This window comes from Cheilinus undulatus, linkage group 20 (assembly GCF_018320785.1).
Source record: "Cheilinus undulatus linkage group 20, ASM1832078v1, whole genome shotgun sequence".
Classification (NCBI taxonomy): Eukaryota; Metazoa; Chordata; class Actinopteri; order Labriformes; family Labridae; genus Cheilinus; species Cheilinus undulatus.
Genome location: NC_054884.1, coordinates 20,975,269 through 21,551,984, shown reverse-complemented (window position 1 = coordinate 21,551,984; position 576,716 = coordinate 20,975,269). Strand labels below are relative to the sequence as shown.

The 576,716-nt window shown below is 38.8% G+C and overlaps 1 protein-coding gene and 1 pseudogene across 1 annotated transcript; both read left to right on the top strand.

The window, feature by feature from the left end:
• The first annotated feature begins 129,357 nt into the window (after positions 1–129,357).
• LOC121528613 lies at positions 129,358–129,877 on the top strand (annotated as a pseudogene).
• Positions 129,878–214,303: 84,426 nt separating this feature from the next.
• nrg3b (neuregulin 3b) lies at positions 214,304–576,177 on the top strand. Its single transcript, XM_041815096.1, has 9 exons — positions 214,304–216,150; positions 397,200–397,335; positions 513,493–513,566; positions 524,893–524,919; positions 535,834–535,936; positions 540,351–540,477; positions 553,814–553,923; positions 566,309–566,491; positions 575,051–576,177. Exons 1-9 carry the CDS (start codon positions 215,304–215,306, stop codon positions 575,727–575,729), a joined length of 2,286 nt encoding a protein of 761 aa, XP_041671030.1. The 5' UTR covers positions 214,304–215,303; the 3' UTR covers positions 575,730–576,177.
• Positions 576,178–576,716: the final 539 nt, after the last annotated feature.

Below are 576,716 nucleotides of genomic sequence, written 5' to 3'. Positions count from 1 at the left end.
CATGTCATATTTTTTTTACAAGGGGACAACTGAAGGCAGAAAATTAAATATTTATATATTATATTTTTGTAGTGCAATGCAACAAGATGTCTATCTCCTCCATGTATTGAGGACACCATTAGAATCAAGTCAATCAGTTAATGTCTGTTTTTAGTGAGTATTTTAATTTAAAGATGTTCTAACAGTGTAAAATATTCTAAAGCATTGGTTTATAACTGGTCTAATGTCAGGAACCACTACCAACTTCTTAACGACAAATCACAACCCAAATTTATTTTACACAACATTACATTCAGAACAGTAGCAGTTCCATTTAACAACTTTCCACATGTAGGCCTATATAAAAAAAAACATTTAGCAGGATTGATAAACTGACTCATTAGCACATCTTACATACCTGTTATTCAGAAATTGAATGGACATGGACACAAATGAATGTTTTTATCAGTCCAGCCTGGTCTGAAGACCCTAAGTCTTCTTTGTGAAGGTAAAAGTTGAAACTAAGAATGAAGAATGTGGGTTGGATACAGTTTTCTGTGACTGACACTTCCTGGTCCAAGCCCAAAAGTTGAGAGCAAAGGTTCTAAAGGTCTCCTTAAGCTTTTATTTTCTTAAATTCTAAGGCAAATTCCTGCACTTCAGGGGTTTAGTTACCCTTTGATTATCAAGAATTGCACATTCTCCACACTGCGATCCAATATGTCTGCAAGATGCCTGGCCTTTTAAAAGGATTTTTCTCCTCCTCTGTGCAACTATTTTAAATTAGTTGCCATTTTCTCAGAGCTCTGGTGGATTCTATCAGTCTGTCTTCTGTCTTCAGAAGAGCAGGTGGTATCAATGGAAAACCTGGTTTCAAAAGGCAGTCAATCGTATGCATTCAAATGATCTGCATCTAATTTACATTTGGGCCTTTTATTTTGAAAGTTTAACTCTAATTTACTGTAAATGACCACTTAACCTGTTACAAATGGGTGCAAAAGTTAATTTTGCCATTTAATGGTGTTATCATTCCTCTCATTCAACACCATAAGTGCACACAGCCACTGCGTGATAAAAGCAGTGGGGGGCAGTGTTGCTCCACCATTCGAAGCAACGTTAAGCCTGTATTTCATAACCCCAGCAGTGGAGACAATCTTAAAAATAGTGCTGAGTGTTGCCTCTGCCATTGTCTCATCGCCTCAGATTCTCCTGGAAAAATGTAGCCATCATGGACCATCTCAGAGGCTTGGAGCTGCGTTTTTTTCCGTCGCCTTTTTGCGTTAAAGCGAATTGACAGTGGAGGTGTCAGAGTCAGTCATGTGGAACACTCAATTCTTTCTCTCTCTCCCCCTTTTTTTTGTATCCTAAGCCTGGTATTTATGCTTTTCCCTTTTAACTCATACGCACAGACAGTGTGTGGGCAGAGTCCTGGAGGAGCAGCACTAGCAGGCTTCATTATCATAGCACAGCGCACTGCATGCACGGCTGCTTCACAGTTTTATCAGACTCTCTTTTATGTTAATTTTAGATGGTCCAGGTCCAGGTTGAGCTTTAGCAATGCTGCTATTGTTTTAAACATCCACAAATACCCAGCAGAGTTTCAGTCTGGATCTACAATGCAAGGGTTTTTCCTTTTGCTTTGGACAGTCGTCCTCCGACATTGCTTTACCCTCCCTGTCTGATGCCTGCGATGTTTTGGCCTCCAGTAGGTTTAAAGTGAGCAAAACATATTTAGGCTTGTTAAAACCTTGCTCCTTTCTTGTAGAGCAATTATAACAAGCTGCTAGCGGTTGCTCCCATTTGGGATGCTTCCAAAGTGGTTATATAAGATAGTATTTTCAGGGGATTGCATATAATTTCACAGGGATGGTGCAATATTTAAAGATCCTTTTCCTATCAGGTAATTAATAATCTATGGATAATTATGCGTTAAGGCCACCTAAGGCACAGACAAATAGGAGGAAATGCTCCATGATATTGAGTTAACACAGCTAAAAATGGGAAAAACAACAAGCAGTGCAGAGTCTAAATATTAAACACCCTGTCAGCTCTTGGTTATTTCATACTGACAATAACACAAGAGCACAAACACACTGTCCTTTATGTTGATATTCATAATTATCCAATTTAGCCAAAGCTTTATGCTAGTTTTGGATTAATGTGACATATTGCAGTAAATATGAAATTCCGACACTAAATACAACCCTTGACCCCCTGTTTGCATCCCTCCTCCACCCCAGCTCCTCCTTTATACCATACCTGAGTTATTCAATGTCATTCTATTGTCATTGATGCATGTTCTGTTCTGGGTTTATTGCTGCTTCTCTTTCTACCTCAGGCTTTCCTTGAAGGCACAGGAAGAGCAGGAATGTCTGCTGTTCCTGACATTCCTGCTGTACACAGCCAAAATAAATATCAGCAATAAGAGTAAATGAATAACTGCTAATAAAGAGAGAAAATACAATCGCTAATCATGTGTGTTTCTTGACAAAGTGGTCCTAACTGAATTTTCTGGAAAAAAAAAAATTAATGTTAATGTAAAATTTAGAAGACTTTGAATATCCCTCCATCTTGAGTACATATTGCCATAAAAGATTGGAAATCTCTGCACAGGCCTGGAATACTTGCAGAAATGATTGTCTGTCAACACAGTTTAATGTGCCATCTACACATGGAATTTAAAGTTGTATCATGCAAAGAAGAAGCCATTTGTGAACAAGATCCGGTCTTCTCTGGGCCAAAGCTCTTTTCAAATAAAGTGAGGCAAAATGGAAAACTGTTCTTTGGTCTAATGAATCAAAATTGGAAATTCTTCTTGGAAACAATGGGCACCATGTCCTGCAGACTAAAGGCGTGGGAGACCATCCAGCTTATCATCAGCACACAGTTTAAAAACATGCATTTTTGATGTTATGGAGTTGCGTTAGTGCCTATGGCGTGGCCTTACATCTCTCGACAAATGTTCCTCAACATAGAATTGTGAAGACTTTTAACATCCCACCATCTGAAGTACATTAAGTCATCAAAAGATTAAGAGAATATGCAAAAATCTGTGGGCAAGGGACCAAGCTGAAGATCAATATTGAATGCTTGTGATCATCAAGCCCTCAGGCAACACTGCATTAAAAACAGGCATGATTATGTGCTTGACATTACTCACTGCATGGGCTCAGGAACACCTCTAGAAATAATTATCTGTCAACACAGATGGCTGCGCCGTCCACACATGCAAGTTAAAGCTGTACATGCAAAGAAGAAGCCATATGTGAGCCAGTATTAATTTTAGTCTTAGTCTTTAGATCACGTCTTTTAGGTTTAGTCACATTTTAGTCATCTTGATGAAAATTCAACTGTCTTTTGTCAGTTTTAGTCATCACAGATCTATCTATGGCTATCGACGAATATTTTTAGTTTTACTCGACGAAATTAATACCGATATGAGCACGGTCCAGAGAAACCATCTTCTCTGGGCTAAAGCTCATTTAAAATTGATGAGGCAAAATGGGAAACTGTTCTGTGGTCATATTAATCAAAATTTGAAATTACTTTTGTAACCCACGGATGCTGTGTCCTACGGACGAAAGAGGAGAGGATGCTGCACAGTGGTAAACAAGGTCCTGTTTCTACTTTTTTGAAATCTAATTAAAAATGAGCTGATGTTATTAATGAAATGGTAAAATGCCTCAGTTTTAATATCTGGTATGTTGTTGATGTTCTATTGTGAATAAATGTGGGGTTGTGAGATTAGAAACTCATTTCATTCTGTTTTTATTTACATTTCACACAGTGCCCCAACTTTTTTGAAATATTGGTTGAATCTGATCTATGATCCAATGAGGGACTGAACAGATAAAACTCATTACACCAGTGATATTATATTGCTAATGGGTGTAAATGGAACTATGCAGTTGGGTTACTTAAGCTAAAATCAAATTCCATCATGTGCCTTTATTCCAGAAAAGATGAATTAGATCTTATTCACTCTCCATCATAGATAAAAAAAACACCTTATTTGATGCTATAGTGGGATTACAAAGCACTTAAAATTGCGATCATGCTCCATGTTGTGCCTCTTCTTGAATATCGTTCCTGGCTTTCTCTGCTTTCCTCTAGCATCATTTTGCCCTCGGTATCCGTGCTTGGTATTCCCCCCCACACTTCCAATTATCCTTGACGTGATAACACACTATAATGTGACACACAAGGGCAAACGGCTACTCTGTCTCGAAACAGATCTCCACCCTGACTGGCTCTCCCTCCTCTCCTTGTGCCGGTAAAGAAAACTGTCTCACTGAGTCGTCATTAGCCAGCAGGTCTTTTTCTATCTGCATTTCCAACACAGACAGTCAACAGAGAGGCCTGAAATAACTATTCACTAGGTATATTGCAAGACAGCCAGAAAGTGACTACTCGTGCAGTTCTGATAATAACCTATCACAGACTGTTTGATGTCTTTAAAGGCAGAAAAGTGAAGTGAGTGACTTCACCTGCATACAAACTGAACTCGACAGCAGCTTATGTGCTGAGAGAAACAAAGCAAATCACTTTACTGAGAGGACTGACTGCACCCATATTACGGCCATTCAAGCAATCTGTTCAACAGCTTCATACAGCCCATTTTTACTTTAATGGCTAAGAACCTAGAATGCAAAAGACATCTGTAGTGTGATGACATTCTTAAGAATCCTTATAGTCATATAACATATGAGTCACCGTATTCTCTGTCATGTTGAGCTAATGAAACTTTTCAGCACCCTCCTCTGAATCTTGAAAATCCCAAAATAACTGAAGTGTTTTCTTTTTGATGGGCACGCTTTTAAAGCAGACATGGCAGATGTTCGTCTATATCATATAAAGAATATAAAGGCCCGTGTAGGGTGGAATTTCTACCCTGATGACTAGGGTATCAGTCCAAAAGTAAAACCGAAAGTCAGCTTCGGATTGTTTTTGTTATGTACAAAGAAATTATATTTTTAATCTGAAAAAGCTGAGAAATAACTGCCAAGAAAAATAAAGGAGAATGGACAACCATGGTAACCACATGGGTAAACATTTGTTGAGGCTCCTTGTGGATAATGGAATCCATCCTGCAGTCGCTTATACAAACTATATGGACGGAAGTATTCGGCTATACCTGTTCATTATTGAATTCAGGTGTTCCAATCATACCTGTTGTCAATAACAATGATGGTCCTCCTCTTATTTTCATATCTACAGTGCAGAAAAGAGGATGAAAAGGGCCCATGCTGTGCAGATATGATGGTTTTTGGATGAAGAGTCAAGAGATGTTTAGAATGCCCTTACAGCTCTACTCACAGATGAATACCCCATCCTTGGGCAGGGTGCCTGAGTACAGCATGCTTGTGTTCACACTGATTCGTTTTGACTTTGGGGCCAAATATAGGCTCTGGGCTCCTAATGTGAAACTATCCTATATTGCACTGGTATGTCAGACCCTGTCTGTGTTTTGGGTCTCCTAGAGGAAAAAAGCTTTAAACTGACTTTTCACTCCAGCCAAGTCAGCAATGGGTAGTTTCTGTGAATCCATGCAGCCATCTATATACAACATGTAGAGCTAGCACTCCTACTATTTACAGTTACAGTAGTTTCACTCAAAGCCTATGGTGATAGTTGTGAAGTACAGACTCATAGCTGACAAGTTGCACTGCCCACCTCTGCTTGTCACTTGTTGTCTTTTAACAGAAGCCATTTTGAATTAAACCAGCACTCCACAAGTCTGTACTTAACAGTGCACCACTGTGTATCTAAATGTACAGTTATGACCTAAAGTGGGAGAAAAGCTGATAAAAATGGGCAGATCCAGTCTGTATCTTAGAACATTTTGAACAGTGAAGTGGCTGCTTTCAATACATAATGGATGGTGGCGAATTTCAAACCATGTCCAATAGCAAAGTCTGTGATATATGCATTGTTTTACAGTTAAAATTCAACATAGTGGTTATTCAGCTTTAGATGTCATGTACAATGCCCGTCCAAAATAAAGTCACACACTCTATTATTTCTTTGGACTGCCTTTAGCTTTGACTATGGCATCGTTGTTTGATGTAACATTTATTTCCATCCTGAGTTGCATTCATTTTTCGCCAAGATCTTGTGTTGATGATGGGAGAGTTGGATCGCTGCGCAAAGTCTTCTCCAGCACATCCCAAAGATTCTCATTGGGGTTGAGGTCTGGACACTGTGGTGACTAAGACACTGTGAAAATGATGTCACATGCTCCCTGAACCACTCTTTCACAATTTGAGCCCGATGAATCCTGGCATAGTCATCTTGGAATATGCCCATGCCATCAGGGAAGAAAAAATCCATTGATGTAATAACCTGGTATAAGTATATTCAGGTAATCAGCTGACCTCATTCTTTGGGCACATAACGTTGCTGAAACTAGGCCTGACCAACTGCAACAACCCCAGATCATAGCACTGCCCCCACAGGCTTGTACAGTAGGCATGATGGGTGCATCACTTCATCCGCCTCTCTTCTTACCCTGATGTGCCTATCACTCTGAAACAGGGTAAATCTGGACTCATCAGACCACATGATCTTCTTCTATTGCTCCAGAGTCCAATCTTTATGCTATCTATCAAACTGAGACCCTTCTTTCTGATCAGCCTCACTGATAAGTGGTTTTCTCAAGGCTGCACAGCTGTTTAGTCCCAATCCCTTGAGTTCCCTTTGCATTGTGTGTATGGCAAAGCTCTTACTTTCAATATTAAACATAGCTGTGAGTTCTACTGTTGTTTTCTTACGATTTGATTTCATTAAACATTTAAGTGATTGCCATCACAGATTTTTTTCCAACATTATTTCTTCCCCACTATCTAGTAGTTTCAGCAATCTCCTTAGAAGTTTTCTTTGCATGATGAATGCCAATAATTTGACCCCTATTAAACAGTCTAACATCTTTTCCACAACCACAGGATGTGTCTTCCGACATGCTTGTTTAAGAAATGAGAATCTACTCACTGCTTCAGTTAGGGCTAAATAACTGGTTGCTGACCAAAACATAATCATCCATGCAGTAATTATCCAATGGGAGGCTCTTACTTATTTGCTTAGTTAAATCCGGGTGGGGACTTTCTTTTTTGGGATGGGTCATGTACAGTCATGGACGAAAGTATTGGCACCCCTGGAATTTTTCCAGAAAATTGTTGCAATTACAAATAATTTTGGTATACACATGTTTATTTCTTTTATGTGCATTGGAATGACAACCCCCCCCCCCCCCCAAAAAAAAAACAAAAAAAAAAAAACAGAAGAAACTAGAAAAGCACTCAGAGAGTGCAGACCTCCACCATTGGCCCTATCTCCCAATAGTGAAGAATCCTTATAAACATTCCTGGATTCAGACGGTGATCCGGATGACTCCCAAAATCTGATTTGCCGATTACTCCCTACCCAGTGGGGTGGAGACACAGTGAGGCAAAGCATTGGCTTCGCTACATGTGGAAGTCATGGCAGAGGGTGCATAGTCCTCTATTCCTCCCAGCATTGTGAGTATTCTCGCTACAATTCGCTGTCTTTCTCTCTGTTGCGCTCGTCTCCTCGACCTGACGTGCGTCTTTCAAACTCTATAAACTCCAAAACTTTGAATAAGTTACGCATGTCTACCATCTCCAGGTGTAAAGTGGTAACAGCGTAGACCTCTGCTATTAGCCCTATCTCCCAATAGTACAGAATCCTTTAAAAAATTCCTGGATCCAGACCGTGATCCAGATCAGTCCCAAAATCTAATCAGTTCTTCCGTATGACATTTCCTGAAAATTTCATCAAAATCCGTCCACAACTTTTTGAGTTATGTTGCTAACAAACAAATGAATAAACAAACGAACAAACCTACCCGATCACATAACCTCCTTGGTGGAGGAAAAAACTGACATCATTTTACACAAAACTCAGAAATGAGCCAGACAAAATTATTGGCACCTTAAACTTGAAGGATAGTTGGAATGGTGGATAAACATCCTCAGTCAACTTCCACACAAATTCAGGCTATCCTGCAGACTCAGGGTGCAAAAGTGTCAGCTCAGACCATATCATCTGAATGAGATGAAGCGCTATGGCAGGAGACCAAGGAGAACCCCACTGCTGACAAAGAGACAAAAAAGCTAGATTGGAGTTTGCAAATGTACGTGTGTAAGCCTCAATCCTTCTGGGAAAACATTTTGTGGACTAACAAGAAAAAGGTAGAGCTTTTTGGAAAAGCACGTCATTCTACTGTTTACAGAAAACAGAATGAGGCCTATGAAGAAAAGAACACAGTACCTACAGTCAAACATGGTGGAGGTTCAAGGATGTTTCGGGGTTGTTTTGCTGCCTCTGGCACTGGGTGCCTTGACTGTGTGCAAGAAATCATGAAATCTGGAGACTATCAAAAGATTTTGGGCCGCAATATATGGCCTAGTGTCAGAAAGCTGGGTCTGCATCAGAAGTCATGGGTGTTCCAGCAGGACAATGACCCAAAACATACCTTGTAAAGCACCAAGAAATGGTTGGAGACAAAGTGCTGGAGAGTTCTGAAGGGGCCAGCAATGAGTCCAGATCGAAATCCCATTGAACACCTATGGAGAGACCTCAAAATTGCTGTTGCAAGAAGGCAACCTTCAAGTCTGAGAGACCTGGAGCAGTTTGCAAAAGAAGAGTGGTCCAAAATTCCAGTTGAGAGGTATAAGAAGCTTGTTGATAGTTAGAGGAAGTGACTGGTTTCAGTTATTTTTTCCCAAGGGTGTGCAACCAAATATTAAGTTGAGGGTGCCAACAATTTTGTCCGGCCCATTTTTTGAGTTATGTGTAAAATTATGTCAATTTTGGCTGTTTTCTTCTGCTTTTTGTGTTGTTCCAGTGCACATAAAGGAAATTAACGTGTATACCAAAACATTTGTAATTGCAACAGTTTCTGGGAGAAATGGTGTGTTTCCTGGAAAAAGTACTTTCGAAATATACAGTCCATGACTGTACATTGCCAGATATTATCAGCTAAACTGACATGCCAATCTCTTTAAGCAAGAAGGTTAAGTATCTCTACAAATAGCAACCATTTTACACTTTGACCAGCTTTGGTGTATAATGAAGGCACTAAGACTGGGACAAAATTTTACTATGGATAAAGAAGCCTTCTCTCAATCTGGTGATACTTTCATGCCATCACTAGTTTGATAAAATATGGAACTCTAATTAGATTTTCCAGGAACTTTGACTCTGCCCATCACCATTTCATGACTTCGCATGGTGGCACTTATGAAGACAGGTAAAGTGAACTGAAGTTAATTGGACAGAGAACTTGACAGCCGGATAAATGAAGAGGAAGGAGAGGAGGAAGATGACAGTGGGGAAATGTCTGGAGGACAAGAAGCTGAGATAGTTTTCATAAGAGGTTATACTTGCATTAAGTTTCAATGAAAAGATACATTAAACCCGTGTTTTGACTTTAGAGGGATTTGATGTACCTCTGTTATCCAGATACCATGATATATATCACTTTATCAGTAATTCCCAAAGTGGGGGGCTATGAAAAGGCTAAAAAAGCCAATGTACAACATTTTGCACTGATCAATGCAAGGCTTTTAATCAATTTATGACTCTTATCCAGACTTGACATATTCCTTAACAGAGACAGGAAATTATGAAGACTCACATCTCACCCTCAACTTCACTTGTGCAAAGGTGGGCAACAAAGAAAATTAGAGGTTTTTCTGCTGTTGCCTCATTCAAGACAAATACACATCAAAGCTGAATACTGAAAATGAACTAAGAGTGACAGTCTCACAGCTACAGCTCAGACTGGAGATCTGTTGCACAAAACAAGCTCAAAATATTAATTGAATTCATCACAGGACCGGAAATATGAATCTTAAAAGACAATTTCATTCTTTTTTCATTTTAGGATTGTTAATCTTTAGAGAATAGGATTAAAAAAAGAGTCTGTTTAAAGAAATGACTATGAGGAGGAGAACTTTAATGTTGCAGTATTACTTTTAGTTGTTTTCTCTGTAAAAGCCTCTTGTTAGATTTTTTTAGTTTGTTGTCACACCAAAACTTCTATTATGCACTTTTTCAAAAACAATGAAATAACTTCTAAAAAATGGAATTTGTCAGAAAAGAGTGTGACTGAATGTGTTTGGTGTATTTCAGTATTGTAAATGTGTGTTGAAGATACTGCTTTGTATTAAAAAATACTGGAAAATATCTATTTGATGACATTATTGTTATTCAGGGCCACCTCTTGCATCTTCTGTCATATCATATAGGGATGCAACTAACGACTACTCCTATTGTCGACTAGTCACCGACCGCTAAAACGTGTGTAAGAGTAATATTGAGTTAAAAAACAAAACAAAACAAAACAACTATACTCTTACAGAACAAAATAACCACCCCCCAGTCACTACCAGCACAACACACACATCATAAAAGCACTGTCACACCAACAGCCTGTCCAAAGTAATCAAATAGTACACGGTTGGAGATGTTAAATAGCACCTATTGGCTAAGCCACTATAGAGTCTGGAATGCATTCAAAAATGAACCCCATGTTTTCTCAAATTTCCCATTAGAATGCTGGAGTGAATATCTAATTTTCTCTAAATTTAAGCAAGTCATGATGTCCTCAAACCATTGTGCATGAGTGGGAGGCAAAGTGTCCCACCACCTTAGCATAATTGCTCTCCGAGCGAGTAGAAAAGCAAAGGATAAAGTGTGCCACTTTTCAAAGCAATCAAAGGATCTGGCTCTAATATGATATTAAATACACTATATTGCCAAAAGTATTCACTCACCCATCCAAATAATTGAAATCAGGTGTTCCAATCACTTCCATGGCCACAGGTGTATAAAATCAAGCACCTAGGCATGCAGACTGTTTCTACAAACATTTGTGAAAGAATGGGTCGCTCTCAGGATCTCAGTTAATTCCAGCGTGGTACTGTCATAGGATGCCACCTGTGCAACAAGTCCAGTTGTGAAATTTCCTTGCTTCTAAATATTCCACCGTCAACTGTCAGTGGTATTATAAAAAAGTGGACACAATTGGGAACGACAGCAACTCAGCCATGAAGTGGTAGGCCACGTAAAATGGTGGAGCCGGGTCAGTGGATGCTGAGGCTCATAGTGCACAGAGGTTGCCAACTTTCTGCAGAGTCAATCGCTAAAGACCTCCAAACTACATGTGGCCTTCAGATTAGCTCAAGAACAGTGAGTAGAGAGCTTCATGGGTTTCCATGCTGAGCAGCTGCATCCAAGCCATGCATCACCAAGTGCAATGCAAAGCGTAGGATGCAGTGGTGTAAAGCGCGCCACCACTGGACTGTAGAGCAGTGGAGACGTGTTCTCTGAAGTGATAAATCACGCTTCTCCATCTGGCAATCTGATGGACAAGTCTGGGTTTGGTGGTTGCCAGGAGAACGGTACTTGTCTGACTGCATTGTGCCAAGTGTAAAGTTTGGTGGAGGGGGGATTATGGTGTGGGGTTGTTTTTCAGGAGCTGGGTTTGGCCCCTTAGTTCCAGTGAAAGGAACTCTGAACACTTCAGCATACCAATTTCATGCTCCCAACTTTGTGGGAACAGTTTGGGGATGGCCGCTTCCTGTTCCAACATGACTGTGCACCAGTGCACAAAGCAAGGCCCATAAAGACATGGATGAGAGAGTTTGGTATGAATGAACTTGACTGGCCTGCACAGAGTCCTGACCTCAACCCGACAGAACACCTTTGGGATGAATTAAAGCGGAGACTGAGAGCCAAGCCTTCTCATCCAACATCAGTGTGTGACCTCAAAAATGTGCTTCTTGAAGAATGGTCAAAAATTCCCATAAACACACTCCTAAACCTTGTGGAAAGCCTTCCTAGAGGAGTTGAAGCTGTTATAGCTGCCAAGGGTGGACCGACTTCATATTAAACCCTATGGCTTAAGAATTGGATGTCACTTATGTTCATGTGCAAGTCAAGGCAGGTGAGCGAATACTTTTGGCAATATAGTGTATTTTAGAAAGTGTTTTAAAAACATCTCTCCAATATTTGTTAAGACTAGAACAAGACCAGTACATGTGGATTAGAGAAGCTTCAGCAGATTTACATTTGACACATAATGGGCTAATCTCAGGGTACATAGAGGACATATGAGCTCTGTGCACCACTTTAAACTGAATTAAGCAGGGGAAGCAGGTGGCCTAGTGGTTAAAGGTGCTCCCCATGTATGTGGGCGGCCCATGTTCGAACCTGGCCTGAGGCCCTTTACCGCAAGTCTCACCCCTACTCTTGACCCTGTTTCTGACTCTATCCACTGTCCTCCCCCATCTAATAAAGGCACAAAAAAGCCCCAAAAAATAAATCTTTAAACTGAATTAAGCAGTGACAAGCACATAAAGAGGTAGAATGGATTTAAAAAACAAAGGACTGTTTCAACTATGGACGGCTCTGCTGGAGCTGGAGAGCCAGACAACTGAGCTGGGACCAAATGTCTCGCCTGAAGGTACCTAGAAAAGTTTGATTTAGAAAGACTGAATTTTTCACTTAACTGTTCAAATGATGCCATGATATTACCAGCGTATAAATCTTTGAAGCATACGATACCCTTAATGTGCCATTCTTGAAAAGCAGTCATGAGAGGATGGTTTGAAGAGATGGTTTGATGCAATGGGGCTTCGGAGAGAGAAACTACGAAAACCAAAATACTTCCTAAATTGGTACCATATCTTTAGAGAGTGTTTAACTACTGGGTTCTTGGTTGTTTCTGCTATGGGAAATAGGTGAGAGGATCCAAGTAATGCACAAATTGTCATCTGAATATAATTCCATCACGAGAAAGTCAGGACAGTTGGGCTGCCTATAACAAAAAGACAAGAATGCAAAGCATTGCAAGTTAGCAACCCAATAGTAAAAACAAAAATTTGGAAGAGCCAGACCACCTGTAACCTTGGTTTTCTAAAGGTGGGTTCTGTTTATACAGGGCCTTTTACCCTGCCATAATTAGGAAGAGATAATTGAATCAAGATTTTGAAAATAGGATCCAGGGATAAAAAGTGGTAAGGCCAGGAATAGGCATAGGATCCCTCCATGGCTTTGACTGTTCAATTCCTTTTTTTTCTTTTTTTTTTTTTTTTCAGTTGAAAAGAAAAGAACTCTGACATACTTACAAGCATGTATGAACTAAAAATAAAGACAGTAAATAAGAGTGCTTATTAAAAAATGTATTTAATAACACTTTATTGCTTATACTATTAAAATTTCATTTCAAGCAATCTTTTGTCTTGACTTTGAACATAATTAGTGTTGAAGTAAGTTTGAATGATTTTCTCTTACAAATGTAAAGCCTAATTATTCTGTGTTGGTTAGAGTTAGATCCACTGATTTAGTGTTAAGATGATGTGCATCAGTCCCTATGTAACTTGTTAACATCAGAGGTAGAAAATGGGATGAAGAAAAAAAAAATGCCACCGTAATGTTGTACATTTGAGTTAGAAGCAAAAAGGGAAAGATGTTGGGTTCTGTCTGCAGCACTGTAGTGTTACATTAATGTTAAAAGCCAGAACGACATCGCCAGTAGATGACCAACATTTGCTAGCATAGAAAGTAAAAACGGATGGCTGATGTGCTCCTGTGATATGTAATGTCTGCTTTACATATTTCACAATCAGTCTTTCTTTTAGACCCGTCAAGAGTGAAATACTCCCAGACTTTTGAAGTTTTAGGACAGGCAGATGTTGCATCAGGCACCACCCTCTCTCCCTATTTTCTTTTCCTGTCGATCACTGTTGAGCATTGACTGAGATAGTATGAATGACACATGGCTCACTCCCAAGCATCTCAGCTTGAGAAAACAGCGTTTTACAAACACATTAGCAACATGTTGCATGAAAAAAAGGTGGTTGGATGCAACAAACGAATCATCGACAATAAAATTTGTCTTTGACGGAAGTCATCGATTGTTGTCGACAGCGGTGATGAATCGTTGCATCCCTAGTATTGTACTGTATCAAAAAGTTTCAAATTGTATTACACTGCATTGTATTGTGATGTGTTATATATATTGAAGAGTTAAAATACCATCAGCATGTTTGTGCAAAAAGATTTAGTGCTTTAACCTAATCAAAAACAGTCTTTTCACACCTTAATCCAAGCTTGCATTTCCAGTCTGTAGGTAGAGGGCGTTTTACCTGCTAGAGCTGCTAATTTGGGAAACAAACCTGTTTGTCATATCTGATGGAAAGAACAAGCCATGTGGTCTTATAGGAGGGAAGCTTAAAAGCATACTAAGGAAGTAAAAACATGGAACAGTTGCTCTATCACACACTTGTACCAAACCTATTATTAAAACTGAACCGTGAGAAAACACATGGTATTATCATCTGACAGACAGCCCTGCCTTCCCTCGGTGCTCCCATAGACAGGCCTTAAGCTCTGTCTGCAAATGAACAAACACACTGATTCACCAGGTAGAGTAAAAGCTGGCTCTGCCTCCCACTTCAGCATCCAATTTCCCCAGCACACTCGATCTTTGCTGTAGCACTGTGTCTCTGCTGGCTCACACACAGGGCTTGAGGTGTTTTTAACAACCCTTCTCATCTGAAGAACACCTTTTAGTTCCGCAAAAATGATTTTCAAGAAACAAATTGTTTAATATTATCTAGAAATGAAACAATACTGGACCTTTATCAGGCAGCAGCTTCTCTAATTTACGTGTGGTAAATCTGCCCAGACAAGGCTTTCTGATGGGATTGTTGGTTTAAATCCTACGAAGTGGCCTTCCTGAAATGGACTCCAAGGGTGTTGATTCAGTCTGGCTTTTGCAATAAAATAAACTTTATAAATTGATAATAATACATTAAATGTTTATTTTATTTTCTTTGGGATTAGTTGGGTCATTTTAACCCCAAATACCATCAAGTGAAAGACTGTGGACGGAAATCAATATTACTCCAGAAAGGTTGCTCTTCACATAACAATGCACAAACCAGCAAGAATGTTAATAATACTAAAGATGTCTAAGATTCACTCTTATCCTGGTAAAGCCAAGACTTCTGCACACTTTTTAATTGGCTTGTAAGATAAGTACTATGGCAACAACCGTTGCCTGGGTTCTTCACCAGTCAAAACTTTATGGGAGTGCAACAAAAGAAAGCCACTGTTTAAGAAAGCTCATTGAATACTGACTGGAGTTTGCCAAAAGGCATGTGGGAGACTCTGTGGTCAAGTAGAAGAAAGTTCTTTCATCTGATGACACCAAAATGGTGCTTTTGGGGGGGGGGGGGGTAAAATGAAGGTAAAAGCCAAACAGAAATGATTTAAGGTCAACAAGGTGAATGATATGGAGTGGTCGAGTCAAAGCCCAGATCTCAAACCAATAGAGAATTTGTGGCAAAGTGCTGTTCACGCCTGATCCTGGTGCAACTTGACAGAGCTTGTGCAGTTTTGTAAAGAAGAATGGAGTAAAACTGCAGTGTCTAGTACTATAAAAGGGTTTGAAGTGACTAAAACTTACAATTTAAATTAATATATATATTTTTTGCTTTAGTCATAGGATGTAAGCATGTGTCATTAAAGAGATAAAGAGTCCAGGCATCTGCACAGTCACATGATTGAAAGCTATGAATACCACACAGGGAAAATTCAGGGATTACTGTCTTGCCCAAGTAAACTATGTCTTTTGGATAATATCATGACTTGTTTTAAATATGCTACATGAGAATAAGACCTCACTGACTGTAACTGATATATGGGAGGGGAGGGGAGTGGGAAATTAGTTTGTACACAAAGTCCATGATGTTATAACCTCACATAGCCCATGCTAGATACTCTGTAATACTTGCTGTCATTTCAACAAGTTTTTACTGACGCGGGCTTATTTAACTTATAATTGAATGTTTTCTGGAGTCAGAGTTCAGTAACCTTTAAACAATGAGCAACAGAAAAGGACAATTGTATATTATGTCTTTAGTTTTTCTGTTTTCCACCACTTAATGGACTTTAATGGGCTATTTAAGTTACTAACACATTGTAGGCAGTGAACTCTGAACCTTAATGGGGATAATGCTGAGCTCTTGCCAGATGAGCTTAACAGACTCTCTACAATATGCTTATACTGTGTTTTCAGCTGTGCCTCGGCAGTGTGTATAGAGAGCAGCACTCTCTAAGCCATATGTTTCTTAAATAGGATGCTTACATTTTACTGGTCTTATATAGTGAACATCTTAAATCAGAACAAATAAAGAGAGGAGAAATCATGGTTTTATACTGGGTCACTGTGAGATGTTGAAGCTAGGAAGTTGGTAGAAAACTCATCGCTTTGTTTGAAGTCCCAAAAGTTGATTTTTATTTACAGGTGCCAGCAGGAAAAATACAAATCAAGGAAACTCTTCTCTTATGTTTCAAACAAGCAGCAACCTCCAGTGTTGTAACATGAAGCCAATGCACGAATGCAAAAAAGTGCTGTGAGTATCCACTTGATCCTTGCTTCAAAAGCCCTTAAATTTCCATTAATAGCTGGAACAAAATGCCCATTTTGACAGCAGAAAGAGTTCACAGTCTGGTCTAGAAAATGGTCTGGTCTGGATATCATGTCGACTCTTACTGCTTGGTGGGTGAATTATTGGTGAGGTGAGTATTTTGCAGCTATATTTTAGGTGGTTGAAGGTCGACAAAAGCTACATTTTTAGCCTTATGCTATTTCAACTAAATGTGAGGTTTAGACAGCAATTCAAACATGACAACTACCATCGAAGGATATGAAAATACTTACAACAATGTCATGCATACATACTAATAATGTTGTTTCCTGTACAGTTTGGCAGAATGGTGGAGTGGGGATGAAAAAATTAGGTATTAGATTGATACATTGACTGGCATGTATGCTAATTCATAGCTTTCAGTCACATGATCTTGTGGAGGTCTGGAAGCAAGATAAATAAAGCTAAGGACAGTGCCAGTTACCACTGGACACTATCTGGTGTTGTGGCATTTTATTCTTCATCTCTTCAAAATGTTTTCATTACATGTCAACTGCAGAAAAACTGAGATAATCATTTAAACTGTAAATTTTTGTCACTTCGGACGCTTATTTAAATAGCCAAAATAAGAAAAGTCCCAGACAGAGTATAGCTTCAGGCCAGCTGCTGAGAAGCATCCCCACAGCATGATGTTGCCACCACCATGCTTCACAGAGGGCATGATGTGTTAGTGGTGATCTGCAGTGTTTGGTATTCTGGTTTCATCAATCCAAGTAAGTTTTTTCCACTTGATCATGGAGTTTGACACATCCCTTCTGGTGAACTCTTTAAAGAACCCAGGCATCAGTAGTTGTATGCAGAGTCTCTCCCATCTCAGCTGCTGAAGATTGTAACTCTTTCAGAGCAGTCATACAGTAGTTGTCTTGGTGGACTCTATCACTAGTCTCCTTCTTGTGAGGACTGCCTGATCTGGGCACATGTGCCATATTCCTTCCATTTCTTGATGATGGATTTAACTGAACTGTGGGGGATGTTCGGTGCCCTCAAATGTTTTTTTGGCTCCATCCTCTGACTTATACTTTTCAATAAGCTTTTCTCTACATTGCTTGGAGTGTTTTTTTGTCTTCATGGTGTAATGGTAGCCAGGAATACTGTTTAACCAGACACATTCAATGCATTCGGGTGATCCCTGTTTCACTAACTGTGAAAATACTAGCACCAGATTGCTGGACCTCTGTTGAATTAGATCAGTCACTTGCAAGCAATCACTTATTTTACATTACATATTTTTATTCAGTTGAAATTACTTTGTAGAAATCTGTTTTACTAGACATTTAAGAGTTTTTTTTTCATTTCTTGTGTCAAAAAAGACAAATTATATTGACCATGATTGATTTAAAAACACGATAAAAGCATCAGAGGGATAAATACTTTTTATTGGCACTTTATATTCTATATTAATTTGTCAAAATAAGTGCCAAAACACACAGGTGGCTATTAAGTGAACCAATTTGGAATGCTATATAACATTACATACATTTTTTTAAAATGTTTATATAAAAGCTGATAAATACTGTCTAAAGACTAGGGATGCTAAATCAAAGCTATTATATCTAGCCTATATATATATCTAACCTATAATACATCAGGTTTCTGTGCCATCTCCACCACACACTACAGCATCACTGAGAATGATACACTGATAACTGTTCAATACACATACAGTACTCCATAGACGCCATATTTTTTGCAGAATCCGGTGTTATTTCTGCAATTTATCATAAGATATGAGCCCTGGCTTCTCATGCCAACAAAAGCCTAGTCTCTATGAAAGGCAGAATATCAGCACTATGGTTGGTGCTATGGTAATGTGTATCAGAACTTAAAGTGGACCACATGCTATGAAATTCAGCTAAGAAAAGGTGTGGTAAAGAAATACTTGAAATAAAAGTATAGTCATGACAAATGGCAGAGTTGAGTCCACTTTGTCTAACCGTCAAATGTCAAAAGTGTCTAGATCATACAAACCTTGGATGGTTATCTAAGAGACAGACCTTGACAGACGGATCACAAGAGCTCCCTATGTGACTCCAAGCTCTGACTCACATCTCTTTTCAAAGCAGGTTATTCATTTCACTACCTGTCCGTCTGATGATTTACAGCGTGTTAAATGCAGCGGTTTCATCATCACATCGCTTTCACCGCCAAATAAAATGTCATCACGTCCGAGCAGGAAATGTCACCAATCAGACGCACATTTTTGATCACCACTAGACTGCGTTCTGACACTGAAAAGAGAAAATGTAACAAAACAAAGAGAACATTGTCTAACATGAGTCTTTGAGTTAAGCCATCCAAAAGTCTTGTTGCCTCTTCCTCTGAAGTGTTTCCAAGGTTGGTCTGAGGACACGGCTGACAACTTTGTTCTATTTCCACCTTGCGGTATTACATGCACATCCTGTTATAACTCAAGGTAAGGCCTTTTATATGGTGCATTAAAAGTAGTCTGATTGGTGTTTCTGCTCATTTCCTGCTTCCCTGTACAGCTTTTTATCTCTTTGCAAGATACAGTATTTCATCTATATTCAAGAGCAAAACACAAAACGGAAAAAAGAACTAAAGCTCCACTTCCTATCTCACCTGCAGTGGTGTGTTAATATAAAACTCAGAGTGGAGGCGAAGTTTATGCCCTATTACGGTTCTGAGCTACTCCTAAAAAAGAAAAAGTGATTTGTGGCCTCCAGTTCTCTTTGATGGATTGCTTTGACCGCCAGAATTAGACGTCTCCGGAGTTGTTTTCTCCGGCTTTAGGGATTGAATGAGGCACAGAGGTATGACAAAGCCTTTTCACAATTCCCTCAGTCATGGTGCATGCATGTAATTATGTCACAATCGACCAAAGCAGGAGGAAGTAAAAAAAACAGAAAATCGGCTAAAAAAGGCATCTTATGCTGGACCTTATAATGTAGACTTCAATCTTGGAGTGTGTAGCCATGAACAGTCTGCCTCTCCATTTCAATAAGCAGTCTGACTTGCTGAATGTATGCTCGGACTTTATTGTGCTGCGGGTGTTGCTGCTTCAGCTCTTCTGCTGCTTATTCATGCAGTGAAACAGCCCCCCCAAAAAGGCCTCTTTCATCTGCTTGTCTTAGTCCTAGGGGTCCCTCCACCTTCTTTATCACTGCTCTCATAAACAACTGATTCACAGTATTTGTTATTCCTACAAACTGGTTGTAAAAATGAAATTGCCAAACCAATAAAGGTTCCCTGTTGTCAGCTCTGTGCCATCCTTTATTATGTGATGGCTCCACAGAAAGCTCCTTTCCCCTTACTGTTTGGTATCTAACATTATTTGCACAATTGAGCCTCTACCACCTACTATTGGATACAATACTGGCTGCCATACAGTACAGTCTGATTAAAATCTAACCAACATAGGGCCTTCGGGACTGAAATCATGCAGATTTTAAGAGGGTAAAGTTTCACTGAGTACCAATACTGTTGCCTATATCATTTATTCTTCAGACTGTCTTAAAGTAGACTTCTTAAATTTTGCAGCACCAACACAGTCCTGCAAATTCACAGTCGTATATGAGCATGTAGAGCACTTGCAGCCAAGGTCAAGCTTGACAGCATTTCTTTACACCTCAAGACCACCTGTTGTTGTGAGCCTTGGAACATCCACAGTGCAACTGAGGCTCATGGCAACCCTACTACCCGACAGTATGGTAGCCAACGCACTGCTTACTCGCTACACCCACCCATGGGACTATTTTCCCATGCCACTGGTAATATGCAAGGACATCCAGAGCATGACTTGGGTTGTGCCAGTCTTGTTCTTGCCTGATGGCAGCCTTTTACACGCCATACTTCAGCCTCAATTTTAGCCCAAACATGCCTAAAAGTTCTAAACTGTACTGTACTTGAAGGTGTTTGTCTTAAAGCTCCTGTGGAGACCTTTTAGTAGGTTATGAAACAAGCTGAAAAGAACTCTGATGCTCTTAGTTTGCAACAAATTAAAAGACACCAGGGAGTAGAGTCTTTATTTCTATAGGTATTTTCAATGCATGGAAACGCTGCCACAGGGTAGGCATACATGGATGTGAAGAACAGGGGTCAAATGCACCAGGGTGTAATGTTATGTCCAACTTAAAGCTGCAAGTTACAGACAACCTGAAGTTATACTCTGTGCATCAGCTGGACTTTATTCTGTTTGCATTATATCTGGGTATTACTTTTACCATTAGGATAAAGGAGTGGAATTTTAAAAAGTCAGACTTATCCTTCATGCTATGTACTGAAAATGCATAGCAATGCTCATAAATGTACAAGTAACACACTGTGGCAGTGCAGCTTGTTTACTAAATTTTCAAAGAAAAGGCATGAAGATGAGAGTCATCTGTGAAGACAAAACAAATCTTTAAGTTTACTCAGACAGACCATAAGCAGAGCTGATTGAAGTGATATTAGAGAATTTTTCATTTTGTCTTAGCCTCAAAGTGAGAGGGTGACTTGGCCTTGGTCCATTAAAGTAATAATTTCTCCTGGTCCTTAGTATTAAGAATTCTGCTCTATGCCTCAATAGCAAGTTGAGTTCTATGCGTGTCATGTCAGTAGATTTCTTTACAGCCTTGTCTCTTTTGTACCATATATTTTTCCTATCATATTTCATCATATCAAATGTTATCATATCTTTTTGTATTGTATCTTATTGTAACTTACCGTATATATAGTTTCTCATTGTATTGTATAGTAACCTATTGTATTGGATCATATTGTTTTTCATATTGTATCTTATTGTTAGTATTAAACTGTATTAAATCATATTGTAATATATGCAATGTTTAAAAGGTTTCTTGTCGTTCCTTTAAACAATATTCATAACTGTAACAGTAAAATTACTGCGGTCTTCTGGGCTTACATTAACCTTCCTAATAAATAAATTGTTCGAACTCTTGTCTTCTCGTAGTTTTTTTTACCAGGCATACAAGAGAAATATTGTACTCGACTTCAAGAAACCCAAGTTTTGAACACTGTTAAGGCTTTCAAGCTCTTCTCTTTATGCATTGGATTCTCTGATATCAGCGTTCATCAACCACACATCGAAAATTCCCACACATTAAATATGCACACTGACATGTTTTCAGTATCCTGAGGAGTGTGAACACCCTGTTTGAATTAGCATAAAGTATGAAATTGGGACACAGCTTGTGGGCCACAATCTCTCCCACACAAAGATGCTAAAAGAGAATAAATGCGAGACTGTGAGCCGTTTCTTACCAGCGAACCATTTTGCTATGCAGCGGATGGCTTATACTATCAAGTGCTGAATTAATCAAGGCAGCAGAGCAAATCGCAGGTACCACAGCTCTGACTCGCCTGGAAGGCCCTAACCTCTTTCTAAGTGTGCAGAGCCTTTAAGCAGGGACATGCAGAGTTTAGTGTTTAAAGTAGTCCCAGCCACTGGCCTTTAGGCCTCTAGGGGTAAAGTTCCAAAATTAAGATATAATATCTTAATAATTATAGTGTTTTATCTGGGGTTACTGTGGTAATTGTTACATTCATTAGTGTTTATAACCCCATAAGACTCTGCCTACAGAAAACTTCTGCTTTGACTTTGTATTCTAAAGTTTAAGACTTTTTCTTCTTTTTTAAAGATTATGTGATGTCGGATGTTTTGTTAATTTGTAAATCAGAAGCACGGAAATTGAGTATTTGGACTTTAATCGTGACACTCATTCTGGTACTGGTTATGGCATCTGAAAGTTCCTTAATGTGAAGATGATCTGATTGTCTTATCCTTTATTACTTCTTAAATAAAATAGTATAGATTTTAAGTTATTTGGATATCAATTGTTATACTCATACTAGTAGTGGTTTTAGACTCTGCAGGTGCCTAAAAATGATTTTAAAACCATCTTATTTCATATATTATCCTTAACTAATATATAAACAAACACAGAATTAGTATACCAATATCAATAGTTATGTTGATTCTAGTATTGTGTCAGCAGTCTTCTCTCTTCTCCTTTTAAAGACTTCTTTTAGGGCTTTTTATGCATTCATTTTGAAAGGACAGAGTTAATACAGCTGGAAAACCTGGGAGTGAGAGAGTGAGGAATGACATGAGGGAAAGGAGCCACAGGTTGGATTTGAACCTGGGCCGTCCACTTTGAGAAAACAGCTGCTAGAAAAGAGCCTTCCCCAAACTGTTGCCACAAAGCTGGAAGCATAGCATTGTCCAAAATGTCTTGGAATGCTGAAGCATTAAGATTCCCCTCCACTGGAGATAAGGGCATCACAGGTATAGTTTTGCATTGTATTGCATCGCATCCTATCCTATTGAAATTGTATCATATGCTGCACATTTTTTGTGCTTTCACTGATACCAGTAGAAGTTTGGGACTCTTCAGTTAAGGTGGTGTGACTTTTACACACCACATGCCTCAGCAGTCAATGACTCTGCACTGTTATTTTATGTCGTCTTCCCCCTCGTGGCTGAGTTGCCGTTGTTCCTAAACACTTCCACTTTCCAATGATCTTCTTTACGGTTGACAGCTGGATATCCAGCAGGGATGAAATTTCACCAATGGTCTCTTCAGAACAACCCATTTCATACCATAAATGTAGACTGCATGGCTAGGTGCTTCATTTTATACACCTGTGGCAACAGGTCTGATTGAAACACCTGAATTCAATACTGTTGTCCATATGGTGCAAACCAAGCTACATGTTTGAAGCTTAGCTGGTGCAACCCATGGCAGGAGTGATACCAGTGCTGATTCTTGTACTTGTACAAGTAATGGTGCCTATGACACTGGAACCTCAGACCCACCTGAAACTGATCAGGTTTCAAGTAAATGTCAGGTGACAATAATGACCCCCCAGCAGAACAGAAATCCATCAGACAGCAGTGTTCTCCACTGACAATAGCCCTGACATTTTGTTTGCATTCATATTCAGTGTAACCATTTAGCCTTTCTCATATAACAATTTTGTTTATGCTTTTGCTTTGTATTTCACAAGTTCGAATCAGAGGTCCTGGAGTCCATTTTTCTTCATGTTGTGTTTAAAATCTTCAGGATAAAGTTTATTTGGTCGCCATTCACTAAAGCTTTTATAAGGTTCTTTAATAGCAATGATTGGGCTGATGCACTGCCCTCCCTCTAGCCACCCCCCACCCCTCCAGACATGTTGATGGCCCATGATAAACTCCATTGCCATAGTGAAGGCTGGAGGGGAAATTGTGCTCCTGAGCGTGATACTTATTTGCATATGACGCTGTAGTACAGCTGTAAAGCACACCCTGTATCTTACTAATGTGACAGATTGTGCATGATGTTTGGAGCTGTGGATTGCAGATTCTCATGTCTTATCACACTTGTCCACATGTTTTTTATTCAGTCTGGTACTACATTATACATTACAGCTGGCTTATATACTCTGTGAGCTGTCATGAGTTTACACAACACTATCTTTTATTTAACAGATGTGTCACTGATTACGCACAACTTGCAAGTGTTTGGATTAGGGGCACAGACGGGTTATCTAAGATTGCTCTATTACAAGGCGTGTTTGAAAACAAGTACAAACAGCCAAAATTTCACCATTTTCATTGCAATATTACTTTTATATTTATGATATGTGGTTAAAACTTTGATTGCGCTGATTAAACTGATGAAATTATGACCTTTCTTCAAAGTTTTGATTAGTACATTCATCTATTTTGTCAAAATCCCCACTGCCTTAAAAGAAATGGAGCTGTCTGAAGAAAAGGGTTTGAAGTTTTAAGGCCAAATTTAGTAACAGATAAGAGGCATTCATCTTTAATCAAATGCTCTTTTTGGATTATCAGCCAGTGTCATAACTATTGGGAGTATGGCTGAATCAGAAGAAAAGTTTGATCTGTTTTATTTCATTATGTTTCTTGTGTCTTTGGATTTAAAGTTTGAAGAGAACAATCTGTTATCAGATACATTTCAATAAATTACATTAAAAAAATATTTGACTACCTTATAGCAAATGAATGCTTCTGATGTTGGAGTGTAAAAAAATTGCAGTTCCTCGAGTGTCCACTAGAGGCTGTCTCCAAAAGCAGAGACTTCTCATTAAGCCCAGTATTAAAAAACACCCATTTTCACCCCAGAAACATGTTTATTATATATATATATATATGTTATTTGGCTTCTAAGCTCACGTCTACATTGGTAGAGTCTGCAGAGGTGGCTTAACGTTATAGATCGAAAAAAGTGTGGCAGATTTTACTGACAGATGGGCATGTTGTAGTGTTTGGGGGCTAGGCTTCACTGAAGCTAAATCCTGTTACGGACCTTAAACTGTTGGTTTTGTTCCTGTAGGTATCATCATTTAGAATATGATGACTTGATTAGCCAGTCCTACAAAATGTTTACATTTGCCCTCTTAAGAGACCATTTTCAGTTATGATTAAATCTAATTTCTATTATTAATGCTACTTGCTCACTCAGTTTATTATTGACAAAAACAGTAAGTCAAAGTTTTCTAAATAGCTTGAGCTCATACTTATTTATCTGTTAGCTTTCAGTAACCAAAATGATGTGGCTTGAGTTTGATTCAGAATTTTGCTCATATTAAACCAAAAACAACACTTTTACAATACAGTTTAATTTTCATAGTTAAAAACATGTGACTGTCTTTTCCTTATTTCATAGCACCTCAATGCTTTATAGGTCAGTATGGATTAAACTCGGTACAAAATCCTGCCGATGTGATCAGCTGCATTCATTTGTTGTGTGTTTGGATTTTAATAGAGATATCTAGCCTGGTACAAGGTGTCAGCCACACAAAGCTTCACCACAGACATGAGACACTGTCTGGCTGGACTGATATCTTTTCCCAAACAATGCAATCCTCATCAATCAAGCTCCCACAATCCAACGGCTGAACCATTTTCAGTTGAAGTGATACAATGTGTATTGTGGTATCTGATTACACATGGAAAAATGCTCGGGGCGACTTCACAGATTTATCATTCAACATTCAAATACCATCTCTCTCAATATAATCTCATCTCTTAAAGGCTCCATTGTGCAGGAATCCTCAACAGCCGAGAATATAGATTTCCTATGTTTATATAATGTGATAATATGCAATTATTGATGCACTTTGTCTTTATCCACTTCTGTGTCTGAATGATGGAAACGGATTAGTGTAGTATGTGCTCTATACTATCTGATTTGCATGCATATGGCCTACATGCATGTGTTTGCCTCTGTAATTACAGAGAAATTAGGGCATTTTCAATAATATGTTTACAGTGCATTGCTGTGCCTTTCATTTGCTTCTATAGGTGTCATTAAGGGATTTAAGCAGCTGCTGTTTTTCTTTGCACCATGTTTTCCCTTTCAGTTTTCACATAATGTAAAAAAGATTTGATTATTTAGTTTTATTAAGGACATTTTATCTCTCCACACTGGGCAATGATAATACACAACACCCTCTCTGACTATCTGAGCTTGTGATAAAAGAAATTAATTATAAAAATCCCACACCCTTAATTAAATAGCCCTAAATCTTCTTTTTTGAAAATCCAGCTTTAAGTATCTTCAGAGCACATAATTATTAAAATAAGGGCCAGTTCATATCTAGGTTGACCCATGCTTTTAAATTGAAGTAGTCATTGATGCAAATAAAGGCCAAAGCAGCACATTAACAGAGGGAAGCACTGGCATTATTTTAGTCTAATGACTAACAGTGGTAATGATGCCAAATTCAGGGTTCGTTACTGCTCTGAATGTGCAGGAGGTTTGAGAGAAGAAAGACATCAAATACAAACTAGAGATGGGGCATTATTTTCCAGTATATGAATAAAACTTAGTAAGTCCAGTTGTATTTGTTTAATGCTTTAAGAACAATATAAGAATATAAATCTGAATTTATAGAGGACAACACAGCTGTAGTTACATCCTAAAAAGACATTTTCTCCATTATTTTCACCAACACCTGATTGTATTGCAGTATTTTTGTCAGAGGGTGGCTGTAGCACATCCTAATACTGTACCCGACCTTTATCAAACAAGAAGGGGAACAAAACAAGAATATTTTGCCAAAGAAAATATCTAACCTCTTTCCTGAACACAGATTTGATGTTCGTTTTTGACTTCAATGCATCTCTTCTATGGAGGCGAAAGATCATGAGATCATGGAAGACCTACAAGTTCTCGTCGAGTCCGATGCAAAAATCGAATGTAAAAAAACTGATTATTTTACCTTTCTGAAGATGATTTTCAACTCACTTCGATATTCTACAATATTTTTCTTCAACCACAGGTAAGAACATTATGAAGTTAAAAGGTTTATGTTTGTTACAAAAGTGTGTGGTTTCACATAAAATTGTTTTTCCACCTCAAAAGTTAAATTTTCTTCACCCATGTCATAGTATTACACCCGTGACCCTCTGAGGGACTGATAACCTGTAGCTTTTGCCACAGGATGAAGTTGATAATGTTGATAGTAATGAGATTTATAATCAAGCTCTATGCATGTGTGTCGTATTTAGAAATTGACTGGATGCTTTGTAAGTTTTTGTTGCAGTTTGGGTCCATCTGCACCATGTGGATCGAAGCATTTTGGTAGTGGCCTCTGATAAAGAGCAGAGTGGCACTTCTGGCAAAGCACTAGAGATGGGCCAGAACACATAATGTGAAATTTCAAATTTTGACAAGAATGAGAGCAATTTTTCCCAGTGCAGATCACTGCATAGAGAGATTATGTGGAATATAAGGGTTAGAGTACACAGATGAATTTTTTGTTGCTATGAATAATGTAACATGCCAGTTCTAATCAGTTATTACTTTTTTCATTTATCAGAAAAAAAATGCACTTTTGTCATCACAAGAAGAAAGTTCCCTAAGCATCTGCACAGTTTCTGTTTCCCTCCCACCTGTTGGCATGTTGGTAAGTAGCTCTGTGACAGTGGAAGGTAAACACAGCTGTTTCAGTGTGCTAGCTGATTAAGCTAGTGAGATGGATGGCATTACAACATGGACATATTCTGATTATTCTCACTGTATTGAGTTTTGGATAAAAAGGGGCAAAATCAACGCTTATCTCCTTTGTTGGTAAACCCCATTTGTTAACCAAACCTAGAAGTCTGTTTTCTATGCTAGCTGATGAAAGTGACAGTCACAATATGATTAAAGCTGCAAAAGGTGTCTTTGCTTTGCCTTTGGCTGAGACATGCATGTTAGACAGCCAGCCAGATGTACTTTATTGATCCCAAACTGAAAAAATTGTGGTGTAAAAACAGCAAGTTAAAGCAAGTGGCAGGAAAATAAATGTATGATAAATAACCATAAAAAGTTTGCAGAAAAATAAATATTTTAATCTATATATATTATGTTAATAGAGTTTCGGGAATGTAAAAAACTGGTATTCCTGCTGACCACAGACTTCCCTCTGGTCCCTCTTGCAGATCACTACAGCGAGCCGCCGCACCTGTCAGATTGAAAATACACGCTTTAACTTTCAAAATAAAATCTGGTTAAACTTATGGTTAGAGTTAGGCAAGCAAAAGTTAAAAGTCAAAAACCTGATCTGCACAACCTTATTACAAAATGTAAATCAAATGTAAGCCCAGTAAATAGTCTTACAGGAAAAAGCTTGACCTCCATTAACACTCTAACACAGCTAACTTAGCTAAGGCCGAAGCTAATGAAGCTATGTTAGCTTTGCAGATAGTGTAGATACAAATGCCAATGCAGCAAAATCTAAAGTTAACTAAGCTAGCTACGTAAGTTATATAGCTAACTCTATAACTAAAGAAGCTACGTTAACTACATAGGTAATGTAGCTAGATAACTAACGCTGCTAGAGCAAAAATGAATGAACCTACATGGCTACTTTAGAAGTACGTATGTGAACCGTGGCTTGCTTTAGCTTCATAAGCTTTAGCTAAAGATAATGTTGCTACATTGACATAGTAATGTTTAGTATGTAGTTTGCAAAGCTGTTAACTTTAGCTAAAGCTAACAAAGCTAAAGGAAGCCCCTGTTTGCATAACCACTTATAAAACAGGAATGTACTGTACATAATTGAATCCCAGATTAGACATCTGGCATTTTTGTGTTTTGTTTATGAAATGTTACCAAGTCTGTAAGTAGTCTTAGTCCTGACAGAGGCAGCGTCCCACAGCAGGTATCTACAGGAGGGGGCGCCTGAGATCTGTGGTTTAGACCTCTCACAAATGTAAAGATAATTTACCTGGAGCATGTGCAAAAACAGCCTTAAAAATCACATGTGATCACATCTGTAAATTTCCAGTTATATGATGTAGAACTGTAATGTGCATAGCAGTAAATTGGAAGTGCAAAGACAGTGTGCGGAGATGTTATCAGCAGATATAATGCACCAAGAGAAATACAGATACACTGATCAACTGATATGGACATGCACAGATGAAAAGTGCAAATATAAGAGGGCTGTACACAGAATAAACTGCCTGATAATATCAGAAACAGAAGCATGCTGGGTGTATTTAAAAAGAAATGGCTTGTTGAAAAAATTATGACATTATTTTATGGTTATTATTTAATTTTATATACATTATTTTAGTTTTCTGAGTGTGCTGTTGTTTATACATGAAGATGCGTTGGCATGTATGTGTAATATGTGCATAAAAACATGTAATATATTAATCTATGTGCAGCCAATCAGGATCCTGAACATCAGTATTACTTTTTGCTCATCTTACATGTGGCTTTTACATACTGTATGCCTGTGTAGTATTACAGATGGAGGTTTGCTCAGCCTTAGGCGACAAACCATCTCAACACTGATACCTCATCACGATGACTGACAGGAAGCTGGAGTCGAAGATCTCCTGCTGAGGAGTAAGAGAGCCCACACAGTCGTAGAAGAGGTAGAAACTTCAATACCGCTTGCATCCTGTCTTCACTGAGATACTGCTGTTTGGATTTGGCCCAGAGTCACTGATAGTATTTCACACTTTAGTTTGCAGCCAGAGACAGTTGTTGACTCTACAGTATTGCAAGAGGGATCACCTGCCTCTATACATCGCTGCTTCTCCAAACACAGATTCTTACAGGCTGTAGGAAAAATCCTAAAGTGTTTTCCTTTGTTCTTAGTCCAGCTCTCATTGGCAGGACTAATCATGCTTGTTCTGTAAGAGAAAATGTCCTAAAAATCCTGAATGGAGCTGCCATTATAATAATCTGTTTAGTTTTTTCTTTGAGGTGGTTTTTTTCTTCAATTTCACTACAAATTACCATGACTGAGAACTCGTTGTGTTTCCAACTGTAAGTTCCCAGGGCGATCCCTTGGGCAGCTTCTTTCTGTGCTGCATATAAAGTCTGTTTTTTCCAAAGCAAAACTGCTCAGCTAAGGAGAATAATCAGAGGATTTTTTCATTCTTAATCCCTACTTTAAATCATTTTGTCTGACGCTGCATCTTTAAGCTGATTTATTTTAATGATCTTAACACAGGAGATAATTTTATGATCGAAGAGCTTAAAGGGTTAAATCATGTCTTTAAAAGCCTGAGTGATTAAGTTTTATTAGACGTTGCTTTCCAAATTAATACTTTTTTACATTCAGATCAGTCTTTCACTGTCTCTGAGCACAAAATTCAAATGAACGTATCTGACAGCTCAAATGTCACCCACCCACCCCCCCTCATAATGTGATCTCAGAGGAATTAACTCATTAATTCTATTGGAACAATCCCCTTTGTTTCACAGTCATTGAAAGCAACAGGGAAAATACTTCAGCTCTTCCAGAGTGATAGAAGCAAAAAAAAAAAAAAAAAAAAAAGACAAAAAATTCAAAGTGATATTCTGGATTGAGTGTCAGGTGAAGCATCTTGTGAAATGAACAACAGAGCAGATACATACAGCCCATGATATCAGAACAAGAATGTAGTTGAGAAAGCTTTGTGATGGCTTGAACCGCTGCAGATGTTCAGCTGCTAGGAAGTCTGTGATGTGCTTTTGATAAAAGATAAGAACGGCAGTGCAGCAGTGGAGTGGGTACATAAATCAAAAGACAGATAAAGCATGTGAGATACTGCCAGTTCAGCAGATGACACTCGCTACTTGTTTAGACTGCACAACAACAGACACAACGCTGCTAAATGTCGACATGTGGACTACTCAGTGAGCTCTCATCAAAACATGTGGGACTCAAAATTGGCCCTCATACTAAGAGGATATTAAGCTGCTTCAAAGCATTGGCATTATATGTAAATTTAGCTGATTTAATTAAACAAAGACCAATGCCAAACTAAGCTACAATGGTTCCCACACACCTGCTCTGTTTGGATGGAGCATTTGAGTAATTCCGAGGCAATTTGGCTTCAAACATGTCTGTTGATGGTGTTTTCCTGTTTTACAAATCATATACTGCTGTTTCAGAATATTTGTCAAACCATTTGAAAGAAGAAAAGGCAGATTCTTGGAGATGAGAGAGGAACTCAACATTTGAATACTGGATTACTTCGCTCCAGTTTGATTGAGAGGGGTCTGGCTGCAGACCATACGTTTCTGACGGCCACTTTCACAGACTGTTCATGTGAGACGCTGTCTCCATCAAAAAGGATTTGCCGGTACAACCTATTTCCAGTTTTAGATTTCTTTTTACTTCAATTTTATTATAAACAAAGTCTGGCAGTTACGAAGAACATATTAAAAAATAAGAGAAAAAGGTCAGAGGTCTAATTTTGTAGCGACCCATTTTAGAGGTAGTTAGAAGAATGGTGTGCCTAAAGTTTAAGTTTCGTTAGCTTTAGCTAAAGCTAACATAGTTATGCTAGCTATGCAAATAACATCAGCCAATGAAACTCGATAGCTTTATATACATGGATAAAATATCTATGTATCTCACATAGATGCTTTGTAAGGTTAGTTTTAGCTACATATTTCCATTACTTATAGCTAAGTTGGCTTTAACAATGTCAGCCTTAGCAAACATAGTGAGAGCTAATTTAGCTCTGTATATTTATTTGTAGATATTTAGCTTGTGTATTTGCGTTGCATAGCTCAGTTATCTACATAGCTTGCACAGCTAATGTAGCTATGTTAGCGATACTCGTGTTAGAGTGCAAGTGTGCAGGAAAAATTCCAAGCACAAAAGCGAGCAGAGGTAACCTGAGCAAGAGCCATTAACGTAGACAGGGTAGGCCATGTGTGTTATGAAAGAGCAGTGGACTCTGATACCTTTGGTCAGAGCCTGTATGCATGAATCAAATTTAATTGTGTGTTGCTTTAAGTGAGAGACAGCTTAGCCTAGAAAAAACATGTCTCACCACAGTAATGATGATAAAAAAAATGATAGCCCTATAAATTTTGGATTTACTTTGAGTCAGATTTAATTTGCTAGCACTGAAAAAAGGATATACACAAGCTGTTGACAAGCAAATCTACTATATACTAAATGTCTGAAGTTGCCAGGATTGTGCCTGTGGTTCTTGAAAAGCTGAGAAGAAACCATCCAAACACAAATGTTTGAAATTCTTTTTCCCAGCATGCTGAATATGAGACGCACCCTTACATCAAAGCCATAGAAAAGTCCTGCTTCGGGTTATATCAGACATTCAGAGTTCAACCAAGGTAAGAGCCCTGTTCATTTTTTATAGAGACAATATTTGCCTTCCCTTTGGGAGAATTTCTCCAACGTCTGCAAGTAGACAGACGTGCTGCAGCATGTACTTTGATTTCAACCCGTCTAACGTGGCTGAGCTCCATCTGCATGCCTCACCAAGCATCCATCCTGACTGGTAATATCTTTCCTCACTTGACTCGTAGCTTTACTGAATCCCCTTAACAGTGTATTCATAGAGGAACGCCTTAAGTGCAGATGGCGGTAAATGTGGTTGAATATGTCATCATTTGTTACATCTTTAATGGTGGGATTCCTCTTTGGAGCGGTAGCAGTGACGCTGTTTGTTCCCGTAGATCAGCTGAAGGAAATGAGTGGAAAGCTAAAGTGGTAATAAGGTTGGCTAAATTTAAGAATTCATGCTGCCCTGCTCCAATTCAGACCCATTCATACAAAAGGGACAGAGTCCTTGAACACTCGTGTTTGTCTCTTTGCTCAGTCCCATTCAGGGTTTTAGTGGACTGGAGTGCACCAGTATTTACTGAGTGGAAGGCAGAGAACCTCAAAGCCAAAACATTAAAGAGCCAGGACAGAAAGGCAGTTTAGAGTCTCGAGTGACTTCTCCAAAAAAGGAAAGAGGCTCATCCAGACTTGCCACCCTCACACAAGCCACCATGCTAACCCTCCAGTGTAGATTTGACTTCTAATTATAGAGTTGCAGCAACACAAGAACTGAAGGCTTATACTGCAGCAAGTAATTTGAGAATGTTCAGACAACCATTCAAGTTTTTTTCTTGAGGTTTCAGGATTTGCTTTCAAGTGGAAAAATATTTTGTAAGATTTTTTAGTTGAGCTGAAAAGGTAAAGTTGTGTCAGCAGTGTTGGGAGTAGGAAGCTCGTTACTGTCCTCCAAATCTTCATGGTGACTCAAACCATTCTTCTCTCATTCATGTTGCCAATGCTTGTTTGTGAAACAGTGACTCCTTGATTTTCCTCTGCACGTACGAAACTTTCTCTGGATGCACGCAAAACTTTCTCTGCATGCGTATGAAACTTTCTATGCACACTGTTCTTGGAGTTTTTTTTGATGAACCAGCCAATAGGAAACAGGCATTGGCTGGATGACCAATCACATTTGCTCTGCCTGCTGTTCCTGTGCTGTTTTTGAGGAGACATTTGCTTTGATCTTACCAAGAGAGTCCCAACATTCTATCACATACACACACATTGTAAAAGTCTATGAGCCAAAAACCATCAAAACACCCTAACAGTCATTATCAAAAATCTGCAAAAGATTGCAAAAAAAAAAAAAAAAAAAAAAAAGAGTCTAGTATGAATAATTTGTCTAATTTGCTGGACTTTCTGGCACAGTAATAGATTGGTTTGCGTCTTACTTAAAGGGGCCTATTTTGGTAACTTTGGCTCCGAGCAGAGTTCCAAAGGCTCCATCCTGGGGCCTCTTCTGTTTAACATCTACATGCTCCCACTTGATTTATATCAAAACTTTAACCCCCCCCCCCCCCCTTTTATATAGGCAAATATGTTCTTTAGCCTACTTTTTTAAAGAAATTACTGGAGAGGTTTGAAACATTCAGCCTATGATAGAGACAGCCCTTTGTTTACAAGTTATATTAATTTAGCAGCACTAGTAAAGCATACAGTTTTGATTGCCCAGTGCAAAGATGTTATTTCATTCATTTTCTGCTATGCTAAAGACCCATAATTACATCTTCAGAGGACTGTTCTTTGACTTCTATAAAGGAAAATTCTCTCTTCTTGATGATTAGGATGAATTATTATTTGGTTATTGATCTTGGAGAGAGAGAGAAAGTGAACGGGAAAAGATCAGTGTACAGTGTCTAGTTTGATCTTTGATCAGAAACAGACTGATTTTTACTTTTAAGACAACTTAAAGACATTCAGATCAGATAGGAACATTCAGCACAATAACTGGTGTCTTTCCTCATCTCTTTTGTTTTTTGTAGTGCCATTAAGAAATGTAGTCCAGTTATGAAAATCTCACGTGACTCTCAATAAGTGCAGTGTCAGTCATTGTGGATGAGACTGATGAGAGAGATGGTGAAAACACATTTTCTGACTTTAATCTGTTGACACTTGAGTCCCTCATGGATCACCTGATGATCAGCTGAGAAATGTGTACACACCTGCACTAGTTTAACAAGCATAATATGTCCTGATATGATTGGTTATGACCTCCGACCTGATAGCTAAATAATCATAAATATGCACTTTTTAAAGGGAAATTGTATTTTAGGTTTTAAATAGCATTCAAATAGTTGTATAATATAAAAGTATAAGCAAGAAAAGTCTGTTATGTGCCAAACTTTCAGGGTGGGCCAAATGGACAATTGGGTTGTTCCAGGCTTATGGGGCCCACCCATAACGCCATGGCTGTTTGGACCCAAGGATGAATGTTCAAAAGTCAGCATGCAGCTCCAGTCACTACAGTCATAAAGCAATGACGGGGCCAGAAATCTGGGGGTTGTCATGGATTCAGATAAAAATTTAAAAAAACACATAAAACAACTACAAACTCAGATTATTATAACTTAAAAATATTTCTAGGATTAAAGGACTAATGTCCCAGCAAGCCCTTGACAAACTTGTCCAGGCTTTTATCTCCAGTTGAGTTGACTACTGTAACAGTATCTTTACAGGGCTGATTCAAAACTCTGCTGCACAAGCTCTCACTAAGACCAGAAGATTGGATCATATCGCTCCTGTTCTAAGGCCTTTATATTGGCTCCCTGTCTCTCAGAGAATAGACTTTAGAATACTCCTGTTAGCTTATAAAGCACTGAATGGTTTAGGCCCAAAATGTGCCAGTGACCTTCCAATAAAGTATGAACCATCAGGTTTTTCATGTCTTTTTTGAAGCCCTTTGAATCACCTTGTTGCTGAAATGTTGCCTTACTTTCAAAGGCAAAAATTAAGTCTGTAGGAGGAACTGAGTTTGAGCTGAGCAATAAAAAAATCAGAAAGTGGCAGTTTCACAAACAAGTATTAGCTACATGAATGAGAGGAGAATGGTTTGAGTACAACTGCAGGAAATTTGACCTCGACATTTTGAGCAAAGAGAATATTTAAGAACAAGAAACAGTTTTGAGCACACAGGCAGGTTTTAACAGAAAGACTGGAGGAAATTCTGAGCTCAAAATCAACAAGTCATACTCTCAAAATGTTAAAATGTGCTCTTGAGTTTTGCAACAATAATGACTTTCTAGACATTTACATTCATAAACTGATAAGTACTTACATTTATGACTTTACAACTTACATGTGGCAGCTAAGGTTCTGCAAATGTCCACACAGTGGGAGTAGGAATATTATGCTGTAAAGCTGCACAATAACTGGGCATCATTCAGCTTTCTTACATGGAAAACCCAACATTATTTTCTGCCCTGAAGGACCAAATGGCAATATAACAGTGAGTTCTAGTCAGGCAAGAATAATTTCATGAAGCATCAAGCTTAGAGAGGCCAGTGCTGCAAACACCGATCACCCAGGTGCAGCTCCTGGTAGCTAAGCAAACCAAGGATGATCCACTCTATCCAAATGGACACAATCTTAAATCCCTATCAGCTACACGATTTGTAAGACTGAACAGACTGGCAGGTGTGTTGCTGATGCTTCCCCTGCTAACTGTTAAGTCTATGTCTCACAAAACACAAAAAATGCCTGTAAGTTAAAGATGGATATTTGTTTGAATTTGAGAGTTGTTTCTTCTTCTGCCACAGCAACTTATTTATATGCACAGAGTAATAATATGATTATTGAGGCCAAAACAGTACTGCAAAAGTTGCAGAAAAAGGCAAAGTCTTGGCTGAGAAACAAACAGAATCTAAAATGCCCAGTAGTAGGTAGCTTGAGCACAGCAGTTAACCCTGGTGGCAAACTGATCCCGAATTCACCCTAGACAGGTCTGTAATATGCACAGACTGTATAAATAATGGACACAGCCCATGTTACATCACCCTGTGGTCTGTCAGCTGCTTTTTGCTGCATTTTGTGAAGAATTTATCTGCTAACATGTTTTATTAGAACCACTGAGCAAGCTAGTGGCTTGTTGCAATGATTTAGAGCGTCACAACTGGATAAACCTTGCATAAAACTGGGTTTTAGCTTCCTCGAAAAGCGGACCAACAACTTCTTAAATGACCATTGCACAGCATGTCATGTCATTTATTCAGTGTCCTCTTAAAGATTCACCCTAAAAAGCCAATGCAGACACAATTTAGATGGTATGCTAAATGCATGAATTAGAACTGATGTTCAGGAGACAAGCAGACATCTGTTACTCAAAGCAAAAAATGCTCTCTCTTTTTTTCTTCCTGAGATAAAAGTAGGACAAGCATGGAAAACTACAGCATGAAACTTCAATAAACATCTCAGCTTAGTTGTAATGATTTGTAAATTACAAAATACATCTTAATGTACTGCAAAATAATATCCATAAACTGCAAATTTAAAGAGCAGACAAACACATCAAGAATCTCTGGTCTGATGAAACCAAGACTGAACTGTTTGGCCTCAATTTTAATTGTTGTGTCCAGAGGAAACCAGACAAAGCTCATCATGTGCACAATACCATCTTAATAGTGAAGCATGGTGTAGGAAGCATCATGTTGTTGGGGTGCTTTTCAGTAGCAGGGAATGGGAGACTGGCAAGGGTTGAGGGAAAGCTGGATGCTGAAGTACAGAGATGTCCTTGGTAATAAACCTGTCCGCAGTGCTCAGGAACTCAGACTGGGCTGAATCAGCTTTTAGCATGTCAGTGCGCTAAGCACAGAGCCAAGACAACTCTGTGATTATCCTGGCCCAGCCAGATTCCTGACATGAAAATCTCTGGAGAGACCTAAAAATTGCTGTCCAACCAGACCATAGAAATCCATTCCCTCCCCCACTCTCTTTCTCCACCTTTCAGAAAATGTCTGCTAAAACAAGCCATTCTCAGATTTTCCCCTCATGATGTCATGTGTGGAGTTAGCCCCGCCCCAAGCTTTGGTTGGTCCTCCCCGCTTGGAAGAAAGTTCCGCCCTCCTCCCCTGATCCTCCTCTCAGCTGGCAGGATCAGGAGAACCACATCCATTAAGCCACATCCATTTCCTGAGAGGGGCGGAGTCAGACAGCTCAGTAACTTTTAAAGCCACAGACACAGAAACAGCTCATTCCGAGCAGGGCTGAAACAGAAGGTTTTTTTAGACATGCAAAAATCATATAATTGAGTGTTTTTCAGCAAAAAACTTCACATGCATGTTTTGGGGACCTCTGAGACCAATAGAAACATGTCTTAAAAGGGTAAAATATGTCCCCTTTAAGAGGATGTCCTCAGAAGAATAGCAGAAAATTCCCCAATCTAGGTGTGTGAAGCTTGTTGTGTAATATTCAGAAAGACTTGAAGGAGTTGCTGTCACAGGTGCTTTATCTAAGCACTGAGTAAAGCCTCTGAGTACTTATGTTGATGTGGTAACTCCATTTTTTTTAATAGAGCTGCAAAATTTTGTATAATTCTGTTTTCACATTGTCATTATGTGGGACTGATTGTGGACATATCCTTTCTGCAGTTTTATTTGATATATCCTGGTGTTTTTTGGCCATTTAGCCAACTCCAACTGCACATGTTTGAACTTAAAACCGCTGTGATTGTGAAAGCACTTTAATTCCCATTTTTAAACGGATGTATAGCGAACCCTGAAAGTGAGTTTGAATCATATGTTTTACATCTGTACAGGAAAATAGAGTAAAAATGCAGCTCAACACCTTCCACTGTAACACAGGGAACCGTTGTTGTTAGCGATGACACCAGGAAAATGCTCCCCTTTTGATCATAAAGATGAACTCCTCGACAAAGTGATCCCCGCTTTCAAACAGGCCCTTTCAGGTTAGTCTCAAAAGAAACAGTAAGCAACAAACGACTCCAGCGTATGACATGAAGCAGAATTCAAAAAACTTCCAATTTTGTGGAGACTCAAAAAATGTAGCAAATTAAAAGGAAAACTCTTCATTTCTAGTTAAAAGTTTGTATCTTTCAAAGCCTGGAGATAAGACGTTTCGTTGATCTTCATCCTCTGTTACTCCAGCTTGTTTTTCCAAGATGTTCAGAGTTTTTGACAACTGCTACAATCCTCCAGCTATGCTGATGCACATCAAACACGATCCTCAACAATGAGCAGTCTGCTTAAGATTCAGCTAGTGTTTAACCGTAGATCTGATACATGCATTTTAATCATAACAGATCAGCGCCTCTAATCATCACAAGTCAAAATAGCATTAAGTTGCACTGACAGGTCTTCCTTTTTAATTTGAAAGCAGTTAAAAAGAAGGAAAATTTATTTTTTTTGCACAATTTGGCATGGAATTTTTGCAGTAAAAAAACAATTTAAGAGGCTCTTAGTGACACAATTAAATTTAATTGAGGGGTAGATTTTTTTACAATGCTGTTCAATAAAAGTAAAAATGGTGGAAATACACTTAAAAAGGGCACAACATTGATTTGAGATTTATTTTTGTGTGTTCTTCCACAACACCATTTTGGCCCTGTGACCTTTAGCAAGCTGTGTGTTACCTTGATTTTTCCAACAAAAAGACCCCCAACAGCTCCGGGTAAGCGCTGACACACACAAACACACACACACACAGAAGGATAACAATGAGCGCAGACAGGCGCGACCGCAGAAAGATGCTCACAGCGAGAGACGGACCAAGAGCGACGTGAGCAGACGAACAGACTGAGAGCAACCCACGCAGACTGAGAGGGACCCACACAGATACAGCGGGACGGCCAGTCGAGACAAAGGAAGACAATCTGTCGAGAAGCAAATGAAATAAATTGTGAAAGGTGTTCATTTGGCCTGCCAGTGTGTTATGATATATCGACTGCACAACCTCCCATTTTTTTAAAGATCCTGTAAAACAATGTACAAAGCCCAATTTCTAACCTATATTCAACTGAATACATCACAGAGGCAACATATCTTTGTTTTTGGGGACATATACATACTGTAAATATGATGCATGTGATGTGTTCCCAAAAAAGTTGGGACAGAAGCATGTTTACCACTTATACAGTATCTTCTTTGTAGCATCAATTATTGACAGGTCTGGACTGTATGCAGGCCAGTCTAGTACCCTCTCTCTTCTGTAAAGCCATGCTGTTAAAATAAAAGTATTATCTCGCTGGATGGAAGCATATGTTGCTCCAAAACATGTATGAACCTCTCAGCAATTATGGTGTTTCCCAGATGTGCAAGTTACCAATGCCATGAGCACTAATACACCCCAATAACTGTGTGTTAACTGTAGATTTCCAGTCTTATGGTAGATTTCCAAGGGGAATAATTCCTTGTTGACTGACTCAAACGCCTCCTCAGATGTGACTGACTAGGACCCAGTTACCCCAGATATGTTGCTCATGGGGTGGCGCAACTCCAAGTTACCTCTAGTAACTTATGGCCCTGAGTTGATGGGGTGGTTCTGGTGTCAGAGCCAAATCCTTGCATCCTTACAACCGAGGAACAAATGGCTCGCTGCTGCAGACAACCTCAAAGTAGTTCTCTCTATGGATTCTCAGCTGCCCAGAACTCAGTGGCCCATTGGCAAAGTAGTAAAGGTTCATGCTAGTTCAGACGGACGGGTCTGATCTGCAGACATCTTGATCCAGGACTGGATTTACACCAGACCAGCTGCTTGTCTTGTCCCATTGCCCTCATTGCCACCTTGACAGCATTACCTGAATTCAGTTCCAAACACAGAAACTGGGATTCTGTGGGGGCAGCTGTTTTGAACTCTCTCCATGCTGCCTAAATGGTGGAATCTGTTGGTCAGCAATGCAACTGCACCTTAATCTTTGGCAGGAGTGATAATTGCAGACAGGTGTGTTGCGAACACAGTTGTGTCTGCAGCCAGTATTAAAGGCCCAAATCAGACATGCAGAGTTCTCTCAGATCTCCATCCACTTCCAGGCCATGCGTCCTTGTCCTAGCTGCATTTTCTTTAATCTGTTTATTTTAATGTTTAGGGGTGTAAATCACCAGTTTCATCCCGATACGATATCGATGTTTTGGACGATACGATATTTTCCAATATCACAAAATCTGCCACGATTCGATTGTGATTCAATTTGATATGGGGCCCAGGATTGATATCAGGCGATTTTATGCAAAAATTTCACATAATTACAGGAAAAAAAAGCATTTCTGCAATTACATTATAGACAGGTTTCTATATTTAATAAAAATAGCTCTTTAAAAAAAACAACAAAGACCTGCTTACCTTTAAATTAGGAACACAACTATGAACATTTGTGTTAAAGGGGACATGGAGACTTTTCCCTCTCTGTGTATCTGCAGTCTGCTGCAGACAGCAATCACACTACCTCAGCCATAATTAGTGGCGTGTTTTTATCTGTGAACGATCTGATACAGCAGTTATATACGGATAAAGATGTAGACGTAGTCAGCAAACTAAGGGGAGAGACCCGTCCTGCCTGAAATATGTCCACACAGCCGAGAGAGGAGAGGAAATCCTCTTTCCCTCAGCTGCAAAACTTTAGAAAATTAAACACTTGGTTGTACAGCAACAGTGAAAGTGAGTAAAAAACCAAATGTAGTATGTGCTTTCAAGTGTTTTTGTGGAGCACAGTGGGCTGGCATACCAACTTTACCATTCAGAGACCACTCCCATCCTCTCCTGCACCTGCACTGCCTTCAGGAAAGGGGACGTCACTGCCACTCCCGCCTCATCACATCCTTTTCCCCTCCCTCCCCTCACTACCAAACTGCCCATTTTCTGTGCATTTTTCAAAATTCTGGAGTGGACAGAGTTAGCTCTGAACTGGGGGTTTACTTACACTTTAATGTCAATGTCATGTTGGAAGGTGAACCTTTATTTTTCATTAAGGATATCTCTGTACTTTGCGGCATTCAGTTTTCCTCAACCCTGATCGGTCTCCCAGTCCCTGCTGGTGATAAGCACCTCCACAGCATGATGCTGCCACTACCATGCTTCACTGTTAGGATGGTATTGTGCAGGTGATAAACGACTCCTTTGGATGCTTTTTGCAAACTCTAGGTGGGCTTTCATGTTGTGCCGTCTGGTGACTTTGCCATAAAACCTAGATAAGTGGAGGGCTGCAGTTTCTGGACCTTTGTTCCATCTCCACACAAGATTTCTGGAGCTCAGTTAGAGTGACCATCAGGGTCTTGGTCACCTCTCTTACTAAGGCACTTCGTAATTGCCCAGGGAAAGGATTTGCAAATCTCTCTATTCCATTTATTAACATTTTACACTATGTCCCAACATTTTTTTTTGTAATTGTGGTTTGTAAATGTTAAAATAGTTGTCTGTCTAAACATAGATTTCAAACTTTCTCCCAAAATGGGAAGATGGAGTATTTCTGAGCTACAAAAGGAGAATATCACAAGATAGATGTTCAGTGCTTTTTATCATCTTTGTCTTATTGGTGAAATATGCCATTCACATTTCTAAAATGAGACAAATTCAGATTTTAGAGAACCATGTTATTCTGTAGCTTGACTTCCCCACTTGTAGAGAGTTAGGGGTTTACAGCTTTGGTACTGGCAAAGAAAACAAGCCATGATTTATGTCATTACAGTATAAACAGTACATATTGTTCTCCTGTGATAGTAGAGAGTGGGTTTTAATGCCTGGAGTGCAGCAGAGTATAATGCCAAGAGAAACAAGAAAAGAGATATTACATATAGCGCCATCAATCTCCTCAACAGAAAAAACGTTAATAACATTCCTCAGCGGGAGTTCATTGTGCGGTGCAGTACGTGCTCCTCAATAAAAAGCAGGTTATTCAGATTAGTGGTAATATATTAAGACAAGGAGATAAAAATGATTTCCAGTTGTGTGCTATCTTTTATCTGCACGCAGCAGGAAGGACATGCAGTAGAAGAAAGGCTTCCAGTTCCTCACTTTGAATCTTTCAGAGCTTTAAATGTAATGAAGACCAAAGGTGTTTACTTGTCCCCTTTGGTGAAGGATTAGTTGTGTATCCTGTAACTGTATTAGTAATGTTATCTCACAGAAACACTTCCTTAATGGCTGTTATGACTCTTCTACTACTAGTTTACCTTTATGGGTTTTACTATCATAGACGGTAGGCTACATGTCTTTGTAAAACATTGTTTGAGTGTCCTGGTAAAAAAAGTAGACGTATTATTGGAATGTGACTTTAAAAGTCCTACTCTCTCTGGTGATTGTTTTAAAAAGAAAGAGTCCTCAGTAGTTAGCTTAGTTCCTGGAAACATGTCTTGAACCTGAAGATGCTAACAACGCCAATATGAGCTAAGCTGATCGTAGCTGCTGTTAAGCTGAAAGATCTCCTGGACATCCTGTGTCTGTTAAAGAGCATTGGGAAGAACTGATTTAAATGTGAAACATATTTATAAAGTAAACATACACTATATGGGCAAAAATTATTTGGCCACAGCTGTTGATTATTAAATTCAGGTGCTTCAATCAGACCTGGTTCCACAGGCGTATGAAATCAAACACCTAGCTATGTGATAGGATACCATTTTTGTAAAATTTAATTCCATCCTGGATATTCCACAGTCAACTGTAAGTGGTATTATTAGAAAGTGGAGGCGTTTAGGAACAACAGCAACTCAGCCATGAAGCAGAGGACCACATAAAATCACAGTGTGAGGTCAACAACTGCAAGGGCACAAGTCACCAGCACCCGTCTGGTTCCATAGCTGAAGAGTTCTGCACAAAAACTGTGTAGCAGAAGTTTTATGGAGTGGGTTTCTATGGCCAAGCAGCTGCATGCAAGCCTCACTTCAAGCCCAATGCCAAGTGTCAGCAGGAGTGGTGTAATTTGTCACTGGTGTGGACTGAGATTTGAATGAAACTGTTGAATTAAAAAAATAAATAGCAAAATCAGGGAAAAATGTGGTAAATCTGAGATGAAAAAATATAAATCTACCGGGAAGTGCACTGACCCAAAACAGACAGAGTGGTAAGGTTGAACTATAAAATGTATTTCCTAAGATGGAAGTTTATAACAGTTTAAAGGACATTAATACATGTTTAAAACAGCTGAAAAAAGAAAAACAAAACTGGTTGAAGTCCCAAATGTTTAAGCTCAGTGTCCATTCAGCAGTACACAGTCTAAAAAACCTCTTTATGTTAGTCCTTTGGGGCCTAGCTGCTTGGATGAGCCTCCAACTGACAAAGAAAGAACTCCAGATCAGCAGAATTGTGTTTTTACAACGAGAGTCCAAGAGAGGTTGGTTTAACAAAAACAAAAAATTAATGCAACAAGAAAATTCAAAAGAAACCAAATAAATGGGGATGAACAAAATCAAAATAGATTTAAGCAAACAAAATTTATGAGGAAATAAAACAATCAAGCAAATATTCATGCAATCAAAATCAATATTTCAAAGAAGAAATATGATCACATTACAAAGGAAAGGCTCATCCCTATTTAGTCAAGTTCGTAATGTTTCTTTCTGGTGCTGCCAGGGCTCAGTGCTAAATCTTACCAGTTCATCCTTAATTTAAAAAAGGAAACAAGGAGAGGGACTTAACTGAGGAAGGGGTAAATTGGCATTCACCCCTTCGTTTTCTAAAGAAGCATGTCTCTCCCTATTTGCAGCTGCCGGATGTGATAAGTACTTCAGCTTCCTTATTTCCTCAGCATGGTCCTTGACTGAATCCTTACTTTCTCGGTCTTCTTGCAGCACTGTGGCCCAGACTCGCGGGGTTGGTGCTCATCTACTGTGTCCATTCTGTGATGCAGCACCTCCTGCCTCTGTGCTCAAACCAGCTCCAGCCGCTCCAACGCCAGGTGTGCAGTGGTCTACAGGTGTATGGTGATTACTCATGCGAAAGTCCAGGGACTCTGTATGACAGTAAGATGGGTGAGTTTGTGGATGCCAGAAGATCATTACCTGCCTGACTACATTGTGCCAACTGTGAAGTTTGGTAGAGGAGTGATAATGTAATGGGGCGTTTTTTCAGGGTTTGGGCTAGACCCCTAATTTCCATCAAAGGGCAGTCTTAATGCTAAAGCATACCAAGATATTTTGCACAATGCTATGCTTCCAACTTTGTGGCAACAGTTTGGGAATGGCCCTTTTTTATTCCAGCATGACTGCACTCCAGCACAAAGCAAAGGCTATTAAGACATGGTTTCATGAGTTTGGTTGAGCCCCTTTGGGATGAAGTGGAATGGAGATTGTGAGCCAGGCACCCTTGTCCAACTTCATTGCCTGACCTTATAAATGCTCTGCAGAATTAATGGGCATGAATTCCCAAAGAAACTCTCCAAATCTTGTGGAAGGCCTTTCAAGAAGATTTGTTGCTGCAAAAGGGGGAACAACTCCATATCACATGTATTTGAATACAACACCATTACTGTCCCTATTGGTGTAATGGTCAGATGTCCAAATACCTTTGTCCATATTGTGTACATGTTTTTACTGTTATTTATTGCTATAATCTAAAAGGGCAAAGAAAATATGTGATAAGATTTAGCACAAAGCAAAACACTGATGGAATGTTCAGGGCTGAACAGTCTGATTTATTCTTTAGACTGAGATAGTCTTACACTGGTAGAGTCCTTGAATTATTTATTATGATAAATATTGAAAGTAATCGATATAGATACATATATCCTGGTCAAATTGTGCCCTATGGCCTGACCTTAGCTGTAATTTTCTTCAAGTTTTTATTAACAATTAGAGAAGATGTATGAATGAGTCATGCCAGATGCCTCTTAATTGCTCTGAAACATGTTTAAATCACAGTCGCTCGCTGCCTGTTGCTCAAAATGAACTGTGACACAACTAAAGGCCCGTTTGATCAGCCCTGTTTACATCCACTTTAGATCACTCTACAAGATCCCAGCTTGCGAGGTCACTGTGTCATCAGTATTCCCTTCTTGCTGTTGGCCTCTGACAGCCTCCGTCCTGCAAATTACAGCCTCTGATGCTTCAAAGAGCGCCGTGACAAGCCCTCCCCCTGACTCTGACCAACTGCCAGTGTCTCTAGCCCTGGATTGACACTCTAAATGAAATAACCATCGAACAGGCGGAGACGAGGCCATCTTTGTCTGCATGGAGGCATCTGTACCCGCTGAGTGTTAGACAACAAAGAGCCGTAGGGGGGCTTTCTCGGATGTCGACGGGGGTTATATTGGTGTGGAGGAGTATGATGCTCTGCTCACAAATGTCACGTCTGTGATTGTCTCTGAGTGCTTTATGCCAGTGATGCTGCCTTTATGTCTTTCTGGGAGCCGTCAGCAGATGAGGAGCCTCTGGTTGTGTGTCTAACTGATGCATTCAGATTGCAATAGAAGTATTTCACTCAGCCACAACAGTGGTTGACAGATTTACAGAAAAGTGGATGAGAAGTTTATCACTAAGCTGTTTGTAAGCCTGCAGTTACAAATGTTCTAAAACCAATTTAGCCTTTATTAGAACCAATTTTTATAGACTTGTTTTCTGCCTGATACTATTGTGTTAAAACGTTTTTATATTATTTGGGGTTCAGGGAACTCTTGGCTAGTGCTAAACTGAACCTAGATTAGCTGGTTTTGTTTTTTGGGGGGGTTGGGATGGGGGGCTATGGAAGTGGCCAAACATGCAAATGGAAAACAAGTAGTTGGTGATGCCATTTTAGGAAAAACCAGATGCTAATATGTGTACTGGTGTCATTATAGGAACTGTATTTGGAATCCACAAGTGCCAAGACTGGTGTCCATATCTGTACCGGTATTTGCGGTATTTGGACTTCCATCCTATTCCTTCCATCTCTTGATGATGGACTTAAATGAACCCTGGGGGATGTTCAGTGCCTTGGATTTTTTTGTATCCATCTCCTGACTTACACTTTACATTAACCTTTACTGAGTGTTTGGAGTGTTCTTTTGTCTTCATGGTGTAATGGTTACCAGGAATACTGATTAACCAGTGACTGGGCCTTGCCCACACATGTGTCTTTATACTATAATCACTTGAGAAATATTCACTGCATTCAGGCAATCCCCATTTCACTAATTGTGAGACTACTAGCACCCAATGGTTGGACCTCTGTTGAATTAGGTCAGTCACTTTAAAGGGGGTGAATATTTATGCACTCACTTCTTGTACCCTACATATTTTTGTTTAATTGACATTACTTTGTCAAAGTTTGTTTTCACCTTGACATTAAAGAGCACTAGAAATATCCCATAAAAAAGGGTTAATGCATGTTTACATTTCTTAAAGGGATATTACGTATCATATCTGATTGGACAGCACATTTTAAGCAGTCAGAAGGCTGATGCCTCAGAACTTTATTTATTAATTTTATTTATTTGTTTCACATAAAAATGTACCTAAATTATATTAATACTATTTTTTTCCCTTTTTTTAGGGGTGGTTTGGTGTTAACTGTCAATGACTGACATACTTGTCTAATCTGATAGAGGTGATGTACAGGTGTCAATAGCACTACTGACGTCACCACAGTATGATTACTGGTTTCATAACTGGCAATGATTCGGGTGTAAGCCATGGATATCACCACATAGACTGGAATCTATATCACTATGGATGATGGTTTATGAATCTGAACATCACCACCACTGACACATTGAAAACTAAAAGCAGACTTCTTAAATGCTTGGATTGTGTAATCACCCAGAGCAATTAAGACAGAGCCAATGACTGTACTCAAGTGACCGAGCCACATCCCTCAAGGTGTTAACACTTGAAGTTGTCATTAACTCCAATAGGAATCATTTCATGTCGTCAAATATCATGTAACCCTATTATCTGGTCTTAGTAAATGTGCATTGTATGTTTTCTGTGGATCACTTTGTGGGAAATGTATCAGCAGGGTATTTACACCACACACTGTCAAGAGCAAATCCAATCTGCAGACGACTGATTGAGCAATTTGCTCAGCAATTGAGCACAATAGGCCATCAATGTGCAGGAATACTAATGTATATCACAGAGCTGGGAACAAGGAGCAGCAAGCAAAGCTGCAGTGAGAGGTTGTATTTCAGCTCTAATGATACAGCGGGATGGCAAAAACTGACAAAAAGCACACCCAAGGTGTGATTTTCTTAATAACAAACTCACACTGTGACGGTTGTTTTTATGAAAGTAAATGTAACTTGAGACACCAAAACCACACGCACCTTTGGTTTCACTTCATGAGTTCAGGCTGGTTTTGATTTATTTTTGTGGCAGTAAATATCAAACTTTACTCCCACAGGTAGGCTGGAGATGTGAACAAGAAGGCCTGAGGCAGACAGATCAAAATAAAAAGGTGTCAGAGAAAGTGAAAGTGGTGTGTGCCATCCTTTATAAGTGACATATAGCTGTTGTCTTTACTCTAAGGTCGCCTGTGAGAGTGAGGGCTTGTTAAAATATGTGGAAAGGCTGGTGTGAAGAGAGAGGAGGTGGTTAATATGCCTAACACAGGCTGATCACATAAGGAGGATTTAGGAATGGATGGAGACAAGGAACACAGATGCTACTTTTTATGGATGCAAATGGCATGTAAAACTTAAACGGCATCTGTTCTAAAGTTTTACTAGATTTTTAATGAAAGGATTCATTGTTTCTCAGTGGTGCATTTCACCCATAAAACTCCCAAATAACTTTAAACCACAGTTAAGAAAGACTAAGTACAAATCTGAGTTTGGAAACTTTTTATTAAAAGTCACTTTAAAAAATGATAACTGAATACTCCCTACATCCGTCTTACAAATTTGAAAAACAAATGTGTTAAGAAGAAGGGTAGAAGGTATTGTGCACAAAGAAATATCCTCAAGATCAATGCTGTAATTTATAGGAAGAAGAATCTTGATAACAGGCTGAATAAGAAAGTAAGGCTCCTCTGTATTATCCAGTAACATCCCTTATACAGTGTGGCACAAGACAGGCTGAACAGCCCAGTTAATCACATTTTCTGGAGTAGTAAAGTGCAAATATGTTGATTTGATAAACTTAACATTTTCTATATATGAAATTACTGAGGGAAACTATTAACCTGCACGTGCAAAGCAGTGAGAGGAGAAGAAAAACATATGAACATCATGTTCACTGCAGTGAGTGATTGAAAGACGATTCTTTACAATTATTTTAAAAGGTTTCACAGATTCTTTGACATGAGGAATAACTGTGAGAAGAGTGAAAGCACAAAGCAGCTAAGTCATTACCCTTGAGCATGAGTGGCTATGTACCTGCATTAAGAAAGCATGTTGGTGGCTTATTGGTTAATAGTTTGCAAGTAAAGTTGGATGCCAGCTCCTCAGAATACAGTAAAAATACTCTCAGAACTATGGAATAAGGACTGCAAGCAATTTAATGAAATCTAATCTTTATGTAATTATTTTATAAACCTTTGTAGTTGACCCTTTCAAACAAGAACTTAACCCTTAACAAGTTTTGACAAAGTTCTGTTACAATTGTGTTGCAGTGTCAGGCCAAGTGTGTCTAATCTGAAGGGTTTGGAGAATTCCCAGTATGCCGGGCTGCTTTAAGGGCTGGGAGGGCCGGTGTACAGTGACACTCATGCTGCACTCAGGAGGTTTGGACACAATTAGTTCTCAAGGTTTCCCATGATTCTTTGCAGGGAATATGACAAATGTGCTGTTTATTGATAATTAATGGATATTAAAGTTGATAGGAACACTGAAACTTTAAGTATTGTTTATTGAGGCAGTGAGAACCAGAGACAGATGGATAAGAATCTTTAACAGATAAATTAGTAATTTAGGAGTCCAGGAGCCTAATTTTACTTAATAATAAATAGCCTGAGGAGAATTAGAAATGTTCATGAAAACTGCTGCAGTTTTTAGTTGTATTTTAGAATAAACCGTTCATTAACAGTTAGTGATTTATTGTTAGTATTATTGTTAGTATAAACTTAAAAACTTACAACTGACAAAAAAACATTTAATCTCCAGAGTCTCAGTGTCTGTCTCTATCAGTGAAGTATGACACATGTCTCTGTAGTGTCTCATATGTACACAGAGAAGAGCTTTATTAAGACTGACAGAGAGAGGACAGCATGTAGCTATACATTTAAGTTGCCACAATAAATTTGGCTCACAAAAAAATAACAATAAAATCACTCTGCCAGTCAGGCATTTCAACGGGCATCCCGGATAGTTGCGGTCAGCCAGATACTAGGTTTTAACCTAGTCTTGTTTCTTCATAAAGGACAAGCTTGCAGCTCAATGTAAACATGCCAGGTGTAGATGGCATAGGTAAGCTGCAGTGCCAGGTGTGGAGCTGAAAACACAACACACAACAGACAAACCACCACCTACACCATCTAAGTTTATGGATTAATTCAGTCAACTATGAGATGTAATCTAGCCTAATGTACCGAATATGAATACATTCTATGCAAATAGTAGCCTTTCTATGTTACAACAAGAATTAAAGAGTAAAATTTTGTCATGCAACCTCTCAACAGCAGCTTCTGCTCATCATCCAGTTTACTGCTGACTTAATGATGACTAAAAAAAACAGTTTTGTAAGCAGGGGAGAGTTGTAAAACAAGCCTACAAAGACTTGTGACAATGTAAAAACTGCTGTTAAAAAACAAACAAACAAACAAAAAAAAGGACGTTATCCTAAAGCTGACTAAAGCCCTGTTCGCACAGGATTCATATTACCTGGGGCCTTCTGGTAATTTGAACTTATTGCATGGGAAGTCTGTTTTTAAACCCTTAGAAGTAAAAGTTCCAGATTAAATTACCAACCATATTTCAGGGTTCCACAGGTAATATTAACCCTGTGCAAATCCACATCTCTGTAATTTAGGCTGGTTATTGTGTGGTTTATGGTCTGATCTGCAAGATCGTCATTGTTTTTTTTTTAATGGGTGGTTTATCTCTTTTTTTTTGTAGCGATAAGAGAAAGTCAGAAACTGAAAGAATGACATGCAGGGGAAGCCATAGGCTTGATTTGAACCCGGGCTGCCTGCTTTAAGGACACCAGCCTCCCTACATGGGGTGTGAGGACAGAACTACATGGCTACCGTTGCTGTTCAGTCAATGTTTCCTTGTGAGCTCATAATGTATTCAAATTACAGAGACCTGCAGGTGCACCGTGGGGAATGCTTCAGGGAGTAAGGCTGGTCTGCTGTGACGACTTTCTGTCTGCATTTTGTGCATGAATTAACCAAAATGTTAGGACGAATTGAATCTTGGCACTTGCAAGAACATTTTGCGTGCTTGATGTAGTGGAATATGCCCCCTCCTGGGCTCTGTACTTAGGAAAACAAAGACATCCTGTTCCTTCTAGGCATCTGAGTTTGTGTGCAGCGTTTTGCAGAAAGTCAGATACCAGGCACGAATGGCTCTTTACTTTCACTGCAGTGTCCGCTGGGGGGTAAAGGGTTTTGATATGAATACTGGAGTGGAAAAACAAGAAACAAAACTACAAGGACTCACACAGGGAGTTAAAATAGGTTACTGGGCATAAGTATTGCCTCTGAACAGATGAATAATGTAAAATAGGCTGGTTAGTTGTCAAAAAGAGCCTCTTCGTGGATTTTGGGCTTCTCCCGATCTGCTCAGTAAAACTGACTGTTTTTTTCCTCATTAACAGTTCAAGGCAAGCTATCTATTCATGAGCGCCCATTAATTTTCAGCTAGGCCTCTTTATTTCTCCTGTATTAGCCCTGATTTGAGATGGACAAGAAACGAGTGAGACGGATCATTTTTGCATGAGGCCTGACCTACATGACAGCCAAGAATCTCTAAACTGGGTTATGCTTTGATGCAGAACGCTGGCTCGCCTCCATGTTATTGTTTTATTAAACCGTTCTGAGCATCTGCTGAAGTGACCACTGACATCCAGTGCGAGGTGTTCCTGTTGCCAGACATGTGTATGCATAAATATGGGACAGACTCAGAGCAGTGTACAGATGTATCATGTATTAGTGGCGTAACAGGGAGAGAGGGAACAGAGTGAGGTAGAGGAGGAGATTTTAGATCTGCAAAGGAGGATTAACCTGCCAATTATTTTGACTCTTTTCTGTGTTTATTTGATAGGAAATCTGATGAGGACACGTGGCGAGGACACAGGGCGTCCACTCAACCAACCGAGATTACAGATTATTTTCACCATTAAAGGTGACATATCATACTGCTTTTCCACCTCTGAACCCAGCACCCCTTTGGTCTAAATGAAACATCTGTGCCATGTTTTTGTGAAAATATAATATGGATCAAACACCAGAGGAGATATGAGGTGTCAGGCAGGTATGAGGACCACCACAATGAGCTTTGATTCTTATATTTTGTATTTTTAGACATTTTCAGCACGTTTTTAGCACAATATCAGGTGAAAGCAGGTCTCTTCTTGTTTCTCCAAATCTAAAGTCAGATTACACAGTTATTTTGTCTGATACATTGGTCACTGTCTCAGATTAGGTGATCACAGAGCCATTAATTTGATCTGAATGACAGACTTGGCAGAGTACATAAATGGGACATGACTAATCATTGGCAATGATGTGGTGCTGCTGAAAAAAAGAGAGGCAGGTAGAACAGTCTGGCTGCAGACCGTAGCTCCCAGATGCCCCCTCTTGCAGACTGTTACTGAAAGAAACTGCATCTTTTAGAACACAAATACACGCTAAAACTTTCATAATAAAATTGAATTAAACTTAAGGTACGGGTTGAGTTAAGAGTAAGAATACCTGCAAAACCTGTTTAAAAAGTTGAATAAAGCAGCTGTAACAGCCTGAAAACATTCAACATAACATTATGCAGCAGCATTAGCTACATAAGCTACGTAGATAACTACGCTATGTAGCTTACATTGCTGACATTACAATTTTTGACAGTGGGCCTTCTGTATTTGTTTGTCCAAATTAAAGTTATGGTGAATTACGATATATGTTAGCTTGATGCCAATGGTAACGCCGGTTACCAGTTGAAATTTCAAAACTTCTCTTGTTTTTAATCTGTCATGGTCATCCTCTATGACATATCACAAAGGCAGAGATGTTGTCAGAGCTTGACAAACCTCCTGTCTCACAGTTCCATCTCACAGTACCAGTTCCATCTCACTCATATTTACTTTACCAGTTGGCTTGTTTGCATTTATGACTGCGGTGTGTACAGACCACTCTGCGATCTCATTGGTAAATGTCTGCGAGGTCATGTAACAAACCGCAGAGAGGAGGACAAAAATCAAACATGTCAGGCTTTCCTTTGGAGGTTGGTGTCTCAGACATGTTCTTTTTTTCAAGATTATTTTTGGGGCTTTTTTGCCTTTATTATGACAGGACAAGTCTGAGAATTGATTCTGTGACCAGTGCATTGAGGATTCTGTCCTCTGTTTAAGGGCGCCTGCTCTATGAACTGAGCTCAACAACTGCCCAATATGTTCTTGATTGTTGAGTGAAATCACAGTTTTTCATGATCAATGGGTCCTGAAATGGTATGACTGTCAGATCAGGCTATAATTGTGCTAAAACATGTAGGCTCAAAGTAGGTAAACTGATTACAGGTGGGCTCAAACGTTAGAACGTCTCAAACGAAAGGTGAGGGCAAAGCATGTGTGTCTGCTCCCATGTTCCACATAAGGGACATGTCCAGGTTCAACTCCTCGTCCCACAGGTTAGGTCAGGTCAGGTGTGGAAGCATACGCTGCTTTGGCACTTTGCTGCGTCAACCTTGACCCTGTACTGCTCAGGCCTCCTGATACCAGTGTCCAGACCTGCGCCAGGCCCATCCCCCATCTCTACAGCTATCCTCCCAGCTGACCCATCAGCAATTCATATGGCTGCCCAAGAGGCCCAGTCCAACCGATGTGTCCTAGGTGCCCAGTATACTGTGAGCAGGATCATGGTGTTTCCAACTATACTCAAAAATGCATCAAAAGGGAAGATTTCACAAAGGAGTCTATAGCCCTCAGTCAGCATCCAGGCCTCACAACAGTATAGAAAGACCCGGAGGACCAAGAACTGAAAGACTCTGGCTTTATGCATGCTCAGAAAACATCACACTGCCTTACCCAGGAAACTTTTGCCCTGTGCACGAGGCGAGGCTAAGTCTGCGGTTGATTTCAGCTTGGCTCCACAACTTCTACGCTCTCATCATACACAGACAGCTCCAATGGCGGTCCTGAATACTTTTGATTTGAATTACCACAATTCATAGAAAGTCTTAATGCCTCAATTTATCAGATATATTAGCAGCATTCAGGATTACAACATTACCAAGGTGCACAGGAAAATCTGGGGAGTGATTTTTCCAGACTAAAGAATATTTTACTCAAAAATAGTAAAATGTACTCTTTTTTGAGTGCATTTATTACCAGCCAGCACCAGAGTTGGAGTAAAAAAGTAAAATAAATTTACAAGTAAAGTAAATCCTGCTGGAGTAAAACTTAAACCACACCCACTTAAGTTTCAGCTCAGCTGGTGTCACTCATGGCTGGTCACGGCTGCAGCTTGTTAGCTGTCCCAGCTGCAGCTAATCCTTTGCAATCAAGACCTCCTCACCTGGTGATGAACTCTCAGACACCTGTGTGCTACAGCCTCTTATCAGGTAACCTGGCTCCTCTTCAACCTTTGATAATCTAGTGTTTTTACGGTGACTTTTTCGCCTTGTCTAACTCCATTTTGTCCTTCTTTTGGAGTGTCTCCATCTCACTGCCAGTGATTCTGCCAACCACCGGCCAGCTCGCCATCAATTGCGCTGATGTTGTCAAATAAACTTCTTTAACCTCACTACCTCATCACGTACTCTGCTCCTGGGTCCTTGTGATATGTTCATCACAATTGTTTCTGTAATATTAGAACACTATGTCTAATACATATAAGCAAAACAAAAGCTCCTTTGTTGTCATGCCCTTTATGGGTGGAAAGGCAGAATTATCTATTAAGAGGAAATGTAGCTCTTTATAAAGAGGAAGATGACTCTATTTAGAGTAAGATACAGTTCTACATAAGTGTTACTCAATTGTAAATGAAGTAGAAATCATTCCATAATGAGAAGGAAACATTTCTGAAAAGAATAAAAAACAGCTCTGAAAGGACTAAATATCACTTAGTACTGAGAAAAAAACAGCTCTATAGTGATTAAACTAAAGTCTGTTACTCTGTAGTGAGTACAGTTGCTGTAGAGTTGTTTTTATTTTGTTCATTATGGAGCACATAATCATCATTTAGAGTTAAATAAAAACACTTTTTAGCATAAAAACACCTCTAAAACATTACTCTGCAAGCAGAGTAAATTTTACTCCAAATAGACTGGGACCAAATGTTACATTTTTCAGAGTAAAATTTTATTCAATTTTAGTACAATTTGCTCAGGTAAATTTGCTGTGTATTTGCTGTCAACAGCCTTTGAATTTAATTCTGAATACAAATCTGTATTTCTTAAAAGCTTTGTTGCTTTTGGTTATTCAAGAGACTGCATTGTTCTTAAACACGTGGTACTGAAAAAGCACCAGACATTTTTGCAGCTCTCTGAAGACAGTGAATAGGTTGAGAACATAATTTCACACTGGTTATCCAATGCCTACAGAAAACCAGGCCCAGAGCGGCTCGGTGGAAGCTATAACAGAATCATCCTGACATTAATTCTGGTGACCATGACAGGGCCAGCTCTGAGTCCAGGGCAGGTGGGGAAAAAAAAAAATCATCTGTGCTCTGGCCTGCTCCCAAACCCCTCCATCACTCCGTATCAAATTAAAAGGCCAGAGTCTATGTCGTCCCTCCAGAGTGTCAGCCACCTCATGTCAAAACCTAACAAGTCATTTGCTGGAGGTTATTGTTATTGTGTGACATTTAATCCAAGTTGTGACATTAGCATAATGTCCTGACCCGCCTTCTTAACCTCTGGTCACCTTTAATTGGTCAGCGCTTTTTAATGTCCATGTTTCAGTGTGTTTCTTGTAATTATTATGGCTGCTGCACATTTTATAGACAGATACTCACCTCATTCTCATCTCTTAGTGTGAACACTGACAAAAAAACCAAGTCATCTAGTGTGCTACCATCAGGGTTCTCGTCATGAGGGGCAGACGTGATCAGTGACAGATTTGTAGGCCCTGCAGCCTCTCCCAGTGTGAGTGTATGTGTGTGTGTGTGTGCTGCTGACTCTCTCAGTAACACTATCTCAGAGATGTGTTAACCCCTGGTGGCATGTGCGTCGGCAGGTGTGGTGCTTAGCAGCCGTGCTGTCTTGACACAGTGTGTCTGTGGAGAAGAGTGATTAGTTCTCTAGCTAGCTGCTGTATGTGGCCACGCTGACATGGAAGGTCACAGAGTTTCATGAAAAATGGACACAGGCATGCTGGTTTCATGCCCTGGCAGGAGCAGAAGTGGTTACCAGGCTTGAATCTCAAAGAAAATCAACATCTATCTAGCTCTCTTTCAGCTGTCATTGCTTTTCCTTTTCCTCAATTTCTCTTACCTTGTATCAAAAAAAAAAACAAAACAAAACAATGGTCTCAAAGGCTCTTTGGGGATTTTTTTAAATCTAGAAACAAACTGAAATTAATCTTTGTGAGCTAGGCAAGCAAATAAAGCCACCAGCATTAGTAGTGACAATTACCATATTGTCAATTTAAGGACCTGTGACCAACGAGTGGTTTACTCATTGTGCTGGTGGCATCAACACCCAGTTTCAGAGCACTTCTCAGAAGTTTTATTTTTTACTATAGCATAGCAATAAGTTTCAGGTCCAGGCAAAGGGAGCAACAAATTTAAAAGCTACGGCAATCACCCTCTTCATGCCCTTATGCCTAAAAAAATGCTGTGAAAGTGCCCTTTTAGACTCCTTATGGCACATAACCATGATGAGGTGCTCTTTTGGGTAGAGTAAATTTGACAAAGTGCCCTCTTTAGGACCCTCAAAATGAACAAGATTTGACAAAGTGCTCTCTTTAGTGCCCTCAAAATAAACAAATTTAAAAAAGTGCCCTCTTTAGTGCCCTCAAAATAAACAAAATTTGGCAGTGCCCTCTTTAGTGCCCTCAAAATGAACAAGATTTGACAAGGTGCCCTCTTCAGGGCCCTCAAAATGAACAAAAAATAACAAAGTGCCTTCCAAATGAACAAAATTTGACAGTGCCATCCTCTCTTGCATTCCTTTGTTAAATAGATGGTTAATTTGTTATCAGTTTTCACCTTTGCAGTAATGGTTGGTGTAATAGTTTAAATTACATAATAAAAAATGTTTAATCATAACCTGAGTATTACAACTATTGAGCACTGGTGCCCTTTCCATCATTTTCGCTGCGGCCCCTCAAACATCCTGAGTTTGCCACAGAATCAAAAGGAAGTATTCTTCACTTTTGTCCACTTTTTTTTTCACAAGCTTGGACTTTAACTAATGGAGACAGGATTTCCAAACACGCTAAACAAGAAAAATATCTGAAAAACCCACTACAGGCAGCTTATAACCTTGAGTAGACTCAGTATAAAGCACTCGTTTGTTTGTGCTCCAAGGCTAGCACACTTCAAGTCTTTGATAGCGGTTCGATCTATAATCTCATACTCTGCTCATACAACTGTTGATCCCTGTGACCTTATACTGTCATGCTTCAATCTGATGTTTCAAGGAAATTGATCTTTTGTCGATGAGGAACTGTGCAGGGTGTAAAGGTTTCACTGCAGAGCAGTGATGATAGAGCATGATTATAACTTATAAAGTGCATGGAGTTAAGTGTATTAGGTTGTCTAACCAAAATCTGTGTGTGAAACTGTGCAAAATCTGGGTGCAAAGTGGGGTATAACATGTAAATGGATCATATTAAATCCTCCATATTTCAGTGTTTTTTTTCCTTTTTCTAAACTTCTTAGAAATCTAGCTGTCAAAAATATTGTGATTTTTGAATTGCTGTTATATCCGTAACAACTTCTCCTATGAAAATCTATTCTTTTGTTAGAAAGTCTGCTGTTTGTCCTCCTTTAGTTATGTTGCAACATAACTCACACGATGACTCTACACACAGCACACACTGAGTGGGTAGGGTGGCCTCTTTTCCCACACGTGTTAGCAGGGCTAATTTTTAGGCAGGGACTAGGTTCATGCAAGACAAACACATATGAAACATGTTTGAGCCTCTGTCTTGTTAGTATGAACTCAAAGCGGAAAACAACAAACCTACTGGGAGTTTCTCTTTCCTCTTTTTAAAAGTCAAAAATATTTCCAGATTGGAAATATGTGACATCTGCTACATCAATGTTTAAACAGTTGCATATTATATGTGTACACAATCAGTGATAATAATAAAAATAATAACAAAGGGGCGCCGGTGGCCGAGTGGTTAGGGGCGCCCCATGTATGCGGACAGCCCAGGTTTGAATCCAGCCTGAGGCCCTTTGCCACATGTCTCTCCCCTGCTCTCGTCCCTGTTTCCAACTCTATCCACTGTCCTCCTCTATCAAATAAAGGCACAAAAATGCCCAAAATAAACCTTAATAAAATAAAATAAAACAAAATGAAAGTAATAATAATAATGACATGGATGGAAAAAAAATGGACATTTTTATTTTCTGTTTTTATGTGGTACCAGTATGATTGTTTATTACCAAAAGTATTGTCAGATGGTGCTCACATATATTTGGACAATTTTAGATGTTTTTACTGACAAAATTTGAATATAATAGGCCTGCATAGACTTGTTCTTCGTAAGATCTTGATAAGATCTATGTATAAACTATTCATTAGTATGACATTGTATTAAGGCCACTCTTAGAAAAGGTGATCTGTTAATATATATATATATATATATATATATATATATTTGATTTTTGATTTTTAAAGTTGTAAATGTACATGAACCACAATTTAAGAGTTTTAGTTCATTATGTCAACAAGTGAAAATACAACCACTGTATTCACTTTGGTTTCTTGTTAATTTTTTGCTTTACACTGTTGTACATTTCTAAAACTTGACATTTTTGAGTTCAAATGTCAAGATTTAAGACTTTTTAAAGTCTAAAATCCTGAGTTTGTTTGCTTGTAAATCTATGACTTTATTGTCTTTAAAATATCAATTTTCCCAAAAAAGTGTTGACTAGTTTACTCAAACATTAATAAAGTCTCCTCATTTTTTAAAAAGTATTTTAAGGTGGTACTAATATGCCATTGTGCATTATAATCATGATTTTAAAAAAATACATGTACATCTAATTTCGATCATGTCAGAGGAGACAGGCAGTAGTATGTTGCTTAAGTGAATAGCAAAACCGAGAGGTTTAATATTTTATTATAAAATATCTGAAAATAAAGGTTTTGTTCTTTTGTGTGTTAAAATAAAAAATATGCATAAACCTCTTTGTTTTCTCGTTGTACACATCGTAAACTATGGTGTCTTGGTACCCATATAGTAGCCGTGTTGTCCTGAGGCAACGGACCAAAATCTGGTGGGGGCTGGGGGGTCTGATGATATATCAATGACGATCTTGAGCAACCAGTAGGGTGAAATATTTTTTTGCCTTCTCGAAGTTCAATGTTAATATATAATGAACAAAAATGGGTCATAAAAATGAAAAAGTAACTTGTTATTCAAAATATCCATCATTGCACATGAAATGGGTAAGAAAATGACTAATTGTTGGAAATACACTGTGACACTGACTCCAGGTGGTTGTCTGATACCAGCAATCCAAACACTATTATGATACTAGTAAGAATCAAGTGCCATTGAAACCTGTCTAAATAGCACAGCAACAAAAGAGTGTTTTTCTTGTTTCCATTTATCAAAACTGCAAGAAAACTCTTGTATGCAGTGAAAGCACACATAAACGTAATCTACCAATGTTTTTGTCCTCTGAAGGACATCTGTGTTACGAACCAGGTGCAGGTTTGAAAGTTTTGTTACTTTACAAAACCATTGATCATTAAAATAACAGAGACTGTATCATTTTAGAACACATGGGGATGGTGAAAAGTATTCAAGTGTGGAAGATTTCGACCACCTTACTCTAGAGCAGGACTATGTTGGTCAGTGGTGCTGTGTAAATGAGAAAAGTGTCAAAACATGCCTCATCACAACATCTACTATGACCATTGCATGTCAGAAAAGATACAGTGTAAAAAAAAAGTGTTCACCCATGGCTTTTTATAAAAAAAAATACTTGATCATTTTTAAGGTTAATGTCGAAACAGATTTTTACAAAGTTATATCAATAAAATGAAAAGTGACTGACCTAATTAAACAGACGTTCAGCCAATTGGTGCAAGTAGTCTCACAATTAGTGAAATAGGGATCACCAGAGTGCAGTGAATGTGTCTCAGATGATTGTAGTATAAAGACACCTGTGTCTGGAAGGTCGAGTCACTAGTTAATCAGTATTCCTGGCTACCATTACACCATGAAGACAAAATAACTCTTCAAGCAACTCAGAGAAAAGGCTATTAAAAAGTATAAGTCAGGGATGAATACACAAACATTTTCAAGGCATCGAACCATCCCAGGAGTTCAGTAAAAGGTTCATTGTGTAAGATTTGATGAGAACCGTGTATCATCAAGAAATGGAAGGAATATGGCACAAGTTTATATCTGCCTGATCAGGCTGTCCTCACAAACTGAATGACTGTTCAAGATGAAGACTAGTGGGAGAGGCCATCGAGACGCCTCCTTCACCTGCAGTACAGAGTTCCTTGGTTTGATGAGACCAAAATGGTGCTTTTTGTCCATCAGACAAGACGCCATATTTGGCGGACACCAAACACACAATTCCCGCTGTGAAGCACGGTGGTGGCAGCATCATGCTGTGGGGATGCTTCCCCACAGACCTTATGCAGTCTGCAAGAGAACTACGGCTTGAGAGAAGATTTATTTTCCAGCAAGACAATGACTTGAAGCATACAGCCTAAGCTACACAGAAATGGTTTAAAAGACAACAAGGTGAATGTTCTGGAGTGGCTGAGTCAAAGCCCAGACATCAATCTAGTAGAAAATTTGTGCAGCCTGACAAAGCTTTATCAGTTTTGCAAAGAATGGAGTAAAATTGCAGTGTTAAAAATCAATAAAGGGTAAAACATCTAAGGGGGGGTAAGTCTTTTTATAGGCATTGTTGGTTTAGAATGCATTTAACATCTAAAAATGTGTCCACTTTATAGTAAAAAAATAGTAACTCCATGCAATGATGAGTGCTTTGTGTGCTAAGTTTTGCAGTTGGATTAGGGAATGGCCGCAGACCTTTCAGAAGAGTGGTCAAGCGATTCCTTCCCATTACCCTTCAGCAGTTATTTCTAAAGTTAACCCACCACAGTTTGTTTTCTTTCCTCTGCACCAATAAAACTGCCAGTATTTGACCTCAGCTTTTCTTTGACACAGTTTCCTGACCTGAATTTCAGAGTGGACAAAAGGTTCAGGTCAAGAATTCATGCTGTTTGTTCAGCAAATCTAGCTCAAAGAAATCCACGCTTCAGTTGTGCTGTCTGTCTGTATAAAAATGTGTCTTTATTCTTTGCCATGCATCAGTGCTGTTTCATACATGGTCACAAGCTTCTTTAATATCTTTTAAATTGGTAGTGTGCAGTGGAAAGAAATCAGTAATAACAGCTGGAAATAAGTGGATTTTTAGTTTTCACTGGAACACAACAGTAAGGTCAAACAGCTCTGTTTATTTATAACAGATGGTGTTATTTGAAAAGAGGCCTGGGATTATGATTTCAGAATTTCAAATTATGAAACTTGAATTGAAAAAGCTTGCTTCTCTTTCAGACATCCCGTGAATTAAAGCATTTTTCCATTCGAGGAGGTTGTTTGGCCTCTGCTGACGGTAAACATGCCCCGGGCCAAAGGTAATGGTGACACCTTTGAATAACAATGGCCAATTTTCATGAGCCCCTCTTGTGGAGGAAAACGCATTTCAGCCACTCTCCAACCTGTAAGTGAAAAAATCTCCTCTAGGCTCAACTCTCCATTCTTCTGATGCTGTGTTTGGCTTAAAGGTGTACTTTTTGTGCTTCAGGTTTCAGACCGTGTGCCCTTAAATCCTTATTTTCCAACCAAACCACGGTGATTTTCTGTCCTTCTTTGCTTTACTATTTATTTGCAGGTAATGGCATCAGGATGATTTAAACTTGGCCTTAAATTAGGACGTGATCCTAAGGTGATCATTTTCCAGATTTAAGACATTAACTCACAAATACAACCCTTATATAAAGTATTCATTCCCTTGGATGTTTTACCCTTTAATCAGTTTTACAAAAAAACCTCTCTAATGTCAAAGTGAAAACAGATTTTTACAAAGAAATGTCAATGAAATGAAAATATGTAAAGTAAAATAAGTGACTGTATAAATATTTACCTTAAAGTGACTGACCTAATTCAGTAGAGGTCCAGCCAATTAGTGCTAGTAGTCTCACAATTAGTGAAATGTGGATCACCTGAGTGCAGTGAATGTGACTTAGGGATTGCAGTATAAGGACACCTGTGTCTAGAAGGTCCAGTCTCTTGTTAATCAGTATTCCTGGCTACCATTACACCATGAACACTCCAAACAAAAAAAAAGCTACTGAAAAGTAAGTCAGGGCATGGGTAGCTAAATTAACTTAGCAACTTGAGCTTTAGCAAACTTGGCCAAAGTTAATGTAGCTATGTAGATAACGTACCTATGTAGCGTACATAGCTGCTTTGTGAGCTTAGCTCTAGCTATGTTAGACACATTAGCAACATATTTTTTGTTATCTGTACAATTCCTTTGCTAAGTCAGCTTTAGCAATGTTAGCCTTACCAATGTGGCTAAGGCTAACTTAGCTATGTAGATATGTAGCTTATATAGCTGCTTTTTGAGCTTAGCTCTAGCTATGTTAGCTACATTAGCAACATATCTTTGTTAGCTATGTAGTTCCATTGCTAAGTAAGCTTTAGCAATGTTAGCCTTAGCAAACGTGGCTAAGGCTAACTTAGCTATGTAGATATGGAGCTTATATAGCTGCCTTTTGACTACAGCTTTAGCTATATTATCTACATTAACACCATATCTTTGTTAGCTATGTGGTCCCATTGCTGTTAGCTTTAGCAATGTTAGCCTTAGCAAACATGGCTAAGGCTAATGCAGCTGTGTAGATATATAGCTTACATAGCTGTTTTGTGAGCTTAGTTTTAGCTCCATTAGCTTCATAGCTTTGTTAGCTTTGTAGATCTGTTGGCTAAGTAGCTCTGTTACGTAGCTAATAAAGCTATGTAAGCCCCGCTGGCCACGTTGGGAGGTTTTTATGGAGGACAAGCCTTTTCTTCTGTTAGCAGAATGTTTACACAGCTTTATTTAACATTCTGTAATTCCGTCTTGCAGGTTTTGCAACTCAGATGAACGGTCTGTGAGAAGGGCTGGCAGAAACGAACAGACTGCAGCCAGACCGTCTTGCATTTTTCTTGTAATTGCTTCCAAAACAGGTGATATGTTTAATTCTGGTCTGAGATCTGCAGTCTGCAACCAGAACCCTCTCAATGCACAATGCGGTGCTACAAGCTCAAGGCTAAAAAGCACCACAGGACATACCAGCACCTTGATTTGCAATGCAATCAAGGAAATGCTTTATCAGTTTAGTAAAGATGCCATTTTAGGAGACAGTGCTAGCAACATGAGAAAGCCACAGACCATGGAGGAGTCGCAATTTTGGCTGCTTTGTACAAACAATGCAGCTCAGATAAGGACAACCTGATACTCCATTACACATATCCCAGTCTCATTTTCACAGGGAGGAATCCAGGTTATTAATTTAACACTAGTATGTGTAGACAGACAGACAGCCAACATCCAACGTAACTCAGAAAGTTGGATCAATGCATCATTATTTCTTAAAAACTTTGATTTTCAAATGTATAAAGTTAAATGCTTAATGGCTTCTTGCATTTTTTATTGTTTGAAAACTTCTCTTAGAGCTGAACTGCTGCAAAATATCTCAGTTTTAAAGAAAGAACAGACACTGCTGCAGGGCTACTGAGAGGTGAATCAGATGATACCGGCCATGGAGGAAAAAATAATAAAGCTTTCTAATATAAGCCGTGAGGATTACAAAGAATACCAATGAGTGACCTCAAAGAAAATTTGTCATTGGCTGGAAAAGGCCCATCTGTCGGCTAAGTAGGTATAAAGACTTCACAAGGGAATCTGCTCATGTTCACGGGTGCAGAAACACAATATAGTGATGAAAATAGCTGCAGTATGACATATAGAGTCATTTTCCTACATCTATGCTGCCCAGTTGTCTGCGCTATAGCTGTAATACAATCATGAGGATCCATTCAGTGATTGCATGTAGCATGTGTGCAATGTGGCGGTAAAATTATCATTTGAATGCCATTAGATGGAGGCATTAACTCCTTATGATCCTCATTCATGGCAGATGTATGGATAACAAAAGCCAGCCAGAACAATGCCTCTTTTACTTCATCTGTTGTGATTTACTTCAAATAATGAGATTATTTCAGCCTCTTGAACATTTTTTGACTCCCACATCCACAGGGCAGCAACAAAAAGCGAGGCCTCTGAAAGGTCTCCAAACTAACCACAGACCGTAGGCTTTAAGGTTCTCAGAGCCAGTTATCGACTGCGGCGGTTAGTGAACCCTGAGCGCGGGTCACAGGAGCTCATTTGCGGTGGCTTTTGTTCTACCTGTAGGAAAAAAAAAAAAAAAGGCTGCACAAAGTGTCGGCTTGTATTGTTTGTGTGCAGAGCATGCTTGCATTAAGTTTGTGTCTCTCCTCCTACACAACCTCTTTTCTCCTTCCAAGATACATACAGTAGCTCTAATGAGGGGCGGAAATCTTGTTACTGAAAGCAGAGATGTGTGCAGAGATAGGATCGGAGTTTTAAAAATAAATTGCTATCATCATAGATTGGTGTCTGCTGCATGTTGTATCAAGCAGCTCAGGTAGTTATTTAACCTTTTTAACCAGGGGGAAACTGAATGTCCTTGCCAATTTTTGTGGAAACCCATTTCCACAACTTAGAAAAGTAAAATGTGGAAGTTAGGCAATTTAAAAAAAAAGATCCTAAGTCATAAATGAGATAAAAAGTTGAAATTGTGAGATGTAAGTCATAATTTTGAGATAAAAAGTCATAATTATGAGATAAAGCCATAATGATGAGATAAAACTTATAAATAAGAATTAAAAATTCATAATTATAATATACAAAGTCAAAATTAAGAGATAAAAAGTCAAAATTATGAGATAAAAAGCCAAGATTTTGAGATAATAAGTCAAAATTATGAGATAAAACTTATTAATATGAGATAAAAATTCAGAATTATAATATACAAAGTCAAAATTTTGAGATAAAAAGTCAAAATTTTGAGATAAAAAGTCAAAATTATGAGATCAAAAGTGTTAGCTACATTAACACCATATCTTTGTTAGCTTAAGAGATAAAAAGTCAAAATTATGAGATCAGAAGTCATAATTATGAGATCAAAAGTAATAATTATGAGAAAAATTGAGATATAAAGTAATACTCTTGAGATAAAAAGTCATAATTATGAGATACAAATTCAAAATTTTGAGATAAAAAGTCCTAATTATGAGATATGAAGTCACAAATATGCAATAAAAAGGCATAATTATGAGATCAAAAGCAATCATTTTGAAATAAAAAGTTGAAATTTTGAGATAAAAGTCAATTATGAGATTAAAAAGTCAAAATTCTGAGATAAAAAGTCACAATTATGAGGAAAAAAGTCAAAATTAGGGAATAGTTAGTTGAAATTATGAGATAAAAAGTCAAAATTGTGAGAGAAAAGTCAAAATTCTATGATAATAAAGTCATGATCGTGACTTTTTATCTCAGAATTTTTCTCTTTTTTTTTTTTTTACTTTTTTAACTCATAATTTGGACTTTTTAATCCTACAATCATGATTCCTTATTTTTTAGAATCTCCTAAATTTCAATTTTTTTTTCTTTTTTATTTTGCAGAGATGGGCTTCCATAAATTCTATACAAATAATAAGCAGGAAAGACATATAAAGTCAAACACAAGAAAGAAATAGTTAAGAAAAGCAAGTGCTCATCAAGGTCACCTGTAATTAACAATATATTAATCAAATCATCTGCAGCCAGGTGTGTCTGCCTCCAAGTCATTTAGCATCATCTTAAAATAGTCCATTGAGAGCAGCTCATTTGATTAAATCTGCTTTTCTAATTTACTCCAAGCACAGGCAGCAGGCTTACCTTTTCCCCCAAGTTCAGTTCCAAAGACACTGTCAGAGTAGACATGTGAATTTTTCAAAATCTTGATTCTGTTCCAGTTTGTGGGGTCAAAATTCTAACATTATACTCATGAGTTATACTATTTTATATGTCCATTGCATGGATATATTCCACATTCATCTGGAAAACATTTTTAACAAAATCTCTGCAATTGAAGAAAAAATGCGGTAGCAGACGTGCAGCTCCAGTACTAACCTGAGCTACACAGACTAGTGCTACTGAATGTTTGAATGAAGCATGTCTGCGTCGAAATTCAGGCCGAAGTCTTTTAAGACACATGCAAAAATATCTTCTGTGCTAAGAGAAGCTGTTGGTGTGAGTCTATGCTCTTGTTGTGGTAGCCATTGTATACATCGGCTCTTGTGCCGACAGAGACGGCAGAAGAGCAAAAACATCTTTCCATAATGAAAAGCTTACGGTGTGGCTTTTTGCTCTTGTTTTGATAAAGAAATGTGGCTACATCTGAGCTAATCGCTCCACCAGCTGCCAATGTAGCTCACACTACAACAACCCCTGTCTGTAACTCTCTCATTTCATGCCAAAGCAGGTCAGCAGAGGAGTGAAAACACCTTTATGACATGACAGAACTTTCAATGCTGTTCTTTGCTATTTATTCAATAAAGAAGTGTGGTCCAATTCTGATAAAACTGCCGCTATACTGTAGCTACATCTGAGCTTACCGCTACTCTGTAGGCAGCCATTGCTAACGACTCACAGTGCAACTTAACCCTGCCTGTAGATACCGCCTTGCTCTCCTAAAATGACACTGATTAGTGAGACCTGCATTCAGTTTGTGTCGAAGTTCTTTCGCCCTGAACTCATCAAACCATGTCTTTATAATCCTTGCTTTGTGCCACAGTACGTAATTAATTGAAAAAGGCCTTCCTCAAATGTTGCCACAAAGTCAAAATTAAGTGCTTACATTAATGGAAATTCAGAACTTTTCAGCTGTGTTGGTGACTTTCATGCATCATGCACGCTAGCAGTTGTTTAGCCAGCCCTGTGATTTAAAGTGGTTTTCTGCTTCTTGGCTGAGTTGCTGTTGTTCCTAAATGCTTCCACTTTCTGATAACCTCGCTTGCAGTTAACTGTGGATTATCCAGAAGGGATGAAATTTCATGAACCGTCTTATTGCAAAGGTGGCGTCTCAGTAATATGCTTGAGCTCTTCAGAATGTGTAATAGGATTATGGGAGATACTGTCTGCCTGGTGGCTCTGGTATTTCATATTACAGTAATGTCTCTGTAAAACACAATATGTGCAGCTTTTTTGTGATGATTGAGAGGATTCTTACAGAAAAGTTACTTCTCTGTGTCCTCTGACAGTGCTGCTGTGACGGATGTCAAAATATTAGGACAGTCGTTGTCACCATGCTGCAGGTACACATCAGTTTGTGCGACAAACTCAACAGTGCGGCGTGATGATGAAAGGACAGGTGGAAGGACTCTGGAGAGAAACATCTGTGTGTGTCTGACAATTAAAAAAACCTCCAAAACCAGAACACGAGTAAATATTTACCTTTCTGGGGCGACACACATTAACACAACATGAACACAGATGTGCCCATGTCTGCACCAGAGGAATAATCCACTGTGTGATTTCACATAAAAACCACACATGAAATGACCAGCGTTTTAGTGCCGCCACAACTTGATAAGTCCCCCAGCAAAAATAAATCCTCGCCTGTGACGACTTCCACTTAACTGCCACACGTACAAACCATTATTTCCTCACTGAAAACAATCAAGTGTTCCCTGGGATTTTAACAAGGAGAGAGCAGACACAAAATAGTGTTTAAGAAAGAGGCTGTTCAGGTTTTGTGGAAAATAACACACATTGGTAACTCAGGAGGAGCCTTTTTGCCTTTCTTTAATCCATACTAAGCCTCAAAATGGGCTGAAAATGGATGTAAAGGTTTGTTTGTTTCTAACTCCCAACAGCCCTCCAATCAAAAGGATTAAAATCTGCTTATAACGGTTTAAAAATCTATAAATAGTAGCTTTAAATATTTACAATACTGGCCATCCAGTCCTGAAAAAACTTGAAAATCACACACAGTGGTTCCAGTGAGAGAATTCAAGCCTCAACATAATGGTTCTTCTGTGTGAGGCAATGCTGCTGCCATAGCAACTGCAACCTGTTCCTGCTCTTTGATCTGATTGGTTAAAAACAAGCTGTGTACACACAACACACCAACAGCTACTTTTCAACTTTTGTGTTGTAATTTGTGTTTTTTGGTATCTTTTAAGCCCTTCCTGGAAGAATAAAGAGACAAGCATTGTGGTAAATGCATGAGGAGCTGAAAAAACAGGGACACAAGCCAGGCAGGATGGATTGTGGGAAAATAATGACAAGAGAGGATTTCTGTATGACTCAGACAAGATTAATATACAGTGCTTAATAAATTTATTAGACCACCACCCAAAGTAAGGTTTATGCCACAGCTGCCCTTCATTAACAGCATTGGTAATGACCAAAATCATTTTTTTATGTTTCTGCAATGGTTAATACACCAATATGTAGAAGCTCTTCAACGGAAATGATATTTTTAATGCTAAAATATAATTAGTATTGTTATCCATGAATTTTCAAATTTACTAATTTACAAAAAAACTGAAAAAATAGTAAAGCACATTATTATTTCTTGATTAATATGTCAAATTATAGTTATTTACTTGCATTCCTGAACAGAAAAATTGAGTTTTAGTAGTTGAATGTTATGCTTGATTCATTTCTGACTTCTCAGAGAAGCCCAGTGAGCCGGCTCAAATTTGGGTATAAAAAGGTAAATTAAGTTTGAAATTCCTCATTCCTGTTCAAAATGGTAAAACGTGGAGAGCTCACTGAAAATGAAAGAGTCCACATTAAAGCACTTCATGATGCTGGATGGTCTCTGAGACAAATATGACAGGTGGTCTAATAAATTTGTTAAGCTCTGTATATATATATATATATACATATATATATATATAAGCTCATTAGTATTTTATGTGTAGATTTACACTCTGACAAGGGTAGGACTCTTGCTTGGGGTGTGATAGGACCAGGGTTCAAATCCCAGACGAGCCCCCAATATAAATCACCTTATTCTCCTGAGTAAGTGTGCTGCTAGCTTTCTTAGGTTAAGTCATAGTAACCTTACAACAGTTTTTAAACCTCTTTTCTACTTTGAAATAATATCATCTTTGGATTAAAGGACAGCTGTGTGAAAAACTTGCAAAAAAAAAAAATCAGGTAGAAACTGTATCTGGTTGTTGTAGAAAAACAAAAAAGATTGAAGTAACTCTCCCTAAAACTGTTATTAGGGCAGTTTTTAAACATACTTTGCTAGTACAGAGCTTAATAGTAATACTTTGTTGACTTTCAGCCCCAACAGGTCAGACTAACGGTTTCACCCTTCCCGTCTGGCTCCTATTTAACACTTGAAGTAAAAACATGACATTTAAATCCACATATTTGTATCCATGTGCAACTCTTAAAAATTGAAAATGAGCATTCAGCATCAGAATTAAACACTATTTTATACCAGGTTTTGCTGGCATTAGCCAACTCAAAATCACTGTTACCTAACTTGCCTGGTGAAATTTTGCCATTTAGTAGATGTTTTCCAGATATACACTGTGTTGATGTAATCCCACACTACTGATCAAATGTTGTCTAAAGCCCACTTCAGACCAAAGATTCAGAACAGTGCAGAGGTCAGTTGCAGCTCTGTGAACTGAGCTATTGCAGCTCTAATCGGGCCAGCTGACAATGTTGCCTGCAATCCAGTTTGCCAGTCTGACAACAGCTGGGCTATCTCCAGCCTCAAGCTCACAGCATTTAGCATTAGCCCTTGGTTGAGCATCTTTAGAACCTCCAAAGTCTGAATCCTTTTTTTTTTTTTTTACCCTTTTTCTGCTAAAGCAGGGTTGCAACAGTAGCATGTACCTTACAATTGTTGCAATCATTATAAATGTACATTAGAAGTTATACACAACTACAAGAAGGCATGAAAAGAAAAGGTGGAAACTGAAGCATGAGTCATTGCTCTGAAAATAACACACTGTCCCCCCTAATTGCTGTGGTGTAAAATGACAGGCTTTCAGAAAGTTGCAGAGTGGCCTGTTGCAAGCAGTTACAAGTTTCTGCTCCTCTTGCTGAGCTTTAAAGCAGTCAACCACCACTTTCCAGGGCTGTAGCTCAGACTTATGGGCCTCAACTACTACCTTTATGTAAACCAGCATAGATAGATGGCATCTTATACAAGCAGCTGTGTCAGGTTAAACTGGCGTATCAGCTGGAGCCTTGTAAAACCAGATTTAGGGATGGAGGAGTTATTGTGCTTTCACACCTATGTTGTTTGATCCAGACTTTCAGACTTTTCAGTTTGATCTGAACCTAAATGACAGGTATGGAACCTACCGTGGACCATGGTCTGGACCAAACAGCTGGACCTCAGTCTGACCAAAACAGGTGGTCTCGGTCAGGACCAAACTGAACCACAGACCGGTTTATGCCCAGTGTGGAAGCTTTATTTTGAAAGTTCAGGCCTCCATATCAATAAAAGGAAATTACAGCATGAGAACTAGAAAAAAGAAATCCAACACCAAAAAAAAAAAAAAAAAAAAACAGAGTCACGGGAAGACATGGGAAGAAGAGGAGACCAGATTTCTTATTGGCATTTGGTCTGATGATGTTTTGAGGGGCCAACTGGAAAAAAAACACACAAAAATACTGAAACTGTTGAAAATAATTGAGCTAATGTAAGACTACAAGTAGCATAGGAAAATTCATTTTTCAAATTCATTAAGACAAAAATTCTACATTTTGTAGTTTTAATGTGATAAAAGGTTTAAAAACAATTGATAAAGGCCAACCACATCTAATTTTTAGTCTTGTCAAATGAAACTGTGCTATATGAGTCTTTGCAGTGTTTACTTACCGTTTTACTACTCAACCAGTCTTAATTTGTAGTTCAGTGTGGATCAGTTCATCTATTGGTTAACTGGTTGATAAAATATCTAATTATATCAATGAAAAGCAAAAATATTGATCAACACCTTCATCTTTAGACTGAGCTATGCTTTTATTTTGAAATTCCTTTGGCTAACTGTGTGACAGTTTTCACCCAGCTGTGCAGCGTCTAAAGTTTTAAACAAGATAGCTGTACACATGCAAGCGCTAACAGTTTGCTACCAAGATTAAGAGGATCCTTTTTTGGCTTTGTGGAAATATTTTGGACATAGACTACACCAGGGTGGCCTTTTTTCATCCATATAAGAGGTTCTCATCATCTACAGAATAAAACCAACCCACCACTTAGTTTAATTTTCCACAGTTAGCTTTTTGTACCCTGTTGGTCTTGCTATTGAAGATTCTCCCTGACAAAGATTTGGTTTCAATTGAGAGAGAGAGAGTCAAATATGCTTGTAGCTTCAGTTTAAAACGTATTTATATGATGACCATTTCAGAGCCCTTCTATAAATTGGTGCGCCTCTCCTGTACAGTGCTACCACCTACCTGTGAGCACACTGGGGACCCACTTGGGCTATAAGTGTTCAGACGAGGGTGGTGTGCTGGCTCAGCAGCTAGCTCAGTAGCCTCACAGCAAGATGTTTGTGTTTGTGGGTTTGAATCGTGGCCCTGCTTCGTCTTGTTTGGAGGCAGTTTGGCCTCCTGTTTGTGTGGGTTTCCTCCCACCATCCGAGCACATGCAGCTCAGGTCAACGTGAAGCTCTAAATTGTCCATATGTGTTGCTTTTGATATTTTTTTTCCATGCAGTTCAGAGCTGGCAGGCTGCAGGAGGAACACAAACTCTATGACTTTAAGTAAGAGCCGACAGACTGATATTGATAAAGTTGTAAATCAAGAAGAAAAGCATGTTGTTTAATTCCACGGCTGGATTTAGAGACTTTTCTTATCTCTTTTAAAGCTGAAAATAAAGCTTTTGTCACTACCGACTCAGTTAGTATGGCAGATAAGTCAGCTCTGTAAAGCAGTGTTTTTAAAACTCAGGCTCCAGACGTCTTGGGTCATGAGGGGCTGATAGGGGTCTTTGAAGCTTGGAACAATATATTAATCAACAAATAACATTAACATTTAACACACACAGTTTTAAATCACGGATTACAATGACACATGACTCTAGCCAATCTGTATTGAACAGCCGTAGTGAATGACATGAATATGTCAGAAAGTTGTTGTACCAACGAAACCTAGGTGCTTTCCTCCTCTTAAAATGGAAAAAAGTTTCCAAAAAGGAAAAAAATCACCAGACTGAGTATAACTTGGCTGCAAAGGAGCAGTAGCCACAGAATACCACCTGGGCATGAAAAATTAGCCGGTATAAGCCAGCATACAGAAAGTATTGCGCTGTGAGTCAGAATGGTGATGGGGTGCAATGTTGAGTTTACTGATGAGAAACCAAAAAAGAAATCCTACCCAAATACTGTTCAAAACAAAGACATAGGATGAATGAATAACAAGTTTTTAAATATTAAAGAAAGGACAGTGTATTTTCTGGCAGATCCATTTCCTGGACTCAAAAATCGGGAGAAAGTCTTTGTTATTCTGTTTTATCGTTTTTGACAGAAAATGGGAAAAAAATTAATAACAAAGTGTTTTCCTGTTTTTTTTTTTTGTGTAGATACTGTTTCGTCTTTTAGAGTTTACAGCTAAAATATATAGGATTTTTGCACTAAGATGTCTACATTAATTAGAATTAGTACTCCTCCATTACCCCCTACAGTAATAATATATTCTCTTTTATATTTTTTTTCCTCTCCAATTTATTTCATAATTGTTAGTTCTTCTCCCTCTTCTTCCAATTATAGCTGTACTAGCTGATATTATCATTATTATCACTGTTATTATTGTTATTAATATTGATGAAAATATTATTATTATTTTATTGGATGGTTTATTCATTTATTCTTGTAAGGTATTTACACTTTGTGTATTTCTTTGTTTGATTTTGTCTAATTTTTTAAATCTTTAATCCTATCTATTATTATTATTGTCTTTAATCTTATTATTTTTTAAATATTATTTTATTATTAATATTCTAATTATCATTATCACTATGATTTTTCTCTGCATAAAATGCCTCATACTAAGGACCACTACACTCTAATTTCAGAACAGCTATCCTTTTATAAATCTCTGCTATAGGCCTCCAGTAGTCTGTACGGCTGTCTCAGCTATATGTCCCTTGTATTTTTTTATTATTATTTTATATACATTTATTAATTATTATTTTTCAATTTCATTGAAATATATATTCATATATATACATTTGTTAAAATTTGTCTTTTCCTCCCCCGCTTCATCTCTCACTGTCCCTCATGTATTACTTGAATATCACTTGTATGTCTTATTTCTCACAAAAAAAATAGTACTCCTATGTTATACATTCAATTTAAAGTCTTGAATGATTGCTTACACTTCCAAGAGTTTTCAAACCTTGAGAAAGTCATATTTTTTATTAATATAATGAGACATGCCTTGATAAGGTGGCTGTCATGACAGAGCCACTATGTCAAACATGACTTGTTTATCGTGCCATAGAAACACTGGATGATACATGAAAAACTGCAGCATAATGCAGAGGGGAATGAAACAGGAAGCTGCTTCATCCTACACTGTAAAATCCAGTAGCAATCCCAACTCAGAAAAATAAGTTGATGTAACTAATTTTCAAAAATGTGTACTTCTTACTAAGTTATATTGAGTACCACTAAATTACAGGGTAGAAAAATCATCCATACTCCTGTTTTGAGTGATGCCAACTATGAAGCCAAAGATGGGTTTCAAACCTGCTGCCTAACACCCACAGGCCAGTAGGTGGCAGTAACTACATCGAGTTAGGACTGGGGGATAAAGAAGAAGAAGAACTGCATTTGTTTGAAAACTGGAAAGAAGAAGATACATATCTTCAAGCTTGCACAGAAGCCAATGTGAAGGTTGACTGTGCTTTGGCAACACAAGCAGTTTGTATTTTTACCTCAGAGGAAGCTTTTATTTTTGACAGACCAGAATGTAAGTTGTTTAGCAGGTAACAAGTATTTCTTTATTAATTGTTTCAACTGAGAGTAGTGAGCTTTTAACATGGCTTTTTAAGTAAAGAACAATTGCACTTCAGTTCAAATAACTAAAATTCCTTTGTGTAGAGTACTTAGGTAAGGAAGTTATTTGTGCTCAAGGTTTAGTACAGACTACACTGTAAACCTGGATTTTGTTTCTACTTCAACTTTTTAGCAAGGATTCCTGATGTTTTGTCCAAAAATGTTGACATTACTAAATCAAATTAGTTGTTTGTACTATTCAGCTGAAAGATGAAATGCAATGATCACGTTAAGTTGAGATAACTTAGTATGTTTAGTTCTTTAAGAGGAGGGGCAAGTTCAACATTTTCAAGAAACCATGGGTGAGACTGTCAGTGCATCTGTTGGGACCGGCAGGCAATGCTTCCATCACGACTTCCACACGTGGCAAAGTCAATGCTCTTCCTCACCATGTCTCCACTCCACCAGAGAGAAAGTTATCGGCTGGTCTGGATCACCATCTGACCCTGTAATGCTTATGAAGTGTACTCACTATTGGGAGTGGGCTGATGGTGAAAGTCTGCATTTTCTGAGTGCTTTTCTTGTTGTGGCAAGCAGTCATGAGGAATGGCTCCCAGACAAGGTGAATGACTTTGACAAGCTCTTGCACAGGAGGTGTGAGCAGCTCTTATTTATTCTGAAACACAGACTCACTCACATACAGACAGGCTGGTCTGCAACATTGACCCCCTCACTCATGGTGTCACACTTCAAAAACATTTCTCACTAAAAACATGAGCTAATAAACTCTACTCTACACAAAGGAATTTTAGTTGTAATAGCTTAATTTGAAGTTAACTATACTGAGATACTTTCAGTGCTCACAACTTTAAAAGAAGTACAGCTTACTCAGATATAATAATTTCACTCTGCTTGACACAATTAATTTCTTTTACTTACTTTTCCCAAGGTAATTGGTTTCCTAAATTCTTTTAAGTAAACTTAACTTGTTAGAATTTACAGTGTAGTCATGTTTTGTGCTGTTTACTTGTAATGGACCATGATTAATCTCTGCCATCTGTTGCGAGTTCAATCGCAACAGATGAATAGATTTCAATGGTCAATCACTGGATTCTACTGATTGCACAGTGTTTTGAGAAAAGTGTAAAAAAATACATAAATAAATTTAAAAAAACCTGCCGAACGAGTGAAGGAAGTTCTGTTGTTTGAATGATGATGTTGACTGACACCCATATTGACCATCATCTAGCCCTACAGGCCTTCATAAAAACACACTCCTTTTAAAGGTGACCACCACCTGTATGGGGTATGCCTTGATCCAGCCCTGTCTATCACCTGCAGCAGGTGACATCCTCTTCATCATGTCATCAACCGTGAATTTTTGCGCTCCGCGTACAGATGTTACGCATGATGTGAGGGACTGACATTCATGCTTGAATTTATGTTGTGCAACAAATACAAAATGTGTAGACCTGAGTCTCAAATCTCGATTCAAGGCCAGTCTGAAGCCTTTGAGAGGCAAATAAGTGTTCAGTTTTAAGTCACATATGCACGCCTGGTACACACACCAGTCTCCTACCACACTAGTGCAACAAGATGAAATAACCTCATAGCATAGGCCAACTTTCTTGCAGCACATGCAACATATATATCGCACTGTACAGCCCTGGAAGATAAGAAATGTAGAGAGCGAGAATGGGGCGTAACATTCACCAAAGATCATCAGGATTAGGAGTTGAACCTGTGACCAGTGCAATGAAGACTAGAGTCTCTGTTCAATCAGTGCCTACTCTACCAACTATACTAAACCAGTGCCTTCATTCCCCACATTATAAATCATTAACAGTGCAAAAAGGCATCCAGTCTTTAAGCTTTATCATCAAGCTTCCCTTTAAAGGGCTTCGGGAAAACCTTTCCTCTTTACAGGAAAAAATGCTGGAAAACTACATGGATGCAAACTGTTCTACTCAAGATTCCTGTTAAGCTCCTGAAAAATTGAGATTTTAAATGTGTGCATGTTCCTCCTTAACCACAGCTATATATCATACAGATACAATAATACCATGAGATATGGAAGTGTGTGACATGTGCTATAAGCCTGAATGTAAAGATGATGTATAAATACCAGCTACTGCATACTGAGCCACCTCATGCATTTATATGAGAGGGAATAAAGCGTGTGTATGTGTGTGTATAAGAGAGCACGGATGGAAATCAGATCACTGTTAGACACATTCAGACTGAAATATTGAGGCCTTGCGTCACTGGGACACTTTCATGGTGCGTCTGATATATTCACTTATCAGCTCTGAAGAATGTCATTGAACATCATCTAAGATAAATGCCTTTTGTAGTTTGAATTATAAAGGAAACACATTAGCAATGTTCAGATACAATTTCTTTGCTTTTAAGTCACTTCAAACAAGTGCTGAAATGGGGAATTTTACATAATTTAACAACAAAATCAAGTGGGATCTGTGTTTTCCATCTGTATGCCAAGACTTTCTTCTACTAAAGCTGGCATGGGTGGGCTTCTTTTTTTGTCTTATCTACACATCAGCCAGTGCTACACTTCAACCTTTCCTCTCATGAGCTCACCTACACCACTTTCATATACATGGCCTCACCAAATATTCATGTGAGAACCCTTAAAATAGGCCTGAATCATCCACATTACATGGGAATCCGATCTGGCAGATTACTCCTTCATCACGCTGAGTCTCAAGAGTGCCATCACGTCATACACAGCGCCGCTAATAAATACCATGCTCATTTCCCACCATGTTTCACTTGGATGTCAATGGAATCAGAAGCATTATCTCTGTTTCTGCCGTGTACTTTATGAGCAGGAGGAAGAGTGCCGGGGTTTGTCAATCTAGCAACTACGTGTGTGTGAGTGTGTTTTTTCCTAAGGAGGCAGAGAGGCAGGATGGGTAAACTGTGAAGTCTGTATAAACAGATGGTATGACAAATAGATGATAAATGCAAACCCAAAATAGCAGTGGAGGTCGGATGCTGTGATGTGATGGCAAGCAATACATCGCCGCATGAGAGAGGAGGCATGTGAGAATCTCTCAGAAAGATTCTTCATTTAAAGTGTGGTTGTGTCTCATGGCTTTTGAAGAAAATACTCACCAAGAAGGCTTTTTTAATTTCCCTATTTTGTGGAATCTCACCAAATTAACTCATTTAAACAGCTTCAATCAGTCACCAGCAACTGAGCTACCCAAGCACTTTAAAACTTTATGGTGGGCTAATTAGAGTATTGATGCTAACACAACAGGTTGAGGTCGGGGCTTTGACTTGGTCGCTCCAGAATATTTACCTTGTTGTCTTAAAACCATTTCTGTGTAGCTTTTGCTGTTTGCTTTGAGTCATTATCTTGCTAAAACAATAAATCTTCTCCCAAGCTGTAGTTCTGGGAATAATCTTGTCGTGCAGGATTTTCCTATATCTTGCCCTATTCATTTTACCTTCTACCTTAACAAGCCTTCCAGGGCTGGCTGAGAAGCATCCTCACAACATGACGCTGCCACCACTGTGCTTTACAGTGCAGGTGGTGTGTTCGTGGTCAATTGCAGTTTACATAATGTATTGTCTAAAGCCCAAAAAGCACAATCAGACCAAAGAACTTTCATCCACTTGACCATGGAGTCTCCTACATGCCTTCTTGTGAAATCTAGTTGAGATTTAATGAGTTTTCTTTAACTGTGGATTTCTCTTTGCCACTCTCCCATAAGGCTTTGACTGGTGAAAAACCTGGGCAACAGTTGTATTCAGAGTCTCTCCATTCTCAACTGTGTAAGCTTGTAATTCCCTCAGAGTATCCATAGATGTCTGGACAGCCTCTCTCACTAGTGTCCTTCTTGCACGGTCACTCAGTTTGTGAGGACAGCCTGATCTGGGCAGATTTACACATGCACCATAATCTTTCCATTTCTTGGTGATGGATTTAATTGAACGTTGGGGGATATTCAGTGCCTTGGAACATTTTTGTATTCATCCATTGACTTAAACTTTTCAATAACCCTTTCTCTGAGGTGCTTGGAGTGTTCTTTTGTCTTCATGGTGTATGCAATCAACCATTTTACATTACATACTTTGAATGTAATTGACATGAATTTGTAGACAAAGTGTTTTTTTGTGTTTGTTTGTTTGTTTTTTTTGTAAAAAAAAAAAAAGCCAAATTATTTTGACCATGAATGATTACTAAAATCAATAAAATGGTGAAACATTCAAGAGGGTCAATACTTTCTATAGGCACTGTATGTATGGACTAGGCTTCAATAAAAGTGGAAATATAATGGAAATGTTTTAATTCAGAGCAAGATCACCACATTAGGGTTTCTTAATTTTTGTGATTCAGCTGTTAGAGTATGAGGCTGAACAGGAAGTTGGATGGCATTTAAAAGAAAAGAGGCTCAGTTCAAACTGGCTCAAAGTAATTTAAAGTATGTTTTCCCACCCTGACTGTCAAACAGTGTAGGTCAAAGTTGTCTTTGAGAGAGCCTCACTGAGGAATTACAGAGCTATAAATTAATGTCTGACTTGAATCCGTTTGATATTACATTCCAAAGTTGTTAGATTCAAAAACCCATATGGTGAAGGAAGATGTTAAAGCTCTTTATTGTTACTTTACATGGAACTTTCATTTTTCCAGTGTTAGCCCCGATATGTATTTACATTTTAATTACATCTCTGCATATAAAGTTCTCTCTGTAGAAGAGGCATTCTTGTAGCTGGCGGTGTCTGACACTAACATGTGGAATACAGATTGCCAACATGCTCTCTGGTTCAGGACTTATTACTTTGTTAAAAAGCTGGAAATAGAAAAATGACATGATAAGGTGTCCTTTGTCTGGCCTGTAAAACCATGAATTAACATGTTGAAATTGAAGTATTTGAATCTAGAAAGGGAACTCAGTTGTTATGCTGATTATCACAATGCTGCATGTGCATTTTTTAAACCTTTTTAACTCTTGAACCCCCTTAAAATTAAGAGACCTAAAGAGGGGTAGATCCATGAAAAAGGAACTGCACCACACTCATATCACTAGGATTAGCACACATTTAGCACTGGCCTGTTTTTTCATCCTATCTACATAAAGATTTGCTATGATCATGTCCACAAAGTTTGGCAGCCGAGTGCACTTTTCACTGACAGTGCAACGACAGAGTGACAGAGAGGAAAAAATGCAGTTTTCAGACTGATGCTCATTTGGGTTGAGATATACAGAGAAAGGCCCATGTTGACACAATAATTATGTGGAACTACATACAATACAAAGATTCTTCTCACTTAAAATGTTGCTGCTTTTACTACCTGTTTTAATTACCATTTGCCTTTATAAAATACATGCTTATTGCTTATTTACATAGAAAAGGAGCAAGTATTACCAAGTTTTGAACATTGCCTCATTTATATGCGTGAAAATGGGAGAGGCACATCTAGAGCCCCTTTTGCTTGGCTGAGTATTTTGCCAGCAGCTTGCGTCAATTCCCCCTTTGCCCATTCTCTGTTGTTTTGGCGCCATCTTTTTTCTGCCATTTGCACAATACATCCAAAAAATAGAGTGATTCTTTTGTTGCTCTGGCCCTGAGTGCTTTACATATACAAAATTTTTTGTTCTTTGTCTAGAAACTGATAAAATTCTTGCATTGTGGACTAATGATGAGCTTCCAGTATTTGAATAATGTATACATTAATTAATAGACATTAGTTCTTGTAGCTCTTTAGCTAAACAAAGCACTTTAATACATTTTTTTAAACTTATGGCATACATCATATTTAATGCCCAGTATCTCTTAACACCACCAGGGGGCTCCCAATCAAAACCATGGAGAGGGGTCTGACTCTAGATCTCAGACACTTCTTGCCGACCACTACTGTGTGACGACGCATCTGTCAGGACAGAAGACATGATTTCCCAATTAAATGGTTTTGATTTTTTTTTTCTTAATTCACATTGCTAACATAACACACTTAAAACATTTCAAAAGTAAAACAATCAAGGTCAGATGTGTAATCCAGGATTAGATTATGGATAGATGCGTTTCAAAAGTAAACGCGAATGCTCGCTCTAGCTATGGTAGCTTTAGCTAAAGCTAACGTGGCTTTGCTAGCTAGGTAGTTACCATTACTATATAAGCCAATTTTCAGGTGTCTAATCTGGGATTAAATTATGGATAAACCCATTTTAGAAGTAAATGTGAACAGTGGCTCACTCTAGCTAAATTGGCTTTCACTAAAGCTAATGTGGCTTTGCTAGCTCCATTATTTGTCTTACTACAAATAACCTATGTTAGCTAAAGCAAGCTAGTCTTTGCTTAAATACATCTAAAACCAGCCCAGCTGTAACAAACATAGCATAATCTAGCAAAGTTTACCTAGCTATGATAACTATGTAGTTTATGCAGCCTTATCGGCTTTAGATTAAGCTATGTTAGCTACATTATCTATATAGCTAATGTAGCTTGGTTAGCTTTAGCCTTAGTTATATTAGCTGTGTTACAGTGTTTTCTTGGAAGAAGCTTTTTTCCTCTAAACAGACACTTTACTCAGCTTTATTAAATGTTTTGTAATCAGGTTTTTTCAGGTCAAGTTTTTGGCTTTTAACCTGTAGTATCTTAACCCTTATCATAACTCATAACTGGAAGTTTAATCCAATTTTATTTCAAAAGTCTTAGTGTGTATTTCTTCTCTGACAGATCAGACAACTGGCTCAGCTGTGCTAATATAATGTGCTTCTGGGTTTGAATTTAGGACTTTTCAATAAAACCAACACTCCATAAGGTTTAATTTACATTGCATCAAGGTATTTTACATAATGGGGGGGGAAAGCTGTTAAGAATGGCCCTCCCAGTTTGCTCTGTGAGCTACTCAGTATTCTGGTATCACTCACAACATTAACCAGGAAGGCCTCCAACCCCTACCCCCATAACCAGGGAAGGAGTTCTGCATGACAGGGGTATCCTGGGCTACACAATGCACAGAGCCAATGACATAGAATAATCATGGTACATCACGAATAAGTAGCACAAAACATGAATGAGATACAGCATCAGAATGACAGCTTCCAGTAGCAGTCCATGCCTCCTTATGTAGCTGTCTTAGACCTAGCAACCAGAATTTCCACAGCAATGCTTAACATTTAATATCCGGCAGACAGGACCATTGCAACGACAAAGGATAAGATTTTCTCAGGGTTTGAAAAGTGTTGGAAATATTTGAGGTTGTGTAAGTACTCTACTAAAAATATGTACTGTAGACATTTCAGTGCAAAAAAAATTCTACATATTATACCTTTTTTTCACAACAGAAAAGGTCTGAGTCAAAAAGGTTGAAATAAACCCAGGGGCCACCAACTGATAAGGTCTGCTTATGTCTTCACAAGAATACATACCTGCTATTTCACATTTAAGAAATGAAATGTTAAGAAACACTGGTGGCTCTTTTCCTTGAAGCAGCCACAGTAAAATCCATATATTTGTCACCGAGGTTAGTATACTTTTGACAGCCGATCAGTTGTAAATATTGCAGGGAGGAATGGAACAAACAGGGAGCTATTCGATGTTGAGCTGCAGGCAACCGGCCGCACGCCTCCAACTTCTCAGCAACATAACCGACTCCTTTGACTGTACCCTGCTGCTGTGTGGGAAAACTATCAGTGCCGTGTGCTGCATGAAATCAGAGCGCTGTGGCTCATGGCATGATGGAAAACAGCCAGTTATTGACTGAGTTTTTGTTGGCCTGAGAATTCTGGGACCTCTTTATTAACAACACCTGCAATAAGCATCCTTCCTGATGGGTTTAACTAGATCAAGGACTGAACTGATTATATTGTTGAGGGAAAGAACCAATTCTGGGAGTTCTTGACTTCTCTAAGGTCGGCCATGGTACCTTGTTCAATTTCAGGCGATGCACAGCAATGCAACCAATTAATAAAAATGCACCTATTGTGAAAATTAGTGTTGAACGTGAAACAGCAGATGCAAAATAGCAAATGCACGTCAGCTTTTGATCTGGGTTCACGCAAATTTACTGGCCCAAAGACTGACCACTAATTTCCACATACATGTGTGACTGATGTCTGTACATCTGTTAAAAAGCAGATGACGCCTCTTAGTGTCCAACACAAGAAATTGCAATAATTTTTATAGATACATAAAAACCTGATAGAAAGTACCTGCAGCCATGGGGAGAGGATAGTTTGTTTTTTTTTTGCCATCCAGTTGCTTGTCCTTGAGGAATTACCAACACCAAACAGCACCAATGTTCAGCAAATAAGTGAAGAAGTTGGCCTGCCTTGCACATCAAATTTTTTTATAAGTATTCAATTTAAATGAGGTGAGACGGTCAAATAAGCTAAGCTAAGCTAACTTATTTAGCCATTTCAATGTTCGTTTGCATGTTAACTATTAACTGTTTTCTATCTTATCATGCCTTCAACTTTTCACTTAAATGTATAAAAATATTTCAAACTGCCAAAATGATCTGATGCCACTTCATATTGACTGCTAAATTTTGTGACTATATTTCGTATCAAAATAATAAATATCTAACTTGTAGCCTTTTAACTGGTTAGCAGCTAAGCTATCACACACATTTAGCGTCTCTGCGAAAATTCAGCTTTTCAGTGCACTTGTGGCAAATTTGAGAGGCGTCTGGCTGCAGACAGCAGACTTCTGTAAGTGCTTTTAATGAGAATATAAGTGAAATTGATAAATCTTTAACATGTTGTTCTATGGTTTTTAAAGTAATGTAAAGAAGACCAGTTAGATGATGATTTTGGGAGTGTTTCAACAGACCTCAAATCTGCAGCCAGTTTGTGCTAGAGGATAGCACCAGCATTACCAAACCCACCGTCACCTGATTCACCTTTAATTTTCGGTATCTTAAGGAGGCCCATGCTGCCTGGGGAGATGGCATTGTGATTCCTCTTCCCGTCAAACTGGACGCCTTGAAAAACACATCGACGACTCCCATAACCTGGTCAGCAACATGGGGAGGAAGACAAACCACAACTTCTCTCAAAACACTTCTCCCTATGCCAAACGAGCCAGGTCACCTGATTCACTTACCAACTTACCAATGCAGACCGAGGCACTGCACTGTTTCACTGAGGTTAGTGACAGCCTCCTCTCCATAGACAATAAACTGGAAGCCTTAGATATAAAGTTTGCTGCCATTGATCTACTGCACAAAGAATTTCAAAATCTAAAACACAATCTGGAGTTTAGCCAAGAACAATCATTGCTCACTACATATTTACCCTTCTTACCACCATACGTGCATAAATAAATACAATAAACTTTTCAAAATAAAAAAAAAAAACATTAAGAAAAATAATGGTTACCTTATCAGTATCGGCCATCAGAAGAAAAATTGTAATCATGCATCACTTCTAGTACTGATAAATAGTATTGGTTTATTACTGGAATAATAATCCATGCAAAACAAAAAAGTAAGAAGAATGTCTATTTATCTCTATCATTAGTCATTAATAGAAGTTACTCAACACTTGTTTGTCATCTCTAAAAATTGAACCCTTCTTCAATCCCATCACACATCCTTGCACCTAACATTCACATTGTGTAAACTTGCACCAGATTTTCGGATCAACTCACCCGATTTGTTGAGCGGCTTGTTTTGACCGAGGGTGACAAATAGAAAGCATGACCAATCATTGCAATCTGCAGGGGTCACTGGATGCCAACGAGCGGTCGTCATTCTTCAGACTTCATTAACCGCATGTTGCAGTGAGTAATAAATGCTCCTAGCAGCAGCATTATTGGTCGGTGGGCAGAGCAAACAGACACGGCCATTGATCAGACTCAGAAGACCCACATCTGCTGTGTTGGTTTGCACGGCTGCCTTCTGCCTCATCTCTGCAGCCTTGCTTTGATTTCTCTGACCTTGGGGATCTTATGTTGCTGCTTTCTTTAATGGAGCCTTTCCTAGCCACCTTGCATTCATACAGCAGTTTTTATTATTATCAAAGGGGCCTCCAGGTGGCTCGGAAACTAAATGTCCTGAGTTATTCAACATTAGACCTGCCTCCATCTGTCCTGCCTCACTGTATATGTAACCTTCTGATCTTACGAGAGGTGAAATGCCCTTAAAATCATCTTTACATTCATTCCTATGTCTTTGATGGAGCTCAGTTATTATGGACTCAATCACTGAACACCCACTGTCCACACTATAATGAGAACTGTGTGGAGTCATGATGTGACAGGTGGCTAATGGGACTCTTCACACCAATCATGTATTGTAGCTGCCACATAAAAATGCCTCTTGCTGCAACAAATAATAACACTCTGGTCCAAAAGTCCTCTTATCACAAAAACATCAGAAGTATAATTGAAAAGCACTCCCTCTTCAAGGACAACTTAATAGGTATTTAAAACTGCCCGGACTTGATTATTACAGTACAGGTTTTCGTCAGTATGCTTATCCACACCGCTCAAATCCACAGCCAGATTATTCCCCTGAATGAATCATAACATCTGTATGATATGTGTGAGTCGAATGTGGGTGGCACCCACCAGACTCGTAGCCTGCTATCTGCATATGAAAGATTTCTAATCCTCCAGTGTACAAAAAAAGGTTTAATATGCAGAATTTAAACATTTTTAGAACCTACTACTCATATTCAGGGTTTTTACTCAGCATTGCTGTTCAGCCTCGCTGCTCCCACTTCTCCGCCTGTTGAGAAGTTTTCTGCCTACTAATCTCCCCGGCCAAAAGGCTAAGCTTACTAAGCGCCTTGATAACAATATAACAGGAGGAACTTCTGGCTATCAGTCTGTCCTCCACAATATTATTGCCACTTGATTTCTCAGAGAGGTGATGAAGATTGTGTGATTCATCTTCTGTTGTAATTATAACTGGATTTGATTGTATCTGACTAATTAAACATGGCAAGGATCACACCTCGCCTGAAATACCTCTTCTGGTACATTAATCCTTATTATCACCCAAGATTCTACGGAAAAGTGGATGTGGTGGTTGTAACATCCTGCTGCACTGGCCACTAATGTTTGAAGGACAGTATTTCTTTATACCAGCACCGAAGAGTCAACAGGCCTATCGCTATGGTGTTTTAATTTTTTCAAGACAGTACTGGAGATCTCAGATGCCCCCTTTTGTAGACTGTTACGTCTGCTCTCAGTCAGAACCGAAATACTGTTTTGTCCAGTTTAAGATGTTTTTTTTCTTCTTCTTAAAATCATTTTTGGCTTTTTGCCTTTATTTAGATAGGACAGCTAACTAATTTTACTGTATTCAGTACACATTGTCATTAATGTACATGTCATATAGGGGTTTCTAGCTATGTGCTCCATGGAAAGTCTAAACATGCTGCTTGACTAACTCTGGGAGCATCTGTTGAGCAGATCCTTAAAACCATAAATCCATTTTGCAATTAAAGGGTAAAATGTATGATGAAAGTGTTCCTGTCTGAAATTAATTTGTCTGAAAGAATCAGTGTAATGGTTAATAATGGTGTTCAATTAGGGGTGCACAGGTGGTCGAGTGGTTTAAGGTGCTACCCATGTACGCGAACAGCCTTGGTTCGAATCTTGCTTGTGGCCCTTCACCGCATGTCTCTCCCACTCTCTCCCCCTTTTCTGAGTCTATCCACTATCCTCCTCTATCTAATAAAGGCATAAAAATGCCCAAAATAAATCTTAAAAAAATAAAAAATAAATAAAGTAAAATAATGGTGTCAAATTAACTGGTGACACCTGGTTAAACATCTTACTTCATTCCTGATTAAGGTAATTTATTGGTGCCTGCAAAGACATAAAAGATACCAGTAAAGAGTTTTCAAAGACTGAAAGTACTGCCTAAGGAGTGAATATTACAAAACAAAGTTTTGGAGACTCTGCTGAAGCCTGACCAAAACAATACAAATGGTGGTGGCCAATTAAGTGGTGCCTAAAGCAGAATTTCAAGAGTAGAACCACACTCCAACCACGTCAAACCTGACCATCTCCTCCCTTTTGTTCTCAAGCACACCACACATACTGTGAGAATATAATCCCAGAAGCAACACACCATCATTCTTAAAGCAAGTTTATCCATCAACAATACTCAACCAAAAGACTGAATTTGCCTGCTGTTCCTTGTATGATGTCAACCTTTCAGGATGCAGCTGGATGTTAAGTCCAGTTTTTGCCAGCAGATGCTGTGATATTTCTCTGAATCTCTGAACCCAAAGCCACAGCGTCCAACATCTAAAGCCGTCATAAAGAGAGAGATCGGCACATCAAAACAGTTCTCCTCCACAGTCGGCATTCAGGATCTCTTCAGTAAACACGCCTGCAATTCATCTCATTTACCCTCAAGATCGACTCATTCAGAAACGCAGATCACTTAACTAGGCTGCAGAAAACAGGCAAACTGGGCAACTAGCCAATCTAAAAAGTAGCAGGTGAAATGGAAGAGGCAGAAAACGGGTCAAAACCAAACTCAACAGACCAGACTTAACACAGAGGGACTGCCAAGATACACTGGGATTAAATGCAAAGGCAATTAAGGGATAATGAGACACAGGTGTGGGTTATCATGGCAGGGCTGACACATGATGCAGGAACATGAGGAGCAGAATCTAAACAGAGACAAGAGGGAGAGCAAAACTACAAAATAAAACAGGAAATAATGACCACATGCAAGAAATAAAAAACACAACTTTTTTTTTTTTTATCAGCAGTTAAGATGGATGGATCACATACTTCTTGGATGGCAATTTACTGTGGTGTCATTCTGTACAAAAAAATACTTTTTTCAGATTAGCAATTAAATATCTCCAAAAAGGCATTAACAACTTAAACAAAGCCATAAGAAGGTTTCAGAAAATTAACTAGCTGTGGTTCAATTAAGTGAATACATTGCAGTAACCAGCTGACATTTTTATCAACTGTGCATGCAGTATGCACAGTTACCATTTTATAAGTTCTGTATTGATTGATTTAACTGTTTGATAGTGATGTATTCTTCTTTCATGTTTTGCTTTTATACTGTGAAGGATTTTGGTCAGACCTGGTTGTTTTAAATGTGCTATATAAATACAGTTGAACTGAACTGAATTATATGCACTACCGCTCTAAAATTTGGGATCCATTTCTTTGTTTTCTAAAGAAAAACATGTTCATGCAGTTCACAAACAGTTATCAGCAACTGTCAGTGCTCTTCATCAATCTCCTGCTAATCCAAGTTAATCATTTTGCACAGCCAAAAAACATTTTACTAATAAGGGAGCAAAAAGACTGGGCACTGGAAGGTGTTGCATGGATGAGTCTAAGTTTGAGGTCTTTGGATCAAACAGAAGAACATTTGTGAGATGTAAGAACAAATGAAAAGATGTAAGAACAGAGCTTAAAACCATCAGTAAAGCGAGGTGGAGGCAGCGTGATGGTCTGGGATGCTGAGGAGGTGGTAGAATAGGAGCCATACCCTGTGGACAGCACTTGCTTGGGGCCAGTTTATCCTACAACTGGATAATGACCCAAAACACACCTCCAAAATGTCTACAACATATTTAAACAATAAGCAGTCATCCAGAATTCTGACTGTAATGGTGGTCAGCACAGTCTTCGGATCTGAACCCTACTGAGCTGTTGTGGGAGCAGCTTAACCGTATGGTATGAAGGAAGACTCCATCAAGCCAATCCACCTTATGGGGAATGCTCCAGGAAGCATGGGGTGGAATCTCATCAGATTACCTTAAAAATTGACAGCTAGAATGCCTAAGGTCTGCACAGCAGTAATTCCTGCAAAAGTTTTATGTTTTTTTCTGTGAAGGCAAAGTTAAAAGAACATTTTTCATTAAAATCATTATTTCTAGCTCTGACAATGCCAGAATGTCAGTTCATTCGCTCAATTTCCTATTCAGACTAATTTCAAGAGTGTTTTCATGAAAAAAAAAAAATTTCCAAGTGATCCCAAACTTTTGAGAGGTAGTGTATATTTGGCATTAATATAATATACTATTTACATTATATATAATTTAAATCAGCAAGTGAGAAACTGAGTTCACAAGTTGTACCTAGGCTATAAATATGTTTAATAGTGCTCCAAAGTTGGAAATTTTAACATAGGGTTTGATGGAAATTGTCTCACTATTGGAGCCAGCCTCTAGTGGTTACTTAAGGAACTGCAGTTTTGGCAGTTTGTGCTCCTGTAATTCAGATTCTCAATTCTACATGTTTTCTTAATTAATTAAATAAATAAATAAATAAATATTTTGTTAGAGAACAGATGCATGGTTTCTTGAATTCCTGTCAAAACAAGCTAGTAAATATTGAAGGAAGTTCAGAGGGAACATTTCATTCAAACAGCTTGTGTGGGATAGAGTTGTCTGCTGCCTATTCATGAATGCATCAAGTTTCTGTTTGAAAAATTGATCATAACTGGTCTTAGCATGTAAACATCACTGGCCATCAAGTCTATACATTTTCTCACCCATTATTAATTTATGAAATGGTTTTCTGTGGATATGTAATGGCAAGAATCTGACAATTTTGTGATAGAAAAAAAAGGTAACATTTTCCAAAGTTGCAATTCCTGACTATATAGCCCAAAGCAATGTTTTTAAATTGCATGCAGTTTGATAGAGCTGTGTGAAAACTGATGCATGAAATTCCACTGCCTTTGATCATCACTTAGCATATGATTCAGGCAATTTATTAATAGAATCATCACAGCAGTTGGGAAGTTGAAGGCTGGAAATCACACTTTAGCATAATCACCTGCACGATCAATAAACGCTACACAGATTTTTGAAAGATCCCAATTACAGTCTTTTATATTTGTCTTTCCACATTTAATACTGAGGTCAGTGTTTGACTTTTGGCTTTCCAAGTGTTTGAGAGTATATATGGCCAAAAAACTAAGTGTATTGACAGGTCAAGTTAGTTGGTGGACCTCTGTCAAATTGATTCTGTGCTGTCTTTACTGAAGACTGGAAACTAAAAGCCCCAAAAGTAGGAAAGAGGCAGCCAAAGCAGGCAGTTGAACATCAACATGCCTAATATCAGTGGTAGCTGGAGACTGCAGAGCTTTTGCAACCAATTTTTAAAATGACTGAAGGATTTTCCACTTCTTAGATTACTTTAGGCCTCTTTTAAAGTGTGAAAAAGCCCACTTTTCCTATTAGAATAATCACACTATTGGAATACTAAGCTTCCATACAAACCAGTTGAGATCTAACCATACTGACACCTGCGCCAATATTATGGCAACAACAGTTTAAATCCTAATTAGGCCTGTAGGCTGTGAGAGCAGTTTTGAAATATATATCTCCAACTGGGATGTGAACAAGAAACCTTTTTCCTGTGAGATAGCAGTGCTAACCACTGCACCACTATGCAGCTATACTGGGTGGCTTCTGTGACACTCACTTCTGGTGGTAGCTGTGGTAACTGGTGGAATTTTGGAAAAACTGCTTGTTTGTTATTTGGACCCTCCTGTGGTAATATAGAAACATGTAAGATGCGAAAGTCCAAGATGACAAAGAATGTGCACATCTTTGTATTGGCTCTATTCATGCAATTATTCAAAGCAGTTCCTGTCTGCAGTGACACAGAGGGTCACATCACATGTTCTCTGTCTCTTTTTCTCTCCATAATGAGCTATTCAGGCTTTCTCCTGCATGAGTAGAATGCCCCGTTAAGGCCTTTGCACACTGAGTCCATTTTTTTTTGGTCGAAATTTTTCAAACGTTTATGAAGGAAATCAAGCTCATGTTCAAATCATATTTGCACACTGACACTGAAATTTTAGTCTGTCATTATTTTTTTCAGTACAGGTTTGATTTTATATGAATTTTCGCAATGGTCCAAGTGATTAAAATGGGTGATTGATGATTCAAAACAGTACCTGCTGCTTCCTTCTCTCTTGCTCACTCACCCATCCACACTCTCTCTCCCCCTCTCTCACACCGAAACCTCACTCTGGACACCATGATTTAACCATGCATCATGTGGATATGGGCACAAGTTTGTTTTCACAGCCATCAAACACTGACTGAACAAAAGGTTGCTCTCTTCTCTCCAACTTGGCACAGCTGTGACGCACAAGCTGATGTTGTATGAAACTCTGTCAGGATGGATGGGTCAAGTTTGATTTTTAAGGAGTGACCGAGCCACAGGCTCATCCTTACTGCTCATTATAGTTGCAGTATGAAACAATTTGCCACATTCTACGAAATTTTGCAGTTAATACAAATAAAAGTGTGCAAAGTTTGAGCGTGTGACATTTTTTCAAATTACGGAAAAAAGCATCCAAAAATAACAGATTTAGTGTGCAAAGGCCTTTAGACATGCACAGTTCGACAACGTATGACATGACAAAGGAACAGCCTGCCACTGGTTGTCACAACCGATCACAAGGCATTATGGGATAAAAAAATGTTTGTTAGCATCAGCACCTAATGGCAGACACAACCAAGAACTGGATTAAAAAAATCCCTGGATAATCAGACCTTCGATATCAGATTTACTGGTGTGGATTTAATCATGATCCAAAAGTCTTTTAAGTTTTTGTTGTGTACCGCATCACTTGTAGTGGGGGGTGGGGATAAATAATTTTGAGATAAAGGTCAAAACACAAAATAAAAGTCAAAACTAGAAAAGCACTCAGAGAGCGCAGACCTCCGCCATAAGCCCTATCTCCCATTAGTGAAGAATCCTTTAAAAAATTCCTGGATCCGCCCCAATGTGCCCCCCACCATCGCTATCTTTCTCTCTATTACGCCCTGACTCGTCTCCTCGACCAGGCGTTCATCTTTCAAACTCTATAAACTCCAAAACTTTGAATGGAAACAGCCAAAATGCTGCTGGGAATGAAGTTACTCATGTCCACCATCCCCTGGTGTAAAGTGGTAACAGCGCAGAGCTCCGCCATCAGCCCTATCTCCCAAAAGTACAGACTCCTTAAAAAAAAATTCATGGATCCAGACGGTGGTCTGGATCACTCCCAAAGTCGAATCAATTCTTCCTTATGCCATTTCTGACATTTCCCGAAAATTTCATCAAAATCCGTCCACAACTTTTTGAAATATGTTGCTAACGAACAAACAAACAAACGCACCTGATCACATAACCTCCTTGGCAGAGGTAATGATGTTTTTAAAAGGCAAATAAATGAGATAAAAAGCCAAAAGTGTGAATTTAATGAGATGAGATGCAAAATTAAAAAAAAATCTGAAATGAAAACAAAAATTAATCACATTACCTCATCCCTGACTTTTTATTCAAGTATTTGTAATCTTTACTTTCTCAAATTTTTTATGATGCAACAAGAATATGTTAAATCATAGGTTTAAGTTTACATTTTATACTGAAGGCAATCTGCAGATCTCATACCAGTGGGCCAGTTACAGTACAACAAAAATACATGATCTTGTGGGCCAGGTACTGTACCATGGGCTGGATTTGGCCCACGGGCTTTGAGTTTGACACCCCTGGCTTGTATTGTTGAGGCAACATACTGCAACCATCAATTTGGAGTGCAGGAGTAGAGGATATGTAGCAAGCAACTGCAAAAAAATGAGAAAATGACAGTGTAAGATGCTTAATTTTTCTTCTTATACAGCATATTTTCTTGGAGGGACTTGCTTATGAATGCCTCTGTCCAGTCCATGGATAGCAATTATATTCAGACTTTAAAAAGTGGTCAGAAAATATACTTGGGTGGCTGCACTATACTGGGTGACTGATCGTCTATGTGTGGGAAACACTAGGAGTATCAAAGTCCAGACCATTTTATTATCTTTGCCTCTTCACTGTTGTAAGTTCACATCTTTAAATTAAATGTTTTATCTAAGAATTTGCCCTTAAAATAAAAGATTCATATATATATATATTAACAGTTTAAACACCCATTCCTACACTATAAGCTCTGGGATTACTGCTGTGTGTGCACAACACAGGTACATGTAGGTCAGGACCTGAACAGCTGGTGCTCATCCTCCTTATATAATCACAATGGATTTTTTTGGCAGCATCTGACAACGCTTTGTGAGAAGACACATATTTATGCAAACGTGGACGTTAGCGGGAGCTTTCGAGCCCTGTAACAAAAGATTTTTACTGAAACAAGTCAATGGAGAAAAGGACAGCATATAGCCGCTGTAACCCTGGATTTATTTATTAACAAAATTAAGCCATGTGACATCACCACTGGTTATAATTTCTCTAAAATTAGTGTATCAAAGTTAACAGTGCAACGGTCAACCAGGGAAGCTTTTAAATTCCATCTAGAGTAGAAGGAAAGGTGTAGACTGCTGATAAGAAGAGGGGAAAGGCTTTGGAAATTACATGCTTTCTATTAAAATCCTTTCAGCTTCAGAAACACATTACCACCGCTTGCAGACCTTAGATGAACTTTCTGCAATGAGATAATGAGCTTCACCACCTTTGAAATGTTGACAACAAAAGAGGACCGGTAACAGACAGTGTTTTTTTGCATTGTTTTGGGCCACTTATTCTTATCCAGGTTAATCCAATTAAGATAAAATATGTGCGATTTCTTCAGGAAAACATTTGGCCAAGACAGCAGCGTTAGGTTCAGTCAGTCTGTCAAAATATACAGTTGAATAAATTCATAAGAAACTGACAGAATAGGAGCTCAGGGGAAAAGTGGGGGCAGAGAGAGAGAGACATTGAGAGAGAAAAAAAATGTCACACACAAGAATAAAAAAAACCCTATTACACTGAGGATGTTAAAAATGGAAGAAATTGGGAAAGGAGCAGCTACAGTTGGAGGAAAAGTTTCATTCTAATTTTGACATGCTTTAAGGAAGGCTGTTTACTCTTTAGAAGGAGTTTTTAATTCACTTCCATTTATACATGAAGGTGTGCTGATGTAGCGGCTTAGACTGCCGGCTGGAGACGTACGGCGTGACGCGCATCTTGACACCCATTGTGACTGTGAATGACGTCAAATAGATACATTGACTCTGTCAAGTACAAAATAAACCAAGGTCAACAGCTTTGTGTGCTATATGCAGGCCTAGTTGAGGACTAAATCTAAACTGACTTTAATTGTATGCAGATGACACCATCTTTATGTAACACCATGAGTTACACTGAATATGCCATGTGCTGAAAAACACTGTGTCCATTGTTGAATCCAGTGAAGCAAACTGGGGGCCAAATGTGGCCCATTTTTGATTGGCCCCCTTAAAAACTATTTTAATTAAATGAAGCATGACCCTCATCAGAGCTTGAAGCTTGTGCTTGTCAGTATTATTTTTCTTAGTTTCAGCACAAGGCAGTGCTAACATGCTAATACTGTAAACAAACATTTTGACAAGTAGAATTTATTGCTGTATTTTAAGGGCAAAACTGAGACACTATAACCAGTAAACATACGGATAACTAAACTAATAAAGATATCTTGATTTGTAACCCCCTAATAGATTTCATCTGCAAATAGCAGCTCCAATCACGTTCAGGGGTGGAGCCAGAGCCAACCGGGCCACCACTGATTGGCCTCCCAGAAATCCTTAAAATGATTGGCTATTTGCAGCCATCAACTAGCCATTTAAGCATGCCCAATCAGAGCATATCTTAACCTACATTAGATTGGTTTTACTAATTTTAATATCCTCAAGGTGAGGTATATGAGAGTGGCCCCACCATTCTTATATATTTCTGTATGTGGCCCCCAGTGAAAGCAGTTTGGACACTCCTGCCCTGATCTCCAACCAGGCTGTTCAGGTAAAAAAAAAGTGTCTGTTTGTCCGCACTACATGTAGTTGAACTACAGTTTTGAAAGTGTTCAATTTTTTAGAATATGTCAGAGCTTCAGCCACTCTTGACAAGGCAAGGTGGGTCTCTTCTGACGAAAACAAAATAGAGAGTCAACCTCATAGGAAGGCAATGCATACTAATACCCTATGCTTCCTTTAGAAAAACCTAAAGTCAGACGGGAACTATAACTCAGTTGATAACTTCACCCATGGTGCATAATGTGCCTAACAACAAAAACAACAAAAACCCATAAGAAACATGACCAACATGACCTCAGCAGAGATTACTGTAGAGCAGGCAACATCCAAACACAGCTAAATACATATAACACACATCTAAACACTCTGCCCAAGGGCATTATGGGAAACTCCACCAACACATCCCCCTGATTTGAGATTGCAGTGGACAGAGCTCAGATTTGAGCTTCAGAGTTGAATTAACACTGGTGGATCAACACTGTCAAATGACTCCAACACTGAAGGCCTGTACTTTGCGTTTATGTTAATTTTGGTGTCCCTATGGACAAAACAGGTCACTAAATTCGTTTGCTGATATTGTCTTACATATGCAAGTAGACTTGCAAGTTATTTAACAAAAATTTCAACCCGTTTTTCTTTTACCTAAGTTTACAATAAATAATATACACTAAAAACTTTAAAAAAGCTTTTTCTTCAGCATGCTGTTTATAGGCTGATTTGTCACCTATCCTGTGATATATAAGGCCTCATCTGCCTTGTGGCTCATAAAGAAGAATCTGTATCAATTTCAGTCAGTTACATAATCAGAGGAACTTTAACATAATATGATAATTTAAGAGAGGATGTCTGGTAAATATTGCTCAGTCTCTTGGGTCAGAATAAACCTTTGCTCCACCGTCCCTCAGTGCACTGCTTCTCCTCCTCCCTCACCCCTCCCTCAGTATTCTGTACAGCTGTTTTGAAGACTGATCTCCATTCGGAGATGTAACCTAAAGATGACTCAGTTCTTATTTCTTGAAAGTACGTTGGACCAAACAGTCTTTCATATAGTTTGGAAAGTCAGTTGGTTCTCCTTGAATTGTACTCTTGCATTGAAACTCTGCCCTTCTATCTCTACAGCATCCCTGAGTGGCCAGGGCCATCCCCCCTCCCCTCCAAACTGAAGGAAGTGTTGTCCCAAATAGCATTCAGCTGCTTAAGCTACTGGGATGCCCGCATTGATGTGTAGGAGGATAGTTAAAGTCTAGTCTATAAGGTTATTTTCCTATTTTAATTTTTAATAATGTCTGGATTCCTTCTAATTAATGGAATTTACTTTTAAGAGAGATCTAAAACACTGATGAAGAATAGCTTGACAAGAGAGCTACACAGATATCATTGAATTGTATGAACATCCAGTGGGTTTGACCTCAGGATTTTACACTATAAGCATTAATATCTAGAATTCACAAGACAGTCTGGCTGCAGACTGCAGCTCTCAGACACTCCCTCTTGCGGACCACTTCTGTGAGACGCCAGAAATACATGCTAAAACTTTTAAAATAAAATCAGGCAAGTGTTAGTTAAGGGTTAAGTTAAGGAGGCAATGGTTCCTAAAGTTAAAAGTCAAAAAGCTGAAATGTAACTCCTAATTATCAAACCATTAATAAAGCAGAATAAACAGTCTGCTTTCAGGAAAAAGTTTGTCCTCCAGGAAAACACTCAAAGCTTAAGCTAATGGATAAAAGCTTAAGCTAATGAAGCTACTTCAGCCTATGCTACTTTGGCTAAATTTAACATAGCGAAGTTGCCAATATAGCTACATGAACATAACTATGTTTGCTAAAGCTCACATTACAAAAGCTTAAAGTAACATTGCAACACTAGCTCACATAGTAATGTTAACTACAAAGCTAGTGAAGTACCTAAGCTTAAGCAACATTTACTTCAGCTCACATTAATAAAGCTTTAAGCTGCGTAGCTACCTTAGCCCAGTGTTAATTACATTGGTAACTCAGCTATGTTAGCTTTTGCTATGTTTGCTAAAGCTCACACAGCTAAAGCTAAAGTAGCTACATAGCTTATGAAGTAATCCTAACTTTGAGCTAGTGTTAGCTAGCTAAAGCTAACAAAGCAAAAGTGAGCCACCGTGTGCGCAAACAGGTCTATACATATTAATATCCCTTTTCTCTAATATTAGTATTAGATGATAGGTTGCTGAGTGCTAACTATAGTTGCATTTTTAAGCTAGCCAATGGGTTATTAAATGTTTTTAACTTTCTCATCAATGTGTCTGCCATCCCACCAGCCTCCTGTTGGATCATACTAAGCTAACAGTAGTGTGAACACAGGGAGCTGAGAAAAAAAAACCAACAAAAAAAACATAGGGACTTTAAATTTTACTCATGTACGCGGGTGTCCCTGATGCAAGTGTAGTCTGTGGCTACTTTCCCACGTCTCACCCCCATTCTCTCATCCGTTTCCAACTTCAACCACTGTTCTTTTCTGAATAAAGGCATAAAAAGCCCCCAAAATGTCTTCAAGTAATAATAAAGTAACACTTTGAAAGTGTTAAAATTCTAACCCTTGTATAATGTTAATTTTTAACAGTGTTATTTTCACACGCTAAAGTATACTTTTAACACAACAGTGTGTTAATTCCTTTCTTTTAGGGTGTGAATTTAAAGTATCTACATCATCAATTCTTTACACGCAAATGATACCATTGTCATACTTTAATGAGATTGCCACCTCATGTTGAATACTCAGAGCAAAGAGGAGTATCCTGTGACACAAATAAAATAACGTGACACACTTCCAGCCAGGTTACACCCTTGCCAAAGACATACCCTTGTTTATACTTTTGCATCGCGCGTTTCAGTAGGCGGGAACTTACTGACACAGTGGAAAGCTTCACTCATGGTGCCAAACTGACCAACATAAAAAACCACAAAAAGTCTGCCAGAAACGTGAGCAAAGGAATCCCAACAGGACATTTCTAAACACATGTAGACCTACATAAACATATCTAAAAGAAGGCTACACTCTGCAGATGGGCATGATCAGGAAACCCTGCCCAAAAATCCCACAGATTTGAAATGTTAGGGAGCTGAGCTTAGATCAATTGAATCTCAACAGAGTTGAATGATACTGATGGAGCAACACTGTCAAATGATTCTAACCCTGAAGGCCACTTAACTCGTTTCACTCAGAATGGAGTTAAAATTACACACTAGGTGTAAAAATCAACTCAGGAATGTTTAACACTCTAACATTTTATCGTGTACAGTTTGATATGGCACACAATTTATTTTTAACATTTGAAAAAAAAATGTTTCTATGAAAACTTTAAGAATATAGTGCATGGAAGCAGAAATGCATATTCAACACCACTGGCAAAAAATTCACTTTAGCGTCTTTTCAGTGCTCATAAAACAGCACACCACCACACTGCTTCCATTGCACTTCAGCTGATAAAAAATACTAAACCTTACAGCTAGCTATATAACTACATCTCAACTGTCTGTGAAGTCACTGCAACCTGAGAGACAAACAAAGCACGCCAAAAAAAGCTATAAAAAAGATCCATCCTGCAATACAAATAATCCAGTCTGAGAAATGAACCACATAAATGAGAGTGCGAGTGCCTCTGACAGCTGCTATAGCTCAGGCAGCAGGACTTTCTCCTTTTACTAATCTCCTAGATTAAATCTTGGGTTTGGATATCCTAATATTTCAGCACCAATTCTTTTCTTGGTATTGCTGATTGACTGAAAAAACTTGTCAAATTAGGGAGAGAGCCTTTGAAACTTAATTTCAACATGAAGCCAAGATCAGTCTTACTTAAAATCAAAATCCATTTGGCTCAAAGCGCCTTAAAGAGCTGTCAGCGTACACAAGCAGTCCTCTGCAGACTTAAATATGGAACACCCACTCTTTGAAAAGCTGAAAACCCTCCCTACTGACCTGAAGATGCATATAGAAGTCATCAATAAAATATGACCATACTGCTGCTACAGCTTCATTTCCCCTAATGTTGTTTTAATGAATTAGGGATTTAATGATATTATCTGTTAAATTACTTGGGGAAGACTCCTTTCTGATTACAAGCTTGTCTATTCTCTGTTGGCAACTCCTTACAACAGGATCTGTCAAATGTCTGCATAAAAGTCTCTCCATTTTTTAGTTATCAGCAGATTCTTGCAGCTAGTCTGCCTAAAAGATTCTTCCTCTTAAGGGCCAAACTTTAAATATCACACAGACTTTACTGCTGTTCAAGGAAGCCCTGAGTTACAGCTTAAGTACTACCTGGCAGGGTTGGGAATGGACTTTTTCCCCACCTGCTGCTGTGGCTGGTGGGTAAAAAGTGATGAGTCACTTATTTTTTCTGTAACTTTATTTCAACTGACAGCATAATTTAATGTTGTATATCAACATGATCAAGGCTTGCATCATTCAAGCAACAGGAAACTTTATGAGGGGGGGGAATGTTCTTTGTCTCACTCATTAACAGGAAAAAGTTTATTTTTATCAGTTTTGTATTTACATGCTGGTTGAGGCCTCTAATGCTGCTGTGTCCTAAAATGGTAATTCGACTACCATGAAACCTCAACTGAAAAGCAAGATAATCAGAGTGTAGTTTTAAAAGTTTGTCAGTTTATGGGCCTTTATGAGGAGAGTCATCACAGTTGTATTTTTGTGATTGTGTGTAATCTTCAGGGGCTGCTTTAGTGATTTTGGGGAAAGTATTTTGGAGTATCCTTTTTCAAAAGCAAAAGAGCTACAGAACATACATATGATATATAAACACCCAAAAACAAAATGCTCATTGCCTCTTAGAAGAGCACCATAAATCAAACTCACTACATTTTGTCATGCCATTCACCTCACAGTAATCCACCAATTCAGTATGTCAGTGTCTGTAAGGATATACCTTATCATGAATATGAGGACAATTCGGGGCTTCCTGTGGGGTTTGAACCTTGCTGTTAGAGCCAGGGCTCCTCGTCAGAGACTTTCTGGATAATCAAAATCAATTTTAAAGCTACTTTAGTCAGTCTTGGCAGCTTCTGAATGTTTTTTTTATATTGCTGATGTTACATTTTATGCTGATGATATAGTACTACATGCTTGGAACTCCTGTACTGGAAGAACTGGACTGGCTCTCCATTTTAAGGGCCTGCTCATCAGCTCATGCTGTGGTTATTCAGGCAAAGCTAGGGGCGAGGAGACATGTTAGCTTCGAACTGCCTTAATCCAGGTGTCTGCCCTGCTGGTTTCAATGCAGCACCCGATCGAATAGCCTGGACCAGATGCTGTCATCTTCCACACTCATTAACAACAGCTCTCCTCCTATTGATCTGAGCATTTGTTAAAGTTGTTGCTTGTCTTCATAAGACCTGGAAAGCGATTTAAGCCCTTCTTGACAGGTACAACAAAAAAAGTACAAGTTACATTTGATGTTGTTCAGAGAAACCTCTGTGTATTAACACTCACGCTTAATACCAGCAAGTCACAAATTTAAGATGGTATTCAGTGAAAAATTAGATGCTTGAATGCATTCTAATAAATGTAAACAGGTGCATCTAATAAATTGGAATATTAAGTGAGGGTTCATTTTTGTGAAAGTAAAGCAAAATTTAATTTCTTTTGGAAATCAAGGTTGCAGAGTCCAGAAACAGAAGAGGCACGGAATCCAAAGTGCTTGACGCCCTGTCTTTTCAGTTTCCACAGTCAGTGATGGTTTGAGGTGCCATTTGCTTCTGTTGGTCCACTTTGCTTTATCAAGTCCAGAGTCAACGCTGTGAGCCATCTACTAGGAGATGACAGATCACTTCATACCTTCATCTGCTGAGAAATTTACAGAAATTTAGATTTCCTTTTCCAGCAGGACTTGGCACCTGCCTTCAGTGAAGCCAAAACTACCAGAAACTGGTTTACTGACCGTGATATTACTGTTCTTGAATGGCCAGCCAACTGATCTGACCTGAACTGCGTAGAGAATCTCTGGGGAAATTTCAAGAGGAAGGAAAATCAATTCTTTAAATTGGGTTTAGCTGTTTTTCTTTTTATTTGTTGCAAGGAAGAAACACATTCAAGCAACGTTTATGTCTGTAATTGATTATGATGATATTCTTTACATGCATGCTACATCAGTCTCACTGAAAATGCTCCCTATCGGGATTTTAGTTCCCATCATGATGTCTTGTGCAGAAAACTGTTTGGTCTTCCTTTTACAACAGAGGAATGGGACACTGGTACAGCTTTCTTTATAAGGCCAAACCACATCAACTGCCTCCTTAATTTGTTTGCCACTGATGCCTGCTGCTGTTAGTAGCTGTAACCATCAGTCCTATGAATTCATAATTAAAGAAATTCCTTGAAAATCAGTATTTTTGCTTCATCACCTCGGTATGAGCTATAGTATCACCTTAAAGTTGAGTGTTGTAAAGTTTAGGAGATTTTCAAAACAAAATTAAGTAGCATCTTACAAGGTTACGCTCATGTTTTACTGCTGAATGTTTCTGATTTGCTGGTGGATGTAACCTGCATTTGCTATGGTCTATTGTTTGCCATATACATGGAATTTCTCTTGTTGCTGTCTTGGCCAATTTTTGTACCTCAATGGGAATACTCCTTAAATGCCTTGAAAAACCAGACATGCATCTTTTGTCTACTTTCTGCCTATGTCCACTGTTTTCTGATGCTACTGTTAACTGTCCCAGGGAGAGAAAAAGAAATGAAATAATCCAGCATAAAGTCCCGGTACTTCAAGTGAATCATTTCCTCCCTACCCATACTGAACAGTATAGAGACCCATTTGTAAGTTAAATGAGTCAGAAGACACAGATGTTTAAGAGTAAGTAGATAATTGCAGTAAAAGGTGCAGGTATGCACAATTTTTAGTGCTTGCTTTAAACACATGGTTCATTCAACAGAGCAAATGAAACTTGTTTCAATGTGGCATCAAATGCCAGCCGTATCTTGATATTCTCTCTATAAGTTCTCCATGTGCCTCTTTTGTTGAGGTGCTCCACATGTGTAAGTGTTCTTCTTCTTGTACATTAAGAACAGGCTGTACATTGTTAAGTTTGATGGTCCCCACAGAGACAAGGTGTGTCCTGCAGCACCTGGATGTTTTTGGATCACAAATGCAAGTAAATTAACTTAAACTACAGTCTTCACTTATTCAGTGCAAATGAACCACACCAAACACTGCTGCTGGGGTGTTATTTTGAAATAATTGAAGGTCCCGTGGTAGTACTAATCCTGTGCAAACAGGACTTTAATTATGCTGCTGATACTGACTAAAGTACCCTTTATAAATATACTTCTGCTCATTTATTGACCACCACAATACTTCAGCCTCCTCCTACATATTGTTATGGCTATAGTTCAACAACAAAGTTGAACCTCCAGCCACATCTCCACTTCTTTGAGGAGATACCTGCCTCTCCGATGTGCTTCATCCACCTTTCTCCCAGGAGTCTCGGATATCCCCTACAGCTGTCCACCTCTCTTCTCCTGTAGCTGTCCTCAGCCTGGCCCCTTTTCATGCTGCAGGTTTGAAGCATTTCTCAGCTCCCCCCTCTGACCCTCCTACTCCATAAAACTTGGAGCATAAAGCCGGAGGGCAAGTCTTAGGTTGGGAAACTGGGGAAGAAAGAGTTTGCTGGCACAGCAGGAAGATGAAATTTAAATCGGACTTTATCTACTCTCGTTTTTCTTTTGACATTGTAATAAACGGGTAATTTCTAAATAAACGCAACACACTTTTTCAAGGCAGACTTGGTGAAAGGAGCTCAAGACTGATGTTTAACCTCCTGAGGCCTTAGTTTTCTTTCCTTTACTGGGGATAAGTAGGATTTGATCATTTCAAGCTCAGCCTTGTCTTTAAAAAGAAATTAAAGTTGACCAAAAATCATGTCCGATATCGACACAGATGCTCTAAAACTACCAAAATGACCTAAAGTTTAAGTGCAGAGTTCTTAAACATATTTTTTTAAGTTTCACACAAAAGGTACCGCAAATTATATTCCTCAAATATTTCAGTGAAACTTTTCATGAAGTCTGAATTTTAATTTTGAAAAATCTCTGAAAATTCCATATCAATTCTTAATTTTTAAAACAAAATCTATCCTAATATCTCAAATCAAATTCCCCAAAATTTCCAATTATACTTTCCAAGATTCCATGAAAATGATGGAAAATTCCCTCAAATTCCTTATGAATTCCCTGAAATTTCCATAAAATTCTAGGATTCCCAAACACCCTGCTCCCAGTTCCCAAAATTCAAAGATACATTTCCAAAATTCCTTGGGAATACCCAAAAATTTCAAAGCAAATTCTCCCCAGAAAAAAAGTCAAATAGAATTACTAAAAATTACAAATAAACTTCCCAAATTTACAAAAAATTCTTGAGAATGTCCAAACAAAGTCACCTAATCATAAAAAAAATCCCTTATTTAAAAAAAAAAAAAAAAAAAAAAAAATACATTTAAAAACTTCCAAGGAAATTATGGACAAAAAAATCCCCAAACTTCCATGAAAACATCTAAAAATTTTCATGGATATTTTTTTTCTTAAAAAATAAATGACAATAGACTTAAAAAAAAAAAAAAAATCTTATTGTAGAAATGATCACTATGTCGTAAGAAAGCCAGAATGTAATGTCCTAATACGTGGATGTTGGGTCTTAATAGGTTAAATTAAAAAAAAAAAAAACACCCAGTGTTAAGTTGATTTTAGTAAATATACAGCAGCATGTGTAAAGGTTTGGTATAAATCTGTCATTGGGCAAAGTAATGAAGGATACAATACAATACAATACAAGAACTTTATTTATCCCCGAAGGGAAATTCAATTGTCTGGGATTCTCATCTGTTTACTGTAGAATTATAAAGTCTAATAGCTGATGGTATAAAAGATTTTCTAAATCTTTCTGTACTGCAGCGCAGGGATAGGAGCCGTCCACCACCGTTGTTTCTTTGCTCACTGAGGGAGATATGAAGTGGATGATCCATGTTTCTCAGAATGGCCTCCACTTTGCTCAGTGTGCGTCTCTCCACCTCATTCTCCAATGAATTCAATTTGATTCCGACCACAGAGCCAGCTTTTTAAACCAGTTTGTTCAGACGCCTTGCATCCTTGTGTTTTACACTGCCTCCCCAGCAGACTGCAGCATAAAACAGAACACTTGCCACCACAGACTGATAAAACATCTGCAGCATCTTACTGCAGATGTCTATTGATCGGAGTCTTCTGAGGCAAAAGAGGCAGCTTTGCCCCTTTTTGTAGATGAAGTCTACGTTTTTAGACCAGTCCAACTTATTATCCAGGTGTACACCTAAATATTTGTACAATGTCACCTCCTCGATGGATAGGATGTAATAAGAAAGTTTGTTATTTCATCCTTGCTGGATATCCCACAGTCAGCTGTCAGTGATAGTATTAGAAAGTGGAAGTATTTAGGAACAACAGCAACTCAGTCATGAAGTGGAAAACCATTTTAAATCAAAGAGTGGGGTCAACAAGTGAATGGTGCATAAAAGTCACCAGCACTCCGTTGATTCTATAGCTGAAAAGTTCTCAACTTCCACTGGCATTAATATAAGCACAAAAATTGTGTGGCGAGAGCTTCATGGAATGGGTTTCCATGGCTGAGCAGCGAGTGATGAATCACGCTTTTCTGTTTGGCTGTCAGCTGGGTGAGTCTTGGCTCAGTGGATGCTGGGAGAACATCACCTGGCTGACTGCACTGTACTTATTGTGAAGTCTGGACGAAGAATGATAATGGTATGTGGCTGTTTTCCAGGGTTTAGGCCCCTTATCCTCAAGTGAAGGCCAATCTTAAAGGGATACTTCAACATTTTGGCAAATTCGCCCATTGCCATAATTCCTATAGTCTTAGTAATAGGTTCGTTACCTTCAGTTGTCGGTGCACGCTGTTTTTAGATCGGCGCTGCCGAGTTGGGACCTGCTGTGCCAACTCAATGTAAGCAGACGGTATTCCGGCTTTCCCTCATCAAACTCATCAAATACACAATCCAACAACTCCAAAACGCTCTCATGGACAAGTTGTGACCTGCACATTCACCACGCTATGAAATAATAACGTATAATTATGTAACATTACGACACATGAAGCAAATACTCGGAACTATTTCTTGAGTAAACCACTGGGCGGAGTGACACAGTGCAGCAGCCATGTCTGGAGTGTAGTTCCGGCTTTGCATTTAGCTTTAAAACATCTCCGTCTTGTAATGTTCCATGATTATTTCATAGCGTGGTGAATGTACAGGTCACAACTTGTCCACGAGAGCGTTTTGGAGTTGTTGGATTGTGTATTTGATGAGTTTGATGAGGGAAAGCCGGAATACCGTCTGCTTACATTGAGTTGGCACAGCAGGTCCGAACTCGGCAGCGCCGATCTAAAAATAGCTTGCACCGACAACTGAAGGTAACGAACCTATTACTAAGACTATAGGAATTATGGCAATGGGCGAATTTGCCAAAATGTTGAAGTATCCCTTTAATGTTTCAGCATACCAAGTCATTATGGTCAATGCTATGCTTCCTACTTTGTGGCAACAGTTTGGGGAAGGCCCTTCTCTATTCCAACATGACTGTGTCCCAGTGCACAAAGCAGGTACTATTAAAACATGGCTTGATGAGGTGGGTGTGGAAGAACTTGACTGGCCTGTACAGAGCCGTGATTTCAACCCCCATCAAGCACTTTTGGGCTTACCTGGAATGGAGGCTGTGAGCTAGGCCTTCTCATTCAACATCTGTGCTTGACCTCAGAAATGCTCCATGGGATGAATGAGCACAAATTTCCACAGAAACAGTTAGAAATCTTGTGAAACACTTTCCAAGAAGAGTGGAAGCTGTAATAGCTGCAAAAGGGGCCAACTCCAAATAAAGTTCATGTACAAGGAAACAATATCATAACAGTCCCTGTCAGTGTAATGGTCCAGATACTTGCATCATGAATCCAACATTGTGATACTTATTGGATAATGATCCGTATTGTATCATGAGTTGAGTATATCATTACATCCCCAGAGGAAAGTTTCTAATTGTGGTCATTATGACTCCAAATGAACAGATTTCACATTTTATACACTCAGTTTATCCTTTTTACACGGCTCACACATTGTATAAATTAGACTACATTTTTGGCATGTAGCTGTAGCCAGAATGACAAATCCACCCTGTGTGTTGTAAACTCAGCTCTGCAATGCAGTGTCTCATTCATGCTGGGTTCACGCCAGGCCATGCATTAAGAAAAAAAAAAAAAAAAAACTCTGATCAGATCCTTGTGAGGAAGCACTGACTGTTCCAGCTCCACTGGAGCCCAACAGGTCCCCCGAGGGGTCCGCGGGAAGACAGAACTTGGCGAGCATCGGGTCTGCGCTTCAGTTTGGCACGTGGACGCGTCACATTTTGGCTGTGAGTATGTGAAAGGCTGAGGTAAGAGTATGGTTGGTGTGCTGGGGAGGGCCAAAGGAATAGAGAGAATCGCCATGAGCAATTAGGAAGCTGTGAGTCAGATATGTGCGCTATTTCTGCTCCCGTTTCCACTGAATAGTCATTAGTCAATATTCTCATGGTGTGAAAACAGAGAGAGTAACAGCCAGATAGTTATGTAGCTGACTAGAAATGCATGATACAGAAACAGACAGGCTATGAATTATGGGTCGGTTTTTATCCAACTGTGTTTTTACATAAGAAAAGTCTGGAAATATGAAAGTACAGCACAGTGTTGATCTGCAAGTATAAGCACATAGAAATCTTAGCTATAGCTCTGATGTTTTTCTCACTTCCACTGCCTTCATAAATCATTTCCATGTATTTTCCACCCTGATTTAAGATTTTTAGCACTGTTTCTAATTCTCACATTTTTGTTTTTTTTTTTTGTCTTTGATTCCAGCGCTGGCAGGCAAGGCTGGAGTCTTGGATTGAAATCGCATAGCATGAAGGGTTAATTCTTATTTACCTTAAATGTGCCCTCTTAAATCTTTAAAGGAGGTCTGCTGTCAAAGTTTTAAAAAAAAATCCTGAACCTCTGCTTTATTGTTGATGAAAATTTCAAAGCAGCTTTGGAGAGCCTTCCTAGTCTTTTAGACATCTCAAGTCATTCCAGGAAATAAACATGAAATAATGACGCTCTTGTAGTAGTTACCCAGCATCCTGGCCACTTTAATTAGGAGAGACAAACGCAGTAGCATCACTTAAGTCCCAGCAATGAACTCTGAGAAGACCTTTTAAAAAAATTCTTCTTATCCTTCTTCTAAAACTGCAGGTGTGTAATCATCTCTTTTGTGCAGAGCAAAAGGTGGAAACTTTTTAAAAACAGATTTTATTAACAATTATGCATCACACTTTAAAGAGTAGCAAAACCCCAGAGTTTCAGATGAGCTGCATCTACCATGGAATTTAAAAAACATCTTTCAAAGGTCATGGAAAGGGCTGGAAAAGAAAGGGATAAGACATGCACACCCCCTCCTATTGTCCATCACTCAGTCTATGCTGCTCTACAGATTGGATTATTACCTATGATATAATAACTATTCAAGATAGACCTGTCACCTGCTATTGAAGCGTGGAGCATGGATGCTATTTTGTTAGAAAAATACATAATTTGTGTATCATCCACTTCATTTTAAGGGATACATGACAGCCTTTGGCAATAGCACATTACCCACAATCCTACAGTGTCACAGTAATGCTCTTAATAGTAGCAGGGTTCCTACATACTTTTAGAAAATAGTAATTTGATAAAGACACGTTTTAGACCAGGGGTGTCCAATTTTGATTTTGGCCTGCAGCAAATTCTAGAAATAACATGAAATATGGCCCACTATTGAACATGGAGCTTAGGCTTGACTGGATTGTACTTCATAGTTTCAGTGTAAGAAGATGTTATCATACCAACTCAGTCAACAATTTCTCAACAAAAAGAATTAATGTTTATTTTTTTTTATTAAACTAAGACAGCACTGTAAAAGTAAAAACATTAGCAATCATGAGAATATTTTCTTGCTTCCTAACTCCCTGATAAGTTTTGGCAAATTGCAGTGCCAATAATATCCCAGGGGCTAGGCCAGTGGCAGCTAGGACCAAACAGGGTCCCCTGAAATGTGGAATTGATCGTCTATTAGCCTTGTTAGCCATTAAATCCAGCTTTTAGGGTTAATTTAGGTAGGCTACAGAGCAAGCTCTGCCCAATCAGACCATCTAGTGCAAGCCCTCATTAGCTGACGGCACACTGATTTGCCCTAAGCAAGCTATTGAGTAGAAAATGCTCAGTAGAAAATTAAAAACAAAAATCTGTTGCAGTAAATGGTTTCAACCTGTAGAAGTTGCTTGGCACATTTTTAAGACAAATGTAGTTTGAATACTTTGGATGGATAAAGGCAAAATGCTGCAAAAATCATCTTTAAAAAAAATCTAATTTCTCCAGTATTCAAGTCCAGGCTCTTCCTTTATAAGAAATTGTCTTCCAACCCAGAACCAGGCACATGAAGAGTACAAGAATTCAAAAAACTAAATGAAAAAACAAAACAAAACAGTATAGCATGGTAGGGGCAGCCTCATGATTTGGGGTTATTTTTCTTCATCTGGGGTTGTGGAATGGAGTTTCAAATATCAGTCAGTTTAGGCACAAAACCTTCAGGCATCTGCTACAAAGCTGAAGACGAAGAGGAATTTCACGTGTCAGCAATGTGGTGCCCCAAAACATGCATCCAAATCTTCAGAAGAATGACTTCACTAGAAGAAGATAGAAATTTTGGACCAGCCCCAACAAAGTCCAGCCCTGAATCTTACTGAAAATCTGTGGGGTGACTCGCAGAGTGCTGTGAGCAGGAAATGCTCTCACAATCTGACAGATTTCGAGTGCTTTTGCTGGGAAGAGTTGGCAAATTCTGCCGAGTAGAGATAATGCACTGATAGAATCTTGGCTGAAAAGAGTGAATGTTGTAATAAAATTAAAAGGGGCTTCAACAAAGTTTTAGCCTTCATGCATATTCATCTCAACTGTTTTTTTTTTTCATTTGATTTCTTTTTTTTAATATCAATCTTTAAATCTAAAAGATTTGGGTTATATTCTATATCTTTGTCTAGTGTGGGATGTTACACAAGAATTGCATCCTACATTTACATTAAACAAAACTACAAATTATACAAGCATATTCTTAAAAAATCATTTAACATTAATAACCTAACATCTCTATAACAAAACATACTCACAGCATTGCCAGGCTGATGGCTCTACATTGATGGTAATGGACTGTCCTCAGCATACTCTGTCCAAGCAGCTGCTAAATAATAATACTCCCAACAAATAAAGCCTGCCCACGAAAGTTAAGGAAGCCAACCCATGAAAGTGACGAACGCCATAAGCAAACACATGAGCATCAATGGAGTCTTCTGCCTGTACTCTCTAGATATTATTCTGGCCAAACACTGCAACACCATTGTAAATCACGGGGATGAAGCGTGCTGGGCAGTGTAGCCAACACTTAAGCCAGACCGTCAAAACACAACAAAAAAGAATACTTTGGAAATTGGAGAAACTTTTGGATGGTTACAAGAGAACAGCTTTTTGGGGGAAATAATGACTCCAGAGATTTCAGTGTGCATTGCCCCTTTGAATGGGAAGTGCTGTCTGGAAAGGCAAGGGTAAAATACAGCAGAAAAACAAAGGTGGCTCAAATGTGCGCGTATCATAAAAATATTTGGAATTTAATTTTCCTTTTTACCCCTGGAAGCTTCTGTGTTTGACACAATTTTGCAATACAAGGTTCGGCTACTCGCTGAAAAACTAAAACTAAGCAATTTACAATTTTACAAAGCACATGGATACACCTGTTTTCGTGTTTCCCATAGGAAAATCCATCTTGCAAAGCTCCCATCTGAACCGTTTGGGCCTGGTTAGAAAATGACAGGACCAATCGGCAACGAGGGGCAACGACAAAAGTTGTGTACTGACATGTCTACAGTTGCCATGGTTCACATTATTCACTACGTCACGTGTTTTGTTGCTCTGATTGGCTCGTAAAGATGTGACATACAAAATGTTCATCCAATCACGTTCCAAGTTTTTTTTTTTTTCAAAGCATCTGCCCTTTCCCAAACGTTGTATATGAGTGGTTTACCAGATGGATGTGTGAAACAATCCATCTGGCGTGTCAAGTTAACAGAGAGGAACAACTTTTACAGATTGAGACTTAACTGGAATAAAGAGAGGGGAGATAAACTTTACGAACATTTCTGATCACCTGCAGTCTACATCACTCCCCATCCAGAGTTCCCTGCCATTCTGAATGCCTGTGCTTTACCGACCCTCTTCAACTTTCTGATGATAAAATGGAAAAACTGACCCAACCCGAAGAGCTGAATGGAAATTTGTTATTTAAGTAAGTTTATGGCTGTCGCTTTGTTCTTCTAACGGCTGACAAGCTAAAGTCCACACAATTATTAAAATATTGCGTCATCTGATGAAGTGGAAAACTGAACTGAAATATCTAAACTTAGCACAAAAAGGAAGGAAATTTAAGGAAATTTGTGGCTGGTAGATTGTAATAATGCTTCTTGGCAATCAATTTCATGCTGTTGGAAATGGGAGATGTCAGGGACAGTGGGCTTTGCAGGGTGATAGCTGAAAAAACAGACAACACAAAGCCTTTTTGGATAACCCAGCTTCCTCCAGCATGTACTGTTTTAAGAGCAATGCTCACTGAAATCAGTGGAGGTTATGGGCACTATTGCCAAGTACCATATGCAACTCAGCTTAAAAATATCAAAATTAAAAGTCAGTTGAAGATTTTTGCCACACAACAGCTGCTCTTTTTTCTCAGGAAGTAAAATGAAACTGTAACTGATGAGCTTTTAATAAAAAGTACTGTGGCTAGTTTTCATGTCCCCTCTTTGATGATTTCAAAGTCTTACTTACTTATTCAGTCAGACTGCTTTTGAGTAATCAAAGTAATGGTAGTCAAATCATACACAAAAGCACTTTTATAACAAACTGGCCTTAGAATGTGCTTCAGGATAAATAAATCTTTATTTAATCTTAAAGTTTGTGTGATTGAGGCCATTTTTCTCGCAGTTTGTTTTGCATAATTTTGATGTAAATATGCATACATAATTATATCTAATTAGTACATCTCAAACAAGAAGTTGAACTGGTTTTCATTCAGCTGCCTACTCAAAGTGGAGGACTGGTCTATTAAAAAAGTGATCAGCATAAAGATGTGCTGCAGTGGTTGATCAAATAATTTATCAGTTGGAGTGCTGCAATTACATCAGCTATTAAACATTATATAACAAAGATAGTTGTTGCAGGCCCATAGACACAGGAACCAGATCCCTTTATCCCAGTCCCAGAGATCATCATCAACCAAGAGCCATGAAATCAGATTGAACTTGCTCCTTAAGAATGGTAGGGTACATTTTTGGTTGCAGCTTCTGTATGAAAATACATATCTGAGGAATAATATGGGACTGCTCTATTAACACATTACCTAACTGTATTTTAGTGTGACTCCTAACCTTGTTGCCTTACCATTTTAACAGTTGGAAGCATTACCAAGAGAAGGAGACCTGTGGCTGTAAACAATGCAAAGAGGTAAACATGACTTATTTATGAGCTTTGAATAATTTTGCTCCCATGTTTTTCTCTAGTTCCAGTTTGAACCTGATGCATCAGTATTAAGCGTGTTTCTAAATGTTTCCCCACTGGTCTGTCCATAAGCTACAGCATGTTTATAAAGCCCCTGCTTACAAATGTGCGTGCTGAATCACTTCTACTTATTAGATAAAGCTTTTGATTGCTTTATTTATCAAGTACACAGGGGGTTATCTTAATTTCAAATGAAGGCCTTGTCAAAATAGATTACCTTCCAGATGACTGGTTCCTGTCTGAATAAAATAAGAACTGTTTGCAAAACAAAAGCCAGAGCCCACGTTTCCTTTTATTCTTATGAAATAAACAGTGAACAAAAATTTACATCTTCAGCAGGGTGTCTTGAATGCCTCACATCCATTTTAGGGATGTTTTTTCCCCTTTAAAAGTGAGAATTAATAAAAGAAATGTGCTGCTGCTGACAACATGGATGAAGTAGATGTGTTAATAATTTAAAAGGAATAATCACAAGAAGGGATAAGAAGCACCTTCCTCCTGGCATAAAAGCTTTGGTGGCACATATCACAAAGGCACAAAACATTGGAAGAATAAAAACAGAAATAAACAAAGAAGGATTACATAAACAGTGCTTCACAGCACAGCCCGAATTTGTCCGAGTCATTACGGATAATGTCAAAGTGTGTTATACAAAGTTTAAATAAACACAAATCAAACCAATCAACTTATTTTTATTCATATAGCACCTTATCCAAACCCTTGCTTTGGAACATATTAAATAAAGAGCAGGTCTAGCTGTACTCTTGCATTATTTAAAGAGGCCCAACACAAATCCACACTGTGCAAGCACTTGGCAAATGTTGAGTGAAAACTTCCTTGTAACTGGAAGCAATCTTGAGTAAAACCAGACTCATGGGTGAAAAGTACGGTGGCCGGTAAGGGCAAACTGTCTGCAAAAGCCAGATGCACTCTAAATGAAACAAAACAGCTTCAATAAAAAAACGCTTCAACGCTTCAAGTAGATATTCATCCAAGTTACTTGATTATGTCATGGTTACCTTTGTTTCAATCATGATTGATTTGGAAAATTGATAAAAGACTAAAACACCAAAAGGAGTAAATATTTTTATAGGTACTTCATGTGACATATTTTTGTCCCTTTCCTATAGCTATTTGTTCATAAATTGTTAACACTTCCAGCAATGAAACACAAAACTAGATTACTAGGTTTGATCGTGCTGTAAGACCGGGTGACATAAGCAGATGTTTCTCCATAGCTTGTAATTTTATTTGATTATTCTTTTGAGATGACGTGAGCAAGCCAGTATAGACGATGGAAATATGTCATTACGCACAGCAGTGGTGAGGAAATAGAGACTGCATTGATCCTGATATAACCAGGTTGCATAAGCATATAACAGCTCTGATTTGCTTTGTGGTCAGTAAGGTCCACAAGTCTGCTCCTCTGCATTTTTGTCTTCAAGATTAAAGAAAGGTTGGGTGTAGGTCCTTAGTTAGCCAATATCAGCAATCAGCTGTAGGTCTGTAAACAATGCATAATAAAATACAGTATATAAAGCAGAAATTTCCCATAAAATGGAGGGAAGGAATCAGACATGGTGACATAAAAGGCTGGGGGTTATTTTTCACAGAAACAAAGATTATAAAAAGGCCCTCTCAACTTAAACTGCAGCTTCACGTCCACTCAGGTGTGAATGTTACGGCTGCATGCAGTTAAGCCTCCGTCTCCTGAAGTTTCCTTCCATGTGAAACCCCAAGACTGCTGCAGGATCTAGAATGAAATTGAATGTTGTCTTTTGTACCCAGCTCGGTTACTTGGTGTGCTGTTTGAAACGAGAGATAAAACAAGGAAATCACCCAGCAGGCATTGAGCAATGATTTTCTCATCTATCACCATGAGAGATCATTTCATTCCAATTTGTCGCTGGAAGGAGAAAATAAAAGGATGTAATCACCTCTAAGGCTTTCCTTTTGCTTTACGAAACATTTCTTCTTTGTCTGGAGGACAAACATTAAATATAGGAGGCTGTTTGAGGTGTTTACACAGTGGACTTCAGCACCCAGGGGCACTAAATATCTGTGCAAAGTGCTTTAACACAAGACATGAGCAAATACTGATAAAATAAATCCTGGATAAGAAGAACAATAGGATTTTATAGTGATATTTATATGATACATCTTAGTGCTAACAAGTGAGGTCTAATTCTAAAAAAGAAGAGGCAATGTTGGCATAAATGGCATCAATGAACACCTATTAACTTTTTATATTGTTTTCTGAGATTTTTTTTTAATTAAGAGAATTTCTAATTTATTTATGTATTTATTTATAAATGAATATATTATATATTTATTCATTTATTTATTTATAAATAGATAAATCAGGCCCATCACACATTCAGAGGTGAATTTCCACTCCTGCCACTGAGAAATATATCAATTAAACAGCAAACAGGATGCAATGTGATGCTGCTTTGCTTTAGTTGGAGGACACAAACATCTGCAAGGGAAGTGGTGTCATTTACTGAGTTTAATGAAAAATACATACAACATCTAGACAAGCTAAAGGCAATCTGCCTGTAGAGAATGTGAAGATGATGTTGTGCAGCACTGGGTCATGGGCGCCATATGGGGCAGCCATACAGTGCTTAACAAATTTATCAGACCACCACCCAAAGTAAGGTTTATGCCACAGCTGCCCTAAATTAACAGCATTGGTAAGAACTGGTAAAACCAAAATTATTTTTTATGTTTCTGCAATGGTTAATACACCAATATGTAGAAGCTCTTTAACCAAAATGATATTTTTAATCCAAAAATATAATTATTATCATTATCCATGAATTTTCAAATTTACTGTTTTACAAAAAAACTGAAAAAATAGTAAAGCACATTATTATTTCTTGATTAATATGTCAAATTATAGTTATTTAGTTGCATTCCTGAACAGAAAAATTGGTTTTAGTGGTTGAATGTTAATCTTGATTAATTTGTGATTTCTCAGAGAAGCCCAGTGAGCTGGCTCAAATTTGGGTACAAAAAGGTGAATTCAGTTTGAAATTCCTCATTCCTGTTCAAAATAGTAAAACGTGGAGAGCTCACTGAAAATGAAAGAGTCTGCATTTAAGCACTTTATGATGCTGGATGGTCTCTGAGACAGGCGGTCTAATAAATTTAAGCACTGTATATGTTGTGACCATATATGGTCACTTTGGTCGACCTCCTTCTCCCTCCAACTCTGTGATACAGCAGAACCACAATGATTTTTCCCAGCCAGTCAGTGTTGATCAGTCAACATCACAGAATCCAACCAAACAGCAGTGGCCCAGAGTGGATCAAACTTTTTTTCCTCCAGAACTTGTAAAATGCAGTTTTATGCCTCTTTTGACTTCTAACATGGTTTGTGCCCTCAACTTTGCCTGGAAGGCACATCCTGTCCTCCAACCCCCTTCCAATCAGGTGAAGTCATGAGCTCTACCTCTCATCTAATCATCAGTCACCCCTGTATCGAGCGAGCTTGTGCTTCCCCAGACAACTATGCTAGCTGCCTTGGTAGGTATCCAGTATATGTCGCCTGGAGGGAAAGCACTAAACATACCAAAGGTCTGCCTGGCAGATAGCCAGTAAGTAGCCTGGAAAGCATGAACATGTTCCTACCGTCTTTAGCTGCCTTGAAGTCAGGCTCTATAACACTAGGCTCTAAAAATAAGTAAGCATCCTAGAAAGCATCTAGTTGCCTACCAGTTTTCTGGGGCAAACTTGCTCGATACAATGGTGACTGGTGATTGGATGAGAGGTTAAGCTCAGGACTTCACCATTATAAGCTGATAAAACTCACATATTATACAAGTGAACAGTAGTGCTAAATGTCATAGTAAGTTCTGTTTGCTTAGGATTTCTAACAAGTACTGAAGTGGTATCTGTCCAGTAGTAGGAGACATACTTGAACGTACGCCTGTCTATGGGAGTAAAATATTGTGTATATTACTACATATGGTCATTTCATTGTAACGCCATCCTAAGGGTATTATCTTGATATATAACTCGTAATAATGTAGGATAATAGTGCTCCTTAATGACGTTAGATGTTTACACAGATTTGTAAAAATAAAACAAAGAGTGATTGAGTGGTAAATTTCACTCATTTATATAAAATTTCAAAGTAAAGTTAATAAAATAGTTGGGACTTTTCTTTGGTTTTACAACCCAATTACAGTCTTATTACACTTACGTGATTTGTTTTTATTTTTCTGTAAGCTTTATTTCTGCTTAAATTAATTTAGTTAATATTTGTGATTTTTTTAATGTATTTTTGTTTTTTGGGAATTTTATATAAAAGTGAGTGGTATAAATAGAGAAATATATGTGACTTTACTCAGTTTTACAAAAGTATAACCATTTCATCATATTTAAAATGCATAAATCAGTTTTTATTTTTATTGCAAGCCTATAACTGCTTAAATTTACCTGGCTATTCAACACTAGAGAAAGGAGTGAACATCGTAAGGTTACTCACAATACAATTTGGATTAAAGGAGCATTTTAGAGTTTCTCAGAAGTAAAGATGGGCTTGACAAATCCCTTTGCTGCAGTACATAATATCATCAAAAGATTCAGAGAATCTGTTTAAATCTCAGTGTGCAAGGGATAAGGCTGAAGATCAATATTGGCTGCTCGTGATCATCGGGCCCTCAGGCATTAGGTCTGCATTAAAGATAGGCATTCTGAAAATCCCTGCATGGGCTCAGGAACACCTCCAGAAATTACTGTCTGTCAACACAACTCACAAATGTGAGTTAAAGCTGTATCATGTGAAATGGAAGCCATATGAGAACATGATAAAGAAATGAGCAAAGAGTTTTGGCCCATCTTCTCTGGGCCAAAGCTCATTTTAAATGGACTGAGGCATAATGGAAAACTGTTCCTTGGTCAGATTAATCAAATTTCAAATTCTTCTTGGACACACTATGGTAAACATGGCCCTGTCCCTACTTTTTTGTATGTGTTGCTGCATCAAATTCAGAATAAGGTTGTATTGTGAATGAAATGGTAAAATATTTCAGTTTCAAAATTTGTTCTGTTGTTTATGTTGTATTGTGAACAAAATATGGGTTTATGGCATTTGAAAATCATAACACACAGTGTCCCAAACTTTTTGGAATTGGGCTTGTATAATAATACATCACCAAATCTAATTTACAAAATAATTAAATATGCACTTTAAAAGGTTCAGTAAAAGTTTGATGTTAATATATTCACCAAAGTTTGGGATTTTATTGAAAATCTGTACATATTTGTGATTTTTTTTATGGCACCAGTTTCAAACCAGTACACCCAAGAAGTCTTCAGAGAGATATCAAGGACAACTGGAGCAACTGGTGTGGCGTGCAAATTGGCACAGACAGATCATCTAGATCATTCTAGGTCTCCTCTTGGAATTATACAATAAAACCAGTGCTTCCCCTATTACTTATAATATTCTGAAACAAGTGATGCCTTGCCTCCAATAAAGGTCTGAAAAAAGAAAAAAAAAACATCTTTGAATGGCTTATATATGATTTTAAAGGGACAAAATGCAGAAACAAGGACTCTGCTGGGGAAGTTGCATTTCAGCATGAAACAAAGACAAGTAGAGAGAAAGGTGCATGAGAAATGATACAGAGCCATGTGAGTTAGCAGCTCAGGACTGGATTACGACCCTGATGGACCACCAACAGTCACATACCCGGACATTGTTAACTACCCTGTGTTTGGACTGAGTGCTCACACTTTGAGTGAGATTAAATGCTGTAAAACTGTGAAAGCGCATGAGCTGATTTGTAGTTGAGGGGTGTGAGATCTGCAAATTTACAAGCACAGCTGAACTCATGCAGCTTAAACCACACAAGAGCAAAGATAAAAAAAACAACATGTACTTGCAGAAGATAGGTACGTTTAATATTTGGGTTTGTGTTGTCTACAGCTCTGTGAAAGAGATAAGACAATCCTTTGTTGATCCCCAGAGGGGAAAATCAAGTGTTACCTGTCCTGTCTGCCTTTTTGTTTGTTTGTTTTATGTATAACAAAAGGGGACAAAAACATATCCCATCTTCAGTTTTACACAGCTTTATTATGTAATCTACTTTGGCACTCTGTAATGTAGCAGCTCTGCCATGCCATGCCCATTTTTTCCTTCCTCAGCCAAACAAAACCAGCACAGATATATAGAAACCTTTAAAGATGATGCCAACAGCTCATTATTTGATGCAACATGAAATGACTTTACACCAGGAAATTCACCTGGCTTCCTCCAGTGAATGTGTCACTAATAAGACCTTAGATTTACAGCATGCACTAATCATAGCTGCACTTGGTGTTATCACGTGCATTCATGTGAACTTCTGCAAGTTTAAATAGCAAATTAAAAGAAAAGATTTTATCATTTTGTGTATTTAAAATTCCTCATGTGGGGTCTTTTCCATCAAATTAGCACCTTTACTCACTAAATAGCATATCACTGCTTTCTTCAAATGGATGATTGTGACAAAGCCTGCTGAGAGAAATGAGTTTTTAAAATATTCAAGCACACTCTCAGTTATAAGCACCAGCAGGACAGGGAGAGCTCCGTGTTTCTACCTGACGTCTCGTATTGAGGGTAAATTATTCTGTTTATTCAAACGGAGCTCATCTGCTGAAACAAAGATTTTCTATCAGCTCACTGCCTGAGTAAACTTCTAGATTTATATTCTGATCACAGATGACTCGCTGTCTCTCTCATACTTAGGGCCAATCCCATTACTACCCCTTAACCCTTCCCCTTAGCCCTACCCCTTTGTCTACCCCTTCCCCTTGCCCCTTGAAACAGAATGGTAAGGGGTAGGGGTGAAAACATTCCCCTAAGAAACAAGACGCCACTTGATTGTAGTGTAGCCACTAGGTGGCGCCAAGGTAATGTTTAGACCTGTGAGCTACATATATTGTCAATGCTAGATAATGCAATTGAGTAGTAGAAGAAGATGAAACTGGCTGTATGTGTTTACTTTCCTGCTATATGGAGACATTAAAAAGTAAAGTTCAACAGACCCACTTATCTTTCATGTTTTAAAGAAAACATAACATGCAGTTCATCATCACACATTGCCGATAAACAGCTGCGTCATCGGAGGTGACTATAAAGCTTCGACCGTCTCGTTCATACTGCGTCAATCTTATCCACTTATTTATACAATTAACAACCCTCGTTACATGTGTGGACACCAAAAATACAATAAACTTCAATCCTCGGTGGCTAAAGATTGAATATATGAGAACATAAAATTGTTGTTTTGTCTATAATCATTTTGCCGAAAATATCTTTTCATTTATGCGCCTCATAGTCTGTTGTGCCATTTCGCAACTGAATGCAGTGCATGGAGGGGAAATTTATCATACCCCTTGGTTTCAAGTGTGATCCTGAAAAATCTTTGTTTCAAGGGCTATATAGCCCTTGGCCCTTAGCCCTACCCCTCGATTCAAAAGAGAATTGGGACACCACTTCACCTGACGTGAATGCGCAAAACCAAGGGGTAGGGCTAAGATAAGGGCTAAGGGGTAGAAATGGGATTCACCCTTAGGCTTTTTCAGGCATTTCATGATTATTGCTGTACATTTTTTATTCATGTTACATTGAATCTGACATCTAAAACTTAAGGCCGCTTGAGCTGAGGGGTAAAAGGCATAACATAAATAAAGCTGAAGTACAGCTGGTGTGCAGGGTATAACTAAGTCAGTTGTAACTTCCAACTCTAAGTTTGACATAATGTTACGCCCAGGTGTATGCCTAGCTGGTGCACTCAGCCCCTGATGTTTGTACTCAAATAATAGCTTTGCTAGAGTAAAAATTTGTCTAAGGGAAGAAATTATTCTTTTTTAGATGGGCATACTCTGTGTGATTCTATAAATATAGTGATAGAATGTCACCCTTCTTTTGCTAGGGGTTTTCAGGCTCTGTCAGCCAGTTTAAACTGGTGCAATCCCAAATAAGCTTTGTAAGATGGATTCGCCATTGAGAAACACAGAAATGGTCGTATCCATCTGCTTTGCAAGCTTAGTATTCACAGATGAGGACATTACATTTTGGTGCTCTTGCAACACAGTAATCATTCTGCTATTAGAATTTTGAGATAAGTTTCCAAAATGCCTATTGAAGTAATTTGTTTGGCATACTGGGAAATATGCCATGAAATTTTCAGGGCTTGTCATGAAAATTTTAGGATGTTTGTTTGGATATTTTGGGAGTTCTGCTTGACAGTTTTCAGGACTTGTAATGAAAATCTACAGGACATGTTAGCATATTTTTGAGGGTTTCATTGCAAGTTTTGCATTTTTTTAAAGGGAGTTTTGGAAATTTGTTTGGATGTTGGAGGATTTGTTTGGACATTTTCAGACATTTTCACAGAAAATCGGAAAATGTATAAATGTGTTTATAATTTTTGAAATAATTTTTGATTTAAAATTTGTGGATTTGCTTTAATACATGTTTGATATTTTAATGTAAATTTTGAAAATTTATCTTTGAATTTTTTTTGCTATTTCTTTTTTTTTTTAACTTTTAAATTTTCAAGATTTTTGTTTAGGTTATTTGGGAATTTTCTGTACTTTTCTTGGAATTATGGGGAATGTATTTGTAGATTTGTCATGAATTTTTAGGGAGAATTTGTTGGGGTTGGGGGTCTTATTAGAATATTAAAATTTTAAACATTCAATGGTGATTTAAAGAAATTTGATGGTAACTGATGGGATACTTTAAAAATTTGTTCCAGTTATTTTTTTAACGTAGTAAATTTCTTTGAATTTTAGGGAATGTATGTGGATTCTGGAAAGGAAAATGTCAAATGTCCTGTTTGGCCTATACAAGTCCTTGAGGTCCATCATCAAAAGGCCTCCACTAATACCTCTCCAAGTTCAACTAACCAACTCACAGCCAAAACATCTGCCCACAGACCTATCCACTGCTGTATTTTCTGCAGAGACAAAACCCTCATGAGATTTCTGGACATCATTTGGTAGAAATTACTTCAGGTCCTAGGCCTACTGAGACTAAAAATGCATTGCAAAGTAGGATATAAAACACAAAAGGAAGAATATCTCATTCCTTACATACATGCTGGAGGAAAAGCATCAACTTACATGTAATTGCACTTCATGTGCCAGTTCTTCCTTTAATGATGGATAAATTCATCATTCTCTATACTGTACCCTCTCTGAAGCCTCAGAAGTCTTCCCTCTGTACTTCAACATTGCCATGGTTACAGGCAGTTTTCACAGCTCGGCGTAACCGCCTAAAGAATGTACTCCTTTGACTTCCTCACATAAATCCTGCTCAGCTCAGCTGTAAGAAGAAAGGCACAAATCTAGATCTGCACTCACAGTAATTATTGTTTTTATTCACACACAATGAGACTCTGATCAGTCTCACACAGCTCGAGTGGCGATACAGCGATCACTCTGATGGTCTGAAGAGGTTTGTTAATACGGCACAGAAGATAACAGAAGTCTAGAATATTATAAATAAAGAACCAGATGAATTTTTAATTTCTGGCCTGTGACATCCACTCTGTGTTCAAACCTGATTAAAGACAAGAGTGCTGACATTCATTAAATATTAACAATGCCCGTACATCTATTTTTGTCAGGATTGTACCACTTTCTGGCACATTCAGTGGCCAGTTTCTGTTTCTGATCCTTACTCTCGAGGTTATTATGAGTCTCTCTGACCTATTTCAGCAGACCTTTTTATCACAAGCAGACAGAAGTTAGTTTCATATCACTGTTTTGGCCTGTTGTTTATATCTCAACCCCAGAATAAGTCCCTTCCATAGGTGTTGTACTGAACAACTTAGGTGTTTTCACAGAATACCCAAGTGTGTATGACTTTCTGTTGCCATTTATCTCTGACACCCCCTGTCACTTCTGTTCAGTCAGCCCTGGTGCCGCTCTGCTCTTGAGCATAACTGTCTGAAGTGCTGATTGAAGAAATTGTTACGAGATAAGCATCTCTTTATCCTCTGAGCTCCACTCAATTTTGTATCCCTACTTGGTATGTGGGCAAAAAAGTTAGGATATGGAGTCAAATAGAGGCTATTTAAGCATCCAGAAATGTGGGTTAGAATAAAAATAATGCATATATGACACTATAGTTAAGTGTTATTATGAATCCAAAACAGCTATTCGGTACTACAAGAAAACCTTTAAAAGCTCAGACTGACAGTATGGTAATTGTCTTTTGATTGACATCTGCATGTCTTGGCATAAAACAATAAGAAGCCTAATAAGAAGATATGGTTTAGAAGCCTGAGTCTGAATGAAAGAAGAAACAAACATTTAAAAATATTTGTCTGAAATTTAAATAAACATGAATCTAAATAATGATATGGTTTGAAAATGCAATTCGAAAAAAGAAGATGAAAAACTTCTGTGTGTTTAAAGTTACTCCTAGTCACCTGTTTCCAGCTTCAGCACAAAGATTGACACTCCAAAACTTCTACTGACTCATCATACATTGCACATTTGCATCAGTTCCTCTTCAGACAACAGAGAGAAGCTCTGTGAACACTAAGAAAATGGCCAGTTAGCACATAACAAACTCTCAGCCAGTGTGTGGCAGCAGAGAGCGATCATACCGTGAACTGAGACATAGGCCGTTTTCGAATTCGCCTACTATACTAGAAGTGCGCACTGATTTGCCCAAAATGTAGTATGCAGTATGCAATATGCAAACAAATGCGAAAGTGCAGCATGCCAAAAATACTTGGATGACCTACTGATTCGGGAAAATTTTACAGTATGCATTGGACCAGTCTGCCTCGCCTACTGTTACCCACAATGCGAAGCGCCAGGTCAGAGTTCGTAATGGTGGAGAGTGGCGAAACTTTCACTGAAGCGGCTGACGGTTACAAATGGAAGTGCCTTTACTTTTTATCAGTACCTTTTTGACATGTACTATAGCGAAATAAGTTGTGATAAGATCATGGTTGTTTTTGTTTCGCCGTTACGGCTCGTAACGACCGGAAAAGTGCTGTCAAGTGTGTACTTTCACTGCATTATACATGCTAAGCTAAAAACAACGGCTATAAAAATCCCAAAAAATCAAATAAAAACACTTCCCATATTTTTTCTGTATGCAAATGGATGGGAAACACTGTAGCGTCGTTTGCAATTGACAAGGGTATGACGTACTTCTGTATACTGGAAACCAACTAAACCGGGCCAAGCATACTACACATTAACGTCCGACTGGCAGTCATACTGCATACTAATGTCAAACGCAGTAGGCAGTGCACAATACATACTGCATTCTGCGTTTGGCAGGAGTGTGCAGTAGGCCAATTCGAAAACAGCGATAAACAGCTATGATGGTATCAGAGCAGACCAGACTGTTCATATCCATAAAGTTTAAAAAATATCCAACTAACTTGTAGTGCCCATGATACCTCTTGTGTTGACTTCCCTTGACGGGTAAATGAGGAACCTGATGTTTTCCATAGTTAAGAAATGCTAATCCTGGTTATTAGAAACCAAAGCTCTCTTAAAACTGCTTAATTACAATCTTGAAAAGTTCACAGGTCTAACAACGCTTCTGTTATGACAACACATTGATAGCCATGAAACAGGAAGTAGTCTTTCAAGGGATTTAAAATGTTGAATTGCCATGAAGATTGGTAGACATGACCCAAGTGTACCAATTAGAAGGTTCAGTGGCTGTGGCTAAATGGCTCAGAAGCACCCCCTACAATATTTTAAAAATAAAGCCCCCATAGTCAATCTAATCTAGAGTTACTAAAATTGGCAGGCATATGATGCCTGGGCCTGCAAAAAAGCCTCTTGGACCCTTATTGCCAAATCAATGTTGTTTTTGAAAAGAAAAAACTCAATGCTGTTCTTTGTTCTTCTTTTAACGAAGAAATGCCGTCAAGTCCTGATAAAACTTAGGCTTTAGCACCATCCACGCTGAAGTCTTCCCCCATAATTGCACCAGCCTCTTCTTGCTGCTTGCTTACGTCACGACTCTGCCACACCCAAAAGTACCGCCCCTCGACGCTGATTGGTCCTGTCACTTTCTAACCGGGCCCGAACGGTTCAGATAAGAGCTTTGCAAGATGGATTTGCAAGTAAGAAACAGGGAAATGGGTGAATCCATCTGCTTTGCGAGGTTAATTCTTTGTTCTTTTAACAAAGAAATGTCAAGTTCTGCTTAAACTGACGCTTTAGTAGTATCCATGCTAATTTCTTCTGCCATAATTGCACCAGCTTCTTGTTGCTGCCTGCTTACATCACAACTCCGCCACGCCCGGGAGTACTGCCTCTTATTCCTGATTGGTCCTGTCACTTTCTTACAGGGCCCAAACTGTTCAGATAAAACTTTGCAAGGTGGATTTATTAGTGAAAAATATGGAGACGGGCAAATCCATCCGCTTTATAAGGTTAATACAGGGTGCAAATTGCCACGAACTGTTCTAGTGCGATTACAGAAAACACTTGAACATATTTGTGTTAAGTTAAAGCATTAAATATGTGTCATAGGACCACCTATTGGTAAGACTTACTAAGCCCCACATGAGGTGATGTAAAAGAAGAGATTTTCAGTTTTGATTTTTTTTTTCTTTTGCTTATTTGGACTGTTTTTTTAAATTTTGTTTTTGTTTTTTTGTTTTTGTTTTTGTTTTTTTTCCCAAATAACCTGGACAGCCAGTTATGTAATTGCAAGTTTGACTCACCAACACTAGTCTGAATGTGGGGGTTTTAGTTGTTTTTTTTAAATGGCTGAAAATTTAGTTCAGGCTATGCTAATCAGCCATCAGCTCACCTCTAAAATGTAGAGAAACTTTAGTCAAAGTCTATTTATGAGCCACTAATAGATTCACATTAGCATGTCTAGACCTGATTCCTCTGTCGATGTTTTAGTGACAGAGATTGCTTTCAAGGTAATAACTGTTCATTATGAGGCAGGATTGCATCATGGGTACGCCTTCAAAGCCAAACACAATGAAGGGAGATTTGTCCTTGTTGTACAAATCAGATGTGAGAGTGTGCTGTTAAAGGTGGAGGAAAAACAGAAAAAGCTTTGAATAAACCAAAGTAGAGGCACAGCAGCCTTGTGCACTAAAAGCTGTCTTAAAGAGAGGATGTGTTTTGGTCGTCTTCTACATTATTCAAAAGTTAGTCAAAATGGTCTTTTGTTTTGTTTTCTCACTGTGGCTGTCATCTGTGATCAGTCGGCATTATTCTTTTCAGTGTTGGATGTTGTTTTCCATCGCCTGAAGCAAGGTGTTGGATTTAATGTATTCATAATTTAAGATTGAACAATTAAGCGTGAAATAAACAAATAATGAAACATCTCAAAATGCCTATGTGATTGTAAAAAACAGAATTACCCTATTTACTTTATCAGCACCATTGCAAATCTTGGCAAATAGTGTAGATCAGGTGTGAAATTCTGACAGTTGCAAGGATAAAACTCAAAAATCTTGAACAATATGCAAGTGTCATTAACAAGAAGCAGCTGTCTGCCATGTAAAATATGTTTGGGAAATATTGATCTGTCTGCCTCAGAGTTATTCACACATCCACCCCAATCCCACACACATTTCCAATCTAATCAAATCCCTGCATCCATGGTATATATGCAAACCAGAAAATACAACCCCCTCTCTCCATCAGTCTGTTTTCATGGGCTTTCTGTAAACCCCAGCTTCTTACCTCCAGGATAGAACCCGTTCCTTCTCCTGAAAATACTCTCTGACTTATTGACTCACTCCCTGAAAGCCTGACTGCACTGTTCACTCTCAGGTTGCAAAAGGACTGCAAAGAAATCTATAGATCAGAAAGAAAAGCCGACAGGGAGGGGGCAGGTCTCTTCCTGTTGGGGCCTCCTGCCTCTGGAACAAGCTTCTTGTCCTTGTCGATGATTCAGACTTGACACTTTTTCGAATCCACACTCGAGGACTGAGACTCAGCACAGCTTGCAACCTGCAGCAGACTGTGCTTCACTTCTTCTGCTGCACACTGTGCTGCTTATTGTTGGCTGACTGGATGTGATTAGTGGATATGCTGTAGTCTGTGTGGGCACACACAGGCAGTGATGTGCTGCACACATGCGCCATCACATCACACACACTCTTCCTCTGTCTCCATCTCATGCAAATGAGCTCGGTCTTTACTGCACTTACAGTTGTCCTATATATCTTGTTTGTACCTACTTTAATTGACTATTTAGCATTAATTCAGCCCCAGTGCTACTCTGGTAGTCTACAGAGGTTGAACAACTGTTCTCCTTAACCTCCTTATCTGGAAACATTGAGGATTATTTTCCTTGTTTTTCCAGAAAACCCTTCCGATAGACTTATCTATACATCTCATGAAAAGGTTGCAGGTTTTCCCTAAATTTTTACAAACCCAATTCCAAAAAAGTTGGAGCACTGTTTTAAAATGTTATCAAAAACAGACTGCAATGATTTGCAGATCTCGTAAACCCATATTTTTGTCACAATAGCACATAACATATCAGATGTTGAAACTGACACATTTATCTATTCGTGAAAAACATGAGCTCCTTTTGAATCTAATGGCAGCCCTACAATTGTGTAGCATCCCCTCTCCTTTTAGCAGTGGTAAATGTAGAGAAAGTGATTAGATCAACTACTGGAGTTTTGGGAGAGGGATGCTGTCCCATTCTTGTCTGATGTATGATTCTAGCTGCTCAACAGCCCTAGGCCCTCTTTGCTGGATTTTTTTGTTTTATGGTGTGCCAGATGTTTTTTATTGATGAAAGGTCTGGACTAGATCTACTGTGAAGCCCTGTTGTTGTGATGTATTCAATATGTGGTTTAGCATTGTCTTGCAGAAGTATGCAGGCCTTTCCTGAAAGAGGCAAAGTCTGAATGGGAGCATATGTTTCTATACTTTTCAGCATTGGTAGTGCTTCTTCAGATGTGTAAGCTGCCCACACTATAGGCACTAATGCAACCCCATAACATCAGAGATGTAGGCTTTTGAGCTGTGCCCTGATAACAAGCTGCAAGGTCCCTCTCCCCTTTAGTCTACAACACATGGTGTCCAAGGTTTCAAAAAAGAAGCTTTAATTTTGATTCTTCTGACCACAGAACAGTTGTCCATTTTGTCTAAGTCAATTTTAAAAGAGCTTTGGCCCAGAGAAAATCTTGGCAGTTCTGGATCGTGTGCACGTAGGCTTCTAACTTGCATTTGTGGATGGCACAGTGAATGGTCTTGAAAGAAATTGGTTTCTGGAAGTGTTCCTGAGTCCATGCAGTGATTTCCTGTACAGAATAATGCCTGTTTTTAAAGCAGTGCCACTTGAGGGCCCGACGATCATGAGCAGGCCGGGCCCCAGAAAAACACCATGAATGGGTCCTCCCCATTTGTGATTTATTTAAAGTGTCAGTGTATTTGTGTTGAATCACTAGCATTTGTGCTTCAGCATCCTGCCTCACAGTTATCTCATTTTGGAGCGGAAAAGTGTGTCTACCTGTGTTTGATCTGATAGAAAAAACAAACAAACATGAAATTGTGCCACTTATTAACACCTTTTCCTCACTTTTTCAACCCATTTTTTGTCACTTATTATCCAATTTCATCATATTGTTTTGCCACTTTTAACCAATTTTTGCCACCTATTGGCACTTTTAATGCATTTTTTGATGCCGTCTGCCACTATTAACCCATTTCTGCTACTTTTAGTAACTTTAGTAACTTTAGTAACTTCCATTTTCAACATTTGTTTTTGCCAGTTTTAACACCACTTTGCTACTTTTGTTGCAGCTTTTAACCCACTTATTTCACTTTTTGCCACTTCAAATCAAGTCATTGCCACTTTTTTTTTTTTTTTTTACTACTTTTAAGCCATTTCCACCACTTGTTGCCCATTTTTGTGTCATTTTCCAATTTTTCAATTGCTTTTGTTCCCTGAAGTTGCCTCAGTTTTTTCTCCTTTATTTCCTGGCAGCCTGGTTCCCGACACCACTTTCCAATTAGTTTAGTTCAGTGTTCCCTCCCACACAAGATAACTTTGTTAAAAGAAAAGGGCTTTGAGTAAAGAGGTCTATAGTGTACTACAGCATTAATAAATACAATTCATTGTTGCTCTGACAAGAGGGATTATAAATCAGGTTATTACAGATAAACTTTACAATGGATCATGATCTTCCTAACCTCCATGACCCCCCCCCCCCACCGTTTCTGCTTTTTTTAGATGTGTTGCTGCCATCAAAATGAGTTCATATCGGCCATGAAATGGTAAAATGGCTCAGTTTCAACATCTGAAATGTCATTCATGTCCAATTGTGAATACAAACTGGGTTTATAAGATTTGCAAATCACTGCATCCTGTTTTTTTTTTTTTGTTTTTTTTTTTTTTTTTACATTTTACACAGTGCCCCAACTTCTTTGGAATTGGGGTTGTATATTCATTCATGTTCTCTCTTATTTAGACATAACTTGTTCCCAGACAGTTTTCTTAATAAAACCCCACCTTCTCCCCTGATACTGCCCTCTTATGATTAAATGGATCAGATTCCCACACCGACCAAGCATCTGTGAAGTCATGCTCAAAATGTTATCGTATCAAACCATTGTGGCCAAATCTCCACTCAAAGTTTTCTGACGACACATCAGTTTGAGCCTTGGAACTAATTTTAACAGCTAAGAATTTGAGGTTCAAAACAAGAGAGATCAGTGGAAAGTAACTCAAGGACAGGGATCAGAGCAGAGTAAAGGATGGATAACAATTTAGTGTTTTTCCTCCAGTAAGACTCTTCTCGGAGTACTTGAACAGAATTACTAAAGTCTTTAAGGCAGTGAACACTAACACTCATATCAGACCAGGTGCTTGTTTGCTGCATACACCTGCTGTGCATGCTTTCATACCAGGTGTGTGTTGGCTGCTGTCAGAGCCTCGTCTTTCTTTGTAAGTTTTACCCAACAAATCTCCATCCAAGTGGCTTCATTTATTCAGGCGTAATTGAGTGTGGAAAAATTCTGAATAAAAGCATTCTGTAAAAACAATGTGAGATTCTCCACGGATGCTAAACCTTGCTTTTACTTTGAAAAGTTTTAACTGGAGGAGTACTCATACTCATATGGGTCTTTATTATTAATTTCCCCATCTATTTTGGCCAAAAGATGCTCATGACTTGCAGAGAAACTAGGCGAGCCTTCTATTCTGTAGATTCTCCATGCTTTCACACCCTCGGTGCTCAGGCCCTGGTTAAGACTTGGTTAAGATCATATTCATATCATATGGCTATGATTGGGGTTATAAGTAGTAAAGGAAAAGTTAGTGAAGGTGAAAGAAGAATGCAGTTAAAAAAGAAAGAGAAGTCAATCCAAGAAACTTGATAAAATGCTTGAAATGCAACTTTTTTGTTTCTTTTTCCATACGGCACACACCTGTTAGGATCCTGGACCAGATAAGATCAACAAAATCAATGTTTTTGGCAACATAATCTATTTCAAACAACCAACTTTACTACAGAACCAAAAGGTTTGATGCATTTTAAAAAGGGGGCTGATGTCTGCCTTGTTCATATCATAGGAGAAAACAGCAAAGCTGATTTTTATCAAACAAATGGAAGGGCATAAAAAAGATGGGCATATCCCTGAAGAAGCATTTTCTATCAGTAGATGGGGCATGTTTGCACAAGGTGTATATGAATATAAATTCCTGCACCTTAGCTTTGCCGTCATGTGGTTCCTAGAATAGTCATGAGACAGATTTCCATATTTTACTTTCCAGCTGGTGTCTTCCTCTTTTTTTCCATCTCTCTCTGCTCCTCTTGGCTGCTTCAGAAGAACGTCTGTAATCCCACACCATAAATCCCTGTAGACACTCGCTGCTGCGAGGCCACTGTGATGAGAAGCGCGGTCCACGAGGTCCACCATTTTTCTGGGAATCCAGAGCTCTCAATTAAAATGTAAAAAGTACGGTTTCTGCAGAGAATGTCTGAGGACAATGGCGCTTTGAGACTTGTCTGAGTGAGGTCTGACTGCTGTGTGGGTGTCTCTTGGCTGAAAAGGCTCGGTTATCTGCCTTTTAAATGAAATACTGCTACTTTAAAGACTTATTCATTTGACTGTATGTGTTTCAGTGATTGAGAGGTCATGAATAAAATGGGATTTTGATTTCATTTTCTTTTGCTGTTGACAGAGTTTTTCTAATACTGCAAAATTATTAATTCAAATTGCTCATAAATAATAAATATGCTCATTGGTTGAGTTTAAGGAGCTCAAAAACCTGGAGGGAGTTGACGTCGAGTGTCTCCTCCTCTGCTTCCAAATGAACCAGTTGAGGTTGCTGAAGCATCTGATCAAGAGGCCTCCTGGGAACCTTCTACTTGGAGTAATTTAATCATTATTATTGTCTCATTATTTCACAATCTCAAGCAAAGTCATACAAAAGCACTTTAATGAAGCGCTGCAAACTGTTTCCTTATTAATTTTCACTGCATAAGAGATTATAAAACTATGAATTATGGGATCATTTTATCTTCTTCAGTGCAGAAATAAATTATTTTCGGATCAGAAAAGATGAAAGTATTTAAAAAAAGGTCAAAGGATGACAAAATGTGTAAAATAATTGCACACACAGTCTGTCCAGCTTTGAAGTCAGCAGTGCATCTGTCAAGGTTTCCTGTAAAATTCATATTGCATTCTTTGCTTTGTTGGATTAGAACAGATTAGGGTCCCTGGATTAAATACTTGTCTCCTCTGAGAGCACTGCTACATTATTTAGACGATTTAACAGGACCTTTTAAGGCCATTTAAATATTATGCCTTTAATCCGTCGGCTAGTTCCACTCTTGGGCTTCCAGGTAAACATCAAGATTAATCTATATAAAGAATAAACACTTTAAGTGTTAAAGTTTAAAGCCTTGAAAAACATCAAGGCTGTGGGACATCTTATTTTCAGATATATTTGGGAACGTACAACATAACAGTGCAATCCATTATCTGTGCTGCTTGTCCTGTTTTGGGTTGCGGGGGCTGGAGCTGATCCCAGGTGTCATTGGGCAAGTAGGGAGGTGATCCTGGACTGTTCACCACTCAATCACAAATTCAGTACATGGAGGAAAACAAGCAGTCCCACTCACACTGACACCTACTGCCATTAGAGCCCCTAATAAGATGGACGAGAATGTTTTTGGACTGTGGATGGAAGCTTGAATACCCAGAGAGAACTCCCGCATTCATGGGGAGAACATGCAAACTCCATACAGAAAGACTCTGGATAACCAAGATTAAAACCAGGAACCTTATTGCTGAGGTGACAGTTCTAACCACTGCACCATTGTGAAGCCCCAATACAATACAAGATAGCACAGTACAATATGATGTGGTACAATTATGTACCACATGATTGTACGACAATATGAGACAGTTTGTTACAGTGCGGTACAGTATAATAAAGTGCAACACAATGCCGGATAAAACAATACAATATGTTACAAGACAGCTTGATATCATAAAAATTTATGTCCGAGCAACACCTCCGTCCCTGCACTTACCCTTACTCACTCAACTCAAGTGCCATGGAGGAATCGAGTAGTTGACGTTTCTTGCTGCAACCTTCTCTTTTCAAGCTTTCTTCCCGTCTGATCATTCCGATCCCTGACCGTTTTTTAAAATGTTTTGAACTCTGGGCGACTTTCTAACAAGCTCTGAAATCATGCAGTACATCATCGGCATCGGCGCCGTAACCAGTGGAGGGAAAACCACCCTCACCAACAGACTGATCAAAAACCTGCCCAACTGTTGTGTGGTCCACCAGGATGACCTCTTCAAGCCCCACGATCAGACTGAAGTTGGTGAAGATGGCTTTAAGCAGTGCGATGTCATCAATGCTCTGGACATGGACGCCACGATGAGTACGATCTACGAATGGTTGGATAACCTGGTGAAGTTTGAGAAATCTCATGGCGTTAATAACACCCTGGACACTGAGGTCGTCCCAAAGTCTGACACTAAGGAGGAGGAGACTTACATCCTTATTGTGGAAGGTTTTTCGGCTTTACACCTACGAACCTTTGATTGACGTGCTGAACCAACGTTACTTTATTTCCATCCCATATGAAGAATGCAAAAAGAGGAGATACTCTAGGAACTACACGGTGCCAGAGCCACCCGGCCTGTTCGATGGCCACGTCTGGCCCATGTATTTGAAACACAAGAACATCCCACATAAGTGAGAAAACTGTGCAATAGGAGATTTATGGAATGGGTTTCCATGGCTGAGCAGCTTCATGCAAGCCAAGCCCAAGTCCAACGCCAAGACTGTGGAGCAGTGGAAATGTGTTCTATGGAGTGACGAATCACGGTGCTCTGTTTGGCAGTCATATGGCTGAGTCTGAGTATGAGGCCTTACCTCAACCACGTGGAGCATGGGATGAAATGGAACGGAGATTGTAGGCCAGGCCTTCTCGTCCAATGTCAGTGCTTGACCTTATAAATGCTCTACTGAATGAATGGGCACAAATTCCCACAGCACTATTCCAAAATCTTGTGGATAGTCTTCCAAGAAGAGTGGAGGCTGTTATAGCTGCAAATGAATGGAAGGGCACCTTCATATTAAAGTTTAGTATGATATATGTATATTATAGTTTGATGCATTATGATACAATAAGTTACAATGCAATGTGATACGGTACAGTACAGTATACAGTGTTAAAATGTGGTTCAATATGTTTTAGTATAATAATGAAACACATTATGTTACAATGTGGTAAAATGAGTTTTCTATGTTTGATATAGTATGGTTCAGAAGACTAGAGAATAATACCACTTTGATGCTGGACACTGTACTTCTACACTGTCAGTCCTGGCCTTAATTTTGTTGTGGGATTCACATCATTAATTTCCTGTTCCTGCTGACCCACTGTATCCCACGCACCTGCTGACCCTCCTCTCTCTATTTTCCTTCTCCCTGACAATATGCTTGTTTTGTCCTCACCTCAACATTGTGCTTTGTGAACCCTGGTCTAACCTCTCTGTCATATTTTTTTTTTTTTTTTTGGAGTTTTTTTTTCTTTTTTTTTTTTTGCGAAGGACACAGCCTGAAGACACTGGAGCAATATTAAATGAAATAATTTCAGCAACGACAAGGAGAAAAGAAACCCTGCAAAATGTGACATGGCAACAAACAACCTCCAAGTATCAAATAAGATGCTTACAAGGGCCTGTACTTCAGAGCAGGAAAATGAGGTGATTTGCATTTCCTAGAATTGAAATTGTGCATGAGTTGGTTTTGCAGGACAACATTTGGTCTGGGCACGGCGAAAACAGGCTCCATATGGTGGAGGGGCTGTTGTTATGGCTGTTTAAGCCTTTTTTACACATTTATTGAAGCCTGTTGAATTTCTTAATTGCTTGTTTTTCACATTTTAGAAAAGGGAGAAAGTGGTGAAAATGTTATTTCCATCCAGCTGACTCTAGTTCAGCTTTTAATACTCCTCAACCACGCCTGCTTGTGAGGAGGTAGTTATGACCTACAGGTTAATCCTTTTATTATTAAATAGTTTTGTTCTTTTGAACAGGTAGGTCCCAACAGGTAAAGGTTAATGGCTCTGTCTTAACATCAAAACACTGCAGCTCAGGTGGTCTCAAGGTTGTGTGAGCTTGACTGTCCTCTTTATATTGTACACCAATGATGGAAGAAGAAGTCAGCCTGAAAAATACATCAACAAATCCTCTTGTGGTGCTATTTGAAATAAAAACAAGATACTTGTGCCCTACTGAAAGAATGAGTGAAGGAATCCCTTAATATTAGCCTCCACAAGTCGACTGCACAGACTGATGGGCAACAAAAGCCAGCACTTCATGCTGGCTCTCAACTCCCACAATGCCACATGCAGATGTTTAGTATCTTACCTTCTTTACCACATGGCTATCACAACCCAAACAACTTCACCAACTTCAACAGTCATAGATTTCATACATGGAAGTCTGCAGTTTTATGCAAGCTTTAAAATGCTGACTGTCCTGCTGTGTACTACAATGCCATCTCTTCTGTCTCTTCTGTCCTAAATGTCTCATTTCACTTTAAGAAACTCGTAGACAGCTCAGCAGACAAGTCAAAAGTCATCTGACATGCCCTTATTTCCTTTTCAATCCGTAAAAACTTCTTTCTTCTATGGTTAAGTTCAGTTAATTATCCTCTATCTACCTGAAGTAGGGTTTCCAGCTGTATCGTATTAGCCAGCATGTCTTGTATTTATTTGCCCCAAGCGGTACACCCCTTGTCCTATATATTGCGATAGATTCTCTGTAACTGCTGGTACTGGATCAGATAATCTGACACAGCATGTAAACTATTAGGCACTGATTATGTCAGTCAAGTGGCACCTGTCAGTCACTCACAGCCGTCTTGTGCTGCACACCAGGGATACCTACAGCATCAAAAGCCACAAATGCTGCTAAGTTAAATTTCATTTTAGGATGGTTGTCTTCAGTTGGCGCACAAGTGTGGGTTACAATGGATAAACTTATATAGGACACAGCTTAACAGCCACAGCAAGGAATGGGACGCAACAAAAACCTGGCTTAAGCCGGTCACTGAAGACTCGACCAAAGCTTTCTGCACTTTGTGTCGTCGAGATGCAATAGATTGTGCTACTTTTAACCCACTTACCCACTTCTCCACCCATTTTTTGCCACTTCTTTCTGCCATATATCACCTATTTTTGCTGCTTACTGCCCATATTTGCCACTGCTTTTTTCCCCTTTTTGCCACGTCTAACCCAGTTTTGCCATTTTAAACCCATTTGTGCCACCTGATGCCCTTTTTACCACTTTTAACCAGTATTTGTCACTTTTCACTAACTTTTGCCACTTTATTTCTGTTTTAGCCATTTTTAGCCCTTTTTTGCTCCTTTTAATAAATTTTTACACTTAACCCATGCTTGCCTATTGTTTTTGCCACTTTTTACCCTTATTTGCCCATTCTTTTAGCCTCTTTTTCCATCTTTGTGCCTTTTTTTGAATAATTTAATCAATTTCCATTAGTTGTCTCAGTTTCTTCAATCAAGTTTCTTCATGGTTTAGTTCACTGTTCCCTAATACATTATTTGCATTACAACAAAAGAAAAAAAACAAAGGCACTTCTGTTTTCAGAAAGGGGCTCACATTTGGAAGTTTATATGCCACAAAATATAAAATTAAAATTCATTTTTTGTTTCTTTGATTAGAGTGACTATTATCCAGGTCAAAAATAAAAAATGGTTGACACTATTTAACTACAATGGTCCATAATTTGGCTTATCTCCACTGGCCCCCAAGTTGGCAGGGCCCCAGAAAGCTCTCCCCTTATGGGCGGCATTGGGAATATGACTCATCATTTAGGGACTTTTTTCAAGTGTGTGAAAGGACTAAAGACTCCTGGAAGCTGTTAGAGCAACAACAAATATCCATGAAAAAGTAAACTTGGTGAGTCATGCCTCTCTTTTGGATTAAAACTTTTTTTTATTATCATGAGGCTCCAAGCTGTGTTTTATCTTACCATTTATTTTAAGGTTTATTTGGGCGGTTCTCAAAGTGGAGTCCAGGGACTGTCAGAGGTCAGTAAAGGACTTACAAAGGATCCCAAGTTAATTATAATCTTTAAATGACACAATGCAGAAATTCATGATAGTTCATCCATTTTCTGTGATCTAAAATTATTCCCAGATGGAGGTCTGTGGTTTAATTTTCTCTGTAGAGGCTTCTGGGGGGGGGGGGGGGGGGTCATGAATAACATGGGCTATTTGAGTTTTTACATGTCTACAGATCAAACACATAGCACTTGCTTTATAATACAGACATGCATTGTTCACACCAAATCAAAGCAAACTATGGTGTCCCCTAGTTGGCACTGAAATTGTTGGCAGCCCCATCCTGAAGTGCCTTATTTTCTTTCCAGATAAAAGCAGGCCTGTATCCAAACAGGGACTTATTTTAACCTTAAGCTGGGCACACACTGTGCCATTTCAATCCAGCTGCTAGAGCTCCGTGGTTAGGAATACTGCCCAGTGTTGAGGATTCAGCTCGTGGCTCTGATCTGACTGCAGTCGTATGGCTAAAATATCAAATGTCAGAAATCCAAGCAACCTGTTGGGAGCAGTTTATGGGGCTGTAGTCAGCTGTTGTATCCCTCTGTACACAGCATGACAAATGACACGCAACTTTTTAGCAAGTTGTACAACTCAAAATTTGGGGCTAAATTGTATTAAATTTGCACAGTGTATGCCAGGCTTCAGTTTAAAGAGATATTTCAGCATTTTTGAAGTTGAGTTGTATGAGGTTCATATCAGTGGTGGTGACATTAGCCTCTAGTGATTTCAGTGAGCATTGCTACTTTAAGAAGGACTCACTGGTTATACCGACCAGAAAGCTTGGATTTACAGCAGAGCAGATGAGTACAGCGTCTCACTGGAATCTGGTGAGCTCAAATGTATGCACTGTACATTTTTTGAGGCATTTTAATGTTTTTGTCCCTATTTAGCAATGCAAAATCACATAACTCATCGCCAAAGCCTGCTCCGCAAACTAGTGACAAAAGCACAGAGGCTTTCTGGGTATAAAAAAAGGCTTCAAAAGTTTTCAATTGAGTGCACATTGTAGCCAACATTATTTTGTGGCCCATTTTTACCCAAACACACTAAATTCCAGAGAGAAACTGTACCCATCTATAGCCTAGCTTCCAGGCCGGTACAACCAGCTAGTCCTTCTGAAAGGTGCAATGCTCACTGAACTCACTGGAGTCTAATGCCACTACTACTGCTAGGTAGCCCAACCTCAAAAATACTGAAATATCCTTTTAAGACGTGACTTAAATACTCAAAATAAAACAAAAACTGCTCTAAATGAAAATCAGTGGAATTTTAAAATGCAGCATAAATGGGAGATTAGCTGCAACTGTCTACAGAAATCTCATATCAGTCATTTAAAACTGTGATTTTTTTCTACATTTAATCATAAAGGTACAATAAGTCATTTTGCTTTTAAAATCTAAATGTATTCTATCCTTGGTAAAAATGCAATTTTGTGTTACAAAATATAAAATATTTTTTGAACGAAATTTGTTATATGAAAGTGTTCCACACTGACATTTGTAGCTGCACCTCCCAGCCACTATGTACCAAGGCACACAGGGAAGTTAGACCTTGTCCACAGGTAGACTGATTTTTTTCCTCCTCAGTTTTCAAAATAAACCCGTCCACACACCGTCCATTCTCTAAAACATCTTAGTCATCAAAGTAACATGCTGTACAGACCAACAATAGTTTGTCCTTCACTGCGCAGGTGAAGCGACTCACTCACAGGCAGCAAAGATGGCTTTGATGTGTGAATATGTTCTTGTCGTTTCTTTCCAACAGCCATTTACGTTTTCAGAGTTGTCTGAAACTTTCAACAGTGGCAGCCGGGTTTGTGTCTTCAGTGCGTAACCATCATAGTCAGTTCGGCTGTCTGTTCATCAACATATATGTGAAAGCAGCTACGTGTGTGAGCATGTAAAAAGTCTGTTTAGCAATGTTCACACTATTTTCATCACATCTTAAAACTATACTTTTGTACTTGATCATATATGTTTTAGGTTTTGGCTTGATTACAAAAAATGTCTTATCAATGCAATGATTATACTTGTTCAATTAATAAAAAAAGAACAATTTCAGAAAAAATAATACTTATAAAATTTATGAATATAGAGGAGAAAGAATTCATCATGCAGAATGATTCATAATGCAGTTTGAAAAGAAAAAAAAAAACACTATTGTATTCATAAGCACCATCTATTTTCAACCCTGAATTTAATGTAAACAGTTTGGCTTCAGGCACAACAAGTGTAAAACCACTTCAAAACTCTACTGCACTACAAACAATTCCTGTAGTGCACACTGTTGGAAGTAGATGCATCACAGAACAGCATGTATGCACTGCAGCCTGTTAGTTTCCACTGATGAGAAACGCACTGAGGGCTGGAGCTGAATCCAGCTGCACCACAGACAGGCTCAGAGGAATAGATGCTTAGCTGTTTTCATAGAGGGAGCTGAGAACAGTGGAGCACTAAACTGTTTCACTGCTGTCACTATCACAGCCCTCTGTTTCCATCAGCCAATATCCTCTTCCCACACATAGCTCTGCAGTCAGGTCATTTTTAGACAAGACTCAATTTACACAAGGCATGCATCAAGAACCCCAGATGGGGGGCAGGAAGTGATTTCTGCATAGAGAAGTCAAAACGCCGACATTTTATGCTGTAGATGGCTGTGCCAACCAGTCAAACTTGGCAGCATTAAGGCTCAAATAAACCCTGTACAATTACTGTAAACACACCTTTATGATAAAAAATGCCATTTACATTAGTGTCACACTGAAGTTAAGTAGTGAAAGAGAGTCAGATATTCCCTCATATTTATTCGCATTTTACACTTTAACATGCAGCATGAACAAGAGGACATTGAGAAATACACAAGGTGTATCAGTTACAATAAAATAACCTGAGCGCCTTATACTCCTTTTAAGATCCCATCTGAACCCCTGGCAGAATATCTAAATTGCTGTTATTAACTGAAAATGTTGCTCACTGTTGTGCTCACCTTACTCTCAAAAACACATTTCTCGGAACATGCTCCAGTCTTTCTTCTTTTTTCCTTTCTTCTTTGAAATGATTTTGGCGCTCAGGCACAGAGCTTTGATAACCCTGACAGGCTGTCAGCATGTTCTTTCACAGGTTAGAGGTAGGACTGAACCATTTCATGGAAGTAGGGGGGATTTAGCATTACACAGGAGGCCTGGTAGTAAGTTTTAATGCTCAAGATCCTTGTCTCCCTTCATCTGGCTAGCTGTGTTGTAGAAGGTCTTCAGACCTATCTTGGTCATAGCAGGCTAATCAGATGACTCAAAAAAGCCTAAAAAATGTATCTAGACATTTTCTGAGTAGACCTGTGCATGCAGGCCCATCTAGAGCTTTAGTGCATTAACTTTCCATCATACCCAACAACTCCCAACCAGTGAGTGTGCTTATATGGACTTGAGTATCCCTGTTATGAGCCTCATACTGTGTTTACATGTGTCCAAGAAACCTTGTTATTCATATCACTGTATACCAGGGGTTCTCAAACTTTTCAGCCTGCGACCCCCAAAATAAAGGTGCCAGAGACCTGGGACTCCCACTGTACCTGAAGGTGGTTGAACACAACCTTGAACGTTCAAGAACAGCCATGCGCAGACAAGACCGCCCGTAAGGGGGGGTAATGGGTAGCGATTTCTGGGGCCCAGCCAAACTGGGGACCCATGGAGGTCTGAAAAATCATGGTCCACTGTAAAGTTAAGCTGTGACAACCACATTTTATTTTTTACCTGAATAATAACCACTCTTGTCAAAGCAATATATTTTTAATTCATTTGTGCTTTTAAATCAAGAAATTGGTTAAACTGGTGAAAATGGGTATAACAAATAGGTTAAAATGGGCAAAAAATGTATGTAAAAAGTGGTGGGAAGGGATTAATAGTGGCAATAATGGGTCAACAGAGGCCATAAAAGGTGGAGAGTGGCAAGAATTGGTTTAGCAGTGGCAAAAATAGTGGTAGAAAGGGAATAAAAGTGGCAAAAATGGCTTATAGTGGAAGACATGGGTGGAAAAAGGAGGAGAAATTGGATTAAAAAGTGGCAGAAATGGGTTTAAAGTGGCAAAATGTGTCAAAGGTGGCAAAAATTGGTGGGAAAAAGTATTGAAAACGGGTTTCAAATTGGTGTAAAGTGGTAAAAATGGGCCCATATTAAGCAAAATTGATGGAAGTGACAAATAATATTGGGAAAATAAATACTTTTAACATTAGTCACCAATAATAATCAATCATTCTAAAGTGTATGCCTGTATATTGTCTGTCTTCTTGAGTTTTTTTCCCCTCGTTGTCCTTTATGTCACTGTTTTTCTCATGTTATATCACTAATAAAAGCAAAAAAAGAAGAAAGAAAAAAAGAAAAGAACCCAATAATAGTTTGACACACTTTTTAGCTCCTAAATGAGGTAACTGTAAGCCGGGACACAAGCACCTGTGCTACTGATAAAACACTCATGGATTGATATCATCAATAAATCACCACAATATCATTGTAGGGGCCCAGCCAAATCTGTTGGCAGGCCTGTGAGCAGACATTTTTACAGATGCTTTAAACATTAGTTTGATTTTAGTGTAAATCTTACCGAGTGACCATGTTTTTATTTTATATTTGAATAATTATATGCATGTATTTCCAAAAACAATGGTTAAAATATACAATTTGGAATAAATTTGTGAAATATTCTTTGGTTATTTTTAAGGCATCTTGGTGCCGCCCTCTCAGAGTCTTGTGATCTCCAAAGGGGGCCAGACCCTCAGGTTGAGAACCACTTCTGTATACATGGGAAATACTAGTAACCCAGGTTCTGATCACTTCATCTTATCTGTGCAGGCATCTGTGAAACTTTATCTGTGAATTTAATGTTTTTCAGGATAAGGTCCAAATCAGTACACATCCATAGACATACGGTCTTACCCTTAATTTTCAGGCTGTTTGCCATATCTATTTAGAGGTTATTAAAGTTGCTATACGAGAATTGTTTTTAGAAAACAATCTCAGTTACATTAAGAACTTATGCTTAACTTAAGTACAGGTAACAAAACAACTGCAGAGAAGTGACTGAGAGGATGGCAAAGAGGGAGAGGGAGATCTCAAATGAATAGGCTTACATAACTTTATGTTTGAAATTCAAATGAATATGGGGCAATAATTATTTACTACTTTTAAGTACTGCTGTGGATAGATGTGGACCTATTTTAGATGTCAAGAAAATGAATAATAAAAGTCAGTATCATAAATAAACCTCTCACCCGAGGGCAGCAGCTCTTACTTCATATGTAAAACATGAGATTGATCAAATATTTATTGAGAAAATAACGGTTCGTTTATGTGGTCCAGTGAGAGGAAGATAAAAAAGAAAGAGAGAGCAGCATGTAAGTTGTTTTAGTGAATTGTTCCACACATTTACACAGCTACCCAGCCAAAAAGAAGCTGAGGTAAACATGGGATTTTGATGAGTGAATAACTAAAGTGTAAAATCTTTACTGCTGTACAGTTACAAAATTGTTGGAGAAGACATGAACAGCCAGTAGTAACTAAAATGATTATCCTTTTGAAAGCTGGATTAAAAATGAGGTTATATTTGTGTTCCTTTAATATTCCCCTGATTTTAGCATTATGTGCTATACAGCCTATTTAATAGAACTAGATTAAACTACTATGTAGAGAAAACTGCTTTCAGTGCTGGTATAGACGAGCCATTTGATGTTATTTTGTTAATTTTGCAATAATTCTGACAATAAATAACACTAAAACGTAAAAGTCATTTCAGCTTATCAAAACTAGACAAAAACGTAGCTTTATATAAAAAAAAGAAAACTGCATTGTGTGCCTACAAAACTAACTGAAATAGAATAGAAATAGAGACAGAATATCCTTTCTTTTAGTCTTTGACAGCAGAAGACTGACCGACACCAACACCCAAGCCTAGGAAGTGTAAAATGACCTGATTTAGTAGAGGAAGACTTCACAAAGTAAAAGTTTTATATCGTAAGTTCAGCTTTTAAATGTATTTTTTAAAAATCTATAATGCTTACTTTTTTAGGCCCTTATGGGTCCCACTCTATTTGAAAAAAATAAACTTAAAACTAACACTAAAACAAAATAAAACAAAGTGTTTTTGCAAAATAAAAACTAAACTAACAAACTGAAAGTGAAAATAAGATTGGTCAGGGCAGTACGAGTATCCAGTGTGGGCCCTAGGGTAAAAAGTTCCTGCCTGCCCGCAGAATTGGCTGGTTCCCTAAAAACCACAGTGAATGGCCCCTCCCTCTGTTGATTTAATGATAATATCAGTGCATATGTGTTGGATCAGTAGCATTGATGCTAGCATCCTGGCTAATAGTTACTTGAAGCTGAAAAGTGTGTCAAGCTAAAATTGGGTTCTAACATTCAAATTATTTGTTTGTCCCACTTTTTAACCAACTTTCACTGTTTCTGCCCATATTGCCAAATTTGTTTCCACATTAAACCAGTTTTTGTAATTTTTAGCCTACTTTTTAACCACTTTTCACCATTTTACCACCCATTTTAGTTATTTAGATAGATAGCTAGATAGATAGATAAAGAAATTGCCACTTTTTCCTTTCCTTAAATTTATTTCCTGCTTTATCTATTTTTTTGTATGTTAACCCATTTTATTGCAATTAAATTTCAATTTCTTTTTTTCCCTTTAGAATTATTTCATTTTCTTCTACACTTTGCTTTGATATCCTTATTTGTTTACATCATGGCTTAGCTATGAAGTCTGACATTACTTTCCAAATAGTTTTGTCAGTGTGCCAATCCACTTGTAAACATCAGCAAGCAAAGGTAGTATTATTTCAAGAAAATTGGTTTATCAAAAAAAAGTCTATATTGTACTACATCATAAATAGATATTCTGTTTTTGTTGCTTTCATAGGAGGCAACGAAATATGGATTAAATGGTTGTCACAGATTAACTTTACAATGAACAATAATTTTGCCGACCTCCATGGCCCCCCTTTCTGACTGAGCCCCAGAAAGCCTTCCCCTTTATCCCCCCTCCTGGGTGGCCTTGCACACAAGCATGTTGCTTTGGACAAGAACATCTGCTTAATGACTTTGTACCTTTGTATCCCACCTATAGTCATACAATAACATATAGACTGTAGCTATGGCTTGAAGCACCAGTTGACATCATTTACTTTCTTTTTCTTTTACCTGAAATATTGTATTTAAATTAGTGTGCTGTAAATAAGAGATTTTGAAGGGAATGGTAAATGGACTTGAGCTTGTAAAGCGATTTTCTTGTCATCTGACTATTTTAAAGTACTTCTACCCCTTGTTTACTCATTCATACCCTTTCACTTTATTCATCCCACATTCTCAAACTGATGGCATAGTTTGCTATGGAGAATGGTCCATCAGTATTAGCTAATCCCATTCATACACATAACCATTTACACCACACTGATGAAGCAGTGGGAGCAGTGGGAGGGGTTAAATGTCTTGCCCAAGGACATGTGACTGCAGGAGCTGGGGACTAAACCCACAACCATCTGATTGCAGGATGACTGCTTCTACCTACTGATCCACAGTCACCCTTTAGAAGAGTGAAATTATTTGGGGCTCTCTTAATTAGTTACTTTAATCCTGATTGCATTTCTACCTCTTATCACCACCAATAGTCAGTGATTGAGTTTTACCCTCTATAAGTACTGTAACTCCATAAACATGGTTTCTCATTCAGTCTGGGGGAGTTCTCATTTATCTGTCTATAAAGTTGTGGTTTGTGTCAATCTTAAGTTTAAAACTCTGTATGGAGACCTCACAGTGAAGGGTTGTCAGTCCACGAAAGCCAAATATCTCCCTTTTAGCAACAGGAATAAAGTAGACATCAGATTTTTTCAGGGCGGACTGACTGGCCTCTGAGATGATAACTGTGTTTATTTTAGCTAAGTGTAGGAGTGAGTTTTTTTTTTTCCATTACTGGGTAAATTATACCAAGAAAAGCTGAAGACTAAGAACAGAGCCCTGAGGTACGCCTCATCACTAAATATTGATGTGTTGTTGTAAAAGGAAACACACTGCTTTATTTCAGGTGTGCAGGACTTCAACCAGACAAGCCCCAGGCCAGAGATCCCAAATTGCTTTTTTCTGAGCTGGTGTAGAAGTTTGCTGCGATCTAAGGTGTCAGTGCTGCTCTGAATAACAAGAGCATTAGAGTGTGGCGGTGTCCATATAAAGCACAATGCTTGCCACTCTGGTAAGAGCAGTGTTAGGGGGAGAAGACAGGCCATGAAAGCTTATTGAAAATGTATAAAGACACAACTCTTTTTGGTGCTTTTCAAAATAATGAAAGGGTAGAGGCTAACAAACCGTGTGTCAAAGTGTTTCCTTAGTGTTGTCTTAACAACATGAGCTTTAAAGCCAGAAGGGAAATTTGGTACAAAATTCCCAACTGTATAAGGTGATTATAAAAAGGGAGTCACTGATATTGATAATCCCATTTTTTTGCACTTTTCCTATAGGGCATTAAAATAAGGCAGTGTGATAGGGTTTCATTTTTACCATTTCTGTCGTAAACTTCAGAGAGCCTGAGAAAGAGCAAGTTTTACATCTCTCTGCAGGGAGTAGAACTCTCTTGACCAGAGATTCTTCGTAGAAAGAGGTGTAACTGAATCCGAGAGGGCTCAATTCAAGTCACTGGCACAGTTTTCAACAGGCTTTGTCACGGTCATGAAAGGGGCCGCAGGCAATAGCTCACTAAGTGCAGTCAAGGTTTCTGGCCAGTGTGACAAGTGGTAAAAACATTGGTGCCAGCATTACAAGGACAGGCTACCATCGTCTCAGATTTAATTAGAAAGCAGTCGGACACTTTGTACTAGATAGATGAAACAGTCAGGGCTATAGTCTCATGGTTGTAGGCTCAGAGGGTCTTGTTCTCTGCAGCTTTGGCTTGTTTTATTCTTGTTCTTCAGATAAAGAGCTCCATACAGACACTGAAATTTCATGGTGCTGTTTTAAACTAATCTGTGACATATTCTTCTAATAATGAGAGGAATTTTGACCTTGTTAAAGATGAGGGTAAAAAGACTGAAATCTCAGAAACATTGTTATGTTCGAATGCAAAAATGAAGGGAATAAAGGGAATCTACTTCTTTTTATAGACGCATAGTAATGCTCTTAGTCAGCTTAGTCTTAGTCATATCTATGTGATACATAGATATATTACTGAGACAAGGCTGCCCACAAAGGGAGATAAAGGGGGGAGCTTTCTAGGGCCCAGCCAAATGGGGGGCCCATGGAGGTCAGCAAAATGACTGCCCATAGTAAATTTAATCTGTGATAAACATAAATAGTATTTAACCTGAATAATAACCACTCTTATCAAATTAGAAAAGAATTTTATGAATTAATGGTGTAGTACAGAATAACATTCTTCAAAATGTAAACTCCTTTTCTTAAAACAGAATTAGCTTTCTCTTCTTTTTTTGCTAATGCGAATTATTTGGATTGGCATGTTGACTAAACCATTTGGATATTAATATCAGACTTCATAGCGAAGCCCCAATCTGCTCAAAACGTGAAAAGTAGAAAGAATTGTAATGACTTTAAGGGAAAAATAATGAAAAAATTGCAAAAGGAATAGAGGCAAAAACTGGTTCGAAGAGGTAAAATGGGTCAAACCAGGCAAAAAAAGGGGCACTAATGATAAGGAAAATGGTGAAAGTTAAAAAAGTGGCAAAATTGGTGAATATTGGCAGAAATTGGTTTAAAAAATGGCAAAAATGGGTTCAAAAATGCAAAATAAGGGCAAAATGGGTCAAAAGGAGCAAAAATAGGCAAGAAAATGGTGGAAGCAATTAAAAATTGACAATAACTGTAAAAAGTGGCTTACATTGGCCGTAAAGTCAAGAAAGGGAGCAAATATGTGCAGGAAAATAATAATAAAAAAAATCTGATTGAAAAGTAAAAATGGGTTAAATGGAGAAAAATGAGCTGAGAAAGGCAAAAAAGGGACAAAAATGGTGAAAAGCTGTTCAATAGTGTCAAAGTGGGCAGGACATGGTAAAAAGAGGTTAAATTGTGGCAAAAAAGGGTCATGAAAGCTAAAAAAAAAAAGTGGCAATAATGGGTAGAAACAGGCATCAAAAGGAGTTAAAGAGTGGCAACATAAGTAATTTGAACATCAGAGCCCAATAATAGTATGGCATACTTTCCAAAATGTGGTATCTGTTAGCTAGAATGCTAGCACCAGTACTGCATGCATTGATATCATCATTTATACACAGCTGGCAAGAGACCATTCTCAGCCTCATTCATGATTTTTCAGCAGCCCAGCCAAATCTGTGGGCAGGCCTGTACCCAGCTACCCCAATTTTTTCTGCTTATGTGTTTTGTTTTTTTTGTTTTGTTTTGTTTTTTAGTCAGCATTAACATTAAAAAAATGGGTTGAAAGAAGCAAAAATGGGTCAAGGAAGGCAAAAAGTGGGAATAATGGGCAGGAAAATTGTGAAACGCAGCTAAATAGTTAAAAAAAAAGTGGGTTAAAATTTGCAAAATGATTAAAAGAGGTAAGGATTGGTCAACAAATGCAAATGATGAAAAGTTGGGAAATGGTGAAAAGTTGGCAAGAAATGGGTTAAAATGGCAAATGTATTTACAATAACATATTGTTGAAAGATGCAAAAATGTGGTCAAGGTATGCAAAAATGGGTGGGAGAATCATGAAATACATATGGGTCAAAAAAAGGCAAAAAAAAAAAAAGAGTGCAATAATGAGCAGCAACAGTGATGAAAAGGGGTTCAGCAGTGCCATAAATAAGAATTTCCAACATAAAGCACAGGAAGGATTTTCATTTCCTAGCACAAATGTGGTGACAGTTATTTAAACTTTTTTCAAAAGAATCGCCAGTAATTCCCCCCCCCCCCCAAAAATAACTTCCGAGAATGAATTCCCCTTTTGGTGTACAAACCAAATAAATTGCAGTTTGAAGTACATTGTCTCGACCAAGGACAAATCATAATGAATTCTTGTCTCATGAGTGAAGGTTGTGCTATTTTCTTTTATATTAAATAAAAACAGAAAACAAGTACATCAAACAAACTCAAGTTTTAACTTTTAATTGAAGGCTTCCAGACTAAAGTATATTTTCTTCAGTTTATCTTAGAAAAAGTTGTCCGTACCAATCACAGTTAAACACCAATAATCCAAAGAGATATCAGACACCACGTCTCATGAGAGATGACTCATCAGTGTAGCTGGATCTCTCACAAGTTTGTTACTGAAACACAAACAGGTGTTGAACACTGCAATTTTTGAGTTTCGTTCAAACTTGCATTTTCTAGTGGGTACATTTTTGTCGGATATGTGGCTCTTAAAAATGGGTCAATTTATTATGATGGTGCTTAAAAGGCAGAAAAGATGGCAGAAGTAGGAAAACGTGAAACCCTTGTCAGTGTGTTATGGGGGGCATATGGGGAGAGAATATAAGGGAAAACATATATGACTGCAATGAGGTACAACACTAGATAAAATGTAACCATACAGTATGTTGCTCAAAGACATGTATGTACCTCTCAGCATTAATGGTGCCCTCATGTTACCCATACCATAGGCACTAATACACCCCACACCATCACAGATGCTGACTTTTTAACCTGTGAAGATAACAGTCTGGATAGTTCTTTCCCATTTTAGCTTGTGTGGACTTGTCAGACCAGAACACACTTTAGGTCAGTCCATCTCAGAGAGATCAGCAGCACCTCTGGATCGTTGTTGATACGTGTATGGCTTTCAGTTTGCATGGCACAGTCTTTTTTCTTTTTTTTTAATATTTTATTTTCATTCAAGCAACAAAAATTACACAGACAACAATAAAGATATATAATTATCATAAAGACAACCCAAACAAGAAGAAAAAAAAACCCCAAACAAAACGAAACAACAACAACAAAAAAAACCCCACACAAAAACAAACTAAAACACACACACACACACACACACAAAACCCAAACAAACAAACAACAAAAAACCCCAGAACCAAACAAAACCATTACACAAAAATAAATAAATAAATATGCAACATAGAAGTACAACAGACCCACACGGAAAACAAACAAGCTCAGCTTCCTCCTTCCATGTCCTTTATCATAACTTTATTCACTATAATCTAGCAAATTAAATATACTTGTCTCTCTGAACAATTCATATGAAGTTCCATATATCAGGCATTGCCATTTATTTAACCCACTGAAAAATAAATAAATATTTCATCATCAGCACAGACAATTCATACACAAACAACAGAGAGTACCAGAATGCTATACTAGTAAAACTAATTATTTGTTAAATGTATCATTGGCACATGGCACAGCCTGGACATACACCTGTTACTTAGTAAATTAAGGTATTTAGATCAGGCCTGTTGCCACAGATGTATGAAATCAAGTACTTAGCCATGCAGTCTGATATTAGTAGAAAGTGGAAGCATTTAGGAATAACAGCTGACGGGAGCTTCATGGACTGGGTTCCCATGGCCAAGCCGCTGCATGCAAGCCTCACATTTCCAAGTCCAATACCAAGTGTCAGATGTAGTAGTGTAAAGTTCATGACACTGGACTGTGAAGCAGTGGAAATGTGTTCAGTGGAGTGACAAATCTCACTCCTCTGTTTGAGAGTCACATGTCTGAGTCTGGGTTTGGCAGATGGCAGGAGAACATTACCTGTCAGACTGCATTGTGCCAGCTGTGAAGTTTGGAGAAGTAAAAATGGTATGTGGCTGTTTTTCAGGGTTTGGGCTAGGCCCCTTATCTCCAGTGAAGGGCAACCTTAATGCTTCTGCATAAATACACACTGGCAATGCAACAGTTAACAGTGGCAACAGTTTTGGGAAGGCCCTTTTAGATTCCAACATGACTATGCCTCAGTGCACAAAGCAAGGATTATAAAGACATGGTTTGATGAGTTCAGTGAGGAGGAACTTGTCTGGCCCACACAGAACCCTGACCTTAACACTACTGAGCACCTTTGGGATGAACTTGAAAAGAGATTGCAAGCCAAGCCTTCTCATCCAACATCAGTGCCCAGCAGAATGCCTCTACAGAATGAATGGGCACACATTTGCACAAAATACTCAAAGATCTTGTGGAAAGCCTTCCAAGAAGAGTGGAGGCTGCTATAGCTGCAAAATGGTTCCAACTCTCTAGTCAAGCACAAGTGTTTGACTACAATACCATTACAGACCCTGTTGGTGTAATGGGCAAGCGGTCAAATACTTTTGTCCGTAAAGAGTAGAAAATACAGTGATTTGCAAATCACTGTATTTTGTTTTTGTTCATATTTCACATTATATCCAAACTTTTTTGGAACTGGGTGTTTTAATGAGACACACAGAAAATCCTGACCTCCTTTTTAATCAGAAAGTGCTGGAAAAAATCCCAGTACAACAGACTGTAATATAGAGAGCTGAATCATTTCAATAAAAGTGTTTGTTACTCTCCAACTATGGTGGGTGTTACTAAAACTAATTAAATATAAGAAGTCTTTGTCAAAAACAAGTTTGCTTTAATTATAAAATTTCATTTGCAAAACTATTTTTTTTCTTATATGAGCTTTGCAATGCTGCTCATGTAGCATTTACACACTATATTTTGCACATATGTGTCATTACCTGCAATTGCAGCATCTGATGAGTGAGACAAGTAAGCCAGGAATTTAAGTAAAATATTTGTTTATAAGACTGGAGTTGATGCCATGCATGAAAATGAATTGTTCTCCTGGCAATGCATCTTCACTCTGACTAAGTACATTTCATAGAGCCAACTTAGTGCAGTTGGCTACTGCAGCATTTTCACAAAAATGGAGAGAGGCTGGTGCATTCCTGATGGCCATTCTCACATCTGCTCATCTGAGACACTATGTCAGAGAGAAAATGTCGTAATTTGCCTGTACAACTTAGTTCTAGTTTTAGATTGTAAACATGACATGACACAGAAGAAGCTCAGAGGTCTAATCCAGTATTCAATTATGCATAAATCAATTTTAGGAGTAGCCTAATGAACGCTGGTTCTCTAGCTTTGTTAGCATTAGCTGAGGCGACTGTGGCTCAGTAGGTTTATTTATTTCATTTATTTATTCATTTTAAGGGACAGTGCACATTAATGAACACAGACAGGTAAACGTGCCAGATTGTGGCCATAGGCTAATTTCCGGCTATAGTCATGAAAATAATAAAATCTTCATAAAATCAGACAATGACAAGAGACGAAACAACCTAAACAGTACAATACAATACAAAAACTTACAATACAGGAGGTGGCTGTATGACTTCGCTTAAGACTGACTGGGAATAAAGTGACCATTGTATTGGAATAAAGTGCTGATGTATTGCATGTGATCATGAGTGTTTTTAAGGAAATTGCACATTTGCCCTCGGCCTGTCTATTTAAAGTGCTAATGTTATTGCACATAGCCATATTGCACAGAATTTGCATATACAGATGTGTTTATACATGTATTATTGCACAGGAATAGCACACGTAAGTGTATCCAAGTAATTATTATTGCACATAAGATGCATACATAGCTGTACGTGAGTATGTATGCGTATTTAAGTATGTAAGACATTGAAATGGTTTGGATGGGATTAGCTAATACTCATGGCCAATTCTCCATAACACCTTCTACCATCAGTGTATGGAGTGGAGGGAATTGAGTGAAAGGGTGTGAATGGGTAGGTGTGACCTGTGGTGTAAAGCGTTTTGAGTAGTCAGATGACTAGACAAGCGGTAAACAAACTCAAGGCCATTTACCGTTTAAAGCTAACATAGCTGTGCTAGTTGTGTAATGAACATTACTACATAAGCCAATGTAGCCAAGTCAGATATACACATGTAGCTAAAGCTAACATAGCTTTATAGATAACATATCTATGTAGCTTACATAGCTGCTTTGTGAGCTTAGCTCTTTAGCTACATAGCTATGTTTGCTCCGTAGGTTAGATAAGCAGATAACCTAGATACATAGTTAAGTTAGCTGCTTTGTGAGCTTAGCTGTAGCTCCATTAGCTACATAGCTACATTAACTACATAGCTCCATTCCCAACGTAGTTCCGTTTTCTATGTAGCTTACACAGCTAGCAGAGCTATATAAGCTACACTGACTGTGTAGGAATGTTTTTATGGAGGACAAGCTTTTTCCTGTAAGCAGACTGTTCAATCAACTTTATTATACCTTTTGTAATTAGGTTTTGCAGGTCAGGTTTTTCAACTTTTAACCTTTTGGTATCCTAACCCTTATCTTAAACCTTACCCTAATGACTAATCCAGACTGTCTTGCAAAAATGCATCAACACCGTAATGGTGCAAACAATGTGGTTACATGTGAACAACAGTGCAATAAAGATCAGCACACTCCACATGTCTCATTTCGATTGCAGCTTACTCCAAGTGACCGCTCAGTATTGGAAAGCATAGCTGTGTCTCGTACTGGTAAAGCTGTTTATGCTTAATAAAGCACACAATTGAAGTAGCCTTGTTCTAGCAACACAAATCATATTATGTGACTTTTTAAAAAATAAATAAAAGGTTAGATTTCCCCCAAAGTGTGTTATTGCTCTAATATCTTGATACAAATGAACTAAATACAAAAGTCATGGAGCGTGTTAAATTCAGTATGTGTTTTAGTTCAAAGGAAGCAGGAATTTTCCAATAAAGGCAATACAGACTGTCATTTTGTTAAAATGTTTTACAGTGTCGCTATTAAATAAGCAGACGGAGTAGATCTGAGAAATAACCATGTTGAACTGGGTCTAAATCAACTCTTAATTACTGTTAAATTAAAGTTTGTCATATTAGAAACGCATTACACAGATTAATAAATGAAACATTGCAAAAAGAAAATGATTCAGATCATCTTTCTATTAACTGAAAATAAAATGATTGAGATTTTCAGCATAGTAAGCCATTGTCTTTAATCATCTATAAGATGGACGACAGCATATAGATGATTATGAATAATAGATGTAGCCTGATTCTATTCAGCTGCAGTTCTCCACTGTCATACCAAACCTCAAGTTTCAAGCATTGCATCAGCAGGAAGAAGTCAGAAGAAGCACAGTCCACAGTGTACTTTTCCTCTGAGCTAATAGGCCACAGAGGCCACACTTTTCAACGAACCTGTGCTCGGGGGAAGACTGCCTCAAGTCATCTTTATGTATCATCCATTAGCCCAGTATAAAACAGTCTAGAGGCGCGGGTATCAGTCTGCTTGGACCCAGATGACTGATGAGTCAATCTAGCACTGAAAACTGGCAAGGCTCAAACTTTGATGACTCAAATTTGATGCTTCAACACAGACATCGAGTTTAACAATGCAACGATGAAGGAAATGAGAATTGATCTGTTGAGTCAAATGGCAGGAGACTGTGATCTGCGGTATCTTCAGTTAAGATAACATCTAATATTGATGCAACAATAGAATAGGGCAAAGTGAGGATTATCCTTTCTTGCAGACATCTGGCATCAGCATCACTAAGACATTTCATAATCGACTTTTATTATTACCACCTGGGACCTACTAGGGATTCTCCTAGCGACTAATTTACCTGTTGATTAAATGTCAGAAGTGTGTGATTTGTGGTGTGTTTTGCTGTTTTCATGCTGCACAAACCGGGAGCAAAGAGGAACACACACCATACAGAGGATGGATATAGTGGCTTGATTGTAGTGTTTTGGATGTAATATATATCAACGCAATCAGAGCATCAGCTTGAAATCCCTTTAAGAGTAGGTATATGTGTAAAAACTTTGCTTAATATCAGCGCTAGGTTTTATATTATATTATACCATATTGCAGTTATCTGCTCTCTCTCCCTCCCTTCTTCCCAGTTAATTCTGGGGTGAAGCAGGGGTGTGTTTTAGTCCCTATTCTCTTTAGTACCTATAAAGTCTGGATAATAGGGCGGATCACAGTGACAATGAACTGCGTAGTGTGATTTGGTGATATCCAATTCACTGATTTGGATTTGCTGATGATGCTGGGATCCTTGTAGAAACTGTAGATGTCCTTGTGAGGATTCTTGACTTGCTAAATAAGGAGTCTGAAGCATTAGGAATGAAGGTCTCCTGGGCCAACACAAAGATCCAGGTATTTGTGGACCCCTTAGATGCTGCCATCCAATCTGTGTCATTGAAGGTTGAGAGCAGGGAGGCTGTAGAGCAGTTCACCTACATTGGCTGAATAATCCATTGATCTGCTGACTCTAAGGCTGAGATCAACTGAAGACTTGGACTTGCACATGGGGTGATGGGTTCACTGGGGAAGACAGTGTGATGTAGTGTGAAAGTCAGAGTCTTTTAGTCCTTGGTCCTCCCGGTCTTACTATACTCCTGTGAGCCTGGATCTTAACTCATGGCCAGAGGAACAGGCTGGAATTCTTTGTGACAACTTCTCTTTGGCACAATTTTGGGCAACTATGGAAAGACCTCATGTCAAATGCTGAAATGCTCAGGAGAGTGGGGATGGCAAAGGTCAGATGCCTGATGCAGGAATGGCAGCTGTGCTTTTTATGGGCACCTGGAGCACTTTGCTGGGCCTGATCCAGTTCACTTGTTATTGGGTTTGTTGAGGAGGGGGCAACTGGGAGGATACCTGGAGAGATGGAGAATGGGCCTGGCACAGGCATGGACAATGGCCATTAGGAGTCCAGAGCAGTACAGGACCATGGTTGACGTTACAAAGTGCCAAACTGGCATTTGCTACCATACATGATCTAACCTCACCTCTCCCTTCCTCCTCTTCCACCCCATCTTCTCCTTCTAGGTAGTCACCTCTTGCATCAGCTTCCTTATCCTCCTAGTCCTCATCTCCCACAACACCTCCAAACTCAGAGCCTTGAATGGTGTCATCTTGACGCCTGCAATTCTGCACATTGTCCATGTCAAACTCGAGAGGCTTCCAGACTCCCTGATAGTTGGAATTCCACATCAGAGGGGCTTTCCATTTGCCCTTGCATGGAGGGTTTTTTGATCTTAGGATGCATCCACTCCCCACGACCAGGGGCCATCTCACAGACTGGGTTCAGAATCTGCTGGGCTTTCCACTCACCGTTCATCTCCTAACCCCAGTCATCTGGATTCTCAGCATTAGGGTCAGGAACAATTCTGGTTCAGCTATCTTACTGCAGTGCATCAGGGTCATCACTCATGGTCAGGAATTTTAGCCCTCTTGTCCTCGTCCTCTCAAAACCTCTTTGATCATCTGTCTCTTTGGGTAAGTCAACTGGAGGCTCTACATCATGCAACAAGCTGGCATGGCTCATTCTGGACTGGTGCGATTACCCCAAATCGCCACTGTCAGCTAATGGACAATAACATGTGCTCAGCCACTGCCACAGCCATTGCCATCTGAAAACATGTTAACCATTCTGTATGCAGCCCATAGATTTTACTCTGATTAAGGGGCCAACTTTGAGTCAGCTGTCCTGAAGGACCTATGCTGCCTCTATGGGAAAGCAACTGCATCTTATTATCCTGAGGGGAATGGAGGCTGTGAGTGATTTAAGTGGACTATGCGTTCTGTCCAGTAACACAGTAACTGTATAATGCTACACAGGCCAAAACCTCTTTTACCTCTTTTTTGGCTGGCATCCATGCTTGCCCCCTGGATGTAACACTCAGCACTCAGTGTGAGAAAACATGGCTCCAAATGGCTGGGTGAAACTATATCAGACAACTTCAACTGGCCCAGGATCAGAAAAGGTGCTGCATCAAAATTTAATGTGTCCAGTAAACTGTAACCTTGTAAACCAGGAAACCTCTAACACAAACAAGTAAAACAAATACCTACGTGTTGTAGGTACAAGTCACCCAGTGGTTAAATGTTAAAGCCCCCAAGCTGACCAGAGAAGAGGCTTCACCAACTGGTTCCATGACATATCCAAAAGCCTGACTCAAGCAGATAGGATGCGCCAGACATACAATAATCTCAAAGGACCACTTAAGGCCAATGGTCAGCTGGTAGGAACATTGAGTTTAGCACCTGCAATGTGCAAAGAGGACATATAGTGTATCTAATTCTCTTGACATCCACTGTCTAATCTAATTGCCTGCTCTCTCTCCCTATCTCCTCCTGGTTCAACTTGTGAGACGGGGTGGCAGGGGGGGACACATGCTCACAGCTGTGTTGAATCTGAGCATCAGTGTAATGAGGTGTATGCCTCCCAGAGGCATACAACCATCAGGCAGTGGATCTAGTTTAAACTTTAATCAAAGAAATGCACAGTTGCACCTGCAATGGATTATCAATCTTGGAGGCTGTGCCTTGTTCTGCTGAGGATTTGGTAAACTGACGTTCAGCTGGACTACAAGCAGAGGTGTGCAGTCAGGGGTGTGGAATAAGTTGCTTGTTTACTATGCAACTCTATTCAGAAAATGAATGGTTATATTTTGTGGTGCTGATCTGAATCCTATGTCCTAAACGCATCACAGCTCCTTTCCCCTGCCTGGGCCAGCGGTAGTTGCATTGCAAACCCTGAGCTGGAGCTGGGTATTGCTATTGGGGTTCCAATGTTGAGTGACAGTGTCACCAGCCAATCAAATTTTGATGTGTTATTGACAGAACGCCCTCGGGCCTTGGTGTTTCCATTCAAATGGGCAGAGGTGACTGGATCATGGGCAGGTGATGCATTGTTTTCCAGATATTATGGGAATGGTGCTGGATTTGACAGCAAGCGTTTATGCTTTTGAAGGCGCACGTTTGCCAAATAAAGGGAGATTAGCTAAACTTAATCTTAGCTTAGCTTAGCTAGTGGAAGACCATAGCCAATAAATGCTTTGTGCACCATGTAACAGTGACGAATTATGCTTGCTATGAGTGGTTGACAGCAAGCCCAATGAAGAACAAGCTGTTTAACTGGAGTTGGTTACTGCTGGCCTTGACTGAAACCCCACTGTACACTACTGCCTACCAGTAGGGCAGATAAGAGGACTTCCTTACACAAGCTCCTCCGGGATTGGTTACCAGCTTAATTATTAGGGGTGGGACAAAAAATTGAAACACTGAAATATCGGGATACTTCTTGGCGTGATATTGTATCGATATTTTAAAATGCAGTATCGATATTTAATTAATTAGCTAATTATTCACTTTGTTGGTGCGGTAGTTTGTGGTGTAATTTCACCCCCTGACCGCTAGTTGGCAGCAGGCATCGCTAGCTGGCAGTTGACTCTTGCCTCTTCTCTCTTGAGACAACGAGATCACACGAGATTTCCGGTCTGCGTAAGCCGGTTGCTTGTACCTACCCAGCAGAGTGACTTCTGCCGCATTCATAGTGGATGTGTGGACTTATTTTGGCTTCCAAAACATTAAAGACAGCACAAACTTAGACAGGAGTTAGACCGTCGTTTGCAAGATATGCCACGCCAGAGTAAAATACTGAGACAACACAACGAATCTACTAGTTAGGCATCATCGCGTTAGCGCTACAGCTAACGGCTAACGTCAACAAACAAGCCCATTGAAGCTACCGCTGGTCTCTACTTATGCAACCATAATCACAGCCGTATTATTTGTAAGGACCTGTCCCGTGTAATGTCGTTAAGAATGATGACTTCGGTAACACAAGAAAGAAATACTGGCCTGTCACATCATGCCCTCCGCAAAACACAGTCCATCAGTCTTAAAGCTGGACGTGACGATCAGCTCGTCTCCCATAATCTCCCTCCACAAACACATCATGTGATGACATAAAAAACTGATAAAATATGAAATATAAAGGATTGGAGTACATTCACTCTATAATAATTTATTCCCCTTTCTTAAAAAAAAAATCACGGTAGCATTTTAATTCAGTGCAACAAATGGGGAAAATCCTCATCTTCAGATTGAACAAAGATAGGTAAAATGCGAGATGATGCAGGACTATATATTTTTTAAATAGCTTAATTCTACATTGTTAAATTCGATATTAACTTAAAATTACATAATAAGTTACACATATATATACTACACACATATGCATAGACTTTATGCACTTCATATTCAGTATTTAGCTCAGTCTGTGTCAAATTCTGTGACATTGATACTAAATTGTTGTGAATAAACTGAGAAATCCTGCACTTGACCATTTTATAACTATTTTGTATTCTCTAGTTAGACATATTTTGTGATGTATCGTTATACACATGTGATGTGTATTTTTCCTGATATATTCTGTAGGCATCATTATCATTCATCTTTTTCACTGGTGTTTAAAAAGCTAACTAAAGATTGCAAAAATTGGCAATATCGTAGTATTGCAATTTAAATCGAATCAGCACCTAAAAAATCGTAAAAAAAAATCGAATCGGGAGACAAGTGAATCGTCCCAGCCCTATTAATTATACTTATCTAAAATTTGGTTGAAACCTGGAAATTATTATGATGACTATGAAACAGATCTGGCATATATAATATCAAATATCTTACTAATAGTCCCACTAACAGGTTCCTTTCCAATGAGGACTCTTGTTATTTGTCAGAGAACATCTAAATGAGTCCCAAATACCAGTTCTATGCACTTTACTCCATATTAATCTAAATCTAGCACAAAAACCAAGAACATTTATTTTTGGTAGATTGTTTCTTTGTTTGTTGTAACACTACTTCTTGGCAATAAAACTTACACCGTTGTGAAGCTTGTTTATTTTCTTTTGAAATGGTGCCACATTTGTAAGGAGCATGCATTTGTGGGATGAGAAGCAGAGCTGGTTATGTCGGTTGTGCCCATGAAAAATTTGCCAAATCTCTGCCAATGCCAAACAGCTTATTTCCCTATTGAATTTTGTTTTACCTTCTGGTACCCCCAGGTGCTGACAATCAGGTGCCTGATTGGTACCTAATTGTTAGACCTGTGAGCATGGGCCCTGCCACAGTGGTCAGTAGGTGTCTGCTCTAAGAATGGCACATTTGATTGATCTGGATAAGGTGCATGTCATAGGTCAACTTTAAGCTGGTGTTCTGCAAAACCAAGTTGCTGCATCATTTGGACTGAGCCTTAGTACCCTTTATAAACTGTAGGCCAAATTCTGTATAATGGAAATGGGGATGTCAGAGACTGGTCACAAAGTGGGCGTCCCAAGAAGACGACATTGCAAAAAGACCATTTCCTTATGCTGTCAGCACTTAGCAACTGTAGGCTGTTTTCTACAGATTTGCACTCAAAGTCTGTAAGGCGATAAGCATGCAGTGAATCTCTGGTCTCATAAGGCTGCCAGGAGGCCTGCCATGACTGCCCTTTACCATTAGGGCCGTTTGCGTTGATGTTGGCAACACCTACACTGGAACCTGAACATGCGGAGGAACATTATGGGTAGTGATGAGTCCAGGTTCTGCCTATGGCATTACAGTCAAAGTGTGGAGAAAATAAAGAGAACACTATGCTGATTGCTGCACTGCTAGAATAGCATCTTTTGGTGGAGAATGTGTAATGGTGTGGTGCAACATCTCCCCCACTAGAAAAAAGAGGCTTGTCATCGTTGGAGGCAATCTCAATGCAGAAAGATGTCGAGATGAGATTCTGCAACCAGTGGCAATCCCGTATCTCCACAGTCTGGGACTCAACTCTATCCTCCAAGATGATAACGCTCGCCTCCACAGAGCGGGGTTTATCAGAAACTACCTCCAGAATTTGGGAGTGGTGAGGATGGAATGGCCTGCCAGAAGTCCTGACCTCCAGAGGTGTCAAGTAACTAAGAACAAATACTTTGTTACTTTACTTAAGTAGAAATTTTGGGTATCTATACTTTACAGGAGTAATTATTTTTCAGCCAACTTTTTACTTCTACTCCTTACATTTTCACACAACTATCTGTACTTTCTACTCTTACATTTTAAAAATAGTCTTGTTACTCCTATTTCATTTCAGCTTGTTTTCATTCCGGCTTGTAATCATTCAAAAAAACACAAATAAAAAAAACAAAAACCTATCCAGATAAATCGCGCCATCCGGATAGAGTGAATTTGATTGTGGTTGGATGAGAAGTATAAACATAATACTATTCCAACACCCTATTGGTTTGTAGCGATCCATCGCACCTGTGCACGACACAAATCACGTCACAATCCAGCAAGGAAACAGCAGACGTATGTAGCCCAGTATGAAGATGTCCATGGCAGAGACTCCAGAGAACTCGAGCGAAATGTCCCAACCAAGCACCAGCGAGGAGGTTGGTAGTACATACAGTGCTTAGCAAATTTATTAGACCACCCTAACCAAAATAAGGTTTATGCCACAGCTGCCCTAAATTAACAGCATTGGTAATTACCAAAATCATTTCAAAAACAAACAAAAACAAACAAGCCAAAAAAAAACAAAAAAAAAAACAAGAGTCAATGGCAGAAGAAGCTGTTTGGCATTGGCAGATAAAATTTGAAACATTTTACATGGGCCCAACCCACATACTTAGCTCTAGGTTAAGTAGGTTTAGTATTAGCAATCAAAGGATATTAGAATTTAATTTCTTGCAAAACTTTGTTGTGATATTATCTTTGGATACAAAGATTTGTCAAATAGGGCAGGGGTAACCAAAATTTTCAGCCGGTGATCCCCATAAAAACAGCTTCAGAGATCAAGACCTCATCTTCAATTGACGGGGATAAAGTGCATGGTATTGCATAAAGTATCATGTCCAAGACTTGCATGTTAAAATCTTTTTAACTTTTACTTGGATTTAAGCACACATATTACTTAATAACTAAACTAACGTTTAACATTTTTTTAATAATAGATAACATTTTTGATTTTAAATCATATGAATTTCTCTTTGTTTTATGGAGAGCATCCCACGACCCTCCACTGTACCGCGACCCCCATTTTGGGAACCACTGAGTTAGGGTGTGTACTTAGCAGCATATGTAAGATACATTAGAATTTTCTTAATCTCCCCTAGGTTCAGACCTATAACCTAAATCAACCCCCTTTCAAATGTGTCACAGTGTCTTTCATTGGTCACAGTGTCAACTAAAACTTCTGTTACTGTATCACCCACTCTCCTAAAGTAAAAGGGGCTTAAAAACAACTTCCAGCTTTACAGCAGAGAAAGTAAAGTGCTTATCTGCTAGAAAAACTGCAGACACCTTTTGGTTGTTGTGTTTTTTTTCTGTCAAGTCTGAGCACAGATATAATTCAAGGGTTCGCCTTAGAGTCTCACCTTCATGATTGCACTTTTGAATTCTCAGCATGAGGAAAATAAGAAAATTACACCTTTATGCCTGAATCTCAGTAATGGGCACTGCGTTTACACATGAATTAGTGGGTGGAGTGTATATGTAAGATGAGCTGTAGAGGAGCTTGGATGGGTTCATTTGTTAGTGATGCATGGTGTGTTTTTGACAGCATTTACAAAACAGGTCAGGTTGCATTTCACAGCTCTAGAACAACAATTATAACTCTCGTTGTTCTGGCACTATCATGGTAAGTATCTGTAGGGAATTGGTTAATTATCTTTGTGGAAAACACACCTATACAGGCAATTAACCTACAGAGAAAAGTGGGAATAAGTAGAGTAGCATGTCAGAGCTGACAAAAGGATTACACTTAGAACTTGATAGCACTTCAACACTGCAGAGCGATAGTTGTAAAATGACATTTTTGCATAATGCAGGCAGAGATCAGTGAAACACAGACTTCATGCAGAGCAGTTGTAACTCAGATAATTAGGTCCTAAGAAAAGAGCGTTTCTTTTTCCTCAGTTCAATGGGAGGCTTCTGTCTGCAGTAAAAAATGCTGTCGGCATGGAAGGATTCCTTGTCCAATCTGAGGAAACATCTACCTCATTTAAGGAGAAATTTATAGTTTCAGCCGCTCTGCACATTTTTTTCTTTGTTCCATTTACCATTTATGGTAACCACAGTAGCAAAGGAGCAGTTTATCAAGTGAGGATGAATGGTCTTAGAGGAGCTATTTAATATTTTGAAAAATAACTCTCACTGAAATGAAGTATTTTTTTTAAGCTTGCCTTGCCAGACAGGTTCAACTTAAACCAGAAAAAACACCCCTAATGTATTCAAATTAAAGTTGTTTTCTGTAGTAGTTTCCTGGGAGTATGCAAACAAGATTTTGAATATTTTCTGTGGACGAACAACTTCACATAACTTAATTAAGATGCACAAGTAGCACTTGCTGTAAACGTTCTTCATAACTTGGGTGTCTTCGTACGAAAGTTTCCACCTTACTATGGAGCTATCTATCTTCATACCGAGGTTGATAGCAATTAGGTGAACCAACCATGTAATTGATTTCCAGCCTGTTACCTTTAGCCCTGGTATTTGGGATGTTCAGATGCTGCCGCCTTTTCCTGCTTCCTTGTGTCAACACCTCCACACGTACATGCACTTGATTACAATCACTGCAATCAATATGATCTATGTAATCCATTTAGGACCACATGAGCTGCTTCTCATTGTCATTTCATTAACTTACACCGAGTCATTACTGAGTCCATTTTACAGCCGTTATAATAAAATCAGATATGAGAACAAATTACATTTTTTTCTAATCTATGTGATTGTCCGCTCTGACTGCTACCTGACCAGCCATTCCTCTCAGGTAACAGAAAAAAAAGCTTGTGTGCACCTCTTGCTCTCGGCAATTTGAATAATTCACTCAGATGTGTGGACGCGATTTGGTCTTACGACCTGTGTCTGTGCGGTCTACCTCACTGTATGTGCAGAGGAGATAAGAACGTGAATCGCAGACAAGAGATACCTTGGGGATCCTCGGAGAGGGGCAACCTGAGGTCAACTACCTTCCTGAGAATGACAACTCGTGCCAGGGAGATGTGGAAGACGTACAAGATAAGACTGGTTTTTTGATAGGTCGAGTTTTGAGGGAGTATGATAAGCTGGGATTTGAAGGTTTTATGGCCCTGTCCGACCCTACACGTTGAAAAGAAAATGAAATCAATCCTGAGCTGGGCCAAGAATGAAGGAAAGAGAGCAAATGAAATACCAGGAAAACATTGGAAATGAAATTACAATTTTTTCTTTTGGTGTGTATTTGGTGTATTTACTCTGTCTTCCTTTTTACAGTGCCTATAAGAAGTATATTCCCTCTCTTGGATGTTTAACCCTTTTATTGATTTTATCAATCAATCATTGTCAATATAACAAAACATTGTCAACAAAAAAACCTCTTTAATCAATCAAAGTGAAAATAGATTTCTATGAACTTAAATAAAAATATGTAATGTAAAAAAAGTGACTTCATAAATATCCATCCTCTTTAAATCAGCATTTATTAAATGCACCTTTGGCTGAAATCACATCACTGTCTCTGTGTGGATAGGTCTCAATCAGGTTTGCACATCTGGCACTGCAGTTTTACTTAATTCTTCTGTGCGTAACTGCTCAAGCTCTGTCCCGTTGCACAAGGACCAGGCCTGAACAGCCTGTTTCCTTCAGACTGAATTAGATTGAACAGGATTTTGCGCATTTTTTTTTTTTTTTTACCCTCGACCTGCTTTCCAGGGCCAGCTGCCAAGAAGCATCCCCACAGCACGATGCTGCCACCACTGTGCTTCACAGTGGGGATGGTGTGTTTGTGGGGATGTGCAGTGTTTGGTGTTTACCAAACACTCACACAGCGTTTTTGCCAAAAAGCAGCATTTTGGTCAAATCAAACAAATAACTTTCTTCCACTTGACCATGGAGTCTCCTACATGCCTTTTAAGCAAACTCCAGTCAAGATTTAATACGTGTTTTCTCCAACAGCAGCTTTCTCTTTAAAAATCTCCCACAGACTGGTGAAGAACCCGGACAACAGTCGTTGTATGCAGAGGCTCTCCCATCTCGGCTGCTCAAGCTTGTGACTTCTTCAGAGTAGTCATAGGTGTCTTGGTGGTCTCTCTCACTAGTCTCCTTCTTGCACTCAGTTTGTGAGGATGGCCTGATCTAAGCAGATTTACATGTGCCATATCCATTTCTTGATGATGATTAACTGAACTCCAGAGGATGTTCAGTGCATTGGATTTTTTTTGTATCAATTCCTCAACTTTTTCTTTTCAATAATCCTTTCTCTTGCTTGCTTGGGGTGTTCTTTTGTCTTCATGGTGTAATAGTAGCCAGTAATACTAAGCAACCAGTGACTGTCTTTATACAACAATCACTTGAGACACATTCACTGCACTCATGTGATCCCCATTTTACTGATTTAATACTACCAGCAGCACCTGGCTGGACCTCTGTTCAATTAGTTCAGTCACATTAAAGGGGATGAATATTTATGCAATCACTTATTTCATGTTACATATTTTTATTTAATTGGCATTACTCTGTAGACATCTGTTTTCACTTTTTTTTAGGTTGAGAATAACATTACCCAATATGGTGACTGCCATCAATGGGCTTCAAAATTCACTTTCATTTACTTATGGGTGACTATGTCCATATTGTATACGATCTACGCAGACAAGGTGTCTGTATCTTTGCTTGTATATAATATTTTTCTCCCTCCTTCTCACTTTCTCTGCTAAAAGGCAGATGGCTTTCCATTAATGGGTCTGATTTCAGCCTAATAGAGGTGAGTTTTTTTCCTCACTATTTTTGCCACTGTTTTGTCATGTAATGTAATGAACTTCCTTATGATTCTATAAAGACAATTTAAATGATTGAAGAATAACAGGGTTATATCTATAAAGAATTGTTAAGTATATGCACCTTCTCTCTTTCTGATGTAATGCACAGCTGACTTGAATTTAATTTTAGGTATTCTTATTAAATTCAAAGCTTAGTGTGTGACATAAATATAGTCAGCTGCCTCATTTCCATTCCATTATACTGACTAAAATTAGTCAAATATCTAATTTCTTTCCAGCTCTTTGTGTGCCAGCTGTCTTCTCTAACTTTTTTCATCCTTGTAATATTTTGGCTCAAGACTACCTCATGTTCTTATCTTTGTAATAAAATCATTCCAGTGCTGGATGGAATTTTAAATACTACAGATCACACCTCATGCTGGTTTGCAGCTAAAGTGTGGTTAAGAGGTTTTTTCTCACTTCAAACTGTCAGTATTTTTGTGTTTCCTGTAGTGCTTTAACCCAGAAAATTAGACTGAATGAAATGGACAAGAGAATGCACAAACACATTGAAAAAAACAAGTGTTTTTCCACTGATAATCTTGATAGAGGAAAACATGTACCCTGAAAGATCTTTGACACCTCATGCTTTGCATGTATCCTGCGTGAGCGTGATAAATCCTGCAGGAAGATAAGTGCGAGTCTGTTTGCTTGGATGTCATTCATGAAAGCAGTGATCCACAGAGAGAGAGAGAGCAAGAGAGAGAGAGTGAGAGCCAGGGTACATTCTGACTGAGGATGGAGTGATGAATGCTGTCTTTTTTCCTTTCCTCTTTCACCGTCCTTTTTATTATTCTGTCAACACAAACTATGAAGGGTTACTCATGGAAATAAAGAGGCACAAAGGGAGGTAATTTTACTTGCAGACCGTCGGCCCAATAATTTGTTTTCTGCTCCTTCAGGGTTCTCACGTACTCTGAAGGCAGCGCTGCTCGACGCTTCAAGGTTAACACTGAAGTGCTGTTTTCATCCACACATTCCTGGAAAAAAGCAGAGTGCCTCAGTCACTAAAAGCTCCTAACTCAGTCTGCTGCTCAGCATGTGCCAGTGTGTGTGAGCGAGCATGCTCATGCATGTGTGTGTGTGTGCACCTTTCCTCTCTGCCTACACACATGCATCGTCTATCAAAAGGCCTCTGTGATCCCTGAAGTGGAAAGAGGAATGTTATTCCACCAGTAACTGTAGAGAATACAAACACAGGCAGGCTCTGTTTAGCCCTAAGTTATGCTAAATCACAGTCATGCTAGCATGGAGGTTTACCTTGAAGAACCCCTGTGCAGTATTCCCATATGAAAATCCTAAGCTTGTTTTTGCTGATTTTAAATTAAAACACTTGCTTCCATCACAGATAGCTTTCCCACGGATCACTGAAAAGTCTGAAGCTCCTTAAGTCTTCTTTTAGTAACTTAAACCAGCTGCCTGCTGCCAATGCTGTTGTAGTTTTGGATGACTTTTGTTATTCACACATAGGGCTGAAACAATTCCTCGAATTATTCGAGTGATTCGATTTAAAAAAAATCCTCGAGGCAATAGGTTAAATCAGTCCTGTATCCACATATGGCCGTGCTGTATGACTGAACATTGTGCCATGTGTTGCACAGCATGCTGTGTTTCACACAGACAGCTATTTGTGTGGCACAATGCACTTGTTTTCGCTGTTACTATAACGTAACATGCATGATTTGAGGCGTGAAAATCACGAGGTAAGAGAAGTTGATGCAGTGATGTTTACAGGTACGCGTCCTGTGTTATGCAGTCAGTTGCCGTGGTTTCACTGAAAATATGGCACTATGTCTGCACCGGTGAGCCTATGCAGATCTCCGAGTTTATGCGCTGCCTGTATGACTCACTGGTGTGAGACAGCGCTCAGTTTGTGTCTGCGGACTTCAGGGCATTTCATAAACTTATCTGATTGACCGACAATTCAAGTCCTGGTTTGGTGCTTTCCCTCTCTCTGTCTATCTCTCCCTCTCTTCATGTGCACACGTTTTACATTTAATTATAAGTTATTTAACTTAAACGCACTGACATCTTGATTACAGCGTATTTTTTAAAATGTTTCAGCATCCTGAATAATTTTATAGAAACACACTATTGCCACAGACAGTGACTGAGACTAAATAGGTCAAAGTTCATCATCATACAGTCAGGATTCAACAGGTCACAGAGGTAGCTTTATCCCTTAAAATGGGTTCTCCATGTCAGTGGATGGTCTTCAAGGTCAGATTATGGTGGATGAACTCACAAAGAAAAATGTGCAAAAACTTAAAGTGAACAGCCTTTAAAAATTGACCATATTCCTGTAATCTAAAGGTTCACCTTTCAGACATCATCAGGCCACTGTGTGAATGATGGAGCTTTATTGTTGCTAAAATGTGAAATATTAAATTCATGCATAAACCTTTACTTTAATGACAAATTGGAGAATAGAAATAAACTACAATAGAAGAAATAAAGTGTAAGCACCAAAAATTTCCAGGAAGAGGATCCCTAAAACCCCAAATACTATGGCATAATCTTATGTAATTATTTAACTTCCTGTCCTTGTAAGTTTAAGAAATGTAAATTGCCATTAGAACTTTATTGAACTTTGTAAAATATATTTTCATTAGAGAATCTGTTAATACCAATGTTTTAATATAGAAGTAGGTCATTTAAGGGGCCCAGCTTCTTTTCTCATTTGTCTAGTACTACTTCTCTTAAAAACACAAATGTGATGGCGTCCAGTTCTTCTTATTAGAGTACTCGATTATTCGCCAGAAGAATTGACAGAGTACTCTGATTACTGAAGCCCTACACACATCATCATAAATGGGCTCACACACACGCACATCACCTGATGTGATGATGGACTATCAAGTGAAACATCCCAGAACGTCTTTAAAGAAGCCTACTAAAAGACATACTGCCTGAAGAACGAAACACATAGAAACTATGGTGGGGTGTGACAAGACGCTGTAAGAGGAGATGTGCAGGTGTGAAAGAGAGCCAGAGAGAAAAGGCAGGAAACAAGAACAATTGCACAGGATAAAAATCACCTGTAGCCTTTTTTCAGTTTTCAGTGTACTGTCATTTTTTCCCCCCAAGATCAGCAGAGACCCTGGAAAAGAGCTACATAATTTTACTTTAAATTAAGCCCTCAGATATTATTGCTGGACATCCAAATAATTTTTTTCTTTTGAATAAACAACAACAACAACAACAACAAAAAAAACCTCCAAGGCATTGTCTTCAAGAAATTAAAATGCCTTTATTCTCATGGTAGACCATGCCATGAGGTTTTTAGGGTCTTTTTAAGGTCTACAAATGACCATGCCGTAAAAGTAAAGGCATTTTAATGCTCGAAAAGAGTACCTTGGAGTTTTTTTTCTTTTTTATTCATCAACTCCAATTCCCAAAGAGCACCTCAAACAAACTTTTTAGTGGGTCCAAAAGGCACTCCTTCCTATAGATTATATTTTTTGCTCTTGTCACATTTTTTTCACTTAGGTAAAAAAGGTAGAAAGGCCAACAAAGCAACCACTTATAGCTCCTTACCCATTTCTGGTGGAAAAAAAAGTGTAAGCATATTAGAATATTAATATTAAAACCCATTTTTACTCTGACTTTTAATTCAGAATGATAATTGTGTGATCTCTGTCTTCTGCCTTTTAATTTCCTTGCCTTTTAAAATGTTTAATTATGTGTTTTTATTTTATTTTTATAGGTTTTTATGGTGTCCTGCTTTTATTTCTTATCCCCTAATATTTTCATTTCTGCTGTGTTTGTGCTCTATTTCTGTGGGTTTTTTTGTTTTGTTTTGTTTTTTTTTGTTTTGTTTTTATACTGTGCAGCACTTTGGTAAACTTTAATTTTTTATTAAACCAGATAAAGACCCATTGAGATCAAGATCTCTTTTATAAGGGGAATGTTTTTTTTTTAAATGTGCTATATAAATAAAGTGGATTGGATTGGAATGGATTAATAATGAAAAAAATGCATAAAGAGTCTAATGATAATTTATTTTTACATTAATAGCTGAGTGCCAAGGTTGGCCTCCAGAGGGGCCTGATATGGAAGATCAGGAGAGAAACAGGCAGAAATGTGTACCTTAAGTAATTAGCAATATGCAGACATTAAAAAAACAGGGAATACTTTTTCTTTCAGGGTATTTCCAACTCTGTTTTTGAACCAATTTGGTCAAATTATCCAAACTGTGTTGCACAGTTGTGTGTTAAACTCTCTGTCATCATATGAGGACATCAAATTGTTTGAAAACTAATTGTTTTACTAATCCACAATAAATAAGAGATATTAAAAATGCATCAATAATAAAAGCCTAGGTCTCAGGAGGTTCAAACGAAAGTGAAACATTGACCACAATGCCCTTCATACTCCAACGGAAAATTAAATGGAAATACATACTACAGTTTATCTTTGTTTTTGAAATAGCACGTGGAATAAACTCTCTCAGTTTGATAGCAGCAGACCATGAACATTAAAGTTTGATTGAAAACAGTCAGATTGAGGGTAATAATATCAGGATTATTCATGCTGTGTTCTCCTGTCTGTCCTGACAGGCATCAGATTGACATAAAAGCACACATGCAGAGAGCATAGTGAGGTATGAGTCACACTTTTACTAAAGGATGATACAGGAAATGGTCTATTATCAAATTTGCTTGCTGAAGAGACAGTGAAATATTAAAGAGGCAGATTGGTCAAAAATAAAGACACGATGGTGACAATATTTAGCGTGAAAGTTGATTCTTGGCCTTGGAACAGAAGCCATGACAATACCTACTTTGGGGCCTTTTTAAACCTTTTAATGATGTTTGCTCAGTCGTCATGGAGATTGATTTGTCACTACCTGATGTATGAATGTGGTTAAAGACAGAAACAGCCAGTGAGCGGACCTTGAGCGGAGAATTTTTTCATCATTTATTAAATATATAATCCAAACGAAATTGATTCCACAGAAACAACTGGGCTTATTAACCAAAAGGTTCACTCAGTTAATAGAGGAGATGTAATTTCCCAGAGAAAAAGCCTTTGTCTGATTACATTCACACAGAAAGATCATCAATACAAAGTAAAGGGAGGAAAAGCGTTATCTAAAGAAGCTACAGGGTAACAGCACAGATGGGAGAAAAGGCAGCATGCTGGGTGAAATGCACGTCAAACTGTCACATAAAGCAGCACTGACACACGGCCCACATTCCTCCTCCATATGATGACAGGCAGCAAGCTCATTTGTGCAACACTGTGTCTGAAAAGTGTGTAAACGGCCAAGGAATAAGAACCATAAAAAGGAACTTGTCATCAATTAAAAATTGAGAATTTCAGCTGGAAACAAAAGATGCACAAAAAAGAAATACAGCGCTATATCCTCCACCCGTATGATGTGAGGATCTGTCACTGATAGCAACGGCGTAACTCCCACTCTGTTTTTTTCCTTGCCCACATTTCATGTTGTAGAAATGATCAAAAAGCTTCCAGCAGCATCTTATCATGCAGAGGGGATTTCAAAGTTGTCATGTCAGGTAGAGCCGTTATTGCTTAGGTGTGACAGGAGTTCCACACATCTCAGGTTAGCCTCACTGTTCTCCGTCCGTGAGTGGAAGGAGCTTTCTGCCTCAGTGTTATCGTGTCGGTGAAGCAACAGGCAGAGGTAAGCAACAACTGATAAACAGTAGGATCTATGCACTTTCTGAAACACCTAATTCAACACTTTGTAAGACATGAATGGAGAAAGTTTAATACTTTTTTTTTTCATAGCAAATGGCCAAAAATGAAAGGCGTGTGAGACTTGCTGACCCTAAGACTAAAGAATTGGATGATGTTTCACAACAGTACACAGCTTATTTAATCACAGTGAGTAATAAGAGAGGAATTTTGAGCATCCAGCTTTTAATCTCCTGCATTCTGGTGATTAAATTTGAAACAATTTAAAAACAAAAGCTATTTTCTTTATAAAGGTCACATTCTAGCTAGCTTGAATTCGTTGTAGTCACATGATCTTTTTTTAATGAGTAGTTTCATGTCAAACACAGATCACATAGGGCAAAATATTCATTTAAATCACATTTAAATGATCATAAAATAATTTATTGGGCCCATCCACAGAATTTGCTTGGCCCCTGGCAAACCTAATGAGGGAGCCTGCCCCAGTTGTAATTTCTTGATAGTTTCAATCGTGTGTGTTGGATCAGTAGCATTGCTGCTAGTATCCTGGCTAACAGTTACCTCATTTTGGAGCTGAAAAGTGTGTCAAGCTATTATTGGGTTCTGATGTTCAAATTATTTGTAAAGTGTTCTCCAAAAATATTCCATCTAATTTTTCATTATTGTCCTCATTATTTTCCCATAAATATGTGAGTAAAGCAAGAGGCTGTGTTTGGTACATCTAATTGGACTTCACATGCAAGGTGCATCAACATGCACTCCTACAGTATGAGTCACAAGCTGGGTTTCCATTACAGTTTTTCGCAAAATAAAAGCGATATTCATTAAATTTTGACTAAGTACAATTGTGCTAGGAATGTGTTTCCCTTGAAGGGAGTTTTGGGCATGAGCCTCGTAATTCTCATTAAATCTCATCTCGCATGACTCTGCTGCAAGGAAGCTGGATGCTCAAAACCTGTTGCGTTTTGTTATGATTATATCTACAGCAGTTGCCTTGACACTTTTGGACAAAATACAAAGGCAACAGATGATAGTTCAGAGGCAAAGTCCGTATGTGCGTCAAAAGCCAAATATAAAGGGTACAAGTACAACCTTACAAAGCAGATGGTTTGCCTGTTTTCTTGTTTCTCACTGGCGAATCCATCTTGCAAAGCTCCTGTCTGAACCGTTTAGGCCCGGTTAGAAAGTGACAGGACCAATCAGCAATGAGGGGCAGTACTTTCGGGCGCGGTGGAGTCGTGACGTAAGCAAGCAGCAACAAGAGGCTGATGCCGTTATGGCAGAAGACATTTGCGTGGATGCTGCTAAAGCGCAAGTTTTAACAGATCTTGATGACATATCTTCATTTAAAGAAGAACAAATAACAGCAGTGAGTTGTTTTCTTTTCAAAAACGAAAAAAGTCGTGTACTGACGTGTACAATTGCCATGGTGTGCATTATGCAGTTCCATATGGGGGTTTCCAGATCTGGCGTGTCAGGTTAGATAGAAGTATGATGTTAAAAAAGTCCCTGTTTCCTCTTCTGTCCACAAGTGCTGCGCCATGTTGGATCTGAATGAATTGCTCATGTGACAACATATGTTACATCCTGTGACCCGTAAATGTGGAAAAAGTGTTTCCAATGCACTTTTGTGATATATATTTCTACATCAAAACATCTGAAAAACCTCCTCATGCGATCGTAAAAACTTTCGAGCAATATTTGAGAGGGTTTTTTTTTTTTTTAATTCAGGTGTTTCATTTCCATTTTTTATTGCACTATTTAGATTTTGCACATTTCTAAGGGTAATGGAAACGCAGTTACCGAGATGGTGAACCAGGCTGCACATTACACATGTCGCTGGGGTCGAGCCAATTTTATTCATACATCCAAAGATAAAAAATGAGCTTTACAGCTGGTACATCAAAAGACAGCCCTGTACAATTTGCAGTGATGCTAAAGTGATGTAAGAATGCACAGATCAATCAAATCCAAAAAATTCTTAGTCTGTTCATCACAAACTTGAGAGTGGAGAAGAGGGAGTCAGCAGGAACTTCCGATGACGTGATAGGCATCAGTCAATCTACTAAATACAAGCTGCACAGCCTTTACAGGAGGCGCAGCTTGTATTAGTCAGCTCCATGTCTTCTCCATCTTCTGTCTCTTTTGCAGTTCGAACTGTGTTTGACTCCAAAGGGGTCAACTCCAGTCTCTCCCACTGGTTGGCCAGACTACAGAGCTCAGCCAAGAGCTTTCTCAATAAACCTAAGGAGGCATATACTGAGTTGCTCAAGCAATTCAGAAGGAAAGCACCTTTATTTCTCAGTATATCAAAGTTCCTTGGGTCGAGGCATGCAAAATCCTCGGAGAGACCTTTACCTGCTGCATGTTGAGTCTGAATGGCATGAGTCACCGCGCCAAAAATGACATTGTGTACCATGACCCTCTGCACTCAATAAATGTTCTTTCTGCTTCTTCGCCTTGCACGGTCTTCTTTTTTTTCCCTATTTTTATGTCACATAGAGATAGTCTCGTATTTCATTGGCGACTCCTATTTCAGAGAAACTCCTTTTCTCTAGCTCTTACATGTGATTTCATTGACAAATCTTTGTTAGTGTTATTTACTCAACAAACAAGACACTGTCTTGATTTCCAAAACAACCAAATACCTCCTTAAGAGTTTGGCCCTTGACCCACCACCTGGTCTCTCTGATTGGAAACTACTCTGTGTCACTTCAATTAAGATTACGGACATGGCAATAGCACCAGATGTGCACATGGTGAGGAGACTGTGACATCAGTAAAATACAGAGCCCTTCTTATTAGTGTTGCGTGTTTGCAGCTCCATCCTTTGAGTTGCCTACACAATTCTGGATATCAGTATACACCTTTGCCAAGGTCTTTCTCTACAAAATACTCTCCAGGTGATGCTTCACATTCAGCCTCACCTATAAGCTCCTCATGGGCCACATCAGTCACATAGTGGAGGATAACAGCTCACTGGTGTGTGGAGGTAATATCCTGTGTGGTGCCAGTCTAATACAGGAAACAGTCCTGCCTCCCTTCCTTAGAAATGCTTTCTTTGATCAAGTGACTGATTATGGCGATAACTTTGTTTACAGATGTGTTAGAGAGCAGTGTAACAAGGGATGCAATTTTAATACTAAAAAAGATAACCGCTCTAGAATACAAAATGCAGTTTCAAAATATGATTTCATTTATTAAGGGGAAAAAATACAAACCTATCTGGCCCTTTATGAATAAGTAATTGCCTCCTAAACCTAATAACTGGTTGTGCCACCCTTTTCAGCCATAACCACCTGCAAGTGATTGTCATAACTGGCAATGAGTCTTTCTCATTGGAGGGATTTCAGACCACTCTTTTTTGCAGAATTGTTGTAATTCAGCCTTATTGTGGGGTTTTTGAGCATGAACTGCCTGTTGAAGGTCATGCCACAGCATCTCAATCAGATTTATATCTCGACTTTGACTAGGCCTCTCCAAAATTTTCATTTGAATACAATAAAAGCCATTCATGGGGGGTTTTGCTGGTGTGTTTCAGATCATTATCCTAAGTGCACTTAAGCTGGAAGTCACAAAGTGATGGCTGGACATTCTCCTTCAGGATTTTCTGGTAGAGAGCAGAGCTCATAGCCCCACCCATTATGAAAAGGTGTCTATGTCCTGAAGCAGCAAAGCAGCTCCAGACCGTCATACTTCCACCATGTTTGACTGTTGGTATGATGTTATTTTTATGAAATGCTGCATTAGTTTCACACCAGGTCTGACAGGAAGTTGGTCTTTTATCTCGCCATTTTGCAGAATATTTTCCCAAAAGTCTTTGGGATCATCAAGATGTTTATCGGGGAACTGTGAGACGAGTCTTTGTGCTCTTTTTGGTTAGCCTTGGCGCTCAGGACAGTATTCAGGTCTGGGTGTGACTTGTGAATCTGAACTATTCTTGAACTAATCTAATATGGTTAATCACAGTTAATTTATGATTTAATCTGGGAGAGGGGGCAATATTTTTTTTATTTAGGACCAGGTAAGGTTTGGATGTTTTTTTTCCATTAGAATAATATTTAAAATGGCATTTTGTATTTAATTGGGTTATTTCTGTCTAATATTAAAATTTGTTTGTACTGTATAGGATCAGCTGCAACATTCTCCAGGGTTTCCGCTGCTTCAGATGTAGTGCCTGCACAACTAAGACCGCACTTTCCGATCACTTTGATCCTTTCTGTGATGTATTCCATCTCTTGGCATTTCTTTCTGACCTGGTCACAGTGAAGAGAGGTTTGTTTCCCAATGAGTCAACTCTCTATGTCTGCCTCTGCACATCCTCTGTGAACCTGCTTTCTTTAATGCTCTTCTTTTTTCTGATGTTCGTACTTCCAGGCTCTCATTCCCCCTTAATGAATGCACTCACAGTGGAAGAAGGCTTTGCATAAACCAAACATACTGTGCTGTACAGTGAGTCTTCTTTCTTATAGTATGTAAGCCAATTTCTCTTAATACCGTCTTTGGTCTGATAAGTACTGACACCTTATCTGAGGGGGGTTGAGGGTGGTATGAAAAAAGATAGATCAATATCTTTGGAGACTGGGCGTGCATAAAAATCAAATCCCTCGTCTTTATCTTGGTTTATCCCTGGCTCAGCTTCCCCTGTGCTGGACTCTGCCTTTGACTTTGCTGATTCTACTCTTACATCTGCATGAGAAGAACATTAGTAAAAGAACCTTAGTAATTTAAATGAAAAAGTTAAACTGTCACAAATTCTACATATTTTTTCATAGTGCCACAACAAATTTATGGTTAAAAAAATGTTAAAATGTTAAAATATCATTTTCATTAAGATGAAAATGTCAAAAACAATTCATCATGCACACTGTTGCAGCAGACATTTAAATGATTACTTTGAGTATGATCCATACTCTTAGAGTTATGTTTGGGCCTTATGCCTTTTCATCTCCTTCTGTTAGACAAGAAGAGACATTGTGCTGCTTTTTCCATTGACTTGACAAAAGCATCTAATACATTTGGATAGTCATGGTCTTCTCATTCAGACACTTATTAGTATTGGGTTTGAATCCAACACTTGTAAACAATTTTTATTAGATCACAGTGTAAAGACAGAAAACATCAATTCTTAGGTTTTATCCCTGACAAAGGTTCTAGGCCGGCTTTTATTTACAGTCCATGTCAATAATGTTTCTTCCGTAAAAGACAGGAACATTCATCTTTATGCAGATGATATTATGTTACACTGCTCTGCTGACTCTGAATGTAGAGAAACTGCATCTTGCTTCACCGTCTTAGAATGCTTTTATTACTCTAAAACCAGGTCCTATTGCAATCAAAACCAAGTCTATGATCTTCTCCAAAGCCACATGTATCGATTATAGCATTTTCTGATATTCACACTAAGAAGAAGCAGAACTGATATGGTTCAAGTAAATGAATATCGTAGTATTTGGCTGCATACATTTTTTACAATTAATACCATATCAAAAATCCCATTGAAAAAGCAGAAATAGGTTTACGCACAGAAATCCTAAATATAGGAAAAGTAGACTTTCATCAACTCTGGATTATGGTGATACTGTCTAAAGACACGCTGCTATTTCCATACTCAAATATCTAAACTCTGTTTATCTCCCTGCTCTGAGGTCAGGCTGTTGGAACGAATTATGGAGTTTGAATATAATTCAAATATTTCAAAACTCACTAATATTCAAAAGCTTAAGTTGCTATTTGATATTTATTTTTTTTATTTTTTTTATTTTTTGCTGTTTTAAATCATTCTTGAGTCTCTTCCCTCTCTCCTTGGACTTTACTTCACCCACACTGTAAAAAAAATTCCGTTAAATTTACGGTAAAACGCTGGCAGCTGTGGTTACCAGAGATTTACTGTAAAAATTACGGTGAGAATGTATGAGAAAAAACGGTGTTTTCATTCTACAACTGTAAATATTACAGTTCAAACCTGTTTTTTTTTTAACTGTAAATTTCTGTTAAAAAAATACAATATTGTAACCGTTTATACAAGGATTTGCTGTAAAAATAACAGTTATACTGTAACCATATTTACGGTAATTTGCTGTACAACTTACTGTAATTTGATGTAGAAGTTACAGCTCTATTACAACATTTTCTACAGGGATTGGCTGTAAAAATAACGATAATGAAACAAACCTGTTTATGGTAAATTACTGTAAAAACACCAGAAATCCTGTAAACCTAAATACAATCTATCTCAGTAATAAAAACAGTAGACCCGTATAAAGTTAAACGGTATTTTATTATAACTACTTAAATTTTACAGTAAATTACTGGCAGCTGTGGTTACCAGAAATTTACCGTAAAAAATACAGTACAAAACATGAGAAATTACAGCTGATATTTGCAGATTTTACGGTAGTAGCAAAATACTGCCCAACTTTAAATTTTACAGTAAATTACTGGCAGCTGTGGTTACCAGAAATTTACTGTAAAAAATACAGGACAAAACATGAGAAATTACAGCTGATGTTTGCAGATTTTACAGTAATAGCTTAATACTGCCTTACTTTAAATTTTACGGTAAATTACCAGCAGCTGTGGTTGCCAGAAATTTACTGTCTTTACTGTCCTGTCTTCCTCAGGATAGCAGTTGTTACAGGTGACAATAACACGGTTATAAAAATAACTGATATTGTATCACATGATGCACATGGCTGGAAGGAAATAAAACATTTTGCCAGCATTACACTATACCATATAACTACCTCTAAAGAGGAAAAATTATTACCTCTGTAGGAACTCCTGAGTGGATCCCAATGCTGGTCAATGCATAGCATGAGCTGCCTTGAAGCCTAGCAAGAGGCTCCTGGGAGGATGATAAAAGTAGAAAAGAATTACAAGCAAATCATCCATTACCATCCAAATGAGTCTTTAAAGTGTTTCTGAGATCCACTTACTACAAAAAACAATACATGGGGCAGGCTTTCCACTGGTACCCCATCTGGCAAGAATGTTTCAACAAGGCAAAAGAGGTTGTCTTCTTTTTTGTCGAAACAGGAGAGAAGGGGAAACACCATACCCTTTATGTCCTCTGAGCAGCCCTCCAACTGTCCTCTCTGAATCTTGAGCTTTGTGGCATCCTGCAAAAATCAAGTGAGCTATTAAATCTTTAGTGCCATGACACTGATGTGCACATATCCCCATTGTGCATTTAGGAGGTGCTGGAGCCAACAGGTAGTGCCCAGGACCACCACAGTCCACCACCACACTATCCCCTTATTCCTGGGGCCGCTACTGCAAATGTGAATATGGGCGAAACTTCCGTGCCAAAACGGAAGTAGGCTACATTAAATACATGTATTCTAGTACAGCAGCTAACTATAGACGCTAACAAAGAACGACAGTTGTTTCAATAGGAATTCTTCTGGAATTTGTAAATATTTATATTTTTGTTATCACATGTTCACACTGTTTGTATTATAAGCTGTAGATAAGTAAATAAGGTGGATACCACATTATTCCTGGGGTCTACTGTAGCTATGAATGGAAGTGGAACTTCCAGTACAGTAACAATAATAGCAAAACATGATTCTTCCAAAGGCTTACTAAAGTGATTTAGTGTCAACAGTGGTTGTTCTGAAATAAATAAATATTTGCTGTAATAAATACTGCTTCATTTTTGTTAAATCAATGAGCTGAAATGTTTTAATCATATTTTCTGTAATGCTCAGTACCTGCTGCTATGTTCATGGTACTAATATTATGACAAAGTTAAATATGTCTCTCACAACATGCTGTCAACTGTATAAATGCATCGGTGATGTGATTCTTTTAGTATTAATTTATCATTAATTCTTAATACAAAACTTGACATTTACCAAACTGAAGAGCTGGCAACTTGAGTCATGGATAATTTTATAAATATAATTCCCATATTTAAGAGGGATTAGTTTGTAAAATGAGAATTTCAGCAACTCCACAAACTAGAAATGTATCTTTTTATACCGATATAAAGCTACTAAAGTTAGCTAAATATGCCCTTGTAGGTTATCTAAAGTAATGTCATCAATTTGAACTCTCCAGTAGAGGCTAGAGAAATAATAATAATATTATCCCGTCTGAGGTGAAGCAGTCTAAGTTTATGTAGTTTGGTATTAAAATTGCTTTAATAGTCACGTTTAGCATCTGGTTTCTATGCAAAGTCCCATTTAGATAGAACGGAGCGGAAGTTGCGCCCATATTCATGGAGGGGTAGGAATAAGCTGGAAAGCCTGCCTCAGGGGCTCTGAACACAGATATGAATGTGACTCTGAACACAGATATGAATATGACTCTGAACACAGATATGAATATGACTCTGAACACAGATATGAATGTGACTCTGAAGGGGAAAAAATCCTTCACCTTAGGTCGCTCTGAAGCATCAGTGCTGCGGCGGGACTCTCACTTTTTGGCTAGGGGACATCACGGTCCTCACGGTCACTCCCACCTCATCTGGAAAACTCCGTCCTTTTTCTTTCCCTCTTCCCAGTGTTCCCAGTATCCAACCGCCCATTTTTTGTGCATTTTTCAAAAGTCTGAAGTGGGCGGAGTTAGCTCTGAGCTTGGGGTTCACTTATGGTCCCCAACACAGCAAGTGTTAAACGTTCTCCACGCTAAAATGACAGCAAAAAATACAAATCAAACAGCAATGTTGGCTGGTCTAGAACTGAAACAAAATGCCTCCTGACCCATTTAACTTCTACCTATAAACACGTGGTGTTACTGAATGAAAAGAACTCAAGAAATATTTGACACTACGACAAAAGAAGTTCTACATACCTTACCAATAGCTCGTAGGCTGATGCTCCGGGTGACGTCGAATTAATACACGCCGATGTCCTGCTTTGTATTCCATCTTCGTTTGCAGCTCGTTCTACGAGCAGACAGCAACTTTATGAAATATTTCCGCGCACACGAGACCACAGAAGACACGAAAACGCTGTAGTTTACCAGGCAGCCGTCGGCGGTTTGATTTTCCAACGAACCACACACGCATGCGTATAAGGTCCTTCTTTCGCGCCTGCGCGAACCGTGTCGCGCATGGCAATTGACTGCAACCACAGTGCGCAAACGCATTTCGAGAAAGCAGCACTGTTAGTGTACATGGAGGGAGGTGACTGAAAGCTGTTCACTCTGTAGCTCGTTTCCAAATTGTTCCATTTTTAAACACCCAAATCGCTGTTCTAGTACAGACAGAATAGAAAACGTTCCTGTGTAGACAGGGTTGAATGGCGACGGGAAACAGTTTTTCAAAATTATTTTTATATATTTATTTTTTATATTGATACAACTTTATTGAACAGATTCCAATAGTTAATACAGCATTGGCACATGAAACAAAACGTATTTACTAGACACAAATAACCCCACATACAGGTAAAGAGAAGTTTAGATTAAATTACATAAGGTATGAGAAGTAAATTAAAATTTCAGAAACTAAACCATGGTTTCATATTGTTTTTTTTTTTAAGAAATTTTTTTCCCTTAGAAATCAATTTGATAGACTATATGTACAGTTCCCATTCATTTTTAAAACTGATTATGGAGGGTTTCTTGTCATTCTATTTGCATTCATGTTTAAGTTGTTTAACCAGTAAAAATAACTATTGTATTTATATAATGTATATACTATATATTCAACTGTATTATATACATATTATATATACAGTATGTATCTCTCTCTCTCTCTCTTTATGTATATATAAAGTAGTTCTTTCCAATTACCTTGTTATATTTCCTATCGGTAATATGTGTCATCCAATTCCAGTTCTGAAAGATTGACTGAAACATTAAAGTACATCAATGTATTTTGTGTTAGATGCATTAAAGGAAGTGGAATGGCTTTACAAATGCAATGGCATTCTTTGTGAGAGCAATTAACATCATTCTTTTCCAATAAATCAGTTAAACTAAAATAATTGACCACTTTCATCCATCAAATTAAGAACAAACAAAATGATTTTTGGTACCATTCTTGGTTTCAATAAGGTTTTCATATTAACTGTAACTGTCCGTTTATTTCACAAGGCAGCATCATGTGGTGTAGCACTGAGAAACAAATGTGAACATAACAACAAATTGGTGCTTGTTCACAGGTTTTGCAGGTTGACAGGTTTTTACTGTATTTTCTACAGAACTTTCCTGATCATGCAGTATTTTTAACCTCTTGTCCCTGCTAAAATTACGGTATGTGATTGCAATTTTTTTCACAGATTTTTACTGTGAATTTAAATGTACATGAGAGAAAAGTCTGTAATTTTAACAAAATACTACTGTAATATTTAGAGTAATTGCCCGTCTTGAAGATTACAGTATTTTTCCTTTATTTTCACAATCTTCTTTCGTTTAAACGGTACAATTTTGTAATTATTACGTACTTTAATTGTAAAAATTTATGTTTCATACCGTTGCTTGATTTACAGCAATTCTGTGTATTTTATACAGTAATATATGTTTATTTGTTTTACGGTCTTTTACTGTTGCTATTTGACAGTCTTTTGCCGTATTTTCTACGGACATTTTTTACAGTGCATATGTAGGTGTAGAACCCTAATGACACATGACATGATGAATAATGAAGTTTTCACACCAAAACACAGAGGCACCAATGGCTACCATTGGGGATGTTTGGGGATGTTTATCACCAAGGAGGTGCACATGTTGGCGATGATTTGGCAAGGAGGGCTTTGCAAAATCAGCAAGAGATGCTGATGTGCAAGAGTAAAACCACACTGTCAACTGTCAGTAACCCGCTGTCGTGGTGTAAAACTTTCCGGTCTAGGTATCCTCTCCTGTCCCAGCTGGCACGCCGTTACCTGTGCATCCCACGCACTTCCATCAAGGTGAAAAGGGGTTTTCTCCATGGCTGGGACTATAGTGAACAAAAACGCCCTGTTCTTGATTCAGAAAATGCGGATCACCACCTCATGTTTTTAGGTAAAAACGTAGGGAAAAGATAGTACCAACATTTTTTAAATGTTTTGTTCATTATAAACATGATGTTATCACTTCCGTAAGTGGCGCAATTTAATTTATTTTTGTTTGACATTTAATTTCCAACCCGTTTGTTTAAAGTTGACCATCAGTACCAAAATACCCATTAAAGGCCTCTAAATGGTGCAGGTGGCTAAAAAAGTACATAAAAATTAACGTTAACTACTTTTGCTTTTGGCTCATTATTTCTTCATTGCAATCTGTAATGTAATTTTACAGGGTCCTCTAGTGGACAAATGTGTAACTACACAGTGATTCAAGCAACTTTATACACATATTAATGAAAATGTGCATGAATATTCAATATTATTTGAAATCTGTAAAAAATAAATGAAATTTGAATGGGACTGTAGATCAATATTGACAGCCCTAGTCTGAGGTGCATAACCTGGGATCTTATAACCTTCATCACTTTCTTCTGTATAACAGAGTTTGTTTGTCATCTCTGGCACAAAGGCATGCCGAACATCTATATTTTTTGAATGTTAAGCCCTGATTGGAAAAATACCACTTACATAACCTCTATTTGAACTGAACCACTAGACCCTACCAAACTCACTCTTCTGACTGTCTGATGCTGCATGTCCCAGAGGTTTACTCTGAGGTTAGAAATCAGATTTTAGCTTTAATACTCCTAAAATGCAAAACAAGTAATAACAGTCTCAAGACTGACCTTCTAGTTATTTTTAGACAATTTCAGATGATGACCTTCAATTATTTCCCCACAGCATGTAATTGTTTTTACTTAGTATCATCTTTTCTTGTTTTGTATTAATTGTGCATTTTTGTATCTCAACATCATTGTAAATGAGAAAAACCTCATTGATTTTTGAGATTTACAGGAGGAGATCCTGTGGCGTGCTGGTCTGCTGCACAACAAGGGAAGCTTCAGCCTGCTGTGACTGACCCATTGACATATTCAGTTCCTCTAGTCCGTAGCCCCTCATCACGCTCTCAGCACTCAGAGAGTGAGATGCATTCAGTAGCCTAGTGAAAATGCCCTTATGTTCCAAAAACTCTTGTTTTGACAGATTTAATCACCTGATGCATGCAACTATGATTGTCCTTGGTATTTCATTTGGTAACAAAGCACCCACAGCCTTTGAATGGGCCCTCCCCAGTTGTGATCTATTGATGATGTCAATGTGAGTGTGTTGGTTCAGTACCATTGGCGCTAGCATTGTGGCTTATAGTTTTTGGAGCTCAAGAGTGTGTCATGCTATTTTTGGGTTCTGATGCTCAAATTGTTCATTCATGCCACTCTTTGACCTCTTATCACGGTTTCCTCCCATTTTTGGCTTTCTTTCCCCCTTTTTGCCAATTTCTGCCACTTTTAACACACTTTTGGCACTTTTTAACTGCTTTTCAGAACTATCCCACCCACGTCGCCCCTCTTTTGCCTTTCTTGTCCCATTTTTCCATTTTTGCTAATATTTTACTATTTTTCTCTTAAAGTTATTTCAGTTTAATTTACTTTATTGTCTGGCATCTTGATGAAGTTGATGAAGTCTGACATTACTGTCCATATGGTTTGGACAATGTGTCCATCCACATTTTTAACATTAACCAAAAAAAAAAAAAAAAAGGTAATTCTGTTTTCAGAAAAGGGTCTATAATTTGAAAAAAAAAGGCTATATTGTACTACAGCATAAACAAATGAACATTTTCTGTTGCTATGATAAGAGAGGCTATTATTCAGGTTAAATATGAATTATGGTTATCTTAGATTAACTTAACAATGGACCAGGATTTTCCTGACCTCCATGGGCCCTTTCATTTGGCTGGGCCCCAGAAAGCTCTTCCCTTTATCCCCTTTGTGTGCAGCCTTGAATAGAAAAGTGCTATATGAGCTTAAGTCCATTTATGTTGTCATGGCAGCTTATATAAACACTAACTGCTTCAGATATAGTGTGTATTAAGAGAGAAGTGTAGTGTCTTTGTGTGGATAAGATCTGTTAGAGATGAGTTCAGCTTAATAGGCATTTGTGAGCAAACAGCTAAATTAATTGGAGAATAAAAACACTAGAAACAGCCTTTATATGTCTTAATTGTTCACGGAGTTCAATGCACTCTCTTCATTTCCCATAAAAGGAGCAGAAAAAGCTGCACAAATGATAAAGAAACGAAAACAGAATTATAACCCTGAGATACTGATTTAAACTGGATTATTTTTATCAGAGGAGCTCTATGTGTGGTAAAATATGGTCGGTAATTTGCCCTGGAATTTTTACTTTACACATGGTCAGTACTCGCAAGATCAAATGTCCTCCTCAGTTATCATAGAATATTCGAGGTCCAAAGGTGATAAATAATAAATCATTATTTATCACCTTTATCACCTAAATCATGATTCAAGTCTAGGTTTGTCTCCAATATTGCCACCCTATTATTGAGAAAATACTGGATAATTATACTTGTTACTAAAAATTGCTAGGACCCACTAAAATAAAGTGTTACTGAAATTTCCTACAATTTACAGTGCTACATTGTGGTGTGAGAAAGTAACAGCTGCTTATTTACAAAAAAAAACAAAAAAAAACTCTCGCTGATCGAGTCATGCTCAAATTAAAAGATGTTCACCTTACTTTTCTAAGAAAGGCATAAGTCTACTTAGAATGCTTTAGCCATGGGGATTTTTTTGTTCGCCACGAAACAGGAAGTATTTTTTCAGGGGTTTAAAATACTAGTGCAGTGATGAAACTTGGACAAAAACTACTTAATGATAACAGGAGAGGACTGATATGGATGTTGATGTTGAGCATTGCTAAATGATTCAGTGGCGCCCCTTGAATATTTTTTAGAAATATGCCCCTGCAGCAGCAGACAGCTGAATTTTGGCAGGCATATTTATCAGTCCAGGGTCTGCAAAAAAGTCTCTTGGGTTGTATCACAAAACTTTAATTGTGTATGTTTTTTCTCCTTTTTACACAACCAGCTGATTGGTTGATGAGAGGGTGTATTTTCTGGGTCAGTTAAGTTTTTCTTTGGTTGACTACATTCCTGGAAATAAGCCCTGCTTGGTAACTTTGTTCAAAAGGCAGGAAGATCACTTTATGCTGATGTTCAGTTCTTTAAATGTTTTGGCGATTGATGTAACGTTTCTTTTATTGGATCAAAATGGATCAAAGTATTGATCTAATATTCTAACCCCTTAAAGCCTGTTGTATCATTTTTGATGCATACTTTTATGAAGAATACAATCTGATAAATAATAAATATACCCAACTGGACTATCAGTTACAAAACACCCCTAATGTATCAAATGAGATACAAAAAATGTGTTTGTTAAATTTTAGGGAAATTTTGATTTTTCTGGATTTCAGTAGAAAGTTAAATAAACAGCTTTAATTTGTGTTTCAGGCTTTAATGGGTTGAATTCAGTTTTTGCCCAGTTTCTGCAGTTAATACCCTTTGTTTTATTCCCTTTCCCATCTGTTTTTCTCATTACGCTTCCAGGATGTGATACTGGTCAGGGGGCTACTCCTCCAAGCCAATTAGGAAAATCTCTCCAACACACACACACAAACATGATCCTATCACACTATATATCATACATTATTAAGCAGAGGTTTGAATAAAACATAACGGTTGGTGTTTGCTGAATCATTCTCCCAGGAAAATGGAGAAAACCTGGGAACATATTAAGGTGGAGCTTTAATTAATAGGACTTAAGATTTGATGTCAAAAGGAACCAGATTTTCAACGGCCATCTGCTTCAAAAACAGAGTTCATTTGTTTGGTTCCTGTTCCAAGAAGGTGACTACTTTGTTTCAGACATCTGCAACAATGACTCTGTAACACTACCATTTCTTTGTAAGTGTGACTCAGGAGATTTGGAAACATTTGATTTAAAGCTCCCTTGGTATTAAAGTAAAATATTGTGTTGGAAATTGCTCTTTCCATTAACCACAGGGTAAGATAAAGGCAATAGGAAAAACAGCAGAGCACAGAGGCTAATACTAGCTCTAGGAAATATAGTTGTTTCACAGTTTAACAGAGATTTACTGCCAATGACTTTGCTCCCTAGAGACAGCACCAGAGCCAGAGTAAGACACAGAATGGTTGTAGATAAAGCTCTCATCAATAAGTCACTGGAGATCAGCTTAGTGTTTGTTGGGAGGGGAAACATGGCTAATCAAGTAAATGGAGTCAAAGTATTGGCTGTTTAAGGCGGTAAGGAGAACGAATGATGTGTGAAGGAAACTGTGATGAACAGATGTGAGACAGACAGACATCAGCATCTGTACTTAAAGTGGCTTTCAAGATGGATAGAGGCATGGTACCTTCACTTTCATTGATTTCTTTGTCTGACATTGATTTAACAAAACATGGGTTGGAAAAAGCAACAGCATGCAGACTTTTAGGGTTTAAATGAATGCATGATAAAGCTCTAACAGAAAGCTACATATTTAAGCTCCTAGGAGAAGGGTTTCAGTGAATTCCAGTGATGCTTTATATTTCTTCTTGATGGTCAAGTGCATCACTTATTGTAGTTTTATGATAGAAGATGGATAAAAGGAAGAAAAAACATATTTTGGTGGTGTGATTTAATACCCTTGTCTGAAACCTACCCTGTGTTAACTCTATTTAGGCATAATAATAAAAAAACAGACAAAGTCTGTTGAACAGGATTTCGCTAGTATCTCTGTACTTTGCTCCATTCAGCTTTCCCTTAACCATCACCAGTCTCCCAGTCCCTGCTACTGAGAAGTGCCCCCACAGCATGGTGCTGCCACTACCATGCATCATCATTGGGATGGTGTTGGGCAGGTGATGAGCCTGGTTTATTCCAAGCATAACTTTTAGAATTGAGGCCAAACAGTTCAATCTTGGCCTCATCAGACCAGGTAATCTTGTTTCTCACAGTCTGAGAATCCTTCAGGTGCTTTTTTTGCAAACTCCAAGCAACTTTCATGTGTTTTGCACTGAGGAGAGCCTTCTGTCTCTGCCATAAAGCCTAGATCAGTGGAGGGCTGCAGTAATAGTTGTCCTTCTGGATCTTTGTCCCATCACCACACAGGATCTCTGGAGCTCAGGCCAAAGTGACCATCAGGTCCTTGGTCTCTCTTACTAAGGCCCTTCACCCCTGATTACTCAGTTTGGCCAGGTGACCAGCTCTTGGATGAGTCCTGGTTGTGCTAAATTTTTCAAACTATGGAGGCCACTGTGCTCTTTGGAACTTTCAGCACAGCAGAACTTTTTTGCAGCCTTTCCCAGATCTGTTCCTTGCAACAATCCTGTCTCTGAGCTCTGCAGGCAGTTCCTTTGACCTCATGGCTTCCAGTTGAAATGTCTTTAGTCACAAATTTCTGATTTAACTTTACAGGGACTTTAACTTCACCAGTAGCAGCCCACAGCCAAAATTTGCAGCTTCATCAACCAAAGACATTGCTCTGACATGGGTCTTTCTCCCTTAATCTGCTTTCCCAAGGACAGATTGTTTTGACGTAGCATACTATCTACATGCAGATGATTCACTGCTCTATAAATGTAAACCTAGTGAGGTCTCAAGGTTCTCCTGCATCCTGGACTGTACAGTTATAAAACACTAGATGAAGTCTTTCCCCTACGACGCCTCACCCCTTCTGTCTAGTCAAGTCTAGTAAACCGTGGAGTTATTCTCGACTAATCTGTTTCTTTTGACAAAACCATGCTAAATCCCGCTTTTTCCATCTGAGAAATATAAACAAACTCAGATCTCTAGTTTCCACTGCTGAGTTGCTCATACATGCCTTCATTTCATCACGCATATATTACTCTAATTCACTCTTCACCTCACACATATGTCCAGCGTAAATCACCTCCAGTCAGTTCAAACACTGCAGCCAGAATATTAACAAGGTCAAACAAACACTCCCACATCACTCCTGTACTTAGATTCCTTCATGTGCTTCCTGTTACTGAATCCAGTTAATGATCCTCACGCTCCCCTACAGATCCCTGCATGGTCAGGCCCAGGAGTATCCCTCTGAAATCATCCAGCTCTATCACACATCCTGTCTCCTCAGGTCGAACACCTTAAAGTTACCGTCTGATCCTGGCACATGCACCTACCAGTTCAAAATCAGTCAAAGACACATCTGTTTGAATGGGCCTTTGGGTAATTATCCATTTTCCATAATTCACTTTTAACAGTACCCAGATGTTCATGACAGTTTTCTCTATTTGTTACTATTATTGATGTGCTAACAGTATCATGCTTATTGTGTAAATGCCACTATTTTATTCTGTATATCATCTTCTATGTAAACACTGTGGCTCATGTCTGTAAAAATCACTCTTTAAATACACTTTACTTTTTACTGAGTACTAATGTGACATAAAGATAATTATAGTTTATTTTATAATGTCACAACCAGAGAACTATCTAGTTCATGAACTGAATGTCTAAATAAACTTAGCACTAGAAGTAAGGGAATTGGTGTTTGGTAGATTATTTCTTTGTTGTAACAATGCTTCTTGGCAATAAATCTTATACTGTTGAAAAGCCTGTTTATTTCCCTTTTAAATGGTGCAGTGTTTATAAAGAACATGCATTTGTGGGATGAGCAGCAGAGCTGAGTGTGTGGGTTGCACTCATGAAAAATTTGCCAAATCTTTTCTGCCAATGCCAAAAAGTGTATTCTGCTGTTGCTATTGACTCTTTACTATTGACGCAAAATCATGATCCATTTTCAAGTAAAGCTGTGATATCCACATTTTATTTTCAAGCTGAATGATAATCACTTTTATTAGAGCAACGCAAGTGGATTTAATTCATTTATTTAAAAAAATGTAAATTCCTTTTTCTTAAATCAGAATCCACTTTTTTAGGTAATGAGAATGGACACATCGACTAAACCATTTGGAAAGTTGTTCTCAGACATCAGGATGCTAGAAGAAAAAGCAGAAGAAACTGTGACAACTTTGGTGAAAAAATATTTAAATTACTGAGAAAGGCTGAGAAAATTGGTGACAAGTTAAATAAAAGTGGCAAAAAATTTTGTGGATGGGTAAAAAGTTGCAAAAAATGGCAAATAGGTTGTGGAAAAAAATGTTGAAAATTGAGGTTTGAAGTGGCAAAACACGAAGTGAAAATGGGTTGAAAAAATTGGCAGAGAAGTTTAAAATGGCCAGTGGAGACTAAAATAGGGGGAAAAGGGCAATAAAAGGACAAAAATACACATAAATGGCAAATAAAGTTCAAAAGTTGCTAAAATGGGACAAAATTTGTCAAAAATGTGTTATAATTGAAGAGATTGTGGTGAAAATTGGTAAAAAAAAAAAAAAAGTGGCAAAAAATGGGTTCAGAGTGGTTTAAAGGGTAAAAAAAACTAAAAATTTGCAAAGAAGTGGTGGTAAGTGGTTAAAATGGTTAAAGAGGCACAAATATGTTAAAATTGGCAAGAACGTGGTGAAAATGGGTTTAAAGATGCAAAAATGTGTTAAAAGTGGTAAGAAAAGTGGACAATTTTAATTCAGTTTAAGATAGAGAAAAAATAAGAAAATGTAATGTCAATAGTAACAAAAGTTGCAAGTAGATGTCAAAAGTAGAAAAAAGTGGTACAACAGGTTTGAAGTGGCATAAAGGTGGTGGAAATGAGTTAAAAGTGTCAAAAAAAATGGATGAAAGAGTGGTTGAAAGGGGTTAAAATGAGCAAAATTAAACAATTTTAACATTAGAGCCAATAAAGGGTTGACACACTTTTCAGCTCTAATTGAGGTAACTGTTGGCCAGGATACTGGCACCAATGCACTGGTCTAACCCACAGACATTGACAATGTTTATTACTCACAGTTGGGGAGAGTCGATTGAAAGAGTTCTTCAGGGGCTCTGCCAATTCTGTGGGCAGGACTGTCGATACCAAATTTAATTTATACTTAATGCTTCCTTCAAATCTGTAAAATATGGCGGAAAGGGTTCTCACAGGAATGAACACATGGGAAATAAGAAATGACATCAACAATGATGGATCGTTATATCATATAAAGTCCCTAATGGCCCTCACTAACCACTCATAGACTAAATCATTTTCATATTTTTAGTGAGCTGGGGTCTGATCCACAAAGCTTCCTTAAATTCAGAGAAAATTCTTAAAATCCTGGGTTATTCTCAAATTTCCCTCTTATAGTTGAGACCGGAACCTGGTAGAGATAAAATTTATTCACATCTTAGCCCCTAAGAGAGCTCCTAGATGAAATTGGTAGGAGCAGTGAGGAGGACTTTTAAGAGGCTTAGGAGGAGAAAACAGAATGGAGCGACAGGTGTTAATCCAAACAATCACACCGCTGTGACAGCCTCAGCTCATCATCATTTACATTAGATACTAAAATTTGCAACTCAGTAAACAAACATGAACACAAAAAGGTAAGGGTAGGGTTGGAAAGAACTTTGGAGTCTTGACAGAAATTCTTTTTGTATTATACTAGGGCTGAGGAGACAAACATATTCATGCAGAAATGTCCTCCCATCTTGGACTGTCCTGTGTAGTCAGGCTGCATGGTGAGCCCTCAAGAGGTGTTTAACTCCACATGTGTAGCCAATCACTGACTAGTAGTCTCTTCACTGACTGACAGAACTGCAAAGGGACATGTGTTTGCAAAAAATTTGTAAGTTGTCCACTTTAAATTGTGTCTTTCCCCCCATTTTTGGATTAACTAATCACAGTGAGGTTTTCCTGGTTAGATAAACGTAAATTAAAAATAAATCAAAATGATTACACAAGAATTGGTGTGATAAAATAAAAGGAACAAAATTAATGGGGCAAAAATAATTACCAGAGATAAACCAAGTGTTAAAGCAATGATTAAAAACAATTGCTGACAAGTGCTTTGAACCTACAACAAATGATGGAATAAATATATTTGTTTTCAAATTGGGGAGCTGGGCTCTCGGCCCTCAGGAACCATGCCCAGCTCAGCTCAAAGAGGAACTCTGTGGCATGATTCACATTCATGTAAGCATGGTCCGAGAGACCAGTACCATGAAAGGATGCACACAAATATGACGGTTTAATGAAATAAAAATGACAATCAATTATTAGTCAAACTCAAAGAGCAAATAGGTGCCAAAAAGAACTAAAGGAAGTAGATGGGTGCAGCCAAGCCACCAGTGTGCCTTAGGACTGCTCCATTTCCTAATAATCTAACAAAAAATCTAATTTGAGAAAAGTGGAAAAAAAAAAAAAAAATTCTAAGTGGCAAATTAGAGCCTAAACTAATCAACCAAACCAAGCAAGCTAGGCCTGCATGAGGAATAATTAAAAAACACAAAGAAAATGTACACAAAAAGATAACAAGTGTTCCCTCAGCCAAATGTTGCATATTTCACATTCGTCTGGGAAACCTCACATACAAAGCATTCAGAAAGGCAGGACTTTTCAAGAAATCCTTGGAAGGTGATTGGACAAACGTTCTTGACAGGCCAATAAAGGTGACAAGACAAGATAAGGTAGTAGACATGTGCAGCTCCAGTACTAACCCGAGGCGTACAGGGTAGCGCTGCTGTAGTTTGTGAAGAGGGAAGCGTGTCCGTGGCTACAATTCATGCTGAATCTTATCAGGAGATGCTGCTGTCATATTTTAAAATACATTCTCTTCTCCTCTGTTGTTTTAGTGTGACTGCTGCAACCCTCCTCCACACCAGCCACCTCCATTACATCTCATTGATGCCTAGGTCCGGCTTATTTGTGCTGTCCTGCATCCCTTCATCACCGACTCAACGCCATTTCATCCGTGTCCAGATAAAGCTCCTCAGAAGTCCACTTCTTATCTTAATCTTCTACTCCCTCCATCACCACCGCCTTACTCATTACAGGCAGGTATCCTACCCTGCTGTCTGCCTCACTACCCCTTCAAGGTCATCAAGACATCACAAGCAAACCTATTTGCTAGGGACATTTCACGTTGTCAAACATATCTGTATGAACACAGCTGTGCTTTAGCAAGGGAGGAGGATACCAGGAAGCCAAGGAGTACAATAACAGGAGAAGTAAATGCAACCCTGCTCGAGTATGCACACTTGTACACAAGTAAAGCTGCAAAGGCAAAACTAATCTAAAGCATCCACCCTTTTTATCTTCTGAGCTGCACAGCAGAAGCAAAGTAAGGAGAGGGTGATTACTGGCATCTCAAAATTAACGAAAACCGCCATATTGGAAGGATTGACCAGGGTGTCTACATGGAGCAGAAATAAATGTCTACTCAAGGTGGTTCTGGTTGCTGCTTCATCTGTCTTCGTCTTGTTTGATTTTCAAACCACACAGACTTTATCAAACTGTGCACAAACACAAGTGTGTGTGGGTTTGGAGGAATGTTACTAATGTAATATAAAAATACCTTTAGAAGTGTGAGTGTCTGCTGTCAGTGACAAGGAGCAGTCTAAAGGGATGGATGGAGGATTTAAGTGATCTGACTGGAACATAAAATGAGAAATCAGTGATGTGTGCAGCAAGGTCAGAACTTTAAAAGAATCCAGACAGAAACAGGTAACCTGTGCAGAGTTTTAAGCAGTAAGGGTTTTATGTGATCCTTTTCTTTTTCCATTTAAATTCTGACAGCAGCATTCTGAATCAGCTTTCCTTGACTCTATGTGTAATGCTTTTTTCAGTGAATGTGTTTAAAAAAAGAGTAAGCTTTACATGAAAAATAATGCCTTTTTTTCTGTGCAAACAGCATGTTTTTAGGGGAGGATGCTGCTAACATTAGCTCAGCTTTTTCTAGGCAAGATATTGGCTTGTATTTAGGTCAGGGTTCCACATGCATGAGTGTTTTTCTTATAACGGGAGCAAAATTATCTAGAGGCCTCCCTCACTCTAAAACAAACAGCTCTGGTAAATTTAAACAAGAAAAAAAATACTGAATGAGGCAGTTTCAGGTTAGAAAACAATGTCTTTTCAATGCATAATAACAGCTACAGGCTGTCCAGTGAAGGGGCTTTCAGCAAAGCTGCCAAATATGTCCATAACGTTGAGGTAAAGTTAATATTTTTTGGTAGAATACTTTGACTTTGGAATATGAGATGGGCTTTTTGTCTCCAGTGATATGCACTGTATTTATGGGCAGTGCAAACAATGCTTTGGAGTTGGAAGAGGGCATGGACTGAGGCGTGTACTTTCTATCCAGGGAAGGCCGGGGTATCACTTATTCTAGAAGGCCCTCATTACCTAGTAATTTTATAGTAATAAGTTGTAATTATCTATTAATTTCTTAAGAATAAATACGCAATTACTGTTTTATTTGTAATAAGTTGGCATTTTATCAAGTATTAACTTGGAAATATGATAATATTAAGGAACTATTAACCTAGTAATGACATAGAAATGATCAAGTAATTCCTTGTAATATTACATGTCAATGTTCTGCAAATTAGGTGGTATTTCATATGAACCTAACTCTAAGCCCCTAAACATCCCCCCTGCCCTATCCCTATCATATTCCCCTGGCCCTGAGACCTAACCCTATTATAACTCTAACCCTAACTGTCGGTCCTTTGTGACAACTTTAATTCTGAATTCATCCATCTAAACCTAGCCCTGAAGCCTTAGCCCTAACCATTTAGAAATATATATATATATATATATATATATATATATATGTATATAGGAAATGAATCTATTCTGAGCTCTTTGACATTGCCCCACCTCAGCCTGTAGGTCTACATCCTCAGAAGTTCTTCTCCGGTTGGACAACCTTACTTAGGGTACTTCTTGAAAATCATGGGGTTGCAAGGCCAAAATTGAGGTAGACACTACTTGCGATTGGTTTACAGAAATCCTGTTTGAAATCCTCCAGTGCTGGACCAATGATAAACCACCTCAAAAAACAGTTGCTAGGATTAGTATCACTGAAGCCAGTGTAATTGGCATCTACTTAAAGCTATAGCTTATCTCCAAGGGCTCGCAGCAATCCGTGTATCATTCGTTCAGTTAATGTTTGATTGATGGCTGAATAACAAATAAATGAAAAATGGCTCATTGTTCACTTTTCTGTTTTAAAAACCAAATCAAATAATGAGAAAACTGTTCATTTTCTGTTTTTCATTTCTGAAATGAAGTCAAATAAAAATGAAATGATGCGTCTTTTTGACTTTTGCTATTTATGTTGGGATCAAAATGTAATCTGAAAAAGCAGCAGTAAGCAGTCAGTTTGATTGCAATATTGATTTGCATAACCTGGTGTAGTTGTTGTGCTCAGAAAAGCATCCTGCGAATCACATACCAACACGCTGGGGGGTTCACGCTTCCTGTAATGATTTACGGAACACAAACGCTGGCACCAAGTTAGGGCGCACTCACACTTGGCAATCTGTACTGTGCCTGGGTACGTTTGAGCCTATAAGTCCAGTACAATTGACCAGCATGAATACACTCTTCCATGCTTGGACGCGGCATGCTTCCCTGGCTCTGGCGCGGAAGGACAAGGTGGCCCAAAGTATGGCACGAATGCAAATGAAGGAGCACAAGTGTGGGAACGTGACTTAACTTGGTGCCGGCATTTGTGTTCCGTTTATCATTACAGGAAGCGTGAACTCCTCAGCGATGGGCATGTGATTCTCAAGATGCTTTTCTGAGCACAACACCTGCACCAGGTTATGCAAATGAATATTGAAATCATATAACTGCTTATGCCTGTTTTTTATAGTACATTCTCTGATCCCAACATAAATAGCAAAAGTCAAAAGAATGCATCCTTTCTTGTTAATTTGATTTTGTTTCAGAAATCAAAACAAGAAAATGAACCATTTTTTTCATTATTTGTTATTCAATTATCAATCAAATATTAAATGAATGAATGATACACGGATTCGCAGCCTTGACCTATTGCACTTTCACTCATCAACTGACGTAAGCATCCATGTAGTGGGCTACTTATTGTCTTTCAAAAATCACTATAATAAAGTTTTACTTAAAACGATGAGTAAAATGTTCAAGTGATCTGAAATCAGAGAGAAACTGGGGAGTGACATGGAAAAGATTCACAGGCCAGGTTTGAACCCAGGCAAGAGAACAACAGCCTCTATGCAGGCAACTCCTAGGCTACAAGTGGTACAACAATCAGCTTTTTTATACTCAGTATGGGCAGATAAGTTACAGCAGTTGTCTGAATTTAAGCTACGCTGAGTAATGGCACTAACAAAGGTGAAATCAGTCCTATTGTGCTGATTTTTTTAACCTTGGTGAACATTTTCTACCTTTGATGCCTGGGCAGAAAATTCCAACACAGAGGAAAACCAACAGTTAATGGCTTAAAAGCACAGAGAGGTTCTACAAAAGGCACCTCTCCTGTCTTGCAGCGGCCTTATATCTGCTCCGTGGACAGGGTTGAATTCCAGTATGGCTGATTACATAATATGTGTGATATTATCACAGTTGACACGAGCAAATTGAAAGCATAGGCTGTAGCGCAGTCCCTGGCTGGGGTAACTAAATGATCCCCCCTCTTACTCCTGGCTCAGGATTGGCGAAGAAGCCTCATAAATGAAAGATACAACATGCCCTCTGGCGGCCATGTTGGAGGTCCCGGGCTTCTGGCACAGAACGGCTGAAAACAGCTGATCCCATTTGTAAGCTTATGACTTGGCCGCCTCTACGATATGGAGTAGATGTGGCTAATTTCTGTGTTTGTCGTTGGAGGCTGAAGATTTAATTACTGCTACATCTGCAATATTGTCTGCCTCCTGCAACACAGCGCTCAGATAGCTCATGACAAACTTTCTCAAATGCATTTATGAAGAACTCTGCTGCCTTAAGCCATGCTATTAGTGTGATTATGGTCGCAAGTTGATGCTGATGTTGTGTTTAATCACTATATGAAAACATTCATGCATCATTAAATTGTAATATAATTAGGATAATTAAGAAAAAACACTTGAGGCTGTGTGTTATCTTATGGATGTTTTCATTAGAAATTACTTTTTGTGAGTCGTTTGCTACTTTTGCAAACTCTGAATTGGCACAAAGTCTTATATTTTCCTTTTTGGCTTTGAATAGAAGACTTCTGAAGCACCTTTGGTCCTAAAACCACACTTCTCTCCTTTTATTGGCCATTTATCAGCTTTAATTGTGGATAACAAGATCGTGTTAGCTGGAGAGGTTATGTGTGTGCTGCTTTCTTTGTCTTTGTAGTGATAGTTTGGTATTTTTAAAGTTGGTTGTATTAGTTACTCAAAAATATTACATTGCATTCAGAGAGTATTCAGACCCCCTTCACTTTTTCTACTTTGTTATGTTGCAGGCTGATGCTGCAATTGTTGAAATTCATTTTTATTCTCATTAATCTACACTCAGTACCACATGATGACAAAGTGATAACATAATTTTGGACATTTTTGCAGATTAATGAAAAAGAAAAAACTGAAATATCACATTGGCATAAGTGTTCAGGCCATTTGTAAAACCACTTGAAAGATTGTTGTGCCTCACTGAAGTTCCCAAGAAGACAATGGCCTCCATAATTCTCAAATGGAAGAAGTGTGGTGCAACAAGGACTCTTCCAAGAGCTGGTCGTCAACCTTTGCAATCCGGGGAGAGGGCCTTAGTGAGAGAGGTGACCAAGAACCCGGTGGTCACTCTGAATGAGCTCCAGAGATCCTGTGTGGAGATGGAACAAAGTTCCAGAAGGACAAACTTCACTGTAACCCTCCACTGATATGGGCTTTATGGCAGAGTGGCTCAATGGAAGCCTCTCCTTAGTGCAAATGAAAGCCTGTCTAGAGTTTGCAAAAAAAGCACCTGAAGTGTAACCTGACACGCCAGATGAATTTTTTTCACACATCCATCTGGAAAACCTCTGATAACCAGCATTTGGGAAAAGTCAGAGCCTTTAGAAAAAAAAAAAAAGAAACTCGGAGGGTGATTGGATGAACTTTCCGTCACATCTTTACGGGCAAATCAGAGCAATAAAACATGTGACGTAGCCGCTATCGAGGTGCGCGTGCGCCGCTACCAAGGAATAAACTTCATATAGAACAGCATAACACGAACAATGGCGACTATAGACATGTCAGTCATGATTTTTGTTGTTTTTGAATAGAAAACCACTCACTGCTGTTCTTTGTTCTTCTTTAACAAACAAATGTCGTCAAGTTCTGATAAAACTGGTGCTTTAGCAGCATCCATGCTAATCTCTTCAGTCATATCTGCACCGGCTTGTGGTTGCTGCTTGCTTACGCTGTCAGACTGAGAAACCAAGATTAAACTGTTTTGCCTCCATTCTAAAAGTTACATCTGGCAGAAACCAGGCACCACTAATCACCTTCCTAATAGCATCCTAACAGTGAAGAATGGAGGTGGCAGCATCATATTGTGGGGGTGTTTTTCAGCAGCAGGGACTGGGAGACTGGTCAGGGTTAAAGGAAACTGAATTGAGCAAAATACATATGTATCTGAATGAAAACCTGTTCAGCAGCACTCAGGCCCTCAGACTGAGCTGAAGATTTCCCTTCCAACACGACAATCTCCCTAAGCACACGACCAGGACAACACAGGAGGGGCTCAGGGACAGCTCTATGAATGTCCTAGAGTTGTCCAGCCTGAGCCCTGGCTTGAAACAGATTGAACATCTCTGGAGAGACCTCAAAATGGCTGTCCACACAGTTCAACCAAGTACTGAGTAAAGGGTCTGAATACTTGTGTCATTGTGATATTTCAGTTTTTTCTTTTTAAATGGGGTTGTTTTCTCCACATAATTTACACAGTCTTAAGAAATAAATAGCTAAAAATGGTTAAAGTACGCTTTATTGTAATACTTCACATCTCATTAGATAGTTAAAACAGGGTAAATTAGTGGTCTACATGCCCTCATTGTGTAGTCTTATAACCTTGCTTCCATAGCTGCTCTCCTGCCAGTCTTTCTTTAAATGGGCCACACCGATCTGCCACTCCTGTAGCATATACTGTAAACTTAATATTCATAAGCGTCATTTGACACCACACACCAATGAAACTGCCTCCTAGCAGGCCAGAGAGGCTTCTTCCTGCAATAAGCTGCAGAGAAGTTGACGGTCTTGGTTGCCACCTGTATGTTAAGTTAAATTTTATTTAATCTTATTATACTGTAACTGATGAGAAAGCCTGGGTTATACTTCTACAGAATCTAATCTAAGAAAGAAAACCCAGATGAAAACAACTGGCACATCAATGCTGTTAGGTGCTGTAACTTTTACTTTACAAGTTATATACTAACAGGATTAAAAACACAGACTTCCTCACAATTATTATAAAATATCAGAGGTTTACAGGTGATGCAGATCTGATGTGGATCAAGTCTTCTAATAGAACACATTTTTATTATAAGTCTAAGTTTATCTCCTACATACAGTGCTGGCCAGATAGGTTTGGATTTGTTTCCCTTTAATAAATAAAATCAAAATTTAGAAACTGCATTTTCTATATACATTTGTTGTCTTTGTGACATACTAAAATTGGTTAGATGATCCGAAACATTTAAGTGTGATAAATATGCAAAAAAAAAATCAGAAAAGGGGCAAATTCTTTTTCACAGCACTGTTGCAAATGAGAATGGATGGCTCAATGTGCTAAAAACAAACAAACTACTATCTAGGCAAAATCTGACCAATCAGATTTGGCGATGTAAATCCTTAGTCAGGGTCACTCTTAATATTTAGGTTAAAAATAAAATAGGATTATGGCAGCTTAACTTTATAGCAGATCAGTGAGTCAGCTGTTATGTCAGTACAACATGTTGAGGCAAAAAATTATGTATTGTCTTGTGAGAAGCTTGTTATGTCGTATTTTAGATTTGTTTAGACCACCAGCCAGGATGCACTGGCCAACCTGGGCCTCACAAAGCAAAGACTATGAAGACATGGTTTGATGAGTTTGGTGTTGAAGAACTTGACTGGCCCGCACAGAGCCCTAACCTCAACCCCATCAAGCACCTTAGGGATGAACTGGAACCGAGACTGCAAGCCACCATCAGTGCCTGGCCTCATAAATACTTTACAGAATGAATGGGCACAAATTCCCACAGAAACACTCCAAAATCTTGTGGAAAGCCTTCCCAGAAGAGTGGGAGTTGTTATAGCTATGAAAGGATAGCCAACTCTATATCAAAGTACATAAACTTGAATACATAATCATTACAATCCCTGTCGATGTCATAGTCAGGTGGTTGAACACTTCTGTCAGTATAGGGTATCTAAAAACAAGTGATGTGAGGAATGTTGAAAAGAAATGGCATGTTTTAGTCTAATGATGAAAGAACAGAATACAATTCTTTGAGGTTGGCAAGAAATGTCTGTATGCATATTTCAGTTCACTAAAAATGGGCAACAACATAATGGTTCTGAAAGGCTAGTTTCCTCCCTATTGAGCCTGTAGAGCTGCTTAGCTGCTGCACCATGGACAGCGCTCTGACTGGGTATTTCGCTCCCTTTTATAAAGGATGTATTTTCTCTCTTTTTTTGGTCAGGGTTAAAAGACAGATGCAAGTAGTTACAGAATTTTGCATGTTTCATTTAGGATTAGATAGAGAATGTTCAGGAAAAATATCAGAAGGAGTCTAACTAATTTCTGCAATGAAACAATATGAGTAAACTCCATTAAGAGAAATATTCATTGGCACTAATTCTCCAGATGGTTAACATTAAAACATTTTGGAGTCCAAACAAAATGTTTTTAAATGACATGCCAATTTAATGAGGATCTCATCTCTGAATAAATCCATGCATGTCTAATATGTTAGTCTACCACCACTTTTTTGTCTCTTGTAGAGGATAAGTTCCAGTATGTGGTTATAAATTGCTTTACTAGCATCAGTACTGATTTATTTTGGTCATTTATATAGCATGTTTTATCAGTTTCTATTCTATTCTTTTGTAATATTTTAACTTTTCCTAATGCTTGATGTCTCAACTGAGCTTTTTTATATGTACAGTGCCTATAAAAAGTATTCACCCCCGGGATGTTTGATCCTTTTAATGGTTTTATAAATCAGTCATGGTCAATGTATTGTGACAATTTTGACAATCTCTTTGACATCAATGTGAAAATAGATTTCTATGAAGTAGTGTCAATTAAATTAAAATACTGAATGTAAAGTAACTGACAACATAGATATTCACTCCCTTCAAGTCAGTATATAGTAGATGCACCTTTGGCTGCAATCACAGTACTAAGGTTCAGTACTCAGGCTTGCATATCTGGACACTGCAGTTCTACTCCATTCTTCTTAGCAAAACTGCTCAAGCTCTATCAGGTTGCACAGGAATCAGATGTGAACAGCCCTTTTCAAGTCCAGCCACAAATTCTCTATTGGATCAAGGTCTGGTCTTTGATTCTTCCACTCTAGAATATTCAACTTGTTGTCTTTAAACTATATCTGTGTAGCTTTCAACGTATCCTTCGGGTCACTGTATTGCTGGAAAATAAATCTTCTACCAAGCTGTGTAATAGGATTACCCTCTGAGATTTCCCTATATTTTACCACATTCATTTTACCCTCTACCTTTACAAGCCTTCCAGGACGGCAGCAGAGAAGCATTCCTACAGAATGATGCTGCCACCGCTGTGCTTTCAAATCATCTTGTCTGCATAGCTTCTTCTGATGAAGTAAGTATAACTTTATTTATATAGCACTTTTAAAACACTCAGTTACAAAGTGCTTCACGAAAAAGACAAAATAAAGAGATAGAACCGATAACCCACAAAAGGAGAAAATTAAATCACATCATATTTCATATAATCAAACAAGACATAATAATAATACACTGTAATTTGGAAGAAATTCAAGTATCAAGATCACAAGAAAGCCTGTCTAAACAAGTGAGTTTTTAAATGTTTATTCAAACATTCCAGTGACTCTGCTGATCTGATGGACTGTGGGAGTTTATTCTGCAGGGTGGGAGCTAGGACAGAAAAAGCTCAGTCGCCTCTAGTTCTGAAGTAAGAGTAAGGAATGTACAGAAGTCCAAGATTGGATGATCTGAGCGAGTGAGAGGAGATATATGGAACAAGGAGGTCAGAAATGTAACTAGGGGCAAGGCTATGCAGTGCTTTATATGCGAGTAACAGGATTTTGTAGTTGATTCTGAATTTCACTAGAAGCCAATGGAGAGATGCCAAAATGGGTGTGATGTGGAACTGGTGGCTGTTCTGGTTAACAGTCTGGCTGCAGCATTTTGACACGATTGTAAGTGGTTTAGAGAAGACTGCGTCAGGCATGTCATGTGTATAGAGAATTACCATAATCAAGACGGGAGAAAATGAAAGTGTGTATGAGAAGTTCCTGATCTGGTGGTGAGAGCATTTGTCTGATTTTTGCAACGTTACGTAAATGTAAAAAACAGATCTGTACAAGTTTTGTAACATGGTGTTCAAACAATAGGTGTTGGTCAAAGATGATTCCAAGGTTTTTAGCTGTGGGTTTACTAAAAGCATCAAAAGCATGCATAAAGCATAATTTAGGTCTCATCAGACCAATGAACTTTCTTCCACTCAACCCTGGAGTCACCCACATACCTTTTGGCAAACTCTAGTGGAGATTTTACTTGTGAAAAACCCAGGCAATAGTTTAATACAGAGTCTCTCCAATCTTAGCTGCTGAAACTTAAAACTCATCCAGAGTATTCATAGGTGTCTTGGTGGTCTCTCTCACTAGTGTCCTTCTTTCATGGTCACTCAGTTTGTGAGGACGGTCTGATCAGGCAGAGTGGGTTTGTTTGTTTGTTTGTTTGTTTGTTTGTTAGCAACATAACTCAAAAAGTCATGGACGGATTTTCATGAAATTTTCAGGAAATGTCAGAAATGGCATAAGGAAGAACTGATTAGATTTTGGGACTGATCTGGATCCCCATTTGGATCCAGGAATTTTATTAAAGGATTCTGTGCTATTGGGAGATAGAGCTAATGGCAGAGGTCTGCGCTGTTACCACATTACACCAGGAGATGGCGGACATGAGTTACTTATTCAAAGTTTTGGAGTTTATAGAGTTTGAAAGACACACGCCCGGTCGAGGAGACGAGTCGGAGCGCAAGAATACTCACAATGCTGGGAGGAATAGAGGAATATTCACCCTCTGCCATGACTTCCACACGTAGCGAAGCCAATGCTTTGCCTCACCATGTCTCCACCCCACTGGGGAGGGGGTAATCGGCAAATTAGATTTTGGAAGTGATCCAGATCACCGTCTGGATCCAGGAATGTTTTTAAAGGATTCTTCACTATTGGGAGATAGGGCTAATGGTGGAGGTCTACGCTCTCTGAGTGCTTTTCTAGTTTCTTTTGTTGTGTTTTTTCATGGTCTATAAGCAGAAAGAAAATTACAAAAACGCCCTTTTTCATGTCAAGTTAAAAACAGTTTTCTATAAAGTTATGTAAATTAAAGAAAATATATGTAACATAAAATAAGTGATTGCCTAAATGTTCACCCCCTTTAAAGTGACTGACTTATTTCAACAGAGATCCTGCTAACTAGTAGTCTCACAATTAGTGAAATGGGGATCACTTGAGTGCAGCAAATGTGTCTCAAGTGACCGTCGTATAAAGACACCTGTGTCTTGAAGGTCCAGTCACTGGTTAAGTAGTACTCATGGCTACCATTGCACCATGAAGACAAAAGAACACTCCAAGCAACTCAGAGAAAAGGTAAATTAAAAAGATTAGTCAAAGGATTGATACAAATTTTTTTCTAAGGTACTGAACATCCCTCAGAATTCAGTTAAGCTCTTAAAATCAAGAATGTTCAGTCTTAACCTAATAATGAAATATGCATAAACTAAACTCTAGCACTTCTGTGTTGTGTCATGAAAGTAGCAGAAATGCTATTACCCAGACATGACAAAAATACTTTAATTAAAAAGCCAACAGGCACCAAAAGTTTCTCCGTCAACCAAACTTTTGCAGTAGGACCCTTCAACTTTGCAGGCAGCAGTGATCATATCCACAGGCTAACATGCTAACAACCACTGTGAGTCTTGGTACCTGGACAAATCTAGAGACCCTGCAGCTGCTGACTTGTCTCTTTAGCATTCTTCAGCTTACATGCTGCACTTCAGTCCAGAGGCTCTTCTTAAATCAAGCTGAACTTTGCCGCTTAATATATATGGAAGGAGTATGAAACTCTTCCTGGTGATTTATTCTTCTATTTTTGTTTCAAGCAGTTTAATTAGTCAAGTATAAATGCTGAGTATGCAAGAGGACTTTCTGTTTTTTTAGTCTATTTTTGGAAACAGTACCTGCTTTTGCAGAGCCAAGTTCTTGTGAGATATCAGAAGGATTTCTCCATTAATTTTCGTTCCAGTGCATTTGAAAGTCACTCTGATCCGTGAAAGAGTGTTAAGCTCTGGCATTTAACAGTGAAGCTCCTAACAAGGCGCCAGATTTTGCTCTGCCAGGTAACCTATATGACAGTCCAGTGGAGACCCTCCTTGTGGATGAGACCTACGGGGTATTTGCAAGTGCACTGATCCCACAAGGAGAAGTGAATGGATTTGGGGAGCAACTCTTCGTGTAACTGAATGTCAAGGGTGTGGGAGGGAAAGGAAACAAGAATTAGAGATGAGCAAAGGACCAACAAGGCAATGACATCTTGTGGAATGCCATGCCATTGTTGGTCATTAGGGCCGCTACAAAGGACTGCTGCTACCTTTCAAATGAGCCATCCACTAGAGCACTTGACATTTCATGCCTGAAAGAGGAAGACCAGAGAAAGAGATGTCACCAGCAATGAGAAAAAGTTACTTTTCTGCTGTCACATTTAAGGCATCTTGGCGTTTGCAGTTCTACACCTCCCACCGAACCAGTGGTGGAAACTGGGAAATGTCATTACGATCTAATCCTGTAACACTCAATTAGATTAGGGATCATTCCAAGACGATATCACCTTTTCTGGCTCTGCATGCTTAGAAAGCCTCAAAGATTTATCACAGGAAGAAGTCACAGCAGCAAGAAGATTCTTTTCAATTCTACAAGGGGAAGTTGTCAGCCAGAAGTCTTCCCAGCAGTCCGCCGATGCTGCTTGAATTTGTTCTGGGAATATACTCGAATCATGTCCAAGAACACTAAGACATCTTTGCATTTGCTCTGTTGGTGAAAAAGGAAAAACTGCCGAGTATTCACATCGTGTTTCTCTCCTGGATATGCAGTCTGGGGGAGTTGTGCTGATCAGCATTGGTAAATAGTAGCTCCCCTGGGAAGCTCAAATGCAGACACTGGCAGCAGGAGAAAACATTGATTCTTGATATTATGCAAGGGGTAATAATCAATAGTTCTCACTTATTCCAACATAGAGAGGCAGGTGAGCAAGAACCACATGCAGGCAGCCTTTTTTTATGTGTGTGTTTCTAAATGTCGGCCTTTTCTACCAATGCAGACTGATGGTCATCGGTACGTATGAAGGCTACCATGGAGATCTAGTGCATTTTGTAACCCTCTCCACTAACTGACTTACAAGTGGAAGGCTGACCATGGTAAGACCCTGCGGACGTATTTCATACAGGATAACTGACACTATGGACTCTCCCACAGCTTCCCAGCACTCCATAAAGCCGTAAATATCCCAAGACCAGGAGACACCCGGGGGATTGGACCGGATGAAATGATATCGTCTCCCGGTGACAACCCTCCCGGATCAAGATAAGTGAGATAGCAGCAAGATGAACTTTAACCGACTCTAGTGGACATTCATCAGGGGCACTGACCTTAATGGCTCCCTCAAGACCACAGAAGTGAAGTCCCCTCACCTCACTCTGGAATAGAGAGCATTGTAGGCCACTGATGAAGTCACTGACCACAGTATTAACAGGACTCAAATACCACGATACATAATTATGGAGTTAATGATCCATGGCTTCACACCTGCTTCAGCAGACCCATTAATCCCGTCATAACCCTTAGAAATCTATTCTTAGTCCTAGTCAAGAGTGAGCATTTTAGCAGTATAAAAAGATAGGAGGTGCTGTTGTACTGATTATCAGCACAGCTGTTACATAGCAGTGCAGCGGTACAGCTTGAGTGTGAGATTGCTTTAACACAACAGAAATGTGTAGCAAAAAGTAGCAAAGGGGCAGTCAGCCGTAATCATAATGAGATTAATGTCAGAAATGAATGCATTAATCTTTAAAACTGCATTGATTGCATGCAGAATTGTGACTGCAGTTAAGCTACAGTAGTGGGTAGGGGAGCAAGAAAATAATGCTACACTAAAATAGTGTGATATTTCTTGACGCGATACTGCATCGATATTTTGAAATGCAATTAAAATTAGTTTGTTGATGCTGTAGTTTGTGGCGTAATTTCACCCTGACCGCTAGCTGGCAGCAGGCATTTGACTCTTGCCTCTTCTCCTCTGTTTAGACAACAAGATCATGTGATATTTCCGGTCTGAGTGAGCCGGTTGCTTTTACCTGCCCAGCAGAGCGGCTTCTGCTGCATTCGTTAGCGGAAATGTGGATTTATGTTGGTTTTCAAAATATTAAAGACGGTACAAACTGAGACAGAAGTCAAGTCATTTGTGAGATATGCCATGCCAGAGTGAAATACTCAGACAACACTACAAATCTGAGAGCTAGGCATCATAGTGATAGCATTACAGCTAACGCCTAACAACAAACAAGCCTGTTGAAGCTACCACTGGTCTCTACTCATGCAACCATAATCACAGTCAATACTTTGTTTTATTTGTAAGGACCTGCGCCATCTTAGTGGTGTTAAGAATGACGGCTTCTGTAATACGAAAAATAAACACTGGCCTGTCACCATGCCCTCCCAATGACACACTATCAGCCCTTAAAGCTGGACGTGACGATCAGCTTGTCTCCCAAAGTCTCCCTCCACAAACACCTTGTTGTTACATGCTGACATAAAAACTGATATAACGTGAAGTACAAAAGATTGGAGTACATTTACTCTATAATGATTTAGTTTCCCCCTTTTTTTTAAAAAAATTCCTGAAAGCAGTTTAATTCAATACAGCAAATGGGGAAAATCCTTATCTCCAGGTTGCACAAAGATGGTTAAAATGCTGGATGATGCAGGACTATACAATTTTTAAATAGTTTGATTCTGCTTTCTTATATTCCATATTAACTTAAAATTACATAGTAGTTGCACCACTGCTCATTTGAATGTCTCATTACGCTTAAAAACTCCCCCTCAGAGATGTCTCAATAGAGTTTAAAGTCATCTTTGACCTTGATACATCTGCACCTTGTTATATCAAACTTTGCTTTTTCATCTTTTCCTTTAAGAGCAGTCTGGCTGCAAACAGCTGACCTCAGAGGGATTAGTGTTACCTGGGGACTGCTGATTATTGGTACATTTTTACAGATGCCAGAGTTTGGTGCAGTTCATTTTTACAGAATATAGCAAGATTGTAATGAACTTGTATTTACTAACATTTCTGACAATTAACCTGGATTTTAATGACTAAAATGTGACTAAATCTAAGGAACTATTACATGTAAAGACTAGACTAAATTCAAAATTGCTGCCAACATTAACAGTTATAGAGGAGAAGTGTACATGTGTATGGATTGTTTTACTGAAAGGAAGTAAATTAAACAAATTGATGTGTTAAAAAAAAGTCATTTGTGAACATACACTGGGATAAACTGAAGGAAAAGCACTATAAATAGTAAGTATCAATACCTTTGTTTACAATGCTCCATGCAGTCTAAATTATTTTGACCATAAAAAGGTGCAGGAAAAACCACAAAGAACATAAAAAACTAAATAATTACCTCAAAATGCCAAGATGCTGATTGGCATGGATTTAGGATTACCTGTGGACCTCTGTGTGGCTGTTATAGGGTAGGTAATTATTCCTGGAATTTTTATAGTACAAATGATAGGCATGGTGAATTCACATAGGATTAAAACCTCATACATCCTCTGCAATTATTACAAATTATTTATCAGTGGTCCCTAGGTATCACTGATGTGACTAGGGCTTTAAAGTCAGACCACACTGTAGCTCTCATTTAAATAATGCATTAAAAAATTATGAACATTAAATACATCCCTTTGCGTTCATTTGACCCACAAATCAAGCCACCAGTAAGAACCACTTCAACATATAAGTGTGGATATAAAAAATTGGTTTGAAATGAAAAATAATCAAATATTCAACATATGATTTATTTCAATTAACTGTTGAAATTCAGGGTTAATAGTTATTTCAATTTCTAATCATTTGACAGCCCTAGACAATGCTCAATAGTCCTGGGACTTCCTTGCCAGAATTTTTAAGTTAAAGCTGCTTTCTAAATGTTTCCTGTTGGAGAATTGTCTGGACTGCAGGAAGGCCAGTTCAGCACCCAGACTCTTCTACTGCAATGCCGTGCTCATGTGATGGATGTGGTATGTGGTTTAGTATTGTCTTGCTGAAATATGCAAGGCCTTCCCTGAGAGAGACATCATCTGGATGAATTATGTTGCTCTAAAACCTTTATATACTTTTCAGCATTGATAGTGCCCTCCCAGATGTGAAAGCTGCCCACGTCATCTGCACCAATGCAACCCCATACCATCAGAGACACAGGCTTTTGATCCCTCTCCTCTCTCCTCTTCTCTGGTCTGCATGGCCTCCATTGTGTCCATGGTTTCTGAAGAATAAACTTCAAATTTTGACTCATGGAGATTGGTGAACCTCTGCCGATCTTTACTTATGGGAGAATCAGTACCACTTACTTCTCCAGCCTTATTTTGCCCCGTCCCTACTGTTTTTGAGATATGTTGCTGCCATCAAATTAAAATTGAGCTAACATTTTTCAGAAATGGTTGAATGTCTCAGTTCAACATCTGATATGTTGTTTATGTTCTAGTGTGAATAAATAGGTGTACGAGATTTAAAAATCATTGCATTCTTATTTTTATTAACATTTTACAAGATGCTTCAGCTTTTTTGGAATTGGGGCTGTACCACTGTGGGCATATCAGAGACACGAATGGCTCATGACGAAAAAAGGCTGATATTCGTGCCTGCAGTGTGAAAGCCTTGACTGGTAACATGCATACCAAAATGAAAATCAAGTAATCAGAAACTGTATTAGGTTGCTTTATCTCACTATTTTTCTTTTTTTTTTTTCAGTTTGTGGTGGTAAGCCTTCTACAACACGTCGTAAAGGTGGGAATGTTGCTGCCAGAGCTTGAAAAACATCTTGCACCTATCGCAGGAGACAGAGAGAAAAAAACAAATGTAGACTTTGTTTTGGAGGTCGCACAGACACCGTACAGTTTTAGATTTATTATTATATAGAGTTTATTATATAGATTAAAAAATCATTTATTAATAAAAATTTCTGGCCATAAAATTCCTGAAATAGCCACATTGCAAACATTACAGACAAAGTAACATTTCATTTAAAAAAAAAAAAAAAAGTCAGAGGTGTAAACCAGGATGAAATCATGTATAGACCAGTTTTAAAAGTAGTTACGCTTTGGTCAAAGCTAGCATAGCTACACTACCAACAGAGCTAATGTTTCTACATAAGCCAGCTTAACTCTATTAGCTGTAGTTTTGGCAACATGTGCTTCAGCAAACTAAGCTAGCTAATTTCAGCTACATAGCTATGTATATGCTTTAGCAAATATAGCTCAAGATAACATACCTAACGTAGCTTCCTTAGCTTTAGCTAACTTGGCTATATAGCTACATTATCAAAATAGCTTACATAGCCAACAAAGCTTTGTTAGCTTTAGCTACATTGGCTACATAGCTATATTTTCTACCTAGGTTATGAAGCTAATGTAGCTCCGCTAACTATAGCCTTAGCCATGTTAGCTGCTGTTTTCATGGAGGACAAGCTTTTTTCCCCATAAGCATTCTGTTTACTCGACTTCATTAAATGGTTTGTATCAGGTTTTGCAGGTCTGGTTTTTTATTTCAATTTTTGATATCCTACCCCTTACCTTAAGTCTTACCCAAACTCTTACTGGATGTTCATCTGATTTTATTTTGAAAGTGCACGCATGTATTTCTGTCCTGACAGAGCCAGCGTCTCACATTAGTGGTCAGCAAGAGGGGCTGCCTGGGAGCTGTTGTCTGCAGCCAGACTGGCCTGGGTTTGTCTAACATTTGTTATGATGTTTATCATATGACTAACTCACAGTATGAACAACACAGTAATCATGCATAGTTTAATTTCACTGTGCTGGTATAGTGTGTATCTTACTACTTACTGAATACTTCCTGTCCAGTCACATTACTCTGTCAAATTAACAGTTGTGTATTTTCTTTCACAGCAAGAACAAACTGATGATGTTGTGCAAAAATGTTCCCCAGTACTGACTGTGAAATTTACTTTTTCTTCTTTATTTCACAAGCACTGACACTCCAGAGCAAATCTCATAAAGACTTCCCATCCTAACTCCATCAATAAAACAAAGTGTTTCACAACTGAAAACAATTTTCTTGTAATCTGAATACATTTCTCAGCAGGAAGTCCTCAGATACTTTTTTTCCTTGAGAAACTTCAAATGCTTGAGAGGGGTAAAAAGGAGAATGGTGAATTCCTGTGAGGGAACTGCTGTCACCAGTTTGTCAAGTTCAAAGGCGTCTTCAGAGCGGGGCATTATGTCTCTACTCCTAAAACAGTAAACAATGACTTCAGACTCATCACAGGCATTAGCCAGCCGCTAATGAAGGATGTGAACTGATGTGAAAAAATGGAAACGTCAGAGCGCTGCATTTGTGTCAGTCATTTTCTATTATTTATGAAAATCAATTGAGAAACCAACCTCAGGGTGATGCAAATTGTTATTGTGAGAACGATTCATTCAAAACGGCATAATTTCAGAGTCGTTTGGGGAATGTGATGACTTTGGAATTGATCTTGTTTTTTTTTGTCATGAGCTACAGGCAGTTTAGACATTAATGAATGATGTTTTTGGGGGATTTTGTTGGTGTGATTGCAAGTGTTTTTTGGAGAGCTATGTAACACAGATCAAGACCACCCTGAAGGAGGCATGAAGGGGAGAGCTTTCTGTGACCGAGCCAAATTGGTGGTTTATGGCGGTCAGCAAAATCATTGTCTATTGTAAACTAAAGCTGTGATAATCACATTTATTTTTTGATCTGAATAATAACCACTCTCATCAAAGCAAAAAAGTTTAATTTTATTTATTTATGTTATGGCATATAACCTTTTTCAAAATGTAAACCCCTTTTTCTTAAAACAGAATTACCATCTTTTGTCATGTTAACAATGTGGATGGGCACATTGAACTAAACTATTAGGAAAGTAATGTATGACTTCAGAGATAAACCATGGGGTGCAAAAATGTCAGGATGCCAGGAAAAATGGGTTACAAGTTGTAAAAAAGCTATTTCAGTGCCATAGAATGTCTTAAAATCTGTGAAAAAAGCTGTTAGAAGTGGCAAAAATGGGAAAAGTGGCAAAATTGGGTAAATAGGAGCAAAAAAGGGCAAAAAAAGGAAGGAAAGTGGAAAAATGAGTGAAAAGTGGCAAAGGTGGGTTAGAAGTGGCAAAAAGGGGCAAAAAGTGGCAAAATGGTTAAGAGGGACAAAATTTGTTAATAGTAGCAATGAAGGGCAAAAAGGAAAAAAAGTGGGAAACACTGATATAAAAAATGGGCTAACAGCTGAAGAAAATTGCTCAAAAGTGGTAAAAAAAAAAAGTTAACTGGCACAAATGGGTTGAGGGGCAAAAAGTGGCAAACTGGGTAAAAAATTTTACAAAAATTGTTTTAAAGTAGCAAAAAGAATGGGCAAACATTGGTTAAAAGTGGCAAAATGATTGTAAAAGGGCAAAAGTGGCAAAAATGGGCTAAAAGCTGTAAACATTGTTAGGCACAAATTTTTTAAAAGCAACAAAAATGGTGAAAGGAACAAAAAGAAGGGGCAAAACGGGGGAAAAGTTGTGAAAATGAGCCAAGGCAACAGAAGTGGCAAAATTTTGTTAAAATTGCAACAGGATGTTGAAGAATGGGTAGAGTGTGTTTAAAAATGGCAGAAATAATGTCAACATCAGAACCAAATCATAATTTGATGCACTTTTCAGCTTCAAAATGAGGTAACTGTTAGCCAGGATGCTAGCACCAGTGCTACTTATCCAACACTCACACTCTGACATCAACAATAAATCACAACTAAGGGGGACCTTTTCTCTGGACTTTTCAGGGGCCCAGTCAATCCTGTGGGCAGGCCTGCAGATGCTTATGAATTACATTTCCCCCTTTTTGATTTTTTTTCCCCTGCCTGTTTTCTCTCACTCCTCACAATTTCATTTGTCCGCACCCAGACAGGTGCACACTGGTTTTTACTACGTTATCTTTTATTTTTGTTTGCTTGATATTTTTCTTGATGTTGATGACTACCTCAATCAAAATATATGCAGTGCAATGCCAGTCAGTGATAACTCAAGTAAAATTGAAGAGCCTCTCTGTAATTGTGGTTTCTTTTCTTTTGCATTCAGTGCCAGTTTTGGAAAATTGGAGACACTTGTCAACACTAGAGGCATATTCATGTCTGATTAGCCCGCTAACCACTACAACTCGCTTGAAGAAAATGGCATCTTTTTCTGATTAACTCTACTACAAACAGAGATTAATTGAGTTAAAATGGAAGTTAAACACTTGATTATTGAAACTGCTCTGATGTGTCAAAAAGGATGAGAATGTGTGTGTTGTCACTGGTAACAACATAATTTGCCACTTGCTAAAAACTGCAATAATATTGTGCAAATAAAGAAAAGATTAGGCACGCTTGGAATCCAAATGTATCTCCTTTTGTACTCATTAATAAGAATTTCAGTGTAAACTACAGTGCTCATGTGGGCTATTCACCTCCTTTATTTTTCCCTAGTTGTCATCTTACAACTGCAATAAAAGCTGATTTCATTAGAGTTGTGTGAAATGAACCAATACAAAATAGTCTGTCTTTTCAAGTGGGAGGGAGGAGTAATTGTAATGGATGGTATTCACAAATCAACACATTTAAAGCTTTAAGTGTTTTGTCATGAACCCCCCTAACTAAATTGCTTCTACATGTCGAGTACAAGGGTTTCTTTCCTTCTTTTAACGACATCCGCACAATGGTGCTGCAGAAAGCCCACCGGTATCTGTAGAAGCCACACAATTCTTCTCCCACCCAAGAAGGGCAATATGAGCTCTGTTCTCATCCTGCAGCTGAATTTTGGTCACATGACTTTTAACTTGCTGGAACTGTGGAAGGAACATGAATACCCCTTTCAAGACTGATAAATGCTCAAATTTCTTTTGATTGTGGCATGATGTGTTGCTTTTTGCAATTTTTAACCTATTTCACTTTGTCAGACAGCTTCTATTTCTTGAGTTAACAGGTCTGGCAGTAAGCAGTGTGGTGGGTGAAACTGAACAAAGCTTTCCACATTTTTTGAAAAATCACAGTAAATTAATGGTTTAACAAGGGGGCAGTTACTTATCATATAGGTCCAGGCATGTTTGGATGACTTTTTCCCTTAATAAATGAAATCCACATCTTTTGTCTCATTTGTAAGTCTGAAATAACTGCAAGCTCTCTCCATCTCACACGCATTGCCAGCAAGCACAACTAGAACCTAAACCAGAACAAATACTGTGTTATCTAGTGATGGGGATTACAGGTTCTTTGTGACGTGGATCTTTTGGTTCATAGTAACAGGTACAATTTTACTTTAAGTTATAATCAAACCAAAGCATAGATTTCCCAGGACAAACCTTACTTTGCTAACCTGGCACGTCAGATGGATTTGTTTCACACATCCATCTGGTAAACCACTCATAGACAGCGTTTGGGAAAGGGTAGAACCTTTGAAAAAAAACCTCAGAGGGTGATTGGATGAATGTTCTGTCTGTAGCCCCTACCGAGGACTAAACTCCAAGGAGAACTGCATAATTTGAACCATGACTGTAGACATCAGTACATAACTTTTGTCATTTTGAAAAGAAAACAACCCACTGCTGTTCTTTGTTCTTCTTTAATGAAGAAATGTTGTCAAATTCTGATAAAACTTTTATACCAAATGCTTTTCATAACAGTAAAATACGTGATAAAAGCAGAACGGTAAAAGATAGAATAGCTGGCTCTTAGTTCTGAACATGTCATGACTGTCAGTTTGAAGTCTGCAGGACAGCCCATTCCCTGCTTGTTCATATCTTTTTATGATAGGAGAGGAAGGCACATGTGGTTCTGCTCTCACTGTACAAGTGTGTGCAGTTGAACAACCAAAATATCAAACAAGCCAGAAATCCATTCTGACTAGTCCAGAGAGTTGAGAGACCAGTTGGGCTGTGGTCGACCGTCATGCCCTCCGTCACAAGAATCAACCTACAATCAGGCTGAAAGTTGGCCTGCCTTTAACTGAGTGAGTCAATTTGTGTCTGAATCAGCTGGAAATGGCATCGTATTCTCCTGGCTTTAGGAGGTGTTCTGTCTATGGGCTTAATACGGTGTGTTACCCTGACTGACCCCTGGAAAAATGTCCTAAAAATTTCCTCATAAAGCCAGGGTTAGTAGATGTGTGAATGCAGCAGGAAACATTCAGGAAAATCCCAACCAGTGGGGGGTAGAAGTGAAAAAGCTTCTTCATACTCCAGTATGTTAATTACCACTCACTTGTTCATTCTGGGAATGAATCCAGTTATAAAAAAGTCTATGTCAGCCCACAGGACAGCCCAGTGAATTGGCCTTCCCCTGATGTAATTTAATAATATCAAGTAGAGTAAAGATGAACCCTGAATCAATAATCAGTCTTCGCATCAGAGATTAAGTGAAAAAGGAGCCTAATTTCCAAAAACTTTCAACCACTGAGGACATATATGCAAGTGTTTTAAAGCCATTTTCCTGTCAAACTTGGAATTTTGAGAAAAAATAAAAATGTACTCAAAACAGTAAATAGAAAGTCCAGATGCCTACCTGCCTAGGGCTCCTGTAAATCATAGACTTTTAGCATCAGTTTTTTTCTCTCATTTGCAACCTCCTTAAAAACAGCTCTGTGACATACTTAAGGTCCCACCAGTTGGTCTAAATAGATGCTTTTGTTTGACTGTTTTAGGATTATTACCCTGGTGAAGCAGACATACAGTGTTTTCCAACTCTCCTTTTATTGTGTAATTGACCATAATTTGTGCCTCTTGGGGGTGAATTACAATATTTGTTTTGACTTTTAACATGGTTTAATGAAATGAAATGAGAAGTACAGAAAAGCAATGATTTATTGACCAGTAAAAACACCATGTAATGTTTCCCACTCTCAAACTGTTTGCAAAAAAAATAGGCCTGATTTTTGGCCTCTTCAATAAATAAACTCAAACACAACTGAAATAACATAATTCCTCCCTTTATCTCAGTTTTATAAAGAAAAACACTCTGTTTCTCCTCCTTTACTGCAAGTCATGGTATATCTATGAAGCCAAATGTTTTCAGTCATTGTTTGACTGATGCAGTCACATACCATACTAATACCATCATATCATTTACATTTGAAGCAGGATAAACTATTACTGAAGGAACAATAAATCAAAAGTAGATTTATTTTGTCACATTAAAGACCCTGTTAAGTGAAATCCAAAGTTTGTGTCTTAACACACTAGATATGTTGGAATATGGTCGCTATAAACATGTGAAAACACTGAGGTTGACATGTGACTGAATTCTGGATTTAGACCATTACAAATTTTTTCACCTCTTTCCTGGATTGGTTTAATTTGGGCGGGGCCAATATGTTGTCTTGTGATGTCACGAGCCCAAAGTGGGGAATGACCCCGCCCCTCTAACACTGCAATATAAAATCACAGAGCAGTTCATCTCAGAACAGTCTGTTGTTAGCTGATGTCATTGCCTGTATTGAAAATTAACAGTCAGTTAAATGCAGTTTTTTTGCTCAATCTATCAGCTACAATGGTCTATAGATCATTTAAAGCAGGGGTGTCCAAACTGTGGCCTGGGGGCCAAATGCAGCCTGTGGTCCATTTTTGATTGGCCCGCAGCAAATTCTAGAAATAAAAGGAAATATGGCCCACATAAGATGATGATGTACTCAACTGTACTTTTTGGTTTCAGCACTAGGCAGGACTACCATGTTGATTTTGTAAACAAACATTTTGACAAGAAGATATCTTGATTAATAATGTCCTGATTGATTATTGCAGCAAATAGCAGCTCCAATAGCATTTCAGGGGCGGAGCCAGTGGTAGCCAGGAACAAACAGGGCCCCCTGAAATTTGAATGGCTCTCTCAAATCCTGAAAATGGCTGTCTATTTGCCTTTTCAGCCATTAACAAGCCATTTAGGTGTGTTAAATGGCTATGCATTTATTAACTTACAGTGGATAAGTCTTACTTACTAAAATACACTCAAGGCGAAGAATATGAGAGTGGAACCACCATTCCTATATATTTCTCTATGTGGCCTTCAGCGGAAAAAATTTGGACACCCCTGATTTAAAGTATCATAACAGAAATTTGATCCAGAAAACAGACTTTGTCTCTTCTTCTAAGGTCAACTAAATAAGTGCTTTCCTCAATTCAGATTGTAACATTTTTGTTCATTTGAGAGGATTGTATTTCTCATGAGTGGGCGTGGCTTCAGCTCATTCAACAGACACACCATCCTTGAGCAGATTTTATTGCCTCATTTTTCATGATATAGAAGCTTAATTTTATAAATTTTATAGGCACTATTTTATGAAGTCTCCCTCAGGGAAGGCTTTCCATGACGGGCAATAAGATGAGCTATCCTGTAGCTGGCGGTTGTGGCATTTTCTTGAGTTTTGTTGGCGTCGCTGAGCTAGCTAGCTGGCGGTCATCTGCTTAACTTTCTTCTCTCGCTCGGCACCGGTATATGAGGTGTAAGACTCATTCTTGGTTTCATAGCGTCATCGAACGTCATAATCTTTCATCACTGCAACGGTTTCAGAACAGATTAAACAGACACACTTCCCCTTGACATCAGTGAAGAAATATTCGTTTTCCCAACGCGCCTAAAACTTTCTGCACTCACTTTTTATCTTGCGTTTCTTTGCTTCTGCCATGTTTCATCACCCATCAACTCTTCTTTGAGTAATGGCACGTGTCTTTTGACATGGCTAAGCTGCCTCTTCACAAAGGTGCACCACCTAGTGTTGAAACTAAGAAGTACAATACAGTCAAGCACAAATTCCAGGTTCTCATGCGGGCCATATTTTGTTTTATTACCTCCCCGAGGAGGTTATGTGATCAGCAGGGTTTGTTTGTTAGTTAGTTAGTTAGTTACTTTGTAAGCAACATAATTTAAAAAGTTATGGACCGATTTTGATGATCCGCCAGGGCTGCCCTTTGTCTACAGTTCCATTCATAACTTTCATGGACAGAATTCAGGTGCAGGCAGGGTGTTGAGGGTGTCCAGTTTGGTGGCCTCAGGATTAGGTCTCTGCTTTTCACAGATGATGTGGTCCTGTTGGCTTCATCAGACCGGGACCTCCAGCTCTCACTTTGCAACAGAGTGTGAAGTGGCTGGGATGAGAATCAGTACCTCCAAATCTGAGACCATGGTCCTCAGTCGGAAAAGGGTGGAATGCCCTCTTCAGGTTGGGAATGAGATCCTGCTTCAAGTGGAGGAGTTCAAGTATCTCGGGGTCTTGTTCACGAGTGAGGGAAGAATGGAGCGGGAGATCAACAGGCGGATCAGTGCGGCGTCAGCAGTGATGCGGTCTCTGCATCGGTCTGTCATGGTTAAGAAGGAGCTGAGTCAAAATGTGAAGCTCTCGATTTCCGGTCGATCTACATTCCTACCCTCACCTATGGACATGAGCGGTGGGTAGTGACCGAAAGAACGAGATCACGGATACAGGCAGCTGAAATGAGTTTCCTCCGCAGGGTGTCTGGGCTCTCCCTTAGAGATAGGGTGAGAAGCTCGGCCATCCAGGAGGGACTCGGAGTAGAGCCGCTGCTTCTCGGCGTTGAGAGGAGCCAGATGAGGTGGCTCGGGCATCTGGTCCAAATGCCTCCCGGACACCTCCCTGGTGAGGTGTTCCAGGCAAGTCCCACTGGGAGGAGGCTCCGGGGAAGACCCAGGACACGTTGGAGAGACTATGTCGCTCGGCTGGCCTGGGAACACCTCGGGATCCCCCGGGAAGAGCTGGACGAAGTGGCCGGAGAGATGGAAGTCTGGGCTTCCCTGCTTAGGCTGCTGCCCCCGTGACCCGATCTCGGATAAGCGGAAGCAGATGGATGGATGGATTTTGATGAAATTTTCTGGAAATGTCAGAAATGGCATAAGGAAGAAGTGATTAGATTTTGGGAGTGATCCGGATCACCGTCTGGATCCAGGAATTTTTAAAAAAATTCTTCACTATTGGGAGATAGGGCTAATGGCGGAAGTCTGCGCTCTCAGAGTGCTTTTCTAGTTTTTAGAATGTGCCACGGGCCAATAAAAAAACAGGCCGCAGTTTGGACACCCCTGCTTTACAGGGTCTTTAAAAAAAATAGTATTTTCATTATAACTTAAATGTTTCAGATCATCAAAAAAATTTAATTATTAGGAAAATATAAACCCAGTGAATACAAATACAGTTTTTAAACAACGATTTCATTTATCAAGGGGAAAAAGCCATCGAAACATACACAGCTGGCTTAGAATGACTAATAAATATCATATACTTTATACTTGATTCCATTTTTCCTGTCTCCTGAAACTTGAGAATCTGACTTTGGCCATTATTTTAGGAAGGTGCCGATATGCAGCTTATGATGAAAATCCTGGACACATTAGCAACTTTGAAAGCAGCTTCTGTCTGCTTTTTGGGCTGCTCTTATTGCACATAGTGGGTCTATTTGAGTACCAGGCTATAGCAGTAAAAAAGTCCAAAGGGGATAGAAGCCACTGTAGAGGATAGTGGTTTTAAAGTGAATAATTTAATATTGTGATTCATGTAAGAGCTCTGTTTCATACTGTAGTTTATCCACACTGCTGATGGTATTGGAGCTACTCCTCAGGTGCATTGATTCTATGTTGCAGCCGTTTTATAAATACAATCTGGCTTGCTTGCACTGGGGTGTGTTTTTCACTCATATTCTAATATCAATAAGTTGCACAGCCCATAAAACTAAAGCTGGCTGTGCTGTCCCTCGTGAACAGTAAAAAATAAGGGATTCATCCAGTGCCCGCTGGAGGATCAGGCTGAAGCAGTGCTCTAACTCGCCCATAAATTATGAGCCAGGTGTTTGGTTTGTTTGCTCTTGTGTGCCGCCGGTGGAAGACATCAGGGTGGCGCCTCCCCTCCCTACCTCCTTCTCCTCCTCCTTTCTCTTCTTCTTCTCCTCTCATGCGCTCCCTCCCTCCCTTCTCTCTATCTCACCGCTCCCTGGGGTGTGTCTATGGCAGCGCCTCTCCTCTGTGTGTCTATGTGCGTGCGTAAACGTGTGTTTGCGCGCTGCTGTTGCTGCTGCCGCCTCCTCCCTCTCTCTCTCTCCCCCTTCTCTCTCTCTCTCTCTGCCTCCTATCTGCATCTGCTGCAGAGCTTAGCCAACACGCATCTCTCTTTTCTCTCTACCTTTTTTTTACCTACCAGAATCTTTTTTAAAAAGGCTGATAAGGGAGTCAGCAAACACCCTCATCCGTGGAGTCTGAGACTTGGGGTGGGGGGTAGACAGAGATGGGGCAGTCACTGTAGTCGTCACTTTGGAGTATTGAGGACGCCGGATGGGTTAGGAGCCGTGAAACCCACATCACTTACCGCGGATTGAGCAAGCTTCCTCCTCTCCATCCTCTCTCTCTCTCTCTCTCTCTCTCTCTCTGTCTGCAGCCTCCAAGAACAGCCGCCGCATCATTTTTTTCAGAGCAGCAGCCCCCTCCCTCCTTCCTTGCCTCCATCCTCTCTCTTTGCTGCTTGCACCACTGTGGGAATGCAGCGAAGGTAAACCTAAATGCTTTCTTTTTTTCCCCCCGGATCTATCGTCGGACTACAAGGCAGACAGCTCCAGGGACGCACCGCTGTCACACCGGGAGAATCAGACTGGGGTGGTCGGATTGCACCCAGGATCACTTGGATTTATCCCGGATACCACCCCGTCTCACAGGCAGATCCCGTTAGATTTCTCCCAGCCTGCTTTTGTACAGTTTCGGCGGCTTTCACCCTCCCCGGATTACCGGCAGCTGGAGCAACCATAAGGGTGGCCGAGCACGCCGAAGTGGGTGCTATTACACGCAAACTTGAAGTAGACACCTGCTAGAGAGCTCTCCAAAAGGTGGAATGAACTCCTGAAGGAATACAGGAAGAGTCGTGGTTGGCGTTTTAAGGACCTTAATCAAGCAAATGAGAGTGGAGAAGGGTGCTGCCGTAGCCTGGATTGTTGATCTACGCACGCACGCACGCACATGGATTTACAGCGCCAGCCTGAAGCGGATCGATATCCTTCTCGGTTTTTTTCCCCCTCTGGTCGGCTTTTTTTTAACAAGGGAGTGAAGCATCCTGGGATTTATCACCGCTTCGTTAGCGCTGAACTACAGAGAAGCGCCCCCTCGCTTCGCTCTCTCACCTGTCCATAACCTGTGTGCACGGCGTGGAAGTGTGTAGTGCGTGATTGTGCGCGTGTATGTGTCCGCCAGAGGGAGTGTATTGCTTGTGAATGCATCTGAGAACTGTGCCAGTTTTTAATTAGCCGTACGTGACTGTGAGTGATTGTGTCTGCTTGGTAGTTGTGCTAATTGTTTGTTTGTGCATGTAGATGTTTATCCAATGGGCACATCCTTAAGATGCCCAGCACTTCCTCCACGCCTCGCCTTTCTGGTACATGCCTGAGTAATATTTGGCCCCCAGTTTGACCCCCAAAACACCCTAAGAGACTCCAAATCTGGCAGGATGAGTGACCGCTCAGGTGCCACCCCTCTAGCACCCATGACGCTAGAGGAGCCAGGGGCTGAACAAGCATCACCACGTGCCCCTGGCCCTCTGCGCTGCGGCCCTTGTGCCGTGTGGCCTCGCCAGCAGACCTGGCTGTGCGCCGTGCCCCTTGTTATGGGCTTCGTGGGACTGGGACTCAGTCTCATGCTGCTAAAATGGATTGTGGTCGGGTCAGTGCAAGACTACGTCCCTACTGATCTGGTGGATCCTAAAGGTAGCATCGGACAGGACCCTATATTTCTCTCCAAACCCAGTGCCATGCCCAAAGGGCCCGACATTCCCACCGTCACCACCACTTCAGCTGCCTCCACCACGGCTATAGTGTCCACTACAACGCCGTTAGCCGCTGACGGTACGGCCCCGGCGCCAAAAACTCGACCAGGGCCACCAGCGAACCACTCAGCCAATGGGAGTGCCACCAACGGAGACGGCAACCGCGTGCCGCATCTTCACAACCGTGTCGGAACCCGTATTACAGGGACTGTGGTAACCACCTCCACTACCACGCGCCCCACCCGACTCACACCGCCACCTAGTGTTAAGGAGGTCACTCCTCGCAGCACTGTCAGAAAAGGAGGCAACGCCAATGGACGTAACGGAGCTGCCAATGCGAAACCCGGACAGACCTCTGCTACCTTCACCACCACGGCATCAACCACGACTACGGCTACTTTTAAGACCACCGTCAAGGTGCAGTCCACCCCGTCCCAGCCGGGACTTCCTGTAAAGCCTACTTCCCGCTGGAATCACCCTCGACCAGGCAACAAGGGCCCGGCTACACGCCCACACCACCGCTTCCGAACACGTAAGTTGACTTTTTTGGGTGTACGGCGCTGTTTGAGTGAGTGCAGCTGTGTGAGGTTATCTCGGGAACTTGAGATGAGTGTCTGACAAGAGCTCTTTTCTCAGCAGTAAAAATGGTATGTCACTATAGCAGGAAGTTATCACACAGAACTGTATCCATGGGTAAAAAAGCCTTCTTTTGTCTGATATGCTTTGATATGACTCATGGTCTCAGAATATAAATGATTTCCTTTTATATCCACATGGAAAGTGGATACTCCAGCAGCTTAACATTAATCGTATTCATTAGTACAGACAGATATCAGGGGATATTCTCAGTAGTTTCACCCCCTCGTCTTTATCTTTCACTTGTGCATTAATCCGATATGAATCTTACCTCCCGAGGAGGTTTTTCTCACACTGGTTTAAGCACCGTTTTAAGGCTGACTTCCATCTACTTGAATTTATTTTGTTTTTTTCTGCTCCAGTTGGGATGCTAAGGCTTTGTGATGGCTGCTGTGACTAAGGACGGCATATTTGTTTTATGAAAACAAATAGCAGGAGCTGGTGAGGTGTCAAAAGTGGGAGAAAGGTTAGCTCTCACCTCCTGTCTAGAGGAATCAGATACAGCAGGGCTGCACGTCTCATTTCGATGAGAGGATATCTGGAAGCCGAGTGTCACTGGTATAGCTTTCACACGACGAGGGGGGGGGGATAAAGGCTCAAAGGCACACGGGGGGAAAACAAATGGAAACAGGGATGAGAGTAAGGTTGCAGAGGACAAGTGGATTTAGATGAGGCAGGAAATGGAGAAAAAGAGGGGAGCCGTACTTTGAAAAACAACAGCAAGCTGAAGAGGGAAGGGAAGAGAATGCAGGAAGCACAACAAAGCCAGAGAATGAAGAGTGGGAGCCGCGAGAAGAGAGGGATGGCAGATGGAGTGGGCTAAGTGAGGGAAAAGCTTCAGGGAGATAGAGGGTAGAAAGCATGGGGAGCTGTGAATTTTGCATATTTAGCATTGTATAAAGAAGGAAGGCTTCCTGATTATTCATTCCACATGGGACATGTTTTTAACATCACACAGTGTTTTTTATTTTTTTTGATGTGGGTGGGGCAGGATGCTAGTGGAATCATGAGCACTGACGATGTAGAATTTTTTCTCACACTTCAGGCAGTTTATTTGAATTAATTCTGTTGGAACATGGGAATTAATTGGCAGCTTTGATTTAGAGATAATTTCTGGCTCAGGCTGCATTTTTATCCTGTTATTACCATAACTTCAGCAGATGCACCAGTCCAATAAATCCACTAATCAACATATCGGTGGTTAGTATTAGGGTAATAATGATAGTCTCAACTCATGGCATGATATAAATCATAATACTTGGTTCAAAATTCAAGTAAACACAATTCTAAATTTAATTCTGTTGTTTTAACTCCTGGGAATGAAATGCAACTCATCCTATGTCCCTATTTTATTTAAAAATATTTGTTTTACTTTGACTCGACATAGTTTCTTACAACAACAATACATATTTTATGTATCTGCTATCTGAAATATTGCTGGTGTCCCCTATCTCCAAAATCCCCTCTTTCAAGGGAATTGAAAAAAAAGCTCTATTTTTCAAATAATTCAACACTTAATTGTAATAGTCAACATCTTTTTGACACTTTTCTGTTCCTTTAAAACATATTGAAACCCACTGAAATAAAATCTTGAAAAATGGAGGTATGTGGTTTTGGTCTGATGCCAGCATGTCAGAGTTTTTTAAATTGTCCATATTTTTGAATTCTTTTTTGAAGAATTGCAAGACAATTTAACTGCAGACCTCTATGGTTGAGCATTCTGGTCTCCTCTGTTGCAAACCTCTTCAATCTTGACCGTGGGGCGAGAAGATACGTACGTCACCCAAGCCAGAATGGCGTAATGATTGACATACTAGTGTACTTCCTGTTCTCTGTCAGAGGTTATAGTATGTGGCTAAACATTGAAACATTAACTGTAGGGGTAAATTTAAATTTAACACACGACAAAATAAGGAACCCAAAGAGGGTTAGGGTTAGGCACCCAAAAGCTAAAGGGTAGGGTAAGGGGGAGGGGGAATGAAATTAAAAATAACACACCACAAACTAAGGAAAAACCCAACCAGGGTCAGTATGTCACTTCCTGCCCCAAGGTCAAGGTCACCCCACCATAGAGGTCTGTAGCCAGATGCCTTTTAAGAGTTGTAATATTCCTATTGAACTTCTAGATGCAAGTTAACTTAATTTGGATAAAGATTGGCTTTTATTTTGAAAGAAAATAAGGAACATTGGATATATTGGAAGACTATAATAAAGACTATTGTAGACACCGTTATATAAGGATATAGTATAAGCTATTTAAAATGCATGCAAGTGTATTGTTTCACTTTAAAAAAAATACAAATATGTTTGTTTCTGACTTACACAAACATTAATATTGGCACTTTTCAATCAGTTATTATCATTTTTTTCATTTGTTTTCCGGTGTTAAAAGAAAAAAAATCAAATAAATCAAATATGAATGACTGTATTGTAGACTAAAAGATAAAACTGAATATAATACAAGTGACTACTTTGAACCAAAATGATAACATTTCATTAAACACTGGGGAACACTGAATATGAGTCATTTTTCCCAAATTGTGGAAGGGTCCAATCACTTGTGCATCTAAGGGTTAATGGTGTAGCCCTGGTAGTATATAATAAAGTGGCCACACATGATCCCATTAATGTATGTAAACATTGACTAGGCCATATAACTGTCTTCTTCTTTATCTAAGGGAAAAATATATTTACTCAGACATTTATTATTGAACCATAGGTTTGAGAGAATAACCTCCAATGTGATTTGCATACGCTTTAATCCACATGGCAACTATGAATTCAAACAGTGACTACAGTAAAAGAAAGTAAATGTTTCATTGAGACACTTCCTGTAGTACAATCCACTACACTGGAGTCAATGACGTCAGTAAGCAGAGAGCTGCCAAACAGCTAAAAGCTGCCAAAGCGGGCAGCCCCCCTGTGTGAACATCAGGACACATCTGTTTGTGCTGCTGGCTTTGAAAGGACACCGCCTTCAAAATCTAACTTTCTGTTTCCCTTTGTGGCATATGGGCTGGCTAGTCCCTCTTAGTTCCACCTGTCATATAAGGCACATTAGCAACACCGTCACAGCAAAAAAATAAAAAGAAGACCCAATTCAATCTACACTAGCAAGTAGATACAGGAGAGAAAACATGTTATCCTTTCAACAGATGTTACTGATAAGTCTGTGTCTGTGTGTTGACATCATGCAGAATGGGCTGACATGTTGGCCCACGTGAAATCTTTATCCCTGCATTAGGAAAATATCTGTTAGGCTGAAGGTAGTGCAGAAACGCATGTTGGCTATTCTCAGAGGGTTTCAGATTAATGGAGATAGTATTAAGTAGTATTTTCGGATATTTCGTACTACCACATTTAAATAAAGCTTTGAAAAAGGAAGCAGAAAAGGCTCTGCCAACCAGCTGTACCGAGAATACAGAGAAATCAGTACAAACTGAAATTCCTGAGAAAGCATGTCCATGACAGCTAGAAACATGAAATCTCTGTAGCTCACATGGTTAGGAATTAATAACGTTCATGTAAGTGATAAAAAAGACTTGAGCTGTATAGATATATCCTGTGCTTTTACACTGGCTTGTTTTTGTTAAGATTATAAGTACAATGACACAAAAGGTATTGCTTTTAACAGTTGAATTCAAAGTTAAACAACTTTATGGATATAATGAATTTACAAAGGATCAGTTAATGCTCTCAAGATGTCTACAAAGTCAGACAGTGATGCATAGTTAGTCCAAAAATTAGGACTTAGGCTGAATCTTTGAATAAACAGGTATCAGTGGTAGAATCACTGACTATATAAAAGGTGGACATGGTCTTTGTGACATCAGTCATTAGTGAGGCATTTTAAAGCCTGATGATTGCGGTCACCATGTTGCAAATGCTGCCCCACCTGTTCTTTTGGGCCTCCTTATTATTTACGATTTCAATGCATGTGTGTTGGATCTGTAGTGCTAGCATCCTGGCTAACAGTTGCCTCAATCTGGAGCTGAAACGTGTGTCAAGCAGTTATCCGATCTGATGTTGAAATTGTTTGATCGTTAGGCTTTATAACACCTTTTCACCACTTTTTTCTGCATACTTTTTCCCACTTATAACCCTTTGTCGCCATGTATTTTTTACCACTTTTAACACTTTTTTGCAAATTTTCGCTGCTTCTAATCAATTTTTGCCCATTTTTGACACTTTGAAGCCACTCTCCCCACCTCTGTGCCACCTCCACCCATTATTTACACTTTTTTGACAGCATTAGCCCATATTTTGTACTTTTTGCCACTGTAAACCTCTTGGTGACGGCTTTCTTTGCAACCTGAACCACATACACACTTATTTTTGCCACTTTTAACCCATTGTCCCCATTTTTTGGCCATTTTAAACACCTTTATGCCACTGTAAATGTATTTCTGCTACTTTTTGTCACTTCCACAAATTTACCACTTTTACCCCATCTTAACAACTTTTTGCCATTTTGTACCAAGTTGTCGCACTTTACACTTGTTTTTGTAACCACTTTTAACCCACTGTTATCACTTGTCACCCATTTTTGCATCATTTTGCAATGTTTTAATCATTTTCCCACTGAAGATGTCACAATTTCTTCTACTTTTTCCATTCTAAAGTGTGACAATACTTTCCAAATGGTTTAGTTTAATGTGCTCATCTACATTGTTATCATTACCATCTTAAAGGTCATTCTTTTATAAGGAAAGGAGTTTACAGCTTGAAGAAAACTATGCTGTACTACGGCATTAACAAATAAAATCATTTTCTGTCGTGAGGGACGTGAGGGATTTTTTTTTTTTCAGGTCAAAAATCAAATATGGTGATCACAGCTTAACTGTACAATGGATCATGATTATGCTGACCCTAATGGGGCCCTCGTTTGGCAGGGCCTCAGAAATCTGTCCCCTTTATCCCCCCTTAAGGTTGGCCTTGATTAGAAGAAAGATGATCCACATAATTCATCTCAAATGTATGACATCTCCTTCTTACACTTGTATGGATTACTCCTCATGTAAATCCATTGAGTTATTATGAACATGTCACCATTCAATGATGATGTCACCTCTACTAGTTAGAATATACATGAAAATGAGTGGCTGTTTTTTCCCTCCCTTTTAAAACTGCATGCTTTTCCCTGCTTTCTTGTCCTTCGTGGCTTTGTAACCTTGCAAAGCAGATGGATACGCAGGTTTCTGTGTTTCTCACTGGCGAATCCATCTTGCAAAGCTCCCATCTGAACCGTTTGGGCCCGGTTACAAAGTGACAGGACCAATCAACATCGAGGGGCAGCACTTTCAGTAGCTTGCTGGCGGCTATGTCACGTGTTTTGTTGCTCTGATTGGCCGGTAAAGATGTGACAGACAGATCGTTCATCCAATCACCCTCTGATTTTTTTTTTTCCAAAGGCTCTATCCTTTCCCAAATGCTGTGTATGAGTGGTTTTCCAGATGGATGTGTAAAACACATCCATCTGGCGTGCCAGGTTAATGGCTTTGAATATTGAAGCAATTTCTTCCCTGCATATTGCTTTTATTCACACGAGGCCTATGATGTTGAGACTTATTCACACAGGCACTTGTGTACAGCATTTATGAGTAATATTACATGCACAATACTAACAGTGGATTTTGAAGGGCAAAGCAGTCTTTTATGAATCTCACTCTGGAGTTTTTTTGAGGGAAGCAGTTTCTGCTAAAGCTTGACTGAAACATGCTTACTGTAACAGTATTTAGAGTAGTGCAATGCTGCGTATTCAAGGCGCTATTGTACATGGAAATGTCTCCATTGGTGATGAAACGCTCTGTAAAATTCGGCCTCAGGTGCATTTTGTCTTCACACAGGGCAAAATGATTTCATATTTTATTTTAAGTTAATGCTGTTTTACTGTATGTTCTCGGATTTCAGATAATCTGAGCTGCATGTAGGAGGCAGCGCCGTGATTTCTTCTACGCCACTCGATTCATTTCATTGCTCCTGCTGTTTGCTCAAGATCTAGACAAGCTCTGTCCTTTGGGGATAATGACATATTTTACCTCCTCCTTTTTTATCGTTTATCCCCTCTTCCTCCCTTTTCTGCAAACCCATTGTGTCCTCTTTCCATGTCATTGTATTCCTCCGTCTATTTTTGCCGTCGCTTTGTGCTCTCTGTCTCCCTTTATGCGTTAGCTCCTCGGCTCGCATTCATGAGCATATGGGCAAACACGGAGAAACTGGCACACTTGTGAACGACAAAGACAAGCATGTAGCATGCCTGTGCCCATAAACTCATGAATCTATCATAGTTTTCTTTTCCTGTATCTGAGACTATAATGTAGCCCACACCACTCTCTACATACAAGCCCCATCGGCTCAGAAGTAGGGAAATAGCAGAGAAGTGGAGCAGTGCACAATGAAAGCCTGTTGGGAAACTGTGGATGCTGTGTTGGCTCTGCTCCCACTCCACTCCCCTCTCAGTTGTAAGAAATCTTCCTCAGTGAAGCGTGGTTGTAATTCCATGCACATCTCACTAGCCTGATTCCAGACTTGTGAATCGCCAGCTACATTAAAATTTTTGTCAAGGGACTCAAAGGTCTGGTGTTGCCCTTAACTTTTAAAGCAGTGGCTTTTTCCTCACTTAGCGTCTTTATAGATGGGACACATTTTTTAGAAAATCATCTGCTTGAGAGCCAGACGCAGCTATCAGGGCGTCTGTAAATCAACTGACTGAAACAACGGCCATTAAAGAAGAACAGATGCCCACTGAAGGCATTAAAAAACACATGAAAAAGTGTTGCTGCTGCTCTCCCCATGGGTTTAATTTACTACTTGGCTCCTTTTGCACAAAAGAAAATGGATTCAAAGAATTCTTGTAGTCAGTCCTGTATCTTGGAACCACTGGTGCAAATGGATGAACACAAGTAAACAAAGTTAAGGAGTTTGTCACCACATTTTTCCTTTTAATTATTAAAGCTCCTCTGAGTAGTTTTATGGTTTGAAAACAGAGAAATTAACACTGTTCCCTTTTGGCTGTGAATCTTTTATAAATCATATTTTGATCCGATTTTGGTTCTGGAGGTCAGAGTTTTATTCAGAATCAATTTTCAATTTAGACCAATTCCCAATTCACAACTTCTCCTATTGTTACAAAGCAGTGCTTCTTTCTGCATCTACTCTAGTTTCGTATTTGCTAAGAAGCTACAAATTATTATGACGTAAAAAATCAAAACACACTGCAATTTGACAGCACTCTCCTTTGTAAAACTGCTCAAGCTCTGTCAGGATGCATGGCAATTGGGTGTGAACAGCGCTTTTCAAGCCCAGCCATAAATTCTCCATTGGAGTGAAGTCTGGGCTTTGACTAGGTGCTCTTTATGTCATTGTCTTGCTAGAAAATAAATCTTCTCCCAAGCCATAGTTCTCTTGCAGACTGCATAAGATTATCCACCAGGATTTTTCTGTATTTTGCCGTATCGTTTTTACCCTCTACCTTTACGAGCCTTCCAGGGCCGGCTGCTGAGAAGCATCCCAAAAGCATGATGCTGCCACCACCGTGCCCCACAGTGGGGATGGTGTGTTTGTTGTGATGTGCTATGTTTAATTCTCTTTCAGACTGAACGAGATTGTCCTCCAGTATTTTTCTATATTTTGCCGCATTCATTTTACCCTCTACTTTTTTCAGCCTTCCAGGGCTGCGAGAAGCATCCCCAGAGCTTGATGCTGCCACCACTGTACTTCACAGTGGGGGATGGTGGGTTTGTGGGGTTTGTGTGCAGTATTAGGTGTCACCCAAACACAGCATCTCATATAATGGCCAAAAAGCACAATTTTGGTCTCATCAGACCAATGAACTTTCTTTCACTTGACCATGGAGGTCTCCCACATGCTTTTTGGGGAACTCTAGTCAAGATTTAGTATGAGTTTTCTTCAACAGTGGCAATCCGGGCAACAGTTTTTGTATGCAGAGTCTCTCTCATCTCGGCTGCTGAAGCTTGTAACTCCTTCAGAGTAGTCATAGGTGTCTTGGTGGCCTCTCTCACTTGTTTCCTTCTTTCATGCTCTCTCAGTTTGTGAGGGTGGCCTGATTTAGGCACATGGAAGATGGATTCAACTGAACTCTTGGTGATGTTCAGTGCCTTGGAAATTTTCTCTGGAGTGTTCTTTTGTTTCAATGCTGTAATGGTAGCCAAGAATACTGATTAACCAGTGACTGGACCTTAAAGACACCTGTGTCTGGACACCTGTGTCACTTGAGACACATTCACTGCACTCAGGTGATCCCAGTTTCGCTAACTGTGTGACTACTAGCACCAATTGGCTGACCTTATTCACCATTCAGGGTGATGTCATCGTCAAAATTGGTCTTGGCATTGTGTTTGCATATCAGTTATTAATACAGCAGCACCTACTGAAAACATTAAGCCAGCAAGAAGTCTTGTAAAAGGATGAGCAACATTTACAAAGCAGAATCAATCAAGTACATGTAATTTGTGTTTTCAGTCTGTGAACAAATATTCCTAGTTACCAGACTAACGCCTTGATGTGATGCAAATGCTCTGTCTATTTTTCCTGCTAAATGGTTACTAAGAAAGGTCTAGATTAGCATGTTCAAGCATTTTCTGTTAGCCACTGACAGTCAGAGCTTTGGTTACAGTAATTGGTACAGGCAAGATAAACTCCCTCCTAAACAGAAAACAGCTTAACAAGAGACAAATGTCAAACTGAATACTGAGAAGCAAATGAATTCACCCTTCAGTCAGTGTTTCAGCTAGCGTCATGCAGAAATGAAGTCAAAAGCCAGTCAGACTTTTGCTCCAGCTGATTTTTTACCTACACTGGAAAGCAACAAAGATTAGCATTTTTCTCTGATGTCACTGGAAGAAGAAGAAAAACGGAAATTGATGTTTTTCCTGACATGCAAGACCATTTTTCTTTGCTTTTTTTCTGTGTTTGCTTTGTTTGTTCCTCACAATACATGAAGCTGGAATAAAATACAACTGTAGGATGAGCAGAGCGTGTAAGGGGGATTAAAAACAAAGATAAAAATCCAGTTTCCCTCTCTCTCTCTCTCTCTCTCTCTCTCTCTCTCTCTCACTCACTCTCTCTCTCTCTCTCTGTCTGTCTGTATCTCTCTCTGGGGAGGTCAGGCCCAGATTTGCCAGGCTGCCTCTGAGGCCCCTCTGTCTCTCCTGAGACACGCTCTGCTTGTTCGTCGAGGCTGGCCCGAGCAGGGCTGCTCCTGCACAGTGTGTTAGTGTGCAGCTGCACCGATTTTTACACATTTCTTCCTGGTTGGGAAGCAAGTTCCCATGCATCAGCTAAAGGAACAGTTGAACCCAACTCAGCATGTGACTTATTGTACCTCTCTGAAGAGAACTGTGATGGTGCAATTTGATGTTAACACACTAAGTAATGCCTTTTTTGTGGTAGCAGTGGCAGCGGTGCTTGGGGCTGTCATATGTAATGAATATGATTTATCTCGGAGGAAAAACCTGTTTAGCACGGCTGTGACGGAGGTTGTGAAATCAACCATCCGTGGTGGTCATTGCTAATCAGAATCTCATCTAAGTGGTTTTAGAGAAGCTTAATTATTTAAAATGAATGGGGAGTTATTTCAGTATCCATGGAGCGCTTGCATGAATGTTACAATACCAGAAATAGAAATTATTCATATTAGCATTGCTGGAGGAGGCATTAGCAAAACCATGCCCTCAGACATGCTGCAGCATGTAATTCTTTTGACAGCGTGAGCCGACTTGCTTCCATTAGTGCTTCTATTATGCAGAATTATACATATACAACCCCAAAAGAAAGAGATTTTGTTCTTTTATAAATTCATTAATATAAAATAATCTGATATATTTTCCTTAAAAAAAAACATAGACTGTCTTCATAATATCAGCATAGCTGAGATTCATGAGACAGTAATTGATGTGTGCATATAATTTGCACTATTGCAAATTGATGAATATTCAGCACATTGCAGTGTTTGTCTCGAACATCCAGCAAGCAGACACTTGACACTGATGGGCACCAATTACAAAGCAGAATACATCAGTGCATTCAGCAGGGTGAGCCTGCAGACAAATTATCCTGGAGTGACAACCAGGCAAACGCTTGAAATTTTGTGGGAATTGATCTTCTTGCCCTTTCCACTGCCATTGAACCTCGCACAATCAATAAGGAAGAGGGAGGGAGAGAGCCCTGAGAAAGAAAGGCAGACAGAGAGAGGAGAGCGACAGAAATAGGGTGTGTAGGATACAGAAAGAGAAAAGAAAAAAAAAATCTTATTTGGGGCAAAGCCTGTCAAAAACCATAAAAGCATGCTCCAGCAGTAAGGATCCAGCTGCAAGGTAAAGGCATGTACTCATCACAGACATCTGAATGAGCCAGGTCAGACATATTCCATATCTCAAACCACCATTCTACCCCTTCCATTGTTATTCCCTCATTCTTATGCAGATTGCCCTGGAGGTATTATCCATATTTGAATTTTCAAGTATTTTACTTCAATCCTGTCATGACAATGTGTGCATGATGTATCCTATACAATAATGAATCAAAAGGCTGTGTAAATTAGTCAAGGTTATCTATGCATTAGAGCAGTGTTTCCAAGCTATTTTCCCTTGGAGCCCTTCCTACATGCACCCAAGAAAAGCAGATCCCCCCCAGGACCCAAGAAGGAAGAAAACGTGACACACTGCTGTCACAAATCAACATAGATTTGAACTGTTTCACTGATAAAACCCTAATAAAGGCCTATGCATGCTTTTCTTATCAAAAGACCTTTGTATAAACAACTTACTAACTGCTTTATCATGGTTTTAGACAATATTTGCAAATCTAATTTTGGCAGCTTCAGAGCAAACAAAGCCTTGCTGGGAACCAATGCATTAGAAGACATTTAATTTTTTTTTTTCCTTTTACGACTGTAGAGGCATTTGCCCGGGAATGTCTAAGGAATGTTTTGCTCTATTTTTGGTCAAAAAAGGTGATAAATGAGTTAGTTAGTACCAGAATTATGGTACAACTAAATCAGTGCAATCCCACAGTGCCAGTTAAATATTCCATCTAAACTGAAACCAGTATGCCCTGCAGATATCCTTAATGACTGTTGCCTTGTTGCCACAATGTTCTTTCATGCTCTTTAATTGGATGCAAACAAGAGTAAACTGATTGCAGTGATAGCATCTAGGAACAGTGCAATTTAGCTCTATTTTGATCTGGAAAATGGGGGTAAGTTGTCCAGAGGCTTTCAGCGTATACTTACATATAACTGAAAAAATGAGTGAGTTATTTTTGTATACATTTAGCACTGGAATATGGAACAGCCATCATTGCATGGTTCCAGTATCTAAAAATGATGTTTTCATGTGTACTTTTGTTTAGAATTGTTAGTTGAATGTCTTTGGATATTGCACCACAAGGCAACGAGATAAACAGTCCAGTACTTGACACATCTCTTTCCCATCATTATTCATACATAACCAAAAGTTTTTGAGAGTATGCTAGCGACAACAAACTAGCACTGACAGGTAAACAAGGGTCGGGGACAAACAAAGGTAAAACAGCAACCACAATCTATCATGTTGTCTCAGAGGTCCAGTCCAGAGTCGTCTGTGTAACATAGAGCCTTGAACTGTTGTTCAATGCCATCCTCCTTTACACGATGGACATTTGATCCCTGAGTTTAGCCTCTTAGGCAACACTTCCTCTCAGGCTGTGTACACATCCCGCCTCCTCCTTCAGTTGAATTGACAGACCCCAACCACAACGGTGGCAGTATCCCCTAACCTTAACCTTTTTCTGACTTAAGCATACAGAGCTTAGTGGTGGTGCTAAAAGGCGAGGGACTGAGATCTTCCTGGGGGACTTGGATTCAAGGAACAAAAGTCCTCCCCTCTTCAGTCTTTACAGGAAAGTCCTTGAAGGTGAAAAGTGTCATCACGCTTACAGGACAAGCCAAACAACTCATCAGAACTCTTGTGTTGTAAACTTTTAGATGATTTTGTCCATTCTGTCTAGTATTACAGGCATGGTGTCCGTTACATTGTATGCACAAGCAGGCTTACCAGTAAGACTTTGTATTGCTGCTGTAAACAATATCCTGTGAGGTGCATCAGATGAGAGACATCTGACTCTCAGGCAGCAGTCAGGGGACTCATAGATTGGCAGAAGAGAGGCTTGCCTACTGTAAGTACCAGAGGCTGAGGCCATCATAGGCCTTCTTAATGTCGCTGAGTGATTTATGTAGACAAAATGTCCACCGGGAGGTGGCAGAGAGAAGAAGAGGTATGGAGGGGGGCTGAAATATTAATGCATGGGAAGAGAAACATGTGGAATGTGTGTTGGCCGGAAGTGTGAATAATTGATGAAGCCTCCCTTTCTTAAAGTGCTTGAAATGTCCCATACTCATGGTCTAATGGCGGAAACATGCTATATGATTTAACTGTGCAGTAAAGGCAAATGCACCAATAGTCTAGTGGTTTTCACATTATTACAGGTCCATAGATGCTAGATCAGAGCATACTTTGGATTTGGCTTGTTTTTCTTGTCTTTCTTCAGAGTTATTTGTGTACATATAAAACTAGTGGTTGACATGCTTCCAGTTTTGCTGAAAATGGGTGGTATTGGAAAGTCTGATGGCCTCTTGGTTAAGTGATCTTAAGTGAAAATCAGTTCTGCTTCAAAATGTTTGCTAAGGGGCTAAGCAAGTGTGGTTTTAAGAGGGAAAAGGGAAATGTGATGCCATTTGAAAGATATTTAATTATTTAAAAATTCTGATTTTTTGGTTACATCCATTTTATCCTATGAATTAGTCTAAAATTGTATTTTTTTAGAAGCATTGCAATGCTCTACAACACTAGAAAGACACAACACTGGAGAGGAAATTATTTATCAATACGTTATAAAACAAGAAAGCTTTAAAATAGTTACAAGTCTATTTACTACTTAAGTGTTGGTATACAGGACTGTGAAAAAGTATTCCAAATCATCCAAAAAGCCCTACTTTTACCTTGTCAGTCCACATACTATTTTCCCAGAAATCTTTGGGATCATAAAGAGGATTTTTGGACATTGTGAGACAAGCCTTATTGTTCTATGTGGTCAGCAGTGGTTTAAGCCTTAAAAGTCTCCCATGGGTGCCATTTTTCCCAGTCTCTTTCTCTTTATTGTTGAAACATAAATACTAACCTTAACTGAGACCTGCAGGTCTTTAGATGTTGTTCTTGGTCCTTTTATGACCTCCTGGATGAGTCGTTGATTTGCTCTTGGAGTAATTTTAGCAGGCCAGCAATTCCTGGGAACTGTTCCAAGTTTTCTCCATTTGTGGGTAGCTACAGAGCTACATATCTAACTTAGCTAAAGCAGAACTCACAGAGCAGCTGTATAAGCTAAGTAGGTACATTAGTAGATGTAGCTACTGAAGCTAACTTAGTTATGGAAAATGAAGCTACATAGATAACTTAGACAACATAGCTACGTAGCTAAATCTGAGCTCACAAAGCAGCCATGTAATTTAGGTACATCATTTTTGTAGCTACATTTTTACTAAAACTAATTTAGTTACAGTTAATGGAGCTACTTCGCTATTGTAGCCAACATAGTAATGTAGCTACAGCTGAGCTCATAAAGCAAGTATGTATGAAGGTACGTTATCAATGTAGCTACATTATCTTGAGCTACACTTGCTAAAGCTCATGTTACTTAAGCTAACTTAGCTACATTGGCTTATCTACTAATGCCAATTATGTAGCTAAAGGAATAGAGTAGTAGTTCCAAGTTTTCTCTGTTTGTGGGTAATGGCCCTCACTGTGGTTTGCTGCAGTTCCATAGCCTTAGATATGGCTTCGTAACCCTTTCCAGACTCGTAGATGGGTGTCATTTTTGTCATGTTTCTTATTGCTGAATCATGAACACTGACCTTAACAGAGTCAAATGAGGCCTGCAGGTCTTTAGATGTTGTTCTTGTTTTTTTTGTGACCTCGTCGTAAATGTACTCCTGGAGTAGTTTTGGTAGACTGGCTAATCCTGGGAAGATTCACCACTGTTCAAAGTTTTCTCCATTTGTGGATAATGGCTCTCACTGTGGTTGGCTGGAGTCCCAAAGCTTTCAAAATCAGTTATTGTTTTTTTTTTTTAATGGTATCGTAAGTTTAAAGGTGTTCTATCGTGACAATAGTCCAGAGTTCACTTTTGTTGCAATTTCAGGTGACATTAAAAAATGACTGTTTGATGAAATAAACAGCACTTACTGGGGTTGTTGTACACATTTATCCCGAATGAGCTTGGATGGGTTCTCTGCCAGCGGAAACTCAGTTTCATCATCAAATTCCACATCAGGGTTTACAAAATGGGACCAGGAAGTCTCTGTCTCTTTTCAGTCATGCTTCAAAAAGCCCCCTCCAACAGCGTTAATGGTTACTAATGTTACCACTGAGACGTAAAGGTGTTCTTAGCCTGAGGAAAGAAGTAATCCTAATTGAAAGTAAACACTAAGATCATTATTGTCTTCGAACATGACTCCTCCACTTTATATCTTTTTAAATTGGAAGAAATGGAGAAAAAAAGAACACTTAAAGGCAGTTTTCAGTGTTGGTGGTGGTGATGAGTGTGAGCTGGGAGGAAGTGCTCACTAATTCACTCATTTTAATCACATGCTGTCATGCCTACTTACCCACAAGCCTGCCACAGAGCTTTCTTGCATCTCAGTAATTGATACTTAGTATTGGCTCGCGCCTAATCTACAAAACCCTGACATTCTTTCATCATTCATTCATTCCTCTCCTTACTAACTCACTTCCTCACGTGAGGAGAACACTGTGGCTTGCTGATAGCTCAAGGGGCACTGAGATATCTTTGTGCATGTGGCTGAGGCAACGCAGAGAGGATTACAGTCCATCATATCTGATCTGAGACTGTTAGATCCCAATATTGAATTACGAACCCTGCAGGGTCTCTGGTTCTGTTATCAATTTGCAAACAAATACAGGAGGACGAAAGAGATGGGAGTTGGAGGTGACAAGTGGGGGTTGGCATGTGGCTTTAATACAGGCTTTGGAGGGATGCGCCAAATCCAATAACACCCAATTTTTTAAGTTTTTGTCCAAAGGCGCTCAAGTGGCAGCACAACTAAAGTGCCATGTGTGATTTAGGTATTATGGAGCTGGAGTTCCTTCTTATTCAGTTGGATATATGGCCCCATTTTCAAAAGGATTACAGCTGCAGAGGCTGCATAAAGCCTTCATTAACCATTATGAAAACATATTTATGGCCCACATATCCTTTAAAGCAACATTTTAAAAGCTGTGTGAGGGGTTTTAAAAGGAGAAAAACGCATGATATATGGCCTTTCATGATGTTAAATAGGCAACCAATTGTTAATGTCAACTTGTGTAACAGGATTATATGAAACCTCATTTCTTACAATATTGTTAGTTTATATATGACCAGAACTACCTCCAAGTATTGTAGGTCAGAGTCCCTCCACAAATGTCTTCTTTCTTGGTGTTTTTCTTTGCTTTTGTTTTCTTACTCTTCCCTGATGGTAAAAGTTAGTGTTACTTTTCTTGCTGAATTCATAATCCTAAGTGCTGATTTCTTATATCATGCTTTGATTTTTTGCTTTCAAAAAAAAATACTTAATGCCCATCCCAACCTTCTGTCCTATACTAGTTTTCTTCCCTCAGTTGAGGCTACAGGCATTATGGTCTTGGGTCTATCAATTCTGACCATCCATCTGTCCAGACCATTAATGTCAATGCCAAATATTAACAACCTTTTTGGAGATTTTCTTCAACCACTGTGCAAATGTCAACTCTGACTCAAGGATAAACAGAATAAACTTTCAAGACAGTCTCGTTGACGACCATTCATTTTTGATGGTCACACTTATAGACCGTTCACCTGAGACACTCTATAGCTCAGAGGGGAAATACACGCTATAATTTGAAATAAAATCGGATTAAACTTCCATTGGGGGTTAGGGTAAGGTCTAATGCAGCAAGGGTAGTTTATGTAGCTCTGTTAGTTGTGTAAACTGCATAGCTAATGAGCCTGGTATATATGTAGCTACATAGCTAACTGAGCTATGTAGCTACAGAGCGACATGGCTAACTTAGCTAAGACAAAACTCACAAATTACATACATAAGTAAGTGTAGCTAAAGGCTACATTGCTAATGTAGCCAATGTAGCTACAGCTAAGCTCATAAAGCAAGTATGTATGTGTGTAGGTACATTATCCATGTAGCTTCATTAGCTTGAGCTACACTTGCTAAAGCTCACATTACTAAAGCTAACTTAGGTACATTGGCTTATCTACTAATGTTAATTATGTAGCTCTTATGCTAACAAAGCTGAAGTGAGCCACCATTCATGTAACTACTTCTCAAATGGGTTGATACAAAATTTAACACTGGTTTAGACTTTTAACTCAGTTTTATTTCTGAAGTTATTTCATGAATGTCACTGAAAAACTTTGTTTATGAATAAAGCCAAATTTAAAATCTCAAACTGAGATTTAAACATGTACCAGCAAATTATGGCAGTTCTTTCTGAGATTTACGGCGTCTCAGATGAACAGTGTGTGAGAGTAGCCATCAGAAATGTACGGTCTGCAGTCAGACCCCTCTCTCTGAATTTTGGTGGTCACTGGTCAAAGGTTAAGATCATTAGGCCTCATGCTAGTCGCTTGATGGTGAACCCGTCTGTTGCGGCCGCTACCTTGCCTAGAAATAAAACAATTTGAACAGGACATTTTTTGAGTACTACCTCCTAAATTATGGAATGAGAGTTGCCTATCCAGGCGACATGGTGTATAGGAATGGAAGAACCTTTAAAAAAATAAGAAAATAAAAATTGGAGGGTGATATGCTCACGTTTATTTCAGGCCAGTCACAACACAAAAACAATCCACAATGGAGTTGACTACATAATACCACAACAGGCAGCTGCTATCATAACAATACATGATTCTTCACTATCAGTGATGCTGGTTGGTAAATCTAACTCTTGCTGAAGCTCTTCAGGGGACAGTTAATAACACATTTTCCTCTAAGAAAAGCATGAAAATAAGCCCAGCTGTGTTGTCATTTAAGAGTTGGTTCTCTGCAATTAGCTTAAAGTTATAGCAAACCAAACAGACATTTTGTTTAAAACTTAAGTTGTATGTTTAAGGTTAAGTTGACATTGTCTTTCTTTAGTGAACAACAAAACTCAGATGTCCAACGGTGAAACATTTAGTTGAAGTTTCATCAAACAAAGCTGATGTAAGTTTTGTATATTTATTTTTGACAGCAGGTTTAACATGAAAGTAATGTTTCGTGTCGTCTTTTCCTCTCTATACAGAACAACTAAAAAAGTCAACTTGTCCTTATTTTACTGGCAGAAAAATAAGCCTTTGCTTGTAAAGCATCCTTAGTTGTCTGTATCTAATAGTCTGTTTAGTCACGACTTCAAACTGAGGTATTTGAGGCATGTGGATCATGATTTTCTCACCAGCTCTGCTTCGCACGTAGCATCTGGGTACATGACGAGCCGGCAGGAAAAGTGTGGATTGCGGAGGTTGCAGCAGTCGGATTGATTCACTGCAACGTGTGGCCCGCTGCCACCGCCCCCCCCCCCCCCACCATGGAAATGTGCCACAGTGCCCCGGTTTGAGATGGAGAGGCTTGTTGTGGCGAGTGGAGGTGGAGGTGGAGATGGAGGTCACCTCTCTCTTTCTCTTTCTCCCTCCCTCACGCTATCATTCATGCCTCTATACTTAGACTCTCCTTCCTTTATTCTCATCCTCTCGTCCTCTATTTTTAAGGCAGCCTCTCCTCTCTTTTTCTCTCTCTCTCTGTTCTTCTTTGTGGGTTTCCTTCACAATGCTGACAATATGAAAAGCAGCCAATGAGAGGCCTTATCTTAGGAAGAGTACCGGAAGAGATAAGAGTATCATTTATCATTTCATATTAGCTGCTGTCACCATTTCCTGCAAGTAAATCTCCAAGGAAATTACGACAAGCAAGACACTCTATTTCCCTACATTTTTAGTATCAATTGTGATTAATTTCCACTCAGGCCTCCATTAAATAAAAGCCCTGAAACCTGCACTATATGCTCAGTCACAGCTTTCCTAGACAGATTTATGCCTTATGTAATCCCTATCATTCACATACTTTTTGCACATTGCCTTACGTATCAAATTTCAAATAGGTTATCCAATTCATCTGTTATTTTGTAAAGTATTACATAATGCTATTGCATTAATGCCAGGACGAATTAGCTAATGTTTTTAACAGGAATTTACACCTCTCAGAGCTGGTGTTTTCACAAATAAAATGACAAGCCTCTTTGCTCTTCAAAAGGAACGAAATTCATGAATAAATTCTCTTACCTCTTTGCTTCAAACTGAAAGTGAATCCTCAACGTGATGTCTACTCATGAGATGTTTGAGCATGACACTAGCAATGTCCCAGATAATAAAAATTAAAAACACTTCCCCAGAGAGCAGGCTTTTCCTATACTCGTATGAAAACTGCTGTTGTCGAGACTCCACAGAGGAAAACCTGACCTACACTATGAAGCCTGGAGTTACTTATTCTCTTCCTACTTTTATCAGAAACTATTACCTTGTGCGATGCTGTTTCAGGTCTGCAAGTCTTTGTGAATTATTTCTAATTACTGGGTTCATACCTAGGTATATGCCCCATCTTCCATTCTTAGAAATCTTTTAAGAGACAGCAGAACAGAAGAGATTCTAACTCAAAAGAGACAGAGCCTACTTTTCCAGTCATGGACTGATTGGCAAGTGGATAATATGCTCTCATAACTCAGCACAGTGTGTCTTAAGAACACTGGCTCCATGTGTCATTAGGATCCAGCTTTAAGTACCTTTTTATTGTACATAAAGTTGTAAGTGGTGGAGGACCAGACCACTACAAAGTTTACAACTCTGCAGTATGTTTTTTGAGAAGAAGGAATAGAAGATAAGAGAGGATTTATTTGGCTCTTTGATTCTCAGCTGAGGAAAAATAATTCCTGACTTCATCTAGGAACCTCAGTGGGACTGGTTAATGTGCAGTGTTGTTGGCCATTAGACTCCATAGTTATGACTTAATGTACTTGAAAGTGTTGTAATGCCAACAGCATGGGCAGGATGCCCCCTATAGAGCTGATGCAGGATCAGGTGAGGAGTAGACTCCTGAGAAGTTGGACTGGACCACAGAGAGGTATGCTGAGATATGCAGGATGAGATGAGCAGATCTGTGAGGAACTGGACTAGATGCTGATTAACTGAATGGAGGTGACTGGGGTGGAGGAAGGTTGCAGCATCCACACTGAAATGACAGGCTGACTGTTGAAAAGAGGACAACGGATTTAACATATGACAAGTGCATGATGATTGGTCAAACAAGGTTGTGGCAGAAAAGAGAGAATGGAAGAATGGAGAGATATGACCAAGTGGTGACAAATGATTTAGACACTGTAAAAGAAAAAAATATAAATGCTTCACAGTGACTTGGACATTATATTAAAGAGAATTAACATACAAACATAATGTTTTTACCTAGCATGTTAAATAAATCTGCATCACTTTTTTATGGGGCACCTAAATTTATGCTGAAACAGAAACTGAGATTGCAGTGTAACTTTAAGCTGTTACTATCAGATTCAGGTCCAAAAGTTGTATAGTTTAAAATATTTGTGAGAATTTCTTTGTTTTTTTGCTAGCTTGCAGCATCCTTCTCCAAGTAAAAGCTGCTGCATTGTAATTGTTAACTTCTCTGCAGACCAATCTGTTGCATTTGACAAGTCGGGAATGAGCATCTTCTGTCAATACAAACTGAATGATGGCCCTTTGCCTCCTGTGGAGTTGCAGCAGACGCCATTTTTGCTACTGTGTTTCCGAGCTCCAGGTGTGACCATCATGACGTTTGATGAAAAGAGATTCAGAGAGGAATGCAGTGGGAGCTGGAGACGGGGACTGACTGAGGTCCGCTCATGTTGGTTTCCTGGGGGCGTGCACAGCTTGTCTCTTGTGGTAATCCATGCATGGTAAAACCTTATCCATGGGGATAATGTCAACTCACTCCCAAAGATAACAAGACAAAAGCCCTTTGCATGGCGCTCACTCCAGAGTGTGTTTCATATTCCTCTAATCTGCTGTTTTACATGCTTCTGTTCTATGGATTTGTTTCCTCAGCTTGCCGATGAACACAAACGTACACAGTGTGTCAAATTTTTTGGACAAAAAATAATGGTGGATGGAACAGTTAATTGATATACATTGCATTAGGTGCCATCTTTGTTTGAGTAAACACAAAGATACAGTATGGCTGAACCTCCTATTGTGTCAGCATCACCAATAGAATCAGCAGGGAGTAAACAAATCATCAGCAGACAGGCCTGCCAGGTTCAAACATAATATTAGGCTTAGATGTAAGTGTAGCAGGTGTTTTTAGTCCTCATGGCACTGCTGGATGTTTGATTACTCATGGTGAGTTGATTGAGCAGGCGTAACTGAGTTACTGTATGCCGCCTGCTGAGCTGAGAAGTTAAATGGAGGAGCCAGTTGTCAATTATCTTTGAATGAAAGACTGCGAGTGTGACGGGCTTTTTCCATGTGTGTCTTTGTGTGTGCGAGTTGAAACGGCAGCCCTTCAGTAACACCCTGTAAGAATCAAAGGATCATAAAAGGACATTTGGAAGCATGGCCCGTGCTCAAAGTAGCCTAAGAGATTCAAGGTTAAAGAACACTGAATCTTCACCAGACTGAAAGAGCATCCATCACATTAACGCCCCCCCCCCCGTCAGACAACTCAGTGAATTATACATCGAAAGCCCCCCCACCCCTCTCCCGCTGAACATCACATGCAAGCAGAGACATCTTTCTCTCAGTCTCTCTCCTCCATCTGATGTGCTGCATTGAATCATTGATAGGACATCCACAAAAACAGCGCTCCGCCCTATAAAACACCTGTCACACTCAGTCTGAAAGGAATACAAACAGAGCTGGATGAATAGGCTGTTTTGATGTTTTCAAATGTGGCAAAATAAGGCATGGATGGCCTTGTGTACAGATATATAAAGGATAAAGTCCTTTGAGGTGTCCTTCATCAGCGATTTACTGTTTTTATGACTTAAAGGCCAGAATTGTTTATACCCAGTGGAGGACAGCCAGTTCTTTCCAGATTATAGTCACCTCAAAGGGCATTATCACAATCATGCCACGATCTGGTTGCATCTGAGGATTTGACTAGCTTTGAAAGGGTTATTACTGTCCTGTTGAGTTAAAATGTTGGCTAATACAAACTTGTTCACAATATCCATTAATAGTATGCCCTTGCTAACAGTTAGCAAAAGGAGCTGCATAGCTAATACCTACTAGGTCTAGACTAGCCAAAAAACTAAAATAGCTAGCAAGAAGTCAAAGTAAACTACACCACAGCTAATATAAAGAAACGGTAATTTGACTGTTAAACAACAGTATTTGCTAGCTAACCAGCTGATACTGGCCCTATCCTGTGGTGTTCATACCTACTGAATGTCTACCATTAATGCTGTAAATTAATCTTTGTATCACTAAATCTCATTCATAGTGTTGACATATTCTACAGAAAAGACTGAAAAGTTGCACCAGGAATAATCAGACGCCTTATCAAGAGATTCGATTCATAGCCAGCATGACCACTTTTTCATTTGAGCTGTATATTATCAGTAATAATAAACACACTTTTTTGGTTTCAGCTCTGCTATCCAAAACTTAAATCACAGAAAAGCACAATTATCCAACCAGGATTACAAGGCATGCACCAAATTGCATTAACATGCAAAGTGCATTCACACTGAGAACTACAGTGTACTACTGGTGCACTGAAAACCATCTAAGAATTTATTGTGTAACAGTCGACACTTCCCACTCTGAACAAACACTATACTGGTGACGTAATGGGTCTGTACTTGTTTAGTTGTCAACTAACTAACATGAGCATCCACTAGCTAGCTACTAGCAATGGCAGTTCATTTACTCAGGCATTAACATTGCGGTGTGTGTTTGGCTTATGTGACATTACCGTTCCACTGGTTTGGTAGTGCCAGCTAGCTAATATTAGCATTCACTAGCTAGCTACTAGCAACATTGGCTCATTTTTGTCAGGCATTAATGTTGCGGTTTGCGTTTGTCTCTTTCCTGATGAACAATCTTCAAATGTGGTAGTTGGTGCTAGCTCCGGCAATTTTGATATTTGACGTCAGCCACAATACACTGTAGAAGTAAAAGAATGAAAAGAGGCAGTTTACCTGTCATCACATGTCATTGACAAGACTACTCTGTCAAGATGAGTGCTGTGTACCACATTTAAAATTACTGCAGTAAGGTATTCTACCAAAAGTAAGTAATTTAAAACACACTGAAATATTTGCATAGACCAGGGTATATTGGAATAATTAAGTGTTTGATCTAAATAGCTAAAGTGTCCCCACCATTCTTAGATAATACACTATGTGGCTCTCAATGGAAAAAGTTTAAACACCCCTCTTATAAAGGATTGGTTAAAAATTTAGCCAGAATATTATTCAGTTGTAGTTAAATTAAGTAAACAGACAATTTTACTGAAAGTGTACATTATCAAGAATATAATGCACCTCATCCAATCAGAAGCTAGAATTCACCCAAACCCTTGTGTAAAGGAATTGTTATGCCAGTTGTATTCAGCTGTAGTTCAATATTGTAAAAATACATTTTCCAAAGTTTACATTATCAAGAGTAACTAACACCCTTCAACCAATCAGATGCAATAACTCACTAAATCCACTGTATAAAGGAATCATTACACGACTGAGCTCAGAAGTTTATTCAGTTGTAGTTATATGTTGTAAAAAGACAATTTTCCTTGAAGCGTACATTATCAAGAATAATCAACACCCTTGAACCAATCGGAAGGAAGAATTCACCAACACCATTCTATAATGGAATGGTTGTGCCACTTAACTCAGAACTGTATTCAGTTATTAAAAAAATGTAGAAAAAAGAATTTTCCTGAAAGTGCAAAATATAACAAATAATCAACACCATTTATCCAATCAGATGCAAGAACTCACCAACTACTGTATAAAGCACCTTTTATGCCAGTGAGCACAGAAGTATATTCAGTAAAGGTTGAATATAGTGAAAAGATTTTTTTTCCTAAAAGTGTAAATTATCAAGAATAACACCCTTCAACCAATCAGATGCAAGAATTTCCTAACACTATTGTATTAAGGCAGTGTTTCCCAACCATTTTTCCTTGGAGCCCCCCCTACATGCTCCTCAGAAAAGTGGACCCCCCCTAGGACCCAAGAGAGAAGAAAAAGTGACACATTGCTGCCAAAAATCAACATAGATTTTTAACTGTTCCACTGATAAAACCCTAAAAAAAGGTCCATGCATACTTTTCTTAACAAAAGAACTTTGTATGAATTACTTTATAACTGCTTTATCATGCTTTTAGTCAATATTTGCAAACCTATTTTTGGCAGCCTCAGAGCAGACAAAGCATCGCACTCCCCCTAAGATCTCTGGCGTCCCCCCTGGGGGGACCCCAGGTTGGGAACCAAGGTATTAAGGAATCATTAGACCATTTAGCTACATTTTATTTAACTGTAGTCAACTTTATATCCACAAACGACCATAAAATGGCTTTACATGACAATCTCCTTCTGCTTCTTATACTCCATTATATCCTCTGGTGTTACATATCTTACTTACAGGCAAAATGGAAACACCAAACCCTATTATGCATTTCCGTGATGGCTATTAATGGAACTGAATAAAGGGTTCAGCTCATATGAGACGGAGCTGTTGAAGGCACTAATATGCTCTCCTATCTAAGTCATAAAGAACTCTTTGATCCCAGCTGGAGTCAGGGATGCTTCAGGGATATGATGGAATTTTTTATTGCTGTTGTGGGAGAGCAATTGGCTGGGGTTGCCTCAGTCCGTCAGTTTCGCCCTTGCTCCCCCTCATATTAACTTAAGCTTTAAAGCCTCAGCTTGGTACCCAAGTGACTAGTTTGCATGTTTTAACTCCTAAAAACGTCTGTTTTACAAAAGGACTGCGTCCCCTCTGAATTTGCAGTGTGAGCGTAAGAGAGAGAGCCGGGCAAGGGTTGTATCCGAACTGGCTGCTAGAAAGAGTGTGTGGCATTACAGAGAATAATGAAGATTAAGCTGAGATCTGGTAGTGGGGAGATTGGGGGGTCAGTGTGTAAGATCAATGCATGGAGGGAAGTTAAGATAGATGAACGTGAGGGCAGACGGATTTCCTGTTTCGCAGAAGTGGAAAGCGTCTTGATTAAAAGAGCCCCCATTTCTGTTAGTGGCCGCGTCCAGGCTTGATCAGATAAGGAAATAAAGCACAAAGCATAATTCATGGCCTCCTGCCTGGCACAGGCTTTTTATTTTCTGGGAGAGTTTAAAGTTTTGGGGCCACAAACAGCCTCATTCCCTCAACACAAGCATGGTATGCTTTTTGTTCTCAACTTTCATGGAGAAAAAGTCAGTTTTGTAACAGAGTTTGACTGCCATTCCTCACAATCCACACCATGGGTGCTTTCCTAGTGTAAGGAAAAGCTACTTTATGTATGGATGGATGTAATATGTATGTACATATGTAAAAATAATAAAGAGGCCTGTGCATTTGTGTTGGGTCAAATCCAGGGCAAGGCCATCAAACTCATGCAAGTCAGAAAATAGACCTGCACTTGTTCTTTGGTAATCCACAACAGCTGGTGTGTGTATGTGGACATCATGTGTGTCAACACGTGCGTGTGTGTCTATGTGCTGAGACAGAGATAGACAGAGATAGCTAGGCCAGATGGGTCCAGCTGTGGATCTGGTGGCCTAGATAAAGGCGAGATGGGTGCCACCACCTTCATGAGGTGCCAGCAGATCATTTAGAGGAGGTGTTAAAAGCTCCAAGGGCTTTGATGGACTCAGACGTCCAGCTGAGAGGGAGAGCTCATTAGCAGCTGCTTTTTTTTTTAATGTACTTTATCATGATGGATGTTAAAAATTAACCAGCTCGCTGCGGCCTCTCTGTATCATTAAAGGTTAAAATGACCATTACAGCTTTGATTTATCAATCAGGAACCCATACTTAAGCTGTAAAGCTGACCATTACATTCTCAAGGGTGAGATTCAAATTGCTGAGGTTTTCAATTTCAGCTTCATCGTCTGTTTTTTCTTTAAATATGCACTTAACTTCTCCTCAACTTTATAAAGCTTCTGTGAGGAGATTTTAGCTGGTTAAGAAAAGGGTTGAAATGAATACTGATGTCTCCTTATGACCGAAAAAATGAAAACGGACTGTCAGCAACAAGGTAAATGATTTCTATTTTAGTATTATAAAGGGCTAAACCACTGATGTGGGTTGGGTGTCGGATGATAATCTTGCAAAACATAGATTAGCTAGATTCCATGTCTTTCATCAGGCAAGTACATCTTTCAAGGCTCCAGTCTGCGTCATTTTAGGAGAACAAGGAGGTAGCTAAGGGTGAGGTTTAGTCATACTGAAAGCTGATAGCAAAGAACACCATCGCTGTAGAGTTCAGCTCACATGAAACAATAGAAAAGCAGTCGTTTTTTTATAAGTTGGCCACATTTCTTCACCAAAACAAGAGCAAAGAGCCAAACTTGGTGGTGACGATTTTTTTTTGCAGTTCTACCAACTGGTCTTGGTATGAGTTTTATCTGTAAAATCCACTATGGCAATGCCTGTCTGTCGAGTATAGATTAGAAAGTGGGTGGAAAAAAGTTGAAAGGTTGTGAAAAGTGGCAAAAATGGGCAAAAAAAGGTTAAAATTGTTTAAAAAAGTGTAAAAAATAGAAAAAAATTGGTTAGATTTGGCAAAAAAGCCAGATAAAGTAGTCAAAGGGGCTAAAAGTTTCAAAAATATGTAAAAAGTAAAAAAAGGTGAAGAGTTGGGTAAAAGGGGAAAAAAATGGTTGCATAGATGCAAAAATGGGTGAAAAATGGTGAAAGGCTTAAGGGTGGCAGAAATTGGGAAAAATTGGGCTTTAATTGGTTCAAGAATTTAAAACAGGCCAAAACGTGGAAAAAATTGTGAGGATAAAGTAGTAAAAGAGGTAATCAATTGACACAAATGATTTAAAAATGGAAAATAAATAGCTGACAGTTATGAAAGGTGTTAAAAATCAGCATAAATTAGAGAAAACCACTGCTGTGGGGTTGATGTCAGACAATAGTCTTGCTAAGTAGTTAGATTAGCTTGAGTCCATCATCATGCAAGTACATCTTGCCAGGAGAACAAAGAGGTAGCTAAGGTTGAGGTTTAGTTGTACTGGAATAGCAATGGGCACTACTGGTGTAGCATTTAGCTCAGATGTAACAATAGTAAAGCAGTAGTTTTGTAGAACTTGGCCACATTTCTTCACCAAAATAAGAGCAAAGAGCCAAACTGAAAGCTTTTCTTGGCGGAGAAGATGGTTTTGCCCTTCTAACAATTGTCTTTGCAGGAGTTTTATCCACAATCTCCACTGTGGCAGCGCCTATCTGATGAGCTCAGGTTACAACTGGAGTTGCTCAGGCCTACTACTTTGTTATGTTGTCGCTCTGTTTGGCCTGTAATGAATGTGACAGACAATCACCGTCCCAAGAATTTTTGAAAAGTCCTGCCCTCCCCAAACACTTTGTATGGAAGGTTTCCCAGATGAATGTGAAATATATCCATACATTGGATATATGAAACAGTCTATCTAGCATGTCAAATGCCTTGTTGGACCACAGGAAGACAGAATGGGGGGAACATATACATTACAGTGTTGATCTTCGCTTATTGAACTCACACAATGGCAGAAAATAATCCTGGTCCATCACATGAAAAAGATACAAACAATAGAAGGACAGGCTTCCACACAGTTCCCACTGTATTATGTAGCTGTCTTTCATCTAACATCCACTGTTTCCATGGCAATGATAAGCAAATAATGACTTTCACGGTGGCTCCATCATGACAGCCACTATAACAAGGCAAATTCCTTTGTTATGAAAATTTCCCTAGTTTTAAAAACTTTTGGAAATAACTGAAGATATGTAAGAACTGAATTAAAAAATATATCTAATGTCGGAGTGATTGTTTTTAAATTAATATAGAAACTTCAGTGCAAAAATTGTACATAATGTATGATTAACAGTTTAACAGTTTGTTTTCGGTACTTAGTTGAAGCACCTTTGGCAGCACAGCCTCAAGTCTTTTTGAATATGGTATCATGAGCTTTGCACACCTGGATTGGGGGATTTTCTTATTTGCAAATCCTCTTAAGCTTAATAACATACTTGGGTTTCTTTTTTTTTTTTTGTTTTTTTTTCCAGACAATTTATTTTTGGAGATGTTATTTTACCTCAACATGTTCCGACTGTCATCTGCAGTCTTCCTCAGAAGCGTCAGCTGACTGCTGTGACCTGTCCTTATATGCTGTTCTTCCGAGGTGTGGTCAACCTGACGGACCTGACAGGTCTATCAGGATGGCCACGCACCACCGCCTGATGGTCTCTGGAGGAGAGAGTCCCAGGTGTGGACTTGATGGTGTTTTTTCCCTGCTTCCTGATTTCAGTGGCCCTCTTAAGCTCAGCCAGATTGGTTGGGGACTGCAGGTGGACAGCCATTTTAGGTCTCTCCAGAGATGTTCAATAGGGTTCAAGTCAGGGCTTTGGCTGGGTCTCTCTAGGACATCCAGATTTGTCCTTAAGCCACTCCTGTTTCGTGTTGGCTGTGTGCTTCAGGCCATTGTCATGTTGTAGGATGAACCTTTAGCCCAGTCTGAGGTCCTGAGTGCTGCGGAACAGGTTTTCATTGAGAATGCCTCCCTTGCTGCTGAAAATCACCCCCATAGCATGATGCTGCCACCACCATGCCTCACTGCTGGGATGGTTTTGGGCAGGTGGGCATAATGTTTAGTACTGAGTCGAAACAGTTAAATATTGGTTTCATCAGGCCAGAGAATCTTGTTTCTCACAGTCTGAGAGGGCTTTAGGTGCTTTTTTGCATTCTTCAAGTGGGTTTTATGTGTTCTTACTGAGTAGAGGCTTCTGTCTAGCCACTCTGCCATAAAGCCCAGATCAGTGGAGGGCTTTAGGGATGGTTAACCTTCTGGAACTTTGTCCCATCACCACACAGGATCTCTGGAGCTCAGTCCAAGTGTGCATGGGGTTTTGATCACCTCTCATACTAAGGCCCTTTCGCCCTGATTGCTCAGTTTGGCTGGGTGACCAGCTGTTTGAGTAGTCCTGGTTGTGCCAGACTTCTTCTATTTGGGAAACACTACAGCATTATGGCACAGATGGGCTGTCTCACAACGCGAGATCAAATCAGTGATTTGTAATTTAATTTGTCTACTGATATCCTAATTTTGCACAATAGTGATTTTTTTTTTCTGGTATAAATTTACATTTTTACAGTCCTTCCCATATCTGTGTGAAAATAACTAAAGGCCTGTCTCATATTGACTCCAAACCCAAATAAAAGCCCAGTCATTTCAGAAACTGAAGGGTAAAAAAACTGGGGTATTAACAGAAGTGCTATGGAAATCACAGTTGAAAATTGTTGTAATCATTTCGCCTGATCGCCTGATTTTAAGCTGTGCATTATGCAAAACAGCAGCTGAAGCCAGCTAATGTTTGGTAATGAATGGCTTTGAATTAACCAGTTGAGTAATGGACCAACAGTTTCTGACTATTATTTTTAATATGAGGGGAAAAAATCCAAAGACATTGTGCTTATTTAAAATTTAATCAGACATTTCTCACAACCTATAGCGGCCATTTCAGAGAAACCTCAGCTCACGGCCCACTCCCACACAAACACTTTAATGGCCATTATGGGAGGAGAGGTGGAGAGCCGGTGCTGGCCCTGTGGAGAGGACGGGGGGAGGAGGAGGAGGTAAGGTAGCCGAGCCTGTGTCCTTTTTTCCAGGGAACTCTAGGACAGAGAGAGCCTTCACCAGCACCCCAGGGAGAGGGAAGACAGATTAATGCAGAGGCTTTAATATTTCAGATGAAAACGTATTACTGCTCTCTAGCTCTTTTCCCCTCTCTCTCACCCCACCTCTCTCCCACTCTGGCTGAATTTCCCCTGCTCCCTCCCTCCCTCTCTCTTTGTATGTCTTCCTCTCTAGCCACAGGCTTGAATGTGTTTTGCTGAGGGGGAGATTTCCCCCCATCTAAGCCTCCTCTGTCCACTCATTGTGACAGAAAGTGGTAGATCAGCAGGAGACAAATCTAAAAGAAGTCCGTCCGTCCGTCTGTAAAAGCCCTTGACCTTGCAATCAACCCTCAATGTCTATGCCAACATCTTAAATCTATAAGCCAAGATATACCGCATTCTGTCCACTGATGTCTTAGCAGTGAGACACACCAGCGACTTTATAGGTCAGACAACCTCTGTCCGAAAAAAAAAAAAAAAATCCATTGTGATCACATCTCCCATCTGATCTGCCAGCGTCTATCCCGGCTTAAAGAATAAAGATTCAACATATCGTATGTACAGCATGTATAGGGTTGCTAAACGTATCTGCTGGTAAGAAATCCAGGCTAAGAAGATTAGAGCGGCTCTCCACATGTGTATGTGATCAGGCCACATAAAGGAGCTTCATAAATGTAGGCTTATACCAGCGATGTCAGAGCTCATCTCCTCTGGGACACATGGACAATGCAGCCAGCTTTTAAAAACAGACAGGGGAAATCTATACCTTTTTATTGCTTTATTTAAAGATGTTGTCTTTATTTTTCAAGTTGATCTCCATTACAGTGTTGTCATAACAGATGCCCAAAAGAAAGATTTAAAGAACTGGACACTTTCCCAAGTAAACAGTCTTAAGGCTTTAATATTTCTTGGATCCAAAACAAAGGCATTCAGAGGTGTCAGTTTGGGCACCAACCCCAGACTGTGTCTAATTCAAAGGCTTTTAAATCACTTTCTTCTACATTAACTGGGTGTGGCAGCTCAAGTAGAAATACATTGAAGGGAGATGGTTTTTAGGCCAAGAAGTAATGCATGATTTCCAGAGTGTTTGCATGTTCATTATCCTCGTTTTCATCTCCTGCTCCTTCTTGCTTTAACTTTTGCGGTAACAGTATTAAATCACTGTATGATGAAATTAAAAGTTTGCATATTCAGGTGTTACAACTATCCATCTTCTCTTTAAACAAGGCTGTGATGGCATACTCGACTTATTGGTCACTTCTTTGCAGCTGCACATGTAGTTTTTAGTATCATTTCTCTCCTGCTGAGGTGTTGCTACTAACAACACCATATTTCCTGATGAGGAATTCACAATAAAAGCACTTAAGCAAAATAACTGCAGACTTTTGCTGCAAAGATCATGTTAGAATTAACATGTTCATCAGCTTTAACTCAGCTTTAGCAAAGGTGACAGTGAGTGCACAGCCAGCCAAGGTCAGGCTCAATTGCATCAATTTTTTCCAGACCTTTTCACCCCTGGTAGTACGCTCAGAGACTGCTGGCAGTTGTCCAGCTCAACCCTACCACCCACTCCAGACAGTACCCCAAGCCATGCTTACTCGCCACATCATCCTCTTATAAAGTCTACACTTACTAAAGGTGTAGATTTTGTTATTTCTTTAACTGTTTTTTTCCCATGCCCCTTGTTATATGCAAGGACATCCAGAGCACAACCAGGGTTGTGTTAATCCTCCTCGCCCGATGGTACCCTCAGGTGGCTTACTGGCCACATCTATGCCTAACTTCAGCCTTATTTTTTGTCCAAACAGGCGTAAAAGTTCTGCACAGTACTGTACATGCTTTTAAAAGAGTTCAGACCGAGACCATCTGCATGGGTCCCTGCATCGGCTAGTCAACTGTGCACATCTTCAGAAATATTGTATTGTAGAGACAGAGGAGATGTGGATGTCACAGCACTACCAACATTAAATTAGGCTTTAGAAACTTGAAAAACCAATCTGTTGTTCTGACTCAAACTTTCTTCTACATGTGATTGTAGAGGTGTTTCTTTGTTTTCTAGTTGTTACGCCCATGTCAGTTATTAGATGGATGCTATTTAGAGCCATAGACTGTACTCAGAATATGGATTCGGTGAGTGCTGTTGTGGTGTCTGCCTGATCAGAAGTGGCTGTACTCTTAATTTATGTTCCACATCTTTTCAGCAACCCATCTTGCAAAGGATAAATGGCCTGTGATATAGACTGCTTCACCTAAAAATAGCCCTCCTTGTAGTCTCACACTGACACTCAGCTTCTGCTGCTTGACTTCAATTAGCAAGGATCAATATGAAATAATGATGAATGAAGCAAGCTGGTATTTATTAATACTCAAGGTGAGGTATGCTATTGAATGATATGTGGCAGAGAATTTCAAAGAGGGTATACATCATAGAGACTAAAAAATAAGTGAATATACCTTGGGTATACGCACAGCTACACCACTGAACAAGGCCTCCATGGTAATCTCACTTTCCTGGAACCAGAAGTGATCCTATTTGGTACAAAAGGCAATATATGTGACTTCCTGTCATGTTTTTACCAGCAATTTTGTGAGAGGAAACTTGGCAGACATATTCAGATTTTCAGATTCAGATTCATTTTAAGAGATTATATGCATCTTAAACGTCTTTATTTGCCTGCCTTTTTCTAACTCAAGTATTTCCTTCGGTCCGGCAGTACTCAGTCAGTTGTCTATAGTGATGACACTCAGCTATAATGCTGTGTTGTAAAGTTTAGACTATCTCTTTTCTGCCATATGTTGGCAGGACTGTTACATCTGTGAATTTGGAGCTGAGAACAACAAATCCAAAAGAATCAGGAATCATAATTTTCCACCAGATTTTCCCAGCATGCCCTTGGGAATTGTGCTTTTGGAATAAAAGTCAAAGGAAATTGTGTTTGATTGTGTTCTGATATTGCCTTTTATGCAGTAATCACTGTTAAGATTACCTTGTACATGTGCTTGGTATTATTGATGCTTTTTAGGACACTTTTGCACCATAAGTGAAGTAAAACATGATGAGAAATTAAGGTAGAAATAGACCCAGTTTATTGGAGTACATTATACTTGTTGAATTGCAGGCACATTTACGCAAAATACAAAATTCAATTTGCACTAGTAAAGTGAGTGTAAATAATTACCTCAATTTTATTGAGTCCATTCTACAGGTTTTTTCCATGGTGTAGCTGTTGTTCTCACCTTGATTTACATTACAGTGAGAGTAGAAAGAGGAAATCTATTGTTTTTCTTCATACAACATGCACTGATTTTAATCTAACAATTTCAGTGTGTCTTTATTTGAAGGGGTTCCTTCTCAGAATACTGAATCTTCCTATATAAGGCCTTAAAAATTCCAAGGAAAATCTTGTCTATTATTAAATCATCTGATAAATAGGGTCTTTTCCCACATGGTTATATACAATAACACTTCCCTTTGCAATCATTGGAGTTGCCTTCTGCCAGCCATTAAAAAACTGCAGGTTCCACTTCTGAGGTGCAGTCTATAGCTGTACCACACATCATTTACTTCATACTACAATCTCAATTTCACTGCTTTCTGTCCCATTTAACAGCCATCTATTATCTCACTACATGTGCAGGTCAGGGTCGGCCAGGCGACATGGGGAGCAGAGCAGCTCAGGTGTGATTTCCACCAGCTTGCACCTGGGGAAGAGGGTTTGTAGCCCCTAGTCCTGCTGGGAAATGTATTCCCAGTAGTTAACTTTGGGTCAGAGTTGGGGTCTCCTCCCTGGTACCCTCTCCTCCTGGCCCAGTAAACGTCTAAAGGGAGAGCTAACAGGGGCCGAATCCCATCCTGACTGCTCCCTCGTTTTTTTTCATTTCCTGATCTCGTGGCAAGTTCATTCTTTGCACTTATTTTATCCTTCCTCTGTTTCTTCTCATCGTGCTCAGGTGATGCATACTGTTTAAGATGTCATTCTTTATCTGTCTTCACTCTCAGGGCCCCGGGGCTGTTCGTCGGGGAATGAAGTTCCTCTTCCTTCTGCACATCTAGCACGCACACACATGCACGCATTTTCATTACACACTCTGCATCACACATGCATAAAAACATGCATGGTTTGTCTCTCCTGCTCTTTGTCTCCTTCAATCTCTCCATCTCTCATCCTCTCACTCACAAACAGGCCTCTGGTATTCATCTCCCCAGAGGCCTCCTGCCTCTCTCCAAGCCAAACACTGTGCTAATGTGCTGATGTGTTTGACACACGCCCTCCTTCTTGTTTCCCCCATTTCTGCTCTCTCTCTCCTTCCCCTCAAATCCCTTTTTTTCACTGCTCCTTCTCTCTGCACACATGAGCTGATACTTTCTATAATTAGATGTAGCCCAAAAACAATTGGGGTAATGAAGACAATAAAAAAGTAATGAAGAAAGTTTTTCCCTGGGACTGAAGCTGATTGTACGCTGTGATTGCCTGCAGGATTTAGGATTCAAAGTCTGTGTAGTGAGCTTAGATGTGTTGGCTGATACTGGATTCTGTATAGATTCTCAGATATCTGCTGCTTTGTCTTTATAGCATTTTAAATGTGAAGGTATTAAAAGTTTAATGTTAATTGCCGGGGCACTCTACAGTACAGACAGCACTTATGGTTTGTATCCATCAAGACAGACAGCCATACATTATTAATCTTTTATTTTGTCTGGTTCTGAAATTTGAGGTTTTGCTTTTTTCTTCATGTTTCATTTGACTGTAAAACTCCATTTTCTGAAAAGTTGGGACAAAGTGTAAAAGAAAAATAGAGTCCAATAAACTTCAAAATCTCATGTTAAATGGAAAATAGCTCAACGACAAACCAAATGCTGAAACTGACATTATTTTAGAAAACTGTATTGTCATTTTTGTAATTTAATGCCAGAAGCATTTTTCAGAAAGCTGGGACAGTGACAACATACTGGAAAAGATGTAAAATGATTAAGGACACAACCTAATGGAACATCCATCCATCCATCTATTCAAACAGAAAACTGTCAACCAACCAACCCACCAACCATCCATTCTTTTTTTTAATTGTGAAAGGAAGAATGAATGGACTGTAGGATGGATACATGATGGATCAATGGATGGATGGATGGATAGATGATTAATAATAGTTGCTAAGGTGGATGGAATGGATGATAACTTATACAGACTGGAGCCTAGATATGACATATTCTGGATTTTATGGTGGTTGATTTATGTATAAAAACATTTTTTTAGTCCTATTCAGTGATTTTTAAAGTATAAAAGAAATACTGTTTCCATTGGGAAATAGTCAAAAAGCACAACAATAGCACCAAATACATAAAATCATCTCAAAAAATGTCAAAATCAAAACTCTATGACAACAAAGCTTTCACATTAAGAGACTAAATCTGTGATGTAAAACTGCCCTGATGCATCATAACATAATAATATGGCATTGCCTTCACTGGAAGTTAGACACCATAAATTTGTTTTTCTTGGAACATGTTGTTTTTAAAGTGTGACAGATGATAATTTTGTGTTTGCTGGGGATTACTTTTCCAATAATGACAAAGAAGCAAAAACAAATAAGCAATAAAATACTTTAATAAAAAATATCTTGGCAAGGTGAGACAAAATTGATTTTTTTTAAGGAAATGGAAGGTATTTGCATCAAAGCGGTTCTTTAAGGAGGAGAAATGTGCTTCTTCAATGTCACCTAGTGGCAGATGGTAGCGTAGATTTGATAGCCAAAATTCCACCTGTTGAACTTTTTCTGAATAAATTTCTCTCTCTTGTTTTGTTTGGTATATCTTCATTTTTTAATCTGGTTCCACCACAGTGCCCTCAAATGTCGTCTTGACCCCCCTCTTGGAGAATGAAGATGGCCCGTCCGGTTGAGGAGCTGTCCGGTGCTGAAAGTGGAAACCCCAGGCAGCTTCAGCACAGGGCTTTTTTAGAGGTCAGCACGAGAGAGCAGAAGACAGGGAGCAAGAGGAACACGGTGTTGTGAGGCAGTAACACGGCGAGAGCAGCTGGTTAGCACAGAGAGGAAAGAGGGGGGAGAAGAGGGGAAGTTAAAAAGATAGAGGGTGGAGGGTTAGAGGACGAAACATGGAGCGGAGTATCATTCTCAGTTACACTGTTTCACATGGTGGAGCCCCTCTTTAAAAGGCCAATTACTCTGTAATAGTCCTGGGCTGACTAGGTGATTTCTCACTGTGTTGAGTGGAATGGCAGAGCAGGAGTGGAGTCAGTCCAGTGGAGAGACCCAATCATCATCGCACTGGAGTGAAGGGAGTCAAGGGACACACACATTTTTGGCTGTGAGTGTGTGTAGATGTGTGGGCATGAGCTGCTTGTGTGTATAATTGTCACCATTCCACTGAATTCATTATTGAATGTGACCTTCAAGCACCACGAGCATCCCGTAGCACAACTGTATAGCTGTGTGTTTCCATGCGTGTGTGTCAGTGTGTGTAATAACCCTCAGCAGGAATAAATTATTTGTACCTCTCCGATACAGTTCAATACAGCAAACAATACCACGGGCTACATTCATTTTCACGTCAAATTGAATTGGAATTCTATTCCTGTAGATGTTACAGTTTTAGTTCATTTGTTAAATTGATTAAATTGAAAGCGAATTCAATTTAAAAAAGCTTAGCAACCGTTCATTGACAGCTGTGATAAATGGTGGTTTGCCGTCACCTTTTCCCCACTGAGTCTCACTTGCAGCTGCCCACTCTAAAATCACTTTTATTTCTCTGTGATGCTTCTTATTCATTTCTTCCAAGCTTCTTTTTCTGTTTTTCTGGACGCCATTTGTGTAGTCATCAATACAATCTGTGCTAATTGGTGCCCTGTGATTAACATTCTTTCTGTGCTTTCTGCACATCAAGAACTATAAAGGCAAATTTCTTTATGCAGCATCCATGCACAGAGGAATTCAGTGCTAGGCAGAGTTAAAATTAGAATGTTTCAACAATACTGTGGCTTTCAAATATGATGTTTGGTGAACTTAGTGGGATTCATTTTTGCATTTTTAATTTGCTGCTGTTAGCTTTCACACTGCACTTTGTCAACAAGGCTGTCAAGTGTTTTGTACAGCTGATGTTGGCAGCATTTTAATTAATAAAATGAGGATGAAGTTGTTTGTAGGCTGTGTAAAGTGAAACCGGAATATATCAATCAGAGCAACCATGTTCAGCACAAGTGAGGACATTAATACAATAACTATGTGATCATTGAAGGCGGTCAGGGGGCCACATAAGGCCCCTGAAAGATTATTAAATTTAGAAAACATCTAGTTTTTAGGGTATCTACTGTCTTTATATCCCTATCGCTATTAAATCAACCCCGAAAGCATTCTAAATTGACACAGTCTATTGAGGAATGACTTGAGTTTAACACATTTTCGCAAAAATTCACCTGTTAGCCATTAGTAAGTATGATGCATGATAAACACATACTCATCATTCAAGTCACAATTAAATCTGCAGTTTTTTGTGTCAACTTTCCACTTAAGCTTCCTGGATAGTGTTATTGTCCTTGCCTGAGAAAAGACCTCTGATTGGCTCACAAAAAAAAAAAAAAAAAAAAAAAAAAATCGGGCCAAGTCAAAGTCCAGACTTAAAGACCTTGTAAAATGAAAATAGATCCATGTTTAGGTTTGTTGTATGAAAGGTCACTGTGTTATGAACCCCCAGGTCAAATTTCAGTCAATGAAACATCTCCAAGTTTATAAAATTAAGCCTCAAAATCATGAAAAATGAGGCCGTAAAATTTGCTCTAGGATGGTGTGGGCGTGTCTGTTGAATGAGATAAAGCCACGCCCACTCAGGAAGAATACAGTACTCTTATTTAAAAAAATGCTACAATCTGAATTGAGGACATACCTAGCAACATACCTAGTGTGTTAAGACACAAATTTTGGAGTTCACTTTACAGGGACTTTACATCCAATTGAGATGCTGTGGTGTGACTTAAATGGGCAGTTCATGCTCGAAAAAACCCTCCAATCTGAGTTAAAAGAATTCTGCAAAGAAGAGTGGGCAAACATTCCTCCACAGCAATGCGAAATCACCAGTTATCACAAATGCTTAATTTCAGTTATTGCTGCCAAGGTTCGCACAACCAGTTATTAGGTTCAGGGGGCAATTACTTTTTCACACAGGGCCAGATAGATTTGGAATTTTTCCCCCTTCAGTAAATAAAATCATCATTTAGAAACTGCATTTTGTATTTACTTGGGTTGTCTTTGTGAGATATTAAAATTGTTTCAATGATCCGAAACATTCAAGTGTGATAAATATTGAAAAAAATGAGGAATCAGAAAGGGGGCAAATACTTTTCACGGCATAGTATGATGAAAAAGAAGTGCAGTAGGTGTGCATAGTCTTAAAAATGGTTTATCATTTTGAAAGATCTCTTAACAAATAGAGGATAAATGAAATAGGATGCAGTATGGGATATGGAGGGCCTCAAAACGTTTTTATAAAATAAAAAAACTGCACCTGTTGGGCCTTGTTAATAAAAAGGCATACCTATTGCATGAACAGTAGGGAGACCACATACTACTGTCAAATGCAGAATGTACTTTTTTTTTTACATTGTTTGCATACTAATGTTGAGCTCATTTTGCAGTATGTTCTACAATCTACACAGTATGCATACCACACACTCCCTTTAATTGTAGTACGCAGCATACCACATAATACATAGTTTGCTACCATACACTGCAGTTGAATTCAGTATTTGCTGCCTGTCGTGTTTGACTATGAGGTGAGTGGTTTGAATAATAGCTTCAAAGTTACATGCTGTTGGTCATAATGTAACATGGAACTGAGCCATCTATTTATGCAGTATTTTTCTCATGCATAGCACCCCCACTAATTGACCTTTTGACGTCTAACACTCTCAATGGATGAAAACAGGCACAAGTTTGCATTTTTATGCTAAATTTCTTGACATTCATTGGACTTTTGCATTACAATAGGCTGGAAATCCCACATCTGATAGAAAAGCGTGCATGATCGATGTGTCATTTTGAAGAAATTGAAAGTGATTCGCTTGTTTTTGTTTTATTCTGTGAATACCCAGACAATTAAAGAATGTCCATTCTCTTTCAAATGGAAATGGCAAAACAAACCTTGAACTGAAAGAATCTGGTGCACAGATGATCAAACATCGGGATGCCTGTTTAATTTTGACGTGTTTACATTTGCTTTGTCTAAAAAGCCTGGAGAAGTTGGCAGGACTGCCTGTTTGATGGGTATTAACTGTGATTTCTTCACTATATCACAGTGTAAATGTTCTTTTTTTGAAAGATTTATGAGTTGATTGGATTGTGAGAGTCATCAGATCTTCTCTTTTATTCACTTTTTGATACGGATGCCTTCTTTGGATGTAGCTTTCATATGTTTCTTTTTGGGTCATGCAAGAATGAAACTTTTATTCATTCATAAAAAAGTCGACATGACAAACAACAATGACTCACTGGCTTCCTGTCACTTTTGGGACCAAAGAGATTACAAGAATAAAAGAAGTCCCAGATTGTGATGAGCCGCCACTCATGTCAATGTGACAGTGATGTCAGCAGACTAAAGCAAACGATGCTTGGATTTTTGACGAGGAATGATGGATGACATCATGAAACAGCTAATCATGGAAGCTCAATGGACCAATACTTCTATCTGGAGGCAAATAATTGATCTGACAGCCTGTCAATCAAATGATGAAGAGGGTTTACGACCAGCGGTTCACCTTTTGTAGCTTTTGACCATCCTCGCTTTTTATCCCAATCGATCATCAACCCTCAGAATAAAACATACAAACATGTTAGATTTGAGTCTTTAAAGGGATATTTTCAAACATCCAAACTGTCTAATCTGATTTGATGGTTTCTGGAAAATAAACTAGGGCACGCTCAAAGCAACAAGACAGAGAATTCCCCGACCACCCTGGCCCGTCCCCCCTCTAAAAGCTGACTTACCACAAGCTAATGGTCGCGTATGAATGTTTAAACACATATGGATGGGATCAAAGATTTTTCGATGTGCGTGACAGCAGCCATTCCTTCCCCAGTGGCCCACGCTGGCCTCCACTAAAGATCCTTGAGTGAAGTCATGCTGAAAGGACCAGATGACACTTTTCTGCTGCATAAGTACTTCATGTGTTTGCGATGTTTGTGTGCACGTGTACTCACAAGGGGAGCGGTATGATGGAGGTGAAGTTGAAACGGTTTTCACGCCCAACAATCTGCCAAGATTGTGATTTAAAATGATACAAATGACTCGCATGTGGAGAGATACAGACGAGCAGCTTGCAGTTTAAGATTGAGGGGAGAGGGGGGGTTCAGCAGCCAAAATGGACTCCTCCCAAAGCAAACAGCTCCGTGCAAATATTAGAAAAGACTCAGGCCTTTATAACAGGTTGAGTGTGCACACAAGCATGATATTAAAGCCATGTGTACTCTCTGCTTTGCCATTTGAATTTGTCATTACTGATACATCTTACATCTCTGATATTTCATCCAACAGGCCTATTAATGTTTGCATGCTGTGACCTTGTACTCCAAGTAAACAAGCATGTGCAAATAGCCATGTTTGTCTAAGAGCAAGTGCACTACATGTTTGAACTATCTTGATGTTTCCTCCTTTCACTCATTTGACAGCTGGGTGAGACATTTTAGTGCAAAGGAGTGACAGGAGAGGCACTGGGGAGAAGAAACAGACAGCAGCAGTAGCAGTCACATGCCCTGACAAAATACAAAGTGCAATCGAAGACAGCTGGTGAAAAGCAAGAGGGAACGCTTTTGATTTCTATATTCTAGAAGTAAATATTCTCCCACTGCTGCTTGCAGACTGAACTTTTGCAGATTAAATTCTGTTGTCTGCTTTGACCTTTGCACAATCAGGATTTATAGACTGGACTTAGAGGCTGGGGACTCCACACAGGGGGCAACATGAGCTGATGTATGATATATTTTCTTTGGTTTGTATTGCAGATATGATTAAAGCTTGGTCCCTGTATGATTTCTGAGAGTGGTTTAAAAACTTCTGGTTACAGATATGGAAGCTGGTAATTCTTTCCTTGTTGATTGGGCAACATTTTTTATTTTCTAACCACCACTACCCCCCCAAGACATAATTTTCTGCTAATTTGTTGGGTAAAAAAGCACTGGGTTATACCTCAACAGAACCCCATCGGAGAAAGAAACCTAGAGTGGAGCAAAAAGCGGATTTATGCTGCTAAATGCTCCACTGTGGATAACACTGAGGAGCCAAACAGACCTCCCCTAATCCTCCCATTACATGTTGCAGAATAGGACTACTTTTTATTAACATTACAGGGCCAGAACACTGACCAGCACCTGATATAGATCCTCATAACATAGAGGTAATGTTAGCTAGCTAATGCAAGCTAATTTCCACTCATTGGTACTTAGATAATGAAGAATTTGTCCGTTCTCTTGTGGACTCTATTCCTGTCAGTGGTGTCAAGATGATTTAATTGAATAAGATGGCCCTCCAGGATTTTGCTGTATTTTGCCACATTCTTTTTGCCCTCCACCTTTACAAGCCTTCCAGAGCTGGCTGCTTAGAAGCATCCCCACAGCATGATGCTGCCACTACCATGCTTCACAGTGGGGATGGTGTGTTTGTGGTGATTTGCAGTGTTTGTGTTCACCAAACAGCATCTCATCGGGCCAAAAAGCACCGTTTTGGTCTCACCAAAGAACTTTATTCCACTTGACCGTGAAGTTTCCCACATGCCTTGTGGTGAACGCTAGTTAAGATTTAATCTGAGTTTTCTTCAACAATGGCTCTCTCTTTGCCACTCTCCCATAAAGCTTTGGCTGGTGAAGAACCTGTCCAACAGTTGTGTTCAGAGTCTCTCCAATCTCAGCTGCTAAAGCTTGTAACTCCTTCAGAGCAGTCATAGGTGTCTTGGTGGCCTTTCTCACTAGTCTGTTTGTGAGGATGACCTGATCTAGGCAGATTTACACATGTGCCTTATTCCTTCAACTTTTTGATGATGGATTTAACTGAACTCTGGGGGATGTTCAGCGGTTTGGATTTATTTTTGTCTATCCCCTGACTTAAATTTTTCAGTAACCCTCGTCTTTTACCTTCCTCTTTATTTGCCTCTTTTTTGCCTTTCTTAGCTTATACTTTTATCCCATTTTGCCCTATTTAACCTATTTTACCACCCTTGAACCACTTTTCACCACTAATTATTGTCAAATTTTTAACATGTTTCACTTTTTTCAACTTTCTAACCCCTCATCATTCATTTTGACACCCATTTTTGCCCCACTTTACCCTTTTTACCACTTTTAACCACTTTTCACCATTTTCCCTGCCTATTTTGTCCTTTTTTTGCCTTTCTTAACCCATATTTGCTGCTTTTATCTCATTTTTTGCCTCATGTAACCTAATTTTGCCACTTTAAACAGTTTCAAACCAGTTATTAGGATCATTTTTTACCACTTTTAACTATAATTCTACTTTTAAACCACTTTTTATTCCTTTAGCCACCAGTTCTTTCCACTCTTTGCCATTTTTCCCTTTCTTGTTGCCAATTATAACCTATTTTTGCCAGTCTTTTCCCCCTTCATTTTGAAATTGTTTCATTATTTTTCCCTTTAAAGTTATTTCAGTTCCTTTTACTTTATTCTCCAGCATCCTGACTTTTGTGCACATCATAGCTTAGCTTTTAACTCTGGCAATATTTTCCAGATGATTTAGTTTAACATGCCAATCCACAGTTGTAACAATACCAAATGAGGTTAACTTGTTTAAGAAATTGGGTTCACATCTTGATGAAGGCCATATTATACTACAGCATAAAGGTGTAGAATCAATTTTCATCGCTCGAATAAGAGAGGCTATTTTCAGGTTAAATGTCCTCCAATTTTGCTGGGCCCGAGAAAGCTCTCCCCTTCATCCCCCCTTATGGGTGGATGTGTGCCAAAGCAATGATTTTTACATCCTTTACTGCAATTGTATCATTAGAAGTTGTCTTGTGTACTGCATTTCCTTTTCCATCGAAATGCTGAGCTTTCTCATCTCACGCCACAGACAAACAGTAGTTTTGCCTTTCTGTGATTCAGTTTTGACAGAAGCAAATGCCAGTGTTTGAAGGGAATGATTTTCTTTTCTTATTATGGTGAGTGATTTACTTGCAAAAGATATCGCAAAGCATTGATATTCACACTGGACACCTGCCATTATTTCCAAGTGTTTTGTTGTGAGGGACTGAGTGAAAATGATGCAGTCAATCAGACCATGTGTCTGGATGTGAGGGAAATAGTTAATACCTGAGAGCATCCTTTGTTATTGTCATAAACTGACATCGGCTCACTGTGAATGCAAAATTGTCAAAACAGATCAGTGCGGTGGACCAACTCCATTTCACAAGTCCCATCAAGCCGCTTTAATGCATCAGTTACATGTCCTTATTGCCGATCCTGAGGGCGGTGAAGCAGAAACAAAACTGTCGCACCTATTTCTCTGTTTCTGCCGCTTCCCTGCGAGTCAATAATATTCCAATTTCTCAAAGTAAATGTGAGAACGAATGAAGTCGATGGGAGCGATGAGTCGGGGCGGACCTGTTTGGGGCCTTTAAATTGAATCCTTCCAGATCAGCCGTCACTTGTAAACAAAGACTAGTTGCATATCATCCAATACAAGATTTGACTCACCTGTAATTGTAGCTGCAAGGAGTGAGTTAAATTGCACTCCAGGTAGTGGGTTCCATCTGCAAAGCTTGATGCATCAACATTGGTAAAACAGTGATAGCTCTCTAACAAGACAGGAACAAAAAAGGATGTTATTTTAGGCTGCTTTGGGCTGATTTTAACATACACAGTTGATCCACTAATGCAGCAGACATAATAATTATCTCTGTCCACTCTCCTCCTCACTGGCTCTCCACAATCACACAGGATTGCAGACTTTGTAAGAGGAAGTTGTGACCACATTAGCTGCATTCATTGCTACATTTGAGGACCAATTTCATAATGATGTAGCGTGGCGGCCATTAGGGTTGTGGTGTGGTAATGGTAATAGTCGGGCTATTGCAGCAGGTGCTTACAGGGGTTATGAGCCCTTTCAGGCCTCATCATTACAGCGCAGTTAAGAATTGAAAGAGGATTCAGTTAAAACTGAATGTGAAGCAATTTAACACATGCATGCTTCATGTGATGTCGGCTGTATTTGCTAAGTCTCTAATACAAAGTCTGTTGTTGCTCTAATGGTGAATTACATCCTAATGCTTTCCTTTCTTTGGAATACAAATCTCATTGAGGCATGTTTTAGTTTTTGCATGTTAAAAAAAGGTTTTTTATCTCAGTCTGTTTGAAGGGTCATCCTATTTTCTCCTCTTTGTTTTGATCTGCCCCGTTCGGATAGGATTAATATTCCAGAGTGATGTGGATGAGGAAATGTTGGCCATGCTCCCCGGCAAACAGACTCATCATTCGAGACAGCATGGGAGCCAGTGACGTCCAACAGAGGGTGGTTTGGAATAGACAAACACATTGCAGCCTGATAACACATTAAATTAGGGTTGTATAAGGCAGCCATAGCCAAGACATTACATCAGCCCCATTCGAAGAGCTGGCAGTGTCTCCTAATGGCTTTGCTGTTCTTAGCGGTATGGGCTTACAAGAATGAGTGGACGGTGGTGTAAATGTGTTTGTATCCATCAGATTAGCTGAAACCTTTTTAAATTACCCAATTAGGTCGCTAGAAACTAGAATGGCAAGCTAAGCTGATGAAGTAAAATAACAAAAAAAAAAAAAACAAAACAAAACAAAACAAAAAAAACAAAGCTCATAGGCTGAAATACTCAAGGGAACATAGTGGCCTTCAGTTTTCTTTTCAGACCAGGAGCATCGACTGAGTTAGAGAAATAAACTGCTCTAGGATTAATCAGGGTAGTATTCTTCTCTTCTGTTTAAATAGTCTTTGTAATACAAAACACATTACATTAGGGATGAAACCACACAGCAGTATCACTTATGTATCACAATCCTGGGATCACAATAAGACTTTATCACAGTTTGCCCCCCCCCCCTTTTTTTGTTTTTTTAACAAAGATTAATGCCATTCTATTAATGAAAGCTGTTCTCTTATTTCAGTTTCCTTGACAACAAAAAAAAGAAATGTATATTTATTCTTACTTTTATGTCTCTGCGCTGGTGATGTCTGAAGCAGAAATTGTGGGTGTTGTCTGGCTGCAGACTGTACATTTCTAATGGCAACTCTCACAGGCTGTTCATCTGGGGAACTGTATATCTCAGAAAGGAAGTGCCAGAATTTGCCAAGACAATGAATTTCCAAGTCTTTTTTTTTTTTTTTTATTTAATTCAACTTTATTCATCAACAGAGTCTGGTGGTTACATTCATGAAATAACCACATTGCAAGCGTAACGGACTAAGAAGAATTTCTTAAATAAAACAGAGCAAAAGGTCAGCGGTCTAATTTTGGAGGAAATAATGCATAGAGCAGTTTTAGAGGTAGTTACACAAGCAATGTCTTACTTTAGCTAAAGCTAACATAGCTACATTTTTGAATTACGATTACTACATGGGACCAATGTAGCCAACTTAGCTTTAGCAATATAAGATGTAGCAAATATAGCTAAAGCTTATGTAGCTACATAACATACCTATGTAGCTTACATAGCTGTTTTTTCCCTGCACATTTCTACCTCCTTTTTGCCTTTTTTGTCTAAATCAGCCACTTTTATTCCATTTTTGACCCATTTATAATAGTATTGTCACTCTTTAACCACTTTTCACCATTTATTATAGTCAACTTTTGCCGCTTTTAAACCATTTTTGCTTTAGCATCATTTGCTAAAGCTAATGTCGCTACATAGGTAAGTACTTATGAAGCTTACGTAGCTGTTAAGTGAACCTAGCTTTGGCTACATTATGTTAATCCCGTTTCATTCCTTTAGCCAAAAGGATTAATTTTTACTTTGTTATCTATGTAGGCAACATATCTACAGTAGCTACATAGCAATGTAAGCTACATAGCTACATTAGCTATAAAGCTATGTTATCTTTGTAGTTTACAAATTTAACGGAGCAATGTAAGCTACGCTGGTTGCATTGGAATGTTTTAATGGAGAATAAGCTGTTTTCTTGTAAGCGGACTGCTTACTTTGCTTTATTAAATGAATGAAACATATTTGTCAGGACAGGTTTTTGACTTTTGACTTTTGATATCCTAACCCTTACCCTAGCCTAAAGTTTAATCTGATTTCATTTTGAAAGTTTTATCGTGTATTTTCATTCCGGTATCAGATGGGTGTGAGACTCAACCCAGGTCATTTTTATAAACATGATAATTAAAGAGAATGAGGGAATTTCAAAATTCCTTGCACAAATGCCTAGTGCTTTAGATTAAATGGTCATTGGTCAAAGAACAAAGCTATTAGGGCCTCATGTTCATCCCTTGCTTCTAAGATTATAAAGATAACACTTCTGCCCTTTTCCTTGACCCACCACTGTAGATACACTGTCCAGTTAATACCTCACTAAGGGATATAATAGATATTTTTTATGTTTATTTGTTTGTCATGATTTGAACTGTCCGTATTTGTTTTTACATTTCTTTGTATTTCAACCTACCATCACACCCTACACTGCATTAAGAACAGAAAATCACTGTCAGACACTTAATGTCACTAAATGATATGATAACTCAAAACATGTTAAGCCTGCAGTTTTAACATTTTCTGTCTGAACTCTTCTTTCGCTCCGCTCACTGAACACAGCTGAGCCGTCACTGAAGATGCTAGATGGCTCCTCAGGCTGTTTTTTTATACTAAATTACCAATAGTTTTTTCAAAATCTCTACATCTGGGGACAGAGGCGGGTTTGTTTTGAAGTGGGCTGCTTTCAAACTGTCATGGATGTGAATGTCAACCATGCTTCTGTGTTTGTACGAAATGCTGAAATCAGGGACAACAATGAAGAGTCGAAAAGCTGTCTTTCATAGAAGATAAGAAATAACGACTCAAATGAAGCTGACAATGTGTGGTGGGAAGACAAAAAGGACAAGTGGGTTGTTGTCAGTCTAAGTCAGAACTGTTCAACTTCGTGTTAACTTCTTTTGCAACTCGTTCCTCTTATCTTCAGTGTTTTTTTTCATCGTGTGGCATCAGTGTCAACAGGCTCTTAGACATATTATACTTACTCTCTTAATTTTTGTCGTGTTATTTTTCTTTAACAAGTATACAGTAAAGTGATCTTGTCCTGATAAATACTAATAACATGCTTTTATGAGCCCTTTTTCACATATACACTATATGGACACTTTACTTAAATATGGAATAATTCCTCTCTTTGCCACTATAAAACCCTTAATTTCTTGAAAAGCCTAGCTTGCAATCTCCATTCCAGTTCATCCCAAAAGTGCTCAGTGGGGATGAGGTCAGGGCTTTGTGCATACCATTTAAGGTCTTCTACACTGAGCTCATCAAACCATGTCTTTATAGTCCTTGCTTTATGCACTGGGGCACAGTCATGTTGGAAGAACAAAGTTGGAAGCATAGCATTGTCCAAAATGTCCTGCTATACTGAAGCATTAAGATTGCCCTGCACTGAAGATAAGGGGCCTAACCCAAACTCTGATTAAAAGCCCCATACCGTTATCCCTACTCCTCCAAACTTCACAGTTGGCACAATGCAGTCAGGCAGGTAATGTTCTCCCGGCATCTGCCAAACCCAGACTCGCCCATCTGACTGCCAAACAGAGAAGTGCGATTCGTCGCTCCACAGAACACATTTCCACTGCTTCACAGTCCAGTGACAGTGTTCTTTACACCAGTGGTTTTTAACTGGTGGGTCGGAACCCAAAGTGAGTCGCAGAGCCTTTTTTCAGTGGGTTGCTAATGTGTCTTTTAAAACGTACTTCTTTTGTCCTGTCACTTTGATTTGTCCCATCTTTTGTACTGCATGGGGTCCAGATTGTACAACTTGATCAAATAAATCTAGTTGGTAAAAAATATTAGAGTTAACTGTGGAATATCCAGCAGGGGTGAAATTTCATGAGCCGTGTTACTGCACTTTAAGTGACTGAACTCGACCATTTTTGTATCTCAAATGTTTGTAAATGAGACTGCATGGCTAGGGGCTTGATTTTATACACCTTTGGCAATGGTCTAGTTAAAACACCTGGATAGATGAGTACCTTAAGTCATGTCCTTTTGTGTCTTTGGTTATATTAGACCAGATTTCTTGGTTCTAAGAAACTGAAAAATAACAATGAAAGTGAACTGGAAGGCTTAATTCGCTGTGCTTTAGATCCCTAGATTGATGTATCACAACTCCCACTCTTTCTAGGAATTTTCTCCCAAAAATCAAAGCTGAAGCTCTAGCTGCTGACATTTTAAGTAACGTTTTGCCGCTCAGCTCTGCCATTTTAAAACAGCTGCAGACCTGTCAAACTGCATTTATTTCCATCTAATGCACCGCAGCTGAGAAATACAGAGCACTACCTCTTTAAATATACTCTCACCTCCGATACAAACGCCCTAACAACATCCTCATGAAGGACAGGCTTATGAGTGATAATGGGGAGTATTTTTAAATTATTCTTCTTGCTCCTGTCTGATTGCTGCGTCTGTGTGATGTGCTCCCTGCTTGGCCTGCAGATGGGGAGTGGCCCCACAAATCACATCAATTATACCTCATTTCCATTCTGAAGAAGTTGCCGCACGTCCTAATTTTGAGCGCGCACATGATCATTCATCCTCCCACACCTCCAGGGACAGTGAACACATCATCTCTCTGAGCTTTTTCTTTTTTTTTTTTTGGCAATGCTGGATTTTTTTCTCCTCACTGTTACTGCAACACAGTGTGAAGCCAAAGACAAATCACTGCTGTCGACTCGGACAGATTCTGGGTGGCGAGGATCTTTCAGGCTCTTGAGTCTGTGTCAATATCTTTGATCTTATTAACGGCGATGTGGAAAGTGTTCAATGCTTTTCTGTCACACAGTCATAGTTTTCCTGATGTCTTGATCATAACTAGTTATCATTTTAATACGGTCATTTGGCATAGCAGTGGTAATTGTCCCTCTGTCGCTGTTCATTTGTCTCAATTTCTCAGTATTAAAAATGGGCAGAGCACTAACTGAAGACCATGTTTTAAATGACATACACCAAGGCACTTTCATATCAATTTCCCTTAATGAAAACAAGAGAAAGGTTGGATGTCAATTTTAATGAAAATTATATATAGCAGTTCTAGCCAGAGGAATACAAAGCAGCACAGTATTTTACAGTCAAGATATTGTGTCTTTGTATTGAAAGGGGAATCATGCTCTGCTCAGTCATCCTGCCAGACATTTGTCAAAAAGATATTGTGTGCTGTGGAGAAAATAAAGCCAGCACATCTAATCTTTGAAGGGGCTTCTCCTTTTAAAAAACACAGCTATTGAAAAATGTGTGCATGTGCAAACGCTTTCATTTTTTATGCATAATATTGCTTGACTTAAGGAGCTGGATAGTCTTATTGGCTTCAGAAGCTGTGGGTAGAAATGCAAAGGATTAATCTATCACCGCTCTGAAAGAGTGGTTTTGTTTTTAATGCGTGGCTGTCTGGACTGATGGTGTTGATGGAAGTGCTACACACTACTGTTTTATTCTGCACCTGCAGCTAAAGACATTGCAGCCTAATGGAGCTATTTTATAGAATCTGCTGGAAATATACTTTAACTGCTTATGGATTCTGTAATAATGACATGCAGTAAGCTTTATGTAGCTGGGGAAAATGATGCTTTCCCTTCTTGGTTGTACTTTCAGTTCAGCACCAAGGATAGGTTACTTCATGTGAATACCAAAACAGTAGTGTTCAAATTGGCTTGAATGTCCATTCATCCGTTTTCTATACTGCTTATCCCGTTGCTTAACCCCGGATTTTAAATGCATCTGGACCTGCCCCTGTATTTCCTCTTTTAAATCCACTACAAAAAGTTATCAATCAGTAAACTGACATTTTTATTTAATGGTTGACTTTCACATGATGAGGGAGAAAAGCAGTGTGGACCCCCTCGGTCCACACTGCCACAGCTTTTTTTTTTTACCTTGACCATTAAAATTCATCCATGAAACCAAAATGTCAATTTGCTTTCAAGTCAATTCATTATGTGAAATGCAGTTTTTTATTAAACAAAGTACTCAATTTAAACGTAACTTCAAAATATGTTTAACTAAGTAGTCATTTTTTTTAGAATAATATAGATATTTCCATGCAGAAATTCTACATATTGTACTTTTAAAAACAGATAATCTTAACCTTTCACAAGTTCTAAACCAGAATTGTTACACTAAAGGGTGTCTTACTGGACTTAGTATTAGATTGGATTTTAAGCTTTTCATTTTATCTGGATCTCTCCCAAAATCTAATCAGTTCTTCCTTATGCCATTTCTGACATTTCCTTAAAATTTTATCAAAATCCATCCATAACTTTTTGAGTTATGTTGCTAACAAACAAACAGAGTAACAAACTAACAAACCTTGCCGATCACATAACCTCCATGGCGGAGGTGAAAATATGCTACATAAGGCTAACTTTGGTAACATTACTCAAGCTAACATTAGTAGCTAGCTAAATGCTTACCTGCTGACAATGCTTGTGCCGATCTAAATAACATATTTTGTTTATTGTGTTTACGCCAGCTAAGAATGTTATCATTTCCCACCCTTATGATTTATAAGATCCTACCTAAGCCCATTTATGCATTGAGCTAAATGCTAGCCTCATTGCTAATGTACATTAAATGCCTTTGTCAAAATTTTTGTGCTAAGTACGTTTTCTTTTTCTTTAAACTCATGCTACTACCTTTGTTTGATGGTTAGTTTAATGACATAAGCTAGTATGGTAAAGCTAGCCAGAAGCTAGCCAGACGCTAACCAAAATAATAAAATCAAATCTTACGGTGCATGATATTTTTGCTATATCTTACATGAAATGCTGCTGAGAAAATTCACAACAGTTTTTGATAAGTTAATGCTAAGGTAATGCCAAGCTATATCATTAAGAACAGTGATAACAGGAGACACCACTGGCTGCTGTCTGGCTAGCATAGCTGGGTTGTTTAAAAATACCCACCTTTAGACTAAATGAATGATGCACTAATTACTGAAACTTAATCCCTCTAGCTATTGCACTTTAATGCTTCACCTGGCATCCCAGGTGTAATCTAATCCCAGTAGATTACATGGCTATAACACAAAGCAGCAGGGCTCCAAAGGATTAAACCATTTCAAACACATCTGTGGAGGACAGCTACACAGTTTGCAGATATATTGCTGCTGTCAAAATCCTGACTAATGTGGAATAAAGAACCGGGCAGCACTCCCTCTGCCCCGCCAGTTCAGCCATAACATTGCTGGAAGCTATAGAGGTCTCATGTTCCCTTCATTAATTAGCTATATTAGACAGCCAGGTCTGAGTATACTAGTGAGAAGAAAACACTCCTGTCGTTTTCCACCTTACTGCTGCTTTACTGTTACAGTTCTCAGACATCTAAGACTGAGAATAAACAACAGGCTAAATAAAAACATGGAATTTGTCCAAGAGGCAAGCATAATAACTAAGCATTAACCTGGCACTCAAGGTTTGTCCCCATTCAAGTGCTGGCTTGACCTTTAAAGGCGATCCATAATGCTCAGCTCAAGAGAGACTGAAAGTGACCAGAGCAGGGTGTGACATTCCTGTGGGCAAGGTCTTCATTGCCCCATGGCTTTTTATTTCCAAGAGGCTGTCAAAACCTTGCTTTTTTCCCACTTGACCATATGACCCAAAAACAGTAATATCTTTTCATTTATGTCATCAAAATTGATCATCAAAGCAGCACTAAATCCTTATAAAGTCAAGCAGCATTTTAAAACACTGTCTGGCTGCAATACGAGCAGAAAAAACACTTTTTTAAATTCCTATTTTAAGAAGCTCCTACAATATAAAGCTCAATGCAGTTTCAAAGTTGTATGTTCAGGGTTGCAATTTTAGATTTCTGAGTGACTGAAAGTCAAATTTACAGTAGAAAATAAATATGGAAATTCAGTAGTGTTATCTGGTATTTTAGAAAGTTACAACAACTGTGATAAGCAATTGGCCACAGTCACAAAATAGCTAATGTTTACATTCATACTCTTACTATCTTGTGTTGTTTTTTTTTACTAAAAAGTGGTTCGCTAGCCTTACATGCAGTAGTGGTACACTAATTCTTCTCCAACATAATGTTAGCTGTAAACAAATATATCACATTCCTATCTAGTTCTTTAGAAAGAAAGGCAAACTTTATTTACTAACATAGTGTTGCAAGAACTAGTGTGCATGAAGTAGCAAGAAGGGGGTAAATTCATTGCTAACAAAGTTTGAGCTAACATAGCCAATATCAAGTCCAGAACAAATAGCTAATTCACAGTCGGCTACGTCTTGGGTGACAAATTGGTAGAAAGAAGGGCATTAACTTTTCTAACCTTTAGTCGGCTGAATGTTTTATGTTTTATAGTTATGTAATGTAATGGCTGATGACATGTTTGGACTCGTGGAATGGAAACAGAATCAATGGCTGAAGGGGCTGATCGCTAACATTGGTGTCTGTCTAACAGCATCTAATGTTACATTTATGTTTAGTTCAACAATAAAATGGAAGACGTATGCATACACAATTCTGAGAAGAAAAAACTGTATAGCTAACATACATCCCAGATGATACAGAAGAAAGTAAAAAGATGGCATGATTTTGAGATGTTCAAGTGTTAGCAAAATCTTTTTAGCCAAAATGAGCAAATAAATAGCTATCATGCAGCAGGCTACTTTAAATATAGCTGCTTTAAGCAGTAGATGCTGTTGTCAGATAGCTGCCATCAGTGATGATTGTTGGGTATTAATGATTTGGTACCATTAGTGTGCTAGCAAATGTTAGCAACCACTAGCTAATTACCAAACATTTGTGTGCAATATGCCATTAAAAAGAAACAAAGAAAAAGAGAAAGAAGCAGTTTAACCATCGCCACTACCCTGTCAACATTAACATTAGTGCTGGTCAGCACAATAAAGTGCACTGCAGTAAAGTAACAGAAGGGTGGTATGGATTTTGAACACGCTGCTGGTGCTAGCTGAGAAGCAACATCAGGAGTTGAAGAGGCTGAATGCTAGCATTAAAGGGATATTTTGTATTTTTAAAGTTGTATAAGGTATTTGGCAATACTAGTGGCACTAGCCTCCAGTGATGTTCAAGAGCATTGTCCCTTCAGACAGTATGGAGGACACTAGGCTATACAGCGTAATCTAAGTACACATTGCAACAGCTGGTTAAGTGGAAAATGAAGCTCAAATAACTAGTTCAAGCTTAGCTTGATTTTTTTGTCTCTGTTGAGGCACTTAAACCCCTACAGCTGAGTAAAGGCTGAAGAGCAAGTGGCAGTAGCCAAGGCTCGCATTGCAAAATGCCAAACACAGAGGCTTTCTGGATGAAAATAAAATTCTTCAAGAAGTTTTCATATCAAGTACAGTTGAGCTTGACCTGTCTTTGGCCCATTTTAACCTTAAATTCTCTAAATTATGTGGAGATAGTGTTCAACTCAGCTAAGCTGTAGGCTATAGCCTAGCTACCGCTAGTGCATGCTGTCTAAAGAAAGAAAGTCTGGCTGCAGACCGTACAGTTCTGACAGTCTCTCTCACAGACCGTTCATCTTAGACGAAGTCTCTTTAAGGACCAAAGTGGTATTTTGACTTTAGTCATAAACAAAGTCTGGCAGTTACATCTGTTATAATTTGTTAGCTTTGTTACCTTTAGCTAAAGCTAACATAGCTCAATTATGTACATTACTACATAAGCCAATATAGCTAAGCTTTGGGAGCTTAGCTTTAGCTATTTTAGCTACATAGCTAAGTTATGTGTTGGAATGTTTTTCATGGGGGACAAGCTTTTTTTTCCGTAAGCAGACTGTTTTCTTGGCTTTATTAAAGGTTTTGTAATCAATTTTTGCAGGTCAGGTTTTCAACTTTAAGCTGCTGGTATTCTAACCTTTACCGTTACCCTTACCCGAAGTTTAATCTGATTTTTTTTTCGCAAGTTTTGACGTGTAATTCTGTTCTGACAGAGGCGCCATCTCAGATGAGGTCTGTGACAGTGGCTGTCAGAGATGTATGGTCAGCAGCCAGACCACTATCATTTGAAGGGGCAACACTCTGAAATCACTGGAGGCTGATGCCACTACTAACTGTTTTCTAATAGTCACTATATGTGCAGTCAAATATATCATTTTTGCCTTGAAATACCACCAGCAGTTCCCACAGATTTTTATTTTCCACTGTCTGATCTGTAACTCATAAAAAGGAAGTGTAGAAGAGGTAATAATTGTCAGCCTATATTTTTACTATTTAAACCTAGACTATAATAGCAGTTGTTCATCACCATTTTACCTTCCCACCCTCAAAGTGACTGTAGAGGAAGATGGCTGTCCCCTCCACGTCCTCTTGAACCTATCCCAAAAAACACTTTCAAAAATGAAAAATAGAGCCAAACATTTCAGAAGATGTTTCTGGCACATTTCTGCATCAACTGTCACCTGTTTGTTGTCTCACAGCTGACACAGTGCTGCCATTCTCTTGACTAATGCATTTCTCTGCCACGTTATTGCTACAGTATTATTCTTTTAGTCATTTACTCCTACAAGCATGGCAGATATGAAACTAGGGCGTGAAATATTATTCCTATTTTACATCAAAACTGGGCCATAGATCCACACATGCAGAGCGAGAGCGACAGGAGAGGGAATGGATGAAACTGGTCATAGAAGGCTAGCGTATTACACCAAAGGAATACATTTTCTGCTGTTCATCAATACATTCTTAAAGAGGCATGATGTGTTTTTGAACTACAAGGAGGTCATTGACCTTTGGTAGGGCAGTTGATTTCCTTTTGCATCAGCTGACATGAATTACAGAAACTGAGAGGGTTATATTATGAGATCAGAAAGGCAACTATTTCAGTGTAAATTATGTGATAATACAAAGCTGTAAATGACATTAATCTTGTTTTGTTTAAATCTTTTCCCTCCTAGTCTGCGGAGGATGCTCCCTGACTGCAGGAATGATTTACAGTGTACAGAAAACCAAATATTAGAACAGGAAATAATATCAAAACTTGGAGTGCTTCAGCCTGGCAGTTATTGATCATATTTGCGGCTCTGATACTGATGATGGATTGATCACAGGCGTCACAGCCTCTGACTAACTGAAAATAACACAAACAGGAAATGAAAATCTATTCATTACTGTAAGAAAAGAAGCGACGTGAGGCGGCTTTGGGACGGCTCTAAAAGCACAAAATAAGGCTTAAAGCTTGTTTTGTTTGCACCAGGCTGCTGATGTCATTATTCTTTTAAAGCATTCATATAATATTACTAATGAAGCCTGGCTCATTAGGAAAAGTCTTAATGTGACTCAGATTTCCGTATATTTACACCTTCGACTTGACAAAGCAACAGTGGGTACAAAGGTGTACTCTTGTTTGCTCTCCTACGGGTTACCTTGATGCAGTCACAGTCTCTCAGCAGCCTTTCACGCTTCTTTCACAGTTCAATCTGATAAGCCGTAGCGACCAGTCAATAAACAGATAATCAGTGAAGCAGTGTAAGCCTCTAAAAACAAACCAAACTGCACATAACTATGTTTCTTCTCTTGAACTTCCCCACTCTCTCCTTGCTCCTCATGTCCTCGCTGCTGCGTTAAACTGATTGGAACATCTTTGGTAATGGTCGACCGTGATTGATTCAAAAGTCGCACTCTGGAGTGGAGAACCCAGAAGGGCTGCCTAGAAGAGGAAGGACAAATTGAGCTTGTAGTCTCAGGCTGGAACACAATTACTGACATGTCCATATCAGCAGCTGGTCTCAACAAGGGCCAGCTTTGTACCTACACACATAATCTATGCAAAGAGCCACACAAAGAATGTATTTCTGTACTTAATGTGTCTCACTGGTCCTTTTTATAGGACCTTTTCTTTGGACTGTGTTGATTTTAAAAGGATCACATTCTTCTAATTTTCCCACTTGCAGTCATTTCTGTGCTTGTATAAAAGACAAAATAGCACACAACTTGGTTTGTATTAGATCAAAGGTTTTTCTTCTACTGAAGAAAAGCCCAAATCTTAGCTGTGAAAATTTGCCATTACACTATCATTTACCTTCTAGGCCAAGAAAAAAAAACTATTTCAAGACAACCCAAGAAAAATATTAGGAAAATATTGCTCATAAGGGTCTTCAAATGAGATTTTATTTGTTAGTAATCCTCATTTCAAGACAACAATTATAATCTGCTTGCTACATTTGGCAAATGCTTTTTCTATTACAAGCAAGTCAGGCCTTATTTTGTTGCTCAAGTATCATAAAATAATAATGAAGGGGGTAACCGTCAGGGCCTTAGAGAATAAGTGTTAGTTGAAAAGTTATGAGAGGGAATTCCATTTAAAAGTTCAATAATAATTCAAACATCTTTCAGCAAAAAGAAAACCTTATACTTTCCAGTTCGTGTTGCCATGTTAAGAGTTAAATAAAAGAAAGTCCACCTATCATAATTTTCTGTCTCTGCTGTATCTGGGCAGAATAGTACTTTTTAAAATTTATCTCTGATAATTGTGGCCTTGATAGAAAAAAATCAGCGTCTGGGTAACGTCAATCAATGAAAGAATATTTCCGAATGACAGTAAAATGGACCAATCAGATCTCCCCTCTTAGTGGTTGGGCTTTGCTAGTAAGGATTTTCTGGCAATGTTCCCCAAGCTGGCTAGCTAGCAGTCTCTTCTGATTGAAGTCAGAGGTGTCTGTACTGTAATGGAGGAAGACAAAGCAACACATTTATACCAGCACTGGATTGATCTTTAAATTGGAGTTAATCTGCAAAGATGTAGTTATGATATTGATTTTGTAGTGTATATGACTTTCCTGGCTGTGTGCACATTGTTAGAATGTGTAGTCAGACATGATGATGTTATTGGTCATGTGTGGTATGGTGTTCAGAGTTCTGAATTGATGGTATGTAAGGGAGGACTTTTCAAATTATTCCAAAGGTAAAAGGGTTTTAAAGTCCCCCCCCCCAAAAAAAAGAAAAAAAGTTATCATTTGTTATCAGTTGTTGCATATTTTCTGGATGTTTTTATCCCCCATATTAGAGTTTTTGACTCTAACGTGACATAAAACTGTTGGTGGGATTTCATAATGCAGTGATACTGTTTTCTGGAGGACATAACTAATTTTGAACCCCCCCTCTACTCTAGGGGATGTTAATTCTTAAATAGAAATGTATCCAATAAAATGTGAATCTTAGCAAATTGGCATACATACAGCAGGAGCTACAAGCTAACCAGCCAATTATTATTTGACGCTTGTTAACCCTTCAAACTTGTTTTCATCAGAAACTGAAGAAAATTGGTCAAAGTCTGAGTGATGTCAGCTATGCACATACTGAATGGAGCTTTTGAAGGCAGTCTGTGGCAGTCAACACATTGACACACATCATCCAGACTTAGAATTAGTTCCCTTTACAGTGTTTGCCCATTAACATATGAATTCTTCCACTTAAAATCCTTTCTGAACCACGCTGTAAACTTCCTTTATTCCTGCTTTAAAAATGTGCCTTTTTAAATTGGGATGTGTATGTGACTTGTGATACTTCTGCAGCCAGCCCCCAGTGGACGCCCATGGAACTGCAGTTTTTTGGCTTTGCTTTTCAGGTATAGGAGTTGCTGCTTAGTTTTCACCCCTGAATAAGAGTTCAGAATCTCCCTGTTCACTTTATTTATCAGCTATGGTATCATCATGTTGCTGATGTTTTTCATGTGACACTCATCTTCCACATTTGTGTCGTGGTTGGAAGTCAAGGGAGTGTGGCAGCCACACACATATTAATTCACACACATAAGCAGACAGCAAGCCAGGCAGAATTACACCCAGGCAGACGGAGATGATGAGAGAGATCAGCTCCTCCTGCGATTAGACAAGAGAATGTTCTGTTCAGAATCCCCTCATGACCCGAACATGTCTGCATGATGCAGTATAAGAAGCCAGATGATGACGTTAGCCTGGTGCATGCATGGTTTCCACCTCTTGTCTGTGAAGGTCTTTGTTTTGTGTCCGCTCAGATCTCTGCTTTTATTTATTTCCTTTACCTTAGTTTATTATTAGTTTAGAAGCACTCATATGTGTGCACATTAAATGTATCTAGTGCAACACTCCTGAGCAGGTGCATCTTTTAGTATGAACTTCACCAGGCCCCTGCCACTGCACATGCTCGCTCACTGAGATCATTTAGAGCATCCCTTAAATTCAACATGGCATTACTGATGCCATAAGTTCAGCACCTGTGTGTGTTCAGCTGAGTCAAAAACCCTGCTATGAAAAAGATCTATTCCCAACATAGCTGCTCAACTTCAGCCTGAGTAGAGGCCTAATCAGCCAGAATAACTGTCAACACCTCTGCTGGTGTGCATAGTTTTAAATGGCCACCTGATAGCCACTGCTGCTATCAGCAAACTGTTGCTACGCGTGCCAACTTCTGCAAAGCTGATTCATAATTAGAGTATCATTTGACCATAGTAGTATATTTTGGCATTGCTTCCATATGGATCTGTCCATATTGTATTTCTTTTTTATACATCTGCCCAGCAATCAAAGTTTGATTCCTGCTTGAGCAGGAAGGTGAGTTTAAATTGAGCCATTCTGCCCACTTCAATTGAATTACCCATAATATTAACTACAGTATGATGGGATTTTTTTTCCGGATGAGCTTGCTAATTGGAAGGAGCCCCCTTATGCTGCCTCCTCTCTCATTCAAAATCATTCTCGGGTATTGAGCTCACCATGCTGTTGGGTTAAAACCTCACTATCCTCAAGGGGATCCTGCATCTCATTTATATGAACAGCAGAAGCAGAAGTACGCCTCCAGAATGGCATGCTGCTTTAAACGAGATATTTACAATGAAAAGCATATTCAAAAATTTAACATCTAACACTCTGGCTATGAATATAGGAAAACCCAGATATACTGTATATTTTTAATTTCATGAGATAATACAACTTAAAATTAAACAGTATCAATACCTGTTTTGGTGCTGTGACAACAAAAAATGAAATCCTTTGATACCCAAAACTGCTCAGTTTAGTTTCCTTTAATTTTATGTCCAACTTGCATATAAGCAAGGTTCAGTAAACAGTAAATGTGCCATATTTAGTCAAACGGTTTACAGTTATAACAGGGAAAATAAGTTAGATTTCCCTTACTATAACTGTCCTAAAGTCAGATAATGCCTCTTGATTATCATTAATAAACCAGCAGAAGTGTATGAAGTGTATTAACCTAATAATGAGTTGGCCTTTTACCAAGTAATTAACTCTTCTCTGCTAATTAGGTGGTATTTTACCCTAACCCTCATAATTCCTTTGGCAGTTCTCTGGTGTTTAGGTGCTATTATACCAGCTGATTCTTTTTAAAATAAGATGATAATTTTCTATTTAACTTGCTTGATAATTCCCAGGTAATTTCTTTATTTTGGCCCATTACTTAAATAATTTTCAAGTAATTTTTAGAATTAGAGTTAGGGGTTAAGGGTTAGGACCTAATGAGTCAGGGTTAGGCAGCCCAACTGCTATCTGGTGCAGAGTTTGCAGGACAATTTACAGGCTGGCACATGCTGGGTCTGACACCTGCATGGATGTAGCACAAGGGGGGAAAGGGTACTGATAGCCTGGGCCCCCAGTAAGAAGGGGCCCTTGAGAAACCTGTAATGAAAAGTGTGTATTTATTTATTTTTTCTTAGTAATAAGTGTCATCATTGAATCAAAAGCGACTAAATTAATCAGACAACAGACTGAAACTTGTATCAAATGGAATAAAATAAAATACTGGGTACAGCCCTGCTCCTCTGTTAAAAATGTTCAAATGGAATAGTCGAGCGCTGCAAGATGATACAAGTAAATTTAATTTAACCATATTAAAAATATTGCTCATGAAGAAAGAAATTATGGTTCAAAAATACATTAAAATGCATGGATATTTGTAAAACTGGCATAACATTTGTTGCTTGGCTAGCCAGTTAAGGGGGGCCCTGTGCTATATATTTTTTCTGGGGGCCCTAAATCCCTAGCTACGCCCCTGGGCACTTGTTGTACATTACTCATTGGCCAGTAAACATACAAGTGAGTTATGAAAAATTGTGTACAGTTTTTTAAGGATTTTTTTAATGGGACATGGAGGTATAGCGGATTTGGAGGTAAAGCAAATTGTGCTCTGAATCCAACAAGTGGGCTGTACAATTGTTTGGAAATTATTTGATGAATTATAAAAAAAAATATGGTGTTTTTACATCAATTTTTGAAGGAAAACAAATATCTATCACTATTTACGTCTTACACAGTGGGCGACCCAACTGTGGTTTAGTATTAGAACTGGAGGGAAGTTTATGGGCCGGCACATGTTGGGTCAGGACACCTGTCGTACGTTCCTCGTTGGTTACAAGTGTGTACATGGCCAGTCATAAAGGTTAAAAACTGTATTTTTATGAAAAAATATATAATTATAAATCAGCATGTCACTACAGTTCTCCCTGTCAATACACGTGACATAGAAAGCCTGTCACAAAGCTGAATTTTTTAAATAAGGAAATTCATGATACATGCTTTTTAAGTGTTTTTCTCCATGAATCAAACAAAGTCCAGAATCTTCCATTATGTCTGTGCAGAGGTTTTGGTGTGTTTCTACCTTGTTTTAAGCATAACCACTGTGAATCAGGAAACAACATCTCTCAAAGCAACAAGACACAGGCGTTCACTCTCATTTGATCGCCCATCACTGTTGCTTTCTCACCTCTCACGGCATCTTGGTTTGGCTCTTCAGTTTTTTTTTGGTTTTTTTTGGTGCTGCTGAATGTAAAAATAATGGATACTGTATCATTTAAAGCCTGTGTTAAGTCAAGCTCACTCTTGGTCTGTTGTTCTCAGCTCTGTGTTCACGCCGACAGGGTTCACCATCGCAGACACTTGATGGTGGAACAGGAATGTAGAAGCTGTTCAATACTGGAATCAGGAAGGGAAACCAAGTGATGCAGGATTTGTATCTAAAAACAGCATTTGTTTTGGTCTAATAAAGAGCTCTGAAAGTCAAATATCAAACCACTGGATTGTCCTTACATGGAGTTCCAAGTGATAAGAAAGCAACATTGTGTATACTACCACGATATCAGCTGTGAAATGTTTATTGAAAAGAAATGTCTTGATGAAATATGACTTCACAAACTAAAAGCGCTTCAGAATCGTGTTGCAGTGACTGGGAAACTGCTGCATGTTAAAGCATCAGCAGGCAGTTCAAACAAATATGTCACCGCCAAAAGAGTACCACCTGAAGCAAAGTAGCAGTGCTTTGTTTACAGTCTGTTTGACTTTATTTGTTTGTAGTGGGACACGAGATGTGACACAGCAAATCAAAGGAAATGTCAAACCGAATGAGAAGTCATGTAAACTGTCAGACAGGAAGCACACAAAGCTGCATTTGAGCAACAGATTTAGAAGTCAGTTTTACCTCTCAGATAAAGATTTAACTGCTGTCTGTTTTGTTCTCTCACCTCAGCGATACCAACAGGACTTTAAAGTGAAGAATATTAACGTAAAGGCTGTTCAACTGCAGTTAAGAGCGAGCAAGCAGTGAGTAATTATCAAGTGAGAGGGACAGAGGGAGATTAGATTGGACAACTTTGGCCCTTCTACAGTCATCTTTCAGGTGTTAGCTATAATAATATGATAATAAAAGCCTCTCCAACTGTGATGAGACTGCAGCATATTAAAGATGAGATGTATTCAAAGTGCCCTTTGAAGGAATTATCTACTCTACATCACAAGTCAAAGCACCCTCAATAATTGCAGTTTTTCCTTGAGTTACCAGCTCTCTTATTTTTTTACACTACTGTTTCTATGTAGTTAATTAAGGTTTGTTGTCTTAGTGTTTGCCATAATTACTTTTACAGTGGTTCGTTATTGAATCTGCCAATCAGGCAAGTAGCTGACCTGTTTATGTTTATCTTTTATTTTGTGTGAATTAAAGTTTTTTTTTGTTGTTGTTATGTAATAAAGTGGTTAATTGACTGATCACTCCAAGCTGCTTAATGCATGGTATTAAGTCTGCTGTCAGAGGGCACTCAATCAAAACAGTACCAAAAGATGACAAGTAGAGATGCACTGCTTAGCTTTACCCAGCTTTGCAGCTTGTTTTGAATAAAAGACTATAAACTAAAAACTGCACTCCATGAGGTGTATTTACAGATCAGTAAACCACTACTTCCATTTCTGGATTTCTCACAATTAGGGAGAAAATCGGTTAAAAGAGACCTTATAGATTCACACCACAAGATGAAAGGCTGCTTTTAAGCAACAGAGAGCCTGACTCTGTGTTGGAGTAGAGCTATAAAGGACAGTGTCATGAAACTCCAAAATCAGCGCTTTTGAGGGAATGAAGAAAATACTGTTTTTATTAACACTGATTGGTCATATTCAGCGTCTTTTCAACACTTTTTTTGTGACATTTTCTGACTAGGATCCAGATGCAGAGCACGAGCAAAAGTAGTTTGGGAAAGTGGTTTATTTCCAAAAGGGACAAAGCAAACGGAGGTGAGTTGGCTGGCTGGTGGCAGGTAGAAGCACTGACAGGATGCTAGAGGCACTGAAAGTAAAAATAAAACAAGTTATCCACAAAGGAAATCGCAAGTAGATCAAGTACACGATTTGTTGTGGGGAGCCAGGTTACCACTCAGGGAGCCGAAGGAAGACTCTGACGTCTGAAGCCTCAACCGGAGGTAGTTAAAAGGATACCTTGATTGCCAGCTGTGATGCCTGACGAGCTGCAGCTGAGACTGCCAGTGTTACTGCCCTGCCCAACCAGCCTGTATTGAGAGAACACAAAAAACTTCCTCTCCAACACAAAAATACGATCCAATTACAAAAACAAAGTTCAACCGTGACACTTTTTATTGCTTTGAAATTGGTTAAACCCCTCTGACAGATGTAAAGGGTTACCAATAGCACTGAGTTATGAAAAAAAAAAGAAACAATGAGAAACAAGGTTTTGGCCCAGTCATGGGTGTAGCATGGGGGGGTATTGATTACCCTGGCCCACAGTAGCGAGGGGCCCTTGAGAAGCCTGCAAGGAAAAATGTGTAGTGACTTATTTTTTCTTAGTAATTACTGTCATTATTGAATCAAAAGTGACTAACCCAATCAGTTGTCAGACTTAAATTGGTAGCAAATAGAATAAACTGAATACTGGGGAGGGCCTGCTCCTCCCTTAAAAAGATCCAAATGGTATAGTCCAGCACTGGACCATATTAAAGATATTGCTTATAAATGGAGAAATTATTGTTCAAAAATACATTAAATCGCATAGATATTTGTAATGACACAACATTTTCAATTTCAAGACATTTAAAAGAAAGACTTCGGCCTGGACAAACTGTGTTCTGTTTGCTCAGTGAAGAAGAGATTGTTCAGACAAACCAATACAGTGCTGCTTGTCTTTTAAAATGACACAATCAACGGTATTTAAGGCTTTTGATAGATCAATTAAAAGAGCAGCACGGTGTTTCTTGTTGTCCTTGTTGTCCGAAAAAGACGCCACAATTCAAAACAGTAAGTAAGTTGGGTGAAACTGAGCAGTGCATTTCTACTCAGCTTGGAAATGTTTCGTGGGGCAGCACTGTGGGGCAGGGTGCTGGGGGATATAGTCACGCAGTAAAGGGCGAGCTTGGGTGACAGACTGTGAACATGAATGAAATACAGCAGCAGAATATTACCTTTAAGTAGCAATCTTTGATTACATGATATACCTTTAAAGCTAAGAAATATGAAAACATTACAAAAGTAGCAAGAAACCCCCAGAACTGAGTTTTCATAGTCCATATAAATATCTGATTGTATAATCCAGTATGTTGCAGAAAATTGCAATTATTGTGCTCTATTTGGAGCTAGGGACAGTAAAGCACATGAAGCACAACAAACAGATAACCCATTCACAGAACTTCTCAGGTTTATAGCCACTAAACAATCCTATTACCAGGAGAATGTACTATAAATACTATATATTGAGTTAAATGTCCCACACAAAAGGGCTTAAACACTGGCTTAGTCTTCTGATTGATAAAATCAATAGGCGGTGTTATGTTCATGGTTTTTAATTTCAGTGAAAGTGCAGGTAGGTCATCTAATCCTACTATCCGGCTCACCTTACACTACCTCACTAGTGCATACATTATAAGGGACCACAGCCGCTCTGCAGCAGGTTAGATTGTGCAGTTGATGTGAAAGTAGTAATTACAGCTATATTGAGTCATGATTTTTCAGGTCATTGTAATGCAAAATACGCTTTTAAGTCCATTTTTGTGGGGATTATTATTATAAAATACATTCAATTACTTGGGCTTATAGGAAAATACAATAGCTTATTTGCCGCAGTGCTCCTTCTCTGTGTTAAATTAAAGACCTTTCCCTCTTTGCACAAGGCAGCTTTTACTGCAGCCTTTCTGAAAATAACCGGACCTTCTCCATTCAAATGCTCCCAAGAATTATGTGTAAGACTAAAGCCACTGTAGCCAGCCCTGATGCATGGTGTTTAGAGGTGGCAGGGTGCCCACGCTGAAAGGGACACCATCCCTCAACTGAAGGATCCAGGGCTTTAAGCTTCTATGTTTGGTAAGCATTCGCCCTGCTTAAGCATCCTTGAGCAAGACACTGATCCCTGCCAGCTTTATGGCAGCAGCTGCAGCTGACCTTCTTGTGGGAAATAATAGAAAGAAATGCTTCTCTGAAAAACATCACTAATTAGAGCTGGTATGGTTAACCATTACACTGATTGTGAAGGCATTGTATTGGTTAACTGTTAAGGCTGCATTTGTGTAAAACTAGGAGCCAAAATGCTCATTTAAAGTAATCGCAGATTTGTGCCAAGTGTTAGCCCCCAACATTGTGCTGCGGTCTGTTTAAAAAGATGCTAATGGCTCAATTTTTCTTACACCAGGTGGAACAATTTCAACTTCAACGCTGCCTTTTTAGCAGAAAAAATGCCACCATTAACTCTGTTCAAATGCATATAAAAAGGGTAAAGATTTCGCCTGTTAGCGTTTTCCATGAGCCAAGAAATTTAGCATATTAGCTTCTCATGGGGAGTGAAATAATTCACAGGTGAGCACTCATGAGTAGAAACAGAGGAGTTAAAACCTGCTGTATTCACATTTTCCTGTTTGGAGAGGCTTTTGAAGAGACTGCTAAGTGCTCCACGCGAGCTAAAACAAACGAGCTCTAGGGAGGAGATAGAGGGAGGAAAGGAAGCGCTGCATGGGGCCAGTGGTAGAGCTGCTCCATGTGTGATTGAGTGAAAAGTTCCACAGAGAGAGAACATTTCATTCCCACATGAGCCCGAGATTGAGAGCATTTGTGATCTTCTGATCCTTCTTAATCTCTGTGCAACAGATGCCTGACCTCCAGTCAAAATGGCCGCCACACACTGTTACAGTAATGATTGACAATGATACTAGATTACAGCGGCTGAGCAAAGCACTAATACAGAGAGGATTAGACATAAAATGCAATGCACAGATGAGTGATGAATTACTTATTTTGTATTACTTGCTTTCTTATGTGCCTGGAAAGGTACAATAATAGAAATCTAAAAATAAGTCATGTCTGCTCTTATTATTTTTATGTACCACTTAAATTTTGTTAAGTAAACCCTACATTTAACCCAATTTCACCCCAACAAACAATGATAAAAAAAGGCTGGCATCTAGTCAAGCAGCCTATTGTGTATAACATTTATAAAAGCTTCGTCCCAATGGGGAAAGGAGGTTCAAAGTTTCCCTCACATTGACGTTATTTGGGTGGGCCACTACGATTTGGGAAAATAATCTAATTGCGATTTTTTTTTTTACTCAATATTTTGATTGCAGTTTCGATTGTTTTTTCCAACAAAAACAAACAATACTTTATTCTAAACTATAATCAACACAATGTAAGGTTAAACTATGGATGAACAATTTTGAAAAATTATGTCATTGTGATGATTTAGACTCCTTTTGCAAATTGGATTTGAACTGTTGTATTAAAGGGAATGATAATTTCATATAATTCTCATATTTAACAAGAAAAAAACAAAAATGAAGAAAATACGATTTTTTGTACACGATTCTAAAAATTTGCCACTAGAATGATTACATGATAGATAATGCATAACTTCTCTGCTGCAAAAAAATTTTAAACCGGTATTTTGACACAAATTTCAGGTGAAAGAAATATTGCACCCTATGTGATTTGAAAATTGCAACAGGTCATATTGCGATTTAATCTAATTTGCAATTAATTGCCCAGCCTTATGGGCCACCCAGGTATATTTAAAGCCACCGAAGTACACTATATGGACAAAAGTATTTGGCTGTCTGACCATTATACCAACAGAGACTGTAATGACATTGTATTCAAATTGACAAGAAGCCTTTCCACAAGATTTTGGAGTGTTTCTGTGGGAATTTGTGCCCATTCATTCTGTAGAGCATTTATGAGATCAGGCACTGATGTTGGAAGAGAAGAACTGGCTCATAATCTCTGCTCCAGTTCATCCCAAAGGTGCTCAATGGGGTTGAGGTCAGGGCTCTGTGTGGGTCAAACAGGGTCTTCCACACTGAACTTATCATACAATGCATTTATAGTCCTTTCTTTTTGCAGTCGGGCACAGTCATGTTTGGGCCTTCACCAAACTGCTGCCACAAAGTTAAAGGCATAGCATTGCCCAAAATGTCTTGGCATGCTGAAGCATTAAAGTGGGGGTATTATGCCTTTTGTCAAGGCTTTACACCAGGGGTTCTCAAAGTTTTGATAACTGAGGGCCAATTTAGGAACCCAACATTGGACTGAGGGCTGCCGAAGGAAAAACAATGGAAATAAAAGAAAAAAAAATCCCATTTGTAATCATTTTAATGACCAGGTTGCATCTCTACATTTTACATTTATTGGTCTGCATCCAGTAATGTGCAATAAATACATTTTAATCAATAAATGAGGCTAAACCTGGCAAAACTTGAGAAAATGCACACCCCTGTAATCCCTGGGGTTTTCTGTCCTCTACAGTCAAATTTAGGATGTAACAGTCCTGTGTGCAGTCCATTTTAGAATATATGTAAAAACTTATTTAGAATAGTCAGTCTCAGTTTGCCTTGCTTCCTATCTTGACAATCGTGGGACGCCAAAAATGTTTTTGCGGGCTGCCATTGGCTCGCAGGCCGTACTTTGAGAACCTATGCTTTACACCATCTCTCTGATACCCATGTAGTAGCTTTACATGGTTCACAGCTCAAAAAACTCCTCATGTTTCTCACACTGGCGTCCTGAAAAACCCTTATTTTAACCTCCGTCTGAAACGCTTCGTTTTCGCTGCTGTCTCTTTAACACTCAGTCGGTACTTCTGGTTCTAAGTTGGATGTAACGTTACGATCAGCTGGTGTACTCAGCCCCAGGTCCTAAGTGTGGGACAGAGCCAAACTCCTTAAAAAAACCATGCCAGTTAAAGTTTTTTTTCACCTGTTTTTAAAGACAGACCTGACAAAGCTTACATTTCTACTTTCTGTGAATTTGCATCTTAATGTTGGTATTTTGTCAAACTTCAGTTCCCTTCATTGTGAAAGAGTCACCTCATGATATCCTTGTTTGGGCTAAATCAGCTAAAATAAGCCACTGTAATGCACATACGTATTCTACTGTAGACTCCTCAGATAAGCGGGGCTCTCTTGACTGGATGTCTTGCTAATCGCTGGCTTCACTGGAAGTGTTGAGAAATTCATGTCCATTCCCAGAGGCGTAAAGCGTCTGTCAGACCATGATAGATGATGATTGCCGAAGGGCTTTGAGACTGAGCTTGGATCACAGTTGCATTTCAAAAGAATGACACTACTTCTGTGCCAGAAGACCTTTATTTAAAGAAAAATTCGAACATAGGAAAATTCATACTCATTAAAGTTAAATCAGCAGGTAGATTCTCACAGTGAGGTCCAAGGTTAGTCCTGGCTTTCCCTTTTCCCATGAGCTGATGTTCCAATTTACCATAAATTCACAAGGTTGTTGGATTTCTGTTTCATTTATGCTTTTCATCCAGGATCACACAGAAAGTCCTTCGCTGGAGCCTGTTTGGAAAAAGCATTCAGGATGCAGTATATAGAGGTCAGGGTCAATTCTTTGAAGACATCTAAAGAATTTTAGATGTCGGTGGTGTTGAGCCAAAGGTGACCTTGAGTGTGAGAGGAGGCTCAGACTGTTGAATTTTCTGTGGGTGACTCAGAGAATAATCTGTTCACTTTGCTAGCAGTCATCAAGCAGTCTGTGCCTCATCTGCATGATCCACAATTAATTATTCATAAGGTCTTTTCAATACCTTGCAAAGGTAGCACATCTCACATCTCTGCTGTTTTCAATGTTGAATCTGTTTCCATCATGCTAACACAGATTTGTGCATTTGCTTTTCTAAAATTAATGGCATGGTTTGTTTTACTCATCTTTTAAGTTTTTCAGAAAACAAAGGCTTTGTATTACAATGGATGGGTGACGAATCTGTCTTTATTAAAGGCCTTTTGAATATTTGTGTCCAGGGCTCGACTGGCATACAAGGCATTTTCCCAGTGGGTCAGCATACTTCAATATGAAGGTCAATAATATGACTGCATGTGGCCTTTCTAGGTAGAGATGATCACACCTGTAGAGCAAATAGGCACAGTTTTAGGAAAATAGAGGGATCAGAAGCATTATTTATCAGAATCTACAATGTGAAGTTTCTGCTCAGCTGTAAAGCTCTTTTAGTATCTTCTGTTTTTGCCTTTAAGAGTTTGCACCACGGCTAGTTATAATACGGTAGCGGAGCTCTCAGCCTGCTATGTCTTTTCAATCAAACCAGCTCTCCACAAGCTTAATTTACTTATCAGTATACCTATCTCTTCTTTAAATAAAGGATTATGACCTAACAAGGGAGAAATACGGTAAAAAAAATATCACCAACCCTCTGCTGGCCTGGTTTGCATTGCGATGTTCCACAGCATACTGTGAGCTGTGAAGCATCTGCTAGCAGTGGGCACTGAATAGGGGTGAATTTTCAATTGCATCAGATGGTGTGCAATGTGTGGTGACCCTGGCAGAACTGTTAGTTATGATGGCACGTGTCATCAGCATATAGGATAAGATAAAAGGTATTGCCAATGTGTCATATGCCCCAGATTCTTCCTTCTTCTTCTTCTTATTGTGTCATGTGCAGGCCTGCACACAGATTTGGCTTGGCCCCTAATTAATTTAGTTTAGTTTAATTATTTGTCAAGGGACAGTGTGCAATGACATTGGTCATTCATACAAAGTAAATAAAAACATGTTTGCGCCAGATTTAGCTTGTTGCTAATTTCCATCTGTTGTCCCATATAAAACTGACACAAAACAAACATAAAACTCCTAAAAACAAGGGCAGACACCTGACAGGACCACAGCTAGTGATCATTATAGAGGATGAAAAATAAGTCCTACTATACACAAATTGTATAATAAATCAAGGGAGTGGGGCCTCCACAGTTGTGATTTAGCGATGATGTCAGAGCTTGTGTATGTCGGTTCCAGTGGTTCTAGCATCCTGGCTAATAGCTACTTAAGTTTGCAGCTTCAAAATATGTCAAAGAATTATTGGGTTGTGATGTTGATATTATTCATTTATGATAACTTTTAACTCCTTTTAACTTTTAACTAACCATCCATTTTTGCCAGTATTTATTGCTACTTTTCTTAAATTTTGTACATTTTTTGCCTTTTTTCCACAATTTGTGCCCCTTTAATCCCATTTCTGCCTCTTTAAAACCCTTTTTGACACCATTTTATTGTTTCTCTATACCTTATCCAGCATTTTCTGCCACTTTTCAGTCATTTTTTCTGCTTTCAAACCCCTTCCACCACTTTTTCTGTTCCTATTTTTCACTTTATAGCAGTTTTTGACACTTTCTACTTATCAGTTGCCTTTGTTGACTAATTTTTGCCACTATTAATGGCTTTTACCACTTCCATAACTGTTTCTGCCACTTTAACACATTTTTGCCACTTTCTGCTTATTGTTGGCTCTGTTAACCCATTTTTGCAGATGTATTTTCCTTTTTCAACGATTAACCAGTGATTAAAATCACTGTTTTACCGCTTGTAACCCCTTTTTAAAATATTTTCAGCCATTTTTGCCACATTGAACCCATTTTTGACATTTTTGCCTATTTTTTTGCCTCTGTGGACACTTTTAATTACTTTTAACCAATTTATGCCACTGTCAAATCTCATTCCTCCAACTTTTTTGCCCCTCTGCCACTTTAAAGGGGACATATTTTACCCTTTAAGATAAGTTTATATTTTTCTCAGAGGTCCCCAAAACATCCCTGTGAAGTTTGTCTCTGAAAAAACACTCCATTGCGGTGCTTTTGCCCCACATGAGGTCATGAGGGTAAAATGTTGCCCATATATTTTGTTAGAAAAGCCTGAAAAAGTGATTTTTGCATAATATGTCCCCTTTAATCCAATTTTGGCCACAGTTGAATCACTTTTCACCACAGTTTTCTGCACATTTTTTTCATATTTAACTTACTTTATCATATTTAACTTTATCAATTTCAATCACACTTTTAAACCCATGTCAGCAACTTCTCCGCCAATTTCTGCAACTTTGAGCCCTCTTTTTACACTTTCCACCTATTTTCTGCCTCTGTTGAGCAGTTTTTGCAAAAATCAACCAATTTTTTTTATCAGTTTGTATGCCTGTTTGCTAATTTAAACCTGTTGCTGCCACTTTCTGCCTATTTTTGCTCTATGAAAACCTTGTTGCCACTTTTAACTCCCTTTTTTTTTGCCTATTTTACCCACAAATTTTAGCCCATTTCTTCTACTTGTAAAATCCCATTTCACCATCTTTACTGCTCATTCATGCCACTTTAACCTTTTTTAATTCTTTCTCGGGTTTTACATTTTCACCAAGGCTGTACACTACTACATGAATACATAAATATAAATATTTGCTGCTTAGATGAGAGCGGTTATTATTTTGGTTAAAAAAATAAAACATGGTTATCACAGTTCACTTTTACAGTGGACCATGATTTTGTTGGCCTCCATAGACCTGAAAAGCTCTCCTGTTTATCCCCCTTTATGGGTAGCCTTGGTCATGCCCTGTTTATCTTTAAACTTATTTTAGGTATACAATGACTTGAGAGCTAATAGTTTTTGTATGTGACCTTACATGTGTGCCTACTGTGTGTACTGTAACCTTCACCAACTGAAGTCTCCTCTTTTTCCCTGTTCTGAATACCAAAGCAGCATCACTCTCATTTTAAGCTGCCCTCACTAACAACATGAATACCCTCTTATGAGAACATCATTGTAATTAATTCAGATTGCATTACCATTGTACTTGTCATATTTACTCCCTAATGCAGCTACTATTCACAGGATAAAATCTAATAAGAATCTGCATTTGTTTGCAGAATAGGAGCAGAGCTGTTGTTTTGAGAAACAAGCATAATATAGAATGATGAAATAAATGTCTTGCAATGAAATAAAAGCCACATGCACAGCAATATCTGGGAAACATATCAAGCTGCTGGCATCACTAAATGTAAATGTTGCATAATGCGTGTACAGCTCCTGAAAGAAATAAGGAAACTTTCTCTATGTTAGATTTAGGTAACATTTGTGCCACTCAGTGTAATCATAAAAGATTTTTGTCATTAAGGAAAGCAGAATATTGTGGTTATTGCTCCAAATTTTATGGTAAAATGCAATCATTGTAAGCCTACAAGTAACAGCTATTAACATCATTTCATAATCCGCTGATTGTTTTTACAATTAAGTGAGCTAGAAATGTTCATTACATTGGTTTTTAGAGCCAAAAATGATGTTATCAGATTGCTTTTTATCTCACCAGGGCTCCACAATCTTCATACTTAGCACCATTTAACAAATGAGAAACTGAAACTGGAGTTTGGCATTTTAGCTCAAATAGAAATGAATGGTTGATAAATTATAAAACAATCTCAGATTACGAGCCAATTGACTAATTATTTCAGCTCAGTTGCGTTTATTTTTCTCTAGTTAAAAAACGCACATCTTCAGCTTTATTGGTACAGCAAGGCTGAGCTCTGTGGTAGACTGCTATGAACACTTCTGCTGCTGCTTATAGAAACACTGTTGTCTCTTCATCTTGCTGTTTAGCTGCCCACACGTTGGCTACATGACTCAGAGAGGCACTGTGACATAATATATGCATCTGATAAGATAATACATCTCTTCAACGCTGGAAGAGTGGAGGCTTCCTACAGTGTAGTCTGGATCCTCCTGAGGCTGAAAGGTCTGTGTGTCCTGGAATCATTTGTTTGATATGTTGCTTAATATTTTAGTTTATGTAGCAAACAGAGCTGCATTTATGCTGTTATCTAACATCCTTACATCCAAGATACTACATTGTGTATATGTAGTACAAAATCAGAAATAATGTCTAAAGGGGCCATATTCATAGCTTTCCTCTGCCATTTTTCTCTCATATGTTTTCTCTGAATTAAAATTTAAAAATCATGAACATTGTTAAAGTGGAGGAAAGATAAACTCTATGTACTTAAGTATTTTGCCACACCTGTTGATTATTTAATTCAGAGCTCACTTCAAGAGTGGAACTGTGATGGATGCCATCTTTACAATTACATAGTTTGTGAAATTTCATTCCTGCTGGATATTCCACAGTCAACTGTAAGTCACACTGTTAGAAAGTTGAAGCGTTTAGGAACAACAGCAACTCAGACCATGAAAATCAAAGTTTCCAACTTTCCCTGGTATTAATGTAAGCACAAAAACCGTGTGGTGGGAGCTTCATGGAATGGGTTCGTTTCCCGGTCCAATGACAGCAGGGGTAGCGTCCAGTCCACTGCGACCCCACATGGGATAAATGGTTAAGAAAATGGATGGATGGATTTTGCTTTGCACATTTCTTTTACGTAAGGGTGTCTGAAACTTTGGGAACAGATGGCCAGTGGTTAGGCCACGCCCCACGCACGCAGGCAGCCTTGGATCTATTCCGGCCTGTGGCTCCTTTCCTGCCTTTCTCTCCCCCACTCTCTCATCCCAGTTTCTGACTCTATCCACTTTCCTCCTCTGTCAAGAACCCTCAAAGCCCCAAGCCAGTTTTTGCTATTTTTGGTGCATCTGTATTTTTATTGAAAAATGGCTGTAAAATCTCAGCACAGTCAAGTTATCGACTTTTTCAGGACAAACTGTACTATCAAAATATGTGTGCTGTAATGATGCCAAATGAATGTATCATAAAGTTATATGACCTGAAGGACCAACTGAAGGATGAAATGGAGATTAATTCTCTGAAATTTATACAAATTACACCCAGCCTTTTCACATCTGCATTTAGTTCCTGTTGACCTAGTCTAGGAGAAAAAATACTATATTGCTAACAAACACACAACAGAAACTTTCACTGTTATTTATGTCAATTAAACCAACTTCCAATTTTTGCCCATGTAATATTCCAGTGTTTCAAAGGTGCATGAATCCCAATTTAGGGGCGCAAACGTCATCTTTTCATTATCTTGGTCAAGAGGACTATTTTTTCTTTCCATTCCAAACTGGCAGATAACTTTCTTGTCTCTTGTTGATCTTCGGCTGGCCCTGATTGGTCGCTACAGCCATGAAGAACAATAGAGGAAGAAACTGGAGCATCCTATTTAACCAACAGGCCACCAGGAAGTTGGTGTCTTTTACTTCTGGAATCAAAGTCAAGTTTTTTTAATCACAAAAAACACCATAGTCATTTTATCATTGATTTAGCTGTGGATTTGTAGTATCAAAGCTCTGGATGAAGACCTTGCTTTGCGTCTGGATTAAAAAGGTTCTGAAAGGGATATAAACACCAGGAGATGTCTGTAGATTGCCAAAAAGGTAAGCGTCCAATCAAAATTAACTCCATAGAGATATGTCCTATGGTTCCTGAGATATTGTAAAGAACTTCTCACTACTGCTGTAAATCATCAGCAACCCAGTTGGGTTCAAAGGGAAAGGCATAAAAAGCTCCCCCTTAAAATAGATTTGAAAAAATTGCTGAAACCTAACAGTCGTCTTTCAGGGGTGACTGTAGTTCAGTAGGGAAAGTCTGTCTTCTCGCAATCAGAAGGTTGTGGGTTCAATCCTCAGCTCTCGCAGTCAAGTGTTAACCGCAACTTGCTCCCACTGCTGTGTTGGTGGTGTGTAAATGGTTATGGATGCATTTGAAAGGGATTAGCCAATTCTCCATAGCAACCTCTGACGTCAGTGTTTGAATGGAGTGAATGGGTAGGTGTGACCTGTGGTGTAAAAGTGCTATACAAGATCAAGTTTTTGACACAAAACAATCAAGAAATGGTAAGATGACCAGGACGCTCATATTCCTTTTGTTCAAAGGACTTGTAATGCAAAAGTAAAATCTGTTTATAGCATTCTCTTCCCCATAGGGATCTCAGAGTAAAATGTCTGTTTGAATTTCTACAGCCTTAAAACTTAAACACCATTGCTTTTCCTTGAACCAAAGCAAGTCCTGTGGTTAATTAAAAAACCCTAAAAAGGAGGCTAGAAAAGACCTCAACATTAAGTTTAAATGCACCAAGTCTGCAATCACTCAAGGATTACGGCTACCACTTGTACAGTGTATGGCTACAGACTGCCTGAGGTAAGATTAACTTTGAGCGTTATGTAATCCAGATGTTAGAAGATGTTCTCTCTGCTCTCCCTGTTGTCTCTTTTCTGTTTAACAGTGCAGAAGTACCATCATAAGCCTGTTCCTCTTTCTTTATCTTCTGCTCTTTGTTTGTTTTTGACGTCAACACCATCGAGCTGGTGTGCATGTTTGAGGAGGCTCACTTCTGCCAAAAGGGTCCTCCATATCCATGTGTGGATTTAGGGCACGTAGCTCATATAGATGTATTTTTCATGGCCTCTTGATTATTCATTTGTGTTTATAGCAGTATGCAGCCATAAAAGTCCTGGAGAAATCTTGTGAATTCTGTTTGAATTCGTAGCAGGGCTCTGCCAGCCATTTGCGGAGTTTACAGAGCTGATGAGAGGCCCGACTTACAGCAGACGCATCCATCTATAATGTGTCCTTCACAGTTTACAAGCTGGCAGGCCTGCCATGAAATTCACACGGAGATAAACAAAATAGCACTTCTGCTTTTTAGTGGCTAGATGTATAAAACTCCACATGCAGTGTAAAGTTCACAGCATGTGGAGGCTTATGCTGATTACGGTGTTTAATAGAAAATCTCCAGTCAGCGTGCGCATGAACTCCAGGAGTAGCCGAGGTGGAGGGTAATTACTATGCAGAGCAGAGAAAATACTCTTTGAGCGAGTCCTCTCACAGCTTTAACTTACTGAAAGAACTCCTTACCCGCCTCTCTGACCGGTGCACGCGCACAGCATAATCTATAATTTAGTGTCAGAGAGTGTGATGGAAGGAGTGAGTATAAGAAGCAAGAGCGCAGCACTCGCATCCAGCATCAAAGTGTCGGTGGGTCAGGAGGTTAGATTTGCAGTAATCAAAGGTGCTGTGAGGGGAGAAGGCATCCAGAGGCCCCCGTGGGCCCTTAGGTGTTTCAGAGCTCACAGTCACAGATCTGTTTAAGCCCTCTGCAGCTTATTAGGACTGCTTGAATGGGTATGGATTTTCATGTTTTTATCACGTCACATGTGCAGCTGTGTGAGCTAGCTTAACCTTGTGAAATGTGCAAAATTTTTCAAACAAAATGTGATGAGGTGATAAAAACAACCTGCTACCACTTTAAATATAACCCCAGGTCTTTTATTGGGTAACTTACAAATGTGTTTTCACATCTGTGAGACTGAGCAGCAACTTGTGTGTGAGTCTGCTAGCAGTAAACACATCATATTTATACTAAGCACCTGTAAATGAGCATCTGCTATCCTTAATACACTACATTAGCAACTTTAAGCACTCATATTTAAAGAACGTAGTTTGGTTTGACTTTTAGAGCCACTTGAACACAGATAATTATGCTAAAAGATGATTTAGACTTATGACATTTCAGGATGCTATGCATACACTTTCAAACTTGTAGTAAAGTGAAAATTGTTCTTTTTACATTTATTTTGTTCACAGCAGATACTTATACATACAAGATAATGATTATGATTAATGTGGGATCAAAGGAGCTTTGCAGTCAAAAACTAGCCCATAGTCTGAATTTTAAATAACATGCAAAATTCTCCTCTTCAAAACTCTATATCTAAAAACAATGCATGATATACCTTGTGAAATACTTCCTGATAACAATATGCTCAATTAATATCATTTATTATGTAAATAAAAACAGTTTAAACTATGAATTGTAATGATTCCAGTCATCATCGTACACTGTAGAGCAGCTGGTTGTGTCCGTTTGATTAATGTGCAGCACAGTATTAAGGTAAAAGTCATGTTCTCGCTTTCCTAAGTCTGGGGTTTGTAATAACTGCAACATGCAGCGAGTGTGCTCCATTTACAAAGCGTCTCTGTCATCCTGTCTGTTAATATGGATTATCTTTTGCAGCGACTCGTATTACAACATTCTAAACAACTGTTTGAAAGTGTGCTTAAACTGATGATTTGCTTATTTCAAGTCCAGAATGATTCAAAGAAGCGGGCTGTGGTGATAAATGAGGTTGAAGAAGCAGCTGTAGACTCCTGCCTTGTAACTCCTTGCCTAGCAACCTCAACAGCTTCACCAGAATTATCTGACATTCGGGGTGTAATGGTACAGAAAAATTTTGGTTCGGTACATACCTCGGTTTTGAAGTCAACAATGACAGCACATCAAAAGCAAAATGCAAACGGGCTTTTGCAACTCAAAGGTGCTGAAATTGTCAACAATATTATAGTCTGCATGAGTTTATATGCAGGCCTGTTACAACTGCATGTACTGATAACGCATAGAAAAACAACAGCTATGCACAATAACTCTGATAACCTCATTTAAACTTAAACATCAGGAGTGGGACAACACAAACAGCAGTTCTATGCCAGACGATCACCTCTATACTCCCAAACAAGCATGACTGCAGAATATAATTGTAAGTTTATCACAGACGTCCACAGATGAAATAAAGCCTACCTTTAGATGTTTAGCCTACATGGTGCCCTCACAGAGAATTTTTTCCTTTTTTTTTCAACCAGTTCGTCCTCTGTACAGTTCATTAGAAGTCTGTCATGTCTCTTCTGTTCATCTGTTCACCTGTTCATCTAGCTAGGTGTGCTGTTGCATCTGCAGCTGCGGGGTTCGAGCCATCAGGATTCCCACTTATAGCGCTGTAAAATAAATCTCACAAACTTCTCTCTTCGCTACAGAAGTCCTTCCTCCTTTAGTAATGCCCCTTTTGTGCCTGCATATAGATATTTTTGGTCGTCTGGACATGCTGCTTTATCAGCTTACTTTGTAAACAAACTACCGGTGTATGTCCGCAAACCGGGCTGTCATTGGCTCGTGAAAGTTGAGTCGGGAGACAGGGATTGGATGAGGCTGTAAGTGCTGATTGACTGACATGTCTGTCAGCCACTCTCTGTGCTTACAGGAGGCAGACTGTAGCAGACAGAGCTGCAATTGGTAACAATGTATAATTTCACATGCATATCATGATGGTACCACTGCGCTGCAGCGGTGCTTACATCCCCTATGTCAGGCCATGGCGGGGCCTTTTGGGCTGCGAGGGTATACTTTACGGCCCAGCTAGTGAGGATATCAAGGATGTTGTAACATGTCTCCACCCTTAGGTGTTTCTCGGATATGTTAAATGCTGGTGATCTTACAGGCAACTGTAATGATGTATGATAGCCTGTAACTGTGCCCGGGAAATGAGATGTTACCAAACCAGCTGGTAAAGGTACAGACTGTACCACAGATGTCCTCTTCAGTGCTGGCTGAAAACATTACAGTGACTCTGAAAGCACAACTTTCACCGTAAATGTTGCATCGAGGTGTAAACCATGGAGGTAAGCTCTCTGCTGGAATGGCCTCCACCTCTCCAGGCTAAGAGAGAGGAGTCAATAGAAAGTAATCAGAAAGTGTCATGTCCTCTGTTTGCCTGTGGACAGGCCTAAATGAATGCAGAAGGGTGGTCAGCCTTGGTTGGTGGCTGCATCGTTTGTCACTGGAGCACTGAGGGGGCCGAACATCGAAAGGTTTTTCTCTCAAGGGTCATTGACTGCTTTGTAATCAAAGAGCTTTTACTTTCTTAATATACCTGGGTGACTAAAGAGCCTGTCATCAAGGTACAAACATAAAAACAAATCAGTCACCAGGTCCTCTCAGATCATATGGGGATGTCTGATTTAAATGTGTTGTGACCTGGTGTGATTGATGGGGACGTGTTCCATGTTTTGTTTTGGTTTGACTTAAGCAGATGCAGAGTTAAAGGTACCTCTAAATGGCATTGATATGGAAACTTTAAAAGGCATCACATGCCCCTTTCAGAGCATATGTTGCACTTAAGCACCTACCACTCTGTTTCCCCTTCTCCCCCACTCCCCTGTCAGTGTTACAGCCAAGTACAGCTGTTTGTAGGACTGGCCTCCATTCAGATATGCAGGCCAGAATCATTAAATTCTTATTTCTTTTAAATATTTTAGGACAGGTAAAGTCTTTTGTAATGTTAGGAAGATCTGATGGTTCTCCTTGAATTGTACTCTATTGTTAGGCTACTCCCTGAATTGGCGTTGCTGTCTTTTTTTCAGTTAGCGAGGGAAAAACACATGTAAGAAACATGTTTGAGCCTCTGAGTGGCACATTACCAAGGTGAAGGAAGATCTGATCCATCAGTGTGAACACAGAGCAGAAAACAACAAACCTAGAAGGAGTTTGATTTCACTTTTTAAATGTCAGAACTTGACTGTATAGTCAAGATAAGGTTTGCTGTGCAAGATGCACTTGTGGTGCCTGTTTTTTCACCTAAAAAGTGACACTATATACCAGTATAAATACTCAGACTGATGCTGTCAATACCAGCAAATTCATCTTCCATTTTCACCCACTGCCTAACTAGATTAACACAATTTTTAACACCTTTCTACCTTCCTACATCCAGATCCTGCATTTATGGGGTATCCATATTCATGGCATGGGTTAAATTTCAAATCTGTGTGGGCAACACCCCACAGATGGTGGTCTGGGAGGGGCAGGACCTATCATACAGCACTGGAAGAACATTCTGTATTTCACATCAATGCTAGTCAATGCTAATCTCTTCACTACAACTAAACCCCACCACAACCTCTTAATCCTCAAATGGTACTGATTGGTCTGATCGTTTACTGGCTGGGAACAAGTGTTTCAGATTGAAGCTTTGCAAGATTGATCCACCTAAGAACAGACAAGACATCCACTTTGCAAAGTCAGGTAAAGATTGTAAAAAAAGTTGCACAAGATCATTTTAACTCACAAAAAACTTATTTTGAGTATGGTCATAACTTCATTTTTGAAATACACTTTATGGCAAAAATGAAAATAAAACTAAATTGTGCTCAATTTGCAAAAAGACCCCATCTTTTGAAAAAATTAAATATTTACAGAAGTGCAATCAAATCTCTAAGTGTGCCAGATACTTCTGAGAATACATGTGTTTGCAGTAGAGCATGTTGAAACAATAATAAGTGCGACTCGTGACCTGCAAGAAAACAACACAATTACAGCCCGGGTGAGATTATATTATATTGTTTTTGATGTGTGTGCTTTATACTACATTTCTGCAAAAGAAGGAAGGATATTCTAGAAGGAAACAGTACTCTGTAACACATTGACTGTGTGATATGTTAGTGTTATTTCTCTGGTTTTATACGCAAAAAGAAATATTGCTCTATCTCATTTGGTTACAATTCTACCAGTGGTTAAAAATAGATATGCAAATGGCAGCGCTGGCGATTCGTAGGTTTTAAAGTGTTCTCCATCGCAGTTTTGATTATTAACAATATTGTCAAAAGTATCTAAGTGAGACTTACTATGAGCTACCTATGGGTAGCATGATAGTATGTGCTCCGGTATTTGAGCATACGGGCAAAAGTTAGTCTTTCAGTCCTTGGTCTTCCCAGTCTTACTGTACTCTTGTGAGGCCTTGATGTGGTGGCCAAAGGCGCCAGCGGGACCCTTTTGTGACGACTTCTCTATTGCGCATCTTTGGGTATCATTGGCAAGACTGTGTCTAATGCTGACTTGCTCCAAAGTGCATGGATTGGAAGGGTCAGCTGCCTTATACCTATGCGATTTTAGGGGCAGCTAGCATGCTTTCCTGGGCCTGACCTACCTCACTGCATTCTGGGTGCGTAGGATCTGATGGGCTGGTCCAGACACCAGAGGCAACAATGTGCATTGTAGAGGGGGTAGCTGGGAGGATAGTTGGAGAGATGTCAATAATAAGGCCAGTGCAGTACAGGACCAAGGTTGATACGGCAAGGTGCTGAACCAGCATATGCTCCCATATCTGACCAGACCTGACAAGACTAAAATTTGTAATATATCAGACTCTTTTTAAGAAAAATACAGTTTATACGCAATCTCAGCTAAAAATACTAAAAAACCCACAATCCTTAAGTGTCACAGTAAAGTCTGTAATTGGTTGCATCTCCAGTAATGTCTACCACACCCACAGACAATGACTTTCAACTGTTGATGACAATACATGACAACATTAACTTTGCAAAGCAGATAGATATGCCCGTTTATTACTGGCAAATCCATCTTACAAAGCTCCCATCTGAACCATTTGGGCCCAGTTAGAAAGTGACAGGACCGGTGCAATTATGGTGGAAGACATTAGCGTGGATGCTGCTAAAGCGTAAGTTTTATCAGAACTTGACGACATTTCTTCGTTAAAAGAAGAACAAAGAACAGCACTGAGTTGTTTTCTTTAAAAAAAACACACAAAAGTCATGTACTGACATGTCTACAGTCGCTATGGTTTGCATTATACAGCTCTCTATGGAGTTTACGCCTCAGTAGCAGCTACGTCAGGTGTTTTGTTGCTCTGATTGGCCCGTAAAGATGTGACAGACAGAACGTTTATCCAGTCACCCTCCAAGTTTTTTCAAAGGCTCTACCCTTTCCCAAACGCTGTCTATGGAAGGTTAACCAGATGGATGTGTGAAACACATCCATCTGAAACAAAATATATGCTGCAATACATTACAACATTATTTAAAATGTAAACACTTTTTTAAGAAAAGTGTAGAAAAGGGTACAAAAACTATCCTGAGCAATTTCAGGATATTGGATTTGAATATGGAATTGTATTTCTGGAACCAGAGCTGCTGAAAGAATGGACAGGCACTATTGAGCTCTATACTGTAAGGCAAAATAATCTTGTTGGAGTTCTGGCTTGATTGAAACGACTCCTTTATTATTGGGCTGTGGGTCTGTACTTCACAACTATCACAGCAGCACAGGAAACAGAAGGTACTAAAGCAGCTACACAGCAGTACAGAAACTGAGCATTAAGGATTTTGCAGAACACAGTGGAAATTGTCACAAAAGAAGGGTGTTAAAACGTTTTGCCCCCTGGGTAGCCCCTTCCCCCAAAACAGGCTGCATCTAATATAATGGTGCAACTTACTTTGTGATCTAGATGTCACGGTAGTTAGGACATATATGATGCCTGCTGTATTCATGATTAAAATTCTGCATATTCAACCTTTTAAATATTCTTTTGTGATATTTATTAGATGGGTTCATTTTCAGCTAGACAAGAAACCTCACATATTTCACTTATTTGTGGTGTTATCAAGGTTTGACACTTTAAGAATCATTGTAAATTAGATTAGTTTAGCTAGATTAGCTTTTTTCTCAGTTCTGATTAAAAAAAGGAAATAGTACAAATAGTCCATTTGTAATTTTCTTTAGGGCTTCTGAGGATGGATGATTGGGTAGTGTCTTGTAGAACTATTGAAGCCACTAGATGAAAAGACTATGTTGAGGTCGTCTTGTGCTTAATTGATTTCACATTATTTAGCATTTACATTGTTTTGATCTTGGTATTTGGAAGGGGCTAGTGTTTTATCTAATCATTGCAGAGGAAAAACATACAATTTAATATGCCACCCATTTGTATCACTTGTTTATTGTTTTATTTATATTTTTGCTCCAGCCACAACTGTAATCCCTTGCCTGAGAATAAAGTCATGCTGAGATAAGTGTGATATGGTTTGGGTAAAATTTAATATGTTTGACTCAAACCTTTAGAAAAGAAAATTTGGGACAGTTGGAGTGTGAAGCTTTTTTGCCCTCTTCCAGTTGAAAATCTTGTGAAGCCTCATGATTTAAAAAGGCAGGACATCAGGCTCGCCTAGGGTTAAGTTTAGGAAGTCCAGAAATAGTAAATCTCAAATAAATGTCAAACGAGGTTCTATAATAGAAGAAGGAAAACACTATATCTCAGGCAGCAGAGCATGTTTACAACAATGCATCCTCGGCTCTGTTTTGTATAGATCATAACAGCTTATTTCCTTTCTCACCTCTAGCTGTCAGAAAAATACAGGGAGGTAAAATAGAAAGGGTATTGTATATTCTTAGACAGCTTGCAGGTAGAGGGAGAGGACTGTGTGTTTTGACAGACTGGTAACTTGGTGTTGTGTCTGTGTGACACTTATACGTGAACAGTTAGGAAATGCAAACACTGTGTTTTAAAGGATGAGTAGAAGGGATCACAGGATATGGGCAGATTATCACTGTTACCACTGCTAAACTGACACCTACCTCAAATATGACCAAACATATACTTCCTTAACACCCAAACATAAACCTGCATTATACTTCTGAATCTATTCTTTCACTAAACCTAAACCACAAATACATTTTCCAAATTGGGATGTGATAAGGTAACTGAGGGTTATAAGTATCAACAGTATAGGTAAGGGGGAGCACCAGGGGTTGAACAAATCTGTTCTTCTTTCTCCATACATCTGGTCCACTCATGTAGCTACTGTCAGCCTGCCAGCTCAAAGATTTCTCTTTCCACTAAACTTAATGAGAGCGCATAGTCGCTAGTTTTGTCATTTTCAGGCTAACCTTTTCGAATCTGGTATCATTATGAAAGATGTATGCTAACCAGTGCTAACTCCGGAGTTAACCAGACGAACTCCAGATAAGATTATCCTTCAGGATTTTCTGATATTTTGCCACATTCATCTGACCCTCTACCTTAACAAGCCTTCAAGGGCTGGCTGCTGAGAAGCATCCCAACAGCATGATGCTGCCACCACCATGCATCTTCTCTGATGGACAAAAAGCACCATTTTGGTCTCTTCAGACCAAAGAAGTTTCTTCCACTTGACCATGGAGTCTCCCACATGTCTTCTGGTGAACTCTAGTTGAGATTCTATATGAGTTTTCTTCAAAACTGGCTTTCTCTCTCCCATTCTCCCATAAAGCTTTGACTGGGCAATAGTACAATTTCTCCTATGCTGAAGCTTTTAACTCCTTCAGAGTAGTCCTTGTTGTCTTGTGGCCTCTCTCACTAGTCTCCATCTTTCACAGTCACTCAGTTTGTGAGGACAGCCTGGCACATAGCATCTGTGGCAGATTTACATGTGACATAATCCTTCCATTTCTTGACGATGAATTTAACTGAACTCTAACATTTTTTTTGTGTCCATCCCCTGACCTAAACTTTTCACTGATCATTTCTCTGAATATCTTGGGATGTCACCTTGTCTTCGTGGTGTAATGGTATCCAGGAATACTGATTAACCAGTGATTGGACCTTCCAGACACTGGTGTCTCTATACCACAATCACTTGAGACACATGAGCTGAACTTAGCTGATACCCATTTCGCTAATTGTGAGACTAATGGCACCAATTGGCTGGACCTCAGTTGAATTAGGTCAGTATTTATGCAGGCATTTATTTTACATTACATATTTTTATTTTATTGACATTACTTTGTAGAAATGTGTTTTCGCTTTAATATTAAAGAATTTTTGGGTTAATATTTTGGTAATGAAAGCTGAAACATATTGACCATGTTAAATTTATCAAATCAGTAAAAGGGTACTGTATATTTTTACTTACATTTGTACATCTGTCTTTACCATAACCTTTGCTTGCCAAAACCTTTATACTACTTATACCAGGACCTGTATCACTTCCAATACTACTTTTATACATGCCTATACTTTAACTACTTACAAAGATTTCTATAATACCAGTAGTTGTGCTGCCTACACCAACAACCTGTCTTCTAAATAGAGTGACATAAATCCTCCTTCTGATAAAGGCTTAAACAACCAGGTCAAACTGAATAAAATGGAGTCAATACAGACATAATAGTTATTATTAAAACACACACACACACGAGAACCAACAGTATATATTTAGGGAGTTTTATTCTTTGTGCTTTAAAACACTGTGAGACTTTTCCAGCTGAGAACTGATAGCCAGCAGTGCATGGTGGGAGGATCTGAGGAGACCAGCAGCGCTGCGGGGGCTGTTTTTCCTTCTGGGGGAAGTTTTTCAGAGACCATGCAGAGGTGTGAAGACAAACAATGGAGTTTGAGAGTTTAGAGCAAATGTAAAGAGGATAAAAGTGCTGTTGTGTGCGGCTTTTTCTTCACATTTGAACCGTAATAAAAAACTAATTCATGCGAATGCAGAGAAAAACTGTGGCTGCTAGGAGCATGCTAATGAAATGAAAGTTCTCGGAGATAATCCCTAATTGGAAAAGCCTGATTTCACAACTGAGCTGATCTGCTTGTCAAACTTCAGAGCACAAATATCACCCGCAGGGATTTGCCGTGTGGTCTGACATTGGTGGATAACAGATCCAAGCTCTAGGCGATGACAGAAGCTGCAGGGCCAAACAATATTTCAACTCAACTGTTGAAAGTTGTGTTTCATCCAACTTTTTGTGTCGTGCTAGAACTACTTGCACCTTTTCATGTGTGTAGGTCATTATATAAGTCAATTAGATGAATGAATCCATATTTAAGTAATCAGACGCTCCTTTAATTTGGAACAAATGGTGACACCATGTAAAGGTTAGGGTTTAATTAAATGACAAATTTGAAATTAAACACATCCAGTTGACCTGTTACAACCTCTTATCCATGCCTGTTATTTATGGTCCATTTAAAAGAGATCTTGGCCAGGCTTACACATTATTTCCATTCATTATGAAGCTCCATATGTGCACCTGAAACTGTCACAAGACCTCTTGTGACATATGATGATCATCACCAGTGGGAACAAAATGTTTACCCAGTTGTGACTCGAGCTTAGGGAAAGAAAGCAGAGCTTTCAGACGTAATTGCATGAAATGAAAAGCTGCCAAGCGGCAGGTCCTTAAAATCAGTGTGGCGTGATTGAGAGGGAGGGAAGAATCTTCTGAACGCAGCTGGAGTCCCTGGGCGTAAAAAGCCTGCGGCTGTAGCTTTGTGTGTGTGGCGTGTGTAGGTTGATGGTTTTCTTGTGGTAAAATTTGCACATTCGTGTTATGTCTGGTTATAATATTGAATGATGTATCTGTGTGTGGGGGCAGCTGCAGGTCTGCAGCTCTTAGCTTTGTGTGCACGCTGAATAGACTGTACATACATGTGGGAGGAGCAGCGAGACACGTGATGGTAAATTCCCCAGGGTGTGATAATGAACATATACTGTGGTGTCATTGAGGAGGCAGGAGAAAGGCCCATCCAGCAGGTCTTAATTACATCACAGCCAGTCCTGACATGCTCGGCTGAACACTGCTGGCTCTGCAAGTATACAGTGCATGTAAAGTTGGCAGAAGAATGAGGCGCTGGTTTGGGGGCGTATTGCCCATTCCACTTGATGGAGCGTGTGCCCTCAAATATAATCTGAATTCTTAAGGGAGCAAAAATCATCTGAACTGTGACAAAATTTTTTAAATCCTTTTCTGTTTCATGCTGGCAAAATAAATATGGATCACTGAATTACTTTTCTTCTCACTTTGGTTCTTTATCTAGACCCTGATAGGGTGTTACAGGGGAAGGATGAGACAGTAGAGCAAGGCCACCCATAAGGTTGGATAAAAGAGAGAGCTCTCTGGGGCCTAGCCAAACTCAGGGCCCATAAAGGGCAGCCACCATTTACAGTTAAATAAATTGTACAGTTAAATCAAATTTTTATTTCAATGTGAATAATAACCACTTTTTTCAAAGCCAAAAAAAAAAAAATCCGTTTTATTCATTTATACTTTGGTGAAATGTAGCCCCCTTATAAATGTAAACCCACTTAACAGAATTGCCTTAATACCTGTAATGTTAACAATGTGGATGGGCACACTGAACTTAGTGATAGGGAAAGTAACGCCAACTTTATGGCTACGCCAAAATGTGCACACAACATCAGGATCAGAAAATTTAAAAGAGAAACTAATACCACAAAGAACTGAATAACTGTGAAAAGAGACAAAACAGAGGAAAAATGGGCAAAACTTGGTAGAAAAGATGGCCAAACAATGGCAACAATGGGCAAAAAATGGTAAAAATGGGGTCAAATATGGCAAAAATAATTACAAAAAAGGGGCAAAAATTAGCAAAAAGAGTGGCCAAACAACAGCAATGCTGGGCAAAAAGTGTTAAAATGAGTTTAACCTGGTTTAAAAATGTGGTGAAAAATCAGCAATAAGGGGCAAAATTGGGTTAAAAAAAGAAAAATGGTAAAAATGGCAAAAAGCAGTGGCAAAAAAATGGGCATAAAGTAGTAAAAATTGATTAAAAGTGGCAGAAAATGGACAACAAGAGCAAAAAGCTCCAAAATGGTTTTAAAAATGGTACAAAAAAGTGGGAAAAAAATTGGTTAAAAAGTGTCAAAGGAAATGGCACAAATTGACGAAAAATGCCTAAATTTGTCCAGATCGGTTAAGAGTGGCATGCATGGCAAAAATTGGAATCAAGTAGCAAAAAGTTGATTATAAGTGGCAGAAAAGGGTAAAGACGAAAAAACAAATTTGGTTAAAAGTAGCAAAATGAAGTGGCATAAATGGTTGATAAGCAGGACAAATTTGTTAAAAGTTGAATAAAAGTGTGAAAAAGGGAAAAACATACCAAAAAAGTGTTACAATTGGTTAAAAGAACTCACAAAAATGGGTTCAAGGTAGCAAAAAGATGCAGCAGAAGTGGTTGAAACAGGCAAAAAGACATAGTAAAATGTGTTAAACAATAGTATGAAAAAAGAATTTCAACATTATAACCCAATAAAAGCTTGACACACTTTTCATCTCCACAATGATGTAACTGTTAGCCAGGATTTTAGCATGCTAATAATGCAAAATACATGCACTGGTATCATTAATAAATCACAACTTGAGAGGGCAGATTCTCTGGGTTTTTCAGGGGCCCAGCCAGTTCTATGGGCAGGCTGTGATATTTTGTGGATCAGACCAGACTGAATCCAGAATTAACGTTAGCCAAGCTAGCACCAGCCAAAAACCAGAGGAGAACCAGAGCAGAAGGCTTGCTAAGCATAGCATACGGAAAAAAGAAGTTGTTGGGTCGTGTCTTGTAAAAAGTGGGTCGCCAGAAAAAAAAGTCGGGGAAACACTGGTCCAGTGTGTTCTTCCTGAGGATTATAAGAGGAAATAATGCTCAGACTGTCCTTATGTTTGTGGTCTGCCATGTTTTTGAGATTGTTTTAGATGGAAGTCATCTCCTGAGTGGCCAGACTCAGGGTGTTGAGGTTTCGGTGGATGGAAGGGGGCTGCTGTGATCATTTGTGGCTGCTTCTTTACTGCTGTTATTCAGAGGGTACAAAATGTGAATATTGTTCTGAAAACGGTTTCCTCAGGGACACAAAAAAATTTTTCAGAGAGCTCAGTTGATGAGACTTCTTTTCTTCTCTGCACAGAATTGTGGGTAGGAATTTGCCATAAAATATGCTTGCAAATAAAAAAAAATATCGGACCAGATGTAGTGAGACATCTTGGGTATGTGGTAGCATTCAGTGGGACAAAGTAAAGAGTGGTATTAGAATGCAGGCTGTGTTCACATGAAGCCCTTGTGTGGTTCCATGCTCTAATTGCACAGGTGTTTTGCATCAGGACAAATTAAGTGGTTGCCTGAGTCAGTATACTGGTGAGTTCACTTCTCATGTTAATGCTTGAAGACAAAAAAAACTAGCCCCTAATAAATGAATATTGCACAGATTGTAGCTGGCAGATGCTATTTCTATTTTTAACTCTAAATCCTTAAACCAGCAGAAGCCTTTATTTGATGAGCGGTGAGCCTTATGTTTTGATGATAACACAGTCCGGGAGGTAAAAAGACGGAGTGTCCTCTCCAGGTAAGATAGGGAGAGCGGGGAGTATTCACAGTCTGTGTTTGTGGAAATGTGTGTTTTTTATGAATGATCCAAAGTTGCACCATAAAAGCAGTTTGTGAATTCACTAAACAGAGCTGGTTAATTACTTAGAGCTTCAGAGATAAACTCTGCAGGCTCTACGCGCAGCAGTGGGCCACTTTACATCATTTTACTCCCGGGCTGAAAGAGAGTCCCCACTCCGCCCCTGGGTATACAGCTTAAGCTTATTACCAAAGTGTCCAACAGCACTTTCCAAAAAAGCTGCTTCTCCTCTGACATGTTCACACTCTGCTTGTCAAAGGCTTTTAAAAAGAAAAAAATACTACTCAGGTATGAGCATAAGACTGCCTGTAACCATGGAAACAGAGGAGACAAGGCAACAGGCTAATAATCAGCGTGCTACATGAAGAATTAATAACTCATAGACACAAAGAACATTATAGATTCACAGTAAAGGATATGTTGAAATTAACTCCATCTTTTGATGATATAGAAAAAGGTTGTTGCCCTGGATGTTTATTCCTATTATTTCTAGTGCATATTTAAATTGTGTATAATACGGATTCACAGTATCAAATACAGAGAAAATGTACTCCTACATAATGCAAATGAAACAAGAATGACTGCGCAGTCTGTATTTAAAGTGTCATTTTGACATTTAAATGCAATACATCAAGGAAACAGAGCTGCCACTCCCTTACATTACAAGGTTTTATGATGGGGTTTTTTTGTTTTTGTGCTGAATTATGGCATTCGCCACTTTCAGGGAGTGTCTTTCCTAACTTTTGTGAGTTGGCTTTGTTTTGTTGGGGTCAATATACATATATTGTTTTTCTTTTTTTTTCTTTTTAACAAAAAAAACTCTGTCTTTAATTAAAGAGAAAACTGTAGTTAATGTCAGTTGAAAAAAATATGTTACTTTAAACAAAAATTAAATTTTACTCCATTCTTCTTTGTAAAGATGCTGATGAACTGCCCTGTTCAAGTCCAGCCACAAATTCTCTATTGGGTTGAGTTCTGGGCTTTGACTCAATGTTTCCAGAACATTGGCATTATTTAAACCATTTCTGTGTTGCTTTTGCCGTATACTTCTGGTCATTGTCTTACTAGAAAATTAATCTTCTCCCAACCTGGAGTTCTCTTGCAAACTTAGTAAGATTTTCCTTCATTTTACCCTCTACCTTTACAAGCCTTCCAGGCCCAGCTGCCAAGAAGCATCCCCACAGCATGATGCTGCCACCACTGTGCTTAACAGTAGGGATGGTGTGTTTGTAATGATGTGCAGTGTTTGGTGTCCGCTAAACACAGTGTCTTGTCCCATGGCCAAAAAGCACCATTTTCAAGACAATCCATTATCATTCACTGAGAGGCTTCAGACAGGCAATGTTGTGAGTAATTTATTTTATTATAAAGATGCTATGCAATTTCTTCAATTTAATAATGTTTTTAAATATGTTTGTATGTCATGTAAATGTGGGATGCAGTTCTTGTGTTACAATGGCAGACTTAGAATGTTTTTATGTTCATATATACTGTTTTCACCATCAAATTAATGTGGACCAAGTTTACATACATCATTGACATTGGTGTAACTTGGTGTTTAGTCAAAAGTTTCAGCACACTGGCCGAGAACAGGGCGTACCTTCCTCTATTTATCTTGTGTGTGCTGCACCACTGTCCACATCTTCTTTATCTTTAATGTTACATTTTCAGCCAGCACTTTTTAAATTTTAAAAAACACACAGATTCACTTACTTCAATGTTTTCTCCTGGACTGCACTCTTCACATCTTCATGCTCACTCACGGTAACTACAACTTAAACCCACTTTGCCTGTTAGGGTGTAAAAAAAACAAACCATGAAAGCACATCTCCTCCAGACCCTCACGTAAATACAAGGTAGATTCTCTTTTTTGTCCACACTGTAGGCAAACATATCATAAATTGTTAAGATGGCTAGAGGTGTGCAAATTAGAGCGTTAGATTCATTACTTGTTTTGTAGAGCAGCCTGGACAGGGCCTGGAGCAAAGAGCCGTAAACACGCCATTACCACAGCACTGCAGTGTAAGCACTGCACTCTGGCCATCGTCTCTCTCTCTCTCCCACACATCTCTCCATTGAGCTCCTTGCTACCTCCATGCTTTCTCACTGATCCGCAGGCAGAGTCATTCATAAAAGCTTTTCAGGCGGTGATTCTCTCAACCTTTCTCGGAACTTTGGCCATTTTGAGCCTTTTAAGCTACTCAGGTATCAAAATATCCCTCACACATACACACCACAATGTTTCAGGCACAGAAAATCATCCCTAAAGGAGACATTTTGGAAAACTTCCTCAATTTCTTGTAAAGAACAAGAAAAAAAAAACCACTAGCTTTCCAGGAATAAGATAAGCTAGGCTAACCTGCTACTGGCTATATGGAATGTGCTATTAGCATACTTAAATGACCAAGTAGGATCCTTTCCAAATTTAGCACAAATTTGGCCCTTGTATGTTGTTCCTCCCAGGCACCAATTAAATTCAAAATAACGGGCACATTGTACTTTGTATATGAAGTAATACCTTCTGTCAACAGTGGGTGGCAGTATAGCAAAGGATGATAACTGATAATTGGAGATGATCAGGCCAGGACCAATACTTACTGTATAAAATACAAAGAAAATGGGACATATTATGTAAGAGGTGCTACTGGCTCCTTACGGTAGGTGGCACCTAAGCAAAACCGTGAATTTAACATTTAAATGTGTAGAAGGCCAGACCCTCATCATACATGAGAAATTTTAGGCAAATTAGTTGTTTCATATGAGAAATAGACCAACTTCCTGTGTAACTGGTGAGATATCAATGGTAGGGTATCCTTTGCTAAGACATGTAAGTGTTGTAAACAAAAGTTTAGGTTTCCTATCAAAATCTTAGCTTAATATATTCAAATTGGTAATAGGAATAAAGAAATGGCCCAATTGTGTTACGTCCTGTTACGAGTTTGGAGTGCTACAGCAAGATAAGAATAACCTTTGAATGTGCAGAGGGGCGGTCCTTGATTATAGAGGATTGAAGGCTAGTTAGCCCCACTCTGCAAACCATAGGTGTTTTTGTGTCCTTTTTAGGGGGCTGAAGCACTTCTAAATTTCACCCCTTAAATAAGTCAAACATATTACTCTACTTGTGTGAAAAACACCACTTCAACCCTTCCTCTACATACATCTGAAGGAACCACCAGCCTGTCAATTTTAACAACAACGCCAGAGTTTGACTTCACTAATGAAAAGAAAGAAAGAAAACTCATGACACAAATATATATTATTAGTTAGGTTGTACAGTTGTATGCCACAGATGAATCAGTTCAGTCACATAACAATAAACTGAAAATGCTGCTAACTCTCAGCATTTGAAGACTTTCAAAACCACCTAAGTTCAAACATAAAGCTCCTCTGTGGCCCTTAGTCACCACTATCAACTAAAATAACTTCCCCACACCTACACTGTGAATCAAACAGGGTAATAACAAAGTTACCAACCTTTTGAGTAACAAGGTAAAAGCTCAAAATGGAATAAAAGGCAGTATGGTGAATTAAGTTGCAGTATTGTTAGATTTGTTTCCCATAAAAAAAATAAAAATACAGATTTTTATTCATCAATACTAAGTGTAAAAGTTAAATACTTTATATGGTGGCAGAGGGCTACGGTGGGAGGGTGGGGGTGGTGGTTGTCACAGGTTTCCTCAAATACATGTTGGGGGAGCTCAAAGGAGTCTAGGTTAGGAACCACTCGCCTTTCCCACTCCATCTATGCGTATTAAGAAATGTGTTTCAAGCACTGTTTTGAAGGCTGTCTAAGCTCCATGTAAATTCAATATCATTATGCACCTCACTAGATTATATAGGACCAGATAAAGCCTTACCACTGCCTTTTCTAAATGCAGAGCACGCTCAGTATTACCATTACAAGATCTCTTTACCTGTCTCATAGGCTCTACCACACTGTTAACACACTTTGCATGCAGAACAGACGCGTAAATCCGGTTGAATCCAGCTGGGAAACCATGCATTTTGGAATCCGAGTAGACTGAAAAGGGGCCCTTAACCGTAGGTTTATTTGCCTTTTTATGCGTAACTGTATGACATATATGGCACACACTGTCACTATGTATTTGCTCACTTATGAGAATAAAACCCTATCTCATTTAAAGGAAATTTATGGTTAAACCCCCTTCTTGGATGGCGACATTGACGTTAAATACGTGTAGCCGTGCAGTTTAACTAGCTGAGTAATAATGGAGCATGCTTGGCTGCATACACTCCCTCCTTCATCTGATTAAATCAGTCCTCTTTAATTACTGCTCTCGTTGATTTAAGGACAGCTAATTCCTTTATCCATCTATTACCTGATGAGTAAGGTAATATCCTGTCTTCAGTTATGCTAGGTTACCAGTCCAGTCATTATTAATAAATGAGGATTAGTTAGGCTTTGTTACTGGGTGTTCTGATGTCTAAGTCTGTAAAATAGTTCATTTTTCTCTATGCATACTCACTGTTTTTCCCTATGCATTGTATGGTCTATTTTCCTGTGTGCAGAAGCATGTCAATAGCTGTATTTGGGTTCCCAAGGATGAAATCTCCATCCTTTTTCGATGTCACTCAGAGGAGTTGTCAGTGATCCGATGCATTGTTTGCTTTGGGGGATTCAAGGAATCGTATTCGGCTGATCACAGAGGTATTGGCCCGATGGTTTCACAGTATTTTAGAATAAAGATTAGCAGCTTTGGACATTACCCTGTAGCAAGTGCAAATTGATTTTTCCCCAACCAAGGTCATCCTGGAAGAGCAATAGGATGTTTTTCACCTCACATATCCAGCTGATGCAGACCCCATATAGCCTGGAGAGTTTTCTTATAGCTTGTGAAATGGATTGTAAACTTAAGCTTGCTGCATCTTTGTTTCCTGATACAATTTTCCAAAAGGATTGAGCCTTTTTTTTATTTCTTTCGTTGCCAATCATGCCGTGGAGAGCACAACACAGCAAAACACTGATGTTGTACAAAACCATTTCAAATATGGAGATAGGGGTGGATTTGCTGACAGTAATTGCATTTTCATCCAGTTCCGGCATTTGCAAATTCACCCTTATGCATTTTCCATAATCTCAATGGTTGATTGTGTGGAGCAAGAAGGAAGAAATAAACCCTTTGATTGATTTTAGATGGAGGTAGTCTCTATGAATTGCAAATCATTGCTTGGTTGTGTAGATTGAAATCTAAAATGTGTAGCAAAATCAGAGACACTATATTTAAGTGGCAACTTTCACTCAGTGTTTTGTTTCTTGGCAGGGACGCAGCAGTTAGAGCTGATTTAATGCCATGTGATTTCCAAGCAGCTATCGCAAAGTTTTCTTTGGGGGGTTTGCTTGATTTCCAGCATGAGCAAACAGTTATTTACAAACCGTAACTCCATCTGCCCTCAACAACTAGAGATACAGGTCAGGGTCCACAATTAGCAATGAACTGTCATGAAGTCATGCATGAATTTATGTAGCAATATTTTGCATTTATGCATGATTTTAGACATTATAAAAACAATGCACTTATGACACAAGTTATTGATAATAACCCTGGTTTCTTCATAGGTAAGTCTGCATTTAAAGGGTCATGACTATGAAACTGAACAATCTGCCGAATTCAAAGTGATGTCATTTGAATTCAGCAGATTGAACATTTGTTTGTCTCGTCCCTTGAAGTTCAGACTTACCCTTAAAGAAACCTTTATATTGTCTTTGCCCTATTTGGCTTATAATAATGATGGTTGCCAAGAAGGATGTAAGAAATATCCTGTACAATGGATATTTGAAACAGTCTATCTGGCATGTCAGGAGAGCAGATACTCATGCTTAAAATAACAATTTACCACCAATGCTCTCTTTGTACAAACAAACTTTGCTCAAACACCTCCATTTATCAAAATCAAAACTGCAATAAATCAGAAATAATCTAAATTCATCACATGCTACAGATCTAAACTAAATTAAATCTGAATGAATTTCAAAACTAGAAATGAACTTTTTGAAAACGATTAAAGGTTGCAGAACATATGTTCCTAATTCAAAGGTAATAGGGGGCCCTTGTTTTCAAGTAAGCAACAATTTAGACATAAAAAATGTGACTTTAGTAAAACGCAGATCTTTTTGTTAAAGGGACTGTTTCTTTTATTTTATACTGAAACCTTACAGTAATGCAATTGTAGAATCTAATTTTTCTTTGTAACTGTGTGAAATTTATTTATTTATAAAATCAGCTGGTATCGATTGTAGCCTCCAATATTGAGTTAACAAACATTCTGCCTTTCTTATTCATAATAAGCAAATCAGAGCAAAGAAAATATAACTCATCAGGCATGTAAGCATGGGGGTGAAGTGAGTAGAAAGCAAATACATTCCAACCAAGAACAGCTTTCAGTGCAGTTATTTAATTGTCTTTTAATGAAAAGATACTGTCCAATTCTGATAAAACGAATGCTAATGTCATTGTTTACAGTAACAACGTTCTGCTGTGTCTTTTTTCCCTGTTCATCATTTTAATTGTATTTAACTGATTATTCTAAAGATGAGAAAATGCTAAACTGGTATGATGTGAGCTTCATATGCTGTGTAGAGTGTGGCTAAAGTTAGTGGCTAGCTCTGCAAGCCTTTGTTGCTCTTTGCCGATTAGTATTGGGCTTAATGTAGCTAACCCTTGCTACAGTTGAGTTGCTACATACAATTTTATTTCCATTTTCTAGTTTAAAAAAAACTGTCAAACCACCCTGTTCCTACTACATGCTAGCTTAGCTTCTCATATCTACGTTCTGGAAAGTGCTTGGGAAAAGCTCTGCCAGGAAAGCAGCGACCATTAACTGGAGCTACAGCAGCTACTAGCGGCAGGAGGCTTCATTTTAATTATAAAAGAGTATTTCACTTGGTCATAAGGCCTGTGTTTATAAAAATGATAGGAAATTCGTTAAACCGGCTCGTAAATCTTGCACTAACTTAACTAGATAACCATTCACATCCCTAGCATACAGCCACACCAGTAGCTCCCGCCTTTTTCTCCTTAGTTGGCGCTGATTGGTCTGGTCAGCCTCTGACCTGGAACAAGTGTTCCAGGTTGAACTTTTGCAATTTGGATGCACCTGATGACAGACTTAGAATCCGGCCAGTCTATCTGTTTTGCAAGGGGTTACGAGCAGCAAGCATTAAATCATTACAGTGCATCAGATATATCATCTACTGATTCTAGTCCATGCATTAATATATAAAGATGGGCTGTCAACAGAGCTGATATCAGTATACAGTGTCTGCAACTGGAGGAATCGGTGCATCCCTAATGATAATTTATTGATCATTTGTGAACCCTTAACTAAACCTTAACCCGGATCAGGGATGTCTGAATGTGATAAATTTGCATCCAGTAGTCGCTATTTTGGATAAATGGTTTATGCATGAAGGGATCTGGGATAAAGAGAGGAGGGAACACGCTCAGAGATAAAGCACATAAAAATATCACACCCACACAATGACCTTCCTCTGAATGGTAACTGGCACACTTACTTCTTTATTTATCAGGTTACAAGACTCTGGATGAGTCTGCTGCTTCATTAGTGCGGCTACTTTTCCATCTTTAATCAGCTCAGACCTCGTCAGAGATCCTCAGATGCCATTTCTTTCCCTTGATATCTATAGTGCTGCTGCGGAGCACTAATCCTGTTAGTATTAGGGGAAAAATGAACTGCTCAAAGACTGGGATTGCTCTGAGTAGGGGAAGGCGTATAAAAAAGAGTGTTTTCCTTTTGAAGCTCTGGTCCAAATCTCCCAGACACAGAGGAGAGATGTAATTTTTGTGAAACTGTGTATGGTTAAAAACTATTAATATTTCAGTAATCCTCAAATTAAGTGCATTTCTTGCACTGCTTGCCTCAGCAGAGGCCTTTTATAGACGTGGAGGCTCTTTCTGAACACATCAATTAGAGACCTTTGATAAAAATTACTTTTATGCTATAATGCGCCTTGGCGAGACTTTAAAAAGGTGGTGGATATTGAAATAAGTGTTGCGAAACATTGACATCACAAGGAGCCAAGTTCTTTACTCGCTTGGCTCGATAAGACAGAAATAAGTCACAGTTGTGAAAATGAAGATGTGTCCCTAGAACTGTAGCAGATTTAGCACAGGAGGTTTCCAAAATGGTCTGAATGTTAGTAGAATTTTAAATTTGGTGGCACCAGTTTCTAAAACATTAGGGCAGATTTTACCCTCATTTGCTAAGGTATGATTATCCAAGTCTGTGGATAAACGCCTGCCACTGAATATCTTACAGCGTCCTCGCTTTCAGATCAGATGGCATGTGAAGTTGCAGCTTATTACATGTAAGTCACTCTCATGGGAACAGTGTGTGGCTATTGGAGGAGCTATTTTTTTCATCATCTTCATAATATACCCAGCAATTTTTCTTGACAGCAGGTGTAATCATCTTCAATTGAACTTGTACGGTTTTCCGGTTATTTCTAGCACTTCAGCTCTTCCCATGCAAAGCAAACACTCCCAGGTTTTCTCTGCATGTCATCCCTGCTATTCATGTTTTCCTCTTGCAGCTCTCACCAGCAGAGACATAACAAGCGCAGGCAGCCAGTGTTGTTTTGTGCATCAGCACAGGGGTACAGTATCGTTTAGGCTCAGAACACGAGGATGTTAGAGACGCCGTGTAATGATTCTCCGAATAAGAGAGGAAGGTAAGCTTTTGACTCACGCAGAGCTTAGGCCACACAACCTTTTGTGACTCATTTCTATTTCAGTTACTTGCCTTTCTGCTGAAGCCACGTTGATAATCCCAATCGCCTTTTAAGTGATCACCTGCGGCGTCATAAAAGAATCTATCTTCCTTTGTAGGTGCATGAAAAGCTATGCCAAACATGGAAACTCTCCTCCAGTGATATTCATTTCACATTTAAATAAACAAACAAACTTAAGTGAGCTCCTATACTCAATGCTAAATAAAGTTTGAATTAAAGGCGTCTTTATCTCTCAGTGGGGGATTAAAGGCAATGTCCGGCTTTTTTATTCATGCAGTTAAACATAGGACCCCCCCATAGTGTGAGGACTAGTTCAAAACCAGTCCTCTGCAGTTGGCCACTGAGCAGCTCCAGTGGAATAGCTGGGGGTTAAACGGCTAATTCAAAGGCTTCTCAGTGTTGTCGAGGCTTCACAGTCCATCTTCGCCACTGTTCTCCCTCAGCATTGTGCTGAAGACATATGATGTATGCTGAACCCTTTTAGAAGTTATTTTATTTCATTCTCTAGTGGATAGTTAGTTATCTGAAGGCCAAACTGGTGAAATACAGACTGAACACTGTGCTTTGGTTGGACAGAAACAAATCTTCAATGAAAACTAGTTGGCACTTTGACAAGTACCGAACTGAACTTCAACTGATCTATTGGTTTAGTTTTATTATTGGGCTGATATTGACTTTTACAAAGGCTTTTATTGTGGAAATATACTCACAGTCTGAATTTGATGCCTGCAACACATGCCAGAAAAGCTGGGATGGTAGTCACCTGAAAGTGGAATTTGTTCCAATTCTTGCTTGCATGCCACAGCCAAGGGCTTGAGAGGAGTAAAGATCAGCCAGAGTCAAACTTGACCTGTGTTGACACACGTGTCACTTGGCAACTAAGGTCAAGCTCGATTACATCTCTGTAGTCCAGGCCTTTTTTTAACCCTGGTGATACACGTGGAGACTGCCGTCGGTTTTTGGGCCCTTAAGAAATCCGCAACATGATCAGGTGCTTGTCGTAACCCTACTACCTGCCCAAAGGGTACCCGAGACCATGCTTAATTCCCAAATCCACTTCTTCCTCCACCAAACGACCCATTTTGTATCACAAATGTGTGCAAATAGAGACTGCATGGCTAGACGCTTGATTTTATACACCTGTCGCAAAGTGTCTGATTGGAACACCAGGTGTGGCCAGATACTTCTGTCTATATAGCTTACATGTAATGAAGTGCTGACTGCAGACATACACCTGTTTGGATTATGCATCCAATGATTCGACTGAGCACATCCAAGCAGGATGGCTTGTAGCCACAGTGTTCAACTACTTAGCTCTATGTTTCAGTTTCAGCTGGCTTATACATAAAGCTCAGATATAAAAGATTAGGGCTTTAAAGTGTATTTGTTTTGCAGAGGGCCACACAGCAGCCCTTAAGCAATGGGGTTGATGGTTTGTTTATTCCCCGGATGCCAACTCTGTGTGTTAGAAGTGTGCCTGAAATAGAGTGAAATAAGATGTACTGTTAATAGAAATGATAGTCAAAAAGGAGATAATGTATATCCCCAGAGTTTCCCTGCCTCTGGGGAAGTTTGGAGCTCCTGAAAACTATGCAGGGAAATCAGCAGTATGGAAGGATTATGAGTTACTCATTGCAGGTAATGAAGCAGCAGAAGCAAAGAGAACTGTAGATAGCTGAGGGACTTAAACCCTGATGCAGCGTCCAGGGCAAAGGCTGGTCTGGGCCAAGCAGAGAGTTGTAGTGGACTTTGATGAGTGAGTAAATCTACCTCTGACCAAGTCACTGATGAAGTGGAACTGTATTCAACACAGAATTGTGTCATGCAGAAAAGTGCTGTTCATTAGGGCAGATGGCCAGCGCACCATCTCCCTTCCCTGTAGCTGGGTGTTCATGCTCCAGGTGTCCTGGCTAATCAGCAGCAGCAGTGAAGGAAGAGCCATCGATGAGAGGTTGACTGTACTATCTACAGTGGACTCTTAAGTCTTTCTTTGGGGCTACTCCAAATAAACTACGATGGCTGGATTTACTGTTTTAGCTGAGGTTACAGTTGAGATCATCAGTATATGAGGACTAATATGGAACAACTGGCGGAAAGACTCAATTTTCATTTTTAACGCAGAATTTAAAGTGATGTCCAGTTAATGGCACACTCGTTGGTTTATTTGTTTAGATGACTTGTTGGTGTTTTCAGTGCTAACTCAGTGCTAACAGCGCTAATGTGAAGCAAAGGGCTATTGTTGTCATTGTTTATGTTTTCCTGACTGCAGGAAAAGCTCACGATTTCCATTTTGTTTTGTTTTTTTGACAACTTACACAAAGACAGTAAAATAATTTCTTTCCACAGTCATCTCAAAGGTCTGGTCATGTGCACTATGTGTCAAGCAGGCTATAACAGCAAGGTAGCAATTACTCTGTCTATACTGTTGCTTCGGTTTCTACTGTCTTGGTCTTAAGTCAGGTTCGGAAATCAGATGTATCCCCAGTGCCTCAAACATGAAACTGTATCAAAGTGTTTTTGTTTTTACATGTTTTATTGCTGTTTAAATTAAGGTGGCTATCTAAAGGACCAAATGTCCAGTTGTTCCAAAAGGCTGGAATTCTTGAGGACTGTCTGTGTTTTTGGCCAGAGGCAAAAAAGTCTAGCCGAAACCTTGTATACCCCAAATAAATAATATAATCCAGAAGAACTGTATGCAGTGATTTTGCTCTGCAAATTTTCTTATTCAGGGCAGTTAATGGTCCCTAGTGTGTGTGCAATGATGTGAAACTTATAGTCAACAGTCAGCAGATCAGGACTTACAGACAACATAGGGACTCTGTGATATTTCTTTTGAAAGTCATCCATGTAATATTGAGGTGGAAAATATGTCCAGACATATCCCCTAATTAACACGATGCGAGAGGTAACTGTTGTGAAGGACTGTAAGAGACGTCTAAGAGAATTAAAAAACATTGAAATTAGTTTTATGATACTGGTAATATAATTCATTTGAACCAGAAGTGGAAAAAAGGCAGCTATGGTTTAACACAGATTAAGTCAAAGATAATGACAACTGTAAACACAAATTACCGTAAAATGACATTTTTTAGACGGTGCAGTCACATAGGTAGTGGAGCACAGACAGGCCAAAAAGCATGCAGACCTGGCTCAGCCAAGGAGTCCTGGCTTGTCCTACAGTGCTACAGCTGCCAGCTTGTGTTCCAGTATGCCGGATGGAGTAGCCCCGCTCTCACAATTGGATGGTAATGAGAGTGACTGACGGGGATGCTCGGAGAGGCTGCCAGAAATAATGTTTTGTGCTCCCTAATGTTTTTTTCTCTTTGTCTGCTTCAGTCAGGCTGTCTTTTGGTGCACCTCTTTTATTCTTCATGAATGCTGCAACTTCTTACTTTGTTGACGGACAAAACATTCTGAAATTCAACTAGAAAAACAAGTAAAATGAATCTGAGGGATTCCAGTTAGAAAATTTGGTAGATGCAGTAGAAAAATAGGGCAAGGGAAAACTAGGGCGGATGTCATATGATAGATTGATGGTACCCTTATTAGAGCTTTGGAGTTGCAACTGTGCAAATGCACATTGTTTTTGGAAAAAGGTGCATTTATCCATGTTATTTGGGTCCATCAAGTTGTGATAAAGGAGACATGATTGAAGCCATGATGGTGCCCGGCTACAGCAGTTGTAATCCTGTGATTACTGAGTGCCCGACATTCCACAGAGCATCTGCATGAGCCGACCACAGCCACGAAACAATGAAAGCAATGGCCTGTGAAAACAGTGTTGTTTTAAACCCCTGGCCAGTGGTTCAACATCCCAGCCACAGATATGTGCCTCCGTTGCTATACAGCAGGGATTACAACATCTGTTGTTGTCAAGAAAAAAAAAAAAAGGGCCAGACCACATTGCTTTTCCCTCGCCAGTCTCATTCTGTCAGCCCCACACTTTGCAAACACTTCTGGAGGGCTTCCAGAGCTGCTGCAAAGCGGCCGATGTGTTTCTGCAGAGCCGAGTCTTAGTAAGGCACATTAAGCCTCGCTATTCTTCCCCTGGTCTCACTCATTATTCTCTCTGAGTTCTGACTAAAAAGGACAGAGAACTAACCCTTCATATTCAACATAATAGACAGAAGAGAATCTCACCTTAAGCCCTTTGTGTTTGACTTTCCTGCACTGTTAATGATGGGATAAAAAGAGATGCAGCACTGCCTTACAGCAAAAAGAAAAAAAAAAAAAAGAAAAGAAAAAAAGGGCTCACATTCAGATCTCACCACTCACCCCACTCACGCACATATTTGTCTGTGTTGGGCCACTATTATCAGATCTTCTGTTTACCTTTCCAAATGTCATTTGGTGTTCTGATTCTTTTCTGCACCTTTACAAAGACCATGTCAAGGGAAAAAGCAGAAAACTTATGATTAAAGTGAATTCTTCAAGCACAAAGGAAGAAGTACTGTGTGGTGAAAAGTGTTTCTTTTGGTGTCTTTAAACAACGAATGTGACAGGGAAGTTCATGAACTGAAGACCTTAGTCATCTGCCGCATTTCATTATGCAAGTTTTACTCACGCTTACCTCCATTTAAGAAGTCAGTTCTGACAGGGATGATATCAGGGAAGAACCAAGCATTAAAAATATATTTTAACAGGAAAGTGGAAAAGGATGCATAAAGACTTTTAGCTGCTACTTTCTAGGATTGGTTTGCAGATGCCTGCTCTTTTTTTTCTTTGCTAAAAAGAGAGATGCTGATCTCTATTTGGTGCTCATAATTGAACATCCTAATGCTTTTTGTAGTTACCATGCTAAATATGATCATGTTTCATAACCCATCTATCAAGTATTCCCATATCCCTTGATAGATTACCTAAGAGATTAAGGAGATCCTACACAATACTGAGATGTGAAGTGTTACGCTGATGACTCTGATAACAAGAAATACTTATGTAATTTCTCAGAAAGATATCAAAATTGGAAAGATTCTTAAGGAGGATTTTGCTTTCAATTTATATTGTGTGGACAGTGTAGAGTTTTGTATTGCTTCTTCTTCAGTAGGTTATAAGCTTACTATTTTTAACCAAGTCTGGTCTTTTTCTTTAGCATTTTCTTCTCTGATGTTGCTTTTAACCCTTTATGAAGCAGGAAATAATATATATGGTCCCGTCAGTGGACTTCCTCCATGACCTCCCTCCAACTCTGTGGAACAATAGAACCAGAATGAATTTTGATTAGCCAATCAGTGAAATCATTCAACATCACAGAGTGACATCACACCATCCGACCAATCAGCACTGGCCTAGATGGTCTCAAACCTACTGTTTGTTTCGCACATCTTTTGGACTCAAACAAATGACCGTACAATCCTAAAGAGTGATCACGTGGCAAATTGTGCTAATTTATAAAAATTTTCAAGGTATAAATCTTTTTTTTTCTACCATTAACAGGCCCAGAATATGGTCACTCCCTTGACTTTGATGTTCACCATAGAAATGAAAAATAAAATTGTGACAAAAGTAAAAGAAAAGTGTTGTCCACCAATAATATTCGATGGTTTAAATTTTAAATTTCAAGTATTTCAGTGAGTGCCCCACAAAGGGTTAAGTGTAAAATTACAATTGTTAATTTAATACTAGGATTTTACTATAAAATAATTAAACCTCAAAACCACTCTTTCAGCTAAGAAGAGTATGGTTATGTAAATATATTGTTGATCCAGTAGAGGAAGGTTTACAGTTTGGGACTTAAGAATTTGATCTCTGCCTTTTGCAGATGACGTGGTTCTGATGACTCTCTTTGCATTGCAGCTCCAGCAGAATTGGGGGGATTTGCAACTGAGTGTGAAGTTGTTAGGAATAGGGTAAGCACCTCCAAGCCCTAGGCCTCAGTTCTCTCCCTCCCTGAAAATGTTGGGTTGATCCCTCTTGGTGGGGCGTGAGACTATGCCTCAAGTGAAGGAGTTCAAGTGTCATGGGGTCTTGGAGTTGCAATTGAGCATATACGGGAGTGTGAGATTGACAGGCAGATTTGTGCAGTATTTTGAGCTTTGTGCTGGTCCATTGTGGGGAAGTGAGCCAGGCAAAGCTTTTGATTTAACTGTCAATCTACATCCCAATCCTCACCTATGGTCATGAGCTCCAAGTGATGACCGAAAAATGAAATTGTGGATTCAAGCAGCAGAAATGAGTTTTCTCTAGAGGGTGACCCGACTCAGCTTTAGAGAAAGGGTGAAGAGTTCAGACATCTGGAGGGATGAAGAGTAGAGCCGCTGCTTAACTGGCTCTCTCGCATTGAGATGAGCCAATTGATGTGGTTTTGACATCTGACCAGGATGCCTTCTTGGCGTGTCCCTTTGGAGGTCTTTGGGGGAAGTTCAATGCGGAAGAGACCTTGGGTTAGACCTCAGTTTGGTTTATTTCAATTAGCAAATAAAGGAACAAAATACTTCCAACAGCAAACATGGAAGTTTCACCTTCAACACAAAAATTAAAAACAATAAAGCATTAGAATAATTGAAAAGGTGTAGGCTGAAACTCATGCTTATTATGCCAACCCAAGATGGTGGACCCAAGATGGTGGAGTGATTATATATTCTGTCTGCTTTGGGATTACATCAGGATCCCCAAGAAAAAGTTGGAACATGTCCCTGGAGAGAAGGATGTCTTGGTTGACTTGCTTAGTCTGGTCTGGTTCCACTGCTACCTGGCCCTGAATATGTGAAAGATGAAGGGAGGAATGGATGGCTGGATGGCTGGATGGATGGATTTTAGCACAAATTGTCCAAATCTTAAAATTTTTGAGTACCATGTGTTTAAAGTCTTCATTTCCTGTTAGAAATAAGCACAGTGACTGCCACCTACAGGTTGAAACTGGGATACTACAATTAAATATTTCTATTGGCTGATCTGGTGGCAGCTGGTGTACATGTAGCCGGCTTTCATCACGATACTCAACAGTGATCGCCTACTTTTTCTCACAATCATTACCTTCAGTTGTAGCAACTGAAAGCTGACATTTGTGGGCAACAGCAGGCTCGACCAATCAGAGACTTTGCTGTGACACTCCAGGATTTTGGGTAGTGTAGTTTCTTTACCCTATATTGTAAATAAATCACGTCTTTTCCAAAACCAGGTTGATAAACTTGCATCTACAGCAGATGTTCACTTGTAACAGTGGGCTCCCATCAGAGATGTAACTTTGGCACTCTGGGATTGTGGGTAGTGTAGTTCTTTTACCTGATATTGGAAATAAACCATGTTTTTCCTTAAAACCAGTTTGCCAAACTTGTATCTACAGCGAAAGTTCACAGGTAACGATGGGCTCCCATGATCAGAGACATCACTTTGGCTCTCTAGGGTTGTGGGTACTGTAGTTCTTTCCTTCGTGATTGTGAATTAAACTTTTCTTTTTTTAAAACAAGGTTTCAGTTACATGTATTTGTGTCTTCTGCAGGAGCGTATACCATCATTTCACACTCAGCTCATGGTAAGTCTACCTTGGATTGTTATGAGTCAATGGCCTATACTTGAATCTACAGAAGCAGCATTGAATTCTTGATGTTGTGGCTGATGAGGATATAAGGATAGGAGTGAGTGGGCGTGTTTAATCCCCCTACCCACCCACGTTGAACTTTGAAGAATAGGGGTGGGTTGTAAGGAGGGGATCTGAAATTGCACCAGTGTTGTTGGTTCCCCAAGCTGTGCTGCCCCAGACAGCCTTTTATTTAGTGGCTTTGGATGAGTGGCATCTTATTCTCATAAAACTCTCGCCAAATGTCAAGCAAATTTCATGTAAAGGCCAGAAAATAGAACAGGAAAAGGTGCATCTACCCCACAGAAAACCCATATATCACACATTTTTGTATTTCCAGTCTACAGAGCTCGGTTTCAGTTCATATCATGTTTTTACAGACATGGTGGATCATTTTTCAAGAGGAAATGTTCACTTTAGTCCTCCAGAGAATGGAAGCTTTCTTATAGCTGATAGGCTCCATGCAGCAAACTGAGAAATAGGAAAAAACAAGACTTTTATCAAAAATGTACCTATTCCCGCTATCTCTTCTTTCCATCTTCTGCAATGAGCATACTGTGCTCCCAGAGTCTTCACTACACCACGTTGTATCACTCTGAACTCCCAGGACAAATGGAGGCTTGAACCAATCCCTGTAGAGAGTAAAAACAGTGCATATGGCTGGTTTGTGGAAAGAGACAAAAAGAACAACAAGAGAGAGGGAATGAGAGAGGACAGGCCAGACTAACTAACTGCCCTGTGCTGGTGATTCTTGGAGTTCATTCAAGAGGCAGAATGAAGAAAAACATCTCTTATCTGGGTGCCAAAAAGATAAACATAGTTGCTCTTAACAGTCCGATTGTGCCCACAGTTGGCAGAATAGATGGTGTTAATTTCAAGCCTTGATTGGTGATATTTCATGCTGTTCAAGCACGAGAACAAAGAGTTGCATTTGGCAGTAATTGTAATGAACAGCCAGCTGTTACGAGTATTGCAGAAGCTGCAACCCAGTCTCCAAAAGAGCATAGACTATCAACAAACTCTGGATTATTTTTGCATCAAATTGTTTTTCAGACAATAATAGGGTCAACAGGTGACTAAAACTGCTTGTTTAAAGTGAGTGAGAAATTCTTTTGTGATTTATCTGAAAATTCAATTGTACCCAACACATTGTTATTTTGACAGAAACCTTGGGATCTAACATCTTAGTTCTAATTATTCCTATGAAGCGATGATTGGTCATCCACAGATGCATTAAGAACATGGTGTTGTTAAGAAAAGTCGATGCTTGCAGGGTTGTTCGCTTTCCTGCATGTTATTTCCTAGTCTCTCCCTACCTATTAACCCCCCCCAACTGTCTGAAATCAGCAAATTTCCCTTCTGATTTAATGCAAGTTGTAATTGCACTATTTATTTAAGACCAGTCACAGTAGTGCCAGTAGTGACACGGTAGTTGGTAAATAGTGTGATGTTGGTCTACAAAATGTGGCTAAAGTTAGCAGTGCTAGCACCACCTGTCGTTGAGGCTCTTTGATGGTTAATGTCCACATTCTTGTGCTGACTAGCATCTCTCACTTCTTCAGTTGTATGTAAGTACAACCTGACACGGCCTAAAAACAAACTTAAAACCCTTTTTGTAGAACGAAGCAGTGCTAAACCTCACTGTTCCTATTAGGTGCTATCAGTAGCAGTTCCCTGCCTGGTTAAAGAAGTATTACAACAGGGGAGAAGTGCTGGGTCACTGTGTCTAGGTTAGTCAATGCATTTGACCATAATTAAGGGCCTTAACTGATAAGCTAAGTTAAGCTAAAACTTCAGAAATAGTCCTTAGCAGACATGTTTAGAACGTAGAAATCAGTGCACTACTGAATGATTTTGCAGTATGGCTAATAAAAGCTTTGACCAGAATACCGCTTTAGAAGTGCATTTCCTTACATACTATGTAAATGGTATCAAAATAGTCTAGCTGCCGACTGATTTCTCAGATGCCCCCTCTTGAAGACCACTTCAGTTAGAACCTTGCCAGGTTGGAAATACGTGTTAAAACAGGACTAAACTGAACTGGACTAAACAGGGTAAGGTTAGGGCAATTGTGAGGATACCAGGAGTTCAAATGGGAAAACCTGACTAATTAAAAAACCTGGTTACAAAAAAGCCTGTCTTTCATGTAAACACTCTAATGCAGATAACGTAGCTAAGGCTAAAAATAATGAAGCTACATTGGCTAAACAAGCCATGTAGATAACACTACATAGCCAAAGCTATAGCCTATGCCATTTTGCTAAAGCTGAACAAGCTACCTAGCTATGTTAGCAACATAAGCTATGTTAGCTCTGAAGCCACATTTGCTTTAGCTACATAGCTAGGTTACTTACATAGCTAATGTTGTTGTGTCGCTAATGTTGCTAAAGCTAAAGCTATGGTAGCTATATTAGCTTACAAAGTAATATCAACTATAGCTAGTATGGAATCATTACATTTAGCTAAAGCTAACAATGCTAACATTAGCCACCTTTCACATATCTACTTCTAAAAACACCCTATAGATAATTTCATCCCAGATTAGACTGTTTTTGTTTATGGAATGTTGCTTAATCTGTTATGTTAGCAACGTTGTTATTTCATGAACGTAACTTGTAGACTTGTTTTTTTCTATAAAGTTGAATTAAAAAAAAAAATGGACACAGCGTCTCACAGAAGAGCCATTATTGGGGTTTCGAACCAAATTCATCACCAATTTCAAACAAAATTTATTCAAATTAGGCAAAAATAAAAAAATGAGAATGTAGGTTTATTTCCATTCACTTCTGTTATAAAAGTATTGGGAGTCAAAAAGTCAAGCAGAGGTTGGTGCTAACCATGAATATGTGAAAAAAGGTGAAGGCTCAGTGTCAGTGTACATTATGGTCCACAGGCTGCATCTTGGAAGCCAGTGAGGTCAATATAAATAAAGAAGAGTAATGTTTTTTGACAACTTTTTATAAACCTTTGTGCTCTCTTGGGTTCTAGTAACAGCTTTACTTGAGCTTGTTAATTCAGTCAAGTCATTGTTAATTTGCTAAATGTGTTTCCACTGCAGAAATTTGCATTTTTTTAATCAATACTCCAACTTTCCCACCTCCTCTAAGTGTAAAAACCTTGAGATATTTTGTCATTTTCGCAGTGTTCCCAGTCAGGTTTTTTTTTTAATATGCAGATTGACAATGCGCATAAAAACTGTTGGCTGAAAACCCCACTATTGATTATAATAACTGGCTGACCACCACTTTATTCAGATATATGAGGGCTGCTTGACCCAGCAGCACAATAGACTCCATTATATCAAGTAGTGATCAGACAGGCTCTAAAACAAGTGCCTTTTTAACCTTTTCCATCATTTCCTCTCAAATATAGAGCTTTCTGTGGTGGGTCAAAGGGCTTAAAGTTAGTCAGCAAATGATTTAACTGTAAGAGTGTCCAATTCTACTTCCCTTTTTGTGAACAAAGATCTATGGTACTTGGAAAACTTTTGGATAAGCAGAAATAATGAGGTTAAAGTGGATATAGTTTAAAACCCAGCTGCCTTTTACAGTAGCCTCTCTCTGGCTTAAGCTTTTCACATCAACTGTTAGTGTTGTCTCTTTATAGGACAAACCACTTATGTTTTTGGCGATTAAGGGACCTCCTAAAATCTTCCTAGAAGTGTTTTTAAATCCTCCCCTACACCATTGACTGTTTGCCCAGGTACATCCCTCAGAGAAGCCAGCAGAGGGCTCAACTGCTGGCGAGGGAGGAGGGATTTAGATACTCCCTTGTGAGGGCGGCCAAACCCCTGTGATTACTGCATAATCCTCTTCAGCATATCATGTGCATCATGGCAGCACAGTGAGCCTTTATGACATCACGAGGGGAGGCTGATGTGGGGCTGCTTAGTCCATATTACTCTCTCTCTCAGGCCCTCTAATGCGGGCTCGCCTAACCTCTGTCTTGCTATCTTACTCCGACACTATTTTCTTACTCTGTGATTTCCCCCCTGTCAGGGCCTTCCTGCCACTCACCCCCCTCCCTCCTCATTGTCTGATGGTCGGGGAGGACAGAGGGGGGAGAACAGATCAGTGGGGATTATCACTGTCTGGAGAACATGGCTGGATTTGTATGCCATCGCAGTAGTTGGATGTTGTGCCAACCTGCCCTCGACTGATGGGACAGCCTAGCCCTGTTGTAGCACAAGTTAATATCAGTCGAATGCCTCTAAATAACAAATCTGGGTTTCTGGTGACTCATGTAGGGCAGTTTTCCTTAGAATGGCTCCATGTGAGCATGAACAAACATGATAAATTAACAAATAGGCAAATATGTGGGGAAATTGCGAAGGGGGTGCAGCAATGTGGAAATCAAAATTTAAACCTGAATCCGCTTATTAAAACCGAGCAAGCCCCTGGCTCTGTTTCTCTGCTCTGTTAATCTGCATCACGGCTGACTGTTTTGTGTCCCACTCTTTGCCATTTATCACTCAGTCTTACCATCCTGCCAGCTTTGTGCCCTAGTAAACACAAGGGTCACAGTGAGTTGAAGAGGAAGGAAAACGGATGCATCAGACTCTGGACTGCCTGTCCACCCTGCGGCGTCTGGATTTTTTTGATTAAGGGGTTGTAAGGGGGCATGGACGGATGCTGGTACACTGCCAAAAAAGTCTATTTTATTTCCATTTGTCCTCATGTAATCATATTTGATTTGTGAGGTCTTGTGACCTCATAAATATGTTGAAACGGCACAAAAATGCCACAGTACTTATTTAAGTTCCTTGTGTTTCCGACAACCTAGCGTTTCTTAAAAGTATCTTACAAGTTTTATGGTATCTTCCAATAGTCCTTTCTTCATGGCAAAAGAGAGTAGAAAGGGGAAGTATGTTGAAATGCCGCAACTAAGCCCATGTGTTGATTTAAGTTCCTTGTGTTTCACATTTCTTTGTTTCTTTTTGATATATTCCAAGTTTTATAGTATCTTCAAACAGTCCTCTCCTCATGCCAGGAGAGTAGTAAAAGGGTACTATGTTGAAATGCCATTAAAAAGCCAAACATTTATTTAAGTTCCTTGTGTTTCTCTGTTTTATTGGTGCGTCCTGTTTTGTCATCTTGCCGTTTTCTGATCCGTGTGTTTCCTGTATTATAAGTCCACATTTGGTTTCTGTTTTCTGCTTTTATTTTGTCATTGAGCCCTCATGTCTTCCCAGTTCCTTGTGTTCCTTTATTGTATCTTTCAGGTTTTATAGTATCTTTCAAAGGTCATCTCCTCATGGCATGAGAGTTGTAAAAGGATAGTATGCTGAAATGGCAGTTCATCGAAATGCCATAAAAGTCACAATATTGATTTAAGTTCCATGTGTTTCCCATTTTCTTATTTCTAATTGTATCTTTCAAGTTTTGTAGTATCTTGCCATTTCCACTTCTTGTGTTTTCTGTATGATATTCCTAAACTTAGAGTGTTTATTTTGTAATTTAACCCTCTTTTCTTCCCATTTCCCTGTGTTTCTTTATAGTATTTCCCAAGTCTTTATTTCTAGTGTTATTTTCCCATCTTCCCCATGTGTTCTTGTGTGTTTCTTATAATTATTCTCTTGTTAAATTTCTATTTATCCTGTTTTATTTTGCAGCCCTTGTTTCTTGTGTTTCAAGCACATTTGTTTTTTTTTCACCCTGCAATAACTCAAAGTCTTACCAAGTATATTTTTCTTAATTCTAGTCAAAATATCTTATCCCCCTTAAAATAAGACATAAACACCTAAAGAGTTACATTTCAGTAAGATATATGAACTTGTTCTTAGATAGTACATCCTGAATATCTTGATAAGTGAAAGTGTCATGAAAATATCTTATGAGTCATATCTCAGATTAAACTTTTTTTTGACATGCCTATAAGGTTTTCAGCTGTGTAATTTGTAAAAGCTAACATTTTGTTTCAAGAACTAGACTTAACTTGAATTAAGAAAACAAATTACTTTATTGCAGATTAACAAGACGATGACAGACTGGAGAATTATGGCTTATGATGGCACAACAAGTACTTCCTAAAACAAGACAGGAATGTTAATTCAAGACATTTTGTCTTTAAAAAACAGATTCCAATTTTTTTTTTTTTTAAGTAGGTGGTGGGCTTAAATGGAGGACTCTTTTATAAAACTTAAAATGAGTTACATACACTTAAATCAAAGGGGGTGATTTGAGAGGTTAAAAAACAAAAGATGCTACTTTTGAGCATCAAAGACTTAATATGAGATGCAAAACTTCCCAATACTGGTAAAATACAGCTAAGAATGAGTTTTTTGGCTAGTTTTAAGACTTCTCTTATCCTGTAAGGCTTGAATAAAATGTCTCATTTAAAGAAATTTTATCAAGAGAATTTTCACTTGTTCCATTGGCAGACTTTTTGCTCATTACAAGCATAAAACCTCTTGTTTTATTTTGTTTTTACTTATTTTAGGAGTGGCCTTTTTCCAGTATATAGTTTGCTTGATACATATTTTTTTAGTTCTAGGTCCCTGTCCTGAGGTTTTACCCTGAACTGTGATAAGCTGCAACAAAATCCCCAGTATTACCTACAGTTTTCACAGGGTCTCTGTCCATGGGACGATGTCTGTGCTGAAGTTTTGCTTCAACTAGCAACAAGTGCACTAGCCCACTGGTTCTGTTTCTGAAGTGTATAGCTCAGTGAGCTCTGGATCATGAGATCACAAGTTTATGGGGGAGTAAAGAAAACAACGTACAAATCTCATGTTTACTTGTCTGTACAGGATTCACTTGCTCCTCATTTGCCTCCTGTTTTGACTGAAAGTTGACTTAAGGCTGGCTCAGACTACACGAATTCAGCCAGATTTAAGCCCTACTGCAACGTTGCAGCTCATCGTCAAAACTCAGGCCCGATTTAGAGCGTTGGGACCGACAAACAGTCTTGTAGTGTGACATAATTAATGATGTGTCCAAGACACCCCACGACCATGATTCAACAAGACTAGCATGTCAAAATCTGTCGTACATCGTCGTCTAGTTTGACACCCCGACCTGACGTTAACAAGGTGAATCCTGAAGTCTAACAACAGGAGAACATTTGCTCATTATCTTTGCATCATCATTTACATGATTTACCACTTTTGTCCCCTTTTATTCCCTAAAACTAATGTGTACATTTTATTTTATTTTATTTACATTATCACATGCATACCTTAAGTTCTATCTGAAGGAGAGCCAGTCCATATTGTCCTCCTCTTGATACATCCATACTTATTATCCATAATCCAATCCAACATTGTTTCTTACTTTCCTTTTTTTGAGCAAAAGCCCACTAAAATCACATAGAGCGCTTCTGTAGTAGAGTAATTGACACCCTTAGACCTGCCCCCCAACAACCTGTGAACTCACTCTCAGTAACAGAGACAGTGGTGACGTCAGCATGTGGTGAGCAGTCAGGATCACTCTTGTAGTGTGGCCAGGCTGTCAGCCAAGACGGGCAAGCATTTGGTCACATAGTCTGACGTGGTGCCATCGTGAAAGACCAAAAAAATCGTGTAGTCTGAGCCGGCCTTTAGTGATGGGTTAAATGATCGGTGGTGTTTTAGAGGCAGCTGTGACTCAGTGGTAGAGTGGGTTGTCTATAAACAAAAAAACATTGTAGGTTCATTGCCCAGCCTCTGCAGCATTGTTGATGTGTCCTTGAGCAAGACACTGAACCATAAATTGCTCCCACTGTTGCATCAGTGGTGTGTGAATATGTATGAAAAGAATTAGTCAATATTAAGGTTGATTTTTTAAGATTTTTAAGTGTGATTTCATCTCTTGTTAATTCTGATTGATCTTCATTCTTTGTGTTGCATTTTAAAGCTCCACTATTTCACATTTAAAATAGTTTTGTTTCATTTTTGGTTTAAAGTAAGGGAAAAGTACTTCCTGTTTGGATACAGACCTGCCTTTATTAGAAAGATAATAAGGAACTTTGGGTAGACCGAAGATCAGAACAACAATTAACCATGGAAAAAAGAACTTATTATGTAAAAAAAAGGAAAAAATAAAATAAAAAAAGAAAACATAAATCATACTGCCCTCAAAGTGCATCAGCACACTGGGAAAAATGCCAAATATGCCAGATTGCCAGTCCAGCCCTGGAACAAATGTCATCTGTGTGGCCTTACAGCTAATCTTTCTGCATGCGCATCAGCCAGACTGTCCCTGCTGACCAGTGTCTGCTGTCACATACAGCACTGTGCAGAACTTTTAGGCCTGTTTGAGCTAAAAACCAAGGCTGAAATTAGGAGTAGATGTGGCATGTAAGCAGCATGAGAGCACCGTCAGGTTGGAAGGAGCATTGACACAACCCCTGCTCTGCTCTGGATGTCCTTGCACATTACCAGGGGATTATGGAAATAATCAGTTGAAATAAAAAGAAAAACAAGGTCCACACCTGTGGGGTGCAATAAGAGGTGGATGTGGGGAGTAAGCATGGCCTGGGTTACCGTCTAGCCCAGGATTTTTCAAACTTTTCAGTCGCTGACCCTGAAAAACAACGGCATCAGAGACCCCGACCTTCCCTTGAGGGGGATAAAGCGCATGATGTTGCACAAAGCATCACATACAAAACTTTCATTTTAGGTAGTTTTTGTGACTTTTTCTTAAATTGAAGCAAAAATATAACTTGATAACTACATTTTTATTTTAAATTATTCTCATTTTAACAATATTTTTTTTACAATAATATATATATATATATATATTAAATTTCTCTTTGTTTCTTGGAAAGCATCCCACAACCCCCAATCTCTATCTCGCGACCCCCACTTTGGGAACCACTGGTCTAGGTGGGTAGCAGGTTTGCTGTGAACTCCTGTTCATAAAGGCCCAAAAAAGGCAGTTGGTCTCCAGACGTATTATTAGGTTTGAAAGAAATGCCGTCGAGCTTGACCTTGGCTGACATGTGTCAAGCTTGACTCTGGCCCCGCCTCGCTAGCTGCAGCCCTACATGCCAAAAACTTATGCACATGACTGTGTATACTTAACCAATTAAACCAAACTTCAAAAATAACAAATTCATTGATTCTAAAGTGGCTTCAGGCTTGGATAGCCAGATTTTAATTTGTCATCTTACATCTCATACGTTTCTGCAGGACTCATCAAGCCCACAGCTAAACGCATGCACTGGATTTGGTTTTCTGGATGGGCTCATTCTACCATGGGATATCCCCTGCAAGCTTCCTTTTTGACACCACTCCCAAACTGTAGATCCTGTGGTATAGTACATCAAACCTTTGTGTATGTAAATCTTTTAGAGTCAATACTCTTATATCTTACTTCAGTAACCCAGTGTTCGAATGCATGTTTGGGTACTTAAAAGTCATATCAAGATATGTAGCATCAAGCATTATGCCTGCTTTCATAGCAAGCTGTTGACACATAATAGCTGGTATATTTATTTTGCCTTCTTTGTGTTGGTGTTGAAACAAAAAAAACATCAATCAGACAATCACAGCCCTTGAAAATGACATTTGAAATTTAGCCTTCAGGGTAAGAGTACTGAGCCTCGCTTCCCCTCTGATGCTCCTCTAGAAAGCAAGCAGGAAGTGATCTAAAAACGCCTGTCATGACTATTTCAGGAAATCTAAAACTATGTGTATGTGTAGATGTGTCTTTGTAAGATTCTCATAACATTTTTGACAGGCATTGGTGTGCCTCCGAAGTTTGTCTCATGCTTCTTCCAATGAATGATGTGGAATTTATATGTTGATTTTTTTCTGTTTTTGTTGGTGTCTAGTTGTTTTGTCTGCTTGTTTATTATCGAGTTTCCAGTTCTGGTGATGACGCATTTAAAACCTGAATGTTCCTCTCTGCTACTTCCTTAGGGCAACTTTTTATTCGTACTGTGTCAGTCTGACAGTTGTACAAAGAAACCTTCAATTTGTGCAGGAACAAGGATGAGGACTTAGTTCAGCTGTTTCACATTAATAGTTAAAATTTACTGAATAATGCTGATGAATCTTACAACTCAGTGATGACAACAGCATTGATTGCCAGGCAGGCAACCAAGAATCTATATCAACATTACTCTTTGAAGTATAGTATGTCTATCATTAACAGGGATTTCAGTTCTGACACTGGATATAAAGGGATTATCCTTAATGCTCTGTGTGCACGGGCTTCAATACTGACTAAAGATTGTTTTCATATCTGACTGCTCTCATTAGGACTAGATTGGTTATATGGATGCAAGAACACCCTGTCATCTGATATGATCTCTGGTGTTCCTTTGTTTGACAAAAAGCCTGGTTTTATTTGCAGTCATGGGCATACGTTTTAGGCATTTTGAGCACCAAGGATCCATTACAGGGCCTGAGCGACACACATGGATTGCTCAGTAGCCTAGGTAAAGGGTCAAGGATTGAGGGATTTTCTGCCATTTTTCTTTGCAAATCCTCTCAAGCTCAGTCTGGTTGGATGTGGACCATCTTAGGACAGCCATGCCCAGGTCTCATATTGGTTTTTCAGGGTCGATTTCAATACTGATTATAGTAGTGCATGTGACTTAACTTAAAGGGGACATATTTTACCCTTTAGGAAAAGTCTGTATTTGTCTCAGAGGTCCCCAAAACATGCCTGTGAAGTTTGTTGCTGAAAAAACACTCCAGTATTGGATTTTTGTATGTCTAAAAAACCCCTCTGTTTCAGCCCTGCTCAGAACGAGCAGTTTCCGTGTCTGTGGCTTTATAAATGTTACTGAGCTGTCTGACTCTGCCCCTGACCATGCCCCTCTCAGGAAATGGATGTGGCTCAGCTTGCATCTGAGTGGAGGATCAGGAGAGGAGGGCAGAACTTTCTTCCAAGCAGGGAAGGCCAACTGAATCTGGAGGCGGTGCTAACTCCCCACATGACATCATGAGGGGAAAATCTGAGAACGGCTTGTTTTAACACACATGTTCTGAAAGGAGGAGAAAAAGAGTGGGTGGATGAGGGGGGATTGGATTTTTCTGTTACTTTAGAGGATTGTAGACAGCTCGGGGCACATATTTTTGCTGGGGAACCCGAAAAAGTGTATTTTGCATATGTCCCATCTCATCTGACAAATGTGAACTGTTTGAATGTTTGAAAAATGAGGAAAATACAGAATTTAGCACTGGTTCTGTCAACATGAGAAACAGCACAAAGAAACACTGTGGCAGCAGGAATGAGGAAGTGATGTTGTACACTCCTTGTGTCAGTGCCGCACAGGCCTCGGTGTTGATTTGCTGGTTGTTGTGCGACATCAAGCCAGTCAGATCGTGTTGCACCTCGCAGTGGAGCCAGTATGGCACACCTTTGAATTAACTGTTTAGTCAGGAGCTTGTCTGACCTCCTACTCTGTCCAATGCTCTTCAGGAGGTCTTGCTGTTGATAAGACGAACTGCACCGTCAGAACACAGCAGTCTCTTCAGGAATGGCTGAATGGGTCGTTTCTTGGTCAATTTTTGGTAAAAAACAATTCTGACTCCTACGCATTATAAACTATTTATCAACACTATGTTGTATAAAATCCCTCAAATAACAAAACTCATATTTTTGAAATAAGTACAGCATAACGTAAGCAGCAAGAATCTAGTCAAGTGTTCAGTGCAGAGCAATTTTTGTCACCTTCCCCAGATCTTTTCCTTGCAACAATCCAGTCTCTGAGCTCTCAAGAAGCTTCCTTAGACCTCATGGCTTGGTTTTGGCTCTGGTATACATTGTCAGCTGTGAGGCTTTCTATATAGAGGTGTGTGCCTTTCCAAATCATGTCCAATCAATTGAATCTACCACGGCTGGACTCTAATTAAAATGTAGAAATATCTCCGCAAGTGTGATTACCCCCTGTTTGAAAGAAAGGCTATCATTGAAATGTCTTAAACAGGAAAAAAACACTCGGCCAAGTGTTCTTTTGTCCGATGCTAAGGCGAGGTGTGACTGGCTCATAGCTTGCAGGTGAAAGCAATCAGTAATGACAGTTCCCCGCATATAAGCTGTCAGTCATCTTGTCAATTAGTCACTGCCCGCAGTGAGGGTTTCAAAGGGTGCTTAGACATATCGTTGCATGCACTCTAAGATGAAAGCAATGTCCACGGCATTAAGTTCTATTCACAATAGCTTGGGCAGAATTGTTTGGGTCTATATGAAGGCATAGTTGCATTTAACAAAGAAATGGCTAAACAAAGCGATTACTGACTGGATGTTTTTAGGCTTTTGCTCATGAAATTCAAAAATTGAGTAAAATTTTGTATTTCTGCATTTATCCAGAGGACACTTTTATATGATCTAGGCTGTATTTCACAGAAAGGCTAAATGCTTTTTCTTGCCATATATAGCATACAGCTAATGTATATCCCCTTCAGATAGAGTAGGCTGTTTCAATACATATTTCATAAGACTTCTGCCTTCTTACATCAAGAAACCCACCAGTTCCGTCCTTAATGGCCGTCCCCGTGGCTGCTCGTAATGGCTACTGCTCAACTTCAAAGCAACAATCCCATATATGCTCACTCTTGCATGTAACCCATAACAATAACACACTCAATCAACACTGTCACAATGTAAATGAAAGTGCATCAAGCAAAAAAAATGCAAGTGGACACAAGAGATGAAGCCACGTAAGATAAATGTCAGCTTTTGCAGAGTAAATAATAATCATCCATCATCGAGGATCACTTCCTGGTCGGTGAAAAAAAAAAACCCAGAGTGAAGATGGGAAAATAAATGCTTTGGTTAACAGTCAAGTGATTTATCTGTTGTTTTCTTTGAATCTCGCTTGCGTCTTTCTGCTTTTTCAATGATCCTCTCATGTCATGATATGTAGGAGTCGGAGCTCTAAGAGGGCAGATGAGCTGGTTAAAGAAACGAGGTGTCGCTAACAGTGGGCAGGCGGTGGAGATGAAGAGGAAGAGGATGTGGAGGTTTCTTAAGTGCAGTTTCTGGACACAGAACAAACTGACAAGTAGAAAACGAGGGAAAGTGAAGAAGAAAACACTCTGAATTTTACTCACTTGCTTCTTTAAAGCTGTGGCGAGTAGTTTTTTTAACCGGTTATGAAACAGGCAGATTAATTCTGATGCCTCTTTCTGACCCAGATAAGCAGCATCAGCTGGAAGATTGACTGTTTCTGTAAAGCTAAGGCTGGACAGGCTTTGTCTACATTTTCAATGGAAGATCTAAATGAGTGAAACATGAGACCATCAATGAAAGAAAAAGTTTTTTTGTCAGAAAATATTTCTAAAGTTTGCACAGGCTAAGATCAGCAAAAATGTAAAAGGAGTCCAAATGAATCACAAAGGTCAAAACAGAATGAAAATTACTCACAGTACATTTTTGTTTTAATTGTCCAAAATTTCAAGCAAACTCAAATACATCATCAAAATCTGTGACGTCACTAATGTTGCTGTACAAAAAACGACCAAGTTTTTGTACAATTTAGACAGTTTTTTATTCAATTTTGTTCATAAAGCTTTATTAGGTTAGCTAGAGATAACATAGCTATGCTAGTTATGTTATTAATGCTACTACATAAGCCAATGTAGCTAAGTTAGCTTCAGCAATGCAAGGTGTAGCAAACGTAGCAGAAGTTAACGTAACTACATAGATAGCTTATCCGGTAGCTTTAAAGCTGATTTGCGAGCTTAGATTTAGCTATGCTGTTGCTACATAGTTACGTTAGATACATAGCTTCATTTTCTACAGCTGTTAGCTTTAGCAATGTGAGCCTTAGCAAGTGTAGCTAAAGCTAATTTAGTTAAGGATGATGAAGATACATAGATAATGTGGCTGCTTTGTGAGCTGAGCTTTTGCTATTGTTGCTAAATAGCTACGTTAGATATGTAGCTTCATTTTCAACAGCTAAGTTAGCTTTAGAAATGTGAGCCTTAGCAAGTGTAGCTAAAACTAACTTAGCTATAGATGATGTAGATGCATAGCTTATAGAGCTGCTTTCTGAGCTTAGATTTAGCTATGTTAGCTACTGTTGCCACATAGCTAGGTTAGATACATAGCTTCATTTTTTACAACTAAGTTAGCTTTAGCAATGTGAGCCTTAGCAAGTGCAGCTAAAACTAACTTAGCTGTAGATGATGTAGATACATAGCCAATGTGGCTGCTTCGTGAGCTTAGCTTTAGCTGTGTTAGCTCTGAAGCTCTGATAGCCTATCTACGTAGCTTAGACAGTTTGTGATACACTTGCTACAATATTTTCATGGAGACTGACTTTTTTCCCGACTATTTTCTTTGCTTTATTCAATGTTTTGCAATTATGTTTTGCAAGTCATGTTTTTAAGTTTTGACTTTCGGTATCCTGACCTTTACTCTTACGATAAATGGAATTTTAATTCGATTTTTTTTTTTGAAAGTCTTAGCGTGTTTTTCTGTTCTGAGATACACAGCATCTCTGATGAATGGTCTGTGATATAGTCATAATCTTTAATACATTTTTTTTTCAAATTTTGTAAAAATCTACTGATTGAAGTTTTTTTTTTTTAAGTTTTCTCCCAATGTCAGCTTTATGAAACTTTTTTAAGCCTTATACTTGATGCTGAATTACTCACCTGTTTTCCCCCCATGAGGCAAAAAGCTTCTGTAATAAGCAGGTTTACCATAAAGGGAAGATAGGATATTGTCTGGGCTCTTGTGCTCTCAGGGTCGTCAAGCCACAGTGGTTATAAGTAGTGTTGGGAACTATCAAGTCTTAAAGGTATATTGATACATTTGAAAAAGAGTCATGCGGTGATTTGTTGTCTTTAAAAATCAGCAATTGCAGAAAAAGTCCTGCACTCTGTGGAAATTGCACAATACAGGAGCATCATTTTGAAAAACAAATGGAACTGGCAAGACACCAGGTAAATGCATAGGCAACAATATGAAGAGCGGATGGAATTGGCCAAATGGGGAAGGGCCTCATATTGGTCTTTGCCTGGATCCTCCAAATTGCTAAAAGTGTCCCTGGCTTCAATGAGCTCCCTCAATTGCACTTAGTCTTTGGCAACATGTTGAGCTTCTCCCCCTGACTATTCAGCTCTTCCAGCTCTTGTTTCAGTTTTACACCAGATGCTTTTGGGCCTGCTTTCCTTTCGCCTGGCGTCGTCCATCTTAAAGGGATAGTTTGATATTCTTAAAGTGGGGTCATGTGTGGTACTTTATAATACGTTTATAAGCTATAGGAGATGCTGTTGAGAGAGAGACAGGCTGGAGTGCAGTCATGGAAGCTAGGCTACATTGCTTTGCGGATAAGGTCATTGCTCCGCTCGTAGAATACAAGGTTGGATATTTTGCTAGGCCTGAAAGTCTGGCGGATTAATCAGAGGCATCTGTTGTGAAATACTTCCACTGTCCTCGTGTCAGTTTTTACCAGTTGCCAACTCTCTGCACCATACAGCAGAACAGACTTGACATTACTGTTATTCAAGAGCAGCTTAGTTTTAAGGCCATACTGTTTGGATCTCCAGATGGACGGAAGTTGTGAGGGCAGCTTGAGCCTTTACTCATCTCATTCTGGTGTCCTTTTGAGTGGTTTGTTGGGAATTAGTACAGAAACTATAATGAACAGAAGCTTTGATCAGATCTTCTTTAAAATTTGAGATCATTTCTTATTATGTATCTTTTGGGACACTATTGAAGAAACGTTCTGACAATCCTTACTTACAGTAGCTGTGGGTTGCAAATTACAGTATTGCACAGAATGGACAGAAGTATTCAGACGCCTGGAAAAAATGACACTAACAGGGACTATAATAACTTCTATTCAAACACCTGTACCTTTATATGGAGTTGGAACCCTATTGCAGCTATACCAGTCTCCACTCTTCTTGGGAGGCTTTCCACAAGATCTTGGGGTGTTTTTGTGGAAATTTATGCCCATTCAATATGTAGAGCAGGGGTTCTAAATGTTGGGGTCAGGACCCCATTGGGGGTCAAGAGACAGTGAGAGGAGGTCTTCAGATGCCTTAAATACTAAGAATATTTTTCAAACTACACTGTTGCCACTTTACACCAATTTTTCCAAATTTTAAACTGTTTTCATCACTTTTTTTCCCACCAATTTTGCCAATTTTAACACATTTTGCCATCTAAAACCAATTTTTGTAAATTTTAAACCCTTTCCACCACTTTTTTCTGCTTGTTTTTGCCACTTCTAAAACAAATCTTGCCACTATTGTTGGCTCTGTTGACCCATTGTTAACCCATTGTTAACCCATTTCTGCCTCAGCTAACTCTTTTTTGCCAGTTTATATCAATTTTTCATCCCATTTCACCAAATTTCCACCTGTTTTTGCCACTTCAGTGTCATTTCAGCCACTTTTTAATCCCCTTTTACCACCTAATATGCCCTTTTTTGCCACTTTAACCCATTTCTGCCTTTTTTTCACTTTTGTGTAATTTTTGGCCCTTCTAATCCTTTTCTCCTACTTTTAAAATCTAATTTCACCACCTTTCACACCATTTTTGCTGTTATTAACCCATTTTAGCCACTTTTTTTTTTTACATATTTTAATTCTGTTTTAACAAAAGGATTTACATTTTCAAGAGGGATGCATACTACACAGATGATTTAAAATGATTTTTGTTTCTTTGATAAGAGTGGTTATTATTAAGGTTAAATATAAAATACCACAGCTTAACTTTACATTGCCCCTCCTGACCCCAATGGACGGTCTTGTCTGCACATGACTATCCTTGAATGTGCATGGCTGTGATCAACCACCTTCAGGTACAGTGGGGATCCCCAGTCTATGACACCTTTATTTATGGGGTCGCGAGCTGAAAAGGTTGAGAACCACTGATGTAGAGCATTTATGAGATCAAGCACTGATGTTAGACAAGAAGGCCTGGGTCCTTATCTTCCTTCCAGTTCATTCCAAACGTGCTTATTGAGGTCAGGGCTCTGTGCAGGCCAGTCAGCTTCTTCTGCACTGAATTCATCAAACCATGTCTTTATAGTCCTTGCCTTCATACTGGCATGTGTCTGTTATATTTGGATGGACATTGTAAAAACGACTCCACTAGAAGTTGCCGTCTCTCACTGAGCGAGAGCACAGACAGAACTGTACGTAAACTTGGTCTTGCACTTTGTGGCTGAGTTGATGTTACTCCTAAACGCTTCCACTTTCCAATAGCAAAGACTGCATGGCTAGGTGCTTGACTTTATACACCTGTGGCAACACCTGAGGTCAATAATTAACATGTATGGCCAAATACTTTTGTCCATGTAGTGTACATAAAACCTGATTTTCTGGGCTGTCGGGCCCAAAAAACAACAACAACAAAAAAAGATTTAGCTTAATTAGTTTTTTTTCTTTCTTTTTTATTTTTTCTTTGCCTGGTAATGCATCTGAAGAAGAACCTTAGGGACACAATGATCATTTCAGAATATGTCTGAAAATTAAAACAATCTAATTCTTCTAATGTGCTTTGTACAAGAATTAACCTGTAGGCTCTCAATGAGGCCCACTCATTGTAAACTGAAGAATAAGTATGGGTAATATTTAAGGTAAAAAGAATACAACACCACTAAAGTATTAATTTTGTGTCTCTATTTAATGTAAACTCCTTATACATGCACAGATGTTCATGTCAAGTCCATAAAACTTAGGTTAGCATACATACTCGGACATCTCTTAAAGCAAAAGCCTTTTAAATGTAAAAAAAAAAAAAAAAAAAAAAAAAAAAAAATCATCAGTTGTTTGAAAAATGTGGAAATCTCAGCGTGCCCAAACGGCACAACACATCCTTCTTTTTGTATCAAAAGCAAAGTCTCCTGTATTTAATACATGCTCAGTGAATTTATTTCGTGCTGAGCAGCAGAATTGCATCCTATAAAAGGCAGATAATGAGAACACATGGGAGCGCACAGGAAATGTAGACACCAAATTATGTAGCACTGATAGTTACTGTGAAGGAGATGCTAATGGTCAAATAAGGTTGCAGAGATAGTGCACTAATTTGCCTCTGCGTGTATGCCAACCTTTGTGTGGATTCCATTAAAAACTGCAAATGAAAGGGAGAGAAAAAGTTGACAATGGGTGCTCAAAGCAGTCAAGTGACTCTTCACCTGGGAACAGTGAGGTCTGAAGTGGTTATTGGTTGGAGCGCGTTGGCTAGCAGGCTGGTTTTGCTGTCAGAATTTCTCTTGGGTGATGTCGCCAAAGAACAAATGACAGCGTGATGGCAGATAGCTGAGGGTGATGTTGAAGTGAGAAGCCACAGCGTCTTGTTTGTGTATGCTTACGCTTGCTGCAGCCAGGGTTTTTTTCATGGCAGAGGCTGCAGTATCATGTTTCCAAAAGTAATCTCTGCTACGGTGATGTGTTTGGAAGGTGCAGGCCTACTGCAGAGTGCGAATGATAGACGGGCTGCCAACATGGATGGATGAAGTGTGTTGGCAGTACTGACGCTCATCCGTGCCAGAGCCTCGGCACACATTGTTCATTCTCGGGCCCTCTAATCCATGTGATCTGGAACAGAGGTGCTGACTCCAGTCGAAAAAACCTGAGCGCCGTCATTAAAGAAAGCTACCCCCTGCTTACCGTCGGACGTCACAGTTTAAAAATAGCTCCTTTGTGAGAGGAACACACTCCCTCATCGGCTGGACAAAATACAACCCATACTTGGTGTCTGCCCCTTTATATTTGCTCCTAACATCATGTTTAGTCTACAATTTCCTAACCTGTGCCCATAGGCAACTTAAAATCACTTTACGCCCCTTGGTTACAGACGCTATAGAGGCCCTTATTCCATGAAAAGACAACTGAGATGCATAACTTATTTGTAACAGTCTTTTCTCATGGAGGATTTCTGTTGTTATTTTTATAAATGCTTACTTATGGACAATTAAGTAAGGTTTATTTAATTGACTAACTTGTCACCACCTCAAGGTGCACTCCTTACACCATAACATGCAGTAACACCATTGTTCAGGACCATGGACAGCACCGTTGAATGCAGTACCTGTCAGTCAGTCAATGCAACATTAAACAAATGAAATTGAGCCCAGAATAAAGTAAGTTGTGCAAGAAATTGACTTTGTACACAGCAGCAATAGAATTAAATCAATCTTTTCAATAAAAACTTCAAACATCAGAGGCAAAGAAAAAGCTGAGTTTCAAAAAGGCCATTGTTTTACTCCAGAAACGGCTTTATTTGCCGCAAAGATGCTCAACTGTGTCCTTTAACCCTCTGAGACTAAGTGACGTAGATAGGTATAAAAACTTTTTAACTTTTGAACCATGAATTATAAGATAAATTACATTTTCCCCACTTGAAGCAGGATATTGTACCATTCCATTGATGCTATCCATGCCTTCGCAGCCCTTACAGAAGCTTTTCTAGCAAGCATGGAACTCAGGTGACTCTTCAGAGTACTTAAACATTAAATCCATACCAGTAAATCTGACATTTAATGTCTTATTATCTATTTTTAAACCAATTTTTAATAATTTGTGCTGCTAGCAGCTAATGCTATCATATCATTTAGTATAACACAATGCTTTGCAATGGACCTGGGCAACCAATGGCAGGCTGTTCCATCATTGCAGCTCTTAACTGCGTATATCCTGGTGGAGATGGCCTGAATAAGTCATAATAGACAGATAACCTGTGATGTGGCCCTCTGTGTCACTGCTATGAATAATGGCACAAATACAGCCAATACAAAAAAGCGCAAAGACTCTTTTTTGTAAATATGTGAATATTTTGAAGATTTCCTGACACAGAATGATTATTTTTTCATGTTTTGGTTCCCAAGAGAAGGGAGAACAAGCTTGTACGAAAAAGTCGTAGTAGTCATAAAAAAATTTTTTAATTCAAGTGGCAGTACTGCAGCTCACATATTCTTAAAGCCCAGGTCGTCCTGAAAAAAAGGATGCTTAGAGTTTGATTGTGCACCACAAGACTGAATTTTTTTTGCAAGCTTTGGTAGACAGGCAAGGGAAAATGGTTAAAAAATAGCTTAGGACTTGATGGGTTGAATCCAGACTCAAAGGATATCATGCTGGATGCACATAAGAGTGCAATATTATAGTCTCTCTCACTGTATATTTGATGTAGTTTGTTTCATAAGTAAAACTTTGCAGAAAGATTTCTTTCCACTTGGAGTTGTTGACTGGCAGGGTGAGAAACAGGCATAAAGCTATGTCCATATTTCTGAACACTGTCTGCTCCAGTTCTCCTCAGTCTTCCTCAGCAGACAGTCCTACATTGACCCGGTAGCCTGACTTGGCCCCAACACTGCTAAATGAAGTCTTACTTTGAAAAAAGTCTCTGACTTTGTATAAAACTTTATTCTTGATTATTTTTGTCCTTCTAAGCACTGTTGGATTTTTTGCTTCAACCATAAGCGAGTACATGAGGAGGTTAAAAGGTTGATGTTTTTCTATAACTGATGTGTTGTTTCTTGTACAATTCTGTGGTTTTCTACCTCACAAGTCTGCATCAATGGCGAAGTATTACCTCTGTGACCTACTGACCAATGATGATCTGTGGTTTCTGCCTCAGGATGGGATTTAATGTTGTTACAGTGATGAGATTTACCATTGGGAGTCAGTACATTGTGTTTTTTTAAATTGACTGGATGTTTTGCTTGGTCTTACTATTGTTTGGAGCAATCTGCTCTACAGTGATTGACATGCTTTGGCAACAACCTTTGTCTAAAATAGACCTGGTGCATGACCAAAAAGTGTGCAGTGAAACTGCAAAGAGTGACTGGAAGCAATGTGCTCCAGAGTGCACTTTACATGAGGTTCACTGCACTGCATGTTGAATTTGAGGGTGATACATTCTCATGCATTGCATTAAACATATAGCTAGACGAGAAAACCTCTGGACCTTTTTTGCCAGTTATTTATGTACATATGTATTTTAATTGTTGTTGTTTTTTACTGTGTGGGTTAGAAACTTGGCTCTCAGTTGGTGTGTCAGGAACCAAAAGTGGTACACAAAGTCATTTTTAGATGTGTGCCTGAAAAAAAAAAAGTATCAGTCAGGACCACTTTGTCAAGAAACACACGTTTTGCAGTTATACTTTTCTTTATTAGCAGTCATTAATTTGGACATATTGCTGTTATTGACTGACAGTGTGGCAGTTCTGGGATCCCCCTGCCCTTCCACCAGCTTACACGGAAACCATCAGGCAGGAACAGCACATGTTTCTGCCCTTCCTGTGCTTATAAGGAGAGCTTGAGGCAGGGAGAAAAGCAGCAAAAAACCCAGAGCAGAACAGGCATCAGTGACAACAGAATAAAGAAGTAGCTGGGGTGGAGGAGGGTTGTTAAAAGGGGCTTGCAGAGGGAGCAATCAGCATAGCCAGGCTATAGCAGTGTAAATATGGCAGCATGAGTGTGATTAGCCAATCGTGTGCTTAGAGCGAGTCAGCTGGCTGTCGGCTGATGAGAGTTTTTAACGAAGTCAGCAGATCACAAATATATGGCCTGCCTGAGTGTCAGAAAGTCTATGATGTGCTCTTACTTTAAAGTTAATATCCCTATCCCTTTGTTATGTTCCACCACATTTTTTATAGAAAATAATTGGTTATGATTGAAAATGTTGAGAAATTTAAGTTGAAAATTCTAATATAGGAGGTAGTAATGGGTCCCGAGACTAAACCAGTTGAGATCCAGTGGTTTAGCAGATCATGACTTTGTAATTTTATGTGGTTTTTTATTTTTTGTAGGTTGTTTTTTATTTTTACATGTTACACCATCAGTGAGATGGCTGTTGGATTATGTATAACACACGCTGTGTCTCATATGAGAGCTCATAAGCAGGGGCTTGGTGCCTCAGCCCCAGACAACATATGCTGCTGATGGTTTTCTATCAGATCCTCAAGACAGAAACAGGCACACCATTGGAAGTTGTGAAGACCTGCAGTAGGCTAATCATATTTCCCTGTGTAGTCACTCAGCAGCGCTCTCCTAGGCAGGCTGTTTTCTTTTAACTTTGGAGTTTTCACCAGAGTGAAAAACAAATGTGATGCATCTCTTAAAAAAACCAGGGTCTGTGTTTTTCCTCTTGCTACAGCAGAATCTAAGAGAATCATTATTTGTATCACACCAGGGAATACAACTCACTGAGCTTTGCACTAGTCTGCACAGCCTTACTTTGATTGAATATTAAGTGGAGGAAAGTTAAAATAACACTTTTTCAGCCTTTTCTAAGCTCAATGAGATTTTCTTACATTTTAAACCAAATACTGGACTTCTGTTGTATCTTAGGGATATTTCCAAAATGCCTGCTGCAATCATCCTGGACTTTGTTCTTGCTAAGCCCTATTAGCTAGATTAAATTTGAAATCTGCTACTTTTGTCCGTATAGAGAAATTAATTGAAAGTAGGTGAGAAAAGGTACCATTTTTTCTTGGCGTTAGTTATCAGTGGATATTCATTTTGTAAGCCCTCTGGCAAAAAAATCTGAAATTGAAATCTATTCATGCTACAAGCCAATTTAAATCAAGTCTTATGCCAGCAGTGGTGAGCATAAGCAAGTCTCAGTGGCTATTCAAACAATGGGAAGTTATGATAAACACTTCTGAGCCCGCTGTCGCCAAGGGATACAAACTCAGGTCATTACTCTGCATGTTTTGTCCACATGGCCAGGGGAAACATCACATCGCATCATCTGGACCTAAGTGGACATGTTTGTTCTGACTAGTCTAGAGGAGCATCAGCCCCACTCACCCTGGAGAGCCCACAGCCCCCCCACTGCCGCTGCCACCTCCATGCCACAGATACCCTCACTTCAACTCTCTTTAACCAAATCAGAGTGACTGGCTGCTCCTGTCAATGTCATCACCTAACAGACTGAGATCATGTCTCATCCACCCACCCCGCCAGCGCCACTCTCTCGAGTGTGGGAGTGCTGCGGAGAGACACTTTCAGATTCTAAAAGGGCAGAGACAGCGGCCTCCGCGAAGGTAGGAACCAGCCGGCCAGCTGATGTGACGAGCCACCGCAGATGCTGTCACTCAGGAATCAAAGAGAAGATGTTTTCTAAAACCTTACATCAGCACAGGAGCACAAAGTGAAGACAGCACATCAGAAAAGAAACGATTCACAAGCGTAACCTCTCCCCGCCCCTCATCTCTATGCTCAATTACAGTTTATGTCAAATGAAAGATGCCACTATTAATGTTTATGACTGACTGGGTATTGGAGGGTGGCTTATTGTTTCATGGGGCATTGAGCTTGGTGTTTGTTTAAGGGCTGTTAAAACAAAGCATCGTCACGCCATTGCCGTGCATTTTAATTACGTCTTGATTTGATTATGTCGTGAAGGACATATTTGCATGCATTAAGAACGACCACACAATGCATCACAACACAGACTGACCAACTTCCAAACAAATCAATGAAGAATCTGCTAGGGAAGTCATCCAGAGCATAGAGGTGAGAGCTGGCGCCTTTACACATCATTAAAATCCATCACAGTCAGTAAGCCTGTCCCAGATTTTTGCTTCTATCTTGATGATTGCGCTTTCTATGTCCCATATTTCCCACAACGAGTAAAATTCAACCAAAATGAGAGCATTACAGTTTGCTGTTAAATCTACCAAACAAATTGAATCCCACCCATCTTCGCCATACATCCTCGCCAAGGCCTGACATAAAGTTCAACCCGACTTAGCACCATGTCAGCATGGGTAATCCGGTTCTGCTCTGCTTCCTTGTGTAAGCCATGTCAGTGGGTTTCTGTGCTCACCTCATAAAATGCCAAATGGTATTCTGAATTTCCCTCTCAAGTACTTGCAGCACTTTGGAGCTACAGATCGACTTATCTTCACCAGTCCTTCTTTCTGGTTCTTTCACACATAATCAAAGCACTTTGTATCTTCATAGCTCATTTGCTAGCACTTACTGAGACATGACTATATTTAAAGAAAGGTTAATTGAGTGTATATACCTCTGTGACCTAGTAGTCTGCTCCTGGCTCTTCACATCTTGACTAATGATTAATGGTGAGTACACACTCCGCATTTTAGTGCATTGTTGTTTTCTGGGCTGTATAATGATGTTTTGCACTAAACCCAATATAATTTTAAGAGCAGTACATTTTCTACCAATGCAAGATATAATTTTCATTGACTTGGCTGGGAAGACTACCTCAAGTACATAACAAATCCTATTTCTAAACACTGAAATAGACTAACATCCTGGTTTGATTTTGACTCCATGTCCTGAGACCTGAGAATAAGTCCAAAATACTAATATTTACTGCTTTTTTTCATTCCGTTCTTGGTTTTAACCACTTGAATACCAAAACAATGCACCATGCTTTCAACATTAATTTGTCTATATGTCAATCAGTGTTGTTGCCAAGGCTGTTGCTGCTTTAACCAATAGGAAGAATATCACTATTGCGCCACAAGTCAAGGTTAGGTACTGACTTGTTTGTACAGCTGTTGCTCAATCACTGCATGCTGCTTTTGCTTTAGTGCAAGTTATTATACTGAGGAACTCAGTACAAGGCATTATACTTGCTTTTGCACTTAGGCCTACTGCAAATGCCTATTTTCAGCCACCCACAGTGAGAATCTCAACACATAAAGCCATATAAAAATTAGAATTACTGCTCAGTGTTCACCATAACTGCCATGATTACTTTTGAGGTGATGTATGCTGTTAAAAAGCAACTGTGGTTAATACAAATCTATCTAGGGTGCTGCTAGCAAAGATGGAGCCTGCTGCTAGTTTAAGCTAGCTAAATTGCAGCGTGTTTTATTTTAAGCTAAGCTAAGGTGTATTCATTTATTTTTGTAATTAAAGTAAAATAAGATCTCTCAAAACAAAGAAGAAAAAAAACTTTTCTCAAAGACATTCTTTAGCATTAGCATAAGGTAGCAAAAGTTGCTGTTAGTCATGCTAACATAAGCTATGCTGATATCAAGGTGTTTTGGCTTATTTTCTAAATCTCTACTAAGCCTTTACATTAGAGATGTGTATAGTGATGAAAAATCCAATTGTGGCATGAGCTCAAGGTGTATGCGGAAATCTCAGCACTCCTATTTTAATGTTTAGTAATGTAGTCACCATACATGTGCTCTCCTTATTAAAATAGAAACAATTCTTCACTCACAAAGCTTAGACAGCTTAATAACTAGCAACTACTTTTGAATAGTGACAAAAAGGGCTCCTTCGGTTAATACAAAACTATGTACTTAACTGTGCAAGGATAGCCTACTGCTAGTCTAAGCTAGCTAAATAACGTTTTTTTAAATGTTGTCTCAAAGCTAAGGCTTCATTATATGTTTTCATTTAAGGTAAAATACTAACTTAAGACTAAGAAGACAGTTTTATGTCAAACAGTCAGCACATGTCTCAAACACACTCTTAGTAAACACAAGGCAGCAGTAGTTGTTTGTCATGCTAACACTAGCTAAGCTGATATTAAGGTGTTTTAGATTATTTTCTTAATTTCCTCTAAGCTTCCTCATTTGAGGATGTATGGTGTACTAAAACTAGGCGTAGTTCTTCTCTAAAACAACAGCAGACAGCATATTTAACCAGTTATCTTGGAATAACTGCAAAGAACTCTTTAGAGATAATACAAAATTATTTCATACTCCTTACAAGGATTTGCTGCTAAATTACAGCATTGTTTTATCTTCCTGCCCCAGCTAAAGCTTCTCTATTTTTTGTATTTGAGGTACAATAATAAAAAAATCAACCTGGTGGTCTCTGTTTGCCAAGCTAGCATTAGCTAAGCTGAATTCAAAGTGTTTTTTCTCCCAGTTCTACTAAGCTAGGACACTGCAATGATGTGCTATCACATCCATACAGGTTTTGTAGCGTGCAGCTGGTGAATTATCATAATAATATGTGCATATTTTATACTGGCTTATAAGTGTCAGCTAATACTGGTGTAAATATCATTACTAAAACAATGCCAATTGAATATCTCTAGTTTTCCATGTAGGATGTACACCTGCTCTTTTCCTTGTGAATCAGTATGATTCTTTAGTGAACATTCTTTCTGTTTATATATTTCATAAAATAGTTTGATTATTGACTACCTTGTATGTTGCTGCTGAGAGGACAGGTAAGGAAGCTGGGAAGACTTGTAGCAAATATCGATGGAAATACAAAGGAGATGGATGGCGGGGTTTAAATTACTGTGTCTATCACAGCCACAGTCTTTGGCAACTCCATTTGAACTGAAGCTCATTTCCAGATCATAGTGTCAGACTTTCTATATTCATTTCCATCCCTTTAAGATATTCCCCATTTTGCCTACAGCGTGTTTATTGTAGCATATTTCAGATGAGGATGGGGTAGATTTGCCTTCCTACACAATCGGGTCTCTTGCTCATGACCTGTTATCTTTCATTTTCACCCACAGCATGGAAAATAATGGGCTCAAGGGCAAGCAGTGAGGCACAAGCTTCTGGAAATAGATTAAGACGTGCCCCGCTCTCCCACCCCCACTACCTACACTCCCCACTTCAGCAGGATTCATTTTCCCTTTCATTTCCCCGGCCACTTCTTCACTACGTCAAATCTCTGTGTGTTTTGTCTCCTCCATTCTGTTACTCCAAGACTGTTTCCCCGAAGGGCCTAGAGGTGGAATGAACGTCTAATTTTGTCATGCAATTACACACAGGCGCACAGTCGTTGATATGTATACAGAAAAAAACTGTGACTTCAATTAAGTCACTGATATAAAGAGAAGCAGAGGTGTTAGATGGTAATATTGTCTCATTTATAATATTACAAGATAACATTTAAAGGAACTTTTGGGCCTGGTAAAGCCATTATCACCCCAGGAAGAGCAGTTTTATTTCAAAATACAATTCTCACTGGTTCATCTGTTTACAGAGCAACCAAACAATTCAAGCCAAATAGTCATTCAAGCCAAATAAACATTGCTTTCACAAAGCACTAAATTACATTTTTACTCATAGGTCCTACTAAGTCAAATCTGAAATTTTTGATTTGCCATTTAAACTGTGTTTTGAAGCAGAGGCAGTAGATGTTTGGAGTCCATAAGCAGTAGGGATGCATTATTTTGACATCAGTCAATATTGGCCCTGTTGAAAAAAATTGGCAGCCTGCAGATAGTGAAACATGAGCAGGTATGAGTTGCCAGTGGTACCGATTTAAAGCTAGCAACTAATACACCTAACTGCTGAATCAAATAGGAGTTTATCTTTTTAGGCTGACAAAGACATCTGTTGGACAAACTGTGATCTGTTTTCATGTTTAAAATGATAGAAAATTTTGGTGTAGTGAAGTAATAAAACTCATTACTGGTGGTTCTTATAACCCACATCATCTCTTTAAAAGCAACAAAAGATGGTGAAGAGACACGGTGCTCTGCTACACCCACCTCAATTGCTTACTTCTTGTTTTGTACTGGAGACCCTATTTGATAAAAAGTGTGCTCCATAAGGTGTGTACACTAGACAATTAGCCAATATTTTCATTTCAGGGTTTAGGAAGGCCAAATGTAACAGCCTTTTGAGAGGGATCTGGCTGCAGACATCATCTCAGACAGCATCTCTCACAGACCTTCATCTGAAACACCATGTATCTCAGAACGGAAGTTGCGCACTTTGCAGCTGTAACGTATTTTCAGTTTTTGTTCATGAACAAAGCCTGTTACATTCCTTAAATAACATAGCAACCATGACAGACTTATCAACAATTCATAAACAACATAGAGAAAAAGAACAGAGGTACAGGAAAATTACATATGGGCCAGTTTTAGAGGTACACAAACATTAGTGTTAGCTTAAGCTACTGGCTACAGAAATAATGCTTCTACATGAGCCAATGTAGCTTAGTTAGCTCGGTCAATGTGAGCTTATGTTAACATAGCTAATGCTAACTTGTCTATGTTGTAACTGGATTTTCACAGCTTGTATTGCTGCTTTGTGAGCTTAGCTTTTGCTATGTGGCTACATTAGCTACATAGCTCAATAATCTATAGCTAAGTTAGCTTTAGCTTTAGCAACATGATATGTAGTAGACATAGCTAAAACTAACATGGCTACATAGATAACAAATCTGCATAGGTTAAATATCTACTTTGTGAGCCCTAACTATGTAGCACTGTTATACCCTATTTAGCTATAGCAATGTGAGTCTTTGTAAACATAGCTAAAGCTAATGTGGCTACATAGATAACTTATCTACACTTGCTTACATTGATGCTTTGTGAGCTTAGCTTTATCTCAGTAGCTACATTAGATATGTAGCTAAGTCAGCTTCAATAAAGTGAGCTTTAGCAAATGGAGTTCAAGCTAACTTAGCTGCATAGCTCCATTAGTTGTATTTGTAGCAACTAATGGAGCTACATAAGCTACGTTACCTATTATAATGTTTCCATGGAGGAGGAGCTTTTTACCTGAAAGCAGAATGTTTACCTGGTTTTATTAAACATTTTTAATCAGGTTTTGCAGGTCAGGTTTTTCACTTTTAACTTTTGATATCCTAAGTTACCTTAACCTTATATGGCAGTTGAATCCCATGGAGTATAGATTTTATTAAATATAGCCCTCTATTCACAGTGAGATGTAAGCAACAGCTGAGCAGAGCAGTGTCTCTGATCTCTATCTAATTTCAGTAGACCACAACCTTAACAAGTTGGGGAAGTAGTTCAGATAATTGAACATGCAAGTATAATCACATTTCAACACAAGTAAGCAGCATAAACCAGGAATGGTACAGCAACAGGGCAGCAGCTTCCTGGTCACACTTCCTGAAGAAGCAGTTTTCACACATCCATCTTTTCCACTGGAACATTAAAAAAATCACGTCAGACTGAGGTGCTTTGTCATAGCAGCTACCATGAGAAGAAACAGGTTGTTTTTTCCATAAACAGTAAAGTAAGTATTTGAAATTCATTACAGTGTACTTTTAGGTGCAAATGTAATTTGTACATCAAATGCTTATTTCATTCCTCCAGATTTAACTGAGAAAAAGAAAGAAGCATAAACAAGAGTGTTTTGATGGCATTTGTTATTTATGTCTTTGTCATGTCTAACATGCATCTTTTGTGATGAATGCATCTTTTCCCCCGCTCATTATGAGAGTTGAGTTTTAAATATCCACCATGCTGGAAGAGTAACACATAGAAGATAAAAGAGGAACAATAGTATCCCTCTAACAGTGTGCCCATGTTTTCCTCCAGCTAAATGCTGAGCTGGTGACACACACTCAGAGCTCATGAATTATTCATCAGCCTAGTTTCGTTCTTGCAAAAAAGTTGGGCTTGAGGTGATTATTATATCTACTGTCTTGAGGGTGAATAAACACTGTTGCTTCTGCCCACCCCCCTGTTGTGTATTCTTTGGCTGGGAGAAGGATGAATACATCAGCTACAGTATGAAGGAGCTGCCAGCTGTGTTTACATAATGCGTGGTGGTGTTGTGTAAAACTAGGGAAATGACCGTTCAGCTTTTGGGTTATTTCTTTCTTAGGTTAGAGTCTGTTTGTTTCCAAATTAGGATTGTTTATCTTACATAAACATATAGAGCTGACTGATTATTTTGACTTATTCACCTAATCTGATCTAATGTGCTTTTATCTCAAGATTTAATCCTGTTTTCCCATCGGCAAAGCTAAAGGCCTACATAAATTAAAGGCTTAAGTTAGCGTCATATACATCAGACCTTAAAGAAATTATAATATATGCATTGCTTTCAGATTTTTTACTTTTTTAGCATAGTTTGAGTCACTTTTTGCTGCTTTCATGTGGTACATTTTTAACGTTAATGAATGCATGCTTCACATACACTATCCCTGTTCTTTTTGTACAGCAGCTGAAAGCCTGAAGTCGCATTGTATCAGTTTAACCAAAGAAGAGCTGTTATGTGGACAAAAACCCATTCATTAACCTTGCAAAGCAGATAGATACGCCTGTTTCCTTGTTTCCATTGGCGAATCCATCTTGCAAAGCTCCATACTGAACCGTTTGGGTTAGAAAGTGACAGAACCAATCAGCGACAAGGGGCAGTACTTTCAGGTGCAGCAGAATCGTGACGTAAACAAGCAGCAGCAAGAGCTGGTGCAGTTATGGAGGAAGAGATTAGCGTGGATGCTGCTAAAGTGCCAGTTTTATCAGAACTTGAAGACATTTCTTTGTTAAAAGAAGAACAAAGAACAGCAGTGAGTTGTTTTCAAAAATGACAAAAATCGAGTACTTACATGTCTATAGTTGCCATGTTTCACGTTATTCATCTGTAGCTGTGCACGTGCAGCTTGATAGCTGCTACATCACGTGTTTTTTTTGCTCTGATTGGCCCATAGAGATGTGACAGACAGAATGTTCACCCAATCACACTCCGAGTTTTTTCAAAGCCTCTGCCTTTTCTCAAACATTTCCTATTGAAGGTTTCCCTGATGGATGTGTGAAACAAATCCATCTGGCATGTCAGGTTACCCATTCATTTGGACTCTTACAACTTTCACACATTTTTGTGATAGTCCGTACACTTAACATACTATGATAGAGTAACTCCAGTAGAAAAGAGGGGTTTAATCTGGAACAAGATGTTTAGATATTCAAAAGTCATTAATATGTTTTTATTATCATTATTATATTGATTATTATCTTTTTGGGCGTTTTTTTCTTTTATTTGGTTGGACAACTATAAAGAGACAAGAAATATGTGGAAATAAAATGGCCAAAGACATGCACCCAACAATGCCAGGATCATGATTCACCCCTGTTCTACCCACTCTGCTAAATAGGCGACCATTAGTCATTAATTGAACAATTTAAAGGAGGAGCTGGGGTGGAGGACGGTTGCAAGAGCAGCTTGTAGAGAAAGCGTCAGAGAGTAGAGCAGTTTAAATAAGACTGCATGAGTGCAATTAGCCAATACTGTGCTTAGAGCTGAGCTCAATAATGGCAGAGCTGGACTCTGCCTGCCTGAACTAATGCAATACACTTGATTTATTTGGCAAATTATGATGAAAGAGAAATGTGCAATGTCTTTGGTGATTAGACTCTACTGTGGTGACTTCATCTACTTGAAGATGTAGTGAAGATGACGGCAGGAAAAGGATACCCCTTATAGGATCTAGATGCTGGTGGTGTTGATGAGGAATTGAGGATCAGACTAGGAGTTAACTTCTGGAAAGCTGAACACCAATGAGGAGGCTTTAAGGAGGAGACGGAGGTATGCAGGATGAGATGAGCTGAAGACCTATTAGGATTTGGAGTAAATGCTGATGGACTGGAATGGAGGTAGCTGGGGTGGAGGACCTTGCAGTAACCACAGTGAAAAGACTGGCCGATGCCTCGTTTCCACATATGTGACTGATGTCTGTGCATCCCTAAATGTACAGATGATGCCTCCTGTCCAATGCAAGGAACTGTATTTCTTCACGGATGGCCAAAAAAGCTGATAAACTACCTGTAGTTATTGGAGAGAGGGTGATGTTGTCAGTTTTTTTTTTTTTTGTTTTTTTTTTTGCCATCAAGCAGCTTGGAATGTGTGTTTACTGGACTTACTTAGACAAAACAGGACTAACATTGCATATCAAGAAATAATTGAGGAAATCAGCAGCATTTATTTCATACAGTATATGAACATATGAATGGCAGAACAGGCAAAGTTAAGCTATCTTGTTTACCCGTTCAAATGTTTATTTATATGTTAAATAATCCTTTTTTTAATCTAATTTCTTCTTCCTAATTTTTATCTACTGCAAAAGTTCAATTTTTTTAACATCCCCATGGCACATTCAGAATTATAACAGAGGGTGGGAAGTTTCGCATGCATGTCTGACATCACAAAGATTCCTGTAGGAATAGTCTTCCTGTTACCTCCGTAACCATATGTATGTGGAAACAAGGTGGACTGCGGAAAAGAGGACGACAGATTTAACTTATGGCAGGATCTGGACTACATGCTGATTAACTGAATGGAGGAGGCTGGGATGGAGGAAGGTTGCAGCATCGACACTGAAAGACTCATTTGTATGTGACTGATGTCTGTGTATCCTTAAATATACAGATGACATCTGTCTGATGCGAGGAACTGCATTTTTTTAATGACAAAATATGATTGGTCCAACAAGGTTATGGCAGAATCTGATTCGTTTAATATTTAAGAGAGTGAACGCCCATCACCAGAGTGGTAAGAGAGATTGGAAGAGATATGAATGAGTGGTGACTAATGAATGAATGACTTAATCACCCATTTAAATGACTTGGACATATGAGAAAAATGTAACCTTTATTTACAGATTAGAGGTTTTACTTTTTTGACATGTGGCAGCTTTAGACGACAAAATAAAGATGCTGGAGCACTTGTGCACATAAGTGCATTCCTCCTCTGACTGCATCCCACTCTGTCATAATCATTGAGCGCAATCAAGGCTAATGAAGGTGAATGAGGCTCTGTGTTTATTTGCATGTGAAGCAACAAAGTGGGGGTGCAGGGGGAGGGATGTAGGTGGGGGATGGTTGTGGTAATTATGCAAAGAATTCCTCTTTGCCTTAGAACAGTCACTCTGCTTGAAACACCCATCCCTAGTTTTGAGAACAAATGCATTCAAGTCTACGTTTCCTCACATGTTCTGCACCCAAATGAAACTTCATAAGATTTATCAGCTAACTAGTGAGAAGTTAAAAAACACCCTGTGCATAATTAAACAAATCTTAATTACAGACTTAAAATAAGAAAGGTGGTAATTTTAGGATTGAACATGCTTATATACAGATGCAGATAAGAAAAATCACACTGAAGGTGAAAAGGCAGCAGCTGACTATAAACAGAGTTTGTGTAATTGGGATCTTTGGGATAATGAGGCTGGTTTTAGAAATAAGAATTGCAAAATATGGAATATTTCAAAGACTCCTTTTAATTTGAATTGCATTCTTCAAAACAAATACAGCATTAATAAGGCATGTTTATTCATTGTTTCATAAGTTGACTGAAATGTAGTATGGATTTAATGCTGCTTCATATATTAACATATGATTTAGAGGAATCGACAATGGATTAAGATTATATATGTGCTCAAAGTTTGCTTTCCTGTGGCGGCTGATAGTAAACCATTTATGGTAATCTGCTCGCTCGCCTCATGAGTGGCCAGCTCTGATAAAGCACTGTGTCTAATTAACACGCTGACAGCAGCACTGTCTGGGCAATCACACTCTTCCAGTTTATTAAAGTGGTTAAGGAAGTCACTCCGGCCCTTGGGGGACTGGTACAGTAATTTTCCCGCTGCAAGCCAGATGATACGCCCAGAGATGAAGCAAACCAAGTGTGACTGTCTCTCCCCCATGCCTCCTTTTCTCTCTCATCTCCTCTCTTTTTTCCCCTGCCCTGCTCCTGCACACCATCACCATCTCTCCCCCCTTTTTTTCTCATCTCCTCCTGCTCACCCTCCGTGCAAGTTGGAAATGTAATATCACATGCATTTTTCGGACTTTTTTTCCCTACCAATGGTGTCTAAAAATAGCCATCCCAGCAGGAAATGCTGACTTCTGCTTCCCACACAGCTTCAGCGTAAACAAGGATGCTTTTTGATTGGTCAAGACAGGCGTCTGATACCTGCATGGGAGACTTTTTGATTGGTGTCTAGTCAGCAGCAGTTAAACTGCCAAAATAAAAGCACAACACAGAACGCTCTGAAGCTGCAAACAATAATTAGCTTAAGAGATGTGGTTATTGTTTTTACTGCTTGGCACGATGAACCAAGCTCGATACAAGGCGAGTGCTTTCAGATTAAATTTAGATTGCGCTTCAGTCTTGGTAATTGTTGTTGACCCTCTCCCCCTGAAAAAATCAGGGTGCTAGACTCCTCACCTTTGCTGAACATAATAATAGTCATTACAGACAGAGGTGCTGGTATGTGCTGCAAAAAGGAAATTCTTTTAAGACAACATGAAACAAATATCAGCTGTATGTAGAGAGGGAGGAATATTGCACCAATCCCAGTTTGTTGCAGAAGACAGGATATTATCCGGCCTGATTATGTGCAGTGGGAATTCAAACAGCATCTGAGGTGAAACAGATACCTCTCTGTTTCCTGCCAGCAGTCCCTTTGTAGGCTCGGGTGTTTTTAACTAAGTGGTTGAGGCGCAGCAGCATAGGGACCCGGGGACTTAAATATGCTTTTTTAAATTTAAAGGGAAAATCCAATTCCAGCAAAGAAAGTGTTATCTTTACGATAGCCGCCATAATCTTGGCACAATGCATCATTTTCTTTTGTAAAATTCATAGTCGCTCAAAGGCATCAGAGGAATGTTTTCCATTATGTATAGTATGATAGGACACCACTGCCAAAATTTTCACTGTTACACTGTTTCTCCTCTCTTTTATGTGCTCTTCTTTGAAAGATTTAGCAATAAGATCATGTTGTGTTTCGGCGTAGAGCACTACGGCATGTTGACAGAGCAGTTTAATGTTTTTACAGGAAGTGGAACCCATTCCAGGGTAGTTAAAGGCTGTTGTCTCTGATATATACCCAAAGAAACCTTTGGGCACATTCTAGCACTCGTCTAACTGATCAAAGGTCAGCACTCGGCCAGCGGTGACAATGACCTTAGGTTTGTGTGTCGTGTGAAGTGGCGAAGTCTAAGGCATTCTGACATGAGCCATAGTGACTCAGTCAGCCTTTAACCCTCAGTGCACACTGACTAAACTGTACACTGTGCTATGTACTTTGTTTTGTACAGCACTCAGTGTGTTCACATCAGTGAGCAGCACTTTGCTTGATTTTTACAGTAAGGTTTCTTCTGAAAGGTTAAGTTGGTCATGGTTCAGAGAGTCCCATGATTATTCAAGTTCAGAGAGATGTAAGGGCCCCGAGCCATTGATAAGGTTCGAAGTCACTGTAAGGCTGTGTCAGTGGACTAGTTGTACACTCTACATGAAAATGCACTTTAAATATTAGTATTCTGTCTTATCATCTGATTAAAAGTATATTACATTTTTTTGATCCAGTAGATGTTATATTTTAGCACCAATTATACTCTGTCAGAATATTCACATTCAGTTAGAAATAGTACAAATACTGTCTTGCTAAAAGCAGACTTTTTAAAATACATGTAAACATGTCAGATGGGCACACCTACAGTAGATGATACAGTATCACTCTGTTTTAGAGGGCCCTGATTACCCAGTCATTTTCTAGTATTAGGTGTAATTATCTAGTAATCCCTCATGAATATGTAATATCATTGTAATAAGTTGGCATTTTATCAAGTAATAACTAAAAAATATGGTAATATTATGGAATTATCTACCCAGTATTGGTGCACTGAGACCGAGACAAGACCAAGACCATAAAAATCCATTTTAGAAAAACCATGACAATGTTGAACAGTTAAAGAGAATTCTCTCTTTAATTTTAGTTTTCATTTTAATAAATGTGACAGATAAAAACAAGGTGTCTCCAACTCTCTCAAAGCACAACATGCAAAAATTTCAAATCTTATCAAATTTGTTCAACTAACCTCTTATAAAAATTAAAATCCTTGTATGTATTTAAAAGCAACTGACAAGTCTGAAATTATTTTAAATATCTGAAAATGAGGTGATTATCTAGATTTGTCAGGTGAATGAGGCCTAAAGTAAGTGCTCAGGGGTATGTCTGACTAGAAATAAGATGGACTGATGTCAGAGATTTTGCAGGTGTAGCTATTTGTTGTTTCAGCAAGTGCTCTTCCTTATCACATTAATAAAGTTGAAGAATAGCAGGTCTGGTCTCGATTAGTTTTGATGGAAAATCCCCAAACAAGACCGAGTAAAAATGATCTTGAGAACAAGACATTCACAAGGTGGTCTTGAGACCGGTCTCAAGACTAACACCGTTCTCGAGTACTACAACCCTACTACCTAGTAATAATGTTTTTAGTTATCAATTGATACTTTGTAATATTGTGGCAATTCTATGGTAACTAGGTTGTATTTTATCCCAGTCCAACCCTACCCTTAGACCTAACCCTAAACCAAAAAATAAAGAAATGACCTGGGAATTATCAAGCAACCTATATCGGATATTAACATCTTATTTCTAATAAATTATATGTTTAAATACTACATAATTACCAGATCATTGTCAGAATATTACAAGAGGGGGCTCACAGATGGCCTAGCGGTCTAAGGCGTGACCCACGTACACGGGCAGCTCGGTTTCGAATTAGGCCTGTGGCCCTTTGCCGCATGTCTCCCCTAACTCTCATACCATTTCCGACTCTATCCACTGTCCTCCTCTGTCGAATAAAGCCAATTAAAAGCCAAAAAAGGATATTTTTAAAAAAGAATATTACAAGGGTTAGGGTTAGGATCAGGGTTAAGGTAAAATGTCACCTTATTACCAGAGAATTGCCACAATATTACAGGGAATCACTTAATAATGAAAACATTATTACTAGGTAGATAACTCCATAATATTACAATATTTTTGAGTTATTACTTTACAAAATGCCAACCTATTACAATGTAATCACCTATCCTTGAGTAAATACTAGATAATTAGTCAGCCTTAGAGGTTAAATACTTCCTTATTATAATGGAGTTATTATTTGGTAAAATGCCATCTTATTACAAGAAATTAAGAAATTACTAGACAGTTACAGCTGAAAAGTCTAACATTACCAGGTGATTAGGGCCCACTAAAATAAAGGGCAACCAATAATTCAGTTTTAGATCATTTTACTCTTGCATTCAAAGGCCTCAAAAGGAACCAATCTTATCATTCTGCACATGCTCCATGGTTTTCACATCTCCATCTCAAGGTCTTTCTTCGATCAGAACGTCTGTTAAGTCTCCTGCATTCATACTCGAACACCGTGCCATCTCTGCCACTGTGCTTGATGCAAAGGGTTTGATTTCTTATGTCAATGTGATATTTTAGTTTTTTAAAATATCACATAAATAAATATCCATAAATTTGCAAAAAATTCAGTTTCCCCTTTGTCATGATGGGGCACCAAGTATAAATTCATGAGAATAAAAATGTTTTTGTTTTGTTTTGTTTTCAACTGTAGCATCAGGCTGCAATATCACAAAACTAATCAAAGTCTGAATACTTTCTGAGTGCACTGTATTCAGCGCCTTTCATGACCCAGGAAAACAAGACATGACACAAAGACAAAGATCCCTAGGAGGTGAGTTAAGAGTGTTTAAAGCAGGGGTGTCCAAACCACTGAGGGCAACATATACGCAGATGGTGGGGCCGCTTTAGGATATTAAAGATAGTTATGCCAATCTAACTAAGATATGCTTAGTGGGGTGCAGATAGCCCAGCTGTTAGATCATGACCCATGTACGTGGGCGGCCTGGGTTCAAATCTGGCATGTGACCTCTTACCCCAACGCTCATCCCTGTTTCTGCAACTGTTCTCTTTTATAAAATAAAGGCATAAAACAACCCCAAAATATATCTTTAAAAAGATATGCTGAAGATTGGGTATGCTTAAAGGGCTAGTTAATGGCTGACAAGGCAAATAAACAATCATTTTAAGAAGGGCCAATCAGATTTCAGGGGACCCTGGTTGGTCCTAGCTGTCACAGCCCCTGTATGCAATTGGTATTGCTATTTGCTGCTGTAATCCATCATGGCGTTATATACAAAGTACTGTTATTATTTTGGTTGGCAATATGTTTACTATTTACAGTGTAGTCACAGAAAAAATCATTAAGATCGACTTGTCAAAATGTTTGTCTACAGAATTAGCATGGCAGCACCACCCTGTAAGTAGTACAGTACATTTAAGCACAATCTTTACGTTCTGATATGGGCCATATTTGATTTTATTTATAGAGTTTGCTGAGGGCCAATCAAAAGTAGACCGTGGGGCACATTTGGCCCCCAGGCCATTGTTTGGACACCCTTGGTTTAAAGGGAAGGCAAATGATTAAAGCATCACACTTTTACATTTTACATGTAAAAATCTGCAGTCAGTCAGGATTCTTTGACTGGGGAAGGCCAAACTTGTGACCATGATTAAAACTTTATTAAATGTGCTGCCCTATGTAACACCTGGTTTGTGAGATCAGTTAGAAAAGTTTGCATAGCCTTGACAAAAGATTCAGAACTACACAGGAACTGAGTATTACTTTGCAGGAAGTAGTGACTTTTCTTCTCCATCCCTTAAATCTAAGTATGTGATTTAGAACTACTGAAAATCTTCTATGTCTATGGGCCTCTTTACAAGGAGAAACCCAAACTATGGATACCAAACTGTTTTTTAAGGTTCCTTCTGTTCATGCTGCTACACAGCTTCTTTCCTGGCATGTTTCAGTAGTATTCACTGCATTTTTAATAGCTGGAGTCCCACAGCCCAGTGGGCTACCCCAAACAAATAATTCTAATAGATCTGATTCTGATCCTACAAACTTAGCCCCAATCTCAGTTCTTCAGATCGTCTTTAATTTTCTCTTCGTCATCTCCCACTCTCTCCTACATGTGCAGCAATGTTTACTCCCAGCAGGAGATGGTTAGAAAAAAAAACACAGTATTTAAAATAATTACCAGGGAATTTTAAAAGCGGTATGGCGGTGTAACCCATGCTGTGGCACTGATATAATTAAGCCTGTTTTTCTCAGCTTGTGTGTTTAAAGGTTAGAGTCATCAGAACAGTAATGATGATTGGAAGGAAGGTAAATTAGCATCATGTTTTGTATATGTTGGAACCCAGTCTGAGCCTCAGAAGACATAGAAACGCTCTCATTCAATCTGCCTCCTGTTGAGCCAATTATGCATTATGTATGTTTGTAGTGTCCTGTTTTTAATAATTATGCAATACCCATATGATATAGATAGTGCTGCTAGGGATTTGTGAAATTGCAGTGATAGGAGTTTATTGATTTTGCTGTGTGTCTCTAAATGCAGGCGATAGAAGAATGCACCATTAACGAAGGATAAACGGTTGTGATAAAGTTGCTACAACTGGCCAGAGATTATTTTTTATTTATCTCCAGCCAGTTGTCATGTAAATTTTCTTATTTGTTTTGCTCTCGCTGTGAATGTGTACTATCTCTTTTATAGCAAATAGATGTGTCTGTGTCTTTTGTCCGCCAAGGTTCACATCGCTATTATCATACATTTCTACAAGTAAATATGTGCAACAAGGGGATTGGGGCTCACGCAGGCTATTTCCCACTACCCCACTGGTAATCACTCAATGCACAAAGCAAGTCATTGTGATTGTAATAGCTTCCAACCATGCTATTGTAGAGTTGTGTACAACATGCCCTCTTGACACCGCATCCCAAAGGTCTTTTTCAATCCGAGGAGATCCAATTCGGTGACTGGTGGGAAATGCAAATGCCTCCTACAAGTTTAATGTGTGCTCAAACACGCACGCAGAGGATTGGATGCCTGCGCTGTCAAGTGTTTCTTCAGTCAACAACCACAAGCAGACCAAGTAAACACAAAAATTCCTGTAACAGCCTCACGATACTCTTCCTCCATATCCCCCACCCCAACCAGAGGCTGTCATTTTCTCTCCTTCCCCCTGGAGTGGTAGAGTAAGAGTGAATGAGGAGTCACGACTGCCTTCGCCAAACACAGGAGAGGGAAGCCTCCTTCATGCCTCATTGACTCTGTTTTCTCTGGCTAATTTTTCCTTTCTCCTCGCTGCCCGCCCCTCTCGCTACCGCCCCCCACCCTGAAAGCACAAACGCACACACTTCGCGGCCACACGTTCGATTCATCTCCCGCCCTCCCGCTTTCCACGCCTTGCCGTTTTGATGGTGATTTTGACACGCAGGCTGTCATGCAGCAGTTCTCGGGGAGGTAGCGATTAACAGAGCTGTCGCCATATGGAGTGAGATCAGCCGTCAAAACCAGACATAATTGGCTCATGGAAGGGAAAAATACTTACATAACACGGCGGAGGAAAAAGAGAGGAGGGAGACGAGGAGAGCGGTGAAGGGCGTACACCTTGATTTCTGCATCCGGCGATATTAAACACCCATTAAAACACTTGCAAGTGTTTCATTAGTAATGAGAAGCTAAATGCATCATAAAACCCAGAGGAAGATGGGACACATCGAGCATTCTGCGCAGTAGAAGAAGAGAGTCATCCCCCCACAGCCCCGAAAGAGGAACCAGTGTAACAGAACGGAAACATTCGCCATTCGTTGAGTTCAGTGATAACCACATACAGGGGCTTAAGGAAGAACAATATATCAAATTAATGCAGGAAAAACTCACATTTGATGAAGCCATTGTCATGTCTGCACCTCATATTGAAATAGACTTGAAGTCTGAGCCCGGGGTTTACATTGCTGACGGCCTAATTATATGGATTGGCTGCAGTAGAGCGTAGCCTATCAGCTCTGGGGAGAAATTAATTCTGGTACAGGGGAAGAGGGAGAGGAGCAGGCTGCAGTCGACTCCATGACTCTGAATTGATGGCTGCAGAGGGCCGGGCTGCTCTGTGTGTGAGTGTGTGTTTGTATGTGCGTGTGCATGGTTCTGGTTCACTTAAAGACACGCACAGCTTTACTGTAGGGCGTATTCTCTGTGATTTAGAAACTGCGTGCAGCACTGACAGATATGTGTTGAATTACAACAACAGCCATAAGCGAGATGTAAACGACATTGTTGTGATTCACGGCCGCTCTCGTGCTGCTCTGTGTGCGTATGGCTGCTCATTGTAGCTTTACGGTGTACATACATTTGCCCTATTGGGTATAAAAAACCATTGGGGTCAAAATACTCTATTTTATCTGAGAGCATGCTGGGAAAATTACCTCAGAGGGCAGCTTTCTGGCATAAAGTGCAGACAGTTATCTTGTGTAAGCAGTTTGGTTTTAACTGATTAAACACTGTTAAGCCACTGATAAGTTCTAGTAAGAGTTAAAAGTCATGAAGGGACTTTTTTTTTGTAGAGTTGGATCACTGAGGGTACGACCTTGTACAGTATCAAAGATAGGGCATGGGCTAGTTGCCAGTCTATATAAACATTATTGCATAAATATAATCGCCTTTAAAGTGACTGACGTAATTCAACACAGGTCCAGCCAATTGGTGTGAGTAGTCTCACAATTAGGGAAATGAAAATCACCTGAGTGCAGTGACTGTCTCAAGTGACTGTGGTATAAAGAAACCTGTGTCTGGAAGGTTCTTTCAATAGTCAATCAGTATTCCATGGCTGCCATTACACCATGAAAACAAAAGAACACTCCAAGCAACTCAGAGAAAAGGTTATTGAAAAGTTAAAGTCGGGGATGGATACAAAAAAATCCAAGGCACTGAACATCCCAGAGTTAAGTTAAATCCATCATCATGAAATTGAAGGAATTTGTCACATGTGTAAATCTTCCTAGATTAGGCCGTCCTCACAGACTGAAGACCCTGCACAACGTAGACTAGTGAGAGAGGCCACCACGACACCTACGACTACTCTGAAGGAGTTACAGGCTTTAGAGTGACAAGGAGAAAGCCACTGTTGAAGAAAACTCATTAAATCTTGACTATGGTGCTTTTTGGCCGTCAGACAAGACGCTTTCACCACAAACACATCATCCCCACTGTGAAGCATAGTGGTGGCAGCATCATGCCGTGTGGATGCTTCTGAGCAGCCAGCCCAGGAGGGTCGTAAAGGTAGAGGGTAAAATCAATGCTGCAAAATATAGGGGGAAAAAACATGGCACATTTGTATTTGATTGACATTACTTTGTAGAAGTCTGTTTCCACTTCCATTTTCCTTTTTGTCAAAATGGCCAAATTATATCAGCCATGACTGATTTATGAAATGAATGAAAGAATAAAAACATCCAAGGGTGGAAACCTTTTTATAGGTGATGTAACAAGCTGAATGATGAACAGTGTGATGCCTCAGTAGTAAACACCAAACTTAATTGTCATTCTTAACATTTTTTTTTCAGTCAAATGTTGTAACTACTAGTAACCACTGCAGCTGTGGTTATTGGCTGCCTTGCTGCCTTTGTGGTCCTAAACTCAAATGTAAACAACGGTCAATAGTTAGCATCGATAGCACCTATTAGGAATGATGCGGTTTAGCACTGTTTCTAGAAAATGGGGATCAAGTTGTATGTAGCAGTGTCAGGCTATACTTACTTCATAAGAGCTAGAGTACCCACATTAGATACAGTAATGTAAATTTAACCCACAAAGAGGACTGAAGGACAGCAGTGTTAGCACTGCTAATGTTAGCCACACCCTGCAAACCAATTTCACATTGTTTGCCCACCGACATTGTCATCCTGTGATAAAAAAAGTGCTCAATTTTTTACTGGTTTCCTGGTGATAACTAAACCTATGTGTAGTTGACTAAACACAGATAAAGATAGCATTAACCAGAGTTGAAATTGCTTTAAAACAAGTAGAAATGCTACAACAATGTGTCTTGTTCTTGTCATTGTCTGCACTTCTGTTACACCAAGAAAAAAAGTTTGCTTGGAGTTGTGGTCTGCATGTGGACACATGTCTGTGTCTGACACATAACAATATTCATCTCTGTTTTTCTTTAGCACCAGCCAAACTGACATTTTCAAACACACTATGTGCAGAAATCTAACATGCAGCCATGTTTTAGTACCATCTTTATCTAGTGATCTAATAAGGATGATGAATTTGCAGTCATGCATGATTGAATTATCGCTTGCAGTGGCTGGTCAGCCAGCTCATCTAATATTATATGTCATATACAGTACCTGCCGCAGGCCTCATCATGTAGCACCCTCACAGTCTTTTATTAGCTCTGCTAAAGTGGACCAAACACAGGCTGAGTGTAAGATAACAGGGTTTTAACATTTGGCTGACATTTACTGCAAAAACAATGTCTTTTTAACACTCTGCATTGGAAGCAGTGCTGAGCTGTGCTGACTTTATGAAATATCCTCTGTGCTTTTAATAGCCAAACAGAAGATGATATTAATTATCAGGAGATTAGGATTGCACCGAGTGGAGTACACGACTGAAAGGTCATTACTATTTTGACCAAATTGAGGATAGAAAATAAAAATGTCATAATCTCAGCTGCTTCTTTAGAGTCTGTAATTAAACATAATGAAATCTTAGCCCTGCAAATTAATAAATAAGTGTGGAGTCAATACTGAAATTATTATTGTGCTTCAAACTTGTAATCTGGTGTTGCTCTCTGAACTCTAGATTCATGCCATACAATTAAACCTTCAACTTTATACTCACAGCTTTTTTGTTCTCAGGAGTCTGAAAATGAATATAAAATATGTATGAAACCAAAAAGTGCCCAAAAACTAAAATGTGCTCTCATGAGCCAGACGAGACTCTTGAGTTCTGTGCCAGCAGATGCAGCGCGGATAAATTGGAGGAATATGAAGCCAGATAAAAAAAAAACACCCTGAATAGTTCCTGAGGGCAGTGAAAGCATCCTGCCTCAGCACCCTGTTAATTGGCTGAGTCTGGAGCTGTTGGGTTGGAAGCGTAGCACAGTCTGATCGCTGTCAACACAAATGAGCGCCTAATACGCTCTGTGTTGTAGCTTGAATAGTGTTGTGGACACTCCAACTGTTTCTCAGATTAGTAATCTTACTTACACCCAGCCTGTTTTTCACAGTTCAGTAACCCTGAAACTACACACTCTTGAACCTTTTTCCAACAGTTTTGGCAGCCCTTCCAAAGGCTTGCAATTTCCTGCAAAGTCTCAAGTACACAACAACAAAGAAGGCAATGATTGACAGACTGGAGCGCTCTACTGTATACTCTCAAGCAGAACATTCTCCTCTGGCCTTTGTCTTAAAGTGCCTCCATGTTATCGGTGCAGTCAGTCTGACCAGTTTGTTATTTATGTGCGTCTGCTGCTCTGTGGTGACAGGTGTCAGTGGCTCTGGAAGAAATCCTCTCCTGGCTCCTCTGTCTTACTTCTGCTTAGCCTTGGATGGCTGTCAGAGTTGGCAGCGTTGGTTGGCACCAAGAGAATGTCTTATAAAGCGACTGGGACAGCATCACAAGACAAAAACGACTTTTAATACCACGTTTCCCACAATATAGAAGCCTAAAGCTTATGTCTATTAGTCAGTGTTTTAGAAAAGCTTGTTTTTTCATCTGTTGGAATGAATGTTGACCGTTGGCTTGGAGCACAAAGCTAACTAGAGCTGCAAAGATGAAACTCTTAGTCATTTGATTGATCATTGCTAAATTAACACCAAAATATTTTGATAGAAGATGAAGGCTTGTAATTTTTCAAGCAAAAATGTCAAACATTTGCTGCTTTTAGTGCCTTAAAGCTACTGTGAGGAGTTTTTAACTGGTTATGAAACCAACCCATTGTAACACTGATGTTGCTTTAAGAGCTACAAAAGCAGACCACACCATCAGGGAGAAGAATGATTATTTCTATTATGTAATCTTTTAGGTCTGCAGATGGGTTAGGTGTCCCATAAGGAGAATAAATAGAGACTTGTACATGGTCCACAGCTAAAAGGTGGTACATTTTGCTGGTGGCAGGCCAAAACCTTGTATCTCCATTGTTCGTGATAATATTTTTTTTTCATAAATTATCAGTGCTATTGGTCTCTCTTTACATCTGTTACTGGGTTTTAACCAATTTTAAAGCAATAAAAGTGTAAAAACATGCCGACTTTGACTATTCAGGATTAAATTAATTATAAAATCCAACGTTTTTTATTCCCTGAAGAGTGGGGATTTTGGAGATTTGAGGTTTTGGTCCAACGTCAAGCAGTTTGACTAGTGTAATACATCAGTATGAGATTTTTTTTGTTAGCAAACACTATAATAGAGGACATGATAATTACAAAGATGAGGTGTAACTTTGGCCACAGGGGGTGCCAAAAGAGACCCTAACTCAAAGTTCCTAACAGGAGCTTTAAATGTTATTTTTTTTTTGTTTTTTTTCGGTCAGTTGTAAGTGTAAAATCTTTGGGTTTTAGGCAGTTGCTTTCCCAAAAGAAGCAGTCAAAGACATGACATTGCTTTTTGAAAAATGTAAAAAGCATCTCAACACTTTTCTTAGCAAAATAAATAGTCTTAAAATATTAAGTCACCAAACTAATTGTCAAATTATGTGGTGGTTGTTTCTGAAAGTCAAGATGACTTCTTTTCGTGCTTGCTTCTTTTAAATCAAGGCCAGTTACTGAGGAATCTTGTGTATTCAGTGCTGTTTTGGTACCTTTTTTTCTTTAAGATAGTGTTCTACACATTGCATACTGTTGTGACCAACACAGCCATCTTTAATGCTAAGACATGCTGTTATTAGTTAAAGTTCAGCCACCGCCATCACACAATGCACTTCTTTATGCTAGAGCTGATCAATTATATAAAAATCAATAGTTTGAACACTGGCGTTTTTGCTGTGAACAGCATTTGCATCATATGCTCTTATTATGGTTGAAAACTCTTAACATTTAGCCATGAAAATTTAGCCCCATTCATTATGTATTGCATGATGCATCCTCACTGCACAAAATGTGCTGTGATACATAACAGCCAGGTTAGTGTGGCCATTTTTGACAGTTTTTCTCCCTCATTAGGTCATAATTCTGCGTAAAGTAAAGGTAGTTTACTGTTTAGTTAATTAACCTTGATTAGAGCTGGTTTGACTGAAAAGCCTTCTCAGTTGAAGACAACAAGGAGCTGCTGGAGGTATGTGGCGTGACTCAGGAACTGTAGGTTCATAAATCATCAGTGGATGAGAACTCAGCTGTACCGGTAGTTAGCAAGATCCAAATTGACGTTACCAGGAGCTACAGAAACTGCACATTTTGGAAACTGCTGAATGCAATGGAAATTGTCAGACAACATTTTTTTCCCCTTGGGAAGTCCCAAAATAAACTGTGTTTTTAGTCTGGTTCCTATTATGATCTGGATTTTATTGTGCTGTGTTCTAGCACAACAAATTTTCATCTCTGCTTTATAGAGATGTAATTTTTCAGAACAGCAAAGGTAGGAAACCACAGAAACAATAAAAATATGGCATTCAAACCATTCAAACCAATATTTTTTATCCTTTTCAAGCTCTGTGAAAGCCAGTGTGTCTGTCAGCAGACTTTTGTCCCATCATAGCGAGACACTAATCCCCTGCCTGCTCACTCAATGTAAAGCCTGTCCACTCAGCTCTATAGTCTACCAATGTCAAGTCCTCTGATAGTGCTGGGAAGCACTCCATCAAGATTTGGACCACTGGAGTACAATGACTGACATCCCTGTATTCTTAAGTAAAGGCACACTGCTGAAATGTGTTGGCGTTTCTTTTAAATCCGCTTCTTTCCCCATAGATCCGTCAAAATACATTAAAAAACACAGTGTTTCCAGTGACTTGCCTTTATGTTCAGGTTTATCCTTGATGTCTGCCCCTGGTAGTTATCATTAGTATAAAACATCATCTTTGAAAGTGATTGCAGATTGTTGGTGCCCAGCAGGCGTACAGCAAGACCTGTAATCTGCACAGGCACATTTTCCCTCAACTTTCTTCCACTAGAATAAAAACTAAACATGACAGGCTGAAATTCTGGCACAAGCTCCCAGTTTTTACCCACTGTCTGAAGAGAATAAAGTCTCTGCTGGCTGGTTAGGGACTTGTCCTGTCATGTCACAAAGGCCACATTATCCATTAACTACTATCAACATCAGTTTTGACAGCTTATTTGTTGTAGCTCTCGTTTTGAATGGGGCCTTTTCTCTCCATGAGAATGGTTGTTTTCGGTCTGGAGGCACAAAAGGAAAGATCAGTGAGCTGCTAGTCTGAAGGCTGTAATGCCACACACTGTTTGGCACAACTGGATTAAGGTATTCAGCGTAATTTGACAATTTTTAAGGGCTGCTACATTGGTATTCATCAGTTTGACAATGTCAGATCTCTTCTCAGCCTGAGATCAAGGCCCGACATAATAACCAACATCATAATCCTTATGTTGAGCCTTTTGTGTTGAGGTAGCGAAAGTTAGCTTTTATATCCTATTTTTCTCTTTTTTGTATCCTTGTAAATGTTTATGGCTTCCACTCAAAGATCATTCCGGTTCATTTGTAACAGTAAAATTATGAGTCACAGATGTACTCTGCTTTCTATGGCATTGAGAATCTGCATTGCTCACAATTACGCCTTCAAATAATTGAGCTTGCATTTTGATTTATTTATTTGCAGGGCTGTTACTGTACAGATAACAAGGCAATACAGTTAAGTCACTTTGCTCATACCATGATATTTTTCAGTATAGTTTACTGTGAGTAAAATGGCTTTCTGAATGTCATCATTACTTCCTTTTGAGGGAAAACAAATGGCGCAAGAAAGTCTTAATTATGACGCCATGTGTGTTTGCATTTTCCCTCTTTGCAGAAGCATTTTTCCACGTCTGACCAAAGTTTAAGGTGACTGCCAATGTCAAGAGCAATTGTTGCGGCCATTCGCTGTCATTCCCAGCATTGATTCATCCCCTGCCACTCTCCACCAAAGCCCTGTTTGTTTGCCTTTCAAAGCACTTTATCTCGCGCCTCAGCTTGGGACTTTGTCTGTTCTCCACTTTGAGTAAAACCTTTGGTATCATCTGCCGCTAATGTGCTAAATTCAACACTGCAACACTGGGAAATAACAGCGTTTCACACTGTCCGTGAAGCCAGGGCTCTCTTTGCTCTTTCAAAACGAAGTATTTTGCTTTCATTTAGAGACAAACATCAAGTCAGTAAAATATATTTGCCTCCGGCCTTCATCAAATGTGCCACCTCAAGCAGCAGAGGCAGAACTGATGTGTGGAAGAATGAGGGCTCTGCATTGTATTCATCCCCAAATAGCTCAGAGCGAAACTTCTTTGATTAATATGTCTGTTAGGGAACGCTATGCACCGGAGAGAACCGCTTTCTGAAAACACAACCATCCTTCACGCACAACATTTTTGTCCGTCAGGTTTAATGTTTCCATGCGTCCTTTTGATGGAGGCCACAGTGGGGGCCGGAGAAGGGAGGGGAGTATTTGGAGGGAGCAATATGTTTTACAGGGATTTTAACAGCTCCTTTGTGACATTAATCACTTCATGCAGTCATACTGATGACTTGCAGTAACACCAAATGCCTGTTATTTCCATTTCAGAGGCAATGTGGATAAATAACATATTTTTATCACTGCTCAATGTGCATCCAATATGGAAAAGTGCAGTAATGGGTGGATTAGAGGGTAATTAGAGCAGTAGTTCAACTGGTCTGGCATCAGGACTCAAGAGTAATGACTGATCGTTACACAAATTTCAGAAATGTGTCATCATAACCAAATGTTTTTTCAAGAAAATTGGACAGATGGAAAAAAAGATGTGGAGGAACAAAGGGATAGAGGCATGCCCTTCAAAATAAAAGCACATTCCAGACTTTTTGGCAGAGTCTTTCTCTAGACACATATCAGCAACTCACCAAAAATGAAGCCTAGCTCAAGTTCAAGCAGGAATACTGCTTCATTTTCATCCTTCCTTTGATTAATAATCACTCATGTATGCGTCTCCCTTTACCTATGCAGTTTTCCTGCTCTGGTAATCAGCTGGTATGGGCGTTTACTCCCTTAAGCTCTAAACCAGTCCCATTCTGCTGCTTTCATATTTTAAACTCTGTTGTCCTGTTCTCCGCTGTCAGTTATTTGTTTCAGTGCAACTACTGCAACCCTCCTCCACCCCAGCCACCTCCATTACATCTCACTGGTGTCCAAGCCCAGTTCTTCTGTGCCATTCTAAGCAGGAAGACTGTTTCATTTCCATTCACCCTTTCATGTGTTAATAGTCATTGATTCACATCTCCCTTTCTCCGTTCCTTTTTTCCTGCGCTGATAATTAGCCCGTGTGAGTGTCTACTCCCTTAAGCTCTGAGCCAGTCCTATTCTGCCAGGACCTCCATAGATCTAATCATCCTGCTGCCATCATATTTTAAAATCCATTCTACTCTTCTCAGTAGTCAGTTTGTTTCAGTTTCAGTGCAACCGCTGCAGCCGTCTTCCATCCCAGCTACTTTCTTTACATTTTATTGTTGTCCAGGTCTTCCAATACTTAGGTATCCTGTCCTGCTGTCAGCTTTACTGCCCCTTCAAGTACATAAAGACATCACAGTGGAGTCTATCCACCAAGACTTGTAAAATTAAAGTTCATTAACTTATATTAAGTCTTGTGATTGAAATGGCTTTGCAACCCACTTTTGGGATTAGCAGATCAGTCAGAATGAATCTGTTTCAATTTGTAAAGCATCAAACCCCAACTAAAGTTAACACATACTCTGAATGAATTAGCTTTTTATGATATTGCATAAAAAGACCAAACATTAAGTACATTTAATTTAATATAGCACCTTTTAAATACAACAACTAAATCCAGCAAAATACCCAAAAATCTACATCAGATTCTCAAAAAACAATTTGATATGTGCAACTTAATGTTGGATGCAGGCACATGAATTTTATTAGACTTAACCTGATTGTCCAGTAGCCACTTTGTCAGACTTTGGGCCCAAATTTAAACAAATATCAGGGAAGACAAAAGCTCTCATAGTGTGACTTAGTCTATGTGACAATAATGCCCATATAGGACAAGACTGGCATGTCAGTTGCTTCCTTTGTGTTAGCTCTCTTGACATGTTGTCACATCCATTCCATACCTCAAGTTCAATTTGAGGGATAGCCACTTTCTATTGTCCTCTTCTTGATGCAAAGGGACAAGTCCACTATCATTTTGTCTTTGTTTTTCGCTTCACATGCACAGTCCCCATGATATTTTGTTTGAATCACTCCTCTGGTGATGCCAATCTGTCGGCCATGACAGGAATTTCATTGCCTAGTCTGACATGGTGCCATTATAAAAGAAATAAAGCATACCCAGCTATTAAGCTCCTTTTTGAAAGCATCAGAAAATAATCCTTTGTGTAATTGTGATGGAAGTGTTCCACAGTGTTGAAGCCACATATTTGAGGGCCTTTAGTTTTAAGACAGACCCAAGGAATAACAAGTGGACTCTGTGTCTAAGACCTAAGGGATCTAGAGTGGTTAATGGGATGGATCAGGTCAGAGATATATGATGACAGCCAATAGAGTGATTTATAAACATAAACAAATATCTTAAAGTGAATTCTAAAACTGTAAGGATATAAAATTGGAGTAATGTGTATTACTCTGCTGGTCCTGCTCAGCAGTCTTTCAGCAATGTTTTGGGTGTTTTTGTAGCCAGTTGACTGTGGAAGTGGGAAAAGGGAATTACAGTAGTTAAGCTGGGAAGAATTAAAAGCATTAATAAGCATCTCTTAATTAGCTTGTGACAAAAAAAATAAAAAAAATTGTTTGGCAGTTATCATTTCATAAAAGAAACAATAATGGGTCAGTGATTTAATATGCTAGTCAAATAAGCATTGCCAGATCAAAAACAAATCCAAGATTTTTCTAATTTTCTTTCAAAGGAGAAGAAAGGGATCCAAAACATCTAGCAACATTAGTAAAAATGCCATCAGAAACAATGATAGGGACCTCCTTTTTTTTATCAGTGTTTCAGTCAGGACCACTTCATCAAGAAACACATGATTTGTGGTTTTATTTTTTTTATTAGCAGTTAAAGCATTATTTACTTTGTCAAGAAAGCCCAAGGCAAGGAGAGAAGCCTGAAACCTCCTAGAGTAGAGCAGACATCCGTGACAGATGACAATGATTAAGTCAGACACAGATTAAAGGAGGAGCTGGGGTGGAGGAGGGTTGCAAAAGAGCCTTAATGAGAGAGCAGAAAAGTGTAGCCAGGCTAGAGCAGAGTGTGATAAGCCCATAGTGTGCTTAGAGAACATCAGCTGGCCATCAGCTGATGAAGGCTGATCAGCTGATCTCTGTTAGCTATATGGCAGTGTTTGACTCCATGGTCTGCCTGAACTAACACGATACACTCTAAAGAGGCTATGATTTGACTAATTCTTAATGGTGATCAAAAAGTGTTGCAAAGCAGTAGGCCTATTAGGCTAAATAGATATGTTGAATAGAATGTCAACAGCATAAAGGTGATATAGTAGTGGTATTTATTCAAGAAGGAGCAAAAGAATGGCAACAATGCCAAAGAAAATCAGCCCTTTAACTGGAAGAAAACATAAAACCAGACTCAGTACTGGACTGCCATCTGCCTAAATAGCTCTGCCCCTTTTTTTGCTCAAGATAGCTTTGCTTTCAGATTGTGAGCCTTGCCAGGCTAGTCTTCTACACATACACCCCTAAGTGAGGGCAAACTTGGATACAGTGTACAGGAGTCTGAGTCTACTCTAAAGGTGACTGTTTAAAAGCCAATTTTACCTCAACATGTATTAGGCAATGTTGAAGACATAAACCTGGCAACTGGGGCAAAGATCAGAGGATACAAAGTGGGAAAACTCTGCTAACCATAAAACACACGAAATTATCAACTTTCTTGCAGGGAATGTCCTAGAATGTAACCTGCTGCTGTTGCAGTTGCACAGTACTATGCAGAAATTTTAGGCATGTTTGGGCCAAAAATTGAGGCTGAAGAAAGGCAGAGATGTTGTGATTAAGATGCCTAAGGGCACCACTGGACAGGAGGATTGACACAACTCAGGTTGTGCTCTGGATGTACTTGCATAAACGTAACCAGTGGCATGGAGAAATAATTTGTCAAAAAACAAGAAAGTCCACACTTTTGTGGCAGAGTAAGGGATGGATGTGGCGAGTAAGCATGGCCTAGGGTACCATGTGGGTGGGTCTTGGGTTGCTACAAGCCCCTGAATGTCCTAAGGGTCTAATAATCACCAGCAGTGTCCAGGAGTATTGCTAAGGGTGAAAAGGCCTGGACAGAAGAGATGCACTGAGCTTAGCCTTGACATATGTCAAGCTTGACTCTGACCCCCTTCACCCACCTTCCCTCCAGCCCTGAGTAGTTGTAAATTGGGCCCAGTGGCGAATTCTTAGTGCCCTACTTGCTTAAAACTTGTGCACATGTCATTACATCCAGCTCTGGTGGAACTTTCCATTAACAGGTGCACTATACTTCTATTCATGCAATATTATCATTTCTAGAAGGGTGTATGGTTCTTTTTTGGAGAAGATCCACCAAACTAAAGTGGTTGCAGTAAAGATCTATAATGAGTCTTATAGGTTTTTAACAGTGACAACTGGTCTCAGGAGCAGCTTGTTGCTAATGAAAAGAACTCAATGAACCCTGCTGCACAAGCCTCTGCTCATCCCCGGAGAATCATTTGAGACTTTTTGAAACTCTAATTGTTGTTACCAAGGTATTTTCTTAAAGAGTTGGCAAAGGATCAAGACTCGTCTTCTGGCCTGGATGTAGACTTCTGAGACCAAAGACTTCGCTCACACATCTGCTCATCACTGATTTTTACAAGGGGCTTCAAGGAAAAAGTCGACTTAAAAGTGTAGTGGAGAGATTCAACTGTTGGCGTCCGTACTTGGACAGGATTGAGAAATATTCAAAAGTGCAGTGCATGCGTGAAAAGGGCTTTAAGAGAATCAGGTTGCCACTGTAGTCAAAATAAACCTATACCATCTACACTTTTCTCTGCTTAGTACGGTACAACCGCACACACTTTTCTCTCTTCCTCTCCCACGCACACATGCAGTTGAACATGGCAGGTGGTGAGGTGTTAAACAGGCCATGATTTGGCTGGAATTAGATGGCAGACACTCCCAGAAGGCTAGTGTGGAGGTAGAACTGTGGGGGGGTAAACAGGATTCCACTGATCCAGAGTTAGGGCCAACATTGCCAGTCCCAGTGCATTATTAGTGCCAGTCAGGCCTTTTTTATGTACTTTGAGTATATGTTTGGCTGCCTGTCTGTCCACATTTGCTTGAAAACCTTGCAGCCTTACCTCAGTTGTTTGCTAAATCCATCTAAAATTGCCACATTGTCAGTGTTATGTCAGTGCTTTCCAATTCTGGTCAGCTAATATTAGTGACAAGCTAGTCCTCCAGAGAAGCCAAGCCCCAACCTATCCCTTGTTTCTGCATGTGTGCGCTCTGATTGGATCAGAGTTGTGTCTTTTCTGCTGGGAGTGAGCAGTCTGAAAGGCATGTAATCCTGTTCCCACCGCTCCATTGAGAGCAGCAGGCATGTGTGTCTATGTGTGTGTGTGTGTGTGTTTTCTACCTATGTTTATTTTTGTTAAAGCTTTAGGGTGGTGATGCCAGGGCAGAATTTGCTGTGACTGTTTTGTGTAAGTGAGAGAGAGAGAAATGGGAACCACCTCTAAGATATGGGTTTTGAGCCAGAATGGGGTGACAGGGGAAATCTGCTTTGTTTGGCGGGAGGGGTAGGGGGGGACCAAAACTCATCAGGGCTTTGCTTTGTCCGCCAGATGCACAGTCAGTGGGATTTATAATTGGGATTAACAGTTGTCCCCTGGTGAGTTTTCTCCAAGCTAGTTATCATTTATGTAATCCAATTAGTCCATTCATTATGTTTGCAGATTTGTTTCTAAATGACTCATTGCAGGTGTATTTAATGTCTACATATATAAATGTATACTAAATAGATTCATTTGATATAGTTTATTCCACATGCTTGAATCAAATTAGTCTGATATGAATTGCTAATATTTTATCAGTATACATTAAGGTCTTTGGAACATTGCTTTTCATGCCTCTGTGATTATTAGACAAACGCAACAATGCAAATGTGAATAAATATAAGACCACAGCTTCTTTTGCTTGGCTTTGACTGAACTTTAATAACTGCATGGATTAAAATAAATACATGAAACCAACAAACACCTGCAAAAAGCCAGTTAGCTCATATGTTTACATTGCTGAAGAGGCAGTGTCTGAGTCACAAACATTGTATATAAACGTCACTGCAACCTCTCTGTGCCCAATACCATCACAATGATCAAGCCTGCCAGCTTAAACTTGAATTCTGACGTGTCTTTAAATTGCTTAAGCCAGCAGGCTGGATTATTGTTAAAATCTGTTTAAGTAGCTATGATGAGGGCTGATGGATGAATGGTTGATTTCTGTGTGACAAAAACTCAGGCTGACTCATCTATGAATTGCTACTTGGCAAAACCTACATTGTTATGTAACCTACCTTTGTTTGGTAACTAATGTAGGATGTAAAAGTTGCTTCAAGTTGAAAGGTGACTTTACCATTAATGAGAAAAGTATTTATTTTATACCAAACCATGAACCTTCCCTACACACATGCACGAAGTCCATCGAAACAAGGGTACAGTATTATATGCTACAATAGTATAGTATTGGACAGGGTCAGGTCGAATTAGACACGATACAATACAATATGATACTATACGATGTGCCTTGAAATATTGGCTTGATCATCAATGTGCCAAGGGCAAAAATGTTTGAAAGCCATTGCCATACAATATGAAAGGTCTGATACCATAAGATAATACAGTAATCGAAGATACAGTGCAATACAATATCAATTAATACGATAAAGCACAATATGATTTGAAATTCTAAAGGATTCATTGTTAGGGTAATATGCAATATGATAGTGGTTCCCAAAGTGGGGGTCAGGACCCCCACTTTGGGTCATGGGATGTTTTTGATAAATCAAGGAGAAATGTCATCTTAATTAAAATCATAAATTTTAACTATTATTTTAAAATATAGTGCTTAACAAATTTATTAGACCACCCTACCCCTAACCAAAGTAAGGTTTATGCCACAGCTGCCCTAAATTAACCGCATTGGTAATTACCAAAATCATTTTTATGTTTCTGCAATGGTTAATACACCAATATGTAGAAGCTCTTTAACCCAAATGACATTTTTAATGCTAAAATAGAATTATTATTGTTATCCATGAATTTTCAAATTTACTGATTTACAAAAAAACTGAAAAAAATAGTAAAGCACATTATTATTTCTTGATTAATATTTCAGATTATAGTTATTTACTTGCATTCCTGAACAGAAAAATGAGTTTTAGTGGTTAAATGTTATGCTTGATTCATTTCTGACTTCTCGGAGAAGCCCAGTGAGCCGGCTCAAATTTGGGTGAATTCAGTTTGAAATTCCTCATTCCTGTTCAAAATAGTAAAACATGGAGAGCTCGCTGAAAATGAAAGAGTCCACATTAAAGCACTTCATGATGCTGGATGGTCTCTGAGACAAATATGACAGGTGGTCTAATAAATTTGTTAAGCACTGTATATTGATTAAAATGGGTTCAAATTAAAATCACAAGGTAGTTATCAAGTGATATTTGTGCTTAAATGCAAGTAAAAGTTATAAAAAATTACCTAAAACGCAAGTTTTGTACATGATGCTTTGTGCAATATCATGCACTTTATCCCCCTCAAGGGAATATGGGTGTTCCTGATCTCTGACGCTGTTTTTTGGGGTCACAAGCTGAAAAGTTTGGGAACCCCTGCAATATGATTTAATATGATACATTTTTATAATGATATGATGCAATTCCATCATAACCGACTAGAAAAAAACATGCATTGCACACCAAAAGATTAAAAAAACACTATAATTAAGAGAAAAAGATAATTAAGATAAAACACGTTGACACTGTTGCACCGTCCATACAGCCTATAGAAACTTCCTACTTTATGCTAGAGGAGTTACTAGATCATCATATTTTAAAGCTTAGGTCTTGCATTAGTCAGGTAAGAGTATCTAAAATGTAGTAGTAGGAGTGTATAACCAAATGTTTGATTGAAAATAGGCATAGTAAGCCCAGCTGTGTATTTCAGGGATTTTGAAGAGGTCGCCTAGAGTGCATCCTCACCAAATTATGTAATGAAAATGTACAAGAGTACGGGTGTGGCGTGTCTGGTACCCTGTTGGCCTGTAGTCAGGCGGCAGGTGGCACAAAACGTGGACAAACTTAACATCAAAGTTCCAGAGCCCTGTTGGATTGCCAGTGACACACCTCCTACTGCTCCTCTCCTCCCACTGCAGCACACATCAAACCACCGAGAAAGAAAAAAAAAAAAAAGCACAAACAGGCTCGGGCAGAGAGAAGAAAAAGCCACAGAAAAATAGCACTTTGCAAGTCACCCACACAAACAGTGAACCCTGCGAATGTAACAGCACACAGCTGCCTGAAATACTTACACAGCCAAAGTCACAGTTTATGTGTCAAATACAGAGCGAGGCGGTGCTAGCTTAGCTCACTTTTCTCTGCTTTCAAATCTGGAGTAGGACTGTGCTTGCTTTTTCATATCAATAGCATCATCCACTGAGATGGTGTCGGGGCTAATCACATCTTCCCTGCGGTAAGCCTAAGTCCTAAACCCCATCTCAGTCAATTTTTACACCGGCTTCTCTAATCCGCCTCCCTTTTGATCTTTCCTGCTGTTTGTATAAAATCAATAAAATATACAGGAGGAAAAAATGCCCTCCCTTTCCTTCATCTTGGCCGCTTTGAGCCACTGAAAACGAGAACTAGCCGCCATCCTTCTGATCTCAGGAGTCACAAAAAGGGTGAATTGTATGAGTGGGTGCTTAGACCAGCCCCCTGTTATGCTCATGTATGCCCCCCCAATCGCTCCATATGCCAAGTGAGCTGCCAAGGGAGCGGACAGGCGAGCTCAGTGACTGCCAATCTGCAGATGCAGGAGCCGTCCGCTCATGCATATTAAACCCGCACCACCTGCTCGTCGTACATCACACCCTGCATTCTTGGTCCCAGGAATTTTAATCAACTGCGCTGACAGGAAGCCACTCTCTGCTTCACGTAGGTGAATCATTCAGCTCCTCACCCCCACCTTCCAGTTACTGCTGAAATGGGCAATGCATGTTGATGTTGCATTTTCTGCTACAACCTGGAATCCCCCTGAGGATGAAAAGCAGAGTGGCAGTGAGAAAAAAAGAGGCTGCTGTGCCTTTAAAACTGGCGGATCTCCGTTGGCGTTGGGTTGTCTTCCTTGTCAAATTCTCACGCTCTGCATCGTGTCCCTTCTCTCCTGCTGTCCTCTCAGGTGTGAATAATTGCCTGCATCTTGTTGGATAAGCCAAAAAGTGAGAGACAGCGAGGAAAAAAGGAGAAACAGCATCAATACCGTGTGATCAAATCACTTGTTAATCCTTATTGGCTTACTCAGTGTGGTGTAAGCTCCCAAACTTTGCCATTTTCTGCTTTATTCCTCCCTCTTTTGATAACTATTTTATCTGTCTAAATGTGCAAACCCAAATCTAGAGAAGAGTGCTGCATAAAAAAGTATTTTGAGCAATTTCCAATTCAAATATGTTTGTTGGGTATGAAGAAGGAGCTAGCAAATATCCATGTAGAGAAAATAAAAAGCTGTTTTTTACAGTGACACATTTCAACAGAGTGCAGTGATCACAGCAGTGATAACGCAAACCCGTCTGCATGAAAAAGCAACGTTTTCCCTTCAGGTTCAACTTCCATGTCAGTGAAGACCGTTAAGTAAAGAAGCCACAATTAGGTGCTCGTCCGAGACTGCACCTCTCAGTGTCTCTGCCAGTTTCTTGCTGGCAAAGCATAATCCTCTCGAACTCCAAGGATTAAATTTTTTATGCCATCTTTTTAAATATAGTCTTGGATTTTTAAAAAAAAGGCAGATGGAGACAGGCACTGCCAAGACAGGACTGAGTGTGTTATCAGCAGTGTGGTAACAGTTAGATGCACATTAACCGAGAAGCCAAATATGCCACGTCTGATAAATGGTTTGCAGTGAAGAACAAAAGACTTTTCATTGGAATCAAAGAAACATTTTGATCAACACATGCTGAGCACATACACACAGATGCACAATCATATCTCTAAATGAGTATTTTCTGACAATAAGTACAACTAATTATGGTAGAGTTACTGAATGTGTCATTGAATTTATTATCTAAATCTAGAAAAGATAGCACTTTTAGGGTTATTTTCATTTTAATGAATAATCACAACCAGGTTATATCCATGCAGATTTTCCTCATTATATCACGTGTCTAAATAAATCATACTGCTGCTTTTCATTTGTCCCTCCTGAGGAAATCTCATGCCTTCCTTCCTACGCATTGGTGTTTGTCTGCTGTTTTCCATTAGTTTCCGAGCCTCTTTCGTGGCGTCCCATTTGTAAACAGTGTTGAATTATTAAGTACCTAGTCCTCCCTCAAGCAACACCACAGGTAAGTATATTTCAACAAAAACCCAGGCAAGCTGTAAAGAGTGCCTCATTTCTTGCGTGTCCTGTCACATCCTGGAATCACACTTTCAATTTAAGGCCATAGCTGTGGTGAAACGACAGAAGCTCATCAAATTTGCATCTAAGTTTAGACTTGATTTCTCTTGTTGCATGTCATTCCTTATTATCTACTTAGGGTGCACTCACACAAGCGCCTGTTGCTGTATCGTGCCACTGCTCCAGGCCCAACCAGACCCGAGCATTGTCGTCATGTCATAGTATGACACACAGTATCAGAATGCAACATGGCAGTAACTTTACTCACTTTGTGGCTTATTTTGAGCTGTTTTGGTCAGACAAGGCCCTCTTAAACTCTATCACATAAAGCCCAGTTCTGACCAAAGATTTGCAACGCAACAAGCCAGTTTTAGAACTAAGATAGCGATGGTTGCAGCAGTCTGATCGGAGCCGTTGCAGCTTGACTCAAGCTGATGATGCTGCCTATTTGTCAAAATGTAAACAGCTGATGTCCAGTGCTTTTCTAGCAAATACAAGAAATTCAAGGCTATAGTAGCTAAATTTGTTGGTGGAAAAAGTACTATTCTCTTCAGATATTATAGTGTAAAGGACTGAGCATAGCAAAGCATGTTTGTGTTTATATGTGCTGTAAACTTGCCCTGCCAAGCTTCAATGGTGATAACAAGGGGTATTAGTGATGAAGTACCCTTGTGTACCCTTATAAAGGGTTTGCACTGACGTCTCTTTCAGCCTGTGGCATGACTGAGTGGCAAAACACAACTGAGGTGCAAATGGGAAACAGATAAAATAGATCCATACCATTTCCTAAAGACATGTTGGACCATGGACAATATGTGGTCATAAGTTGAGTTTCCTGACATTATATGGACCTGATTTCAAGTACACAGAGCAGAACCTGAAGGCACACATCAGCCTGGCTCATCAATGATCGATATGAAACTGAATTAACTTTGAAAATCTTTGTTAATATCAAGTTAAAGATCATTTATTTCCCCATATTTCTGTGATTCATTTGCTTCTTTTTACTTAAGCTAATCTGTATAATGATTGCTCTGTGGTTATTAAGCCTGAGTGAGAAAGTTTGGGGTGTATTTAAAAACCAGATCAATGTACCCCGGATGTATTTCCAAATCTAGTTCAATTCATTCATTTTTTAGGTGACAGCTTTACAAGGTACAGACCTCAATTTTTGTATTATGTCGTATAAGTGTTAGAGCATTTGATATTTTCACTTCATGAAGTGTTTATAGATATAACTTCTATATTTTACCAAACATAAACCTGGTTAATTTTCAACAGTTGCTTTAATTAAGCCCTGCTAGAGCACAAACAAACTACACCTTGGGGAACAGAACAGATTACAGTGTGAGACAACTGCAATTCAGTTGTTGTTGTGTTGTTTATTACTATTTGGCTTTACTCCAGTTTTATGTATTTCCTCGGGTGTTTTTTGACATTTGCATTTTTTTAGCTAGCAAATGTGTAACTTAGATTAACTGGGATCATTTACTTTTACAAACTTGGCAATAAAATGGCAAATATATCAAGGAACAAAGAAAAATAGCAAGAATAATATTAAACAAATAATAAGCACCACATACAAAAAAAGCAAATTGGATGTTGTCATTGCAGAGATCAAAAGCAGTAGCATCATTCTGTCCCTCCTGGTGGTCTATTATGATAATTACACCACAAATTACAATCAATGAATCAGAATAAATTATCTGTCTTGTTCCATATCTCTGCATATGGATAGTGAAGACAAATTAGCGTAGGAGAAATTGCCTCTGATAATATTGTTCAGTGTTTATGCATCCTAACAAACATCATTAGCAATTCCAGTCAATAACTGTGCACGAATTGCATCTTGACCTTGATAGCCAAAAGCTGCAACAGGGGGCATCCGTAGGTCAAATAAGCAGCTGAGTCGCTGTTATGATCGAAACTGTGGCTTTGTTAGTGAAACTGAGTCAGAGAATTGTGCAACAGAGAAGGCGAATTATCTTGAAAGCCCCCAAGGCAGCTTGGGAAAGACACAGAGCTCTTCATACTGATAATAACCTAATAACCTAACAATTTGAGTCATGTTAATTTCAGAGAACTTCTATCAATCCCAGTCATCTCTCTGCTCCCTGGGCTGTCTGAAGGGTGCTTATGTAATACCTCATAACTCTGCTATAGGTCCAGGGTCTATAAAAACACATAAGTAATCACATCTATACAGCAGGGGGGTTATGAAGTAGTGAAGTTAATTATGATGGTCAAGAACAGAGTCTGCACGTGCTGTACACCGCAAAGAAAACAAAGGTAAGAAGCTGTTGGACAACTAAATGCACAGTATAGTCTTTTGACCACTTAGGCTGTATTACAGTTAGCATTTAACATTACAGTCAGAATGTAACCTAAATACCTAATATTTTGATGCAATTTTTGGCTCCCAGAGTTCAGTTCAGGCTGTTGTTGTATTTTTGGGCTGTGTTATTAATTTTCAAAACATGTGTAACTTCTACTTAACATAGCAAGTTAGCACTAGCCCCAATTCAGGTTAAACTAGGCTATAGGCTGCATTTGGTGTTAGGTGCTGGGCAAGGTTACCATTTTTCACTTCGACAGTTCAGTTCAGGCTACTGCCAATATATTTTTTGGTGAAATGTGTTTTTTTTTTTTTGTTTGTTTGTTTGTTTGTTTGTTTTTTTTGTCTGGAAATGTTTTTCTACTTTTTAACATAACAAGCTAGCATAAGCTGTTGTTCTTTGTTTAAATACTGGTTGCTTTTAGTGCTAGGTGTTTAGTCAAGTTGCCAGTGTAATTTTTGGTGACATGTGATATTTGTCAGTCTGAAATGTGAGGAATATTTGTTGATGTGAAGCGTGAAGCATTGTATTATCAAAGCACCTAGCATTAGCAGTTTCCCTTGGTTCAATTAATGACTACTTCTGATGTTAAGTGTTTAGCTTGGTTGCCATTTTTTTCACCAGGAGTTCAGTTCAGGCCATTACTGTTGTATTTTTTGGTGGTATGTGTTATTTATTGGCAGGAAATGTTTAGTTCCACATTTACAAAGCAAACTAGTGTTGGTGGGAAATAATAAGTTGCTTTTACCTAGAGCTAGCATTAGCCCTAGTTTTTGACTAGGTATTGGCTGCTTTGGTGCTAATTGTTGAGCCAAGTGCCTTTTTTTGGCTCCAAGAGTTCAGTTAAGGCTGTTGCTGTTGTATTTTGTTGTGGTGGTATGTGTTATTAATCGGCAGGTTATGTTTAGCTCTTCCTTAACAAAACAAGCTAGCATTAGCCTTAGTTCTTTGTTCAAGTATCGACTGTTCTGATGGTAGATGTTTAGTCAAGTTGCTTTTTTTGGCTCCTCGAGTTCTGTTTAGGCAATTTGTGATGATTATTTTTAGTGCAAAGTGTAATTTGTTGGCAGAAAATGTTACCCTCCTGATAAATGGCTGTCTAGTGTTAAGTAGCCTACTGGCTGTTTTGGTGTTAGGATTTGAGTATAGTTGCCATCTTTGGATCCCAGGGTTTATTTTTTTTTTTTCCTGAGAAATCTGTTGGATATTTGAGGGAAATGTTCAGATTCATACATAGCACCTACTATTAGTACATTTCAACAGCTTCAAGATTAAACAGGGGAATCAAATCCAAAAACGCAGGTGTGTGCTTACCACTAATCATGATGCAGAGAATATTTTGTCACCCACCTTCAGTGACCGACTGAAATGAATCATTTTCAGATATCTGGGCTTTTGCTTTCCCTTTCATTCTGACTCAGAAGACAAAAAACACACTGAGCAACACTGAATGTCTCGTGCCATTGTGAGCAGCCAGAGAGATGTAAATCAAACTTGATTGGCTGCACCCAGGCAGTCTTGAGAAATGTTGCAACAAGCAAATATTTTCAACTATTTTCTCAAATAATAATGGATGTTTATTTTCAGTCAGATTTTTTAGATCATGTGATGCTCTGCTTTGATATCATATATAGATTTTTACTATTTCCAGCCAAATTTCTAGGGGCTTTGAGGTCCTTTCTCCCTTCTGCTGAGGAATGATGGACAGGATTTCTGTGCTTGTTCTTAAAAAGCTGTTCAACCCGTAACTACATATTCACCCCACTGATGTTTGAACAGCCTGCTTTAGTAGATATTCTAGCTCAGGCGATTTGGACATACAGTGCGGTCTCTTGGCTGCAAAATGCTTGCACTATGTTGCGTGGGTTGTGGAGAGAAATTTCAAGGTCACTTTATGATCTGTTTGGGAGGAGGAGGATGGGTTTGGAAATGCAGGGCCTTACTTGTTGTTGTGTGTGTCTGTGTGAGTATGGTGGGCATCCAAACTTTAATCAAGATCCAGCTGACACAAGGTCAGCAGATAATGTCGATAATTAAAACTTTTCATTAAGGGGCCGAATTGTTCCCCTCAAGGTTCAATGCATGTTTGATGTCTATTGGGGTCTACTTTATTAACCTGCTGCTTTGGGCCTGTCACTGTGAACACATTCAAAACCTTTTTTTGTCCACCTGATAATGATGCTATTAGATAATGACTAGACTCAAAGGTGTGTCCGGGACAAAGAAGAAAAACAGAACTTTGAAGTCCTGGATTCAATGAAATAAAGGAATTAAAATGCACACCCTCTACTTCCTTTGCCAATACTAAGAAACCTTTCCCGATGTGTATTTTCACATTACAGCCATTTTCCTCTGACATTACGCCACAATGCTGTATGTTTGAAAAACACAAGCAAACAGAATCTGACAAATCTGATCAGCAACTAATAAAATAATACAGCACTAAGGGTGCTTGGTTTAGCATAGTTGGTAGTGCAAGCACCGGTATGCAGTTGTCAATGCACTGGCCACAGTTTGGAATCCAAATCTTTATTCTGTTGGTGCTTCAATCAACCAATCGATCCTGTATAGCAAAGTTTTCTCAAGGATCTTGGCAATAAAAGTAAGACTTGACAAGACAATAACCTGTTAAAGGAAAATATTTGGTGAAAAATGTAGGGAGTAGGTAACCATGCTAAAGCAAATGGACTGGCCGCGGCTGGTGTAGCAATTAGCATTTTCTTTATCAAAACAAGAGCAAGGAGCCACACTAAAAGCTTATCATGACCAAAAAGATGTTTTTGCTCTTCTCCCTACCGGCCTCGGCCTGAGTTTTATCCACCAACAAGCACCACAGTTCGTAAACTATGACAGCGCCTGCCTGTCAAGCTCAGGTTACTTACAGAGTTTTGCATGCGGCCATGTCTTTTTGTCTTGTCACTTTGATTTACCTGTAATGAATGGATACAGGAAACAGTCTATCTAGAGTGTCAGGTTAGAGGAGGGTCATGTTCTCTTAAATTTTCGTTAGCTGATATAAGCCATTATACACTGCGTTCCAAATTATTATGCAGATTGGATTTCAGTGTCATAAACATTTTTTTTGGTTTTCAATGAAACTCATGGCTGATATTGTCTCAGGGCTCTTTGGATCACTGAAATTAATCTCAGACACCTGTGACAATCAGTTTTCCAGTTGAGCCCAATTAAAGGAAAACTACGTAAGAAGGACATGACTCCACCGCACCCGAAAGTACTTCCCCTCAGCACTGATTGGTCCTGTCACTTTCTAACCGGGCCCAAACGGTTCAGATGGGAGCTTTGCAAGATGGATTTGCCAGTGAGAAACACAGAAACAGGCATATCCATCTTCTTTGCAAGGTCACCAATGCCTTCGACAAGGTATGGAAACATTAGATATTTCAGGAAAACTTAAGCATGATCATTGTACTGTGAAGAAATTTGTGGTTGATTCAGAGCTCAGATGGGTTCCTGCAGATAAAGGCATAATGAGGAAGGTTTATGCCAGACAAATTCATCGGATTAAGAGAGATGTTAAAATGCCATTAAAAAACAGCAAACGGATTTTAAAGCTGCTGGTGCCTCTGGAGTCCCACGGACTTCAAGGTGTAGGATCCTTCAGAGGTTTGCAGTCGTGCAATAATAATTTGGAACCGTTGTATGTTAGTTAGCCACATTACTCTTAGCTATGGATTTCCAGTTACTAAATGTATCCTCTTAAACTATCAAACATTTATGCAAGCAAGCCATTGTTTGAATGATGCGGAAAAGAGGCAATGAGTTTATCAATCATGCCTGGCACTTTTAAACCTTTCGAAGGCGTGAGTTCTAGTTTAAATTCACCAAAACGTTTCTAAATTTCCTACATTTAAAGGATTATCTAATTTGCAGTGCAGAATAGTATTAAAAATAACATTTGTTCTTCACATTTTGATTTAGATTTAAGGGGGAATGGCTGCGGCCTGAACCAGGGGAATTGCTCACCCCTTGGTTGGAATAAACTAAGACAAAAAGGTTGTTTATTGAACCGTTATCACACCATGAATGCAGAGTATATTCAAAGTAGGATTGTAATTCTAACCAGCAGTTGTATTGGAATGAAGGACATCTAGAGTAACTGTGACAAATGTCCAATCGAATGCCTATCACTAAGCTGTCATGGCAACCAAGGCCATGTGCTCTTTAACCCTGCTTACAGGCAGTGACTGCATCCTTTAACCAACAGTCCCGTGGGTCAGCTACTATTTGTTTGTGTCAAGTCAGGGACAGAGGCTCTCCTAGGGCTTGTCGTACTCATGATCATACAGAGACATACAGCATATTGTGTATGTGCATGTTTCTCTGTATGGGGGCGTGTATACCGACTGTTTATGCATATTGATTGATGCTGTGTGTGTATTGAATATTCAAGGCTAACAGAAATCTTTAGTGCTCTCATTCTTGACAGCTCATTGTACATTTTGCCTACAGCTTTAGTTCTGAAGGTCCTACATAAAGAAATGTTGTATCCGCTTAATAAAATGCTTATCAGTGGTTTCCTGTAGTGGTACAGAGTACACTCACCATTCAAGCGAGTTGGGCTCACAGCACAACTGATATACCAACATCCATATAGTCTAGTATGAAGTACCTGAAGTTTTCCTTCAAGGTTGGAGTTTGGTGTCCTTTGATTTAAAATGATAGCTTAGATGCGTGTATCTTTTCTAGTGATGTCACCCATTGAAAAGTGGACTACTGTGTCTAAAGTTTGGCGTTTTGGATGCCACCATCTTTTTGTTTTGTTTAGAGAAGTGGCTTTCACACCCTCTTTATCTGACCAATAGGTTTTCTTTTAAGTGATTTGTCAATTGACTATGGCCTTGCCTTCAATATTTTTAATCATTTAGATGTACTGGAAAGCTGGACCGCTGAATTGGTTCAATATGAATTAAGAATTCAGAGATGGGAGAAAAAGACTAAGAACCTGCAATTTACCATAAACTCATATGGAAAGTTTTATGTGTCCTAATGAACTGAGAAGGAAGGCAGTTCTTGCACTATAGATTACATAAACATGGACATAGCCATAGTGACATCACCCATTATTTTTTGAAGCAGTTTTGAAGCCGGTTGCCATATTGGATATGCTGTCTAAAGTTACTTTTAGTTACCTCTTGAGACCTACATTGTCTTATACGACAGAAAATTAAATGACTTCTGAACTAAATGTCTTAGCCACTTACTCCCCCTCAGAAGCCCTCCATTGTGCCTGTCTAATGATGCTATCCATGCCTTTGTAGCCATTATGGTAGCTTTCCTAGTGAGCCCAGAACTTGAGTTGCTTTCTGGGTCTCTGTGTGAGTCTATGTGATGTGCAAAAATGTATTAAATGTTATTTATTTCAAGTCTAATTTTGTAAGCTACCCATTTTTTGTGTCAGGGGTTTTTTGTTTTGTGATAGGATGACACCGATAGACAGTAGTGTAAAAGTCGAAAATCAGATTTTAGTAAATTGAGTGGGCCAGGCTAAATAAGATGGATAGCATGAATAGCAATGGATGTGTTATAAAAGAAAAAGAAAGAAATCTTCCCGCGCATTGTGTGCCCATAAAGACATGATCTAGTCAGATCAAAACCATTTTTTAAATCAGGCTGTAAATATGCTTACTTGTGCTGTGTAAATGGGAATTTTAAAATGGGTGTTTATGGGCCTTTTTTTTTTTTTTTTTTTTTTTTCCCCATTGGCTCTGGGTTTCACCTGTTTCCCACTTACCAGTGCAGCCTTACACCGGCTATTAAAAAGAGCCCAACTCAATGCAACAAGGTCTCAGCTTCTTTTGAAACCGACATGATGCTATACAGACGACTATAGCCTTGAAACATAGTGCACAGACACCAACCATTAATTGTCCTGTTTTGAATGAGGATTCCAGTAATGAACAGTTTCTCCGGTCCTCCTGCAGCAGTTGAGATGCTGCTTCTGAGAGGAGAAAAGCCAAGCCTAAATCATTTCCAAACCATTGTGAGAGATAGCACTGCCAGTGCAAATGTGCTGCCCATACCAGCTGCACTATATATTTGTCCACATATGGTTCTGTCCAAAAGGCAGCAGTGCATGATGGGTAAGCAATCAGCAGGCTCTCTTAGGACTCTCCCTTTACGTAGTAAGGCCTTCTTTGATGTGTGCTGCAGTAAACACAGGCAGTTCTCTCCCCACCACAGTCTCCAGGGGGGATAAGGCTCAGCACAAGAACACTAATGAGCACATTAGAAGGAAGCCATAGCAGGAAAAATGCTACAGTTGTAAATGGAATTGTCTCTTGTGTTGTCTGTGCCAGGAATGCTCTGTCAACAGTGCGTGTATGTGTGTTTGCATTCAACATCATATACTATGTGTGTGCCGAGGATGAGCAGTCTCCATAGGACACTTACATAGAAGCCTTTTCACTCCAATTTCAGAGAGCAATGGAGGATTTTGAGTTTGGAGGGAGTAGAGGCTGCAAAAAGTGTAATATAACCACGAATTTAGCCACACTGTAATTAACTATTGAAAGCAATCAAGCATTGAAGCTTAAAAAAATACAACTTAGACAAATGCAATTGACAATAACAGTAACAAACAACTACAAATGAAGCATATACTCCATTTAATATCATCCCAAGCCATAAAGAAGTCATGCATAATGAACCCTTCTGCTTGAAAACATTGCAGCAATGTCAAAGTGTGGGTTAAAAAAACAGCTTGTTTTATGGATCTGTGACTTGTCAAATTGACATAAATATGTTTTAAAGAGGATTTTCCTGCATACAACCAAATTTTGGAGGTTTTTGGCTGTAGGCTAGCATTGAACGTGAACAGCGTTAACCACGCTCCATCATGCAGTGTAATGACTACAGACAGTGGCCCACTTTAAGTGCACTTTGATTGGCTGTGTCTGTATGCACTCATAGAGAATAATGTGTGGCGCTCCGACTTCCTACTTATGATGTAAGAAAACAATGTCCCAGTCCCATGAGTTGTTTTCAGGGATAATTACCACTTCTTGCAATGTTAGCATGCTTTGAGCTCCACAATGGGCTACATGTAAGTCCACTCATGGGATTCTGCCTTTCCCAATAAAATGCTGTTGTTTTTTACTGTGCAACAGCTCAATGGCATGTAATGATGTTTACCTTCATCATACATAAAGATACTATGAATTTCAAAATATGTCAAATCCAGTAATTATGAATTTGTTGAAGAAATGGATGAAAAGCAATTGCAGTGGAGGAGATCCTCTGTATTCCTCTCAGATAGCTCTGATCTCTCAAACATCATCTGGATCTGTGATCCCCAGCCTCTAGATTCCTTGAAAGTTGCCTAGGGAATCGGCAAACTGGATTGCCTTTGTGCAATGGGAGCCAGTGAGAGACGTGAAAATGATTTCAAAGAGTCCAGGATGAATCATGCTCCCACTGCAGCTGCCATTTATTAGCACATTTTCCAACATGCGCATTTTTAATATCACTACCTTGCAGTCTGAGTTTGTATCACAAGGTTTTAATCTATTTAAATATTAATTAAAAGTCTGAGTCAACTGACCTGGCAACTTTCATAATTATTCATGACTTTACAACTTAAATTGACAAAAACACACTTTATCAATGAGCTGTTATCTCAATAATGGAGATGGAAGTCATTATTTAAACGTGTAAAATGATTTCAGTGCATTGACATAGAAATTTTCAGTTTTAATTGGTTTGACTGCTGGTCTTTTAGGGTCTGTCTTTTATTAGTCAGGAATTGACACCATCACTATTCTGCTCTTGTGCCACCAGGAAACAGTCTAATTGCTTTATTAATTTGCTCTACTTCTGTCAGGGAAATTTTCAAAGAATATAGCATTTCTGTTTGACAGGTGCTTGCTCAAAAGTGCCTGCTTGTGCTTGCTATGCTGCTGATTTTTTACCATTTCTTGCCTGTCACAATGATGAAAAGGAAAAGCATAAGAAATTGACAGGCTGTACTGCTCAAGGCCAAACAAATCTGAAGATGGCTTGTTTCTTGATGCAGCCAATGGGGCTAGAAGAGTGGAAGCAATCCTTGAAGACCTAGGTGTTTTTTTGCTAATTTTTTCCAAAGGTAATCAGAACAGGCTGTTTGTAAAACAAGTTCAGAGGCTTTATTTTGTAGAGTGACAGGTGAGAGACGTTGCACTTTTGAAGTTGAAAGGAAATGGACAGCATGCTGATATGTGTCCATTTTTATAATGTCCCAGATTTTAAAGGGAAAGTCATTCATAGGGTACTTGTATAGGTGCAATCTTAAGAGCTACAAGAAAACTGAAAGATCAGCTTTTTTATAAGTCTTTGCAGCACACATAAAGTATGCCATAAAATATATTATTTAAAACTCTCATGTCAGCCTCCTCTCTGAGGATGAAACAGGCAGATTAACATGATGAAAAGTTCATGTGCCAATAGACAAAATGCCTGCTTTAACGGGCCATGGAGAAAGGTCATTTTAATATTGAAGCCTGCCTCTTATACCCGCTAAAAATGCACGCTTATTTCTCTAACTTATAACCTTCATAGCAACGGCAAAAATTTAAGCTGTGACTTGTAACTGTTTTGGACAGATTTCAGAGATGAGTGTGAAAGTTAGCAGAGCCTGTAACACAGGACACTTGGTACCAGAAATCTGATATATATGTTTTAATATAGAATTAACGTAATCAAAACAGTCAAATAACACAAGTAACATTTGGAAAGTAGGAGTACAAAAGTGACTTAAGGAGAATCTTTGTGAGAGGTCTGGCTGCAAACCATAGCTTTCAAACGACCCCACTTCGGACCGTTCAAGTGAGACACCACCTCTGTCAGAAAAGAAATACATAGCCTACACTCTATAAATTTAAAGTTTACAATTTATAAATTTAAAGTAGAATTGGACTCAACTTTCACATAGGTTAGGGTACAAAATGCCGAAATTTGAAAACCTGGCCCGCAAAACCCAATTGTAGAATGTTTAATAAAGTTGAGTTAACAGTCTGCTTACAGGAAACAGCTCATCCTCCATGAAAACTTTCTAACTTGGCAAATGTAGCTTGCATCGCTCCATTTGTGATGTAAGCTATGTTGATAACGTATCTATGTAACTAGCGTAGCTAAAACTCATAAAGCTCATGGATATGAAGCTACAAAGCTAACGTTTGCTATGTAAGCCATAAGGCTAAATTATCTAGGTAGCTTACATAGCAGCATTAGCTTTAGCTATGCTTGCCAAAGTTGAAGTTGCTAAAGCTCACAATTCTGAAGTTAACTTGGCTACATTGGCTTGCATAGTAATGTTAACTGCGCAATTGGTGTAGCTATGTTCGCTTCCGCTAAACCTAATGAAGCTAAAGCAAGCTATCAATTGATAGCTTCTTCTAAAACGGGTTGATACATAATTTAATCCCAGGTTGACCTTTATCTGTTCTGAAATGTTGCTTGGTCTGTATTTCATGCAATATAGTTATTTCATAGTGTGGCTGCTTAACTTTGTCAATGAAAGAAGTGGACTTTTTCATAAAATAAAAATCTTAAGCTATGTTGTACCAGCAAATTATGGCAGCTCTGTTCTGTTAGAGACAGTGTTTCACAGTAGTGGTCTTAGAGCTACAGTCTGCAGCAAGACTGTCTTGGAATCATTAGCGAAACCGTCATTAGCCAAGCTGTCGTTAGCCAAGCTGCTTCAGCTTGTTTTTGGTTTGGTTCATTCAGTGTACTAGGCCAGGTCATTAAACTATGTACTATGTAGTTTAACCATCTAGTTAAGACTGATTTCAGGTGTGGCAAGAGTGATGGCTAGCAGAGAGGGTCAAGTGTAGGCTAGCAGAAAATGTAAGTGAAGTGTTGATAATTTGAATTTTGGCTCTATAGTAAAGTTAAGACAAGTAAAACAGTTAAAAATCAAAAGTTACATTTTCAAAGTTGGGGTTGAAGTTACTTGACTTAAAGAAGCCAAGTTGCCACAAGTCAAACTGTCATTAGCCAAGCAATTTTTAGCTTTAGTTTATATTTTGTCTCTGTTCTAAGCCTGCTTTGGTTTAATTTACTTAAAGCACTCCGCCAGGGTGTTCAACTATTTTGACAAAAGTGTGCTGATTGCTTATCATATGGAAGCTATTATTCCAAGGGGGTAGTGCAGGTTAAAATCAGTGGCTTATTTGTCATAACCCGCTCTCCCTACTTGATTTCCAATACTATGCACTTGCCACTTGGAATAAAGACAAAAAAGCTGTTAAAATATATTTTAGAAAATAATAAAACAGCAATCATCACATTTGTAACTTAGGGATTGATTTCAGTACAGCAATCGTGATGCTAGCAGACACTTAAACATATGTTAAGCCAGCAAAATTGAGTTATCAGAGTTAAAGTAACATTTTAAAATCTAGTTTAATGTAAAGTTAAGATAATCAAAGCTGTTAAAAAATAAAATCGCAACGTTTTTAAAGTTAGGGTTAACAGGTTGTTGTTAGCTGTCATTAGCAATGCTGCTTAGCATAGCTTACTCATTTTCCCTGTTTTCGGCTGGCTTTTGTTTGATGTCTGTAGTGAACCTGGCCAATTCATTGAGCTATGATAATTACCATCACATATGAGCAGGTTTCAGGCTTATTTCAGTTAAAGCAAGTGTTATTACAGAGCCACTGCTAGCAAAGAGCTAGCTCAAGTCAGAGTTAGCAAAGTCTGAGATATTATTGTTTATGCATTAACATTTTTAAAGCTGACTTAAATATGAAAGTTAGGACAATTAATACAGTTAAAAAGTAACATTTAAATGTATGAGAGTACACTGTTAAAGCTGCTGTTAGCCAAACTATCTTTAGCCAACCTGCTACTAGTGTTAGCTTCTCCTGCTCATTTCTCAGCTTATCTTTAGTTTTTATAGATTCAGTTCACTCAGCCATGCCATTTCACCATGATCATATAGTTTTAGTAATGCAGTAAGGCTTTGTTTCATACTGTAATACTTAGTGGGATCCTGTATCAGCCAGTTTTGGTGGGCTGGTACAGGACTGAAAGGAAAAATGATACAGGAACAAATACATCTTGAAGTTTTGTGAGAGCTTTGTCTCTAGTGATTAAATATAAGCAGGTTTCATACATCATCATCATCTTTTCCCAAAGTGCTGTGTCACTGGTACCATCCTGACCTTGTGTAGTTCACATCCTATCCCTCTGTGCTGTCAACAACATATGACAAATGAAATGATGCTGCTCCTTAACCATTTTTTATCCGCAGAAGCACGGGCCAGTGGAGGAAGTTATCAGGAAAAAATGTCTTTTTTTTTTTTGTTCAAAATAAGATAAGGTGACAAGTGGAAATATGAAATTTTAGCTGAGATAAGCTCGCAATGCAGGTACTAAAAGGGTGTTTAGTATCAGCATGACCTTGGCTTTTCAAATGTAAATTTATCAATGTTGGGGCTTACAGCACAAAATCAATGTCCTCCTCTTTCAGAAAAGCTTTGCTTCATGTGCTTAAACCCAATCCAGCTGACCTAACATAGCTTGTACTGTCTTTGTACTTCAAACATGACGCTCTTCACATGTGGTCACTTGCTGCTGTCTCAAAAGGGAAGATACAAGGGACTTTAAAGACCATGACAATCATTACCAGGGACGTACATGCCACAGTGGGACGTTGTGTTCTATTTTCTATTATTAAAGTTGCAGCTTGGAATAGATAACCTTTTGAACAATCCACAGTGGGAATTTGTGGAGTTAATAATACAAGATGCAAGTAATCCAGTGTGTTTTAAAGCAGAGTGAGTGAAAGAGTCAGCATGGGCTTGGGACCTGCTTTAATGTACTAAATTCTCCTGAGACCGAGGAATGAAAAAGTGAATTAAAAATTATTCTAACCAGATTAGAAATGGAGATGTGCAACAGATTCAGAGCTTTGAACCATATAAAGAGCCCAAAAAAGATTCCAGCAGTAGTGTTTAAGTAATATCTTCGAGAGTCAAAAACCTAGCCTCATTACGTTAAACTCAGATTGCATATCTGGCCATTTAAATGGGGGATGTAAGTTTATAATTATGGGGCTAATAGCTTTTGTGACAACTTCATGTAGAGTGTTTTTTAGTTGGTCTATTTTTTATGGGTAAAACGTGATATTTAGTATAGTTTAGCAGAGAAATTTTAGTAAAAATAGAAAAAGTATTCATGCTAAAATCACTGTTTAATCACTTGAATGGATTGTTTGCAAGATGTGATTCATATGAAAAGGAAATGCCTGATTGTAGGCAGGAAGTGGGAGAAAGCCATCAGGAATGAACAAGCCTGCCCACAGAATAGGCTGGACCCCTGACAGATACAGTGAATGGGCCGGGCCCTCACTGGTTGATAATTGATGATATCAGTGTATGTGTTGGATCAGTGTCCTGGCTAACAATTCCCCTTATTATGGAGCTGAAAAGTGTGTAAAACTATTATTGGGTTCTCATGAGAAAGTATTTATTTGTGCCACTTTTTAACCACTTTGCGCCACTTTCTCAACCCATTTTTTTGCCACAATTATAATGCCACATTTAATCAATTTGGTAAAATTTACCAATTTTTGCCTCTATTCATCCATTTTTTGCCAGACTTGAACTACTTTTCATCATTTCTTATGCCCCTTTAAAGCACTTTTTTCCTCTTTTAACTCATTTTAGATTTAAAATACCATTTTACTACCTTCTTCCCCTATTTTTGCCACATTAAACCCATTTTGCCTCCTTTTTAATACTATTGTACCACATTTCCTGCCCATTTCTTGCCACAATCATTCCCTTTCCACCACTTTTTTCTGCCTGTTTTTGCCTCTTTCCAGCTATGGTCCCTCTGTTGACCCATCTTTATAACTACTAATCCTTTTCATCACTACCTTCAACCCTTTTTTACCATCTATAACCTCTTTTCACCACTTTTTCTGCCTGCTTTGCCACTTTTAACCATTTTTGCTCTTTTTAAAATACAGTTTTACCCATTTCCCACCCATTACTGCTACTAGAAACCAACTTTTGCTCATTTTAAACCCAATTTCACCACCTTTGCACCCATTTCTGCCATTTTTAACCCATTTTTGCTACTTTTCAACCTCCTCCACCACTTTTTCGGCTTGTTTTTGGCACCATTCAGCTATTGTTGCCTTTGTTGTCCCATTTTTTTGGCTGTGCCCCAGAAAGCTCTCTCCTTTGTCCCCCCTCTAAGGTAAATAGAACACTGCATTGGATATCTCTAATATTCCTAGTTTTACTTGCTGAACCTTGAAGTACTTTTGGAAACTAACTTCCTTTGAATCCTTAAGAATAATCACAAGAAGTTATATTTCCACATATGGTATATTTTCTCAGTAAGAAACAACTAAGCATGTGAATTAAAGAACCATGTGATAATATCTGAGCCACAGTTGGCCACCTTAAGCCCTGTCAGAAAAGTCCGGATACGCCCCTGCCTGCTTGGCCTCTTGAGCGTCACATATCTTTTTCTGTGTTCCCACTGATCTCTCATCATCTCTCAGGCCTTACAACAAAAGCTCCCGGATTTATCGATCAGTAACCATAAACAAAACATAGATTGAACTAGACACTAGGGCACAACAAATGGATTACCACTTCTTTTATTTTTTGGTCACTTGAGCTTGGAGCTCCAGCTGGAAAAGGACTTTGGGCAACAGAAGTGAAAGCACACATAACAGATGGCAACAAAGATGTGTCAGACTCCCCACAAAAAGATGATAGAAATAGACTGGGAGTGACAATTAGAAGAATATGGTGTGTGACAGTGCATGTGTGTGCATAATATAAATGGATGAAAGCAGACTCAGATGTGTAATCCAATTGTATTGGCAAGGTATTGCATGTAATACCAGTCAATCCAATTTTCAAAGCTTGACAACATGACGGAGTAAAAGAGCTTCTGAAACAATTATTGTGTGTATGTGCTTGTGTTGTGTACAAAAAATACTGATGAAACATCTGCATACACTAGTGTGTGGCTGCACTTGTTAGCACACCATATATTTATATATCATATATGTCACTGTAGCCAGATGCCTGACAGCTGTGCATATTTCACAGGGTGGGGAACCCTGCATTGCAGTGCCTGTACATGGTGGCCATGGTCTTTATGGGAGAGCGGCTCAGGGTCAATCGAGAAGAGGAGAGTTAAAGCTACATCATTGGGCCCATTTTTCTTGCAGTTCTGCCTCTGTGTAGTGTGACAAACATATTTTCATTCTTACCTTTGGAAGTTATTTTTATGCTTTCCGGCTGTGTTTACAAAACCAGCAGACCAGGAAAGTCACAATATGTGATTGAGTCTGACCTGCCTTATTTAACACAATATAAAAAGAGGAGGGTTGTACATCAGTGCTGTCCAAACTATGGCCCATGGGCCAAATGTGGCCAGTGGTCCACTTTGATGTGACCCACAACAAACATTAAAATGAAAATGAAATATGGCCAGCATTTTGACAAGGTGAACTTGTTGACATGCCTTTTTCAGGAATACAGTGGGACAACAACATAAATGGCAAATGAATTAGAGATATAAGATATAAAGATATTTTGATTCATAGCACAGTGCTTAATAAAGATGAAGGAATCCCGGCAGCAAAATTGCAGTAGCAATCACGCTTATTTGCTCTGTCTTAAGGTTTGATATACAGAGATTATCACGTTAATCTTCCTTAAACACAGTCACTCCCATGAAGTTCAGCAGCTTGGTGCAGTTTTCTAATTTCTGATTTGGAGATGAGCCGTAAGCATCACCCCTCTCCGCACATAGCGCCACCTCATCCTCACCAGTATCCCCTAGAATGGCAGGCAACCTCTTTAAGAATTTCAGTTACTAACCAAATCCTCTCCTATATTTGTTTGTTTTTACTATACACTAAAGGTTAGGTATATCAAAGTAGCCCAGTCATGTCGATATTTTTCTGTATGTGCTCCTTGGTGGAAAAGGTTTGGACAAGCTGCTTTACATGTTTTATGAGATGCATAAAGGTATGGTGTGCAACATTTTAAACATTAATATAGCAAATAAAGAATATAGATACACATGTATTGTGGAGAAATGACTTCTAAAAGAAGGGCAAAGTTGAACGCTGTCTGGATTTGTTGTTCACAGCTTGGTGTTCACATTGACAGGAAGGCACATCATTCAAGAGCTGTCGACCATACATCTCTGACGGCCATCTCACACGCCGCTCATTTAAGACACTGTAAAGGAAATGTTGTAAATTGCCAGTACAACATATTTCCCGTTCTAGTTTTTTTTTTTAATTTAACTTTTTTCAAAGTTTGGCAGTTACAATCTTTAAAAAAAAAAAAAAAAAAAAAAAAGACGCATATTATGACTATAATGACTAAACAACATCTCATAAATAAAACAGACAAAAGATGAGAAGTCTGATCTGGGATACAATTATGTAGAGACCCATTTTAATTTGATTTAATTTAATTTGAATATTTATTTGATTAGAACAGTGAACATCAATCAACATTTTCACTAAACAAGTAATGTAAACATGCACAATAGCACATTTCTTAATCAAAATTAGCACAATAGCTAAATTTCATCCGTTGTCCTAAGGCAGGTAATTACAGAAAGAGCAAAAAACAGATTAAAATAGCATTTTAGAAGTAGTTACACAAGCAGTGGATCTCTTAAGCTTTGCAAGCTTTAGCTAAAGCTAACATAGCTACGCTAGCTACATAAGTTAGCCTTGTGAGCTTAGATTAGCTACGTAGCTCTGATATCTATAGGGAAGTTAGCTTTACCAATGTGAACTTACGCAAACATAGCCAAAGCTAATGTAGCTATGTGGATAACACATCTACTTAGCTGACATGGCTGCTTTGTAAGCTTAGCCTTAGCTACATTGCTCTGTTATCTATAGCTATGTTAGCTTTAGCAACATGAGCTTTAGCAAACATAGCTAAGCAAATTTAGCTATGTAGATAACCTAGATACAGTAGATACGTAGCCTATATAGCTGCTTTGTGAGCTTAGCTTTAGCTATGTGGCTTACGCAGCTAGCAGAAACAATGTGTTTAATCTAGGACAATTTTTTCCTGTAAGCAGACTGTGAGCTCGGCTTTAGCCTATTTAATGTTTTGTAATCAGGTTTTTAACTTTTGGTATCAACTATAACATTAACCCTTACCCTAACTTTCCAGCTTTTTATGGTAGCGCTTAAAGGCTCAACCATGCTTCATACATTTCTTTTCCTATATGACCCTGCCTATCCAACTGAGTCCTGCCTCTACATGTAGAAAAGCAAACAACTCTGGGATGCTAGCTGTAGGGCGCAGTGTTGGAGTTTTCTGAAACTGAAGTAAAGACTTGGTTTGGCCTTAAAGACTTAAAAGAAATAACTGGAAGAAGGGTAGGCAATGTGGTTTGTTTTGGTGGTGACATCTGAATGATGTTTACTTTGAATTTTGCATACTGTACCTTTAAATTACTTTTTTTACTCACTGATACTGATTCCTATATCTAGACTTGAGCACTGACTTATACAGCAAGGGTAAAAAAATGATATTGGTTGGAAATCAGCTGAAATTTTGCTAGTTTTTACAAATTCAATTAGGGCAGTAATGGAGGCCTAGTATCTGGATATTAGTGCCCATGCAGGGAAACTTCTTTTATCCCACTGACTTTCAGAAATCATTATGAATTTATTGTAATCTTGGAAAAGTAGTGATTTTTGGGAAAATCATTAACAAAAAACTTCAAAACCATAACAATGACCATGTTCAGCAGAAAATCAAAGAAATTAATGAAATAAGAAATTTTTCTGTGCAAGTAAGATAAAATTGCCATTAGGACAGTAAAAAAGAATGTTCAATTAACTTTATTTTTGTAATCCTCTATTCCCCTGTTAGTAAATCTGTGTTTTTTGTCTCTTTCTCTGTCTCCAGCTGTGGCCCCAACGCTTCCCAGTGTACGCTCAGAGGTCTTTAAGCCGTGTGTTGAAGACAAGGACCTGGCCTTTTGTCTAAATGAGGGGGAGTGCTCCATCATTGAAACCGTGGCTGGGGTTCACCGACACTGCAGGTGAGTGTGCTGATCCTTATTTTCCTGTGGCTGCGTGTGGGAGGCCTTTGGTTTCTCTTTCAGCATTGACGTTTCCCTCGCTTTGCCCTTCTCTTCAATCCCTGACCTTGGGGTCATTTTCATTCAAGTTGCTTTTTTCCCATCACGCCTGACAGGCTGTGTCTTTAGGGTGATGAAACATAGGAAAATCGTTTTGTAAATGCACCTTAAATGCACCGAAATCTATAACTACCGACACCGCTGACAGAGGGATCAGAGATGCTTTTTCCACATTAGATGAAGCTGATTCTCTTTCTTTGCAAACTAGCAAGCACCGAGAGAGCAAATGTGATCTGACTGAGCCTTTAATGTTGCCTGACTATTTTTTAGTCAGAATAAAACTCAATGAAATGGCCTTCCATGTATAAACCTTGGCGTTAATGTTGTTTGATATGACCTCTGTGGAATGAGGCTCATTTTAATAGTAAGTGCAAAGATGCGGCTTTTGTAAGCTTCTCCTTTGATCTAACTTAAAAGAATTTGATATTTCTTACCACTTTCCTTTTCTTTTTTTTCCCCCCACTGTTTAGCCCAAAAAGTCGCTCAAGGCCTGATTGCCTAACAAAAAAGGAAGATAAGGAGAAACACTTTAAATTTACTTCCATCATACTTTGACACCACCAGTAACGTGGAAGGTTAAACTTAAATGTCCTCAATAATCAAGACAGAATTTATTGTAGCAGCCAATCAACTTGTTTTTGATACATTTGAAAAAACCTTTTTGCCTTAATTTGTTAGACTTTATTTGTCATGTCGTCTTTATTGGGATAAAAGGCTGGCTAACATTTCTTATATACAACTCAAAACAGAAAATACAAAGTATTTTGTTGTGGGAAGAAAAATTAAAGACTTTTATGTGTGGCCAATGCACGGTAGAAGATGTGCTTGCATGCATTTCATAAGCATCTCCCTCTTGATGCTAATTTTGACACCTAAATATACAAATAGGCCAATTTAAAGGTGTAGTTCAATATTTTTGAAGTGAGACTATATGAGGTACATGTCAATACCAAGTTCATTGGTCAGAGGAGATATCAGTCAGTTTGGTCCCTAATGTCCCAGTGAAAAAGTGAGCTAAAAACCCATGCTTGGGTGACTCACTGCCATCTATGACCCCATCAATTATGAGCTTAGTTTTTCTAAATATCAGCTTAATTTAGCTGTATAGCTTAGATTCCATCCATGCATTCTTCTCAAAGGGGCCACACTGGCTGGCATCTCCTCTGGCTAATAAAGTTGATTCTAAAAAGTATCCCATAAAACCCTACTTCAGAAATAGCCATCACTTTAAGTGCTGATCAGATACCAGAGCAATAGTCTAATAGTTGTCAGTGAATGCATCATGGTTGTTTTTAGTGGCCTCATCTGTCAGAAACTGTATATTAAGATAGATGGATAGCAGTATAGATCATAATTCTCACCTTCTCAATGTTAACAGGTGAGATGTGTCAAAATATGAAGTTAAAAAGGTACATCAAAAAATCCTTTGTCGAACCTGAATTCTGTTACGATCATTATGATGCTAAATTTTTAGCCATGTTCATTTTTCTTCAAAATTTTTGAGTAGAGCTTAAACAGAGCTTAACAGCATGGTTTCAGAAGTAACATCCCATTCATTTTCTCAATAGCAGATTTAATTACTGGCCATAATGTATCTAAGTCAGACCTACTATGTGCCTGAGAGAGAAATGGTGTACTAGTATAATAATATACTTTAATAATAAAGTATAGGATAAAAGTTTGAAAGATATCAACTAGGTTTGTAGTGAAGCCTCTCACCACTAGTAGCCGCTTTAGCTTCAGTGAATGGCTGCTGCCTTCCTGTCAGAGCTCTCCCAGGTTAAAGCATGTTGTGGTATGACTGTTTTTTTTTTTTTGTTTGTTTGTTTTGCTAGAAAACTGAAATTAAGTGCCATATAGGCTGTAAAGGGTTATTCTCTCATATAACTCAACCAAAGTGACAAAGAACTGCAATGAGCACGATATTAATCTGCAAAGAGGAACGAAGGCTAGCAAAGCTAGCTGATAATTTAGCCACACTCTCCTTAGCATACCAGTCTTACATCATGTCTGCTGACACAATGACCCTGTGAGGAAATAGACTGTTTTGCAGTATGTTTTTCCTCTTTAGACTTGTTGGTTTAACACAATTCAAACGGATGTTAAGCTGAATAGAGGAATAGATGCCTGGGAACATCATATCACCCTGTTTTTGAGCAAAACAGTTTAAAATCGTGTTTACAGCTAAAAATACTACAGTACCTACAGTCCTTCAGTGCAATGACTTGTGGTTTCCACTGTTATTGTGAAAATGTCTGCCACACCCGTGAACCACAGCAGTTGGCTGTTGATGACAACATTATAGTTGTATGAAGAGATATATATAGGGAAACTATGATAGATTACAACATCATCACTTTGAATGTAACGATACTGTAAAGATAAATGTTGAAAGAATGCAAGTGTTTGGTTTAAAAGTTTGAAAAACCATCATTAATGCTTAGGAAAAGGGATCACAATAAATTTGGGGATACCTAGTTCCTTCATCCTTGTAAAAAAAAAAAAAAAAGTGCAAATTAGCTGTATTTGCATTGAATCAAATGTTTGTCACAAGTTTTTGGGAAGCTAGCTGGTATATTGAAATTAATGTTTTTAAAGATGTCTGAGGAGGACTTGAATTGCAAATTTACTCCTGGCACCAGAGTCGCAGAGAAAGTGTGCAGGCACTGTTGAACTTCATAAACATAAGTGTCTACTCCAAACCGATACAAGAATCTGTTCAACCATAGACTAATCAATGTGTGCTTAGGTTAACTAGCCAGCCCCCTCCATCATATGCTTTGGCACCAAATAATGGCACTAGCGCAAAATGTTGGCACCCATTGTGGGCATATATAGCTTCACTTTTAGACAGTGGCATGTTGTCCACATTTATATACAGTCAGAAAACCCTGCAGGACAGTGGAGCGTCCAGTAGCATTAATCCACAATCTCTCTCTGGGGCTTATCTTGGAATAACAACTGTCTGCCATTTAACACAACTCAGTAGCAGTTGATGCCGGTATTTTCTCAGTAGCATGCAGCAGTAGCAGGAGGCCTTTCTTGCTCATCAGGTGGGCACTTCCATGGCTGTGTGATGCCATCACACCTCCATGTTTGCAGCACTGACTAGCTTGCTGTGATTGTTAACAGACTGTCATACTCGCTGATGCCTGTTTGTGCATTTTAAGCATTATCAGAGGTATTTTCCAGTCTTTTGTTGATAACAAACCTACCTTAGTTTGAAGTGTACTACAAAAAAACACACACATGGTTGCATGCTTTGAAACAGGCTTATCAATAATTTGCATGTGATCATATGCATTGTATATTTATGAACATACATGGAGAAATGAATGGAGCTCATGCTAGCCCCTGACTTCTCTGTATGTTTCCACTTTTGCAGCTTGCTGCACTCTGCTCTTCTATCTGCAATACCTCAGTGTATCCCTTTAAAAATACATCACTTTAAAAATACATGATAAGAAATTTTCTCTGAGGGAAGAGTTGTGCTGAATGGTGCTGAATTGAAAAACAGCTCATTAGTACACCTACCTGGAATTAAAGGGCCCAAATCTTCATCTGAAAAAATAGGAAAGTGGTGCATTATGAATGAGTGCATGAGCATAAGTAAAGCTTCTTAGAAAAGTAAATGTTGGGCAACGAAGGTTGAATAACAGACAGGAAATGGAACTTATAGACCTCACTAATTTGTCTAAGCAGAAACAATGACAAAGGGAAAAGGATATTGTTTTGATGGTCATTTTTCTTAATAAATACTAGAGGTAATGCATAGTCGGGTCACTGTGTTTGTTATGTCATGTGACGGTGGCTGGGAACAACAAATAGCACCCCCCACCTGTGCAGCAGCATCAAGAAACCCAGAAGACTCATAGCGGCTAGCCTGAGGGCCATAATTAGCGAAGGATGAATGACTGCATATAGAGCTCAGGAAAGATTGGAGGGCCTAACCTAGAGGTGCTGTCTGCCCGTTCCTCTTGAGCTGAGTGCCTGTTGTGTGAAAGAATGATTACAGGTTTGTGAGTACTGTTGTTGAAAGGTTACTCCCTTTACTTGTGGAGAAGTCCAGGAAATAAGGGAGTGAAATATTTTCACTTTACACTTAAGTCCTTATTTTGGTGGAGTTTATTGTGAGGAGAACTTCAGGTGCTTGAGATTTCAATGATGTGCTTTTTAAGGTGGTCAAAAATGTTGACAGTTTGACACTTTTCAATACTCTGTGGTTCAAACGATCAAATGTCTGTTATTTTATTTATGAACAGAGTTGAAAACGAAGTTTGGAAACTACATCTCTTTCTTAAGACAGGTGCCTGGGAAAGGTCCAAATCCATTAAAAGTTTCAAGCAGACTCCTACATACTATCTAAATTGTTACACTAAAAATAAAACATAGGAAACAGTTACATAGCCTAAAAGATTATCAAAAAGGAAGATATTACCCAAATTGGGGCACCTTGGATTTCTAATTTTGGTGTCACTGGAATCCAAAAGCTTTGATCCTCACCAGTATTGTATTTTGGTTTGTGACAGCCCTACTTTTATTGGACAGTACTTTGTTTTGTTTGCTTTCCATTACAGATTAACCCTATAGTTACTATTAAATGCCAGAACCTTAAGGGGCAGAAAACAAAATTTAAAAACTACAGAACTGTGTTACAGGAAACTAATACTACTAAATTCCCAGGGATCCCCTCCAGTCAGCCTTCATCTCGATTCTCCTACAAATATTTTAACACCATCAGTTACGATATTCCAATTTACCACTCCTCACTGCACCACGAGTTTTCACAGATCTGGGGAAAACTGCTTTTCCTACTTTGCACCTTGGGCTTGTAATAACCTTCAAAAGAACTTCACATAGATTCACTGAGCAAAGTCAAGAGGATCATAAAGAATGCAGTGACAGGCCTGTGGTTGTTTCTTTCTTTTTTCTTTTTTTTTAGGAGACCCCCAATGACAAAGCTTTTTGGAATTGTTGTAATTTTGCCATGTTTTGCCATTTCTTAGTTATTTTTAATGTGATTTTGTAGCAGAAAAATCTCATCTAAATGTGACTTTCTGGTTAAATAATGGTAAATGAGTTAGAACTGTGAATTATTCAAAACAAAGATCATAAATGTTATTCAAAATAATATAAAAGCCTTGTATTTGATGATAATCTCATTAACTTAAAGGAGGACAATAAAAATGTAAAAGAGAAGAAGCTTGCATTAGTTTAAATGTCTCTTCCCCTTAGCTAAAGCTAGCAGTATTTGATTTGATTGTTACCACTGGCTCTATCTACCACTGTTGTCATGTTTTATTTCCTCTTTTTCAGGTCTTCTCTTTTTATTTTGATTTTAAATGACAAAATTCAGTTTTCACAGTTGAAATGCACAGACTCTTAGCAGGGCAGTAAGATTAAGTTGTGTAAAAGGGGGCCCCCTTGGGGGCTTCCTACTTTCATTGCAAAGTTTGCACATTCTGATCCACTGCTGTGGTTGAAAAGTTCAGCCCTCAGTGGCCAGCAACCATTATATTTGGCATGTAGACATGGTCAGTATGATGTCCTGAAGATCAGACAGTGTATCAAAATGGAGAAGAAGGGTGATTTAAGTCAGTAATTTCCAGCCATTTTTCCTTGTAGCCCCCTTTGTATCTAAGAGACCCAAGCACAGCCTATGTACAACTTTATCTCCATTTTCTAGTTCAAATAGTACCAAACCATGATGTTCCTGTGAGATGCTATCAGTGCTATCACTGCATCACTGTTTACATTTGGGTTAAAGAGCATTATGGCAGCAGGGCAGTACTTATTACCCGAAGCTACAGTGGCTACTAGTGGCAAGCTTCTTTGTTGCACTTTATATGCAGCATCTGACCAGAATTGTGGGCTTATATTAGTAAAAAAAAAAAAAAAAAGAAATCATAGCTTTAAATGACTACTAATGCTAATGCTGACTAATGAGGGATTCTAATTTAAATATTAGCTGGCTAATTGCAGGTATACCCAGTTCGACTTGCTGTGTGCCCAGCTCTTCTGCATACCTTGGTACTAAGAAGTGGATATCTTAGTTTCTGTTTCCATTTTATCAGCTCAAACTAGTCTGTTCATTCTTCTCTGACCTCTGACATTAAACAAGACATTTTGGTCCAGAGAGGTGCCTCTCAGAGGACAGTTTTCAGAGCATTCTCATTTAACCCGAGAGATGGTAGTGTGTAAAAACCCTCATAGATCAGCACTTTGTGAAAACCAGTCCATCTGGCAAAAACAACCACAACATGCTCAGTTTGAACTTCAGGCCTACATGCCTTAATGCATTGGTTGCTGCCATGTCATTGTGATTTGTGTCAAGCAGGTATACCTAATGAAGTGATCAGTTAGTGTATATTCTGTATACTTTATTTCTGTGGGAGTTTTGAACCTTTTGCCTTTATAAGCTGTTTACTCTGATGCTGTACAACTCAGAATTTGGCAGTCAAATCTGCTTTGGCTTGAATTTAACCTTCAACTACTCATTTCCTTTTTTTCTTGAATCTCATGCTTAGCTGTAGCATTCACATTCATCAGAGTTTTCCTCCATAAACGCCGGCCGTTGGCTGGAATACAAAACAATTTTAAGCCAACCACTGTGTAAGTAAACCATTTAATGGGATGAAGGCTTTTAGTAACATAGCGAGGCTAAAGTTAGCAGCAGCTTGGTTCAAAATCCCCCCCGAACCTCACCAAAGAGGGACAGTTATTTTCAAAGTGAAGCTGCTTTATTCAGTCATTTTCACTGCTTTTAAATATCAGTGCTGATTATGGGTAGAAACAGGATTTGGCTCTCATTAAAAAGCATCTGGAAGTAGAAGGACAGCAGGAATTGTTGCCTGTGCACCTACAAATAAGCTGGTGGCAGCTCAGTTTGAGATTGCAGAACTTTTTTAGGACATTCACCTTTTTTAATGACTTGTTTTATTCATCTCAGATCTCTAGTGGAGACTAGAGTAAACACTGAGGATCATTTTGCCAACCTGATTCAGATCTGTTACACTTTTGTCAACCAGCTCCTAGGATAAACAGTTTCCTTAAGGTTTGTTAAAAGTTTTATTCCCCCCACAAGCCATTTGTTTACTTATGCTTTTGCCATTTCATGCTGAGCAGGTAGGGCATAATCAGCTTGTGTGTTGAAAATGGCCACCCACAGTTTTATTTTCTGGGGGAATCAACCATATGGACCGGCAAACCCAAACAATAAGGTAGAGCTTCTGCTGTGCCATTACTGTATTCCTTCTGCACAGCCTTCGCCTCCATTCCTTTTCCTGTCCAAGATTCTCTGCAAAGTGATAAACTCAGATATTGTCAGAGCACATTTTTGGATTCAAGTAAAAATGGAAAAAGCTGTAACTAAAAGAGTAAGAGTCAGATGATTAAATCTGGGTTTCTGGTGCTGGAGATAGTGCGGTTGATCAATCATCGCTTCCAGCAGTGCCAGATCAGCATCCTCATGACAATAACTACTGATCACCTCTGTCTGCTGTAAAATAAAGAAGTGTGCATACAAGGAAGTGTAAGTTGTAACAATTTCTTCCTCTCTTGATGTCATCCTCCTTCAGGCCATGGAGTAGAGCATAATAAAGTCTGGATGTTTTTCCATCATAAGAAGAGTGGAGATGTCAGAACAATCGTTGAACACTCACATCCTTGGATAAGAACAAACTTTTAGAACTTGGGAATCAATTTATTTTGTTACGAAACATTTCCTTTACTCTCCTCCTTTTCTGCAAACGCCCCTCTCCCTCCCCCCTCCCTCTCTGCCGGATGCTCATGTTTGCCAATGCTAATAAGGCTCCCAAAATAAACATGCAAATGTGAGTTTAAGACCTACTTCCACATCAGTGGCAGGCTGCCTTTATACTCTAAGTACAATAAATGCAGAAAAATTCAAAGGCTTTATAGGAAGTGGTGCTTTGAAGACATGACTGTAGCGTGTAAATATTATCTCTCAATAGACAAAGACGGCGGTTACATCAGTCTCCATCATGGCTGCTTAAGCCAAGCTGTTACCTCAGTATTCTGCCAAATTCTCCTGAATTCCCCTATTTAATCGAGAGACAAAGGCAAAAAAACAAACAGAACAAAAAAACAATATAATAAAAACCTTGAAGTCTGTGCAAAGCACAATCAGAAACTGGTCTCTCAACACAACACAGATGTTGGAAAAAGTTGCTTGAGCGTGAAATAACACAAAAAAAGTCATGTTTTCATCTAAATAGTCGTTCAATTCACTGCCACCATTATAAAAATGCTAAGGGCTGCAAGACTTAGTCTGCACTGAAGTTGTCAAAGCATTAATTGACTAAAATCAAGACAAAAAACTTATTATATAGATTATAAACAGGTCTATTAACAGGCAACTTGTCCTTGATACATTTAGAGGGGGGTCTTTAAGGAAAAAGGGTTGGAAACCACTGGGTACTGCAAGCAGCTAGAGCAATATAGGCTTGACAAGGCTAGCACGCCACTTTTTTACTCTCTCAAACTGACGTTGGCATAAACGACAAGAAGAGAGGCAGAAAACATTATCCATGCCTATGTAGCCCTAGTAGCTTTTCTAGAGAGCCTGGGACTTGGTTGAATTTACGAGGTCTTTTAAGACTAAATCCACTCCAGTAACTCTGATATTGTCTTTTTATCCATGTTCCTTGTTTGGGTCCTGGGGTGGGCAACTTTTCTTAGATATAAATGGGGGGACTTTGAGGAAAAAAGGTTGGGAACCACTGGTGTATTGGAAGCAATTTAAAAACACCTGTTCTTTCATGAAAACGAACATGCTGGACAGCTCGCTGCCTTGCTTCTTGTGTAAGACATTTTTGAACACTAATGCCGGCCACACACTAGACAATTTTTTCAATCTGGAACGATTTTTAAACTGTGGGAGACCACAGACTTCAGGACAATTTACAAAGATTTTTCTTCTTTAATCCTCTGGACACACACACTAGACGACTCAGCCAGACTGTCAGATCACTGGAGACCACACACCTGCCAACCTGCCTACGACCTCACGTGATCACGTGACTTCAGAAAAAAAAAAAAAAAAAAAAACACGGATGTCTGTCGATACCGTCTTGCTGTCTCTCCACAACAGGCTGTCCTGGTATGCGTTACAGGTGAAGTAAAAATCATAATACAAGGGAAAGACTCGGGATGAAATCATGGCTGAAATTAAGTTAAAGTTGTGTTCATGGTTGTGAGTGGTGAAAGTACGTATGATCTGGCTGTGGCGCTACCCGGTCTGCTCGCTCTCATTGGTTGTTGTGGGTACTCCATCAGCGGCACTACGACCTAGAATCGTAAATATCAAACATGTTTGATATATTTGATTAGGGATTTTGGAGCCTGCAACACGATTTGGAGCAGTAAAACAATCTGCCCCAAATTGGACTTAAAATCCTGTAGTGTGTGGCCGGCCTAAGGCAAAAGCAGGAATCCCTGCATACATTCGGTGTTGCTCTATTGTTTAGTTCATGAAAAAGTCAGAGAAGGAGATAGATCTCTGGTTTCTGTTCTGGCCAACAGATGAGACATTTCGCCTTCTTCTATATCTTCTTTTCTTCTTCATGGCTGTTTGTTTGGGACATCAGCACCACAAACGAATAGAGATTGTACTTGTCCAGAGGATTTGGTTCGTTTGAAGAAGCACATTGCAAATGCTAACCAAACCACATGAAAGTGCAACAATGTAGCAATTTCAGCCCTGAACCAAAGTGCCTGAGTCCCCTGGACGATCAAGCGTGGAAATGACCAGACATACTGAAAAGTTCTGCACAGTACATTCAATTAAAAAGGAAAGTTGATGCATTTAAGTGATTTCGTTTATATACAGACAGCTTTACAAGGAAGTAACAACACAGACTTTAAGGCCAAATATTTCCATTAGTGTAAAAAAAGTTTAATTTCTGGATTTACAAAACTACACTTTTAAGGTTAACTGGCACATTCGGTTAAAATCTTGATAATCAAAAGGGAAGAAGAAAATGTCTCCATATTTTTTGCTAAGGTATTTTTGGACTATTTGTATGGAGATCTACATATATGGATCTATATATATGGAGGTGAACTGAGAAAGAGACAGGTTACAAAAAGATCTATAACTTTTGAACCATAAGTCATTGCCACTTAGTTTTTCTTCCCCTGGATGCCCTCTGTTTTCTAGTTCCACTGGTGCTTTCCACACCTTTGTCGCCCTTATGGAGGCTTTTCTAGCAAGCCTGTGCACAAGAAGGCAGAAAACAAAATGCCAGACGCCCTCTTAAAGAAATAAATCTGTCCCCACTAAAACTGAAGACTGAAGCTAAACCCATGAGATTCAACTCATCTTATTTTGAAACCTCATTGTTCGTTCCTGCTTCGATTTTTAGTAACTACAGTCTTCAGTCTGCACTTTTGCTTGCTGGCTGTTCCTTCCCTGCATGCTTGAATTTGAAGAAAATGAAGAAGTAGAATTGCAGTTTTTGAGAGTCAAGAAAGAGAGGTGTATTTCTTATGAATGGGTGGGAATTAGATGCATCTGAAAGACACGACTGCAGCATCCCAGAGCTGATTACTGCTTCATTTTTCACTCCAATTGACTTAAAACATTAAAAAGAAACATTAAAAACAATTTCTTTTCTTACTTAAAGAGGCAAAAACTGTATAAATGAATTAACTTTACTGAGAGTTTGTTTTGGTGGTGAATTTTTTGTATTATATGAATATACTAAACATTTAAAAGCTGTCATAAGAGCAGTGGTTCTCAACTGGTGATCAGGACCCAAAAGTCGAACTGTTTGAAAACATGCTTGTTCTGTCCTTCCACTGTAATTTGTTACTGTAATAATTTCTCCTGTATGAGATCCAAACTGTACTATTTTTCAATAAATAAACATGGTTGGTTGAGTAAGATCAGATTTTTGGGATGCAGTTTCTTATTGAGGAGTTGATATTGCGTACAGAGGTTTAAGCTGCTGAGCACCACTGATTTAAAGCATCTTTAGGGAACAAAGGAAACATGGTTTGGAGTCTGATCATGTTTTTAAAAAAAGAATCTTAATCAAGAGGCCTCATACAGTTGATGTAAAAATGAGAACGAGTACAAATTTTGACTTCAGCAGCACAGATCTGTAGCTAGGATCCTCCAGAGTTTTCAGGCTCTTATTAAAAAGCAGTGCAACATCCATGCAGCGCCACTTGAATTCATAGAAACCTATAAATAAAAAAATCACTGATCTATTTTAAATATGAAGCATCAGGTGCTCAGTCTCAGTGTGTTCCTGCATGGATGCAAATCAGAACCAAATCTGCTTTGAACGGGGGGGAGAAACACACAGTCTTATTATAAAAGAGGGACTGCGATGATGGCACACTTTCCTTTTTTTTCTTTGAGATGTCAGACTCACTGAGTGAACAAAAGTAGCATGCATATATTAAATGAAAATATTAAAAAAGCCAAAGGTGGAGGAATACATTATCAGGAGGTGTAGCGGAGCTGGCCGTCAAAGCCGATCTCGTCACTTGATTCCCTCTTGTGTTCAGCTCCACAGCACTCAGGACTTTTTTTTTTTTTTTTTTTTGTGACATTGAGTGTGGAATAAAAATGCCACTAAAGCTTCTCCCCAAGGGGAAAAATATGTCCTTGTGCCAGAAGTGGAGGATTGCTACGGGACAATGTATGGCACCTTAAATCAAATTATCACTTGAAAGAGATTACACGTGTTGTTGTGATCCTGAGAGAACTGTTGCACCGTGTGAGTATTCACATGTTCGTATGAGGAGGTACAAAGGCAACCTGTGGCAGACTAAGGGGACCCTTATGTGAAAGCAACTTAGAACTCTCAGTGCTGACAGTGTAATGCAGGATATATCAGATTATCTCCACAAATGTCAAGGGCTTCATAAGAAATTGCATTTTTATTGTTAAGGCAATCTAAAGCTGGCCTAGAAATGGCACAGATACACTGGCATTACACAGGTAGATAACGCAAAGCCAGTCCCAAGTGAGTATTTCCCTGCTATCAGCATTTATAGACAGTCTAGTAGCAGTATAAACTGGCCATTCATTTCCATGGGAATGTTCATGATATCTGGCATCCCTACAAAACTTTTCCTCTCTGTAATAATTTCACCAGGAATGGTTGCAAGTATTTTTTTTTTTTTAAATTGTAGCATTTGTGGTGGATCTCAATGTGAACGCATGCCAATGTGCTGACTCATTGAACAAGCCACTTGCTCGCAGGATAGAATGAGTGATCAGCTTGATATGACATAAAGCATGATCTTTTAGTCGATGCAAAGTCCTGTTAAATAGTTTTTATTTTACTTAAGAATACATCTTTAGATTAAAAAAACAAGTAAATACACACAATTTAAATGCCTAATGAGTTAGCTTTGACTCAGTCACGCCAGAACATTTTTTAAACCATTTCTGTGTAGCTTCCACTGAATGCTTCAGGTCTTTGTCTTGCTGGAAAATAAATCGTCTCCCAAGGCATAGTTCTCTTGCTGACTGAATAACATTGTCCTCCAGGATATCCCATAATTGTTTTTAACCCTCTTGCTTAACAAGCCTACCAGGGCTGGCTGCTGAAAAGCATCCCCACAGCATGATGCTGCCATAACAGTTCTTTAAAGTGGGGATGGTGTATTCGTGGTGATGTGTAGTGTTTGGTGTCCTCCAAACATATCGTTTAGTCCAGTGGTTCTCCACTCAACTTTACATCTTGGATGGAACAGAATTTATGACAGGATGAAGAGAGAGAAAAAAACTGACATGTTTTACCTCATGTGCCATGTTCCTTCAATTTTTAATGATGGATTTTACTGAACTCCGGGGGATTGTTCCGTGCCTTGGAAATTTTTTGAGTCCATCCCCTGACTCATACTCTCCAATAACATTTTCTCTGAGTTGCTTGGAGTTTTCTTTTGTCTTCATGGTGTAATGGTGGCCTTGAATACTGATGAACCAGTGACTAGAGCTTCAAGATACGGTGTCTTTACACTACAATCACTCGAGACACATTCACTATACTCAGATGATTCCTATTTAATTAACTGTGAGACTACTAGCACCAACTGGCTGGACCTCTGTTGAATTAGGCCAGTCACTTTAAAGGGGGTTGATATTTATGCTGCCACTTATTTTACATGACATATATTTATTTCGTTGACATAATTATGTAGCACTCTGTTTTCACTTTGACATTGAATAGCTCTTTCGTTGGCATTTATTTTGTCTGGGGAAATCTCTAAACATAGACAACTTTATGGCGAGAAATGCCTGCAGATAGTTTCAAATATTTGATAGTCAGACCTACAACAGTCACACAACACAAGATGTTGTTAGAGATAAAATTGATTGAATCATAATATGTTAGGGATTGATTTAAATCATATGAACAAGAAGTAAGAGTTATACTGAAGTTTCTTATAAACAGACCTCTATATTTATCATACCTTGACAGTTTCGGCTGTGCTCTGCTGCCTTCCTCAGAAGTGTCACGTGATGTTGCAGTGATGTGTCTGGTCAGTGCCATCTGCAGTCCGACTTCTTCAGAACTGTATCCCAGGTGTGAGAAAGTTGGTACACCCCCTCATCCCGATTTACAGTCTGGTGGGCGCGTTTCCAGATCTCGATGGCCTCCCTGATCCAACGATGGTATTTACTGCGCTGATGGCGCTGTCATTCCACTGCTCCAAGTAGGAAGGCAGCGCCAAAGAAATCTGTATAAATCAGCTGACCGGACACGTCACTGCAACGTCACATGACACTTCTGAGGAAGGCAGCAGAGCGCAGCCGAAACTGTCAAGGTATGAAAACTATAGAGGTCTGTTGATAAGAAACTTCAGTATAATCAAAGACCTAATGAACCTAATCGGATGATTAAGAAGTAAGAGTGGATTATTTTTCTTGGAAAAGTTTGTCCCTGACTGTCTCTGGCTATGAATTTCTGATGTTATCTACACAGATGGGCAGCCATAAGGGCATTTATGGAAATTTCTGGCACGAAGATTTGCATGACCTATTAATGGGTACTGTCACAAACAATACCACTCCTTTCCTCAAGTTTCAGCATGGCCAAGTTCAGGACAAAATGAAATATATGTTTTGTGCTTATCATTTTGCAACAAATGTCAACACTTCTAATGGAGGTTAATTATTGGTGCAAATGCGTCAGCTACTGCTGAGTTTAAAGGTCTGTAAATTAGAGGATTGTATCCAGTGAAGCACATCTAGACACAAAACAAAGCCTGGTGGGTTTTGAAAACATCTTATGGAAATAATTGTTTTGTAATTGATCATTCTGCATGAATGCCTTTCATTCAGCTCAGCCTTTACTGTCAATACGCCTCAGCCCAAGGAAGCCTTTCTTCATTTTCCAAAGCAGGTTGTAGTTTTCTTAATATTGGATGTGTTCAGTGATGCGGTCCTTGACTTTGATGTGAGGAGCCCGACAGTGTCACTCTGACATGTGCTCAGCAAACCAAAAGCATGCTGTTAGCCATGCTTGGAGGATGTTGTGGAATATATTAGAGCGAATGAGGATGCACTGCAGCTCGTGCCACCACCTGCAGCATTGTGTTGTGGTGACACATGCAGCACGTAGCTTTAGTCGGGGCATTCAACACAGCAAACATGGGAGTTTTATCACAGCAATACTTTCTGTGCTGTGACATCACCCGCGTGCCGCACAATCTCTTCTCCTTGCTTTAAACGGAAAAAGATTTCTCATGGAAAAATTGGAGAGAAAAAAAAGGCTTCCTTTCAATGAAAATGCTCGCCTCCTTTTTCAACTGAATGTTTCCCTAACTTGTATGGGCATTGTGTCAACAACACACTACACACGGCCTAAGCTTGTGTTGCATTGTGGATGACGCAAAGTACTGCAAGTTAGCTTTATAGCCTGCTGATACCTTGCCAAAGAGAAACAAAAAAGAGGGAAAAATATAAACTGCATTGTGTATATTGGTGTGTTTTACCATTCTCGGTCCATTGTTTAAGGCTGGGATTGAAATGTAAATCCATAATAATAATAGTATAGAAATGCAAAATCACTATTCAGGACTGAAGTTGAGACAAGGGTTGCCTGAGTATTAAACAGGATGCAGTTTGAATTTAAAATAAGGGATTTAAACAAAGACTCATTTATTCAGTCTGGTTTATGTACTTTATGGTTTTATGGTGATCATTACCATTGGATTTATTCAGACCATCATCACTATTATACTTCCAGTCTGCTTTAAAATTGACTTTTCGTGTTTAAAATGTTTTAATTCTTTATAATAATTCCTCGTTGTTATTGTTGTCTTATTGTTTCTTTATTTAACCTGACTTTATTTATTTTATACATATTTAACATGATTGTATTCCATTTTATAAACATACTAATGTTTGTGTGTGGTAAGTTATCATTTTGATTTCTTTGTTTTTTATCACTTTTATCACTCATCATTTATTTTGTTCTGACTTTTTTGATTGATTGGTGCTTCTTTTAATATCTAATATTTGCTATTTTGTGTTTATTCAGTAGCAAGTTTCGTTTGGGGTTAGGAGAGGTACATATTAGCTTGTTAGCTTGGTGCTAACTCATAAAGGAAATCCCCATTGCCAGGCTAAGACTATTGGCATTGACAGCAGTGATTATAAATGAAGATACAATCTGTTCTACTTAAGCTCATGAGATTTTTCTAACATGAAGAGATAGTAATGGTGTCCTAGTATCTCTTTAAAGTCAATAATGTGAAAGCTGTGTAGTCTGTCTCTTAGGCTGCATTCACACAGCAGGCAACGTTGACCTCTGATACTTCTGCAATCATGCAGTCTGACGAACCGGATCATCAGAAGATCGTCATATTTTATGAACTCAGGGCAAATTATGACAAAACTAGAATGGCTGTCTGAGGCGGCAGACCCTCCCATTGATTACTATGGTGTTCAAAATTTGAAGTGCGAGAAAAACCGAACGGGTGCACAGATCATCACCAAAATCTCATCGATTCTTCCCTGTCACTATCCCAATATTCCCTGAAAGTTTGGTAAAGATCCGACTTTCCATTCTCGAGTTATCTCGTACACATACAAACAAACAAACAAACAAACAAAGATACGGAACCCTTTACGTAACCCCCTGCCGATTTCATCGGCGTGGGTAAAAATGAAAGTTAAACACATGCTTGATTTAAATCAAGCTACTGAGACAAACTAATACAACAGTGAATTTACAAATAAGGTCTAAAACACAGGTGTCAAACTCAAGGCCCGGGGGCCAAATCCGGCCCATGATACAGTTGTTTCCGGCCCGCAAGATTATACGACCTTTCTTTTATAAGTGGCCCAGCAGTATGAAGTCTGCAGATTTCCTCCAGTATAAACATGTAAACTTTACCTTGATTATTTAAAATATCCTTGTTAAATTATAAAAATCTGAAAAGTCAAGAGTAAAAGAATTAAGATAAAAAGTCAGGAAAGGCAGGAAAATAAATTAATGTTGGCATTTCATATTTTCAATTGTGCATCTCAGTTCTGACTTAAACTTATGATTTTGACTTTTTTCATGTTTTGACCTTTAAGATTTACAATTCAAAATTCTAAGTCATATTTTTACCTTTTAAATTTGTGATTTTGACTTTATATCTCATCTATTTGCCTTTTAAAAACATTTTGCCTTTATATTTCATGCTTTGACCTTTTGAACTATATGTTTGACTTTTTGAGCCTTTAAACTTATCATTTTTACTTTTTTCATCTCAGAATGATTTATTTTCAGTATTATTTATATTTTTTCATATTTTACTAATGGTGAAAAAGAGGATGACATTATTTTGAAATGTTGACCTTGTTAGGCTCGTAGGTAAGGCCTAAATTCAGAATCTGCGATTGACTTTCACAATCTTGGCTTTAATAGTCTGGCCCTCAGGACTTCTCATCAGAGCAAATCTGGCCCCAGACTCAATATGAGTTTGACACCCCTGGTCTAAAACGTCATCCTTATTGCACAGTGACTCTGAATACAACAATGAATGAAATTATTCTATTGTTGTATAATCAGTTTATAACTTAATATTTCAGCTGTAGCCTCAGTGTTTTTTTCAGTCTCCCTCATTTCCCTCTCAAAATCCACTCAAACATTCCTATGATCACGAATCTAATTGTGTTCAGGTGTTTTCCTATGTTTTTTTTGTTTGTTTTTTTTTCATTTGTACTTTTTGTTTTCAGTGTCAATGATTAGTTTTACTGCTGGTTGGTCAATTTAATTCTTTTTTCATTTTTCAAAAATTTTGGTTTAGTTTTTATTAGTTCCAGTGTTATTTTTTTCTGCAATATGTTATCCTCGTCTGTTATTTGTTTAACATTTTTACATAGTATTTTTTACTCTGTTTGAGGGTCAATGGTGAAAAAAGCTCTTCAACAATCAGGAATAGCAGGAAAAGAACAAAGAATTTCAAAAAAAACAAAACATTTTCATTGGATGCAATTAATTATTTCATCTATATTTAAAAAAATTCTTTTGATACATGGTGTGTTAAAGTCAGGGCACATACTAATAAAGACGCATCAAAAGACATGTGCTGCTGCTTTTAATCACTCAGGTTACAGACCTGAACATAACACTTGCCCACTGGTTTCTTTATGTTCAACCACGCCTTTGTATTTATGTACATTTCTAATATTTTCCAGCTTTAATTTTCCCCTCTGCATAGAGGTTGAAAACACTCTTCTTTGTACTTGCAAGTGCAGGGTTTCTTTGTGCTTGTGTGCGCATTAAAAAGCCTGGCAAAGCTCAAGGTAGCTCCTGTCTACTATTACCATGGTAACTCCTTCCCTCATTAGTGAGAGGCCAGAGGCAGAAAAGAAGTAGTTGTTGACTCACTTATACCTTCTGTTATGATTAAATGCTCCGTCATCACTTTGCATTACATTTGGGGAGGTTTTTCTCATTGATCAGACATTAAAACAATTGCCACCTAACAGTTTGAGTGACTGCTGGCGTGAATAATTCATGATGAAATTTGCACATTTGATTGTTTCGTGCAAAGCTGCACTGACAGAAGATATTAGATCATACCTAAACCAGCATTGATTAGTTTTATGCCTCCAAAATTCCCATGTGTAAATGGATAATTTGTAAAAGAGTTTCTTTTTTGTCATTTAAAGTCTTACGCTGTGTGTTTGCATGTGGGTATTAGAATGCCTAAGGGGCCATGTATGTCTACACTGATAAAGATTCACATGAAGTCTGGCAAATGAATTAAAAACACATCCAACATCCTAGATCCCCATGAGAAAAAGAGCTGCTCCCATTGGTTGTTTCTGGTAGAAATAAGCTTAAGGACAAGCTCTGAGTGCCTGTGTGCATCGGCCTATGTCTCTCTGTGTGCCTGTTTGTGTGCTTTTTTTTTTTTTTTCTTCCCCAGGACCCAGGAGACGTTTGACAGCAGTATTAACAGAATCTGATGTGACAAAATGAATCATATAAATGAAGACCACAACCTCTTAACTTCCCCTTCCTGTTTTTCTTCCCCTCATCTTCCCCTCTTTTTTTCTACGGGGAGCCAGTTCAGCGATTAAATTGTCACCGCACCATCAGACCTTGACAGGCTGCACTAATCCACGATGCTGTCGCTCCTCGGCTGATCCATCCTGCTAGGGAGGACATTCTCCAGGCTTAAAGCCAATGGGCCATGTCCCCCACAACCCCACCCAGCTGCTGTGTGCAAGCAACGCAATTATAAACGTGGGAGCAGACTTACCTGTTGGCTGCATCCCCCCCTGACAGATGAGGGAGGGTTGTTATACGCATATCACGTAGGTGCAAGGCCATAAGAGGAGCAGCGTCAATGAAAGCTGGCAGCTCCCACACACATGCATGCATGCGGCAAAAATGTATAACAATGTTGTTCAATCATAAGGTTTCTTAAGGGAATTATTTGACAAAGGTCCAAGTTATTACCCTAGAGATCAAGTAGGATCGAAACCTTATTATTAGATTCTTGTGGCAGACCCATCTGCTTTCTTTGACACTGACTACGGTTGACACATTAACTCAAGTTAATCAACCGTAGGGAAAAAAAGAGGCTCCCTATGTGTTAAATAATGATGCATCCCCTTCTTTTAACATGCAACCAATTTCTTTCTAAAGCACTCGGCTCTCCAGAACATCTGCAAGTCAGACTTAATTAGTGTGGCTGTACTAATTACCAATACCAATGTAAACGAGGGCATTATTTTCCATCCCTTCTTTGTACTAGTTCTCTCAGCCCTATAATTGACAGTCTGCATCCTTGTCATAGAGCACATGAAAGAGCCGCATGTCCATATTCAGGCTCATTTTTTCATGCTTGCTGGACTTAATGAGCATGCTGTGGACATGTTGTCAAGAAAGTCCACTTGCAAGGATGCAATTAAAGCTCTCAAACACAGTGGTTTATTGTTTGTTGTTTTACATATCATCTTAGTTTGGAAAAAGAAAACACAGTGTAATTGCTTTTCTGATTATATATGGACAAAAGTTTCCACCGCCTCACCATTGCACCAACAAGAACTGTGCTTTAATATGGAGTTGCCTTCCTTTTGCAGCTATACTACCCTCCACTCTTCTTGGAAGCCTTTTCACAAGATTTTGGAGTGTTCCTGTTGAAATTTGTGCCCATTCATTCTGTCAAGGATTTATGAGGTCAGGCACTGGTGTTGAACAAGAAGGCCTGGCTCACAATCTCCATTCCACTTCATCCCAAAGCCTCTCGATGGCGTTAAGGTTAGGGACAGTCAAGTTCTTCCACACTAATCTCATCAAACCATGTCTTTATAGTCCTTGCTTTGTGTAGTGGGGCACAGACATGTAAGGCCCTGTCCACATGGAAACCAATTCAGGAGTATATGCAAAAGTTTTTTTTGTTGTTGTATCTGTGTTTCATCCACACAGACACAGCGTTTTGGGAGGCCATAAACACTACTTTTTGAAACTGGGTTCCAGACTGAACAAATTTGTATATGCCTGCCATTTTGTCTCTGTGTGGACAGCCAACTGCAACTTTCTTAAAACGTTTACGTCATACATAGCATAGCCCACTGAAGCTGCATGCATGTGTCAAACCAAAACAACGACGACGGATTACAGGGTTGTGTTTGTGCTGCAGAAGCTACTGAGCTTATTATGGCTTTTACAGCAAAATCTGATGCTCCTTTACCACCACAGAGAACAGCAGACAGCAGATGTTCTTAAATCCACCGCAGAAAACGACCAGAAGGGCAACCAGGAGAAAGTTTTGGGCAGTTTTACATAATTTTCTTCTCTCTTTTGGTGCATTTCCATTGCAGCGTTACAGCGCCACTTACATGTTTGGCATATACTGTGTACAGTCGTTTTCAGTGTTTCCATGCTTACGTGGACATTTCCTGAAATGATCCCATCTTTACAGAAAACTTTTTTTAAAACAAAACAGAAATATGTCGTTTCTGTCTCCGTGTGGACAAGGCCTTAGAATAGAAAAGGGCCTTCCTCAAACTGTTCCCACAAAGTTGAAAGCATAGAATTGTCCAAATTGTCTTGGTATGCTGAAGCATAAATATTGCCCTTCACTAATAAGGGGCCTATCCCAAACCCTGAAAAACAGCCCCATACCATTATCTCTAACTTCACAGTTGGCACAATGCAGTCGTTCTTCTGGCATCTGCCAACTTACCCATCTGACTGCCAAACAGAGAAGCGTAATTAGTCACTCCACAGAACACGTTTCTACTGCTCCACAGTCCAGTGTTGGTGTGCTTTACACCACTCCTTCCAACTCTTGGCATTGGACTTGGTGATGACAGTTTTTTATGCTTGCATTAATTCATCATTTTACCTTAACAAACCCTCTTGGGCCAGCTGCCAAGAAGCATCCCCACAGCGTGATGCTGCCACCACCGTGCTTCACAGTGGGGGTGGTGTCCTCCAAATGTGCCACAAAAAGTGCCATTTTGGTCTCATTAGACCAAAGAAGTTTCTTCCACTTGACCACAGAGTCTCTCACATGCCTTTTGGTGAACTTGGTGAGATATGAGTTTCTTCAACAGTGCCACTCTCCCATACAGCTTTGACTGGTGTAGAACCTGGGCAAGAGTTGTTTTAAGCACAGTCTTCAATCTCCGCTGCTGATGTCTTGGTGGACTCTCTAGTCTCCTTCTTGCATGGTTTTTATCGTCATTTCACTAATTAGAAATCTGTTTTCACTTTGACGTTAAAGAGTTTTTTTTTGTAATATCTTTTTGATCAAAAATGCCAAATTATATTGGCCATGGTTGATTTGTAAAATCAATAAGAGGATTATACATCCAAGGATTGAATGCTTTTTATAGGCACTGTCTATCCATGTAGCCTTCCTGATTTGGGATCTCACATGAAAGTCATGTCTCTTTTCTGTGGCTCCTACATTTAGAAAAATTAACTAAAAGTATTTACTTTCTTCCTTAAAATTTGATTGTGTATTTTTCTTAATTGTAGAACTGGGGAGAATTGCCAGAAAATCCAAGAGGTATCACTTTGTCCAGTCCTGCCAACATTTCCATTGTCTTCTTGCAAAGATGACTCTTGAACATCAGTCAAACAGTACCACTGGAAATGCTTCCCCAGAGACCTGCTGTTTCCACAAATACATCCACAAAACATTTTGGTTCCTTTTGAGAAAGGAAAAAACATGCTGTGGTATCATTCCAGAGGTCTTGAAATTCAGGTTGACTGTAAGAACTGAAACAAATACTTCCTGTTTTCTTATATCATCCTCCCCGTGTGAGGTGATATTTGCCCCTGAACCGCCCTCAGGTTTGAGACTTTTTTCTTACTGTATACATTGTGACATTTCTGCAGAGATCTGTGCACAATTGTAAGTAAGAAACACCCACACATGCATAAGCCTTTTTCTCCCATTCTCTCTTCTCCACAAATGCATGCAAAGACTCTGGATAAAGCTGTGACGCAGCACTTGAATCAAACCGCTGCAGAGATAGCATTGGATTTGAAGGCAGCAGCACAGCCCCGGTTAGCCGCCTGCAGCACTTTTTCTTGTCATTTAATCGTGAGCTCAGCCGGTGAAGGATAACAGCTGCTTCTCATTACTGATGTTTAGACTAAATGATTTTCAGCAGTGGACACAGAATAGAGACAGTGTCAAACCAAATCATTATGTTTGAGCACAGAAAAACACTCAGACACAACACTTGGATATCTCTACATGCAGATGGGGTCTCAGGAGGTTTTCACAAGGCCTTTTTACTGTCTGTGTCTTTCAAGTGGAGCAGAGGAAAAAGAAAAAAGGGCAGGTGCTCGGTGATGAGCAGTAATTGAATGCAATTTTTTGGAACAATGGAAGATAAGGATGTGCCTCGGTACAAAGCTGAAGGGTGGCAGAAAGTCTGGGATCAGGAGTTCAAGAGCAGTTTACACTTTGAAATACACTCCACAAAGTGTGCTTATGACTGTCATTGGCACTCCACCAGAGGGAGCTGCTCTGATTGTATTATTTCAGGTGATTTCACGAGAAAGCGACAGTTTTGAATGTAGCCCTTTTGTTGCTCCTGGATTGGAGAATTATTAGAGCAAGGTTTTCAAAGAGAAGCTCTGCTAGGTTCTATACATTTTTAAGGTATCATAAAAACAAAAACGTCACTTAAACTTAATTGCTGTGGAATCAGGATGAAAAATAAGCCGTCTCTGCCCCACTTTTCCTTGTCATACACTATTTTTTCCTCCAATTAAAGAAACAGGCCTCCTTTGTAGCATCTGATCTAGCTTTATCTGAGCTACAGCTTGTAAAATCGATCCTAAAAAGTGTCAAGTGAGATAAACAGATCATTTAGTTGGAAAAAGCCTGCCAAAAGATTGTGCTAATTTGGGCAAAAAGAGACAAATTGTACAAGAGATAGAACACGATTTAAAAAAAAAACAGACAGGAAAAAGGCACAGTGGGTGGTGCTAAACCGAGGTGATATTTCATCATCAACTGATCTGACGTGATCCGTAATTTTTCCTGATGTCTTCGTTCTACTTGACGTGTTTTCACAGGAGAGTTTTTCCACGCTCTTCGCCCAGGAGATCTGTCCATGCCTATTGATAGAAGGCTCCTGAATTGAATTAGAATTTAATTAAGTAAAGTAGCAAATGAAAGGAGACAGAGTGAAGCAAGAGAGAAATCCCATTGTTCCACCTCAACCCGTCTCAGGCTGAGATCAATTACAGAGCGACTGGTTTAATCCATGTTCTCAGGAAAACAACAAGCAAGCTGGGGATAAATATTCATTTGTCAATACAGATGTTTGTCGACCAATGGGGCTAGGATTGTGGGGATTCACTGGCTGTCGAAAGAGCTTCTACAAACATTAAAGCTAATTTCACTTCTCCTTTAAACAAAGAATGATTACCTTTCCACAGGGACTGTGTTGTGTTTACCTTAGAAGATGGCAGGACAATCACAGTCGCAGACCAATGAAATTTTGCCAAGAATCATGAAGCAAATCAACATTAATGCTAGCTCTCGATCATTTTCAGGACCTGTAGAGACAAAGATGTTTTTGTATATTATTATTATTACTGATATTCTACAGTCAGGATTTGCATTTTATTAGAGGGGTGCCTTTATAAACAATTGCCTTCTCTGTTATTTAAATGGAAGATAAGTAATGGTAGAGCATTTTAGAGAACATCTGAAGCTATAAGAGAAAGACCCCATTGTTCGTATGTGAACACAGTGAAATGGTTCAGTATCTCTTTAAGCACTTGCATTTGATGGATTTGAATAACTATTTAGATTTATTGAAACTTTAATCTATTTCTTCATGGAAACATAACAATTGCACCACTCGCCAATGATTACATGGAGTGTACAGCCAACATAAAGTGCTGTTGATTCACACACATCTAATGTAACAACTGTGAATATGAACTAAGCACATCAGTCACTCGTGTGTGCGCCCACGTCCAGGCTTAGCCATCTTATCTATATGCAAATGTCAGTTGAGAGAACCCTTTTTAGAAAGCTATAAACTGTATGTGCTTCTTCTTTCTCTCTTTCTTTGTACAGGTCATGACAGAGTACCTGTCAGATGTGCTGTTGTGTATGAATACTGTACCTAACAGGCATGACATCTAAAGTGCTTCTTTGGTATTCAAATGGAAAGCCAACAGTAGAAAATAGCTTTTCTGTGGCTCCATGCGCAGCAACAACCAATTTCTTATACTTTTTATTCTTACAAGCCAGAGTAGAATGATTATATTAGAAGATTTAAATATGAAAAGGTTACATTTGAAACAACATTTCTGTTGTATTCCAAGGTACACTTTATGCAGTTTCACAAGGCGTAGCTAGCTAATCAAGGCTAAAAACACTTCAGTAGTTTCTGGCAAAGAATGTGTAAAATAATGTCTTTTGTTAACATTTCACTAGCTGTCGCTGGCTAGCTTTCTGAGGCTAAAACAGCACCTACAGTGCTTAACAAATTTATTAGACCACCCTAACCCTAACCAAAGTAAGGTTTATGCCACAGCTGCCCTAAATTAACAGCATTGGTAATTACCAAAATCATTTTTTATGTTTCTGCAATGGTTAATACACCAATATGTAGAAGCTCTTTAAGCCAAATGATATTTTTAATGCTAAAATAGAATTGTTATTGTTATCCATGAATTTTCAAATTTACTGATTTACAAAAAAAAATTGAAAAAAATAGTAAAGCACATTATTATTTCTTGATTAATATGTCAAATTATAGTTATTTACTTACATTCCTGAACAGAAAAATGAGTTTTAGTGGTTGAATGTTATGCTTGATTCATTTCTGACTTCTCAGAGAAGCCCAGTAAGCCGGCTCAAATTTGGGTGAATTCAGTTTGAAATTCCTCATTCCTGTTCAAAATGGTAAAACGTGGAGAGCTCACTGAAAATGAAAGTCTGCATTAAAGCACTTCATGATACTGGATGGTCTTTGAGACAAATATGACAGGTGGTCTAATAAATTTGTTAAACACTGTAGTTCCTGGCAAATTTAAAAGAAAACATTGCACCTGTTTTAACAAAAAAAAAAAAAAAAAAAAAAAAAAGGCTAACTTCATACTGGAAAATTTCACTAGCTGTTGTTAGCTTTTTTATTAAAGCTAAAACAACATTTAAGTATTTTCAAGCTAACTAAAATGCTAGCAAATTTTACTAGGCATTGCTATCTTGCTAATTTAGGCTTAAACAACATAAAAGCAAGCTGTTAGATTCACTCTAGATTTAATGCCAGATATCACTGAGTGTTGTTAGCTAGCTAACCAAGGCAAACCAATATTTTCTGACAAAGAACAAGAAAGGTAGGCTATGGCCTTTTTGATTAAACTGCAATTTAGCCAAATTTACTAGTAAGTGCTAGCTAGCTTTCTAAAGCTAAAGCAGCATTTCAGTAATTCTTAAAGTAACTCTGACTCTTTAAAGCTAGATTTTGTGCTGAAAGATTAATACAGGTACATCTCAAAAAAATTAGAATATCATGAAAAAGTTCAATATTTTTTGTCACTCTTTTCTGAAAGTGAAACCCATATATTATATAGACGTGTTACACATAGAGTGAAATATCTCAAACCTTTATTTTTTGAAATGTAGATGCTTATGGCCCATAGATAAGAAAACCCAAAATTCAGTGTCTCAAAAAATTAGAATATTACATAAGATCAATATAAAAAGGATGTTTTAAACAGAAACTTCAGGCTTCTGAAAAGTATGTTCATTTCTATGCACTCAATACTTGGTTGGGCCTCTTTTTGCATGAATTACTGCATCAAGGAGGTGATCAGCCTGTGGTACTGCTCAGGTGTAATGGTTGCCCGGGTTGCTTTGATAGCGGCCTTCAGGTCACCTGCATTGTTGAGACTGGTGTCTCTCATCTCCCTCTTGACAATACCCCATAGATTCTCTATGGGGTTCAGGTCAGGTCAGTTTGCTCGCAATCAAGCACAGTAACACCATGGTCATTGAACCAGCTTTTGGTACTTTTGGCACTGTGGGCAGGGGCCAAGTCCTGCTGGAAAATGAAATCAGCATCTCCACGAAGCTTGTCAGCAGAAGGAATCATGTCCTGGTAGATGGCTGCGTTGACTGTGGACTTCAGAAAACACAGTGGACCAACACCAGCAGATGCCATGGCAGCCCAAATCATCACTGACTGTGGAAACTTCACACTGGACTACAAGCAACATGGATTCTGTGCCTCTCCACTCTTCCTCCAGAATCTGGGACCTTAAAGAGAGAGATTTCAAGAAATAAAGGCTTGAAATATTTCACTCTATGCATAACAAGTCTATATAATATATGGGTTTCACTTTAAGAAAAGAATGACAAAAAATCTTGAACTTTTTCATGATTTTCTAATTTTTTAAGATGTACCTGTAGGTGTAGCTAGGTTATCAAGCCTGTAACAATATCTCAGCAGCTTCTGTCAAATAAATAAAAATAGGGCTAAGGATTCTTGTTTTGTGCTAAGTTTCATGCAGCCATATTTCAATTGGAATGGTTAGATAATTGAGATTGTAACAACTTTTAGTAGTTCCTGACAAAGGCTGAGAAGAGTAAGGCTTCATTTTTTAAGTTTAATTTGATGCTACCAAATTTTAGGAGCTGTTGCTAATGATATAACTCAGCGTTTGATTATTTCGTATTATGTGGAAGCCCTGAGAGGACATCCATCCATAATTTATTTTCTCATGATGTCTGTTGTTTTCTTAAGATCTTGACTTATTTCTCCAGTTAAATCAAGATAAAACTATTCTCCTAATATTGTGAGTTGATTCACCATTATCATTTTCCTGTATTCAAGATATTAACTTATCACAAAAACAGTGTTTATTATAATAAGTAGAGAACTGAAAAATAACTGAAATGTCATGGTAGAGACAGGGAAAATAAATGTATTGATGTCTGTCTGCTTTGGGTCTTTGTACATGAATTCTTTTCTTATGTATAACAAATAATCTATGTTATTCTGACATCTAAGCTAATGCTCTGTGCTCTGTTTGACCTCTACATGACCTTTAGCTTGGTAATTAATGAACTGAGGGAATACTGTGGGTGTCTCTGGGACTCTAACCTTGCCCCCTGACTGGTCATCTGTCAATATGTTTTGGGCTTCTATTGGTGATTGTCTTTCTTCTGCTTCATTTAGTATGTGCAGTGGGGCCGTGAGCATTTTTCTTTCATTGCCATGGAAATACTGCAGCATCCATCAATGTCAAACTGAGTGTTGCAAATTTCCTTGAGCTATATGCAGATCCACTGTGAAGTTTGTGTCACTCCTCCTACAACACGTAAAGTTCTCTACTGTTCTTTTAACTCTACGAAGTGCTTTGAGTGGCTGTCATAGAATCCGAGCTAGGTTTGAGAGAGCAGATCATGTCTAAACACCTCAGTTTTACTATTTAACATGATCTTTAATGAGTTATGAATATAATATTCGAAACAATTGTCATTTAAAGAACAGCAGTCCTTTAAGTGCCTTATCTATGCATTGTGTTATAATTTATTTAAATAGTTCTGATTGCTTTGTGTTGTCAAAGCGTGAGTTATATCTGTAATAACTAAGTCAGGATATAAGACAGAATAAAATAAAGTGCCTCTTTTTTTTTCATCACACTACATGAAGTCTTTGATTGATGTCACCAGACAGACACTGCAGACTCTTTGTCTGCATCAAGAAGTTCTTTCAGTTGAAGAAGCTGTCTAAACTTGATAAGAAACGGGGCGACGTTGTCGAACCCTGCTTTTTCCGAGCAGTTTCGTGGAAATGAACATCTTACAGGAAAAACATGACAGTGATTACATGTTTCGAAAAGCCTTTGAGCTCTCGGATGTTGATGGCGTTGAGGCTTTGTTGATATTTTTTTGCGAGTGTGCCAGTCTGCTGCTTGTCACTGCTGTTTCTATTCATCTCAGCAGAGCTTAGTTTGTGAGAGGTCCTGCCATCTCTAATTAACTGTTGTCATGATGTCAAACACCAAAGTTGTATAATATTATGATATTTAGAAAACGAGGCATTCAGAGCAGCCACTCATATAGTCCTATTTGTTTAAATAATCAAACTATAGCGTGGCTTTCACATTTGACTGTGTCCACAGTGTTCTGTCTAAGGGTGATTGTTATTTTTTTTCTTGACTAATTGAGTAGTTTAATTAAATCTGTATCGTATTAACACTGTTGAAGGAGTTAATCAGAGTTTCATGAGTCTGCAGGATACCAGAAATTAAACATAATTAGGTGGCCTTGAATGCTTGATTGTAAAGTGATACTACACCGACACGCGTAAACACAGGAAGAAAGAGAGAGATCATTTAAAAGCCATCTTCAAAATTGAAGCTAAGAGATTGAGCTTTTTTGGTAGGATAAGAAAACTAATAAAAATGACTTTTTAGATTTCAACTAAAGGAACAGATAACAGCAACACCATGGGATAAAGAAAAACTTCTGGTTGGGCATATTTGTAGGTTTTGGGGCTTTGTTTGACCAGACAGATGGGGAGACAAAGGACATGTGGGGAGGGAGTTGGAGATTACATAAATCAAACAGTGTTCGATCCATACATATGCAGGAGCAGTGAGTGGAAAGAATCTTGATTCTCAAACCGTGACAATAATATCAAAGTTCATGCTTGTGATATTGTGCCTTTACAGAAAGAAGAAAAAATATCCAGATAAGTAGATGTCAGGTTGGACTTGAACTCAGGCCACCTCCTTGGAGGACCATAGCCTCCGTGTCTGGGGCTTGACACGTTTTTATTCAAAATACTGCTTGAAATTAACACTATAAAACTTCAAAAAAGCATTTTTATTTAACTTAAAATGCAGCTGCCCTTTAAACTGCAATCCATATTACAAGATTGAAACTACCATACTGTTAAGGAGTTACCTCTGTTTTTCATTTTATTTTTTAGTCTTTATTAGTCCTGAAATATTTAAGAAGGCATCAGTCGTAAACACCTGATAGATTTCAATAACCCAGAAGCTTCATACGTCTGTGCAGGAGGTTAACTGCTCGAGTGAGAGAGCACAGACCTCAGAAAGAGTCCAACAAAGCAAAAAGAGAGGACGACACAGAGAGAGAGGGAGAGAGAGGAAGATTAGAGTGTCCTGACAAGGAAAGCCTTTCAAGTTTGTAGGTTTGAAGTGCTAATGACATGCAAATGTGTGCAAATGAGTGTGCACCCACCCCGAAAACTCTCGCCGAATAGTTGAAGCCGAGTGGAATTCTGGGCTGGTGTTTGTCTATAAATAGTAAAAGTTTGGGGAAGTTTGAGTGTTTTTAACTAATAGAACCATGTGAGAAAGAGAATAATTAGTATGAGGTTGTACTGAGTTATGCTGGTGGTTATTATCCGTCTATATGAGGGGAAGTTGATGAGGCTCAACTTAATTACACAAAACACCAACTATGAGGCACATCTTTGAAAAAAAGAGCACTTTTACTACGTTTGAGGAGATGAATAAAAGGATGAAAGGACAGATCAATGATCCAATTACCTTAGCTGACACACAAATCCATACACAGTGTGGAGAAAGATGGCATACTTATCCATTTTTCAGCAGTTAATAAATTTGGTAAAAGTTTTCTTGTAAAACAGAACAATTAGCGGCTGTGGAGCAGAATGAGAGATGAGATTAATAAATGCCCCAGACAAGAAGATAAAGAAACGAGAGCTTACCGTCGTGCTACATCGAGAACAGCGGTCTCTTTTCAAACACTTGGCCACATGAGGAAACTTTTCAAATCCTTAGACGTCATCAAAATGACTCACATGGAGAACATTCACCATTTTTTGGGATTCATCCTTTATAAATGATTAGAAAAGGCAAAACCACACACACTCAGGGATATAGCTGAGCTGATCCCCGCTGACTTCAGATATGTCAGTGACATCAAGACCGCTAATCTCACTCCATCCTGCGATCACATATGCATTAATATGCATATTGATGTAGTGTGCATTAGTATGCAGTGATAAAAAGCGGAACCTCGAGAACGGTATTCACGGTAGCAGGTGAGAAACATTGATCCCCTTTAAAGTATCCATGCTGCTGCTGATAGCCAGCGTTTCTCATATTATCGGGATGCTCAGACCAGTCCACAAGTCAATTAGAGTGATTAAGATGGATGGATAAATGTGTAAAGCCTTCGCTCTAACAGATAATCTGTCCTAACCGTCGCTCCCAACCAGGCTTCTAATGAGCATCTTACATCTGATGGTCGGGAAGGATAAATCTCCAGCTAGTGGAGCAGTAAGAGCTGGGGTTTACTCAGTCTGAAGTATTTTTTAAAGTGTTAAAGTGTTTACTGCTGGTTGAAAAGCCCCACTTGAAGGTACAGTGAGAAGCTTGTTATTACAGATTGTTTGTAGATGATGTCATGTCAGCAAGAACTCCAGCTGGAAGGCTGGAAGTGATTCTGCAAAATGTATATTTTGGCCTTTTTGCCTTATTGATAGAGGAGGAAAGAGGACAGAATTGGAATTAGGGACAAGAGAGTGGAGGAGAGACATGCAGGAAAGGTGCCACAGGCTGGACTTGAACACAGGCTGCCCACAAACAGGAGGCGCGACCTACCCCTAGGCCATCTGCAGCCCACAAATGGTTACGATCTTCTTTTGTGTCTAGAAAGTAGTGACACATCTAGGCAAAAAAAGTTGAAAATAATCAAAGAGAAATGGTGGCAGACATGGATTAAAACCTCCTACAAGAAAAGCCTGGGCATGCTGTGTCATATATAGTCCATTTCCACCATGTAGTTCTAGTTGACTCAGTACAGTTAGTCTTTAACCTGGCACGCCTGATGGATGTGTGAAACACATGTTTCCAGGTTGTAGGACCCAGAGGAAGTACAGCCACTGTGCCACCTTCTTCAGGATGGCCTTGGTGTTGGTGCTGTATGAGGTCCATGAGAGGTCACAAAGATGTGGGTACCCAGGAATCTGAAGGAGGTGATCATCTCCATCTGCTCCTCATTGATAAAGAAAGGGGTGGGGTCTTCTGTGCGCTACCTATAGTTTATGACAGCCTCCTTGGTTTTTTTGAGGTTCAGTAGGAGATTTTTGCTAAACACCAGGTGGATACTTTCTTCGCACCATCAGTGATGAGCCCAACCACAGTGATGTCAGCAGCAAACTTGATGGTGGTGTTGTTTGGGTGGTACGGAGAGAAATGTTATATTGTAACCATATACATAAGACATATGTTTGCATTTGCATCACTTATTAAGTAACATTTTCAAACAAACAATCCATACTTTTATTCCTAGGTTCCTTTTGCCAAAAGACAGAGAAAACCCTGAAGCATTCACACAGTTTCAGTTTGAATACTATGGTTGTGTTTGTGAATCTGTAGCTCAGGTTGAATTACCTAAATTAACCAAGTTGGTCAAAGACACACCCTCCACCTTTACTTGCCAATTGCTGTCTTAATTTATGCCTTCTTGCTAACAAAGTAACCCCAGAAGATTTACTCCCTTCACAGTAAATCACCACTTCCTTTGTTTGGATGACTGACATGATGAGAGAGACAAGCTGTTGGAAAGTGGCACTGCCAACTCGTAGTGCATTGTTAGAGATCCCAAAGGACGGCATTGGCAAAGTCTGACCTGTAACAATGAGCACAAGCCAATTAGAGATGGAGTACGGCTTGTCAAGCCTTCACCATCCTAGGAGCAAATCTGCACTGTCCCACTGGATGATGCATATCAGAGCGAGTTTGCACACATGGAGGTAGAGGGATTTCTGTTAGCTGTCTGATGGACATCAACTCTTTTTTCACTTACCATTAAACTACACGTTGTAGTAGGTTATTATGCTGAAACTTTACTGGCAGAGCTTTAATGCACTTTTGCTGACTTATCTAAGAACATCTGATCGATTTAAACCAACCGTTCACTTTTCATTTACTTGAGGTATTGTCTGCCCCTCTAACATGCTGGATCTTCAGCTTTCTCACCACCAACTTCTTTACTTTCCTACTTTGGCAAGCTGCCATTCACGTTACCCAAGTACCATACATTCTGCTCATACAAGAAATAGATGGCCACAGCGTTATATGGTATGCTATACACAGAATGTGTGGGGGAGTTGATGAGAACCACTGGGATCCGCTGAAAAGAAAACACAATGAGCTGAAACTTCAACTCTGCAAAGGCTACAGAGTCTGAGTTAGATCTCCACTGTTAACAGCATTCCTAGAGACCTTATGGTATTTGGCTTGAATGCTAACATCAAATAAGTTGCATCATAGCTCTTCGGTCAGTAATAGCTAAATCTATAGTCCGTGTAATATCAGTCTAAAAATATTGTTGATATAGGTCAGATATAAGTCAATATTTCAATGTTTTATGACTTACAAGTCCATCAAAATCCATGAAGAGTAACTCTCATAGATAAACTGTGTCTCTTAACTGTTTCAAAATGATAGTATTGCTCACATGCTTTGAGCCAAGACTATAAATGTCACCCCATGCTGGCACTTTCTTATAGATTCTCACGTCACCAAAGATGAACACCACAACATCTCGCTCAAATGATAATTTTACAAGTTTCTAGCTGCAACTTGAAATGGCTTTTCCAAAAGAATTTGAAAAGATAGTGATAGTGAATTCATATGCTGGAACTTTTATGTCTGCTTGAAGGAAAGCTGTGAGTACTAATAGAAGTTCAACAAAGCTGTCTGTCCATCACCAAGGTCACTGTGAAATTAAAGTACTCTCCTATAATTGTAGATTGAATTGAGTCCCATTAAGGAGGCCTTGGTGGTTATTATATTTCAAGCACTTCTGAATAAAGTACACTTATTTCCTTTGACCAGGTTGAGAGTGAAAACAGTTTTTTTTTTTTTTTTTTAAATCCATTAATTGAACATGAATGCACTGGACTAGAAATTACAGACATGAATACAAATGAAAGTGAACAACAAAGTAGGGATGAGGCATGATTTTTTAATGTCTGGTCATGAACTTATAAATATGTGAAGCTTTCGCTCAACTTCTATTATAACTTAAAAATCCATTATTTTCAGCAGCACCTGACTTTAAAGGCCTAAACACACCAGCACTGTGAAAAGTATGTCCAAGCGCCCCCATTATTGTCTATGAACAAACCAGGGCTGGAGGCGGACAGGCACGCTAGGACGTGCCGTGGCATTATACGCCACTACTCTGTTTGGCATATATTCTTGAGTGGACAGCTGTTTTGGTCATCTCGGCTGCTGTAGTAGCAGCTCTGTTTGAGAGCACAAAAAAAGGAATTTAGTGGTGTCTTTTGTTTCCTGGTGTAGAATAAGTGGGAGGCCTCAGCTGTTGCTGACATACTACTACTGGCTCTTGTATCAAGCTATTCATGCAGTAGCTGGTGGGGAGTTTGACCACTGATGCGCTACTGTCGGTGTGTGCTAGGGACGGTAATTGAGGTGTGTCGTATGACGCGATGCAACGCCACCATTAAATGAAAGAAGTAAAACAAATGCCAAGGAACTAATTTAGCCTCTCATAGCTTAGCAAACAAGCAAGCAATCTATTTAACTTTACATCGTTGAGTAAATACATTGTCTGTGAAGTTAAAATTAGCATGTTTCAGGCTAAATCGGTCAGCCCGTTAATGGCAATTTCCATTATGAGTTAGCATCAAGCTAATGAATTAAGAAGTGTTTCCTGGTCCATCTGTGGTTTATGTTAATGCAACACAGGATTTACATTTCATGACATTGACCAGTTGTAATCACTAAATTTTTACTTTTCAATCACTTCATTTCTGTATAATCATGACATTGTAAAATATGTTTTAAAGGCTGAAAGGCAAAACGGATTGTGTTCAAGGAATTTCCAGTGCCTTTCCCATTTTGCTTGAAAAGAAATGGAAACACAACATAAACATTTCAATATGTAATGCTAACTTGCAAATGTAGTTTCTTATTTTTATTTAATTCTATTTCAGTTCATATTTATGCAAATCCTAAACTTGTAAACCTGAATATTTGTTGAATTTATAATGTAAAAGATTTTGCAAAGTGGAAATACAAGTTAAAATTCATAATTTACATGTTTCTCACATGTTTCAATTTCCCCTTATGTCGTTCACAAATTTTAACTTTGAACAATCATGCCAGTCAAAGCAAGCTTATTTAATTGAGTAACAAAGACTGAAAGGTACATTTGAAAGTTTTCTTCTAGAGTTCAGGACATCACCCTTGCTATGTTTAAGTCAATCCCAACAGGCGGGACTTCTTTATCTGAGAGGGTAACTTCACTCATGGTGCAGAAGGGTCTTATGCCGAAAGGCATTCTGGGTAAACTATGCAGATCAAAGGATTATTGTCAAATAATTTGAGTTTAATGACAAAAAACTACCAAGAGTGATTGAGTACGGTTTACTTTATGTCAACTCTGAAAAATCGAACTGAAATATTTGGGATTTTTAAAGTAACACACTCTTTTTTCCCGGTACTTTACAGACAACATTTCCTGATCGTAAAGAAAAGGATAAGTTAACAGAAATTCTTCATATTGTATACTCTCCCTTTTCTGTATGGTTCAGTTCTGAATCAATCCAGCCACAGTTTCAAATTTTGCCAAACTGAATTCCAAATAAAGAGGATGGAGCAGTTTGCCATCTCGAGTCCCTTCCTGTCTCTCCATCTATCACCTCTGTGAATCTGCCTTAGACTGCAGTGTACCTTACAGTGAGAAAGCTCTAATGAAAGTAACAAATGACCTGCTATTCTGACCAGGCCTCCGCATTAGTCCTTGTTTTCTCTGACCCAGGTGTTGCCAGTGATGCTGTTGGACTCTGTATCCTTCACTCTTCTGGCATCTCTCTTTCTGTCCTCTGCTGGGGTTGCTAATATCTGGCTATTGAATCTTTTTTACAGATTGTCTAAATTGTAATGCAGGTCTCTCTACTAGGTTTGATCTTTCTCTTGCAGTGACATGGGCTGTATCATTACAGTACTCTTTTTAATGTGAAAGAAGATGGTATACAGTGGCCATTTCCAGATTTAGGAATGCAGCAGCCCAGTATGACACTTTTTGTTGAACCCACTATAAATTCTATAACCATTATAAACTTGAGACCAAAGTAACATTATTAAATAACTTTTCATTTTTATTTCATAAACCAAGAAATTCTTTATTAAAAGAAGGCCTTAGGCAAAGCACTTCAGATGGATAATCCATCCACAAATAAAACAATTTGTTCAACAGCAGAATAACTGAACATAAGAAAAAATCATAAATTGAAAAATAAAAATCTCCTTCTATTACATCATCTCTTGCAGGCAATCTAAAGTGCCCTCGAGGCCAAACACTGGGCTGTAGACTTCATTTAAGGGGTACACTGAAAGAGAACAACACAATCAAAAATTTAAAAAGACCATATAAATCTTAAATTAAGTCTGAATGACTTTTTTATTATTGATACAGGTCCCCACTTGGCAAAATGTATTTAAAAAACATCAGATTAGTTTTTGAGATAGCTTAAATGGGGCGCTAAATGTCCCCTCGTGGCCCCATGGTCCCCCTTATCATGTGTTTTGATGTGAAAGCCCACCATTACTCACCTATACAAGTTCACATAATAATAAACTTTATTTATAGAGCTCTTTTAAAAAACAAAGTAACAAAGAGCCTCACAAGTAACAGATACAACAAAAGGGTAAACACAAGTGAAATCAGGAAAGGCTCTCTGGTGCCTTAAGAAGAGATTTAAAAGAGGTTACTGGCTTGGGCAATCTTATTTCCTCAGGCAGGGTGTTCCAGAGCCTCAGGGCCCGTACTGAAGACGCTCTGTCCCTTTACTTTTCAGTCAGGCTCCTGAGACTGATAAAAGACCTTAACCAGAGGAGCTCAGAGAACATGCTGGCTAAAAACGTGGATAGGAGCCAAGCAATGAAGAGCTTTAAATGCAATCAATAGAATATTGAATCAATTCTAAAGAGCCAGTGTGAAGAGGATAAATAGGAGTGGTGTGCTCAGATCTCCAAAATGATAAAAGTTCAGTTGTATGCTGTTTAAAGGTTAAGTTACTTCCCACCCACACGCCTAGGTTTCTTGCAGCAGGCCTTGTGCTTGAAAAAAGGGAACCAGCAGATGGCAGCACCTTTTCTGTGATTTGCTGGGACCAGATGTTATTTCTTTTTTAGTTTCAGAAACTCCTGAAACATCCAGCTCTTCACATCATCAGTAGAGCTTCTCAGGGCACTCAGCCCATTATGGTGTGAAGGAATTACAGGGATGTACAGCTGGGTGTCATCTGCATAGAGGTGGAAGGAAACACCATGGGGCAGCACGTGTCTAAAAATGCACAGCCATCAAATCTACATATGCTGACAGTTACTCCCTGTTGGATAGGTTTACAAATATACTCACATGAAAACACACAAATATCATCAAATACTCAGCCTGAATAAATTCAAATTCCCTACTATCTACTGTTTAAATTACACACGCCTAGTGGTGGGTGCTATAATGGTATAAATGCCACCAATTGAAAACAATTCTGCCACAAAATTGACTACAACAACACCGCCATCACTGGTTTAAACCCATGCATTGTGATATAGTGCAAGCTTGAGGCATAACAGATACGATAGCTCAAACTACCAGCCACACAGATGGGTAAATTAAAGTGCAATTGTGTAATATTTGATGGACAACATCTTGGTTTAAGTCACATCCTCAGCAAAGAACAAGACACTTATCATTGTTACCAGCTTGTGTAGGCACAGTAATCAGGTAAAACGTGTGCTTTTCTCTCCAAGTTTAATGTGTATATTAACAGCTGGCTAAGCTCAAGCTAAGCTAAATCAAAGATAAACATGTTATTTCCATCAAGTTCTTTACTGTAAAAGTTGTGAATTTGTTCCAGTGCCTTTGCTGTGAACGCCAACAACTGTTGCCTGGGTTCTTCACCATTCAAAGGTTTATGGAGAGTCACAAAGAGAAAGCCACTGTTGAAGTAAACTCAGATTGATTCTTGACTCACCAAAAAGGCATGTGAGAGACTCCATGGTCAAGAGGAACAAAGTTATTTGGTATGATGAGACCAAAATGGTGCTTTTTGGCCATCACACAAGATGTTATGTTAGAGGGACGCCAAACACACAATCCCCACTGTGAAACACAGTGGTGGCAGCATCATGCTGTGGGGATGCTTCTCAAGAGTGAGCCCTGGAAAGCTTAAGGTAGAGGGTAAAAAGAATGTGGCAAAATACAAGAAAATCTTGGAGGATATAATATATAATACCATAACTGTAAGGAGCAAAAAACATAGTAATACACATTTTCAGCCATATCACCCTACCCTACACAGGCAAATACTCAGCCTTCATTTCTACATAAGCTAGAAAAAATATGTGCATAATCCAACCTTTTTTCAGTCTTTTTAAAGCCACATATTGATTATGGACCTGCAGGATTACTCACTCCTGCTTTAGAATAAAAAAACAATCTGGGGAACAAAGCCCTTTGACAAAAGGAACCTTTCCATGTGGGCATGCTTCCTACCAATGTTGAAGAAGCAGACACTGTCTCAGTATTTAAGCTCAGACTCCATTTATTCAGCACAGTATACGTATACTTCCCACCTTCACTCCCACCTTGTCAGCCAGTCTCTTTTATCTACTGCCATGCTGTGTAGCTTTCACTTCCCTCTACAGATGGCCCAAGTACTGCAGAGTGCGATGTGCACATACAGTTTCCATGGTTATATGCACAGTCACTCGCTCTGGCCCAGTTTGTTTCAGCTTGTTATACATTTGTCCCTTTTATTCTCCTGTATGTCCGACTGTCATATTTGTTTCCACATAAACATGAATTAAATGATACAGTTTAGAAAATGAAGATTGAATTGACCCTTGTTTTTTGTTCAAAATAATAATAATAATAATAATATGGGGGAATTAAAGTGAATACAGACATATCTATGTGTTAAATACATGAATGAGACAGAAATGATTAATAATTATAATAAAAGAACAGGCAAAAAGATGGTATGAGTACAATACTTAAGGATCAGAAGGTTGAGACACGTTCTGAAAGCACTCCAGAGTGGCTGAAACATGCTTTTGTGGTGACTTAAAGGTGCCTGAAATACAAAAAACTTATTACCATATGTTTCAAAAACTGGCAGAAGTGTCTCTGTCAAAACAGGAAACAAATATCACCAAAAAAGACAGTGATCAAGACGATAACTGACAGCAGTTGTGTCTCATATAAAACACTGTCTCTTAGAGATGATGAGGCAGAAAGTAAAAGACAAGAGGGAGAGAAGAATAAGTAGAAAAGTGGTTCATGCTGTTTGTCACAAGGTGATGTGACATTACAGTCCAATTAAGGCTGTGTGGTGCATTCCCCAGGTTGGAAAGAAATTGAAAATGTTGGCAAAGTGTTGATTCTGTACGCTTTTAGGTTGAGTTCATTCTCACATGACAGAAATATCAGTTTCACATGACAAGCAGTGAACAGAATGGGAGAGAGTTATTTCAGTGTGATGTTATGACTGAATATTTTACTTGTCAGTTTGGTGAAATGAGAAACTGTTCTAAAGAATTTATGCACTCTTAGAATTGTACTATATTTATAGCAAATCAGTCAACCGTTGACTAAAATTGGAATATAGTAGCAAAAATATGCAGTTGGTGTCCCTCAGGGTTCTGTCCTGGGAACTTAAGAACTTTAAAAAATGTAAAATCATTATTATGCAGATGATATTCAGTTATACATGTCTTTTCAACCTGAAGATGTGTCTAAATGGGCATTATTATGATATCATATATTTATAGCAAAACAGTTCATTATTGACTAAAATGGAATGTCTTCACAAAACTACACAATTGGTGTCCTACGGTCCTTTACAAGATTTTTTGAATCATTATTATGTATTATTATATGTACAACTTAAACTGGCCTATTTACTTGATTACATTTGGCTGTATTAGAGTTTGTATGGCAGGCAGTTTACTGCAGATGAACACTGACAAAACTGTACCTGAAATTGCCAGCTGGAGGAAATGAGTACCTTTTATAATCAATTAATTAATACATGTATAGAATTGTACTATATTTATAGCAAAACAGTCTATCTTTGATTATAATTGGAAAAATGTACAAGTGGTGTCCCTCAGGGTTCTGTCCTGAGCCCTAAAGAACTTTTAAAAATGTAGAATCATTATTATGCAGATGACACTCAGTTGTCTTTACAACCTAAAGAATTGTCTAAAACACATCTTTAGGTTGCAGTGCTATCTTCAAATGAACACTGACAAACCTGATATTATCTATGCACCTGAACTAGTCAGCTGATTTAAATTAGCCACTTTTACAAAGATACATGTATAGAATTATATGTATAGAAAAACAGTCGATTATTGACTGAAGTAGTAATATCTTATCAAACATATGCAATTGTGTTCCCTTAGGGTGCTGCCCTGGGCTTTCAAACAACTTTCTAAGATGTCTCAAATCATTGTTATGCAGATAACATTCAGTTGTACATATTTTCAACCTTAACATATGTCTAACTTGCCTGTATTACTTGATTGAATAGGCCTATTGTGGCTAGAGCTGAACGATACTTGTCCATGCTTTTATTTCATCATGTTTTGACAACTGTAATTATTAACTTACCTGTCTAAGCAGCCCGTCTTTAAACCATATAAAAGAAGTCCAAAATGCTGTTGCGAGGCCTTCTTGTTAAATCTGGAAGGTTTCCTACAACATCTTTATCATGTGCTTGGACTAGATCCCAATCAAATTCAGAATTCAGCTGTAATTGCTGTCACAGTTTTGTATAGACAAGCCCCTTCAAAATTCAAGAACTTTTGAAGCCAGACAAAACCAAAAGGACTCAGTTTTACTAACTATACTCAGTTGCTTACAAAGGCACAAAATATGAAGGAACTTCTCCTGTCTTTGTGTTCAAGAATGGGAATCTGGAGTTTTTTGTGTGTAAATAGCCATGCAGTACTTCCCCCAGCCAGTCTAACAGCCACCAGTTGCTCCTGGTGTTCACTGTTGGGGTTTGTCAGAGTTGGTTGGTCGGTGAGGGTTCGGTCCATGGTTACCACAGGCAACTGACCTTCCCTGTAGACTTCTGCTTGGATGGGTGCATGATTTGCTTATCATGTCTTATATAAGAAATGTTTCTTCCTTTTTCTCTCAGTCACTCTCCCCTCTGAGGATGTTCACCACTGACATCAGCTGTTTACGTTGAAGATTAACTCATTCGAATTCTCAGTATTTATGCCATGGTCTCACCCACATTTTTTTTAAGGTGGTCCTGAGAAATCATCCCAGAGATGTGTTCTTTTAAAAAAAGTTTTACACTATAAATACAGTATTTTCTTTCAAGATATAGGAGTAAACTGCACTAATGGTCTTTCCAAACACTAAAATCATGTCTGTGTTTGTACTTATTTCAGACTGATTATATATTTCTTTCATCAGTCTTTCACAGAGGGGGGGCATTAACTTTGATGCAGGGGGCTTGACAGAACAACATAAACATCTAATGCAATCAAATGCAACAGCCATGAAATTAGCCCCACCTTTACAGAGCTCACGATAATCAAAGGTTGGGGTTTGACTACTACTTATGTCGACTTCTGAGGCTGTTTGCTGTCATGCTGTTGTAGAGCCTCAAGTGCATAAAAGAGTACTTAAGGTAAAGTGCAATACTCCAAACAACAATAAATTGAACTTTGGCTTTATATGATATTTATTCATTTTATCAAGACAGGAGAAAATGTGGAGGTCCTTTAAAATGTTTTCACTCGTATTTTGATTTCAATTCTGGGGGGATTTGGCTCTAATGAAAGCTGAGAATGTGAAAGAGATGGTGGACAGTTTTAGGGCATAATTCTTTTAAAGTACACAAGCTGATTTTTGAGATGGTTAAAAAATATATTAATAATCATAATAATAATAATAATGTTGATTCTTCATCTTGGAATTTGGACCTTTTATCCCATAACGTTGGGCGTATTCACACCAGAGCTGTCTGGTCCACTTTAAACAAACTCTGGTCCATTTTCCCGGATAATCCACTTCGTTTGGAGTGGGGTGAAAGCACACACAAACTCTGGTGCAGACCAAACAAGTGGATTCTGGTCCACTTGAAGACAGGGGGTCTCGGTCCGCTTCAAAACAAACCCTGGTGCGATACATTTGAAGTGTGAAAGCAAAGCGGACCAACTTGTGAACCAGAGGCAGGAAGTGGCATAAAGCGTGATGATATACGGATTAATATGTGATTTAACACATTCTAATACATGTCGGTACCTCGCTTGGCATCTGTGTAGCCATAACAACACGGCGTAGTTGGTGCTGATTTATTCTTATCATGTAAAGAATGACATGCTGGACAGCTCACCACCTCGCCGCCTGCTCATGATGCCCCAGTGCAAAAGCAGAAAACCCAAGACAGTGTGAATTCTGCTTTTCATTTTTTTATGTGGAAAAAAAGACTGGCAGAAGGAGACTGATTTCCAGTTTCATCTTCTTTTACGCGTTCTTTTCTTCTTGGTCGCTGTTTGTGGCGACAGCGCCCCTAATGGGCGAGGTTGTAGGTGTTCGGCCCAGTTGACCAAGAGTAGTGTGAATGTGAACCAAACCAAAGGAAAGTGCAACAATGTTGCTATTTCCATTGCAAAATGGACCCGGTCCCCAGACTATCAAGGGTGAAAACGACCTTATCCTCCTATAGTGGAGTTTTTAAGTCTAATAGTATGACTTTTGACTCTTTATGTTGAAATGTTTAGCTCATTCATATGACTCGTCATTTTGTGTCTTCTTAACACAATTGTGTATTTTTTTCCAATATATTTAGTTTTAATTTAATAACTTTGACTTTTTATACCATAATTTAGATTTTTTTAATGTCATAATTTTGATTTGTTGTCATCATTTTGACTTTTTCATCTGTAATTTGACCTTTCTTCTTATAATTGAGACCTTTAATCTACTTTTTATGATCTATATGTTCCTTATTTCACCTTCTATCTCATTCATTTGATTTTTATTTCACCAGTGTGATCAAGTATTTCAAATTTACTTTTTCTCCCCCAAATTTTGACTTCTCATAATTATGATTTTTTATCCTAAAACTGGCAAAAAAGGGCTTCCATACATTTTTAGTTATCTTTTAATACAAACAACACTCAGTACCCTAGCTTAAAGTAGATTATCACATCATTTATTGAGCAGTTTCTTATTGTTGTTTTCTTAAGATGTATATTGTATATGCAATATACTATTTTGAAGAGTGGATGTGCTATAACTTGCTAATACACCCTTTAAGTGTTTTTAAATTCAACATTGAAGACTTAGCAACATTTTATAAAGAAAACAGAAGAAAAACAGCAGAGGTCTAATCCTGGATTAAATTATGTATAGACCCATTTTATACGTAGTAACATGAACTCTGGTTCACTTTAGCGTTAGCTTCATTCACTAAAAATAACCATGCTAGCTTCATAATTAACATTATTACAGTGAATGTCGCTAAGTTTGCTTTGGGTCATGCTCTGGATGTCCTTGCATATTAACAGGGGCTTAAGAAAACAATCTGTTTTTAAAAATAACAAAGCCCTCACATATAGCAGAGTAAGGGGGGGTGGGGGGTGGGGGATGGGTGGTTAAGGACCGAGGCTATTAAAGTTAACTAAAACTAACTAAATAACTAAAACTAAAAGATAAAAATCATTTTAGTTAACTGAAACTAAATAATACCTGAGCATATGATAAAAATGAAAATAAACTATTCTGTGCTGACAAAACTAACTAAAATGAAATCAAATTAGAGACAGAATCTCCTTAGTTTTAGTCTTTGACAGCAGCAGATTGTCTGACATGAACACCCAGGTATGGAGAGATTAAAGAGGCCTAATTTGATTGCAGAAGACTTCACACAACGGTTTATTTTAGGTCATGAGTTGTATACAAACATCAAAATCAAATAAATAAAATGAAAAGTGAAGAGCCCTTTTGGGTCCTGCCCCTAACAGGCGCCCCATATTGCCAAAAAACCTAAAACTAAGACAAAAACTAATAAAAACTAAACTAAAACCATGTATTTTTTCAAAATCAAAACTAAACTTAATTAAGAAACCTGCAGGACAAACTAGTAAAAACTATACTGAAATCTAAAACAAAAGGTAACAGCTAAATAAAAACAAAAACTAATGAAGAATCCCAAACTATTATATCCTTGGTAAGCACGGCCTATGGTACTGTCTGGGTGGGTAGTAGGGTTGTCATGAGCCCTCAGTTGGGCTGTGGATGTCCCAAGGGCCTAAAAACTTATGGCAGTGTCTGGGTGTATCACCAGGGATGAGAAGGCCTCGACAGAAGAGATGCTTGGCTGCAGAGCAGCACATATATGACTCTGCATGTATCATATCTGCTATGTGTATCGCACTATTAATAAAATATAATTTATTCCTATAGCAGTCAGCAACACATAAATGCAGCTAACACAAACATGTTTGATTGCCATTTACTACCTTTAAAACATCATTATGCATGTTAGTCTTTCATGCCACCTTACAAAAATATGTACATTTTTGAATAGGAGGTGTTATCTACGATCAAATAATGAAAACATTAATTAATTTAATTTTGAGGCTGTTAACTGATGCAGTTAGCTGTTAGCTGAAAGTGTTATCACTCATGTATGCCACACCGTTGTATAGACTAGGAAATATGACTTTCTGTGTTACCAAATGAGAAAGTGTTGGTCTAACCTCACATTAAACTTTGTATTTTAAGCACCAGTGCTTTTTCTCACAAATGACTTCTACAAACCAGTGATTGACTGCTACAAATGTTATAATATGAGCTGAGTATTGATGGTGATTAACTTTCTTAAAGCCTGTAAACTTTCATCAGATTGAAGTGTTTCCCCAGTAGCACTTCACCTGGCTTGGAGGCAGATTGTAATCGCTCTGCCGTCAGAGAGGTACTGATGATAGCAATCAGGGAAAGTGGCAAGACTGTGGATCAGTTCCTGGACCTCATCTGTGAGAGCAGAAAAGAGATAGATAATTTAAACTAAAGTCAGTAAGGTCAGCACAGGAAGTAGAGGGGGAATAGAGGACTGGGGGGGTTGGCAAATAGAGCTCCAAATACATCGAACTTCTTGTCAAGTCTTTGTGACAGAACCTTCCAAAGAAGGAGAGAAGAGAACATGAGAGGACTGGGGGGAGTGAGGGGAGATATATTTGCTGAGGTTAGGAGCGCAGGATTGGAATTAGACGAGGGGGAGGTTGTGGTAGCAGCTGAAATAAATGTCGATAAGGAGGTAAGGAGCAAGTGAAAGTGAGAGAGGTCATCAGACAAGGCCGATTCGAGCCACTTTCTTCCAGCGACCTGAACTCGTGTTCGCTCAATTTGCAAGGCTTCAGACAGCAAAGAGGCAGGCGGATTGACAGGCAAGTCTGGAAGAAAGTGAACAGAGAAGGTCAAAAGAGGTGGTGGGGCAGATAGATGTATGGATTTAGTAGAGTCAGTTCACACAGCTGAGGTGTCAGGTGGAGAGGAAGTGAGAGTTGAATGGACAAGAAGGATGGAAAGATGGCTGTTTTTCCAGGTGGTGATAGTGTGAAGCGTGAGATATATTGAACCCAAGCATCTTGGGAGCTAAATGGAGCAAAAAATAAGCCCTATATTGAATGTTACGATGCTGTGAAAGAGTCTGACAGAACAGTTTAGAGGAAAAATAAAATTTGCTACACCATCTTAATAGAAATCTATATCAGCCATCCATTTACTAGTGTGGAAAGTCTACCAGGAAAGAAAAGCATCGATAAGAGCGTAGAAAAGGAAGGAATGGCAGTCAGTTTAAGGATTCATATGTTACTCCTGAACTCAAACACAACTCAATCACTGCTGGAGTTTCAAACACTTCTGCAGCTGGCATCATTTACAGCACTACCAGGTTCTTCAGCATGCTGTGAAGAGGAAACCATACTTGTGCAAAAAAAACAAAAAAAAAAACATGCTTATGAAATAAGACTTCAAGTAATGACAGCTTAAGAGACATTAATATATTTATTTTTCCCTCAGCAGCAGGCTTTAAATGAAATTTTGCAGGAGTACTTTGGAGGTAAACACAGAAATGGATTAAGAATTCTCACTTCAGTGCTCCATCCATAAGCCCATTGTACAGACCCATATGTTTTTATTTATGACATATGTGTATTATTTATGCCCAACATATGTTTCAATCAGATGCCGTCTCCTTACAAAGAGCCATAAGTCTCCTATCAAAGCTCTCAAGCATCTGCTGCGTCTCGATCCGACCCATGACAGAATGATTTTCATAGTCAGCCGTCACTCAGCATGATGAAAAAGCTGGTTACTCAAGATCCTTTCTGCTGAACTACACTGCAAGGACGCAGTGGGTTTTTGTTGCATTAATACTATATGAATGGCAACCCACGATAACTGAATGTACCCTTACGGGCTTAGATGATTTAAAGCTCTTGTAAAATGAAACTCCTGCTCACTACAAAGATAGAAAATCCAACTCCTGAATCTTTGAAATACAGTTATTTGCATTTCTTTCAGCCTCTGTAATGCACATTCTGTTAAACAAACATTGTAATGTCACTGCATCCTGTTTAGACTAATTACTTGATTGCCCATTATCCTACCGAAAAAAAGCTAAAATACATATGCTTCCCCCACTGAAAAACAAAACATGCATAGCTATGATAATACTTGTGCTAACAAGTCCCCTGACACAGAAACAGTACGTACCTGATGATGTGCTGTAATTACCCCTGAGTAATAGCCTTGTCTTACTTCTTACACAACAGTTGTTGTTTTACTTAAGGATTATGTTGTCATGCATATTGTTGGGATTAAAAGGCACTCGGCCAAATTTATATATAAGCTCAGTTCATTTGCCATGTACTCGGCTTGTGTAAACGGTTTACTAATGCGCTTTTACTCTGAATGGAGCTCAAATTAGTCCAAAATAACCCTGCTGATGTCATAGCAGTCAACACTTGAGACAACACCTTTTAAAAGTTAGACTTCTTTGGCATGTCAATATAAGGCAGGGGCGTCCTCATTTTTTCCCATAAAGGACCATATACAGAAAAATATAAGGATGACATGGCCACTTTGATATACTGTGCAGAACTTTTGGGCCATAATTTTAAGCTTAAGTAAGGCCTAGATGAGGCAACAGCACTGCTGGGCTGGAAGAAGGATTGACACAACCCTAGTTATGCTCTGAATGTCCTTGCATATTACCATCCCGAGCGTCCTACATGCCTAAAACACATGCACATGACTGTCTCTCTCACCTTTTGTGTCATAATATTTGCAAAACCAATACGATGTAGGTTAAGATATGCTAATTAACTGAACATGCTTTAATACAAAAGCACAGACAAATAGCCAATCGTCATTAAGGATTTTGGGGTGGCCAGTTTGATATCAGGGGAGTCCTAGTTGACCCTGGCTTACACTATATCCGCCCCTTGTCAGTATGAATACGAAGTTCTGTGCATTAGAGAGGGGAGATGCTAACGCCTCATCACCAAAACAAGACGGAAGCTGCAAAACTTTATAGAAATGTTGGTGATTGCAGATGATTAGGATGATGTGCTTTGCTAATCTGGCCTTGAAATAGAGCAGATAGAGCAAATGAGTGAAAGAATTCTTGTCAAAATGTTTGTTTACAGAGGTAACACAGAAGTGTCACCTAGTGGTGAAAATTAGAAGTACAATGAGATCAAAACTTAATGTTCTAATACAGTTCATATATCATTTAACTTGTACTATTTGCTGGCCACATTTGGCCCTTGGACTGTAGTTTGAACACCCCTTACAGAAAGGTTTATAGGCCTAGCATTTACAGTCGATTGCAGTGGGATTCAGGAGGGTCTTTTCCGGTTAAAAGGTTGTACTGCAGTGGGTTGGTTGTGTTTGTATTGTACTGTAGTTTTAGAGTAACAGTTGGTTTTAAGTCATTAAGATGTAGTCAGCATCCAAATATTGTCATCTGCCAAATAAAAACAGTTTAAACAGTTCTCGATTAATAAGGGATAGAAGTCAACAAATTGTAAAAAGTATTTGAAAATAAATTAACATTATTCAGGCAACAGCAAATGTCATAGAACCACTTCCAAGCTAGCTAGCTAGCTAACAACACCTACCTACAGTTAACCTTTGGTTGGATTTAAACCATTTTTATTGTACAGTGTATCACCATTAAAACATATATTAAAAACCTTCTGAACTTATTTTCAAGCCAAATAACACATTTGATAGCCTGTTAGCTTTGTTCTGGCAACAGCTAAGTTTAGTAATCAACAGTCAAGCTAATATTAACACTATGAAATAGAAAGGATATTTCCAAGCTAAGTTTACCAAGCATTAGCTTTAATTGTTTCTAACTGTATTGTGTATCACAAGGTTGCCAAATGTTGTGTCGTGTTGTAGCCTTTTTCAAAGTCAAACAGCGTATATGATACAAATTTGCTTAGTTCAGGATAAAGCCAAGTGTAGCACTTCCTAGCTAACCCCACTCTAGCTTTGGTCAAAGGCCACAGAGCTGTTTCTTTACACTCCTTGATTCTTTGAGGACACAACGTAGAATATTTTTATTTATTACCTCTGCCAAGAAGGGTTATGTGAACGGCAGGGTTTGTTTGTTAGTTTGTTTGCTAGTTTGTTAGCAACATAACTCAAAAAGTTATGGATGGATTTTGATGAAGTTTTCAGGAAATGTCAAGAATGGCATAAGGAAGAACTGATTAGATTTTGGGAGTGAGCCGGATCACCGTCTGGACCCAGGAATTTTTTAAAGGATTCTTCACTATTGGGAGATAGGGCTAATGGCGGAGGTCTGCACTCTCCAAGTGCTTTTCTAGTTACATTTTTAAATTGATTTTAACTTAACTATCAAAGAGTTAAATCTACCAGCGTGCACAAACATATGATCACATAAATAATACTTAGATGTATCAATGTTCCCCCTCCAGGAGTATTCAGGCTTAAATATGCTCAGTCTTCATGAGTAGGCTAGATAATGGGATGAGACAAGTTGCATTTTAAAATTATATGAGAAAAGTTCTCCACAATGGGCAATTTTTGGTTTGCGATGGAACAGGAAGCAGTTTTTCAGGTGCTTAGCATACTTGTACAGCCATGAAACAGGGTGGAAAAATTCCCACTCAGAAACTGAGAAGTATGCCTAGGATTTTGAAATTTGCTGGGCGAATATATCATGCCAGGACTTACAAAAAAGCCCCTTGGACCCATAACACCAAGTCAACAGGAAGTCCGCTGTTTTGAATTTTTTGTAACATTTTTGCTTGTGTCACCGTGTTTTCTAATTTACAGCCAATGCATTCTTTTGGCTTGTTTTCATCACAGTTAGGTTTAGTTTAGTAAAGTAAACTTGATTATCTCCAGGGGGCAATTTTTTGTAAGGCCAGCAGGGAATCAGTTAAAAACAGCAGTCAGTACACAGAACACACAGTTTACCCAACATGCAGATGTAAGCAACTATTGTTTATAAGGAGAGATTATATCAAGTTAAAATGAGGCCAATAGAAACCAGTAAAAATGAACTCTTATATCTCCTTAACTTACAAATGGGGCCCTGGTTGCAACATTCAATGTCTCATTAGCTACTGTCAGCTAAAAGTTAAGTAAATTGTTAAATTAGCACTTCTTACCACTTACGTAGCCAACAGCAACACTGACAATGCAGTGGCAGGCTATTAAAATAACATGTTATTGTTTTCTGTTATGAATTACAGTGATTTTATCTGCTTTTTTATATCTATGACTGCAGAGCAGCATTAGCATAATGAGGTTAAGTCAAAGGAAACTATTTGAATGTCATCAGTGAAAACTATTGTTGGCATTTGTATTGTGAAACATAGGATGGAGGACTTCTGGAGCTTTACACAGGCTACTCATGACTGGTTGTTGAGATATACAGACCTCTGCTGTTTCAGTTACTGTCTTCAGTACATTACAGATGTAATTCCTCTTACATAAATAACTCTCACACATCCATAATCATAAAAGCTGTACATTAATTCTAGTTGGCATTTATATAGGAACGCCAGAGGGGCAGCTTAGGATCATTCATCTGGAAAAATTTGAACTGAGGTGTCCTCAAGCAAGACTTGATCCCCTGTGGCACAGGGATAAATTTTTAATCTGAATTCCCCCGTGCTGATCAATAATTATTACTCTACTATTTCACAGGTAATGTTTTTGATAGGTGTTGTAACTGGACCCTTTCAACAATAGGATTTAAAAACAAAGGACCTTGTCAGAGTAAAGTGAGGTTTAATACTGATGGGGTTTTTGTGCCGCACATAAGTGGAGTTTTTTTTTTTAATCCAAGGGGACCATATTACTGAAATCTAATGGGAAAATTACATATCCTTTGGCATGCGGTGTAATTGCAGGAAGTTACATGCATCCAAATGTGAAAGGTTAGATGTAACAGAAAAGGCAATTAGCTTTCTTCAGCTATTTTTCAAAAATCCCCCTGAGACACAGTAAACAAACAGAAAGGCCAACTATTTTTCCCTTACCAAGCCCTCAGTACATGCATATTTAAGGCCTGAGTGGGAAGCAAACACTACACCAAGCCCACAGTCTCCAAAGACCATAAAGGACCCTTAAATTGTTCACTTTACAGTTGTTGCTCTCCGTGGTGAGATGCTTTCTTATTGTCATCTGAGGAATCTATAAAAGGTCTGTTTGTGTTTATGGAGAGAGTATAATATAATGTAGAAATCCTATTTGTTAGCTTTGTTGCCTCGGTGGCTCTTCTCTTTTTTGCTGCTATCAGTCTTTACAGTGATGCACTGGCGAGTTGCACTGGGTTTATAGTTACTTTATCACCCTCCATTAGCACCAGTGTCCTGCATTACAGCCATGTCAGTGGCTGATCAATACAATGCAGGGGAGTTTGAATTGGCCAAGGAGAGCTCCTTGATTCCTTGCTATAAAATTTGTGTGAGATGGAGAGGTTGACACTGTTCACTGTGGCCTCAATAAACCCACTGAATAATATTTTCCACTACAAAATGAGCCACTGAACCCATCTCCAACCCTTTATGCTCACAATATAAAGTGTAAACACAATTTATTTTTTGGAAAACAGTCTGTATTATTTTCCAAATGAATGCTACCCAAGCTAGTTGCTCTTTAAATTCATTTGTCATTTTGGATAACCGATTTGACCTGTGATTGACTGGCGACCAGTCCAGGGTATACCCTGCCTCTCACTCAGTCACAGCTGGGATCAGTTCCAGCTCCCCACCAACCCCAACAGGATGAGCGATAAAGACAATAAATGGATGCAGTGGTGTAGTGTTCCTTTTGAAAGTAGTTAAACTGTTGATTTAACCTCCACATTTTTCAGTGACACATCCAGCAAAGCATAAACAACCTGTGTTATACACTGCCCTTCATCATTTGTAAACCAAATAAAGGCTTTTTAAATTTGCACATTGACTTCAGGAAGTAAAGAGGATTATTCTGACATTATGTGAGGGAGGTGAGCTAATAAAAAGCTGTGTCATCAACTCAGCATCACTGAGATCCCAGAGAACTGCAAAGTATGACCTGCCCTACTCTGCTTCTGACTGACATAACTTGATATCCCTACCAAGACGATGACAAGTGCTAGATAATTAGAGATAGAGTAAGGCAGATCATGTCTTTGCAATTCTAGACGAAAAAATGCAATAAACAACTGAATGATGTGTACTGGGTGATTAAAAAGTGGGTGTACCTTATGGAGACTGAAAAGTAAGAGGGTATCCCTTATATGACTTCACACACCCATCAAGGCAGTATCTGAATTAGGGCTGGACGATTATGGCAAAAATAATAATCAGGATTATTTTGATTGATATTGAAATCACGATTAATAAACATGATTATTCATTGATTTCAAAATTTGAGAATTTTTCTAACCACAACTTAAAAGAACAATCAAAAATAAATTAGTAACAAGTAAAATAATAACAATATATTAAATAATAGTAATAAAAAACAAAAATAAATATGCAATCTACATGCACTCCTGTAAAACTTGCAAAATTTGCAACATGCAAAAAACACTAATAACACAGCCAAAAACACAACCCAAAAATACTCTCTGAAGCACACATTAATCGTTTTTCTACAATTGTAATGTTTTTTTGAAACATCAGATTTGCTTCAAATTTTCAAATATGACCGAAGTCTTCCCCTCTCTCTACACATTGAAAGGTTAATTTCCTGATTTTTGCAAGATAAATATTGCTCCTGCCCTCATCGCTCATACATATTAGCATCTTGCTTTGTTATACTGCCACCCAGTGTTAACAGCCAGTACTGCGTCATATACAAAGTGCAAAGTGTACAAAGTGTCATTAGTAGTTGTTAGCTAACAGTAACAGCTATCTATCAGTCTTCTTTTGGGCTATTATATGAGGTTTTTTAAGTACAATTATGGCATAATGTTGTTATGATTTTTCACATTAAAGTCCTATTTAACCCATTTTTAACAATGTCATATCTCTTCCTGTCTCCCAGTATCTTACTAATTTCTCCCCCTCTAAGTTCTGACATGATGTGCCAAGGAAATGATAATTATTTATTATTATTAGCAGTATAACAACAACAAAAAAATAGATGATCTACCAGTACAATATACCCATTCCCCCCGGCCCATGTTGCCACCGAGGAATCCCCCTGACATAACAGAATCCAGGCATAAAGGCATTACGTAAACATGCAAATCTCCTCCACCATCCATGATGACATTCACAGAAAAAGCCAAGAGTGTATAAAAAGTAAATACACAGTATCTGTATATATATCATTCCTGCCTGTGCATTGTTGCTTGCTTGGAGCAGACAATACAGAATTCTAATCACAATACCAGCTTGGCGACATTTATTTCTGGTATTGACAATGCAGTAAAACTGCAAGCAAAATCAGATTTTTATGTGTCCATATATCAACGAGCATATCCTGAGATGACTCGTAGGAAAAAGCCATATTGAAAGAAACCACAGGCTTACCGCAGCCTTGTGAAAACACTTCCAGTCATCCTAATTATTCTCATCCTTTGTGAGGTTATTCAGCAGGGTTTTCTTCTTGAAAGTTTGGGATTGAGGTTAGGCACGGCTAAGTCTGACCCAGGTCAAACATATTCAAAACTCAGTGCCAAGTTTGCTTAAGAAAGACATATCACTGGCCAGATTTTCTCTCCTGTCAGAGTCAGGGGCACAGTAGGGGTTGTCATTTCATTGAATTTAGGACAGGAAGGGAGATGCTTATCTTAATCTCCTCCAAGGAAGTATTAAAGTAGAGCCAAGTTGCCGACTGCATTGAAAATTGACCCAAAAATCTATGGCACCAAAGTCACATTTGTGACAGGATCCCTTTGTAGTACAACTGAGTGGAATTACTCGGTGACACATCGCTGCAACAATGATGCTCTGCTCATTCCCCATGACTGGTAATGATGAGACTCAGACACCAAAGTTGTGCTTGAGGGTGATCTTTTAAAACAAAGAGAAAAAATCCTCTAAATATGCCACAGAAAATGCTCATCAGGGCTGTATCTCCTCACATAACGTCCTTGCCAGAGTTCATCCTCCATTGTTATGTAATCCGGAGGAGCCTTCCTCCTGGAACCCACTTATCCTTGTCCTATAGTCTGCCTCTCTGAGCCCCGGCCAGGGAATGAGACTGACAAGACACTTTGCCGTTAATGTTGCATGGAGTGCAGACTGCAGCTGGAAGTGCTATTCCCAGGCTGAGGAGTCCTCTTAAGTGTATGTGTCAGCAGGAAGATTTGTCGAGTTTCTCAGCAAGGTATTGCATTGCTTTATTTTCCGTTTTGAGCTACTGTAGAGTCTTGTATCAGGAAACACGCTAATTATTGCATTGTGTTCATTCATCCGCAGTAATTCAATGGCATTTGATTGTGCTCTGTTTGTTTAATTAGTCTAAAGAGAGCACCATAAAGACCTTGATTTAGTGGAAGTTCTGTTTTGCCGTCAACTACCTCAACTGGACTGGGAATTTGTATCTCTTCTCTGAAATTGTCCCTCTTTTTTTTTTTTCCTTGACCCACTTTCTGCTGGAACAGAAGTTGCAAGATTTTCAAAACAAGACAGGAAATAGAACCTTTTTACCCTTCAGTTGACAGCTTGTTGGCCTTCACTTTGACCACAAAAACATGTTTTTGGACTAGGTAGTGTGAAGCAGATGGCCGTCTCTGCACTTTCCAACCTAGTTTTAATGCATGAGGCAAGATGCACAGCATTGAGTGGAGGCTAATTAACATTTCAGTTTGATTAAAAGGTGTAATAGGATTTCTTATTGGCCAGTGAAGTCAACATTACAAGTGTGTTCAATAAATTGGTTAACGTCGCCTATACATGTGCCTTTCTTTTTTTTTTTTAAACCTATATAATTTTTATGAGTGAGTAGTTTTCTTTTCTCCCTATTCAATCGTATTTCTTTTGCCTCCTGCAGAGTCTAGTAGTGGCTTAAACTTAAGGTACTCCCCTTTTAGAGTGAAAATAACAAATTAACAATTTTGTCTGTTTTATTGCAATAGTATTATTTCCAGATATGCAAATTACTCAAGCACTTCAAGGTCAGTTTTTTTTGGCAGCCAAGAAGATCTCCCAATGGGCCTCATTCACCATCCGCTCTCAGACACTTGTTCATAAAAACACACTCACCCTCAATTTTCAAGAAAATTCTGAAATCCACCAGTTTTCTTATGTGGAATTTGTTCATTATTGAGAACAAAATCTAAGTCTTAAGCACACTTGATGCACCAGTATCCACTGGCCTGTACTCACATTGCTCCAGGCGAAAGCAGGCGTGAGCACAAAGTAATGTCAAATAAATACAGATATGTAATGTACAGTAAGTGACTGCGTAAATATCCACCCCCTTCAAGTCAGTATTTAGTAGATGCACCTTTTGCTGAATCACAGCATTGAGTCTGATTGGTGTCAGTCAGGCTTGCACAACTGGACACAGCCTTTTTTTTTCTTTTTTGCCTTTTTTGCTAAACTACTCCAGCACTGTCAGGTTGCGTGGGGATCTGGCGTGAACAGCCCTTCTCAAGTCCAGCGACAAATTCATTAATGGACTGAGGTCTGGGCTTTGAATCAGCCACTTCAAGACATTCCTCTTGTTCTCCATTTCTGTGTAGCTTTCGCTGTATGCTTCAGCTCATTGTCTCAATGGAATTTCTTCTCCAGAGCCATAGTTACAGACAGAATAAGATTGTCCTTCAGGATTTTTTATATTATATTAATATTATATTTATAATAATATTACATTTATATTATCCCACATTCATTTTACCCTGTACCCTTAAGAGCATTCCAGGGTCAGCTGCTGAGAAGCATCCCCACAGCATGATGCTGCCACCACAATGCTTTACAGTGTGGATGATGTGTTTGTGGTGATGTGCCGTGTTTGGTATCCACAAACATAGTCTTGTCAGAAATGATTTAGAATTATTGGAAAATTTTGAATGGAGGCATGGAGACACGACCTAGAAATTACATGGGAATTATGGGGAAAGAAATCAATTAAATTTAGTGCGGAAATGACCAAAAAATTACTCATGGATTATGAAGGAAGTTTTTAAGATAATATGAATGAAGGCATTCAGAAATTATCACCTTACTTGAATTTAATCTGGAAGGACTAACTTTAATTTAGTGGGCCAAAATAAAGAAATTACATGGAAATTATTAAGCAACTTAAACAGACAATTACCATCTTATTCCAAGAAATCACTTGGTAAAATAACACCTTATTACCAGAGAATTACCATATAATGAGGAATTACTTGATGATACACTATTACAAGGTAAATACTTACTTAATATTTCCATATTTTAGCATTATTACTTAATAAAATTTCAAGTTATTACTGTGGAATTACCACCTTACTCTTGAGAAATCACTACATGATTTATTACTGATAATCAGGGCCTACTAAAACAGTGACACTAACTTTTCTAAGGACCTTTTTAAAAACAAGTTTAATAAAAGACTCAAGTCACTGACCCCCAAGTATCCTTTTTTAGTGTAAAACTTAAAGATAAGAAATATTCTTTACAAGAGTTCAATAACGCATGCAGGCCTGTTTATCTTCTAGTATATACTGGTACAAATGTACATGTAAATATGACACACAAGGGACTGATCAGAATAATCAACATAATGATGGTTTTTTTATGCGTGCAAAAATGAAATGCTACATGGAACTGGTGATGTGTCTTGTATTTTGTCATGTTTCCATGTATAAATAAGACTGAAAGCAAAATACAATCCAGTGTCAGTTATTCCACCATCATGCAGCCTTATTGTAAATCTGCTCTATTCATCCTTTCGCCATATACATCCCACCATGCATTCACAGTGCCACCTCTGCAGTCTGCAAATATTAGAACCATGTTATCCCTGTGTTGGTTTTGCACGGCGCTATGTATTGATAGCAAAGAAATATCTCTGAGTGTGGAGCAGTGGGCTGCTTGTACACAATATGTTATAAAGACAGATGAACAACATTATTTATCAAGTATGCTATGTGTCAACAGTCTCTCTTCCTGCTTGGGTAAAAACATTTTAGCAGCTTTCTATAATGCGATCTGCACTCAGTAAACAAACCTTGACCTGACCACTGAGAACAGTTTGATTTCCAGAATCTTGTCTAGTTACTCTTCGAAACTTTGTTCTTGCTGAAAGATTGAAGTGTGAAAGCTACTTTTGAAAGGATCTTTAGGGGAATGGTTTAACTCACTCAATCCCCGAGTGAAAAAGACCAAATTGGGAGCAAAAAGAACTCATGAACACACCATTACTCCAGATGAGTAAAGAGTCACCGTGACATGATGATTGCAATTTAAGCATCACTTTAGGCGTAATCTTCTCATCCATTTATTTTCTCAATGGCTTTTAAATTTTGAATAGACTCAAGTTGTCTAAAAGGCAGATTGATAGACCCATCGTTAATACTTCAATAGTAATGGGCTTATAGCGTGTATAATGAGTTAAACACTGATTGACTTGATAATCCCGCATTTTGACTACCTCAAATGATTCAGCTGACTTGTGGGCTTTTTAAGGTGCCTGTTTTTATGTCATCCCATTTTCTCTGCAAGTGATTCATACAGAAAGACTGAACAGAGTCATCTCTCTACTCAGCGAATACAGCTGCTTATTTTGGAGTCTCTCTCAGTCTTGCTTTCAAAGCAGTGAGCCCTGCAATCATACATCAGACTTGTTTGCTTACAGGCCTTACAATATGCAAAGAGAAACAGATGCAGGGTTGAAGAACAGAGTCAACATTTAAAGGTATATGTAAAATCAAGCTTTCAGAGTAGGCAGATGTTATTTAGCAGTCTCTCAAACCGCAATAAAGCTGACCCTCATTGCATTACTTGTCCTTTTTCCTGACTGGCAAATTCTATAAGAGATCTCCAATGTGATATGAAGCTTTATTATATTGGTTCTTCTGTCTTTTAAGTATTTTAGCCCAAAATAGTCTTTCCTTTAGCTTGGGAATTCCCTTGGTTCTTCTTGTATTACTCTCTTTCCACGAAACTTTGCCATTAGTTGCCATATTAGAAATGGCTCAACCTACTTTTTGAAGCTAACACAGTCAGTGTAAACACAGTGCTGGAAACAACAAACTGAGGGGGAGTTTGACTGCATTGTTATTCAAAAGTCAGATCCATCCATCCATCTATCCATCCAAACCCAGCTGACACTGAGTAAGAGTAAGGATACACCCTGGACTGGTTGCCAGCCAATTACAGAGCTGATATGTACGGATAAAAAGACGGTTTCACTCACAACTAAGTGCAATTTAGCATCACCAATTAGCTTAAGAAGCATGTTTTTGATTTGTAGGTGGAAACTGGCTAGAGTTGCAGTGAGGCAGAAACACTAACTACTTAACAGCTATGTTGGATATCCATTATATAAATAGTTAAACTGTCACGTAATACACCTTCAAACAATATAACAGCCAATGTAGTGCTGTTTTACATCAGGGGAAACTGTTCCAGAGGATCAGACTTACACAAGTAACTTACACCGGGGTAATGGTATGGGGCATATCTCAGTTAAGGACAATCTTAATGCTTCAGGATACCAAGACATTTTGGACAATGCTATGCTTCCACCTTTGTGGCAACAGTTTGGGGAAGGCCCTTTTCTATTCCATCATGACTGTGCTGCAGTATACAAAGCAAGGACTATAAAGACATGGTTTGATGAGTTTGGTGTGGAGGAACATGGCCCACACAGAGCCCTGACCTCAACCCTATTGAGCACCTTTGGGATGATATGGAATAGCGATTGTGAGCCAGGCTTTCTCATCCAACCTCAGTGCCTGACCTCATAAATGCCCTTCAGAATGAATGGGCACAGAAACACTCCAAAATGTTGTGAAGAGTGGAGGCTGTTATACATAGCTGCAAAAGGGTCCCCTCCATATTAAAGAACATGTTTTTGAATACAACGTCATTAAAGTCCCTGATGATGTAATGGTCATGCGGGTGAATACTTTTGACCTTAAAGTGTACCTTGAATGCTAACATGTATGTTTTTATTTGCTGCTCAACCAGTGAAATGTGAGTTTTTTGGTTCATGTTCGATAGTAAATGCAAAGTGGAGTGATAAAGTTAGAAATTAAAGTTCTGTTCCACTCTGTATCTGAACTCATGGAACGTCTCCCGTCAAATCAGGTTACTCGGTTGGAACTAACTGTTGTATAAATTCACATAAACACTCAGCTTATGAGTGATGATGTGTTTTGCAGAAGAAACTTTAATGATTTATCAGAGTTGACTGCTGTTGCAAATGCAGAGCCAGAGAAATGTCATCGGGACATTGACTCATTATAAGTATTTTAAATGATACAAAATGGAACATTGGGTCGAAATTAGTTTTCTGTAAAGCAACTCGGGTCAGATGGAAATTCTTTTCTATTACTGTCTGGACGAGAACAACAGAGCACACAGTGTTACAGCCCAGAACGTAATAATCTTTTGAAGAAAGGGGCAAAATATTTGACTGCAGTATGCCATTATGGGAATTATTACTCAGCAAAATCAGTGTCTGCAAATGTTCCTCATAAGCATTACAAACAAAATGATGAAAAATTATTGGAACAGAATATGTTGTGTCAAGAAAATAAATGTATAAGTATTGAAGTTCAAGCTTTTGCATTCCCATACCCAAAATGAAAATCATGCCAAGACGCAGCTGCAGCTTGTACATTCAGGTAGCTTTCACTACTCAGTATGGTTATGATATTAAGGTAAATAATCAAACCCACAACACCAGCAAAGACAGTAATGTTGTGGCTGATGTAAGCAGCAGGAAGGAGTGAGGCCATGTCTAATCCCTGCTCCCTCCCAGCCCAGTCAGTGACGATCTAAAGGCTTTTCTAAAAACTCAATGGCATATGCACTTAACCTAAAACTCTACTGTTAACCTCCCAAGATTTTTTTGTTTTCTTTCACTTAATAAGGTTCCAAGATGGCGCTGTGGATGGCAGCCTCGGTACTATGCTCTCTTTCCTAACAAGAGCTTGTACATATGTACGTAAATATATATATATATATGTGTGTGTGTGTGTGTGTGTGTGTGTGTATGAATGAAACAAATATATATATATACATGAATTATATATATATGAATTAAATATATATATATATGTGTGTGTGTATGTATGAATTAAACAAATATATATATATGAATTAAATATATATATATATATATATATATATATATATATATATATATATATATAAACACACATATACAGTGCTTAACAAATTTATTAGACCACCTGTCATATTTGTCTCAGAGACCATCCATGAAGTGCTTTAATGCAGACTCTTTCATTTTCAGTGAGCTCTCCATGTTTTACCATTTTGAACAGGAATGAGGGATTTCAAACTAAATTCACCTTTTTATACTCAAGTTTGAGCCGGCTCACTGGGCTTCTCTGAGAAGTCAGAAATTAATCAAGCATAACATTCAACCACTAAAACTCATTTTTCTGTTCAGGAATATAAGTATATAACTATAATTTGACATATTAATCAAGAGATATTAATGTTTTTTACTATTTTTTCATTTTTTTTGTAAATCAGTAAATTTGAAAATTCATGGATAACAACAATAATTATATTTTAGCATTGAAAATATCATTTCCAGTTAAAGAGCTTCTACAGATTGGTGTATTAACCATTGCAGAAACATAAAAATGATTTTGGTAATTACTAATGCTGTTAATTTAGGGCAGCTGTTGCATAAACCTTACTTTGGGTGGTGGTCTAATAAATTTGTAAAGTACTGTATATATATATATGTTTAATTCCTGTACACTGAGAACAAAGCTAATTAGAGTCAAATTCCTTGTTGGGTAAGCAAACAATAAAGCTCATTCTGATTGTAAACCCCAAAATTTAATGAAAATTCCTGGACATTTCCAAGCAAATTCTCCATATTTCATTTCAGATTCCCTCAATTTCTTACAAAATTTACAAGCACATTCCCCTGGAATTCAATGGAAAATGTAGGAATCATAAAGCCCCACCATTCCCAATCAACCACAAAATTTACAAATACATTTCTCAAATTTTTATGAAAATGCCCAAATATTCCCAAACAAATTTCCCAACACATCCACACAATTTCCCAAATTCCTGTAAAAACAAATTATGTAGACCCGTTTTCAAAGTAGTAACTCGAGCGGTGGCACATTGTAGCTTTGTTAGCTTAAGTTAAAACCTACATAGCTAGCTACACTTTCTACGTTATAAACATAACTGCATAAGAAAATGTGGCTGATGTAGCTACATAGATAACATACCTAAGTAGCTTACATAGCTGCTTTATGAGCTTAGCAATGTAGCTATATTAGTTATTAAATGTAGCTCTGTTATCTATAGCTAACTTAGCTTTAGAAACGTGAGCTTTAGCAAACGTTGCTTAAGCTAACTTAGCTACCCAGATAATGTAGACATGTAGCTGCTTTCTGAGCTCAGTTTTAGCGCAGTAAGCTATGTAGCTCTGTGAGCTACACTGCTTTATTATCTGGGTAGCTTGCGCAGCTAGTGGAGCTCTATAAGCTATGCTGGTTGCATTGGAATGTTTTCATGGAGGATACGTTTTGTTTCTCGAAAGCAGACTGTTTTTTTCGGTTTTATTAAACATTTTGTTATCAGGTTTTGCTATTTCCTTTAAATACAAAGATATGAAGCACACAGATATTTTAGAATAATATATCTGATCAGATTCTAAAGAGAAAAGTGAAAATTACTTTTTTGTAACAACAACAAAGAACCATGTGTAAGCAAACTGAAGAAAAATCATTGTTATAGTATTAATACTACACAATACAGTACGTAATCAATGATTCTTTGAAATCTACTCCCACTGAGTGTCAGCTGTGCCCGGTCAAAGAAAAACAGCAGGGGTGAACCAGAAGGAGAAACACTTATGGCTGAGTAGTGGTGCCCTGCAGCCTTTTATATTAGACCAATAAAGGCTGATCCCTGAGAGTTCATAGTAGAGAAGTCAAGAACGTTTCCAAAAGCTTTTTCTATGAACTCTTAAGTGAGGTTGGGGTTGCAGTGAGTGAGGAAAACAACTACAAGCACTCAAATAACAGAGGAGATAAGGAATCATGGACAAATGCATTTCAGCCTGCAGATTAAAGCCTTTAAGTTGAGGCTGTGCTAATGAAGACAATTTAAATAAACATAGCCAAAATCCCAGCATCTTAATCCTCTTTTCATCAAAGTCCCATGCAGTCATTGCTCTAATGAAAACTAGATTAAAATGCAAAGAAATAAACTCAAACAAAAAAGTTTTAAAATAAATTATTAAGTTCAGAGTGACTTCAGCAGGAGTTTGAGGTGTTAGTAAGAAAGTCTAAACCTTCTCTGAGGAGATAGCAGGCTCTCCTGAAAAACGCCCTGACAATATAAGAAGATGTGAAGGGATTTATTATCATCTTAGCTTCAGGAAGCTTTCAGGAAACGGGGCTCTGGTGTAGTTTTGGGTTCTTTGTGATTCAAAATTTTTTTTTTTTCTTTTTTTTCCCCAGAACTCTTAGACTTGGGAGCTAAAGCTTGAAAGCTCAAATATTTGGACAGAATTTGAAAAGAAGGGTGGACATGTTACGGGACCCCCGTGGAGACAATGTTGGTAATAGGCAGATTATAGAGGAATATTGCTATTTAATGAGGTAATAGGAAATGTTAACGGGAAAAAACAGAGAAAGTGTAAGAGTAAATTGATTCAGCAGTAGTGTTGATGCTGTAAAAGCCAGAGCTGAGCGCTTCATTGAAAGCTACACTCTTTTTTTAAGAGTAACACTTCTCATTGCTCCTGCAGCCATTAGTGTAAAAGAGAACTAGGACCAGGCCTGTGCACAGACACGGCTGGGACCCTGAAAAACCCTGAGAGGGGGCCCTCCAAGTTGTGATTTAGGGATGATGTCAATGCATGTGTGTTGGATCAGTAGCAATGGTGCTTGAATTCCTCCTGGATACCAGTTACCTCAATTTGATTAGGTCTGACGTTGGAATTATTTATTTATGCTACTTTTTAACCTCTTTTCACCTCTCCTCCCAAACATTTTTGCCACTTCTTTTCTGCTACTCTAAACCCATTGTTTCTGCTTTTCACCCTTTCATGCTACTTTTCATTCAGTTTTGACAATGTTTGCCCATTTTGCCACTTTAAACTCCTTTTTGCTACTTTTCACTTTTTGCTGCTTTAAACAATTTTTAGCTGCTTTTCACCCTTTTGGCCACTTTTTCATCTTTGACCTATTTTAACACTTTTCTTCCACCTTCAACTTATTTTGCCACTTTTTTTTCCCCACTGTTAACCAATTTTTGCCACTTTTCACCGTTTTTCGATACCCTTTTGCTACTTTAACCTGTTTTGCCACTTATCTTACCTCTTTTAAACCATTTAGCCACGTTTTGCTTCTTCTAACCTTTTTTTTCCTTTTCACCTTTTTTTTTTTTTTTTTTTTTTTTTTGCTATTTTCCCTACTTTTTTGCCACAATTTTTGTCTCCTTTAGCCCTTTTCGGACACTATTTTTGCCCATTACAAGAATTTTTGGCCACTTTACTTTCCACCCTTTTTGGACATTTTTTCCATCTTTAACCCGTTTTAACACTTTTCTTCCTCTTTAAACTTATTTTGCCAATTCTTTTTCTTGAAAAAGGTTATATTGTACTACAGAATATACACACACACACACATATATATATATATAAGCAAAAATCTTTTTTGTTGTTTTGATAGGAGTTGTTATTATTTATGTTAAATTTGAATTTCTAATCACAGTTTTACTTTAAAATGAACCATAATTTTGTTGACTTCCCCAGTTTGGCTGGGCCCCAGAAAGCTCTCCCCTTTATCCCTCCTTATGTGCAGCCTTGACCAGAACAGCTGGAATTAGATGCTGTCAAACCTAATTTGGAGTCAAAAGCGGCCTACCATAATGCACAAAATGCACTGTGTGTGGAATTCTCCCAATTCAGTGCACTGGGCACGACATCAGGGATGAAAAAACATTCCAGGAAATGTTTCATTCCTCATTTCATTAAGTTTTGAATACCCAGCAAAGGGAAGGGACAGAGATAAGTTTGTGTGTATGCAGAGTGAATCCAGAGCTTACAGGGCATATCGCCAGAACATGCAGACATACTGCCAACAATGCTAAGAGGTGGCTTAAAATTCAGCCGCTACCCGTCATCCCACCCTGAAGAAGACAGCAGCCTGTCGTTTCTGCACTGACATATAAAGCTCTACTTTGTATCAGTCTGAGAAGGTTTCAGCTCAGAAACAAATGATTCTCAGCACCAAGTCAAAGGTTTTTTTCCTTTCCTTTGTGCTGAATTTGCATGGAGGCTCACGTCGTGGCTTCAGCCCCTCTGATAGCAGTTTTAGGCACAAATTAATGACACCAGCGAGCCCTCTAGCAACCCCCCCACCCCTCCACCCCCAGACGCCACAGAGGTTCAGTGACTCGTCTTTAAACATTCATGTGTTCCCGAAACAATTTTCACTGTCTAATCTGAGGACGTTAGCAGCGGCGTAAATTATTCATCAGCAGGTTTGTCTGCCAGCGGAGGAAAGGTTGAAGAAGAGGAAGAGATCTGTCCTGATGGACACACATAGACATAAACACGCATTTAGAGTCAAGTAGAACCAGAACATGGAACATGCTCACTCAACACGGAAAGATTAACTCTGTATAAAACATTCAGTCAGTTATGTGTTCTATGCAGTTTAAATCTTTCTTCTCTGCTTTAACCTCAAATTCCTTTGCTGCTATCATCTCCTATCATTATGTTCTATTCATTCTAATCACAAAATGCCAAAACTTAAAGGAAAAACCTCACTGTAATCAGCTGTCTTGGGTTTAATCATCAAACCCTACAATAGGACCAAAACAAACAATAAGCTCCATTCCATGTTGCTGCTATTTAAGTACTGTAGGATTTTGGTGAATTGAAATACGTAAAAACTGGTTAGAGGTGCATTTTTTTTTTTCATAAAGATCGAGGAGCAAGTTTTCTCAAAATGCTTGAGCCTGTACTTGTTTGTTATTGTTATTCAAACAGGAGAAAATGAGCATTTCAAGGGGACTGTTTTCATTGGTGGATGAATACACAGGGCCCTGGAAGCTGCTACTATTGGTTACAAAATCAACAAGAAAATGGAATCAGTTTTTTCTTCCCACTTAAAACATAAATATTTAAAAAGCAATAATCATGTCCCCAAACTTCTGTTAAATTCATGAATAGTAAGTCACTTAAAAATGACTAAATATGGCATTTTAAAGGGGGCCTTTTCCTGCTGTGGATTAATACAGGGCCATTAAAGTATGTGCTGTTGACAACAATCTATTTGTTTTGATGCCAATTAAGCCCAAGGCTTCTGCCTGAGAATATACATCTGCAAAAAAACAACAACACCAAAATAGTAATGAAAACCTACAAAGGAAGCAAGTGATGTCTAATAAAAGTTATTTACTGTACATGCTTGGAAATATCAGTCAAAACATGAGTGAATGCAACATCTATAGTGGTTTTCCCCTGTGGGAGTGCCTTTGTCAACAATCTCTGTATTCAGACTAAAACAATGAGTTTCTTAACATGTTGGACACCAAGTCCCAAAGATAAATCTTTTAAAAAAGCAGTTTTGTTTTCAAAAGATCTTCAGAAGTTTCCTCAAACAGGAGTCAGTCGAACAGCGATGTGTTGCGCATTTCAAAGGGACCATTTTCTGCATCGGATTGATACATGAGAAACATTTTGCTGGTCTTTCAGCAGCAGGACTGGTTGGCCGTAGGAAAAAGTATTCTGTGTGGTCATGATAATACAGGCATATAGGGTGCCTAATAAAAATAACTACCCCTTTGGATGTTTTACTCTTTTTTTGTTGTTGTTTGTTTTTACAAATCAATATAGAAATAGGCACAACTTTGGCAGCAATCACAGCACTGAGTCTGTGTGGTCAGGTCTCAGTCAGACTCACATATCTGGACACTGCAGTTTTAATCCATTCTTCTTTGCAAAACTGCACAAGCTCTGTCAAGTTGAACAGGGATCAGGCATGAACGGCCCTTTTCAAGTCCAATCACAACTTCTCTACCGGATTGAGATCTGGACTTTGATTCGGCAACTCCAGAACATTCACCTTGTTGTCTTTCAACCATTTCTGTGTATCTTTCGCTGTATGCTTTGGGTCATTGTCTTGGTGGAAAATAATATCCTCCCAAGCCTTAGTTTTCTGAATTAGATTGGTCTTCAAGGGCTGGCTGCCGAGATGCATCTCCACAGCATGATGCTGCCACCACCATGCTTCACAGTAGGGATGGTGTGGTTGTGGTGATGTGCAGTGTTTGTTAGCGCCTTGTCTGATGGCCAAAAAGCACCATTTTGGTCTCATCAGACCAAAGAGTTTTCTTCCACTTGACCACTCTATGGTCAAGCTTATGGTTTGAGCTTTACTTCAGCTAATATTCACATTATGTAAGCTTATCTGAAGGAAGTCACTACTATTTCTATTATGATTTAGGTTTATGCGACATAAGCCAGTCCAAATATAGACATATGAAGTTGACAAATGATTGTTTCCCAGCCTCTAAATGTTGATGTGTTTTCCATGCTGAATGCTCCTCAGGTCCCTTACCGATGCTTCGGGCTCGGTGCCATGTGTGTCGAGGTGACTGAGGGGTTTGCTTCCACAGTGAGGGCTGGATAGAGGAGTATGTGTTGTGGTGCTGATAAGGGCTACCTGGGACAACCTCTGAATGTTGACTTGATTGAGTGGGCATTTGTGTCGCCTGCAGAATGAGATGAGCTATCTTGGGGCTTGTTTGTGCTCTCACAGCAGGACAAAATTAGGAAAATAAATCAGCGCTGAATATGGACATCACATCAATGCTATCACTCTGTCTGGATAAAACAAAAGATTTACAAGCCTTGACCTGAGGGCGTGGAACAAATATTTGCAGAGCTACCACACAATCCCTTGACACTTTCAAATTGGTGTTGTACTTAATAAGGTGTTCTCTTATCTCATTAATTTCCCTCCAGCCTATATGTGAAAGGAGTCCTGATTGGAGTTGGGAGCTTCTTATTTTTCACAGCTTGTTGCTTTGCAAAATCTTACATGAGCAGGTATTTCATTTTTTTTCACCACCGTATAAAACATGTTTTTATTAAATCCAGTTTCATTGACATTTTCAAACAATATCTCTGGCATCCGTTCTTACAAATTACTTTCTCCTCTGGTCTATCAAGACTGTAATGCCGTCCGCTTGACTTCTTAAGGTGAATTGGCAATCAGTTCACTGGTTGCTGAATATGCAACAGTAAATTTGCATAATTATTTCATAGCCTCTCACCTGTGCTGCACCCCGGACAAGATACCAGTGTGGATGATGGATTATCATGTAAGATGACTGAACAGACCAGCTCTAGTCAACTGCAGATTTAAGAGACAGAGTGCAGTTACAGTTGTGTATTTCTTTTGTACATTGAACCACCATGTTGAAAAATAAATTAAACATTCACTGTTGCTAGTAAGACAAGTTAAGAACAAAACTTCCAAATTTGCATATGAATTTTGAGGCAAAATGCTCTCATTTGAAAGGCTAGCATGATAGCTAATGATAGTTACACCTGGTCTAAATGGAGGAACACCGTCATTTATTTGGAGTCATGTGTCTTATCTAACATTTTATAGCCCCTTTTGCTCATTTTGGTCCACCTTCTTCTCCAACTTGCCAGAAAAATACATGTCTCTACAGCCTGTCAGCTGGTTCACTGTATTTGCCATCTTCCGGCTAACACTAGCAATGGCATGTTTTCACATGTGGTCTAAATTGAGCGACACTAACACAGTTAGTCAGATTTGTCCCTACTCCAACCAGAACCCATCTCTATAACCTGCAAGCTGCTGCACTTGGTGAGCAAGCTGCTCTGTAATAGCAAACTGTTGCCTGACAGGTAGTGCACATGGGCTAATGTATCTAAAACTATCTTTGGCATAATTCTTATCCAGCAGATAGCTTTGGTAGCAGTCACTGCCCATTAACTCTGTTGCTTTGTTTACTTTTTGATGGACTCTTCTCATGCCTGGGCAAGCTAACATCACATACAGGCTGATTCTTACTAACATGGACCAAAAAGTTCTGCTATTTCCAAAGTTTTTCTTGTGTGTTGCTTATCTGGCTTAAAGTAGTAAAAAGCTAAATTGACTGGTTATAACGGGAAAGCAGAATCAAATTTAAAGTCTGGATTTATGTCTTCATCTGTAAGTGATTAAATTCATTAATAAGACTCATTTATGATATATAAATCTACATATTATCACAGAAACATATTTTGCAGGTCATGCTTAGGTAAAATGAGGCTGGGTTTTATTAAAGGCCTCACTCTCCATAATAAAGGTTGCTATAGTGACACCATTTCCCCTAAGTTTTTCAGTGTTAGCCTACTTTGTTTTCACTCTGCCACCTCCCCCCTGTGTACAAGGAGGGCGATGTTTTGGGTCATCAGAATTAGCTCAGAGTATGAGCATTGTTTGCTTGCATCACATTAAGCTAAGTTAACCCATGAATAATCACCTCACTGCAGAGATGAGCTTTAATCTGCTTTCATGCCACCAATCCCATGGTTTCAAACCATGCCAGAGGGATCCCCAGTTTGCATCTATTAATCTGATCATTAGCAGCTCCGAAAACATAACATCGCCAGTTTGCACAAGGCTCATTTCCATTTTCCTGATATGTCTTTTTCATCAACTGCTTCAAGTCCTTCCTTGTGCTAACCTGCTCATAATCTTTGGTGTCTGCTTGGTATTGGTCAGAGGTAACCACTGTCCATTCAGGGTTTTCTTTTTTTTGTTTGTTTGTTTTGTTTTTTGTTTTTTTAGCTTCTATGTAGTACCAAATGGAGCCTTTAATTATTACCTCCACCAAGGAGGTTATGTGATCAGGTGGGATTGTTCATTTGTTTGTTAGTTTATTAGCAACATAACTTAAAGAGTCATGGACGGATTTTCATGAAATTTTCAGGAAACGTCAGAAATGGCATAAAGAAGAAGGAATTAGATTTTGGGACTGATTCGAATCACCGTCTGGATCCAGGAATTTTTTTTAGGATTCTGTACTATTGGGAGAAAGGGCTAATGGCGGAGGTCTGCGCTGTTACCACATTACACCAGGAGATGGCAGACATGAATAACTTCAATCCCAGCAGCATGCTTTTGGGTGTGTTCCTATTCAAAGTTTTGGAGTTTATAAAGTTTGAAAGCAAACGCCCGGTCAAGGAGATGAGTCAGAGCGTAACAGAGAGAAAGAGCGAATTGTACTGAGAATACTCACAATGCTGGGAGGAATAGAGGAATATTCACCCTCTGCCATGACTTTCAGTCGTGCTTCCACCATGACAGTCCACACCTAGTGAAGCCAGTGCTTTGCCTCAACGTGTCTCCACCCCACCGGGGTGGGAGTAATCGGCGAATTAGATTTTGGGAGTGATCCAGATCACCGTCTGGATCCTGGAATGGTTCTAATGGCGGAGGTCTGCGCTCTCTGTGTGCTTTTCTAGTTATTTATTAGCAGAGAAGCAAAACAAGTGTTTCTTTTGACTTTAAACACTGTTTTTAATCAGGATTTGATTGGCATTTTATGGGCCTCTACAAAAGCAAGAGCACAGATCAGCTGCTTGTTGAATTAACTTTATAATGAGTCACAAAAACAGATCAAAACTGAATTATTGATTAGTTAAATTATCAGTGGCATAAGATAACTTTATCACTGACCAATTTAACAACCATTAAATATGAGTTTTGAGTTGCTCCTTTGTTTTTCTGCATAAATCTTGTTCCTATTCCCTAAAAAGTGCAGCAAACATCTAAAGTGTTGTGTATTTATTTCGGCAGCAGAGTGAAAGAATACCTGCTTTCAGTACTCCACACAGATCTATTTTTGCTCACTGACCAATTAGGCCTTCAAAGTGTTTCTCTTGGACATTGAAGGCAGGTTTAGGTGCTCCTGGGATTTAAGAATTAGCTGTGTAAACAGTGTTGCAGTCTATCTATTAGCAGCCTGGCTCTGTTACTGATGTGTGCAGCCAGGGCTTTGTCTACGACGTCGTTGTTGGAGGCAGCAAGGTGAGACCTGTCCATGTTGTTGCTTTCAACACCTGATAAATAATTCAGTATGCGACAGTATGTAATTTTAATGCAGAGAAGCACATACAGTACATTTTTAATAAGTTAACCCTGGATTCCTCGGCTTGTTTGTTTGGTATGCTTTGAGCGAATGCGGTGTTTTCTGTGTAAAAATACTCCATGTTCCTCTATTCCAATGAACGCTTCTTCTCCTTTTCACTGTTTTTTTCTGACCTCTTGGATGATTAAAGAAGTATCTTCACACTCTGAGGCTGACTGCAGCTGAACATGTTGGAACATGTTCTGTAGGTGGGAGACAAGAATGCGTGAGCTTTCTGTCTTCAGCTTTTTGTGCTTGAAAAAGCAGCATGAGCAAAGATTGGTATTGCAGGTACTGCAGGTTTGCACTGTTACTGTGCTCAATGTGAGCTTAAACTGCTTTTATTAAGCTTTAATTTTGAACGGTTCAAAGCATATTAACTCACTTAAAGTTAACCAGGACTTTAATACCAACTAATATCAATGAAATGAAAATAAACTACTTTTCATTTATAGAAGGAAAGGGCTAGAGAGATCATCCTTAGGGAAAAGAAGAAAAAAACTCAAAAGATTGAGTCACTTTAAGCTTCTGACGTAAAATGAATGAATCATGAACAACGCTCAGAGTCATTAACACAAATAGGATGTCTTTCTTTCCCAGTATCCACACTGAATAGCTCACTGTAAGCCCAGATCCTCAAACTTTTTGGATTTTGGCTCAATAATTTTAAAAGTATCTGGGTTACACTGATCAAATTGTTTTTATACCAACATACTCATCTCTGCCACAAATTAACACTGGAATTGTTTTTTTTTTTTTAAATGTTTAACCACTTTTTTGAAAAATTGTGCCAAAAAAATTGTTCATTAAAACATCAATAGGCCAGAAAAGTTAGTTAAAACAATTAATTTAGGATAGATCTAATAATACACAACAAAACCTGCATATTCAAATTAACACTGTCAAAGTTAATACTGACACAGTGTTTTTATGGGTGTTAATTTGACTCTTTTGGAGAGTTGACCCCTCCTGGAGTTAGAAATTGACTTTCCTTAACACCTAGCTACTGTAGCTCAGCACTTCTTTATAGTATTACAAATTTACTCTCTCAGTGTAACTTCTTTTTTAATTTTTAACTATTGACATATTGCAATGTTGTTCATAATAACTAAAAATTGCAATTTGATATTGGACACCTGTAGCAAAGTCAGGTGAACTCTGGTAATTCTGGATTAAAGAGACTAACACAGAGTTGGGTAAATCTTTGATAAGAATCAGCTAATCCTCCTTCCCTACAGACAGCCCCATGCCACATGTGAAAAGCCACTAACTCAGTGGATAACTTCACTCATGGTGCAACAGCAGTCCACCAGAAACAAGAGCAAAGGAATCCCAGCAGTGATCACTGCACAACCGGAAACATCTAAACATATACAGATGCATCTAAAAAAACAATAATACCCAACTGTAGCCGCGGACACTGTTCAAACCACACCCCCTTCAAAACACACTCCCCACAAAAAATGCCCACTTGTGCTGTTTGCTTAGTTTAAGGTTAACTTAGATTAGTTTGGATAGGCCTTAATTAGCTTTAGGTTAGGTTTAGCATTTTGATTTCCACTGGTTAGATTTAGGGGTAGCTCTAGTTCAAGATGCACCTTAAATATACTTTTTCTTCATAAAATATCATTATATAAAATTGTGTGGTCTTTTTTCCATATAATGCATGATTTATATTACGTGTATTATTTAGAATTATTATATTAGATCAATACTATTTCATAAATCCATGTAAATATGATGTAAATATTCAAAGATAATATGAAACATTGTTTTATTTTCATGCCATTTTAAGTTTTTATCCTCTTGTCCTTGTGCAATGAATGTGGTTAGTTGTAACACACTATTACAAGTAACCCCACAGTACCAAGTTTTTATTTAGCCTATAAAACACTAGCTAAGGCAGTTACATATTTCAAATCAGGGCTATGTTTGTTAAGATGGTTATTAAAGTGATACAAGGTGGACGAGGTGACTGAAAAACAAGTATGCAAAAGAAATCGCTTTTCATATGATAAAAAATATTCTTCCCAGGAATCTCCACCAAAACATCCAAAACTGATAAAAATGAGTGGGTGGTACCCTGCTGGTGTTGTGATTAGAAGACCAGAAACACATTACATGCAAAAATTATAGACAATCTAAAAAGTTCGTGTTACATTTTACCCTGTGTTAGTTTGTGCCCCGCTCAGCCCTACTGCTTAAACTGTATAAAGAGCTCTTGCTTATGTATATATTAGTGCTACCTATTTAAAGAGGGAGACCATAACTGGCTCGAGCCAAGAGACCACGAAGACTTGGTTTGTTTACAACAAGCGGCTCTTTCAGCTTTTCAAAGTCGTTATCCTTCAGTCGTTCCATCTGACCCGGTTGAGGACGCTCAATTTCATTAAAGCTGCAGCTTTGAAGAACGCCACAATGTAAAATCAATTTGGAAGACAAGGAGAGCCTAATTACCCTGTTTTGGCTACTGCTTTAAGAAGCACTTGGGTTTTATTTTGAAGTAGACATGAAGAAAATTAATGAAAGTTTTTTTATTGATGTCTTAGACTGATTTTGATCCAGCTCTAATGTATACTCTCCCAAATGATCATGCAGGGGTTTTTGTGTGTGTGTGTGTCAACACTAAACTCTTAAATGGTTTATAATCACATGATTACACAACCAATTGGAGCTTTTACTTATTTTTTTAAGTTTAAAACATAAAATGTAAAAATATTGGAGTAATGTCAGCTATTTGGCTCCTAAAAGTGGCAGCATTTGCCACATTGAAATGTTGTTTCAAACTAACTTTATAGAGCTCAACAGCTCTAGTAGACATCTCATTAGTTTCCTCATGGCAGATTTGATTTTTAGCCACAATGTCAGAAATATCCAAGTTCGACTTCCAATGAGCTACCTAAATTTAAAAGCAATCTGTAGAGGACAAATTTCAAAAGGTATCAACCTCTCTTTTGAGAAATCATGATTTATTCAGCCAAAACATTCAGTACCCACAATCCTTGAGTGCCACAGTGACATCTCTGATTAATAGGGTGTCTGGTAACTATTAGGGTTGGGTGTTCAATACGGCGGCAAAATCATACTTTATAAACAGTGCCTAAATCAATACCCTTAAGAAAAAAAGTTTTTCAAAAGTTGGCAGCAGAATAAAAGCTGTCTCTGTGCTGGACATGATTCAGAAATAAGTACAGGAAACAGATGCAACTTACATTTGTACATAGTATCTTTCCTTTGAAGTGACAGGGATTAAGTTAGGGTGGCGAGGTACCAAAATAAAGCACCAGAATCTGTCTTGTAATTCGGTACAATGGGTATCAGATGTGTCGGTACTGGTTTGCGGAACTCATCCCTAGGAACTGTGGAAATGTCTACTGCCCCTGCGAATGACAACTGTCAAATGCTGATGATGATAACTTGTGCTGATGATAACTATAAAGCAATAAAAATGCAAACTGTGAAATATTACAACTTAATCACTTAAAGTGTAAACATCACCACAGAGATAAGTATAGAAAAATGGTTGAGAAAGAATAAAAGGAATTGCAGTACATTGTAGGATACGTAGATACAAATAAAATATGTACACAGATTTGTACCTTTTTCTCCATTTTCAAACGCCATCTTTGTGCTGAATAAAATGTTCTCTAGTCATGAGTATTCAGGTGGCTTGTTAGCTTGGGTCATGCATTAAAAGTATCAAAAATATGTTTTTCTTAAAACGAGGTTGATACACGAGGTTGAACTTTTGTCTTCTGCAGGATACATGATTGCTTCACTCTCAGGTAGCTCACAATAAGTCTAACCTGGATACCTCTGATAATATGGCTAATAGTCATCTCTGCTATGGAGAAAATAAATGTTTTTTTTTTGTTTGTTTTTTTACTTCCATAACCACACTGTTGAGCCCTATATCAACCTATTAACAAAAAGGGCTTAACCATTCTGACAGAGACATTGTACCTGCTAGCTCTATATTATTGTTAATAAACATTAGTAAAGTAATAGTAAAAGCGTTAATATATTAGTTCTATAAAAATGGTAACTTATTTTTATGTCATTTATAAACATAGTTATAAATACTCTATATAGTCTATAAGGCTTTATAGACAATGAGTTCGCTTTTTACAAGTATTTTACTTATTCTTTACATATGCAATAATAATGCTTCCTTAATACCAAAAGTGTGTAATTATAAAATACTACCCTTTTTTAAACCAAAACAGATGAGTTTAAAGAAATTAATTTTCTGAACAGTGTGTGTTCATAAAGGCATTAACTATTCCAAACAAATTCATTCTTTGAACCAGGCTGTAAACATGTTTATTTCAACTGTATTAATCATTATTTTAACATGGCATGTATATGTGACTACCGAGGTTTCGCATTTAGCCTCTAGTGGACAGTAGAGGAACTGAAATGATTTGCACTTCTGAATTTTCTTCATTTTTCCACTACAGAGGTTGCCACTTGGTTGAAAAGGATCATTCTTGGCCTTCAAAAACCTGCTATTCGTGTAAGGAAAGAACACCGTTGCTGTAAACCCAGTGTTTTTCTATATTTCATCCTCTGCATGTAGGACGCTGATTTCAAAGGAAAAGTGGTGGGAAGATATCAGACAAAGTCAGCCCTAACATTTGAGAAGTTGCTGAAGCACAGCTGCCACTCACTCTACTTTTCCCAATACAGATGGAGCACCAAGAGGATTTAGAGATTGACATTTTGAGGTAATTCTCAAGCTGCAAAAATTTTGGTGATTCTTTCTGCTTGGTTCAAGGAATAAAAATGTAAGTCCATTTCAAGGTTTTCCCTCACTTCCCCCTAGAAGACCAAGGGTCGACTACTAAGTTTGTCCCAGGGCCAGAATTTCCCTCTTGCACCAGATGACAGACAAGAACATTTTCAAAAGATAATGCATGGAGTTTCTTTTCAAAAGAATGACTGGATTTTTTTTGAAACATTTAAGCTAGCTCTCAAGGAAATTGTCTTAACCAAAACCTCTGAGAAAGAAAGTTGACAGCAAAAACAGAGAGGGCAAAGAATTGTAGAATAATGACTAGAAGAAGGATTAGAAGAAGGAACACAAATCCAGTATGTCTGAAATGCAGTGTAGTTGTAGCCATTGTATACAAGGGGTATAATAAAAGATGGCAGTATGACACTCAGCATGGCTCTCTGCTCCAGACAGAGGCATGAAAGTGCAAAGTTGAAGCACTGACACTTAACTTTATACACAGTAGCAGGATCCTAGTGCAAGGCCTAACAGCTCAACAGGAAGTGACAAGTGCATCCCTAAAAAGCATCTTGGCCATTCACTGACACAGATTTTTTTTCTAAGGTGACATCCATATTATCATACACCCAAACAACAATGGCAGATGGGAGTGCCAGTTTTCATAATAATTAAGCACTGAGCTTGTTGTCCTTTATCTTGTTTCTAAATCGTAGTGTACAGGTTTAAAAACCACATAGTCTCACACTTTTATGTGCGGGCTAAAGGGTACACAGAGGGTAAGGGCGCATTCACACCAGAGCTGTTTGGTCCGCTTTAAACGAACTCTGGTCCATTTTCCCAGATAGTCCGGTTCATTTGGAGTGGTGTGAAAGTTCACACGAATTCTGGTGTGGACCCCCTGAAAACAGGGGGTCTCAGTCCGCTTCCAAACAAACCCTGGTGCGTTTCGTTGGAGATGTGAAAGCAAAGCGGTCCAACCTGTGGCCTTTTTAAATGTTTATAATACATTTTGGTGAAATTACATGTGCACTAGGCGTCACGTGTGGACTCAGAGGGGAGAAAAGGGAAGCAGTGGCTCTCCTTGGTGCCCTAATGTTTGAAAAATTGTGGCCAAAGTGCTGTGCTGATGCCCCTATTGGTAGATAAAGAGCCCTCTGTCTGACCCTCTTAGCAGACTTAATTTGACAAAGTGCCCTGTTACGTTCCTTCTGTGTGGACAAATCTTTGGCAGCTCTTCTATGAAGGAACCCCACCGCATACAAGAGGTGCCCTTTTTTTTTTATCATTTTTGCCCCTTGCCACTCAGACATCTTGAGTCAAGACAAGTCAAGGCACATGGATTATAATTTGCCTATACCAGTAGACATATTGCTCCAAAGTTTATTTTGAAAGGACATAAAGTTTTCATGTGAAGTGACGTACGCCAGCTTCAGGCCTTGTGAAGTGTGTAAACATTTTTAAATGAGAGCCCTGAGACTTGCGTGCTTATTTCTGTTCCCCACGAGGAGAATCCAGAGCCTTGACATCTTCTTCAGCATGTTTGCAGCCTCCTGTTTGTGAGCTAGCATGCTGACGTCAGCGTTTAGCTAAAAGCCGTACTATGATTGACTCTTGCTCCAACACCCATGACCCTTTTTGCAGATTAGACATACTTGTATATTCATATCTCCCACAGGATGAATCACACTGAATCATACTTTCATCATCATAAGTGCTTTAGCATGTTGTTGTAAGCATGTTAGCTTGCTGACATCAGTAGTTAGGCTAGCTGACAGCACTGCTTTGTGACTCTTTTGAAAGTTTATGCCATCGATTCTTCAGCATCAATTTGTAGTAAAATTCCTGAAAATATCTTGTATGACACTGAATATCTGTGTTTCAGCAAATCTCCTGTGATCCTGTCTGCAGACAAAGTGACAATCATCAGTCTCCAGATCACTTTGACTATGTGCATGTCTCTTAACAATTACATAATAATACTTTTAACAGCTTATCAAGCCACATTTTATACACAGCTTTATGTGACACTGTCACTTTGTATTTAGGCCACCTATTCCCCCAAGCAGACACTGCATAATAGAAAAAGAATTTTAGTTGAGGTTTGACGCTCAGTGATGTCGGCTTCTTTTGGGTAATCTCCGCCTGGATTCATATCTGCCTGAGTGGTGCTTAACAACAGCTTTGGTGCATTGACTCAGCTGAAGTTAAGTGCTTATCTCAATTCTGAATACAAGCTAATGAAGTAGAAGGAAACCAGTTAGACTGAAGGAGAAGAGGCTACATGAAAAGACCAAATGATTACATTTCACCACACATTAACTTCTGGAAAGCAGTGAACAGAAATCACAAATTGGTGACACAATGTAAGTAGCCATTTATCAATTAGCACATTATCCATCCAATTAGCTCAGCAACCAAGAGTGTGCATGTTTATTTTTCTCAGGGTTCGACCTTCCTGTATCACTGATGTGCTTGAAGTCACTCTGAAAACAATTTGTCTTTCACACAAGGCAGGGGAAAACTGTGGAATATAACCTCATTATATCAAATATTTCCCAAACCCCCATTTGTAAACACAGAGCCAGTTGAAGCAAATCAACTGTGAGAGGATGCATGTTTATATAATCTCAGCACACCAACGCATAACCAAAGTTGTGTTGCACGACTCCCCGGCGTTTGTTGCGTGCACAGCCTTAGATTTAAAAGACATTTTTTTGTTCCACCTTTGGCGCTTTATCATCATGCTTCTTTTTTCTTGTAGCTATGCATCCTAAACAAGGTCAGTATACAGTATAGTAGTCGTGCTGAGCACTGGAGTAAAATCTGTTATTTCCCTGCCTTTTAAACTGAGACATGTGGGTGATAGAGATTGATCTGGGCCTTTTTGTCAATATGACCTTATTTAATACTTTTCAGGTTTAGATTCAAAGCTCTGTCTCTTATTTCAAAACACTTGAAATTTTTTCAACTGTTTGATTCATGTGGAGTTTTGAATGAGGTATATATGCAGTAACAGGTGTTTACAGACTGATCAGATCAGATTTAGCATTGACCTTCATAATCCTTAGAGGATAAATCATAATGAGACTTAAGCAGGTAAGAGTTTAAAACATTCTTTACACACTTTACACTTTACACTTTACACTGATGGGTTGCCATGAAAAAGACTTGACATATTCATCTCTACCACTGAACGAATCACAATATTTTTCACCATCTGTGCATTGCTATTCTAAATGTGTTGGTAGGGCTGGGCATTATATTGAGTTCTCCATTGAGATATAAAGAAAGACAATATTTTTCCTGCATAGGGTTTATGCTGATGCTGACATAAAAAAGGGAGAAAAGACAGGCGTTAGGTTCAGTTACAGATTGTTTACAGTTGTGCAGATTTCTTGGCGGTCATCACGTGCGTAGGCTTCCACCACAAGTCATTCCCCACAGTTAATCATGGAATGGCCACTGGGATACAGTAACAGGGGTGATTATAACATTGTTAGATGGGACAGACAAACTGGGAAATAATTGTGGCCAATGAAAAAGCTTACATTATTTTTCCAGTAAAACATGTTGATCATCTTTAAGCATAAGTAGTCTACTTAAATGCCACTAAAATGACCTTGAGGGGCCTGACCCAGTCCTAGGGCCCCAAATTGGACAGTCTGGCTCTACAGGTTAAAAATATGATTGATGACGTAGACATTTCTGTCCTACATGATACAACAGAGCATTAAAACAATGGAGACTGTCAGATTTTAGATGAAAAATATGGACAACCTTAAATGTTGTCAGTGTTTTCATAGTTGAAGTATTTTGGGTCCATATCTCTCAGCACTACATGTTAGCATGGTGGCATTAGCTAAATTTACACCATGCTTGAGCCTTTTTCTTATTCTGGCCCATGTAATTTTTATGTGACAGAGTCGAGGAGCAGTGGATCTCCCGTAATCCTTAACGTAGATGAGGTTGCAACTCAAGAATCTTCAAGCAACAATAGTAAAGCATGTTGTGCACAATTTTTTGGAAATTTTTAATCACAAAACCTGAACAAGGGGACTAAAAACTATCCTTGAAATGCTACTGGGGGAAATCAGCTGTTTAGTTTGGAATTTACAGTATCATTGAAGAATATATTGAAAAAAAATCACACCTAATGAGTGTAACTGTGTTATTCTAGTTAAAAATGTAATATGTATATCTATTTGAAGCCACGTTCAGGAGAGAAGTGCTTAAAAAACTTTATTTAAAGATCCAAAATATGAAATGTAAGCATATCTTACTTGAAGAAACTCAATGAGTAAAATGTGCATGCCCCATTTGCACATGGGCTTTATTTTCTATGCTTTTTAGTGATTTTTTGACAAGAAAACACCTGCTTAGATTCAAATTTTCCACTGTGTAATGCTGGTTTGTTCTTTGCTTTGAGGTACAGAACATTTTTTCATGGTTGAATTCCTAATTATGGTCATATAAGATGAGCCACAAGCCCAGAGCCTAGTATATACATAAATGGGGCACTAATATAAAGATGAAACCAGCAGAAGATATAGTACCCATAAGGCCTGGCCTGCAGTCCAATTTTCCACATCTTACTCAAAGGCAGCGTTTGCTCTTTTCTCTCAATTTGACGAGAACAGCAGCCATGATAGCAGCGCTGAATGTCAACGAGCGGGGGAAAGCCGTGTTCTTTTAGTTCCCAAGCGGAGGGCGCCGTCAGGGTACAGATAGGCCACGTGACAAGGTGCTGTGACTCATTTCCAGCTCACTGGCATTAACGAGCGGTGCCCTTTCTGCTGGCTGGCGCAGTGTGGGAGCAGGCGGGCTGGATGACAGTGCGATAAGAAGGAGGGAGTGAGAAGGCTCCTGCTGCTTTCATCAAAGAGAAGTCAAGAGTGGAATGCATTCAGCGGGTGCAGTTGTGCTCAGATAATTGCCTTGATAAAACACGTTCTTTGTTATTTTGCTTACCTGTTTAACTAAGGCTGCCATGCGAGGAATTACATGGTTGGATACTCTCCGAGATAATAATGCAGTGATGGAGAATGCTGTTCGTCAAGGTGTCCTCATTTGAAGTACTCTCTACTTTGAATTTCATGTTCTGATCTTTGCCCTCTTAAACAGCTTAAAAACATAGTCAGAATTATTTGAACAGCACTATACCCCAGGAGCTGAAAGGCATAATTATCTGGAAATTACTTTCTTCAAAAGTTACATACAGAGAAAAAAAAAACATCAAAAAGTTGAACAATTTGTTTTTATCTTATTTTCTGAAGTAGTGGCAAGTTTCAAAAGCTCTTTGACATCCACGTGATACCAAAGGGGGCAATCTGAGCTTTCATTGGGCGGGAGGTGGGGTACACCTTTGACAGGTCACCAGTCAATCCCCGGGCTGGTATGTAGGAATACCAACCAGGCACACTCACACCAATTAACCAGCACCAGAGATGCTAACCCCACGCTGCTGTGTAGCCCCAAATCTGTGATTGCTGGTATCTCCTAAACTACTGACTCAAATAAGATGTGTTTTACTGAGCAGTGGAAGTCAAATGTGAGACCAGCTCTGGTCTGTTTTCAGGGCCAAACTCTAGATAAATGTTGTGGGAGTCCTACAACAAAAGAACAAATGACCGGCTAAATAGTTATTTTTTTAACATTGGTATATAATCAGCCCCTAAACCTTATAACTGGTTGTGCCACCCTTGGCGGCAACAACTGCAAGAAAGCATTTTTGATAACTAGCCATGAGTCTTTCACACTGCTGTTGTGGAATTTTGGACCACTCTTCTTTACAGAATTGTTTTGATTCAGCCACACTGAAGGATTTTCAATCATGAACAGCCTGTTAAAGGTCATGCCACAGCATCTGAATCGACTAGGCACCTCTTAAAACCTACTTAGTGTTTTTTTGCCATTCAGAGGTGGACTGGCTTTTTGACAGGGGTTATTTCCTGCTGAGTTACACAAGTGTGCTGGAGCATAAAGTCACAAACTGATGACCCCTTCAAGATTTTCAGGTAGAGAGCAGAATTTATACATATATCAATTACAGCAAGTCGTTGAGTCCTGAGGAAACAAAGCAGTCCCAGCCAATCATAGTACAACCACCATGTTTGACAGTATTTCTTTTTGTGAAATACTGCACTAGTTTTATGCCAGATGTGATGGGACACTACCTTCCAAAAGTTGGAATTTGTTGCGTCAATCCACAGAATATTTTCCTAAAAGTCTTGGGGATCATCAAGATGTTTGTTTGTTTGCCTTATTTTGGATTTTTTTTGCAAATGTGAGATGAGTCTTTGTGTTCTTTCGGTCAGCAGTGGTTTTGGCCTTGGAACTCTCCCATGACTGTCCAGTTTCTTTCTTATTGTTGAGTCGTGGACGTTGACCTAAACTGAATCAAGTGAGGCCTGCAGGTCTTTAGATATTGTTCTGGTTTCTTTTGTGACCTCCTGGCTGAGTCGTCAATGCACTCTTGGAGTAATTTTGGTACTCCTGGGAAGATTCACCACTGTTCCAAGTTTTCCCCATTTGTGGATAATGGTTTTCACCATGGTTCATTTGAGTCCCAAAACCTTAGAAATGTATTTGTTAGCCTTTCCAGACTGATAGATACTTTTGTTTCTCATCTGTTCTTGAATTTCTTTAGATGGCAGCAGGATTTGTTGCTTTTTTGAGATCTTTTAGCCTACTTCACTTTGTCAGACAGGTTCAATTTGAGGGGATTTTAGAGTGATCAAGCCTGGTGAAACATGAACTCAGCCTTTCAGAAAATGTGGTTACTCACAGGTAATTCATCATTTAAAATGGGGGGCAATTACTTTTTCACATTAGGCCAGGTGGGTTTGGATGGCTTTTTCCCTTAATGAATGAAATTATCATTAAAAACTGCATTTTGTATTTAGTGTTTGTCTAATTGTAAAATATGTTTGATGATCTGAAACATTTAAGCATTACAAATGTGCAAATGAAAAGAAATCAGGAACGGGCAAATACTTTTCCACAGCACTGTATAATGACTGTATCTTGGGGCCCCTTAGAGCTCAACGCTCCAGGCGATTGCCTACCTTTGCCTGGTGATGAAACCTCCTATATTCTCAAGTGGCACACATGAAAGAAAAAAAGTGAAGCATAGAATGAAAAGAATACAGACATGTATCCTTTCAACTATAAAAGCAGCTGTTACCCAAACCACTACAGATCTGAAATAAAGTTTTTTTTTCCTGGATTCGATCAACTTTTCTCTGCAACAATTTCCCAACAAGTACTTCAGTGATTTCACTCCAACTTAAGTAATATTTGGCTCCCCTCCGAGTGAGCAAGTTAGCCTTCAAGAACGCTGTAATCTGCTTGACTCTCCTCTTCAATTTAAACCTCGCTGTAGCAAACTGCACTGCCAGTTACAAAGCAGAGAACGTCCTTTCTTTGAAACGATAAGGCGAAAAAAACCAATACAAAGTGAACCAAAAGGAGCCGACGTCTCTTTTGAACGAGTTTGGGTGCTAATAAGCTCAGACATCTGGCAGCTCTGTGTTCCAGGTGAGTGTGTCGCTGCCAGAGGTTCGGACAAACAGCTGGATGTGCGGAGATAAAACACTGAAGGTTATCCTTGATCGCTCCACGATGTAATCTCATCATCAGCAACACATCAAAGCCAAAGACAGAGCCCGGGATCTTGAGCCACCTCTCGCTAATTCAGCAGATGCGCAATCAGTCGTGCTTATAAAATCCAACATGGTTGCTGGAGAGCAGCAAACAAGACTTCATATTTCTTCTTCTTCTTCTTCATGAAAATGCTTATTTGGTCGGGTGCAATCAAATTGATTTTGCAGACTTGTTGTAATTTTAGTGGCAACAGAAGTGATTAGGATCCTTGTACACACACACCACAAGCACACACGCATGCACTGGGAGCTCTGGGATGCAGGAACAGCTAATCAGCAGCGCATAAGAAAGTAATTAGTAGCCGCAGCAGCATGTCACATGTGAGATGAACCAGTTGGAGGAGAAAATATGTGCATAATATTGACAGCAACGGGCGAAAAATGAAAACTAGTGCTTTTCTGCTAAAATATAGTCAGCTATGAAACAACGATCCCTGTTCATTTGGCGTGTTTGAGCCTCAGCCTCTTTGTTATTTATATTTGTCCTCATTAATGTAACTACAAAGAGCAAGCCAAGTATCTGCTGTGAATAGCAGCATCTTGGATTCCAAATGAGAGTTAAAGTCGATGCCAAGAGGACTACAATTGAAGCCTTTTAGCACGACACAATGCCGCACTCGTGATTGGTTGGAAGGCTGTAAGAGAGGCGCAAGCAACAGCATGTAAGTGCATCCAACATAACAGATTATTAATGGCTTTACAGCCCATTTGTAATGACATGCCTTTAAAACATTTGCCTAAAGATCACACAAGGACAGGAAAGTATTACATTTGAACTTCCTTATGTTTAAATCTGCTTTAACATACACCCTGCTTCCAGGTGAAGAATTAAAGAAAAATGCGTGCAATTCCTTCTCTAATTTGTACCAAAATGTTTAATTTCAATGCCTTTTTCTGCTTTTCCTGCTGCACAAGATTGCAAAAGGTCCCTCTCTGAGTGTTGTGTCCCACAATCAGGCACAGCAATCAAACCAGAAAGCTCACCAAGAATAAAATCAGGTAATCAGGGTCCACGCTGTTGTCCTTTGCAGAGCAATTCTGCTAAATTTAGAGCTCAGTCAACATGCCTGACACATGTCCAAATGTCACCGACCACATAAGTACCTTTGGACAAGATAAGACATGTTTTTGCCCAACAGGAGCAAATAGAAATGTGATTTATGACCAAACAAGCAGTAATTTAGCTGTTAGTTTGTCTAGAAAACATCAAATACAAGAGCTGCTGGTGTGGCTGATTACAAAACAGCAAAATAAATTCTGATTTTTCTTCAAGTTGTCAGTCAAAAATAATGGCATCAACAATCACATCTTTCTGCTTTTGCTTTTTTTTTTCTTTTCCCACAAGAGCAGACGCACCATACAGTTGGTTACTTTGATAAAGAGTTAGAAGTGTGCAGCCTGTCGCCTGTGGCTCTTTATGTAGCTGGGTTACATGAAGGCGAAGCCATACTTCATTTTTCTAAAGCATCCTGGAAGATCAACTAGAGACAAAATTTGCTGACACTGTATCAAGATTAGCCTCATATACATTGCAGTTTTATAGTGTTTTTCCTCTCTCTTTTATTATTCATTCAGTCACTTATTTTGGTGGAGGACATTTTTCTACAAAATTAAGAAGCTCTGTTTAGATTTTGCGATATTTAAAATTCAGTTGATGTTTGTAGTTCCTTTAATTAGTTTGTATCTCATGAAACAGGTTCAGATTTATAAAGATGCCTCCTGGACATAAGTTTGCTTGTATAAAACAGCATCAGATATTGCAGAATCTGTATTTGGGGTTCTTGTCTTAATATTCCACAAAAGGGTAGTTGTGGTGGGACTCTGTACAACAGCTTCACTAAATTTGTGCAGAAACAGCTTTACTGTACTATTGTTATTCTGCTGTGGTCGCATTTTTCGACAAAGCAGCAGAAGGTTGTAGCTGTGCTTTTGTGTGAATGATCTAGCATCAAGTCTCGTAAGCTACTGAGGATGAGATTCTATTATAAAGACCTGAGAATGGCATCAATATGAATCTTGATTTAAATTTTCTGACAATAATGATGCAATATGTTTCCCTTTAAATATCTATCTTTTTTGTAGATCTAAGTACTTTTTTCTAGTTTGACATTTTGCTTTTCTTTTCCCAAGTCTAAGATTTTTAAGTTGTGGTTTTATACTCTCTGATACATTCTCTTCACTCCCAACAATATTTGTTCACCCCTCTCGAACTTCTGTGTTAAAAAAAAAAAAGACGCCATAATCAGATAGCTCTGAAACTATTCAGATTGGCAGTCTGTTTACTGATTCTTAACTTGATTGTGAGATGACAATTTCCCTAAAACAATTTCAATAGAGCCACCCGTTATCCATGGTGCTTACACCATGCAGGGTGGCAGAGAGCCAAACTCAGCAGGACTGACACATAGAGACAAACAAGCAGTTACGTACGAACATTTTAGAGTCACCACTCAACCTAAGAGTGCCATATATTTACATTTGGATTCACGAACAAATAAGCTTCCTTTCTCTTATTAGAGCAGGAAAATAGAGTCTGATAGTGTTTGTGTGTTACATTTTGACATTTAAGCTTAATATTCCCCTTGACTTACTTCTGTATTTTTGTGCGTGATTTTGAAACATTTTTTTAGGTCATGTGTTCACCCTTTTATTTGCAATCACTGGGGATTTTCTCCTCCACACTACCTTTCACTGCATGTATACAGAACATCCCAACCGTACTATCATCCATAATTCTCCGTTTGAACCGTGTTAGCAGGCAGAACAGCTAACTCTGTTGACAATGCTATCAGTGCATGTCAGCTGGGCTATTGAGTTGCAAAATGTTTCCCCCTATCAGCGTGATTTGTTGAGCATAGGAAAATCTAATTAGCCACCATCATTGGGGATGGAGCCTGACTGACATTGATGCACTCCACGTTGACGTTTTTCATCGTATAATTCCCAGGCTGCACCCACCCTTCGTTTTCATTCCTTTTGCCCATCACTTTCATGTTCATCCTTTTAGCTTTGATTCTGGAGTGTAGCACAGATTTAACCGAAGGCTAAACATGGAAGTGAATAAACTGACATCTGCAAATGGAGCTCAGCTTGCACCAGGCTCCTGCATGATTTTAGGTTATTTTTGCATTATTTTACACCTCTTAAAAAAGTAATTTCACTTTACACTAGTTTGAGATTACTGTGAAAAATCTAACAAGTGCTAAATGTATTTCTTTAAGATTTATTTTGGGGCTGTTGAACCTTTAACAGAGACGACAGTGGATAGAAAGTGGGAGGAAAGAGTTGGGGTCCAAGTGCCAGAAGGACCCAGAGCAGGTTATTATGATGGACCCTTGGGGTCCTTAGTTAGGATTAGGCATATAATGTTACAATTATTTATACCAACTAACTTACTCCTGAGGTTACAGGCTTCATGTTTGTCGATACACCACTGGTGGCAGCAGTGCCGATGCTTAGTCATGCTGAACTAATGTCTACTGCAGGAAGGGGGTTTGCTTGTGGTAAAAATTCTTCAAATCACATTTAGAGAGCTTAGCAACCTCCTCTTTCTATTCTCTCCTTTGTGTGTGTGTGTTTTTTTTTGCAGCAGCAGCTTTGACTTTGAGCCACGTGACTGACTGCTTGGCTTGCCTTGCAGACGTCTTCAGCTTGTCAGTCTTGGTAGATTTTGTGCTCTACCTGACCTGAGTTTTTCCATCTTGTCACATGATTAAGTAGAGACTTCAGATTGATCAACATGTGCACCTTTCCCTGCAATCATCATAGTATCTATCTATGGAAAAAAACAGATTGTCTTTCAAAGGATGCATCTGATTGGACCTGCTCGTGTCATGGGCCCCAGTGAAACTGCACTCTCTCCACAGTCTATAGCTGCACCTCTGACCCTTTGTTTAGTCTAGCTGTCTGGCCCTGCTGGGGTACAGACTTATCTTTCCTGGTGGCATCCTCAGCAGGAAAGCCAGACTTTTCTGACCAGGGTGGCCCAACTTTGGCAGTGACATATGCAGGAGTGGACCTATAGTATTCTCAATGTGCTTTCACATATCATATCTAGTTTTACAACTAACACTTAAGCGTCCTACAGATGTTGTATTGCTGTGCAGAGATGCAAAGAAATTCATCCATTTAATTTATTTTATGCGTTATACACTGTATGGACAAAATTCCTTGCCGAACTCATCAAACCACTCCTTCTATAGTCCTGCCTTGTGCACTTGGTCACAGGCATGCTGGAATAGAAAAGGGCCTTCCCCAAACTGTTGCCACAATGTTGGCAGCATAACAATGTTCAAAATGTCTTGCCATGCTGAAGCATTAAGATGCCCTTCACTGGAGATAAGGGGCCTAGCCCAAATTGTGAAAAACAGCCCCATACCATTATCCCTCCTCCACCAAACTTCACAGTTAGCACAAAACAGTCAGGATGTTCATCTGGCAAACCTACACTCGCCCATCTGACAAGTGGAGAAGGGTGATTCATCACTCCACAGGACATGTTTCCACTGCTCCAGAGTCCAGCTTCACTGTGCATTACACCACTAATGCTTCGCATAAGACCCGGTAATGGAGGCTTGCATGCGTCTGCTCAAGTATGGAAACCCATTTCATAACGTGTTTATTTATGCTTACATTAATGCCAGTGGAAGTTCGGAACTCTTCAGCTATGGAATCAGTAGAGTTGGAGCACCATGTGCCTTAGCAGTTGTTGATCCAACACTGTGATTTTTTGTGGTCTTACATTTAGTGCCTGAGTTGCTGTTGTTCCTAAATGCTTCCACTTTCTTATAAAACTACAGTTGACTGTGGAATATTCAGGAGTGATAAAATTTCTCAAACCATCTTATTGCAAAGCTGACATTCATTACAGTACTATGCTTGAAGCAGTTGCATGTGACAAGAGGTCTTCAGGCTGGTGCCGTGCACTTGTCAGAGTTGCACCAAATGGGATTTAAATTTGGAATAGTTACCTTCTATGTGACCAATTTGGTACAAACATGTACCCACTATGTGTTGCATAGTCCTCTGAAATCTACTCACCAAGAAGATAAGGATATGGTGCTTGGTTAGTGTCAGTTTGGGACCAGATATTTACAATAAGCATGACTTTCCTTATCCCAGTGCATGGACTTACAGGCACACAAAAAACAGAGACAGTTTACAGAAATGTATGAAGGCAAAACAAAAAATAAAAAAGCAGTTTAACTGTGGGAATCATACCAATAGGTCATTATATTGATAATAGTGCCATATTTATAAACCTTCAAAAAAAGGAACACAATAATAACTAGAAAAGCACTCAGAGAACAGACCTCCGCTATTAGCCCTATCTCCCAATAGTGAAGAATCCTTTAAAAAAATTCCTGGATCCGTCCCCATGTGCCCCCCACCACAACATTCGCTGATTACCCCCACCCACCCCCCGGTGGGGTGGAAACATGGTTAGGCAAAGCATTGGCTTCGCTACAGGTGGACTGTCATGGTGGAAGCCTTGCCTGCTGGTGCCAACAGATGCACTGACAGTTTCACCCATGGTCTCACTGGACGACTGGAAGTCATGGCAGAGGGTGAATATTCCTCTATTCCTCCCAGCATTGTGAGTATTCTTTCCACATTTCGCAGTCTTTCTCTCTGTTACACTCCGACTCTTCTCCTCGTCCAGGCATGCATCTTTCAAACTCTATAAACTCCAAAAGTTTGAATAGTAACACACCCAACATGCTGCTGGGATTGAAGTTACTCATGTCCGTCATCTCCTGGTGAAAAGTGGTACCAGTGCAGACCTCCACCATTAGTCCGATCTCCCAATAGTACAGAATCCTTAAAAAAAATTCCTGAATCCAGACGGTGATCTGGATCAGTCCCAAAATCTAATCAGTTCTTTCTTATGCCATTTCTGACATTTCCTGAAAATTTCATCAAAATCCGTCTTCAACTTTTTGAGTTATGTTGCTAACAAACTAACAAACGAACAAACCCACCCGATCACATAGCCTCCTTGGCAGAGGTAATAAAAAACAGTATACTGTAAGTTATCTTAGCAACGAGAGTTACAAGCAGTCAGCAGTAGCTAACTATAAAGAAAATAATACTAATATATTGTTGCAAGAAAAGCTACTTTAAGCTGTTGAAACACAGCTGGTGATTTGAACTTAAGGGAAACAGGACAGGATGGATAGCCAGTCATAGTGTGGGTGAATGAGATTTCAGAGGGGCCAAGGCCACCCCCTGGGAACGGACCTGCTATACCACAATTAATGTTTGAATTAAGTCCATGAGGTCAAAAAAGAACACACTGGCCGTGCTGCAAGGGATCAAGGGTAATTAAAGCCGCAGAGGTCATCTATTTCTGTGCTGGAGCTGCATTCCCCCAGACAGGGCAGTATGTCTCCACTTCTGCTGGTAATAACAGCAAAACGAAGGGAATTGGATTAGAATTTAATCAATACCAATTCATAGCTGTCTGCGAGTTAAAGAATTGCCTTTACTCACATGAAAAACTCCCTGATAGGTAAATCATAAAATATTGGAGTATTTGTGGACAGTATGGTAAATATAGATCACTGTCCACGCAGAAAATCTATACAGCTGACATCCGCTGTGAGACTGTGAGGCTATTCCTCCGGCTCAATTCTCTTCCAATTAGCATTCCAGCTATAACTTTGCTCTGTTGCCCCATTTTTCATTTCCAAATGTAAAATCTATTCTTTAAATCTTTTAGGGAGGATTTTGTTTTCGCACTGCCTAAGGACTGTATTTGTTTGTGTTCCAGCTGGATCTAGGGGCTCAGATTTGTGCTGCGTCAAAGCCTGGGCCAGCCAGTGTGGTGAATATCAGCTGTGTGACTGCACTACACTTCATACTGAAGCTGTAAATTATTTAAAGAGACACTTGGTATTACAATTACAATATTTAAACTTGGCAGGTGTCATATTATGATTGTTTGGAAAGAAAAACATGTTCTAAAAACTTACAGGTATATTGCGTGTGACAGCAGACATTAATCTGAGTGTTAAATAGGGTTATTAGTACAGTGTTACAGCCACTTCATTTCAATTTGCTGACTTAAGTGATTCAGATTGTTACAATTAGATCCAGACTGTAGCTGTAACATGTTTAATATATTCAAATTGTAAACCAATTGGGAGTGTACCATTATTTTGTTTTGTTATTTATGTTGTGTGGTGTTTTATGCACAGTGGTGTGTCTTTCATTATAACTGTGATATGATACAGAAAGTCATGAATAATTAAGGAATAATTTACATTTTCAACAGTTTGTTCTGACCAAGTCTTTTAATTGGACTGGGAATTTTTTTTGTATGACTCACTTTGCCTTAGGTGTTCTGAATGCTATAATTTAATGTAACAGTGAGCAGTGTCCATGTAACTAAGAAGGTATCAGTCACAGAGGCATAAAGCAATCTTTAAAAGACTCCAGTTTCAGAGAGTGCACAAATTAGAAACGTGGATTCACTGTATAGAAAGGGTCAGAACATTTTGAATGTTTTGATCTGTTGTTAACATACAAATCAATGATTAAAGGACAAATCATGTGTTTCACATTGACTGAGTAAAAGTCTTAAAGTGTCAACTTTTTTTGGCTCTTATTTTTTTGTTTTCAATTGCACTTGGGTTTTAAAAGTAAAAGTACATCTTATGTTGATTAAGATAAAGAAAATTAATACTTTATTTATGACTGTGAAACACCTTAAAAAATAACCAGACCCTAAGACCACTTTTCAGCTGAAAACCTATATATTAGGACTCCAGACCAATTATAAGCCTGGCAAATTATCTTATCAGCACTTTACCAATAATCAATAAAACGAATAATTAAATTAAATGTGTGACTTTGGTTCCATTCCATGGTGTGTTCTATATGGCTTTGTTATCACTTCAAGAATTTTTCAAGAAATAATAACATCCTTGAGCCTTTCTGAACAGAACCCAACAAGCTTTGCCTACCTGGAGTGGGGAATTTTCTGCCACTCTTCCTTGAAAATCCTCTCAAGCTCACTCAAGTTGACAAGAATCGCTGGTGGACAGCCATTTTCAGGTCCCTTGCGGGATGTTCGATAAGGTTCAAGTCAGGGCTCTGGCCAGGCCCAGTTTAGGACACACAGAGTTGACCCTATGCTATTCCAGTGTTGCCTCAACTGTGTGCTTAGGGTTATTGTCATGTTTGAAGGTAAACTGTTCAGCTTTCCCTCAACCCTGTCCAGCCTCCCAGTCCCTGCTGCTGAAAAACTCCCCGACAGCATGATGCTGCCACCACCAAGCTTCACTGTCAGAATGGAATCGGGTTGGTGATGAGGGGTGCCTGGCTTCCTCCAGACATAACATTTAGAATCGAGGCTAAACAGTTCAATGTTGGTTCCATCAGACCAGAGAATCTTCTTTGTCGCAGTCTTTTGGAACAGTTTGGCTGCACTTTCTTTCTTTGGGCCAACAGCACTACCATGCAGTTTCTTTGTCAGAATTTTGAACAATATCTCTATACTAAGCAATGGTAGGTAGTAGTCTACAACACACTGTTTTCCAATTAAAACAATCTCACTTTGCCTTCCTGCAGTCTTGCCAGTCTAACATATCCCTGTACATAGATACATAGAGTTACATAGATATTTTTCCCTGTGAAATGTTGAAAAAGTTGTTTCTTCAGAATGGTGTTAATCACTTGGTCTGACACCTACCCTGATGCAGAGACTTCAGGCATTAGAAAAACTTGTGGAAATAATCTATTTCTATGCTGATGATTTTGCAGCTCGCACGAATTAATATCATTTCTGTATGTGTCATGACCAGCTTAATTAAAGCCCTCGAAGGGGTTTTAAAGGTACAATATGTAGAATTTATGCACTGTTGTTTTCAGTTGACTATGAAACTACAACCTCAAATTTCTCCAACAGTTTTCAAAGCCTGAGAAATCTTCCATTTTTTTAGCCCTAACGTTCCGTGTGAGAGCAGCCATGACAGCAGATGCTGCATGTTTATCATCGCCATGGGATGTAACACTGAATGTTAAGTCAGAGGCCGCTACCTATGAGAATGAGAACTATTTGAAGCTGCCATTCTGTTTCTGTGTCTCATTTTTGTTTTGTGCTGCTCACCTGTGATGGATTACTCTCTGGCCCCAAACCTCCCCCTATAACCATGCAGCCCCCCTGATTTGTCCAAGCTGAGTAAAGATGTTGCTCTGATCCGCCCACCTCTGCTGCTTACTTCTTGTTATGAATTGAGGACTCAATTTAACAAAAGTGTGCTACATAAAGCTCATTTATCCTTCCTTTATGTACAAACATAGATGTGTTCATTTTAAAGACTACAACAGTTACATCCCAGGGACTCACACACAGGCCTGCCCACAACATTGGCTGAGCCCGTGAAAAACCCAGTGAATGGGCCCTCCTCAGTTATGATTTATTTACAGTGTCAATGTTTGTGTGCTGGACCAGTAGCATTGCTGGTAGCATCCTGGCTAACAGTTAACCTCATTTTGGAGCTTAAAGTTTGTCAAGCTGTTATTGGGTCTGTTGAAATTGATTAATCTTGCAACTTTTTAACACCTTTTTGCTGCATTTTTTTTCCACTGTCAGTCAATTTTTGTTACTTTTTGTCATTTTTCAAATCATTTTACATTGTGTTTGGCTGGAACTTTTGGCCAAAATGTTCCACACTGCTCCCCCATTACCGGTGGTATTGCAGTGTTTGGTCCATACTTATAAGCTTCAAGAGAAACTGCAAAAAAGCCAGAATGAATAGAGTAAGGACAGAAAGCTCCACCTGTATCAATATCCAAGGCGTCTATTTTCCTATATGGCTAAACTTTGTTTAACCAACTATTTTAAAGTGGGGAGAATGCTTAGAAAACAGTTGAAATCATAGGTATTGGCAGGTATATAAGCCAGGTATGCTGGGTCGATTGTGGCTAAAGTTAGCAGCTAGTTCTGCCAGCCTTTGCAGATTAATATGGTGCTTAATGTGGTAACTTACTATGGTTGACTAGTTATACTTGAGTATTACCCTCAAAGCCTAACCTTGAAAAGCAGATAGATAATGCCTGTTTCCATCTTTCTCAGTCCATCCTGAATCCAACTTGCAAAGCTTCCATCTGAACCGTTTGGGCCCAGTTACAAAGTGACAGGACCAATTAGAGTTGAGGGGCAGTACTTTCAGGCGCGGCCGAGTCATGACCTAAGCAAGCAGCAACAAGAGGTCAGTGCAATTATGGAGATTAGCGTGGATGCTGCTAAAGCGCCAATTTTATCAGAACTTGACGACGTTTCTTTGTTAAAAGAAGAACAAAGGACAGCAGTGAGTTGTCTTCTTTTCAAAAATGACAAAAGTCATGTACTGACATGTCTACAGTCGCCATGATTCACGTTATGCAGCTCTAATGGAGTTTACTCCTTTGGTAGGGGCACAACTTGCTGGTGGCTACGTCACTTGTTTTGTTGCTCTGATTGGCCCGTAAAGATGTGACAGACAGATCGTTCATCCAATCACCCTCTGAGTTTTTTTTCAAAGGCTCTACCCTTTCCTAAATATTGTCTATGGAAGGTTTTCCAAATGGATGTGTGAAATAAATCCATCTGGCATGCCAGGTTATCAAAAGCCTACATACAACTTTATTTCCATTTTGAAGTTTAAAAAAACGGTCTCTGTGATGTTGCTTCTGCATGCTAATTGCTTCTGCATGCTTCTTATGTTTATGTCCAGCATGAAATGCATGGGGAAAGCTCTAAGAGGAAGTCTGTAACCATTAACTGAAGCTACAGCAGCTACTTGTGGCAGGATGCTTTATTACAATTTTAAAAGATCATTTGATGCCACTGTTTTGTTTTGTTTTTTAAACTGTTGGCTATTTGTAAAGCTAACTCTTATTTGGCATCCAAATTTAGCTATTTCGCCAGCTGATCGTGTGCATTCTTAACCTGCAAGTGTTTCACAGATAGAGCTTAAATGAGCCTTAAGGTATCAAACACAATTTTGGTGTCATGGATGACTTTTTTCATAATCAGGGAGAAAAGTTGTAAAAAGTAGCCTTCTTGTTTTTCAAGCTACTGCAAAGCATTCTGGGGCTGCTCACTAGCCACTTTTAACAGCTTTTCTCCTTCATTTAGTGAAACACATCCATTAAACCAAAAGATTGAGTTGTTGGCATGATAGCTGAGCAGCTTGTCTCTTCTTAACACCTTTGCTTTGATTGGGTGCCCCCTGGTGGTGGACTCTAGATATTTTTCAGTAGTATAATGTAGTCTTCATCCAGCTGGTCCTTGTTTTTGTAACTTTATTGTAGCTCTTTCAAGCTGCCAGGTTCTTGTCAGTTTTGCTCTTAAAGCTTCTGTGATGAGACTAAAGGTCACAGTTTGTGGTAAAAACAGCTTTCACTGTAAGGTTGCAGAAATCAATCATTTGAGTTTGACATGACTTTCCATCTGCACCCATGGGAGTGAACTTTAGCCAGATGTAATGCACAGCAAATACAATCCAGCGTGTTCTTAATAACATAAATAATTCTCTGTTTGGGAGCATGTGGGATGTATTTAACCAGCATTGCAAGGACATATTGTGCAGACATAATTATAAAGACACGAGGCATAATGTGAGCTGAGATATCATTCATGGGCTCTGACAGTATGTTGCATAGCAGCGTCCGCCTGCAGGGAGAAGAAATGCGACCATCTATTTGAAGCTGCTTGGTGAAGGCAGTCAGATTGATCACAATGGGAGCAATCTCTTTTTACCCCCAGACGCTTGTTTGGGTTGTGTGTAAGCTGATGCAGCCGTCTCTATCAGAGCACACCCCTCTAAACCTCTCACCCTCTACATGCAGGAGTAAACACAGCACACTGGATTCACAGAGCTGTCACTTTAAGATGTTAAGATATGACTTCTTTTTAGAACAAACACACCTTGTTATATTGTGTCTGTGAGAGTAGTTATAGTCGCGCCTAATCCATCTTAAAAAGCTGATACTGTACCTGAGCCAGAGGGTTTGGCTTTGGGACAGTTCATCTCAGGACAAAGCTCTTTTTTTTTTTTTTTTTTTTGTGGACTGTTTGTGTTTGATTGTGCGTGTCCGTGTGTGCGTTTGTGATTGTGTACGCGTAGGTCCTCTCTGAGACCATTAGCATTTGCAATGATTTGAACTCAATCATGCTGAATGTCATGCATAGGATTAAGGTTGTAGAGGCAGATGTCAGCGGCATCCAAAATATTGGACACAAAAGGCGACTCTGTTTACAGAATGTAATTTTTAAAAAGCTTAAAAAAAAAAAAAAAAAGGAGCAGCGTCGCCTGTCAGAAGCGGGTGGGCCTGCATGTGGGAAACAAAGGAGCAACAGCGCAGTCACTGGAAGACAGAAAGTTAACCTGACTCGACCCCTCTGATGAGCTCCTGATATGAATGCAGATCAGTGGAAACACCTGGAGCACTATGGCACCGTGGCTTTTTGCTCTTAGTTATGCATCACAGAGCACGATGATCCTCCAGATGCAAAAAGCTAGAGCCAGATTTGTTCTATGTAGGGCAAGACAAGAAGCGGGGAAATGGCCGTAACTAATGTCATTGATGTTAGTGTGCATAATCCTGCACACATGATAGTAGTATTTGCTTGGAGATCTTGGGGGCAAAAACAGTGGCAGTGTTTTCCACCCTTTTCTTATGTAAAGATAACCAATGGCCTGTCATGTTGTCCATGTTGCTGCCGAAAATGTCACATTCACCTGAAAAAGCTTGTGACAACTAACAGGACAGCTGTTAAAGGGTTGCATCAGAATGAAATTCAGGGTTATGATTGCTGAGGTGTTTGCATGCTGTATTTTTGACTTTGTGTGTTTATGTGCACATTATCCTAAAAGTATTAGGTTTAGAGAGGTTGAAATCACATTTCAAGCCAAGTTATGAATTGAAAATCATTGGCAATTCCTTTAATGAAGTGGATTATCACAGCCATCCCCCATGTACTTACATTAGCCTGGAAAACACAACAATAAGAATAACGGACCATTATGCAGCACAGAGAGAAAGAGAAATGCTCTCATGAAATTGTTCATCATTGAAGTTAACCACAGGTTGATCTGGATTGTGCATCTCAGTTGGTTAGCTTTATGCTATCACATAACGGAAGTTTCCATTAACAGGCTGTAAGATAGCATTCCGGTCACAAGGATGTTAACTTAAGAAACACTTTTTTGACTTGACAATATTATCTTAAACAAATTGTCAAACTGATCATACATTAATCTTCAATAAAGCTAAGTGTACAGTGTTCAGACCGGAATTTGGAGTCACATGACTCACTTGGAAATCAGGCCGACTTTCAGCCTTTTACCTGTCATTCATCTAGAGTGCTGTGCAGCGGCGCACAGCCTTGATCAGCAGGCAGAGGTCACACAGGAATAGTATGACTATTTTACCTTTTGAGGTCAATATATCATCCATTCCAGTATAAGTCCATGAAATTATTGCTTTCGCCTTTAGGTGAGTACGTTAGGGGGTTAAAAGGTTAATGTTTTCTTAAAGGATCTGTGGTTTTATGTAAAATTCTTTGGTTAAATATCCTCAATAGTTGGCTTTTCCTCGCCAATGGCGCCATTGCACTTCTGTGACCCACTGACCCCTCACTGACCACTGACCCTGTGCTCGCTGCAGCATGAGACGTAATGCTGTTATAGTGATGATGTACGATCAAGAGAGGGAGCGATTTGCTCTGCAGTACAATTCACCAGATCGCGGCGCAGTTGCTGTATGTGGTAAGAAAAGCAAAGCCCATCTGCAAAGTGAAATGGCAATTTTAAGTGTTTTCATTCAAAAAATTCCCAGCATCATAGGCCTACTTGCAGCATATTAGGGCCACCTTAAAAAACTGGAAACTAAAGAGGATCTGTTCATTTATGTGAGAAAAAAAGTTTGATTTAGAGAAAAAACTCAATTTTTGACTTTAAAAGTTGTAAATTCATGTGAACCAAATTCAAAGAATCTTTTAGATTAATAAATCAAAAATAGCCAATTGAGATTATGTGAAAGAGAGCCTCAGTTATCAGCTAATAACATGGATCTGTGGGCTACATTGATGAGTATCAACAATGATTAAATGGTTGAGTTTATACACCAAAGTAATTCCACTGATAATCAGATATGTAAAATTAAGAATGCTTTTCTTAAGGTATTTTATGGCTATTTTTTTTTTACCATTTTAATGGTGAGTCATCAGAAAGGTTTTTGAAATTATTTTAAATACAGGTCTGCTAATGTTTGGGCTACGAGGGTGAATCAGCTGATCAGCTCATCATCAGTACCTGATGTCACTCAGACTGATGCTATGAAGTGAAGGATTTCTGGTGGTAGTATGGTATTACAACCAGGTCTGCTGAAAATAATGAAATATATTCATAAGAGTGATAAGTCACATGACAGCTTTGATTTTTAATGAATAAATTACTATTCAGATACTAAATAAAAATCATGTTCCATCTCTAATCACTTCGTTGTTTATTTCAGGCATCCAGACAAAAATTTGTGGATCACATGTCTTATTACACCTGTTGTGAGGCGTATCTGATTGTGTACGTCTCAGTGTCATTGTGCCTCTGCAAAAGCTGCAAAAGCTTATTAGCTTTGACACGCCAACAAATATTTTCAACGTTTATCACAACTGTCATCAGGTCTGATGGAGCAGTTTGCAGCTTGCAGACTTGGTCTAGAGTTTACCCAGTTTCACAGTAAGTGATATATCAGACACCATGAGTGTCAATCTTTCAGTATCCCATGATAAGGTTTGATTTTTTTCTTTTTTTTTTCTTCAAGATTTTTTTTTTTTTGGAACAGGAGAGTGGGTAACATGTGGGGTAAGAGCCACAGGCCAGATTGAACCCGAGCCAACTGACTGTCAGTCTCTCATTAAGGAGCTGGTGGTGGGGCTGTTAGAACTACTGTTCTAGATGATACCATGACATTTAATTCATTCTTAGCTTGGACATTCTTTAATAGGGCTCAAGCCAACTAAGTATTTATCAGATACTTGCCTGTTAAAAGGGAGCATAAGTACAACAGCCTTCTTGGTGAGCTTAGGCATTTGCATTGTTCATGAAGTAGTTCACTTTCACTTTGCAGAGCTTGCATACTGAATATGTCAGGTCAGGCTTCCTCTTATCCAGGGGATTGTTGAATCTCTGTCTCTCTGAAATGAAAAAAAGGACTGGCTGAATATCTGGCTGCAGACAGTTCAGGCAGTACGTTACTATGTCGGACACAGCCACATTACCCACGCTTAGAGCTGGATAATGTTAGCAGCACAACTGACAAGCCAGGACACACCCCCTGCAGCATCAGTGTACCGAGGAAGATGGAGAGGCTGCACAGAAGGAAATGCCAAATGCAGTTTGCTGTGCTAAAACTGGATGCTCACTTTGGATGAGAGCCATTTTGAGCAGTGAACATTTTGATTTGGTTCAGAATTGTAAATGCAAATCTGACATGAAAAAATATTTTTCACATCTCTGTTGGACACACTTTTTGTGCAGGGGCAGCCTCATCTGGCAAAGTTGCTCATAGTCTTTCTTTGCATAAGGCCAAAAAACATCAAATACCTAACAACCTTATACAGTCAATCAAGTTATTTCAACATGTATTTTTACCTTTAGAGTAGTACCTTTAAGAACAGTGTCCTTCTTCTCTGTTGTGCATTTTTGGGTCAGGTCTCTTTATAAAGTGAGCTGAAGCACCTGGGCCTTTCTCTTGTGTTCTGAAAATATCCTCTCAGAGTGGAGAATGAATTTTCACACATTGCAGTGGAGACTCCAAAAGTCAGGGCATTTTTGAAAGCAGTCAGTACACTGGGCAACACGGTCAGATGTGTGAGGAACTGTGACACAATGTGTTGCATTGTCTGGGTTTCCTCACTTCCCTCAGAAATGGAGGACCAACTTGCTAACCTCTGGCTACAATACAAGTGTTAAAACGCTGTGTCCTGTGAGACACACCACAGTCAAATCAAGGGTAGAGGTTGGAATTTTTATTGTTATTGCTATAATATGTACTAACAGCTGGCAACATTTAGCTTGTTTTCTCTAAAGTAGCTCCTGTTGTTGGTGAGTCTGTTAAGTCTGGTGTATTCTGGCAAGTAAAAATCACAAAAAAGGGATTTTTACCACAGTTAACAGATTTACCTGGTATGTACAGTAGGTGATTGATATCACCAATACTCAGTCTTTGCAAACCTCCTAGCATCTAGAGTCATGTAGCCAGTAATCATACTTTTATGATACCTCTATCTAATCAATATGATCATTAAATTACTAAAAAAACTTTTGAATACAATCAAATAAATGATAAAAATGCCCTCAAGTGGATTATAAGTTACCAAAATGTATCAAATAGTATCCAAAAAAAATGTTAAATTTTATGGAAATTTAGATTTTTTTGGATTTCAGTAGAAAGTGAAATAAACACTTCAGTTCCAAGAAATTACAATTTTCTGGCTATAATTTGTGTTTTCAGGCTGTAATGGGTTCAAATATTGTTTTATGGACATTTTAAGACAATTAATAATTGTTGAAATCAGTATTTGGGATTCTGGTGTGAATGGATTTTTCCAGATTTTAAAAATCTTTGGCAGTGTCAGGCTAAAGATCTGGAAGTTAAAAACTCATTTGCTGATTATTATATGTGAAGAAAAGGAAAAATAATCAATAAGGTGTGATGCAGGGGAATTCTGTTTTCACTCCTGAGTGCACAGATAATAGCAGCGTTTGCAGAAATGTTGGTAAGTTTTGTCAAGTGTTAGATGAGTGTACAATATAAAGGAAAAGATTTCAGTTCCCTCCCTAAGGCCTCTCATCCTATAATCACAGTATAATCATGTTTTAATGACAATGTCTTCTTCTTTAAGTCTAAATTACTAGTCTAGAGCAGAAACATCTCTCTCACCCTATGATATAAAAGCATGTGCTGCTGTGCTTATTTACAAAGCGAAACCCATTTAAATTTTGCATTTATGCATTAAAGTGAGTTAAGAAAGGCAATGCAGTGATGGATGTAGAAGTAATTTTCTTTCTGAAATGATTCATCCTATTTAAAGGTTTCCATTGTTTTTAAAAGCAGTAATTTGCCCCTTATTTATATTTGAAAGCATGTAAAGCAAATGCATGTCAACTTCACCCTCTCTGCTCTTTTACACTTGACACATTTTCAATACATTCAAGATTTAAATGCACTCCTGTCATGTTCCTTCTGTTCTACATGCAATTTAAATGCAATACAGGATCACCATCTCAGAGACAAAAGCCCCCTTTTTCATCCTCTATGTCCAGACAAGACTGTGATGTTACATACATCTTCACTTACCCATCACCAGAAGGAGGTGAATTATTCAGGTCACTCTCTCTCTCTCACTCTCTCACGCAGCTCTGATGTAATCTGCAGCACCCAGAGCTCTTCACACCTTAAAGTAAAGTTCAAGCGAGGCCGTGAGCAAATCAAAATTAAACCCACTCTCTCTCTCTGCCATCTTTCTTTATTACTGTTTGATAATCACATTATAGTCTCTCAAGGTAGAGTTCAAACATCTCTGCTAAATTTGTAATGTGCTGCATCATGACAGAGGCTGCCAACTGTCTGTGTCTCGGCTGTCTGGCACCTGCAGTCGCTTGCAAAAAAAGAAAGAAGAAGAAGAAGTGTATTGAATAATGCAAGTCAGAGAAAGGTCTCAGGTGAGTGAGTGGATTATCTTTGGAAGTGTTTTTGAAACAAGTCAGCTGAAATGAAGGTCTTTTATTTGTTTAAAAATATAAACATTTTAATGAAACTTAATGTGAGAAGTTCAAGTAGTATCTTTATTTTAAACGAAAGCAAATGTGAAATGCGTTTTAGCTGCATCATGTCTGATAGCCTTCAAAATGCAAAAAGAAGTCAATTTTTGTTGAAGCATGAAGAAAATTAGTCGTCTCCTTTTAACTCAGGAAACATTTTACAAACCTGCCGGTATGTGAGTGTGAGTTTTGAACACTTCAATAAAGTATAAAGTTCATTTTCAAAATAAAAGTCCACTAAAGCAGTCATTTCCAGCATCAGGGTTGTGGCTTGCTAGTGGTCCCTGGAGATACAGCAGAAAAGTTCCAGGTTTCCAGTTAAAAAAACAAACCAAAAAAAAGAAAATCAAATTTCAGACATTACATTTGAAATAGTGCAAAGAAAGAGAAATGGTTCAGAATAAAGTCCAAATTTTGAGAACAAAGTTGAAATACAGTTTTCGAGAGACAAAAGTTGAAATTATGGGAATAAAGTTGAACTGTTGGGAATAAAGTTAAAATTTAGAGAATTAAGTAGAAATACAGATTACGGATAAAAATTGAAATTTGGAGAAAATAGTGAGTAAAGTTGAAATTTCTGGAACAAGGTTGTAGCACAATTTTAAAGATAAAAGTGAAAATTTCAGGAATAAAGTAAAAACACAGTTTCAAGATGAAAGTAGAAGTACCGTGAAGAAAGGGAAATTGTCAAAATAAAACTGAAATTTTGAGATAAAAGCTGAAACACAGTTTTAGATAAGTCAAAAATGTTGAGAAAATATGGAAATTGCTGAGAATTAAATCAAATGTTGAGGATGAAGTTGAAACAATTTCAAAATTGAAGTGAAAACGTTGGCAAAAAAAGGGAAATTTTCAAAAATAAAGGTAAAATGTTGAGACCTTTGTCTATTCCAGCATGACTGTACCCCAGTGCACAAAGCAAGGACTATAAAGATATGGTTTGATGAGCCCTGGACTCAACCCCATTGAGCACCTCTGGGATGAACTGGAACGGAGATTGCGAGAAAGAAAAATATCAGTGCCTGACGTCATTAATGCTCTACATAAGACACAAAAACACTTGAAAAACTAGTGGAAAGTCTTTCAAGAAGAGTGGAGGCTGTTGTAGCTAAAAAGGGGGGCAATAGAGTGTCATTACAGTCCCTGTAGGCGGCCAAGTACTTCTGTCCACAAAGTGTATTCTTAGACTTGTATGGACAAGCTATGAGTCATGGTTTTTTTTAGAGAAAACAGGCAAATCTATGTAAAATCAGACAATTAATGTCTGCATTTAGCTGGATGGAATGATTCATGTTTTACAGGCAGGTGTTAGACTATGAGCCTGGATGTTGAATGAGGCTCTAATGAATTGTTGAATATTTGACTAGTTAGACTCACCCCTACTTTTATACATGATATATTTAGCCTGATACTCATACATTATACTGGATGCAGAACAAATATGATAGATCCATTTCAATGCTGCCTGGTGACCCAACTACACTGACGTATTTTGTACTTTCATTTCCAGGTATCTCCTCGTGTGCTCTATCTCTTTGGCATGACAGAAGTATGTACAACTACATCCCCTGCTGGCGAGTATTGCGACCTAAAATCAGAGAGTTTTGTTTCTTTTCAGACAAATCAGGTGTGATCCAAATTAATCAAAATGTTAATGAGTTTTACCTGAGATGTCATGCAGTATTTGTTCTTTAACAGCTTCACCAGAGCGTATTAGTCACAGCCCAGTGGCATGACTCATTTAACACTGTAACACATACATATAGAGATTTAAAAGGCCCAGCTGACAGCATACAAAGGTGATAGCCACTCATCTTGAGGCTCACACTCTGTGGAGTATAACTGTTGATTGTTTTTGTTGCAGCACCTCTGAGCAGACCACGCTAATTAATGGTATTTCGCAAGTCTTGTGCAAACATGCCAGATGATCGCAATAAACAGAGCTGATGAATGATAACGTTATCTCCTACCATATGTGCTGTGTTTCACTTTTTATTTACAGATAGAGGCATTAGGAAGCACATTGGAAAACATTTTCTGAACAAAAAAAGACCAAAAAAGAGAGAAGGCATTGCTAGAAACAGGTTATGTGCAGAGATAATGGTGATAAATGTTGATCCTAAATATTACCTCTGCTTAGAAATGTAGGTCCTATGAATATTCAACCTACATGGACTGTCATAAACATTTATTCTCAGTACTGGAGGGGCTTAAAGTATTACGCCCTTCATAAACAGAACACCATCTCAGTCTGCCGGTATGTCTTTTCGATTGTGTGCACATGCATCCAGAGACAGAACAGGATAAAAGGAATCTCTCAAGATAAAAAAGAGGAGTATTTCCCCCTCCAGCAGCCTCTTTCACCCCTCTGTCCTCTTTTTCTCTTACTGTGTCCGTCTCCCCCTCTTTTCCTCCCCTCCTCTGTTATCTCCGCTCCTTTGAAACAGCACCTGTTACAGACTCACAGCTTGGGGAGCGCCGTCATGATGTAGTGTGCACTCCTGCGTGATACAGTGCCGGCTCTCAGTCTCACATTCAGCTCTGCAAACAAGCCGGGACATCCTCATCCTCCTGGAGCTTAATGACTTCTTGGAGGGTTGTAGATAGGGAACACCAGAGCAGAACAGTGTGTGCCGTGTCGCACTTTGTGCCGTGAGCCTCTTGAAATATCTTATTTTTTTGCTAGTTAGCTGGGATGACACTTGATGTGTACGTGTGTTTATCTTGATGAATTGAATGGCTCCCGCAGCAGCCTTGTTTACCGTCTTTGCTGATGAAAATGTAATGATCCCTGCAGCAAAATGGGGACATTGCAGCACCAATTATAAAAAAAAAATACAGTCTACTGTAAACACTATTTACCAGGGAGGCTAAATGTACTTGGAATAAGCTCCTAAAAGCAGTGAAACCTTATAAAAGAAATGAGGATGGTATAACCCTAACTTTATTCACCATGTGTTTATTACAACAGTAAAGTGGCTCATTAGCCAGATCCCTAATGAAGCGCTAATTAAGTGTTTGCATCGGCAATGTAAAAGACTGCACTTAATTTGACAGACAACATGATTTTAATCACAGTAGTAAAGCACTTGTCTTTTTCCTATCACTAGCAATGAAATAACTGCATTGCATATGTCTGCAAAATTACTTTAAATGATGATCATTTATATTTTCAATGACAAAATGTACTCATGAAGCATGTCAGGATGGTACTCTTAGAGTGGAGTCATAATTAATAAAAGGAACATGATAATACATGCAAAAAATGCTACTATATAATCATAACCATCTTAATTTAAGATGCCGATCATCACAAAAGTAAAAATAATTCGAGCCTATTTTTAGCATTTTTCAATCAGAGGGAGGATCATGATAATCGTGCAAGGCCATTGGATTGGCCAGATCCCATGTCTGTCATCAGGCGGATCCATCTTGCAAAGCTTTAAGCTGGAATACAGAGAATATACTAGTATATGGACCAATCAGACTCATTTAAGGAGAATAAGGCAGTAGCTATGGGCGGAGTTTGGTTGAACTGCAAGCTAGTGAACAATGGCTGCTGGTGAGTAGCAGTTTTTGATCTCTTACAAGAATGGCAAAGAACCGCAGAGGGAGCTTTAGTTGATGGTAAAGATGTTGCTCTGCTCCAAACCAGCTTCAGAAAGTTTGTCATCTCGCTCCACTGATAGTAAACAGTGGTGACAGCTGTCTGTTGAATCCACGTAATACTTTCTGAAATGACACACTACTACGTCACATGTTTTGTCACTCTGATTGTCCTCCACCCAGTGAAAGTGAGAGACTTTCATCCAATCACGCTCTGAGATTTCTTGAAGGGTTCCCTAATCGCAGTGTATGGACTGTCTGTGAAACAGTCTATCTGGCCTGTCCGACTGAATCCTGAAGTGAGTAATGATAAGAGCAAATTTCACTGTAGGTAAGCAAAGCAATCAAATGATACAGATCAAGTTTTGGCCAGGTCTGGTGCCATGATTTCTCAACCTTGAAACCCTGAAACAACCAGTGTCCAGTGCAACAAAGTGAATGTCTTTTTGGATTGATAGAAACCTGTAAGAGACTACCTGAAGAATTGTACAGGGGCTAACTTTGTCCCTTTTTTTGGTCAAGGAGTCAACCTCGTCAAAACAGTCTGACTGTAAACAACATATACCCAAATTTGATCAAGATAGAGATTCCAGAGAGGGAGTAAGGAAACCAATAGTTAAAAGTCAAAAACCTGACCTGTGAAACGTGATGACAAAATGTTTAATGAGGCTGGGAAACAATCTGCTTTGAAGAAAAAAAGCTTGTCCTCTGTGAAAACGCTCTCATGTAATTAATGTAGTTAAGGCTAAAGCAAAAAAATTATGTAATATACAAAGACAATGACAGTACATCGTTAGGCTAGAGCTATGTAGACAAAGACAATGTAGACGTAGCTGAGGCTAAAGCTAATAAAGCTACAGTTAGGTAAGCTATGTAAGTAACATAGCTACATAACTAATGTAGCGGAAGCTCAAGCAAACAAAGCTACATTAGCTATACTAGATTATGCTACATTTGCTAAAGCTAGACCCATTAAAAGAGTAGTAATGTAAACAAATGCTCGCTTTATCTTCGCTAGGTTTAGCTTAAGCTAACAAAGCAACATTGGCTTAGGTGGTTACATAGATTATGGAGTTTGTAAAGCTATGTTAGCTTTAGCTAAGCAGATTAAGCCTAAATGAGCCAACTTCACATAACTACTAAAATAACAACTAGAAAAGCACTCGGAGAGCGCAGACCTCCGCCATTAGCCCTATCTCTCAATAGTACAGAATCCTTTAAAAAATTCCTGGATCCAAATGGTGATCCGGATCACTCCTAAAATCTAATCAGTTCTTCCTCATGCCATTTGTGACATTTCCTGAAAATTTCATCAAAATCCGTCCATAACTTTTTGAGCTATGTTGCTAACAAACTAACTAACTAACAAACCCTGCCGATCACATAATTCCTTGGCGAAGGTAAACATCGAAAAATGTTGTACCAGCAGTTTATGTCCATTCTGTTTAGACGGATGCAGCATCTAACAGTAGTGGTTTGAGATCTGCGCTCTGCAGCCAATCCCACTTGAGGAAAGAGCACACCTGCAGCCTGTTCGCTAAACTAGCACACACATATTATACTTCTAAAATCCACTGGAAAAGTTATTTTTCGTGTACTCAAAGAAAATTCTGTACATGAGGCTTATTAAAGATCTTTAAACGACAGCTATCTCTACACATTTTGTGACACACAAGAAACATGCGCTTGTGACTGGATTTTGTCAATTAATTGACACTTGTATAGACATTTCCTAACTTCACAGCAAACCAAACAGGCTTTAAGTAACAACAATTATGTATGTTAATACCACAGAATCACACATCTGTGATAAACAAACCATTAACAACACTAAAGGTTTATAACTGTCTGCATTATGATTATATCTCCATACAGTTAGTTATAAAATAAGAGGAGCTCTTCACAAAGAGCCGTGTTTTCAGCTTTACCTCCATGTCCTCCTCTTTTCTGCGACTCATTAAAGTTTGAGCACAGTCACATCCTGACAGCTGTGTATCACTCTTGCATTTAAACAGCCCACACTTTTTATTAGACACCCATTAAATTAGCTCATTGTATAAATCACATCGCACCCTCCCTGCTGCACAGTTGCCAGAGACTGACAGAAAAATGTATGTGATGTGCAGTAAAGCTGAAGATGGTCTTTATTGGAAGGATTCTGACCTTGTGTTCTCTTCTTTTTTTGTTTTTTTGTTTTCCTCTGTCAGAATATCTGGATGGATCACAGCTGACTCATAATGTATTCTTCCCTCATATCCCATCAATAACAATGAGAGAAGTGTCAGCCAGTGATTAGGCTTTGATATTGAGAGTGAAGCAAAGATGTGTGTGTCAGTGCAAGCCGGTGTGTATTTTCATTATGAGAGAAATCACACCACTGGAGGTCTAGTATTTTTTTCATCCTCATAAAAATGGACTCCAGTCAGCCATGCGGACCTTCTTTGTGTTAAAAATTAGTCTTTGCTGGAAAATGAATCCAGCTTAAATCAACTAAGCAACCTCCTGCTCTGTATTTATACACTTGATAATCTAAATGTGTATGTAATGAACTGCAGCAGGTGCTATAGCTCACAATTTGCAAATGAAAATACTGCAGCTATCACTAGAACCCACAAAGTGAATGGGATTTAAATTATTTATTTCAATTTTAAGCAATTAACATAATACCAAATTGCATCTGTGCTTTCAATGCATATGCAAATCTTGATTTTGTTATGCATGACTTGCAGGTCAAGTTATGGAAATGAAGGGTAACGCCCAGTTCAGTAATACTTAACAACATCAACAGCACCAGTTGGTGTGCAAAATGAAATGTGGCAGCAAGTCAAAAGACTTGGTGCAGTCTAATAAATGTGTCTATTGAGAAGAACCCCTGCTGCCAAATAATTATTTCCTTTGATAGGAAGACTGGAGAAAGTCATTTCCAAGCATCAGGTAATTAAAGCAATACAGAGTCAGTCCAACATTGTCTGGGTTTCAATTCATTTGTAGAAACTTGCTGTTAACCTCCCAGTATTCGCGTTACATCAGATCAAATGCCAAGTGTTTGTAGTGTGAAATGTCTCCTTCTCATGAGTTTTCTAGTGTTTTTTTTTCATGCATGTTTATTCCAGCATTTCCCTAACTTAGTGAAGCAAGTTCTTCATTTAGTTTTGGCACAAAGAGCTACAGTAGCATAGGAGTGGTAATGAGCTCTTAGACAGTGTAAGTCATTGATATGTAGCCCAGGTAAATCAAGGCAGGATGAAAGCTTTTTATGGCAGTGGTCCCTTAAAAAAGTTTAGCTTTGGAAATTGGAAACATTTATTTGTTTCTTGTTGGAAGTGAGAAGATTAGAAAGAGCTTTAAGTCTGGAGTGCCAATATGCAGATTTCAATTGGGATGTCAGGAATCTCTGAATCCTTCATCTGCGATGTAGGAAATATTTTCTTTTTAATTTTAAGTTTTGTTCCATATTATTTATCTTTATGTTAGCTAAAGTATTGCCAGGCTTTGGTTTTAATTCAGCTGGCTGGTGTGCCAGTTACCTTTAGACTATGTTTCCTATGTTTCTCTGTACGAGAAAACTTTAAAAAAGCTCCTGCACACATCTTACTTTTTACAATGTTTTATTGAAAAAAAATTATGTTTCAGTCTTACAGAAGTCATCAGGCATGATTGCAAATCCAAACAGTTCTTTTTACAAATAAAGATCACGATCTGCTATTGAACATAAGGGAGGTTAATGGATATTAACCTTGCAGACTTCAGCTCCTGAGGGAGTGAATGAGGAATTTAAGCTAGATGTAATGTTATGCTGTTTAAATCTTAGTTTAAAACCTGTGGCTTAAAGCTACATCTCCAAAAAGGAATGTGGGACTCCACCCAAGTCGGGGCTGGAGTTGGAGATCTATACAGTGCTTATATAAAATATTTACCCCCTTGGATGTTTTATTCTTTTATTGATTTTATAAATCAGTCATACTTCATTACACTATGAAGACAAAAGAACACTCCAAGCAACTCAGTGAAAAGGTTATAGAAAAGAATAAGTCAGGGGTGAATAAAGGAATGTCCAAGGTGCTGAACATTTCCTGGAGTTCAATTAAACCATCATAAAGAAATGGAAGAAGTATAGCACATGTGTAAATCTGCCTATGCTCTGTAGCACTGTACTATATTTATTTACAAATGCAGTGTCCCATTATTTCTTCATGCACAGTTCCTGTCCCCATTACTAATATTAATGTTAGCTCAGCTAACACATTGCCAGGCTTTGTTTTTTTTTTTTTGTTTGTTTGTTTTTTTTCTTTTTTTATGTTCAAGGGCCTTGTCTTTTTTTAGGCCTACAGTGTCCTTTAATTATTAGGCTAAATAAATATTTTAAAAGTATTTTTCCCAGACAAAAGTATGAGTAGAATGTCTTTGTTTAGTTTTAGCAGAATGAGCTAGCATGGGAATGCTAATTCTGGAAATGTGTTTAAGGTCAGGGTTGGACTGCTTTATTCAGTACACAGACCCCTCACAGTTCAACTGTACAGAAAATGAGCAAATTATTTGATTCTATAGGATGTACATGAATGAATAAGTCCCGTTTGTAATGTGTAGCCACTACAGGCTGTGCTGTTTAGCTTAGCGTAGCAATAAGACAGGAAACAGAGGACAACAGCTGGCCTGGCTAAAGTGAAAATCTTGCAGACCATCTGCGTAACAACTCTGTTTATGTCTTGACTTGTTTTCAGTGCTTGTCTCAGTCTTTATGCTAGCTAAGCTAACATTATGCAAGGCTTTGTTCTGAAACATAACCTGTAGCCTGTGATGTCTTTGTTGAGTGTCTCCCCTTTTTAAGTTGTTAAAAACATTCTGAAGGTTTAAAAAGTAAATAAATGTCACCCTTTTGTGTTGGCAGACAAAGCCAGTAAGAGCTTTGCGCTGCATTTGAAGAAAGCTTTATTCATTAAAATGTGGCTCAGAATCAGGATGTTGAAGAATCTTTTCCTCTTTCACTGTTTCTTAATGGACTGTTCTGAACTCTGCATGCCTGTAACTCCAATCACAGAAGGCTTTTTTGTACAGCTGAAAATCTCTTTGCAAACCATTTTCAGCCTTACAGCTAAAAGAATTTATTTTTAATAACAGAAGCTCAGAAAGTAGACTCATTTAGAAATAATTAAAAAGCTGATTACTTTGTGTGGACTTTTTCAGTACAAGGTGAATCATGTTTTTATAAAATATCTGTCCAGTGCTTAATCCTTTTGAAAAGCCCTAATAGAATAAAAGTGTGAGTCGTAATTGATCATTTTTCATTGATTGTAGAGTGTAGAAGAGCATTGTAGACACTGAGCACAGAGTTTGAGATAAAGGAAAAACTTTAACTGAGATAGCTGAATAGCTCAGCATTTTGTGCGATACATTTTTTGTTACAAGATAGATTACAGGATACAACTTTCATGTCAGTGCTGTAAACTTGAAGCTTCGAGTCAGGAGCTAGTAAGCTAACATAGCATAACAACCAGGAGATATGATGACAAAGCTAGCTAGTCTGTGGCCCAGTGTAACAAAATTGGCAACATTAATGAAACACTACTTGTCTGATTCTTAACTTTGATCACTTCTAAATTTATATTTCCGATCTTTATGCTTATGTTAGCTAATTCCAAGCTAGGCTAAGCAAACGATCACTTCCATTTATACTGCTAATGTTGCCAACACCAGAATTTAAAATAATAGTTAACAATATTTATCAGCTCAGGCTCACAGTCCTGGTCAAAAACTCTTTCTACAGTGTTATGCAGCCGCCCGCCACTAGAAGCCACTGTAGTTGTTATTTATGACTATTTCCTTGCAGCCACAGTGCTCTTTACTCTGACATAAACAACTGCTAACTAGCAGTGATAGCATCTAGTGGGAACAGCATGGTTTAGCAATAGTTTAATCAAGAAAATGGGGCTAAAATTATGCAGAGACTGTGTCAGGTCATACTCACATAAGACTGAAGCAGTGACTGATGATATTCAGCTCAGGAATGTGGACGTTAACCTGCAAAGAGGATCAAAGGCCAACAGTGTTAGCATTGCTAACATTAGCCACATTCTGTAAACCAACCTTGCATTGATTCTGCATTGTTCTTCCATTGCAGTGTAAGGTTTGGTTACAGTATGTATTTACTTGAGTTTAGACTGGTTGGCTTAATTGGATGGGGAATTAGTCACACAGTATCATTATTAGTGTCAATTTTTGTTGTTGTTTAATAACCACAAAAGACTTTCTAAGTACCAAATTAAGAGCTATTCTGAAGCCTTTCTATCACTGAACTGAGCCACATGAACTGAATCTTTGAAAAGAGCTAAATTCCCCTAACTTAGGGTGAAGCTGGACAGACACTGATGTAGAAACACAAGCTACATCAGGATTTACTGTGCAAATTGTGTCAAACTACGGCGTGCAACAAATTTGCCCTTACAACTGTTCATCCGACCCAAGCTAAAAAATGTGACAAAGTGGCTCGCTCTTGTATTCTCTGTTTCATGGAACATCTATTTTATACCATCAGTAACTGCTAGATATTGTGCCTTTAAAATAGGAGAATAAATGTAGACAGCAGGAGCAGGATCCTGTGGGAGCAGTCCTCTCCTCTAATAAGCTCCCTCCCTTCTGCCTCATCAGTAACAGCTCATATGCTGTTATTTTATAGGCCATGTGGAAGCTAATATGCTCTGGCGTCAGAGGGTAAATGAAAAGTTTGGTTGACATGCTCACAACTCTGTCCCTTCCCCTCCTCTGGTAACCTCTTTTCCCTCCCCTTGCGTACAAACTATCCTTCATTTTTCTTCGCAGTAATTAGCAGGCAGGATGGTGATTAGCTGTGAAGCAGTGCTTCCCACCCCTCCGTCATCCTCCAGACTCAGAGGTGTGTTTTCTCTGTGACTGGAACATGTGTTAAAAGCAGCTGGGTAGTCACAGACAGCTCTGGAGCTGTGGGGAAAAACATGCTCCAAGTCTATAGCTGATGCTTGTACACACTAGCTGCTGCGGGGTACAAACACAGGCGCAGAAAGCTGTCATATGTGCCCCAATCCAAACTCAAAACACACAAACACACATCTGGGTTCCTTCTCCCTTTTTGTTCTCCCATTTCCCTCATTTGCGATCCATACCCAAACACATACTCAAAGGCGCATCATTATCTCACATTGTTTGCCATCCATTCAGGCATTCGACGGCACGTTCGCACAAACACTTTTACAAAGCATTGTTTGCATCTCATTGAAGGATGGCTGAGCTTGTTTCACAGTGTTACAAAGATGCTATGAGGAAGAAGGAAGGGGGGGGAGATGGAGACGTAGACAAACAGAATAGCAAGCCCAGACGTAAACAGATAGCCAGACAGGCTTTCTGCCTTCGGGTTTGTGATTCAGAATACTAAAAAGGCAGCTCACACCCAGGGAGAGAAGGTGTAATGTAGGCCGGAGCCCAGTAATGGGGAGGGAGGGATGATTTACCCTTGAAATCTGACTGGTTGTGTTGTGTTCCTCCCAGAGATTTTTGCAACATGATTGGCTGTTTGATTCAGATTGGCATGCTTACAATAAAGGGACAATGCCTGCTTCTTACACCAAATGAAGAATCTCTGATCAGCTGGGTCAAACCGAAAGTTTAAATCAAAGAAGAATAACTGAGATTCATTTTGGATTTCTTTTCTTAGTTTGAAGCTCTGCAACAGCAGCCCTGACTTTATTTCTCCCATACAAAGCAATTTTAATGTGGTAATTAATTTGATATCTTTCCATTTGTCATCTGGACTGCTGGTTCACGCATCATATAGCATATTCTTTTGCATATTCCATTCCGCTGTTCTGTCTGATTTAATGGTCTATTTCTCTGTGCTGATTAATGATAACTTTTCCACCGGATATTCACTTTCATATTTTTTAGATCTCTTATATCATGTTGGCTTTTCCTTTTTTCACATCTTTGCTGAGAAGCATGCTGAGTGAATCATGACCATGACAATCACACTGATGTCATTCAGGAAAGAAAAAGTTATTTAACTATGTCATGGCTTTTAAAGTCTGGGAAAAAAATCAGAGAAAGGACTTCAACACATCTTTGAAACATCCTTTTCAAGGATAACAAACATCTCTTATAAAAAAAAAAAAACATTACTTTCTGATCTGAAACATTTGTACCATTCAGTTTAGACATGACTTTGACATAAATATTCAGAGTTTCTTGAAGCAGCTTTGGCAGCAAATGTGACTTTTTTGCACACCTGAATTGTGGGATTTCCTGCCATTCTTCTTTGCTGTCCTTTAAAGCTCAATCAGGCTGGATGTGGACTGTAGGTGGACAGCCATTTTCAGGTCTCTCCAGAGTTGTTCCGTAGCTGGCTCTGTGCTTAGGGTCACTGTCATGTTAGAACTTAAACTTTCAGTCCAGTCTGAGGTCCTGAGCGCCACTTCATTGCTTCCATTCTGCTCTCCCACAACCCTGACCAGTCTCCCAGCCCTTCCTGCAGAAAAGCATCCCCACAGCATGATGCTGCCACGACCATGCTTTACTTTTAGGATGCTTTTGGGCAGATGATGACAGGTGCCTGTTTTTTTTTCCCATTTAGAATTGAGGCCAAACAGTTCACTCTTGGTTAATCAGATCAGAGAATCTTGTTTTTCACAGTCTGAGAGTCCTTCAGGAGGTTTTTTTTTTTTTTTTTTTTTAAATTTCAAGTGGGCTTTCATTTGTTTTGCACTGAGGAGAGGCTTCCATCTCGCCTCTCTGCCAGCCCAGATCATTCAACAGCTGCAGTGATGGTTGTCCTTCAGGAACTTTGTCTCATCTCCACACAGGATCTCTGGAGCTCAGTCAGACTGACCATTGGGTTCTTGGTCACCTCTCTTACTAAGGCTCTTCTCCCCAATTTCTCAGTCACACTGACAAACACGCCCACAGCATGATGCTGCCACCAACATGCTACACTGTTGGGATGGTATTGGTCTGATGAGACTGATCTTTAACATCTCGATCTTAATGCTAAGAAGCTTTTCAGACCTTAGTATTCTTTATCTTTCATTTTAAAAGAACCTTCAGGTTTCAAACTTTTTAAAAAATCTTTAAATATCAAACATATCAAACAAACTCCGATTTTAAACCCTTTCAAGATCTCAAGCATATTAATCTTTCATTTTATCCATCCGTCAAGATCTCAGACATCTAATCTTTAATTTAAAACATTTTTTATCTTTAATTCTATGCACCTGTAAGGGCTGAAATATCTCAATCTTCTACGATAAACATAGTTTTAAGTCCTAAATATCTTTTCCCTCCTTTAAAAATAATGGCCTTGAGCTGTAAAGTTTGATATAGCTTTATAGCTTTTTCCACATTTGTTGGGCCACCCGGCTTACATTTTTACCATTTAAACGTAAGAACATCTGAACCTCCATATTGTTGTAAATCTGTGACTGTATGCCTATTTCTACAGGACGACATAGCAAATTATAGTCCCGTGTACTGTATGTGTGTGAAAGTTTGAGAGAGCAAGTGAGAGCTTAGAGACTTTTTTTTAAATTTATCGTTTTTTAAGCCTGATTAGGAGGTAGAAGTCTGCTGTTGGAGAAACAATGACAGGAAAGAATCAGGTTCTTTATCCTCTTTTGCCTTGGCAGAGATTCCTGACGGTTTTGTGTGTGCTGCCTGGGAATAGTGTGTTCGAGGTTTGAGAGTTATTACAAAGTTTTTTTTTTCTTTTTTACACATCCAATGAGCAGTAATGAGTCTCCTGTTGAAAAGGTGTGGTTAGGAAATTTTTACAGCCACATAATGTTAAATGACGGTGACAAGAATCACACCCTGCAGCATGGCGGGCTGCTGATCACCATGAACAGCAGTGAAGTCTTAAAAGCTTTCCAAACTCAGCCTGGAACACCTGTGCTTTATGTATGATTTCTAATTAATTTGTCTAAAGTGGGTATAATCTGCTTTTTATTGTTACAATTGATCAAATGACCATCTCCAGTGTAAGGATGTGAAAGGGAAACTTTTGAAACCATAGCAACTCATCGTGCAAAAAAGTCCCCTCTTTAATTTTATAGGATGTATGCTCTATGATTAATTCTGTTTAAAATGTAAGAAGATACACATTGACACTGATTTCAAAGCTCTTTCTAAATAATTGTTAAAGAGAGCTTATATTTATCTCACTGCTTGACTTTTATAGATGAAAAACAGTCATGTGCAGTGATATAGAAAATAGGAGATACAGCTCATTATACTCAGAAACAAATTATTAACAGGATAATTGTGATGGAATCAGTGAGGCCAGATGATGCAAAGTCCAACTCAGTAGGTCTTCATTGCATTTAAAGAAAAAGTTGGTACCCTAAGGAGCAAATTAGCACTAAGAAGTATTGGTTTTGCTGGAAAGACTCCATAGCTTTGGCAAGTACCCATCAGAGGGAGTCACTAGTGAGCTGAGAGCTCAGTTATCCCTCTGAAAACAGGCTTCAACTGAAGAAAAGCACTGATACAGCTGCACAGAAACTGTACCTTGTAGACTTTGCTGAATGCACCAAGGCAGTTCAAACTTTTCTACCTTCTGAGGGATCCCCGAAACAGATGGTGGGAAAATGAAACCCAAATTCTAGAAAAGTTGGGACATTGAGTAAAATACTGCACGAATAAAAACAGTATCCAGTGATTTGCAACAGTGATGGGATGTTCATGAACGAGCCGGTTCAAAGAGCTGGTTCTTTTACATGAACAAGATTCAGGTCCTGTTTGAGAGCTCAGCTTATGCCATTATTACTACCAATACTGATAATTTAATGTTGTGTGTGTCTGTGTGTTATTTGATTGATTAGAAGGCATGATCTTTTCTCTGCACGACTCTACCACAGACATATGCATTTAGGACTCAAGGTGTAAGATTAATGTTTTATATCAGGTGCATCATACAGCCCAGCACACCAACAGTCTGTTTATCAAGGCAGGATTGTTAATTTGTTAAAGGTTTGGTTGAGTTGCAGACGCTAGAGCAAAACCTTACCAGAACATTTGTTTGTTTTTATTTCAGAGGATGAGAAAGGAGAAGGAAATTTAATTTTAAGCATCAATTTGCACAGACATCTTTAGAGCAGATGCTTATTCTGAGGTTGGAGTCAAACTGTGGAATTCCTTACAGAGTGATACGAAGAGTTGTGTGAACTTATTTCAGTTTAAGAGAATGTATAAAGAGAGTAGACATTAAACTGTGTTGCTTTTTCTTATTTTACTTTTGAGGGTAAGTGTAGTCAAAGCCTTTAAAATCCTACGATTCCATCCAGACATCTTGCTTATCTCAGCAAGACAATGCCAAGCCACATTTTGCACAGGTTACAACAGCATGGCAGGTAGACTGGCCTGCGTGCAGTCTAGACCAGTCTGCTGATAGAAACATGACAAAAAAACAACAGTGCTGAGCAACTTAAGATCAAACAAGAAAGGAAAGAATTTCACTTTGAGTACTTCAACAATTAGTGTCTTCAGTCCCTAGACTTTCACAGTGCCGCTAAAAGAAAAGATGATATAACACAGTGGTAAACATGCACCTGTCCCAATTTTCTTAAACACATTGCAGGGATCAGAATATCTGTATATTTCCACCAAAAAATAGATCAGTTAAAACAAAGGTTGTTCAGTTTTAGCATGAAATATCTTGTCTTTGTGCAGTGCAAATCACTGTATTCTGTTTTTCTATTTTATGTATTTATTTTTCCTTTTGTATACCACTTATACTACCTATACTACTACAACTGTTACATTTTTTTTAGTAACATTTTTCATCCAGGGAGCCAAACTCCTGTCCTCTAAGTAATGTGTCTTTGATTCTTTCACCAATGTACGACCGTGAGTGCTCACCCAAGTGCATATTTGTGCTTTTTGAGGCTGCAGGAATAGTTCTAGTTTCATATTTGACACTTTGGTCCACAGACAGTCCACAGATGCTGTACTCAATGACTTGGGATAAAGATTATGCTGGAACAGACTAGTTAACATGCATACATCGTCACATCGAGCAATACCACTGGCTCCGAGCTGTTGTAAAATTAAAGCACTGTGTATGTATAATCTTAATTTTTGGAATCTTGTGAACTTCCAGACCAATAAGAAAGAAAAAAGGAGCTAAGAAACTGCACATATTGAGCTGAGAATCACTGAACAAATGGAGCTCAAACTGCAGCTTGAGGAATAGAAATGAAAAAAGATGGCAGCCGATCACAGCTTCTTGGCCTTAACCAACAACTTGTGATCTTCACTGCTGCTCAAATGTTTAAAACAGCTTGCACTGTTGTTGTTGGTTTTTTTTTTTTTTTCAAACTATCAGGTCAAACTTGTCTGAATGAGACTGAATGGTCCACTTTTGCTGTCATTCATGTGATCTGTCAATCCCTGCAGTTTTGCAACAATATGTCACGGACTGATGCAATACAGACAATAAAGACAATGCTGACATGCAAGTTTATGTTGAATCAGACACATCAAAGCAAATCCCCCAATTGTCTCCCTTAAGCCGTGAGAGAGCAGAGGGATGGATCATCCCACTGAATGTGCACACAGTATGGCCACTGATGAAGATGGGAAGTGCCTAAGTCCTCCCTGAGACAAAAAATAAATAAATCACAGAGGATTGTGCCAAATGAGGGATGAGGAACAACTCCAAAAACTTTTTTTCTGTCCTGAATTTTTGTGCAGCTTCAGAAGGTCTTATTTATTCTCAAAGTGCAGGATTTTCTTTTCTTCCTTTTATTATTATCTGAAAACTGACAAACTGCACATGCATTTATGATGTAGAACAAGTAGCCATAATGTCTGGGCTTTTTAAGAGTCTTAAATTTTACACGGCCAAACTTCCTGTTTCTGTGGATATATTTATGACAGTTGCTGTGGGATCTGCAGGCGTCAGGAAACTTTATTTGATCATGAAGGCAAATAACTAAACCATGCCAGGACTGTTTATACAAGCGTTCCAACTATGGCAGTTCTCCTCCTCACTGTAGATCTAGCGTCGCCCGCCTCGCGCCAAGTTCTCTCCATCCCAGTGCCCCATTTTCTTCCACAGGGACCTGGCATTCCTGTCAGTCATGTGCTATCAGTGAGGCTGCAGGCGCTGCTTAGGAATGCCCAAACTATCTCCCATTTCCTCCCTTTCTTCTCACACCACCTCTCTCGACACTTTCTGTGTATCTCCCTCTTCCACCTCGGTCCTAGTGAGCACTTTACCCTCCATGCAGTCGTCCTTTTTGCATTTCATTCCCTTAACTTCCCTTATCTCCAGGCAGCTGATATTTCATGCTGTACAAAGTTTGTCTTCTATTTAATCTCCAAATGTTCTTTTTTCTTATATCTTGCAGATGTAAAGAGGGCTACCATGGACTCCGCTGTGACCAGTTTGTACCCAAGACAGATGCTATCCTGTCCGACCCAAGTACGTTCCATTTTCTTCTTTTTTTTAAATCCCACAGTACCTGAGTATTGATCGAAGACATAAAAACCAAATTCAAAACAAATGCGTTACATGCCCTGGAGCAGATCTCCAACTGTTCAATATCAGTCAACAAGATAAATATGAATCAAGTGTATTACATTAACTCTTGCAGCACAGGAGTGAACTGTCCTCTGAGCCTGAGACTGTATAAAGAAAACCTTGTAGAGGCAGCTGAGTGTGTGAAAAACTGAAGGCAAGGCAAGTGTCCCCAGTAGGACAGAAAAGTGTGTCATATATTGTCTAACCTTTCAAATTATATTGAAGTTAATGATATCGCATCACATTGCACGACATTGTATCTCATTATTATAGTGTATTCTAACATATCATATATTATTGTATTATGTCCTATTGTATCCTATTGTACGAGAGCCAATCAGATCAACTCAGATCAAATCATATTTCAAATAATACAATACCTTGTCTCATTCTATTCTAACCTTTCAAAATGTATCAAAGACAATTGTATCATATCGTATCATGTCATCTTGTATTGTGTTTTATCCTCCTGTATCCTACCATATCCAATAACATTCTATTGAACTGTTTCTTATCCTATTGTATCCTATTGTAGTGTAACAGGTTGGCTAATATTGTATCATATCATATCACATCTTACTGAATTGTGTCTTACTATATCATATTGTTTCCAAAAAGAATAGATCCCACTGTATTATATTATAGCATATCCTTGTATGTCCTATTGAACTATGTCTATCGCATTGTATTTCCACAGGAGCCTCAGACTTGCCTAATATATGTATTTTAGTCTAACTGGGGGGACCTCCGTAGCTTCCGATGTCCATATCACTTTATTCCCTTTCTATTGTCTGCAGTTCAAATTTTTTTTCAAGTCATAAACACTTAAAAAATCAGGGATTTGTTCATGTTTAAGTACAGGATTGTATGGAGTGATTGCTCATCTCCGTTTCTGTGCCTTTATTGCTGGGATAACATGAAAAGAAAAACAGTGACATAGAGGACAACAAGGAGAAAAGATGACCAGATGGGCCTAAGTACAAGCATGCAAAGATAAAAGAAAGAAAAAGAAAAAAATGGTGTTAATTCAACCTGAGTGAGACTTCATCCTCTGTCAGACATCCAACTTTCGAGATAAATGGAGCTACATAGGCATTAGTTTCATTGCTTTGGCTCTGTAAGTCAGGGTACTGAGTTCAGAGTGGACTTTTGATGACGTGTACTTCAAATTTCTGAGTTCTGAGATTAAATCAAATGCACCTTGTAGCTAATGTAGTCAATTTTATCAAAGGTAGCATAAGCTAACATAGTTTTGTAGCTATTTTACATGATTAAGGATTTATAAGATCTGAAAAACTATAAAAGGAGCACAGTCCTTACTTACATTATCTACATAGCTTATATAGCTAACGTAGCTTCACACTTAGCTATGTTAGCTGCCTTAGAGTGTTTTTCATGGAGGAAAAGCTTTTTCTTGTAGGCCAGGGTCGTCAAACTCATATTGAGTCCGGGGCCAGATTTTATCAAATGAGACCTCCTGAGGGCCAGACTATTTAGACCAGGAGTGTCATAGTCAATCAAGGATTCTGAACTTAGTTTTAGGTTGGGTTAGCTAAAAGCCTAACAAGGTCAACATTTAACCATAAACTGTCAACCTCACCAGATGTGGAATATAAAAAAAAAACAATGATAATAAATCATTCTAAGATGAAAAAAAGTAAAAATTATAAGTTTAAAGGCTCAAAGTCTGAGATAAAAAGTCAAATTTATTAGTTTAAAAGGTCAAAACATGGAAATTAAATGCATAATAATGTTTTTAAAAGACAAATATATGAGATAGAACGTCAAAATCACAAGTTTTAAAGGTAAAGATTTAAATTGGGAATCCTGAAGGTTAAAATATGATATGAAAGGTCAAAACATGAAAAAGTCAGAATCATATATTTAAGTCACAATTGTGAATGCAAAATTGAAAACATGACAAAACATTTATTCCTTTTCCAACCTTCCTGAGTTTTTATCTAATTATTTTTACTCTACTTCTCAGATTTTTATAATTTAACAAGGATATTTTAAATCATCAAGATTTAGTTTATATCTTTTTACTGGAGGAAATCTGCAGACCTGGTACCTGTGGGCCAGTTATAATGATAAGATCGTATGATCTTCTAGGCCAGATACAACTGTACCAAAGGCCAGATTTGGACCCCGGGCCTTGAGTGTTCACTCAGCTACATTAAACCTTTTACAATCAGGTTTAACAGGTCAGGTTTCTGACTTTTAACTTTTGGTATCCTAACCCTTACCTTAACAGAAACTCTAACCCTTATTTTGAAAGTTTTATTGGTATTTCTGTCCTGGCAGAGGCGATGTCTAACAGTAGTGTCTGCAAGAGGTGGCATCTGAGCTCATTCACATGCGGGATAAGAGAGGTGAGACAAAAACAGTTGAGAAAGATGGTATGCTATGGCAGAGAAGCCTAAAAACTGTACATAGAACCAGATGGACAACTGAAATGGTTTTAAGTTGAATAACATAAATGCCAAGCATGGCTGAAGTAGTGTTGTTCGACTTAAGATATCAGCCGAGAGATATTGTAAGTCAAAGTAGGACCAAAAGTAAACCATAGAGTTTGCCAAGACCCTACCACATTCATCAGGATCCTGCTCACCCAGTCAGGTGCCAATTCCTTGATAACAATTAAGTCTACTTCCCTCACATAAAGAACTGTGGAAAGCTTTAATTGACAAACCACAACTGGACTATTAAGACATGGGTAGAAAAAAATTATAAAAATATAAGTGAAGAAAATATTCCTAGTTTCAGTGTTAACTGTGTTGCAGTATTGAATTCATAAGAACAGCACTATTTCAATCCATTGCATCACTACTTTAGGCTTATTTCACTTTTAGATCCTTTTTCTACCAGTCGGTCATAAATCTGCTAATGGTGTCATAACGTCGAAATTGTTCCTTTAATCTTAACATGGCCATTATTAGAGCCATAAAAAAACAGTATTCGGTTACTAGTCACAGTTTTAATGTGTATCATGAGACGCTGCTTCTTTATTAGCCTCTATAGAACAATAGTACCATACAGGCATTGGAAGAAAACCCTATGCATAAAACCTGTGGTACCTTTTATGATGGTCTTTAATCTTAATTCGCTTATGTCTCACTGAAAAGAAAGGAAAGATTTCAGTATCCTGTTGTAATGGCAAACAGTTTCCCCCATAGTCTTTTGAATTCTCTTGACAGATGTGTGGTGTAGTTTAAAAAATAAAAGAAAAAGTCAAAAGTACACAGGAGAGAAATGGGAGAGCTCATGCTTGCCTGTGAGATTATGGCTTTATAAATTCACACTGTTTTATGGAGTGACTTGGCTCCTCTGCACCAAGTGTCAGAAAGAAAACTTGGCTTTGATTGCCTTATGTTTGATACAGTAAAGCCCAGTGCCAGCTCATAAGGGGTCACAAGCCAGCGTTAAGACACATGTTTCACAATAGGATTTGTATTTCGCTTTATGTGTGAGAATAAATTTGTGACAGAGAATTTTTTTTTTTTTTCTCCAAAGTAAGCACAAAATGGCAGCAAAGATAACAATTCAAGTAGACAATACCACTTTGTAATTAATTCTATTTCGATTTGGAGTATTTTGTAGTGCTTGAGCTTACTGAAAGCATTTCAATAGAATAATTCTTGGAAAGAGATCATCTCATAACATAACAGGATGGATCGGAGCAGGAAATTAAAATGGATTTCATCAGTGGATTAAACATGCAATACACCTTTTATGAGGAAAAACCCTGCATTTTCAGGGACACACATCTTTTACAGCTTCCAAAGGTAAGCTTGTAAAGCAGTTTAATCAGGATGTGGGTAAACACGATACTCCAGAGAAGGAGTCTCCAAGAAAACAACATTAACTCCCAAGTTGCAAAGCTTTATTTGCACTGTTGCTGTTGTAGCTTAAGGCTACTCTACACACTTAGAACAACACTATAGTGGTAAACAGTGAGCCGAACAGCTCCTACTCCTATAAAATGTGTACAAACAAAAGAATACTTAAATATGAGAATCAGTGGCCGACTTAGGATATTGGAAGGTCACTAGCTTACATAAAAATCTAATATATTTAAAGGGGAATAGTTAGAAACCCTGGTTGATAATACCTATGACATCTTTGTAAGAAAAAGATAAATTATTGATTATTCAAGTGTTTATTTCACAAAGATGCATAAGGAAGGATGTCAGTGAAAATGAAGGTGCTTTTGGCACTCTAGGGCACTTCCTCCATAATTGGCAAGTGTCTTAAAGTGCACTTTGTCAGGTTTCGACCACTGAGTAGGCAACCTAGAGGCTACTTCATCATTTATTGCCAACAAGAAGGGCACCCTAGAGGTCCCTTTATCACAATTTGCCTGCCCAAAAAGGGCCCTTAGTAAAATATTTCCCACTAAGAGAGCAATCAAGGCAGAAATTTGTCAAAATCTTTGTCCACTAAGAGAGCACTAGGTCAAAATATGTCCACCTACAAGGCACAGAGAAGGACAGCTGTCAAATTGTATCCATTAAGAAGTCACCACAGAGTACTTTGTCAAAGTTCGGATGCTGAGAGGGGACTAAGTGAACAATTTTCAAAATTTTGTCAACTTAGAGGGCTCCAAGACAGATGATTATCAAATCTGGCCACTTAGAGAGCACTAAGGAAGGCACTCCATGAAATTTTGTCTACAAAGAAGGCACCAAAGAGGGCACTTTGTCAAATTTGTCCACTTGGAGGACAACCTAGAGTGCACTTTCTTAAACTTTGTCCACCTAGAGTCCAACAACTAGGGCAGTTGTCAAATTTTGACTACTTAAAGGGTACCAAGGAGGCACTTTGCCATATATGCCCCATTTAGAGAGCAGCAAGGAGGGCAGTACGTCAAATTTTGTCCACCAAGAGTGCTCCAAGGTGGGCACTTGATCAGATTTTGCCCGGTAAGAGGGCAACAAGGAGGGAACTTCATCAAATTCTGTCATTCAAGAGTGTCCAGAAAGGCTTATGCCGGATTTTGTGCACCTAGATTGCAACAAGGGAGGCACTTGGTCAAATTTTGTCCACTTATGGTGCACTTAAAAGGACCTTTGTTCAATTTTTTTCTTCAACTTGGAGGGTATCAAGGAAGGCACTCTGTCATTTTTATGTTATTTAGGAGTCCAGAAAAGTTGGCTGATATGATGTACTTTATACTAAAAATACTCACATGTATACTCATTCTGCATGTCAAGATTATGATATGATTAGAAGTTCATGATGACCCCATTCAAACTCCTTTATCCTACAGTAAATTTATCAACAGCTGTGATACAAAACTGCATGCAAACAGTTTCGTATTGCCAGACCACGCATGCACCTGTTACCACAACAAACTGTTTGGCCACAATCGCTTCCCAAGCACAAGGGATAAGTGTGCCCTGGAAGATTTGCAGAAAGGGAATGAAGCCTATTTTGATCTCTGTTGATACAGAGTAATCTAAAATTTACCCAGATTACCAAGGGTTTGGAGGATTATCCTCCTTTCAGAGGCAAATCATGTAATAACATACACACAAACATGCACATGCTGACAACAGCTATGAGTGGTACAGACTCTACTGGAATGCAGTTTACTGTGGGCACATGCATGGTTTGAGTTTACATTGTCTCTCTCAGATTCATATCACACCCTGTGGATAGGAGAGTTTAATCTGTGCACACTTAATTTTTAATATCCCTTTTTTCTAACCCCCAAGCACACATACCAGTTACTCATCCCTTCACCCATACATCTTTGTCTTGATATCGACTGGCCACAAAGCAGCCACTCAAAAAAAGAGCAGCCCAGACTACCACTCAGTTATACACACACATCTTTACACAGGTAGAAAAGAACAGCATAGAAAGTCCAGGGACAAAAGGCAGAAAAGCCCCCTGCCAGGTAGGCTACTCCAGCTGCACTGCTGTGAGCTCAGCTCTAGAGAGGAGAGGCTGCCGTCTCTCATATGGCTACACAGTAGGGGAGTGGCAGGGTATTTAATTGGAGGCACGGGAGAGTAGGAAGACTACAGTGTAGTTTAAGTCTGGTAAGGCACATGAATGAGTTCAGTATGAGCTCAAAAGACAATAGCTGGTATGGGCCTCTTACAGACATGTACCGAAAGGATACATGTGGAACGAAGCTCATACATAGATGGAAAACCAGAGCACAACTCACTGTCGCACTGTCCTGGCAACCACAGAAAACAACAGCCTGAATATTCCCAGATAAAAGTCTCCTGTTTAGGAACACTTTGTGTCCCATTGAAATACAACAGTTGACACAGACAACAACAGTAGCGCTGAGATTATTCAGCAGGTGTGTCACTGACAGCACATCGTTCAGTGCATCAATCAAAGCATTTGATTTGTAATCTATTCAGCCCATTTATTTAAATACAATTTAAAAAATAGACTGTTATTTATTTACTTTAATTACTGTACAGAAAATTTACCAAACCGAAATTTTTTCGTACCGTTACACCCCTAATTAAAATATTCTGTAGATATGATTCTTATTAACACCCAGAGAAATAAAAAAAAAACACATTTTCATGCTAAAGAACAGTACAGCGGGCAATGAAATAACACTGTGAGTGTAAAAAAACAAAACAAAAAAAAAACACTAATAGAGGATTACAATTTTTTCACTCTCCAAAGTGTAAATTTAACTCAAAAGCTTAGCATAGCATACACAACAAGCTAACTTATGGTTGTATGATGATGTGTTCAAGTTGGCTGGGAAATGTTAGTGTTTAAAGAATGGGAAAATTTATCAATATATCAATTAAAATAACCCAGTAATTCTTAATGTATTTCTTTAATAATATTTTTTGTTCACTGAAGACCCTTTGGAAGGAGGATGCAGCATTATTAATAATTTTAATGTAATTTATTCAGGCTACTTATTTGAATACAAATAAAAAAAAAAGACTGTTATCTGACCACCATGAGGTCAAGAGCCCTCAGCCGCTCAACCATACCGTTACACCCCGAATTAAAAATATTTGGTAGACATGATTCTTATTAACACCCAGAGAAATAAATAAAAAACACATTTTCATGTTAAAAGAACAGTACAGTGGGCAATAAAATAACACTGTGAGTGTAAAAAGATAACACTAATAGAGGGTTACAATTTTTACGCTCTCTAAAGTGCTGTGAAAATCAAATGAACCCGGGTAGAGTGTTAAACTTAACACTGTCTGAGTTGAATTAACACTAACCATTTTGCTGTGTAGCCAATGAGTGTTTTTGATGCTCGCAGTCAGTAAAATTACAAAACCTTTTTGAATACTCTAAATTTCCATTTTAGAGTGGACAATAGAATTGTTTTATAAAATTGTTTTATAAAATCAGTCAAGCTTCCCGTAGCATATGAAGTCAGAAGAAAACAGGCACAGTGTAATGCTGTGTTCAGTTGTGTCGGGTACACCTGTGAAACAATGTTAGGTTGAAGATTGAAGAGGTAAGGCGAGCCAGCTTTCGGTTTTAGCCCACTGCATTACGAAGAGGAAGGCGGCAAGCCTCTAATTTGAACTATTAATCTCCTCTAGATATTAGCTCTGGAGTAAGTAGCTACACCGGATATTTGGTTCAATATTGAACACGCACACACAGCACAGACGCATTGACTCCCCAGTTCCCTGCTCACCCAAGTGGAGGAGGGGATTAAGGATTTGATTCACTCCCGCCATTGTCTCTCCCACTCGCCAGATTTCTGCCTCTTAATCGGGGCCAAGAGCATCTGACATGATGCACAGGTATTCTCCCGGCTTTCTCAAGGCTCCGTAAAGCGATTCCCCGAGGTGCTTCTACTTGCCAGTGCGAAGGATTGGCAGCCTGCTCATATTATGATTGGTGGATGTCTCCAGACACGCCAATTCCAGAGGAATGGATGCACATCAGCGTTGTAATGACATCATCTGAAGAGGCTGTGACAGTCGAGGCGATTTAGAGTGGGAAAGAGTTGGCTGTTGCCACGGGCGATCACAGGAGATTGCTGGGATGGGTGATATAGATCAGGAAACATCAGCAAGATAGTGTTATCACTTCTGTGGCTGGGGCATGTGTTTGAGGAAGATCCTGGCAACAAAAATATAGGGCGTATCTGAGTCATGCAGTGATACCTCAAAACTGGAAAATATAAAATTGGCAGGAGCTGATTTGCTCACCCCCTCTGGAAATCCACAATCACCTTTTATGCAATTCAGTCTTGTGTACATGATAGTTCTGTTAGTCTCCATGAAGTTTCCATGAACTCATAGAAATTTTATGCAAATAATTGCACAAACAAATTTCAAGAAAAAGTCAGGCAGCAGTGTTCAGCCATGTACCCCTGGTGTTAGCTCTGTCCTTGAGCCAAGTATTGACTGTAGTGGGAGTCTATTTTTGGTCAGGAGTGTTTAGTTTGGAGCACTCATGATCTATTTTGAGTTATACTTCAGTTCAATGTCATGACAGTAGCATTTTGCATTGCATTTGCAACTTTTAGACAAATGTGGGCAATTCTGTCAACATGCAGGGTGTATCTTGATTGGCGGCAGTTGCATTTTCATTTGTTTATGCTCCCACAAGTTGACCTGTTAGATGCAAAACTCTTCAACCTCTGTCAGGTTGCATGGGGATCAGGCACTTTTCAAGTCCAGCAAATTCTCTACTGGATTGAGGTCTTGGCTTTAACTCAGTTACTCCAGAACATTCCCTTTGTTGACATTAAACCATTCTGTTTAGCTTTCATTGTTTGCTACAGGTCATTGTCTTTCTGAAAAGTCAATCTTCTCCCAAGCTGTAGTTCTCTTGCAGACCGATTGTCCTCTGGGATTTACCTATATTTAGCAGCATTCATTTTACCCTATACAATCCTTCCAGGGCCGACTGCCAAGAATCACCCCCACAGCTGAATGCTGCCACCCTGCTTCACAGTGGTGTGTTTATGGTGATGTGTAGTGTTTGGTGTCTGCCCAAACACAGCATCTTGTCAGATTGCCAAAAAGCAGCACTTTGGTCTCATCAGACCAGTCTTCCACATGTCTTTGGCAAACTCTGGTTGAGATTTAATATGAGTTTCTTCAACAGTGGCTTTCCTTTTACCATTCTCTGTACAGCGTTGACTGGTGAAGAGCCCAGGCAACAGTTGTTGTGGGCGGTCTCTCCTATCACAGCTCTTTATCTCAGTCATAGGTGTCTTGGTGGCCTCTCTCACTAGTCTCTTTTTTGCACATTCTCTCATTTTGTGAGGACAACCTGTTCTAGTCAGAGTTACACATGTGCCATATTCCTTCCATTTCTTGATGATGGAATTAACTGAACTTGGGGAAATGTTCAGTGTCTTGTAAAGTTTTTACCCATCCCCTGACTTGTACTTTTCAATAACCTTTTCTCTGAGTTGCTTGAGGTGTTCTTTTGTCTTCGTGGTGTAATGGGAGTCAGGAATACTGATCAACCAGAGACTGGACCTTGCAGACACAGCTGTCTTCGTACTTCAATCACTTGAGACACATTCACTGCACTTACGTAATCCCGAGTTCACTAATTATGAGACTACTAGCATCAAATGGCTAGACCTCTGTTGAATTAGGTCAGTCACTTTAAAGGGGGTGAATATTCATGCAGTAACTTACTTAACCTTATATATTTTGATTTAATTGACATTACTTTATAGTAATCTATTTTCACTATGACATAAAGAGTATTTTTGCCATTTCTGAAAGCTTTAACAGATTTGAAAATTGCTTTATGAGCTGCTTGGAAATTAACCAGAAACCATGAGTGTGTAATCAATGTAGCTTTTGTAATACAATCCTGAAGGCTGTGGTAGAAAATTATGAATGAACAATGTGTTCACTGATAACGTGATTACACCTGCTTCTGTTTCTAAATACAGCATGAATTAATGTCTTAACTGATTGGTCATTTTGGAGATTTCCTACCTTGATTTCCTTTCTTGTTATCAGTGATGTTGTCCACTGCATGGCAGTCAGGATGTCAACAACACATTTGAGCCTGTATCTGAAATAAAAGTATATCTTTTTCGGTCAAAATGTTCTCTGACCTACATGTAACATGTTTGCTTTGTTTCAAATATGATCACTCACCTTAAAAAGACCTCCAGTTTCAGTGTTTCATATGTTCAGATGTTTATTATCATAATCCATTTAACCAAAAAGCTGTTTGTCTTTTCCATTTCCGAATCTCATCCAGTCCTCTTGGGTGTTGTTATTTTTCTTCAAACTCATGAAGCCGCAACACTGACACATTTCCCATGGCACCATCAAATGCATACGAGAACAGATGTTTTTCCTTTTTTTTCTTTTTTTGTCTGTTGGCAATGACTTTTTTTGAGAGTGCCCACCACATAATCTGTCAGGAGCTTGGCAAGCAGCAATCTATTTAAAACTCAGACCACCTCTGTCAGAAAAGCAATTACTAGTGAGGGTTTCATTTTAATTTAAATGAGATTACATTACAGTGACATGAAAAAGGGCCACTGTCTGGATAGAAGGAACATGAGCGCTCCCTTTTTATCTGTTTCCCCAGCACTGGGATTGGGGGTGGGGGGGCGACTTAACTGCATGAAAAAAACTAGAGATTGTGTGAGAGAGAGAGTGTGTGCATGCGACTGACAAATTCATACAGACAAGAGTACTGTAGGTCTATGTGAGAGCATGCCTGCATCTTTAAGGGACCAGATTGTGAATATTGAAAAGCCATGCTAGGAGATGGAGGAGAACAATTGCTGCATTGCCTCAGGCTGGAATCAATATAAAGGCCCATGCAAGGCAACGTCAGTGACATTTATGATCATATGACACATGACACATATGATGTTATTTTCAACTTTTATTTTTTTATGATCCTTTTGCTAATCCTCTCAGCCCCCACCCTTATCTTTGTCGTCCTCTTACATCATGCAAAGCCACAGAAAGCAGTGTGGATTCAGAGTGGAAAAGGCAAAGCAAAGCATCCAGGGCTGACTGGCTCATCACTGAGTTCACAAGAGGGGATGGGAGATAAATGGGAAAGGGTGTCAGAGGAAGCCGTCAAAGCAACTTTATGGTCTAGTTGCGATGCACGTATGTCTCCCTGAGGTGATTTCTTAGAAAGATAGAGTCACATCATGTTCTAACTGCTCTCTCTCTCTCTCTCTCTTTGTCTGCTTACCTGTTTACCCCCCACCCCCACCCCTTCTTGTTTTCCCCCTGCCTCCTGCCTTTGAACATGACAGCGGATGAACTTGGGATCGAGTTCATGGGTAAGACAAGTTTTTCATTTACTTTGTCAAATGCCATTTTGTTTCATTTTTTGTCTCTCCCAAAGGCAGCGCCACCTCCATGAAAAGCTTCATACAAAAACACAATCACAAGCACAACAAGGCCACTCACCTTGGAGAAAAATTAATGTGGGGCCAGTCGCCATGGAAACACTGTGGTGTTGAATTAGGTGTTTTCTGACAGCGTGGAGAACAGTGCTGTCACGGAGGATTGATGTAATGAGAGGAGAGCAGTAAGACAGCTGTGGTGCATTTTTTTGATGAATTTTTGGTGAGTCTAGCACAAGTTCTGCAGCTTTTTTAACCTGGATTTTCAAATTATGGGGTCTAAAATTAAATATTTTATTGGCCTTTGCTAAACTTAAGGATACTGTGTTCCACTACTGACAATTTAAGAACAATCCCCTGTGAAAGCTGAACTATACAGCAATATTAAAAGATCAACCAGCAACACCTAGACAAGTTTTAAAGGGATATACCCCTTTTTTTTTTAAGTTGGGTTGTATAATGTACCTGGTTATACCGGTGATATCAGCCGGTGATTTCAGTGAGCACTGACCCTTTAAGATGACTCGCTGGTTTTATCAGCATGGAAGATAGATGACACGTTATAGCAGATGGGTACGCTAGCTATGCATAATTTAGCAAGTTTTAGGTAAAAATGGACTAGAAAAAGTTGGCTTAACTGTACACCAAGCATTCTATATTTCACCCAGAGAGCCTTTTGCTTGGGCAGTATGTTGCCATGCAAGCTCATCTACTGGCTGCATGTTCCTATGCTTTAGTGTATGTAGTCTGCTGTTTGGGTCTGTGGGCTTGACATTGACATCAACAACAAACTCTGTCATTAGACATCAGCCATTGGAAGAAGGCCTAGAGGAGCAATAAACTGACTCGGATGACAACTTTCCATTTACCTCTTCTGGTCCGGGGTCAATTTATCTTCAGAAAATTAAAGAAGGCCGGTAAAACACACATTCAGTACGGAAGGAACTCTGAATGCGAAGTGATGCAGCCTGCATCCTTGATTAGAAATGTCTTGCAGAAGTTCTCTGTGTGGGCATGGGCTCAAAAGTTTACACATGTATGTACATGAACAGGTAACTTGGTCAACAGACCCAAACAGCAGTTCAGATACTTTGAGGTGGAAGATCATGTAGCTCATAGCCGATGCTCGCATTGCAAAATAGCGCCAAAGCCAGAGGCTTTCCGGGTGAAAAATAAAATGTGGATATAGCATCCACTTGAGCCAACATTTCTTTTCCCCCCATTTTTACCTTAACTTGTTCAATTCTGTGAAAATAGTGTTCCCATCTGCTATGCTGTATAGCCTAGCTTCCATGCCTTTACAACCAGCAAATGGTGCAACCCTTACTAAAATCACTGGAGGCTAATGTCACTAGTATTTCTGACTACCTATTATAATCCAGTTTAAAACATAAAAGGATCATTATAAGTCATTAGTAATTAAACTAAAATAAAGTAATTGTGATTATGAATTACTTTTACTAAAGTCCCCTTCAGCCCACCAATAGCCCAGGCATGCAAAATACGCTAATGAATGTAGCTATCTATCATCTAGATTTATGAGGAACACTTTAAAATATGAAAATCAAAACATCTGGAGGGAAACCTGGACAAATTTGAAGTTAGAACAGTATATTTGAAAACCACTTTGAAAAAAAGCCTCATTCAGCCACTTTTTAGCTCATATTACATACCCCAGACCCCTGGGACAAATAAGGTTTTTTTTTTATTTTGAATAAGCTATGTAGCAGCTAGCTATTATTAATGTGGTACTATGGTTTAACAGTATTTTAAAAGGCATAAATTGCAAGTTATTGTAATTTAAGCTAGCAGTTTTCTTCTAAGCTAATGAAACGTTAATCCTAAAGGTTTTGGACATGGCTAAATGCTAACATTAGCTGTTGCATAATAATAACATAACTCACATGATCACATGTCCCTCTAGACTTTCTCTCTTTCCTGTCTTTTGAGTTTAGTCATTTTGACAAATCAACATAGAAAAAAAACTACTGTTTGATCTTCATTAAAAGAGTAAGGCTTAATCCTGAAAAACAACAGTTCAGCTAAAAGCTCATTTCATAGTGAGCTAGGAAGTGAGTGGGAGCTACATAGCTTTCAGTGAGTGGTTAAATGCTAGCGTTGACTGTTGTCTAACAGTTCTTTAACTTCAAATATGGCCAGAGACCCCTCTAGATTTCCTCTCTTAACAATTTTTAGTTGTGAAGTGGTGAAATGATAACATTGATAGATACATTTCAAGAGTTAGCCTACAACTTGCTTTACAGTTATCTAAGTTGTGGCGGCTAAAATTGTTAGTGTTTATCAGGATTTATGAAAACACATAGATTGCCCTGCCCTAAATGAGCTAGAGATTTTCTTATAAGCTAATGAAATGTTAGCTGGCAAGCTTAATGTTTCCAGGAAGCTCTTACATGCTAGCATTAGCTTTCACATTTAAATCTTTGCCAGAAACTCATGCCTCAGAGGACCAGGATATTTCCTGGTGTGTTAGCTTGATGCTAAAACATAATGGGAATTGCCATTAACAAGCTGACAGATTTAGCATTGAAACTGAAGTAATTCTACTTAATTATTAAAAGCAAAATAGATCATTAGATTGATTATTTATTCAACTTTTTTAAAAAAGATAAATGCTAGTTTTGGGCTTGTAAGATGTTATTGTAGAGGACATTGAATAGAGTAGGAAATCAAAAAGAGAGAGTGGAGAATGACATGAAGGAAGGGTCCCACACATCAACCCGTGTTGCCCTCTTGGAGGACTATAGCATCTACACACGGGGCGCGACCTAACGGCTTGCATCTGTACCCCATATGTGTAGCAAAGTTAACTAAAATAGATCTTTCCTTAACAGATACTCAGCTAGTTCCTTATATCTGTACACCAATCTCACTGTTGTTTAACCTGACACAAATTATTTTTTCTTCTTTTACACTTCTTCCTTCTATATTTCTTCTATATGCTATTTAATGGCAGTTTGCTTCCAGATGCACTACCGCCACCATCTGGTGGTAGCAACCTATTACAATCTGGCTCTGGTAGAGCATAACGTAAAATTGTATATCAAAGATGAGATTAAAGTTGCATGAAAACTTCAAACTTCATTAAAAAGATGACAATTTTAATATTTAAAAATCATGACCCATCCCTATAGAAAATATGCTATGTTTAGGATTTGAGCCTCTCTGGATTTTTTATATTTGTGTAGGTGCCTTGGTAGCTCCAAGGTGGTTAAAAAAATCTTTAAAAAACAAATAACCTTTCTTTATCAATGACACTGTTCTTTGTCCAGAGGGAATATACAGTCCAACCCCAAACACACATACACATGCACTTCCAGCCTCGATCTACCACCCTCATGATGTTTTTCATCTTCTCTTTGCCATCTTCTCAGGCACCCTTTTGTGCATACATAAAAAACTAACATTGCACGCTGTGAAGTTTTCCATTAACATCATACTTCATACGCTGCTGTCATGTCACACACTTGCTGCAGGGAAATACGAGGTAGGGAGGGAGGAGGAGGAGGAAACGCTTTGAAAGGAGAAGCGCCTGCCCTGCTGCACACAACATTCCTCACTTCAGTGATTTTAATCCGGCGACTAAATTAGTTGAGAATGCTGCTGCAGGTGGGCGGATGCATTAGAGAAAATGAGAACGGGAGGGATCGATTGATAGCTGGACAGATGACAGACACAGTTTTTTGGGCTCTGATGTAAGTGCGTGCTCATTGTTCTTTCTCATTGTGTTCCATTAAGACTTCCTCTTTTACTTTAGCAATAAATCTTCTGATAGTTGTTATATAAGTCTAATGTTTGACAGACTGAGCTCAAGACAGTCTGTCAGATTGCAGCAGAGCTCTGTTTGAAGTGGGATTGAGAACTCCAAATATGATCTTGTCTTTTGATTTTCTTTCATTCTTTAGCCCGGCAGCTGCAGCCTTCACTAGTTTCCCCCTGATGTATTTCAAGCTGAACACCCAATTTTGTGTGGGATACTTATAGCATGCTCCTCATTATAGTATTTTTATCAAGTCATTTTGGTTGCTATAGAATTTCATAGCCATATGGAATTGTGGTGTCATTGCATCAATATTGCATGGTTTCATTTCTCATCATGCTTTTACATGTAATTTCAAAAACGCCTTGAAGGTTTGAAAGGCCTGTAATGGTTTAATGAACAGGCTTCATGTTGTTTTTTTTCTGCATATGTTCAGCAGGGTAATATAGATAGCTCTATTTGTTGTTACATTTTGCAAAAGTCTATTTTTGATTTAAAAAAAGAAGCAGGGGGTGTTTATCTCAGGTGGTGGTCTGACGGCGTGGCAGCAGAGAAAGACGAAAAAAAATAACTGTGTCTAGGTCATTTCACTGAATGTGAAGGCTAGAGGGCTCAGAAGGAGAAGACATATTACTCAAGAGCATAGGGAACTTCATGCCCCACCAAAATGGGGGCTCATGGTGGTCAACAAAATCATGGTCCATTGTAAAGCTAAGCTGTGATAACCATATTATTATTTAACCTGAATAAGAAATATCTTTTCCAAGCAACAAACAATAAAAATTTGATTTGTTTATGCTGAAGTACAGTATAGCACTTTTCTAAACTGAATCCCTTTTCTTAAAACAGAATTACCTATTTTTGAAAATGTTAAAATTCTGAATTAAACTAAACAATTTGGAAAGAGATGCCAGCCAGCATTGCTAAGTCAGGATGCCAGAAATGAAGCTGGGAAAAGGAAGACAACTTTAACTGAAAATAATGAAATACTTTTGAAAAGAAGCATAGAAAAGCTAACCTGACAAGCCAGATGGATTTGTTTCACACATCTATCTGGTAAACCACTCATAGACAGCATTTGGGAAAGGGCAGAGCCTTTTAAAATAAACTCTGAGGGTGACTGGATGAACGTTCTGTCTGTCACATCTTTACGGGCCAATCAGAGCAACAAAACACGTGACCTAGTCGCTACTGAGCTGCGCCCCTACTGAGGAGTAAACTCAGACAAACTTATGTTTGTTTTTGAAAAGAAAACAACCCAATGCTGTACTTTGTTCTTCTTTTAACGAAGAAATGTCATCAAGTTCTGATAAAACTGGCGCAAGCAGCATCCACGCTAATGTCTTCCACCATAATTGCATCAGCCTCTTGTTGCTGCTTGCTTACATCACGGCTCCACTGCACCTGAAAGTACTGCCCCATGACGCTGATTGGTCCTGTCACCAGGCCCAAACTGTTCAGATGGGAGCTTGGCAAGATGGATTCGCCCGTGATAAACATGGAAAAGGGTGATTTTTTTTTTTTTTTTTTTTTAAGGTTTATTTTTGGTCCTTTTCATGCCTTTACTAGACAGAGGAAGGACAGTGGATAGACCCAGAAACAGGGAAGAGAGTGGGGAGAGACATGCGGCAAAGGGCCACAGGCCGGACTCGAACTCAAACGCACATGGGCAGCTACCCAAACCACCCGACCATCTCCGCACCCCTGCTTTGCAAGGTTATAGAAAAGTGGCATAAATGAATTAAAGTGGCAAAAAGAAGTAACAAAAATGGGCAAAAAGTGGCCAAAAGGGGTAAAAAGCTGCAAAGATGGCTTAAAAGTTGAAAAGGTGGCCAAAAGGGCAAGCGGCCCAAAATGGAGGAAGAAGAGGCAGAAAGAAGAGGCAAAAATGAGCAGAAAGTCACAAATGAAAAGTCAAAAGCATGGAAAGTGGCAAAAAGAAGTTAAAAATGGGCAATAATTGGAAAAGTGAAGGTGAAAGGCAGATCAAAAGTGGAAAGAGTGGCAAGAAAGGGCAAAAGGTGGCCCAGATGAGTTTAGAAGAGGCAAAAATTAAGCAAAATTGAACTAGCAAAATTGATTGAAAAGCAGCAAAATTGGGTTGGAATTGGCAAAAAGGAGTTGAAAGTTGCAAAAGAAAGTGGCAAAAAGAAGTGGTATAAATGGGCAAAAAGTGGCAGAAAATTGACAAACGTAAGAATGGGTGAAAACTGCAAAGTGGGGTCAAAAGTGGAAGAGGTGGCAAAAAAGGGGAAAAAGTGACCAAAATTAGCCAAAAATGGCCAAAAAAAAAAAAAGTGCAAAGCGGCCAAATTGGGTTCTAAGTGGTATTAAGGAGTGGCAAAAATGCACAGAAAGTGGCAGAAAGTGGAAGGAGAGGTTAGCCATTTTTAACCAACAATGGTTAAATGGTTATGCTAGCACCATTGCTACCTGTTTAACACACATGCATTGATATCATCAATAAACCACAACTATGGATGGCTCATCCTCTGGGTTCTTCAGGAGCCCAGCCAGTTCTGTCGACAGGCCTGCTTACTTGAACAGTACAGTTCAGTACTATTCTGATCTAGAAAATGAGGATAAAGTTGTCAGGTAATTCTCATATATAACTGAAGCATTGGGCTACAATATTCAGCACTGTAAACAAACTTTGCACTGTGACAGTATAAAGATAGTTTTCAAAAAATCTTTTTTTCTTTTTCTTTTTTTAATAATTCCTCTTGATACAATTGGCTAGTGTTATTTAAATCACAACAAACAAGTAGGGTGATCAGTTTTATACCTTTGGCTTTTTATTAGTAAGGAAAAAAGAAATTATTAAGGCTGATCAGTTGGAAGCCTGTGAAAAACACAAATTTAAAAACATTCTTTCCTCAAATATTAATTTTCATTTCATAAATTCAGTACCTGTCTGACTTAAATGCTCATTAAAAGTCTAAAATTACTCTTTTCAAGTTGATAAAATGCCAGAAAAATTGCCTGACATTAAAACATAATAGCTGGACCCCCTTATTAACCAATGAAAAAGACAAAATTTTTCCACACAGCAATTATTTTTGTGTTTGCAAGTATTAAAAATGCAGTAGAGTGACACAGCTGGCCTCCCCTGCAGCGTTTATTTTTTTCACTGCCTCACAGGAGCTGAGTGGGCAGTTTGGACCTCTGATGTATAAATATATATATATATATATTCTGTGTATATATCCACATATTCTAACTCCAGGAGTTCTTCATATGTTATCTTTATCTTTAGCCAGAAGCATTCTAATATTTAAAAGGTTTTCCCTCCTGTTTGAACTCAGTTAAACCACACTATCTTGAAATGTGTCTATGCAGCACTGATGTAATGCAGGGGGAGAAAACTGCTGTGAACAGACGTCACTGTAAGCTTTGGCCGTAGAAAGCTCTCCAAACAGTCACCATGCCCTTAAAAAACAGATTTGGAGGAAGATGACAAACCAGTGCAGACAAGAAGACCTCCCAGGACACTTCTCTGTTGACAGCATCAAAAACCACAAACAAGCCCTAAAAGGTCAGGAACAGGCTGCGAAGATGTTTTCTGCACTTTACCCTGCAACCCTTAAGACCGTGCACTCAGACACCAGAGGATTATTGTTTTTGAGTGATTGAGTAATGTCTCAAGAGGTTGAGCTCAAGGTCATGAAGTCCTGTGGGATGGATAAGTCTCTCAAACTCTGTTTGCAAGATGTCAGCAGATTAGTTACTATGCTGAACAGCAGGCCTTGAAATGTGCTCATTTTTACCACCAGGTGACTCGCTCAGTGATATTCCCACCCTTTGTTTTTGTAGCTTAAGTATCACTTCAAAAATTGAAAAAAAAAAAAAAGCTGTGTACAACTGTCCTTGTATGTGATTTAACTTCTAACAAACTCAGTACAAAGAAGAACTAGCTTAAAAACAAGCTAGTTTAGCTAACGGAAGCTGAAAACTCAATGCCCATACTGTAGTTTATTGTCAGAGGAATGGGCTATATGCACACGCGCTTGTTAGTACGCATGTTAGTACTCTGATTGTAGTATGGATGCTAACGTGATGAATCTTTCTATCATGTCAAAATGTTCTAAACCTGTTTTTAAATCACAGTCTCTAACAAGGATGCCAGTAGTGGGGAAATTATGATTAGGGCTGAGTGCTTCAGATCAATGAAGAAAAGCCCAAAACCTCACAGTCTGGGCGTAAAGGAAAGTTATCCTGCAGGTTCAGTGCAGGTTGGTGCATGACAGACTTCTGTTCATCATATCAAGTTTCTGTGAATCATACTGGTTTTAAGAAAGACTTTTAGAGATTATTTAAACTATATTATTAATTTGAAACCCTATTCATAACATCACGGTAAAAACATATGCAACTGGTACACTCAAAGCTCTGGAGGTGCACAGGGCGTCAATCGCCTAACACAATCTGAAAAGGAAAAATTGCACAATGTTTACTGTACTACCTGCATGTGCAGTGAAGTTATAAAAGTTTAGAATACTAGCTTGCTGAACATTTATTTGAAAGGAGAACATATGCGTAAGATTACAATTTAGCAACTTAAGACCTACTTGTTTGGTTTGGCCTTAACTTAATCTGTTCTGTGCACTGTGTATTCTCTTATTGTACCTTTGCATTAATTGCTTTTGTTTCTTTTATCTCTTTGTAAAGCACTTTGTGATCTTGCTGTTCTTGAAAGGTGCTATATAAATAACCTTATTATTATTATCATTATTACAAGAGAGTAAACAAATAATCTGACCTGTAATTTATAAAAGGAACTCAGAACTCCATACCTAGCTTCTGTGAATCCAGTTGCATATGTTTTTACTGGGATGTTATGAATAAGGTTTCAAATTAATAACATAGTTTAAATAATCTTTAAAAGGCTTTCTTAAAACCAGTATGACTCATGGAAACCTGATATGACCAACAGAAGTCTGTCATGCACCAACCTGCAGGATAACTTTCCCTTACGCTCAGACTGTGAGGTTTTGGGCTTTTCTTCATTGATCTGAAGCACTCAGCCCTAATCATAATTTCCCCACTACTGGCATCCTTGTTAGAGACTGTGATTTAAAAACAGGTTTAGAACGTTTTGACATGATAGAAAGATTCATCACGTTAGCATCCATACTACAATCAGAGTATTAGCATGCTAATGTTTTCATTCATTCTAGACCTTACCTTTGTAGTTGTGGATGTAGCTTGAAACGTGTAGTTTGAAGCCCTTCTCCTTTTTTGTTGTTGCGGTGTGGGATAGTGTTTGAATCATGTGGCTCACGTTATTCACTGTTATTATCGGGACATCTTGGAGAGACCGTGTAAAAAACCCCATACTTACAATGGGACAGGATGACAACCAGAAGTAGTTGGGCTGGTTAACTCCGAATACGGAAGCACGTGTGCATATAGCCCATTGTCCTCTGTTGTGCTTTATATTACCTAGCTTTGGCTACCTTAAAAGCTTTATATTAAACTCTTTAAGTGATTTCAATTCTTTCCTTCCTAATAATAACAGGATGTTAACTTAGAAACAAGCTAGCAAAGCTTATGTTAGCCGCAACTCATAGCCATGCTCTTATTTTTATTGATTTTATCACCACAGTTATAATGTTTTTTTTTTAAGTCAGCTGTATACTACCACTCTGATTTTTATTTCTTGCTATCTCAGTACACAAGAAGGTGTCAAAACTTAAGCTAGCTTAGCTTTTAAGTGCCATGTTCGTGTCCCATCCTGTTGTCCTTGTCAGCAGAAGAGTGTTGCAGGCACTGCTCTGTTTTTATACTTTAATTTTATTTCACCCAGCTTTGATATTTTGAACTTCTGTATGCCACAAGCCCTGTATGTGGTTTCGTATCTTTCCACTTGCTATCAAAATGTAGAAAGTAAAAACTAGCTAAACAACATAAGCTTGGCTGCAACTCTGTATATTTTGTAGTCCTGTGTCCACCAAAAAATGTCAGAAAACAGGGATTTTTCTGTACTGGTTTTATTTTATTTTACCTAACTAATATTCAGTAGTCTGCAGCCAGACCCTCTACTGTTGTCTATCCATGTTCCCAGGTGCGCTAACATCATGTCTGTGTATGAGTGTAATGTCTTAATATTTCACCATAATTCCTTCAAAATGTCTGCCATTTTTAAAAGTTTTCTTTTATCTTTTGGCTTTACTGCTCTGGGTTAAACTGTTGGCTATACTGCTCAACACTGCCCCCTTGATTACCAGTGGTATTGCAATATTTATCACATTACTGTAAGCTTTGTCGAGCATAAATGAGCCTTAAGACAGGCGAAGCTCAAAACACCCCCTACCTTAAACTTTGATATTGCTCTGTTAATTTAAATGCAGATTTATGAGGGGAGGATAATCAATCATGCATCTTTTCTTGCAATGAATGGTGCATTCTTTACCATATATCATATTTCAGTCCCCTCTTCTTGTCACAGGAGTGTTTTTGATAGGCCTGTGTCCATTCACCACTACCCCCCTGCTCTTTGCACTCAGCTCCATGATTCCAGCTGGTTGGTCAGACACATATCTTCTGGGATCAACTGCTTCCCGTCCCAGCTGCTACTGACCTTAAGCCTCTGCTGCTGATGTGTGGGGGTCTGACAAGAGGCTCCAGGAGCATTCATTTGCTTCTAATTCCCTGTCGCCATCAGTCGCTGAACTGACACACAGACAGTAACACACAAACCCACACACACGCACACACGGTCAGTACGGCTCCTGCTGTGTAGACAGTCCATCGGTGTTGCCCGCTGGGTTTGTCTGAACGAAATGATTATCACACTTCAGTTAGCACATGTCACTAAGCCCTGTCTGCCATGTCCCTATCCCATGCTCAAACGCTGACATTTACTGACAGCGGCACTGGTCGCTTTATGCTAATGAAGATGGTGGGTGGATGTCGCTGTGTGCTTCAGTATGTGTGAGTCTATTCATCGTTCAGTGTGAGCTCTGCCTGTTAATTCATGATACAGTTCTTTCATGCTAACAGCCACAGCCCATATTGTTTGTGTCATAATAAAAAGTCAGCTGCCTGAACTGTGTTCTCTTTTTCCACAGAGAGTGGCGACACCTACCAGAGGCAGGTGCTGTCCATCTTCAGCATTGCCTCGGGGATCTGTCTACTTGGAGTGGCATGTATGGCACTCTACCGCCGGAACAAGTGAGTGATGCCAGCCAGCACCATATTAGTAGCATATGCCCCCGGCTGTGTAGAAGGAGCACTTTACTATCATGACATGGAGCCCGATGAAATTCTAAGTGTGAGTCAGCGAGATGGTGTTTTAGTGGGGCATCATGTCTAAATTGTGTCGGATGCTTTTGGGACAGATGCTCATGTAAGATTTATTCATGAAGAGGTTTTAGTGAGAAGGTGTGTCGCAAAATGCTTCCCAGAAAGCTAAACACTCAGATAAGGCCAGAGCTAGAGTCAGAAACATTAGGACTTAACAGCGTGTGCACAAAAGCAGCACGCCAAAGTCAATTACTGTCTGCTGGAAAATAGGAAAGAAAGGGAGCACACAAAGAAAAGGCATGACCGGATGTAAGGTGGGAATTAATGTAGGTTAATTTTGTTGAATTGGTCCTGATAAAGGAAAATTAGGTTTATTTTTAGCTCTTTTACACTTGTTCTACCTAACCTCAAGTCCTAGCTACATTGTAGATTTAATGTACTGGAAATTATCCAAGCAAGTAGTACTGCCTGCCAATTATCTAGCATCAGCCATTAATTATCTTGGATTATAGGCTTTGAATATCAACTTTTTCAGCAAATACTACCCTACGTCATACAATATAGTACTGAGTCTTGAATGTGGAAATTTTATTGCTTTTACTGTAAAGAAAATGTTATCTTATGCACATTTCCCTAAAATTTAATATCTTTCCGCATCTGTTACCCTGTAAACCTTAAAAGGCCCCAGCTGCAGAGAATTTAGCAGCCTTAAAAATTAACATTTAATGCTTAATTAACATTTAATCCAAAAGTCTTAAGCATCAATTAAATTTTAATCCAATCAAAGTTTAATCCAAAATGAAGGAACCTCCTTAATATTTCATATCTGGCACAGCAAAAAGATTGTGCTTTTTTTTCTTCATATTTTGTTAGTGTAAGATTTTTTGCGGTACTGATTGGAGGCAATTATTTTCATACTCTAGGTGACAGACTTTGAAATAAACACATTTTACTTGAGCCCTTCTAAAAGGATTAGCAGTCAGTGTAGCAATCCAGTGCCTATAAAAAGTGGATGTTCTAACATTTTATTGATTTTGTAAGTCAGTCATAGTCAATATATTTTGACTTTTTTTTTGCAGCCAAAGTTGCATCTACTAAATACTGAGTTGAAGGGGTGAATATTTTTGCATTTATTTTACATGACATGTTTTCATTTAATTGATATTACCTTGTAGAAATCAGTTTTCACTCTGACATTAAGGAGTTTTTATGTCAAAAAAGCCCGTTTATATTAACCATGATTGATTTATAAAACCAATACAACAGCGAAACCTCCAAGGGGGTGAATACTTTTATAGGCACTGTTTAATTTGACCCCACAGACTAATGGGCAGGAAACTGCCAGCCCTTGTGAGAACCTCCTTTCACTGGTGTTTTATTCAGTTAGTCAAAGTACACCTCAGGAGAGCGTAACAGTGAACTCCCAGACCCAACCTCTGCTATCTCTCACAGCCCACCATGTCAACATACAGAAGGCCTTTAACTCACCCTCTGTCTATCAAAGTCCAAGCAGCATCTCCACCTTAAGAGAACCAGGCTATGTGAATGCAAGCTGTGCCCTAGCCCATGGCCCCTACAAAGAGCAAAGCTATTCCTGACACCAAAATTACAACTGAAAAAGAACAGCAAAGAGACCACAAGAGAAAGTAGAAAGACAAAGATAATCTAAACAGAGAGCTGAGAAAAAGGGACCCCCCCACTAGACTTTGCTCTGTCCTACCCTCCTACTTCTTTTTCATGAAGGAAGTGAGGAGAGAAAAGAAGCAAAAGTGAAAAATAAAGCAAGAGAAATTGAAAGTTAAGTACACCAGAACAAAAACTGACACCTCCTCTGCACTGTCGGTGTGACAATTCATACATAAAGAATATGCACATTGCTTTAAAACATGTAACCTCACTGAGATCCTCCTCATATTCTCACTCTGTGAAGTGAAGGTCCACAATCTGGTGTCTGTGGAGGTATTTCTGGAAAATCTCTTCTCTATCTTCCTTTTTTCCTCCATAATATTATCACAAAGGCATGTAATAGACGTTTCACGGTACATTGCCTTGATTAAATTATCACTCGTGCAACACATCTTTTCGCTCCTAATGCTATTTTTGTGGCCGATTGGCATATCTTTTTCGCCTCCATCAAGCCTTCAGTTACAGCTCGGGAGGAAAATTCCCACATGTGAGCTGCAAATTGACTCTGGCTCATTTTGTCCCTCTGACCTTTCATGAGCTCGTACATTAACAATGTTTGACAAACGCTGTCAAAGCTGGCAGCTTTTGTGAGCATTCAAATCAAATAACGGTGAAAGAAAGAAATAAGAAATGTTGATTTGTATGCTGTCACATTTTGAAATACACCTATCTCTTGTGCAATGCTTTTATACTATATGGGCTGTATGTGACTTTTACGCACGCAACACTTAAGTATTTGTAAGAAATAAAGAAAAACAGCTCAATAAACATGATGAAGTTATTTGCTGGTATATATCTGTGCCAAGAGCCAGCTAAGCAGCTTATAGAAATCAATAAATTCACTTAAAACTGTTACCAGAATGTTAAATCATTGTAGAGAAAGCAGGAAATGTCCTGCAACAGCAGAACGTTTATAGAGCTGGGCACAATATATAATGAAGTATAACTCCATGGTAATCTATCCCTTTTATTTTTTATGTTCTTTTTGTGTTTTTTTTTCTAATGCACTTAATATTTAAAAAGCCATCTTTGGTTTTTGACTAACTTTCTTAACTACTTTGTTTGGTTTTATTCAGGACAAGGTCATTTTACTTCCTTCTAGGTGTTTCTGAGTCTTGAGGATATTTTTAAAGCATACAACTTTTTCTCCAAAAAATAACTTTCTTAAAGTTGCTTCAACAGTACAACAACTTTTAAGTTTTCATCTACCCAAAGTTCTTTCTTTCCTTTCAAATAAAAGCAGGTCTGTAGCCAAACAGGAAATCAATTGCACTTAATTCAAGGCAGAAAAAATCCAAATGAAACAAAAAACTGTTTTAAATACAAAGTAGGGGAGTATTGAATTTGAAAAATGCCCAAAAAGTGGAGATTGACTGTGACTGACGATCGACAGCCCTAAGTTTGGAACATTACGCACCTACTTTATCTCAACTAGCATGTAATACAATGGATCTCATCTGGCTGGGAAGAAGGACCTACCAACATTTTTCAGATTAATTTTGACCCAAATTCTTCAAAAGGTTCAACCCCTAAAATGCATTTGAGGACAAATTTGACCATTTTGACCAAAAATCAAGCTAAAGAGATGGATCAAAAGAAACACGTCTATAAAGCACATCATTACAATAGAACAAGTATGAATATTTTACATTCTTCTCATTTTTTTCCCATGACAGCATTGAAATTTGGTAACTTCTTGGGAATTTCCTATTGACCTGCTTTGCTGTCCATCAAAAGGAGAAAAAAAATTAAAATCTTCAGGAACACTGCTGTCATAACCTGACAGCATTTGGGAAAAGGCAGAGCCTTTGAAAATAAACTGTGTGAGTGTGATTGGATGAACTTTCTGCCTGTCACATCTTTACGGGCCAATCAGAGCAACAAAACACATGATGTAGCCGTTTCATGACCCTTTTTTTGGTGTAGACCCACCAGTTGAGAACCACTGATGTAATAAATTGCCCCCTCTAATTTAGTCTCTCAGGCATGGACTGTGAACATCATGGCAACAGTTGAATTTCAACATGTTTGCATGTTTGCAAACAACGGGCTGTAGATGCTAGCAGAGCCAAATTTGTTTGTAATACTGCATCTTATCAGTTAGCGGGTTTTCTCACTGGCTTCGTCATCAACTGTTTGTCAGTATAACCACATCATCTAAGAGGGGGAGGCATAGCAGTACTATCTGAGTGTCCACTTGATAGTGCAGTTGCATTCAGAGACCTTCAGTGGGCGCCAAAGCACATCAAACAAAATTCCCATTCATGTTGCTTTAATGCAAGTTGTAAGTTGTTTTTATCTTTTGTACTGTTAGCCTTTTTTGCCGTTTTGATTTCATTCTAATTCAGTTTATGGCAAAAATTTGTTAGTTTAACTAACTACACTATGGTGTCAACACATAGCCTTAAATGAGGAAGGAAAAAATATCCTTAATTAAAATAAAGGAAAAGACTAGGCAAAGTATATAAACTGATTCATACTTTTTCCCATTTCATTGTCTGGTTCATGTTTAAAATTGATGTTTTTTTCCAAAGGAAAATCAAATTGCACTGTTTTTTAACGAGAGTTACACAAATGTTAATTTTTGATTATGCTTTGAATATAGTAAAGCTTATTTTGGTTGTAATATGGAAATCTTTCCCCTTTTCCTTCACAGGAGACACAGGGAAAAACTCCAGGCTCATTTCTCCGATAGTCGCAGCCTGAGGGACTGCAGTATCAACGCCTCCAGCCTCATGTCCAAATCTACTCCTCGCCTTCAATATAGCCTTCAACTCCAAAAGGTAACTCTCTCCCCCATTACTGCCTTTATCATCGATGTAATCAGTTCCATCTTAATACGTATAGCACTCCTGTGAAAAACAAGGTTTAGAGTGCCTGACAGGATGATGTACGATGTGTGTCTTAATAATCTCTCCACTGGCTGAAGCCTTTTCTTCACACTCATATCTGACACAGGGCTGAGAGACAGTGGGGAATTATAGTTTCAAATAAATGCATCGGGTGTTTTACAGGAAAAATCTGCTTGTCACGTTCACAGTGACACATCCCCATGACAAACTGCAGATTGCAATTTCTAATCGGTGGTGTGTCACGGGCGCTGAATTCACCATGCAAGCACAGCAACAATACTATGTTGCAGACAAAAAATGTTAAATAGCACTTTTCTTTGCCCTGGTGGTACTTTTTCACTGAGTGGGATTTTTTTGCAGCTGCCTTTACTTCCTGTCTGTTGATTTTATTTCTTTTAAAGCAGAGCAAACATTTTAGCATGAGCAAGCAATTTGGGAAAATGGACCCATCAACCTGCTCAGAAATGAAAAGATAAAGCTAGTAATGCGTTTATTGATTAAAAAAAGATACCTCAAATAAAGAAAAATTTGGAGAAAAACGGTGCCACCCAGACATAAAATTACAAATCCCAACTCTCAGTTAGGTAAAAAGAAATTGTGGACATGAAAGAAAAAAAGTTGCTTGAAAATTAATTGCAAGCCTCGGCTGAAGGAGAGCAAACTGACCCAGGTATTCAAAACAGAGCAGGTTGATGATGTAGATGGCAGTGATGTGGCTGATGTTTCAACCAAATCCCTGGATAATTGCAGCCTAATGCACACCCATAAAGGTCTCAACAAAGGAGTACAATCACTATGACGCATTAGCACTTTCCTGAACGTTCCCTTTCTCTTTGCTGCTGTATTAATGGTCAGATTTCAAACTCATCCCTTTTTAAAAAATACACTTATCTTTTTTTAATCGGCCCACATCTTACTTTCATTCCTCTCACGCACAGCTTATAATATGCAGGGGGCGCTATGCTATCACAGTTTTTAGGCTCCATTAAAAATTAACACAGTTAAAAGTCCATGTAAAGCTATGAAAATACTTATTTTGAGTCCTTTTTACATAGCAGACAACTGTGGTATCAACCTCCAGTCTATATAAAAGTGCCAAGAGCACCTACAGTTCCTATATAAAGTATTCACCCCCTTGAATGTTTCACCCTTTTATTGATTTAATAAATCAGTCATGGTTGATATGATTTGGCATTTTGACCAAACAAAAGAAAACAAAACCTTTTTACTGTCAAAATGAAAACAGATTTCTACAAAGTTATGTCAGATTTTTATTTTTATGTCATTTTTCTTTCCACCTTTACAAGCCTTGCAGGGCTGTCAAGAAGCATCCCCACAGTATGATGCTGCCACCACTGTGCCTCACCGTGGGTTGATGTGCTGTGTCTGCCAAAAAAAAAAAAAAAAACATGTCTGATAGCCAAAAAACACCACTTTTGTCTCATCAGACCAAATAACTTTCTCCCACTTGACCATGAAGTGTCTAGCTCTGGTCTAGTTTCTTCAGCAGTAGCTCTCTCTTTGCCACTCTCCCATGAAGCAGCTGCTGAAGGCTGCATCTCCTTCAGAGTAGTCACGGGTGTCTTGGTGGCCTCTCTCACTAGTGCAGGGTCAGTCAGTCTGTGAGGACAGCCTTATCTGCAGATTTACACATGTGCCATAGTCCTTCCATTTCTTGATGATGGATTAAACTGAACTCAGAGGAATGTTCAGTGCCTTGGAGACCCTTTTGTATGTGTCCCCTGACTTCTACTTTCAGTAACCTTTTGTCTGAGTTGCTTGGAGTGTTCTTTTGTCTTCATGGTGTAATGGTAGCCAGGAATACTGATTAACCAGTGACTGGACCTTGTAGACTCAAGTGTCTCCTTCTACTACAAGTCAAAGGCTGAACTGGTCAGCTACAGAGTAAGAGGTCACTGACACAACAAATGTCTTAGAAATGTCCACTCTGACTGGAGGATAAATGAAATACTGATGGAATCACATGGTCAAAGTCAATCCCATTCTCCTGGTCTCTTCTTTAACCACTACTTTATTCTTACTGTCTTGAATTTTGTAGACCTCACTTATGCATTCAACAGCTGAGAGTAGTTCTAGGTGCCGTTTAATTAAAATGATGTTTCATTGTTTTGTTTTTCAGCTAACAGCTACATTTGAGTCACATTAGTAGGTGCTAATTTGCATCTGCTAATCCACACCTGCTAATATGCACCTGTTAATTCGCACCTGCTCTGCTGAGATGGGCAATTCCCCAGGTTTTTACTATCACACACAAATAAATCCAACACATTTCTTGCAATTTTTATGACTCCCACGTTAATATTTATGTGAAATGGCAGGTTGTGAGCATACTTTATTGATAACAAACAAGAAGGTTGTATTTCATGTTTGTTTCATATTCTTGTTGACTTTTTGTTGCTTGAAACTCCTCATTTAGTCTCAACCTTGTTCTGTCATTTTGGTGCAGCTACTTTGCCTAATGCAGCCGTACTGAGACTCTTTAATAATGCAACAGTGTCTAGTGTCACAGGCTGAAACAAACACCCCTCAGCTAGCCCCACCCTGAAGTTGGCTCTATCTGAAAGCTTTTTGAGGGTGTCACAGGATATGGCTGTGAGGGTTTGGCAAGTGAGAAGAGGTGCAACATTTGATGTAAATGCAGCTTTTTTAAATAGCTGTGTTAAGTCAAATATAGTCAGTAATAAAATGACATCAAAAATGAACCAGAGCACTCCACATTAAATCACACCTTTGATTTGTGAGTCCTAGAGTCTTCCACTGATACCGGACTGGTCTTAGCTGTTTGAACACAGCGTCTCTCAGAAGTTGCCCTGTCGTCGTGGCCTACAATGGCATGCTATTATATTAACGCCATGACTGTGAGAATGTGGTGACAGGAATAGTTGAAGGCTCAGCATGTAGCGCAGGCCCTGTGTTCAGCCAAGAAACGCTTTTAGAGCTGGACCCAGGGAGGAAGCCAGGAGGCGAAGACAAAAATAATAAGACAGTAGTAATAACACAAGAACACAGACACACAGGCTGTAATGGAAGAGTGTGAAGGAAGCTTAGGGTGGGATGTGAAAGATCAGCGGCTGTAGGCACCCAGGAGGGGGCAAACCAAAGAAAGATTAACAAGTGAAACCTATTTTTCCACGGATTTGACATCGCGACCCGAGACCACTGCTTCTCTCCACCCTCTCTTTCTTTCCATGTAGTTTGACAAAGTGAGAGAGTGGGAGGCTGGCAGGATCCTAAATCTCTGAGCCCTCACTTCCGCCTGTAAGATTATATTATATTATACACATGGAACAATAAACACATGGAGACATCATCGCCTGAATGCTTAAACATATAATAATCCTATTTATGTCTCTGCCATCCCTCCGTCCATCCAGGCCATTCTTGTGAACCTGATATTTCAAGAATGTTTTCATGTTTGTTTGTTTTTTCAAACTTTACACAAATGTTCACCTTTTCTGATGGATGAGCTGATTCGATTTTGGAGGTTATAGACAGGGTTAATTTTGCAGACTAAATATCTTTAAAGACTTTCTTTTCAATAAGGAAGACTAGACCATATCTACCAAATTAAAAAAATAAAATAAAATATTAGTGCCAGGCTGTGGATATTCTAAATCCATCATATTTCCCCAGGGTGTGCACATAATTGCTAAAATCACAAGTAATAATGAGGTGAGAGAGAATTCAAGGCATGCCTGTTTTTTCTTAGAAAATATTTTAAGTAATTAAACTTCAGGTTGTGCATGAACTCCCTAAGTCGCTGCATGTACATAGGAGGACATTGCGTTTTGGTTTTCAATATTACAATATAGAAGTCATTTCTGCTGTTAAAATTTTAGAGTTAATGGTCCAGAATATCCATTTAAGTTTAAGAAATGTGCTTGAAATCCTGAGTGAATTTTCAAGTTTTCGGGGATTTTATGAATATTTGGGAAATGGGTTCATAGTTATGGACAATTTTATACGATTTTTTTGCAGTGGGCCAATTTGATTTAATTGTTATTTTCGATAAATTTTGGGTAACTGTACATTTTTGGGAATTTGAGGTAAAATCCTTGAGAATTTTCATAGAAATTTTAGGATTTTGTATGGATGTTCAGGGAATTTTCCATCATTTTCACTGAATGGGCTTTGGAAATGTATTTGGAAAGTTTTTTGGAATTTGATTAAAAATTTAACTGGGGATTTGCTTGACATTTTTCAGGAATTTTCATGGGATGATTATAGGAATGCTTGGCATAATGATAATGTTTCACTGGAACATTTTGTCGATATTTAAAGAATTTTGGGGGTTCTTTTTCTGGGATACTGTAGAAATATGTTAAAGAATTTTCACATGAATAGTGGGTGATTTCTTTAAAAACTTTAGGGCAATAGCGTGGATTCTGGAAAGGAAAATTTGAAGAAATTTTGAACATTTAGATACATTTTGTTCATGATTATTCTTAACAAGTCCTTGTGAAGTCCTCCTCAAAATAAGAGACAAAGCAACTCCATCATACCCCTAACAACTGACAGCCAAAACAGAGGCTCAAAACCAGTGCTGGATGTTCTGCAGAAACAGGACCTTCAGGAGATTTGTGGACATCAATTTTAGTAAAAATGAATTCCTGTTCAAAGAAGAGACGGAGGTTTATATACTTATGTCCTACTGATTCTAGACTGAAATTGCATTCCAAACAAAAGCTCATGTCTCAGGAGGTAATTATGAGAATATCACATTTCTATGAATGACAATACTGCAGAAAACAGCTCAGTTCTTCCTCTTGAACCACCTCTGTACTTTTACTGTCTGCAAATTGGAAACCTCACAGAGGCATTTCACAGAGTAGCTCCAGTTTCAATTATTTTATGAGGGTTCAGTGAAGCATGCAGTGATAAATTTGAACTTCTGCTGCATGTTGGGTTTTTACTGGTGGATTGGAAAATCCCCTTGTTGATTAAATGCAAGGGATAAGACAACATTTTTCCAAGGCAAAGGGATAGGCAATTTTGGCTGCCAAGGGAGCATGTAAACTTTCTTTTTCATGCCAAAGGGCCTATTTTTTTTTTTTTTTTACAAACTGCAGGACACTCTTAATTAATTTTTGGGCTAATGCCTTTGACATACAGGAAAGGGAGCAACAGGTACTCGTTAGGCCACCAGTGCCCCCATTATTACATGTAATTCAACAAACAGAACAGATATAAAGCTTTCATCATAATTAATTATACCAGCATTCAAAATAATACTTTTTCAGTGCAATGGACAGAGTTTTTATTGGCTATTGAAGTATTTTTAACCTGCAATTTCATTTTTTTATGCATGCAGTAAACTTCATAAAAAAGCTTTGCAGACTGATATACAGCCAGTTATATCTGCACAGCGGCCTCACAGCAGCCCCTGGTATCAGTCAGGGGAGGGGATTGGGTAAGAGCTATAAGCATTAAATCAGCACACATACAGTGCTTAACAATTTTATTAGATCACCACCCATAGTAAAGTTTATGCCATTGCTGCCCCAAATTAACAGCATTGGTAATTACAAAAAAAACATTTTTTATGTTTCTGTAATGTTTAATTCATCAGTATTTAAGCTCTTTAACCAAAAGGATATTTTTAATGCTAAAATATAATTATTACTGTCATCCATGAATTTTCAAGTACTCAGATAAAAAAATAAAGCACGTTATTATGTCTTGATTAAGATGTTAAATTCTAGTTATCTACTCACATTCTGAAGAGAAAAAATTGTTCGAGTGGTTGAATGTTTTGTTTGATCAATTTCTGACTTCTCAGAGAAGCTCACTCAAATTTGGGTATAAAAGGTGAATTCAGTTTGAAATTCCTCATTCCCAGGAAGTCAGTCAAATGGGTCATTTGTTTATTCCTCTAACTTTGTTGCTAAAGACTTAAATATTTTTCTACTGCATTAAAGTCTTCACTCACAAGCATGTCGATATCTTGCCATGTAACAGGAAATTGGTCAAACTCTCAAATTAAACATCTGACTGGCTTCAAAATTCACACGTGTGATCAAGGTTTACCCCTCTACACATATAGATGTTAATTTCATGGTTTTGCAGTAGCGCCACCTACCGGCAGAAGCTAGTAAAACTCTCATGGTGGATCTTTTTTGGAATTAACATGATAAAAATCATTTACCTATCTCATACATATTAGCATCTTGCTTTGTCATACTGCTCCCTACTGTTGACAGCCAGTAGTACGTCATATAGAAACTGCAATATCCTCATTATTTTTGATTTAATGACAGGCCTCCAGGGGTTGATATCACCCAACTAGTGCTACCAAGATCCCAACACAACAAGTATTTCTGTTATTTCTGTTAATAATGCATTTGATATTTCAGAAAGGTTTTATTTTACAACCAAGTTTGGTATCCTCAATGGCAGATTATGTAATTCTACAGTTAATTGATATTTTTGTAACTAAAGTGAGAGGGGACTGCATGTGGCTCCAATGGACCACCAGTTGACCTCCCCTGCTCTGACAGTTTCTAGTTCAGGATTTAATGCTAGAGTCATATTGCCTAGTTCTACTGTTATTGGCCTAACTTTGTTAATCAAAGTTTATAAGTAATCAAAATGCACCTGGTGCAACTGCTTAATGAGGGTAAGGGAGTGCTAATTTTGGCAGCTATTTTTAATTTTAGTCTTAGTTTTAGTCTTTAAACGAAATGCATTTTAGTTTTAGTCACATTTTAGTCAGTTCTACCTTTTTAGTTTTAGTCTTGTTTTAGTCCACGAAAACTCAAAACATTTTAGTCGACTTTAAGTCTATAAAAAGTCCTCACATTTTAGTCTTTAGTTTTAGTTCAAACATTTATTTTCTTGCCTGAATCTGGTACCAATCATGGTAGTGTGTTCTATGCACTCTGCTAAACCTGGGGTCCCTGCTTTCTACAGCTGAGGGACAAAAGAGATACAGATGCATTGTTTTTCGATAGATTGAGCCATAGTAGAGAAATATCACGGATTTTGAATGTCCGACAAAAACTACATTACATTTTAGTCTAGTTTTAGGCATTCTAACGGAAACTGAACTTAGTTTTTGTCAGTTTTAGTCATCACAGATCTATTTTTGCTAGTCTTAGTCTAGTTGTTGTCATGGAAAGAAAGGCTGTCAACGAATAGTTTTAGTCATAGTTTTAGTCGACGAAATTAACACTGGGGTACTTTGCAGTCCTCTGAGTTCTCTGTGTTTTCTTAAAGGAACAAGGAAGGACAAACAGAGCAGTGTTCTCTTCAGAAGCTCAAAACATCTTGTCCATAGTGAGTATACAGTTCTTTCTCTGAGCTTTTGAAGGAGTAGGGAGGAGGATGAGCACAGCGAGCTGGAAACAAAAGGCCGGCTCTGTCAAAAGCAGGTGCTGAAGAGAGGATGAAGCCTTGTTTTTGTCAGTATTTCCCACACCAATCGACCACTCCAGTGTCTTTAACTTCCCCTAAAGTATGCCAGATGCCTTAGCTTGGAAGTCACAGATGGAGAAATTTCCCCTCAAGGTGCGCTGAGTTGTGAAGCAAAAACTTCTGCAGTATACACTGACATCACTGTGATTACGCAACATTTTCCAAAGCTGCACTCCAAATCTGAGCCAACTAAGAAGTTTCTGTACCCAGGATAGCTTTTTAAAATAGGCACCTGCATTGCCTTGTGCCTTGTGTGCACTTTTAAAATTGACTCAGAGCACCTGCAGTTTGTACAGATTCCTATAAGTCTCCATCTGTGATTGTTTTGCATATTTGTGCATCTGGATACATTTCTGTGCATATGTTCCCTCCATCTGTGATTCAAATAGGAATAGCCAAGTGAATTGCACTTAACCGACACGATGCAGACCTGTAGGGATTTTGATGAAGTAATATATGATATGACTCATTTCACTTTTGAGGTAAATGGAGAGCAAAAAAAGAAATGTAATCATAATTGTACGGCTGAACACCTTCCACCTCATCTGGGAGTTAAATCAACACTTCTTCGCCGATGGAATTGTTCCTGGGATAAAAAAGAGAGATGGAGGATACACCCATGAGACGGGCTGTGCTCAAACAGACATGCAGGGACATGATGGAATAGGAGCACGCAGACTGGGAAGACTGAACACAAAAACTTTATTCCCATCAGGAGGACAGAGCGATTCTCACTAACTAGTCCAACCTCTATGAAAAGAGACTGAGTTACCCCCAGGAGCAATGCAAAGTTACATGTTAGTGATCTGTAGGAATACTTCATGGGGACTGAGAATGACTAGGGACACAGCACAGAGTCAAGTGTACCAAAATGCTCAGAAAAATGACCTCAGACTATTTTAATGAACTCTCTGGTGTGCCAGAAAGCTGTTTCACCAAAGTCAGTTTTTTAAAAATATGAGGGTTTGCTGTGTTGAAAAGGCATAAAAGTCACATTTCTACTGAAAGCACCCAGAAGTTTTCATCACTGGAGCTTCATTTGAACTGACACTTAGCTGATGCAGCCATGAGCAGAACTTTAACCAGACACTTACCACTGCGTCCTCGAATCCACAACTCTGACTTGTTGTGGAGTAGCTAATAGTTTCACAATATGGTAAGATAACTTTTATTTCACCACACTTGTTATAGAGGGTATGCACTGATGTGACTGATGTGACTTTCAGCACATAACATGCCTGCTCTTTCAGGCTGATTGGCAAAACATTCTGAGACACAGTTTCTCTCTATGGGAATGAAAATGAGAGAAAAAGACTGCCTCTTTAAATCAGAGATATTTGGACTCAAAAGAGATCCATACTGTTTAATATAGTGGACTGTATTATATGTTGAGTTTTATTGACATTACCATGGACCTGATTTCAAGCACGAGAGAGGCCTGAGGGCACACGCAACACAGTTTGATCCATGATGGATAAAAACTGTAGTAACAGTAAAGTTTTGGGTTACTATGAAGCTTAAGATCAGTTGTTTTTCTGTACTCCAACGACCCTTCTGCTTCTTTTTACCTTAGCTTATCCGTATAGGTCACTCTGTGCTTCTTCAACTTACTCATCTACTAAACTGTTGCTACCTCCCATTTCTTTAGTAATTTATTCGTTTTTTAAATATATTTTGGGCTTTTATACGTTTATTGATAGACAAGGACAGTGAATAGAATCAGAAAGAAGGATGAGAGAGTGGAGGAGAGACATGCCGGAAAGGTACTACAGGCCGGACTTGGACCCGGCAAACCATTCACATCGCATTCAGAAAGTATTCAGACCTCCCCCACACACACTTTTTTTTATTATTATATTGCTATGTTGCAGCCTGATGCTACAGTGGGAAAAAAAAACATTTTAATTCTCATTAATCTACACTTACTGCCCCATCCAAAAAATGAAAACATAATTTTTTGCGAATAAATTAAAATTAAAAACTTAAATACAACATTGATATGCAGTAGCAAGAAAATGTATAGGAATCCTTTGAAATTATCCAGTTTTCTGCATCAACTGGTCATCAAATGTTATCTAATCTGTATCTTAGTCACAAGTATAGACAAACACAGTGTGCTTAACCTAACACCAAACAAATTATTATAATATATAAGTCTTTATTGAACATATGTACATGAATCCTTAGGCTAATTACTCCAAAAAGAGTTAATTGGAGTCAGGAGTTAGCACACCTGAAGTCCAATCAATTAAATGAGATTTGAGCCCAGTGTAAAACTATAGTGACTTATTAAAACACTCAGACTTTCAGTCTGCACTTCACAAGAAGCACCTGACGGTGTGAACCATGCATTGCCAAAAGGGATCTCATCTGGCAATGAACTAAAGAGCAAAAACCAAGCGATGAGGCCAAAGGAACTGCCTGCAGAGCTCAGACACAGGATTGCTGACAGGCACAGATCTGGGGAAGGCTGCAAAACATAAACAAGACAAGACTTTTTTTGTCTGTCCCTATAAAACCAGCACATTAATCAGATAATGCAGGGTTTTGTGTACAGCTGTAAAACATAGTCTTTAGCTGCCTTGTCATCTCAGGTGTTTTTTACTGCATGGTTGATGTGACATTTAAAGTTAAAATTTTCCTTTAAGATAAAAACTAGAAGGAGACAAGTGGGTTCAGATCAGATTATCTGAACATGTGTTCAGTGAATATGAGGCATACAGTGTATGGTATCTACTTTTAACAGCATGGCTCCGTCTTGTGGCTTTATTAATGTAGTGTTAGAGCACATAATCCATAAGCTGAGTAGTCTTTACTACCCATTTTTCAGGACATAATTATTATATCAGTTGAAATAACACCATTTACAGCTTGCTCCCCCAGTAATTTCTGTCACCAGTTCATGCTGTCTGCCACTCAGCAGCAGGAAGTGCAGTGACTCGCACTGACTGTAATACCATGTGCGTACCCACTATACATTTTATCACAGAAAGACTATAGATTTAATCACTTCAACAACTTTTTATGCATCTTTAAAAGGAAAGCTTACCCTTTAAAATTACTAATGTCTTTATAAAGCCCTAATGACTCACCACTGCTCACACAGGCTAAAGTTAGCTCACCAGTACTCGACATGTCGTCAGCTCCTTCTGTACGTCACTCTGCTTCAATCAGACGCCTGCTCTTTGTCTAGCAGTGCATATATACCTCTCCTCTCTTCTGCTTGTAATATAGCCAATGATTAGATGCACTGTGGGGAAAAAGTCATAAATTTTGACGTCTCATCTCATCTTGCAGTGGCATTACAATCCCTGTGGTGTAATGATTAGTGCAAAATACCTTTGTCTGTTTAGTGTATCATGCAGGTGAGGTGGGAGAGACTCTGCAGATTCTTCACCAGTCGGAGCTTTATGGGAGAGTTGTAAAGAGAAACTCACTGCTGAAGAAAACTTGTATTATCTTGATTAGATTCCATGGTCAAATGGGAGAAAGTTCTTTGGTCTGATAGGGCCTAGTTGGTACCTTTTGGCCATCAGACAAGACGCTATATTTGGCAGAGACCAAGCAATGCACATCCTACTGTGAAGCATGGCAGTGGCAGCATTATGTTGTGGGGGATGCTTCTCAGCAGTCAGCCCTGGAAGGCTTGACTAGCAAGAAATATAGGAAACTTCTTGTGGACAATCTTACTCAGACTGCAGTAGAATTACAGCTTGGGAGAAGACGTATTTTCCATCAAGACAATGACCCCGAATCATACAGCAAAAGCTACCCGAGAACAGTTCAAAGTTTTGTTAAGAAGAATGGAGTGTCCAGATGTGCAAGCCTGATCAAGACCTTGCATATTTGTATTTACTGACGTTACTGTTGAGATATATATTTTCATTTTGACATTTAAGAGGTTTTTTGTCAAAAAAAAGCTGAATTATATTGACCATTATTGATTTTGATTGAACTCAATGGGTGAAACATCCAAGGGCAGTGCTTTTTATGGGCACTGTAAGCAGCAAAGTGATGAGAGCTACCGTCACAATGTCTCCATGTTTGGGTCTGGTTAGTGACTACTAATGATCATGTGATGACTGGATGTGAATCTTTACAGAAGGCAGCTTTTGTACCTGCCCTCTTAAAGGCATGTATGGCTGAAACATGAAGGCATGTCTTTAGGAGTCTGATGAAATAAAGGCTTTATCAACTTTTCCTCTGAGTGCCTCAGATCTCCTCAATCACTTCAAGGTTGAAAATGTGTTTAACAGAAAGGAATATCCAGCACATGAAAAAGTTCCTCTTGAAGTTGAGGTTTTTATCACAGCCACATAAAGGAAGAAAAAAGAAACAGAAGGCACAGTGCCATCAGAGAATTAGCTAGGGTGTCAGTATAAACAGAAAACGGAGGAGGAAAATTAGTCACTTGTACAGCGCGTGTTATGACAGCAGCGGGGATAGGATATGAAAGCTTCTGTAGGTATCGCTCTGACTCATAAAAGGACAGGCCAGTGCAGCTGGGAAATTAATAATGTTGTCAACTGTTACAAACTCTGTGCTAATGTGGCTGTCAGAGCTTAATCCTACAACACCTGATCAGCACTTTGATATCAGGTAGAACCCAAATTGTTTTGCTATCAGTGTGTCACTGAGCAGTAAACCTATGGAGGTCTGTGCTGCTGCTGTATTGTCCTTCATGAAGAATGGTCAAATATCCCATTATGCACAGTTCAAGACCTGCGTATGGAGCATAATCCAGCAAGGATTAATGCTGCTCTGAATGCATAGGTTTGCCTTTCTCCTTGGTATGTAGGCGAGCGTCAACATATTGATAGATTTTTCTTCATCCTGTGTTGTTTCTTTAACTCTCCTTGAGATAAATCCACCTTGTTTTGTGTTTATCCAAGGCTTTCACAAGTGGCAGTGCAACAGAGAGAGATAGGAGGGAACAAGTGGAATGGGTTACGCCACGCAGGTCTGCCATTGTCTGCCACAAGATATTTATTTCATCCCTGGACATAGATATCATCCTGCAGGAAAGTTCGCCGTGGCAATCGTTCCAGAAAGGAGCAGTGTGCCCGCGGGGCACTCGACAGGGTAGCCAAATTGATCCTATTTTCTTGCACAACTAGTGAACAGCAGTAACAGCCCCCTCGGTGAACCAGGATTGTTAAGAGAGACTTATCAAGAATAAGAGAGCCTTGAACCATCTGTAAGTCACATGTGATATCTTTAATGACATGCAATCAGACAGACAGGAAGGGCAGAGCAGGAAGTACTGCAGAATTATCTTGTGACTTAGAGTCTCACAGAGGGGGTGTTCTCGGGCAATTCTGGTCGCTGTGCCACAGCTCCGTCTGGGCCCTGTTGTAAGATAATGCTGTTAATTTTGATAAGAGTGGAGGGAAAGAATTGAAGGGGGTGCACTTCTTTAGGAAACCATTAATGTAATCTTGTGTAGGATTAATTCTTTAGTGCTGCGGGAGTGCTGTGGGGGTTATGGCGGAGTTTATTCACAGAGTTTATTCACCCCCCTCCTAATCTGCAGTTTAAAATGTAAAGTGTAATTAAAGACACCCTGACTCATGGAGGATACAGCAGTGAGCAAACATCCCCAACCTGACTGGGGACTTCAGTGTGAGCAAGGGAGTCGCCGCTAAGCCCAAAACAGCATCCCCAGCATTATGTAGAGCTTATTTCCTGTGCTGACTTACATAAGCGCTTACACCTGAGAGCCTTGTTTGATCTTGATCAGAACAACAAATTAATCCAAGCTCAAATGCAATGAAAACAATCATTCTGGAGCCACTTTCACTATGTTTAACCACCTCTCGTCTTCATTTTGCAGAGCTGCAGCTCTCATGGATCCTCTCTGAAGGGCAGCAGCGTGGCACCAGGCACATCAACAGCAGCCCCACCTATTCTCAGCAGAGCGCTGTCTAAAGGGAAACGCTTCAGGTGAGAGTGTGATCTTATTTCCTGCCCTGTTTCATAACACTCACTTTCACTTTATCCGCATGGAAAAGGCAGCCAAGGGAGAAATGTAATCATCCTGCAATGTGGTGGAATATATAGGCCTCAAATTATAAAGCAGATCATTTCTTTTATTTTTTAGAAGGATTTATGGTGATTGTAAGTGGGAGCTGTTTTGTTAATGTATGTCTTAGATTCCATGCCATAAGCTTTGCCTGTGTGCAAATCCTTACTCAGCATCAGTTATTTTAATGAAATGAAAATTAGAGTGCCTCCAAATAGCTGGGAAAGTAGACGTCTTTATTTACATGACATGTCCAGTTAATGGGCAAAGTGATTAAATATGTACTCAGGCAGATTCTGAAATGACTTCCCGCATAGCGATAGGGAAAAAGCATACAGGGAAGAGTGGAAAGATCCTCCAAGGGGGGGGTGAATATTAATGAGCAGAGTTAAACATTGATTATACCAAACTTCTTTCATGCCACCCATCAAATGACAGAAATTAATGACAGTTTTGCGATGAAGGCGACTGTGCTGATCACAGCAGTCATATCACAAGCTAGCATCTCAAAAGAACACAGAGATGTTGTTTAAAGTGAGCAACAATGTCGGATCTGGGTTGTTCAAAGAAAAGCTTGATTTGCATTGATGGTGTGGCTGGAGGTTAGCTTTGATAGTAAATGACATACAGCTGCTCTATGTGCAAAATTTGAATCCAGTAAACTGCATTTTCCTTTTCTCAAGGTACAGTTGGAAAATTACTTTATGTTATCTGGCAGATGAAAACGACTGCTCATTTGACATGTTGATGTTTGATGGCATTCATCGGTATGGATTCAGAATAAAGATGTTGTACCTTGGATGAGTTGAGTTCTTAAAGTCCTTGTAAGTAATGAAAAAATCTGTATTTTAGGGTTGATGCATGGCAGGCAACTGTGTAATGAACCATCGGGCCAAAATCAGTCAGGAAAAACCTCTTTACGTATTTAAAATCAAGCTTCAAAATCATGAAAAATGAGGCAGTAATATCTGCTCTAGGATGGTGTGAGCATTGGTTGAATGAGCCGAAGCCACACCCACTCACGTGAAATGAGATCCTCTCAAATTAAAACAACAACAACAAAAAAAAAACATCTGTCCACTATGCTGCTGTTGCAACTCTGTTTTAATCCACCAGAGAAACAATCATTTTTATGTATATTATAAAGCTTAAATGTCTTTGTTACATTTTATCATCCTGTATTTGATATTTCAGGTATTCCTCATATCTCATTTTTTGAGTTATGTGAAATCAAGTTTCTCTTTGTTGTTAAGTCGGTGCTATGAATTACATTTCTGGGGTGCAGGTGGCCGAGTGGTTAAGGCGCACCCCATGTACGTGGACGGCCCAGGTTCGAATCCAGCCTGAGGCCCTTCACCGCATGTCTCTCCCCTGCTCTCGTCCCTATTTCCTACTCTATCCACTATCCTCCTCTATCAATTAAAGGCACAAAAATGCCCAAAATAATCATTAAAAAAAAAAAATCCTGACGATGCTCTTCAAAATAAAAGTTTCCAATGATAATTAGCATTGGAGGCTTTTATTGTGAGAGAATTGGCAGGAACAGGCTACATCTGTCTTCAGATACTTTACTAAATTTTAGCATCACAACACTAATAGATAGAAGGGATTGAACTGTTTCTGCTTTGAGAGAGGCAAAGTCTGCTTCTTTTAATCATCCAGGGCAATAAAATAAGTGAAATATGGATTAAAACACACCTACAGCAGGCCAGATGTCCGTTCCTGCTTTGTCTGGTTCAAGTTAAACAGAGACAAGCACTCCAGCAATTAGCCTTTCTCCTGACTTTATGGTGATCTCTGGTCAGAGCACAGCTGCCTGGCTCTGTGCCAGAGCAGAGAGACAGGAGTTGGAGATTAAATGTATTGTTTTCTGGCACAAATCTCTCTGTAATGATATTTTTAATGACCCATAGGCCACTGTGGTTGATAGATTTGGGAAATTTACCTCACAATGAACAAAAACACAGCATGTAGCTGGGTGCAAACTTTCAATGAAGGCAGTGACATCAGCTAACTACAGACTGTACAGCCAGTGACATCATGAGTTGCTCTATTTGCTCTGCTCAAATTAAACCAACCTAGGAAAAAGGTGAAAAACTTTCTAATAGTCCAAATCCAAAACTCAGTCACATGTAGATCTCAATGTTTCACACATTTACAGCAATCTTGTTCCAATATATCTAGTGTTTTCGGACACATTTCTCAAGTTGTTCCAGTCAAAAAATCGACACACTGTTCCAACAGCCACAGCTGTTAGATTAGACGAATAACCATAGCCTTTCTGAAGACACAAAATAGCACAGAAGATATGATGAGCGACTTTATAATTTTGTTAAATCTATTTGGTGAATACGACAACTTTGATGACTAGGATGCTGTTGAGGAACGAGAGGGAATCACGTTTCTTTGTTTAGCAGTCAGATGGGATTGTCTGGCTTACGTGTCAGGAGAACATTACCTCCCTGACTGCATTGTGCCAACTGTGAAGTTTGGTGGAGGAGGGATCCAGTGCAAGGCAGTCTTAATGCTTCAGCATACCAAGACATTTTGGACACTGCTATGCTTCCAGCTTTGTGGCAACAGTTTGGAGAAGGCCCTTTTCTATTCCAACATGACTGTACCCCAGTGGACAAAGAAAGGATGATAAAGACATGGTTTGATAAGTCTGGTGTGGAAGAACTTGACTTGCCTGCACCCCATCAAGCACCTTTGTCATGAACTGGAACAGAGATGGCAAGCCAGGCCTTCTTGTCCAACATTAGTGCCTGACATCATAAATGCTCTACGGCAGGGTTTCTTAAACTTTCCAGCCCATGACAACCAAAATAAAGGTGCCAGAGACCAGGAAGCCCCACTGTATCTGAAGGTGGTTGAAGCATAGTTGAACACAGCCATGCAGACTTAAATGTTAAGGATTTTTTAAACATTACTTTGATTTAAGCATAAATCTCACCAAATTACCATGATTTCATTTTTTTTTACTTTTGAGCAATTCTATGAGTATATTTTTATTAAAAAAAAGGGTAAAATATACAATTTGAAATAATTAAAAAAATAGTCTTTATTTTCTGGAAGGCATCTAGCAACCCCCTCTTAGTGTCTCCCAAGGGGATCCCAACCTCAGATCCAGAGCTCTACAGAATGAATGGGCACAAATTCTGACAACAATCACTCCATAATCTTGTGAAAAGCCTTCCAAGAAGGGTTGGGGCTGTTATAGTTGTGAAATGGGTAATAACTCCATGTTGTATTTGAATACAATGTCTTTACAGTCCCTATTGGTGTAATGGCAGAATACTTTTGTCCAAATACTTGTGTATCTGTGCAATTTAGGCAGAGCTTTGTCTCTAAAGTCACTCACAAGTCCATGCCGTCCTGGGATCCCAGAGTACATATCCACTCTGGGACTCCTTCCGGCGCCAATGCAGAAGTTGCATTTTAGCTGCTTTTCTCCTTCATTACGAAAAATGTAATGAATGAAAACCATACGACAGTTTTCTGTTGAGTAAATTCACCTTATGAGGTCTAAGTTTTATTAAAAATATTCAGGTAATAAAAATCAAGATATGATATTTAGACATACTCACCAGTACCTGTGCTATATGATGAGATTTAAAGTCTGATTTTGTGCATCAGACAAGCTTTCAAACCAAGAAAAGTCATACAATGTCAAAAAATGGGAAATAGATAAGGCTGTGATAGTGTAGAGGTAGAGGGAGGTTTACATGTCTAGACAACTGTGATGACAACTTTAGTGAAAACCCCACCGAGCCAATCCCTCTCTGTTTTAATGGACCGGTGCCGTGTCGCAGAGGAAAGTTTTTCAAAAAAGCTTGTCATGTGTGGCTGCAGGGACTGTGCCAACTCATCCAGGCTTTTTATTCTCAACAGTGTCGTGCAGGTGCTTCATGGAGGGCAGCTGACAGTCAATCATCTGTTCAGCTTGTTCTCTGGGTAGAAGGAGGTGGGGACTAGACTGTGATGGATGATGGTGTGATGCTTTCAGCTATTGACCTGAGAAACTGGACCACATTGTGAGCCATCAAGAGAAATGCCCCATAAAAACATGTCAATATGGGCCATCAATATCACCAGTAAAGGTTATCTGTATATCGCTGGCTTTATGAGCATGTGCCATTGATTTGCCTGCTTGTGTGCAGAGAATATTTTTTAAACTGTAGACATCACATATTTAATGACTAAAAAAAATAACATTTAGATAAAAAAAGTTGTGTGCTCTGTTACTAAAAATAGTTACTACAGCTACACAAGTTAAACCAAATACTGATTTTTAGAATGCTATCTTGCTTTCAATAATTTATTTTGTATGATTTGTAGCTTTTATTAAATTACATTTTTAAACAGTGGTTCATGCCTTTTTTCTGTAGAAGTCTCCAAACCCAACGCATCTAAGAAGAAATGAGACCCCTTCCTAAGACCCAAGTGAAAAAGTGATATATTATTGTCACAGATTAAAACCACTGACAAACATCTTTCATTGATAAATTTGTCTTTCCCGGATCAAGACTAACATTTTTCCTTTGGAAATCCTGATGGAAAAAACCCACACAAGTGTTCTTCCACAAAGGAACCCGATTTGAAAAGCCAGTGGTTTAAAAAAGGGGCAGTATGTCTGCTTGCTAAATGTTAACTTTAGCATCCCAAAATGCTTACAGTGATGATAACGAGCAGGTTTTATATACAATATTTATTATAATCAGCCATATATCTTGAGCTAAATACTGTAAATAGCATGATAACATGCTAACCTATTTATGTATTTAACCATCCTAATTATCACTTCCCAGCTCCCACAGCTAATCACAGCTCTTTCTCTCACACACAGCGGTGTATTTAAATATGACGTACTTCTAACTAATCCCTGCTTGCATTAATGCTGATGCACCATACTGCTGCTGCTGGCAAAGCTTAACCTCCTCCACCCCAGCCTCCTTTATAGCATAAAGCTTGTTGCACCCTCATATTCTGATTCATGATGCCATGGATTAATTGATTTTGGACTTATTTTGTTGTATTTAGTACTCATTGTTTGGAATGTATTTATCCATATAAGGGTTTCTAGCCATGCGATCCCTGGAAAATCAAAGCATGCTGCTTGACTAACCCAGGGAGCATCTTTTAAGCAGTCTTCTCTGCCAAGTAAAACTGTACATCCATTTTGCAACAAAACAGATATGTGACAGGAAACCCACCTCTTTCAAGGGATCCAGATCATTTGGCTCAGCTCAGTAGAGCTGGTCCCTCATTTGGTAGCAGTTTGGCCACCAAATAGTCTATCACTGTTGCAATTAAATTGGATTTAATACATGTTAAAGGGCTCATCTAGTCTCTTGGCTCAGTACAAGAGTCCTCTAGACTTTCGTGTCCCTTAATCTGGTTAGACAATTCTACATGCTAGGGTCTGTATGACTGAGTAATATGTGATATTGATCACCTCCGTGCCAGGTAAATCAGTTAAACTGTGGGAAAAAAACAGTATTTTGTCAAGTATAGGGATCATCCTCAATATATGTAAACATTTTCTGATCATAATTGCAGCCTAAAGGTCCATTTAGAACTGTAAAGTACAAACTTTCCTCCATTTCCCCTTATTCTTAACAGCTGTCCTCCGCTTTTTGACTAACAACTGAGCACTCAGGTTCCCATTATTCCCAACAACCTATTATCAATCAACATTAGCCATGATGTTTTAGTGCCTGCAGCATTAGGGTACAGCCATGTTTTAAGCTATTTACCATATTCAGCAGACCAACATGCTAACAGTGAAAATGTTAGCCTTATTTAAGCAGCACTGATTTATATAAACCATTAGAGTTGATTCAGTGTCTCAGCATGTACTATGTTTTGTTCCAAATATTACCTTTGGTGTGGTAACTTGCCCACAGTGAAAATGTTAGCATGCTCATCTGTTAAACCAGTTTAAATCAACATTAGCCATGAGGGGATTTTGTGTCATTAGATGTGACATTAGTTTGTACTTTATGCACAGCTTATGTTTTGAGCTAAATACTGTATTTAGTGGAGGTGACATGTTTTTCCTAGTATGCTTACTCTCTCTTATGGCTATCTAAACACAAAGTGGATCTGAGGTCGATTGGAGTCAGAACATCCCCAGATTTACAGTATAAGAATTTATCCTGAGGTTGACTTAAATGTCTGTACCAAATGTCAAGACAAGCCTTGCAGTGGTTGTTTATGTAAGATATTTATACATCAAGGCCCGTGAGGCTAGCTGTTTTGAATTGACATGCTAACTTTCTCTTTGTGTTGCATAGTGCTTGCGGTTCACATGTCAGTAGGGAAAATGAACAAATCAATCATTTTTGAACCAACTCATTTCCTCTTTTGAAGCATTCTGAATTAACTGCCCAGAACAGCTCCCTCTGTTCCACTCCGAGCATATTTCTGAGCTGCTTTGCCAGCAAAATCTGTAAGGGAAAAACACACACATTCTCAAAGTCAATGTATAATAATACATTCAGTGGTCAATCATTATTTTCATTTCTGTTATTGTGGTGTTTGATCAATCAGCAAGACCTATTGCCATTTGGATTATGAGAAAATTGTAGCATCACAGACTAATCAATGTGCTGAAATCAGTGAGCATGAGTTTTCCACATGCTGAGTGGGCAGATAGGCCACATTTGCTGTAGTGAGTATCTGACTAGAAAAAGTTTTATGTAGCACATTTTAAATCAGAGGTGTCCAAACTATGTGGAGCAGTCCAACTGAGCCAGTAGCAAAATTTAAAATGAAATAAAACACAGCCCACGTTAGAACATAAGGCTTTCTGCAGTGCTGCTGTGCTGTGAACAGCCATCCTCACAATTATTTGTTGACATTTTTTTTTTACTAGATTGAGATGACAAAGAAAATGTTAAACATAATGACAACCAAAATAGCAGGGATATCTCGATTTGTAACACTCAGATGAATAAAGACAAAAGGATTACACAACAAAAATCACACCCATTTGCTCTGCTGATTTTCAAAGCATATCAGGCTAATCATCTTCAAGCTGCAACACTTCTATTAAAATTGTCAGCTTTGTGTAGCTTGTGCCTGTTTTGTGTCTGAATGTGAAGATTAACCATCAGCATCTTCCCTCTGTCCTAACCAGGGGCAGCCAGGGCCAACCCCACTCCAGAAATCTGACTGGTTTGATGTTGACATGTTACTGATACCTTTATCTTATACATTTCTAGCCAGCTAGGGTTTATGTTTTGTACACAGGTCTGTGTTTTTTAAGTGTTTTTGCTGTTACAACGCTGTTTCATAGCATCTTAAGCACACAGGTTGAATAGGTACTTCATGTTGCCACCAGCGCCAGCTCTGTGAGGATATGGAGGTATTAGTGCGGTGTATGACTTACTTTTGTTGTTGTAGGTTGGGGTGTGCACGGTTAAAAAGGTTAAACAGTTAAATTCTTATATCAAATTAGCTGGTGAGGATTTACAAGTCTGTTGAAATAATTACCTGTCATTTCTACGCTTGAAGTGTTGGTCAGATGACCTTTTAAAACTGAAATGAAGCTCCCTGCCACTAGTAGGCACTGTAGCTTCAGTTAATAGTCACTTCCTTCCTGTCAGAACTTCACCGGATGTTATTGTGAGAAGCCTAGCGGTTAGCATGTTGTAGTAACAGCGCCATCTGACTGTTTTTAACTAGAAAATGGAAATACAGTGAATGTAGGCTGTCGAGGGTTATACTCATATAATTCCTCAATGGGAGTGAAAGGAGGCAACATATCAAAGCATGATGTTAATCAGAAAAGAGGAACGGTGGCTGGCAGAGCTAGCTGCTAATTTTAGCCACACTCTACACAATATATCAGGCTCACATCACACCTGCTGACACAATGACCCCGTCATGAATCTGATTTGTTTTCAAGTGTTTTCTCCTCTTTTCAGCTAGTCAGTTAAACACAATTTAAATGGACATTTAGCCAGATAGGGAAATAGTTTCCTGGGAACATCCTTATGTGCTTTTCTTTCGTGGGCAAGACCTGTACTGTTTAAAGCTGAGTGGATGCCTCCAGTCACCACAGCTGTGTACTTAATTGTAGACACTACATGCCTGCTCATAATGCCAACCTGTGGGGATGCACATAATTTTTTCAAATTGTCCCATTCTGTTTAATATTCTGTCACTTACACCAAAGCTAAGTTCGACCTACAAATGATACAGAACTCTGGAAATTCTGGTCCAGTACTGTTTCTAATTAAAAGTACCAACATTTGGACAAACCATGCTACACAAGACCTTAGTAAAGAAAGTTTGGACACCCCTGCTTTAGGTCATTTATTACTTTTTCTCCCTCTGTCTCCAAATCTTTTTTTCTTTATCCCTCCACTATGTTTAAAACAGGCATAAACAGGAAAATAAATATTGAAATATGTGTTGGACTACAGCCAGGATTATCCATTTAACAGCAGGAGACTGTGTTTTTTTGTTTGTTTAATTGTAGTGCCTGGAGATAAACAGCTGCCTTTCAGCTTTAGACCTTTAACATTTAACGTTCAATAATTACAACATCCTGGTGAATATGTTAAAATGATTTCTTTCCAGCTTCCAGTTAATCCTAATAGGAAATCAGCATGCTAATAGCCAACAAAACTGACATAATTTAGCTTTATTCATATTAAATTTCACAACATCAGTGGATTAAAGCTAACGAAGACCAGCACCAGCATGAGCCATGCTTATTGTTCCACAGCCATGGACATTTGGTAAATATAATAGCAAAATGTTTTGGTTTTTTTTTTAACACTGTGTTTCAGTCAGCTATTAATTAATAACAATCTGCCTACTGGACTATTTATTTGACTGAATGAATTAATATGAATGAGAGAGTTCAGCCAGAAAATATTAAGTTTTAAACCTTGATTATTATTTAAGCACAGTCCACTGCTACATTCTCACGCCATTTTTTTTACATTCTGTTGCTGCCGCAGTACAAATTATGCAAGAACCAAGATCAAGCAGGGAGCATGTTCATCACTGATTTGCTCTTCAACACAGTTTTCCCAGTGGAAGGAGTATGTAGTTGTTTTTGTGATGCATTTAATCTAGCACAGTCAAATGACCTATTGCTGAAAATAGAAACTGAAGAAGGTGATCAAAGAAGGCGCCACAGGGCAGTGCATTTAAATTGTATTCAAATTGAAGGAAAATTATTTAGATCTGTATGTTGGAGTCCCTCTTGTGCTGCGTGCCTTGTTTATTCTTATATAATAACCTCACAGCAGCTTGCAGTATAGTTCAATATAACTTTGATTCCAGTTTCATGTCATTGCTTTATTGCAGCAGATGTGCTGAGATCTGCTTTGAAGTCGACCACCTACTGCTCATAGAACAATTTAAAAACAGAGCACCAGGGCAGGAATCACAGTTTCTAAAGACTGCTGCTTCAGTCTTTCACTGCAGAAGGATATCTATTTATACTGTTCAGTTTCATGTGGGTGGAAGAAAGATGCCAACATATCTGTATAACACGTACCAACACATAGTTAGAAGAGAGTGCTCTTTAGTTTAAATATACGTGGCACATTTTCAGGTTCACAAAAAAGTATCTTTTAAGCATAAATGTGGTTACTGACAGTTTTGGTTCTCTAAGAAAGTAAGCAATGTTTATTCGGCACTTTTCAAGAGCAGACATCATAAAGTGTTTCACAATAAAAGATGCATTTTGTAGTGTCTGAGATTGCATTTCAACAGCAGACTGTATAAAACCAGGGCGTAGTTGCAGTTGCTCATCAAAGACCGATAATGGTAGCTGCCACATTGAAAATACCTTAAACCACTGACTAAAAGTTACAAATGGTCTGTGTACAATCAGTGATACATCTAAAGTAAATAAATACCACTGATGTTGAGCCCAAACCTCATATCTCCATTTTTCATTATTTAAATTTTTTTTCATGAATCAGTGTTATTGGTCCCCCTTTACATCTGTCAGTGGGTTTTACAAATTTTAAACCAATAAAATGTGTCAAAAGATGCTGACTATCATTCAGTTGAAAAATACATTGTTTTACTAATTCCCTGAAAAGCAGGGATTTTGGAGATATGAGGTTCTTGCCCGACACCGGTTATATGGATAACATTCCTTCAGAAAATCAGTTTGGAGGAGGTGTAAAATGGTTACAGCCCGCAACCTGAGGACACAAAATATTCAGACAAAAATCGTTTTTTAAAAGGTTAGTTCAGATATAGAACAGGAATTTAACATGGGAGCTAATGGGAGTTCATTAGGGTTTTGGAGCCAGCCTCAACTGGACACTTGACGAACTGCAGTTTTTTGCACTGTTGCATTGATTTTATTGTTACCCCGCTTGATTTCAACACAAATTTGTCGCAAATGATATTCTCTATTTCCTGTGACTATTTTTTTGTGTATTTGGACACAGACACTGAGTATTTGTGGGTTACAAGTACATTTCTCTAATACTACTGTTAGACTAATATGAAACATTATTAGCATGCCTAAGCTACAGAAGTAAAATGTAACATTACACCTGTGAATTATTCCCTCCTGTTAGCATTATTATTTTGTGCATTTTGGCATAATGATATTAATTATTCTCAGAGCACCACTGAGTTGACATGTTAGTTAGTAGATATGTTAAATGGCGAACCCATAATTACCTAATTATATCAATGTTTTAGCATTGTCTTTGCTCGCAAACCACAGTAGTATTTGGGTTTTTATTATTTACCTTGAAGTAACATTAATTTTTAGGTCTTGTTTGATGATTTATTTCATGTATTTTAAAGTGAACTTACTGATCTTGAAATCATCAATATATTAGCATCACCACTCTTAACACTTAACTAGTTAGCCAATGTCAGTGTTTAACTCAAAATACCACTAAGCCTCTTTCGTGTTTAACTCTTTTAATCCATTTATTTTTCACTGCTGATATTTAACATGCTAGCACTGTGGTTCTTAGTACCCACATAAGAACACTGATTTAACTAGTTGGCTGAAGTTAGTGTAGTTTAAAATGGGTGAGGACAAGCTCTTGTCTAGCCTTGTCAGTCAATCTAGTTAGTATTTCAAGCCAACAATTTGCATGATAGTGTTGTCACTCTTTCTGTAGTTGCCTGCTAATGTTAACAGTTATCATTGAGCAACATTAAGCTGCATTTAGCTAATGTTTAGCTGCATTAACTTTTATATTCTATCAAAGTGTAAACCCTATAACTATTATATCTATACAGTGCCAATAAAAAGTTTTCACTCCCTTGGAACAATAAAGATATGTTAGGTAAAATGAGTGACTGCATTACCCTCCCCATGTGACTGACCTAATGTAACAGAGGTTCAGCCAGTTTGTGCTAGTAATCTCAAAATTAGTAAAATGTCTCAAGTGGTTGCAGTATAAAGACACCTGTGTCTAGAACGTCCAGTCACTGTTTAATCAGTATTCCTGGCTACATTTACACCATGAAGACTAAAGAGCATTCCACACATCCCCAAAAATTCAGTTAAATCCATCATCAAGAATTGGAGGGAATATAGCACATGTGTAGATCTGCCTAGATCAGGCCATCCTCACAATCTAAGTGACCATGCAAGGAGGAGACTGAGATAGGCCACCTGAGGTTCTTCACCAGTCAATGCTTTATGGGAGCGTGGTGAAGATAAAGCCACTGTTGAAGAAAACTCATTAAATCTTGAATATAGTTTGCCGAAATGCATGTGGCCATCAGACAAGACGCTGTGATTGGCAGACACCAAACAGTACACATGAAGAGCGTGAATATTTATTCAGTCATTTGTTTTACATCACATGGCACTGTATGTCAATGGGTTAAAATCCTAGTATCATGCTTATGTTAGCATTTAAGTAGAAGTCCACATAGTTTGAGGTCTTTTTGTTGTTTTCTTTGATTTTGACCCTAGTAGCTTAAAACAAAAATTACCTGAATGTTTCATTGTTGCTAATGCTAATGTTGGTGACTACCTTTGTAACGTCACGTAGCTTTTCTCTATCAGATTGACTGTTAAAAATATGATAATTATGTTCATGTATACTGCTTAATGATAAATTAATATTCTAGCCTAGCCATAGAAAGATCATTTATGCATAGAGTGAATAGAAAATGGAATATAATGGTATTTTCCACTCAAACACACACCTTAAAGGTCAATCCATTACAGCTATTTTACATGAATGAACACAGAGGTGAATTATATCTCATAGAATGAATGAATAAGTGAGTGCTTTTTGAGTTTATGTAGCTTTTGTTAACTTTTATTTGCTCTGATTCCTTTTTCAGGAGCAGCTCCCTTTCTCTGAGTCCTGCCCAACAACGGAGGGAGTCGAGCTACTTCAGGACCCCGCCTGTTTCAAGAGGGAAACACAAAATCACAGCAAACCTCATCGATGGATCCAGAGCTGGCAGCCGCGTCTACAAACACTTGCAGGAGGATGAGTCAACAGAAATGGAGTCTATTAGAAGGTTAAACTTTTTTAAGAGGGTCTTTTCTTGTTAGTTTTTGTGGTGTTTGTCTGAACCTCAAAGAAAAATTCTCTTTTACTCTCACTACACTGAGGTCAAATTGCCACGTCAGCGATACAGACCCCTGGACTTACTGAGGTTAAGTCGGAGTGGCAGAAGAATAATTTCGGGGGGGAAATGAGTTTATGACCGAATCGCTCTCAGTTCAAATCCGTGAACTGGCTTATGAAATCTGATCCGGGGAAATATATGAGATCTGCTGTGCCCTGCTTCAACTGTGACTGTCACAATTAATTTGGAAAACACACTTGATTTCAACCACTCAGCAGTATCATGGTGCCTGGGAAGTCTGAGATACGTGTCTGTGTGTAATCTTCCCTACTTGCACCACTGGGCCGTTGCTGTGAATGAGGATGTGTTTAATATGCGTGGTATTATTAGGGATAAAAATACAACAACAGCCTTAAAGCTAATTACCACATGATAAACAAGTTCACATGAAATCTAACAGTCCACAATGGCGTTAGTCTGGATTATTATCAAGCACTATATGGAAGCTTCATGGTCCATGCATCCAATAAATGATTACGTTTTTGTCATTTCTAAGCTAAAAATGAAACCATATGAATTCAGCCCTCTCAAACAAGATCACAAATTGAACAGGATTAATTCCAGGCATTTTACACATCTTGAATTCTCCTCATGCTCATGCTGGTGTCGGGTGAGGACAGCGACTTGGCCTATTTTCACGGCTATCATGAGTGAAGCACAGCTCCTGGCGCTGTTTCAGGAGCAGGGAGGACTTTTGGCAAGAGCCACCTCTTACCAGTTGGCTATCTGTGGGCTTAAATAAATATAAATAACTTACACATTTCATAAGCACAGTCTGATGATCCTCGCTGGCATGGCATCAGAAAAAGGTAGCCTGATGTGAAATCTTCTCTGACATGTTTGTTCTCAAGGAGGAGCGTTTCATTGAGTACAGAAACAAAGCTGCATGTTACTTCACTTTATTTGAAACTTCTTAGAACTTTAACTTTATCGACATCGCAGCTTTAATACAAATATGTACATATGAACAGACAGAAAATTACAAAACCGACAAATGATTTAATTAAATGAATTAAAATAGATAAATAAATAAATCAGTTAGAAGTTAAACTGGACAAACTAAGTAGATTTATCAATCATAATTAATGCTTCTAGTCTCTAAATCAACCATTTGTAGTCAGCTCTCTAGAGTCTGAGAGAAGCACTGCATGTGTGGTTAACAAGAATCAAGAATCAAAAGAAGAAAGTTTATTTATAGTTCTAAACATATTTAGGTTCTTTTTACTCCTTTTTTTTTCTCTCCTATGATGTTATTGTTCTCTCCTAACATATCCATTACAATAACGTGCATATGGCCAATTATGCAAATTAAGTGATGACTTCATTTAACGACTTCTGGACAACCAATAGCTACTTGCTTTACTGAGGAGTTGGCAACACCAGCAGCACCTTAAACTGTCAGCCTAAAAGATCTCTGTCACCTCTACTTCTGTGGCTGTTTTCATCCTCCCTCTCCACTCATATTAGCAGAGGTGGAAAAAGAACTTAAGTATTATACTCAAGTAAAAGTATAGTAAAGGTCTTACTGGGGGACTTTCTGAATTTATTTTCTGGATCCATAATCCTAAAAACGCCATGCTCTCAAACCCCACTGAGTCTGTTGCATTTTATTTGTATTCACTGACAAAATGTATAGAATGTGGCAAACTGTTTCATGCCGTGGCGGAAAGCAGAGAGGATGAGCCCGTGGCTCTGTCACTCCTAAAAATCACATCTATCCATCCTGAGAGCGTCATATGGTTCTAGCTCTTGCATAGCTCTGTGCTGAGATGGAGAGATGGAGAGCAACTTTTCAATTCAGTCTCTGTTACATGGCTGTAAGTATAACGTAATACTTTATCAGTTATACACCAGGGTTGATATCCACATAAATCACAGTATTTAATTGAGGGTTCTGTGCAAGTAAGAAGGAAGCAGCAGGTGCTGCTCTGATACAGTAAGTCAACCACCCATTTAAGTGACACGGACTGATGCAAAAAAAAAGGAACCTATTCTGAACAAAAATAATGACAGATGAAAGTTTGGACATCAGTGTGTAAACATGAATGGTGCAACAGGAGCTCTATTTTCTTTTTTATCGAGGAAAACGTATGAAAATCCCAAACAAACAATCTGGTTAAAAATGACAAGTAAAAATAAAAGTACTGGTCTATACATCTACTCAAGTAAAAGTCAAAAGTATTTAATTTGAAGTTTATTAGTACTAAGAAGATTTACAGGACTTTTACAGTAAAATGCAATATTTCATTTTTGGCAATAACAACATGAGAAAACAGATCCATAACCAGATTTTTCAGTTAAAGTCACACCTCTGCAATAGAGTTAAATAAAACAGCTGTTCTGGATGTAATGGTTAATAATTCCCTCACTATTAAGGATGCTCAATATTGGAATTTTGCAGATATCTGATATGCAGATATTTACAAATTATTTTTAGCCAATACCATTAGTCAGATGAAGTTCAGACCTAAACTTCAGACCTTTAAACACAATTTACAGTTGGAGGATGAACAAAATTTCAGTCTTTATAGACTGCATAAAGGAAAGGATGTAAGCTGACGTAGATCTGTGGTCCCAGCCTAAAACCATTTTTTTAAAGCCAAGATATCAGCTGTAAATATCCAATTTCATACCTGCCGATACCCGTTGTTGGTCCTTGGTTATTTTTTTAGCTACAAGAGCATTTAGTCTGTGTTGCCCTTTTAAAGAGAGAGAGCGCCCATGGAAGTTAGGCAGCACTATCAACAGTTACAGCAGCTTCATGTTATCTGGTGAATTTTGGGTCGAAAATGGCCAATAAATAATGTTGGCACAAATTTAATGAAAATTGTGTTTTATTTCTTCCTAAGAAAGCCTTTGTGTTTGGTTGTAATGCAACAAGAGGATAAAAACATCAATATGTTAGCATTATCACACTTAGCAACCTAAAGAATAACATTAGCTGATATTAGCGTTTAACTTGTCTTTAGTTTTTCCATTTACTATTGTCTGCTTGCTAACCTTGCTAACCTAGTTGTTGTTAGCTTCCAATAATTAGCATGGTATCGTCACTCTTTCAGTAGTAACCTGCTAACGTTCAGTTATGACTGAGCAATATTAAGCTAGCATTTTGTAGTCTTTACTGACAGGTAAAGGTTTTACCTGCCACTCATGTTAGCATTTTAATAGCAAGAATCTTACATTAGCATATTTTTGTGACATCTCAAAACACAACAGAGTTTGAGGTCTTGTTGAGAGAAACTTCCGGTTAAATGTCAGTGTGTGTCCTTCCACCTCACTGCGTTGTTATTCCCTGATCAGATGTTTGGGTCACTGAGCCGTAGCGGTGTCAAGTACCGGTTACTTGAGTCATACTTTGTCATACTCACTTAAACATTTTTATATTAAAGGTGTTCTTAGATTTAAAAAATATCTGGAATACTTCAGATAAACAGTATTTTCTACAGCTGATATAGTACAGTAATACAGTAGGTAGGCCTATAGGGTTAGTTATTTCATCTCAGTTTTCCACTTCATCATCTGATAGATTGTGTGTTTTCAAAAGGTAAACACAATGTGCCCACTGTGGTTTGTCATTAGAAAAGTGAAAGCCAGAAACTTCCTTACATTTTTGCTCTTCTGGTCAGAGAGTTTTTTCAGATTGATCTTTGGAAAGTCTAGAAAGGTCTGTGAAACACTGTTGTTCAGTAGGACAGGGAGCTCTGGATCGAGAGTGGTGCAGTCTGTAAGCACATGTGAGCCAGAATCTACTGACTCAGAAATGTCCTTGCAACCAAGTCCCACTCGTGATGGCATGTGGGCATGTGTTCACAGTTTACACACCTGCCCCACCAGGTAACTGGGGATCTCTCCAGCTCACCAGTTTCCATTAGTTTCTCCCCTCTCTCTTTCAACCCACTGAGTTTCCATCTGCAGACATTTTTCCTCTATGTTCTCTAGTTCCCCTAATATCCACACTAAATGACACACTATTGTCACTTGAGTCAGAATCGCTCATTTTTAGTTTAGTTGTTGTCCCTTTCGAAGCCTGCAGACCCAAACAGCTGATCAGCACTGAGGCTGAAGAACACACAGTCAATTTGTTGTATCACAAAATAGGGCCAAAAAAGAGGCTTTCTGGAGAAAAATAAAAGACCTCCAAATTTTGTCAGTGTAGTGTACATTAGAGCCAGCATTGATATTTGACCCATTTTGACCTAAATTCACTACATCAAGCATATAGCATTAGCTCAGGTAGGCAGCCGAGTAAAGCGCTGCCATATTTTTGCGATCACCTGATCCTCATCAAGCCCTCATCAGTTGATGGTCATCTTATTTGCTCTGAGCACGCTATTGGCTAATCGCCTTATCCTCCAAACTGCTCTAATCTGGCTACACTTTGCTGCTTCCTCTACAAGCCACTTCTTGCAACACTCCTCCACCCCAGCTCCTCCTTTATTCTGCTTCTGACTTAGTCAATGTCACTCTGTTGTCACTGATGTCTGTTCTGCTCTGGGTTTTTCTTCCAGCCTCAGGCTTTCCTTATCAGCATAGAGAGAGCAGGAACGTCTGCTATTCCTGCTTGATGTTTACCATGTAGGTTTGCAGGGGGATCCCAGAACAGCCACACAGTCAAATATAATTAACAGCAATAACCCAACTGTGTTTTTCTATACAAAGAGGCCCTGACTGAAATGGCTGTAGCAACTGTACCTACATATAACCTAGCTTTCTATGGCGCTCTCTCCTTAGCCAGGCAAACCAGGCTAAATCCCTAGTGGCTAATATAGCAACCCATCTTCAGAAATAGCATGGTATGAATTGGCAAAGGTACATAAAACATCTTAATGTGTTCAAATTTAACATCAAGAACAGGGCAAGTTTTAGCAAGAAAGTGGAATAAAAAGTAGGGATGCACGATATTTGATTTTTGTGGATATAGGATATGGCAATATTAACCATTTTTTTAACTGATATGAATATCAATACAAATACAGAAATCTAAATTTAGTTCAGACTTAAAACTTGAGTCCTTAAAACACAAAATTGAAAGTTTGATGATGGACAAATGATCAAATTTCAATCCTTCAAACAAAATTGTGTAAGTAGTGATGAAGAAAAAGAATTCTGATGTTGTTCTGTTGATCCAGCTTAAAACTCTTACACTTTATTTGTTCATGCAGCCAAAATTTACAAATGATATAGTCTATTTTTGAGACAAAATATTTGTTGTAAATATCAAAAGAAATTTTCATATCTGCCAATGTCAGCATTTCACTTTTTTAGCTAATATCTGCTGATTCAAATATCATACCGATGATATTGTGCATTATTTAGATTTAAAATTTGTTTTTGTCTTATCAGTTTAAAATCAGCGCAATTTTTCCCTATTGTAGGGTGATTGTTGCATTTCTCAGGAGGTTTATCCATAGCTGAGTTGGACAAAGAAAGTAAAAACATGTTGTAGCTGGATAAGGATGACGTTTGTGCTCCTATATGAGGTTACACTGCCACCTATAGGAACTTCAAGGCCACTGGAAAGCTTAGTAGACTGACTTGAACCTCTTGTTATAACAAAACATAAAATTTCACATTTCCATCGGTTATATCAGCCTGTATTGGTAGCTAAAAATTATGATTGGGATGCCTGTAATTAAAACCAAAACTCAAGGTGACTCCTCCTTTTGTTATACTGTTAGTTACGTTAATGAAAGTGAATATATGTCTGTTTATTTCTGGGCTTGTTTCCTAGTCAGAATAAATGACAAGGTGTACCAATGTCATTTTCCTTAGAGCAGGTATATCTGAAGACAATGAGCTGTTTTATGTTTATTTACAGATATAGAAGAAAGCATTCTCAAGCCTGAGTAATGCAGCCCTACTTAGCATATGACTCAGAAACAGCCTCATTTGCTGTCAGTGTGTGCAACTTGAGCGATGGCACCGTTATCAAAAACCGCCTGTCATTAAAGCAGCAGTGTCCCCCGTGCATTCAAGGCACTTAAAAGTGCAGAGCAATGTCCCTATTAGCATGCCAACCTGATTGTGCGTAACAGTGACTTGTAAGATACACTGTGAGCTGCCAAACTCTTTATGTGACCTATTTCCATAATTTACATTTTTAAACAAAGCTCCGTGGAGCTCAGCACTTCTTTCAAACGCTTGAGATCCTCCTGGAGCATAACAGCTTCCCTCTCAACTCACGCACGCACACACAAACACAGACATGTGTGCACTCATTCATGAGCCCAAAACACGCACAAACACAGAATAATAAACTTCCTGCTGAACTTATGAGAATTCGTTTTTGAACCTCACAAAATCTGTGAGCTATAGGCAATTAACTCCAGCACGATTTTGTTTAGAGGAAATGCAGATATAAGAGGGTTTATCTTCTTCTTGGGGATAAAATTTATTCAGTTAAACAATTTAAATCTCATTAGGGTTTTGATTATTCCCACACAGATCAATCAGTCTCGTGTATTTCTCTGGCCTTCAGGATTGAAATGACGCATTTTCTTTCACTTACCAGCCATACAACAACAAGCTACCAGGCTTATAGCACCCCCTCCCTTCCTTATCCTCTTTCTCCAGCCCCCACCTCTCCCTTGTTGCCATGGATACACTCTCTCATCTCTGGAAACGGGAGGTGTTGAGGGAGAGAGAAAGAGGGGGGGAGTGAGGAAAGAAGGGGAGATTGTGCGGAGATGATGAGAGTGCAACGGAGGAAAAAGATGGAGGCATTCAGAGTGCGACGTGATGGAGGTGTTAAAAAAAATAAAAAGAGTTGAGAACAGCAAACAAATACCAAAGTACACGTCCACATTTTCCATTTATATGACAACAAATCCCTGCAGAGTATTGTCACTTTCATTATCCAGTGTCAAAACTGATATTTACCCATAACAGTAACGGACAGAATAGAAGGCAAATTTGCCATGGGAGTTATTTTTAGATATGTTTTTGATCTGCCGGATTTACCTCCAGCTTGAATTTGCCCTCCTAATACCAAGGGAGGAGTGGGAAAGTAATTCAATTATTTAAACTTGGTTATGCTACAAACAGTCTCAGAAGGCTGACAATAACATTGGCTGTCTCCTAATGCTGTGCCGGGGATGATACTGAATTTGAAGTGAGTGTTTAGTAACAATATTAACTCCTGAGTACGGTTGACATGTATACAAACTTACCCACTTGAATCTGCAGGAGTTTCCCTGGTCTGATATGTTAAATGCTGTCAGTTAAATTGTTTTAAACACCCCTTGGATGTTTTACCTTTGGCTAATTTGGCTTTTTTGATAAAAAAAAAAAAAACTTTATTGGATTGAGGTCTAGGCTCTGACTCAGCCACTCTGAAACATTCACCTTGATGTCTTTAAACCATTTCTGTGCACCTTTTGCTGAATGCTTCACATCATTGTCTACTGGAAAATAAATCTTCTCCAAAGCTATAATTCTCATGCAGACTGAGTTAGATTGTCCTCCAAGATTTTCCTGTTTTGCCATATTCATTTTACCTTCAACCTTTACAAGCCTTCCAGGGGATGCTGCCAAGAAGCCCCCCCCCCCAGGATGATGCTGCCACCACTGTACTTCACAATGGAGATGGTGTGTCTGTCGAACATAGCATCCTGTCTGATGGTCTAAAAACTTTCTCCCACTTGACCAAGGAGTCTCCCACATGCTCTTTGTTGAACTCCAGTCAACTTTTCTTCAGCAGTGGCTCCCATAAAACATTGACCAGTGAAGAGCCCAGGCAACAATTGTTGTGTGCAGAGTCTTTCCCATCTCAGCTGCTTAAACATTTTTAAATCTAGTTGGCATTACGTTATAGAAATCTGTTTTCACTTTGACATTAATGAGTTTTTTTCTTTTTGTCAAAAAGGCCAAATTTTATTGACCATGATTGATTTATACAATTAATAAAAGGGTAAAACATCCAAGGGGGTGCAGATTTTTTATAGACACTGTATATGCAGCACATTAAACCCAAATTTTACACCAAAATCCTCTCGCATTCTTTAATGATTAGAGCATACAAGTGTATGCACATGTTCAGAAGAGTACATTTATAATTTTCCACATATTCACACAAGCTAGGGTCATGAATCCAGCAGCTGTGTAGCTACAGCCTTAATCTTCAGTAGAGCAGACATGACAATAGGGATTTTTCAGTTTAACAATCATGTAGGAACAATAGAAACTGCACATGCCAAGGATTATAAATAATTACACCAGATTAAGAAAGAACAATTACTAATGATAATGGTTTTGCTGGTGCAAGATGATTTCAGTGGAAAAGTGAAGACAAATGGGAGGAATAAGGTTGTAAAGCAGATATAATCTATAAATTCTTCATTTATTGTCATCTGTCTTCCATTTCTCTTAGGAAATAGGTGTCGAGGAGGAAAAGGTCACACAGTAACTGACTTCATTCTCACTCATTTCTGTTTTCTCTTCTATCTGAAGGTGTGATTCCGCCGGTGGAAGAGTCAGCGCCCTCCTCAGCAGGACTTCGCTTGCTCACTTCGCAGCCAGAAAAGGATGGACCGAAGTCCCTTGCACCCGCCTGGATAAGGGAACAGCCTTCCTCCCGCCATCCCTGCGTACCCGCTCTGTGCCCATCATCCCATCGCTCCAAGCGTGCGATCTAGAGGCAGGGAATGCAGACACGAGCGATCAAAACCAAGAAGGGCTCAAGTGGCACCCTGGGCTGGATGGAAAGATGGTGAAGCCTGTCAGCAACTCTTCCTCACTCACCTGTGAGACTGTTATGCTGGTGCCCAACTCTGTTGTTACACTGGGGTCGGAGAAAAATCTCACACACTGCTCCTTTGAAATTTCAGTGGAACTTGCACAGGAATTAAAACAGAGAAGCCTTTCTATCCCCGTGAAAATGTCCGGGTCTCACGGCGGTAGCACAAATACTCTGGAGGCTCGGGAAGGGAAAAGTGTACAAAATCCAGCAAGAGTTCAGCACACAGACGGCAGGAGCAGAGGTTTGACGGCAGCAGGCCAAAGAGAAGCACAGGGACAGTGCCAAGGTCAGACATCCCTCGTGTTCGGAGGCGCAAACTGCTCCTTGGCCACCAAAGGACCCAGCTGCAGAGGAGCTGGAAACGCTTATGCCAAGCCGTCTGCAAGCTGATTGGATTAACTGTGTAAAGCTTCAAAGACACTGTTTCCAATAACTGTATACCTTCGCTGGATGGTTTAGCAGGTGGGACCATCTGGGTGGCCACACGGACCAATAACAGATGGCCGTGGATTTCTTCTTTTTTGTGAAGGAACACAAACAGATTGAACTGATGAAGAAAAAATATTGACACAGCAAAGGACGCCCAATTATAAAGATAAAGAGACAAACAAACACACATTGTGAATAAATGTGACTCAATAAGGAAAAAACAAAAAAATGTGACTCGAGTGGAAGCTTGACTTAAACGGTGTATTGAAAAAAAATGCCACTATTTAAAAGGAGCTTCTACTAGAAACCAAAATAAAAAATGTGTCATCTCTATGTTGTTTCTCTATTGTAAAGAAATGAAATTATATATGTCATATAATATATGTCATATAGACGTATATATATTTGACTACAATTGTGACAAAATAAAGATGAAGATAACAGTGTTAATTAAGGGCTTTCTTTATCATAATCCATCTTTGTCCTAATCTCCTGTGAAACTGTTCAGAGTTTGTGTACCAAATATCTATATCTATATCAAGCAGATATTGGAACTCACTATCCCCCGCTCATGCAAACACAACAGTTTATACATGGATATTTCACCTTGACTTTGCTCCAGAAGCTGCTGGCTGTACAAACTACTGGGTTAGTTGTGGCTATTAAAGCTATTAAATTGAGACAGCACTATAAATAGCAAACATTCGCAACCGAAATAATAAAGATATCCTTGTTTATAACACCCTAATGGATTACAGCAGGCGGTAGCCAGACCCCACCAGGGCCCTCTGGAATCTGATTATCCTTCCTAATATCTTAAAAAAATGATTGGCTATGTACCTTGTCAGCTATCACCTAGCCATTTAAGCATACCCAATCACTGAGCATATTTTAACCTTCTCATGAAAGTGGCCCCACCATCCTTCTGTACGTGGCCCTCAATGGAAA

Bases quoted from the DNA above. Each gene is read 5' to 3' on its own strand.
- nrg3b (XM_041815096.1), top strand. From the start codon at position 215,304: ATGAGTGACCGCTCAGGTGCCACCCCTCTAGCACCCATGACGCTAGAG. The intron at 216,151-397,199 runs GTAAGTTGACTT...CTCTGTCTCCAG, and splicing joins ACACCACCGCTTCCGAACAC to CTGTGGCCCCAACGCTTCCC. The intron at 540,478-553,813 runs GTAACTCTCTCC...TTCATTTTGCAG, and splicing joins ATAGCCTTCAACTCCAAAAG to AGCTGCAGCTCTCATGGATC.